The following is a 470497-nucleotide window of genomic DNA, read 5'->3' on the forward strand; positions in this document are numbered from 1 at the left end:
ATCAGACGCCGCCACCGAGCCGCTGCTCGCACCGCGACCTGAGGGCGCCACACCTGTGCACTTCGCACCGCAGCACCCAGTGCCTATGGACGCCAGCGCTCCTGACTTCAACAGAAGAGTTTGATCTGCAACACGTGTGACTTCGAGGGCCCCGACGTCTCCTGCACTGACCTCCGGAACCGACGCCTGTGGACGCCGTGCTTTCGGAAGCTCGAGAGGCCGCCGACGCCCTGCATTTCTAAAAGGTACTGTTTGCGGGTCTTCCCGACACCGTAGCTGGCCCGCTACGCTGCGGTCAGCCAGAACTGTTCGGATTTGTTTGTTCACGATGCCGTAAAAGCCCCGGACGGACCTATCGACATCAAGGAACTGTTTTTCTAGCATATTTTGATAACTGAAGATTTTTAAGTACTGTATTGTGGATTTTTATCATTTTTCGTCTTGTCTTAAGTACATAAAAATATTGGATATTTTTCTGAACTGGTGTGGTGTCCTTTTGTAGTGCTTACACTGTATTACTGTTGCTTATGTGCAAATGCTTTACTCACTGCCTCTAAGATAAGCTCACTGCTCGTGCCAAGCTACCAAGGGGGTGAGCAGGGATTATTTTAGGAGTGCAACTCCCTTATCCTGACTAGAGTGGTGGTTTCTGCCTGGGTTTGGCACATGACCTAGCCTACCAAAAATCCCATTTATAACACCCCCCCACCCCCGTTCCACCATCTCCGTTACTTTTTACCTTCACTATTGAACCATTTGCTGCCCATGTGAGAAATGACTTCAGCATGCCGTATGTGAAGGTACCCAAACACTGACATAATTTCTCTATATGGCGATGATGTCTTGTACCTTCAAGACATGACAACAGCACTAACTTGAGTGTTAAATAAACTAGAAGTCTTTAGGAAGGAGTCAGGTCCTGTGGTAAATAAAGTCAAGTCCTGTATATTCTCTATCACGAAAAGAAGGGACTGGGAAGTTGCTCAACCAAACACACTAGGGCTCGCAATGGAATATCACACGTTTTGGTACTTTAACATAAATATATATAAAGAAATTATGTTCATGCCGTCAACTCTGATAAAGCACTGGCTGGCGCTAGGGCATCAGTGAACTTCTGGATGGAGCTCCACCTGACAGTAATTGGAAAATTGGCCCTCACCAAGATGGTGGTGCTACTGAGTTTTTGGTATCTTTTTGACAATACACCGTTGATACTGGGCAGGTCCGTCTTTGTGGATTGAAAGGTTATCTTTGTGGCTTTTCTTTGAAGCTCAGGCAAATGCACAGTCACCGTGGAACAGCTATACCAGCTAATACAGAAAGGGGGATTGTGAGATCCCGATTTTGAATCATATTACCTGGCAGCACAATTACAGTGGGCAGCATTATCGGTGAGCCAGCCTGGAAACTCAGAACTTGCATATGTGCTACTAGCTGGGCAATACTCAGATGCTGGATTATATACATGGACAACAGGCCCGATTGGCACCATACTTAATACTACTGAAAGTAGCCAAGTACGGCTTGGTAAGGTATCAACAGAAAACAGGGAGGCACCAAGCATATTCCCCGAAGTGACCCATATGTTGCATCCAACAGTTGAACAAGCAAAGCCATACGCATGATTGGCCGGTCTGCCCATTGTTGTAATAGATACAGAGGGCCACCAATATGAGTCCTGGTCCCTCAGTGTGTTTGACAAGCTCAGAGAGCAAGATGGAATTCATGTCAGACAGTTCCTGGTGCATGCAGCACTGAATTAGGCTGCAGAAGGGGCTTGAGGTATATAGGCAGCAGAACCTGAGACAGATCAGGTGATACATTTGATATTGACACTGGGGAGACAAAAGCATGCAGTAACTTCATTTTACAAGGCAGTTATTAAACAGCCACAATGTAAAGAAATTGCAGGTCTGAGGGTGAAGTGGGAAGGTGACCTTGGAGAAGAGCTTGCAAATGGCGAATAGGTGGAGACACAAAGACACACAGCTACGGTCTCAATAAGTGTAAGATTTAAGTTACTCCACTTCAACTACTTGAACCACGCTTATCTCAGTCCTAGGTGACTAAACAGCACCGTCCACGAGATATAGCACACATGTCCAGGCGATACGAGGTAGTTGCCACCGTCTTCAACATGACATGGCTTTGTCCGGCTCTACACACCTACTGGGTGTCGGTCACTGACCAGGTCAGCAAGTGGACCCAAACATATACATGCTTAGCCCACAAATGTGCCTTTTGAGGTTAATGTCCAAGCCACAAGCAGGCAAATTAAACTGTAAGTTTGAGGACCTGACCCTGATGTTAGCTAAAAAGGGCACCACTGATTAGTTGGCAGGCAGCCCATCCATATTCTATGCCAGTTTGGAAACCTGAGCTGTATAAATGGGCTCAAGCGTACGGTGAAGTGATCAGGCAGCCGAGGAACAGAGAGGGTAGAACGAAGGATGCAGTCAGTTGGGATGTTCCTGAGGAAATAATAACTTCTGAGGTAAATTTAGGCATTATTATTGAAACTTTTGAACTTAGCCACCTCCAGAATTGCAAGCCTCCCCTTAGAACAAGGTTTGTCGTTATAATTTTACTGTAGTCTATAGAACCTGTCGCAATACATATCCCTCGCTATCTTCTAGTAAATTGCTTGTGTTTTTCTTGGTTTCCTTTTATAGATTTTACTATTGCACTCATGCACATCTGATGTATCCTGTAAAAAGATAAATTACATTTAATGTATGCAATTATATTCGCAGTATTATGCTGAAAATGAAGATGTAAAAAAAAACCTACAAATTTTTGGACACACTCTGCGGGTTACTGACCTGGGGTTGGTCTACTGGTAAATTATGGAAAAGGAGTGGTGGTTGCTTGAACTCTGAATGTGGTTAGTATATGGTGTTGAGTTTCAAGAAAAAGTATATTGCCCTCTACATGTATTTTAATATTGGAGATATACTGATTAAAGCAAGCCAATCACTGGTAGTCTGTCGATCATAAATTAATTTTAGATAGGGTACTCGTTTTAGACTATTGCATTATTTACTCCATTATAAATGGATTTCATTGTAATATGTGACGTTCATGCTCTTTATGATGTTTAAATATACGTCTGTGTATTCTACTGGATTTGAATCGTTTTATAAAGTTTTTACAAACCTAAATCTGAGTTAGCGCATTGTTTTTATGCTGGTCGTGACTTTTTCAGTGAATTATTGCCCAATCTCCGTCGTTGAGTCGCTGCCACCCTGTTGGGCCTGTCAGTGAGTCATGTCCCCCGCTCTGCCTCTGTTGGTGAACGGTTTGCCGCCATGTCCTGCCGCTGTTCTGAATGTTTTATTGGTGTCAGCAGTCAGATGTGGAGCCGGGAATGGAAGAAGGCGACTACTCAAGTGAGAAATGAACATGTCCAACAGGGACTGAGAAGAGGAAAGGGTGAGGGAGAGGGATACGGCAAGGGGCTAGAAGGTGGGGGTCGAAGGCATTTATATTGGTAATTAGGGGCTTCTACCACGGTTCAAATGCCTTTAGACCACTGTAAAGTGTGCAAACGATCATTCAAGGCTCTGGGTGCAAAAATAAATGAGTACATGTCAATGTGAGGAAGGGAAGAAAAGAGAGCTAGAAGATAACTGCAAGAGGGAGAGCCTGGCCTAACGAGAGGGAAGAAGGAGAAGGGGGGGAAGAAGAAGAAAGCTAGAGTGAAGAGGCAGGAAAAGAGTAGAGGAGTAAGAAAAGGGAATATACCGTAGGGGAGAACAAAGGGGAAGACCGGCAAAAACAGAAAATGAAGCTGGGGGAGAGGAGGAGAAGGAGATGAGGAAAAGAGGGTAGGAGAATGGGGGAGCAAGAAACAAGATACGTAGAGAGATAAGAAAGGGAGAGTTACAGAGAAAAAGTGTGAGCAGAAAAGGGAAATGAGGAGAAGAGAGAAAAGGTAAAGAGTGACGGGGGCGGGGATAGCTGAATGAGCCATAGAAAGAGACAGGAACAATATAGCCATCAAGGAGGAGGAAAGTAAATATGAGGTGAAAGATCGACAGAGAGAAGAATGAAGGAGGAAGGGAAAGAGCTGGAGACACAGGGCTTTTGTAAAGAACGAATAAAAGCGTTGGAGAGTGAGGAGAGAATGGATGGGATGGGAACTTGGAAGAGTTGAAGAAAAAGGAGCGAGGGAAGGTGGAGAGTAGAAGGCAAATAGAAAGAGAGCTTGAGAGAGATAAACAAAAGAGAAAACAAATAGAAGATTATGTGGAGATGACATGGTAAAGTGATGTACAAGTTCCTTACCTTCGGTGATATTGTTTCTGGTAAATAGTCTAACCACATATTCCTCACTGTAGAATACATCCCAGACTGGATCTGGAAAACCTTTCTCTAACAATGTAAGTGCCACTCCTGCATATGCTGACATGAGTTTCTTGGTTGACCCTTTCCACTCTCTCAAACAAGAAGCATGAACAATTGGTAGTACCGGTGTGCAGATTTCTAAGTTGGGGCAATTTTATATGTTAAAAACAAGCATCTTCTCACAACGAGGAGGTGAGGGAGCAGTGAGGAATCTGCGGTGACATAGAGTATCTACCAGAAACGGCATTGCCAAAGATAAGTAACTTGTTCTTCTGATGGATACTTATACCAGCAAATTAATCACCTTAGAATAGATACCAAAGTAGTGCTCCCCAGGTGGAGTGGACTCAGACCCAAAACTCTTGTAGGACCTAGTGAGCAAAATGTCCTTCCCACTGGACTTGGCAGTCAAGGCAGTAGTACTTTATGAATGTATGCACTGACACCCATGTCATAGCCTGGCAGATGTCAAGGACAGGCGCTCCATTTACCAATGCATTAATTGCACCCATAGCCATGTTGCAATGGCCTCTCATACCTTTTGATTCCTGCTTCTTGGCCAGTGCATAGCAGATTTTAATCCAGAGAAATATACACTTCTACATGGTCCTCTTTTGCACTGCCTTCCCTTTCTTTGCCCTCAGAGAATCAGACAAACAGTGGATTGTCCACACAGTATCCCTTGGTGCGATCAATGTAAAAACGTATATCATTTTTGGGAGCTCCCTGATGAAACTTCTTTCAAGGAGTGAGGAAGGGTAAAGAACATTGGCAGAGTAATAGATTGCCGAACATGGAAATGAGTCACAGATTTAGGCAAGGTCGCCCAATTTCTCAACACAAGTTTGTCTACAAAGGGGTGATGTAGGGCAGATGCACCAAGAGTGCCTACAGCTCACTCATGTGATGAGCTGAAGTATTCACAATGAGGAAGATAGCCTTCAAAGTCAAGAGACACAGTGAGCAGTTCTGCATCGTCTGGAAGGGCATACATATTAGAAATGTTAAGACCAAATTAAGGTGATTTAAACAAGGACAATTTATCCGGCTAACTTAAAAACACCAAACCAGCCGACAAACTTAAGTAGTGCCCACTGCATCCGCCATTTCTGGCAGCAGATAAAGCGCAGTCAAATGCTGATGGTCAATGCATGGAGGTGTAGATTCCAAAGATTCGGTGGAGAACCATGCTTTGTTGCCGACACAGAAGGTCTGCTTGAAGTGGCAGCCTGATTGGAGGCAGCCTGATTGGAGGGCAGTGATCATGGCCAGAAACTCTGGGTATCACACTCTCTGGGCCCAATCTGGAGCCTCTAGAGTGACTTTGGCCTGGCCGTTCCTGATCTTTTTCAGAATTCTTGTCACTAGAGGCAGAGGTGGGAAGGCGTACAGTAGTCCCAAATTCCATTCCAGCCGTAATGCATCTCCTAGTAAGTGTTCTTGCGGAAACTTCACTGGGAAAAACGTTTGACATTACACGTTCTCGACGATGGCAAAAATATCTAGACACGGTTTTCTACAGTGCGAGTAAATACCCTGTGCCACCCTGGGACATAATGGACATTCACGGTTTGCCAGATGCTGTCTGATGAGCTCATCCACTCTGGCATTCTAGCATCTTGCCAGGTGGTTCACAATCAGGAAGATGCCCTGATGCTCCAACAAACTCCAGAGGAGTAGAGCATCCTGACACAGGGCCCACATGTTGTCTGTGAGAACCAGAAACACCCTCCCTTTGATGGACAGTTGGAAGGTCTTCTAGCCCAATGAATGTCTCCAAACTCCAGCAAGTAGATATGGAGTCAGGTTTCCATCGGAGACCACATTCCTCTGATCTCCACCTTCCCCAGACGACCCCCCCTCTGCCCCCCCAACACAACAGTGATGTGTCTCTCACCACAGTTTGCTCTGGGAGGGGAAGAGAGAGGGATCTGCTGCTGGTCCAGTTGTGGTTGAGTATCCACCACTGTAGTTCATGGGTAATCACCTTTGAAATTTGAATGGCATCTGATAGGTTTCTTCGGTGGTGGGACCACTGGAACATCAGATCCCTTTGCAGAGCCTGCATACGCCACCTTGAGTTGTCGACAAGGAGAATGGGCCTCCAGTCCTGGACACTTGGGAGTACTAAAGGTACCCAGATAGCTCAAATCCAGAACTTGGGATGTAAAAAATGTTAAGCCAAAAAGTGCTCTGAACACCGAGAGTAGAACATGATCTACCTTCTCACCAAACCGCCCAAGGTGCATTGCCGGTCAGCCTGACTTCCCTGTAGCTCCTGCTACATTCTTCTGCAACCCGGAGACGCTCCACAATATTGCCACAGGTTTTCACGAGATCACACTCCATCGCGGAGCCTGTGATATTCACGCCAGAGACTAGGCATTGAACCCCCTCTTACCTTTACAATGGTTGGCAGCATTGTTCTTATACTTCACATCCCTGTGTAGACCCGGGTCCACGGGCGGTGCATCGTCCCCCTTTACACTGGAATTGCGGTCCTCAGCTTGGACCCACAGCTACCTCTCAGGCATTTAGATTGACTTGTCCTGATGATGATCCCATAACCGCTGTTGGGGATCGAAATGTCGTCGACAATTACATCTGAACTCCAACTCTCAATTTTTGATTGTTGTGGAGTACAAGATGTTCTCTCTATCGTGAATACTGTAATCCTCATATCACTTAAAAGTCACTTTACCACTACATGCCTGAGGTCAGGAAATCGTATGATTTCCAGAACCCCTTCACTTTCTGCTCACTATATGTTACTGTATGTTTTCTCATTGTTATTGAATATGTAAATAAATTCAATACGTTCCATTGGGACAATCATACACCCAACGCTGATTGCAGTTTTGTGGTTATGGTTTTATATTTTCCATGACAGGGACCATTGTCTAATAATATACAGCTACCCTTGGTCCCTTCTGACTTACAGGGTTCCCTTGTTCTTTTTTTACAGATATTCTTCTCCCCAGCAGTAAGTGTTTTTTCAGCAACTCCTCGCAGAAGGGGTTTCCAGCCTCCTGGCACCCTTGTCTGCTACAGCCTGCAGCCTCATCCAGTTGCAATTAGTGGTGCACACCCATCCTGTTGGAGGAGGATCCAGCACTTTATCCCCAGGTGGCAATCCATCACATCCGACACAGCACAGTAAATCTCAGAGGAACACCAGTTCATTCTGTTACTAGAGGTGCACATTTTACTTTCCAAAGAAGCTATTGAGAGCATTCTGAACATGAAAATAGGAGAGGGTTGCACCGTGGAAGGATGTGGGTCTTTTGCCCATTTGTGACCTTCGACCTCTGAATGCCTTTCTGCGAAAGGACAAATTCAAAATGCTCATCTTGTCCCAGTCCTTGTCAAACCTGATTCCAAGCAACTGGATGGCGTCCTTGTACCTGCAGGATGGGCATTTTCATTTACCCATCCTGCAGTCCCAGATAAGTTGCCTGCAGTTCAGCATAGATCAGGAGCATTTTCAGTTCGATGTGCTCCCCTATGGCCTCACTAATACCTCGGAAATTGCCAGCTGCCTTGCCCCACTGAATTTTACCTTCTCAGACATTTTTCTTCCAAAATTCTTCAAGGTCCTAATGTAAGTGGAGACCGGGCCAAATCCACTTCGTGTATCAGAACTGCACTTAATCGTGGTCTTCCATAACTTTCGACTTTGCCCCGGTCTCGCAAGACAAGAAGGCCACGGTTGGATATTTGATCTTTTAGGTGCTATTTTTCACTTTAAACATTAAAACTTCATAACTCCGGTTCTACTGATTAGATTTTTGTTTGTTTTTTGTGTTAAATAATTTAATAAAATTAACTCTAAATTAGTGTGGGTTTTTTCCAGACTAAGGCCTGATTTAGAGTTTTTCTGGCAGGATACTCTATTGCAAAAGTAACAGAGTAGCCTGTCTGCCAAACCCTTGGTCCTCTTGCCTCATTTAGGGACAAGCAGTCTATAAGCATTCCATCGACAGAACCCCCGTTGGCTTGTTGACAGAAAGCGTCCTCCAATTGCCCAACATTGTAGGAGTCGTCAGAGGAAGTGCATTACCCCGCCAGCTCTTTTTAGGGTGTAATGTCCTGTTTTTTCTGTCTGACAATCCCAGGTAAAACCTGGTGGTGAGGGACAGAAAAAAAAACCTATCCTCACACCATGAAAGAAAACTTCCAAGGTGTGAGGGGGTAATTAATTTTTTGTTTTTCAGAAAAAAACTCCCTCTTTGGGAGTTTGTTTCTGAAAACAGAAACTTTGTAAAAGTTTGGTTGATAAGTGCCAAAATCGACAGCAGCCATCCAACAAGCATTTTGTATCTTGAAGGTAACCGCCATGATGGCGGTTCCTTTAAATGTAGAGAGATGACCCTGGGGTTATTTCTTACATTGGAAGACAGTTGCTCATCAGGATGGCAGAGGTTATGTCCTGACTAATGGAGTACCATCTACCAAACCTAAATCAGGCCCCACGTCTGCTGCTAGCTCCGTTACGGTACCACTTAAATATGTTGAGTTTGGTATCAAACAACTTACCTTCTTACCCATGACACGAATCCTGTGTCGAGGAGGCTGTGGTGTGCACTCTGGTGGCTACCTTAGAGGTTGCCCACCTGGTTGCCCCAGCTTGTCTGTGCTCTGGCTATCAGCCCGCGCTTGCTGGCGACAAATGCAAAAAGAAGAGATGATGGACGGAATGTTATATTAAAGGTGTGGGCATGTAAGTGCAAGTTTTTATGTCTCTATAGTGGCCTTTACCGTTAAAGTACACTATAAGTGATAGGCGGTCCATAGGATAACATGGGTTTGCACCCGGGCAGCCCCGGGGTCTCTAACTCCATTAGGGTACCACCTAAGTATATCACGTTTGGTATCAAACAATGTGGCTTCTCACCCCTGACACAAATCTGGTGTTGAAGAGGATATTGCATGCACCCAGATGGCTACCTTAGAGGTTGCCCACCTGGTTGCCCTAGTTTCTCTGTGCTCTGGTTGGTAGCCCGCTCTTACTACCCCCAAGACCGGATTCTGACCTCCTGCCACGCAGTATGATCACTCCCAGGAGTCAGGAACAAAGGCCTGAGCGGGAAGAAAGTCACACCTCCTCCCTCCCAGGATGGCTAGTGACATGGCACATCAAGGCGTGAGCTTCAAAGGTTGCACCCCCTCTGATATGCATCAGGGCTGCCTCCCAAATGAGTAAAGAAACCCTCTCCCTGCCCCAGGCACATTTGCTCCTGGACAGGTGGGAAATTAGGTATGTAGAAGGTGTACACCCCCAAAAGGCTAGCCACACCTCTAGGGTGAAATGTCTGGTCTGGTTTTTAAAAATGGTAGAAATAGCGGGTTCTGGGTAGAAAAGGTGACTTACACCCTTGGGTATGATCACCTCAGGGGCGTATTAGCCGCTGGGGCAGGTAGTCCATTGGCCACTTGCACCCACACCTCTGACATCCCTAAATGTAGGATTTAAGGACTACCTCTGACACCAGAACCTCAGTTCTGAGTCAACTTGCATTGAAGAGGACAAAGTAGAGACCTGAGATTGCAACAACAAGACTTTCACAATCCAGAAGAGGGACACTCTGTACCTGTGGTAATGCTCCTGGAACTGCCTGATCGAGACTTCTCCTAGGCTAAAGCTCGGGTACCCCAGACAGAGAGACCTGTGTGAGGACCTGAAGCACCCTTAGACTCCCCTGGACTAGTTGCACTTGTCTCCTGCAAACTGCAGGTAAAACAACTCTCCGGATCCGAAGAACCACTGGCCATCGGGCCCTCAAAGTGATCGCCCAAATCCAGATGGTCTAGTGTATTGTGGGAACTGTAGTCCTGCCTTTCACAAAGTTTCAGGCAGCTACTCTGTTCCCCGGGACCACCAGACATTGAAGTACCTTTCTACAAAGTTTACTGCTGCCAAGGTTTGTTGGTTGCCAGTCCAGCAACCAACCCCTGCACTCGACACTGCACCTGGAGGTAACTCCATTCGACCGGTGTCAGCAACCATCCCGTTGTTGTGTTTTTGCTCCCTGCAGCACCGTGTAAGCAGTAAAAGCAGCTCTCCAGCAGCTCCCGTTCAGCACCAGGGACAGCCAAGACAACTCTGCACCCAGGCTCCAAGGGCCAGGTCAAATTGAACTGACTGTTGTGGCCAGGTTCAGGGACCCGCATCACCTTTACCCTTTGTGAGTTCCACGCAACTTGATCTGCAAGTGACCGACTGTCACTATCATTTTTCTCCTTGACTGCAATGCAAAAGTACTGCAGTTTTGAATTGCTGTGACCTATATTTTCTTGTAAAATCCATAACTCCAGTTATATGATGCCAATTTGTTCATTTTGGTGTCTAAATTAGGATAAAAATACACTCTATTTTTTATAAATTGGTGTTGGATTTCTATAAAGTCGTGTCAATTACTTATCATCCATGTTAGTACTCTCAAATGCTTAACACATGTTCCTCTAGTAAAGCCTGACTGCTCTTTGCCACTCCACCAGGACTGAGCTAAGGATTAATTAGTGTGAATCTAAGGACCATCTCTGGGGTATTGTGAGAGTATTACATGGTGAGTCTAACCAGCCTCACCACATAATACTCCACTTTCCTACAGTGATTATGGGCTTCCTCGGTTATTACAAACATACTGTATATGTATATGACAAAACTTTCTAAAATAAACTTTCAAATTCACGTCTGTGTCTGCTCTCTTACAGAATCCCATCTGCTTTTATTTTAGGAGAATAGTACTGAAATTCTTGATAGATTTGTCCACAATAGGAGAAATTTACCAATTGAGGTACTGCTTTAGTATTTGCACTCCACGGAATAGGTGCACTAATGGATACGCTTTATCAGACTTTATTAGTACATCTTTAAATAGGAATTGTATTTCATGCTTAATGCAAGCAGCAAGTGTATCTCACCAATTGTGGTGAAATTGGATTTCCTATTGTTGGACAGATCATGGTATTCAACATTACCCTTTGCAAAACAGAATGTATATCTGTCACATCAGTTCTTCAGGAACTAGTGGACTCAGCAATCCTTGCAAAAGGTAAGGCTTTTAATCCATGGAACCATAGGAACCAGATATTACAGCAAACTGACAGGCAGGGTAGGGTTCTAGTCAGATTGACGCTCCCATGTTGTCCTCATTTGGCCCCTCGATCCGGGTGCTCGACAGCAGGGGGCACAATATAGTTTGATAAATACCAAACGGGGAAATGTGATACCTCAGGGGTCGTCTTGGTCAACCTGGTTATCCAAAGCAGAGCCGCGGGGGGTGTCCAAGGTCCAGAACAGTCAACACACAAAGAAACATGCCATTCTTATAGGGAGGATCAGCACCTAGGGAAGATGTGTAGCGCCGTTGTTCATCCCCAAGGTACTTGAACTCTTTCCTCTCATCCTGGTGGCAGACACCAAAAACTTCTTTCTTTTTTAACTCACTAAATGGATACTGGTAAGAGTTCACCTCTTAAAAATGTTGTCTTTGGGGTCTCTCTGGGGAGCAGCACAACTCTTTAGTTTTAGCGTCAATTCAAATTTGGGCAGCTATCCTCGCTGCAACAGTTTGACTGCTGAGCCTTGGGCTCTTGGGTGGATACAAGTCAGCTCCGCATACAGGGCAGTCTGTCACTTTTGTCCATCAGATTACAGCAGCCAAAGCCTTATGCACAGTCCTTCAAGTCTGGTTCCTACGCATGCAAGTGCAACCAAATTTCCTGCCCCTAATGCAATACTTTCTTTGGCTGGGTTCAGAGATAACTAAGTCCATCAAAGAGAACATATTATCTGGCTTCCAAGGCAGTGGTCGAGGGATGGAGTGGAATGCAGCCTGCCATTCAGAACTTCTGGAGAAATTGTTTTTTTTTGGGTGGGTTCTGGTACATCTAGCTCAAGTTACAGTTCTGTCTGGTAACAAGCATCCCGTATTGTTTTTAGATATTCGGATTTTCTTTCATTCTGCAGATGGTTAAACATTTTCCACGCATAAAATAATAGGATAGACAACTGAAGTTAAAAGGGGTAAATGTGTCTGTAAAACTAGCGAGGACTGTTCCTTTTTTTTACGTCTCGCCTGTTGTCTGCGAATGCGCAATCGTTGCTGCAAGGGGTATTGTTTACTACATAGGGCTTGGAGCCCCACCCCCCGTTGGCATCATTGTTGCTCTTTGCTTCCTCCTAAATGGCCCGTGAATGCCGGGCATCACTTTCTTTTCTTTCCGTGGAGCATGGACCAAGCACAGATTGATTAATCTTAATTAGTGTCCGTCTGCTACTCGCACTGTGATTGAGGTACTATTACTTCTTCTCCTCCCACCCTGCTTCTGTGTGGTGTTTCTTCCCCTCCCATCCCAATGTCTAGCGCCACAACAATGCAGCCACTTGGCTCTATCTCCGTTCTCCCCAACCCCTACGATATATGTTGCTCCCTTGCCCACTAGACTCACCTGGTCTAAAACACATTTATTTGAAACCAAACCAGTTCTAGGATGAAAGGTATCAAATGTTTACATAGATCGTAGGTTGAGATAATTGGTCACATATTGTATTATGATTGCATTTACATAGCACAATGTTTTGAGTGCTATAGGGTAATTCAGTGGCAACTCTTGCAACGTTCCATGCCACTCCACTCAATGCCACTCCACTTTGTTCAATGTCACTCTACTCAGTGCCACTCTACTCCACTAGATGCCACTCCAGCCTATGCAACTCCACTCCGGGCCACTCCGTATCTCTCCACTCAATGCCACTTCACTCCACCCTGCCTAATGCCACTCCAGCCCACTCAGTGCCACTACATTTCAGTCAATGCCACTAAACTCACTTCCACTTTAATCCACTCAATGCCAATCCAATCTATTCAATACCAGTCCTCTCCAATCACTGCCACTCCAGTCAGTGCCACTCCACTGCAAAAGATGAGATTTTGATGAATGTTAGAGTGTTACCCTCTTTTTGGGGCACTTATCCTTATACCATAGTTTGGATTTATGTCATTTAAAACAAAGTTATGATGTGCATTTTGCTCCAAAGAAAGCCCTTATGACTTGTGTGAAAAGCTGAAATAGATGCTAATATCTCCTGATGACACTTCTGTCCGACAGCCTACAAGACAGTCTCTGGAGTCCGTAAAAACAGTGCAGTTGATATGAGTGGACATTGAGTTATGTATGATTTGCTTGTCAAGAGGTGTGATTTAATGTTAGCAGCAAAGTAAATCGTGAATTTGTTAGAAAATATTTATCATGATTTTTCAGTGGATCATTGGTTGCTTTGTTTTATTGTATTCCTCATAAGAATAAATATAAGCGATTATCAAAATAAATTATTGAGATGCTTAAAAAAATTATAATGATTCATTTCAGGGCATTTCATGTGGTAAATTGGGGATTGTGAGAGTACTTCAACCGGTAATAGAGGACATTGTATGTCAGAACACCGTTTGGAGGGCCATATAGCAAGCAGGGGTACTGTGCCCATCTGTGGGAGTTGAGACCTTTTACTCCTGATGCCCCGGGCCCGACCTACTATGGTTCCTGAGGAACGTAGTCCCGCTCCCCTTCAGCACTTGAACCTCAGTAATAGCGTGATTTGCGTTGTCCAAGGCTCCCTCTGGGGGAGGTAGATACAGGGGGGGAACACAGGCTCTCAATTCAAAATAAGCACAGCAGCAATAAGTTACTGTCCAGTCAAATACTCACTTTTATGAAAATGTAAGTATTTTATTTTACTACTACCAACACAAAGGGAAATATGACATTCACAAACAACTTCCACAGCGCCCCTGAGGTCAGGGCTCAAGTATTTGTTAAGCAGTTCTGCGTGTCCCACTCTCCCTTGCTCTAGAGATAGTGGTTAATCCCCATTCACTATAGCCAACATTGAGGGTAAGCCCCACTAGTAGTCCAAGTCTCATGATTTCAACTCAGTCTCTGTCTTAAAGTCAAAAGTGTTCCAGCGCCGAAGAGCTATCTAGCAAGCAAGTTCCTCCAGGACCGACTGGCCCAAAAGCAGTCTTACCTGCACCTGCAGGATCGAAGCAACAGGAGTTCCTGAGCATGCTCCCTCCGCAGATGCTGGACCAGCAGCGGCTGGTTTGGGTGAGTTCAAAGCACGCAGGCCAGGCGGGCTCAAACATCGGTCCTCAAGTTCCTCACACACAGTTGTGCAGCCGTGGAAACCAGAGGTTCATCGTAGCCCCTCCAAGCTGGGCAAGTTCTTTGGTCTGTCACACTGTGAGTGGGGGGGGGGGAGCAGCAATGCAGAGGTCATGACGCTGATTCTCTGTCATGGTGCAGGTATGCAGGGGTCCCCACAGCTGCCTTTCTCCTCCAGTGACAATCCTTGCCAAGTCACATTTTCTTGGTCCTATTGATCCCCTCTGGTAGACGGGGTCACCATCTCTTCCACTGTACTTTTATTTATTTATTCAGTGTGTTTCTATAGCGCGAACAAGATCCAAAATTTAGGTGTCAGAACACTTTACATTACAAGCACCTTCAAAATCAGCAGATATCCAATTCTTTAATGTCAAGTACGTCAAGTACATGTATCCGTATTCCAATAACACTGGCATATGCTTACCCTTGCACAAACCACACAAACTGAAGAATACAAGAAATCACTAGATTACAGTAAAACATGACATATCATAATTAAATTTCAAAATAAGACCACTACTGAGATCCTAGATATCCACACTGGTTATAGTATTGCTAACATAATCAAATATACATGTGGATTGATCGAGGTACCTGTCCATAGACAACATCTCAGTTGACAGTCGAAGGGACTAACTGTATCCAACCTAGCTGAATATAGCCATTAGAGCTCAATCAAAGAAAGTAAACTGGTTCGGGCAATAACCAGTTTCATTGTTCTGCGATTAGCAGGACTTTAATCCTGCTTGCAGTAGCCTACTTGAATAGCTGAATGTAAAGGAGTGACGGGTTGTCTGCAGATCTCAGAACAGTCTTAGTATTCCCTGTTGTTTGTTATGGGAGGTATTTACCCATCAGAAAGGACTTAGTCTCCTTTTTGAATTGTGGAGCATAGGTGATTCTTCTAATATTCTTGTGGGAGCGAATTCCAAATCCTTGGTGCAGCTCCTGTGAACGCTCCATCATATGTTCTCTTCTTACGGAAGAATGCTGGTTTCAGTAAAAATAAATCTTCAGATCCCCTGGAGGGTCTACTGCCTCCTGATAGCGTAATTTTCTGGGCCAGGTAACGTGGAGTTTTGTGGTGTATTGCCTTGTGTGTAATACATGCAATCTTTACCTGTATTCTTGCCTTGTACTGTAGTCAATTGAGCGCTTTCAGATGTGGAGTGATGTGGTCAAATTTTCTTTATCCCATTATAAGTCTAGCTGCTGCATTGAGAGAGGCTTTTAGGGGAGTTGTTGAGAACTTAGGAAGCCCTGATAAAGTTGTGCATCCATACTCAATTCTTGATATGACCAGCGCCTGGACTGCCGATTTGAGATCACCTGAATTGATGAACGGCTTCAACTATCTGAGGTAACTCAGATGGAAACGGGCTTTTTTGCCATTGTGTTGATGTGGGTTTGCATGTTTCATTCTTTATCCAGCGTGATTCCAAGAGACTTAGTTGAATCCACTGGAATCGGGGTACCGTTTAGCGTTGTGATCATCTTGGTCCATTCCTTAATCCTGGTGGAACTTGTAGGAGGGAAGATCAGAAGGAATTCGTTTTTTTTTTGTGAGTTATGCTTAAGATGATTGCCAGCTAGCCATTCAACGGTTCTTTGTAGTGCTTGGTTCATTATGTTGATCTCTTCTGGTGATGAGATCTTCATATACAGCTGGGTGTCGTCTGCATACATGTGGAAGGAAATGTTAGCCTGTTATAATACTTCTGTTAATGATTCGATGTACAGATTTAATAGTGAAGGGAATAGATATGATCCTTGTGGAACCCCAATTTGAATCAGAGATGGTGGGGATAGCTTGTTATTCACCCGAAATCTTTTCGATCTGTTCTCTAGGAAGGAATAAAACCATTTCAGGACTGTTCCCGATAAGCCCATCCTATTCTCCAGGTGGTCTAATAATTTGGGATGGTTTACGGTGTCAAATGCAGATGATAGGTCAAGAAGGACCAGGAGACCGGTTTCATTGCGGTCGAGAGCAAGCAGAGCATCATCTACTATGTGCAGAATTGCTGTTTCCGTACTGTGGTCTGATCTGAACCCTGATTGGCCGTCGTTTAGTAGATTAAATTCAGAAATATGTTGACTCAGTTGTTGTTTAGCACATTTTTCTAGTACTTTGGCTAGTAAGGGAATGGTTGTTACCAGCCGAAAGTTGTTTGGGTCCGAGGGGTTCTCAGTAGGTTTTTTTAAGAGAGGGGTGACCTGGCCAGTTTTTTGACAGTCAGGAAAAGATCCTTGGGCTAGCGATTCATTAATTATCTTAGTCCAACAGGGGATGACCATGTTGTTGAATGTCGGCCAACATTTTGCAAGAAGAGGGTCATTGTAATGGTTATTCGGTTTCTAAGTTAGTAAGATTTTGGCAATGTCATGCTGGTCATATAGTTTGAAAGTTGACCAATGAGCATTATTTTGGGGCATTGCTTGTGCAGGTAGGGCTGTATTCTCCACTTGTTAACTCCTTCGATTCAAGGCTTTGTCTGCGGTATTCTTGAGTTCTCTCTCCAGTGAGCTGGCTTTACCGGTAAAGAATGTTGAAAAGTCTTCACAGTTCAATTCCGATTTAGAAGTTAGTAGGGAGGATTTGGCTAATTTGTTTGATTGGTCTTTTAACAGATCGAAGAGTTTTCTTTGTCTGTTCTTTGCGTTATCAAGCTCATTTCTAAAAAAAAGTTTTTTTGATTTAAGTACGCTTTTATTGTAGGTTTTCCTGGTCTTTCTTAATTGTTTTAGGTGGGGGGATGATGGACTTTGTCTCCATTTCCGTTCTGTTAGTCTGAGTTTCTGTCTTTCTTCATTAAGTGAACCGTTTAACCATGGGCTTTTATCTTTGACCTGTATTCTTTTAAGTTTTAGAGGGGATATATTGTCAGTTATTTTAGAATTCGTACGATTGTAATGATCCGTAAGCTCACTGACGTCCGTCAGTTCAAAAGGGGGTTGAAGTTCACTCTCGCCGCATATTGTTAGATTATCCGAGTTCAGAACTTTAGTGTCTGTAACCCAATGCTTGTTTTTTTTTCCGTTGTAAGACAAAACAGGTTACAGCAATTAAAGAAATTGTCATAAGCATAAAATACATTACAGAAAGTAAATATTAACAAGGTTAATTATAAAAAATACAGCCATAATAATGATCCTACTTAAGGCGACAGCTAGAAAAAAAACAAAAAACACAAGGTCATAGATACAGTGCAAAGGTATAGGCAATTTCATTTACTAAAAACAGCCACAGAGGAAAGATGACCAAACATTGCAGCTTCAATTCTGGTAGGGCTGATTCAAAAAATCCCAGCAAGCTAATCCTTTCTTAAGATTAATTAACAACTCACTTGTTCTGCAGGGCGATCCAGGCTGAGAGTTTCCCCCAGATCCTATTCCTCTTAATCTTTCCCCCCCTACCTCTTTGTTCATACAATGCTGTCTCTAACTTATAAATATGTAGGAAACACCCTTTCCATTGCTGGAAGTTGGTGGTGACGGATCCAGCCAAGCTGAGGCAACACACAACGTGAAGACTGACTTAGCTATATAAATTAGCACCTTCCCAATTCTCCTATCATGCTCAGCTATTCCTAATAACATAATCTGAGGTGATAGAGGTATATCCACCTTCAGTTTATCACGTAAAAAAACAATTATTTCCCTGGCTGTTGGTTCACATATTTTCCACCTGCCCCAGCATAGAACCAAGTCCGCTCCTTCAGACCTGCATCTAAAACACCTAGTCCCCGCCACCCCACCCCATTTAGTGATTTTTGCAAGTGTTATATATAAATCGAACAGTGTTTTAAAATGCTGTGACTGTAGATTAGCAGAACATAATATAGAGCCCCCTATTGCTAGTGATTCCACAAAGAAGGAATATGGAAGCCCTAGCCTGTTCTGCCACTTCAGGCTATGTTTATCCAGATCATCCGGGGCCTCCTCCTACAGACAGCTATATATCTGTGAGATTGAGGGACCTGTGCAAAACCTGCTGCTCCTCTGACCTTCTTGAATAAAAAGTCCCTCAAGTACAAAATTTTTAAAAAGTCTCGGGGACCAATGTTGAATCTTTCCCTGACCACCTCAAAGGACGCAATATAATCTCCATCCAAGAGATCCCCAACCCTGCCAAAACCAGCCCTTTTCCACCTTGCCAAACAATTGTATCTACTAAATCTACCTACCCCAAGCCGTTTCCAAATCCCTGCTTCATTCCGGAATGCTCTGATTAAGATCTTAAACTTTGTATTTTTTGCAATAGCTTGCTTCGTAGAATTTCACTAGGCAACCTTTAGCCCTTGCCCCTATCAAAGTCTTGAATATCGATGGGACGTAGCTTTGGTCAAGCTCTGCAATTACCTTGTTACGGAATAGAGTGCTATAGTACTGCAGCACTGCTGCCAAATAATATAACTTAATGTTAGGGAGCCCCCACCCCCCTCTATCCCTGGGTAGACCTAGGAAAGCATTGGCCCTCCTTGTTTTCTAGTAAGACCAGATAAACCTAGCGATCTCCCTCTCTATTACCTTAAACTAGTCATTATGTATAGCAAGAGGTATTGTTCGAAAAATGTAAAGTAGCTTTTGCAGGAAAATCATTTTTACTAGGTTGCACCTCCCCATTATTGATAGTCTCGGGTTATCCCAGCGGCAGAAATCCTTCCTGATTTTCCCCATTATGGGGGAGGGATTTAAATTCACTATTGCCTTGACCTTTGCTGTGATAGTTATTCCAAAATAAACCGCTTTGTTGACAATTCTGCTGTTGGAGGCAGGGGTAAATCTATTTATCAGGAGCTGCGTTTTAATCCACTTCAATGAGAAACCAGATTGGACCCCAAAATTATCAGCTATATTTTCAACCGCCTGTAGCGCTCTGTCAGGGTCAGTAGTAATTATGGCCACATTATCGGCATATGCCAATATCTTAGTATCCCAGCCCTGCAGGCTAACAGGGATAATATCTTTGGAGCCTTCCAGTCGTCGAAGGAGCGGATCTAGGTATAGTGCAAACAGCAGAGGTGAATAGGGGCACCCCTGCCTTGTTCATCTTTCAATTAAGAATAGTTTGAACTCTTCTCCCATTACTCACACTCGGGCAGTAGATTTAACATAGCCCGAATTGCCTTAATAAAAGATGTCCCGAGGCCATTAGCTTCCATGATCTTCCAAAGATAGCACCATGACACCCTGCATAGGTTTTGCAAGAACCTCCGCGGCATCCAGTAATGTAACTACCCGCCTAATGTGATCCACCGTTCCCCTCCCCTGAATAAAGCCGTCTTGCCAGGCTGAAACAAGGAGTGGCATTACTTTATTCAGTCGAGTGGCAAAGATTTTGGAATACATCTTGGTGTCACTATTTAGGAGTGTGATAGGTCTATAGGATCCCAGCGAGATAGTCTTTCCCTTTCTTTAAAAAAATAACAATATTGGTGGTGTCCCAAGAGCCTGGCGGAACAGCCCCTTCCCTGACCCCCTTGAATAGCTCGAGCATATCCTTACAGACCTCTTCTCTAAAGATTTTATAAAACTCAAGAGGTATGTCATCTGTTCCTGTAGATTTGCCTGAGGGGAGAGCCTGATGAGCTGCCTGAAATTCTTCCAAAGATATATCCGCTGCCAGGAGAAAGCTCTCATCCTGGGGGGAGCCTCACCAATGGTGCAAAATCCATCTGTTCGCCTAAGCTCCTAGAGTCACCTGCCCGCAGTGCTTTGTACAGATCTTCATAGAATTCCATAATGGCTTCTGTGATTTCAGCTGGATCTGAGACTACTACCCCCTGTATATTCCTAACCTGCCTTATGTGCCCTATAGCTACCTGTTTTCTAGCCCTGACAGCTAGGTATCGGCCCACGCTCTCACTATACTTATAACACTTCTGTCTCCTTGCCAGATACTTCCCCGCAGCCTTCTCTGTATTAAAATTGTCAAGAGATGATTTTGTGATGGCGATTAAATTCAGGGTTGGAGAGATGTCGCCTCCCGAGGCCCCCTACTAATTAACTGAGTCTCTAGACACCCAAATCTCTGATATAACTCTTTTATCCGTCCTGCCTCCCTCTTGCCTAGACTGTACCGCAGATTCTCCCCCCTTACTGACGCCTTAAATGCATCCCAGATCATCCCTAAGGGGGCACTACCTCTATTGATATTACGAAATTCCGCAATCCAGCTCTTCATGTACTTAACATATTCCTGATCCTATAAAAGTGCCCTCTCAAATGTCCATCTCCTAGATCCCCTTATTAGCCCCACGAATGAGACTTCCAACACAACAGGATTCTGGTCTGACATGGCCCTAGTGAAAACCTCCACCTGAGCCTCCTTACGTAGAGATGGGGACACCAGAAAATAATCCAGTCTTGCAAACTTGCTGTGCGGTGCAGAATAATAAGTATAACCAGGATCCTGTGCTTTCAGAGTTGGCTAAGCGTTCACCAGACCTATATCTTTTAGTAGATTATTCAGGGAGCACGTAGTTTGCGGTTTACGACCAGTGCTGGTTACTCTGGTCCCCTCAGAAGCTGTTCTAGACCTATTTATATTTAGATCCCCACAAACTACATAGGGTGCTGGCCAGGAGGGTAATTCAATAGCTAGAAAATTCAAAACCCCAAGGTCATCTAATACTGGAGCATAAGCTGTGCATAGTATAAAAGCGCCGCACCCCACTCTACATTCCATTATTGCCCACCTGCAGTTCTTATCTGCTAATTTTCTCCCTGGTATGACGGCGTCTCCTTTCACTAATATCGCTACCCCCTTAGTCCTTATTTCCTGTGTTGTCTGGCAGGTAACCTTTAAGCCAAGTGCACTCAGCAAGTTGCTATCGTTCTGGGCTATGTGAGTTTCCTGTAAGCAGTACACATCTGCTCGCAAGACTTAAGTTTTCTTGTAGTTTTCTCCTTTTAGCATTATCGTTCAACCCACAAATATTAATAGTGGCAATACAAATTTTAGCCTTTAACTTGCATCAAATTTTGCCATCCAAAATTCCCAACCATGATTTCGGCTATATTTTGCAAAGGAAAACTCCCCCGGCTATTCTCATATGCATACTGCGTTCTATGACCCAATGCTGCCAAAATTTTCTGAAAATAATCAACATTTTGCTGTAACTTACATATCAATCCAGGTATGTTTAAATTTACCCGTCCCACCACACTTTCTCTGCCCTCCCTACCTTCCCCACCCCCGCTACATTAAAAGCAGTCAGACCAACCAAGTCTGTGTGATGGTGATGGCAAAGGCCCCCGCAAACTCCCAACCCTGCACCCCCCCTACTACCCTCCTCCCAATGAGAAAAATAAGTGTCGACTAAGGTTAGCAGGTTCCAGTCGAAAAAAATACCATTCTTTTGCCCAAAGCAGAAAGAAGAGCAAGAGACCACAAAGTTTTCCAGATAGATAACCCCACAAAAGGGAATCCCCGGAAGAAAAACACCCTCTAGCTTTTTTTCTTTTTGGCTACAGCCTGTCCAAGCAATGTTCCCTCTATTTTTTTCTTCTGTGTGCGGCAGTGGAGGGTCTTTGTGTGCTGCAACCATGGCTATGTGCGCCAGGATCCAGACCACGCACGCGTGCAGCGCCAAATGTCACTCTAAATGTCTACTTAAAAATGTGAAAAGATGGTGTATTTTCACACATACAGCACCACGTTAAGGGTCTTAAAGTCAGTTTGCAAATTGGATAAACACGCCATGACATGAATTGGTTACACAGGCAAGTACACTTCAGGTTTAGAAAAGCACAAGACTCCAACGGTGGTACCATCATAAGATTTTACTAAATATTCTTAATTGGAGCACTGTTCATTGGGTGGGGAAATGTTGAGAGCCTATACAATATCACATATACACAATAAGTCACAAAATTACATAACATATTTACAATTAGATGTGAAAGCTACTGAGTAATGTTGGTCTATCCCGCCAGAGACATCCAGGCAAACATGGACTGTGGGAGAGGGCCGTTCAGACACGTCAAGTGGCATCACTACATGGGTGACAGGGTTGCTTCTCACGGCGATCCTTGCCATTTTTCCAGTGCTGATAAACTCTATCGAGGTCAACTTTCCCATTCAGGAGGTAGGCCTTTGTCCTCATCAGCATATCCAAATGCTTCTGCTCTAGTCTATTCCTCAATTTACTCTTGATAGTATTCATGAGGCTGAATCCTTGTTCGCAATCTGCACTAGATGCTTGAAATGTTGCGCAGACAATAACAAGCTAAGACACCACACTATACTGAGCAGCATTGCGTACAGTGAAATTCACCATGTCTTGAAAGGTGGTAAATAACCCACCCTTTACATGTTCTGCCACCACACATTTATAGTCTCTGTATTGTCGAACAACATCTTCTGGCGTTTCACAATCACCCAGTACCAAGACATTTTTATACTTTTCAACAAGTCTTTGTATATTTTCAGTCCCAAAATAAAAATATGATTGTGTTGCTATTACCTGGATTTCAAAACTTGCCCATTCTTTCAGTTCATCTTCAGGGAACCTTTTTTGCATGTGCTCACAAAGAAGGGAAACAAAAGACAAAATAGGCCCACTATCAAACTCTTGCCTTTCCTTGTACATCATCAGATCTCTTACATTGCTGATCCAAAAGACAGTGTCCCCCAAATACTGTTCCTTAATTTGACCAATCTTTGCTCTTGCATACTGTACAGCTTCAACAGTAGTCAAATAACTTTTTTGGAACAGTTTACACAGAGATGCAAATTCACTCAGAATGTCATTAAGTACTGCAAGGGAAATATGTTAGTTTGAGTCAGATAGCTTTTTGTAACAGTATTTAGCAACTGGATCATTCTCCTCAACTTTCTCATGCTCAAAGTACTTAAGAACAGCCTCGTAATTCCGAATTAGTGCACCAACTGCAAAATGCCTTGAAAGCCACAGGACTTCATTCAATGGTCGAAAAGAGGCCACTTCACAATCAGTGACCGATGCCATTTCATCCAGCTTGGACTTCCTTGCAGGAGATCTGGAGAACACAGTGTAGACAGTCTTCAATAATGTCTCCATCTCTTTAATCATTGGAACCCTCTTCCAGGCATCATCAAGTCCCAAATCGTCTCGATGAGCGACACAATGCTGCTCAACTAGATGGGGAATGGATTGTTTAAGGCGAGTAGCAACACCATTATTTTTACCCAGCATCACAGACGCACCATCGGATGTCGACATGACCATTTTCATGAGGTCCAGTTCATTGGCAGTGTAGAATTCTTTGACAGCAGCAGTGATAGCCTCAGCATTACAACTAGTCCGCTTAATTATGCCCCCAAACAGTGTTTTGTGCTCTGTTGAGGTTACAGGTCAGAACTTGAAGTACAGGATGAGCATTTTTGTAACAGAAATATCTGTGCTCTCATCAATTATCAAATGTGTGATACAAAGCGTTACGAAGTTCTGCCATACCTTCACAGTGTATCACGCTATTGATGGCCTCAAGTAACTCAAAGGCATAGTTCTTGCTCGTCCAGCTGTCTGGTATCTTCACATACAAAGCTAGGTGGTCATGGATGTCTTGTACAGATAACATTGAAGTATTCATCTTGACTGCCAGCAACACGTTGTTGATGAGAATCTTTCTCTCCTCAGGCAGGGATCTTTGTCGTTCAACTACTTCCATTCTATTTGCTTTGTCAGTGGCTGTTTCTGTCAGCATTTCCCGCACTCCAAAACCAAACCTGACAGCAGCACTTCTGTTTCTCAATATCACCATGGCAGACTCGTGAACTTTGCTAATTAGATGGCGTTTCAGGTAATCCAGTTTCCAGCCATCACTCCATTTGTTCCCTGTAGAAAAGTCCCCAACAATCTTGGCTTTGGCACATGCTTTGCAAATCAAGCCCACGTCTGGACTGTATTGAAATAGTTCCCCAAGTTGCACACGAACCTTGCTTCGTGATTTCTGTGTCTCAACCTCCACAGTGGAGAAGTGTAGCTCACTGGTTAGAGGAGGCATACCCTGAAGCAGAGGTCAGACCCGGGACCAGGGTTCGATTCCCGACGCGGCAGGGTCTGGAGCCCAATTGTCCACGGACTCGATAATTCTCGCTTCGGTGCCTACTCTAAGCATGAGTTCACACTATGCAGCTCTGGGCAACAAGCTTGCTTAATCTCCACAACGGCCCCCCGCGGCGGGATGCCTGGCTTTCACCTTGGGGATGCCCAGTACGGGTTATCTCACAGGGAAAAACCAGGACGGGTTCCCAATGCAAGCGCCGAGATGCCCAAGGGTAATTTGAGCGCTATATAAGACTGCACATACATACATACATACAATTTCTTTCATCCACTCTTCCTTGAAGACAAGGCAACATTTCTTCCTGTGTGGTGAAGCATCGCACTTTGCAGAAGGTACAGCTTTGCGCTTAAACCTTTTCGTGCCCGCCGGTTTGAATCTGCTATGCCACAAAGCCTACAAAATAAAGGAACATGGCTTACGTTGACGCCTATGCTTATGAATGCAATCTGTTGTTATACTACAATGTACAAGATGCACCACAGTTTAATTCTACCAATTACCTGTTCTGCTTAAACTCACGTACACCTGTTTATGTGTGTGCGGTACTATCTGCAAAACCTGCAACAGAAGAAAACCTGGGTAAGTATGTTATATTACAGTGTACAAGATGCACCACAGTTTAACTCTACCAAACAATTGCCTGTTCTGCTTGTACTCACGTACGCCCGTTTAAATGTGTGGGGTTCTTTTGGCCTGCGAAACCTGCAACAGAAGAAAACATGGGTAAGTATACCATAGAGTCTGTAAACTTTTTCCCTTTGACCCCCACTCTTTTTCGAGATATTATAAGACAGTAAGTATACCATACTACAATGTACAAGATGCACCACAGTTTAACTCTACCAAACAATTACCTGTTTGTTTTGCCTGTACTCACGTCTGCCTGTGCAATTGTATTCGTAGTACGGTCTCACAAACCTGCAAAAGAAAAGGGGTGCAGATTGTGAATCTATTTACCCAGCAACCAGCAAACCCAACGAGGAACGTAAACAGAATTACCCTGTCTATGTGGGTACTTGCACCTGACCACTCAAATCCAAATATCTTACAGACTGGAAACCTGCAATTGAAGAAATGACCGTCAGCAAACGCTCGAAGAGGTACAAACAAGGAATGGGACCGGTCTAGAGACCCCAATAGTAAAACTGACCAAATAATTACCTGGGATTCCAGTCTAGACCAAAAAGGCACGTGCCCATGTGCTTCATTATTAGCATCCATTATCTTAAACTGGTCCATAATTCTGTATTTTGTGTTACACCTTCTGTGATGCAGCTTTTCCCTGGTATTCAAACTGCGCAAAGGGTTGAGGTGGGTGAACAAGGAAATTCCCAGGGGGACTGAGCAGCACACAAGCCATCAAAAAATCCCACCTGTAGATGATGCAGTGGCATGCAAAAAATATGATCAAGACTTTCTAGCAATGTTCAGACAACCATAAAAATGTCAAGATAACTCTGAAGATTGATGGAACTGCTGCAGAGAGATCTGTGTTTTGTCTAGTGGAAGTTGACTCATCATAATGTAGCAGATGAGGTTAAAATGCCTGACGTAAAGAAGCTGGTGAATCATGCAGATCACAAATTGCATGCAATGTAAAAAGGTCCGTGCATTACTGCCTCTGTCAGACAGCCCCTTTTGTTACTTGCAGTTTATAAGTTTAAATCCTCTAATATAGAACAGTGTGCTATTAACTATCAAAGAGCTGCATTTCCGTTCATTGCAATGGCAGAAAACCTGCGACAGACCTCCTGAGCGGAAGAGTAACATAGCTTTTGATTGTAAGAACTTAAGGGTGTTTTTGAACAGTAAATTAAAAAAAATTCAGTCTAAAATGTAAAAATCAGCATCAAGAGGAATAACCTTCAAGCGTGTTTTACTTGCAGATAAGTTTAAACAAAACACAGAACAAGGAACAGTAGGGCGGCCTATTCAAGGGAGTTCTTCAAATACTAAAATAGATGCCCAAATAACAGCCACCACTATACGTCTCAAACCACAAAGTGACCAGCTAGAATTCAAGTTCTGCATTTTCGACCCCATACCTCCTGCTATGCTGTAGGTACCATGAGGGAGAGGGGGTGCAGCTTGCACCATACACACTGCAGCCTCGCAGAGTAACTAAATTTAATACGATTAGTGAGAGTGCGTGTGCCAGACTATGGGTGCGCATGCCTGAATGTGTGCGACTGGCGCATTTCCAGTATAAAGCCGGCGCTGGCATAATGTTGATAATTCTTTGCAAGTTAAGGGAATCCATGGTATGATGGTGCCTACCATTTGAATAAAACTAGCTCAAGCATAATGGTGGCAGCTCCAGGCATCTATGGCACGATGATGCCTAACCCTGGGATAATGCCACCCCCCTCTTGCATAATTGTAACCCTCAGTATGTTGTGGGCATCCATGACTTGCAAGGCCTGAACATGCAAGGCAAAATCCAGCACTGGCAGCAGGAAATGGGAGTCTTTACCTACGCTCAAACGTGTTTTTGAGTGTCTTCATCTATGTTTACACTTTGCTAACATACAAAAAATAGTTAAGAATAAAGGCCCTGCGCTATTCAACCTTGCAGCAGTTAAAATATCATCTTAGAGTTTCTCGTTACTCAAATGGGTGTTTTTTTTATATTTAAGTTTCCCTCGTTTTTATTGCTTGATTTTACTCCTAAGAAATTGTCACTCATAGTCGTTGAATGTCACTCAAATTACACTAAAGTTATGAAAATATCACACATAAGCAATCCAAACCCTTGGCAGGTATGATGTTTACTAACTAAAGAACACTTGCACAAGTTTAAAAACACAGCGTGTACTTTTAAAAGTACACGGTGTGTTTTTAAACTTGCTCTACTCTTGTTTGTAAAGCGCGGTGCGGGGAAGATTGTGGGCTTTTGTTTAAGTATTCACGTTAATCACAGCCCCTTCACAATCTGTGAGTAACATGAATAATTACACAAAAGCTTTGGTTTAAGTATTCATGTTAATCTACCCTGCCAGATGAGTTTAGCCTTTACTGCCTCTGGTGCCTCAAAAGTAGGTGTTTGAAGGCTTGTATCACATAGTTCATCACATAGTTCCATTTTAACTTTCACCATATTCAGTCTCGACTGAATAGCTGGGGCATAGTTCACCAGTAATATGGAAGTGACACAGCTGGATTTAAAGATATTGACTGCATCCGCTATACTCAAATTCTCGCTGGCTTTAGGAAAAATGCAACGATGGATGGCTGATCTCTATCTCAGATTCAATTCCTAACACGTTTTCCTCATTCTCTCTGCAGTCACTGTCGTTTTTCGCCAGTCTTGGTTGGCTTTCCCTCTGTGCATATGACATTGTTTGGATGAATTTAACACTGGATGGGGGCTACAAGGGAATGGATTACAGACTCAACACCTTTCGAGCTTAGTACCCCTCACAGTGACCATCCACACACCTCCCTGCCTGTCCTCATTTGTTCACATCCTGTGGGTACTGGTGCCCTGTGTGCTCAAGGGCAAGACACAATGGTTTGTAGCCCTGACGGCACACATTTCAGGTTAGATCCCAGACATGAACCAGGTGGTGGATGTAAATGAGATGTTGCTACCTTCATGCACTTCCACACAAAAAAACCTCTCCCACTCAAGCTCGGTTTCGTTTTTAGTTGGGGAGTAGCATCTTAGGTGAGAAATATACCGACATGCTATGTTCTGCTTGAGAGGATGGCTTTCTGTATAGTTGGTTAGGCCACTACGTGTACTATTTCTTCTGTCAGTGATGCTGCTTCACTCTGTGTAGAGTGTTCAGGAGATAGGAAGGAAAAGTAGTAGCTAATGTTGCACTTGTAAGGGCATTATTATACCATTAACGTTTGTCAGATGTGTTGTCAATGTAGGACTTAAACACTATCTTACATGGGGAGCTGAGGGTTCTGTCGCAAGAAATGTTTTTATTATTGGCGCCTCTGTTAAAAATAACAGGCCAGCACCTTGTTTCAAAAGGTTGCAGAAATGAAAGATTGCTTCAAAGGCAAACAATAAACTGAATTTGCTGGTAACTCGTTGCAGCAATCTGTTTATTTTGCAGTGTGAACCAGAGCATGGTGCTGCACCATGTAGCTTTGTACAAACATACATTTTGTGAAAAATCTCCAATCCCTTGCTGGTGGTGAGGTACAGTGCTCTCCTTCTGGCTTTGGTCATTGATGTGAGTCTTTGGCATGTCTAAGTGTTGAAACAATCGGAAAACAGCATAACACATTGACAGCAGCAAGCTGCTTGCCCCAAAGATCAGATGGAAGACTTTGCTGGATATGTTTAATAACCAATGGAAAAAGGTGCAAATGTCAAGTGGTTATAAGCTTTTAAGATACTTGTCATTTAAAGAAAGGTCCGCTCTTTGTAAACGTTTTGTATTACCACAAATTCAGCTAATCCCAGAGTTTGCAATGCAGTTCATTGTTGAGACCATAGAAGGAGCTCATGATCTTTGCCTTGTTGTGATTATCGAGCGGAACGCCATAAAATGTTGGAATGAGGAAGCCATGGTTTTGCTCATACATACATCAGTGCCAAAAATATTATTCTAGCATAAATTGTACAGCAGTTTTAATAACAGTGATTTACAGTGTTAAATTCTCAATGACGATTGTACATGGAGAATACAATTTTGATGAAGAGTTGCTGCCATCAGGATATGTGTAAACACACACACACTGAATGGGTTCAGGAAGTAACACTATGCCTCTCACGCATATTGAATTTCATATTGTCTAGTGGCTACCTAGCTGACGTAATGTTCTTGTTTGAAAAAAAGTGGCGAGAAATTGTGATTTGTAGTGATGCAGGAGGATCAGTTATACAGGATCAAATCGAACCAAGACTCAGCAGCGTCCAACACCCGTTAGACCATCTCAAGACTAGTCTTCGGTTTGTAAAGTGCGGAGCAAGTTAAAAAAAACAGCATGTATTTTCTGAAGGTACACGCTGTGTTTTTAAACTTGCTCTACTGTTTTGTTTGTAAAGCGCGGTACGGGAAAGGTTGTGGGCTTTTGTTTAAGTCCGCACGTTAATCACAGCCCCTTCACAAGCTGTGATTAACATGAATACTTGGACAAAACCCCACAATCTCTCTCGCAGCCACGTTTTACAAACAAAAGAGTAGAGCAAGGTGTATATAATATATATATGTATATATATATGCTTTATTCAATCAAAAGTTATCATTTACATTGTAAAAAACAATACATCATGTCAAAAACAAATAATATTACATTAAAAGAATGTGCATTAAAATATCCAATAAAATGCAATGTTAGAGGGCCCTTAAAAACATAATGAGCAGGATCAAACATAGAAGCAAGAAGAGCTAAAAAGGTGCAACGATGTTCAGAGACTGCTTAACACATTTTGATCTCCTCCACCAGGCAAATAGCAGGAATCTCGAAATAGCAGACACTAGCCATCTTGTGGTGTGTGATTTGAAGATGCGTGTGGCTTCCAAAGGGCACCTAATGGAAAGCATACGACAGACAGGAGCTATCCAGGTTCTTCTAAAATCAGCATAGGAGGGACAACAAAAATGAAAGTGCTCAAGTGTCTCGGGGGCACTGTGGCAAGAAGGGCACATTTGATTGGCCAGCACATTACCCCAACAACTTCTCCTTGCATTTAAGGGAATAGTTCCATATCTGATTTGGATATACAGTGCACGTGCCTATGGTGGTTCAATATCATCCAGGAAAGTTTTGAAGCCAAAACTATCTTTAACATTAAAAACCCTCACGGTTAAAGTGCCATGTACAGTGCGTTCTATGTTTGCCAAAGCCATCAGTCCACAGAACCTTTTCTTTGACTAGGGGGCCATAGATTTAATAATGGTCCCAGGTCCATCCCAGAGCTGTCCCAGCCCTAATTTAGTGAACCACACCTTGATCTTGTTGAACCATTTAATTCGACCTGTTTGCTTGTGCAGGACAATCAACTCAACCATGGCCTCCTTCAGCGGGTGCCGGGTGTCACTTGTCCAGGCCCTTATCCAGAACAGGAGTAGAGCAAGTTTAAAAACCCAGTGTGTACTTTATGAAGGTACATGCTGTGTTTTTAAACATGCTCTACTCCTTTGTTTGTAAAGCGCTGTGCGGGGAAGATTCTGGGCTTTTGTTTAAGTATTCATGTTAATCACAGCCCCTTCACGAGCTGTGATTAACATGAATACTTAGACAAAAGCCTACAATCTCTCTCGCAGCCGCGTTTTACAAACAAACGAGTAGAGCAAGTTTAAAAACCCAGCGTGTACTTTCTGAAAGTACACGCTAGGTTTTTAAACTTGCTCTACTCTTTTGTTTGTAAAGCGCAGTGCGGGAAAGATTGTGGGCTTTTGTTCAAGTATTCATGTTAATCACAGCTCGTGAAGGGGCTGTGATTAACATGCATACTTAAACAAAAGCCCATAATCTGCCCCGCAAGTGCCAACAGCCGCAAGCCCCCAAGCCCCAAAACCAGCCTTACCTGCACTCCCGAGTCCCGACTCTCCTCCGGCACATCACTGCATCCAGGAAGTGATTTTTTTCACGCCACTCGCTTTTTTAAAGCAGCAGCGCGACTTTCTCATGGCATGTCCTGTGTGTGCGCGCACTGCACATACGACAGTGCGCGCTCACCTTAAGAGAGGTGCGCGTGCATGCACGTTGATAGGAACAGTGGCTCCAAGTACTCTCTGGCTTTTATCTCAGAGGTAAAAAACTTAACAGCCCCTCTGACTATCATTTTCAGCCTAGCCGGTGCGAGCAAAAACTCCTCGCACGCAGTCTCCTGATAAGGCTTAATTACCTGCCGTTGGCACCACCTGCGTTCTACCGTTATGTGGCAGAAGTCCGGGCGGACAAAGAAAGAGATCGCCTTATTCTGCCTTTTAGCGTCTGGACAGGCTTTCTCAAATATAGCCTGCCGCAGCATATAATTATCACAAAAAAACAGGATAGCTCTTGGTTGCTGTTTGTCTCTGCCTGGCTGTGTACTTTGATAGCGGTGAATGGGAACTGGTGGGCCCTCTGAACTTCACGTTCCCAATTCCAGCCTATGAGGTCTGGGAAGGCTTCCTTAAGTAGGTCCAGAATAAAAGCACAACTGTCCTGACCTTCCTCAATACCAAGAATGCAGAGGTTATTTCTTCTTAGGCGATTTTCCGCATAACGTCGGTTAATTGGGCTTCATGAGCACTTGTCTGCTCTCTCACAGCAGACAGATCGGTCTCTACAGCAGCTGTTCTTTATTGTTAAGTTGCTCACCGATCTCGGTACAAGCTTTCCTTACTTTCCGCACCTTCCAGCTTTTTAGTGGCCTGTCCCGAGCAAGGTCTATGTTAGCTGCCCCCCCATCCTGCTATGTTAGTGATTCAGGCTGAGCATTTCCCCCCTCCAGTGATCCCAGCATCCTGGTTTAGGAATAGTCCCACTTCAGTCCAGTACCTGTATTGCACCTCCCTCTATTTGGAGGATTAGTATGTCCCTTTGATCCCTTCCAGCTCCTCCGGTGTATTTGACGTTTTAGAGTGGTCTCGGGCGCTTCCAGTGTACTGGAGCCAGACGTCGTCGCATAATACTCTATTTCTCTGTTGCTGGTGTCGCCTGAGTAGGAATCCTCCGTGAGAGAGACAAATGTATCTGTCCCATCAAATGTGGCATCCGTGGTAGGCAGCTCTTTACTCCCCGCTGTAAAGCCACTAGCTAAAGCAGGTTGATAGTTCAGCTGAGAGTCAGGTAGGTTCTTGTGCCCCCCCCACCCCCAGGTGGACACTCTCTAGAAATCTAGTCCCTTCTTTCCTGAGCGGGGGTGTACAACAAGAAAGATCCAGCATCTGCCACAATGGTCCCTGCAGGTTGTTTATCCTTGGATACTGAGGTGGGCTCCTGATCCTTGGATGACATTTGTTTAGTTTCCTCTGGGTCTAGTTTTCACAAATGCTCTTGGGATGTATGGCTCCCACCTCCTTCTCTGAATCTGAAAAAATCTGTGATTGCTTTCTGAGGAGAGACGGTGGGGTTGGCTAGATTAGGTGTCATGGGTAGGGGGGCTATACTGTCTCCCTCAGGGGGCAGAGTCACTTCCTCCCCTGGCTTGGTCGCCTCAGTTTTCCCCTCCCCACCTTGCAGCCTCTCAGTCAAATTTCTCCTCTTCCCTGCACCTGTACTTTCAATTTGATTTTTTGCAGTGCAGGAGTCGCTAGGCTTACCTGCACTCTCACTATTAGTGCCTGGGCTAGACTCCTGTCTCACCCCCTGTAAGTGCACTGCCATCTGTGCAGCTATCTCCCTAGCTTGCTTCGTTACTTTGGGAGGAATCACAACAATGTCTTTTCTCAGCAGGGAGCTGGATCCTGCTGTCCTCACCTTCCAGGTGAGTATGAATCTCGTAGCTGCATGGCCCACCCACTCTTGTAGGGCGTCACTAACTAACCAGGCAATCCTCGCAGTCAACCCATAGAGTGCTGCAGAGCTGCTTCTCCTCCGTGCTCCTTTCGTTCTTAGGCTAGCACTGCCGCCGGGGATATGCTTCTCGCCCAGCGGGGGCCCCGTCCGTGCGGCAAGCTGTAGAAGCATACATTGGTATGCAGATATCTAGCTACCAGCAGCCGCTAGCACAGATGCCGGGACAGACAGCCACCAATTCCGGCACAGGTAAGCCAAGTCGGGGCGTTGGGGCCGGAGCTCAGGCGCGGCGATCCTCCGCGATCACCATCTTGCTTTCTGGTCCTAGCCAATGCTTGGGTTTGACTGGTTGTGAGATTGTTTTTCTTTTTTGTGGATGGTATTTGGAAAGTGATGAAAGTGAAATCAATGAGGAATGATTGAAATTGATTGGACCACGTCTTCTTTGGAGATGATCCAATATAATGTAGCACCTTTGGAATGGGTTGGCAGGGCACAAGCTTGCACTAGTGAGTGGTCGGCTAGGAATTCTTTAAGAATATTAACCTGATTATCCTTGATGTCATCCAATGGGGATTGAAGTCCCATTAGTTGGGCTATGAAAATTAAGTTTTTACCTGGGGGGAGTGGTAGAATGCGTGTAATTTGTACAATTGGTTATCTGTGACTCATACAGATAGCCTCAGGTATTCACAAGAATCGATAGGGTCTGATAGAACTATAGAGATAGTGATGTCTGATCTGTGGATACAGGCCACACCTCCATCAGTTTTGTTTAGCCTGTCTAGTCTTATAATATTGTAGTTTGGTGGCACAAGTAGGTCTAGGCATGGGGAGGATGATTCAGATAGCCACAATTCCGTTAGAATAGACACGTCAATTTCTTGGTTCAGGATTAGGTCGGCAATGTCAGCGGCATGTTTCATTGCTGAGCGGCAATTGATAAGTAGGCATGAGATCTTTTTTGTAGGGTTATCTAGGTTAGAGTCCTGCCCCGCTGTAATTAGCGTTTTTTCTTTCAGGTTATTGTGGTTTAGCTTTCTGTGATTAGTTTGTGTTATTCTGTTTACTTTAATTGGGACCACATGAATTTCTGTTCATTTATCTTAGAGGGGAGGATGGATGTTGCCTCATAAGATAGTAGTAAGGTTTGAGTTTCAACGTCAGTCAGATATCTAAGGAAAATACGTGGACGGTAAATCCTATTAGACAGAGGTAGTGGGGTAGTGTTAAGCTCATTGTGGAGAGTGTGTACCGATTTTTGACTCTGGATTATTTTGGAGGGATAGCTTTCTGAGAGAAGTAGAATATTCTTCATGTGCCTAATAGCGTTTTGCATGTCCGTAGCTATCCTATCTGTATGGGCAGTGAGAATTTCTAATTCGCTTCTTGAGGGAGGAGACAGATGATGCTTTTGAAACGTGACTGTTGGCCTGTGGAACAGTGTGCTGGATGGTTCAGCTTCAGAATACTTGTGGATACATATAGTTCAATCTGTAGTTTTTTCTTTATTCTGAGGGGCAAGCCCTGTATTATCGATCTTGTGATTTAACCTCCCAGGGTACTGATTGATGGGTGCTGTGTCCGAGAGGTCAGCTATTTGTAAAGTTGTGGAGGTATTTGCCCCTGACGTATGCAGATTGGACGGCTTGCTAGAATATAACTTGTTTTCTTCTAGGGATTCATTGATAACTCCTTTGTGTATGTCCAATGTTGGATTGCTGGCTTTTAGGTGTGTCTTTCTACTGTGTCTTGTACTGGGGGATCTAGGGTGCTGACTCTCCTGATCTGTCCTGCTATCACTCTTAGCCGTTACCCTCAGTGGAGTATGGGTGATGGTGTCTGTGGTGCAGCTTGTTGGTGAGCCGAGAGAAGGATGTTATGAACACGATCTTTTAACGTGGCAAAGTAGTCATCAAACACCTCAAGATCTTTGTTGGCTGCTCGGATAAGTACTGTGCCATTTTTGTAGTAAGTTAGATTTAGTGTGCCCCTTAAATTTTTGGGAGGTTTTATAAGCAACTTAGCTCTGTAAGGGATGTTTCATGTCTCTTTGATGTTTAGCAAATTAGATATCATAGTGCACCATTTAGCCAGTTATCTAGTGAAGGAAATTAAATCGTTAACAATCACTCCGTTTTTAGGTCTCGCCTGACCCAGCATGCACTGGTCTGGCGAGACTTTTAGTAAGGGCTTCAAAAAATGCTACCATGGCCGGCCTACAGCTTCCATGCATGTGGGCCGGCGTGTGCTTACGAGCAGAGGTGCCAGATGGCTTTCCTCGTCATGTTCATTAAGCGCATCGCTCGCCGCGCTTGATCCGCGCTTGATCGCATTCACTTTCGTGGCCGCTTTGATGTTCTCAGTGAGCCAGTATTTTCATGGCCGCGTTACTTTTACGGGCGTGCGCCTTCTCTTCGTGTTATCTGGGCCTCTCCTCCTGTTAGCCCTGGCGCGAGCGCCACCCAGTTTCTTCTTGTTTCTTTTACATTCACGTGCGCCTCGCGTGTCTGTAGCAAACCTCCCTTGTGCCTTCAATCGGGCCTTTACCCACTGCCGTTGTGCACTTACGCAATCCACCATATGGAGTGTTAGCGCGCGCACGCACACAACTCCGGGGCTTGTCTACGTTTTCAGCGTGTTCATTATGTTCTTAGTAACTCTGCTGTCCCCGGCTCACAGTCTGTCTTCCCCTGACGCCAAATCATTGTGAGATTAAATTGCACTTGGCTATGAATCCGACTTTGAAAAATCGTCTTTTATGAGCGGACATTCGCCAAGGAGAGTGTTTCATGTATGTGTAAACATGTAAAGCGAGGTGGTACAGGGGGCCACCCGCGGCCGAAGGACCTCTTCCTCTGCCATTCATGGATGAATTCCAGAAATAACACCTTCCGCCAGGTGTCTGGACTCGAGGCACTAGCTCTGCGATGATGAATCTGCGAGATTCAGGTTCTTGTTTCCCGCAGATATATAACTCCACCGCTCGCACCCTCCAACCCTACATATTTAAGCCGTGTTGCACGTTTCACTTTTGGCGTGCCTGGGGTTGAGTTCTCCACGGAAGTCGCTCTGTCTTCACTGCAGCTCAGGAGGGACTCGTGGGATCGGTTTGTCACCGTAGATGGCTGGTGGTTCCACACAGCCCCGGCCCCAGGTGCCACGCCCCACCCTGCCACCACCACCACAGGTGGTACCTAAAACTCCATAGAAATGACAAGATCACACCTTGCGTAATCAGGTCCTGGGAAACCGTGGGTGACGGAGACTCAAAACACCTAGGGGCACCAGCCCCACACTCCTTCCACAGAAACGACTGACACCACTGAAGGACACGTCCCTAGAGGCATTATCAGGAAAGAAAAGCTTTACGAACAATCCGCAGTTTGAGATTGTTATGTATTCAGAGGAGCGGACATGTGTGTATTATTTGGTCTTTGCTGCTGGAACACAGCTCCGCAGCAGGTGCAGTAACTCGCCGAGCATCGTACCCGAGCAGTCTCCATACAATCCTTCTGTTGGTGGGCCATTGTTCAAGACACCTGTGCACACACCCTTACCCCTGCTCTTCATCAAGTGCATTGACACACTGAGCTGTCTGAGTAGGCATTCAGGGCAGGTGTAGGGCGTGGCATCACTACAGGTCATACACAGATGTCTGCAGCAGCTACACTCACTCTCTGAGCGCAGCGCTCGAGGGGAGGTCTCTGCAGCAGGTGCATGGACCCACTGCACTGTATTACTATTAGTGTCACCGTGAGCTTGGCAGTTAAGCCTCTTGAAAAGCAGTTGTGAGTTAATGATCCGTTAAAGGTGCTGGCTGGAGCCTATTTCTCACATTGTAACACGGATTGCTCCTTTAGGCGTCTCCTTGGTGAGAAAGGATGCGTGTGATGTGATCTGAGACGGTAACTCCATTTTATCATGGCTGCTACGAGAGTGTGCTTTCTTTCTAGAGCTGAAGTGACTAGAAATAGTGACACGTGCAGCGCCGGCCTCTAACCGCACCGATCGGTGCCTCCACGGGGCTGGTTCAAGACCGAGGGCCACCCACCATGCCAGGGCCGTGTCCACTGACAGGGCACCGCTGGTGAACTGTCTACCGCAGTCAGTGCCTCGACCCACATGGGTCCCAACTCACAGGCTCACGCATGAAGGCATCCGATATTCAAGAGAAGAGAACGCAATCCTGTTTTTGGTGGATATTGCGCAGGCGCAGCTCTGACAGTACTGCTCCTCAGGTCCTTACTCCATGCTCTTCCACACTTCTGCACAGTCAAGGACTCATTCTGTGCTCACTCACGGTTCAGCAGAACCGGGAACTCACGCTAAGCTCACTCACACTTCAACAAAACCGGGAACTCATTCTACCTTTACTCGTGCCTCAGCCGAACCAGGAAATAATTCTATTTTAATTCATGCTTCATCAGGACTGGAAACTCACTGTATACTCACTCACGCTTCAGCAGGCCCAGTAACTCACTCTGCACTTAGTGGTACTTTTTATTAAGGAGAAATTCACACTTCTGCAGAATCAAGAAGTCACTCAGCGCTTAGTAACACTTTTTAGTAACTCGCGCCCTATCCCTCCCTCTCCAGACATGGATCTGTAGGCCCGCTGTCTCTCCAAGGGGTATATCGGCAACAACCGGCGATGATTATCGCTAAGCGCACTTAGCACTAGGATAATTATCACCGGCTAGCGTGGATTTTTATTGCTGAGATAGCGTGCTATTAGCAATGCTTATCTCAAAAGCGATAAAAATCCTAGCGCTAACTGCCAAACGTGAGATTATCGCTGGAAACCCAGCGATAATCCCATGAAGTTTGGCAAAAGCTTGCTGATAGGGCCTCACATACTTAGCCATGATATCCACCTTACATAGGATATCATGGCTAAGTCAGTTTCAAACCAGGCGTAAGGAAAGTAGCGATAACAGAGGTTATCGCTACTTTTCTTGTCGCTATGCTGCTTTGCGTGAGGCTTGATAATAGGAGAAATTTCGCTTAGCGACATTTCTCCCGTTATCCTGGGGAGGAACGCCCACTTTGCATCTCATTAGAGATGCAAAGATGGGCGTTAGGAATTCAGGCGCTAAGGCAAGGTTTCACGCGATAGCCTGACCTTGCTAATATAGCGATAAAATTATCGCCGCTTTTCGGCCGAAAACGGCCGCAAAAGCGGCGATAATTTTATATTGCCGCCTTGTAGATATGCCCCCAAGTGTGGCCCCTGTCTTTCTCTGCTAGCTCCTCTGCCTCTCTCTAGCCTCCATCGCCCCTGCAATGCTGACCCCCTCTGTCTCATCCTGTAGTCCCTCGGTCTTCTTCTTTGTTGCGTCTGTAAACCTCTGCCTTGTCCCTCTCTGCATTGCTCCCAGCTTGAATCTCATGGAGTTCGAGCTTTGAATTTGATTTGTAAACTTGAAGTATTTTTAACTTTTCATGTTAAATGGCCATGTACGAACATTCTGATCTTGTAAACAAACCCTCTGTCTCCCTGTGGTTCCTTTCTTATAGGTTGCCTACATTCCTCACCCTGTACCCTCTCTACTCCACGCACTCCCCCGCTCCACCCGAGTCCCCTCACCTGTGCCATACACCCCCTCACCAGCACATCTCGTCTACTACACCCGTATTCCTGCTCCACCCAAACAACCCCCTCCACCCGTACCTTCCCGCTCCTCAACCTGTGCCCTAGCCTCTACTCCGCCTCTCCTCCTAATTCACCTGTTCCCACCCACCGGCACTCTCCTCTACTCCTGCACACGCCATCCCTCCAACCGCACAGCACAGCTCTCTACCGGTGCACATCCGTACCCCCTCTCTTTATCTACATCACTTACACGTACACAAGCCCTCTCCTGTGCTCTCCCTCCGGTCACACTTTCTTCACGTCATTACCTTTCTCCCCGGCGAGGACCCCCCCCCCCCCCCCCCCCCCCCCCCACACACACACACGCGTACCCCCCTGCCTCTGTCACCGCCCCCTGTCACAGTCTCCACATCGCTGGCTCCCTATCGCTTTACTTTCACTTATCTCGCCCTTTGTCCTGCCGTCTGTCCATCCGTCCACCCGACCAACCATCCGGATACAGCTATCCATCCATCCTCCGTCCAGCTGCCCGTTCTCTCTTCCATCTGTACCTTCTTCTGTCCGTCCATTCATGTGCAACTCTCCACCCATCCATTTGTTTGTACATCAATCCGCCCGTCTGTCTTTCTCTCTTTCCATTGATTCATCCACCTGTCCGTCCCTCCTACCATCCATCCATCCATCTTTATTTTGCTCTGGCTAATCATGACTTTCATTTGGACGATGTATTCGAGGCTCGCGTTTGTGTCTGTAAAATATGATTGTTCACTTTTACTCAAGGTGTATTCCATTTTATAAATACTTATTTAATATAGCATAGCAAATAGCCACATGATTCTTATGAATCAAAGTTACTGTTTTCAGCAATCCATCAAAGGGTGTGCACATCACCCTTCCATGAAACATGTTTAAAAAATTGACTTTCACATTGAAAGCAAATCTTGCTGCAGTGTTTGCTCAAGCTTACGTCCTAATATTTCATGGGGCCTACTGGACATTACATTGTGCATAGGCTAGAATTTCACAGTTCCGCATGCTTGCATTGGCATGAGGAAAGATGAGACATATATGCAAGTTGTAAAATGTCCATACATTAGTGGCTCCGCCTCAAATATATATGGCGATGTGGCACTGCAGCTCTAGGCAATAAAAAATTAGCTGATATGATCGCTGTACTAAGATATAGGCTCGTTTGTTTAATAACTGGAGTGTCCAGCCTCCTTAGTTTCACGATGGCTACTGATTACCAGACATTGTTCACACATACTTTTTTTTTTTTTGTAAAAGCTGCTTGCTGTAATGCCTATTCACTTACTGGTTCTAACCTTGCTGCATAGATAGTTTTATTTTATATGATTGTGGGTGACTATAATAACCAGCATTGGCTTAGCCGATAGGTCTCACCTTTGGGACTTTATAAGTGTTTAACCATGCAACAGTTAATGTTGTTGCCCCAAGGATATTGTGCTGCATAACTAAATACTTATAAGGTCCCAAAAACGAGACCTATTGGCTATGCCAATGCTTGTTTTAGTTGAAGGCGGGATCTGAGAGAAGTGTTTCAGGGTTTTTTTCTGAGCAGGTTGTATTTAAAGGTTTTGGATGCATTTTTAGAAAGATTGGAAGGGTATGTTAATGCTCGTGAGTTTTTACCTGCAGGAATCATATTTGCTCCCTTCATTTTGTAGGCAGTGTATATAATTCATGCTGAGGAGTTTTCTCCGCTACTTTGTCAGCGTATATGTTCTAAGGCAAGTGGTACGAGCGTAAAGACTACTATGAGTGCCCTGCAATTAATGATATTATCTATGATGTAGATCAAAAAATGTACGTTAACCTATTATCATGGCAGATTATTTCCTTTAATCATACTATCCTAGTTCATTTGGTGTTAGTACTCTTTGTGTTCCAAATATTAATATATTTATTTCATCAAATGTATCTTTTTACTGCTGAGGATTGTCATTCATAATTATTAATGTGTTTATAAATGTATATTCTGGGAATGCTGGTCTTTCCTAATTATTTAATTCATTATTTATATAATTATGTTTTGTGGGAATGCTGGTCTTCCCTAATTATTTAATTAATTAATTAATTATATAATTATTTACACTGGTTGACTTAGCAATCTTAATAAAATGGGAGACCTAATAACACTCATTTTTAATTCCTGGATCACTTGCTGATTGTCCATTCAGTTTCATTGGTACAGGTTCTCTTTCTGCGATTTTTGCGAGGGGGGCGGGGGGGCTACATCCGACCTCAGTTGATGGGTGTTAGATTTTGTATGGTGTTGCAAGTCCTATTCTGATTTCTAGAGATTTTTTACCCTTTCGCCCTAGTCCTCTTTCCGTGATTGTTGTGGGAGGGGTTAGCTTAGTACTCTGCCATTTTGCTGTTTCCAAGTAGAGAAAGTGAAGAGCAGATCGCAACAAAATGTCAGGATATAGTGGCAGTATTTAGTGGTTGGGACTAATCTAGGGCAGCTCATATTGCTCTATGCCCCAATCATCCCTGATTGCCTGATCCTCATCCTCGGCCCCACTCCCTCTGCATGGGACAACTCCTGGTGGCCGGCCACGTTGGGAGCTCCCCCGACACCCACCAACCACGCACGCAACCTGGGGTTCATCCTGGACTCAACACTCTCCATGACCCAGCATGTCAACCCTGTCTTCTCCTCCTGCTTCAACACCCTCCGCATGCCCCGCAAGATCTACAGATGGGTCCCCACCGAAACCAGAAGGACGGTCACCCAAGCCCTCGTCAGCAGCAGGCTGGACAACGGCAACGCCCTCTACATGGGAACCATGGCCAAACTCCAGAAAAGACTCCAACGCATACAAAACGCCTCCGTACGCCTCATCCTCGGAATCCCTCGCCACAGCCACATCACTGCCCACCTGAGGGACCTGCACTGGCTCCCGGTCCACAAGAGAATCACCTTCAAGCTTCTCACCCACGCGCACAAAGCACTCCACAACGCTGGACCAGCATACCTTAACGAACAGCTCAACTTCTACACCCCGAACTGCCAGCTTCGCTGACCTCACCCTCGCCACCATCCCTCGCATCCGCCGAACAAACACCGGCAGCAGATCATTCTCCCACCTCGCCGCCAAGACATGGAACACCCTCCCCATCCACCTGTGTCAGACCCAAGACCTGCTGACCTTCAGGAGACTTCTCAAATCCTGGCTGTTCGATCAGTAGCTGCGACATCCCCAACCCCCTCCGGCGCCTTGAGACCCTCACGGGTGAGTAGCATGCATTACAAATGATTGATTGGTTGCCCTTCACTACCACGGGCCATCTCAGACACCCAGATGTCTCCAAAACATGCCTCTTCTACCACCTCCGATTCAGCACTGAGAGAGCAGGAGGTTCCCTCTCGTTAATGTTCTAAACATACTTGATTCCATAGTCAGCTGCTTTACAGACCCAACGTATGTCCTGCAGCCGTCCCCCTGGCTGGACGCTCCTCCTTATGTTATCGAGCGGTGCTCACCTTAAGCATCTCTCGCTCCTACTCATGGCCCCCACGCTCCCGATTGACTGGAAGCCTCACCGAGCTCCTGCTTGCCTCCCAGGAACTTAGCAGGAGTGGCCGTCGCTGCTCCTGTGACTGGTGCATTTTCCTCTTTGCATGGGCTCAGATTTGATTGGCACAGTAGATTGCTTCACGGTGGCCCATTCTGGTATACGGTTAAGTCTCTAGGCATCACCCTTGACAAGAACTTATCTATGGAGGCCCACATCAAAAACTCTGCGAAAAGTGCTCTTTTCTTTCTAAAACACCTCAAGAAATTGAAACCTTTTCTTCTCCATAATGACCTCAAGACAGTAGTCCAATCCCTAGTTCTCTCTAAAATAGACTACGGGAACGCCATCCTAACTGGGACTCCAAAAACCTCACCTAGCCCCTTTAAGGGCAGTGTTGAACATGGCCGCTCGACTCGTTTCCGGAGTAAAAAGATTTGAACACATCACTCCAGCTCTCAACTCCCTCAACTGGCTCCCCATGGAAGGGAGGTGTATTTACAAACTGGCCTGCATCACACACAAAACCCTTCACTCTCCGGCCCCTAACTACCTGAACAATAAACTGGTAAGAGCAGGTCAATCCAGAACGCTGAGAAGCTCCAACTCACTCCTTCTTATTCCTCCGAAACTGAAAAAGAAAACCACACAATACCGATCGTTCTCTGGCAATGCTCCCAGGATGTGGAACGCTCTCCCTAGAGTCCTCAGATGCAACCCCTCCTTCTCCGGTTTCAAAAGGGACCTGAAAATCCATCTCCTTAACAAATACTTTCCTGACCAACGTTAACTAACCTAGATTTCAATATCCGAGTTTACTCCTGTCTCTTGACATTCAAGGATAGTTGGTGACCGGACTGTGTTAACCACCTTATCTTCCATGGTGTATTTTTTTCTATCCCTGGTTTTTGCTTCCTTACTGCTTGCCTACTTTGTAATGCAATTTCCGTCTGTTTTTCTTTACAGTATGTATGTAAAGCGCTCTGATACCTACGGGTCAAGATAGCGCTATATAAAACTTTTAAAATAAAATAAATAAATCGCACAATAATCTGTTAATGGTGGCACCTCCTTGCATACAGGTTTGCCGGTCTCTCATTGCCCACATACAATTACCTTTTCAGCACAGCGACGATCACAGCTCACTTCACTGCGACCCCCTCCTAGCATACTGAGTCGTTGGTTCCTCACTGCACACAGGCAATGACCCATTAGGCACAGTGATTATAATGGCTCACTTCATGGCAGGCACGCCTACCACACAAGGGGTGCTGACTTTTTCCTGCACATGAGCACACCCGGTCGGTGCAGCGGCCAGCTCCTCACACCTCGCTAAGGGAGCCTACTTGACAGGATTCCTCACTGGACCTCGCTTCCGCAAGCACTCCTCATCTGTTCCTCACAGGGCACTCTAGTCTTGGCAAGCTGGTGCTCCAGACTCCAGGGCAGGTGGCCTTGGATTCCCTGGGTGATTTCCCATCACCCAGCTGGGAAACTACAAGTTCTTGGCCCCCAATTCTGGTCAGAGGCAGAAGTAGCTTAATTTGTGCCGGTGCTTAGCACCAGCACTTAATTGACAGGGCCGGGTCTACGCATCTCGCCCGGCCCGTGCCGTGCGTCTTTGATGTTTTTTCAAATTTAGATTTAAATACTCACTGTACTCTGTCTCTGTCTCAGCGTGTTCAATCGTGCAGCCTGGCAGAGCCTGCAGGTCACAGGAGCAGTTAAGTTGCGGCTGTGTGTGTGAGATCATCATCGACAGACTAACTCACACTACTACTCCTTCAATCATTCATTTCTCACAATTATTTTATTTTTAGCTGCTGCCTGCCTGCCGCGCACCGCACGGTGCGAAAGAGAATAAATTATTGGTGGCGTAGTAGTGTGATCGATCATGGCGGCAGAGGCCGCAGCCTGGTGACGGTTTCGGTTTGTTATTTAAATTTTACAGTCAGTGAGTGGGGTGGGCTCAGTGGGCCATGTGGCATGCGTGCACTAACCCAATTGACTGTTCGTGCGCGTCACACTGATTTATTGGGGCGCCAGGCCAGGGGCGGGCTGGATTTGTGGGTCGGACTCGGTTCTGAGACGCTGAGTTGACTGTTCTGATAGGGGGGTAGAGGTCGCTGTACGCGCAGCGCGTGGCAGCTTTTTGTCACATGACCACGCGCGCCACCGCCGCCACGCCCCAGCACAACTGCAGCCCACTGCTAACCAGTCCGGGACTCTGGACACACACACTGCGGTTCAGTGCACCAGGCCGCGGCCGCCTAAAATAATCAGTTATTCCACACTGAGCCGGACTGCCCACGGCCCACCACGAGTAACGCGGTAAGATTGAAGGAACGGCATTTTTTTGCCTACTAGTACTACTACTGCGATACCGTGCCCGTGCGACCTGCGTTCGTGGCTGCCTATTGTCTCACGTGTGCGGGGCCTCTTTCAAAATTACATTCTGCCATGGTATTGTTCCTGAAAAAAGGCCTCGCTTACGTGGGCAAGAAAGGGTGTCCTCCCCTCGCTTGAATCTCTTTGGTTGGGGGTGTGATTTGAATCCCTTTTTTTGCATGTTTAACACACGCACAGCAGATTCTGTAGCAGATGCAGGGCCCTTTGAATATATCCAAACTCCCTCCTAAAGCAGAGTTCATAATTTCTATAAGAAATCTGGGACCGTTTCAGTAAGGGAAAGGCCTGTTGCAGCATCAAGTGTGCCACTGTTTCTTCTAATCCACTTGCTTCCTGCCGAGTTGTTATTTTCCCTGAAATGATTGGATAGCTCATCTAGTTTAGTGGTTTAATCTTCCTGCGTCAGAACATTCTGATTAAAGGGCAGGTCACAGATTACAAATCAGCTCAACCTTTCATTGTTTTGAGATGGCTAAACCCTGCCACCACTGACTGGGATAATGGTAAAAACTATGGAATCGTATCCTATGAATATTTTAAGGTATTTACATATTCATAACTGAACTATAAACCAAGTATACATCACACACTGTGCAATGTGGAAATTGATAAGGTAATATGAACCACACACATGACAACATGTGAGTCAGCTATTATGGCAATCTGGCTTTGCAAACAGGGCAATATGGAAACTGTCACAGCAACACGTGCTACATAAATAGGGTGTGCAAACTCAAGGCAACAAATGCTTTACGTAACGGGCACATCTGGAAACTATGATATACATACAGCTGTATTCTGGAAATGGTTATGGCTGTGTAAGCTTTACATAGAGAGGCAATGTAGAAACTGGAATCAAGAATTGCCTGCTGGCACGTTTACCAGATCTCGGAAATGTAAACAATACCCTTGTTGGTTTGGCACACTGAGCATCGTTTTCTGAGCAGTATAATAGTTAGCATCCTAGAATATTTTAGCGACATGAATAGATATTTCATTTTTGAGGGCATTTTTTTTCTGAAAAAGGAATGTTGATGGGCTATTAACTAGCACAGCGTCAATGATGTTGTGGCAGACTTTAAAGCTGGTGTCTTTCCCCTCATTTTGGGAAATGAAAGCTCCTGTACATGGTTCTGGAGAATGTGCACCCCTGCTTCAAATTCAGCACAAGTTGAAGTTTTTTGACGCATCCCTGAGCAAACATGATGATCACGCTCATGCATGAGCGCGGGAAGTTTTTTTGTCACACAAATTGTGACACAAAGCAGGTGTCTGTGCTCAGGAGAGGCACACAATGTGCACCCTTTTGTCAGCGCATGCATGCTGTCAGCTCATCAAGCAGTAAAGGACTAACTGTGGTGGCTGTGATACAATTCATACCTAAGATGGAGGGTTAGAGAGGTCCCAGAAAGCAGACATGAATTGTAGGGCTCTCTCCAAAACATTTAAGGAATCCTATCTTGTTGGTCAAACTGAGGAGTATGAAGAAAAGGAGACAGAGGGTACTTGTGAAATACAAAAAATTCCCCCTGTCCTTTCATAGTCCATCGTTCTCTAGAAGGGCTAACCCATAAATTAACAGATAGTTAAGTAGCTCAACCTGCCTTGATTTTTGCTCTTCTTTTGGGTTCCCTTGCCTGAAAACTCTCAGCGTCACCCCACAGGCCTGCTTACACCTTGTGTTAAAGACACTGGTTCTACCAGTATCAGTGGAATTAGCAAAAAGGGCAGAACTGCCCAAAACTGCTCTCAAAACTGACTGTTGGATTACACAACTGCCGTAAGCAACTTTAATATAAAGATGGGCACAAACCTTAAGCAAGCGTGCCAACATTTTTCTACCAGATTTAAGGGTTTTCAAGCCACTAGTGATGAGAAACTTTCAGGGTTGAGAAATATACCACCATATCCCCTTGCCCGATTCAACAACAGAAACGGAGGATCTTCTATTTAGACGACCAGGAAAGGCTACCAGGACTCTCTTTTGAGTGACAGAGCGAACCGATTGCTCAGTAGATGTCTCCGGCACACTGGATGTATCCCCTGTCAATGGTCATTAGAGTTACTGATAAACCAAGCAAACTGACTAATAAACATTGTGAAACCTTTGGGGACTCCTTCAACCAGTTACTGTGTGCTACCTACATGATCAATGCAAGATCATAGCAGGCCAGGGGTGTCTTCCACAGAAATCCTCACAAAGCTGTGCCAGGCAGTTTCTGTTTGTTTACTTCACTAAGTTTTATCCAACCATAGTCTTTGCTACACAGATGTGGCAGTGAGCGGCGAAGGGTTAGAAGAGCCCTCTTGGCAGGGCCGGACTGAGAACACAAATGAGCCCTGGTAATTTTATTGGACCGGCCTCTGGGTAGAGGGGGCACAGCGTTAGCCTTTAAAGGATATGCGTCACCACAAGGAGGAGAGCATGGCGGGGAGGGCAAGAGTAGAAGAGTGATGCCAAGGCGAGTGAGATGGAGAAGAGAGGGAAGGGGCATGGAGAGCGAGAGAGAGTGACCGGGAGAGAGAGGGAAGGTAAGGAACGCGGAGAGAGAGAACGAGAGAAAAAAGAGAAAGAGTGAGGTTGTGTAAGAGAGAGAGGGGTGTCTGGGGTCCTCTTTGACGGTTTGTGAATTCACCCAGATAACGGTTTTGCGCAGGTAAACGAACGACTTAACGGTTCAGTGATTATCCAGTGTCATGTTCATAGCTTAGACGGATACTCTTTTAAAACGATGTTTACATTCCAGAGAGAGTGCACAAATTGGAGCCCAGGCAGGCACGACGATCTCATCGGCTCTTCGGGGTGCCTCACACACGGTCACACCTCACCTTCTACTCGGGTGGGGAGTTGCTGGGGACCACGCTTAAATACAGTGTGCAGTAGAGCTAAAGGTGGCTCTGGCTGCTGCTGACTGTGGCTAATTTATGCTCCATCCTGGATAGAGACATAGGGGTGCCAAGGGGACAGGTGTGGACAGTTGCATCATGGCGATGGTCAGGTCACATGTGAGGGGTGTAGAGCAGAACAACGACATAAAGGTGGGGGAAATGTGCAAGGAAGTTGGAAAGGCTCTATGGGAGAGCCAGTGCGGCACAGAGGACAGGCAGAGCTGGATAGGGTGTACTATGTCAGGAGAAGTGTCTCATTAATGACCTTAAAAATTGAGCACGATGCCCTTGACCTATTGAACCCTCTTGTATTCTGGTCCCATGCTCAGCTGGTGATGGGAACCTGAAAGTGTGAGGATGAGGCAATGTTGCTAGTTAGGGCTTAATGTGTGAAACAAAGAAATGCAGGGGCCCAAAGTTTGTCTTTCGAGACCATTGGGAGAACTTCTGAATGCCAGTGTTGCAATCTACGGAGGCTGTCTGGTCTTGATTCCACCTCATCATGGCTCTTTCTTCACTCTGCACGATTTTCTCTCTTGTGTGTTCTTTTTCAAGCCGGCTTTCTCCCTGTGTCTCTGTTTCCCTACCCTTCTCTTCCGCCATTCAATCTTTTTCACCTCTCTCTCTCCTGCTCTGACTCAAAGTTAGTCTGCTGTTGAACAATAATTCCAGGTCTTCAAAAACGAGGGCTTGTTACCACCACCTGCAACAACTGGCACAAATTAAGCAGTGCAGTAAGGGCAGCACCCAGCACTTAATTTCAGCTGGTGTTTTTCGGTGCCGGTACATAATTCTCAACATCTGTATTCCGGTACCTATGAAAGTCTGGCACCTAGTGGTGCTGTCTGTCTAATTTTGAGTTAAGCACAGCAACAGATGTTTAATAATTTAATATACATTATATATGAATAATATCTACTGCTCACACCATTTTTATAGCTTTAAGTGACTTGAAATAGTCTGAATTGTCACACTTCTAGGTGAGTGATGTGTACTAGTTGTGTTGGTATTGCTATTAGCAGTACTGCCAGGGAGGGAAAATGCGTGGTGCAAGCTGCAATGGCCTCCCAAAAAGGGTCCTGGTGGCTGGCACTTATGTTTTTACAAATTAAGCACTGGTTTACTGTGGCTGGAAGTTAACAAGACACCCCGGCTGGATGCCTATATGTTACATTTCAATGGTGTGTGGCCTGGATCGTGGATGTTTATGTGTGACATTTCCACGTTTTTTGGCCTAGCCCTGTCCTGAATGCTTATGTGTGACGGATTATAGCATGCTTTCTGGCCTGGACACTTATGTGTGACATTTCTATGCTTTCTGGCCTGAGGGTTTAAGTGTGACATTTCCACAGTTTATGGCATGGGTGCTTGCTTATGTGTGACATTTTCATGGTTTATGGCATGGGTGCTTATGTGTAACATTTCCATGCGTTCTGGCGTGAGGACATATGTGACATTTTCACGGTTTATGGCTTGCGTGCCAGTTGAGGGTGTGGGTGGGGCCAATAGAGGAAGTGGGTGGAGCTAGTGAAGGAAGTGGGTGGAGCCGGGGGAAAGGGGTGTGGCCTCCAACAAACATTTGAGCACCTGCACTTCATATTTTACAAATTAAGCACTGCTGCAGAGCCTCTGCTCCTCATACAGCCCGCTATCTGCTTGACAATTTTTGGGGTCTAAAACTCACATTCTCATAGTCCATTTCCAGACACCAAATGTGGTTTAGAGTCTGAGTCTTGGAAGTTTATGTTGGGGGTCTGCTTCCTTTTAAACTGCGTACCCCTCTGCCCCCTTCTTCCTCTAACTATGTTACAGCACTCAGAAATGGAACAATAGCGTTAAAGGAAAACATATGCAAATTATATCATCCTAGTTTTGGGGAACAAATGCAATCTCATCTTTATGCTGCTATGCGGTGCCTACAAGATCACGGATCAGTGGGGGTGGGGGGCAGAGAGGAATAAGACACCCACCTAACTTATTCTGAGGGAGTGGGAGAGAGCACCCCTCTAATCTGGAGGGGGGGGGGTAAAAAAACACTACTGTTTAGGGCCGATGTTGAATAAAACTACTATTAAAGAGCATATTATAACGCACATTTTCCAAGGGTCTCTAGGCGCTTTTAAGACGTCAGCACCCTTCAAGTGTTAGGGAAAGTGGGGGTAAAACAGCAAGGAATTCTAAGATAACAGCCATATTATCCCAGGAAGATGGACCTTTGAGAGCACCTATAGGGAAAATTTAGGGTAAAACTCGTGAGAAATAAATGTTTCTAACAACTTTCACTGGAGTCTAAGACGTTTTAAGCGGGAGAACGCTAAAATATTTTGTGGGCTGCAAAAGAACAAAAAGGGAAATCTCCCGCCTAAATCGGGACTGAGTGTGTGTAAGGGGGGGGGGGGGGACGCAGGACCCCTCTTATTTACGGGAGATAAGTTGTGAGACAGCACCCTCCTGATCCCAGCGTAGGCAGCTCGCGTAGGACTGCGGTCGCCAGCGCCTCGTTCAACAATGAGAGAGGGCCGAACGATGGCACCGACTGCTTTGCGTTGAAACAAACCACTAAAGGTGCATTTTTAATTAAATTTATACAAAATGTGCGCGTTCGTTCTTTTCTGAGCTGGCTCTTTCTATCAAAGACTGGCATTGATGTACTGTGCCCCGGAGCTCGTAGACAGAATTAAACAAAATAAAAAGCAGCGGAAAAAGGCCCGAACGGTCTGGAAAACGCTCCTGTTTAATGGCGGGGGCGATGCGCGCTGCAATTAAAAAACAAAACCATTTAGGGGCAGTCGGCCGCACCTTGAAGTCGCAAAATTTTCACTTCAAAAACACAGAAACCCGAAAAACAGCTCGAAGGCACAGCACTTTAATTGGCATCTGTGGCTGTGCATGGCATGAGGCGCCCACATATCACTCACTGGCACCGAAAGAATGAGGTAATTACAAGCATTAAAAGCTATTCAGCACTCAAACAGTATGCGCTGGCCACTTGAATGGCAGAGAATGTTCACACGAACCAAGACAATGAGGAGCACAACATGTGTGGTATTCACCAATCATGCCTGTGCTGAACATGTGTAACGCTTACTTGCACCACCACACTGGGGTGTACCACATTCATGACACTCCCCAACCATTCCTATCCTACATGCATATGCCGCTCACTTGCACCAGCACAATGAAGTATACCACATCCTTGCCACTCACAACGCATTCCTATGGTGTACGTATGTAGTACTTATGTGCACCAGCACGATTGGGTATACCACATTCATGTTGCTCACCAACCATTTCTATTCCATCTATACGTATGCAAAACTTACTTGCACCAGCACAATGGAGTATACCACATTCATGATGCTTACCAACCATTCCTACGCTACTCATAAGTAAAACTGATTTGCACCAGCACAGTGATGCATACTACAATAACGACTCTCACCAACCATTCCTATGCTACATGCGTGTACCGTTCACTTGCACCATCGCATGTTACGTTCAATTGCGCGAGCACAATGGATTCTACCACATTCATGACACTCCTCACCCATTCCTCAAGCATGTAACGCTCGCTTGTACAGTGTACTATCACCAAGACGCTCACCACTCAGTCATATGCTGTATGTATGTAACACTAACCTACACCAGCACAGAGGTATACCACATTCAAAGATATTCACCGCCAGTCCATATGCTGCAAGCACTACCGCTCTCTTGCACGAAGACAGTCACTTACCATTCACTCCTATGCTGCAAGCATATACCGCTCACTTACACAAGCACAATTACACTCACCACTTAATTCAGCTGCAAGTATGTTAACACTCACTTGCACAAGCACAATGAGGTATATACCACCTTCATGACACTCACAACCCATCCTAAGCCTCAAGTATGTACCACACTCTTGCACCAACAAATTGAGGTACACCAGATTCGTGACAATCACCACCCACTCTGTGATTAACAGGACAGGGTCTCTAGACAGACCCTGCACTGTCAATCAGGTGCGCAGCGACCAATCGGGTGCAAGTGCCATCATGACTTTCATTTTGTGTAATGATTTAATCTTTTTTTTTTGTTTTTTACATAAACGCATTTGTCATGTGTTTTAATATGTGCTGCAACTGGTACAGAAGTCATTCTGTATGATCATAGTTTGCCCCTAGCCCCGCCCCCTTGCCACACCTCTGTTTTAATGAGTACCTGCACTTATTTTTCCCCATTTAAAGCACTGCCCAGAACCCTAGCTAGACGTGGCAGAACCCTCACGTCCAAAGCCCTGATTTTCTGAGGAACTCACTCTGGTTCGTTGTCTCTGATATTAAAATGGTTCCTCACTTCATTTCCAGTTCTCTGGCAAACGGGGGACACTTAAGTCAACTCTTAGACGCGGCCTTCTCTCGAGTTGGGAGTAGGGTGGGTAGCTGATCCCAGGAGCTATAACATGTACACCCCCCTCCATCTATCTAGTCCGAGATCTCGGATAGGTGGAAGGCTTGTGGCGTTGCTACCGCACCCCTGATATGCACAGGGGCCGTCAACCCCCCCCCCCCCCCAAGACGGGCCTTCAATACCTACACGACCTTTCACTCAGCTTCTGAACTCTTGGCATATACTGGACCCATCCCTGAGCTCCTGGGCCTCCAACAACGCCCAAGGCCTGCTCTTCACCTACGGACTCCTGATAGGCACAGGGCCTGTCACTCAAGACTACACCCGCCTTACCCACAGAGCCTGTCACTCGGAACTACACCCGCCACGTGCGAGGGGCCCGTTAATCAACCATCAGCCATTGTTATACACAGGGGCCCACCGCCGTCCGCCCCTGGACCCCGGAAGTGCGCACAGTGCCCGTCACTCAGCTCTCGGCCCTCTTGACCAGTGGCTCTTTAATTAAAATGGAGATCAGGTTGTCTCTAGCCCAGATAAGGACCCAGGATTAAAATACGCGGAGAGAAGGGACAAGGAAGGCCTGTCAGCGCCCCCGCCCCCTCCGGCCTCTTATTAATAATAACCCTGGTGATTATCGCAATAATAAGGGGATAATGAAAGTGGAGGCCGATGGCGGCTGATAAGGAGCTGCGGCCCGAGGTTAGCTACGAGATAAGGCGCACGGGAGAGCGATGGCAGAAAAGTGGAAAATCGGGGCTGGACGGTGGTGTGCTGCAGAGTCCGGGTCAGGTGGAGGTAGTAATGGAGAGAATCCCTCTCCGAAGGCGGGCCCTCGCCCGATGCCCACACCTCAGAAGCCTGCTCTTCCCATTATAGGGGCGTTGTAGAAAAAAAAACACGTTTGAGATTGTGACTATTTAGAAAGAGAGTCGGAAAAGAGTACATCTTACAAGGCCTTGTAAGCTCAGAATAGGCAAGGAGGCCCCTGAGGCAGGCCTGGCTCCTGCTTGAGGCAAGACAATATCCCTTTAGTAAGTATCTTTGTAGATAGTAAGTATATAGCGCAAGACAAGCAAGGAACAGTACACACGTTTTATGTATTTGGAGTGCATCTTGTTACAAATTCAGGTACAGTGTGAGTGAATGGTTAGCCTAGATGCACACGATTTCTGGTCAAGTACCAGTGCCAGGATTAGAAACCAGTTCTGCTTGCACGGACTACAGACACTTCCCTACTAGGTCACACCTAGTCCTGTCCTATACATAAGGCTTAGTGCTTAAAAATCACTATGCTCGTGCCAGGGACAGCCAGACGTGGACTCCGAGAGAGGCAACACCATATCCCTGATCCGTGAGGGAGACACCACCCTAATGTAATAAAACAACGTGTCAGTGTCTAGAGGAAGGAAACACCTTATCTCTTAGAAGTAATACTAAATCCCTTGTCCCTGAAGGAGAGACATTCAATTCTACTGCATAGACTAGTGGAGATTGGTGTCGGGGAAAAGCCCAGGGCTGGCTAAACAAGCATTATTATAGCCAATAGGTCTCGCCTTTGGGACCTTATAAATGTTTAGCCATGCAACAGTTGACGTTGTTGCACCAAGGATATTGTGCTGCATAACTAAATACTTATAAGGTCCCAAATGCGAGACCTATTGGCTATGCCAATGCTTGTTTTAATAGTGATGTGTATTTGCGCATGCTTTTTTCAATTCTAGTGCAATGGATTGTTGTGTGCATATTTGTGATGTGACTTTTGTGTTCTTTTATGGCTACTTTTCTAACCAAAATAAAGCGGATTTGGAAATTAACTCTGATTCCAATTAACATCATTGCTAAATTCCAATGGTATTGCACAAAGATTACTGTTGAACAGTGATTTGTGCACGACAAGGATTTTTTTTACACAGTGAAGTAATTAATGTTGTACATAGATTACCAACACACGTTGTTGTACCACAGTCGTTATACTCAGTGCTGTCATTGGAAGAATAATGCTTTGTAATTGGGTAAACCTTTACCAATAAAACGTTTTCAAAAAACGAACATTATGAACCAAAACATTGACTTTTTCAGCATGTTTGTATGCTAAAAGTAATGGACAGCACAACAAACACATGAGTGATTCTTGCCTGCCAACAGAACAAAAAACAAACAAATAAAAAACTAAAACCGTGCGAAGAACGTGACAGAATTATTTGAAGATGTCAGTTGGGCGAAATGACACACAATTAAAAGAAACAAACAGGACAAAGGGGGTTGAAAAGTGCTATGCAGGCGTGTCTCTTTTTCAACCAAGTGTTTGGGGGGGTGAAGGAAACAACCTCTGGGTCAGCCTGTTAGTTAATCGTTTGCTGCTGACACCTGTCTGTGACCTGTAGTTCGTAACTTTAGAGTGGTAGTTTGACGTAGTGACCAACCAATGTTATATCATGTCACAACGTAACATCTATTGAAGGTTCCCTACTACTACATCTTCAAAATTCACTTTATTCTCACGTACATTTTTGCAGGCCTACTTCTGACTGAAGCTCGTGCGGGGCTGAGAATGGCGGGTAATAATGGCCGCAGCAGTTCACTCCCTCTCAAGAACTCGAACCCATTTCCACGAACAGCCTTCGCGCAATAACCACTCCACGCCAGTTATTAGCGTAAAAGGCCATTTATTAGGACAGGGTTGAACAACCATAACCAAACATCAAACAAACCCCCCAACAATCCCCAACGACATCTCTCTCATCTTTCCATTCTCTCCCATACTCCAAATACTCCATCCCACCTCACACAGCAACCTCCTCACTTATCCCATTCGCTTCCTCACTTCTCCTCCAACCTCCTCCCTCATCTCCATCCATCGTAATCTGGTATGACGCACCCCCACCTTTCACCAGTATCCCCCTCCCCGGAAGGGTGAGTATGCCCGTCATGGATTCCCCCCCCCCTCCCAAATCCGCCACACTCACTCACAACCCGTCCTAAACTGGCACGCCTTATAGAATTCCACCCGATTACTCCCACCGAACTGTAGGGTGGGCGGGCGGCCAAAAATGAAGCTAACTTTTCCCCTGGGGCGCTGGAGAAGGAAGAGGAAGGACTTCCTCACCCAGCCCCCTTTATCCCTTCCTAAAAACCCCACCCCTTATCCCACCCCTCACTGTCCTGTCCCTCCCTTGCGCGAATACCCCGGGGGAAGACTAGTCTGCTGACCTTCCTTCCCCCGGGGGCCGCATCGCGCAATAACCACTCCACGCCAGTTATTAGCGTAAAAGGCCATTTATTAGGACAGGATTGAACAACCATAACCAAACATCAAACAAACCCCCCAACAATCCCCAACGACATCTCTCTCATCTTTCCATTCTCTCCCCTACTCCAAATACTCCATCCCACCTCACACAGCAACCTCCTCACTTATCCCATTCGCTTCCTCACTTCTCTTCCAACCTCCTCCCTCATCTCCATCCATCGTAATCTGGTATGACGCACCCCCACCTTTCACCAGTATCCCCCTCCCTGGAAGGGTGAGTATGCCCGTCATGGACTCCCCTCCCCCCCCCCCCTCCCAAATCCGCCAACCAGGGAACCCCCGGAGGGCGGTTACCTGACCCACCCCATTCCAGTGCACCTCGTCCTCACTCTCTACGACACCAAATAGACTCATTCCATAACCCGCTGATGACATCCCTCAACTCCATCATGTAATACGCATTTCCCATGTGCGAGAGGTACACGCCGTCGTCCCTAAAAAGCAGGGGCTCCTCAAGCCGCAGTCCCGTGTGCGCAACCATTTTGATCCCAGTGTTCTCGCAAAAAACCCGCATTGCCCTATTCAATTTCCTCCTTGCTCGTTCCACCGCTGCAGGCTTCAATGCCCCCCTCCAGATTCGACGTGGGATGAACTCAGTCCATACAATGCAGGCGCCAGCCAGATTGTGTTTCATAGCCTCCAAATCCCTTTGCATCAAGTGAAGCAACGACACCCCTGATTGTTTCACCATATCATTCTCCCCTAGATGGATGACGAGCATATCCGGACATCCCCGCTGTGAAACTTTCTTTGTCAGCCAGGGCAGGAGCTCCCCCTAGCGCATTCCACTCTTGCCCCACCAGTGTACCTCATGATGACTGCTTCGCAGGCCCAGGCTACGACCGTACACCTGCCTGTCCGAGTATTTGGATGCCCAATGTACAAAGGAATGTCCAACGATCCAGGTAACCGTCTTTGCTCCCGGTCCCCCCACGCAACCTACGGAGAGAAAAGAAATTAGAACACGAAACAGAACCACCACTCCAGCAGCCCTCGCGCCCCTCCGTGCTCAGCGCCCTACTTCCGCACATACCGCTCGCGACAACGCGACCCCCACCTACCAATCCGCCTGATCTTCTCCCAGGACCACCCCAGCCGCGCTGCCGCCGTCGCCGCGCCAATCCGGAATGAATGCGTCCCATACAAAGCCGGGTCCCTTCCTAGTCGCTGAACTGCCATTCTTAATACTGCCAACAGCTGGAACGCCGTGACCCTCTTTCCTGATGCGTGACAAAAAATCTCTCCCTCACTCCTGCCCGCCTGCCTGCAGAAAACTCTTCATTCATGCACCGGGCAGGCACCCGCGCCGCCCGACTCACACAACCACACCCATTTCCCCCTCCCTGCCTGGTCTGTTTTGTACCGCCCCAACCAGATACCCAGACGCGCCCCATCCACTCGCACCTCCTCAAATCGCCTGCCTGACTCACCTCTTGCCCCCAACAACTCAGAAACCGTGAACGCCCCAAAGAACATCCATGTCATGCAGAGCCGAAACAACGCCAACTCGGCCGCGTCGTAACAACAAGAACTCAATTCCCCCAATATTTCCTGCAGCAAATCAAACGTGATTGCTTCTCGTAACGCTGTCCCCCCAACTCCCCCCCCGCACCCTACCCCAACCTTTCAACATTCTACTCAGCAGCTCACTCCTCGCTGGATCAAAACCCAAATACACCATGCCATAGAAGGAGATACCCGCTAACTTCCCTGCAATCGTAACTGGAGACAAACCCCTGTCCATACAGTCCAACACAAACTTCATCACCCCCTCCTCACAGCCCTCTCGCGACATGCGGCAAGCATCCTTTGAACCCCCCAAAAAGGCTCCCAACTCCGCCCAGGCCAAACGATATGCCCGCCTTGTGGAATCCGCAACAGACTTCTCAACCAGCTCCACTACTCTCACTCCCCCCAGCTCCAGATACCCTCCGGCACCTCGGTCTTGGAAGCCTCTGCTTCTGGCGCCAACCTCCTGAAACGCTGCCACTGCGAACGAGACAACGCATCCGCAATGTCATTGCTAGCTCCCGGCACATGCTTCGCGTGAAACAGAACATTGAAACGCAGACACAGCAGCATAAAACTTTGCAGTAAGCGCAGCACCTGCAGATCCCTTGCCCTCTGATTGTTCACCAGGTCCACCACCGTCCTGTTGTCCACATGAAACAATACCGATCTGTTCTGGAATTCCAACCCCCACACCTGCATCGCAACCAACAGCGGAAAGAACTCCAAAAATGCGATACTCCTGCCCTGTGTCAACCAGTGTGCCGGCCACTGCTCCGCACACCACCTCCCATCCCAGAAAATGGCAAAACCTTGCGCTCCCGCAGCATCCGAAAAGATTTGGACCTGTTGTCATCCACAAAATCCAAAGACACCCCGTTGAATTCGCTCAGAAAGACGTTCCAGACCCGCAAGTCCGCCCGAACGCCCAAGGAAATCCGCACCCTGTGATGGGGAAGCACCGCCCCGGACATGGCCATACCCAAACGCCTACAAAAGGTCCTGCCAGCCCGCACCACGCGACACACGAAGTTCAGCAAACCCAACAGCCGTTGCACCGACCTCAAGTCAATCTTCCGCTGCGCCACCACCTGTCGCAAAAACTCCTGCATCTCCTCCGCCTTCTGCTGGGGCAAGCGCGCCGCCCACGCAACGGAATCCAACTCAATACCCAAGAATGACAGACAACAGCTCGGCCCAGCCGACTTTTCCGGCGTCAATGGAACCCCAAAGTCACTAGCCAGTTGCTGAAATTGCCGCAAGGCTTCCCCACACTCACCCGACTGCCCGCGCCCGACAAACAAGAAATCATCCAAATAGTGGGACACCAGCCGGTGCTCCGATCTGTCCGTGAAGGCCCACTGCAGGAAAGAGCTGAAGGTTTCGAACAAAGCACAGGATACCGCACAGCCCATTGGCAAAACCTTGTCCACAAAGATCGCCCCCCCAAACTGCATCCCCAGCAATGGAAAGTCCGCCGTATGAATGGGCAGGAGGCGAAACGCAGACTTAATGTCACACTTTGCCAATTCCGCCCCCCTGCCACACGCCCTCACCAGCTCAATCGCATCATCCACCGACGCATACAGTACCCTGGAATCCTCCACCGCGATAAAATCATTCACCGACGACCGCTCCGGCCACGATAGGTGGTGAATCACACGAAACTCCCCCTGCTCCTTTTTTGGTACCACCCCCAAAGGGGATATGATGAGCTCAGGCATCGGCCACGTGTCAAACGGGCCGGCAATCCTACCCTCCAGCACTTCCTTCCGCACCTTGGCCTCCACCACCCCCGGCAATTCCTTCGCCGACCGCAAATTCTCTGCCCATTTACGCTCCCGAGGACCCTGATACCCCACACAAAACCCCTCTGTGAACCCCCAGTACAGTTTCAGCGCCGCCTCTCTGTCAGGGTACCGGGAGAGCCATGGACCCATGGTCTCCACCTCAACTGGCGTAGGAGCCCTTTGGCCCAGCCTGTCCCCTACCTATGGTAATCCGCCACTGCTCCGAGGGGGGTGGCCAGAGTAAAGCATTGTGTGACCGGGTGTCGCCCCCCACACTTAGAACACTCGTGTTTGAACTTACACGGATGGCGGGTGCAGAAGCCCTTGTTAAAGTTCCAACATGCCCCCGTTGTGGCTCCACCGCTCTTACTCGACTGTCCTGCTGCCCCTGAAGTGGAAGTCTGTCCTCCCGCACCCCCTCCGCCACATTGTCCCCCCGCCCCAGTTTGGTTTGGGCGGGACACGACTGAAAAGGCCGATACGTCACCGGAAGCCCACTGGCCGTATGTGTTGACGCGGATGACTGCGTGGAGGACATCCACTGCACCCACAACTCCTGGTCCACTTCCCCCCAGGGTTTATCAGGATTCACACTGATTCGCGCCCTAAACTCCTCATCATAGCTAGGCCACGCAAAACCTCCAAAGTGCATCTGCGCCTTGCGTATGATATCCATATATTTCAATAACGCGATAGCCCTGTCCTGGTGCTCTTCACAATATATACTCGCGTAGATCAAAAACGCCGACGTCCAATTCTCCATGTTCACTGGCACCCGCGGCCTTCTCGTCAATTCCCACTCCTCTTCCTTAGAACCCTCCTTAGCCAGTATCTCCCTGTGCAATAGCTTGAAAACATCTACATATTCATGTTTCCAGATCCTGGACCTCGTCCTTTCCGATAAGTGCGACCCCAAAGGCATCGCCATGCCCATGTATGGCAGCTTCTTTTTATGTTTCTCACCCCCTCCTCCTTTCCATCTGTCTCCCCCATCTTGTCCGTCTGTACGCCAGCCCCCGCAAGCCGACTCCCCTCACCCCCCACCTCCGCCTTCTTTGTCGCTGCTCCCACCTCCCGCACCGACCCATCGCCTACGCCCACTGACCTACAGGTCTTTTTCCGACTCATCTTCTCCCCCCTTCCCACGCACCCCACCATGCGCCCTCACCTGTAATGTTGCCTGGCGCCTCCCGCTCCCGTCCTCCGGACGCCGGGGCTTTCTTCCTCTCCACTTACCTCCCGCTGCTGCTGGCCTGTGGCACCTGCAAGACACCAAACTTTCCGGTTGCCGTTTTCCCCCTACCCTCATGCGCCTCACGCAGTCCACCTTCCTCCAACTCATCACTGTCAGACTCGTAATCCAGCTCCTCCTCAACTTCATCCTCAAACTGCACCTTTGGTACCTCACACACCACTCGCTTCACACCTTTTCCTTCCGCACCCTGCACAAACTCGCACTCCGGCGCCGATGATGCCCGATCCCGCGATGGAGGGCAGGCCGCCGCGGACCCCCCTGCTGCTTCGCCCCGGCGTTTGGAGGCCGTCTTGCGCCCCGCCGGCCCACCCCGGCCTCTACCAGCAATCGTCGCGGCATGGATCCCCCCTCCCCCCCCGGACCGACACAGCCTGAGGAGGCCCCAGCGCCACCAGGTCTCTGAGACGTCAAGTCAGTCCCTGACTCATCTACCCAAACTCACTGCCCTCGCCCCTTCTCCTGTCCACCGCTCTTCCCGCGCGCCGCCGCACTGACCCCCGGACGCAATTCCGCTGGAACCACCCTCCCGACGTTCTGTCCCTGGCCACACACATCTCGCCCGCCACTTACGCTCCGTCTCCTCAATCAACCTCCGCTGCTCCCGAATGCGCTCCTCCAAAGACATCCCCTCCCACCTTTCCTCCCACCTGTCGACCCCCTTGCCTTCCTCATTTTCCCTGCGGCCTTGCCCCACACCCCAGGAGGGGCCCGGGGCCTCCCGCCCATCCCCCGACGCCGCCTTCGCCGGGCCTTTGCCCCCCCCCGCCCCCCACCCTTCCCTTTGCCCCCCCCGGGCGATTCGCGGGCTGATCCCCCCCCCACCCTCCCCCCTCCACTAAATCACTACCAGAAAGGTAAAGGGTAAAATCCTCCCCCACCTGCTCTTCACTCTATTCCCCCCTGATCGCTGTCCTCACTGTATTCCACCAGGCCTGCACCCCGCCCCGGCGCCCCCTCCCCCTCCTTGGCCGGCCGTGCTCCTGCTCTGCTCGTCCCCCGGGTGCCCCCACGCAGCTATATCCCCTGTCAACCCGCCCCCCCGCCCCTTCCCCTCCACGACCTCGCTGCTGCCACCTTCCCCCAGCGCTGGGAGGCTCAGACGTCGTCCCCCGCGCTTCCCTGCCACGCCTGCACTCTTGACCCCCCGCGATTGCACCGCGTGCCTTTTCGGTGGCGGCTCTTCAATGCAAGCCGCCGCCGCCACCCCCGCACACTCCAGCACTCAGTTTGCCCCGATGCATGATGATAAATGCAGTGCATGGTAGCACTTTGTTCGGTGTCAGGCTTTAGTTTTTCACCCTTGTTGGTGCAGCCAGTGCTGTGTATCTCTAGACACGTGTTTCAGGATAATTGTCCTTCTTCAGTAGAAAGCAACACTTTTTTTGGGGGGTGCTGAAGATGCTGCCCAAAGTCTTCTCAGGTCTCAGTACCACTCCATGGGCGCAGGTGCATCAACCAGAGCTCGTCAGCTCAAGGGAGCCTTTTCAAACAGGAGGGGGGTGGGCGCACACTGCCTCACACTCCAGCACTCAGTTTGCCCCGATGCATCATGATAAATGCAGTGCATGGTAACACTTTGTTCGGTGTCAGGCTTTAGTTTTTCACCCTTGTTGGTGCAGCCAGTGCTGTATCTAGACACGTGTTTCAGGATAATTGTCCTTCTTCAGTAGAGAGCAACACTTTTTTTGGGGGGTGCTGAAGATGCTTCGCAAAGTCTTCTCAGGTCTCAGTACCACTCCATGGGCGCAGGTGCATCAACTAGAGCTCGTCAGCTCGTCAGCTCAAGGGAGCCTTTTCAAACAGGAGGGGGGTGGGCGCACACTGCCTCACACTCCAGCACTCAGTTTGCCCCGATGCATCATGATAAATGCAGTGCATGGTAACACTTTGTTCGGTGTCAGGCTTTAGTTTTTCACCCTTGTTGGTGCAGCCAGTGCTGTGTATCTCTAGACACGTGTTTCAGGATAATTGTCCTTCTTCAGTAGAGAGCAACACTTTTTTTGGGGGGTGCTGAAGATGCTGCCCAAAGTCTTCTCAGGTCTCAGTACCACTCCATGGGCGCAGGTGCATCAACCAGAGCTCGTCAGCTCAAGGGAGCCTTTTTCAAACAGGAGGGGGGTGGGCGCACACTGCCTCACACTCCAGCACTCAGTTTGCCCCGATGCATCATGATAAATGCAGTGCAGAAGGACAATTATCCTGAAACACGTGTCTAGAGATACACAGCACTGGCTGCACCAACAAGGGTGAAAAACAAAAAGCCTGACACAGAAGAAAGTGTTATCATGCACTGCATTTATTATGATGCATCGGGGCAAACTGAGAGCTGGAGTGTGAGGCAGTGTGCGCCCACCCCCCTCCTATTTGAAAAGGCTCCCTTGAGCTAACGAGCTGACGAGCTCTGGTTGATGCACCTGCACCCAGCGAGTGGTACTGAAACCTGAGAAGACTTTGGGCAGCATCTCCAGCATCCCCCCAAAAAAGTGTTGATCTCTACTGAAGAAGGACAATTATCCTGAAACACGTGTCTAGAGATACACAGCACTGGCTACACCAATAAGGGTGAAAAACAAAAAGCCTGACACAGAAGAAAGTGTTATCATGCACTGCATGTATTATGATGCATCGGGGCAAACTGAGAGCTGGAGTGTGAGGCAGTGTGCGCCCACCCCCCTCCTATTTGAAAAGGCTCCCTTGAGCTAACGAGCTGACGAGCTCTGGTTGATGCACCTGCGCCCAGTGAGTGGTACTGAAACCTGAGAAGACTTTGGGCAGCATCTCCAGCACCCCCAAAAAAAGTGTTGCTCTCTACTGAAGAAGGACAATTATCCTGAAACACGTGTCTAGAGATACACAGCACTGGCTGCACCAACAAGGGTGAAAAACAAAAAAGCCTGACACAGAAGAAAGTGTTATCATGCACTGCATTTATTATGATGCATCGGGGCAAACTGAGAGCTGGAGTGTGAGGCAGTGTGCGCCCACCCCCCTCCTATAGAGAAATAAACAGGGGCTGAGAGGGCACGCGCCAGCTTCTCGACTGAATATAGCTACGTCACAGCAGTGGGAAACAAACTTCGTATGAATAACAGCATTTTGAAAAGTGTGTTGCTGATAGTGGAAGCCTCCGGCACCCATATACAAGAATGCTGCTCCACTGCTCACCGTTCATGGCCCTCAAGGGATAACGAGGACCAGCGTAAGAAGCTGGGGAAAGTGCTCATCAGCGGCAATCCACCGTCCCCAATGCGTAACAAGTGATGCCACACGCAAGCAGCATCACGATCCGCGGTCTTCACTTTTGAAGCATTGCACTCGTCCTTGTGGCAGCATCCACCTTGCGGGAGCGAGCAGCGGCCATATGTTTGTAATTAACGTGGCTGCGCCGCTGCTCGTTCCCGCAAGGTGGATACCGCCACAAGCACAAGTGCAGTGCTTCAAAAGTGAAGACCAATGGCTAAAGGCGCTCCTAGTGCAGCGCATGCGCGCTGCCTAGGCGAGACCTAAAAACTGTTTACGCAATCGGACCCATACAGTTAAATTAGACCTCTTTACTTCTCAAACCATGGCCCTGGACAGGGAGGGGGGGCAGAGGGGGTGTACCTCAGTCTTCATCTTTGAGCCTCACGCTTTTTGATGTATATGTGGCCCCCCGGCTCAAGTCATATCTTATGCAGACAACACACAACTTATTATAACCATAGGGGAAAATCCTGAATCTATCTAAGAAGATGAGTTTCAGGTAATGCATAAAAAAGTAGCCTTGTGGATGCTGTCCAATTGCCCCCAACTTAATACAGCAAACACTGAAATTCTGCTCTTGGGAAAAGCTCCCTCTTTTTGGTCTGAGGACTGGTGGCCTCTGGAACTGGGTCCTGCCTCTACCCCAAAAAAGGTAGTTAGAAATCTTGGCATACTGATTGTATTGTATTGTAATTGCATTTATGTAGCACTTACTACCCCCAACGAGGCGTCAAAGCACTTTTTCGGTGAGTAGCACACTACTCCGGCACCCATAAAGGATTAGTGCTGAATTAGAATAGTGAAATATGAAAGTAATGTGAGTGGTGGATAGGTTAGGCAGTTATTTGGATTCAGAAGGATAGCGTAGGTATGGAAGAGGAAAAAAGGTTTGCATTTATATAACGCTTGTTACCCCTGTTGGGGTGTTGAAGCGCCTTTTTCGGTGAGTAGCACGCTTCTCTGGAACCCATAAAAGATTGGTGGTGAATTAGTATAGTAAAATATGAAAGTAATTTGAGTGGTGGATAGTAGTCAGTTATTTGGATTGAGAAGAATAGCGGAGGGATAGAAGAGGGAAAAAAGGTTTGCATTTATATAGTGTTTGCTACCCCTAATGAGGTGTTGAAGCGCTTTTTCGGCGAGTATCCATAAAGGATTGGTGGTGAATTAGTATAGTGAAATATGAAGTTTGAGAAGTGGACATGTTAGTCTGTTATTTTGATTGAAAAGGATAGTGGTGGATAGAAGAGTGAAGGGTTTAGATTACTTTTTTTGAGGTCATAGCAGTAGTGGGAGGCTTGGGATGAGTAAAAAGGGATGTGGAGGGGAAGAGTTTAGAAAGGCTTGTTTTGGGGGATCAGTATAGTGAAAGAGGTGTCAAATGTTGCAAGGGGGGGTAGAGTGGGGGAGAATCTAGAAAGGACTAAATTGGGGATCATAGTAGTGGTATGGGGTTTGAAATGAATGAGACAGTGGATGTAGAGGATATATTGATGGAGGTATAGGGTGAGAAATAGGGTAGTGCATTGGAAAGAGTAGTAGAAAGTCAGAGTTGAGGTAGAAGATATACTGAGAGAGGTATAGGGTGAGAAATAGGGTGGTGCTTTGGATATGCGGAATTAAAAGAAAGTAATAAATATATAGATCCATAAGTACATGGAAAGTTTATAGATGCATAAGAAAGTAAGTATATCTAGATTAAAGATATTGATAGAGGTATAGGGTGAGAAATAGGGTAGTGCATTGAATATGCTTCTTTTTTTTTTTGGGCGGGGGGGAGAGTAATAAATATAAAGATCCAAGTACATGGAAGGTATATAGATGCATAAAGGAAGGAAGTATAAGTAAATTAAAGGTGCTTTTGATAAACTCTGGTTTTCAAGTGTTGTACTTAAAAAGTGTGTGTTTTTTTTAAAACACATAATTATTCTACATGTTTATACAAAGCAATACACATATATAGGTACATATCTATAGTACAAATACATGCTTAAATACAGAGGGATATGCTGTATATTTCTATTTGCGTATGGTGCTTATATGGGGAAGAGCCAATTCTTGAGTAGTTTTCTGAAGATAAGGTGGTTGTCGGTGGATCTTATGTTGGGGATAAAGAGTTCCATATTTTGGCTGCTTGAACAGAGAAGGATGTGCCACCCATTGTTTGTTTCTTGTATCTTGGGATTTTGAGGCGAGGTGCCACTCTAGAGCGGAGATTCCTATGATGAATGTGTTTGGTGATTATATTCCTGATGAAGAGCAGTCCCATTCCATGTATCGCTTGATGGGTGATACAAAGCAGCTTGAATATGGATCTTCTGGCAACCGGTAACCAATGCAGGGCTTTCAAGGCAGGGGAGATGTGGTCTCTTCGTGGTAGAGGCTATTGGCGTAATCGAGTTTGGACAGAACAAGGGAGATGGTAGCTTGGACCTTGTGTGGAAATCCCAAATGGGGGTTGATTTGTCACAGAGTTTTTATAGTAACAAAGCTTGATCTTGCTAGTTTGTCCACATGGGCATTCATCAATAGCGTGGAGTCCATGGTCATTCCGAGGTTTTTACTTCATTCAATACTTTAGACAGTGATCCCAGTTCATCAGGCCAGGCGTCAAGCGGGTCATAATGTTTCCAATGCTACACGTGATTATTTCTGTTTTGGATACATTCAATTTGAGATGGCTCCAAGTCATCCATTGAGCCACGGCTCTGATACAAAGATTCTACCAAGCCGGCATAGAGGAGACTGCTTTAGATTGGATCACGTCCTACCTTCGAAACAGAACTAATGTCATTCATACCCCAGCTTTCTCGTCCAAACTGAGACAAATGAAAATATGTGAGTTTCCAATGTCTTTGGGGCATTCCAGTTGAAGGAGTTTTTGCGTGTCATCTGCACAGTTATAGCACATGAGTTGAAATTGATTGATCAGCACCGGTAATGACTTCATGTAGATGTTGAAAAGCATGGCTGAGATGATAGAGCCTTGAGGGATCCCAGCTTTTGTGGAGTATGGTTTGGACGAGAAAGCTGGGGTATGAATGACATTAGTTCTGTTTCGAAGGTAGGACGTGATCCAATCTAAAGCAGTCCCCTCTATGCCGGCTTGGTAGAGTCTTTGTATCAGAGTGTCATGGTCAACCGTGTCAAAGGCAGCCAAGAGGTCCAAGAGGAGTGGCGCAGCAACCCCGTTGCGGTCAACTGTGTTCTTCAGGTCATCCCAGATGGCAAGGAGGGCAGATACTGTGCCTCTTCCTGAACGGAATCCTGTTTGAAAGTCTGAAAGTATGGCATTGTCTTCAATAAATTGTGACATCTGGGCGAATACTGCTCTTTCTATCGGTTTGCCCAGGAAAGGTCCATTTGTAATGGGTCTATAGTTGTCAAGGTTCAGCTGGTCCAAGTTTATTTTCTTCAGCAAAGGGTGTATGTATGCCTTTTTGAGTTCTTCTGGAAATATTCCTGTACTTAAGGAATCGTTGATGATTCTTCTTACTGGAGTGGCAGCAGAGGTTGTTAGAAGAATTGTCTTGAAAGTTTGCGGTGGACAGGGGTCAGAAGGGCTGCTGGCAGGCCTGCTTGCTTTGACCAGGTCCATAAATTCATTGTGTGAAATTTGTTGGAAGGAACGGAGAGGCTGAGTTAGAGTATTCTTGGATTGTTGTTATGGTAAATTCCATCTTTGGGTCTTGCTTCGGAATTATGCGCTTTCTCAGGAGAGCTATCCAATGGCTGCCTTTACAATCCAGAAAATCCATCACTCAGGCACTTATTAGAACTCGCCTAGATGATGGAAATGCCCTTATTGTTGCTGCAAGAGAAGCTCTATATGCTAAACTTCAGGTGGTACAAAACACAGCTGCCCTCCTGATCTGCAATCTGTTTCCCCGCTCCCCATTGAGCAAACACTTACATTTCTGTACTGGCTTCTGATAAAAAAGGAGTCCCTCTTGAAGCTTCTCTGTCTTGTTCACAAGTCCCTTTTTGAAAACGGGCCCTTTTATTTGCGGTACAAGTTACAGCTCTACACACCTGCACGTTACATCAGATCCAATGGGCAATCATTACTTAGCCCTGCTGGATTCATACCGTTGGACATGGAGGCAGATCCTTTTCATATTTGGTACCCCATCCCTGGAACAAACTACCCTTGTACACACGATCCTGTCCGAACTTAGCACAATTTAAGTAATTCCTCAAAACCTGGCTCCTTTCTAATATTGCGGTCTTGTTTAGAGTGCATTAGCGCAGAGAGCCCCTCTTGGAGGTGATTTGTTTGCGGTTTATAAAATAAAAAAAGGTGGAAAAAATAAACACTATACGCCCCTGTTCCGAGAGAGGAACTGTCACATCCTTGTACCCCGGGGTGCCTGTGTACAAGCTGGACAGTACTGGGTTAAGAGTGAATCACATGCATTTTACCATCACCATGGGGTAAATCCACACCACTGTTGTGCAGTTAATGTGAACGTTACAAAGTCATATCTGGGTGCTGAGTAAGTCACAGTTCACACGCAATGTGGTTGGTGTGTGGGATTGTTTCAAAACGAGAGGTGTGTCAGATTATGCCCCCAGGGGAAAACACACGTATAAAAATGTATACTGCATGTGCCACATAAATCTACGTTCTGCACATTATGCAGCAGATGGTAGATTTATGTGGCATATGCAGTGTACCCCTAACGCAAAGGGATAAATGTGTTTGCATGCAGTGGAAGGGCATGCGCAAAGGTTGAACAGTCATCTTTCAGTTGCTTACTTCTGCATATGGTTGCTAAACTGGTACTAATAAGGTGAAATGTTGCCCAGACAGTATTATCAAGCTTGCAAATCATAAAATAATGAAGTCATACTATCAAAAATAGTGCCTCATTATACCGGATAATTTGCCTTTTCTTGCTGCATAATTTGGTGCTCTCGTGCCGCATAATTTCATTGACCCTGGTGATAGTACTGTGAGTTTTCACAAGGAGCATGCCTGCGCACAAAGTTGCAGGGTCTACTATGTGAATGCGTGCTTCTTGAGATTAAAGGTAGATTTGTAGCTTTGTCAAATTACTTTTATACTGGCAGTGGCCCAGTAGTTCCCCCAATATAAAGTTTTGCATTAGCCATGACCTACGTATGCTGTGGTATTGGGTATTTGGTAAGGTAAAGTAATACTGTGTCTTTTTTTTGTCACCTTTACTGTCTTTGCAGAACCTGCAGATTCACCATAAAAGATGTCTTTTTTGTTTATTTACTGTTGCACACATTTCACAAGCACACACACCCACAGGCTGATTTAGAACAATACTTCTGCCTTCTAAGTAGGACAGTGTATTAGAAGGAAAGTTTTAGGCAGTCAACAGAGATGGCGTCTTGGTGGATGACTGCTGCCAGGCTCTAACTTGGGTTATGGAGGACAGCTTTGAGGTAGGATCAGAGACTGAGACAGGAGATACTGAGACAGCATCTGAGGGAGATGAAAATGGAGCAGAACGTGGAAGTGATTTTTTAGTCAGCAGCGTTCCATCTGCCGACTTTTCTTCCAATGATTCCAAGAGACGTGATGTTGGTAGTCGTGCTATCCCATTGCAAACACAATCTGTGCAGTGGAGCAACCTTAGCAGGGAAGTCCAACCAAGAGAGCAGGCACATGCTGTGGCATGAACATACAGAGAGCTCTCTTGGCAGCCCCCCAATTTAATTCAGGCCCAAATTCTACTGTTCACTGGTGACATTAGATGTAAAGTCGTTACATCTATTTTTTTGCCAATTAACTTCATCCATGTCTTTTTGGATGCTGACTTCCATGATCAAATTGTGCAGCAAACAAATTTAAATGCCAAACAGTTTCTGAGGGAGCATGGAGGCCCTCTAGGCCTCCGTCAAGAGCACACCAGTGGACTCCCACTTCACTTGAGGAGTTGTAGATATTTTTGGGCCTTACACTCAAAATGGGGTTAGTGCACAAACCAAGCTTGCAGTCCTACTGGTTTGCGTGCACGGTTTGGTTGAAACTCATCTTCGCACCATACATGAGCAGAATTTGGTTTTTGCTATTGCAACATTCGCTACATTTCAATTACAATTCTGCTGCGTTGCTCCTGGACCATCCAGACCATGACAGGTTGTTCAAAATTCAGCCTGTTGTGGAACATGTGTCTGGAAGGTTTCCAGAGATTTATGCTCCTGGAAAGAATATAGTGATTGATGAGTCCTTGATCCTGTGCAAAGGGCAGCTGCTGTTCAGGCAGTACATTGCAAGCAAAAGAGCTCCCTATGGCCTCAAGTTGTTCATGTTGTGTGAGAGCTCTACTAGTTAAGTGTACAGCTTGAGATTTTATAAAGGGAAGGACTCCACTGTAAAACCTGTAGGTTGCCTTCACCCGCTAGGAGTCACGGGAAAGATTGTATGGGAACTTGTACAGACACTCCTTCACAAAGGTTCTAACCTTTATGTGGACAACTTATATACAGGAGTAGAGCTGTTCAGTGAAGTTTACAAAGCTGGCACTGTGGCATGTGGCACAGTTTGTTGTCGCCGCTTCCCACAGGAGCTTATTTGTAAGAAGCTCCAAAATCCCAGGGCACTGCGTTGCGTTCCAGCTAACTGCTCACTGTAAAGTTCTCTGATAGGCGTGATATGTTTGTGCTCACTACAGTTCATGGATGAGAGCACTTCCTCTTTTACTGTTTGGGGTCAGATGACCAAAGTTCACAAGTCCACCTGTATACTTGATTACAACAAGTACATGGGCAGAGTGGACAAGAATGACCAGGTTCTTCAGCCATACAATGCGAGTTGTATAACTCGCACTTGGTATAAGAAGCTGTTTACCCACCTGATAACGATGGCAAATTACAATGCATATGTTGAAGATCGTCAAACAACCACATGTCTTTCCTTGAATTTCAGTTGAACGTCATTGTAAGTCTTACTGCTACAGAAGCAGCAGCCTCCACTTCATATGCTCTGGAGGACGTGGTAAGGCTGCAGGATTTACACTTTGCTAGTTGCATTCCTGAAACCGCTAAAAAGACTCTACTATGTCACTGTTCTAGAGTCTGCTCTAAGCAAGGAAAGAGACAGGAGAGTCGTGGTTACTGACCCCAGTGCCCATTTCAGCCAGCCCTGCGTTTTCCTACTTGCTTGTAGCTTTCAAAAGTTACGTTTTTGGAAATTGACTGAGGTGGAGCTGCCGTAACATACACCTTTCAATGGCTATGCATGGATACCTACCTTCCATGGACCACTACTTCTCTAGCCAAGCATCCGTAAATTTGTTTTCTCTACTTAAGATTAATCATGGGCTTGCTTATGGCCTGCCCAACACCTTTAACCACCATCAAAATGTAGGAGGTCTTCTGTTCACCAATTGACAAGTGCATTATAGTCCCCACACTGCACATAATGGTGGTAAGAACATACGCCATATTACCCTAGAGTATCCTGTGTGGCAAAAATGTAAAGACATGACTAGTTTTGAAGTGCTCTTTAGGGAACTTCTGTATACAACACAAGGACCACCCCGATCGCTAACGAGAACCAGAATAAGTGTAATACGTCGAACAAATGTCCAGTGGTACTCCTTCACCAACACTTCTACTTTTAAACTCAATTAGTAACTTGTATCATAATCAGTGTTATTGAATAAGGATACGGTATCTTGCATGATGATGATTTTAATAGTTTTAGTATAAGGACAATATACATTGTAGTATGTATCAAAATTAGTGCAGAGGATGTAGTGCTGAGACAGTGCACTAATATGTATACAACAACATATAAGAAGACCCTGAACAGATTCCAAGGTAGTAGATGAGTTTAAATCAAACAAATGTAAGCGGAGATACTGTCTGTTCATCTATGGTATCTCCTGGCAAACCATAACATGTTTTGAAAGCAAATTAAGGATGGGAGAACAGCGTTTTCACTTGTAGTTAGTCTTCACGTCGCATCAGAACAAATGTCGTAGGACTAAAGTTCCTTAGAAGCCATGAAATCTTGAAACTTCAATAAGGCATCTTGTAAGCAATACGTGCAAGAATACGTCAAGACACAGTCTACAATGTATAGTGGGCCACTTGATAGTTGGACTGTTATGGTGGGGTAAACAAATTATTCGGGAGAAGTACACTTTTGTATTGTGTGGAGAAAGTGGTCACACCTGCACCTACAAGAGTATTCCTAGACACAATGCAAAATGGACCGGTCGGTTCCTTAGATGGTCCCATAGAGGTAAATGGATTACTCACACCTATGCATTGTGTCGTGCCACCCACATGATTGCAGTGTGACACAATGCAAAGGTGTGCTTTTCCAGAGTTCCACCAGGGGACTCCCATTGACCTTGGTTTGATCCGTTTCTGCTGCGGGCACTAGGCCACCCACACAAGTGGGGCAGTGTTTTTATCAGCACAAGTGGGGTTATGCTGGGTGGTAGGGATTCAGTAGAAACCAGAAGTTTCCATCAGAGAAATGGAAAGAAAATGCATAGTTTCAGGCAAAGTTTCAGGTTTGCAGGGCATTGTGGGTAAGAAAACCTCATGGAGTTATATGTAAGATACACCACCCTGGACTCCCCTTGTTGTCTAGTTTTCAAAAATATATGTGGTTTGTAGGTTTTCATGGGTGGCACCACAGCACGGCCCCAAATGCAGCAGTTGCCCCTTTTGCTTATCTCTTAATGTAACACTTTACGCCCTTTTGTGTTGTAGTCTCTTGGCCCACACAAGTGGGTTAACGTTCTTATCGGGAGACGTGTGGGAACTCAGGGTGGTAGTAAATGTATGGTTCCCTGAAGACTCAACATCTTTCCGTCACAGAAATGTGAGGAAAATGTGTGTTTTTAACCAAAGTTTAACATTTGCAAAGGCTTCTCAGTAAAATTACCCGGTAAGAGAAATGCAAGTCATGCACCTCTCGACTCCCCTGGTTTTCTAATTTTCAAAAATGTGCAGGTTTACTTGGGTAGGTCACAAAATCCACAGCAACCCAATTTGCAAAAAGGGTCAGTTTTGAGTGGAAAGATGTGATGGATCCATGTTGTGCTTTGGGCCATTTCTTGGTGTGAACACTAGGCCTCCCCACACAAGTGAGGTATTGTTTTTATAAGGAGACTTGGAGGTAGCTAGGTCGAAGGAAGTATGTGGCTACCCCCAGATTCCAGAACTTTTATTATAGAAATGTTTGGAAAATGTGTTTTATAGTCAAATTTTGAGGTTTGCAAGGGATTCTGGGTAAGAAATGCTGGTGAGAGTCATACAAATCACCCCACCCTGGATTCCCCCAGGTGTCTAGCTTTAAACAATATGCAAGTTTCCTAGGTTTCCATAGTGCCCATAATTCACAGCCACCCAACTTTGCTAAAAAAAAAAAGGGGGTCAGTTTTGAGTGGAAAAATCTGATGTGTCCATGCTGCATTTTGGGGCGCTTCCTGTCGCAGGCACTAAGCCTACCCACACAAGCGAGGCACCTTTTCTATCAGGAGACTTGGGGGAATGCTGGGTGAAAGGAAGTTTGTGGTTCTCCACAGATTCCAGAACTTTCCATCACAAAAATGTGAGGAACATCTTTTTCTATTCAAAGTTTGAGGTTTGCAAAAGCTTATGGGTAAGAAATGCTGGTGAGAGCCACACCTGTCATCCCACCCTGGATTCCCCCCAGGAGTCTAGGTAAAGAAAATAGGCAAGCTTGCTAGGTTTCTGTACGTGCCGGCTGAGCTAAGGCCCAAAATCCACTGCTACCTACCTTGAAATAAAAGGGCCAGTTTTCTGAGGAAAAATGTGATGTGTCCATGTTGTGTTTTGAACCATAACCTTCTCCCCCCTCCCCTCCCCGCAGGCAGTAGGCCTACCCACAGAAGTCAGGTACCATTTTTATCAGGAGACTTTGGGGAATGCTAGGTAGAAGAAATGTTGTGTATCCCCATAGATTCCGGAACTTTTCATCACAGAAATGTGAGGAAAATTAGCTTTTGTTAAGTTAAAGTTTGTGGTTTGCAAGGGATTCTGGGTAAGAAATGTTCATGAGAGCCACACAAGTCACCCCACCCTGGATTTACTTAGATGTCTAGTTTTAAAAACATTTAAAGGTTTGCTGGGTTTCCCTAGGTGCTAGCTGATCCAGGGCCCAAAATCCACTGCTATCTGCATTGGAAAAAAAGGGGTCAGTCTTCAATGGAAAAATATGATGCGTCCATGTTGTGTTTTGGCCTGTTTCCTGTCGCAGGCACTAGGCCTACCCACACAAGTGATGTACCAGTTTTATAATAGAATTTCATTGCATTTGTGCCTTACAAATGTAAGCCAGTTTGTAAGAAAGAAGACCTTGTGAAAAATACCCTCTAAATCATATGCTAGTACGGGTACCCACAAATTCAAAGATGTACAAATGCCACTGCTCCCTAACTCCATATCTTGTGCCCATTTCAGAAATACATAGGTTTCCTTGATACCCATTTTACACACTACATATTTCATCACATTAATTAGTCTACACACGTTACACAATGAAAACACTGTACGGTGCAATTCAGTTGTTGGCTCTGTGTCCTTTAGGTTCTTGGAGAATCCCCAAACCCTATATATCCCCTCAACCAGAAGGGTTGAGCGGGTGTAATGGTATATTGCTTTTGTAAATCGGTCATCGTGACAAAAAGTTACAGATAAAAACGTTGTCACAAATGGCTGTTTTTTCCTACTCGTTTTCAATATTTCTTTTTTCAACAGTTAATTTATTGGAAAAAACTTGAGGGCTTTTCACATATGACTCCTCGCTTAATGCAGAATTTTGTCTAGTTTTCAGAAATATATAGCTTTCCTATTTCACCCATGAATTTCACACTGGTTTCCACCACAAACTGGAAGTAGCTTGAGGGCGCATAGATAGGAAACATGGGCTACCTCCTTGAAAAATGCAAAACTGTGGTGGAAAATGTTTTTTTTTATTCAGCTCTGCATGTTCCTGAAAGCTGGAAAGATGGTGACTTTAGCACAGCAAACCACTGGAGGATGCCATTTTTAGGAGGTAAAAGACTCTTATCTGGAGTGCCCTTTAAATATTTTTCTAAAAAAATCTCTAAATTTATTTATTTATTTATTTATTTAACTTGTATGGCGCGACAGCTACCCAAAAAGGGTTTCCCGGCGCCTGGACGAAACTACTGAAAGGAAAGAGTTTATTGGTTGAAAAGCCAAGTTTTAAGGGCACAGCGAAAATAGGAATAGGACGGCTCTCTGCGCAAGGCGAGAGGGATCGAGTTCCAAAGAGAGGGACCCAAGACAGAGAAGGATTTACCACCCATTCTTGAGAGTTTGAACCGAGGCACATCGAATTTTTCAAGTGAGGAGGAGCGGAGAGAGCGAGTTGGAACATACTGACGTACAAGAGTCTGGAGGTAGTCAGCTGCAAGGCCCCACTTGATTTTGTGCATAAAAGAAAGGGCTTTGAATTCAACACGCTTGTCAATACGGAGCCAGTGCAGAGCATGAAGATGGGGGGAGATAGAGTTGCGTCTGGGAACTCCGCATAAGAGTCGAGCAGCGGAGTTTTGCACAAGTTGCAGCCTACGGGATACTGCCTTATTTGCACCTAGAAACAACGTTACCATAGTCCAGGCGGGACGTAATAAGGGCATGGACTACGGTTTTTTGGGTATCTTTAGGCAACATCCAGATTATTTTACGCAACCACTTCAGAATAGTAAAGCAGGTGGCCGACACTTTAGTGACGTGATGGTGCATTTTCAAGGAGTCATCGATGAAAAATCCTAAATTACGGACGTGGTCAGCGGGACGGGGGAGAGGACCCAACTCGTTCGGCCAGTGACGAGTACCCCAAAGATCTTTCTGCTTGCCCAGGATAAGTACCTCCGTTTTATTAGCATTAAGTTTTAGATAGTTGTTGTTCATCCAAGCAGCAATTTGACGTAGACCCGACTGAAGAACAGAAACAGAGGAGGAAGGATCAGATTTGGAGAGTGAGAAGATGATTTGAGAGTCATCAGCGTAGGTGAATAGAGATAGGCCAGTGTTGACAGCAATGTCCGCCAGAGGCCTAACATATAAATTAAAAAGCAGATGACTTAAAATGGAGCCCTGAGGGACTCCAAATGGTGATGAGAGAGTGTTAGAACTGTCAGATGCAGAAAACACTTGAAAGGTGCGATCAGTAAGAAAGGAGGATAGCCAGTCCAGAGCTGAACCACATACACCAAAGGATTCCAGAATGTTAATTAGGATAGGGTGAGAGATGGTATCGAAAGCAGCGCTCAGATCTAACAAAATGAGCGCTACTGTCTCACCAGAGTCCAATAAGTGGCGCAGTCATTCAGTCACTCCTAAAAGTGTGGTTTCAGTCGAGAAACCAGCACGGAAGCCAGACTGGGAAAAATGAAGGAGATTATTGGTATCCACAAATTTGACGAAATGAGTGTGGATATGTTTTTCCAGCAGCTTAGAAAAGATGGGAATGAGAGATATGGGACGAAAATTAGACAAAACTTTAGGGTCGGCATCAGGCTTTTTTAACAGGGGAACAACCATGGAGTGCTTCCAGATTGGAGGAACAATAGAAGATATAAGGGAAGAATTTAGGGCTTCCATGATCACCTGGAGATGGACGGGATCGAGTTGTTTCATTATGGAAGCCGGTTAAGGGTCATTAGGAGAACCTGATTTAATGATGCCAAGAGTGGAGATAAAAGTTTCCAAATTCAGGGAGGGCCAACAGGATAGTTTGGGAGAAACACTGAAGTGTTCTTGACAAGTATCGGTCACAATGGGGGAAGAATTCATGCAATTAAGAGGAGAATTAGCAATTTCGAAGTGAATGAGTTCAATTTTATCGGAAAAGAATTTAGCCAGATCATCACAAGATTGCTTGTTAAGAGGCGGAGGTTTGGCTATAGTCTGGGCGCCAGCCAGATTTTTCACTAAGCTAAACAAAGTCTTAGGGCGATTTGTGGCAGTGTTGATGATGTTACAAGTGTAAGCAGCACGAGATGATTTACACAGATCATGATAAATTTTTAGAGAGTTTTTGTAGGCTACTTTCAGATCTGGGGCATAGTTTCGCCGCCATTTTCTTTCTAGTGCTTTACATTTGGATTTTTCGATTCTAAGGTTATCAGTAAACCATGGCGCAGGTGGATGGTGGTAAGTTGATTTTTTTTTAACAGGGGGAAAGCATGATTCAACAGCATGGGACAACCAATTTTGAATGTTTTCAGCAGAGACAGGTGCCTGCATAGTGGCAGGGGGTGTAGTTTCCCTTAGCAGGTTATTCAGAGCGTTGATGTCAACTTTTTTCCAGTCCCTAGTGAAGAACATGGACTGTGGGAGAACTGGGAGGAAAATATCAGGAGCCTGAATTTGAAATTTCTGTAGGAAGTGGTCCGTCCAAAAAACAGGTAGTGCAGGTTCACACACCATAGATGTGATGTTAGAAAAAATAGGATCTAAAAGATGGCCTGCATTATGAGTGGGACCAGTATTACCAAGAGCCAGATTCATAGCTAGGAGGTCAGAGATAAGATGAGAGCTGGTAACATTAGCTGTATCTTCCAAATGGAGATTAAAATCGCCAAGTAGTGAGAAATTGGAAGAGGTCAGAAGAAGAGAAGAGACCACACTGGGCAGAGAAGCCGACCACAGTGAAGAGGAGCCTGGAGGTCGGTAGAGTAGGAGTCCAGAAAAAGAGAAATTAGGAGTAAGTGTAAGTGTAAAACGTGCGGCTTCACAATTGGGAAGAATGATGGTTTCAAAGTTGCATTGAAAAGCATGTTTATAAATAACAGCAATTCCCCCGCCTGGTCCCGTGGTTCGGTCCAATCTAGCAATGGCGTAATTGGACGGTAGGGCAATAGCTATATCGGGGCCAGAACTGTTGTGAAGCCAAGTCTCGGTTAAGAAAAAAGCATCTGGGGAATCTTCCAAAAGAAGATCAAAAATAAAGCTTTTGTGCTTAGGAAGAGAACGACAATTCAGACTCAAAAAAAGAAACTTTGGAGCTGTATAATCGGAAGTCATGAATGTAAGGTCGTTAGACTCCAAGGAGTGGGACAAGGCAAAGGAGCAGTGAGCCCCTGAACATGAGCGGGAGTGAATATTGTCAACAGAAAACAAAGCACAGTCAGTAGAACGGATCGGACGTAAGGCAAGAAGTTGTGACGAAGAGTAAACTAATCTAGGAGATACAAACGAGGACAGAGGGGCAGGGGTACTGACCCCTGACCGCGGTCTGCCACGGACGGGCGCAGACGGGCTTGCCTTTGGCGCGCCGCCGGCGCGCCCGCTGCGCGGGTCGACAGGCATCACCAATAAAGGCTGCAAGGATCACGTGTCAGCATAAATGTAGCTATATTTTGCCTATTTTTTGGGTTCTCTCCAGAATCCACAAACCGTAGGTACCTTTAGAATCCCCAGGATGTTGGAAAAAAGGATGTCAATTTGGTGTAGATACCTTATGTGGAAAACAAGTTATGGAGCTCTAAGTACAAACTACCCCAAATAACCAAAAAAGGGCTCAGCAATATGAGGAGCTGGGTTGAGGCAAAGCATTTAAGGGGTTAAACTTGGTTGAGGAGTTACACCTTGGACAAAGTGCTCCTAAATCAGGTGATCCTTTGTGTGCTCTGCCTTCACAGATAGTGAAGCCACCTGCAGGAATACTAAGAAACTCTCCTAGCATCACTATGAAGAATAGGCTGGGCTCTAAAGGACTGGCAAGATGGCTCAGTGAGTTAGCCATTCCATTTTGAAATCATGTGTGATATTTGGATCACAAATCATGTAAGGATCAATTCTGCCACACATGCTTCTGAATTCAATTTATTGAGTGTCGATACATTGGATTATAGTATTGCCTGTTATTTATGGTGCTTACAAATAATAATATAAACAGTTATTATTGTTATAAATATGGTGTGTAGGCAACCACAGATGTCTCACTGAGGGGCTGCTTACTTCACCAAGTTTAGGAACTGGAATGTACTGCGTGAAACTGCAATCTGCAAGGGTCCGAGGCACACAGAAGCCCACGCATCACCAGGCCAGTCAGCAGAAGTCCCCGTGAGTACCCCGTGGTACAGGCTGGAGATGACAGTGCAGGGCCAGATCCTTACAACATTACTCCCTGAATGATACAATCAGGAATCGACTACCTTGGTTTCTAACCCCCACATGGAGAGGTGGCGATGGTTAGAGGTCTTAATTGATGTCAATTATGACTCGGCGTCCAAAATGCTCAAAATAATGTACCTCCAAATAGGAAAACTGATTTCTGGAGGGTATATCTGGCTCACCTTTGGCAGCTGCCTCATGAAGCAAAGCTTCTGTAAGAGAAATGTGTGTAATACAAGTAAGTGTGACAACTCACCAAAACAACATAGTTAAAAAATAAAGAACAAAAAAGGTCCAAACAAGATAGTTAAAACATAAGAATTTAGTTAGTAAAATACACAAAAATGAAAGGAATCTGTTGTTGGGATTGAAGACTAAGGCTGAAGGGACTCGTGAGGGTTTTTGTAAAAGTCAGCTTTAGAAAAACCGAATCCGAGACATTTTCTAGACCCGAATCTCAAACATGGCCACAAGTGGCCAGCAGTGCATTTGTCAATGAAAAACAGCAATGTCTCCAGAGGGAATTATACCAATACGTATAATATTGTTCTAATAAACGTCATAAAATGTGCATTTATTCAGGAGTGGTTTCTCAGACTCCAGTCCACGGTTTCTATTTGCAGGGGGCTCTCCCACACTTCCAATTCAGGTCACCAGCAAAATGTCCACTTCCAACTGGTCCTCTGGATTTGGCTGCAGCATACATATGTTCTGTGTTCAGAGGACCGTCTGCGCTTCCCAGGCACAGGGTAGAATTACACAGACAAGGGAGCCACAGCTGCTCTATCCACAAAACCTCAGCACGCTTCACCTATGAAAGGGAACTTCCACTTGACAAGTAGGCCCCACTGTACAGACCCTGAACCCTTAGGCCCTCGAGGGTCAGCAAAAGGCCGTCTTCCTTTGCCCATGGAACAGCTTTCCCATTACAGAGCTATCCTCCCCAGTCTTCGATTAGGCCTGTAGGAATTCTTTCAGTGGCAGCAGACAAGCCTTCTTTTTGTTTTCCTCTGTACCATTCAGCTCTTACCTGGTATTGGTCATGCAGGCAGCCGCGGCCCGTGCAGGTAAGAGCGGTGGGGCGGATTTCAACAGAGGATGACGAGGGAAAATGTATTTAATTTTCCCTCATTACCATCTCTCGAAATCCCCCCGGCCCCACCGCCCTTACACGCACAGGCCACGGCTGCATGCAGGGTTTTTAAAAGCTAAACCAGACTCTGGTCCTTGCCAATCCCTTTGGCAAACAAAGTGAGGTTCTTTTGCAAGTATTGTCATGTGGCTCAGTTCCTATTTTAACAAGCATTGTCAATGTCGGCAGGTCTGGTTTTAAAGAAATAATGAATGTAATGTGGAACATTACCAGTCAATAGCATGGAAATGGATATGTATTTGTGTGGAAGCAAATAATTGTAGAATAACATTGGTGTGGGTGACGGTTACACTGGCAAGCGAGACCTAACCATCCACATAGGTTAATGACGGCCCTCCTCCCATCTGCTGGTGCCCGAGAAAAACACCATAAATTAGCTTGTTATCTAAGACACTTTAATAGCATTGCAATGTCATGTGTGTGCCCCAGAAAGTTAAAGCTCAGGCAGCTGGATAAATAAACAAAATGATCAAAACTATGTGGAGGGCAAGCACTTTTTTTGTGGCAGCATACAATTCGGCTTAATCAAAACATGCACTCCTGGTTCTCAACATGTGGGGGAGCCAACGCCCCTCTGTAGTGATGCACACGTAATTGTCTGGCAGCAGGTGCTATCAAGCCAGACCATAAAAATGTACTACACTGCAACAACTGTGTCCATTTTATTATAGAAATCCAACATGTCAGAAGTCTGATTTACTTCTGCTCACCTCCAGCTCTTTTGAAACTCCTTCCAAAGACAGATTTACTTTTTTCCACCTTTCCGAGTCCGAACTCCACAAGGCCAGTTCAGCCTTTTATCAAGGATCTAAGAAAATGCCTCGCCATCTGGTCCCATCTGCTCTCTTTTCATGCTGAGCAGGGTCCCTCTTTTCTGGGTGTGAACTATCTACATAAAGTGTTGTGCCTTACTTTCAGCAGGAAATGTGGCCTGGGTTTGTGGAAGAATAGTCTCTACCTTCCTGCTGCTCTTGTTTGAGCTGGCCTTTGAAACCAGGCAGTTGGCCACTGTAGCCCAAGGAAAAGTAGGAGTGAAACTTGAAGATGCTGTGTGAACCATAGAGGGCTGAGCTGGAGAAATTAGACTAGCCCTTTTCTAGTTCTATTGATAAGCTTCAGAGAGAAAGTACTCTTTTTTTAAAGGTTTTGTCTGTGTGTTACACGTTTAAACTGCAGGTTATTGCAGAAACATAGTTTTTAGGTCTCGGCTAGCGTTGCTGCGCACATGCATAGCTCGCTCGGCGAGATTTAATGTTTCCGAGGAGTTTCAGTAAAGGGCTTTAAGCCCCGCCCTTTTTTCCCATTGGCTGGCATCACCGTTTATGCTAAACGGTGGCCAGCCATTGGAAAAGAGCTTTTTATGTTGTGTACTTTTGGCTTTTTCAGGCAGCCCACTTGGACGGGCTCGCCTGCTTTCCGTGCGTCGCAAAAGGTTTCTTATCTTTATGGGGCCATGTGTTTCAAACACATGGCCCCATAAAGACAAGAGATCCGGCTGCAGAGCGGTCCTCTTTCGCTTTCGGGACCGCGCACTAGGAGTAATGTGGAGGTTGGAGGGTGGAACAGCCCCCCTCCTCCTTTGGCATTTTGAGGGAACAGGGACATCCTGTGTCTTGTGTCCTGTTTCACAGCAGACTCCGGTCCCTTTTGACCCTGCGCAGTCGTGCATCTCACCTGACTGTCGTCCCTTTCACGCGAATCACAGTGTCTCTCCCCGTCCGTCTCTCCTGTCTCCGTGTTAGGAATCTGTGGAGACTCCCTACGGTTCCGGAAGACCCGTGATTTCTAGAGGGCGATACCTGGGGACGGGCTCCTGCCAGTGACACGCTCGGCTTCCACAGGGCGTGGTTTAAAGTTGCCTATGTGAGATCTGGTCCCCCACTCTCCGCAAGTGATTGACGGGACCGGACCTGGCGGTGGGGAAGGAAGACGGGAGTTTGGGGTCGGTGCCACCTGTGACGGGCATATGGCGCCGTGAAATGCACTCGTCACTCAGAAACCCCGAAAGACTCGCGAAGTAGCGAGGAGTGAGTCAAATTTTAGTGTGCAGGTAAGAGGCATTAACACAGGAATAATAACCTTTAAAACAAGTCAGCTGTTGCGCTGCGCGCTGGCATGGGTGTGTTCTTAAAGCCCCCGCAGTGCGAACGCTAGAGCGCTGACAAAAATGGCGCCGTGAAATGCACTTGTCCCTCAGAAACCCCGAAAGACTCGCGAAGTAGCGAGGAGTGAGTCAAATTTTAGTGTGCAGGTAAGAGGAATTAACACAGGAATAAAATGTAGATATTTAAAAAAGAAAGTAGTGCACTTCGCCTGAAGTACACAAAACACGAACAGATACACTTACAAGCTCCTTCCCTACACATTAAGGGAGGGAGGAAGGCTAAGAATATTTAAAACAGATTTACTGCAGTTTTACGAGCAGCTACAACGTTTCTGTCAAGCATACACGATTTCCTTCAACAAGTCAGCTGTGTAGTATGCAAGGCTGTGCAGCTTCGAGCCCGTCCACTGATCTGAGCACAAACATATGAAACACACATGCCCATTAATATACAGTGAGCGCCTCTGTTCTCTTCGCTACATTTCCTGCTATTACCATCACTGAAGTGCAAACACTTTTGGAATGCACCAGATCTGGATCCCCTTTGGATACTATACCTGCTAAAATCTCTTCTAGATTTGCGGCCCAGCTGGCATCCCCAGTTTGCTCTATAATCAATGCCTCTTTAAAATCTGCGACTCTCCCTCAAAAATGGAAACATGCTCAAATTATCCCCATTCGCAAAAATTCTAACATCTCCCCTGAGGAAGTGTCAAACTATCGTCCGATTTCATTGCTCCCGCTACAGAGCAAGATCACAGAGAAACATATCAATAAACATCTATCTGTTTTTCTCGAGTCTTCTAAGGCTCTGGATGTTTCTCAGTCAGGCTTTCGTGCTAAACATAGCACTGAAACCGCTTTGGTGGAGGTAGTGGATAATATCAGAATGGCTCTGGATCAAGGTCAAGCGGCACTTTTGGTGCTGCTTGACCTATCAGCAGCTTTTGATACTATCTCCCATCAAGTTCTCCTACATAGACTTCTGGAGATTGGTGTGGAGGGATCTGCATTAAGCTGGTTGTCAGATTTTTTGTCTAGCCGTACTCGGGCAGTGTCAATGGGGCCTTTTTCATCGGCTTCCACACAGGTCACCAGAGGCGTCCCGCAGCGCTCATGTTTGAGCCCTACTCTATTTAACATCTATGTGACGCCTCTGGCTAAACTGATGAGGGATCTGGGGTTTAACCCCATTTCCTACGCAGACGATACCCAGCTCCTCCTCACCTTCGATAAAACGAGATCCGATATACAAATCAATCATCTTTTCTCAGGGTATGATGGCTATTGCCTCCTGGATGAAAACTAACTATCTCCAGTTAAACTCTGAGAAGTCTGAGATCCTGTTGTTCGGAGGTGCAGACATCTGTTGGTCACCAAGATGGTGGCCTGAGGAGCTGGGTAAAGCCCCTGCTCCTAAAGAGGTAGTCAAAAATCTAGGCATTAAGCTTGATAAAAAACTCACGATGCAAACCCATGTTAATACCACTGTTGGGTCTTGCTATCATATCCTAAGTTTACTTAGAAGAGTTTTTCCACTGCTTCCACTTTCCACTAGGACGACTTTAATTCAAGCATTGCTCATGAGCAAGATTGATTATTGTAATGCTCTCCTTCTCTCCGCTCATGCCACCTCATTGGATAAACTGCAGGTTATTCAGAACACGGCCGCTCGCCTGGTAACCGATTCTCCAGCTAGGACCCCCTCGCTGCCTTTACTGCATGAACTACATTGGCTGTCAATTAGGAAAAGAGTACAATTTAAAACAGGATGCCTGATTTTTAAGGCTATAAACGAACTTAGTCCTCACTATCTTACTAGGAAACTGGAAATGTATCATCCCATATCCTCTCTCAGATCAGGATCAAAAAAACTTCTCTCTGTTCCTAGAATAAATAAAGCCCGTTCAGGTGGTAAGGCATTCTCGTACTTAGCTCCTACATTCTGGAACAGTCTTCCCCTTTACCTCCGCATGGAAATGCCCCTTCTTCGTTTCAGAAAGCTCATGAAGACATATCTTTTTTAGTTTAAGACTAGCTTGCTGTTGCTAGTGCAGAGATACCCCCTGGGGTGATTCAGCGCTATATAAAATTATAAAATCAAATCAAAATCAAATCTCTGTCTGATGTTCCTTTCTGCAGAGACTGGGCTGACCCTACGTCATCCACCGTGCAGGTTTCTGTGATTGGCTCACTCGGTTTTCTTTCTACGTTCACTTCCTGTATCCTCCCGTATCTCTTCTTCATCCTCTCGCCATTTTTGCCTCCTCTCTCATCCAATACTACTATCTTCTTCACTCGGTCCTCTCTTCTTTACTTCTGTATCACCTGTGACTAATGTCTCCCTCTGTCTTTCCCTTTTCATTCCCCTTACAGCAATCTTACTCCAACTCTCCCATCATTCTCCTGCCTTGCTGCTTTCCAAAACTGACCTTTCTTCTTTTCTTTTTAGTCCAGTTTCACATTATTTTTGCAGTCTCGCTTCAGACAACTTTAGCTGGTTGTCTCGGACAGTATTGTGGAAGAGGTGTGGCGCAGCGGCCAGGGTGCTTGACTCCGAACCACAGGGTTCACGGTTCGATCCCCGGCTCCAGTGGCAGGTTAGCCCAGCACCGTGTGACTCTGGGCAATAGCTTGCTTAATCTTCCCGACGGTCCCCGCGCCGGGACACCTCCGTCGGAGGTAGCTGTGCGCTTTACAAATGCTGACATTTACATTTACATTTACATTGCATACAGAGCTACATATTGTCTGTGGGCCAGTCCCTCGCTTGTGATTGCTCTAGACTGTCTCGGTTCCTGTTCTTTATTGGATGGTTGTTCTCCCTAGTCTTCTCTTTGTCCTGGCTCCGAGTATTTCCTCTTTACACTCTTTGGATTGGCTCAGTTTTATCCTTCCACTGCTGATGTCATAGAACTATTTTTAAGGGTTAATTTCTCATTGATCACTCAATGGGAGTGCGTGTCCTGCTCCTGCCTCCGGCTCCTTTGCAACTAGAGCACATTTGTACACTTTCCTTGCTCCTCCAATCTCTCCCACCCCATCTGTCTCCTACCTCTCTCCCTCCCTCCGAGTACAGTGCTATCTCTGTGCTCTTTCACTATCCCCTCTATACTCACCGTGGTGTGAGGAAGACCTTGAGCACCCCACGTGTCTCTCTGTGGATGAGGATGGATGCTCGTGAATCCTCTGTGGTATACCAAGCGGCGGACTCGGTGATGCCATGGACGTTGACCTACAACAGCAACGGCTTCTATAGCAACAAGCATTGACAATGTAATAGGTCTTGCCTTTAATTAAGTCAAAGCCATTTGCTTTGCTATACAATACCATTAGCAAAGGAAATGGCATTAACTTAATCAAAGGCAAGACCTATTGCATTTTCAATGCTTGTTTGTGAGGCAAGTGAGGAAATAACTACTTCAATCTTGCATTTCGTACATGAACTTGTGCCGCTGCACAAAACCACTGTACATATTTAGAGATTCCTTCAAAAGTGTCAGAGGCCCCAGTTTCTATAGACATCCAATATCAGAATATAAAATACCAGAAAATAAACTTAAAAAGTAATTGCAGGGGGTGGGGGGGGCGTTTGCAACACTACAAAAGTAAGTTTTTCTTACATGTACCAGATGGATTAATGCAGTTTATACTAAAGCCTTACTTAGAGCCCGACGTAGTGGGCTATACCGGCCATTAAAGGCCCGCTCCAACGTTAAAGGCCCAAGCCGAAGGCAAGGTCCTTTAACAAGGGAGCAGGCCTCTAATGGCCGATAGAGCCTGCTAAGGAGGGCTATAAGGCTATTAAAACATTTGTCCCTGGAGGGCAGAATGTTCTAATTTGTAAATCAAAGGCCTCACAGAGCCCAAGGGGGTTGAAATACCATTGGGCTCTGTGAGGCCGTTGTTCACATGGATACTGCATTTTATGGACCTTGTCCTAATGCTCTAAATCGAGCTATATTTATGATACACCGTTTGCTTTTTTTCATTTTTTTGGTTAGCATTGGATTGTTTGCTGTGGTGTCACGAAAAGTTGAGCATAGGCAGGAGAGATCATAATAGAAAGATAAACTAGTGCGACATCTAATGGCCTACACTGCTATAGCATATTTTCTGAACACTCATAGTCTTCAGCTGTGCCCCGACTGAATCAATCAAAAAATGTTTCCCTTGTCTAGTCTTGCCTGGAAGATACTGACCGCCGCTTGGGATGGCTGGCTTCACCCTCCAACACACATCCTTGAGGCCATCTGTCCAAGCTGTCTGGAAATCGGACAGACTCAGCCTACACTGCTATTGCATATTTTCTGAACACTCCTAGTATTCTGTTGTGCCCCAACTCTGAATCAATCAAAAACTGTTTCCCTTGTCTAGTCTTGCCTGGAAGCTACTGATCGCTGCTTGGGTTGGCTGGCCTCACCATCCAACACACATCCTTAAGGCCGTCTGTCCAAGCTGTCTGGAAATAGGACAGAGTCCGTTTGGGAAGTCAGGCAGATCTCATTTTTGATGCACATTTCTTTGACAAGTAGGTACCTACCCTTCTTCTCTTTTTTTGTGGAACTGAAGGAGTTTTATAATGAGAGGATAGGCCTCGCACACATGAATGCTAAATCCTGGAACTCAACTCCAAAGTGTAGAACATGCTGAAAAGTTAAAAGATGACAGAAAAAATCATGAACACCTCAAGGATGCAATCTGAGCTGGGTTATAGAAATTCAACGGGTTCCCTCTGTTCTCATCAAAGGCAACCTGTGTTAAAAAGTATGACTTACCTTTAGACAAGGCCCTACAGTGTAGTAAATTGATGGTGAGCCACCTGCACATGATACCTATACACTGGTCCTCTTTTCTGTCTACCCAGGCGGCCTGATATATTAACTCCAGAAAGTAGAAAACCTAAAACTGTGAAGTCCCATTCAAACATAATTAGTTTCCGCTCTTACTGTATTAAAAACAATGATGTAATTGTTGCTCAAATAGGGGCAGCACTTTCGGTGCTCCACTGCCGTACATCTGGCACGTTCATCAGAGCTAAATTGTTTTATACTTACTGGCAAAGGAAATAGATTTGAGTAGGTGTCAGAGTATCATAATGGCCCTGGGGAAGGACACATTTTCAACCCCACTAACAACGAGTTCGTTTTCCTTCTTTTACAAGTGGTTGGTTCAAATTCATGAGCCACAAAATGAATTCCAAAGATGCTCCATCAGGGACGGAGTTAATTTCATGGTTGGTGGTGTCCCTTAGGTTAATACTGAGTTCCCTTCAGGATGAGCTCACTGCGTACAAGCACAGCTACATTGCTTAGTCATCACCCTTAGAATTGCTCTGCCTTCCTGCCAGTTCCTCCCTTAACTCTGTTAGAACTGGCTATGCAGAAATACCTCCATGTATTCAATGGTTCTTCAGAAGAACCTCTGCAGCAACAGCCAGACACACGTCAGAACCTGGAGAAGGACACCTCGTGTTGTGGTGTCTCCGCGAGGCAGACTTACATTCTAGCTCCCTGGAGAAGTCCCACTCCTGCACCCTACCGGGAAGATTGGATCTGTACTGATTTTGAAAAGATGAAAGCTGCTTTATCCTGAGGGACACACAAGTATGCCTCGGATGTCTGGATCTGCATTAGAGGATTGACGTCAGGACTGACATGTCCGGACGTCACAAGTGTCTGCACCAGCTACCTAGAGCTAGGGAACAACAGGCTCTTCACAGAAACATCAAATATGGGACCATTTCAGGAAAAGCAAGGGGCGTGACAAAACAAAACATTTTCTAAGGTGCTAAGAATCCTAGCACTGGTCCTACCTCTCAGATATGTGGGTATGCTAGCACCTCGTGGGTAGGGCTCTCGACATGCGATAGATGTAACAAGCATGTGTATTGGTACTGGCTAGTCATGGTCACAGCAGCCTCGTAGTGAGGATTAGGACTACCAGGAAACTACAAATAGCCAGATTGTGGGATCTACCAGTCACGCTAGAATAATTATTTTTGGACTATAGACAGTGAATCTCATGCCATGCTAGGCAGAGTTCCGAGAGACCTCACACTTGTCACTAGACACAGCACTCAAAAGGTGTGCTTTATTAGCCCAGGGTCACTGACAGCAAGTCAGAGGGTGTGTGTTGTGGGATGTTCTGCAAATGGGGAAAGTGGTTCTTTACTTAGTGTATATACAGTAGGTAGTTATAGTTAGGACCTATATATAAAATGATTATTATTATGGTCCGATTTGTAATGCGCATGGCTGCCCCAGTAATAACGGGGTGTCCCAGCTCATATATATATATATATATATATTACCTACTGGCGGTCGCCAGTAGGTAGTTATAGTTAGGACCCTGTTTCCATAGGAAAACCGCAACATTCTATTTGGAATAACTTTGGCGCCGGTCGACGAATCCTCGCGAAATTTTCAAAACTAATGGGGCGCTCCGCTCCGCTCCTACCCTGAAAGTCTCGGGGGGATTCGTCAAGCGGGGGCTGAGATAAAAGGGGGGTCCCAAAACGCGTTTTTCCCATGCATTTTTCCATAGGACCTTTAGACACAGCTACAGCCCGAACGGCTGAACAGAGTTCCTTGAAATTTGGCAGAGAGGTAGTCTACAGGTCAAGGAAGTGCCTTTTGTAGGTTTGGTGTAAATCTGTTCAGTAGATTCTGAGAAAATAGCCTTTAAATCAATATATATATATCTGAGCCAGCTTACGGTGCGCTTACGGTGCGCTTACCGTACGCGTACGGTGACGTGCGCGAGCGCGAATCTGATTGGCTGTTAGATCTTAGTAAACATTCGAATCGGTCGAAACCAGGAAGTGGCGGCCGCCATTTTCTCTCTCGCACTCTGAGAGGGGGTTAAAAAACAAAGGGCAAAAACATGTAAAGGGGCTGTTTAGACAGCTCCTAAGCACCTAGCCATGTTGAGGAAGTTCCCAAAGTTCCACTAAAGCCAAAAACGGAATTTTCATTTTTTCGATAATTTCGGCGATTACGCTTACCGTACGCGTACGTTAAAACTTATTAAAAAAAAAAAAATATCCAAACTCTCCCCACCCCATGTGCAAATGGTGCCCGAAGAGCACCATTTGTGCATGGCTTATTACACCAATGAAAAATTAAAATATTACCTTTCACAACGAAGCGCATCATATGTCCTCCATGTGCGCATGGTGCGCGAAGCGCATCGTGCGTACATGGCCCATCTAGCGTAACGTGGGCACGCGGTGCGCATAGCGCACCGCGTGCCCACCGTGCGTGCACGGCACTAACTGCGTAAAGTGGGCGCGCGGTGCGCGAAGCACACCGCTTGCTCACTGTGCGCGCACGGTGCGCGAAGCGCACCGTGCGCGCACGGAACGAACTGCGTTAAGTGGGCGCGCACGCCACGAATGGCGTAAAGTAACTTAGCATTTAAAAAACCGTACAAATTCACTGAAAAAACCATAGGTTTCACACACGTTATAGTTAGGAATTAGCATTTAAAAAACCTTGCAAATTCACTGAAAAAACCATAGGTTTCACACATGTTATAGTTAGCGGAAATTTTACTGATAAAAAACCAATGAAATTCCCCCGTTATAGTTAGTGCAGGCAACTATAACTCACGTGACCGCAATCCTCTGCTGATGACATATGTGTCTTTATGAAAAAAAATATTTGCAATATATGTATAGCTAAAATTTAATGGAAGAAGACATGGGCAAATAAGTGTCTAAATACAGTATTAGCATCAACAGAGGATTGCGGTCACGTGAATTATAGTTGCCTGCACTAACTATAACGGGGGAATTTCATTGGTTTTTTATCAGTAAAATTTCCGCTAACTATAACATGTGTGAAACCTATGGTTTTTTCAGTGAATATATATATATATATATATATATATATATATATATAATAATAATTTATTTGAGGATGGTTATGGAATGCTGCTATTTATATTTTATTTTATATTTTGACACTGCGCACTTTATTATGCACATTTTGCACTTACACATTGTCTAAATGTGATACTACATTAACCAGATAATCTTTTTAGGATAGTCCAATACTGCAACTATTTGTATATCATGGAACATTGCTCTTGAAGACCTATGCTTTTATCAATGAATGTCATCTTGTGATATTTGTACCTATTATTGAAATAGGAACCGATATTAATTGCAGTGCGTTCCATTATGAATATAGATTGAGACTCTCAATTTATACTCTATACTTTGCAAAACATTTTGTAGAGGTGACTGCTGCTTTTAAAACTTATTAGGATTTCTTCCATTTCAGTTACTGGTTTGTGATCACACACACAAACATATTTTTTTCACGTGTTCTCACAGTGTCACCGTATATAAGTCTTGATAGGTCCAGTGCGTTTTGTGATCAAGACCACAGAAACGCGGTCAAAATGCGTCAGGCTGGGCACTTGCTTGAATATGATTACACCAAGATGAATTTAAATCTGCAATAAAAAGGATTTCTGCAATTTCCAACTTTGTGATTCATACCCGTTTGTCTGTAGGGAAATGACGCGGCAATAAGGACTGTGGGTGATATATATATATATATATATATATATATATACACACACATATATCTCAAAACTGGAACGATCAAAGGCCATCAGCGGCCTGCAGATTATGCTACAAACATAAAGAAAGCTTGGCCTAGATCATAAGCTGTTGTTATAGTCTCCAAACAGAAAGAAACGTTTTGTTGCTTCCAGCTTGTCTTCGACTGGGGATTAAATCTTGCACCACTGTGGTAAAGGAACGTTTTAACCCCACAGACATGCAGCTGGCCTATTGTCTAACTAAATTAGACAATAATAGCATAGAGTAAGCTGATTGGACAGACTTAAGTAATTGAAGGTTACCTCTTAAATGATTGTTTTAATTGCACATTTTAGTGCCATTGTGTATTTATGACACTGGCTAATGAGATTTGACTGTCACTGTTCCTTTCACGTTCATTTTTATTGATTCTGTAATGGTTTTTAATAATTTTACAATAAAATTATCTATTACTCGCTTATATTTGACCAGCACTGTTAGTCTACTAGATCTGCTCCTCCAGAGATGGCCATTTTCTCCTCACTTCGATACGTATCATGGGTCTGGATAAGGGCCAGTAGAGGAGTCTCAAGGCTGGTACTGAAGTCTTCCTAATGCTGGCTGTGCTTTTGGACAGAAGAGAAGTTCTTCAGAAGGCAGCCACGTCAGATCACGACTTATGCAAAACTGCTCCAAGCTTCGTCTCACATGAAGGGAAATGAGCAGCATGTAACTCAAACTACACTCATCAGGCCCCTTACATTCATCAGAGTCTGCTCTCCAATCTGAAATATTAGATAAGGAAGCCCTGTATTTATGGGTTTTTTGGAGGAAGCTGGTTAGGGTTTTCTCTCCAATTATCATAGGAGCCTGTTCTAAAGTCTAGACCAACAGCCAAGACAGAGGGAATTTGAAAGGATAAGATTTGGGTAGGGAGAGGACTGTATTTGAGCATTCATAATACTCCATATAAGAAGCTTCAGCTGCAGGCCAGGTGAGAAGACACACGTTCACAGGATGTCCCTCCAGTGTGGAAGTAAGATAACCTAAGCATCCCTCTACTTCTTAGGAGACCAGCAGATGAAAGCAAGCAAGGGCAACTTTGCAATTAAAAAACACAGGTTGGAATGGTTGTGACAAACAGTTTGAACTTCCTTACAGCTAAAAACACCTTATGTATACAGAGCTACCAAGCGGCCACATATAATGAGTAATACCTTCTGTAATCTGTCTAGCGGGCATATTCACAAAGGTAAATTTACATGTGATCATATCAACAAATGCAAATTTATTAATACACTTATAAGTGATGTTACTCTATTGGATTATTCACCATTTCAGAGTGTAAAGTTACAAAAAAAGCGTAGACCCCTGAAACGGGGTGGAGCCTAATTTATGAGTGTAACATTACTACAGCCAAAAAAAACAGTATTAAGTCCAGCACCACACATGGCCAATCAATGATTCTGCAACACCATTCCATAACAAATAATAGACAGGAACTTAAACTAGAACCACATTGAAAATACTGTTAGTAACAAAGGAGTAGCAAAGTAATTTATTTTGGCTTTTTAAAAATATATATAAATTCATTTGAATGTTAAAAAAAATGTACATCTTTTAAACAAATATTTTAATGCTAAAATATTTTAATAAGTCATTTCTAATTTAGAAATAAATGTGACTTTCTTAACAACAATTTAAATAAATTTCAATTAACACTATACATAGCAGATTTAATTATTTTAATAATTATGTAAGAATACGTAAATAGTTTAAAGTTACTACTAGTAAATTTTCACATGTAGCTTCGGTCTCCGCCATCATGATGGCGATCTCTTTATTGTAAAGTACAGGGAAAAGTGTAAAGGTTTATCAAACTTAAAAAAAAAAAAAAATAGTAAATTTTCAATTAAAATATTGTTAAATCATTTTATATATTTACATTCTTTTTTATAACAAGATAAAAAGTTAAAGCATATATAACAAGTTTAAAATTGAATTATTTGGAATATTTAAATTAAGTTAAAATTATTTTTCTGAAGTTTAAATTATAAAGCAAAAGCACACCTAAAGTAAGATAAATATATATTAGCATTTTAAAAATGTGTTTAGAATTAATTAAAAGTAATTTAACTATACAATAAGAATGCAATGTTACATTAATTTTTAAATGCTAAATTAAAAAAATTAAAAATGTATTTTTACATAGTTTTCTTAACAATATATTATATATATTAAGAAGTTTAACTAATTTAAATAATTGTATTTCATGCAAAAATATTTCCTATGGGGTTTTAAGTCCCTACATCCATTATTTTCTATGGGAGGGTGTTGCAGTACCAGTGGCTGGCCATGTTTGGTGCTGGACATACTCCAGCAATGAACTGAAGTACACATATGACTGTTCTGTATTCTTTTTGGCTGTAGTAACTTTAGAAGTGGGTATGTGAATAGGAGTAGACCTAGGGGCCTATTTACGAGATGGTTTGTATGGCGTTTACACCATGCAATGTGGTACATACATATGCAACACAAACTTAAGTAAGATTTATGAAGCCACACAAGGCCACTTTGTGTGGCCTTGAGTGGCTCCATAAATCTAGAGTAAGGCAATGCAGCGCAAATCCCTGTGTTGCTTTACTCTGCCCTAAGATGGCATTCCAAGGGTGTTGCGTGGGTGTTCCCGCACAACTCTCATGGTTTTTGATGCATTCCCAGATTTACCAGAACTGGTAGACCTGGGAATGCGCCAAAAAGATACGCCTTCCCAGGAGAGGCGTAACGAACAGAAATATCTCAGTACTTCCTCTTTCTACGTGTGTTGCATCTGCAGCACACCTAGAAAGAGGAATATGCCTCTCATGATTGTTTTTGTTCAGGAAGGTACCGTTTCCTGCACAAAAACAGTCCCGCATTCAACGCAGGCACCCTTCCACCAGCATTCCTGCCCTTTCCCTGTCACACAGTGCAGCACAGCAAGGTGATCCACAGCTCTACACCGAGTGACTTTTTCGTAAATAGGCCCCTTAATCTTTTGTGAGTGGGTGCTTGTCTCTCCTTAAACTTCTCCCCCATCCCATTTAGTAGTAAGTGTGCTTCATTTTCCAACCAGTCTCCTCCGTTCTTCCTACATTTACTACTAAGGGATCTTAGCAGAGAAGAGGTGGAGGAGGAACCTCCACACATAGGTCTATGAATAGCATTTTGTAGTACATTTAGTATTACTAATGTACGGAGATAGACTTTAAACTCTTACTTGCTCCAGAGTCAAGTGTGGTGCTATACTAAATGTGCAACTGCCTGAAGTCTCAGGCTGGAATGGCTCCTCAAACCCTTAGAAAATCACATATACTGAACTACCTACATTTAGGGGGCTCCCACAAGGGTATGATGTTGGGCCTTTACCAGACCATTATTACTGACATTCTCCACCACTACCACAGAAGCTATGCGTGCCATCTGCTCCAATGACTTACTTCAAAATACTACACATCTGACACTGAACACTTTTATGTCTACTCGCAGTAGGTCTCATATCAGACATGAAATGCTGGAGATGAGACATATTATGGTCCTGTCGTACACATCTCAACTGAAAATGGAATTAATTCGATGACCAGCAAGTACTGCCCTCAGTCAAACTCATCCTACTGCACGATGCTGACTTAAGTCCTAGCACCACCTCACACCTAAGAAGATGGTTTGCAACATTTCTAGTTGTGGCCAAGGTGTGTATACTCTTGACAACGGATTTCTCTGATGGTCCCGACCCATATAGTGGCTTACAGAGTTATATAAAATGGCCTCAAACGAGACTCATTCAAAGAACTCAACAACATTAATGTGATCTGGACTCCTGTGCTGGACTCTGAAATCCGAGTTTGGACCCAAGTACCTAAAACCAGTCAAATAACGCTAATCTCCCACTCTCTTGCCCTCCCCTCTCCACGATGTAATAGGCCAATGGCCACCAAGCCACAATCAAAACTCGAGAGAACGCCCCCCCCTTATATAACTGGGCCATAGATTATTAAAACTTTCATGTATTTAATTAATAAAACCTTTTACAGGCAGAAGCCTGTCAAAGATCAAGAGTGAGTGCATTGGAAGGGCAGATTGGAGTACTTACTTCTGCTATGTGGAATAGTAGTTTACAGATGCTCATCACCAAGAACCCAGAGGCGTGTCAGTGCACTATGTCTGCTATACGAAAAGAAGGTTGGGCGCAATTGTACTTCTTGCTGCAAGTGCAGTGTAAAGTTGTTGGTAGAAGAACTAGACCGAATGAAATAAGCAAAGTAAGTCACTAAACTGGAAAGGCCTCCAGTATTTAGCTATCCATGTTTCCTCCCAATATCTTTCTCGCTACTTGTCACTTAGCGCACTTTAGTGCCTTCCTTTCTTGTGAAAATTGCAAAACAACCAACAAAATCATTGAGCATTCCCTAACCCCTTACTCACACTCTTAAAGCTGAACCTCATTGCTCTGAATTAGCCTTTTTGGGCTGAATAATATGCCCCCTCTCTCTTCTAATGTCCCCTCCCCTTCATTGGCTTCCCTTTCCTGCTTTAATTTCCCTCCTCACGCTAGTGTTACAGTTTTTTGTTCTCTCAAAGCATCTCATGTCTTTTACCAGCCTTGTCTCTCTCCTCTCTGATCCTATCCCCAGTCAACATCCACTTAAGCCTCTCTCTTATCTCAGATTGGTACCATCCAACATCTATTTTCCTTATATTCCCACCTCCACTCCTTAAAGAGTGGCCACCTCAAACTACCTCACACCCCCTTTCATGAGCTGACAACTGCCCTCACTTTTCCGACACTTTCATCGTTTGATGCACAAATTCCCATTGGTCAGCGGAGACAAAGATCCTACTTTAGAATCATGCTGTGCAGATGCTTGACACCACCGGAGGCCCTGGTGCTGGAGCTAGTCCATTACATGTCTCATATACTCCGAAATATGAGGGCCTGTCATGCACCCATCGCAACAGATATTCAGGGATGTGTTACCGATGATTCATTTACTCACAGTCGCCAAAGAGTCAATCTGGTTTCTCTCGTAACTTTCTTTGCCAGTTGTGTTGGGCAATGAGAATCAGAAATCCGGGATCCTCCTGCACACTGCACAATCGCTAGCACTCCTTGAAAACAACAGGGGTAGCCAGTGCCTTGAAGCCCCTGGAGCAGGCACAGTGAACTGGGCAGCACAAAGGTGGGCTTCAATAGTAGGTTTCAGAAGGAAACCTGTAACGAACGCTGATGGGTGGAAGAAGCCTTGTGTCCTACTGTATCTTGTTCAGATGCTTCAGGTGGCTCATAGAAGCTCAGTGTGTGCTCCTTAGAGTGCTGAAGAGGGAAAGTATCGGTTAACGACGGGGCTATGTCTTGGCTCTTGTGAATGTCAATGTCTCAGAGTGGATGTTGATAAAGGACTAACCAGGCTTTGTACAAGGTGGGGGTTCTTCTCTGTGGTTTGGTCATTAAAAGACTTGACTTTACAGAGAGTGCATGGCCACCTCCTCTTACTGTTTGAGAATGTGGCATACAGTGAGGTCTGTTAAATATGCACTTCGGATCACGAGCCAGGATGTCATGAGGGAAAATGACGCGGGAAAGAAAATAAGACCATTAATACAATTATGCATAGATCACTCAGCATAAAACTGATTGAGGTTTCCACAGGGCAAATTTAGTGCACTCCAACTTCAAAGCTTAGAGATCACATTAAGAGTAGTCATCAAACATCAAAATCGCAAACTGTGTGTGTGGAGTGCAGCGGAGGGCAGTGCCTTATGCAAGTCTCGTGCCATGCAGAATGGGGAATTGCAACTCAAACTTGAGATTACAGTGGGGATCAGAAGCCCAGACGATCTTCCCCCAAAGGATCAAACATGCTTGATGTGGTTTTCAAGTTACTTAAGAGCCCACCTGAAAGTAGAGGGGGGAGAAACAGCTGAAGGCAGCAGCCTGGCCTCAAGTAACCCTCTCCAGAGGCTCCATATGATAATTCGGATGCCAATTTCCTTTCCTGTCCTTAGATCATGTCCCCTAGAGTTTTATTCATACATCCTAGGTGCTAACTGTTTAGTCCTCAGTGTCGTTATCCTCTGCTTTTTCTGCTAATTACCCTACCCGTTCTACTGTGCTAGTTTCCTCTGCCTCATCACTAAAGCTTTCTTCGCCACCAACACATCATCCTTCACTTTCTCACCCGAACATGTAGCAAAAGGGCTGAGAATGGAACCGAATGATGGGGCGGCATTGGCATGGCTTGCATGGGTTAGCGCCAGAGTTGATCTCCTACAAAAATCTTTGGGCCCTAGCATGTATTTATTTTTGTCTTTGTTTTTTTAACAAGTAGAGAGGGCTTACCCGAGGGTGATTATAAGTAGATAGGCACTCTATGTGGCAATGCTTATCACACAATAAATATTACTCGACACTGGTTATTGACAGGGCTATGGAAATCTGTGATTCTGCGGCCGGGTTTTATTTATGCATCATTATGTATTTGCCACATAAGCCATCATCTGCTGTATAAACAGCAGATTAAAAATAAAATAGTTTCTAGCTCAAACGGATCACAGGTTTCTAAAAACACTGCGTCAAGTGTTGCTGAATAATGTAAGGCCGTCCACAAAGGTTAAATGGTCATCTTTCAGTCACTTATAGCTGTATTTGGGTGTTAATCTGGTACAAATTAGATTAAACCTACGCCCAGTCTCTGTTAATGTGTTAAAATGACAAGATAATAAGGTAATACTAACGCAAAATGTGCAGCATTACACTACATAATGAGCCTTTCTTTGCCACAGAATTTAGCCAACTTTTCCACATACTTTCATCCTTCTCTGCTGAATAATTCCAGTGGCCTTGGCTTTAGGCTACCGTGTTCTGTAAGAGAAATGTCTCCTGGGGCAAGAGACACCATTTCACATTTTTTATATGTTGATTGGTGAATGAGTGAAGTTTCTCGTCTCCTCCGCCTGCTTCCTCACTCTGCGCATGCTATGTAAGATCTTCAAACTGCTACCCGTACACACAAGACACACCGTGACACAGGCCCTCATCACCAGCCTCCTGGACTATGGCAACGACCTCTACGCAGGAATCGCCGCACACCTACTACAGAGATTTTAGACCACACAGAATGCCGCAGACAGACTCATCCTCGGCCTGCCCCAACGAGTCCACATCACATCTCAGACAACTCCACTGGCTCTCTGTACAGAAGAGATACCGTACAGAAGAGATGCCAATTCAAGCTGCTGTACCACACACACAAGGCTCTACACAACCAAGGACCTGTCTACATTAACCACCCCTGAAGTTCCACCAACTGTCGAAAAGACTATGCTCAGCCTCCCTCTCACTTGTCCATTCTCCCCACATCTACTGAAGCAGCAGTGGAGGATGCTCCATCTTCCATATTGCAGAAAAGACCTGGATCAGCCTCCCCTTGCAACTCTGGACCACCACCTCACTTCTGGAATTCTGAATGGCTGTTGAGACCTGGCTATTTGAATTACCCTCTGCAAGGGTGTAACACAGGCCTCCGCAGCCCCTGCAGTGCGGGGTGGCAAGCTCCAGAGGGCTCCCTCAGCACAGTACTCTGGCCTGAGAGCTCCTGATTGAACCCGGAGGGGGCCCCTCCATGTACCTTGCAGGGAGGCCCCTGACCCTCTGGGACCTGCAAGAGCCTGGACACCCTATCGCGTAATAAGCCACGCTTTATAAATCCTGATTGATTGATGTAAAAATTGTCATCGCACACTGGTGAGAAATTCCAGGCATTGATTCCTCACATAACATGAGGCATCATCTCAAGCTGGTTAAACTAGCAGTGATTAAAGTCTCGTATGAGATTATTTCAAATTGGTTATAGATCTACGACTGCAATAACCAAAAATTTAAGAAACTGACCATTTTAAAATTCATACATCAAATTTGGTGCATTCTGTCCATGTTTGAGCAACCAAAGGAAACGTATCAATGCCAAGAAGCAGCAGGGTAGCTGCTAACCAAAGCTGCACCATAAAGTGTGCCCTGTCTACGGTAGGGGCCTGGACCATTCAGCAAGTCGATCGATGTAGAAGCAGAGAATAGATCTCACAGCATATCACAGGACTGCCGCTATGGCTCAACAACTGCAAACTGCATGCATTTCCATCAGACTTCAGTGTACATAGCAGAGCACAACTACACCGGCATGGACCCCATTCTGGAGTAGCACTTGCAGTTCCAAGTACCCAGGGGGTAGCAAACTTTGATGCAGCAGTTACAGTGGCACCAGGGCCACTGGACCATGATTAGTGCTATCTTTTAAAATTTAAAGAGCAGCCACGGTGCCCATTTCCTTCCTTGCACTAGAGCCCATGACACACTGGCTATGCTACTGCAAGTTAATATGCGCAACAAAAACCCAAAAGCCACGTCATCTAGAATGTGAAAGGGGCTGCAAATATTGGAATTTGTTGAAGGTAAAAGGGAGGGTCGTACGGTACTCAATAGTGCTCCTACATGACAGCATCTGCCACGCCCATCCGTGTCGCTTCAATCTGTTTAATCCTAAGTATAATGAATTAAAGAAGGAAACGTTTTTAAAAATGAATATTTATGGCACAAAATATACAAATAAGTTAAAGCATCGATGAAAGGGTGAAAGCATCACAAGGCCCGATTGTCACAGTCCGCAGTCCAGTTGGTGTGTTGGCAGAGCTTGCATATAATCAGGCCAGTAGAGGGGCCGGTTTCACTGCATCTTCCTTCTCGACCTGTCCTTGGTCCCACTCTGTAAGAAGCTCCGATGCCACCTCAGTGTAAAGGAAGTCCCAGTCCCAACTGACATCATCCTGGCAAGAGAAAGAGAAGCACAGTGTTAAGTTGCACATACCCTTAGGCTGAGGCACCGGCTCAGCTACGCCTTCACAGCAGCCATCTTGGAAACATGGGATCCTCAAAGAAGACTTGCGTATCACTCCAGTACGCCTTGGAAACTCCCTTCAAAGGCTTACATGTATTGCAGGCTTGTCTCTCAGTTCAATTTCTCTTTAAAACTTCTCTCTACCTCAATCTGTCCCCTTATTGTTGATAATAGGACGGCACCTCTCCCCTCTCTTCCATCTTTCTACTTCCTTCCTTCCTTCCTACTTACTTCCATCAACCCTCTTCTGCAATCTCTTTCCTTTTTTGAACTCTACCTTTTTCTCTAACTCACATCGCCCTGTAGACAGCACAACATTCCCCTATTTCTACTTATTTTTTTATCCAACCACATTGTACTTACTGATTTTAGGATTCAAACTTACAACTAGAAGCAGGATTAATAACACTTTAACAGTTAAAGTCAGCTCACCAAAACAAGTCACAAGTAGTTCGGGAAAAAAACACTCCCTACTCTCATCCCTCAAACAATCAAACATGTTTGCAAATTAAGCATACATTTCATCAGTGACAAAAAATAATCCTTTTAGTATCTTGAAAAGCAAGTTAACACATGCAAATTATACACCTCAAGTTGACACCTGTAGGTGTCTCAAGGTTCTGGGACACAGGGGGCGGTCCTACGCTACGGGGAGAAGCGTCGTTCCACTGCTTTTAAGCAGTGAGAAATATAAAATGACAATAACTTAGAGGTATTGTCATTTTATGTTTGTGTCCACTTGCTTTGCGGCGGGCGGGTGGGGCTGCTCTGCTCTCCCAGCAGGGCAGGAGAAGAGTGGTTTGCCAACTCCTAAAGTGCGCAATGACTGTTTGGTTTGGGCAGGCCAAGAGGGTCAACCAGTCATGAGCACTTCCCTGTTCTCCATGTAGGCTGCATTACAGCCTGAATAGAGAACATGCCCACCCCTCCAGCCCGAGCTGAGTGCCATGTCACGGTGCTCAGACCAATCACATCGCAGCATTGCAGCGTTGTGATTGGCTTAGGGGTGGGAGCCTGGCTGCCTGCTTCCTGTTCCTGTCAGAAGCAGGAGAGCAGGAGCAGAGAAGAAGCGGGACACGGCTCGAGGTACGTTTTTTACATTTATTTTTTATTTCCAAATCCCCCCGCGCAAAACTAGTCAGAGGCTGCTCATAATCCCCTCTGTACGGTGTTTACACCGTGGAGATTGTGATGTCAGTTTCCGACAGGATTTTCATGTCGGGCTTTCAGACATGAAAAGCCTGTCAGAAAGTGACTTTTGGGGCTTTGCAGGGGCCTGGTGGTCATCTTTGGTGCCCCCGACAAATCCCTGCACTGTGCAGCAGGCACTGTGAAGTGCCTGCCACGTGGTGCAGGGATTTATGCAGGCTCCCATTTTTCCATTGGAGCTTGTGCTTTGGCCGTTTTATGGCCGCAGCACAAGCTCCCATAGGGAAGTGGGAGAATGCGACTGTACCATGTGCGGTCGCATTGTAATGGCGGTGTTGGTACTGCCGACCGGAGGATCCCAAGACCGCAGCGATTTGTTTTTTCATAAACACATTCTTAGGAGCATACTTATTTAGTCCATGTTCCATATTTAAACATTCTGAGCAGGTTGTACATCAAAACCAGTCATCCAGGACACCAGAAACAGTGAGGACATTCACAAAAGCATTTGAGTATGGGAAGAAGTACTACAGGAATATATTCTTTTACATACTCTTACATGCCTCTGTAAATCAGCCTCATAACGTCCAACAATATTACCACTTTATTGCCATTTTAGAGTTTTAGAGGCCAAGTCACAAAGGAATGTAAAATGTATGTAAAAAGTACTAGGGGAGTACTACTTCACCTACTCCAACACACCTTTGGGAACCTGCCCTAGGGTGTCTGATTTGAGCCTTGTCATTTAAATAGTACTTTTTGTGCTCCTCTCAGCTCTACAGATATACAGAAATCATAGGGATAAGACAAAATGTCAAAGTTATCTGTATCTCCATCTGTCTGTGAAGGTAAGTTTGAAACATTCTTCCCTATGAAGGTAAGAACATTTGCTAATGTTGAATAATGATGTTTACAACTTAAATTTAATGTAGTGATCAAGGATGATTATTTAAAACTTCCATTAAGAATTTGTTATGTACTTCAATTAGGATTTTGTTTTCTAGCCAATGAATACTTCTTAAAATATGACCAAAAGTATTCGATAGTAAAATGTATTATAAATAATAATGTAATCAAATAACATTAAATAAAAGAAGTATTGCAAAAATTGCCCATCATAAATCAACACTAGCAACGTCATTCGCACAGCCCACATTTTTAGATGTATAGAGTCAGAACAGCTCTCCTTTTAAGTGAAATTCTGTCAACAGACTTCATCGTCAGCATGAGATTAATTTGATTAGAACATGTATCAAAAGGAAATTATTGTAATCAAAAAGGATCACACACTCCCAACTGGAGATACCAGGAGAACAATCTCCTCTATGTTTCCCAATGATCATTTATTGAGGTTCCATTAGGGTGAGGCAGGGAAATATCCACTGCTTGTCATGCTCTGCATACTGCTTTTCATGAAAATGATACTAAAACAAGAATATATATTCTTCAAATAAAAAGAATAAATTAAACACGTCAGTTTAAAGAGTAGGCACACCAATGCATTATACAAATTGTAGCTAATGCAATAAACTGATATAGTTTTTAAAATCTGGAATTTGTCAATCTTTTCATATGACAAATTATGTTCCTGAAATTCATTTATGTTTCAGGGATACATAAAATCCAATTTGTCAGCCCATCACATTTGATGCTGTATGTGTCATATCCCGATTTGACCATGATGTTGGTTCCTCGTTGTCATAAATATTTTCTTATGTGGCAGCTGGCATTTATTTTGCTAGTTACTTTATTTTGCATGCTCTGCATAGGGGCCGATTCCGATCTGGGTCGGAAGGCCACAGAATGCGATCCGGCCGGAAAAGCTACGAGCTGTATGCCTGTTTTCCGCCCGACTCGTACAGCTGTACGAGCGAGCAAGTACGATGCGAGCTACGTGAAATTCACCGACAGAGTCGTTTCCGGGTCCGAACCGCTCTGTACGTCTCGGCCGTAAGCTTACCGTGGCGTGCAATGGATGCGATTTACGACCGAGCCAGTACAATGCACGCGACGGACAGCCGGTGCGAGCCGGAGTGTCCGGCTCGCAAGTCGTCCGGGAAGTTGCCTTTGGAGGTCCACGTCGGATACCCTGTCACCCGCAGCCGTACGACTCGGACACTGGGGGAGACCCAAGGGTCCCCCCAACAAAGGCATGTACGGTGCGGATGGCACCGACACGTACCCACTGTAGGGGGCGCTCTTGTGCGAGACGTACCCATTCAGTCAATGGGAGCCCATGTACGCGTCGTACGACCGGCTCCCATTGACTTCTATGGGAGTCCGACCGAACCGAGTCCGGCAGCATACGGCCGCATCCTACTAGCTCGGTGAGACTGCAGGACTCCGGCTCGGTCGTAAAACACTCCGGATCCAGGTCGGTCGGAGAGCTTTCCGATCCAGATCGGAATCGGCTCCTTAGTGTTTAATTCAAAAGGCACACTATGCACTTTAGTGTGTGGGCACTGTAAATAAGTCTGTTTAATGAAGTACAAGTGCTTGGTATTTTTGTTAAAACAATATGCAATGCTGAGAAATCAATTAAAGGTCTCCGTTTCCTGCTATTCTTGTTTCTTCCAGAATGTCTGGTATTTTTCTTTGTACAAAGACTGCTGACCAATAATACACTGCTGAGCAATTAAAGACCTCAGTTTTCTGCTGGCCCTAGTTTCCTGTCAAAGTGTCTGGTCTTTTTGTTTCAGTTTGTACAATGGCAGCTGACTAAATAAGGGCCTTTTTTTCCTGCCAGAGACTGTCTTTTGATTGGGAGGCAGCACTCGCTAAGTGCATAATGGGCTATAAACACCATGTCCAAAGTGTGGGTGCCCGCTTGGCTTCGTCAATTCGCCTGAAGAGAGAATTGTGTCTTCAACCTGCAGTGCTCGTGGGATCAGAGCCCTGCCACCTGCAACAACAACAACCCAGGCACTCCCCCTAAAAGCTGGGGAATTGCAACAGCTCTTGGAATCTTGTCCCTTCAAGACACCTGTCTACAAGTTTGAACCCTGGAACATAGTAATTCAGCTAGTGCTGCCACATCTCCCTTGCCTTGACTATGACCATCATTCTATTATTGCCACTCAATGCTCCAGCTACTTTGGCTCATTACACGGACCTCAGGTTAGTGCACCGGTCGGGCACCTCTTGTTTTTGGTTTCTCCTTTCTTCAAGGACACCCTTAGAGTGTGAATTTAATTGAAGAAGGTTTTTAGCAGAAGAAAAAGAAAAAAGGCCCTCAAGTGGAATTATTTTTTCTGTCATTCTTGTTTGATATTTTCTCAGGTACTTACACCAACAAAACTCTCTAAATGAACCTTTTTAGAAAAAGAGCAATTATTCGCCCAAGTCTAATTTTACCTTACTGCGAGTAGAAGGGTAAACTCGATGGTGGTCTCCACAAGTGGTTTTAAGAATTGTGGAGGCAAGCGGCAAATAACAGAAGGGAGGAAAACAAGAATGCATACTAAAGGTGATTGTAAAGTATTCATGTATAATTGCCTAGAGTGATTCATTTCTTTTGCTACAGAATATCTCAGAAGGAATGCGCCTTACCACTAGAACTCCACAGAACAATTTCTCTCTCCATCTCTCTCTCTCTCCCCCTCAATTATCCTTCCCCCTAGGGTCAGTCACTGGTGTAAGGTGTCCTTTGAGATACTAAGGATTAACCTCAGGGTGAGGTGGTGGAAAATTTTCACTGCCGCCGAAGTCCTGGTAATTCAGGTGAATGACCCAGTATGAGATCACCTATCCTATCTATTATGGCCCAAGGTAGATTAATGATTCTTAATTTTTTGTTTACAATGTAGATTACATAGAAATATATCTAATTCCTCACTGGAATGTGGTCCTTTGGTTTCAACAATTCAGTTTGGGTTTAATTTGGTGACTCAATCTTTGCTTCTTCTACCATTTATCCGTGGGTACTTTCCTAATTTACATTTTGTAATAAATGCATTATTTTCACAGACTTTAATGAGATCCAGGACAATATGCTATACACCCTGCAGTTGGCTACTTAGTTACCCTTGAAAATAACCTTGGATGTAAAAACACTTGTTGATAGTAATAATCTTTTTCAGTCAGTGAGGTTTGAAAAAATGAAAATCTGAATATGGTTCTTTCAATGCAAGACTCACAGCCAAGTAAATATCTGATGGGTTTTCTTGTACTAAAAGTGATTGTATATCACAGTCAATTATTGTTACTTGGATTCAGCAACCTCTCAAATTGCAAAAAACGTCACCTGTATATGGAAGCCGCTGTAATATAGGATGCACACTTTATGGCACATATTAAATACAACTATATAAATATTTTTTATATGAGAAAGTGCAGTGTTGGGTTTCATGTTCATCTCATAAATGTTTAGGTAACATAGTTGCTTGTAATGAAAATATTACAAAACTGTGCACCAGAGTTGCATTAGGTAAAAACTATTTGCTCCACATAAGTTTTCTTTTACCAATAACCATTCAGTCCTCTATATACCCATATGCTCGATAAATCTCCACTGTTCTTGGGATTATTAGACACAATAAATCTAATTTGTGTATTTTTATTTTCCATTATTTATTTTTTTCTTTGTGCTTCCTGGTATTTTCCAAATCCTATACCTCTTGTTTTTTCCTTTTTTTCTCCTCGTCGTTTTCTCTGTCTTTTCCTAGTTTTTCCTTATTCTGCTACGTTTCTAGCATGCCTGATCCCACTTCTATATTTGCTGACCTTACTGTAGCTTAATTTACTCGTGTCCTTTCCCTTCCCCTTTGGGTTGAACCTGTCTGTCTTATCATTGTACCTCTGTGACTCGCTTAGCTGCCGAGCTTGCACCCGAGCATGGGCACCCAGAATGCAGAGACAATAAACATACAGTATATCAATTCAGGCGACTGTCCAGAGGAAGCTCTGCAACTTATATTTTCTTCTGTGTGGCACGCTCTCTTGCCACTTTTGCCCTGACATGATTACCAGCGGTGCAGTGCAGCAATGACTCTCTTACATCGCACATTGGCAGAGCCTATGAGCATATGATATACAAATTCACATTCCAAACGAGGCTGTAGTCCTTTGAATACTGACCTAAGAAGCTCTGCGACACCAATCTCCTTTAACCAATAACTTTCCGGTATGTAAATGATGATGCCAGGGGGCTAAGTACATAGAAAACACAGTGCCAAAGCACAGCACTGGCACTGAGATGCTGAACAAAGTAGTCTTACGACCCTTCACTTTCCCATGCTGCAGTCTTAAATTATAGCTATAATTATAATAGCTATAATTATAGCTATAATTGACTGTTTCCTCTGTTTACTCCGAATTTATTAACTTCATTTTTATTGGCATTTATAGTAATTACACAGAAGCAGATCACAATCGTATAATCAGCAACTTTCCCCATAATGTTACACCGTATCGTCCCAGCCCTTAGGTAAAGGCCAATACATAGCGTCCTAGCTCCGATTTTAGAAGTAGGATAAGACTCTCCTTAAAAGTGTTAGTTTTCACTCCTTAGGTCAGTTATAAACGTCAGTACTTAAGCACACTCTTTTAAACTGTGCAATCAATCCGTGAAGTCAATGGTGCCACTGTGTTTCTGTCAATATAGCCAACTATATGAAGTGGTTAGGGATTTGAGAAGTCATAGTAAATTAATAGTATTGGGGATACAGTGTGATGTAGGCGTGCAATTTTAATTATGTTATAGTCAATGCAGGGGATCCATGTAACTATAGCAACATTTATCAATAAAAACACCCACAAATATGAAAGCAGGTTAGTGAATATAATTCAACCTAAAATTGTAATTTGAGTGACAATACCTAAAGTGGCAAAACTTTTCTGAAAATTCATGTATCACTTTTATACGTGATCGCTGCTCTTTTTCGACACATTGTGACTACATACATTGACTCAATGTTTATTATTAAAAAGAGTTATCATTCAACGCACTCCTTCGCTGCTCTAACCCTTGTGCTCGACTCAGATTTTGAATGCCATTAAATGTACTGGATTATTCCATCTACAGGCATATCAAAAAGAGAGAGACAAAGGGGGACAGAGGGAGGCCTATGGCATTTGATAACGTTTAAAGAAAGAAAGTCAAACTGAATTAAGGATGCTTAATTAAAGCAAATTATGTATGCCAGAACTGAAATGAAGCCACTCTGCACTTCCCTAATATTCCAATTGTGGTTTTATTTTGTATCATAATTGTTGTGGCTGTTGCATTGTTAGCCTCTGTCTCCCATGCAGAGTTGCAAACAGATTTTGCCTACTCGCTTTACTCTGCTATTGAGGAGATGAAACCACCCCCGTTGGACACCCCTCTCCAAACCACAGAAACTACTCATTACTCTTTAATAGGGCATCCACAAGGGTCCCATACACTAAAGGAAGACTATCGCCACGTGCCAACTGGATAAAAACATTGCACAGAAAGAACGACATTGTTCTTTGGGTTGAGTGCAAACTAGGAGCAATGTAAGGGGAACTTTCAGCCTATCAATCTGCCAAGACTAGGGCTTGTTTCGATTGCCTGGTGAAGAATCAATCGAGTTCACAGTGCCACAGACTTTCTGTCCTGGTTAAGGTAGGGCCACTGGCCTATGTCTCAGATTAAAGTCTGGTTTGACTTGAAGTTGAATGTAGTCAATTGCCCGAAGGTCAGTTATGCGCCGCTGTAAGAAAGGGGCTGAAGGATCTACTCTCTTTAAGATAGCGCCACTGGGCCTACACCTCAGATTAAAGTCTGGTGCGACTTGACGGTGAAAGCAGTCAATTACCAGATCAGTTATGCACTGCTCTAAGGTAAAGAAAAACTAACAGGAAGTGTTAAATACCACAAAAACAGATAAAGTAAGAACCAACTGACAGCTTTCATGACACGTGAAGGGGATATACTTTTGGCTTAACAGACTTTGAGGAGAATAAAATACAGGTGAGTTGTAACTGAGACATGACACATGCTCTGTGCACGTATGGGGTTGTGGACACCCTCAACAACAGGAAGAGATGGAAATAAATTCCACATATTGTAGGCCTTTAATCACAGAATTATCTCCAACCCTAGTTACAACTATGTATCAAACGAATTGAGATATGTATTGCCTCAAAACACAGAATCTTCCAGTGAGTGGAAAGGCAGCCAGTTTATTTGTTCACAAGCTAAATGGGCATCACTAGAGGCCTGGCTTACCTCTCGAACCTCATGCTCTGGAGCAAGTACCTTGGTAAGCAACTTCAGGTCTATCTCTCCATCCTGGAAAAAAACATATGCAAATTGTTGATCTATGGTCAACAGAGTGATACAGAAGGAGAGGCAGTATTCACAAAAACAGTAGAGGAAGCAGTGTATGTTTGTAGTGATGGAGTATAAGAGACTTAATACACATTCGTAGCAGCGGAAGTAATATGTGTGTGGGAGTGTATGGTCAGAAAGGAGAGGGGGTAGTGTGTGCGTCAGCAGATAGTGGAGACAGTGTCTGAGCTTGTGTGTGTGAGAGAGAGTGAGTATATTTTGAACCAGAGCAGAAGAGACAGTGCATGTTTTCAGTCAGTGTGGACGTGTGCGTGCAGTCATAGGCAGCGTGTTTGCAGTCAAACAGTAGGCAGTTGTGAACATGTGTGCATAGTCAGGGAGTAGAGGAGCCAGTGTTTGTGTGTGTGTGTGCGTATACAGTCAGAATAGGAGTGACCATGAGTGAGAGTCAGTAAGAGCAAGATAGAGGGAGAAAGAAAGACAGTGTGTGTTTGCTGAAAGAATACAGGAGGCAATGCAAGTTTGAAGTCCGAGCGCAAAAGAATACAAATTTGTTTGTAGTCAGAAATATTAGGAGGCTGTGCAGCTGATGTTATTTGTTTACAATACAGACATTTGACCCAATATGTATCACAAGAGGTTCTTTTGCACCCCTTAGAAATGTGATGGGGACATCCAAGCAGTCTGAAAAGCGAGTTTCTAGGTTCTATAAAATGGAACTACGTAATAGAAAATTCCTCTTTGCCTCATCTAGCACCTTAAACTGTCAGATCCCACAATCACACCCAGGTGTAGACAACCCATACAATCACATACTATTCTTACAACACACAGACCATACCTCACACATATCCCACTAACTACCACACCCTCAAACTATAGAACCGACATTCCGTCTGGAGCACCCCACGCATAAGCCTTGCAGACCTCTTCACCTCTCACAAGCCTGATGGCCTCTTCACAGAAACATTGTTCATGTCCACATCTTCACACATCCTAGAGGTCCTTTTTCCCCTCAGGTAACAACATTCATTGTGAGGATTGTGCACAAAAAACAGAAAGGAAGCATCGCTGTCATTCATAAGTTCTCCTGGTCCTGCACCCTAAGCAAACAATTAACACTCAACTCCATGGAGCTGCTTGTGATCTCAGCATCACCAACAATTCAATGCAAACCACCAATACCCCTGGACTGGATGAACCACTTTGCCATCCCTATCGCCATGCTTAGTATCCTACCAACAAATCATGGGCAACACAAAAGAGAAAATGAAACCTTCAGATTGCTAACAGACTACTCCATATGCAATCTAATGCTTGAACTCTTCTCTCTCTCTATCACCTCCACATCCAGCACAAATAACCTCCTAAACAACTTCAACGATTTCTGGTATGTGAACATCAACATCCCAATTTCTGACTCGTGCAAGCCAAAGCCTTCAATACCCTGGTAGTCTAAAGACCTTGCGTACAAACAATTCATCCACAAACAAGAAAGAAAATGGAAGAAAAACAGAAATCCTGAGGACCTGTGGGTTCTGAGGTCCCTCCACTCAACATGCGGACAACTCATCATATCAGCCAAAGCAAAGTACTATACCAACACCATCAAAGAGGCCACCAACAGAAACTGACCGCTATTTAAGAAAATCAAGAACTGCATCAGCCCCCTGCTTGAGTGACCTATACCTCACTCCACAGAAAAGTGCAAGGTCATCAACCTCTTCTGTGAAACAATACAGAAGATCCAACAGCACATCAACACCAAGCCTACTTCATTTCTTACACTCACCCCTTCCTATAGAATCCTGCAATGGTGAGCCTTCAAAGTACTATCTGTCACAATATATCACAGTAAAACTGAAACTCTCAAACACACAATATATCACAGTTAAAGTGAAACTCAAACACAATATATCACAGTAAAACTAAAACTCAAACACAATATAACACAGTAAAACTCAAACACAGCAAAAGTGAAACTCTCAAACACACAATATATTACAGTAAAAGTGAAACTCTCAAACACATAACTGTCGTTCCACATATGATATGACGTATAGCATGTTAATGAATCCTCGATCCTTTAAGTAAATTACCGCTATCATGTCCTCGGCATGTTAAAGAATGCTCAACTCGTTAACCACATCACTGCTCTCCCGTGGCTGCCATATTAAAGAACACTCAACCTTTTGGCCAAGTCTTTGCTATGGTGTAGCTTCACAATATCATTGTCAGAGTATCTTCCAATATATATTGTGTCCAGAATATCCTCTTCACAAATATCACCCTATCAAGAGTTCAAATAGAAAATCCACACCCAGCGAAATGGACACAACATTTCTGTGAGATATTTCTGTACACAATATTCTGGTTTCCAACCTTTGCTGGCCCATGGTCAATTCAACAAGAGCAAACACACTGTCTGCAGAGGGCCAGGATATGTTTCAAGTCTTCAACACTCATGGGACTACAGGGCATGCACTGGCACCTCAACGTGTCACTCACCAGTGTTTGGAAGGCAGCATACTTCATTAGGTCATTGTCAAGGTCACGGTAGGTCATCACCCGGTTCACCTGGATGCTGAAAGAGAAACCTGAGGGTTAGAGGGAAGGGGCGGTGCTTCTTTCAGATTGTTGTCCAAACAGAGACCGTCAATATAAAACAGAGGACAATGTAGGAGTACTACACACTGTCGTGCTGTACAGAGGATAAATTGATTATTCATTATAATCAATTAAGTGACTTCATTGGTGACCTTGTTCTGCTGTATGTACAACTATCCAACTCTCATATGAAACACGGGGTTCTCCCGGTCATCGAACAGTTATGACTGGAATGGATATCTATATGTGGGTGAAACAGGCCCTGTAGTTAATCTTACATGCTGGTGCTCCTCAGGGCGCAGAGCAGGCTATAGTGTCATTGCACTGTCCTGGGCAAGCTGGAGGAAGTTCTGGCCAAAGGACTCCTTGTGGAAGCGTTTTCTGGTAACACAGAGGTACATCTGCATGTGGAGCACACAAACATCCAAGCACTATGCCCTAGTTATACTCGACTGACACTATGCCCTTGTTCTACTCTTCTGACATACTATGACATAACAAAAGTGCAAGTGACCAGCCCTTGAGTGGTACCCGAAATGGTGGGCAGGCTCACCCCTACAAACTAAAAACCAGAAAGTTTCCCTTGTGATGTGGAGCACCGCTTCCTGTGCCACACATACACTGGATGTTGTGCATGCTGCAAAATTGCCTGGGGCCAACATCCCTCTCCACGGTGGGTCGCAAGTGTGTCCAGAGACCCCAGGGGTTCCAAAGAGTCTGTACTTCAGACATCTTGGCCTTTCCTGTAGCGCTATGCCACTTTTGGGTTGAAGCAGGATATCTGAGGATGGAGTCTCAGGCCTGAGGTGAGCTGCAGTCAAAATAATTGTTTGAAAGCAACTAATGTGGCCCAAGATATCAGGCTTGAATTTTCATCGCCAACAGGCCTACCAGGGCACCAGTGCTTCATTTGTATTACAAAAAGTAGTTCCAGGACCCGAGGTATTCTACAGTAGGCCACTGCAGCCTGCACCACTCACTGCCAGTGCCGAAGCCACCAACTAACAAGCACACTCCAACAGATATTACAATTTGGACTAGTCTATGTCAACCAAAGGAGTAAAAACGACAAGGATGAGTAGGTATTGTTTTTTCCTACTGTGTATGGAATTTTTAAACACTCTCCTGATGTAGAGGACTCAGAAATACGTGCCCATGTTACAAAACAGGTGTTTGTGCAGAGCACTGGCATACACTGGAACTAATTAATCGCTTCACTATACTATACTCGGAAGCACTAAATTGTGCAGCCTGTTCCGAAATTCAAACCAATGACAATCTTGTACACTGAGGGACATAAAACCATCAACTGAGACTGACCAGTTTTGTGCTAGCGGTGCCTGAAGACTAACCAGCAGCCATACCTGTAACCCGTGAGACATAGAAGGCTTCCATAGCACCTTTAGAAAAGTCATCCTGAAAAAACGCCTAGTGTCCACTGGGGATATGAAACTGCTCATTGTAATAAGGGCAAAAACAACAGTTGATGGAAACAATGTCATACATTCACCCCAGTACAGAGATCTGGGCCTAAATCCATCGTTTTTTTGCTCACCATGCCGTTCCAGTTTGAACCCAGCCATATGCAAATCAGTCTTGACCCTGTGCCCTACGGGAATAGTCCAGCCCGGACTTCCAAGCCAGGTCCTCCCTGGACTAGAAACAAGCATGTCTGAACTGGGGTGGCGTGGTGAGCAAAATAACGATGGATTAAACCCAGATCTGTGAATGGGGGTGAATGTTTTGCCAATGTTCAACATTCCGTCCATCATCTTGTGTGTTTTGCTGTTCGCCCTATGTGGGAAGGGTATGCCCAGACGTGGGTCCCGTGCTCACTACACCACTGGAGTCAAGCTATCCTGGCTGAAGAGGGGTGAAACCCCGAAACCGGTCCTAGGATTCTTGATTCAGGTCCAGGGAAGACATGGCTTGGCAGTTTGGGCTGGACTGTTCCCATGAGGCACAGGGTCAAGACTGATTTGCATATGGCCATGTCTGAACTGGGGTGGCGTGGTGAGCAAAATAACGATGAATTAAACCCAGATCTGTGACTGGGGGTGAATGTTTTGCCAATGTGCAACATTCCGTCCATCATCTTGTGTATTTCATTGTAATAAGGGCTCAGCTTCAGCAGCCTGGATACACAGAGCTAGCCTGACCTAAAGGACACCAAGGCTGAGGTGTCAGAACAGGCTAGCACTTCTTACTACTGTGTCATTTCACTGAAGGAACTGAAGAACTTAAACTAGTTAAACAGTCTGAAGTTCAGAGGTGTTTGAGTACTGCTCTGAACCCCTCTCCATGGACTTGTACTGAGTCGCATTTTAGTCGTGCACAGAAGCACTGAACAGCTTAATGAAATGTAAAGGCTACGTACTTCCGGGTTTTCACCTTTGTGCTCTGGGCTAACTGGGCTCCTTTTATTTGTATTGCTTTTAAAAGACATCCCTCTGGCTAGAAATGTGATAATGTATGTATGTGATTTATATACTGTATATCTTTACATTTAATGCTCTCTTGACAAGTTACATCAAAAGCTTTAATTAAATGCTGAATGAATACGTAAGCGAACTGACAAACGTTTCAAGATATAAAGTTGTTATTAGGGATACTGGGTTTGCTCTTGTACGTATTACTATTTAAACACTTTAGCATAAACCTAACAGAGAACCAATGAAGAGCAGTACAACTGTAGAAGTTTACTTTGAGACCTGGAGAAACAAGTGGTCTGGGGAGAAGATGGAGAAGGAAGGCACAATGGAGGTGGCGTGGCGGAGGAGAAGTTGAATTACAGTTATGAGTTGGACAGCAACAGGGAAGGGAGAAATGGTGTAGTGTTGGCAGTTCTTTTCATGGAAAAAGATTCTGCCAATGTGCATCCTCACCAAAAGTTGAGAATGATGGCACTGATAATGGGAAAGAGCCTACAGATTCAGAGTAAGAGATTAACTATAAATATAACCCTACTCTTCTCATAACCTATGGCTTTTTTCAGTGCTCAATTTTGTGGGTAGTTTCCACAACAATTTGCAATGAAACAGAGAGAAGAAGATGAGCATCAGGAATCTTAGGTCTTTACAAACATAATACCCACACCTTTTCGGCCAAATGTAGCATTGCTCTAGGAGGAATCAATCAATCAGGGAATTGTGAAGAGCGCTACTCACCGGTGAGGGTCTCAAGGCATGTGGAGGGGTGGGGGGGAGCAGGGTCAGCTCTGAGTCAGCCAAAGAGCCAGGTTATGAGGCTCTTCCTGAAGGTGTGCAGAGGGGGGAGCGTCTGATGTTGGAAGCATCAAAACCATACCTGGTGAAGCTGTACAACATATCTTGAACCACCAAGGGGGTTTTTCATCATTCATAATCTGGATCCAGTAATGATAGTGAAAAGAAAGCACGACCCCAATCGAAGTGGAGCGAGCCTCCTGAAATGGTCTTGGAAGAGAGTAACAGATTCCAGGGGAAGTCTACCGGACGTATTAGCCGCTGTTAAGGCTGCAGAATGGGCTTGTCCTTTACCCTGAAACGGCTTTTCTTCAACATTTGGTTCGAACATGAACAAAAGGAGGGCTCGGCCAACAGTTTGGAGGCTTTCACCACTCTTCAAGAGGGCTGGTGTTTTTTTTGGCACCATATCAATTGCATCAGAGATTTGGCAGTGCTGCAGGGCCTCGTCAGTCGAGGGATCAACCATGTTCTTTCCATTAAAAGAGATTTTCCTAGGCTTGTGGTTAATGTCTCAAGATCTGATCCATGATTGTCACCACAAGCACAGGTTGGAGTTCATGATTCTGCATTGATGAGGTCCCAGTTTCTGCCCTAGTGAAGTGTAAATATGTACTAATACTTGGTATAGTCCCGAGAGCAAGGAGGCACACTGTTCGAACTCCTGCCGTAAATGCTGCCTTCAGTTGGCCATAGCGACATTGGCATTTGCTTATCGGAGAGAAAGACAGCCAGACTAGTACAAAATCACCCTGTATGTCTCGCGTCACCTAGCCTCACTGTCCATGTAGGAGACAATGACTTACCCATGGCGGAAGGCGGCACTCACCACATGCTGGGCTAGTGTTTCCTGTAGACGAAGAATAGGTTGTCTTTGCAAACTTTTTATATATTCATGTCCAGTTGTAAATGATCTTTATCTTCTTTCTGAAATCTTTGGTAACTTATGTGGTTAATGAATATGAGCTGATCCCGCTCTTAATACAGTGGTTACATTGCAAAATTGTTTATATCCCTCTATAATGTGTGTGTTAATGCCCGTGTTAAATATTACGTATTGTGTTTTTATATTACATATTATTACTTTGTCGCCACTTGAATTAAGCTGATTCAACATGAAGCACTCTGTTCACTTTGGTTCCAGAACACGATGTATAAAACTGCTTATAAAATAAACCTGTTGTCCAGAGACTTTGGGATTTCCAGCTTTTGTTGAGGATTCTTTCAGACCCACCAAGCCTGCTCAAGGACCAGGGACCCAACGGCCTGGGTGGGCTTCAGTGAAGGTGTTGCAGCCACATCCAGAGCAAATGAGTTTATTATCTGTCAGAGCTATAAAAGTTTCAATGGAAACGTGCCCGGGTGCAGGGAATTTGTAGCATCACTCTCTAGGTCATAAGATCCTCGAGGCACAGTCTCTTGTGAGGAGTAGATCCACGGAAGTATCACCTTTCCCTTGAACAGAAGGTGGTTAGCCACTTACTCCTGGTTGCAATGTGCATCATGTTTTAGGGCGACCACAATACTAAGAATGCAGGGGTTGGTTGGCCAGAAAGGAGAGGTTAGAGCGGGTCAGAGCCTTTTGATGTGTCTTCTCCTTCTTGAGCTTTGTGTTCTTCGGAAGACGAGGCAGGTGGTGTGCCCAAACAACGGAAGATTGGGCAGAACTTTGCTGTTTATCCTTGCACTGATACTCTTACTGACCGGGTGATATCCTCAACCTCAAACTGGGCTGAACCAGTGGAGAAGCAAGGAGAATGACTTGCCTGGCCAGGCTGGCACTGCGACAGAGACTGATCGCCAGAGGATCTGGCCTCTACTCCTCAGTGCTTTTATCCGGTGTCAGTGGAGCACACTGAGACCTGGTCCCCTGACCGACACCCAGGGTGAAAAGATTTACTCACCCTCTTATTACAAAAGGCCTGCAGCACCATGCTCCGAAAACACAGGCTCAATCCTATGGTGCAACGAAGGCTTGTATCTTCCACGCTCAGATGAAAAGTAAGGCCTGGCTTTACTGGGCAATGGCTGGTTCGTACCTGGTGCCCCTTCCGTGGATCTTGTCAAAAGGACCCAGATGAAATTGCTTGTTTTACAGTAGGAGAAATAATTTCTTGCGCCCTGATGCTTTCACCTTTGAAGGGTTTACTGGCACCACTTGCAGGCGCCTTGGTGGCTCACAGGCAGGAAATCTGCCCATAGGAGATCCCAGTGGCTGAAACCACGTGCTCACCTCATCTCCTCAGGGACTGGTACTTCCTTACTCTGCATGCAGGCCACTTGGCTCTAGAGAGACATTGTAGAGATGGTAGTAAACATAGCGCCCATATGCACTAGATGGCAGTTCTCCATATACAGGTTAGCGATACTATGCAGGTCAGCTGTTGCAATAGTGTGTGGTATGAGACACATCACTTCATGCTAGAGATTTACAAGCCACACTACTTGAGCTGAAGGAAGAAGTAGAGGTGGGGGATAAAACAGCACACAAAATGTAATTTAAAAAGTATATCAGGCTAGTGCCGTGTCAGAAAATCGTGGAGCACAAGAGAAGCAGATTTCACGCCACACACGGTTTTGGTGATAATGAGAGCAAACATACAAACAGGAGAAGGGTGCCCCCTGTATGATGCACACATGCAGTGCCACACTGGCATGCATTTTTAAAGCAGTCCTGCCTCTAGGTGGCAGAGTACCCACAAAGCCGATAACGGGAAAGGGTCAAATATATACTTAACTTTGGTACCATCAGGGCAAGGTTTACCGTTTTGTGAGATGCCAAGGTTGCCAGTATGACAAAAAACCAAAAGACCTGATTGAACAGGGCAAGGTCCAATTTTCTGTGTAAAACTGGTGGCGGGGGCTGTAACCTCAACCCACTTGCTGGCGTAGACGCCGGAATGGGTTAAAGTTTTCCAGCCGGGTAGACGCGGTGCACTAACGCCAATTGCATATACCGGGGGATCCCATTAACGATTAAAAGCCCCACACCCCCTGACACGGTGGGGAGCCGGTATGATTGGCTGTAGCAACCACCTGTCATTCTCTTTATAGAAGTAGGAGTCCAGTGAGGTGATTCATGACCTCAAGCCCTGATGAAATTGACGCAACAGAGGACAGGCAATGAAACATGTTGGCCCATCTTTAAATGGTCTACAACGTGCAATTTGGTTTTAAAGTTTGAGTAGGCTCACGATCTCGAATAAAACTGGAAACTGAAGTATGTGAGTACTAAACTCAATTTTATCTAGTGAAACACTATTTCTATGCACATCATGGGGTCTTTTTTAGACATACACTTTTTATTGCCTGCACCTCTTCTTTAACTGGATATCCGTTTTCTGTTTCCTTCTTTTCACTGGTGAGAGTGTTACCAGTGATGAGAACTGTGGGCACAGTGGTGAGAACCTACCTGTAGCTCCTCTGGTGTAGCGCACTTGAGGGACTCTCTCACCTTCACACCTATTTTTTTTTAAATTTTGTTTTGGTTATCTATATACACCTTTCACAGTAAGGGGTATGTTTGTAGAGAGTGGACTGATAAACATGCGTGTATAAGAGAAAAAAGAAAAAAATGGGCAATTGGAGACTGGATAAGACTGGTAATTGGTTATAACCATCAAGTGGGTTGAGGTTACAGCCCCCGCCACCAGTTTTACAAAGAAAATTGGACTTTGCCCTGTTCAATCAGGTCTTTTGGGGGCATATCAGCAAGGGCCTGCGATAATTATCGCTCAGCGCTCTTAGCGCGAGGATAATTATCGCAGGTTAACGCTGGATTCTATCGCGGAGATAGCATGTTATCAGCAACGCTTATCTCCCAAGCGATAGAAATCTATGCGTTAGCCAAAAAACAGTGTGATTATCGCTGGAAATCCAGCGATAATCGCACTGCGACCGGCGATACCTTGCTGATAGGGCAGGGTGGATTTAGCCATGTAATCCACCTCCCATTAGATTACATGGCTAAGTCAGAATAAAAGCAGGCGTAAGGAAAGTAGCGATAACCGCAGTTAGCGCTACTTTTCTTATCGCTCTGCATGTTAGCGTACACCTTGATAATTGGAGAAATGTCGGTTAGCGACATTTCTCCAGTTATTTTGTGGAGGAACGCCCACTTAGTTGGGCGTTCAGGAAACAGGCACTAAGGCATGGATTCACGCGTTAGCGTGTCCATGCTGATAGGGCGATAAAATTATCGCCGCTTTTCCTCCGAAAACGGACGCGAAAGCGGCGATAATTTTATCGCATCGCCTTGCTGATATGCCCCTTGGTTTTTTGTCACTTGTGAGTGGAGTGCGACCTGATTGATTAATTGCCCTCTTAAGCTCCTTATTGTGATTTTGCTGCAAGTATGGCCATAAACTTCTGCATGCCACAAATGTTTAAGCTCATGTCTTTCATGTGTAAAACGTCACGTGCAAATGTGCATTCATTTGGGAGACACTACCCCTCCATCTGTTATCTGCACTTGGTTTTCGTTTTCAGGGATCCAGGCAAACTGACACCCATCATAATTTTTTTAACTTTATTTAACTTTCATCAAAACATAACACACTCCATTCAATGCAGTAAGGCCATCAGTGTACAGGGTTTATGACATTACATTTCATGTTTCATGGATTGTTATCATTATGAGACAGAAATTCCATATTACTGGTAGGGATGGACATTCAAATATCTATCAGAATCATATCTTTCATTTTCAACAACACAAAGTTATCAATTATTTATGTCATATCAAACATCTCATCTCCACCAACCATCAAGTTTAATAGAAGAGTAGTCCGAGTGTGCCAGAGCACAGTGTTGCATATTCTGGACTGCCAGATAACTATGCTCTTTAAAGGGGTTGTGTACCATTCTGTTCCCGCTTATTTGAAGAAGAGGGGAATGTCAGGGACTAAGGGAGTGGAACGGAGATGTCAAATAAGATGCAACAGCACTCCCCAAGGATCTAAACATGCAGATGCAATCCACCATTTTATGCAATAGTCAAAAAAATGCTGGCTGGAGCAGTGCCAATCAATCCCAGTGCCTGGCCCATAGGGTAATGCTTGGCCTTCCATCTCCCATCCATGCTGATGAAAGAACTGCAGTTAAACACTGTACCTGGGAGGAGCCGCCACTTGCATTGCCAGGTCCTCCTCCTGTACTTCTTCCAAGTCTGGGATCACAGGAATGTCTAGCATGAGAGAGTGGGAAAAAAAGATCATGTTATCAGAAAATAGGAGGTTGCAATGGAAACAGTCCCCAGACCACCTGCGTAAGTTTCTGTGTTTCTTTATTCATACCCTCCTACAGTGCAAGTGCAAGGACTTTTCACCATAACCAAGGTGACATTTCACCACGTCCCTCCCCTAGAATAGTTATTACATTTACTGCTTGTCTGAAACCTCTACCAATGGTGCACCAGTTGGCCTCCAAAAGCTGCCTTGGGTTCACAACTCTTTCTGATTTGCTCTTCCTTCTGTGGAAGCCAGACTGGTTGGAGGGAAAGCTAGAGCACAGGGACTGGTTGGAGGGAAAAGCTAGAGGAAAGTGTGTCCCCTCTGAGGACCTCCCATGAAAAAGGGAGAGAAGAGGTTGGCACATGCTGCAGCAGCTGAGACTGGGAGGTCCTAATGAGCTGCTGGCTCTCACATCTAAGAAGGATACAGCTAACTATTTACAGCAGTACCCGCAGAGAGAGTGTGCACTATGTTTTAGCATCTTCATGGCAACCATAACTTTCTTTTAGGCTTCTGCAACTGTATATGAATCTCACTAGTGGAAATGGATAAAAACCACTCTGAAACCTGTCAGAAGAGACCAGACACGGTGGTGCGGCCCCTTCTGTAATCTGGATCGCGCTGGTGCTAAATGCCAAGGGTGTGAGTCCTTATGTACAGTTGAGGGGTCTCACACAGATGGACTTAAGATGTTCTCCTCTTGATGAGATTACTTTACTCCCTACTCGTATGTTTGTCCCAGCCGGGAGCACTTCATCATCAGTGTTCACTGGTTGACTTCTATCTTTTCACTGCTGAAGTTACTTGCATTCTGGAATCTACTTTTTCTTTTATTTTAAGGACTCCATGGGAGTGTATGTGTTCTCTTGCTCTTTCCCTGTGTACTGCTTACCCTTTCTGGTGCCCCACGCACCCCACCACTCTCAGTGTTGTTTCAACCTTCACCCTGCCCTCTCCTACTTAATTTTTCTTTTTCATTGAACTGTTTTGCATTCTGTAGTTATTGGTGGGCATCAATCTTAAAGTGAGCTATTACTTCTTTCAAGACGGCCTCCCACCAATGTGCATGCATTGGCGGCAGGCAACAAGAAATTAATTGTATTATTTGAACAACCCCGTTCAAACAGGGCAACCGTAGATTAATGCACATGCAACGCAGCCATTTTTTAACATGTTTGGTGCCAATATTACAATCGCATTCAAGGATGTCCCCCGAAGATACACGCACATGCATCACAGCCATCTTTGAATGGGTTTAGTTACAATATTACAATTGCATTCAAAGCTGTCTGGGCCTGGGTTGCTTTCTTGAGAGGAGCCCATGGCTCTCATTCAACACTCCAGTCCGATCCTCAAATAGCCAGTGAAATTTAGAGTTCCCTTGACAAGTTTGTGGAGTCCGGAAAGACATCGTCCACACACCTACCAACATCAACCTAGACATCTTCGCACCATGTCTGATACATAGTATTCAGAGATCCCACTTCCCCTGTCCCCCTCCCCCGGTCTCCCTTCTCCTATTTCTAATCCCCCCTTTATTCTATGTTTCATGATAGTGATCTAAGACACCCTGTGAGTATACGACACTGTTTTCACACTACACTATCTCCTACAACCCCACTTGACTTTTATTTCACTATCGTTCTAGTGACTACATCCACATCATCTACCATATTCTCCATTTTCATATGTCTGTTTCTTAATTGGAAGATGGTTGTTACTTACCAAGCTTACTCATGTACGTATCTCTCCATTGCCATTTCTTATGGTTTCTTTTTTTGGTTTTGGGTTGTACAGTTTGTTTATATCGCAGAGCCTCTGCAACATTGGTCTATTTGTATGTGTTTTCTTACTAGATCCCAATAAACCTTTTATAGCCGGAAGAAAATAAAAGCTGTCTGCAGTTGATGCACGCACATCCACCCTGGTCATCTTTGAACGGGTTTATTCAAACATTACAAATGCACTTAAAGATGGCTCCCATGGATGCGCACGCATACAGGATAGCTATCTTACACAGAAAAGCACTGACAAAGCCAAGAGGTTTTACTGCTGAGACTGATTGGTTTCGATAATGCTTGTTTTGAGGAGGAGAGCCCACATCTTCTCTGCTGACTCTTGAATGACTAGCAAGGGCACAGGTGCTGACTCCTTACAGTCTATATAAATCCTTTACAAAAATAATTAACATTTATACATTTCTACTCTTAAAATCCTTGTCTATGTTGTAAGAAAAAAAGCAAAACCGTAGATAACTTTCACTGCCTTAATTTGCACATTTGTATCTAGTAACACATATTTAAAGTGCACGTAGAGACTTTAGCAACATAATGCCCACATATGCCAAACACAGTTGCTAGTGGCACAGATCTAGGTTTAGGATTATTGGAACCACCTGCGCTGGGGAAAATGACTAAAGTGCCAATGAAAACAATTTAGAAAGGATTCCTGAACAGCGCCATTCTATTTTCTGTAGATTATTGTTTTTCAGATGTGAGTTCATGAGGATATTATATGGGGAGACAATAAAAAAGCCTCGTCAGTTATTGTAAGGAGATGGCCTGGGCGTCTGCCATTAATGGGGGGCTGCATTCATATTCTGAGCAGACCCAGTACCCTACCGAAGGTAAAATGCATAGTACAGATCCAAGGAAGACTTTACTCAATCTCTCCAAGGACAGTTGAGGGGTCCTCACACAGATGGACTTAAGCGCTGTATGTAGGGAATACCAATGATAATATATAGTCAACATCAAAGTGGGATTTCGACTTTTACATCACTGCTAAGAGACAAAACCGGCAAAATCTAATGTGCATTATAGCTCTGTATATTTCTGCCCTGTGTCCGCACTGAGCTCCCTGCCTAACGCTCTCCTCCCTTTCTTCTACGCCCTCCACAAGCTCTGTGGCTTCTGCCCTGTGACTGCAGCCCTGACTCCTTCTCCTGTGTCCATTCTGAGCTCCAGACTAAGGCTCAGGGTCCTTCCCTCCCTCCATGCCTGCTCTAACGCCCTTCTGCCTATACCTGCTTCAAACCCTTGGGCACTCGACATTTGAATTCAATACTGATTCTTTGTCCTGTGTCTATTCAGAGCTTGGGGGACCATTTGCTCATGTCCTTTCCAACCCCAATGGCCGGGGCCCTGTGATTGCAGCTCTTAAGCCTTCTTAAGTGTCCAGTATCAGCTGCAGGACTAAAGCCCTGCTCCCCTCCTTGTATACCGGCTTCAAGCCCTATAGCTCTCGTCCTGTTATATTTGATAGCGATGAAAGCTCCACCAGTGCCCACTCCGAGGTCCATGGCTAAGGCTCGGCCCTATGTCGATTGGCCTGTGACCGAGGCCATTATTTTGTGGCTTGTAGTATGCATTATTCTTCTTGAATCGCTACAAGCTGGTCTTGATGCTCCAGCCTGCGATGAATATTCAGTAGTTACGGAGAGGGCCCCTCCTGCAGTGTGCACAGTGTGTCCAGGACGCGACAGCTCCTGCGCTCCATACTGCTCTGATGCTTCTGAATGCCATACGGAGTCCAAAAAGGTCTGCGGTTCCTCTCTACTGACAGCGTTCCCGCAGCATGTACAGCAAGCTGCATCTTCTGTGCTCGGTGACAGGTGGCGCAGGCCGTAGCAAGATCTGGCCTGAGCTGCGCAGCCATGATGCCCACACAGTGGGGCTTCTGCCTAATTGGCATCATAAAATATGGCTTAGTTCATAAGTGTGTCTAAGCCCAGATCAGGCCAACACCAGATGAACTCAGGTCACAAGTAACGTATCTCCAGACCAGGGCTCTCGGAACCAATACAACTCTGGCGAACACAGTGCACGGACCATGCATCTCTGGATCGAGGCAGATCTAGTCTACAGCAGATCCTAAACAGAGCAGCTGTTCACCAACGCGGATCTAAATCAATGCAGCTCCACCAAGGAGGTCCCCAACCAGTGTCATGTAATGTTATGGGATTTATAAAGCGCATGGCGACCTGTTGGCATCCCAGGACCGAAGCAGCTCCCAAGCAACGCCGCGCTACTAACAACCTTTACACCAACACAGCTTTCAGCTGCAGCAGCTGCCAAATGACGCAGCTCACGAGAAACAACTTCGGGTTAAGACTGTTTCCATGGCCCACATCTTTGGACTAACAAAGCTAAAGACCATCAGACATCCAAACCAACACAGCTCCAACCAGCTGCAAATGTTTTAAGGGTCAAAGCTTCCCTGGTTGAAATCACGTGTGCACGCTGCACATTGCGGAACATTTGGCAAAATGAACAACTGAACTGGATCAGGATCCGGTGTAGAAACTAAAACAACATCCAGCACTTTTACAGCTCAGTATGCAGAGGACCGCTTGTTTTGCAGAAAATGTATAAATGTGAGTCCTTCCGGTTATAAGGGAGACATCCTCAACATCCCTGTGTGGCTTTCCCATTGTCATCCAGTCCTACAGGTAAGAGGCTCTGCACCCGTGTGCCAATCCCCGGACTCATCCAGACACACACTGTGTGTGTTGTGCGTCTATTTCTTCAGCCCCTAGAGATAAAGTCTTTGTTTTCCTGAGTAAATTCCCCTTTCTCATGCAGTCCTATATGTATGTGATGGATTCTCCATGTGTTAGTCAACTGACCCCAGGAAATCGTAGCCGTGAAAAGTTCCGAGTCATTTCTACAACCTCCTGATCCCATCAGGCTGCAGGGAAGAAAGTCCATTACTGTTCAGCACAGCTGCCCAGCTCCAAGTTACTTCAAGGCCCATCTCAAGTTCTCCCTTTTTAGCCTGTCAAGGGGCTATAATATGAGGAAGCACTGAATATTGTCTCTAGTGCTCCCTGTGTGCTACCTGTCATACAAGGGGTACATTCAAAGTGTTCCCCCTTTTAACTGTAGTGGGCTAGCATCACTTCTTCCAGGGCAGCCAGGTGGGTTACAGCGATGTGTATATTTTAAGGTTTTGCTCCGCTTCAGGAGTGAGCTCTTCCAACCGCCCGTCTGAGTCACAGTACAATGGCCATAGCAGCATCCCTTCCAATGAGGACCACTTTCCGCACCTCGAGTATGTGGTGGGAAATGTACGAGAATCCAATATACCCTTTACAAAGGGATATGTGCATCAAGTGATGCATCAGAGGATAATTGCTGCTAATGGTGCTTTTCTGAGGAAAGGAGGATACTGATGCTGACAGGAGGCCACCAGAGGACCACTTCATGACTGTCATGCATGTCATCAAGCCACAGAGGAGACCTCCAGGTCCGAAGTATAAAGTAAGTAATGACTCAGTCCAAATATTTTATATATGGTGTGAAGCTGGTCAGTAGTGCCTCAATAGCGGAAAGAGGTAATACATGAGATTCATGAGGCCATTTATGGCCTCATGCCTGATTCCCCGGGGTGTGACTGCTGTGGCTGTTCCTTCACGGGGAAATACAGTAGTAGATTCATAGATCTGGCCCTATTATTGACCAAGCAGAATAGCCACAGGATGGAAGGCGAAATATGCCACACAAATGACATCTTGGCCATCAGACGTAATCAGACTGTCAACAGCAGAGATAATATTCCTGGGTCCAAAGGCTATCAGAAAAGCAGGACGCAAGGCAATGATTACTGAGGACATGAATCTGGCGAGGTAAACCAGAAATCTGAAGATATGCCTCCGTGAACCCCACAGGAGGCATTCATAGTTGACGGACATCTCAGGGATGTGTCTGCATTTAGTGGGATGGAGGTATGATGAATTGAGAGATGCCTGACGGACAAATTATATTGTGAATCCCAAGCCTGAACACAGCAGTTTAAAGGCTATGGATATACTCGTGGATCTCTGGAAGATAATGGTGTAGAATGCAAATAACCTCTCCACTACGATCTCCACTGGAATGCATTAACATACCCATGTTCACAGTGAACTGTCATGTGTTAATGTCGCATGTTCTTCTCGCCTTTTGTGTACCTCTGATCTCCTAAAGATCCTACTGAATATGGTGTAGAATGCAAATAACCTCTCCACTACGATCTCCACTGGAATGCATTAACATACCCATGTTCACAGTGAACTGTCATGTGTTAATGTCGCATGTTCTTCTCGCCTTTTGTGTACCTCTGATCTCCTAAAGATCCTACTGAATATAAATGTACAGAAGACTGTATCATGACTGCATATTGTTGGCCATATAAAAGACCCTTGTAATAAGCGATTTGAAATTCTGCACCAACGTTAAATCCGTTTGTGGAGACCCCAGCCAACAATACTCCCCAACCTCCAGCCAGCATAGCATTCTACAAGGGACTGGGTGTTGGCTGGGTCTACCAAGCTTCGATAACAGCCTTGGTGGGCGCTGCTAGGGTCCTATCAGCAGCCAGTCCGTTATGTCCTCGAACCTGAGCTCAACAACAAGGTCACAAGTTCTGCCATTGACTGTAGAATGACTAATCCCGTTAAGGATTACAATTGACTTCTGTAGGTTTGGGGGAATCCCACCAAAGGCAATAAAGACCCCGTTGGGGCCTATACCATATGGCTCCGAGTTACAATGGTGTGGTTTACGGACCCTACCTAAAGGACAGCTAGGGCTTCCAGCTGCTCAGCACACATGGAATTTTCCAGCTGCAAAAACTTGGAAAGTTAGTACCATCTGTAGTTTGGGATTTCCCAGGGGGCAATGGAATTTTTCAAATGCAAGATGTAGATCATGAGATCAGCCCATAGTAGTATATGTAGATCCCTGACCATGACGCCTACAGCGTTCTAGAAGACCCCAGTACTTCAGGGAGATCATCGCGTTTTGTCTTACAACCAATAGGAATGGGGTGGGGGTGAAAACTATTCAGGTTTAATATCATATCGCCCTATTTCATGAAAAACAAAGAATAACAGACTGTAACCAAGAAGGATCCTAAAAAATAGACTGTGATTGCCCAATTGGAGTATGCCTTCCCAGGGCCCTTGGGGCCCTGCACAGACTCCCATGTTAAACACTGTCCTAGCCGAGGACCGATCAGAAGCTAACTATGGCGCTGACCCTGACAGTCCACACAGCCTATCAGAGCTGCTTGAGACAAAATGGACCAGTCGTCAGCGAATAGTGAAAAAGACTACAGGCCTGAACTCCACATTCCTTATGATCGCCTGAAAGACTTTTACCATTGTCATCAATTTTACATTACTTTCCTTTTGAAATGTTTATTAAAGTCCCTTGACTGGACGTTAATCTTTTAATGTGACAGTTGTATTAAACTATATCGGACTCAACCTTTTCAGTGCAAACATTGAGCAAGGCATTTGATTTTTGTTTTTTTTGTTTTTTAGAGTTATATAGCACGAACTAGACCCGAGACATGAGCACCAGTTTCGTTACAGAAGGACACATCCATTTTTGTTAGGCACGAGAAGATTAAGTGATTTACCCAGAATCACAGGATGTTGAGCGTCGTTGCCGAGACTCGAACCCGGTTCCCCAGCTTTGAGGTCCACGCTGTAGCCATAAGGCTACATCCGCTCCCAATCGTACTACATAGTGGAATTAAGGAGCTTTTGAAGGCTAACATTTAAATTCAGACCAATGAGCCATCATCTGGTCAGCAGCGAGCACACAGAGCTCTCTTTGGACACCGACGATGCAGTGTTCCTGATAATTGACAGTCTAGGAAAAAGTTGACTTTTTCTGCATCCATCGCTTCCAGTCAGTCCAAAAGGAGAAAGGCTCTTTTTCTCCCTCATAAACCCCAGATAACTAACACTTTACATCTTTAATACTGCCAGGAGGTCTCTACATCTTCAGAATCCGGGAAAAAGCCTGACAGTCCTAGAGACAGAATATCCTGCATTCTTCTGCCAAGCTCCTGCATATCCTATCAAGTCAGTCCAGAAGGTGAAAGGTTCCGCCGATTCCCAGATTGTTTACATGTCCCATCTTTAATGCCGATAGGTGATCTAAACAACTTTGGGAACTTGGAAAAAAGTTTGACACAGTACTGGAAAAGAAAGGTTCTGTGTCTTTCTGCCAAGCACCACATGCCATTTGGTCAGTCCAGCAGGTGGGAGGCTGTGCATAGCTCTACTCATATCATTCTATACGTTAAAGGCTGCGTTGCCTTGTGACAAATGCAATTGTCCATACTACCTTAGTGATGGCAGATTCTGTATTCCAGTGCAATCTTCCTGGGAACATTCAGTTCTAATGGTGAAAAGCAGTGTACCTTGTGCCTTTCCTCTAACTCTTCCTGCAATAAAAATGAAAGTCCCTGAATATCCGTTGAGACCGCCTGAGCACATGGTTTGTATCCACCACCCTCAGCCCTAGAGGTGAAAGGGTCAGAATGGCTGTGTCAATCCTCAGAGTTCCTGTCAACCGGAGAATAACCTTTCCTATAGTATATATTTTTGATTGTCGCTAATGATTGAAGATACATTCAATTTGTCCTCTGGCGGGACCGCTCCCTTGTGGCTGGCTGTCTGCGAATGCTAAACAGGCTGAGGGAAGATAGTCTGATCCAAGATAAAGCGGAGCGCGCGCCGGCCCGCGTTTAGCGCTTGGCGTCACGAGCTGCTCCATATTCATGCGGTGTCTTAGTTCTATTCCGCGCCTTTACAAAGCGCCCTGTGTGCTGGAGCTCATCCCCACTGACGAAGGTATACTTCAGGAGACATCAAACAGTACACCAAGCAAATACCTGAAAATGGCACTAATTAGCACAGTACAACCACGTTTTATTAGCTGCTCCCACTGGAAACATGAAATAACAAAAGAAGGTGAGAGAGGGTGAGATATCCAAGCAGCCATATTCATTTCCTTCCAGAAGGCCATCCATGCAATTATGGAATACAGGCTGCACCACTCCACACTGACAGTGTGGTCTACAGCCCCTCCATAAGACCAGAAAATACAGGCCTTCCGGCCTACCATACTAACAAAGAATATGGACTTTGGATCTTTCCTACTGACAATATTGCCTTCCCACCCTCCACACTGACAAAGAATATCACTGTCCTACCCTCCATAATGACAAAGAATATCACATTCCTACCCTCCATACTGACAAAGAATATCACCTTCCTACCCTCCATACTGACATGCATTCTGACCCTCCACACTGACAAAGAAAATCACCGTCCCACCCAACATACTGACAAAGAATATCGCCTTGCGACCCTCCATACTGACATGCATTCTGACCCTCCACACTGACAAAGAATATCACCGTCCTACCCTCCATAATGACAAAGAATATCACATTCCTACCCTCCATACTGACAAAGAATATCACCTTCCTACCCTCCATGCTGACAAAGTATCACATTCCTACCCTCCATACTGACAAAGAATATCACCTTCTGACCCCCCATACTGACAAAGAATATCACCTTCCTACCCTCCATACTGACTAAGAAAATCACCGTCCTACCCTCCATACTGACAAAGAATATCACCTTCCTACAATCCATACTGACAAACAATATCACCTTGCTACCATCCATACTGACAAAGAATATCACCTTCCTACCCTCCATGCTGACAAAGTATCACATTCCTACTCTCCATACTGACAAAGAATATCACCTTCCGACCCCCCATACTGACAAAGAATATCACCTTCCTACCCTCCATACTGACTAAGAAAATCACCGTCCTACCCTCCATACTGACAAAGAATATCACCTTCCTACAATCCATACTGACGAAGAATATCACCTTGCTACCATCCATACTGACAAAGAAGATCACCGTCCTAGCCTCCATACTGACAAAGAATATCGCCTTGCTACCATCCATACTGACAAAGAATATTGCCTTCCGACCCCCCATACCGACCAAGAATATCACCTTCCGACCCCCCATATTGAGAAAGAATATCACATTCCTACCCTCCATACTGACAAAGAATATTGCCTTGCTACCCTCCATACTGACATGCATTCCGACCCTCCATACTGATAAAGAATATCACTGTCCTACCTTCCATACTGACAAAGAATAACACATTCCTACCCTCCATACTGACAAAGAATATCGCCTTGCTAGCCTCCATACTGACATGCATTCTGACCCTCCATACTGACAAAGAATATCACATTCCTTCCCTCCATACTGACAAAGAATATCGCCATCCATACTGACAAAGAATATCACATTCCTACCCTTCAGACTGACAAAGAATATCACCGTCCTACCCTCCATACTGACAAAGAATATCACCTTCCTACCCTCCATACTGACAAAGACTATCACCGTCCTACCCTCCATACTGACAAAGAATATTACCGTCCTACCCTCCATACTGACAAAGAATATCGCCTTGCTACCATCCATACTGACAAAGAATATCAACTTGCTACCCTCCATACTGACATACATTCCGACCCTCCATGCTGACAAAGAATATCACAGTCCTACCCTCCATACTGACAAAGAATATCACATTCCTACCCTCCATACTGACAAATAACCACCATACTACCATCCATACTAACAAAGAATATCACCTTCCTACCCTCCATACTGACAAAGAATATCGCCTTGCTACCATCCATACTGACAAAGAATATCAACTTGCTACCCTCCATACTGACATACATTCCGACCCTCCATGCTGACAAAGAATATCACAGTCCTACCCTCCATACTGACAAAGAATATCACATTCCTACCCTCCATACTGACAAATAATATCGCCTTGATACCATCCATACTGACAAAGAATATCACTGTCTTACCCTCCATACTGACAAAGAATATCACATTCCTACCCTGTATACTGACAAATAATATCGCCTTGATACCATCCATACTGACAAAGAATATCACCGTCCTACCCTCCATACTGACATGCATTCTGACCCTCCACACTGAAAGTATATCACCGTTCTACCCTCCATAATGACAAAGAATATCACATTCCTGCCCTCCATACTGACAAAGAATATCACCTTCCTACCCTCCATGCTGACAAAGAAAATCACCGTCCTACCCTCCATACTGACAAAGAATATCACATTCCTACCCTCCATACTGACAAAGAATATCACCTTTCGACACCCCATACTGACAAAGAATATCACCTTCCTACCCTCCATACTGACAAAGAATATCGCCTTGCTACAATCCATACTGACAAAGAATATCGCCTTGCTACCATCCATACTAACAAAGAATATCACCTTCCTACCCTCCATACTGACAAAGAATATCACCTTCCGCCCCCTAAACTGACAAAGAATATCACCGTCCTACCCTCCATAGTGACAAAGAATATCACCTTCCTACCCTCCATAGTGACAAAGAATATCACCTTCCTACCCTCCATACAGACAAAGAGTATCACCTTCCGACCCCCCCATACTGACAAAGAATATCACCGTCCTACCCTCCATACTGACAAAGAGTATCACCTTCCAACCCTCCATACTGACAAAGAATATCACCGTCCTACCCTCCAACCTGACAAAGAATATCACCTTCCGACCCCCCATACTGACAAAGAACATCACCTTCCGACCCTCCCTACTAACAAAGAATATCACTGTCCTACCCTCCATACTGACAAAGAATATTACCTTCCGACCCCCCATACTGACAAAGAATAAGACTTCCGGCCCTCCATAGTACGCCTTCTGACCCTCTATACTGACAAAGATATCACCTTCTGACTCTCTATATTGACAAAGAATATCACCTTTCGATCCTCAAGATTGGTATAAAAAATATCGCCTTGTGACCCTCCATAATGACAAAGAATATCGCTTTTTGACCCTTCATAACTGACAAGGAATATCTCCTTCCAACCCTCCATACTGACAAAGAATATGGTCTGCAGCTCCTACCCATACTAATGGATCATAGTCCCTCTATACTAACAGAGACGGTGGCCTGCACTTCCTCCAAACTGACAGGAAGTGTCTGTAATCCCCTGACACTAACACCACTGTTAGTGGCCTTCCAGCTCCCCATGATAGCATAGGGCTAAGAAGATATAGCCTTCAGCGCTACCAGTCTACTAGTATACACATTCCACCCATCCAATATGACAAAGTATATTGTCTACAGCTCCTTCTCACAGAATATAGTTCCCAGCTCCAAGTTGCTAATAAGGAATACTGTCTGTAGCTCCTTTACACTAACTGAATATAGATCCCACCTTCTATCTACTAATAAAGAATATTGACTGCAGCTTCTCCACACCAACAAAATATAGTTTCCTGCTCCTCCTACTAATAAAGAATATGGTCTCTAGGTCATACATACTAACAGAATATAGTTTCCTGCTCCTCCTACTAATAAAGAATATAGACTCTAGTTCCTTCACACTAACAGAATATAGTTTCCTGCTCTTCCTACTAATAAAGAATATTGACTCTAGTTCCTCCACACTAACAGAATATAGTTTCCTGCTCCTCCTACTAATAAAGAATATGGTCTCTAGTTACTCCACACCAACAGAATATAGTTCCCAGCGCCACTCTACTAATAAAGAATATGGTCTCTAGTTCCTCCACACTAACAGAATATAGTTCTCAGCTCCTCTCTACTAATAAAGAATATGGACTCTAGTTCCTCCACACTAACAGAATATAGTTTCCTGCTCCTCCTACAAATAAAGAATATGGTCTCTAGTTACTCCACACCAACAGAATATAGTTCCCAGCTCCTCTCTACAAATACAGAATGTGGTCTCTAGCTCTTCCACACTAACAGAAAATAGTTCCCAGCTCCTCCCTGCTATTAAAGAATATGGTTTCTAGCTCCTCCACACTCACAGAATCTAGGCCCCAGCTCCTCTTCTCATAAAGAATATGGTCTCTAGCTCTTCCACACTAACAGAAAATAGTTCCCGTCTTCTCCCTGGTATTAAAGAATATGGTCTCTAGCTCCTTCACACTAACAGAATATAGTTCCAAGCTCCTCTCTATCAATAAAGAATATGGTCTCTAGCTGTTCCACACTAACAGAATTTAGTTCCCAGCTCCTCCCTCCTAACAAAGAATATGGTCCGTCTGCAGCTCCTCCACACTAAAAGAATATAGTTTCCTACTCCTCCTTACTAAAAAAAGAATATGGTCTCCAGCTCCTCCACACTAACAGAATAAAGTTTCCTGCTCCAATATGCTGATAAGAACTATTGACTGCAGCTCCTCCACACTAACAGAATATGATTCCCAGCTCCAATTTGCTGATAAGGAATATTGACTGCAGCTCCTCCACACTAACAGAATATAGTTCCAAGCTCCTCTCTACCAATAAAGAATATGGTCTCTAGCTCTTCCACACTAACAGAATTTAGTTCCCAGCTCCTCCCTCCTAACAAAGAATATGATCTGTCTGCAGCTCCTCCACACTAACACAATATAGTTTTCTGCTCCTCCTTATTAAAAAAAGAATATGGTCTCCAGCTCCTCCACACTAACAGAATATTGTTTCCTGCTCCAATATGCTGATAAAAACTATTGACTGCAGCTCCTCCACACTAACAGACTATAGTTCCCAGCTCCAATTTGCTGATAAGGAATATTGATTGCAGCTCCTCCACACTAACAGAATACAGTTTCCTTCTCTTCTTCTAATAAAGAATATCGCCTCCAGCTCCTCCACACTATCAGAATATAGTTCCCAGCTCCTCTCTAATAATATAGAATATGGTCTGCAGCTCCTACACACTAAACTAATGTAGTTCCTACCTCCTCTCTACTAACAAATAATATGGTCTGCAGCTTCTCTATACTAACAGACAATGTGGCTTGCAGCCACCCCTCCATAATAAGAGGGATATGGCCGTCCAACCTTTGGTATGGACAAGGAATGTGGGTTGCAATCCCTTCATACTAACAGACTACGGCCTAAACTCCATAAAATCATAGGATATAAACCTTTCAGTCCTCTACAACGAGAAAGAGTATGCAGGGACTGCAGAACACATTAACAGAATATGGCCTTCTGAGCCTTCATACTGACAATGAATATGGCCTGTAGCCCCTGCAGAAGATCACTGAATAGATATTCTGACACTCCACACTAAGAGAACCCTGTAGAAGATCACTGAACAGAGGTATTCTGACTCTCCACACTAAGAGAACCCTGCAGAAGATTACTGAATAGCGATAGGACTCTCCTTACTAAGAGAACCCTGCTGAAGATCACTGAACAGAGATATTCTGACTCTCCACACTAAGAGAACCCTGCGGAAGATCACTGAACAGAGATATTCTGACTCTACACACTATGAGACACCTGCTTAAGATTACTGAACAGAGGTATTCGGACTATACACATTAAGAGAACCCTGCAGAAGATCACTGTATAGAGATATTCTTACTCTCCACACTAAGAGAACCCTGTGGAAGATCACTGAATAGAGATATTATGACTCTCCACACTAAGAGAATCCTGCGGAAGATCACTGAACAGAGATATTCTGACTTTCCACACTAAGAGAACCCTGCGGAAGATCACTGAACAGAGAAATTCTGACTTTCCACACTAAGAGAACCCTACAGAAGATCACTGACCAGAGATATTCTGACTTTCCACACTAAGGGAACCCTACAGAAGATCACTGACCAGAGATATTCTGACTCTTCACACTAAGAGAACCCTGCGGAAGATCACTGAAAAGAGATATTCTGACTTTCCACACTAAGAGAACCCTACAGAAGATCACTGACCAGAGATATTCTGACTCTTCACACTAAGAGAACCCTGCAGCAGATCACTGACCAGAGATATTCTGACTCTGCTTGCTAAGAGAACCCTGCGGAAGATCACTGAATAGAGATATTTTGACTCTCCACACCAAGAGAACCCTGTGGAAGATCACTGAACAGAGATATTCTGACTTTCCACACTAAGAGAACCCTACAGAAGATCACTGACCAGAGATATTCTGACTCTTCACACTAAGAGAACCCTGCAGCAGATCACTGAACAGAGATATTCTGACTCTCCACACTAACAGAACCCTGCGGAAGATCACTGAATAGAGATATTTTGACTCTCCACACTAAGAGAACCCTGCGGAAGATCACTGAATAGAGATATGACTCTCCATTCTAAGAGAACCCTGCTGAAGATCACTGAATAGAGATAGTCTGACTCCATACTAAGAGAACCCTGCAGAAGGTCACTGAATAGAGATATTATGATTCTCCATACTAAGAGAACCCTGCTGAAGGTCACTGAATAGAGATATTATGGCTCTCCATACTAAGAGAACCTTGCGGAAGATCACTGAATAGAGATATTATGACTCTCCATACTAAGAGAATTATGCGAAAGATCACCGAACAGAGATGTTCTGACTCTGCTTGCTAAAAGAACTCTGTGGAAGATCACTGAATAGAGATATTCTGACTCTCCACACTAACAGACCCTGTGGACGATCACTGAATAGAGATATGACTCTCCTTACTAAGAGAACCCTGCAGAAGATCACTGAATGGAGATATTCTGACTCTTCACATTAAGAGAACCCTGCAGAAGTTCACTGAACAGAGATAGTCTGACTCTTCACACTAAGAGAACCCTGCTGAAGATCACTGAATAGAGATATTTTGACTCTCCACACTAACGGAACCCTGCAGAAGATCACTGAATAGAGATATTTTGACTCTCCACACTAAGAAAACCCAGCGGAAGATCACTGAATAGAGATATTCTGACTCTCCATACTAAGAGAGTCCTGCGGAAGATCACTGTACAGAGTTATTCTGACTCTCCACACTAAGAGAATCCTCCAGAAGATCACTGAACAGAGATATTCTTACCCTCCATTCTAAGAAAACCCTGTGGAAGATCACTGAACAGAGATATTCTGACCCTCCACACTAAGAAAACCCAGCGGAAGATCACTGAACAGAGATATTTTGACTCTCCACACTAAGGGAACCCTGCAGAAGATCACTGAAGAGAGACATTTTGACTCTCCACATTAAGAGAACCCTGCGGAAGATCACTGAATAGAGATATTCTGACACTGCTTGCTAAGAGAACCCTATGGAAGATCACTGAATAGAGATATTATGACTCTGCATACTAAGAGAACCCTGCGGAAGATCACTGAACAGAGATATTATGACTCTCCACACTAAGAGAACCCTGCAGAAGATCACTGAACAGAGATATTGTGACTTTCCACACTAAGAGAACCCTGCAGACGATCACTGAACAGAGATATTCTGACTCTCCACACTAAGAGAACCCTGCGGAAGATCACTGAATAGAGATATTTTGACTCTCCACACTAAGAGAACCCTGTGGAAGATCACTGAATAGAGATATGTCTCTCCTTACTAAGAGAACCCTGCTGAAGATCACTGAACAGAGATATTCTGACTCCACACTAAGAGAACCCTGCGGAAGATCACTGAATAGAGATATTTTGACTCTCCACACTAAGAGAACCCTGTGGAAGATCACTGAATAGAGATATGACTCTCCTTACTAAGAGAACCCTGCTGAAGATCACTGAACAGAGGTATTCTGACTATACACATTAAGAGAACCCTGCAGAAGATCACTGAATAGAGATATTATGACTCTCCATACTAAGCGAACCCTGCGGAAGATCACTGAATAGAGATATTATGACTCTCCATACTAAGAGAATTCTGCGGAAGATCACTGAACAGAGATGTTCTGACTCTGCTTGCTAAGAGACCCTGTGGAAGATCACTGAATAAAGATATTTTGACTCTCCACACTAAGAGAACCCTGTGGAAGATCACTGAATAGAGATATTATGACTCTCCACACTAAGAGAATCCTGCGGAAGATCACTGAACAGAGATATTCTGACTTTCCACAATAAGAGAACCCTGCAGAAGATCACTGACCTGAGATATTCTGACTCTTCACACTAAGAGAACCCTGCAGCAGATCACTGAACAGAGATATTCTGACTCTCCACACTAAGAGAACCCTGCGGAAGATCACTGAATAGAGATTTTGTGACTCTCCACACTAAGAGAACCCTGTGGAAGATCACTGAATAGAGATAGTCTGACTCCATACTAAGAGAACGCTGCAGAAGATCACTGAATAGAGATAGTCTGACTCCATACTAAGAGAATCCTGCAGAAGATCACTGAACAGAGATAGTCTGACTCTTCACACTAAGAGAACCCTGCTGAAGATCACTGAACAGAGATATTTTGACTCTCCACACTAAGAGAACCCTAAGGAAGATCACTGAATAGAGATATTTTGACTCTCCACACTAACGGAACCCTGCAGAAGATCACTGAATAGAGATATTTTGACTCTCCACACTAAGGGAACCCTACAGAAGATCACTGACCAGAGATATTCTGACCCTCCACACTAAGAAAACCCTGTGGAAGATCACTGACCAGAGATATTCTGACTCTTCACACTAAGAGAACCCTGCAGCAGATCACTGAACAGAGATATTCTGCCTCTCCATACTAAGAGAGTCCTGCGGAAGATCACTGAACAGAGTTATTCTGACTCTCCACACTGAGAGAATCCTCCAGAAGATCACTGAACAGAGATATTCTGACCCTCCACACTAAGAAAACCCTGTGGAAGATCACTGAACAGAGATATTCTGACCCTCCACACTAAGAAAACCCTGCGGAAGATCACTGAACACAGTTATTTTGACTCTCCACACTAAGAGAACCCTGCAGAAGATTACTGAATAGCGATAGGACTCTCCTTACTAAGAGAACCCTGCTGAAGATCACTGAACAGAGATATTCTGACTCTCCACACTAAGAGAACCCTGCGGAAGATCACTGAACAGAGATATTCTGACTCTACACACTATGAGACACCTGCTTAAGATTACTGAACAGAGGTATTCGGACTATACACATTAAGAGAACCCTGCAGAAGATCACTGTATAGAAATATTCTTACTCTCCACACTAAGAGAACCCTGTGGAAGATCACTGAATATAGATATTATGACTCTCCACACTAAGAGAATCCTGCGGAAGATCACTGAACAGAGATATTCTGACTTTCCACACTAAGAGAACCCTGCGGAAGATCACTGAACAGAGAAATTCTGACTTTCCACACTAAGAGAACCCTACAGAAGATCACTGACCAGAGATATTCTGACTTTCCACACTAAGGGAACCCTACAGAAGATCACTGACCAGAGATATTCTGACTCTTCACACTAAGAGAACCCTGCAGAAGATCACTGAATAGAGATATTTTGACTCTTCACACTAAGAGAACCCTGCGGAAGATCACTGAAAAGAGATATTCTGACTTTCCACACTAAGAGAACCCTACAGAAGATCACTGACCAGAGATATTCTGACTCTTCACACTAAGAGAACCCTGCAGCAGATCACTGACCAGAGATATTCTGACTCTGCTTGCTAAGAGAACCCTGCGGAAGATCACTGAATAGAGATATTTTGACTCTCCACACCAAGAGAACCCTGTGGAAGATCACTGAATAGAGATATTTTGACTCTCCACACTAAGAGAACCCTGTGGAAGATCACTGAATACAGATATGTCTCTCCTTACTAAGAGAACCCTGCTGAAGATCACTGAACAGAGATATTCTGACTCCACACTAAGAGAACCCTGCGGAAGATCACTGAATAGAGATATTTTGACTCTCCACACTAAGAGAACCCTGTGGAAGATCACTGAATAGAGATATGACTCTCCTTACTAAGAGAGCCCTGCTGAAGATCACTGAACAGAGGTATTCTGACTATACACATTAAGAGAACCCTGCAGAAGATCACTGAACAGAGATGTTCTGACTCTGCTTGCTAAGAGACCCTGTGGAAGATCACCGAATAAAGATATTTTGACTCTCCACACTAAGAGAACCCTGCGGAAGATCACTGAATAGAGATATTATGACTCTCCATAGTAAGCGAACCCTGCGGAAGATCACCGAATAGAGATATTATGACTCTCCATACTAAGAGAATTCTGCGGAAGATCACTGAACAGAGACATTTTGACTCTCCACATTAAGAGAACCCTGCGGAAGATCACTGAATAGAGATATTCTGACACTGCTTGCTAAGAGAACCCTATGGAAGATCACTGAATAGAGATATTATGACTCTGCATACTAAGAGAACCCTGCGGAAGATCACTGAACAGAGATATTATGACTCTCCACACTAAGAGAACCCTGCAGAAGATCACTGAACAGAGATATTGTGACTTTCCACACTAAGAGAACCCTCCAGACGATCACTGAACAGAGATATTCTGACTCTCCACACTAAGAGAACCCTGCGGAAGATCACTGAATAGAGATATTTTGACTCTCCACACTAAGAGAACCCTGTGGAAGATCACTGAATAGAGATATGTCTCTCCTTACTAAGAGAACCCTGCTGAAGATCACTGAACAGAGATATTCTGACTCCACACTAAGAGAACCCTGCGGAAGATCACTGAATAGAGATATTTTGACTCTCCACACTAAGAGAACCCTGTGGAAGATCACTGAATAGAGATATGTCTCTCCTTACTAAGAGAACCCTGCTGAAGATCACTGAACAGAGATATTCTGACTCCACACTAAGAGAACCCTGCGGAAGATCACTGAATAGAGATATTTTGACTCTCCACACTAAGAGAACCCTGCAGCAGATCACTGAACAGAGATATTCTGACTCTCCACACTAAGAGAACCCTGCGGAAGATCACTGAATAGAGATTTTGTGACTCTCCACACTAAGAGAACCCTGTGGAAGATCACTGAATAGAGATAGTCTGACTCCATACTAAGAGAACGCTGCAGAAGATCACTGAATAGAGATAGTCTGACTCCATACTAAGAGAATCCTGCAGAAGATCACTGAACAGAGATAGTCTGACTCTTCACACTAAGAGAACCCTGCTGAAGATCACTGAACAGAGATATTTTGACTCTCCACACTAAGAGAACCCTAAGGAAGATCACTGAATAGAGATATTTTGACTCTCCACACTAACCGAACCCTGCAGAAGATCACTGAATAGAGATATTTTGACTCTCCACACTAAGAAAACCCAGCGGAAGATCACTGAATAGAGATATTCTGCCTCTCCATACTAAGAGAGTCCTGCGGAAGATCACTGAACAGAGTTATTCTGACTCTCCACACTAAGAGAATCCTCCAGAAGATCACTGAACAGAGATATTCTGACCCTCCACACTAAGAAAACCCTGTGGAAGATCACTGAACAGAGATATTATGACTCTCCACACTAAGAGAACCCTGCAGAAGATCACTGAACAGAGATATTGTGACTTTCCACACTAAGAGAACCCTGCAGACGATCACTGAACAGAGATATTCTGACTCTCCACACTAAGAGAACCCTGCGGAAGATCACTGAATAGAGAGATTTTGACTCTCCACACTAAGAGAACCCTGTGGAAGATCACTGAATAGAGATATGTCTCTCCTTACTAAGAGAACCCTGCAGACGATCACTGAACAGAGATATTCTGACTCCACACTAAGAGAACCCTGCGGAAGATCACTGAATAGAGATATTTTGACTCTGCTTGCTAAGAGACCCTGTGGAAGATCACCGAATAAAGATATTTTGACTCTCCTTACTAAGAGAGCCCTGCTGAAGATCACTGAACAGAGGTATTCTGAATATACACATTAAGAGAACCCTGCAGAAAATCACTGAACAGAGATGTTCTGACTCTGCTTGCTAAGAGACCCTGTGGAAGATCACCGAATAAAGATATTTTGACTCTCCACACTAAGAGAACCCTGCGGAAGATCACTGAATAGAGATATTATGACTCTCCATAGTAAGCGAACCCTGCGGAAGATCACCGAATAGAGATATTATGACTCTCCATACTAAGAGAATTCTGCGGAAGATCACTGAACAGAGACATTTTGACTCTCCACATTAAGAGAACCCTGCGGAAGATCACTGAATAGAGATATTCTGACACTGCTTGCTAAGAGAACCCTATGGAAGATCACTGAATAGAGATATTATGACTCTGCATACTAAGAGAACCCTGCGGAAGATCACTGAACAGAGATATTATGACTCTCCACACTAAGAGAACCCCGCAGAAGATCACTGAACAGAGATATTGTGACTTTCCACACTAAGAGAACCCTGCAGACGATCACTGAACAGAGATATTCTGACTCTCCACACTAAGAGAACCCTGCGGAAGATCACTGAATAGAGATATTTTGACTCTCCACACTAAGAGAACCCTGTGGAAGATCACTGAATAGAGATATGACTCTCCTTACTAAGAGAACCCTGCTGAAGATCACTGAACAGAGGTATTCTGACTATACACATTAAGAGAACCCTGCAGAAGATCACTGAATAGAGATATTATGACTCTCCATACTAAGCGAACCCTGCGGAAGATCACTGAATAGAGATATTATGACTCTCCATACTAAGAGAATTCTGCGGAAGATCACTGAACAGAGATGTTCTGACTCTGCTTGCTAAGAGACCCTGTGGAAGATCACTGAATAAAGATATTTTGACTCTCCACACTAAGAGAACCCTGTGGAAGATCACTGAATAGAGATATTATGACTCTCCACACTAAGAGAATCCTGCGGAAGATCACTGAACAGAGATATTCTGACTTTCCACACTAAGAGAACCCTGCAGAAGATCACTGACCAGAGATATTCTGACTCTTCACACTAAGAGAACCCTGCAGCAGATCACTGAACAGAGATATTCTGACTCTCCACACTAAGAGAACCCTGCGGAAGATCACTGAATAGAGATTTTGTGACTCTCCACACTAAGAGAACCCTGTGGAAGATCACTGAATAGAGATAGTCTGACTCCATACTAAGAGAATCCTGCAGGAGATCACTGAACAGAGATAGTCTGACTCTTCACACTAAGAGAACCCTGCTGAAGATCACTGAACAGAGATATTTTGACTCTCCACACTAAGAGAACCCTAAGGAAGATCACTGAATAGAGATATTTTGACTCTCCACACTAACCGAACCCTGCAGAAGATCACTGAATAGAGATATTTTGACTCTCCACACTAAGAAAACCCAGCGGAAGATCACTGAATAGAGATATTCTGCCTCTCCATACTAAGAGAGTCCTGCGGAAGATCACTGAACAGAGTTATTCTGACTCTCCACACTAAGAGAATCCTCCAGAAGATCACTGAACAGAGATATTCTGACCCTCCACACTAAGAAAACCCTGTGGAAGATCACTGAACAGAGATATTATGACTCTCCACACTAAGAGAACCCTGCAGAAGATCACTGAACAGAGATATTGTGACTTTCCACACTAAGAGAACCCTGCAGACGATCACTGAACCGAGATATTCTGACTCTCCACACTAAGAGAACCATGCGGAAGATCACTGAATAGAGATATTTTGACTCTCCACACTAAGAGAACCCTGTGGAAGATCACTGAATAGAGATAGGTCTCTCCTTACTAAGAGAACCCTGCTGAAGATCACTGAACAGAGATATTCTGACTCCACACTAAGAGAACCCTGCGGAAGATCACTGAATAGAGATATTTTGACTCTCCACACTAAGAGAACCCTGTGGAAGATCACTGAATAGAGATATTATGACTCTCCATACTAAGCGAACCCTGCGGAAGATCACTGAATAGAGATATTATGACTCTCCATACTAAGAGAATTCTGCGGAAGATCACTGAACAGAGATGTTCTGACTCTGCTTGCTAAGAGACCCTGTGGAAGATCACTGAATAAAGATATTTTGACTCTCCACACTAAGAGAACCCTGTGGAAGATCACTGAATAGAGATATAATGACTCTCCACACTAAGAGAATCCTGCGGAAGATCACTGAACAGAGATATTCTGACTTTCCACACTAAGAGAACCCTGCAGAAGATCACTGACCAGAGATATTCTGACTCTTCACACTAAGAGAACCCTGCAGCAGATCACTGAACAGAGATATTCTGACTCTCCACACTAAGAGAACCCTGCGGAAGATCACTGAATAGAGATTTTGTGACTCTCCACACTAAGAGAACCCTGTGGAAGATCACTGAATAGAGATAGACTGACTCCATACTAAGAGAACGCTGCAGAAGATCACTGAATAGAGATAGTCTGACTCCATACTAAGAGAATCCTGCAGAAGATCACTGAACAGAGATAGTCTGACTCTTCACACTAAGAGAACCCTGCTGAAGATCACTGAACAGAGATATTTTGACTCTCCACACTAAGAGAACCCTAAGGAAGATCACTGAATAGAGATATTTTGACTCTCCACACTAACCGAACCCTGCAGAAGATCACTGAATAGAGATATTTTGAATCTCCACACTAAGAAAACCCAGCGGAAGATCACTGAATAGAGATATTCTGCCTCTCCATACTAAGAGAGTCCTGCGGAAGATCACTGAACAGAGTTATTCTGACTCTCCACACTAAGAGAATCCTCCAGAAGATCACTGAACAGAGATATTCTGACCCTCCACACTAAGAAAACCCTGTGGAAGATCACTGAACAGAGATATTCTGACCCTCCACACTAAGAAAACCCTGCGGAAGATCACTGAACAGAGATATTTTGACTCTCCACACTAAGAGAACCCTGCAGAAGATTACTGAATAGCGATAGGACTCTCCTTACTAAGAGAACCCTTCTGAAGATCACTGAACAGAGATATTCTGACTCTCCACACTAAGAGAACCCTGCGGAAGATCACTGAACAGAGATATTCTGACTCTACACACTATGAGACACCTGCTTAAGATTACTGAACAGAGGTATTTGGACTATACACATTAAGAGAACCCTGCAGAAGATCACTGAACAGAGATATTATGACTCTCCACACTAAGAGAACACTGCAGAAGATCATTGAACAGAGATATTATGACTCTCCATACTAAGAGAACCCTCCTGAAGATCACTGACCAGAGATATTCTGACTATCCACACTAAGAGAACCCTGCTGAAGATCACTGAAGAGAGATATTCTGACTCTCCACACTAAGAGAACCCTGCTAAAGGTCACTGAACAGAGATATTGTGACTCTCCACAGTAAGAGAAACCTGCAGAAGATCACTGAATCGAGATATTCTGACTATCCACACTAAGAGAACCCTGCAGATGATCACTGACCAGAGGTATTCTGACTCTGCTTGCTAAGAGGACCCTGTGGAAGATCACTGAATAGAGATATGACTCTCCATACTAAGAGAACCCTGCAGAAGATCACTGAACAGAGATATTGTGACTTTCCACACTAAGAGAACCCTGCAGACGATCACTGAACAGAGATATTCTGACTCTCCACACTAAGAGAACCCTGCGGAAGATCACTGAATAGAGATATTTTGACTCTCCACACTAAGAGAACCCTGTGGAAGATCACTGAATAGAGATATGTCTCTCCTTACTAAGAGAACCCTGCTGAAGATCACTGAACAGAGATATTCTGACTCCACACTAAGAGAACCCTGCGGAAGATCACTGAATAGAGATATTTTGACTCTCCACACTAAGAGAACCCTGTGGAAGATCACTGAATAGAGATATGTCTCTCCTTACTAAGAGAACCCTGCTGAAGATCACTGAACAGAGATATTCTGACTCCACACTAAGAGAACCCTGCGGAAGATCACTGAATAGAGATATTTTGACTCTCCACACTAAGAGAACCCTGCAGCAGATCACTGAACAGAGATATTCTGACTCTCCACACTAAGAGAACCCTGCGGAAGATCACTGAATAGAGATTTTGTGACTCTCCACACTAAGAGAACCCTGTGGAAGATCACTGAATAGAGATAGTCTGACTCCATACTAAGAGAACGCTGCAGAAGATCACTGAATAGAGATAGTCTGACTCCATACTAAGAGAATCCTGCAGAAGATCACTGAACAGAGATAGTCTGACTCTTCACACTAAGAGAACCCTGCTGAAGATCACTGAACAGAGATATTTTGACTCTCCACACTAAGAGAACCCTAAGGAAGATCACTGAATAGAGATATTTTGACTCTCCACACTAACCGAACCCTGCAGAAGATCACTGAATAGAGATATTTTGACTCTCCACACTAAGAAAACCCAGCGGAAGATCACTGAATAGAGATATTCTGCCTCTCCATACTAAGAGAGTCCTGCGGAAGATCACTGAACAGAGTTATTCTGACTCTCCACACTAAGAGAATCCTCCAGAAGATCACTGAACAGAGATATTCTGACCCTCCACACTAAGAAAACCCTGTGGAAGATCACTGAACAGAGATATTATGACTCTCCACACTAAGAGAACCCTGCAGAAGATCACTGAACAGAGATATTGCGACTTTCCACACTAAGAGAACCCTGCAGACGATCACTGAACAGAGATATTCTGACTCTCCACACTAAGAGAACCCTGCGGAAGATCACTGAATAGAGATATTTTGACTCTCCACACTAAGAGAACCCTGTGGAAGATCACTGAATAGAGATATGTCTCTCCTTACTAAGAGAACCCTGCTGAAGATCACTGAACAGAAATATTCTGACTCCACACTAAGAGAACCCTGCGGAAGATCACTGAATAGAGATATTTTGACTCTCCACACTAAGAGAACCCTGTGGAAGATCACTGAATAGAGATATGACTCTCCTTACTAAGAGAGCCCTGCTGAAGATCACTGAACAGAGGTATTCTGAATATACACATTAAGAGAACCCTGCAGAAGATCACTGAACAGAGATGTTCTGACTCTGCTTGCTAAGAGACCCTGTGGAAGATCACCGAATAAAGATATTTTGACTCTCCACACTAAGAGAACCCTGCGGAAGATCACTGAATAGAGATATTATGACTCTCCATAGTAAGCGAACCCTGCGGAAGATCACCGAATAGAGATATTATGACTCTCCATACTAAGAGAATTCTGCGGAAGATCACTGAACAGAGACATTTTGACTCTCCACATTAAGAGAACCCTGCGGAAGATCACTGAATAGAGATATTCTGACACTGCTTGCTAAGAGAACCCTATGGAAGATCACTGAATAGAGATATTATGACTCTGCATACTAAGAGAACCCTGCGGAAGATCACTGAACAGAGATATTATGACTCTCCACACTAAGAGAACCCTGCAGAAGATCACTGAACAGAGATATTGTGACTTTCCACACTAAGAGAACCCTGCAGACGATCACTGAACAGAGATATTCTGACTCTCTACACTAAGAGAACCCTGCGGAAGATCACTGAATAGAGATATTTTGACTCTCCACACTAAGAGAACCCTGTGGAAGATCACTGAATAGAGATATGTCTCTCCTTACTAAGAGAACCCTGCTGAAGATCACTGAACAGAGATATTCTGACTCCACACTAAGAGAACCCTGCGGAAGATCACTGAATAGAGATATTTTGACTCTCCACACTAAGAGAACCCTGTGGAAGATCACTGAATAGAGATATGACTCTCCTTACTAAGAGAACCCTGCTGAAGATCACTGAACAGAGGTATTCTGACTATACACATTAAGAGAACCCTGCAGAAGATCACTGAATAGAGATATTATGACTCTCCATACTAAGCGAACCCTGCGGAAGATCACTGAATAGAGATATTATGACTCTCCATACTAAGAGAATTCTGCGGAAGATCACTGAACAGAGATGTTCTGACTCTGCTTGCTAAGAGACCCTGTGGAAGATCACTGAATAAAGATATTTTGACTCTCCACACTAAGAGAACCCTGTGGAAGATCACTGAATAGAGATATTATGACTCTCCACACTAAGAGAATCCTGCGGAAGATCACTGAACAGAGATATTCTGACTTTCCACACTAAGAGAACCCTGCAGAAGATCACTGACCAGAGATATTCTGACTCTCCACACTAAGAGAACCCTGCAGCAGATCACTGAACAGAGATATTCTGACTCTCCACACTAAGAGAACGCTGCAGAAGATCACTGAATAGAGATAGTCTGACTCCATACTAAGAGAATCCTGCAGGAGATCACTGAACAGAGATAGTCTGACTCTTCACACTAAGAGAACCCTGCTGAAGATCACTGAACAGAGATATTTTGACTCTCCACACTAAGAGAACCCTAAGGAAGATCACTGAATAGAGATATTTTGACTCTCCACACTAACCGAACCCTGCAGAAGATCACTGAATAGAGATATTTTGACTCTCCACACTAAGAAAACCCAGCGGAAGATCACTGAATAGAGATATTCTGCCTCTCCATACTAAGAGAGTCCTGCGGAAGATCACTGAACAGAGTTATTCTGACTCTCCACACTAAGAGAATCCTCCAGAAGATCACTGAACAGAGATATTCTGACCCTCCACACTAAGAGAACCCTGCAGAAGATCACTGAACAGAGATATTGTGACTTTCCACACTAAGAGAACCCTGCAGACGATCACTGAACCGAGATATTCTGACTCTCCACACTAAGAGAACCATGCGGAAGATCACTGAATAGAGATATTTTGACTCTCCACACTAAGAGAACCCTGTGGAAGATCACTGAATAGAGATAGGTCTCTCCTTACTAAGAGAACCCTGCTGAAGATCACTGAACAGAGATATTCTGACTCCACACTAAGAGAACCCTGCGGAAGATCACTGAATAGAGATATTTTGACTCTCCACACTAAGAGAACCCTGTGGAAGATCACTGAATAGAGATATTATGACTCTCCATACTAAGCGAACCCTGCGGAAGATCACTGAATAGAGATATTATGACTCTCCATACTAAGAGAATTCTGCGGAATATCACTGAACAGAGATGTTCTGACTCTGCTTGCTAAGAGACCCTGTGGAAGATCACTGAATAAAGATATTTTGACTCTCCACACTAAGAGAACCCTGTGGAAGATCACTGAATAGAGATATTATGACTCTCCATACTAAGCGAACCCTGCGGAAGATCACTGAATAGAGATATTATGACTCTCCATACTAAGAGAATTCTGCGGAAGATCACTGAACAGAGATGTTCTGACTCTGCTTGCTAAGAGACCCTGTGGAAGATCACTGAATAAAGATATTTTGACTCTCCACACTAAGAGAACCCTGTGGAAGATCACTGAATAGAGATATAATGACTCTCCACACTAAGAGAATCCTGCGGAAGATCACTGAACAGAGATATTCTGACTTTCCACACTAAGAGAACCCTGCAGAAGATCACTGACCAGAGATATTCTGACTCTTCACACTAAGAGAACCCTGCAGCAGATCACTGAACAGAGATATTCTGACTCTCCACACTAAGAGAACCCTGCGGAAGATCACTGAATAGAGATTTTGTGACTCTCCACACTAAGAGAACCCTGTGGAAGATCACTGAATAGAGATAGACTGACTCCATACTAAGAGAACGCTGCAGAAGATCACTGAATAGAGATAGTCTGACTCCATACTAAGAGAATCCTGCAGAAGATCACTGAACAGAGATAGTCTGACTCTTCACACTAAGAGAACCCTGCTGAAGATCACTGAACAGAGATATTTTGACTCTCCACACTAAGAGAACCCTAAGGAAGATCACTGAATAGAGATATTTTGACTCTCCACACTAACCGAACCCTGCAGAAGATCACTGAATAGAGATATTTTGACTCTCCACACTAAGAAAACCCAGCGGAAGATCACTGAATAGAGATATTCTGCCTCTCCATACTAAGAGAGTCCTGCGGAAGATCACTGAACAGAGTTATTCTGACTCTCCACACTAAGAGAATCCTCCAGAAGATCACTGAACAGAGATATTCTGACCCTCCACACTAAGAAAACCCTGTGGAAGATCACTGAACAGAGATATTCTGACCCTCCACACTAAGAAAACCCTGCGGAAGATCACTGAACAGAGATATTTTGACTCTCCACACTAAGAGAACCCTGCAGAAGATTACTGAATAGCGATAGGACTCTCCTTACTAAGAGAACCCTTCTGAAGATCACTGAACAGAGATATTCTGACTCTCCACACTAAGAGAACCCTGCGGAAAATCACTGAACAGAGATATTCTGACTCTACACACTATGAGACACCTGCTTAAGATTACTGAACAGAGGTATTCGGACTATACACATTAAGAGAACCCTGCAGAAGATCACTGAACAGAGATATTATGACTCTCCACACTAAGAGAACACTGCAGAAGATCATTGAACAGAGATATTTTGACTCTCCATACTAAGAGAACCCTCCTGAAGATCACTGACCAGAGATATTCTGACTATCCACACTAAGAGAACCCTGCTGAAGATCACTGAAGAGAGATATTCTGACTCTCCACACTAAGAGAACCCTGCTGAAGGTCACTGAACAGAGATATTATGACTCTCCATACTAAGAGAACCCTGCAGAAGATCACTGAACAGAGATATTCTGACTCTCCACAGTAAGAGAAACCTGCAGAAGATCACTGAATCGAGATATTCTGACTCTCCACACTAAGAGAACCCTGCAGATGATCACTGACCAGAGGTATTCTGACTCTGCTTGCTAAGAGGACCCTGTGGAAGATCACTGAATAGAGATATGACTCTCCATACTGAGAGAACCCTGCGGAAGATCACTGAATAAAGATATTCTGACTATCCACACTAAGAGAACCCTGCTGAAGATCACTGAACAGAGGTATTCTGACTCTTCACACTAAGAGAACCCTACTGAAGGTGACTGAACAGAGATAGTCTGACTCTCCACACTAAGAGAACGCTGCTGAAGATCAATGAACAGAGATAATCTGACTTTCCACAATAAGAAAACCCTGCGGAATATCACTGAACAGAGATATTCTGACTCTCCACACTAAGAGAACCCAGCGGAAGATCACTGAATAGAGATATTCTGACTCTCCACACTAAGAGAATCCTGCGGAAGATCACTGAACAGAGATATTCTGACTCTCCACACTAAGAGAATCCTGCAGAAGATCACTGAACAGAGATATTATGACTCTCCACACTAAGAGAATCCTGCAGAAGATCACTGAACAGAGATATTATGACTCTCCACACTAAGAGAACCCTGCAGAAGATCACTGAACAGAGTTATTGTGACTCTCCACACTAAGAGAACTCTGCAGACGATCACTGAACAGAGATATTCTGACTCTCCACACTAAGAGAACCCTGCTGAAGATCACTGAATAGAGATATTTTGACTCTCCACACTAAGAGAACCCTGTGGAAGATCACTGAATAGAGATATGACTCTCCTTACTAAGAGAACCCTGCTGAAGATCACTGAACAGAGATATTCTGACTCTCCACACTAAGAGAACCCTGCTGAAGATCACTGAACAGAGATATTCTGACTCTCCACACTAAGAGAACCCTGCGGAAGATCACTGAATAAAGATATTTTGACTCTCCACACTAAGAGAAGCCAGCGGAAGATCACTGAACAGAGATATTCTGACTCTCCACACTAAGAGAACCCTGCAGAAGATCACTGAACAGAGATTTTCTGACTCTCCACACTAAGAGAACCCTGTGGAAGATCTCTGAATAAAGATATTTTGACTCTCCACACTAAGAGAACCCTGCAGAAGATTACTGAACTGAGATATTATGACTCTCCATACTAAGAGAAACCTGCTGAAAATCACTGAACAGAGATATTCTGACTCTCCATACTAAGAGAACCCTGCTGAAGATCACTGAACAGAGATATTCTGACTCTCCACACTAAGAGAACCCTGCGGAAGATCACTGAGTAGAGATATTTTGACTCTCCACACTAAGAGAACCCTGTGGAAGATCACTGAATAGAGATATGTCTCTCCTTACTAAGAGAACCCTGCTGAAGCTTACTGAACAGAGATATTCTGACTCTCCACACTAAGAGAACCCTGTGGAAGATGACTCAATAGAGATATTTTGACTCTCCACACTAAGAGAACCCTGTGGAAGATCACTAAATAGAGATATTCTGACTCTCCATACTAAGAGAATCCTGCGCAAGATCACTGAACAGAGATATTCTGACTGTCCACACTAAGATAACCCTGCGGAAGATCACTGAACAGAGATATTCTGACTCTTCACACTAAGAGAACCCTGCAGAAGATCACTGAACAGAGATATTCAGACTCGACACACTAAGAGAACCCTCCTGAAGATCACTGACCAGAGATATTCTGACTATCCACACTAAGAGAACCCTGCTGAAGATCACTGAAGAGAGATATTCTGACTCTCCACACTAAGAGAACCCTGCTGAAGGTCACTGAACAGAGATATTATGACTCTCCATACTAAGAGAACCCTGCAGAAGATCACTGAACAGAGATATTCTGACTCTCCACAGTAAGAGAAACCTGCAGAAGATCACTGAATCGAGATATTCTGACTCTCCACACTAAGAGAACCCTGCAGATGATCACTGACCAGAGGTATTCTGACTCTGCTTGCTAAGAGGACCCTGTGGAAGATCACTGAATAGAGATATGACTCTCCATACTGAGAGAACCCTGCGGAAGATCACTGAATAAAGATATTCTGACTATCCACACTAAGAGAACCCTGCTGAAGATCACTGAACAGAGGTATTCTGACTCTTCACACTAAGAGAACCCTACTGAAGGTGACTGAACAGAGATAGTCTGACTCTCCACACTAAGAGAACGCTGCTGAAGATCAATGAACAGAGATAATCTGACTTTCCACAATAAGAAAACCCTGCGGAATATCACTGAACAGAGATATTCTGACTCTCCACACTAAGAGAACCCAGCGGAAGATCACTGAATAGAGATATTCTGACTCTCCACACTAAGAGAATCCTGCGGAAGATCACTGAACAGAGATATTCTGACTCTCCACACTAAGAGAATCCTGCAGAAGATCACTGAACAGAGATATTATGACTCTCCACACTAAGAGAATCCTGCAGAAGATCACTGAACAGAGATAATATGACTCTCCACACTAAGAGAACCCTGCAGAAGATCACTGAACAGAGTTATTGTGACTCTCCACACTAAGAGAACTCTGCAGACGATCACTGAACAGAGATATTCTGACTCTCCACACTAAGAGAACCCTGCTGAAGATCACTGAATAGAGATATTTTGACTCTCCACACTAAGAGAACCCTGTGGAAGATCACTGAATAGAGATATGACTCTCCTTACTAAGAGAACCCTGCTGAAGATCACTGAACAGAGATATTCTGACTCTCCACACTAAGAGAACCCTGCTGAAGATCACTGAACAGAGATATTCTGACTCTCCACACTAAGAGAACCCTGCGGAAGATCACTGAATAAAGATATTTTGACTCTCCACACTAAGAGAAGCCAGCGGAAGATCACTGAACAGAGATATTCTGACTCTCCACACTAAGAGAACCCTGCAGAAGATCACTGAACAGAGATTTTCTGACTCTCCACACTAAGAGAACCCTGTGGAAGATCTCTGAATAAAGATATTTTGACTCTCCACACTAAGAGAACCCTGCAGAAGATTACTGAACAGAGATATTATGACTCTCCATACTAAGAGAAACCTGATGAAAATCACTGAACAGAGATATTCTGACTCTCCATACTAAGAGAACCCTGCTGAAGATCACTGAACAGAGATATTCTGACTCTCCACACTAAGAGAACCCTGCGGAAGATCACTGAGTAGAGATATTTTGACTCTCCACACTAAGAGAACCCTGTGGAAGATCACTGAATAGAGATATGTCTCTCCTTACTAAGAGAACCCTGCTGAAGCTTACTGAACAGAGATATTCTGACTCTCCACACTAAGAGAACCCTGTGGAAGATGACTCAATAGAGATATTTTGACTCTCCACACTAAGAGAACCCTGTGGAAGATCACTAAATAGAGATATTCTGACTCTCCATACTAAGAGAATCCTGCGCAAGATCACTGAACAGAGATATTCTGACTGTCCACACTAAGATAACCCTGCGGAAGATCACTGAACAGAGATATTCTGACTCTTCACACTAAGAGAACCCTGCAGAAGATCACTGAACAGAGATATTCAGACTCGACACACTAAGAGAACCCTGCTGAAGATGACTGAACAGAAATATTCTGACTCTGCTTGCTAAGAGAACCCTGTGGAAGAGCACTGAACAGAGATATGACTCTCCATTCTAAGAGAACCCTGCTGCAGATCATTGAATAGAGATATTCTGACTCTCCATACTAAGAGAACCCTGCAGAAGATCACTGAATAGAGATATTTTGATTCTCCACACTAAGAGAACCCTGCTGAAGGTCACTGAATAGAGATATTATGACTCTCCATACTAAGAGAACCCTGCAGAAGATCACTGAACAGAGATATTCTGACTCTCCACACTAAGAGATACCTGCAGAAGATCACTGAACAGAGATATTCTGACTCTCCACACTAAGAGAACCCTGCAGAAGATCACTGAATAGAGATATTCTGACTCTCCAGACTAAGAGGACCCTGCAGAATATCACTGACCAGAGGTATTCTGACTCTGCTTGCTAAGAGAACCCTGTGGAAGATCACTGAATAGAGATATGACTCTTCATACTAAGAGAACCCTGCGGAAGACCACTGAATAGAGATATTCTGACTATCCACACTAAGAGAACCCTGCTGAAGATCACTGAACAGAGATATTCTGACTCTCCACACTAAGAGAACCCTGCTGAAGATCAATGAACAGAGATAGTCTGACTCTCCACACTGAGAACCCTGCGGAAGGTGACTGAACAGAGATAGTCTGACTCTCCACACTAAGAGAACCCTGCTGAAGATCACTGAATAGAGATATTTTGACTCTCCACACTAAGAAAACCCAGCGGAAGATCACTGAATAGAGATATTCTGCCTCTCCATACTAAGAGAGTCCTGCGGAAGATCACTGAACAGAGTTCTCTGACTCTCCACACTAAGAGAACCCTGCAGAAGATCACTGAACAGAGATATTGTGACTTTCCACACTAAGAGAACCCTGCAGACGATCACTGAACAGAGATATTCTGACTCTCCACACTAAGAGAACCCTGCGGAAGATCACTGAATAGAGATATTTTGACTCTCCACACTAAGAGAACCCTGTGGAAGATCACTGAATAGAGATATGTCTCTCCTTACTAAGAGAACCCTGCTGAAGATCACTGAACAGAGATATTCTGACTCCACACTAAGAGAACCCTGCGGAAGATCACTGAATAGAGATATTTTGACTCTCCACACTAAGAGAACCCTGTGGAAGATCACTGAATAGAGATATGACTCTCCTTACTAAGAGAGCCCTGCTGAAGATCACTGAACAGAGGTATTCTGAATATACACATTAAGAGAACCCTGCAGAAGATCACTGAACAGAGATGTTCTGACTCTGCTTGCTAAGAGACCCTGTGGAAGATCACCGAATAAAGATATTTTGACTCTCCACACTAAGAGAACCCTGCGGAAGATCACTGAATAGAGATATTATGACTCTCCATAGTAAGCGAACCCTGCGGAAGATCACCGAATAGAGATATTATGACTCTCCATACTAAGAGAATTCTGCGGAAGATCACTGAACAGAGACATTTTGACTCTCCACAATAAGAGAACCCTGCGGAAGATCACTGAATAGAGATATTCTGACACTGCTTGCTAAGAGAACCCTATGGAAGATCACTGAATAGAGATATTATGACTCTGCATACTAAGAGAACCCTGCGGAAGATCACTGAACAGAGATATTATGACTCTCCACACTAAGAGAACCCTGCAGAAGATCACTGAACAGAGATATTGTGACTTTCCACACTAAGAGAACCCTGCAGACGATCACTGAACAGAGATATTCTGACTCTCCACACTAAGAGAACCCTGCGGAAGATCACTGAATTGAGATATTTTGACTCTCCACACTAAGAGAACCCTGTGGAAGATCACTGAATAGAGATATGTCTCTCCTTACTAAGAGAACCCTGCTGAAGATCACTGAACAGAGATATTCTGACTCCACACTAAGAGAACCCTGCGGAAGATCACTGAATAGAGATATTTTGACTCTCCACACTAAGAGAACCCTGTGGAAGATCACTGAATAGAGATATGACTCTCCTTACTAAGAGAACCCTGCTGAAGATCACTGAACAGAGGTATTCTGACTATACACATTAAGAGAACCCTGCAGAAGATCACTGAATAGAGATATTATGACTCTCCATACTAAGCGAACCCTGCGGAAGATCACTGAATAGAGATATTATGACTCTCCATACTAAGAGAATTCTGCGGAAGATCACTGAACAGAGATGTTCTGACTCTGCTTGCTAAGAGACCCTGTGGAAGATCACTGAATAAAGATATTTTGACTCTCCACACTAAGAGAACCCTGTGGAAGATCACTGAATAGAGATATTATGACTCTCCACACTAAGAGAATCCTGCGGAAGATCACTGAACAGGGATATTCTGACTTTCCACACTAAGAGAACCCTGCAGAAGATCACTGACCAGAGATATTCTGACTCTTCACACTAAGAGAACCCTGCAGCAGATCACTGAACAGAGATATTCTGACTCTCCACACTAAGAGAACCCTGCGGAAGATCACTGAATAGAGATTTTGTGACTCTCCACACTAAGAGAACCCTGTGGAAGATCACTGAATAGAGATAGTCTGACTCCATACTAAGAGAATCCTGCAGGAGATCACTGAACAGAGATAGTCTGACTCTTCACACTAAGAGAACCCTGCTGAAGATCACTGAACAGAGATATTTTGACTCTCCACACTAAGAGAACCCTAAGGAAGATCACTGAATAGAGATATTTTGACTCTCCACACTAACCGAACCCTGCAGAAGATCACTGAATAGAGATATTTTGACTCTCCACACTAAGAAAACCCAGCGGAAGATCACTGAATAGAGATATTCTGCCTCTCCATACTAAGAGAGTCCTGCGGAAGATCACTGAACAGAGTTATTCTGACTCTCCACACTAAGAGAATCCTCCAGAAGATCACTGAACAGAGATATTCTGACCCTCCACACTAAGAAAACCCTGTGGAAGATCACTGAACAGAGATATTATGACTCTCCACACTAAGAGAACCCTGCAGAAGATCACTGAACAGAGATATTGTGACTTTCCACACTAAGAGAACCCTGCAGACGATCACTGAACCGAGATATTCTGACTCTCCACACTAAGAGAACCATGCGGAAGATCACTGAATAGAGATATTTTGACTCTCCACACTAAGAGAACCCTGTGGAAGATCACTGAATAGAGATAGGTCTCTCCTTACTAAGAGAACCCTGCTGAAGATCACTGAACAGAGATATTCTGACTCCACGCTAAGAGAACCATGCGGAAGATCACTGAATAGAGATATTTTGACTCTCCACACTAAGAGAACCCTGTGGAAGATCACTGAATAGAGATATTATGACTCTCCATACTAAGCGAACCCTGCGGAAGATCACTGAATAGAGATATTATGACTCTCCATACTAAGAGAATTCTGCGGAAGATCACTGAACAGAGATGTTCTGACTCTGCTTGCTAAGAGACCCTGTGGAAGATCACTGAATAAAGATATTTTGACTCTCCACACTAAGAGAACCCTGTGGAAGATCACTGAATAGAGATATAATGACTCTCCACACTAAGAGAATCCTGCGGAAGATCACTGAACAGAGATATTCTGACTTTCCACACTAAGAGAACCCTGCAGAAGATCACTGACCAGAGATATTCTGACTCTTCACACTAAGAGAACCCTGCAGCAGATCACTGAACAGAGATATTCTGACTCTCCACACTAAGAGAACCCTGCGGAAGATCACTGAATAGAGATTTTGTGACTCTCCACACTAAGAGAACCCTGTGGAAGATCACTGAATAGAGATAGACTGACTCCATACTAAGAGAACGCTGCAGAAGATCACTGAATAGAGATAGTCTGACTCCATACTAAGAGAATCCTGCAGAAGATCACTGAACAGAGATAGTCTGACTCTTCACACTAAGAGAACCCTGCTGAAGATCACTGAACAGAGATATTTTGACTCTCCACACTAAGAGAACCCTAAGGAAGATCACTGAATAGAGATATTTTGACTCTCCACACTAACCGAACCCTGCAGAAGATCACTGAATAGAGATATTTTGAATCTCCACACTAAGAAAACCCAGCGGAAGATCACTGAATAGAGATATTCTGCCTCTCCATACTAAGAGAGTCCTGCGGAAGATCACTGAACAGAGTTATTCTGACTCTCCACACTAAGAGAATCCTCCAGAAGATCACTGAACAGAGATATTCTGACCCTCCACACTAAGAAAACCCTGTGGAAGATCACTGAACAGAGATATTCTGACCCTCCACACTAAGAAAACCCTGCGGAAGATCACTGAACAGAGATATTTTGACTCTCCACACTAAGAGAACCCTGCAGAAGATTACTGAATAGCGATAGGACTCTCCTTACTAAGAGAACCCTTCTGAAGATCACTGAACAGAGATATTCTGACTCTCCACACTAAGAGAACCCTGCGGAAGATCACTGAACAGAGATATTCTGACTCTACACACTATGAGACACCTGCTTAAGATTACTGAACAGAGGTATTCGGACTATACACATTAAGAGAACCCTGCAGAAGATCACTGAACAGAGATATTATGACTCTCCACACTAAGAGAACACTGCAGAAGATCATTGAACAGAGATATTATGACTCTCCATACTAAGAGAACCCTCCTGAAGATCACTGACCAGAGATATTCTGACTATCCACACTAAGAGAACCCTGCTGAAGATCACTGAAGAGAGATATTCTGACTCTCCACACTAAGAGAACCCTGCTGAAGGTCACTGAACAGAGATATTATGACTCTCCATACTAAGAGAACCCTGCAGAAGATCACTGAACAGAGATATTCTGACTCTCCACAGTTATGTTATGTTATGTTATGTTATGTTAAACAGGTTTTTGTATAGCGTGCGGCTACTCGAAAGAGTGTCCCGACGCTTTAAATTGCACGCTAATCGCAAAACACAACAGAAAAAATGAACAGAAACAGAAAGAGAAGAGACCTGATAGGACCTGAAACTAAGAAGTGAAAAGCCAAGTTTTAAGCCCCTTCCTAAAGGCCAACAGGTTGGTAGTGCTGCGCAGGGACACAGGCAATTTATTCCACAGCTGAGGCGCTAAAAATTTAAAGGAGCGGCCACCAATGCGAGCTCTCTTCACGCGGGGCACTACCGCAAAAAACAAGGCTTCAGACCTAAGCGATCTGGCAGGACGATAAAAAGACAGCCTTTTCTGAAGATATTTTGCTCCAGATGTGTGCAAGGCTTTGTGTGCCAGGGTGAGAGATTTAAAAACTATCCGCTTCCGGACAGGAAGCCAGTGCAGAGCCTCCAAAAGGCCCGAGGCTCTGGCACGGCGAGATAGTCCAAAAATAGCACGTGCTGCCGAATTCTGAACAACCTGTAATCGTTGAAGCAGGTATTCTGGCAGGCCGAGATAGAGAACGTTGGAATAGTCTATTCTCGAGCCTATCATCGCCTGCACCGTGATCTTCCTGTGTTCCTCCGATAACAAGGGAAGGAACTTGCGGAGCATCCGGAGTAAGCCAAAGCAGGTCCCTGTGAGACCGATTACCTGCGAGCGTAGTGCGAGGCCATTGTCGATCTTAATCCCAAGGTTTTTCGCTACCTGGGACGAACTTGCTGGTGGAAACATGTTCTCAGGCCACCACACTTTCCAATCCGGGTCCGAGCTGCACCCAAAGAAGAGGACCTCGGATTTATCCGAGTTGCACTTGAGGCTGTTATGATGGAACCACTGAAACACAGCCTCAAGACAACCCTGGATCCTACCTCCATCGAAGTCTGCACCCCTCTCACAGGTAAAAAGGAGCTGGGTGTCATCAGCGTAAGAGATGGTCTGGGCCCCGAAAGACTCCGCCAGGGCCGCCAGAGGGGTCATGAAGATATTAAATAGAGTTGGGCTCAGGACAGAGCCCTGAGGAACTCCGACACCCAATGGCGACATCTCGGCGGAGCAAGCAGAAGCCCAGACCGATTGTCGACGGCCTGCTAGGAAAGATCGAAACCACTGGAGCACCGTCCCTCGAAGACCAATCTCTGAGAGTCTAGCAAGCAGACCCTCATGAGGGACGGTGTCAAAGGCCGCCGACAGGTCTAACATCACCAGCATCGCTCTCCCACCCGAATCCAACACCTCCTTTATCGCCTCCGAGACTTCCAGGAGGGCTGTTTCGGTGCTAAGATTGGCGCGAAAACCCGACTGGGTAGGGTGCAGTAGGTCGTGGGCCTCCAAGTAATCGGCAAGCACCTTATGCACGTGCTTTTCAATGACCTTCGCCAAAGCCGGCAGAAGCGAAATAGGTCTATAATTCGCTAACACCTCCACATCCAGACCAGGCTTTTTAAGCAGGGGAATAATCATTGCCTGCTTCCAGGACTGGGGAACCACACCCTGTGCAAGAGAACAGTTCAACAGGGGGTTCACAAGTGGATTAATGACAGCTGCCATTTTAGCCAGGAATTTTGCGGGGCAGGCATCCCGAGGGGAACCTGACTTCAGTCCCACCATCAGGTCAAATGAAGCTGTCAGCGAGAGAGGAGGGAAAGCTGCCAAGGCCACACCGGCGTTCAGTCGGATAGCAGCGGCATTCTCCGCCTGACCTGATACCTCAGGATCCAACACAAGGAAGGAGTCCTGGATCCGCTGGATCTTGGAGGTGAAAAAGTCCGCAATCGCCCTGACCCAGGACGCAGGAGGGGGGGTCTGGGCGGGCGCTGCGCGAGAGGCTGTAAACTCCCGCACAATGGCGAAAAGCTCCCTACAGGAATTGGAAGCGGCTTCAATTTTTCTAGCAAAATAAGCCTTCTTCTCCGCGAGAATGTTCCGATGGTACGCTTTCGCCAGAGACCTGTAGGCGAGTTTCGCCGTCGCGTCGTATTTCACGCGCCAAGCTCTTTCCGCTACCTTGCATTGCCGACGAGAGGCCGCCAATGCTTCCGTAAACCAAGGGGCAGAGGCACCTTTTTCGGGTTTGCGGAGGGGCCTCAGAGGAGCAAGCTCATTGAGCCTCTCTGAGAGCCAGACCTGCAGACGCTCCACATCCTCCTCTAAGTTCCCGGTTAAGGCACAGGGATGATCAGCGCAGGACTGTGCCAACAATTCCGGAGTAATCCGGTGAAGTGGCCTGAATCCCCCTGAAGTCTGCCGGGGGACACCGGCAGGCTTCCCAGCATCTGAGAGATAAAATCTCACCAGCCTGTGCCCCAAGCCAAAATGGCACCCAAGATCGATCCCCGGATCCCGGACCCACCAAAGTGGTGGTGCTTAGAGGCGCTAGGAGCGCTTTTTAAATGCAGTAAGGGGCCAGAGGGCACGCGCTACAAACAGGCAGCAGCTCGAGGTAATGCAATTAAAAGCAGGGGTAAGTGCAGCAACAAAAAACAAACCCAAGATACAAAACGGGACAGTAGTTAAAAACACAGCGCTAGTGCAGCGCGAGCTATGCAGAGTGGTAGATGGTCAGGGACACCGCCCCACAAGGAGCCGCCTTAAGTAGGCTCTCCCGTCACCCTATGCGCGCGAGACCGCTCCAAGATGGCGTCCGCCGCTGAGAATGATGCCCCAAGCCAAAATGGCACCCAAGATCGATCCCCGGATCCCGGACCCACCAAAGTGGTGGTGCTTAGAGGCGCTAGGAGCGCTTTTTAAATGCAGTAAGGGGCCAGAGGGCACACGCTACAAACAGGCAGCAGCTCGAGGTAATGCAATTAAAAGCAGGGGTAAGTGCAGCAACAAAAAACAAACCCAAGATACAAAACGGGACAGTAGTTAAAAACACAGCGCTAGTGCAGCGCGAGCTATGCAGAGTGGTAGATGGTCAGGGACACCGCCCCACAAGGAGCCGCCTTAAGTAGGCTCTCCCGTCACCCTATGCGCGCGAGACCGCTCCAAGATGGCGTCCGCCGCTGAGAATGATGCCCCAAGCCAAAATGGCACCCAAGATCGATCCCCGGATCCCGGACCCACCAAAGTGGTGGTGCTTAGAGGCGCTAGGAGCGCTTTTTAAATGCAGTAAGGGGCCAGAGGGCACGCGCTACAAACAGGCAGCAGCTCGAGGTAATGCAATTAAAAGCAGGGGTAAGTGCAGCAACAAAAAACAAACCCAAGATACAAAACGGGACAGTAGTTAAAAACACAGCGCTAGTGCAGCGCGAGCTATGCAGAGTGGTAGATGGACAGTAAGAGAAACCTGCAGAAGATCACTGAATCGAGATATTCTGACTATCCACACTAAGAGAACCCTGCATATGATCACTGACCAGAGGTATTCTGACTCTGCTTGCTAAGAGGACCCTGTGGAAGATCACTGAATAGAGATATGACTCTCCATACTAAGAGAACCCTGCAGACGATCACTGAACAGAGATATTGTGACTTTCCACACTAAGAGAACCCTGCAGACGATCACTGAACAGAGATATTCTGACTCTCCACACTAAGAGAACCCTGCGGAAGATCACTGAATAGAGATATTTTGACTCTCCACACTAAGAGAACCCTGTGGAAGATCACTGAATAGAGATATGTCTCTCCTTACTAAGAGAACCCTGCTGAAGATCACTGAACAGAGATATTCTGACTCCACACTAAGAGAACCCTGCGGAAGATCACTGAATAGAGATATTTTGACTCTCCACACTAAGAGAACCCTGTGGAAGATCACTGAATAGAGATATGTCTCTCCTTACTAAGAGAACCCTGCGGAAGATCACTGAATAGAGATATTTTGACTCTCCACACTAAGAGAACCCTGCAGCAGATCACTGAACAGAGATATTCTGACTCTCCACACTAAGAGAACCCTGCGGAAGATCACTGAATAGAGATTTTGTGACTCTCCACACTAAGAGAACCCTGTGGAAGATCACTGAATAGAGATAGTCTGACTCCATACTAAGAGAACGCTGCAGAAGATCACTGAATAGAGATAGTCTGACTCCATACTAAGAGAATCCTGCAGAAGATCACTGAACAGAGATAGTCTGACTCTTCACACTAAGAGAACCCTGCTGAAGATCACTGAACAGAGATATTTTGACTCTCCACACTAAGAGAACCCTAAGGAAGATCACTGAATAGAGATATTTTGACTCTCCACACTAACCGAACCCTGCAGAAGATCACTGAATAGAGATATTTTGACTCTCCACACTAAGAAAACCCAGCGGAAGATCACTGAATAGAGATATTCTGCCTCTCCATACTAAGAGAGTCCTGCGGAAGATCACTGAACAGAGTTATTCTGACTCTCCACACTAAGAGAATCCTCCAGAAGATCACTGAACAGAGATATTCTGACCCTCCACACTAAGAAAACCCTGTGGAAGATCACTGAACAGAGATATTATGACTCTCCACACTAAGAGAACCCTGCAGAAGATCACTGAACAGAGATATTGTGACTTTCCACACTAAGAGAACCCTGCAGACGATCACTGAACAGAGATATTCTGACTCTCCACACTAAGAGAACCCTGCGGAAGATCACTGAATAGAGATATTTTGACTCTCCACACTAAGAGAACCCTGTGGAAGATCACTGAATAGAGATATGACTCTCCTTACTAAGAGAGCCCTGCTGAAGATCACTGAACAGAGGTATTCTGAATATACACATTAAGAGAACCCTGCAGAAGATCACTGAACAGAGATGTTCTGACTCTGCTTGCTAAGAGACCCTGTGGAAGATCACCGAATAAAGATATTTTGACTCTCCACACTAAGAGAACCCTGCGGAAGATCACTGAATAGAGATATTATGACTCTCCATAGTAAGCGAACCCTGCGGAAGATCACCGAATAGAGATATTATGACTCTCCATACTAAGAGAATTCTGCGGAAGATCACTGAACAGAGACATTTTGACTCTCCACATTAAGAGAACCCTGCGGAAGATCACTGAATAGAGATATTCTGACACTGCTTGCTAAGAGAACCCTATGGAAGATCACTGAATAGAGATATTATGACTCTGCATACTAAGACAACCCTGCGGAAGATCACTGAACAGAGATATTATGACTCTCCACACTAAGAGAACCCTGCAGAAGATCACTGAACAGAGATATTGTGACTTTCCACACTAAGAGAACCCTGCAGACGATCACTGAACAGAGATATTCTGACTCTCCACACTAAGAGAACCCTGCGGAAGATCACTGAATAGAGATATTTTGACTCTCCACACTAAGAGAACCCTGTGGAAGATCACTGAATAGAGATATGTCTCTCCTTACTAAGAGAACCCTGCTGAAGATCACTGAACAGAGATATTCTGACTCCACACTAAGAGAACCCTGCGGAAGATCACTGAATAGAGATATTTTGACTCTCCACACTAAGAGAACCCTGTGGAAGATCACTGAATAGAGATATGACTCTCCACACTAAGAGAATCCTCCAGAAGATCACTGAACAGAGATATTCTGACCCTCCACACTAAGAAAACCCTGTGGAAGATCACTGAACAGAGATATTTTGACCCTCCACACTAAGAAAACCCTACGGAAGATCACTGAACAGAGATATTTTGACTCTCCACACTAAGAGAACCCTGCAGAAGATTACTGAATAGCGATAGGACTCTCCTTACTAAGAGAACCCTTCTGAAGATCACTGAACAGAGATATTCTGACTCTCCACACTAAGAGAACCCTGCGGAAGATCACTGAACAGAGATATTCTGACTCTACACACTATGAGACACCTGCTTAAGATTACTGAACAGAGGTATTCGGACTATACACATTAAGAGAACCCTGCAGAAGATCACTGAACAGAGATATTATGACTCTCCACACTAAGAGAACACTGCAGAAGATCATTGAACAGAGATATTATGACTCTCCATACTAAGAGAACCCTCCTGAAGATCACTGACCAGAGATATTCTGACTATCCACACTAAGAGAACCCTGCTGAAGATCACTGAAGAGAGATATTCTGACTCTCCACACTAAGAGAACCCTGCTGAAGGTCACTGAACAGAGATATTATGACTCTCCATACTAAGAGAACCCTGCAGAAGATCACTGAACAGAGATATTCTGACTCTCCACAGTAAGAGAAACCTGCAGAAGATCACTGAATCGAGATATTCTGACTATCCACACTAAGAGAACCCTGCAGATGATCACTGACCAGAGGTATTCTGACTCTGCTTGCTAAGAGGACCCTGTGGAAGATCACTGAATAGAGATATGACTCTCCATACTAAGAGAACCCTGCAGACGATCACTGAACAGAGATATTGTGACTTTCCACACTAAGAGAACCCTGCAGACGATCACTGAACAGAGATATTCTGACTCTCCACACTAAGAGAACCCTGCGGAAGATCACTGAATAGAGATATTTTGACTCTCCACACTAAGAGAACCCTGTGGAAGATCACTGAATAGAGATATGTCTCTCCTTACTAAGAGAACCCTGCTGAAGATCACTGAACAGAGATATTCTGACTCCACACTAAGAGAACCCTGCGGAAGATCACTGAATAGAGATATTTTGACTCTCCACACTAAGAGAACCCTGTGGAAGATCACTGAATAGAGATATGTCTCTCCTTACTAAGAGAACCCTGCGGAAGATCACTGAATAGAGATATTTTGACTCTCCACACTAAGAGAACCCTGCAGCAGATCACTGAACAGAGATATTCTGACTCTCCACACTAAGAGAACCCTGCGGAAGATCACTGAATAGAGATTTTGTGACTCTCCACACTAAGAGAACCCTGTGGAAGATCACTGAATAGAGATAGTCTGACTCCATACTAAGAGAACGCTGCAGAAGATCACTGAATAGAGATAGTCTGACTCCATACTAAGAGAATCCTGCAGAAGATCACTGAACAGAGATAGTCTGACTCTTCACACTAAGAGAACCCTGCTGAAGATCACTGAACAGAGATATTTTGACTCTCCACACTAAGAGAACCCTAAGGAAGATCACTGAATAGAGATATTTTGACTCTCCACACTAACCGAACCCTGCAGAAGATCACTGAATAGAGATATTTTGACTCTCCACACTAAGAAAACCCAGCGGAAGATCACTGAATAGAGATATTCTGCCTCTCCATACTAAGAGAGTCCTGCGGAAGATCACTGAACAGAGTTATTCTGACTCTCCACACTAAGAGAATCCTCCAGAAGATCACTGAACAGAGATATTCTGACCCTCCACACTAAGAAAACCCTGTGGAAGATCACTGAACAGAGATATTATGACTCTCCACACTAAGAGAACCCTGCAGAAGATCACTGAACAGAGATATTCTGACTCCATACTAAGAGAACGCTGCAGAAGATCACTGAATAGAGATAGTCTGACTCCATACTAAGAGAATCCTGCAGAAGATCACTGAACAGAGATAGTCTGACTCTTCACACTAAGAGAACCCTGCTGAAGATCACTGAACAGAGATATTTTGACTCTCCACACTAAGAGAACCCTAAGGAAGATCACTGAATAGAGATATTTTGACTCTCCACACTAACCGAACCCTGCAGAAGATCACTGAATAGAGATATTTTGACTCTCCACACTAAGAAAACCCAGCGGAAGATCACTGAATAGAGATATTCTGCCTCTCCATACTAAGAGAGTCCTGCGGAAGATCACTGAACAGAGTTATTCTGACTCTCCACACTAAGAGAATCCTCCAGAAGATCACTGAACAGAGATATTCTGACCCTCCACACTAAGAAAACCCTGTGGAAGATCACTGAACAGAGATATTATGACTCTCCACACTAAGAGAACCCTGCAGAAGATCACTGAACAGAGATATTGTGACTTTCCACACTAAGAGAACCCTGCAGACGATCACTGAACAGAGATATTCTGACTCTCCACACTAAGAGAACCCTGCGGAAGATCACTGAATAGAGATATTTTGACTCTCCACACTAAGAGAACCCTGTGGAAGATCACTGAATAGAGATATGACTCTCCTTACTAAGAGAGCCCTGCTGAAGATCACTGAACAGAGGTATTCTGAATATACACATTAAGAGAACCCTGCAGAAGATCACTGAACAGAGATGTTCTGACTCTGCTTGCTAAGAGACCCTGTGGAAGATCACCGAATAAAGATATTTTGACTCTCCACACTAAGAGAACCCTGCGGAAGATCACTGAATAGAGATATTATGACTCTCCATAGTAAGCGAACCCTGCGGAAGATCACCGAATAGAGATATTATGACTCTCCATACTAAGAGAATTCTGCGGAAGATCACTGAACAGAGACATTTTGACTCTCCACATTAAGAGAACCCTGCGGAAGATCACTGAACAGAGATATTCTGACACTGCTTGCTAAGAGAACCCTATGGAAGATCACTGAATAGAGATATTATGACTCTGCATACTAAGACAACCCTGCGGAAGATCACTGAACAGAGATATTATGACTCTCCACACTAAGAGAACCCTGCAGAAGATCACTGAACAGAGATATTGTGACTTTCCACACTAAGAGAACCCTGCAGACGATCACTGAACAGAGATATTCTGACTCTCCACACTAAGAGAACCCTGCGGAAGATCACTGAATAGAGATATTTTGACTCTCCACACTAAGAGAACCCTGTGGAAGATCACTGAATAGAGATATGTCTCTCCTTACTAAGAGAACCCTGCTGAAGATCACTGAACAGAGATATTCTGACTCCACACTAAGAGAACCCTGCGGAAGATCACTGAATAGAGATATTTTGACTCTCCACACTAAGAGAACCCTGTGGAAGATCACTGAATAGAGATATGACTCTCCTTACTAAGAGAACCCTGCTGAAGATCACTGAACAGAGGTATTCTGACTATACACATTAAGAGAACCCTGCAGAAGATCACTGAATAGAGATATTATGACTCTCCATACTAAGCGAACCCTGCGGAAGATCAGTGAATAGAGATATTATGACTCTCCATACTAAGAGAATTCTGCGGAAGATCACTGAACAGAGATGTTCTGACTCTGCTTGCTAAGAGACCCTGTGGAAGATCACTGAATAAAGATATTTTGACTCTCCACACTAAGAGAACCCTGTGGAAGATCACTGAATAGAGATATTATGACTCTCCACACTAAGAGAATCCTGCGGAAGATCACTGAACAGAGATATTCTGACTTTCCACACTAAGAGAACCCTGCAGAAGATCACTGACCAGAGATATTCTGACTCTCCACACTAAGAGAACCCTGCAGCAGATCACTGAACAGAGATATTCTGACTCTCCACACTAAGAGAACCCTGCGGAAGATCACTGAATAGAGATTTTGTGACTCTCCACACTAAGAGAACCCTGTGGAAGATCACTGAATAGAGATAGTCAGACTCCATACTAAGAGAATCCTGCAGGAGATCACTGAACAGAGATAGTCTGACTCTTCACACTAAGAGAACCCTGCTGAAGATCACTGAACAGAGATATTTTGACTCTCCACACTAAGAGAACCCTAAGGAAGATCACTGAATAGAGATATTTTGACTCTCCACACTAACCGAACCCTAAGGAAGATCACTGAATAGAGATATTTTGACTCTCCACACTAAGAAAACCCAGCGGAAGATCACTGAATAGAGATATTCTGCCTCTCCATACTAAGAGAGTCCTGCGGAAGATCACTGAACAGAGTTATTCTGACTCTCCACACTAAGAGAATCCTCCAGAAGATCACTGAACAGAGATATTCTGACCCTCCACACTAAGAAAACCCTGTGGAAGATCACTGAACAGAGATATTATGACTCTCCACACTAAGAGAACCCTGCAGAAGATCACTGAACAGAGATATTGTGACTTTCCACACTAAGAGAACCCTGCAGACGATCACTGAACCGAGATATTCTGACTCTCCACACTAAGAGAACCATGCGGAAGATCACTGAATAGAGATATTTTGACTCTCCACACTAAGAGAACCCTGTGGAAGATCACTGAATAGAGATAGGTCTGTCCTTACTAAGAGAACCCTGCTGAAGATCACTGAACAGAGATATTCTGACTCCACACTAAGAGAACCCTGCGGAAGATCACTGAATAGAGATATTTTGACTCTCCACACTAAGAGAACCCTGTGGAAGATCACTGAATAGAGATATTATGACTCTCCATACTAAGCGAACCCTGCGGAAGATCATTGAATAGAGATATTATGACTCTCCATACTAAGAGAATTCTGCGGAAGATCACTGAACAGAGATGTTCTGACTCTGCTTGCTAAGAGACCCTGTGGAAGATCACTGAATAAAGATATTTTGACTCTCCACACTAAGAGAACCCTGTGGAAGATCACTGAATAGAGATATAATGACTCTCCACACTAAGAGAATCCTGCGGAAGATCACTGAACAGAGATATTCTGACTTTCCACACTAAGAGAACCCTGCAGAAGATCACTGACCAGAGATATTCTGACTCTCCACACTAAGAGAACCCTGCGGAAGATCACTGAATAGAGATTTTGTGACTCTCCACACTAAGAGAACCCTGTGGAAGATCACTGAATAGAGATAGTCTGACTCCATACTAAGAGAATCCTGCAGGAGATCACTGAACAGAGATAGTCTGACTCTTCACACTAAGAGAACCCTGCTGAAGATCACTGAACAGAGATATTTTGACTCTCCACACTAAGAGAACCCTAAGGAAGATCACTGAATAGAGATATTTTGACTCTCCACACTAACCGAACCCTGCAGAAGATCACTGAATAGAGATATTTTGACTCTCCACACTAAGAAAACCCAGCGGAAGATCACTGAATAGAGATATTCTGCCTCTCCATACTAAGAGAGTCCTGCGGAAGATCACTGAACAGAGTTATTCTGACTCTCCACACTAAGAGAATCCTCCAGAAGATCACTGAACAGAGATATTCTGACCCTCCACACTAAGAAAACCCTGTGGAAGATCACTGAACAGAGATATTATGACTCTCCACACTAAGAGAACCCTGCAGAAGATCACTGAACAGAGATATTGTGACTTTCCACACTAAGAGAACCCTGCAGACGATCACTGAACCGAGATATTCTGACTCTCCACACTAAGAGAACCATGCGGAAGATCACTGAATAGAGATATTTTGACTCTCCACACTAAGAGAACCCTGTGGAAGATCACTGAATAGAGATAGGTCTCTCCTTACTAAGAGAACCCTGCTGAAGATCACTGAACAGAGATATTCTGACTCCACACTAAGAGAACCCTGCGGAAGATCACTGAATAGAGATATTTTGACTCTCCACACTAAGAGAACCCTGTGGAAGATCACTGAATAGAGATATTATGACTCTCCATACTAAGCGAACCCTGCGGAAGATCACTGAATAGAGATATTATGACTCTCCATACTAAGAGAATTCTGCGGAAGATCACTGAACAGAGATGTTCTGACTCTGCTTGCTAAGAGACCCTGTGGAAGATCACTGAATAAAGATATTTTGACTCTCCACACTAAGAGAACCCTGTGGAAGATCACTGAATAGAGATATAATGACTCTCCACACTAAGAGAATCCTGCGGAAGATCACTGAACAGAGATATTCTGACTTTCCACACTAAGAGAACCCTGCAGAAGATCACTGACCAGAGATATTCTGACTCTTCACACTAAGAGAACCCTGCAGCAGATCACTGAACAGAGATATTCTGACTCTCCACACTAAGAGAACCCTGCGGAAGATCACTGAATAGAGATTTTGTGACTCTCCACACTAAGAGAACCCTGTGGAAGATCACTGAATAGAGATAGACTGACTCCATACTAAGAGAACGCTGCAGAAGATCACTGAATAGAGATAGTCTGACTCCATACTAAGAGAATCCTGCAGAAGATCACTGAACAGAGATAGTCTGACTCTTCACACTAAGAGAACCCTGCTGAAGATCACTGAACAGAGATATTTTGACTCTCCACACTAAGAGAACCCTAAGGAAGATCACTGAATAGAGATATTTTGACTCTCCACACTAACCGAACCCTGCAGAAGATCACTGAATAGAGATATTTTGAATCTCCACACTAAGAAAACCCAGCGGAAGATCACTGAATAGAGATATTCTGCCTCTCCATACTAAGAGAGTCCTGCGGAAGATCACTGAACAGAGTTATTCTGACTCTCCACACTAAGAGAATCCTCCAGAAGATCACTGAACAGAGATATTCTGACCCTCCACACTAAGAAAACCCTGTGGAAGATCACTGAACAGAGATATTCTGACCCTCCACACTAAGAAAACCCTGCGGAAGATCACTGAACAGAGATATTTTGACTCTCCACACTAAGAGAACCCTGCAGAAGATTACTGAATAGCGATAGGACTCTCCTTACTAAGAGAACCCTTCTGAAGATCACTGAACAGAGATATTCTGACTCTCCACACTAAGAGAACCCTGCGGAAGATCACTGAACAGAGATATTCTGACTCTACACACTATGAGACACCTGCTTAAGATTACTGAACAGAGGTATTTGGACTATACACATTAAGAGAACCCTGCAGAAGATCACTGAACAGAGATATTATGACTCTCCACACTAAGAGAACACTGCAGAAGATCATTGAACAGAGATATTATGACTCTCCATACTAAGAGAACCCTCCTGAAGATCACTGACCAGAGATATTCTGACTATCCACACTAAGAGAACCCTGCTGAAGATCACTGAAGAGAGATATTCTGACTCTCCACACTAAGAGAACCCTGCTAAAGGTCACTGAACAGAGATATTGTGACTCTCCACAGTAAGAGAAACCTGCAGAAGATCACTGAATCGAGATATTCTGACTATCCACACTAAGAGAACCCTGCAGATGATCACTGACCAGAGGTATTCTGACTCTGCTTGCTAAGAGGACCCTGTGGAAGATCACTGAATAGAGATATGACTCTCCATACTAAGAGAACCCTGCAGAAGATCACTGAACAGAGATATTGTGACTTTCCACACTAAGAGAACCCTGCAGACGATCACTGAACAGAGATATTCTGACTCTCCACACTAAGAGAACCCTGCGGAAGATCACTGAATAGAGATATTTTGACTCTCCACACTAAGAGAACCCTGTGGAAGATCACTGAATAGAGATATGTCTCTCCTTACTAAGAGAACCCTGCTGAAGATCACTGAACAGAGATATTCTGACTCCACACTAAGAGAACCCTGCGGAAGATCACTGAATAGAGATATTTTGACTCTCCACACTAAGAGAACCCTGTGGAAGATCACTGAATAGAGATATGTCTCTCCTTACTAAGAGAACCCTGCTGAAGATCACTGAACAGAGATATTCTGACTCCACACTAAGAGAACCCTGCGGAAGATCACTGAATAGAGATATTTTGACTCTCCACACTAAGAGAACCCTGCAGCAGATCACTGAACAGAGATATTCTGACTCTCCACACTAAGAGAACCCTGCGGAAGATCACTGAATAGAGATTTTGTGACTCTCCACACTAAGAGAACCCTGTGGAAGATCACTGAATAGAGATAGTCTGACTCCATACTAAGAGAACGCTGCAGAAGATCACTGAATAGAGATAGTCTGACTCCATACTAAGAGAATCCTGCAGAAGATCACTGAACAGAGATAGTCTGACTCTTCACACTAAGAGAACCCTGCTGAAGATCACTGAACAGAGATATTTTGACTCTCCACACTAAGAGAACCCTAAGGAAGATCACTGAATAGAGATATTTTGACTCTCCACACTAACCGAACCCTGCAGAAGATCACTGAATAGAGATATTTTGACTCTCCACACTAAGAAAACCCAGCGGAAGATCACTGAATAGAGATATTCTGCCTCTCCATACTAAGAGAGTCCTGCGGAAGATCACTGAACAGAGTTATTCTGACTCTCCACACTAAGAGAATCCTCCAGAAGATCACTGAACAGAGATATTCTGACCCTCCACACTAAGAAAACCCTGTGGAAGATCACTGAACAGAGATATTATGACTCTCCACACTAAGAGAACCCTGCAGAAGATCACTGAACAGAGATATTGCGACTTTCCACACTAAGAGAACCCTGCAGACGATCACTGAACAGAGATATTCTGACTCTCCACACTAAGAGAACCCTGCGGAAGATCACTGAATAGAGATATTTTGACTCTCCACACTAAGAGAACCCTGTGGAAGATCACTGAATAGAGATATGTCTCTCCTTACTAAGAGAACCCTGCTGAAGATCACTGAACAGAAATATTCTGACTCCACACTAAGAGAACCCTGCGGAAGATCACTGAATAGAGATATTTTGACTCTCCACACTAAGAGAACCCTGTGGAAGATCACTGAATAGAGATATGACTCTCCTTACTAAGAGAGCCCTGCTGAAGATCACTGAACAGAGGTATTCTGAATATACACATTAAGAGAACCCTGCAGAAGATCACTGAACAGAGATGTTCTGACTCTGCTTGCTAAGAGACCCTGTGGAAGATCACCGAATAAAGATATTTTGACTCTCCACACTAAGAGAACCCTGCGGAAGATCACTGAATAGAGATATTATGACTCTCCATAGTAAGCGAACCCTGCGGAAGATCACCGAATAGAGATATTATGACTCTCCATACTAAGAGAATTCTGCGGAAGATCACTGAACAGAGACATTTTGACTCTCCACATTAAGAGAACCCTGCGGAAGATCACTGAATAGAGATATTCTGACACTGCTTGCTAAGAGAACCCTATGGAAGATCACTGAATAGAGATATTATGACTCTGCATACTAAGAGAACCCTGCGGAAGATCACTGAACAGAGATATTATGACTCTCCACACTAAGAGAACCCTGCAGAAGATCACTGAACAGAGATATTGTGACTTTCCACACTAAGAGAACCCTGCAGACGATCACTGAACAGAGATATTCTGACTCTCTACACTAAGAGAACCCTGCGGAAGATCACTGAATAGAGATATTTTGACTCTCCACACTAAGAGAACCCTGTGGAAGATCACTGAATAGAGATATGTCTCTCCTTACTAAGAGAACCCTGCTGAAGATCACTGAACAGAGATATTCTGACTCCACACTAAGAGAACCCTGCGGAAGATCACTGAATAGAGATATTTTGACTCTCCACACTAAGAGAACCCTGTGGAAGATCACTGAATAGAGATATGACTCTCCTTACTAAGAGAACCCTGCTGAAGATCACTGAACAGAGGTATTCTGACTATACACATTAAGAGAACCCTGCAGAAGATCACTGAATAGAGATATTATGACTCTCCATACTAAGCGAACCCTGCGGAAGATCACTGAATAGAGATATTATGACTCTCCATACTAAGAGAATTCTGCGGAAGATCACTGAACAGAGATGTTCTGACTCTGCTTGCTAAGAGACCCTGTGGAAGATCACTGAATAAAGATATTTTGACTCTCCACACTAAGAGAACCCTGTGGAAGATCACTGAATAGAGATATTATGACTCTCCACACTAAGAGAATCCTGCGGAAGATCACTGAACAGAGATATTCTGACTTTCCACACTAAGAGAACCCTGCAGAAGATCACTGACCAGAGATATTCTGACTCTCCACACTAAGAGAACCCTGCAGCAGATCACTGAACAGAGATATTCTGACTCTCCACACTAAGAGAACGCTGCAGAAGATCACTGAATAGAGATAGTCTGACTCCATACTAAGAGAATCCTGCAGGAGATCACTGAACAGAGATAGTCTGACTCTTCACACTAAGAGAACCCTGCTGAAGATCACTGAACAGAGATATTTTGACTCTCCACACTAAGAGAACCCTAAGGAAGATCACTGAATAGAGATATTTTGACTCTCCACACTAACCGAACCCTGCAGAAGATCACTGAATAGAGATATTTTGACTCTCCACACTAAGAAAACCCAGCGGAAGATCACTGAATAGAGATATTCTGCCTCTCCATACTAAGAGAGTCCTGCGGAAGATCACTGAACAGAGTTATTCTGACTCTCCACACTAAGAGAATCCTCCAGAAGATCACTGAACAGAGATATTCTGACCCTCCACACTAAGAGAACCCTGCAGAAGATCACTGAACAGAGATATTGTGACTTTCCACACTAAGAGAACCCTGCAGACGATCACTGAACCGAGATATTCTGACTCTCCACACTAAGAGAACCATGCGGAAGATCACTGAATAGAGATATTTTGACTCTCCACACTAAGAGAACCCTGTGGAAGATCACTGAATAGAGATAGGTCTCTCCTTACTAAGAGAACCCTGCTGAAGATCACTGAACAGAGATATTCTGACTCCACACTAAGAGAACCCTGCGGAAGATCACTGAATAGAGATATTTTGACTCTCCACACTAAGAGAACCCTGTGGAAGATCACTGAATAGAGATATTATGACTCTCCATACTAAGCGAACCCTGCGGAAGATCACTGAATAGAGATATTATGACTCTCCATACTAAGAGAATTCTGCGGAATATCACTGAACAGAGATGTTCTGACTCTGCTTGCTAAGAGACCCTGTGGAAGATCACTGAATAAAGATATTTTGACTCTCCACACTAAGAGAACCCTGTGGAAGATCACTGAATAGAGATATTATGACTCTCCATACTAAGCGAACCCTGCGGAAGATCACTGAATAGAGATATTATGACTCTCCATACTAAGAGAATTCTGCGGAAGATCACTGAACAGAGATGTTCTGACTCTGCTTGCTAAGAGACCCTGTGGAAGATCACTGAATAAAGATATTTTGACTCTCCACACTAAGAGAACCCTGTGGAAGATCACTGAATAGAGATATAATGACTCTCCACACTAAGAGAATCCTGCGGAAGATCACTGAACAGAGATATTCTGACTTTCCACACTAAGAGAACCCTGCAGAAGATCACTGACCAGAGATATTCTGACTCTTCACACTAAGAGAACCCTGCAGCAGATCACTGAACAGAGATATTCTGACTCTCCACACTAAGAGAACCCTGCGGAAGATCACTGAATAGAGATTTTGTGACTCTCCACACTAAGAGAACCCTGTGGAAGATCACTGAATAGAGATAGACTGACTCCATACTAAGAGAACGCTGCAGAAGATCACTGAATAGAGATAGTCTGACTCCATACTAAGAGAATCCTGCAGAAGATCACTGAACAGAGATAGTCTGACTCTTCACACTAAGAGAACCCTGCTGAAGATCACTGAACAGAGATATTTTGACTCTCCACACTAAGAGAACCCTAAGGAAGATCACTGAATAGAGATATTTTGACTCTCCACACTAACCGAACCCTGCAGAAGATCACTGAATAGAGATATTTTGACTCTCCACACTAAGAAAACCCAGCGGAAGATCACTGAATAGAGATATTCTGCCTCTCCATACTAAGAGAGTCCTGCGGAAGATCACTGAACAGAGTTATTCTGACTCTCCACACTAAGAGAATCCTCCAGAAGATCACTGAACAGAGATATTCTGACCCTCCACACTAAGAAAACCCTGTGGAAGATCACTGAACAGAGATATTCTGACCCTCCACACTAAGAAAACCCTGCGGAAGATCACTGAACAGAGATATTTTGACTCTCCACACTAAGAGAACCCTGCAGAAGATTACTGAATAGCGATAGGACTCTCCTTACTAAGAGAACCCTTCTGAAGATCACTGAACAGAGATATTCTGACTCTCCACACTAAGAGAACCCTGCGGAAAATCACTGAACAGAGATATTCTGACTCTACACACTATGAGACACCTGCTTAAGATTACTGAACAGAGGTATTCGGACTATACACATTAAGAGAACCCTGCAGAAGATCACTGAACAGAGATATTATGACTCTCCACACTAAGAGAACACTGCAGAAGATCATTGAACAGAGATATTTTGACTCTCCATACTAAGAGAACCCTCCTGAAGATCACTGACCAGAGATATTCTGACTATCCACACTAAGAGAACCCTGCTGAAGATCACTGAAGAGAGATATTCTGACTCTCCACACTAAGAGAACCCTGCTGAAGGTCACTGAACAGAGATATTATGACTCTCCATACTAAGAGAACCCTGCAGAAGATCACTGAACAGAGATATTCTGACTCTCCACAGTAAGAGAAACCTGCAGAAGATCACTGAATCGAGATATTCTGACTCTCCACACTAAGAGAACCCTGCAGATGATCACTGACCAGAGGTATTCTGACTCTGCTTGCTAAGAGGACCCTGTGGAAGATCACTGAATAGAGATATGACTCTCCATACTGAGAGAACCATGCGGAAGATCACTGAATAAAGATATTCTGACTATCCACACTAAGAGAACCCTGCTGAAGATCACTGAACAGAGGTATTCTGACTCTTCACACTAAGAGAACCCTACTGAAGGTGACTGAACAGAGATAGTCTGACTCTCCACACTAAGAGAACGCTGCTGAAGATCAATGAACAGAGATAATCTGACTTTCCACAATAAGAAAACCCTGCGGAATATCACTGAACAGAGATATTCTGACTCTCCACACTAAGAGAACCCAGCGGAAGATCACTGAATAGAGATATTCTGACTCTCCACACTAAGAGAATCCTGCGGAAGATCACTGAACAGAGATATTCTGACTCTCCACACTAAGAGAATCCTGCAGAAGATCACTGAACAGAGATATTATGACTCTCCACACTAAGAGAATCCTGCAGAAGATCACTGAACAGAGATATTATGACTCTCCACACTAAGAGAACCCTGCAGAAGATCACTGAACAGAGTTATTGTGACTCTCCACACTAAGAGAACTCTGCAGACGATCACTGAACAGAGATATTCTGACTCTCCACACTAAGAGAACCCTGCTGAAGATCACTGAATAGAGATATTTTGACTCTCCACACTAAGAGAACCCTGTGGAAGATCACTGAATAGAGATATGACTCTCCTTACTAAGAGAACCCTGCTGAAGATCACTGAACAGAGATATTCTGACTCTCCACACTAAGAGAACCCTGCTGAAGATCACTGAACAGAGATATTCTGACTCTCCACACTAAGAGAACCCTGCGGAAGATCACTGAATAAAGATATTTTGACTCTCCACACTAAGAGAAGCCAGCGGAAGATCACTGAACAGAGATATTCTGACTCTCCACACTAAGAGAACCCTGCAGAAGATCACTGAACAGAGATTTTCTGACTCTCCACACTAAGAGAACCCTGTGGAAGATCTCTGAATAAAGATATTTTGACTCTCCACACTAAGAGAACCCTGCAGAAGATTACTGAACTGAGATATTATGACTCTCCATACTAAGAGAAACCTGCTGAAAATCACTGAACAGAGATATTCTGACTCTCCATACTAAGAGAACCCTGCTGAAGATCACTGAACAGAGATATTCTGACTCTCCACACTAAGAGAACCCTGCGGAAGATCACTGAGTAGAGATATTTTGACTCTCCACACTAAGAGAACCCTGTGGAAGATCACTGAATAGAGATATGTCTCTCCTTACTAAGAGAACCCTGCTGAAGCTTACTGAACAGAGATATTCTGACTCTCCACACTAAGAGAACCCTGTGGAAGATGACTCAATAGAGATATTTTGACTCTCCACACTAAGAGAACCCTGTGGAAGATCACTAAATAGAGATATTCTGACTCTCCATACTAAGAGAATCCTGCGCAAGATCACTGAACAGAGATATTCTGACTGTCCACACTAAGATAACCCTGCGGAAGATCACTGAACAGAGATATTCTGACTCTTCACACTAAGAGAACCCTGCAGAAGATCACTGAACAGAGATATTCAGACTCGACACACTAAGAGAACCCTCCTGAAGATCACTGACCAGAGATATTCTGACTATCCACACTAAGAGAACCCTGCTGAAGATCACTGAAGAGAGATATTCTGACTCTCCACACTAAGAGAACCCTGCTGAAGGTCACTGAACAGAGATATTATGACTCTCCATACTAAGAGAACCCTGCAGAAGATCACTGAACAGAGATATTCTGACTCTCCACAGTAAGAGAAACCTGCAGAAGATCACTGAATCGAGATATTCTGACTCTCCACACTAAGAGAACCCTGCAGATGATCACTGACCAGAGGTATTCTGACTCTGCTTGCTAAGAGGACCCTGTGGAAGATCACTGAATAGAGATATGACTCTCCATACTGAGAGAACCCTGCGGAAGATCACTGAATAAAGATATTCTGACTATCCACACTAAGAGAACCCTGCTGAAGATCACTGAACAGAGGTATTCTGACTCTTCACACTAAGAGAACCCTACTGAAGGTGACTGAACAGAGATAGTCTGACTCTCCACACTAAGAGAACGCTGCTGAAGATCAATGAACAGAGATAATCTGACTTTCCACAATAAGAAAACCCTGCGGAATATCACTGAACAGAGATATTCTGACTCTCCACACTAAGAGAACCCAGCGGAAGATCACTGAATAGAGATATTCTGACTCTCCACACTAAGAGAATCCTGCGGAAGATCACTGAACAGAGATATTCTGACTCTCCACACTAAGAGAATCCTGCAGAAGATCACTGAACAGAGATATTATGACTCTCCACACTAAGAGAATCCTGCAGAAGATCACTGAACAGAGATAATATGACTCTCCACACTAAGAGAACCCTGCAGAAGATCACTGAACAGAGTTATTGTGACTCTCCACACTAAGAGAACTCTGCAGACGATCACTGAACAGAGATATTCTGACTCTCCACACTAAGAGAACCCTGCTGAAGATCACTGAATAGAGATATTTTGACTCTCCACACTAAGAGAACCCTGTGGAAGATCACTGAATAGAGATATGACTCTCCTTACTAAGAGAACCCTGCTGAAGATCACTGAACAGAGATATTCTGACTCTCCACACTAAGAGAACCCTGCTGAAGATCACTGAACAGAGATATTCTGACTCTCCACACTAAGAGAACCCTGCGGAAGATCACTGAATAAAGATATTTTGACTCTCCACACTAAGAGAAGCCAGCGGAAGATCACTGAACAGAGATATTCTGACTCTCCACACTAAGAGAACCCTGCAGAAGATCACTGAACAGAGATTTTCTGACTCTCCACACTAAGAGAACCCTGTGGAAGATCTCTGAATAAAGATATTTTGACTCTCCACACTAAGAGAACCCTGCAGAAGATTACTGAACAGAGATATTATGACTCTCCATACTAAGAGAAACCTGATGAAAATCACTGAACAGAGATATTCTGACTCTCCATACTAAGAGAACCCTGCTGAAGATCACTGAACAGAGATATTCTGACTCTCCACACTAAGAGAACCCTGCGGAAGATCACTGAGTAGAGATATTTTGACTCTCCACACTAAGAGAACCCTGTGGAAGATCACTGAATAGAGATATGTCTCTCCTTACTAAGAGAACCCTGCTGAAGCTTACTGAACAGAGATATTCTGACTCTCCACACTAAGAGAACCCTGTGGAAGATGACTCAATAGAGATATTTTGACTCTCCACACTAAGAGAACCCTGTGGAAGATCACTAAATAGAGATATTCTGACTCTCCATACTAAGAGAATCCTGCGCAAGATCACTGAACAGAGATATTCTGACTGTCCACACTAAGATAACCCTGCGGAAGATCACTGAACAGAGATATTCTGACTCTTCACACTAAGAGAACCCTGCAGAAGATCACTGAACAGAGATATTCAGACTCGACACACTAAGAGAACCCTGCTGAAGATGACTGAACAGAAATATTCTGACTCTGCTTGCTAAGAGAACCCTGTGGAAGAGCACTGAACAGAGATATGACTCTCCATTCTAAGAGAACCCTGCTGCAGATCATTGAATAGAGATATTCTGACTCTCCATACTAAGAGAACCCTGCAGAAGATCACTGAATAGAGATATTTTGATTCTCCACACTAAGAGAACCCTGCTGAAGGTCACTGAATAGAGATATTATGACTCTCCATACTAAGAGAACCCTGCAGAAGATCACTGAACAGAGATATTCTGACTCTCCACACTAAGAGATACCTGCAGAAGATCACTGAACAGAGATATTCTGACTCTCCACACTAAGAGAACCCTGCAGAAGATCACTGAATAGAGATATTCTGACTCTCCAGACTAAGAGGACCCTGCAGAATATCACTGACCAGAGGTATTCTGACTCTGCTTGCTAAGAGAACCCTGTGGAAGATCACTGAATAGAGATATGACTCTTCATACTAAGAGAACCCTGCGGAAGACCACTGAATAGAGATATTCTGACTATCCACACTAAGAGAACCCTGCTGAAGATCACTGAACAGAGATATTCTGACTCTCCACACTAAGAGAACCCTGCTGAAGATCAATGAACAGAGATAGTCTGACTCTCCACACTGAGAACCCTGCGGAAGGTGACTGAACAGAGATAGTCTGACTCTCCACACTAAGAGAACCCTGCTGAAGATCACTGAATAGAGATATTTTGACTCTCCACACTAAGAAAACCCAGCGGAAGATCACTGAATAGAGATATTCTGCCTCTCCATACTAAGAGAGTCCTGCGGAAGATCACTGAACAGAGTTCTCTGACTCTCCACACTAAGAGAACCCTGCAGAAGATCACTGAACAGAGATATTGTGACTTTCCACACTAAGAGAACCCTGCAGACGATCACTGAACAGAGATATTCTGACTCTCCACACTAAGAGAACCCTGCGGAAGATCACTGAATAGAGATATTTTGACTCTCCACACTAAGAGAACCCTGTGGAAGATCACTGAATAGAGATATGTCTCTCCTTACTAAGAGAACCCTGCTGAAGATCACTGAACAGAGATATTCTGACTCCACACTAAGAGAACCCTGCGGAAGATCACTGAATAGAGATATTTTGACTCTCCACACTAAGAGAACCCTGTGGAAGATCACTGAATAGAGATATGACTCTCCTTACTAAGAGAGCCCTGCTGAAGATCACTGAACAGAGGTATTCTGAATATACACATTAAGAGAACCCTGCAGAAGATCACTGAACAGAGATGTTCTGACTCTGCTTGCTAAGAGACCCTGTGGAAGATCACCGAATAAAGATATTTTGACTCTCCACACTAAGAGAACCCTGCGGAAGATCACTGAATAGAGATATTATGACTCTCCATAGTAAGCGAACCCTGCGGAAGATCACCGAATAGAGATATTATGACTCTCCATACTAAGAGAATTCTGCGGAAGATCACTGAACAGAGACATTTTGACTCTCCACAATAAGAGAACCCTGCGGAAGATCACTGAATAGAGATATTCTGACACTGCTTGCTAAGAGAACCCTATGGAAGATCACTGAATAGAGATATTATGACTCTGCATACTAAGAGAACCCTGCGGAAGATCACTGAACAGAGATATTATGACTCTCCACACTAAGAGAACCCTGCAGAAGATCACTGAACAGAGATATTGTGACTTTCCACACTAAGAGAACCCTGCAGACGATCACTGAACAGAGATATTCTGACTCTCCACACTAAGAGAACCCTGCGGAAGATCACTGAATTGAGATATTTTGACTCTCCACACTAAGAGAACCCTGTGGAAGATCACTGAATAGAGATATGTCTCTCCTTACTAAGAGAACCCTGCTGAAGATCACTGAACAGAGATATTCTGACTCCACACTAAGAGAACCCTGCGGAAGATCACTGAATAGAGATATTTTGACTCTCCACACTAAGAGAACCCTGTGGAAGATCACTGAATAGAGATATGACTCTCCTTACTAAGAGAACCCTGCTGAAGATCACTGAACAGAGGTATTCTGACTATACACATTAAGAGAACCCTGCAGAAGATCACTGAATAGAGATATTATGACTCTCCATACTAAGCGAACCCTGCGGAAGATCACTGAATAGAGATATTATGACTCTCCATACTAAGAGAATTCTGCGGAAGATCACTGAACAGAGATGTTCTGACTCTGCTTGCTAAGAGACCCTGTGGAAGATCACTGAATAAAGATATTTTGACTCTCCACACTAAGAGAACCCTGTGGAAGATCACTGAATAGAGATATTATGACTCTCCACACTAAGAGAATCCTGCGGAAGATCACTGAACAGGGATATTCTGACTTTCCACACTAAGAGAACCCTGCAGAAGATCACTGACCAGAGATATTCTGACTCTTCACACTAAGAGAACCCTGCAGCAGATCACTGAACAGAGATATTCTGACTCTCCACACTAAGAGAACCCTGCGGAAGATCACTGAATAGAGATTTTGTGACTCTCCACACTAAGAGAACCCTGTGGAAGATCACTGAATAGAGATAGTCTGACTCCATACTAAGAGAATCCTGCAGGAGATCACTGAACAGAGATAGTCTGACTCTTCACACTAAGAGAACCCTGCTGAAGATCACTGAACAGAGATATTTTGACTCTCCACACTAAGAGAACCCTAAGGAAGATCACTGAATAGAGATATTTTGACTCTCCACACTAACCGAACCCTGCAGAAGATCACTGAATAGAGATATTTTGACTCTCCACACTAAGAAAACCCAGCGGAAGATCACTGAATAGAGATATTCTGCCTCTCCATACTAAGAGAGTCCTGCGGAAGATCACTGAACAGAGTTATTCTGACTCTCCACACTAAGAGAATCCTCCAGAAGATCACTGAACAGAGATATTCTGACCCTCCACACTAAGAAAACCCTGTGGAAGATCACTGAACAGAGATATTATGACTCTCCACACTAAGAGAACCCTGCAGAAGATCACTGAACAGAGATATTGTGACTTTCCACACTAAGAGAACCCTGCAGACGATCACTGAACCGAGATATTCTGACTCTCCACACTAAGAGAACCATGCGGAAGATCACTGAATAGAGATATTTTGACTCTCCACACTAAGAGAACCCTGTGGAAGATCACTGAATAGAGATAGGTCTCTCCTTACTAAGAGAACCCTGCTGAAGATCACTGAACAGAGATATTCTGACTCCACGCTAAGAGAACCATGCGGAAGATCACTGAATAGAGATATTTTGACTCTCCACACTAAGAGAACCCTGTGGAAGATCACTGAATAGAGATATTATGACTCTCCATACTAAGCGAACCCTGCGGAAGATCACTGAATAGAGATATTATGACTCTCCATACTAAGAGAATTCTGCGGAAGATCACTGAACAGAGATGTTCTGACTCTGCTTGCTAAGAGACCCTGTGGAAGATCACTGAATAAAGATATTTTGACTCTCCACACTAAGAGAACCCTGTGGAAGATCACTGAATAGAGATATAATGACTCTCCACACTAAGAGAATCCTGCGGAAGATCACTGAACAGAGATATTCTGACTTTCCACACTAAGAGAACCCTGCAGAAGATCACTGACCAGAGATATTCTGACTCTTCACACTAAGAGAACCCTGCAGCAGATCACTGAACAGAGATATTCTGACTCTCCACACTAAGAGAACCCTGCGGAAGATCACTGAATAGAGATTTTGTGACTCTCCACACTAAGAGAACCCTGTGGAAGATCACTGAATAGAGATAGACTGACTCCATACTAAGAGAACGCTGCAGAAGATCACTGAATAGAGATAGTCTGACTCCATACTAAGAGAATCCTGCAGAAGATCACTGAACAGAGATAGTCTGACTCTTCACACTAAGAGAACCCTGCTGAAGATCACTGAACAGAGATATTTTGACTCTCCACACTAAGAGAACCCTAAGGAAGATCACTGAATAGAGATATTTTGACTCTCCACACTAACCGAACCCTGCAGAAGATCACTGAATAGAGATATTTTGAATCTCCACACTAAGAAAACCCAGCGGAAGATCACTGAATAGAGATATTCTGCCTCTCCATACTAAGAGAGTCCTGCGGAAGATCACTGAACAGAGTTATTCTGACTCTCCACACTAAGAGAATCCTCCAGAAGATCACTGAACAGAGATATTCTGACCCTCCACACTAAGAAAACCCTGTGGAAGATCACTGAACAGAGATATTCTGACCCTCCACACTAAGAAAACCCTGCGGAAGATCACTGAACAGAGATATTTTGACTCTCCACACTAAGAGAACCCTGCAGAAGATTACTGAATAGCGATAGGACTCTCCTTACTAAGAGAACCCTTCTGAAGATCACTGAACAGAGATATTCTGACTCTCCACACTAAGAGAACCCTGCGGAAGATCACTGAACAGAGATATTCTGACTCTACACACTATGAGACACCTGCTTAAGATTACTGAACAGAGGTATTCGGACTATACACATTAAGAGAACCCTGCAGAAGATCACTGAACAGAGATATTATGACTCTCCACACTAAGAGAACACTGCAGAAGATCATTGAACAGAGATATTATGACTCTCCATACTAAGAGAACCCTCCTGAAGATCACTGACCAGAGATATTCTGACTATCCACACTAAGAGAACCCTGCTGAAGATCACTGAAGAGAGATATTCTGACTCTCCACACTAAGAGAACCCTGCTGAAGGTCACTGAACAGAGATATTATGACTCTCCATACTAAGAGAACCCTGCAGAAGATCACTGAACAGAGATATTCTGACTCTCCACAGTAAGAGAAACCTGCAGAAGATCACTGAATCGAGATATTCTGACTATCCACACTAAGAGAACCCTGCATATGATCACTGACCAGAGGTATTCTGACTCTGCTTGCTAAGAGGACCCTGTGGAAGATCACTGAATAGAGATATGACTCTCCATACTAAGAGAACCCTGCAGACGATCACTGAACAGAGATATTGTGACTTTCCACACTAAGAGAACCCTGCAGACGATCACTGAACAGAGATATTCTGACTCTCCACACTAAGAGAACCCTGCGGAAGATCACTGAATAGAGATATTTTGACTCTCCACACTAAGAGAACCCTGTGGAAGATCACTGAATAGAGATATGTCTCTCCTTACTAAGAGAACCCTGCTGAAGATCACTGAACAGAGATATTCTGACTCCACACTAAGAGAACCCTGCGGAAGATCACTGAATAGAGATATTTTGACTCTCCACACTAAGAGAACCCTGTGGAAGATCACTGAATAGAGATATGTCTCTCCTTACTAAGAGAACCCTGCGGAAGATCACTGAATAGAGATATTTTGACTCTCCACACTAAGAGAACCCTGCAGCAGATCACTGAACAGAGATATTCTGACTCTCCACACTAAGAGAACCCTGCGGAAGATCACTGAATAGAGATTTTGTGACTCTCCACACTAAGAGAACCCTGTGGAAGATCACTGAATAGAGATAGTCTGACTCCATACTAAGAGAACGCTGCAGAAGATCACTGAATAGAGATAGTCTGACTCCATACTAAGAGAATCCTGCAGAAGATCACTGAACAGAGATAGTCTGACTCTTCACACTAAGAGAACCCTGCTGAAGATCACTGAACAGAGATATTTTGACTCTCCACACTAAGAGAACCCTAAGGAAGATCACTGAATAGAGATATTTTGACTCTCCACACTAACCGAACCCTGCAGAAGATCACTGAATAGAGATATTTTGACTCTCCACACTAAGAAAACCCAGCGGAAGATCACTGAATAGAGATATTCTGCCTCTCCATACTAAGAGAGTCCTGCGGAAGATCACTGAACAGAGTTATTCTGACTCTCCACACTAAGAGAATCCTCCAGAAGATCACTGAACAGAGATATTCTGACCCTCCACACTAAGAAAACCCTGTGGAAGATCACTGAACAGAGATATTATGACTCTCCACACTAAGAGAACCCTGCAGAAGATCACTGAACAGAGATATTGTGACTTTCCACACTAAGAGAACCCTGCAGACGATCACTGAACAGAGATATTCTGACTCTCCACACTAAGAGAACCCTGCGGAAGATCACTGAATAGAGATATTTTGACTCTCCACACTAAGAGAACCCTGTGGAAGATCACTGAATAGAGATATGACTCTCCTTACTAAGAGAGCCCTGCTGAAGATCACTGAACAGAGGTATTCTGAATATACACATTAAGAGAACCCTGCAGAAGATCACTGAACAGAGATGTTCTGACTCTGCTTGCTAAGAGACCCTGTGGAAGATCACCGAATAAAGATATTTTGACTCTCCACACTAAGAGAACCCTGCGGAAGATCACTGAATAGAGATATTATGACTCTCCATAGTAAGCGAACCCTGCGGAAGATCACCGAATAGAGATATTATGACTCTCCATACTAAGAGAATTCTGCGGAAGATCACTGAACAGAGACATTTTGACTCTCCACATTAAGAGAACCCTGCGGAAGATCACTGAATAGAGATATTCTGACACTGCTTGCTAAGAGAACCCTATGGAAGATCACTGAATAGAGATATTATGACTCTGCATACTAAGACAACCCTGCGGAAGATCACTGAACAGAGATATTATGACTCTCCACACTAAGAGAACCCTGCAGAAGATCACTGAACAGAGATATTGTGACTTTCCACACTAAGAGAACCCTGCAGACGATCACTGAACAGAGATATTCTGACTCTCCACACTAAGAGAACCCTGCGGAAGATCACTGAATAGAGATATTTTGACTCTCCACACTAAGAGAACCCTGTGGAAGATCACTGAATAGAGATATGTCTCTCCTTACTAAGAGAACCCTGCTGAAGATCACTGAACAGAGATATTCTGACTCCACACTAAGAGAACCCTGCGGAAGATCACTGAATAGAGATATTTTGACTCTCCACACTAAGAGAACCCTGTGGAAGATCACTGAATAGAGATATGACTCTCCACACTAAGAGAATCCTCCAGAAGATCACTGAACAGAGATATTCTGACCCTCCACACTAAGAAAACCCTGTGGAAGATCACTGAACAGAGATATTTTGACCCTCCACACTAAGAAAACCCTGCGGAAGATCACTGAACAGAGATATTTTGACTCTCCACACTAAGAGAACCCTGCAGAAGATTACTGAATAGCGATAGGACTCTCCTTACTAAGAGAACCCTTCTGAAGATCACTGAACAGAGATATTCTGACTCTCCACACTAAGAGAACCCTGCGGAAGATCACTGAACAGAGATATTCTGACTCTACACACTATGAGACACCTGCTTAAGATTACTGAACAGAGGTATTCGGACTATACACATTAAGAGAACCCTGCAGAAGATCACTGAACAGAGATATTATGACTCTCCACACTAAGAGAACACTGCAGAAGATCATTGAACAGAGATATTATGACTCTCCATACTAAGAGAACCCTCCTGAAGATCACTGACCAGAGATATTCTGACTATCCACACTAAGAGAACCCTGCTGAAGATCACTGAAGAGAGATATTCTGACTCTCCACACTAAGAGAACCCTGCTGAAGGTCACTGAACAGAGATATTATGACTCTCCATACTAAGAGAACCCTGCAGAAGATCACTGAACAGAGATATTCTGACTCTCCACAGTAAGAGAAACCTGCAGAAGATCACTGAATCGAGATATTCTGACTATCCACACTAAGAGAACCCTGCAGATGATCACTGACCAGAGGTATTCTGACTCTGCTTGCTAAGAGGACCCTGTGGAAGATCACTGAATAGAGATATGACTCTCCATACTAAGAGAACCCTGCAGACGATCACTGAACAGAGATATTGTGACTTTCCACACTAAGAGAACCCTGCAGACGATCACTGAACAGAGATATTCTGACTCTCCACACTAAGAGAACCCTGCGGAAGATCACTGAATAGAGATATTTTGACTCTCCACACTAAGAGAACCCTGTGGAAGATCACTGAATAGAGATATGTCTCTCCTTACTAAGAGAACCCTGCTGAAGATCACTGAACAGAGATATTCTGACTCCACACTAAGAGAACCCTGCGGAAGATCACTGAATAGAGATATTTTGACTCTCCACACTAAGAGAACCCTGTGGAAGATCACTGAATAGAGATATGTCTCTCCTTACTAAGAGAACCCTGCGGAAGATCACTGAATAGAGATATTTTGACTCTCCACACTAAGAGAACCCTGCAGCAGATCACTGAACAGAGATATTCTGACTCTCCACACTAAGAGAACCCTGCGGAAGATCACTGAATAGAGATTTTGTGACTCTCCACACTAAGAGAACCCTGTGGAAGATCACTGAATAGAGATAGTCTGACTCCATACTAAGAGAACGCTGCAGAAGATCACTGAATAGAGATAGTCTGACTCCATACTAAGAGAATCCTGCAGAAGATCACTGAACAGAGATAGTCTGACTCTTCACACTAAGAGAACCCTGCTGAAGATCACTGAACAGAGATATTTTGACTCTCCACACTAAGAGAACCCTAAGGAAGATCACTGAATAGAGATATTTTGACTCTCCACACTAACCGAACCCTGCAGAAGATCACTGAATAGAGATATTTTGACTCTCCACACTAAGAAAACCCAGCGGAAGATCACTGAATAGAGATATTCTGCCTCTCCATACTAAGAGAGTCCTGCGGAAGATCACTGAACAGAGTTATTCTGACTCTCCACACTAAGAGAATCCTCCAGAAGATCACTGAACAGAGATATTCTGACCCTCCACACTAAGAAAACCCTGTGGAAGATCACTGAACAGAGATATTATGACTCTCCACACTAAGAGAACCCTGCAGAAGATCACTGAACAGAGATATTCTGACTCCATACTAAGAGAACGCTGCAGAAGATCACTGAATAGAGATAGTCTGACTCCATACTAAGAGAATCCTGCAGAAGATCACTGAACAGAGATAGTCTGACTCTTCACACTAAGAGAACCCTGCTGAAGATCACTGAACAGAGATATTTTGACTCTCCACACTAAGAGAACCCTAAGGAAGATCACTGAATAGAGATATTTTGACTCTCCACACTAACCGAACCCTGCAGAAGATCACTGAATAGAGATATTTTGACTCTCCACACTAAGAAAACCCAGCGGAAGATCACTGAATAGAGATATTCTGCCTCTCCATACTAAGAGAGTCCTGCGGAAGATCACTGAACAGAGTTATTCTGACTCTCCACACTAAGAGAATCCTCCAGAAGATCACTGAACAGAGATATTCTGACCCTCCACACTAAGAAAACCCTGTGGAAGATCACTGAACAGAGATATTATGACTCTCCACACTAAGAGAACCCTGCAGAAGATCACTGAACAGAGATATTGTGACTTTCCACACTAAGAGAACCCTGCAGACGATCACTGAACAGAGATATTCTGACTCTCCACACTAAGAGAACCCTGCGGAAGATCACTGAATAGAGATATTTTGACTCTCCACACTAAGAGAACCCTGTGGAAGATCACTGAATAGAGATATGACTCTCCTTACTAAGAGAGCCCTGCTGAAGATCACTGAACAGAGGTATTCTGAATATACACATTAAGAGAACCCTGCAGAAGATCACTGAACAGAGATGTTCTGACTCTGCTTGCTAAGAGACCCTGTGGAAGATCACCGAATAAAGATATTTTGACTCTCCACACTAAGAGAACCCTGCGGAAGATCACTGAATAGAGATATTATGACTCTCCATAGTAAGCGAACCCTGCGGAAGATCACCGAATAGAGATATTATGACTCTCCATACTAAGAGAATTCTGCGGAAGATCACTGAACAGAGACATTTTGACTCTCCACATTAAGAGAACCCTGCGGAAGATCACTGAACAGAGATATTCTGACACTGCTTGCTAAGAGAACCCTATGGAAGATCACTGAATAGAGATATTATGACTCTGCATACTAAGACAACCCTGCGGAAGATCACTGAACAGAGATATTATGACTCTCCACACTAAGAGAACCCTGCAGAAGATCACTGAACAGAGATATTGTGACTTTCCACACTAAGAGAACCCTGCAGACGATCACTGAACAGAGATATTCTGACTCTCCACACTAAGAGAACCCTGCGGAAGATCACTGAATAGAGATATTTTGACTCTCCACACTAAGAGAACCCTGTGGAAGATCACTGAATAGAGATATGTCTCTCCTTACTAAGAGAACCCTGCTGAAGATCACTGAACAGAGATATTCTGACTCCACACTAAGAGAACCCTGCGGAAGATCACTGAATAGAGATATTTTGACTCTCCACACTAAGAGAACCCTGTGGAAGATCACTGAATAGAGATATGACTCTCCTTACTAAGAGAACCCTGCTGAAGATCACTGAACAGAGGTATTCTGACTATACACATTAAGAGAACCCTGCAGAAGATCACTGAATAGAGATATTATGACTCTCCATACTAAGCGAACCCTGCGGAAGATCAGTGAATAGAGATATTATGACTCTCCATACTAAGAGAATTCTGCGGAAGATCACTGAACAGAGATGTTCTGACTCTGCTTGCTAAGAGACCCTGTGGAAGATCACTGAATAAAGATATTTTGACTCTCCACACTAAGAGAACCCTGTGGAAGATCACTGAATAGAGATATTATGACTCTCCACACTAAGAGAATCCTGCGGAAGATCACTGAACAGAGATATTCTGACTTTCCACACTAAGAGAACCCTGCAGAAGATCACTGACCAGAGATATTCTGACTCTCCACACTAAGAGAACCCTGCAGCAGATCACTGAACAGAGATATTCTGACTCTCCACACTAAGAGAACCCTGCGGAAGATCACTGAATAGAGATTTTGTGACTCTCCACACTAAGAGAACCCTGTGGAAGATCACTGAATAGAGATAGTCAGACTCCATACTAAGAGAATCCTGCAGGAGATCACTGAACAGAGATAGTCTGACTCTTCACACTAAGAGAACCCTGCTGAAGATCACTGAACAGAGATATTTTGACTCTCCACACTAAGAGAACCCTAAGGAAGATCACTGAATAGAGATATTTTGACTCTCCACACTAACCGAACCCTAAGGAAGATCACTGAATAGAGATATTTTGACTCTCCACACTAAGAAAACCCAGCGGAAGATCACTGAATAGAGATATTCTGCCTCTCCATACTAAGAGAGTCCTGCGGAAGATCACTGAACAGAGTTATTCTGACTCTCCACACTAAGAGAATCCTCCAGAAGATCACTGAACAGAGATATTCTGACCCTCCACACTAAGAAAACCCTGTGGAAGATCACTGAACAGAGATATTATGACTCTCCACACTAAGAGAACCCTGCAGAAGATCACTGAACAGAGATATTGTGACTTTCCACACTAAGAGAACCCTGCAGACGATCACTGAACCGAGATATTCTGACTCTCCACACTAAGAGAACCATGCGGAAGATCACTGAATAGAGATATTTTGACTCTCCACACTAAGAGAACCCTGTGGAAGATCACTGAATAGAGATAGGTCTGTCCTTACTAAGAGAACCCTGCTGAAGATCACTGAACAGAGATATTCTGACTCCACACTAAGAGAACCCTGCGGAAGATCACTGAATAGAGATATTTTGACTCTCCACACTAAGAGAACCCTGTGGAAGATCACTGAATAGAGATATTATGACTCTCCATACTAAGCGAACCCTGCGGAAGATCATTGAATAGAGATATTATGACTCTCCATACTAAGAGAATTCTGCGGAAGATCACTGAACAGAGATGTTCTGACTCTGCTTGCTAAGAGACCCTGTGGAAGATCACTGAATAAAGATATTTTGACTCTCCACACTAAGAGAACCCTGTGGAAGATCACTGAATAGAGATATAATGACTCTCCACACTAAGAGAATCCTGCGGAAGATCACTGAACAGAGATATTCTGACTTTCCACACTAAGAGAACCCTGCAGAAGATCACTGACCAGAGATATTCTGACTCTTCACACTAAGAGAACCCTGCAGCAGATCACTGAACAGAGATATTCTGACTCTCCACACTAAGAGAACCCTGCGGAAGATCACTGAATAGAGATTTTGTGACTCTCCACACTAAGAGAACCCTGTGGAAGATCACTGAATAGAGATAGACTGACTCCATACTAAGAGAACGCTGCAGAAGATCACTGAATAGAGATAGTCTGACTCCATACTAAGAGAATCCTGCAGAAGATCACTGAACAGAGATAGTCTGACTCTTCACACTAAGAGAACCCTGCTGAAGATCACTGAACAGAGATATTTTGACTCTCCACACTAAGAGAACCCTAAGGAAGATCACTGAATAGAGATATTTTGACTCTCCACACTAACCGAACCCTGCAGAAGATCACTGAATAGAGATATTTTGAATCTCCACACTAAGAAAACCCAGCGGAAGATCACTGAATAGAGATATTCTGCCTCTCCATACTAAGAGAGTCCTGCGGAAGATCACTGAACAGAGTTATTCTGACTCTCCACACTAAGAGAATCCTCCAGAAGATCACTGAACAGAGATATTCTGACCCTCCACACTAAGAAAACCCTGTGGAAGATCACTGAACAGAGATATTCTGACCCTCCACACTAAGAAAACCCTGCGGAAGATCACTGAACAGAGATATTTTGACTCTCCACACTAAGAGAACCCTGCAGAAGATTACTGAATAGCGATAGGACTCTCCTTACTAAGAGAACCCTTCTGAAGATCACTGAACAGAGATATTCTGACTCTCCACACTAAGAGAACCCTGCGGAAGATCACTGAACAGAGATATTCTGACTCTACACACTATGAGACACCTGCTTAAGATTACTGAACAGAGGTATTCGGACTATACACATTAAGAGAACCCTGCAGAAGATCACTGAACAGAGATATTATGACTCTCCACACTAAGAGAACACTGCAGAAGATCATTGAACAGAGACATTATGACTCTCCATACTAAGAGAACCCTCCTGAAGATCACTGACCAGAGATATTCTGACTATCCACACTAAGAGAACCCTGCTGAAGATCACTGAAGAGAGATATTCTGACTCTCCACACTAAGAGAACCCTGCTGAAGGTCACTGAACAGAGATATTATGACTCTCCATACTAAGAGAACCCTGCAGAAGATCACTGAACAGAGATATTCTGACTCTCCACAGTAAGAGAAACCTGCAGAAGATCACTGAATCGAGATATTCTGACTATCCACACTAAGAGAACCCTGCATATGATCACTGACCAGAGGTATTCTGACTCTGCTTGCTAAGAGGACCCTGTGGAAGATCACTGAATAGAGATATGACTCTCCATACTAAGAGAACCCTGCAGACGATCACTGAACAGAGATATTGTGACTTTCCACACTAAGAGAACCCTGCAGACGATCACTGAACAGAGATATTCTGACTCTCCACACTAAGAGAACCCTGCGGAAGATCACTGAATAGAGATATTTTGACTCTCCACACTAAGAGAACCCTGTGGAAGATCACTGAATAGAGATATGTCTCTCCTTACTAAGAGAACCCTGCTGAAGATCACTGAACAGAGATATTCTGACTCCACACTAAGAGAACCCTGCGGAAGATCACTGAATAGAGATATTTTGACTCTCCACACTAAGAGAACCCTGTGGAAGATCACTGAATAGAGATATGTCTCTCCTTACTAAGAGAACCCTGCGGAAGATCACTGAATAGAGATATTTTGACTCTCCACACTAAGAGAACCCTGCAGCAGATCACTGAACAGAGATATTCTGACTCTCCACACTAAGAGAACCCTGCGGAAGATCACTGAATAGAGATTTTGTGACTCTCCACACTAAGAGAACCCTGTGGAAGATCACTGAATAGAGATAGTCTGACTCCATACTAAGAGAACGCTGCAGAAGATCACTGAATAGAGATAGTCTGACTCCATACTAAGAGAATCCTGCAGAAGATCACTGAACAGAGATAGTCTGACTCTTCACACTAAGAGAACCCTGCTGAAGATCACTGAACAGAGATATTTTGACTCTCCACACTAAGAGAACCCTAAGGAAGATCACTGAATAGAGATATTTTGACTCTCCACACTAACCGAACCCTGCAGAAGATCACTGAATAGAGATATTTTGACTCTCCACACTAAGAAAACCCAGCGGAAGATCACTGAATAGAGATATTCTGCCTCTCCATACTAAGAGAGTCCTGCGGAAGATCACTGAACAGAGTTATTCTGACTCTCCACACTAAGAGAATCCTCCAGAAGATCACTGAACAGAGATATTCTGACCCTCCACACTAAGAAAACCCTGTGGAAGATCACTGAACAGAGATATTATGACTCTCCACACTAAGAGAACCCTGCAGAAGATCACTGAACAGAGATATTGTGACTTTCCACACTAAGAGAACCCTGCAGACGATCACTGAACAGAGATATTCTGACTCTCCACACTAAGAGAACCCTGCGGAAGATCACTGAATAGAGATATTTTGACTCTCCACACTAAGAGAACCCTGTGGAAGATCACTGAATAGAGATATGACTCTCCTTACTAAGAGAGCCCTGCTGAAGATCACTGAACAGAGGTATTCTGAATATACACATTAAGAGAACCCTGCAGAAGATCACTGAACAGAGATGTTCTGACTCTGCTTGCTAAGAGACCCTGTGGAAGATCACCGAATAAAGATATTTTGACTCTCCACACTAAGAGAACCCTGCGGAAGATCACTGAATAGAGATATTATGACTCTCCATAGTAAGCGAACCCTGCGGAAGATCACCGAATAGAGATATTATGACTCTCCATACTAAGAGAATTCTGCGGAAGATCACTGAACAGAGACATTTTGACTCTCCACATTAAGAGAACCCTGCGGAAGATCACTGAATAGAGATATTCTGACACTGCTTGCTAAGAGAACCCTATGGAAGATCACTGAATAGAGATATTATGACTCTGCATACTAAGACAACCCTGCGGAAGATCACTGAACAGAGATATTATGACTCTCCACACTAAGAGAACCCTGCAGAAGATCACTGAACAGAGATATTGTGACTTTCCACACTAAGAGAACCCTGCAGACGATCACTGAACAGAGATATTCTGACTCTCCACACTAAGAGAACCCTGCGGAAGATCACTGAATAGAGATATTTTGACTCTCCACACTAAGAGAACCCTGTGGAAGATCACTGAATAGAGATATGTCTCTCCTTACTAAGAGAACCCTGCTGAAGATCACTGAACAGAGATATTCTGACTCCACACTAAGAGAACCCTGCGGAAGATCACTGAATAGAGATATTTTGACTCTCCACACTAAGAGAACCCTGTGGAAGATCACTGAATAGAGATATGACTCTCCACACTAAGAGAATCCTCCAGAAGATCACTGAACAGAGAGATTCTGACCCTCCACACTAAGAAAACCCTGTGGAAGATCACTGAACAGAGATATTTTGACCCTCCACACTAAGAAAACCCTGCGGAAGATCACTGAACAGAGATATTTTGACTCTCCACACTAAGAGAACCCTGCAGAAGATTACTGAATAGCGATAGGACTCTCCTTACTAAGAGAACCCTTCTGAAGATCACTGAACAGAGATATTCTGACTCTCCACACTAAGAGAACCCTGCGGAAGATCACTGAACAGAGATATTCTGACTCTACACACTATGAGACACCTGCTTAAGATTACTGAACAGAGGTATTCGGACTATACACATTAAGAGAACCCTGCAGAAGATCACTGAACAGAGATATTATGACTCTCCACACTAAGAGAACACTGCAGAAGATCATTGAACAGAGATATTATGACTCTCCATACTAAGAGAACCCTCCTGAAGATCACTGACCAGAGATATTCTGACTATCCACACTAAGAGAACCCTGCTGAAGATCACTGAAGAGAGATATTCTGACTCTCCACACTAAGAGAACCCTGCTGAAGGTCACTGAACAGAGATATTATGACTCTCCATACTAAGAGAACCCTGCAGAAGATCACTGAACAGAGATATTCTGACTCTCCACAGTAAGAGAAACCTGCAGAAGATCACTGAATCGAGATATTCTGACTATCCACACTAAGAGAACCCTGCAGATGATCACTGACCAGAGGTATTCTGACTCTGCTTGCTAAGAGGACCCTGTGGAAGATCACTGAATAGAGATATGACTCTCCATACTAAGAGAACCCTGCAGACGATCACTGAACAGAGATATTGTGACTTTCCACACTAAGAGAACCCTGCAGACGATCACTGAACAGAGATATTCTGACTCTCCACACTAAGAGAACCCTGCGGAAGATCACTGAATAGAGATATTTTGACTCTCCACACTAAGAGAACCCTGTGGAAGATCACTGAATAGAGATATGTCTCTCCTTACTAAGAGAACCCTGCTGAAGATCACTGAACAGAGATATTCTGACTCCACACTAAGAGAACCCTGCGGAAGATCACTGAATAGAGATATTTTGACTCTCCACACTAAGAGAACCCTGTGGAAGATCACTGAATAGAGATATGTCTCTCCTTACTAAGAGAACCCTGCGGAAGATCACTGAATAGAGATATTTTGACTCTCCACACTAAGAGAACCCTGCAGCAGATCACTGAACAGAGATATTCTGACTCTCCACACTAAGAGAACCCTGCGGAAGATCACTGAATAGAGATTTTGTGACTCTCCACACTAAGAGAACCCTGTGGAAGATCACTGAATAGAGATAGTCTGACTCCATACTAAGAGAACGCTGCAGAAGATCACTGAATAGAGATAGTCTGACTCCATACTAAGAGAATCCTGCAGAAGATCACTGAACAGAGATAGTCTGACTCTTCACACTAAGAGAACCCTGCTGAAGATCACTGAACAGAGATATTTTGACTCTCCACACTAAGAGAACCCTAAGGAAGATCACTGAATAGAGATATTTTGACTCTCCACACTAACCGAACCCTGCAGAAGATCACTGAATAGAGATATTTTGACTCTCCACACTAAGAAAACCCAGCGGAAGATCACTGAATAGAGATATTCTGCCTCTCCATACTAAGAGAGTCCTGCGGAAGATCACTGAACAGAGTTATTCTGACTCTCCACACTAAGAGAATCCTCCAGAAGATCACTGAACAGAGATATTCTGACCCTCCACACTAAGAAAACCCTGTGGAAGATCACTGAACAGAGATATTATGACTCTCCACACTAAGAGAACCCTGCAGAAGATCACTGAACAGAGATATTCTGACTCCATACTAAGAGAACGCTGCAGAAGATCACTGAATAGAGATAGTCTGACTCCATACTAAGAGAATCCTGCAGAAGATCACTGAACAGAGATAGTCTGACTCTTCACACTAAGAGAACCCTGCTGAAGATCACTGAACAGAGATATTTTGACTCTCCACACTAAGAGAACCCTAAGGAAGATCACTGAATAGAGATATTTTGACTCTCCACACTAACCGAACCCTGCAGAAGATCACTGAATAGAGATATTTTGACTCTCCACACTAAGAAAACCCAGCGGAAGATCACTGAATAGAGATATTCTGCCTCTCCATACTAAGAGAGTCCTGCGGAAGATCACTGAACAGAGTTATTCTGACTCTCCACACTAAGAGAATCCTCCAGAAGATCACTGAACAGAGATATTCTGACCCTCCACACTAAGAAAACCCTGTGGAAGATCACTGAACAGAGATATTATGACTCTCCACACTAAGAGAACCCTGCAGAAGATCACTGAACAGAGATATTGTGACTTTCCACACTAAGAGAACCCTGCAGACGATCACTGAACAGAGATATTCTGACTCTCCACACTAAGAGAACCCTGCGGAAGATCACTGAATAGAGATATTTTGACTCTCCACACTAAGAGAACCCTGTGGAAGATCACTGAATAGAGATATGACTCTCCTTACTAAGAGAGCCCTGCTGAAGATCACTGAACAGAGGTATTCTGAATATACACATTAAGAGAACCCTGCAGAAGATCACTGAACAGAGATGTTCTGACTCTGCTTGCTAAGAGACCCTGTGGAAGATCACCGAATAAAGATATTTTGACTCTCCACACTAAGAGAACCCTGCGGAAGATCACTGAATAGAGATATTATGACTCTCCATAGTAAGCGAACCCTGCGGAAGATCACCGAATAGAGATATTATGACTCTCCATACTAAGAGAATTCTGCGGAAGATCACTGAACAGAGACATTTTGACTCTCCACATTAAGAGAACCCTGCGGAAGATCACTGAACAGAGATATTCTGACACTGCTTGCTAAGAGAACCCTATGGAAGATCACTGAATAGAGATATTATGACTCTGCATACTAAGACAACCCTGCGGAAGATCACTGAACAGAGATATTATGACTCTCCACACTAAGAGAACCCTGCAGAAGATCACTGAACAGAGATATTGTGACTTTCCACACTAAGAGAACCCTGCAGACGATCACTGAACAGAGATATTCTGACTCTCCACACTAAGAGAACCCTGCGGAAGATCACTGAATAGAGATATTTTGACTCTCCACACTAAGAGAACCCTGTGGAAGATCACTGAATAGAGATATGTCTCTCCTTACTAAGAGAACCCTGCTGAAGATCACTGAACAGAGATATTCTGACTCCACACTAAGAGAACCCTGCGGAAGATCACTGAATAGAGATATTTTGACTCTCCACACTAAGAGAACCCTGTGGAAGATCACTGAATAGAGATATGACTCTCCTTACTAAGAGAACCCTGCTGAAGATCACTGAACAGAGGTATTCTGACTATACACATTAAGAGAACCCTGCAGAAGATCACTGAATAGAGATATTATGACTCTCCATACTAAGCGAACCCTGCGGAAGATCAGTGAATAGAGATATTATGACTCTCCATACTAAGAGAATTCTGCGGAAGATCACTGAACAGAGATGTTCTGACTCTGCTTGCTAAGAGACCCTGTGGAAGATCACTGAATAAAGATATTTTGACTCTCCACACTAAGAGAACCCTGTGGAAGATCACTGAATAGAGATATTATGACTCTCCACACTAAGAGAATCCTGCGGAAGATCACTGAACAGAGATATTCTGACTTTCCACACTAAGAGAACCCTGCAGAAGATCACTGACCAGAGATATTCTGACTCTCCACACTAAGAGAACCCTGCAGCAGATCACTGAACAGAGATATTCTGACTCTCCACACTAAGAGAACCCTGCGGAAGATCACTGAATAGAGATTTTGTGACTCTCCACACTAAGAGAACCCTGTGGAAGATCACTGAATAGAGATAGTCAGACTCCATACTAAGAGAATCCTGCAGGAGATCACTGAACAGAGATAGTCTGACTCTTCACACTAAGAGAACCCTGCTGAAGATCACTGAACAGAGATATTTTGACTCTCCACACTAAGAGAACCCTAAGGAAGATCACTGAATAGAGATATTTTGACTCTCCACACTAACCGAACCCTAAGGAAGATCACTGAATAGAGATATTTTGACTCTCCACACTAAGAAAACCCAGCGGAAGATCACTGAATAGAGATATTCTGCCTCTCCATACTAAGAGAGTCCTGCGGAAGATCACTGAACAGAGTTATTCTGACTCTCCACACTAAGAGAATCCTCCAGAAGATCACTGAACAGAGATATTCTGACCCTCCACACTAAGAAAACCCTGTGGAAGATCACTGAACAGAGATATTATGACTCTCCACACTAAGAGAACCCTGCAGAAGATCACTGAACAGAGATATTGTGACTTTCCACACTAAGAGAACCCTGCAGACGATCACTGAACCGAGATATTCTGACTCTCCACACTAAGAGAACCATGCGGAAGATCACTGAATAGAGATATTTTGACTCTCCACACTAAGAGAACCCTGTGGAAGATCACTGAATAGAGATAGGTCTGTCCTTACTAAGAGAACCCTGCTGAAGATCACTGAACAGAGATATTCTGACTCCACACTAAGAGAACCCTGCGGAAGATCACTGAATAGAGATATTTTGACTCTCCACACTAAGAGAACCCTGTGGAAGATCACTGAATAGAGATATTATGACTCTCCATACTAAGCGAACCCTGCGGAAGATCACTGAATAGAGATATTATGACTCTCCATACTAAGAGAATTCTGCGGAAGATCACTGAACAGAGATGTTCTGACTCTGCTTGCTAAGAGACCCTGTGGAAGATCACTGAATAAAGATATTTTGACTCTCCACACTAAGAGAACCCTGTGGAAGATCACTGAATAGAGATATAATGACTCTCCACACTAAGAGAATCCTGCGGAAGATCACTGAACAGAGATATTCTGACTTTCCACACTAAGAGAACCCTGCAGAAGATCACTGACCAGAGATATTCTGACTCTTCACACTAAGAGAACCCTGCAGCAGATCACTGAACAGAGATATTCTGACTCTCCACACTAAGAGAACCCTGCGGAAGATCACTGAATAGAGATTTTGTGACTCTCCGCACTAAGAGAACCCTGTGGAAGATCACTGAATAGAGATAGACTGACTCCATACTAAGAGAACGCTGCAGAAGATCACTGAATAGAGATAGTCTGACTCCATACTAAGAGAATCCTGCAGAAGATCACTGAACAGAGATAGTCTGACTCTTCACACTAAGAGAACCCTGCTGAAGATCACTGAACAGAGATATTTTGACTCTCCACACTAAGAGAACCCTAAGGAAGATCACTGAATAGAGATATTTTGACTCTCCACACTAACCGAACCCTGCAGAAGATCACTGAATAGAGATATTTTGACTCTCCACACTAAGAAAACCCAGCGGAAGATCACTGAATAGAGATATTCTGCCTCTCCATACTAAGAGAGTCCTGCGGAAGATCACTGAACAGAGTTATTCTGACTCTCCACACTAAGAGAATCCTCCAGAAGATCACTGAACAGAGATATTCTGACCCTCCACACTAAGAAAACCCTGTGGAAGATCACTGAACAGAGATATTCTGACCCTCCACACTAAGAAAACCCTGCGGAAGATCACTGAACAGAGATATTTTGACTCTCCACACTAAGAGAACCCTGCAGAAGATTACTGAATAGCGATAGGACTCTCCTTACTAAGAGAACCCTTCTGAAGATCACTGAACAGAGATATTCTGACTCTCCACACTAAGAGAACCCTGCGGAAGATCACTGAACAGAGATATTCTGACTCTACACACTATGAGACACCTGCTTAAGATTACTGAACAGAGGTATTCGGACTATACACATTAAGAGAACCCTGCAGAAGATCACTGAACAGAGATATTATGACTCTCCACACTAAGAGAACACTGCAGAAGATCATTGAACAGAGATATTATGACTCTCCATACTAAGAGAACCCTCCTGAAGATCACTGACCAGAGATATTCTGACTATCCACACTAAGAGAACCCTGCTGAAGATCACTGAAGAGAGATATAATGACTCTCCACACTAAGAGAACCCTGCTGAAGGTCACTGAACAGAGATATTATGACTCTCCATACTAAGAGAACCCTGCAGAAGATCACTGAACAGAGATATTCTGACTCTCCACAGTAAGAGAAACCTGCAGAAGATCACTGAATCGAGATATTCTGACTCTCCACACTAAGAGAACCCTGCAGATGATCACTGACCAGAGGTATTCTGACTCTGCTTGCTAAGAGGACCCTGTGGAAGATCACTGAATAGAGATATGACTCTCCATACTGAGAGAACCCTGCGGAAGATCACTGAATAAAGATATTCTGACTATCCACACTAAGAGAACCCTGCTGAAGATCACTGAACAGAGATATTCTGACTCTTCACACTAAGAGAACCCTACTGAAGGTGACTGAACAGAGATAGTCTGACTCTCCACACTAAGAGAACGCTGCTGAAGATCAATGAACAGAGATAATCTGACTTTCCACAATAAGAAAACCCTGCGGAATATCACTGAACAGAGATATTCTGACTCTCCACACTAAGAGAACCCAGCGGAAGATCACTGAATAGAGATATTCTGACTCTCCACACTAAGAGAATCCTGCGGAAGATCACTGAACAGAGATATTCTGACTCTCCACACTAAGAGAATCCTGCAGAAGATCACTGAACAGAGATATTATGACTCTCCAGACTAAGAGAATCCTGCAGAAGATCACTGAACAGAGATATTATGACTCTCCACACTAAGAGAACCCTGCAGAAGATCACTGAACAGAGTTATTGTGACTCTCCACACTAAGAGAACTCTGCAGACGATCACTGAACAGAGATATTCTGACTCTCCACACTAAGAGAACCCTGCTGAAGATCACTGAATAGAGATATTTTGACTCTCCACACTAAGAGAACCCTGTGGAAGATCACTGAATAGAGATATGACTCTCCTTACTAAGAGAACCCTGCTGAAGATCACTGAACAGAGATATTCTGACTCTCCACACTAAGAGAACCCTGCTGAAGATCACTGAACAGAGATATTCTGACTCTCCACACTAAGAGAACCCTGCGGAAGATCACTGAATAAAGATATTTTGACTCTCCACACTAAGAGAAGCCAGCGGAAGATCACTGAACAGAGATATTCTGACTCTCCACACTAAGAGAACCCTGCAGAAGATCACTGAACAGAGATTTTCTGACTCTCCACACTAAGAGAACCCTGTGGAAGATCTCTGAATAAAGATATTTTGACTCTCCACACTAAGAGAACCCTGCAGAAGATTACTGAACAGAGATATTATGACTCTCCATACTAAGAGAAACCTGCTGAAAATCACTGAACAGAGATATTCTGACTCTCCATACTAAGAGAACCCTGCTGAAGATCACTGAACAGAGATATTCTGACTCTCCACACTAAGAGAACCCTGCGGAAGATCACTGAGTAGAGATATTTTGACTCTCCACACTAAGAGAACCCTGTGGAAGATCACTGAATAGAGATATGTCTCTCCTTACTAAGAGAACCCTGCTGAAGCTCACTGAACAGAGATATTCTGACTCTCCACACTAAGAGAACCCTGTGGAAGATGACTCAATAGAGATATTTTGACTCTCCACACTAAGAGAACCCTGTGGAAGATCACTAAATAGAGATATTCTGACTCTCCATACTAAGAGAATCCTGCGCAAGATCACTGAACAGAGATATTCTGACTGTCCACACTAAGATAACCCTGCAGAAGATCACTGAACAGAGATATTCTGACTCTTCACACTAAGAGAACCCTGCAGAAGATCACTGAACAGAGATATTCAGACTCGACACACTAAGAGAACCCTGCTGAAGATGACTGAACAGAAATATTCTGACTCTGCTTGCTAAGAGAACCCTGTGGAAGAGCACTGAACAGAGATATGACTCTCCATTCTAAGAGAACCCTGCTGCAGATCATTGAATAGAGACATTCTGACTCTCCATACTACGAGAACCCTGCAGAAGATCACTGAATAGAGATATTTTGATTCTCCACACTAAGAGAACCCTGCTGAAGGTCACTGAATAGAGATATTATGACTCTCCATACTAAGAGAACCCTGCAGAAGATCACTGAACAGAGATATTCTGACTCTCCACACTAAGAGATACCTGCAGAAGATCACTGAACAGAGATATTCTGACTCTCCACACTAAGAGAACCCTGCAGAAGATCACTGAATAGAGATATTCTGACTCTCCAGACTAAGAGGACCCTGCAGAATATCACTGACCAGAGGTATTCTGACTCTGCTTGCTAAGAGAACCCTGTGGAAGATCACTGAATAGAGATATGACTCTTCATACTAAGAGAACCCTGCGGAAGACCACTGAATAGAGATATTCTGACTATCCACACTAAGAGAACCCTGCTGAAGATCACTGAACAGAGATATTCTGACTCTCCACACTAAGAGAACCCTGCTGAAGATCAATGAACAGAGATAGTCTGACTCTCCACACTGAGAACCCTGCGGAAGGTGACTGAACAGAGATAGTCTGACTCTCCACACTAAGAGAACCCTGCTGAAGATCAATGAACAGAGATAGTCTGACTCTCCACACTGAGAACCCTGCTGAAGGTGACTGAACAGAGATAGTCTGACTCTCCACACCAAGAGAACGCTGCTGAAGATCAATGAACAGAGATAATCTGACTTTCCACAATAAGAAAATCCTGCGGAAGATCACTGAACAGAGATATTCTGACTCTCCACACTAAGAGAATCCTGCGGAAGTTCACTGAACAGAGATATTCTGACTCTCCATACTAAGGGAAACCTGCAGAAGATTACTGAATAGTTATATTCTGACTCTCCACACTAAGACAACCCTACAGAAGATTACTGAACAGAGATATTATGACTCTTCACACTAAGAGAACCTTGCAGAAGATCCCTGAACAGAGATATTATGACTCTCCATACTAAGAGTACCCTTCAGAAGATCAGTGACCAGAGATATTCTGACTCTCCACACTAAGAGAACCCAGCGGAAGATCTCTGAATAGTGATATTCTGACTCTCCACACTAAGAGAACCCTACTGAATATCACTGAATAGATATTCTGACTCTCCATACTGAGAGAACCCTGTAAGAGATCACTGAATAGAGATATTCTGACTCTCCACACTGAGAGAACCATGCAGAAGATCACTGAATAGAAATATTCTGACTCTCCATACTAAGAGAAAAGACAGCTTTGCCCCAGTTGATATCAACAAAAAAATAATACCAGCTGCCCCATAATAACAGAAAGTGGCCTTCAGCTATTCCTGCTAGTAAAGAATGTGGGACAACGGAAGGCATAGAACAGAAGTGGTTGTTTGTTAATAAACGTGGAGTTTGGTACTGCCACCATTTTGTTTCACCACAATATTAGGGATGGGATTTGCTGTGGAAAGCGATAGCTTGCTGCACCCTTATTGGGAAGAGAGTCAGAGTTCACAGATGAGGAATAACAAAGAGGAGGTTTGGTGAACCCCAAGGCATCAATTCAGGGGAGGTTTTGCTGTTTTTTAGTCACAGAGACTTACGTGTTATCGTCCAGCTGCGAAATATTGGGAATTGTTACAATATGGCTTTGGTGATGTGGCGAAGTAGCTCCTTGCTGCCCCTGACTTTACATTATGGCTTTGATGATGTGGTGAAGTAGTTCCTTGCTGCACACAAAGCCAGCACAGATCTTTCAGCAGCAGAAGCAGCTTATCCAGTCCTGGCAGGGGTTTAACACCAGAGGATGACATCCCCGCTAGCTGCACTTGTCCACCACCCTTCCCCCTCTGAAGGTGGCTTGCCACGTGTAACTCTGTTGAGGTCAGTACAAGCTGCGTTGGATTGGCCATGCTGGTTTTATCTTATCAGTGATATATTTTGCTAAATCATTGCAAAGGATCAGGCATTAGAGTACTTTACAGGTGAGGACTTTTGGCTTTATAAGAGTTTTGGCCGAGCTGGAGATGCTTGCTATGTTGTCCCTGTACAATATTTGTTTTGCTGTGAAGGCAGAATTGTGATGTAGTTGGGGGCACACTGGGACACCAGACAAGGGGACAGCTGGCAGGACAGCACCACGGGCAAAGGTGCAGTCAGGTGGTGGCTGCTGAAGGACTCATGGAATGGGGGATGAAGGCCCGGGCAGCCGTAAGAACTCCTAGCCTCCTCATGGCCATGCACAACACCATGCATGAGAAGCACACGCCAAGCACCCTGAAGCTATTTATACCCTCCGCATTAAGGCCTTGACTTTCTTCTGCTTTGTTTGTACCTATCCAGGCCAAGGGGTCTCTGACAGCCGAGTCATGGCACCACCTGTGAATCAGCACACCGTCCCTACCCTTCCTTCTTCCCAAGAGAAGCAAATGAAGGCCAACAGCATCTTTTAAGTACTCAGACTTTTGAGAGGATGACTCATCATCATCATAACAATCTTTATTTGGTTGATCAAAGCAACCACAAAAGAACAGAGTGAATTACAATAACATCATGCAAATAAGACGCATAAGAATAAACACAGCATAAAAAGTAGGATAAAATCAGGTCACAAATACAGTGCAAAGTACATGCACATGATTATCAATCAGGCCTCGAGCGTCTCGATGCGGTTGACTCTATGCCCCATACTACAGCACATTCTAGCAGTGACGACTATCCACCAGTAGGCCACATAAAGTAACATGACAGGAGTATTCCCCCTGAACAGCGTCTGTGTGTTATCGATAGATGATGGATGTTTAATGTGACCCAACTCAATGGCACACCATCCTCTACGGAGAGCGAGCTTTCATCCACCACAGACTGCATGTAATCTTATTTATCAGCTCCACGCTCTCCTGGTGTTTGATCCTGCCCCATACCTGCCACCTATAATAGCACGGTCCCTGTTTTAGAGCCCTGGCATGCGCTCAGCAGCAATATCAAGGAAGCTGAAGCAGGGGAAATGTGTCTCCTCACATGAAAGCTCTGGTCGCTAGGTTGTAGTCTGGAATATTGAGTAGGGAATATCGTGATACCTTAAAACCCTAGCCAAAATATTACAGATCAAAATATCGAGAAGGCAAGTGCACCTAGGGAAATCTTTATTTACCACTCTTAACTCCACATCTACCTACATTGATGTTATATATGTTGTTAAGGTAAATATATGTGGAGTAAGGTATAGAAAATCTATACACATCGAAATTTTAAACCTTGACATTTTGGCTATGATATTAAGATATAACATTATTCCCTATTCAATATTCAGCACCCACACCCGGCCTCTAGATTTAAGCAAAAAAGGCGTCTTTGTATTTTACGTGGGATCAGCAGTGGGTGCCCCATGCAGTAACTGCCCATTCACTGTTAGGCACGGAGACACAGAGAACCATGCTCCAGTCGGTCTTAGATTGGTAAAGACCCAGACCAGCTGGGCATTAATAATTAAATAAATGCCTGAAATATACACATGATGACTTGGATCGCCACCCTTGGGCATTTCAGATTCGAGCCCTCTGTGATCTACTGTGCTTGACTTCTGTGGGACCAGCCCTGCGTGATGCAGTAGTACACTTGAACATTGCAGCAGTAAATCTACCACTCAACACATCTGGAATAAGCACAGTGCAATGAACACTTCAATTATTTTTCCTATGTCATCTACCACCGCAGAAACGTGTAATCCATCATCACAAAACATTATAGGCGCAGATTGGTACAATCCGCCACTCTGGACCACTATCAGACTTGGGATGTGTATTCCACCGACCAAGAATTTGTTGACAGCAGAGCTTGTGTAGGTACCAAATCCTGCAACGCAACAAGGTCCTGTGTAATACCTGACCATTGGAATGTTACAGGGGCAGTTAATGCATAACACGTCACCTTTCAACCCTGCTGGAGAACTCCCACGTAATCAATAATACCAGGTACACAAGCAGGGGAATATCAGAATAATACAACACTAATGGAACACTGCAAGGGCTGGACCACTGGACCAGCAGATCCTACATAAACCACCACCGCAGGACCACTGCCCCAGATGATCCTGTGTAATCCACAACCAGAGGACCACTGCACCGGGATATCATGTGTAATCCATCACACATGGACCACTACAGATCCTGTTGAATCCACCACCAGTGGATCACTGAACGACAGATCTGGTTTAATTCCCTACCCCTGGACAACCGCACAGCAGATCCTGTTTAATCTACCAACAATTTTATCCACCACTCCAGGACAACAGCACAGCAGATCCAGCTTAATTTAGCATTCTATGGCCACTGCCCAACAGATCCTGTTAATCCACCACCAATGCACCGCTGCACAGCAAATCCAGTATAATCCACCCCAATTGACCACTGCATGGCAGATCCTTTGTAATCCACCACCAGAGGGCCACTGCACCAGGAGTTCTTGTATCACCCACTGTCTCTGGACAATTGCATGCACCGATAATGTGCAATCCACCAAACTGGACCACTCCGTGCACAGATCATGTTTAATCCAACACTGCACGGCAGATCTTTTGTAATCCACCACCCCAGGGACACTGCACCAGGAGGTCTTGTATCACCCACTGTCTCTGGACCATTGCATACACAGATAATGTGCAATCCACCACACTGGACCACTCCGTGCACAGATCATGTTTAATCCACCACCCCAAAACCACTGCACAGCAGATATTTTGTAAGTCACCACCACAGGGCTACAGCACCAGGAGGTCTTGTATCACCCACTGTCTCTGGACCATTGCATGCACAGAAAATGTGCAATCCACTACACCGGACCACTCCGTGCACAGATCGTGTTTAATCCACCACCCCAAAACCAATGGACGCACAGATCATGTTTAACCCACCGCCCCTAAACCACTGCATACACAGACCCTAAGTAATGCACCTTGCTGGGAACATAGTCAAGAGCTGATCTTTTAATAATCTATCTAGTTCAACGCATCCAGACAGGTTTTATTTCCAATTAAATCTGTGGTGGTTCCACGCTTTGAGTTTTCAGAAGAGTTCTTCCAGCACACCCCTTCACTCGGTGATGGGGGCCTCGAGTAAGCCAGTGATTTTCAGTGGCTGCCCTCTGGACGTTCCGGGTGGCACACGGTGGCAGCTGCCGAAGGAGGCGCGGTTTTGATCACAGATGTTGGCAGTCGGTGTTTTCGAGATGGCGGGGCTCGTGTGAGATGAGGGCTGGAGCAGTGGGGGACAGGGAGGAAGGACTGAGGGCCCCGGGGAAGTATTTAACAATCAGGATTGCGTCTCGCTCAGTCCCTCCTCCGCCGCCACATCTTTCACAGCAGCGCCCGCGGCACTTTTAAATGATGCTGTCGTGTTTCTGTAATCATCTTTCAAGACAGATTTTTTGCTCTTTAGGAGTCTTTTTTTAGGTAAACCGAGTCTGTCAAATACCCTATTCAAAGCTCTCAGAAGCCCAACAAAGCAATCCTATCCGTGGGAGCGGCGGGATGGAGGGAGCAGAGAGAAAGGAAGAGGGAAAACAGGAAAGACACAGAAACCGAGACAGAAAGACAGATACTCGGTGCAAGGAGGAGGGCGCAGCGATGATCCAGCCTGCAGACAATGTGCTTCACCGGGTGCTCTCGGAGCCGCAGACCGGAGGGGGGTGGGGGGCAGTGCCACTTCTGACACCCCTCCATGGCGAGTTAGACTCGGCCCAGTCTAGATGCACTCAAAGTGCTCATCCCATCACCCACCAAGAAATAATCTCTCTGCGCCTCTCTATGTGGCAGTAGGATTTGGGTAGGGGGGCCTTCCTCTGCACCCTCTGAAGCGAGATCTTCCAAACACATGCACCCCATCTCCGGAGTGAATTCCATCTGTTCGCTCCGAGCACATATCACTGCAGCCGCTTGAGTTTTCTAGATGGGACTGAAGCATGCCTAGAAGAGCTCTTTTGTACAGATGGAAGGAAGCCTGTGACTGTGTGCCTCCACTCGAACGGGATTGTGACCTCCTCGGAGTCTCGCTAGACGGTGTCGACTGCCGGGCCGCGAGCAAGCTCATCGCCTGCTCCCTCAAGGTCTTCGGAGCCATCGCCCGGCAGTCTGAACAGGACTTCGAATTGTGGTCGCGTTCAAGACACCACAGACATACGCGGTGGGGATCGGTAACCGACATCATGCGGGAACAAGTCTCGCTCGGTTTAAAACTGGTCTTCCTACCCGACATCCCTCGCACACAAAGTCATCAAAAATATCGACAAAAGTAGAGAAAAAGCCTGCCAAAAAGTAGCAGAGGGGTAGCTCTTCCCGGATCGATGCTTAACTGGCGCTGAAAGAAAAGAACTGACGTCCGCGCGCCTGGGTGACGCCTACGTAGGCACCGCAACTTCATAACCGACACTACAGACGTCACACAGAGCCAAATGGAGACACCCGCAAGGGGTATTGCTCAGAAAACGTTTCCGGATCCAGCCTAACGCCTGGGAAATTCAAGGGTAAGGAATCTGCTGCTAGAAGTCTCGATCAGATACTAAACTTCGGAAAGACACTCCGTACAATACAGACATGGCGACTACAACCGGACACATTATTAAACTCCCCTTTAGAACTAAAATCAGAGAAGCCATCATGCGTATAATGGGGAGAACGAATACGGGCACACGGTCACAGGCTTCATTGTACAGCTTCTCACCAAAATGTAGAATAGGATGCCTTCAAAGTTGTCATTCGAGGTCTGTGCCTCAAGACCTCCTATGGTATTAAGACAACGCTGATGAGAGAGGTCACAGAAACTGAAAGACAACTCCGCAGAGTAGAAATTCCTGAAATAACAACCCCAGCGGAAAGACTGCAACTTTTAGACTTGACTAAAACTTATGGGACACTGATGGAGCATCTCCGTTGCATTCACTATAAAAAACCTTGACATGCCACCATGGGGAAGAGGACAGGGCGTACTGGGATTGGAAACCCCACAGAAACCTATTGGGGCTGCACGGACGAGCTCAGATCAACCAGCCACGACATAGGCAGATATAAACATGGTATTTGTTGCCTATTACTACACCATATACGATATTGCCTCAACCCCCCAATGCACAAAAATAACTCAACTCTTGTTTTCGATACACATTCTGAACCTCACATTCGAACAAACACATCCCTTAACGCAGACTTAGATGTTCAGGAGTTCAAAGTTGCCATTAATCACGTAGCCAGAGCGAAAACACCCAGAATAGATGGGTTACTTCCTGAGTTTTATACTACCTACAAGTCACGGATGGCTGCCCACTTCTACACCATATATACCGAAACACAACATGTTGAGGTGCTCCCGAAATCGACCTGGGAGACCATAATCGTGGTCTTACCTAAACAGGAACGAGACCTGCTTGACGTCCGATCATATATGCCACTATCACTCCTCACACCGGAATGCAAGATACTAGGAAAGGTCATTGCCAATCGACTGCTACCTGACCTGCCTGGGTTGATGTACCCAGACCAGTATGGCTTTGTCTCAGGCCGTAACACTCACATTAACTTACGCAGGTTGCTACACATCATGAACCAAGTTAGCTTCATCCCGGCGTCCCCATACATGGTCTCCTTAGACATAGAGAAGACCTTTGATACATTGCCATACCTGCTCAAGGTGCAGCATACCATGCGACGCAAAGGGAACATACTGAAATGGATCCGGTTGCTGTACTTGCAACCACTTGTATGGGTGCACATAGGTAAGGTATTTTCCGACATATGGAAAATACAAAGAGGGACCAGACAGGGATGATCTCTACCCCCTATCCTGTTTGTCTTTGCCTTAGAGCCATTAGCATGCCCGCTGCAGGCCAAAGGTCCGGACTGGGGTGTAGAAATCGGCAGGTGATACCATGCGGTGGAATGGTATGCAGATGATGCACTATTGTTTCTGAGTCACCCGGAAACTGCCCAATCTCAAAGAGTGTCAATGCAGAGTGAATTTGGTGCCATTTTGGCCCGCAATATGAATTGGGATAAGTCCTGTTTGTTTCCCCTTAAGAGCACTGAGGATACGGAACACCCTGAATATTTAGGAGACTCCATAATATTGGAGCGAGACACCTTCATGTACCTGAAGGTTCAGATCTATCACACTGATCTTAGTCTGAAGGAGGAAACCTGGATAAATGAGTCACTAATGTCCGACAGGCTATTCAGTTCTGGCTTAGGCTCTCACTATCCCCCATCGGAAGGGTGGGTATCATTAAGATGATAGTACTACCCAGATTCCTTTACTTCTTTCCAGCTCTCCCCTGATCTTACCAAAATCCTTTTTTCATGACTTGAAGTCAATTTTTTCAAAACTGATCTGGGGAACCCAAAGGGGACATATCTTGACAGAAAAGGCCATCAGCCCAATACACGGAGGAGAAATAGGTGGACCCAACCCCGAGTCCTACTATTTAGCTGCCCAACTGGTCTGCTTGACATGGTGGCTTTAAGTAGAGTTAGATCCCGAAAGACAGGATATAACAAACCTAATAGGCAGAGCCACTGGAATTTTGTGATTGTGCTGCCACTGTGATTTTTGCATGATTATAGATTTGCTGCATTTGCCACATATTTCATCATCTGCTGCATAATCTGTAGATTTTAACAAAAAACACATTTGGTTTCTAGTTCAAAAGTTAATAAAAACGAAGCGACTCTTGTTGCTGCGAAATGGAAGGCCCTTAGCAAAAAGGTTTACTAGTCACATTTCCGTTGCTTATTGTTGTATTTGGGTGTTAAACAGGTACTATTGAGGTGCAACCAGTGCCCAGACAGTCTTAACAAGTGTATAAAAGACAACATAATGAAATAATAGTATCACAAAATCTGCTGCATTAAGCCAGATAAATTGCCTTTTCTTGCCGCATAATTTACTCAACCCTGCCGCATACTTTGGCCATCCGCTGTGGCATAATTCCAGTGGCCCTTCTAATAGACAATGAGAACCTCATGACCGAACCGAATGCGGGGATGAGACCGAGAGACACCACCCTAGGGCGCTACAAAAATTAAAGCCTGCTGGGACAAATACACGAGGAGGGCGGTAGTGAATGCTCTATACTCTAAATGTAGAATAGGACGCCATTGAGACAGGCAATTGCGGCAGACAACCATGCTACGCCACCTTGGCAACATACAGGAACTGCGCCCCAAGCGCCAAAAGGACGAGGCAAATGCTTTACATATAGTATGGAAATGCCCTGCATCCAATCACACTGGGCTTCTCTACTCTCTGTGCTGACGGAATTGACGGGTAGACCACTAGACAATAATACCGCTGTACGCTTGGGCAGGTTCGTTAGACCAGCAAAAGCCAAGAACGCAACCAAATTCATAGACCTGCCACTGCTTCTGGGGACACAGAACATAGCGATGTTGTGGAAGGCACCTGTGGCTGCTCCCCCTGTGCTACAGAGGCTTGAAGAACTGAGAACATGGAGTAGCACAGAAATAAGCATTATGATACATGCATATGCAAAGACAACCAGGTAGGGAGGGGGAACAAGTGATCAGGAGTTTACACAACAACCTAAGTCGAGAATCCTGCTTGATTCCAAAAGGTTGACCTGCGAACCTGGGGGGCAGACGGGGAGACTAAACCCACACTCCTTTACACATGGAACAGAAAACAGCCGACAACGACATTTGAGGAGGAGGATAATGGACTCAGAAATCCCACATGAACACCCATACTGTACGGGACAATCAAAGGTGGCGTTAGATGTGTATGCATGCGCCTCGACGAGGGAAATAGGAATCGGATGATCAAGTTGCGGTTTAAATGCTCTCATGTAAACAACCTAAAAAAAGAGATTAGCAACTCATACCGTGTGATGTCAACGCCCAGCTGACAAACTTCATCAAAGAGAACACCATCCTCGAGCCTTCCCAATCCAGATTCCGCTGCAACCACATCACCGAGACCACCCTACTCGCCGCTACAGACGACACCCGCACGCCCCTTGACCAAGGCCACACCGCGGCCCTCATCCTAATACCCCTTTCCGCAGCCTTCAACACCGTCTCCCACTGCACCCTCACAGCCAGACTCCACGACGCCGGCATACAGGGAACAGCCCTCGACTGGCTCTGCTCCTTCCTCACCGGCAGAACCCAAAGGATCAGATTCCCGCCCTTCTTCTCCGAGCCCACAGAGATCAACTGCGAAGTACCCCAAGGATCATTGCTCAGTCTCATGCTCTTCAACATCTACATGGCCCCCCTCACCATCATCGTCAGACAGCATGGACTCAGCATTGTATCCTACGCCGACGACACCCAGCTCATTCTCTCCCTCGCGAAGGAACCGGAAGCCACCAGACTCAGCCTCCAGGAAGGAATGAAAGACGTTGCATCCTGGATGAGCAGCAGCTGTCTGAAGCTCAACTCGTAGAAGACAGAAGTCCTCTGATCCACCCCCTCAGCTTGGGATAACACCTGGTGGTCCACCGACCTCAGCAACCCACCCACCCCCACGGACCACGCCCGGAACCACGCATCATATTCGACTCCTCCCTCACCATGACCCACCAGATCAACACCGTCGCCTCCACCTGCTTCAACACCCTCCGCATCCGTCGCAAGACCTTCAAATGGATCCACCCCGAATCCAGAAAGACCGTCACCCACGCACTCATAACAAGCAGACTGGAATCAACAAATTCATGCTACACAAACTCCAGACCATCCAGAACACCGCAGCCAGACTCGTCCTTGGCATCCCACAACATGATCACATCACCCAATACCTGCGAGACCTCCAATGGCTCCCCATCGAGAAGAGAGTAACTTTCAAGCTGCTCACCCACGCCTACAAATCCCTCCACAACATCGGACCCAAAAACGAAAACTGTACACCCAATCAGTCCATCTTAATGTACATACTACTGACAAATGTTGACAAAGATTACAGGCATCAACTTTACAAATCAATAAAGTGCTATTAAAATAAAAAAACATTCAGCTCTGACTGACATTAATTCTGGTATGCCAGCAAGAGGGCAAGCCAGTGAATCGAGCTTTGACCCCAACAGGCTGCGGCCAGCCCTTTAAATATGTTGCGCACCCTGATTGGAGCAGCCCTTCCTAGCCGAAACTAAATACATTCAGAGCATTATGACCCACTACAACAGGAAGTGTTTGACCTAGACTTCCTCTGCAGGGCATGTGGTGGTGATCACCAGCCGGCTGACGAGCTGCCTGTAGTGGTAGAGAGCACCTGTCTGCCCTTCAGCGAGAGCAGGCACTGCCTGACTGAAGAGTAAGAGCCAATGGAAGAAGCCGATTGAGAAAAAGTCTATGACAACCTATAAAGACCAAGCAAGCAGCTCTGGAACAGTGGATCTGGCTCACAAGCTTACTCAAAAGCAAAAGACACACAAGCTTACTCAGGCACCAATGAAACAAGCACTGGCAAAGCCAATAAGTCTCGGCAATGGTCGAGCTCCAAGCTATTGGCGTTGTCAATGTGAATGTCTTTAAGCTGTATTTGGTTCGCAAATTGATCTCACTGGGACTCTGTTAGTGTGTTCATGTTAGAGTGTTAGTGTTAATGTCAGCGTGACAGCGCCCACGAGCAAAAACAAAAGAAAACATGAGAGCAAAGAAGACTTGGCTAAAATAAAAGAAAGTTAACTATAGAAAATAAATCACAATAAATGCAAGAGAAAGGTGCACATAGTGAGAAACAATAGCGCTCTTACACAGGGCCAGGGTATACAATGGGGTGTAATCGTGGGACACACGCTAATTTTTCTACACATAGCTGCATTAAAAAAAAAATGATCTTAACAGACATGCTCTTAGTTTTATAAACAAAAAATGTATGTACAACAATGGGCGCGTACATGGCTTACTTTTAAAGCAATGGGTCCCCTACAAACGTCCTACGTGATGCTCAGATCCAAATAATACAATGGGAAACACCTATTTCTGGCAGACAGAATCAAAAATAAACCATGCTTGTCACTCGGTAATATAGTCGCTTGAACGAGTAAATGAAATGAGGCTAAATGTTGTACCATCCATCAGAAACCACCACAAATACAAAACTACCCTTTACTTTCTGATTCGCCTGCCTTTCAGCTTAGACGATGATTGCCAAGTGATCGTTTCTCTTTGGCGAGTAAAATTTAGCATGCAATCAAACTGCTTGCTGCGTCAGTACAACTACCAGAATACTGACAAAGTTGTTTAACATAGACGCATACCTGAAAATGAGAACTCGATAACCTATTGCACTTTGAGTCCTTTGGGCTTGTTGGAAGGGTGAAAGTTCCCCTGCAACTCCTCTGCAAACCTTGCATAGCGCAGTGATGGCGTGTGCCATGTTTTGCCGTACTTTCGCTGCAGAATATGTGGGGGTGTTTGATGCAGATGCTGTAGGCTTGAGCTGTTTAGGACTAGGTTTGAACTGTCAGCTCCAGTACTGGCGTGGGATTCTGAATCTGTAAAATCCTCCCGATGTGACACTTGGTTTGTGATTCTAACAGTGTCTTAATTATTATTATCCAGCTGCAAGATACAGCCCCTCTCATGCGCTCCCGCTCTCTCGGCTGCAGCTTGTGAGTGTTGTGTAATCTTGCGCGAATCTGAGAAGTCTTAGCCCAGGTTTTGTCTTTCTCCCGCCTACAGGTTTAATGTGGGCATTGGATCCCAATCATATGTGGCAGTGATCTGGCATGACTCAAGTCTGGGATTTGCATCTCTAATTGGTCGTCTCAGGTTTCTACACACTCCTGCAATGCTGAAAGAGAGCGCAGAGGCAGGTGTTCAAAAATCAAAACCGAGAGAGGGAAGAAGGGAGTTTTCAAACTTCCAACTCACGCCTTTCAGCTGCATTCCCAAGTATGGGAAAGGCCGGCTTATAGCTTATGTGTAGGAGTGGGGTGTACAGCTCAGCGCCACTCACTCGGGAGCCCAAGCAACAGCAATATGGTATGACGTATGAGGGAGGAGGTGGGGGCACGGAACAGGCACCCTCTGAAAACAGCATCCGACATTTGATCTTGGTCTATGAATGCTCAGCCACGTGACGAGATAAGAACAAGATTTACAAGCCTATTTACAGAGGAGCTCGGAATGAAACACAAGCGCTTGTGTGAACTGCAGTTAGAGAAAGAATAAAGTAGTTCCTAAAACAGATGCTAAAATGGTGACCAGTGGTTTGATATAGTAGTTGGTTCCTGCTCTCGGGAAGGGCTAAACCCAGAAAGAGGCATGAACCATGCATGCCATGGACAAATGAGTAGAAAGAATAGGAGAGCGATGAGGGAGCCAGCAAATGGGAAGCCTATGGGCAGGTATCAGCCCACAAAGTATATACAACATTTCCCTTCAAGACAGAACGTGCGCTGCCTGGAGCCGAGACCAAAACATGTTTAGTTCTATCTCTACTACAGCCCCCTTTCCTGCCTCGTTCCTTGCTGGATGTTGATATGAGACACCAATGTGGCTGGCGGGCTATGAGGGTGCCCAAAGGAATTCTGGGGTTCACTTTGACCTCTCTCTAGTGACTTGATTGGACCTTGAATTTGAAGCTTCACGGCACTCAAGGTAGCTGCATTTTCTCAAGCCATTCGACAACCAAGCCCCTGGTTAATTTGGACAAACAGGATAAGATTTCTCTGACTGCGACAGGTGGTTCCCAATATCATTGGGTTTTGAAGTGTTACTGGTAGACTTTGCCATCAGTAAGCCACTTACCAGGACGCCCTAATCACTGAGGCTCTAGTTTATTTTGAAAGCAACTGTCTACTTTTGAGAAAAGATCTAATTAGATCCCACTTCCCTCGCAGCATGCATAAAGGTCAGCTATGAATGGCCATATTCAAGAAACTGACTCCTGAAGTCCACTTGATAGCAAGACCATTCATCTGTGAGCCAAAGCCCAGGGTTGTGGAGGGAGGACCAAGGAAGAACACAGACTGCAAAAAGCCAGGCCCCATACCAACACTGTTTTTGTAGTTATGGGTCTTGATGCCCAAGCTCATCACTTGCAGACAAGCACACTAAGCTGCTCTGGACTCACAAAAGAACAGTCCTTTGTGCTAAACTAAGCTATCACTCCCTCCTTATTGCATCTCTCCCACCAGTGACTGAAACCTTAAACAAACACAGAAATAACCCTGAAGACCTGAACACTTAATGAACCGCTCAGATAACCGGTTCCATAGATTTACTATGCTTTCGCCACAAAGCATGCAAAAGGATTCTCTGATTTACTGTGCTTTTGCCACATAGCATGCAAAAGGATTCTCTATTTATCTGAAAATGTGTTACAGAAGTGTTTTTGGAGCAAACAATACCTCTGACTGGTCATCCATCTTTATTGTTTGGGAAAATTAAGTGTTGTGATGTGTACCTAAGCTCCAATCTTAGCCAGCACTCGAGGACAGTGCCCCAGCAAAGCAGAACCTACCACTCCCATCAGGGGCGGGAGATTACACACACTGTATAACCTGTGCTGACCCTTGGGTAGCTTGGCACTGAGCAGTCAGGCTTACCACAGAGGGAATGTGTAAAGCATTAGCCCAGCACTCATGATAAATACCTTGAGCATCAAAAAAGAGACTTCACACGTGTTGTATGTAAATAACGTTTGTATTCAGCATGCATAATAATACACAACATAAGCATCATGTATTTCTGGGCATAAATCACATTGGAAATTATTACTAGCAGTACTAGATCCAGTCGTGTTTAAATGACATCAGTAATATGCACACTTGGGAATTATCCTAATCTACACCCTCCACCACCAGCACCCTTATGTGGTGCAATACATTGTCCACCCAGGCCCACCCAATCAATTGTTATAATTCAATACCACACAGTTATAGGGTGCACCCAGGGTCACAATATCAGAAATATGTGCATACCACAAATGATAACACTTTTTAGCGGCACCGTCGGCCGAGGCCCCTGGGGTAAAACAAATGTCACACGTAATGCTATTCTGGCAAGAAATCAACGTATTAGGCAAACTGCAGTCCAGTGTTGTGAATCACAGGCCTTCCCCACTATCACTCACACACACACACTCACTCACTCTGCACCACTACGCGGTGCAATTAATAGCAGACAAATCTGTGCGGAAGCGCTCGCACATATGTCAAATGGTTACACACTGCAGTCCCCAAGGCCCCAATCCTCCCTCTGTCACCCTGACTATCCTACACTAACAAATTGGAGACACTCTGTCCCACCCCCCTTCTCCTCCCTCCCCAGGCACTAGGACGCACATGGCTGTAATCACTCTTAGTCAAGGTCAAGGTCAACTATGAGGCAGTCGGCAAAAGGGGTTTGGCAACCACTCAAGAAGTTCTCCCACAGAATGCGGAACAGACACGGGCTGAGGGCAATAAGCGCTCACGTCAAAGGGGCCCCCTAGGGCCTTCCAGCACCAGACCGATTCTGCGAAGCACAGGGGGGTCATGCAGTGGATGAATGGAGAATAAAGCGGGGAGCCCTTCAGAAGGAGGAGGCACCCTGTCAGGTACACGTTGATCAGAGTCACACCCAAGAAATCCAGGCATAAGGTCGGGTGGGCGATGATACAGGTCGCACCAGACAATTCCGGTCACACAACAAGGAGCTGCAAAATCCGTGCCTCCTTGGAAATGAGGCACAACGTCCGATGCACGTTGATGTTAGCCGCACCAGACAGCTCTGGTCACATACACACACAAAGAGTTGCAAAATCTGTACCTCCTTGGAAATGAGACACAATGTCCGGTGCATGTCGATGTTAGCCGCACCACACAGCTTCGGTCACTCACACAACGAAGAGCTGCAAATGACGTGCCTCCTTGGAAAGGAGGCACAATGTCTGGTGCACGTCGATATTGGTAGCACCAGATAGTCCCAGTCACATACACACAGGCACATGTTCAACACTGCTTCACAAGGTAGAATGAGGCACTACTACGGTTACGCTCCCACCTCACAACCGAGGGTCGCAACCTGTGAATCGGACACCGCACGCAATGAGCATGCAGTTGGCGTGTCGCAAAGGAGAAATGCAGCACGATCGACGAAGTGGGCCGCGTGGGTTTCACAACCGGTGAATCCGCTCACCACCAACAAGACACTGATGTGTGCCAAGGCCCCCACTATGAGGGGGCCCCTTGCCTTAGATGTGGGCCAGACTTCTGGCTCAGTGCACGGCAATCCAGTCTCCAGGTACAGTTCTTAATTCCACGCCCAAGCCGCGCTACCATTGGAATCCAGTAGACCATGTGGGCACTTGAGAGGGCACTGTGCTTCAGGTGTCGCAGGTAGACGGTGTGGGTCCCTCTTAGGAGAACTTTGATGTCCCTGAGACCGCTGAACGAACAGGGGGCAAGATCAACAATACCTTGGAGAGCATACTTCAAGGTGCCACACAGCAGTAGGTAGTCGGCCCAGGCCAGCCACTATTCAGGAAGGGCATGCGGTCCCTTTCAATGGCAGAAATCCTCCTTGTGCACAACAGAGTCCTCTGGCAATGTGCACCACACAGTCCAGGTTCTCCGGTTCTACGTCCCCACAAGCGTATCTCACCCGTGCTGAAGTATGACACCAGCACTTATACTGGAGTGTGCCTTTGAAGTTGGAGGTGGTTCAAAGTGACAACTTTTGAACCACAGATGTCTCCCCTAAATTTCAGTCCTGTCTACCATGAGGCCGTGAAATGTAGATTTTTATGTTTAGTGGGGCCATGATTTGGCTCCAGAGCTCAAGTGTCACAACCTCTTCCTCCAAACTCTCCAGCTGGCCTGCACCTGGTAGAGGTCTGTCTTTCCATTTGCAAGCCCAGTGTTTTACAGCTGTCGCTGGGGAATGCCCAGATGTGCGCCTCCAACCTCCAATGCAGACTGGAGCCAAGCACCAAGGCACACAAAGAGTTTAGAGCACAGAAATACACACTTTTTGTTAGTGGCATTTCTGCGCGAATTACGGCAAAGCCACCTTTACCACTGGCAAGCACTTGTCGATGCGAATCCAATGATATGAAACATTATGAGGCTGCTCCACTGCAATCCACTATTGCAATCTGAAGTGATTTCAACCATTTCCCCAAGTTAGCCTATGGAAAGAGCAAACCTCATAGGCAGTGATAATACGCATGCATATTCCTCACTACCTGGGCAGGGGTCACACATGTGTACCTGCCCTGCCTTTCACCTTCCACTAACTTCGCCCCTTAAGAAGTACCCTCGAGGTACTTTGGTGGAAGTGAACGGTCCTCTCAGGATAGCTATTTACTTAAACATACCAGTCTGAGGAAACGCGCAATTGCGGGCATCAGACTGCAAAGACAGGCTAAACACCTATTTAGGAGCACCATTGGTGCAAAGCGCAGACCAGCCTGCAATGGCAGGCTGGACACATATTAAGGCACACCATTGGTGCAAAGGACATACCAGCCTGCAATGGCAGGCCGGACACATATTTAGGAGCACCATTGGTGCAAAGCGCATACCAGCCTGCAATGGCAGACTGGACACGTAAGGTGTGAGTGCACACACCAGCCTGCAATGGCAGGCCCGACCCATGTCTTAAAACATAATAGGCGCAAGTGCACACCCACCAGCCAGCCATGGCAGACCTGACCAATGTTTTAGAAACCTTAGGTGAGCAGCTCTTCCTAACATATGTAGGAAGGACGCGCTCACTTTCACACTGCACTTACAGTGGGAAAGTGACCCAAGCCCTGAGGCCTTAACAAGAGAATCAGCCACCCCCAGGAAGTGTCCCATTAAGAGAGCAAACCCCCTCGGTAGGCAAAACCCACATGGAGGTTCATCCCTATCCGGCCATTTGGTGGTAGTGAATGGCCCCCTAAGGGTTAGCAACAGAGTGAGACCAGCCACCCTGAGTATGAGACATTTTTGAGAGGCAATTCGGGTGGGTGGCACAATCAGTGCGGCATCCCCCTAGTAGCTAGAGTCGCACCCGCCCTGGATATGTGGTGTACCTTTTTACAGGGCACTCACAGGTGTGACACCTAACCCAGTGAAGGGAAGGGTGTGCACACTCTCCCACTGCAGTACAGTGGGAAAGTGTCCAGAGTCCTACGGCCACGAAAAGAGAGTTGGCAAAAACCAGGAGGACAAAAAGCAAAATGTTTTAGGGAAATCCCCCTAAGAAGGGCCATGTCCAACATTGCTCAACTGTCGCTATCACTAACGAGTCCAGGAGATTAAGGGAATCTTGACTAACCTTTCCAAGCAATAATGGTCAGGACCATGTGAGACCGAGGAAAAACAGCGATACTAGGGCTGATACTGCTCATTAAACCCCACCTGTGGCATGACCTACAGTAAAGATCGACACGCGCTTTATATGTTATTGAACACACCATGGTTTTTCAGTGGTCATTCATGACTGCCCAAGATGTAACTGGGACAGATAGAGAGAGAGATTGAGAATGGAGGAGAGGGAGTAAGGGGACTGAAGAATGTGGGATGAGAGGTGCGAAGAGTGTGGGAAGAGAGTCAAGGGAGGGAAGAAAAAGAGGAACAAAGTCAAAGAGAACAGACAGGCTGTGATAGAAAGTACTGCTGCTAGACAACAAAACTTGTGACAGAATGCCCGTCCCCGCCTTCTATTGCGATACAGTGACCATTAGTAGCAGGTGTCCTCTTACCTCCCCCATCATCTGACCCCTCCAAGCTCTGCTGTCGAAGCCGGTGACTGGAAAGAAGCAAGAGAGAACCATGAGATAGCCCCCTATACCTCAGAGCACATCACTCCATCCTACCCCCACACACTCCAGTTCCACATCCTTACTCTGTCCATATAATCCCACAACTTTCTTAAGGGGTGCACGCTATTACAATAACCTGTTGAGCAACCCCAGCCTTAACATCCTTCCTTAGAGCACACTGACACTGCTTTTAAATTCTGGCTGCCTCTGAGCACCACATCCCCACACCTAGCACTTCCACGGCACATACACACACACACACTACAGTCTGCCTCTGAACACCTGAGCACCACCTCTAGACTCTACATACCCCTGTACACTTCCGCTGGGCACAACCTCTGCAGCCACCCGACAACACCCTGCCTGTGAGCACCACATCCCTACACACAGCCGCTGACATTGCTATCCCTGTGCCCTGCCTTTGAGACATACAAAAACAAACAACCACACCCTGCCTTTGATTTATCACTGCCTATGAGCACCACATCCTCCTGTCTAACTTCTATACACGCGTAGCCCTGAACCTGCCTGTGAACCCAGCCAGTGCAGCCATGCACCCGCAAAAGGACAAAAACACACACTGCATTGTACTCGTATCTAAGCTAGAACTGCATCTAATTATCAACCAAGTCTCTACACACTCCCTATTATTCAACCCTACGCCCTGAGTGCAACCTCTACATGTTACAACTACACCCTGTCTGAGCACTGCACTTTGCGTCTATTCATTCCTATCACTGCATCTTACCTCTAACTACAACCTCGGATCAATGGCTCAACCGAACACACACAAACACACAGCCTGTATACATCATTCTACCTGCAAACTACCTCTGAGCGCATACACACAGCCTCTGCTATCCATCAACATACGCTGCCTTTGTTCATGCATATCCCCCACACCCTGCACTAATTACTCACATATAGCTACCGAGCCTCCCTCCACACACGCAGTCTCTGAACACCCCATTCCCTGACTCTGGACAACCTCTCCCCAGCCACTGCTTCTGAACATATATCTAGCCCCACCATGCCTTTGAGCGCCCTCTCTCTCCCAGAATCCATCTGAGTAGCTCGAAAACCACGACCTTGCTGTGCAGCCAAACTTGCTTGCACTTGCTCAAGGCTCAGTCACACACACCTCTGGGGGAGGTTCACCGTTTATAAATGGCGGCGACCAATGGAACGGGCTCAGCCAGAGGTGATGCAGAACTGGTAGATGGAGATACTTACTCTTCAACGTCATCTGCTTTCTTCCCAGACCTGTAAAAAAAAAAGGACAAAGATGAGAGTGTGGACAGGTGAAAGATTCAGAAGTGCACATGGGCAGGGGCTGCGCAGGCCACAAGCAAACATGGTGAAAGACCAGGGCAGAACAAGCTTAGCTTTGGGGTTACCAGAAGGGCACGAAGCACGGTACATGGGGCATGGATCTTTTTCTGCACAGCTTCTTTAGGACCCAAACATGAGGCCCTCCCAATGACTACATTCCAATGATTCCAAGTGGGCAGTTTGGGAGCAGGTGGCCGCCGATATCTGAAACTGATAAACTTTAAGGGTAGACTGCCACCCCTTCCCGAACAGAAGGAAGTGATCCACAGGGCCTCATATAAAGGTTAGATATGAGCCGCTAGCAGCCTGCCAACTCACACCGTGCCACCATGTGCCACACGATATTGACTTCCTTCACATGGTCATCCAGTGAGAAGCCCAATTCACACGGTAGCAGGGAATATGAGCTTGAAACCACTGCACAGAGTGGGTTTCCGGCTCCTCCTTGGAGGCTATGAACAGTCGATGTCCATTAAGGGTGTGAAAACACTACAGGATATTGACACCAGACTAAGCAAACTTTATTTGTTTTTGTTTTTTGAGGGGGCATAAGTAGGTAGTTCTCGGTACTAGACATTGCCTCCTCCTCACACAGTAAAATATTGTTTAAGTTGGCAGGTTTGTACTGGGCATAAATGAACAGAAAGGCATGATCAACCACAATGTATACAATGGATAAGACATGACCTAACAGGCATTAGCGAAAGGCATCAACAATTGGGTGATAATGAACAGGAACGGTGTGGGCCAACGGCATACCTGTAAAGAAAAGCACAACCGCGCAGTAAAGAACTGTGTAATGGCGGGGCTTTCAGGGTGTGACAATTACCGACTGTAGCCTGTATCTCGCCCCCTGCCTGAACTACATGGATTCCTTTCTGCAATGTTGTTCAGGACTTCCCCTCTCTCTACTGGCCCCTCTTCCCATTCTGTTGCCAATGTGATCCTCTCTTACCAGGGTATTCAGCCCAGGTGTGTAAGTAAAGGGAGGAAGGTATCTTTTTGTGGCATCTTACTAGCACAGGCTTGTTAGGGCCTGGTAGGACTTAGGGTCATAATCTCCATCCCTCTGTAGACCCTATCCTTCCCTGTACCATTCTCCACTTAATCCCATGCAAACACCACAGATTATTCCTTAGATGGTATAACACTGGCTCTAATGTGTGGTCTCTCCGTCACTCTTGGATAAATTGCATACAATACTTCTTTGTTGTTTACAGGTATGGGATGTGCACAATTAATTAAATTTCCATTTGCATACTTATGCAAAATTTCAGGAAAATGACACAAAAATATGCAAAATGCAAAACCAGCATCTAGTGTTATATTTTAGCCTGTAATGCTTTTAGAGATGAAGGCATAAAAAAACAGAAGCACACTGAACACTCTTGCTCACATGTGCTTGTTGGGGTGTAATTATGGGCCTAATTAAGATGGCGGTCGGAGAAGCGGCCGACCGCCATAAAACCAGGTTGGCAACCAACCAACATGTAATCGGCGGTACCACCCACCCAATTAGGATTCGACCGTGGTGAAGGTGGTCAGAAACAACCCTCTCTTCCATTGTGGCGTGTGCTGCGGCCCGGAAAAGGGCCACAGCACAAGCTGCAGTGGAAAAGAGGACGTTTTAAAATATCCATGCCCCGTGAGCCAGGCACTATGGCGCCTGGTACATGGACATGGATGTTTCTGGGGGCACCACAGGTGCCCCTGCGCCTCATAGCAGGGCCTCAGGGGCCCAGCTAGGAGCCCCCAAAGTCCATTTACACCAGCCTTTCCATGGTGGTCCGACAGCCATGGAAAGGCTGTACGAAAGGGACATCGTAATCCCTACAGTGGTGCCTGAGCAGGCACAGCCCCTATTGTAGGGAATACGATCCGACAGATGGTTCGAAGGGCGAAGCGTCGGTCGGTCCCTACGACTGATGCGGTCCGACTGACCTCATCATAATGCGCCGATCAGACTGCTCACCTGGATGTAGATGGGACCACCACCAACAGCCAGTCAGTGGAGATCCCACCGACATAATAATCAGGCCCTATGTTAGGTGGCGTAATTTTGGAAATGTAGCACAATGTAATGTGAATTTACCATAATTATGTGAGATTATGGCAAAGTAATGCAAAAATGTGCGACCAATGATATGTTCTTCTGCCGCTCCAGGGAAAACACCCTGTAATGAGCCTTGGTGCTTTAACAAGGTTTGTCTCCTTTTATGCCACTGAGAGAGCTCCTTATACCACATTCAACCCCACCAATACGCTTCAAAAGTCTCTACATATGATACTACCCACCTCGAAAGATGGTACGGTGCGCAGCTGCATCTGTTCTGACACTATCTGCAACACTAGGGCGACCAACCGTCCATAAATTTAATGGACGGTCCGTTATTTGGGCCTCTTGTCCGTTGGTGGTGATGAGCCCTTTCACGGGTCCCTTTTATCCGTAATTCTGGACATTGGAGCGAGCTGCACTGTCCCCCTGCAAGCAGCCTTCGAGTTCTGTAACTCTCACTACAGGGGCCGGCTCGCACTCCCGCTGTGAACTAAAGGGCCTGCAGCAGCCCGTCCCCGACCTGGCACAGACTGCTATCGGCCCATTATCATTCTGATTGGTGGCCAATTGTCACATACAGAATGCTAACGGGCCTCTCTGTGCACTTTCAGCATTTGCTGGGCCTCTCCTGCCTCAGTCTAGGCATGGCATTCTGCTTTTGTTCAGTGGCTGGTGTCACTTCACAAGGGGCCAAGCTCTAGGGAGGTGGGGGGAGGTTGCATTTTGACACTTTTTATAGGGTTAAAGGCACAGACTTCAGATCCGTTGTGTGCCAGCAATTTATAGGCTACAAACGTCAGTTAACTCTGGCGATTGATGTATCTGTTTAAGAGATCTGAGTTTTGTTTGTCTGAGTTTTGACTCATCATAAAGTAGCGCAGAAGGATAGTGTGCCTCCAGCGAAGCACAATGTGTAACATGCAGGTAAACGAATCGTTTTACAGCTCAGTTGTTTACTGTTTTTGTCACAGGGACTCTTTTATTAATTGCAGTTCATAAGATACAATCCTTATATAGCACGGTGAGCTATGAACCAAAATCAAATCGGAGCATGGAAACTGCAATTCACAGTTCTACATCCTAACTGTATTTCTCTAATCATTCATTAATCGAAGGTCGATAAATAGGGTTCCTTTGGATAATAATAATCACTTAGAACTAAACACCATCCCAACCACTATGGTAGGTTCTAAATCCTGAGTTTGTATTCCTCCAGAATAAGTAGTTAATAATAATTTGATTATTAAGTATGTACATTGTGTAAAAAATATTTTTTAAAGTTATATTTTAGGTGTGGGTTGTTGGGTTTGTAGGAGCTTAGAGTGGGAAGTTAATTAAATAATAATTGATGAATTATTGATTAATTAGTAGTTAATTATGTACATTATGTAATTATTATATTTTTGTAATTTATATTTTAGGTGCAGGTTGTTGGGTCTGTAGGGATATAGGGTGGGGGAAATAACTGATTAATTATAAACTATTATTAATTAAATATGTAATTTGTGTAATTATAATTTATTTATTTAGATATATGTTAAATGTGTGTTGCTAGGTATGTGGGACTACAGTGTGGGAATTTAACGAAATGATTATTAAAGACTTTTGTCTTATATTAAATATTTTAAAAATATATAATTATCTTAATTTAATAGTTTTTTAATGTATATATTTAATTTTAAGTTAATAGTTTTGTTAAATTAATACTAGTATTAAAATAAGGTATGTGTTTGAAGTGAAGTACTTACCCTACTGTTGCACAGAGTTGAGTGCGAATAGTAAAGTTTACCCCTCCTGGTTCCAACGCTTTCCCTACTGTTGCACAGACTGAAGTGGGAATAGTACATTTTACCCCTCCCGAGTCCACCGCTTTCCCTAAAGTTGCACAGACTGGAGTGGGAATAGTACATTTTACCCCTGCCGAATCCAACGTTTTCCCTACTGTTGCACAGACTGGAGTGGGAATAATATTACAGTTTTATTACCAAGGACGCGTTTCGGCGTTAGTCTTCTTTCAGCATGCATTTTAAATGAGACATCTCCAACCTGCCACTTTTCAAATAACAAAAATTACTTCATTGAATGAAGAACTCATTGAAGGTAAGAGAGGACTGCTGCTTTTAAAGTCCCAGACCAATATCCAACCTCTTACAGGTTTAATACACACCCAATGATAACTTTTAGCAGAGTCAGCGATATTCCCACATTTCTGTCTGCATGACGATTGCAACCTCTGCCTGAAAACACTCGCCACAAGTGTTTTCCTGAATGGGTGCGTATTTACAGTCCTCCCTCCTCGTTAAAAAGTGCTGAGTTGCTGCTTACATATCTCACGGTAAAAGCCCCTCGCCAAACCATAGAATCTCCGAGAGCCTACCGCAGGTGTCAGTCCAATGGCTAGAATTTTATAGTTTTATTTATATTGTTTACAATTAAATTAGTAATGTTTGTATAATATATAATACATTTTTAGTAAAATATATACATTTATATTGCTTCCTTTTCATGTGTAATTAAGTTGGTATGTTTTTTTTTTATATCCAGTTTGTTACTGTTTTTATTTTATTGTGTGTGTGACACACATATATATATATATATATATGAAACTGAGTTGGAAAATATGAGGGGCAGACCAGCACCAGGAGCAGTTAAACCTTCCTTGGGGGAAGAACTGGACTGCCTTAGAAGGAGTCGTAGGGAGACTCAGACCCAGGATCACTAATATGTCAAAAGACGACGGACCAAAAACAGGCGGGAGCGAAGGAGGGCAGCTCGAGAAAGGTGGCAACAGTGGAAACACGAAACAGGTGAGAAGAAGGGGACAATGGAGGAAAAGATAATACCCCGAGACCAGTATGACCAAGGGGTTACAGATATTGTAAAAACAGACAGTCCCAACAATACCATCATTAATCTTACTGACCTCACACTAAACCCTTCCGAGCAACAGATCCTTTCATTAGGTTTGTCATATTGTCCCTCCACAAATTTCGATTATACAAATACTCGAGCTGACATTTATAAGTTCGTCAGGAAACTCAAACTCCAAAAATTTCATCAAATGAAGGCGAACTCCCCAAACACGATCCAAACAACAAATGGTGATAGTAATCAAACAGATGAAACTGTGACGGGCAGCCTACATGTGGCCGATTTAAATTCACTCAAAGACTTGTATAATCTTGGCAAGGAATGCAAAATGGATGATGGGCATGAATCAGAGGCAGGAGAATATCAAGAATTGGCGACTCAGGATTTTTTATCACCAGGATTTGAAACTTGTGCCAAACCTGAAACCAATTTCAAAGAAAAGTCTAAATTCACACCCATTAAGCCCCACGATGCCATAGACTTATTCAATGAACAAGTAGTGGCGGAAATCAAACAACTCCATATGGAAACCAGTATAAACAAGATACATATCAGCAATCCAGAACGCAAATACCACCAACTAATGGAAAAAATTAACAAGAACAAACAGATTGTAGTCAGAAATGCAGATAAAGGGGGGAAATGTGGTTTTGTGGACACTCAAAGATTATGCGGAGGAGGCAAGTAAACAACTGAATGATATTGATTGTTACCGCAAAAGTTCCATGCAAAAATTCAAACAGGCACAAGATCATTTCTCTGGAAAACTGTTGGCATGGAAAAGCACGGGCCTCCTGAATCTACAGGAATTTAAGTTTTTGAAAAAGGAGAATCCAACCATCCCCCTGCTATACTTTTTGCCTAAGGTACATAAATTGGTGTCAAAACCACCAGGCAGACCTATAATCTCTGCATGTGACGGTCCATTAGAGAATATATCAGTATATATTGACTCTTTTTTACAACATGTGAAATCACTCAAATCCTACGTGCAAGATACAAGCAATTTCATCCGAAAAATTGAAAAAATCAGCTGGCAGGAGAACTATTGTCTCATAGCCTTGGACGTTACTGCACTATATACCTGTATACGCAATTAGGATGGGGTGAAAGCTGTAGAGTACTTCTTGGCAAACCGACCCCTAAAATTTGCCAAACATAATCAAATGTTGTTGGACTTACTAACATTTTGTTTGGAGAACAACTTGTTTTTATACAAAAATCAAGTCTACCAACAAATACAAGGTGTGGCAATGGGGGCCAGCTTCTTCCCCAGCAATGCCTGTCTCTTTATGGGATGGTGGGTCGAGCTGGTCCTCATGAAACAGTATGCCCATATATTTTCTGGCAATATAGTAACATGTTTACGGTTTATCGATGACCTTTTTCTTGTTTGGAATGGGTCAATTCAGAGTGCTCAGGATTTTGTTGCAGAGATAAATGTAAACAACTTGAATCTTAAATTCACATGTGACATCAGCTATGAGACTATCACATTTTTAGATACTCAGGTATACATCTCCCACAAAGTCCTAGCAACAACACTGTTTAGAAAACCCACAGCAGGCAATTCTATATTGCATGCAACAAGTGCCCACCCCCCTCACTAAATTCACAGCATCCCCTATGGGGAGATGTTGAGAATTAAGAGAATATGTAGTGAGGAACAGGATATGCGGGAAAAACAATAACAATGTAAAAATAGATTTTTACAGCGTGGGTACAAAAACCGTACTATTGAAGCAGCAATATGGAAAACTAAATTCAGAGCAAGACAGGATCTATTACAATACAAATCTAAGCCTAACACAGCAACGGGTGCTTCCTTGACAGAACCTACCAGATTGATACTGGGATACAATAGACAGGAAGGACAGATTAGGGCCATAATTAGACGCAACTGGCCCATTTTAATGGGAGACCCGGTCATAGGGGGAGCCATACCCAAAAGACCCTCTATCACGTTTAGAAAAACGGCATCTATGGGTAGCTCATTAATGAAAAACAACCCAGAAGATATGGAATCAAATACGTGGTTGGCACCTAGGACAGGTTTTTACAAATGTTCTAGTTGCAAGGCATGTCAATTTGGTGTGAATACCAAACACTATCAAACTGCTTTTAGTTCTAAGCAGTATTCCATATCCAAATACCTGTCATGCAAAACAGACTGTGCTGTCTATGCACTGATGTGTAGTTGCAATCTCACATATATAGGTAGTACTAAACTGCCAGTACATAAAAAAATCTTGCAACACACATGTGCAATTGTACACAAAGACCCTAGTTACCCGGTAGCAAGGCACTTTAAGGAACAACATCAAAGTAGCCTTAAGCACTTTAAATATTATGTGTTAGACACCGTGCCATCCAACAAAAGGGGTGGTAACAGAGAAGCAAAACTACGGCGTTTGGAGACTAGGTACATATTAGAACTAGATACCAAGCAGCCTAAAGGTCTTAACACCAGTGAGGATTTGTATACATATTTATGATAGATACAATCATGATTCGTTCATTTTCTATTACTGTGATATTTATTCTGTACTTTTACTCTGCACTTTTGTATGATATTTATTGCATATTTATTTATTTATTTATCCAGTTGGGTAGGTATTTACACTGTATTATTAGATAATTGACAGTAGAATTGTCCAAAACACATAGGGGATCTACTGGGTTAAGATTCTTCGCCCCGAACCTTGGACAACAGAATTGAGGCCTTTTTGAAAACCTGTATATATGTCTTAATGATTCTTTGTTGGTTAACATTGCACAAATTGGAGGATTTTAGTTAATTTACTGAGATTTTAGGTTGGAATGATCTTTTAACAATTTTATTATTGTGAATATCATTTTGTGGGAATCAGCCTATTGATCTTATTCTATTGCATTTTAACGGTTGTCCTCCTTTTCCTCTTTTTCTTCCCTTTTTCCCTTATTCTTTCTTTCTCTATCTTGACCATGATTTATATTGCCATCAGGCATTTATGGCAAATGGCATTGTCCTAAACCCACAACCCTGGCCAACTATATATGAATAGCAGCTTGCACTCTCTATATGAATTACTTTTGCACTTTTTTGCACATTTGCACATAAAATTCTTGTATATGGGTCTTGCACTTTAGGAAAATGGGGGGTAACCTACAATTAGCACTTAGTCACTTTATTTATACAGCAATTGGAAAATATTTTTTTTGTATTAACCAGAATAATAGGAATGTTTACATGATTATGGGATTGACTGGTATTTTGCCTGCAATAATATCCCCGTATCTATCATTGTCCAATATTGTATTTTACAAAGAACTGTTTTCTGTTTTTTTTATATATAGTAAGGACACATGCACATTACTTATCCTAATTTTAGCATTTATTCCCAGTCAGCTCCTAAACGATTGTTCCTCCCTAGCCCCCTACCTAAAAGCTCTAGTAAAGGACTTACAAGTTCAATCAGAATTCTTTCTTTGTAAATTTGGTCATCCCAAATTTTTCAAAAGGGTCAAACTAAAGATTCTTCAGAACGCAGTCAAGATTTGGTACTATACTAGACTAACTCTACAAATACCATACTACAGTGATTCCGCCCCTATCTGGGACTCCCCAGGTACGCCAGCTTGCCTTTTGGACTCCCTAGCAATTCCGCTCCGGGAGAATGGGATTAAGTATTGGGGTCAACTTTTGGAAGATTTCAACTTAATTTCATGGCAGAGATTGTCTGAATTAACCAACAACACTTTCTCTAAATTTAATTATTACCAACTAGCCAGTTGGATAAAGACATTAGAAAAAAAGGGTGATACAAATTCTGAGCCTGAATCAAGAATAAAATGACGACCCAAGGCGCCGAAAGAAATTGCAGAATGGTATTGGATGTTCATACAAGAAGAAGAAGGGCCCCAGAAGGTATTGATTGAAAGCTGGAAGAGAGAACTGCCAGAAAAAGATCATGAACTATTATGGCAAGTATCAATGGCTTGTTTATGGCGCTATGTGAGATCTGCCCCATTAAGAAAAAAACATCTCTTTACTGTCCACAAGGCATACTGGACACCCCGAAGGTTATCAAAGATGGGAAGCCAGACAGTAAGAAAATGCCCGAAATGCGGCGAAGTTAATGCGAATGAAGTACATATGTTCTGGCAGTGTTCCTCGATCCAGTCCTTCTGGGAGAAAGTGGGTAAGATCTTATCTGAGGTTCTAGTGCAAGAATTAGAGGTGAGCCTAGATATTGTAATCTTTGGGGTTTTAACAGGAACAGCATATAATGGGAGTTTCAATAACATTCAAAAATCTATTATTTTTGTCTTAATACTGCTGGCAAGAAGGGAATTGTGTATTAAATGGATACTTCCATATCCCCCCGACCGAGGCAGAATGGATTCTCTCAGTACAAAGGGTGGCTAATCTTGATCGAGCGATTAGGTTGAGCAAGAAGACAAAATTCTGGGAACTATGGGATAAATGGTTAGGGACCAATAGAAATTAGATAGACTGTAGCCATGACCGCTGTCAAGTTTGAATTCAGAATTATGTATTGGATCTTGCATTTTTTTCTCCTCTGTCTATGTTGTTATCCATTTCTTCCCCCTTTTCCACAAATTCATCTGGTCCTATGATTAAAATTATGCTCTACAGGCTCTTGCAGACTCGTGTCTGCATTATAATCTTTGCCTGTGTCAGTGAAGTTAGTCCCTTTTGACCTGGCAGGGGGAGTGTCTTCTTTAGGCCACCCGGGATGCTTAAAACATCCCCTCCGTACGGAGTGACCCGGTCCCCCCTGCTCTAGTAGAACCGGACTCTTTTCCTGATGGCTTCGGCATAATGACAAATGAGGATATTTAAAAAAATAATAATAATTAAAAAAAAGGAATATTTTAATGTGCAGTATGTCTTCCATTTCTATTATTGCTGTGTATTGCACTTTAAAAAGGAGGTAATGCCGCCCATGCGCTGACATGTGATCAAGCCCGTCTCTAACGGCTGAAACGCGTCATGGCGACATGGTGATTGCAAAATAAAAATCACTTGGAAGAATTTGGGTCTACTCTTGTCTTCTTCAAGCAAAACGGAGAAACAGGCAAGCGCGCTGAATATATATATATATATATATATATATATATATATATATATATATACATATTACAGTCCAACGAGGTTGAGCGCGCACAAAGGCAACAACGAGATGGTCAGGCATAAATATATGTATATAAACATACATACACACATATATATGTATATATATCTCTACTGGTAATATTTTTAAATGTAAACAAATTAGTAAATTATAATAATAAGTATATATTTATATTTTTTGTATTATTGAAATGTTTTTAATTTACCTTATGTTATTGTTACATGTTAATATATTTAATGTTTACTATGTTTAACTATATATATTTAGGGTTTCGATATTTTGTCAGTGAGCCAAAATATGCAGCAATAAAAGGTCAATTATGTGGCGCTGTGTTGGCACATTTTGTAATAGTATTTCTTATTTATTTTGTCATGTTTAGGTCTCGCCTACGCAGCGCGCACCTGCTGTTTGGAGTGACCTTATGGAATCACTGTACTTTTTTAGAAACTCGTGCATGTACTGCACTGTTTCCAATGAGCCCTCGTGCATGTACGGCGTTTACCTTGCAGGAGCGAGCTGCGGCGCCATCTATTTGCAATTTACGTGCCCGCCGCTTCTCGCTCCCATAAGGTAAACCCTCTAGATGGACTGAGCCTGGAAGCCGCGCCCCTGTTCCCTACCGTGGCGTTTCTGGCCGTGCTCCACTCAAACCCCCTTGGGTTTGCCTAGAAGCAAGTAAACGTACCCGAAAGTCCAGAGTGCGAGTCACTTTAACTTTCGCGGCCGCGGGGCTGCACTTGCCTTTCAGCGCTTGTTTCTGTTATCTGTGCTTTGCTGCTCATGCAAGAGCATAAACTGTAAGCATTTCTGGAAATCTAGTCTGTCTTTTGAAAGACAAGAATGTGTTTTGGCTTTTAAAGGAGGCGCCTGGAGTTTTGTTGATAATGTCGAGTGCATATTTTAAGAAACATCAGACAGCAGTTTCTGCTTAAATGGCTACGGCGACAACGCAGTACTGCATCTTGATCTAAAAAAGTCAGCTTCACAAAACCATTCCTCACCTTCCTCAAACATCTACAAAATTAAACCCAGCGATATCAGTTTCGTTTGCAGGCTTTTAATCATCACAGCTCAATAAAAACACACATAACGTTTGTATTATTCGGACTCGACTCTTTGAAGCGCCTTGTCAACAAACCAGAAATCAGCTCAGTAGTCTGGAGCGGTTTTACTATGATGACATGGTGTTGGGTCGTTCATTGGCTGATTTCAGCATCTTAAAAGATCAATGTTTTTGGCCCATTGTATTAATTATCACAAAGGAAAGTACACAGCTCCCTCTGAGCAGTCCTACGTGGCAGGGGGAACAGATAGCGCAGTCCCAGATTCTCCATGAGCAAATCAAAGTCGGTGAGCTTATCAAGTCAAGGCAAAGCAACACAGGCATCACGCCCCTCAGACGATGAAGGTTTAACCCCTTCGGTGCTCATGACGGAACGGTTCCGTCATGAGCGTCGGTTGAGCTGTGCTCATGACGGAACCGTTCCGTTATGACCACGCCCGCGCAAGAAACGGTCAGCGCTGAGCGGGAATCGGCGCCGCATCGAAGGGGTTAAGGAGTGAAAAGAAAAACAGAAGTCTGCCTTAATCTACTGAGAGGCTGTTGCGAATCAAGCCTGTTGCTGCACCACTGAGCCGATGAAACCTATGGCACTGATACGCAAGTGTGCGTTTTACGAGAAAGTGCGATGTAACTGTCAACCAGGCCACAGTGAGTGTAATCTTTGGAGCCTACACGATTTACAAAACTCTTTTACCATGTTCGTAACCTGACCGGTTCAGAAGTCTGCCGGCCCAATGTGCCATTAGAGAATTTGAAATGGCTACCAGTTTAAAATGTTCCTGAATAATCGACCTTTGTGCTTTCTTCGTACTGTGCACAGGTGCTCATGCTACAACTCGCCAGTTGCGAGGCAGAAATGCTTCCTGACTGGGTTCAGTTACATGTAGAGACAAGCATTTGCAACGCAATAGGTCTCGCATGTACACGAGTTTGAGCTATTGGTAATGAAAATGACAATGCCTTTTATTTATGTTTTGGTTTTTAAAACATAAATAAAAGGCTTTGTCATTTACATTGCCAATACCTTAAACTCGCGTAAATGCGAGACCTATTGCATTGCAAATGCTTGTTAAACTTGTTAACACTGTCTGGGTATAGGTTGCACCTCATTACCAGTTTTACACCCAAATATACTAACAAGCAACAGAAAGGTGACCAGTCACACTTTGCAAAGGGCCTTCCACTGTGCAGAAATGTGTTGCTGTGTGTTTAGTAACTTTTGAATCATTTGATCTAAAATCTGCAGAATTTGCGGCAGATGATGGATTATGTGGCAAATGCAGCAAATCTATAATTAAGTAAAGTTTGCAGTGGATGGACAATTTAATAATTCCAGTGGCCCTGTCTCAAGTAACATTTACTATACATTGACTTACACACTTATACAACCCATTGGGTCTGTATAATATGAGTGTGATATAAGGTACTCCAACACCCGACTCGACCCTACATACTTGGAATGAGTAGCAGTGTAAAATAAATCAACTACACATGAAAGCGGGTCTATGCAGAGATGAGGGGCACCATTTGGAGGGTGGTACTGATTAAATCCTTGGAGACTAAGGTCTTAGGTGGGGGCACAACAAATATCCTCACACCATCTGGCACCAGCACTAAAGCCAGCCCTGTCAGGGACGTAGCTATCATTCCTGCAGCCTGTGCAGTGCCCCAGGCCCTGACGTAAAAGCAGTTTAGAAGCTGATTGTGGGACAGCTAGTAGGAAGGCATAGCCTATGAACGGAGGGATTTTATTTTATTGTAATCAGTGTTTTTATTTAAAAAAATATTTCAAGATTTCCAGTTAAGGGAACGTGACGCGCACAATTAGAAATGCCTACATAACATGATCGATGTGCTCTATTCCCAGGATCTTCTAGTACCACACTGTAAGCTGCCAGCCAAATGCTCCGGGCTGGAACCTTGGATGGATTTCTCTCTCATTCTTCGAAAAATGTCCTTTTCTTAACAAACAGTGATTTTCTTCCTGTATGTATGTAGATGTTGTTTCAGTAGCACAACCCTAACCAAAAGGCCAAAGAATATAAACCTATTTTGGCTTGTACTTCTGCAGCTGTCTATTTTATAATTGCACAACATCCTCAGATGTGTCAATAAAATGACCTTTGGTCCTAAATTTTTGTACTGAATTTTGACTCTTTGTCCTGAATTTTTACTGTCACTGTCCAGAATTTGCATTCTTACCACTTGGTCACACTATGCAACAACCGCACTAAGGGCCTCATTACGATGTCGGTCGGAAAGCCAGAAATCATTCGGACCGACTCCTTGTTTGAATGGTTTCCGACACACTCGGGTTCAGGGAGTCCGACCGACCGATTACGATGTTTCCGAACACCGTTCGGTCGGACTCCCACTGACTTCAATGGAAGCCTGTGTTCCGACCGACAACACAGGCTCCCATTGAAGAAAGAAGTGGTTGCGGAAAACAGTGCATCCTGTGTCGGGCAACCCATGGTGCCTGCCACACTGTGCATGGTTGGAAAGAGGGTTCCCATGGGTACCCCCATGGGCCCCAACCGGAGGCCTCCGGGTGAAGAAGGGCCTGCTGCGGGCCCCTGAAGTCAGTTTCCAACAGCTGTTCTGTGTCGGACAAATCAAATCGGAAAGGCAGTCCAAATCCGACATCGTAATGCATCGGTCGGAAATGCAGTCCTTAGATCTGTACAATTCAACTCCGACTGACCCCGAGTCTCAGAATTCCAGTCTGAACTGAGTCTGACAGACCGAACGGTTACCTTCCATCGTAATCGGTTGGTCAGAAATATTTCCGAGTCGGTAGAAAACAGGGGTTCAGACACGAGTTAGGTAAATCCGAATGCCGGTCGGAGCCTTTCTGTCCGACATAGTTATGAGGCCCCTAATGCACAGCAAAACTCAGAGCACTGGGCATCCATACTGTCATCAAACCTCACACACCTCATCAGCATGCTCTATAAAAGCCAGACCACTAACATTCTGCCAACCATGCACTCCCATGGGTGCCCAGGAATCAGATCCAAATCAGAGCGCTTCAGGACCTCACAAGGAGCATGAAGCACTATGTAAATATTGGAACCAGATCTCCCAGGAAAGAGCTTTAGACCTCGTAAGGGATATTGCTTTAAAGAAATTTGCCATGAAACCCGTTGATCATTGGACGTAGATGTAGTTGGTCCTAAACTAAATCTAAATACCATTTTGGGATCTTTTGTATGGTTTAAAGCCTAGGCTAGTTTTGAGCTATACAAACATTACATACATACATAAAAATCTATAGGTCTCACTTGATTAAATCAATCTTTAATTAGTCTTTTATTTCAAGTCATTTAAATTTGGAAGTTGTATTTATCTATGTAACAAAACAAGCACCTGTTAGCAAGTTCAAAGGGGATGGTGGTACTAAAACAGATAATTATTGTTGCCAAGCTCAATTGTAGTCATGTTATCAACATCAGAAGGATAATAGCCTGCGCGGACCCAAAAGGATTCGAACTGATGTCCATGGCGTTAAACACGGATGCGCACACTGGGGACAGTAGTCCAATAAGCCACCAGCCCGGGCTGTGTAGTATGTGTATTGCATGTAGCACATAAACACACTTCGAACTGCGATTCTTCCAAGTATACTCAGAACTCAGAATGCCAATACCCATGGCTTTAGTAGACTGTTCATCAAAGAATTAATGTTACCAGATATCAGAAATGAAATACATCACTTAGATTTTTTCATCTCTCCCAGAGTCTTGCCTACTATGTGTCTATCCTTCTACTTATATAAACCTTTCTAACTATTAAACACCGCACTTGCAGTTTCTCATCAATGTACTCATTTATGTGCATCGAACATCATCTATCGCTTCGACACTCTGTCAGACCTGGTTAGCACTTTATAAAACCACAAAAATAAATGTAAATAAAATAGGAGGTGGGTAACGTTTGCTCGCTTATGTCTGAAGAGAAGAGCATGGCCTCACTTATCAAAGCAAGGGGGCCGACATCTTCCAGCCACGACCCTAAACAAGCGCAGGAGAGAAAGTAAAATAGTTTTCAAGTCTTGCAGAAACAAAACGCAAGGATGCCACACGGCGTTTAGGAGAGGGGCGCTTCCGTCTGCTGGACAAGCGATGTCTGCTACTAATAATGGAAAGCAGGAGATTCCTTGCAAGGGAAGACAGCTCCTTCCTTATAAGGAGATATCATGGATCAGCAGTGCCCCCCTGTGGTCGGTTGGAAACGGCTCTTGCCTATTTAAAATCGGTGTTCGCTGACAAGGGAAAATAATGGACAAAAAAAATGAAAATTTTCTGAGAACCGGGCTTTATAGGGTTGCGTTTCGGTCAGATGAAAGAATATTGTGAAACAGAATGATCGCCTATCTCGCCTGAGGTATATACAGTTCACAAAGAGTCTTTCATATTCTGGAAAAAAACGTGAAGATATCGTTCGATGGAGTGAATGGGGGACAGACTACTGATCAAAAAATTGGCTTTATTTTTAGGAGACACACATTCTGGCTTCTTTGCCCTCTGTATATACACGTGCAAAACAAGACATTTTTAAGATATCGTTCTTCACAATCAAAACTTTACTGATGATATTTGTACTGGATAAAACGATGAATTTTGGGTATTGATGTCAGATTTTTCTTAGTAAGCAAATAGCATTTCGACTGTAATTGTAACACGCGCGCCCTATTTGATCTCACTACATTTTGAGAAGAGATAGAGAGACAGTGAGTGAGACTGTTTGTGAGAGAGTGAGACAGTGAGAGAGAGTGAGACAGTGAGAGAGAGTGGGTGGGAAAGTGAGAGCGTGAGAGTGGAAGAGTGAGCGAGAGAGAGGGTGAGTGAGAGTAAGAGAGAGAGAGAAAGTGAGGGAGAGATCGTAAGGGGGAGAGAGCGTAAGGGAGAGTGAAAGTGAGAGAGAAAGGAAGAATATTTTCATTTTCCCCTGTGGAGAAACCTCTTCTCTTTTTTTTTTTTTTTTTTTTTTAAACTTTGTTTATTGGTTCCAGTCATAGCGATACATGTATGGTTTGGACAATATGTTCAAACTTTCATCAGATATTCGGGTAGACGTACAATTCCTTAGTTCATATTAAACATTTCCTGTCGAACCCACCTGCTTATGCATTTCCATTTCGACAACCGGCGACACACATAGATCTCCCCGATATTTGTTCCAATGTGACCATTTCTTATCCCATTTCTTTGGACATCCTCTAGCTTTGAACACCTCGGTTTCTGCCAACATACATCTGTCCATTTCTTTAGCCCACGTAGTGGCGCGTGGCAAGCCCAGTGTGGTGAACTGCTGTTCAACTTCCGTCAGGTCGGTCTCTCCCCATATGTTCAACAATCCCAGTTGCGGTGTTAATTCTATGTCTTCCCCCAGCGACTTACCCATGTGGCCTGAAGCGTCCTCCCACAGGGTGTATATCTGAGGACATGTCCATAAGGTATGGTAAAATGTAGCCTGTCCGCCACATCCCTTAATACATCGGTCGTCGGGTTTGGCCCCTATTCTCGCCAGAACTGTCCCTGTGATATATGATCGATGGAGTATCCTAAGTTGGATTAGCCTAAATCTCTGTGTGATTGCCGACTCTCGGGGGGACATCAGTGCTGCCTGCCATTCCTCATCATCCAGGGGGCCCATGTCAGCCTGCCACCTTTCTCTGAGCTTCGGGAAAGTGTCCGGCAAATTATTACTTAACTTTTTATAAGTTAAAGATATTGCTTTCAAGCTGAGGGGCCCGTCTAATAGGCGATCCTCCAATGGTGACGATTCCGGAATGTCTTTAAGAGAAGGAAACGCTGACCGGATCACATGTCGAATCTGGAGATACCTGTACAATTCCCCTTGTGCCAGATGATACTGTTTCTGGAGGTCACCAAAAGTGAGAATTGCGCCCTTCTTAACCAGGTCCTTCGCTACCGATATCCCAATGAGGTCCCATTTATCGAATCCAGGCTGATAGCACAGCATGCCTAGCTTAAGGGTAACCCACAATGGCGTGGCCCTTGAGAGGACACACGCCCATCCCAGCTGGGAAGTGACCAGATGCCAAATATCTAATGTATGTTGGGTAGGGCCAAATTTTTTTTTCCTGTTTCTCCTACCCGTCGTGTACAGGGCCCCCAGATATCCTGAGCGGTCCGTTTGGTACCGATCCAGGACATACGCTGGATCATCCGGAGGGTGATATATCCAATGATTGACTGTCGCCAATTGCGCCGCCCAATAGTAGCGTTGTATGTCAGGGAGTGCTATGCCCCCGTCGTACCAGCCTTTCGTCAATTTTTGCTGTGCTATTCTGGGGGCCCTGCCATCCCACAGCAGCGCGCGGATCTCCCCCTCAACCGCTTTGAAATACGAATCTGGGACTCTGTGGGGACAATTTTGCAATATATAAAGAAAACGAGGAAGGGCTAACATTTTAAAAAGTGCTGCCCTCCCCACCAACGTTAAAGGCAAAGACCTCCAGTGTTTTACATCTGCTCGTAACTGAGCCAAAGGTGGGGCCAGGTTGGAGTTGTAAAAACAGGCCTGATCCGATGTGACAAATATCCCTAAGTATCGAAACCCCTCCTTTGCAACTGCAACAGCACATTCTACCGGTAAATGAGGGGCTACCCCCCCCGCAACATAAACAAGACGGACTTGCGCCAATTAATCGCGTATCCCGAATATTTACCGAAGTTTGTAAATATGTCTAGCACAACTCTAATCGATTTGTATGGGGACGCTAGATATAAAAGTATGTCATCCGCGTACAGGGAGATTCGATCTTCCACTCCTACTTTCCAGTGCAATCCGCGTATCATCACATCTCTACGAACCCAATCCGCGAGGGGCTCCAGCATGAGGGCGAATATCAACGGGGAAAGCGGACATCCCTGTCTAGTACCTCTCCGTAACTCGAACATCCTAGATGTGGAACAATTAACTCTCACCTGTCCCAAAACCCCAGTATACAGGAGTTGTATCCAGGCTATAAATTTGGGTCCCAGTCCCACCCTTTTCAGGACCTCGAACATATATGGCCACTCAATAGAGTCAAATGCCATAGAGGCGTCGAGAGATAGCACCGCCGCGTCCTCTTCAATATATTGTCTGCGAGCCATCACATTATGGAGCCGCCTTATATTAAGTGACGTATTTCTCCCTGGCATAAAGCCTGATTGGTCTGGGTGGACCAGAGATGTAATGACAGTCCTTAATCTATTCGCCAGGACTTTTGCCAACACCTTTGTTTCCGCGTTAATCAGAGAAATCGGCCTGTAGGAGCCACACTCATCTGACGGCTTGCCCTGTTTGTGAATGACCACGATAGTGGCCAGCCGCTGATCTACTGGTAAACTGGCCCTCTCTAGACTTTCTTCGTACATGGCTCTCAGGTGTGGGACTGTCAGAGGGGCCATGGCTTTCAAGAATTCTATCGGGATCCCGTTAGGCCCCATCGCCTTACCGGATTTGATTTGCCCTAGGGCCTTGTTTATTTCATCGTTCGAAAGGTCGGCCTCCAGGGTCTCTCGTTCCATCTCCGAGAGGCTCGGTATCCGGCTATCGATTAGAAGCCTGCGAGAGTCCTCCATCGTGTAGCCTGTGGACGGGGCGTATACTTTTTCAAAATGATCAGCAAATTTCTCAGCTATGTCTTGTGGATGCAGCACCTCCTCGCCTCTCGGTGTCGTCAGTTTATGTACCCACCTATTTCCTTGTTCGCGCCTTTCCAGCCACGCTAGTGTCCTACCAGCCCTATCCCCAAGCTCATACAGTCTACATTGAGTGGAATTATGTTTAGCCACCATCTGCTGCCTTGTTATTATCCTGTATTCATCCTGTTTCAGCTGGAGTCTATGAGTTATGGTCGGGGAGGGGTCCCGCGAGTGCTCCTGCTCCAGTTCGGTGAGGTCAGACTCCACCTGGGCCAAGAGTTCTCGCTTCTTGGTAGTATAGCTCGTCTTTAAAGACAGAGCTTGTCCCTTAAGAACCACTTTATATGCTTCCCAGAGTACTTGCGCAGAGTCAACTGATCCCACATTTTCAGTAAAATAGTTCTCCGTTTGCCTGCGGAGTTCCTCTCTGATGTCGGGTATGCGTAAGAGCCAGGGATTAAGGACAATGGTGGAACGTGCTGTTCGTTCCCAATGTGTATATTCCGTCCAGACCGGGGAATGGTCCGAGATGCCCCTGGGTAGAACTTTGTATTGGGCAAAGTTACCTGTCGACGGCAGATATGTGAGGAAATAGTCGATACGTGATAGACTACGATGAACACTTGAGAAGTATGTAAATAAATTCCCCGTCGGATGAAGTGCGCGACCCACGTCCACTAAACCCAATGCCTGCACAAAGTCAGCCAGGAGAGCATTAACTTTTTCTCTTGACTTCGGTGGGTGGCGATCTACGGTGTCATCTAAGGTCATGTTGTAATCGCCCCCCATAATAAGTGTGCCCTCTCGGAGTCCGGTCAACTTCCTCCCCAGTTCTGCCAGTGTCGGCCTGCCGAGAGCAGGCGGCAAGTACACCGAGATGATATTCATAGTCTGTCCCTCCCATTGGGCCACAGCTCCCACAAAACGTACTCCTGTATCCGCCCATGTCTTATGCACTATGAGGGGCGTGTTTTTTTTAACCAAAATGGCCGTTCCCCTAGAGCCCGTGGTGTAGTCTGCGTGTATCAGAAGTTTGTAACCCCACCTAGTGAGGGCCTTCGTTTTTTGATCCACCAGATGGGTCTCTTGTAGCAGGACCACGTCCGGTGAATGTCTCTTAAGGTACTGTTGGACTATCCCTCGCTTGATCTTATCTCCGACCCCATTAACATTCCATGACATTATCGAAAGGGTTTGGTCTCTATCAGTCCCCATAGCCACATAGCACGTCGCTTCCCCATATTCGGATTATCACTAGGCAAGGAGAAGTTTGGGATCTCCCACTCACTGTACGCCCTCCACCGTTAACCCCGTCTACTGCAACCCCCCGAAGCACATCATCACTTTGCTGACCAATAACACATTCCAACATGAAAACACCATCCCAACTTCCTAACCCCCTGGAGCCCACCCTCCCCCTCCCCGCCCCCCCATCCCTAAGATGAGACTCGAGCAAACCCCCCCACCTCCCAACCTTTCAACAGCTTCCCCCCTCCCTGCCCCCCTGCCCGTGGATTCAAAACTACCCACACCCGAACATGGCAGAGTGCCTCTCTCCCCCCCTGAAATGTTAGACCTGCACGGGGTGAACAACTCCCATCCCCGCCCGTTCACATCACGATGAACCAATACATTTCTCGCCATCCACTAAACAGATTGTCCAAACTCAGTCACAGCACATCAGATACCCCAAGGGAGTAAAAAAATGTTTGCAACCAGTTTCCACGTTTGTAAGTTTCGGTCCCCTTGAATAGAACAACCCCCACCCGCTTCCCCCCTACTTGCAGTTTCGCTTGAGCTCCAGCTCCCTTTTGCTGACGCCAAGGGTCCTCAGGCCTATTCCCGCTGTGATCCTTCCTTCACTATCGGAGAAACCTCTTCTCTTGACCCATGAAATCTGGAGGGTGCTCCCTCCCTGCTTCGAGAACATAGTTAATCCAACATTTTATTAGAAGGAACTTTATTAATGTTTTGAAGTTGCAAGTGGACAAGCAAAATGCGAGTAACCAAAACTTGAAAGTGGTCCAAGGATTCTGCTGGCCACGATCTAGCAATCTACCTGTCCTGCCCCTAATGCTCAAATTATGACAGCACAAAATCAGCAAGACTGGCAAATTTCCTGAAATTATGGAAGTATTACTTAGAATCACAAATGTCTTTTTGCAATAAAACCCCGAAGGCTGTCATTAACAGGAACATCAGGAAACCTTTATTCTAGTCCTACAACAGCAATCCTCTTAAGGGCATGACAAGTAAATAGTGCTGCTACTGTGGTTTCCATTTCACATATCCGTAGTTGCCCAACTATTGTTGCTCAAGTTAATGTTTTTCAATTTAGGGGTCGTTGTGGGCAGTTGTAGAGACTGGACTAATTTGTATGGATCTTGCGTCAGTCATTAACTGGTAGGTCCAACACAGTCTTCTGCCGTACTATAAAGGTCCTCTGTTTAGCTTTAACTGCTAGGACCTGATATCCAGTTGGGCAGATTTATCTGTGGGCATACCAGGTGGCAAAAAAGAACATTTGTGGCTAGTATCAATGCACCAAAACCTGCCTATTAGTTAACCCTCAGTGAACAGCAGTTTTTCCCAGGAAAACCTTTGCACAGAGTTGTCAATTCCATAGGGATTAATGACCCCATTTACCACCCTCTTTGAGTAGGTGGTAAATGGAAGTGGGAGACCAGTGGGTAGGGCCGGCGATGGTGGCTGTGGACAGGGGCGGCTATTCACTGGTCAAGGAAGCATTCATACTCTGTATGTGCCATAGGAGGCTGTTGGGAGGGAGTCAGCCTATGTTCTACAATTTTATTGACCAGATTTTCTGTCTGGTAACATCATGTCTAGTGTTTGCACTGGGTGATGTGGCGCAGCGAGAGGATTACTACAGGCTGCAGTCTCACCTTGACAAATGTTTGACTGCAGGGAGCTGCCACCGCTCCGCATTATTTCGAGCTTCAACTGCTGTGAAACTCGGGACCACTGGAGTGTGACTAAGCACCTTTAGACTAGAGAGGGTCTGTCCTCGAACTAGCAAAGTGAGTTAGGCAAGAGGGTTAGTATAGGGGATCTTTTTGGTCCTGACGAAAGCCGTAAAGACACAGGAAACAGCTGAAACATGTTGACAGACATGCAAACAGCCCTATCATCACCTCCTCTATTGTCTTTTAACCCTGACTGGGAAGTCCGGGAATAACGTTTTAATGTGGACATTCCTGAGCCAGTTTTAAACTCTATATTCTGCACTTATCTTTCTTCTTTGATCCCTACAATTCTATGTTGGTATTGTTTTTCCCCTCCCTAGTGCTCCACCCCAGGCATTGGTCTGTGCAGGGGAATTGTAGCAAGCTCTATGATGAAGCATGCCACAAAATTGTGGGTGAGGGCAGTTTTTCAAAAACTAATGTTTGCCACTTAAGCCTACACCGTAATTTTCCATACTCCTACTTCTTTGTTGTGTTTTGTGATGGAAAACCAGGTATCTCACTGACTGATTTGCATATGGCCATGTCTGAACTGGGGTGGTGGAGTGAGCTAAAGAATGATGATGGATTAAACCCAGATCAGTTGACTGTGGGTGAGTGTTTGATTTGCTCAAGTGCTCCGTCCATCATCCCCTTTGGTATCACCCCTGTAATATAGAGCATGCCCGTGCCAGCACAATTATAAGGGGACAAACCATCATTTACAAGAGGGCATGGTCCCATGTAAATGAGGAAACCCTTTGCCTTTGTGCCCCTTCCGTTTTACAGATGGATAGCACAATGGGCAAAGAAGCAGTCAGGCTGTGCACTGATGGTACACCACATCTGAGGGAGCACAAAACTCAGTGCGCCTCTCTGGGGCACTCCTTAGGAGGGGGGGGGGGGTCACAGTGACGTCCCAGGCATATCCCTGCAGGCTGGTGCATTAGCACAAAGCACTCGCCTGCTGAGAGTTCCCGGTCCCCACATGAAACTGAGGCCAGTAAAAGACAGAGCTGTGACCACCACTCTGACTTTCACTAAAGTGCTCTTCAGTGTAGCTGCAAACTTTCAGAGTTGGCACCAGTCTAAGGACAGCATATTTTTTGTGTGATCAGACACACTGTCTTAGTCTGCGTCAGAGACAGTGCACTGATGTGTAATGTGTGCCTGGTTGTGTGTATGTCTTGTGTTCAGGTTTAGTAATTATAAATTGCAATCTGACAATAGCCAGTGTGTAGTTCTGGTTAGCTCAGAGTTTCCACTGAAAAGTATTTTTTTGTTTTCTTTATAATTTTGGCACCATTTGATGAAACTACATAAAACTTTCAATTTTAAAAAAACATCTGATTTGGGTTCAGCATTGCACGTTTTGTGTAGATCCGTCAAAGGAAAAAGGGGAGGTTTCAAAAAGTGACTTTCCCATTTTTAGTCCTATTGGATTCTTTGTTCTGCTGCACAGAAAAAGCAGCTGAGAGGAAATACACAAAGGTTGGCCTAAAAGTTGAACTTTACTCAACAAGCTGGCTCCTTGCCTTAGTCTACATTCTTCCAATAGGTTTTGAGAAATTAGTATAACAAAATGTGTCAGTGGGTTTCAATGAGTTACAAAGTTAGAGGTATGTGGACTGTTAATGAGCAGATGGTCCACACACATGGGTTCGTGGACCATCCGAGAAGAAAATAAATGTAAAAAATATATATATATATATGTATATATTATAATTATATAGATATAAAAAATATATATATGTTATAATTATATAGATATAAAATATATATACAGATATATATATTTATATATTTCCAAAAACCTCCCATTTACTCCATTAAGAGAAGGAGAGACGGCACTCGAAGTCAGATTAGCCAGTTTAATGAATCAGGTTACCACGGACGCATGAACACAGGAGAGGTGCGTTTCGGCAGTATAACTGTCTTTTTCAATCTAAAATCTGCCATGTTCATGCTCAATTTAAAAATGTTAAAACAATAGACATAGATAAAACACTTCACTTCGGTAGCAGCAGTAATCGACATGGGGGAATTGTCTAGCATGAAAATACAAACATTGCTATAGCCTCCGCAACCCTCTGAAATATATAATATATATATACATAAACACACACACATGCACAGTGGTAGTCGCCACTGTGTAAGTATAGTTAGTCAGAGTTTCCATAGGAAGAGCTTTTTTTGTTTCACCAATAACTTTGGCGTCATTTGATGAATCTGCACAAAACATTCAAAAATAAATTTTAGCAACCTTGGCTCCTTCATGAAAAGATTCATGCTGATCCGTCAAGTGGGGCACAGAAAGAGGACAGGTGCCTAAACGTTGATTTCCGATGTTAATTTGCACAGGAATTTTTGCTCTCTGATACAGAAAAAATGGCTTAACGGAATTACACCAAATTTGGCAGGAAGTTCGAACTTTACTTAGAAAGAGTGCTTTTTGTTATTTGGTAAAAATTCCATTAACAGGTTGAAAAATTTGCATTAAAATAGGTGCTCTGGTTGGGCATAAAAGGGTTAAAAAAGTTATGTATATCTGGATGATTGGTCCCCAAGAGAACCGCAGTACCAAAAATTCTGCGGGGTAGTAAGAGGGGTCTAGCCGGAGGGACCATTGGCTGTAGATTGCCTGAGGCGGTAGGGTGTATGCTCAAGTTTGAATATGATAAAAAAAAAAAATCACTGGAAAAAAAAAACGAAGTTTAAAGTGCTGTTGCAGTGAGATGTCAAAATGAGATACAATCTAATGTTAAAAAACAAAAAAAACACTGAAATTCACAAGTTATAGTCAGGCCACTGGAATTATGCGGCTGAGGAGGATCAAATTTATGCAGCAAGAGGAGGCAAATTATGTGGCGTAATGTGGCACATTTAGCGATAGTATTACGTCATTATTTTGTCATTTTTACATGTGGGTAACGGTGTCTTGGTTAAGATTTCACAAATGTAACACCTGCTCCAGGTGGACCGACTCAAGACCTGTGAGGTTTAATAGTGGAATCTCTGGCGTTTAGGGTCACAGGGAGGGAACTCCGGCTCAATAGGGACTATGGTTGTGATCCCGGTGGCGCGAATATCTTTTTCAGATAGGTGGACGGTACCGAACCCAGAAACAGCCCTGAATGCCGACAGTGACAGCATTTAACAGACGCAGTGAAAAGGCCTTTCAATAATCATCAAGTGGCAGACAGCTCCACCCCAGCAACCCCCACATTAATGCAGTCCTGATTAGAGCCTCGGGTTGAATATTCAGTATGTAAAACACACAAGGTGCTGAGATGGCGCTTTAAAAAGTTAATGAAATGCCAGCTCCGTGTCCGGGGGACACTCCATCATGTACTGATTGCTGCCTTTATCTGCTCGCATCAGGAGTAAACACGAGCTTCGCCGCGCCACTTATTTCTTTATTTCTTTCAATAGGCATTTCTGCTCTCGCGCCGCTGCAGTCTGTATCTGTAACGAACGGCTTCGTCCTCGAGGCTGCGCGCGCCCTCAGCCCTCTGTCTCGTGCCAGGTACAACGTGGAAGCAGGAGCCAGTGGCGTAACGCAAAAATGATGCCACCACCCTACAGAATGCAAGAGGCGCCCCTTAGTCTCCCGTATCTCACAGACATTGATTAGCCTTGGGCTTAATGGTGGTCCTCCGAGGGGTTGAGGGAGCCCCCAGTAGGGCTGGGGGGGGACCCTTGCACCGCAGGGGGTCCAGGGGCTTGTGTTACACACCTGAAAACAGCGCCATTTTCACAGAAATCGTAGGGAGGTGGACGTCCTCACATCGACCTTGGACCAGGAGTCGGACCAGATTACCCTTTTAATACCTTCAGTATTCTAGTGACCCATTCATGCGTCCCAAATCCCTTAGGAAAGCATTTTAATCCTGGAACTGTCAATACATGTTTTTATCGATATTTATTCTGCAGGTGCAAATAGCTAACTGATAAACTTGTAGTTTACATTGGAGGTGAACACCAAATTGGTTGACCCAGAAATTCCATTTTTAGGGAATGTCCAAAATTGTGTAATATAGGAGATGAGAAAAAACAATATGAAACCAGTGTCAAAATATGTGCGTCTGTTAAACATATTAAAAAATATAATTTTTCTTTCGATAATTACTGGGAAAAAAAAGTACAAAATACCAGCATTTTACGGGAAACAGCTTTTACCACGAAGCATTTTCTACGTGTTACGTTTACAACGGTACACTTACCTCGTAAACGTCTTCACAACGTGTATTGCTTCAACGACGTCTTTACCACGCAAGCAACGTCATCACGGAACAACGTCTTCCTCATCCGAAAAAAAGCGTCAGTCCTTCTTTAGTGTCGGCGAAGACATAAGAAAAAGGAAAAAAAAAAAAAGGGGGGCTTGGGGGGGTCTCCCCCCCAAAAAAGAAAAAGCGGGGTAAAGGAAAAATCGAGGTAAAGGCAATGCGAAGAAAAAACATTCCGTTGTAAAGCATGCGTGGTAAAGGCATGCGTTGCAACGGAATGCGTAGTAACAACATATATTCGCATTTTACTAGGTGCGGGCATTGTGCGTCATTCAATGGATGCTCACAAGTAGCCAAGCATTGTCACTATTAGCAAAAATATAAAACCAGAGCAGGACGAGGAAAACGAGGTAGATTTATTGGGCCAATGAAGCAAAAAATAGAGAAATATTATATTTTAACTAAAATAACGTGGTAAATACCTTATTGAGATAAAAGGCATCCCCTTGTCAGAGTCACAAACATTGGCATAACCAATAGGTCTCACCTTTGGGGGGGTTATAAGTATTTAGTGGCCAAGACTGACGGCAAAGTCAAACCTCCTGGGAGGGGGGGGGGGGGGGGGGGGGTTTGAGGCTGGCTTCAGAGTAACCCGCTGCAGCTCGCGGACACACATTCCAGGGTTTATCTTGGCATTTGGGTAAAGTGCAGTGTCTCCAAGGGCCAATCAAAGCGCAAATCAGAATTTCCTAAGTCCCTCCAAAAATGTTGTTAGTGAAGTCTGGTATACTTTGGCAAAGTTCGAAGACTGTCGGCCTGCACGATGATAGCGTGGCTAATGGACATGACCGCATGACTGGGCATGTTACCCCCTCGCTCACCACACAGACACCCCTCCCTCTCCTGTGGGAGGTGAAGGACCGCGTCTGGAATGAAACCATCACTCTCAGAACGGGAAATGTCATGGACGCCGCTTCTGCACCGCATAATAAGGCCGCACAGCGCTCTCCCTTGCTGATGACCCCCTGCAGCCGGTGAAAGTAACGCCCCAGGTAACAGCCGCCGCTCCCATCAAACACACACAAGCTGCATGTCCAGGATGTAATCTGTTGAGTGTATAAACCTGAGTGTCCTTCCCCTGCTGTGAGAGCCACACCAGCCCTGCCCAGCTCAAAATCAAAAGTTAGTTTATGACAAGTTACAGAATCTCGGGAGACCAGAATGATGCAATGGCCGGGTTACCCTCGCCGAGCATCACCCCGAGTAGCACTTCTCCCTAGTCCTGATGTCCAGTGTAACAAATCCCGTGCTAAAAAGAGGACACCCCCTCCAATGTGCTACGCGTCAGATCACACATTGAGGTCCGCGATACAAGTCAGAGACAGACACGCAATGCAAAGTAATCCCACTAGCCCTCTCCAGATGTGCTTCAAGTAGGGTAAAGAGCCGACAAGAGACAGGCGTGGAAACAAATCTCTGTGCGGGGAGCAGCCCAGCCCTGCCCCAACTGCGAGCAATGAAAAACAAACACAGCAGGAACGGCGGCAGCACCCCAGGCCCAAATAGGCAGCTCAGGCCGGGCTATGACACATGGGACGGAAGTCCCACACACACAAAGAAGAGCTCCGCGGTGCGCCCCCGGAGCCCAGCACCGGGCCTTACCTGCAGCCGTCTCCGGGCTCTCCAGGACCAGGCAGAGCGCAGTTCCCCCACTGCTTTGTTTGGGTTCTTGCCCTGCTCCGGGACGCGGCCCTTTGTGCACTTCCCCTCTGAGCATCAGCTCCTTGTAACCTGATCCCGGCAGTCATGCCCCTTGACACCCCTCACATGTGTGTAAGTATTTCACAGTTGTACCGATGAGGGCTGGCCGACAACAACTTACACGTGAAATTTGAAACTAGTGAACATTTGCACCAGAAAGTGGAACAACATGTAACTTCTCAATACAACGTCTACAGTTACGTGGATGGAGGAAAAACGACTGAAAATGGCTACGGCTTAAACTTTGCAAGCGTCGCTCAGAGTTACAGATGCTGTGAAGGAATAAACAACAATCGAGGCCACGTGGCCGCGAAAGTGAAAGCAAACATGATCCAAAACAGATGTCACCCTGCACGCCGCTGCTCGCTTTCGCAAGGTGGATACCGCCACACAAACGAGTGTTAGGAAAGTGCAGACCGATTCCAAAAGGTCATCTCCTAGAGCAACGCATGCGTGCTGCGCTAGGCTCGACCTAAAAAGTTGATCAATGCCTTTTTTTGGATTCTTCTTTTATTAACGCACTCAGTGGATTGGGTTAATCAAAGTTCTTTATTCAGCAGAGGTTAAAGGTACCCTTAATTTTAAAAGATCAATAAATATATTTGTTAAATCAATTCTATTGGAAAACAATCAATTGTAATCCACCACCCTAGGAGGTAGCAGGCTCTACATCTGGATCTTTGCTACTGACAAAAAGGGAACAGTGTGGGAAACTGGAAAACAAACTTCCCCGACACAAGAGGGAACGCCCAATCAGAATCACGCAGGAGCAAAATGTGCACTTGTGCGAACCATATGACATAGGTATCTGCAGCACTCCTTTAATACCAAAATGGCCCAGAGTTTGTAAAACGCTGGTTGCACTCCTTTGGCCCTTTCTGTACCCCAGTGTGAGGATTGTTCCGCTTCGTGGCACAAGTAATAGTGCCTTCTTTGATTGTCAGTTCGGCGCACACAAAATTTTGCCAGTATGGTGACTACTGCCCATGCTACATGAAGACCATGCATTGCAAGGAAGACCCTCTGGTGCAGTGTAAGAGGTAGATGGTGCACATTCAAAATGATGTGTGGGGGATATGGTAAGCTGTAAGGGAAATCCCTCAGTTCTTCTAAGAACCTGGCAGGAGACACATTACTGGTGGGGCATTATAAAACCAATGAACGTAGAGGCACAACCATGTCCGTGAGGCAAGCAACTATATACTTTGGGCAGGCCTGGTTGCATGATGGGAATGGGCCTGATAAGGTACACGGTTGACCCATCACCTCCGGTATTCACTCTTTTACTCTCACTTCTCCCTCCCTCAAGTGGATATCCTATGACCAATTAGCAAGCTATGCCTGTGCACACCATGTTGGTCTGCATAAACTCCAGAAAGTCCTCTGATTTGGTCCCGTGCAGGTTCAGAAGCCATGGCTTCTTCCTACTGCTTCATTTAGTAGGTGATTTCTAAAGCAATCCTAGTAGTGTTTATATAAGCCTAGATCTCTACTAGGTGTCACTTGATTTTGAAACTTACTATGACAGTACTTGATTTTTAGCAGTACCACAGCACAAGTATGTTATATTTAGCCACATCTTCAAATTCATCCCATGTAGATTCCTGAAAGTGTCTCTGCTTATGTACATCAGTCGCACCTCAAACAATATCTCTGATGCAAGAAAGGGCTGGGTGTCTCAGAGAAAGTCTGACATGTTTTCCGCTTTTCCCTGATTTGTTTTCATATACTTCAAAAGATGCACTTATCTGCTGGTCGCCACATGTGGCACTGGTGCTGTCTTCTGGCCCATTCAGGATCAAGGGTTGCATTCCTATGGATTGTGTGGGGGTAGAGTTTGTATCACCTGGTGTGTGAGGCGTTGAGGCCACATAAGGTGGTATGTGGAGGTATGCTCATAGGATGTCTGCTGCTCCAACTGTTCATGCTGAAGCTCCACCACTTCCAGGTGTGCCCACTTTTCTCTTTGTCTGCTTCAGATGCTTCTCAGGGACACTGTAGATCTGGATGCAGAAGCATGTGCGCTGTCTGGCATGCAGCACATTTATTTGTGAGGTGCAGCAGTATCCGGAGTTTCTTCATTTTGCCGATTTGCTGGTGTGGGATCTGTTGGATCAGTAAGGCTGGTGTGATGTTGTCTGAGATCCTTTGTCATGGAATGAGTATCAAATGAACTAGAGCACGCCATCCCAACTGAGTTCTGCCATGCAGATCTGGGTGCTTGTTCACCTAGCGTTGCTTAAACGACATGTTATGTTAGGTTAATTAAGATTTGTATAGTTTGCTACAACCTGGGGTCTCTAGGCGCACCCGTAAGCAAGGAAAAGTCAAGCTCCTGCTGAAAACTACGAATATGCCTGGTAAGTCAGACAGGTATTAACCCCCTTATAAATAACAACAGATAAGATCAGCTCCTAACTGATCTGGTAAAGAATGCCACACTCTGGGAGCACACACTAAACAGTAACGCCCTCCCACTCTGGATTTGCGGTGCCTGGAACTCTAAGAAATGGCCCTCTGCGGACTTCAGGAATCTTACAAGGCAACAGCGGGTCAACCGTCACATGATGGCATAAGGTCTTAAACTGTATTCTCTGTTTGATCGGCAGCCATTGTAGCTACAACAGAGTGGGACTGCGTGATCAAATCCAGCTGTAACAGAATCTGCTTTTCATGTGCGTGCATGTCAGCTTTGACACCCGGAAGTGCATGAGGCCTAATTCAGAAAATAAAGAAGTGGGGAGAGAGTGAGGAATCTTGGGCTTCTCCATAGGAGACACGGACTCATTCAGAAGTAAAAGTAACGAGACACAGATATGTGGGAACCACCAGTCAAAATACTGAACAGAACCAATGCAAAGCCAAGTCCCCTGGAGGTCTGTGAGTAATGTTTGGACTGGGGTCACATGTGGCCTGGTTGGCGTCCACAGGATTCTGGACTTGTCTGCTCCCATTTGTGTACCGTCTCCTGTATAGGGAGGGAGAGGTCCAGCATTTGGAACTTGTGGTACTCAGTGGTTGTTGCCCTGTATATAGTAATTTGCAGAGGTGTCGTCTTTCAGTACAGATTTCACAATGATGGGCAGTGAGATGGCTGATGTTCGCTATATTTACTTTTTTCGTGTGTGGAGTTTTATATATAGCGCGAACTAGACCGGAGGTATCAGAGCGCTTTATATGAGCACCAGTTACGTTACACACAGACACATTCATTTTTGTTAGGCACGGGGAGATTAAGTGATTTGCCGAGAATCACAGAATGCCGAGTGTCCCTGCTGGGACACGAACCCGGTTCCCCAGCTCGGAGGTCGACGCCCTAGCGTTAGGCCACATTCTCTCCCCAACTGTTGCTCAAGTTTCCTAACTCTGACATGCTTTCCATTTTCACCTATACCGAACTTGCCCTTTGTGTTTGCCCAGCATTGGCTTGCCACTGCGCAAGTCCACTATAGGCACTCCACGTTAGTCAACATTCTAACATCTGCTGTTTAAGGGTTCCCAAAAGTGTACAGATTGCCTTGGATAGGGTCCCATGCACAGTCAAATTCAACGTCTAGGTAACTGTCCACCGGGCTAACTAAGGTACAGATCTTGCATATTTTAAAGCACAGGATAAAATCATCTAATCTCACCGGAAACGTTCACTTTGAGAATCGGCTTATTTGCGTCAGTAGGGTTAGAGCTGCAGTTAAACTCTTTTCAAGGCGAGCAGGCCTGCTTTAGGATTTATTACCAGTGCTAATGTGTGAAGTACATTCAGCCTCTAATTCAGGAAGCAGACTAAGATGCCAATATTCTACTTCCATCTCTCTCTAATTGGGTCCTGTGAACCAATGCCCATACCTGGCTTTTTAAGCCCTTTGCAAAAAACGTGATGATGACGAAGTTCAAGGACCTACAAGCAAATCTCTGAAACTGGCTGAGTATACATGCAACTCATTTTAGTCAGTTAGCCTTCGGCACCTAACAGGCAGGAAGATCTGGGACAGTATGCAGTTAGTACCTAATAAACTTGGAAAAGGATCTTGAATTGTGCTCACTGAAAGGCCAGAGGGCACGGTTTTGGATTGTTTTGGCCCCCTGTGTAGAAGGCATGAGAGAAGCCCAGCTAAGCAATCACTGTGGTAAGAACTAAGGTGACTTTGGGAGAGAATTGCAAGAGATGGAGATCTTCTCAAAAATGCTTCAGATGGTGAGATTTGGCCTTGGCAGTTCCATTTATGTGAGGAGTGATGGAAAGGCCACTGTCGAGGAGTGCGACCCAGTTGCTGTGTTCAACCTATATTGGCTACGGAGGTGCAACCAGTTGCTCTTCAAGCAGCTTACTACTTGATTTCCAATCTCAGATCCTTCCAGCATGTGAGGTAGATGCTGATGTTGGCAACAAACATTTGCTGGCTAATGCTTTGGGTTTCCAAGATTCCACCCTCGGAGCTTCTCTATAGTTCATGATCTCACACAGTAATCTACCTGTAATGTAACAAGATGGCAATACTTAACTTCCCTTTGTAAACACCTTATCTAATTATTTCTGTACAAAATAAACTCATTCAGGGCAAATTTCGCCAGCAGTTAAATACATTCCTGACATCTAAGCCATAAAACCAAAGGTGCGTGTGTGTTATCAGTTGCTTCTGGACTATACATGTAGCTGGAGGAGCCGAGGCTCATTAGGTGATATAGCCCTCTCCCCTACCAGATGCGTGTACCAAACTGTGCCCTGGACACCGCAGCAGGATCAGTTGGGACAGCGAATGCCCATGCAGGCTGCCATGGCCCCCCCCGTCACTAGATTATTACCTTCGAATGTAAAGATTCTGTAGAGGCTTATAGAGCCATGCACAGACTGCCAGCATAGCAGTAGCTACTAGGTTCATCATCCTCCCAAACATACCCATTACCTTTCCTTTCATGGGAAATAGCAAAACTAGGGGGGGGGGGGAATTTTGGCAAAGGTCATTGGAATTTTCCTATTCTCAAGCTAAGGGTCACTATCCCACTGGCCTATGGCTTCTAAAAGGTCACCACTTTCCCTTTATGGGACACACCTGACTCCACAAAACCATTTCCCACACTTATGCAAGTTCCTTGCTTGCCATCCTTTTCCAGCTCTCAGAGACAGCTTCTTAACTGTGGTTTTATAAGGCCCCCAAATAAATAAGTTGAAGAGGACCAATGGGAAGAACAACACACGCAGTTGTCCACAGTTGTGTCACTCCCAGGAAGTTGGGTCAACTAGTTTTTTTATTTCTAAACTTTGGGAGTTTATTTTAGAAAAACAAAAAAACGTTATAAAAGTTTGACGGGCGGCCGTCATGTCTGATGGTAGCATCCGTCAAATATTTCCTACACGGACAGGAACTGTAGTGATTACAGTTGCTTGTGATGAACAGAGGTCTCCACAGAGACGACGGACGACTCTAAATTTTGTGGGTGAAGTTTCCTTGGGATAGCAGAGGAAACAACCACTGTCATCCCAAAGAAGTTCACTTCACCTGCCAAACTCTAAATCGGGCCGTAAGTGAGAACAACAGGCGCAAGAGAGGAACAAGGGAGGCAACTTGAATGCTACATCTTCACACTCAACTATATGGAGAAGCGGGTAAGGCTCGACACAATGTACATACAGACCTACTACAAAAAGCTGTGCACTGAAGTCTATACATACTTTCAGGTAAAAATGGCCTAAAGGTTTATATGAACCTGCACATAAAGTGGAACTCAAGACCTATATAGGCATGCCAATAAAACTGGACATAAGGGTTTTATAGAACGACTGTACTAGGGAAGGCTGGAAACAGAGGTCTACACATAATTATCACCTAAAATTGGACAAAATGCAGGTAGGAAAAGTTGGAAGCAGGGTCTATGCATGCCAACAAAAGACTGATACAGCACTGAACACGTCAAATGGGTACACTTGGAAAAAATATACAAACCAACCTTGAAGGTTAAAAACCTATAAACATACTATACAGACATGCCAGGTAAAGCGGGGCACTCAATCTATACAGACAAGCCAGATATAAGTGGGTACCAGGTCTATTCAGACATGCCAGGTAAAGCTGGACACCAGCTCTAAAGAGACATGATAGGTAATGCTGGAGACCGGCTCTATACAGACATGGCAGGTAAAGCTGTACCAAAGATCTACGCAGGCATGACTCGTAATGTTTTACACCGGATTTATACAGACATGACAGGTAAAACTGTACCAAAGATCTATGCAGGCATGGCAAGTGATGTTGTACACCGGATTTATACAGACATGACAGGTAAAGCTGTACCAAAGATCTATGCAGGCATGGCTAGTAATGTTGTACACCGGATTTATACAGACATGACATGTAAAGCTGTACCAAAGCTCTACGCAGGTATGGCAAGTAATGTTGAACACCGGATTTATACAGACATGACAAGTAAAGCTGTACCAGAGATCTAAGCAGGCATGGCAAGTAATGTTGAACACCGGATTTATACAGACATGACAAGTAAAGCTGTACCAGAGATCTAAGCAGGCATGGCTAGTAATGTTGTACACCGGATTTGTACAGACAGGACAGGTAAAGCTGTACCAAAGCTCTACGCAGGTATGGCAAGTAATGTTGAACACCGGATTTATACAGACATGACAAGTAAAGCTGTACCAAAGCTCTACGCAGGTATGGCAAGTAATGTTGAACACCGGATTTATACAGACATGACAAGTAAAGCTGTACCAGAGATCTATGCAGGCATGGCTAGTAATGATGTACACCGGATTTATACAGACAAGACAAGTAAAGCTGTACCAAAGATCTAAGCAGGCATGGCAAGTAATGTTGAACACCGGATTTATACAGACATGACAAGTAAAGCTGTACCAAAGATCTACGCAGGCATGACTCGTAATGTTTTACACCAGATTTATACAGACATGACATGTAAAGCTGTACCAAAGCTCTACGCAGGTATGGCAAGTAATGTTGAACACCGGATTTATACAGACATGACAAGTAAAGCTGTACCAGAGATCTAAGCAGGCATGGCTAGTAATGTTGTACAACAGATTTATACAGACATGACAGGTAAAGCTGTACCAAAGATCTATGCAGGCATGGCTAGTAATGTTGTACACCAGATTTATACAGACATGACAAGTAAAGCTGTACCAGAGATCTAAGCAGGCATGGCTAGTAATGTTGTACACCAGATTTATACAGACATGACAGGTAAAGCTGTACCAAAGATCTATGCAGGCATGGCAAGTAATGTTGAACACCGGATTTATACAGACATGACAAGTAAAGCTGTACCAGAGATCTAAGCAGGCATGGCAAGTAATGTTGTTCACCGGATTTATACAGACAAGACAAGTAAAGCTGTACCAGAGATCTAAGCAGGCATGGCTAGTAATGTTGGACACCGGATTTATACAGACAAGACAGGTAAAGTTGTACCAAAGATCTATGCAGGCATGGCAAGTAATGTTGTACACCAGATTTATACAGACATGACAGGTAAAGCTGTACCAAAGATCTAAGCAGGCATGGCTAGTAATGTTGTACACCGGATTTATACAGACATGACAGGTAAAGCTGTACCAAAGATCTATGCAGGCATGGCAAGTAATGTTGAACACCGGATTTATACAGACATGACAAGTAAAGCTGTACCAAAGCTCTACGCAGGTATGGCAAGTAATGTTGAACACCGGATTTATACAGACAAGACAAGTAAAGCTGTACCAAAGGTCTAAGCAGGCATGGCAAGTAATGTTGAACACCAGATTTATACAGACAAGACAAGTAAAGCTGTACCAAAGCTCTACGCAGGTATGGCAAGTAATGTTGAACACCGGATTTATACAGACATGACAAGTAAAGCTGTACCAAAGATCTACGCAGGCATGACTCGTAATGTTTTACACCAGATTTATACAGACATGACAGGTAAAGCTGTACCAAAGCTCTACGCAGGTATGGCAAGTAATGTTGAACACCGGATTTATACAGACATGACAAGTAAAGCTGTAGCAAAGATCTAAGCAGGCATGGCAAGTAATGTTGAACACCGGATTTATACAGACATGACAGGTAAAGCTGTACCAAAGCTCTACGCAGGTATGGCAAGTAATGTTGAACACCGGATTTATACAGACATGACAAGTAAAGCTGTACCAGAGATCTAAGCAGGCATGGCAAGTAATGTTGAACACCGGATTTATACAGCAATAGCAGGTACATCTGTACACCAGATCTACACAAGCATGGCAAGTAATGTTGTACACCGGATTTATACAGACATGACAAGTAAAGCTGTACCAAAGATCTACGCAGGCATGGCTAGTAATGTTGTACACCGGATTTATATAGACATGACATGTAAAGCTGTACCAAAGATCTAAGCATGCATGGCAAGTAATGTTGTACACCGGATTTATACAGACATGACAGGTAAAGCTGTACCAGAGATCTAAGCAGGCATGGCAAGTAATGTTGTACACCGGATTTATACAGACATGACAGGTAAAGCTGTACCAAAGATCTAAGCAGGCATGGCTAGTAATGTTGTACACCGGATTTATACAGACATGACATGTAAAGCTGTACCAAAGATCTAAGCAGGCATGGCAAGTAATGTTGTACACCGGATTTATACAGACATTACAGGTAAAGCTGTACCAGAGATCTAAGCAGGCATGGCAAGTAATGTCCTATTACTTACCGGTAACCTTCATTACTCCGGGTCCCGTAGTCCTCGACACCGTCATGGACAAGTGAGATGTAACTATCTCATGACAGAAAAAAGAACGAAGGAATGCTGGACATACCCTTCCCCCTCCCACTGGGAGTACTTAAGGATTACCGTCCCAGCATTCCTCCTGAAATACCAAGCCACAATGAAGGCCGGCAGACAGGGAGGGAGGGAGGGAAGTCATGACGGTGTCGAGGACTACGGGACCCGGAGTAATGAAGATTACCGGTAAGTAATAGGACATTACCCCCAGGTCCCTCCGTCCTCGACACCGTCATGGACAAGTGAGAAATACCAAAGCAAACACCGGCATTCATACCAGAAACACAACAAACCACCAGGATAGCAAACAAACCCAGAGATTTATTGGAAATAAAGCAGAAAAAAACCTTAGGAGCGAACAGAGCTCAACACCCCCAATGCAAAACCTCCATCATCCCCCAACAGATTGAGGAGTCGATAATGCCTGATGAAAGTATTAGAAGAGGCCCATGTGGCAGCTCTACAAATCTCAGAGAGAGGAACACCCTGAACCTCAGCCCAAGAAGCAGCCACCCCTCTCGTAGAACGACCCTGAACCCCCAAAGGAGGAGGAGACCCAGACAGAGAGTAGGCCAAGGAAATGACTTGCTTCAACCAACGGCCGATGGACACAGAAGAAGCCTTACCCCCAAGCGAAGCCGCCCCAAAAGAGACAAAAAGGGAGTCCGACTTGCGAAACACCGCCGTGCGGTCCAGATAAATGCGCAAAGCCCTGCACACATCCAACAATGACCACTGGGGACCACCAGGAGAATCCAAAACAGAGCCCAGGGCAGGCAACACCAACTCCTGGCATCTGTGAAATTGCGAAGGAACCTTCGGCACAAAAGAAGAATCCAGGCGGAGCACCACCCCACCCTCCGTGAAGGACAGAAAAGGAGCCCGCGCCATCAAGGCCCCCAACTCCCCAAGACGACGAGCAGAGGTGACAGCCACCAGAAACACCACCTTGAGAGTGAGAAATTTCAAATCCACCTCATCCAAAGGCTCAAAAGGAGGACCAATCAAAACCCGAAGGACCAAAGGCAAATCCCACAGGGGAAACGAAGGACGAGGCACAGGCCGAGAAACAGTGAAACTGCGGAGAAGACGAGAGACCAAGTCCTCAATATCCGAAAGATTCCCCCACGGGGAACGAAAAGCACGAACAGCGGCCCACTGGGCACGCAGAGTAGACACCGCCAACCCTTTCTCGAAACCCTCCCACAAAAATTGAAGGACAACCTGCAAGGAACAGAACAAAGGGGAGACTCCCAACGCCGAACACCAACAATCAAAATTACCCCAATGCCGATCATAAGCCTTGAGGGTAGAAGGACGCCGGGAACGCTGAAGAGCCACCGCTAGATGCTCCGGGAAACCGCGCCGCCTCCAACCCTGCCTCTCAACTTCCACACCGACAATCGCAACCGGAGAAGAGACAGGGACGGGGAAGACCGCAGGGGAGACGGAGACAGGGGAAGAAACCAGGGACCCTGAACCGCCAAAAGACGCACCGTTGGAAACCAGGACCTCCGAGGCCAAAACGGAAGGACTGCAACCACGTCCCGATCTTCCTGACACAGACGGGCCAGAAACCGGGGAACCAGCGCCAGAGGGGGAAAGGCATAGAGGAGACGCGACGGCCAAGGCAGGGACAGCGCGTCCACCCCCCAGCAACCCTCCTGCAGAAACCGGGAGCAGAAGCGAGGGAGCTGAGAATTGTGCCGGGAGGCAAAGAGGTCCAGAAAGGGACGCCCAAACCTCCCGCACACAAGCCGAAACGCAACCGGGGTGAGTGGCAACTCCAGAGAATCCGGAAAACACCGACTCAGGACATCCGCCACACAGTTGTCCACTCCCCGAAGATGAACCGCCGTCAGAGACAGCAGATGGCTCTCCGCCCAACAAAACAGGGGGACCACCACCGCATTCAAAGATGCCGAACGAATCCCCCTTTGATGATTCAGATAAGCCACCGTCACCATATTGTCGGACCGCACAAACACATTCCGATCCAGCAAAAGACCCCGAAAACCCATCACAGCCCGGGACACCGCCGTGAGCTCTCTCCAGTTGGAAGACCTGCGACTCTCCAGGATGGACCAACGACCCTGAAGGGAGCGAGACCCCAAGGTCGCACCCCAACCCAAGGCGCTGGCATCCGTCGTCAACACCAGAGAAGGAGAAGACTGCAGGGGAAGACCCTTTGACAGATGACCCCTCACAGACCACCAAAGAAGAACCGGGAGGACCACCAGAGACACAGGAACCAGAACATCCAAATCGCGGGACAGGGGGTCCCAGAGAGACAGGAGGTACACGCAAAGGGGGCGCAGATGAAAACGCGCCCAGGCCACCGTAAAAACAGTCGCTGCCATCAGACCCATAAGACGCAACCAAAGGCGCACTGGAAAGGCACCCCCTTCCCTGAAACGTCTGGCAAGGGACACGAACGTAACAACCCGAGCCTCGGGGAGGAACACTCGGTTCAGATCTGAACGGAAGCAGGCCCCAATGAACACCATGTCCTGAGACGGCGTCAGTTGACATTTCGGCACGTTGATCAGGAAACCATGGGCCCGCAACGCCGAGCACACCACCTCCCTGGCCTCCAGCAACAGGACCCGAGATGGAGCATGGATCAACCAGTCGTCCAAGTAGGGATACACCATCACCCCTTGGAGATGAAGCCACGCAACCAAAGGCGCTACCACCTTCGTAAACACCCTCGGCGCCGCCCGGAGACCGAATGGCAACACCATGAACTGGTAATGACGCCCCTGAACACAAAACCGTAGAAACCTGCGGGACAGAGGATGGATCGGAACATGGTAATACGCATCCTGAAGATCCAGGGTACACATGAAGTGACCCGGCAGCACCAAAGGAATCACCCTCTGCAACGTCTCCATGCGAAAAGGAATACGGGGCACCCATTTGTTCATGACCCGAAGAGCCAAAACCAAGCGGAAACCCCCCGTGTTTTTGGGAACCAGAAAGATAAGGGAATAAAACCCCATCCCGATTTCCGAAGGAGGAACCTCCTGAACGGCACCCTTCCGAAGAAGGTCCAGAATCCCGAGAGAAAGATGAGACCGCTTCGCAGGATTCGAAGGCCAAGGAGTCGGTCGAACACCGGAGTCCGGAGGCGGAACCGTAAATTCCAGAACATAACCCTGGCGAATGATATCCAACACCCACACGTCGGAACAAGACTGAACCCAGGCCTCCAGGAAGAAGCGCAGCCGTCCTCCAACCAACAACCCGGGAACCACCGCCAAAGAGTCAGGAACGCGGCTTGGCAGGCGGAGGGGACTTAGCCTTACGGTCCCGACCACGGCCAGAAGCAAATCTACCCTGGCCCCTCACAAACTGTCTACGAGAAGCAGGGCGAAAGAAAGATTTAGATTGAGAAGGAACAGGAGCTGAAGCAGATACTTTAAAAGAAGAAGAATGCTTCTTCTCCTTAAACAGCTTATGTAATTTGGTCTCCAACTCCCCCCCAAACAACATTGTACCCTGAAAAGGCAAACGCAACGCGCACGCCTTTTGCGCAGAGTCAGTTTTCCAGTCCTTAAGGACAAGACTGCGACGAGCAGCCACACAAGCCCCCCCGGACAGAGCAGAAGCACGCACAACGTCAAAAGAGACATCAGACAGAAGCTCCACCTGACGCTCAATCTGCTCAAGCAACCCAGAACAGTCCGTTGCATTGTCCATAGATTGATATAGGGACTTCAGGTCAGACAACAGGGACTGGGAAACATATGTTCCATAGATGCCAGCCCGCAAGGCCAAGTGGGACCCAGAATACACCTTCCTGAGCGCCACATCCGCCTTCTTGTCAACCGGATCCTTCAGCACAGTGTCCTCAGCAAGGGAAGTGCGCCCCACCAAACTAGCCACAAAGGAGTCTATAGGTATAGAATCCGGCAGATCAGAAGCCATATCCTGCAGGGGATAAAGCCGCGCCATAAATCGCGGAATCAAAATGCGATCAGGATCAGCCCACTCGCGCTTCAAAACATCCTTAATGAAGGGATGAACAGGAACATCAACAGTGGCAGCACTCTGAAATTGCCTCAACAAAGGGCCCCTAGAGGTACTGGGAGCATCCTCGTCAGGGAACCCCATGTTCTCTTTAATATGCTTCAGGATACCGGGCATAGCGTCTTTGTCCACATATTTGCCCTTCAAATCGCCGTCTCCCAACCACACAGACTCATCGCCACTAGAGTCAGAAGAAACAGGAGCAGGGCACTTGCGACGGGACCCAACATCACCCATCTCAGATAATGTCTCCCTGATTAAGCGCTTAATACGCGCATCGCCACCAGCATCACGACGCCTGGACCTGGCAGGGGAGGGCGACCTGGAAGCACTAGAAGTAGATGAAGAGGACGACCTCTCCCTGTGATGCCGTTTCTTGGAATGCTTTCCCATCGTATACCACACACCAAAAATAGCCAAAACGCCAGAGATAACAACCGCTATGCGGTACTCACCCTTATTGCTCGTTTTAATGAGTTCCCCACAGCCGGTAACCTCGAGGCGCCTGACTTCCGTCCACACGCTCAAAAACCGGAAGTCAGGCATGACGACATCCGGCCTGGGAAGCAGCCCCAACCAATCCTGAGGAGCAGCTCGGCCGCGCCCCCTAGCAAGCCCGGCAGGCCAGGAGGGGCGGCCATCGGGCCAAGATATAGCCAACGCGGTATTACACCGCCGCGAGGCTGACGAAAATGAAGAGGCCCGCGCCACTCCCCCCAAGCCCGGCAGGGAGGGAGAGGCCATCCACCAAGGACCGCCGGCACCAGGAAGAACCAGCAGCCCCAAGTAAGTCCAGACATAATGCAGGAGCGCCCCCGCTCCTGCCACGTCCACACACTGTCATGACGACAGAAAAAAGAACAGGAGGAATGCTGGGACGGTACTCCTTAAGTACTCCCAGTGGGAGGGGGAAGGGTATGTCCAGCATTCCTTCGTTCTTTTTTCTGTCATGAGATAGTTACATCTCACTTGTCCATGACGGTGTCGAGGACGGAGGGACCTGGGGGTAATGTTGTACACCGGATTTATACAGCAATAACAGGTAAAGTTGTACCAAAGATCAATGCAGGCATGGCTAGTAATGTTGTACACCGGATTTATCCAGACATAACAGGTAAAGTTGTACCAAAGATCTATGCAGGCATGGCAAGTAATGTTGTACACCGGATTTATACAGACATGACAAGTAAAGCTGTACCAGAGATCTAAGCAGGCATGGCAAGTAATGTTGTGCACCGGATTTATACAGACAAGACAGGTAAAGTTGTACCAAAGATCAATGCAGGCATGGCTAGTAATGTTTTACACCGGATTTATACAGACATGACAGGTAAAGTTGTACCAAAGATCTATGCAGGCATGGCAAGTAATGTTGAACACCGGATATATACAGACAAGACAAGTAAAGCTGTACCAAAGATCTAAGCAGGCATGGCAAGTGATGTTGTACACCGGATTTATACAGACATGACAGGTAAAGCTGTACCAAAGCTCTACGCAGGCATGACTCGTAATGTTTTACACCAGATTTATACAGACATGACAGGTAAAGTTGTACCAATGCTCTACGCAGGTATGGCAAGTAATGTTGAACACCGGATTTATACAGACATGACAAGTAAAGCTGTACCAAAGATCTAAGCAGGCATGACTCGTAATGTTTTACACCAGATTTATACAGACATGACAGGTACAGTTGTACCAAAGATCTATGCAGGCATGGCAAGTAATGTTTTACACCGGATTTATACAGACATGACAGGTAAAGCTGTACCAAAGATCTATGCAGGCATGCCTAGCAATGCTGTACACCGGATTTATACAGACATGACAGGTAAAGTTGTACCAAAGATCTATGCAGGCATGGCTAGTAATGTTGTACACCGGATTTATCCAGACATGACAGGTAAAGCTGTACCAAAGATCTAAGCATGCATGGCAAGTAATGTTGTACACCGGATTTATACAGAGATGACAAGTAAATATGTACCAAAGATCTAAGCAGGCATGGCAAGTAATGTTGTACACCGGATTTATACAGACATGACAGGTAAAGCTGTACCAAAGATCTAAGCATGCATGGCAAGTAATGTTGTACACCGGATTTATACAGAGATGACAAGTAAAGCTGTACCAAAGATCTAAGCAGGCATGGCAAGTAATGTTGTACACCGGATTTATACAGACATGACAGGTAAAGCTGTACCAAAGATCTATGCAGGCATGGCTAGTAATGTTGTACACCGGATTTATACAAACATGACAAGTAAAGCTGTACCAGAGATCTAAGCAGGCATGGCAAGTAATGTTGTGCACCGGATTTATACAGACAAGACAGGTAAAGTTGTACCAAAGATCAATGCAGGCATGGCTAGTAATGTTTTACACCGGATTTATACAGACATGACAGGTAAAGTTGTACCAAAGATCTATGCAGGCATGGCTAGTAATGTTGTACACCGGATTTATCCAGACATGACAAGTAAAGTTGTACCAAAGATCTATGCAGGCATGGCAAGTAATGTTGAACACCGGATATATACAGACAAGACAAGTAAAGCTGTACCAAAGATCTAAGCAGGCATGGCAAGTGATGTTGTACACCGGATTTATACAGACATGACAGGTAAAGCTGTACCAAAGCTCTACGCAGGCATGACTCGTAATGTTTTACACCAGATTTATACAGACATGACAGGTAAAGTTGTACCAATGCTCTACGCAGGTATGGCAAGTAATGTTGAACACCGGATTTATACAGACATGACAAGTAAAGCTGTACCAAAGATCTAAGCAGGCATGACTCGTAATGTTTTACACCAGATTTATACAGACATGACAGGTACAGTTGTACCAAAGATGTATGCAGGCATGGCAAGTAATGTTTTACACCGGATTTATACAGACATGACAGGTAAAGCTGTACCAAAGATCTATGCAGGCATGCCTAGCAATGCTGTACACCGGATTTATACAGACATGACAGGTAAAGTTGTACCAAAGATCTATGCAGGCATGGCTAGTAATGTTGTACACCGGATTTATCCAGACATGACAGGTAAAGCTGTACCAAAGATCTAAGCATGCATGGCAAGTAATGTTGTACACCGGATTTATACAGAGATGACAAGTAAATATGTACCAAAGATCTAAGCAGGCATGGCAAGTAATGTTGTACACCGGATTTATACAGACATGACAGGTAAAGCTGTACCAAAGATCTAAGCATGCATGGCAAGTAATGTTGTACACCGGATTTATACAGAGATGACAAGTAAAGCTGTACCAAAGATCTAAGCAGGCATGGCAAGTAATGTTGTACACCGGATTTATACAGACATGACAGGTAAAGCTGTACCAAAGATCTATGCAGGCATGGCTAGTAATGTTGTACACCGGATTTATACAAACATGACAAGTAAAGCTGTACCAGAGATCTAAGCAGGCATGGCAAGTAATGTTGTGCACCGGATTTATACAGACAAGACAGGTAAAGTTGTACCAAAGATCAATGCAGGCATGGCTAGTAATGTTTTACACCGGATTTATACAGACATGACAGGTAAAGTTGTACCAAAGATCTATGCAGGCATGGCTAGTAATGTTGTACACCGGATTTATCCAGACATGACAAGTAAAGTTGTACCAAAGATCTATGCAGGCATGGCAAGTAATGTTGAACACCGGATATATACAGACAAGACAAGTAAAGCTGTACCAAAGATCTAAGCAGGCATGGCAAGTGATGTTGTACACCGGATTTATACAGACATGACAGGTAAAGCTGTACCAAAGCTCTACGCAGGCATGACTCGTAATGTTTTACACCAGATTTATACAGACATGACAGGTAAAGTTGTACCAATGCTCTACGCAGGTATGGCAAGTAATGTTGAACACCGGATTTATACAGACAGGACAAGTAAAGCTGTACCAAAGATCTAAGCAGGCATGGCAAGTAATGTTTTACACCGGATTTATACAGACATGACAGGTAAAGTTGTACCAAAGATCTATGCAGGCATGGCTAGTAATGTTGTACACCGGATTTATCCAGACATGACAGGTAAAGCTGTACCAAAGATCTAAGCAGGCATGGCAAGTAATGTTGTACACCGGATTTATACAGACATGACAGGTAAAGCTGTACCAAAGATCTATGCAGGCATGGCTAGTAATGTTGTACACCGGATTTATACAGACATGACAGGTAAAGCTGTACCAAAGATCTAAGCATGCATGGCAAGTAATGTTGTACACCGGATTTATACAGAGATGACAAGTAAAGCTGTACCAAAGATCTAAGCAGGCATGGCAAGTAATGTTGTACACCGGATTTATACAGACATGACAGGTAAAGCTGTACCAAAGATCTATGCAGGCATGGCTAGTAATGTTGTACACCGGATTTATCCAGACATGACAGGTACAGTTGTACCAAAGATCTATGCAGGCATGGCAAGTAATGTTGTACACCGGATTTATACAGACATGACAGGTAAAGCTGTACCAAAGATCTATGCAGGCATGGCTAGTAATGTTGTACACCGGATTTATCCAGACATGACAGGTACAGTTGTACCAAAGATCTATGCAGGCATGGCTAGTAATGTTGTACACCGGATTTATCCAGACATGACAGGTAAAGTTGTACCAAAGATCTACGCAGGCATGGCTAGTAATGTTGTACACCGGATTTATACAGACATGACAGGTAAAGCTGTACCAAAGATCTATGCAGGCATGGCTAGTAATGTTGTACACCGGATTTATCCAGACATGACAGGTACAGTTGTACCAAAGATCTATGCAGGCATGGCAAGTAATGTTGTACACCGGATTTATACAGACATGACAAGTAAAGCTGTACCAAAGATCAATGCAGGCATGGCTAGTAATGTTGTACACCGGATTTATCCAGACATGACAGGTACAGTTGTACCAAAGATCTATGCAGGCATGGCTAGTAATGTTGTACACCGGATTTATACAGACATGACAGGTAAAGCTGTACCAAAGATCTATGCAGGCATGGCTAGTAATGTTGCACACCACATTTATACAGACATGACAGGTAAAGTTGTACCAAAGATCCAAGCATGCATGGCTAGTAATGTTGTACACCAGATTTATCCAGACATGACAGGTAAAGTTGTACCAAAGCTCTATGCAGGCATGGCTAGTAATGTTGTACACCGGATTTATACAGACATGACAAGTAAAGCTGTACCAAAGATCTAAGCAGGCATGGCAAGTAATGTTCTACACCGGATTTATACAGACATGACAGGTAAAGCTGTACCAAAGATCTAAGCAGGCATGACTCGCAATGTTTTACACCAGATTTATACAGACATGACAGGTAAAGTTGTACCAAAGATCTATGCAGGCATGGCAAGTAATGTTGTACACCGGATTTATACAGACAAGACAGGTAAAGTTGTACCAAAGATCAATGCAGGCATGGCTAGTAATGTTGTACACCGGATTTATACAGAGATGACAAGTAAAGCTGTACCAAAGATCTAAGCAGGCATGGCAAGTAATGTTGTACACCGGATTTATACAGACATGACAGGTAAAGCTGTACCAAAGATCTATGCAGGCATGGCTAGTAATGTTGTACACCGGATTTATCCAGACATGACAGGTAAAGTTGTACCAAAGATCTACGCAGGCATGGCTAGTAATGTTGTACACCGGATTTATACAGACATGACAGGTAAAGCTGTACCAAAGATCTATGCAGGCATGGCTAGTAATGTTGTACACCGGATTTATCCAGACATGACAGGTACAGTTGTACCAAAGATCTATGCAGGCATGGCAAGTAATGTTGTACACCGGATTTATACAGACATGACAAGTAAAGCTGTACCAAAGATCAATGCAGGCATGGCTAGTAATGTTGTACACCAGATTTATCCAGACATGACAGGTAAAGCTGTACCAAAGATCTAAGCAGGCATGGCAAGTAATGTTCTACACCGGATTTATACAGACATGACAGGTAAAGCTGTACCAAAGATCTAAGCAGGCATGACTCGCAATGTTTTACACCAGATTTATACAGACATGACAGGTAAAGTTGTACCAAAGATCTATGCAGGCATGGCAAGTAATGTTGTACACCGGATTTATACAGACAAGACAGGTAAAGTTGTACCAAAGATCAATGCAGGCATGGCTAGTAATGTTGTACACCGGATTTATCCAGACATGACAGGTAAAGCTGTACCAAAGATCTAAGCAGGTATGGCAAGTAATGTTGAACACCGGATTTATACAGCAATAGCAGGTACATCTGTACACCAGATCTACACAAGCATGGCAAGTAATGTTGTACACCGGATTTATATAGACACGGCAGGTAAAGCTCGACAAAAGATCTCTGCAAGAAATGCCAGGGAAAGACGAGGATCATAAATTCTATACAGTACATGGGTGTCTGCAATCCCTTTATAAATGCCCATCACTAATTTCCTTATCACAGTCAAGTTCCGATCTCTCTAGTCACCTGTAATAAAGAAATGACATAGCTCCTCATCTGTAAAAGTTATTACAATGCACTTCTGACGTCACAATGCATGTTGCAAGAAACAGAAGCCAAGGTGAAAGGTAAGTAATGCAGCAAGTACAATTGGAGCTGCAGTTTAAATGAGGCGAACGGGAACTAGCGTTTCCCTCTTCTGATGTTTTTCTAAAAAAAAAAAAAAAAGGGATCAGCAGAAAGCAGATGTTTATGCGAATGTGTTTATTTTTTGCCTTCTATAGGTCTCTACTGGAAAGACGAATATCTGCATGTTTCTCCACAATGTGAGCCACAGCATTTTTTTAAAATGTATTTACATTAAACAGATTTTAATATTTTTTTGCAAAAATTAGTGTTTTTGGTGCATTTGATTTCGCACTACAGATTCTGAAGGGTGATAGAGTGACCTTGTATTGTGAGGGATAAAATACTCTCTACTATACATTAAAAGGATATAGCAAGTCACCATGGAGATCTATAATCTTATGAAGGAACTCAGCCTTTGGACTCACTCCACTATAGGGCCACAGAATTCCTCTGTGATTTGCAATATCCTTATAATGTACAGTAGGGGATACTTTAGCTCATAAATCTATACAAACAAATCAACTAAGGACAGACAAAAACTCACTGCAGATACAGCAGATAAAGGTGGACAATACATGAACAAAAAAATCCATATTAACCTAGAATACCAGCCAAACAGATACACAAGATCTATACAGACTAGAAGATAAAAGTATATGTACCTAGCACATAAAGAAAGACAAAAGGGCGCCGAGTCACAAAGATTTTGCTATGAGTAAGTGTAACTTTCTCTTGTCGTACTCCTGGTTTATTAATAATGTCCAGGAGGATGTCAGGAGTATTTCGGATTTACTACTGGAATTCAGGAATACTACAAGAGTAAGTTATCGCAAAATCCTTGGGAAGTGGGCCCAAGATTTTATAGACCTAGCGGGACACAATAAAGAACTAACAGATAACGATGAGCACAAGATATATGAGCTACTCACACCTGGCAGGTAAAGTGTTTTTCGTTTGCTCTTTTGAGGATGAATAACTCTGGTCAGCGCTTCGAATGTACTCGTATCTCAAGGCCTGATAATGCCCGTTGGAGTAGCACGTACTGGCTGGGTGAGTATCACACATCAGTCTCGACCACTCATCATTACCACTACTGCTTGCCATGCGCCCTTCCTCACGTCTCTACAATTGCCACTCCTCCGCTCCCCACAACCTGCTTTCTACGTCTTCTCACCTCCTTCCTAGCTTCTTTTACCTCCTTCCTAACTTCCCACTTCTTTCCTAGCTTTTCTTCCCTCCTTCCTAGCTTTCCACCTCCTTCCTAGCCTCTCTTCCCTCCTTCTTAACTTCTCACCTCTTTCCTAGCTTTTCTTCCCTCCTTCCTAGCTTCTCTCCCCTCCTTCCTAACTTCCCACTTCTTTCCTAGCTTTTCTTCCCTCCTTCCTAGCTTTCCACCTCCTTCCTAGCTTCTCTTCCCTCCTTCCCCGTCCATTTGATGGCACACAACAGACTCGGCCCAGGATGAGCTAACAAGGTTAGAAGGCCGCCTTCGCGCGGCATTTTTATGCAGTCAACGGTATTTCGTGCCTAATTGGACACACTCAAGCAATTTTAACTGGGGACATAACTGGGATTAATGGCGGTGAAAGTGTCCTTGAATACTTTAAACGCCCACCAGGCCTGGCATGGACTCTCTGCTCTAAAGTGTGCTGGCATTCAGGCGGCAGTCACCTTGGTGCCCAGTAGTAGCATGGGGACAGCACCAAGGTCCGTCGTGGTAAACAGGCGCCCCCTGCAGCACAGTGTGGAGTTGTCACACTCAACATACTCAGGGGGAAGAGGCCTGGCTTCTTTCAGCCCACTGTGCAAGGACTACCCTTGGCACAGCGCCTCCAAGCGGCTCTATGGCTCTTGGGCAGCAAAGCTGGTTTGTGCCACTGGGCGGGTTCGCCGTGCTGCAGAATGTGGCGAGCTTTCTTCCACAGTCCTTGAAATAGGGGCAACTGTCTGTGGTGTATCTTGCGCTGCCCAGCTCTTCACCCGTTTTAGACAAGTCAGCCCAATATTGTGGCAAAGGCTGTGTCTTATAGAGGCACTCCCACTGCTCACTTTATGCGACACAGCCCCGGGACTTTGAAGGAACAACTTCCCCTCGACACCTGTATGTATGCCCAGTGCCTCTGAATAAAGTCCTGCCAGTTTTACTCGCTATCAGGCAGTGTTTCCCTCCCTTCTCTATCTTACGGGCCTCTGGACCTGATTGGCCATGGCCTTTCTCCGCCGTCCTAGACACAAATAGCTACCCCTGCTGCCACTTCATAAATAGGAGCCTTCACTGGTTTCATTAAACTGGAACCAGAGGCAACTTTTCAAGTCAGTAGAAGCCTGAACGGTTGAACGCGGAGGGTCCTGCAGGAGGAAACTAGGGATTGGGAGTCTGTTGGTCTGCTCAGTGCCGGCTTTAAGACGATGAGCCCAGTGCCGCTGCACTGGGCATCAATCTGTGGGGTGATGGGGGGTCTGCACCCTGAAACATCCCACGAGGTCAAAGGCACCTGCTACAGAGCTCCCATGTGGTGAGCAACCTCCAACCAATAAAAATGTCAAGATAACACTGGCAATCAACGCACCTGCAGGAGAGATCCAAGCCTCGTCCAGTAGAAGTCCTGGTTTGTCACATTACAGCACAGAGGGTCAACGTGCCTGCTGCAAATCACAATGTGCAACACTCGGATCACAGATCTGCACTCCATATCGAAAGCTTAACTGGTCATTGCCTCCGCCATAGAGAACCCCCCCATGCCACCCACAGCTTACAGCTCACAATCCTTCTACTATAGTCAGGGTATAAGTCGAGGGTACAAGCAGGTAGACGGCATCTATTCACTCTTTTTACAGTGTGCACAACGTCTTCCCTGCCAAGAAGTTGCACCCTACAGAAGTATTGTATTGCAATTGCATTTATATAGCGCTTACCACCCCTAATGAGGCGTCAAAGCGACTTTTCGGTGAGAAGCACGCTACTCCGGGATCCATAAACAATTAGTGGTGAATTAGTAAAGTGAAATTTGAAAGTAATTTGAATGATGGACATGTTAATCAGTTATTTAGATTGAGAAGGATAGTGGAGGAATAGAAGAGGGAAAAAGGTTTGCATTTATATACTGCCTGCTACCTTGATAAGCTGTTGAAGCGCTTTTTCAGTGAGTAGCATGCTACTTCGGAACCCATAAAGGATTAGTGGTGAATTAGTATAGTGAAATATGAAAGTAATTTGAGTGGTGGATATGTTAGTCAGTTATATGGATTGAGAAGGATAGTGGATGGATATGAAAGAAGGAAAAGGGTTATAATTATAAATCGCTTGCTACCCCTGATGAGGTGTTGAAGCGCTTTTTTGGCGAGAAGCACGCTACTCCAGAACCCAAATAAGATTAGTGGGAATTAATGTAGGGAAATATGCAATTAATTTGAGTAGTGGACATGTTAGTCTGTTATTTGGATTGAAAAGGAATAGTGGAGGTCTGAAAGAAGGGTCTAGAATGTTTTTTGGGGGGGTGGGGAGTTTATAGCCAGGAATTTTACACACAAAGACAAAAACGCATATACACGCTCTCTGTTTGGAAAGACTTAAAAAATATTGGTTATTTCACAACATAACCCGCTTTCTGTCACTTAGTACCCCTACCAATCTGTATTCCTCTCTCTTTCCGCTCCCTTTAAGCCCTCCTCATGTCCTGCTTCACATTTAATGTGTTTTAACAAGGTGTCCCAGTGTGATTGTTGGGAAATCTGAAGCTCGCACCCCCTCCTCCCACAGACCTTCCCTCAGTCTTTCTGAGCAAGCTACGCACCTTTTTACTGGGTGGGTGAGTGTACACGATCACCTGTGCGCCAGTTTGCCCGAGGCTGAGTGCAAACTAACAAGGATAGTTTAGAGCTAGCATAGGGACTGGGAAGATGTGACCATTACTTTGACACTGGCAAAGAGTGTGAAACGAGTGTACTGCTGTCAGATTGTGGAAACCAGCAATGCGTGTTTATTAAGGCACAAGGGAGCTGTTTGCTAAATGGCATTATGCAGACTGAGCACTAAATGGGGTGCCAGGAGCATACTGTGCTGCTGCAGACTACGTATGCCACAATTGTGTGCAGGCTGGGGTTATAACGAATGGAGGCAATATTTGAATATGGGACAGGCATTGAGGGGCTCTAGCATGGATTTTGGGGATCACTGGCATTGACTGGCAAGTTCTGGCAGACTTACTGGTGCTTCAACCCCGATAACAGGTCCCACTGTGGGTAGCAGATACTAGTGTGTCATAGTTTTAAAACATTGTTTAAATATCACACGTAAGTCCTCATAAAAGTACATTTGAAACTCATCCATTAAATGCTCACTTTGCAACATTTTTTTAAATGAATAGGGTTGGGGGGGGGTCATAGTTCTTGTTTAATTGTATTGAAGTATTATGCAGTTGGGTCTAAAATTATTGCTTGCATGTGCTTTAAACTGCAACTTCTTCCACGACCTTTTCTAATAGGGACACTCCAAAGCCCTGCACACCGGACTTTAAACCTTTTACCAGTAGCGGCTGGTATTGGGTGAAAGTGATGGGCAGTGCGGGGGACAAAAAACAAACATACCTGGCTGCCGCTCGCCGCTCTTCTGCTTTCTGTTGACTGCTGTGCACAGGCTGAGGCTCCCAGACTCCCCTATGAGAAATCCCAGCGCTTCTCTCATGCTGGTGAGAGAAGCGCTGGGATTGGCCTGAGCGTGCTGGTTTTTTGCTCCATCGGGGACAGGGAGCCTGCGCCTGCTGTTCTCGCCACCCGGCAATGCAGCCAGGGTTGGAGAGATGTCAGTGTGCATGTTGGTTTGACCATCCTGAGACAGCCGTCCAAACCGACAGGCGCACAGACAGCAGTGCCCACCACTCCCCCACTGTGCTTGCTGGTTGAGTATGGCCCCATCCCCAAGACTCGGCTCAGAGAAGAAAAATAAAATGATCATTGATAATAAAAGTGTTTAACTATCATTTTATTTTTCAATTTTTGCAGCTGCTGGCGGGGGTTTGACACTCCTCTTCCATAACAAAAGAGCCGCCGCTGCCCATTACAGTTAATGGAACAGGACTGGTGGACTGGTTCAGAGTGCTTTGAAACACATATTTTGGTACAAATGTTTCTGTTAATCTACTGGGGACCAGGACTCCGAATGCCCCATTGTTGAATCCAGTTTTTACCAAAGCCGTTAGCCCTTGTGTGCTGTACAAACCGCCACTTCCAACAATACTTCAACAATGTTATCTAAGAATTTCTCAGGACAAGAACCAACAAACCCATTTAAAACTGCCTTAAATTGTAAACAAGTTTAAACCAGTGAGCTTAAAAATGCTCCGTTCCCAGAAAATGTATCAAGAAATGCACACCAGCCTTACAGTTTTTCATGAACCGTGATTCACAAATGGGGGTGACTTATTTACGTGCCAGGGCCTATTTTTTGTTTGCTTCAGTTTGATCATATCAGTTTTAAAGCACTGCACAGGCACTCGTATATAGAAGCATAGTAGGTCTTGATTACCTGATGAACATGCAACAAGTAAAGGTATACCGACCCCGGCACTACAACTCACTTTTCCCAGTTGGATCCTTGGGTTCACTTATCCCAGTTGGATCCTTGGGGTCACTTATCCCAGTAAAATCCCTGGATTCAATTATACCAGTTGGATCCTTGGGTTAATTTAGCCCAGTTGGAACCTTGGGCTCATTTATCCCAGTTGGATTCTTGGACTCACTTATCCCGGTTGGATCCTTGGACTCACTTATCCCAGTTGGATTCTTGGACTCGCTTATCCCAGTTGGATCCCTGGGTTCACTTATCCCAGTTGGATTCTTGGACTTACTTATCCCAGTTGGAACCTTTGGCTCACTTATCCCAGTTTGATCCTAAGGTTGATTCTCCCAGTTGGATCCTTGGACTCACTTATCCCAGTTAAATCCCTGGGTTTAATTATACCAGGTGGATCCCTGGGTTCACCTATGCCAGTTGGATGCCTCGGTTCACTTATCCCAGTTGGATCCTTGGACTCACTTAACCAAGTTGGATCCTTGGACTCACTTATCCCAGTTAGAACCTTGGATTCACTTATCCCAGTTAGAACCTTGGATTCACTTATCCCAGTTGGTCAGGCCTACATGCCGGTGTGAGGATCACTGGACACAATGTTGATCTCGATCTACCTTGGCCATCTCACAGCAAAAGAAAGACAGAGGAGGATATTTGCAGAATATTGTTAATAGACACCTCAGTTGCATCCTTCCTGGAGAGACAGATCGAGGATGCACCAACACTTCAGTAGTTTGATTGTGTATCAGGGTGTCAGTGCAGGTCCATAGAGGGGATAAGGGTGGGTGCCAGGCATCCTTAACATTGGGGCTTTGAGAAAACTGCTATTGCAACAGTCACAATCACAGCCTAGAAAAAGTCCAGATGACGAAACACCTGTTAGCTGATGTGTTTGTCCGGAGCTGAAGAAACTGTAAAATAACTAACATCAAAGCGAACTAGCAGTGGCAAAGCCAATAGGTCTCGTTTATATTTTTAGTCCCCCCGAAAACATCTGAAAAGGCCTAATGCTGTGAAGGAAAAACATCGCTTTCTGCAAACTATGCCTCTATGAAATAATGTCATGTGTGATGAACGTGTGTACTTCTGAGATGTAAAATAGTGCTTGGCGCACTGTAATGCACGCTCTCAATGCGAGGTGGAATGATACCTCAAACAGAGCAATAGCATTGGAGTGAGTGAGAAATATTCCTCTATGCGAAGCCAAAGCCTACTCAATATATAATAAAGCCTGACCTAAAAATGATAAAGAGAATGTGCATCTGATTCCCACATACAGGAATGCTTACTGCACGAATCGGTTGTTTTGGTGTGCAACTGACAGCGTCCAAATTGTAACTGAACCGTTTCTTTGGCCTGATGCGCCTATTGGAAACAGCGTTTGTCAGTAATGCACCCTCATGCCAACTGTTATGTAATAATTCCATGACGTGCCTTATACTTCCTGTTGTACTTTTCCAACGTTACTGCCTGAGTGTATTTCAAAGTGTATTATGTTCCACAACCTTTCCTAACAGGTTTATCCTCAATGCCATGTAAATTTGTCTTGAACTCATAAGCAGGTTTGGGAATACCACTGGTTCTCAATGTTATGTTATTTTAAATGTTAAGTAACATGGAACCTATAAAGCACTCTTACATCCAAGGGTCTGTCGTCCCTAGCAAGAAGTGATTTAAAGGTGAGGCACTGTTTAGTTACAAAAGGAGGGTTTTTAATCATTTTGTGAAGAGGAGGTGGGGGGGGGGGTGAATTTAATACATAACAGCGGAGAATTCCAGAGCTCAGGGGCCAAGATTGAAAAGGCACGGCCCCAGTTGAACATCTGTAAAGCTGGAACTGTGAAGAGATAGAGCAGTGCCAATCGAAGATTGCATGATTGAAGGTAATTTAGCAGGGGGGAATTTAGGGGAGAGTTCCTTACATTATCGACTAAACAGACAATTTTAAAACAAATTCTGACCAGAATTGCGAGGCCATTGCAACTATGCCAAGATGGGTGTTTTGTACGAGCAAAACTGGGGGCTGAAATAGCCAAGAAACTTGTTTTTGGATTACTTGCAGTTGGTGCATCAAGGATGTAGGTATTTTGCATTCCATTAATCCAATCTACAGCCTATCAAGGCAGAAATGGCTGCTCCTCTGTCATCCAGCGTAAGAAAGGGCAAAATAGGCTTGATTCTGCGCATTTGGAAAGTGCAACGGAAACTGTACTTGTGACATCATATCTAGCTGAGAATCTAAATACCTAAAGTTTTGATGGGGCTAGAAGGGGTAGGTAAAGGGTCACAAGATCTGTGCCATTGTTGTGTAGACCACGATGAAGGATTTCTACCTACTTTTAAGATTTCAGTTGTATCAAGATTGATCTTGAACCAGTTTGAGTCCATCCATTCTTTTGAGTTGCAGAGACACTCATTTAAGAAAAAAGGATTAGACTGAAAGTCAGATAAGCAGAAGATGAGTTGAGTGTCATCTGCATAAGTATAAAAACCGAGACCATAATTCCTACTTGCAGCAGCCAAATGATAGATGAAAATAAATGGGGGGACAAACTGGACTCTTGAAACACTTTGGTAGTCACCAATTGAAAGGAGGAAGAGCATTGGCCAAGATTGTTCTTCGACTTCAGTTCTTTAAAACAGAGGAGAACCTTTCTAGAACGTTCCTGGACAATCCACATGGCCCAGTCAGTACATTAGGATACTGTGGTCTAGAGTATCGAAAGCTGCAGACCATACCAAGAGCCTCTGCGGACTGGCACACGTAGTGTCTGAGGCCATGCAAAGGTCATCTGCTGCAGGTGTAAGTGTGGGGTCTGTTCCTCTACTGGCCTGAAACCCAGATCAACAAGAACTATGTGTTCTTCTAAGTAGGTTGATAACTTAGAGACTTTTCTAGATTGTTTGCAAAGGCAATAAACGGATAATTTGCCTACTGTCCCTGGTGCACTGGGGTATAAACTGGGATTTTTAATATGGATTTCACAATGGCCTGCTTCATTTCTGTTGGAACTGAGGCAACTGTTAGCAGCAGATTGAGATCAATATCTAAAGCTTTGATTACACAAGGCAGCTTTTGGTGTGTTATTTTGATTAGAAGGAAATCTAGCTGGGAGTTGTATTTGCAATTGGTGATAAGTTGTTCTACCCCCTCGGCAGACATGCTGTCAAAGGAAGAGAGTTGGACTATGGGTGGCCTGTTGAAGCCATGATGGAAGAATTAGGAGCAATGCTATTCCGAGTTTAATTATTTTTATTTGTAAAGTGATAGGCCAAATATTTGCAGAGTTTTTGAGATGGAGATGCTTGTAGTAAGAGAGAAGTGGTGCTGGAAAGCTCATTTACTAGTGAAAAAAAATCAACTTTGTTTATTGCCTCTGGGGATATGTGTCTTGGGTAATAAACTTTCCGTGTAGCAGAAATTAATAAGTTACTTCGCTTCGGTAACACTCTTTGTGGTGGATACTCAATTTAACTGCAGATTCCTCACCTTTGAATGTTCCCCACGAGCCATACTGGATCCGGAAACCTTCCCCAATAGCAGTGCTCCTGCACGTGGCTCGGTGGTGCCATGCGGCTCCCCGCTGACTGCACACGGCCGTAGAGATGACAAAGCAGAGACGCATATAAGCTTGAATCCTCCGTGCTGACATCAGTTTCTTGTCTTTTTCCTTTTCTGCAGCCTCAGAAGTATAATATGAACAATTATTGGTAACAGTGGGCTGAATACTAACTTGGGACAATTTTTTATGTCAAAAAGGTGGCCACTCCACAGAAGGGATAGGTGGGGAGTGTGGAATCTGCAGTTGGATACAGTATCCAATAGAAAGATTGTTTCCAAAGGAAAACATTTGTTCTTCTAATGGATACTTCTAACCATAGGTTCCTTTGCTTAGACTACATACCACAGCAGTAACACTTCAGGTAGAAAGTCTGTGGAGTGTATGCCAACCAAAACGTCTGGTAGGAATGAGTGGGTTTAATGTTTTTCCTGCCTGACTTGGCTGTCGATACACTAGTACTTCATGAATGTATGCACTGATACCCATGTCGCAGCCTGGCAGACATCACAGACAGGCACAGCACTTGCCAACGCGGTGGTTGGAGCTTTACCCCTGGTGGAATGGGCTCTCGGACCATCCAGATGCTGCTTCTTGGCCAGTGTGTAGCAGATCTTAATGTGAAGGACTATACACCTTAACACTGTCCTTTTCTGAACAGTGTTCCTTTCTTTTGCTTGAGAGAACCCCACAAAAAGTTGATCGCCCACTTGATTGTCCTTGGCAGAGTGATGAATTACCCATCGTGGAAGGGAGTCACGACATTTAGCAAGAATGCCACTTGTGTCGTCAGCACCAACTTGTCTGAGAAAAAGGTGGTGTAGTTCACTCATGCGATGAGCCAACGTAATTGGAATAAGAAAGATCGTCTTTAAAGTCAAGAGAGGCAGTGAGCAGCTATAAGTCAGCTTGAAGGACATACACATGAGAAATGTCCAGACCAAGTTAAGGCCACCACTGTGGCATTACAATGGTTTGGAAAGGAACACGTATGTCACAGATTTAAAACATCTCATAACAACTGAAGTTATAAACAATCATTGGCAAAGCCAATAGGTCTTACCTATGCAAGAGCTATTGGCTTTAGCAATGTGTTTTAGCCATGTTGTACACCAGCGTGTCTGCTGTTCTGCATTGCTAAAACTTAGTAGCATAGAGGAGAGTGGCGCAGAGTGTGTGTTAAAGAGCGGAGTGTCGTGGAGTGGAATGTCATGGAGTAGAGTAGAGGGGAATAGAGAGGAGGGGTGCAGAGTGGAGGAGCGCAGAATGGAATAAAGTGTCAAGAGTAGAGTGTCGTAGAGTGGAGTGTCAGAGTGGAGTGCCGTAGAGTGGCATAGAGTGGAGTGGCATAGAGTAGAGTGTCATGAAGTGGCGCAGAGTGGAGTACAGTCGTAGAGTGGAGTACTGACATGGAGTGGAATAAAGTGGAGTGAAGTGGCATAGAGTGGAGTGGCATATAGTGGCATAGAGTGTTGTAGATTGGATCAGAGTGTTATAGAATGGAGTGTCAGAGTGGAGTGGCATAGGGTGAAGTAGAGTGGAGTAAAGCAGAGTGTCATAGAGTGGAACGGCATATTGTGGAGTACCGTAGAGTTGAGGGGGGTAGTGTGGAGTAAAGTGTAGTAGAGGGGAATGCCATGTAGTAGAGTGGAGTTCCATATAGCGGAGTGGAGTAAAGTGTCATAGAGTGGAGTAGCGGGGAATAGAGTGGAGCAAAGTGGCATGGAGTTATTGTAAAGTGGAGTGTGAGAGTAGAGTGTATTAGAGTGGAATGTCATAGAGTGGAGTGGCATGGAATGGAGTAGAGTGGCCTAGTGTGAAGTGGCGTAGAGTGTCGTGGAGTACAGTGTTGCAGAGTGGAATAGTGTAGAGTGGAATGGTGTAGAGTGGAGTGGCATAGTGTGGAGTGGCGTAGTGTGGAGTGGCGTAGTGTGGAGTGGCGTAGTGTGGAGTGGCGTAGTGTGGAGTGGCGTAGTGTGGAGTGGCGTAGTGTGGAGTGGCGTAGTGTGGAGTGACGTGGTGTGGAGTTTGCATGGTGTGGTAGCGCACTGCCATTACAGGCAACACATTTTCAATTGAAATGTCAATTACATTTGCACATAAAATGTTACTGATAAAACTATGCAGCACACAAATGATAAAGTGCAGAAATGGCATTACCTAGTGTACTGATTTGTTTTAGTCATATTAAAATATTTCCACCACACTTTCAAATTACAAAAACGTGCTTCATTTGTTTTTTCCCAATTCTGATATCCGAAATATTTGCAGTTCATTTACGGACATTTCAATTTTGTTCTGTTTTAGAATAAAACCTTTTTTTTCCCATTACCGGACAAGATTGCCACATAAATACTCTCACTTTGAAGTCAGAGAAAGAAAAGTAAACACCAAGCTCCCTAGGAAGACAGAGCCTGACATTTGACCTATTTCTTTGAAGGCACAGCAAATGTGGAACATAATTTAAAGGCCTGTTTACACAAAGCAAAGACTCGTGGATGAATAGAAAGAGCGATGGTGAACAAGGTTTGCTCAATGGAAACAACAAAGACATGCTAGATAGCCTAAAACAAATGAAATCAGCAAATAGAAAGCCAGAAAATGTGATTTGCAACCCGCATAGCCAGTGGTAAGCAATGGGCGGAAAGCATTCTTTGGTAAGCTTTCAAACTGCCCAAAATATATTTTTTGGGTAAGCTTAGACCTAAACAGGATAGTTGATCCTGCAAACGTAGAAAGGTCAGAAGGGGCAACAAATAATCTTTGTTAGTTACAACTGCAAGGGCTTGCTGGGCCAAAGATAAAACAAACAAAGGTCATCCAACAGGTTTGCATGTAAGATATTAGTTTTGTGAATGCCACACAAGGCCACAAACTTGTCCCCGCACATAGTATTTAAGATATAAAGTTCCCCCTGCTGTAACTTATAAGGATATTGCAAGTCACCAAAAAGTTCCATAACCATATAGAGGAACGAGGCCAAGGGCCATTCATATGAAAGAGCAAGCATATTTGCAAACAAAAAGAACACAAATAAAACCTATAGTGCAAAATTAAGCACATCAAAAACCTGTCTGATATTTGTTAGAAACAGTATAATACAAGTCGTTTTTTAAAACGACTAAAGCTACAGTAGCTTGGAATATGTAGAAACGTACAGGAAGATTTTAGCTTTTCTCTATCTAAGGAGTGCAAAAAATAAACAATCTCTTTGCTTGTCATTGTAAGCTATTAAAATAGAGCAGAAGAATTCCGTTTTTACTGCTTTAAACAACCTTTCACCTCGGCTACTGGCTCTAGCAGCAGGCACTGCGACATCAGAAATCGACTGTCATAGCTTATAATAGTCGAGTTCTGACATCTTTTCTTTATAATTGTCGACTGGGTGAGTCACAAGTCGACAATTATAAAGAAATTAGAGGCTGCTGTTTATACAGGGATTTCAGAATCCAATGTATTACAAATGGATTTCATGGCAGGGTGCCTGGCAGCAAGGGTGAAATGGGCCCAATCGCTCCTGATCATTTTTCAGAGCTTGGGCAGTAGAGGCAGGGGAGGGAAGACATACAGGAGTCCTGTGCTCTATTACAGCTGGAATGCATTTCTTAACAAGTGTTCTTGCAGAAACTCCAATGTGCAAAACTTTCAACACTGCATATTCTTGACAGTGACCGCCTACCTCACCTCAGGATTTGGACATCGCCTGCTCAGTTCATCAGGGACTCAGGCATTCAGGATCAGATAAATGGTCTGGCACTCCAGCCACCTTCAGAGATGCACAGCATCCTGACCAAGGACCCCACTCCTCGATGCTTTTTGCAGTATTACTTGGTGGTGGTGGTGTCCATGAGAGCCTGCACTAGCCTTGCATTGATGAACAGCAAAAGGCCATCAGAGCCAGAAGAAAGGCCTGCAACTCCAGCACGCTGATGTGGAACCAGCCCTTCGATGAAGACCAGTGTTTCCTGAGCTCCACATCCCCCAGATGACCTCCACAGAACAGCAGTGATGCATCCGTCACCACAGTGCTCTGAAATGAAAAGTTAGTGGTGCCTGCGGCTGGACCAATTAAGTTTGAGCAATCGCCACTGCAGGTCTCAAGCCGTCTCCTCTGACCCCTGAATGGTATCAGTCAAATGCTTTGATGGTAGGCCCTTTGGAACTTCAAGTTGCGTTGCGGAGCCTGCATCTTCAACATGACATAGCTGATGAGGATGCAAGAGGATTCAAGGCCAAGTAGCCTCAGGGCCACCCTCACCATGATCTAGGATAAAGCCTGAAACATTGGTATCCTAGCCCAAATGCCCTAGAGGGAGAGGCAGAGGGAAAGACCTGAACTTCATTGTGTCCAGGATCCCTCCAATGAGTTGAAGCCTCTGTGAAGAACTCACGTGGGATTTCAGGTTGTTTATAGTAAACCCCAACGATGCCAAGAGGTTCAAAGTCTGGACCAACTGTGGCGAGCCCGCCACATAAAAGGACAGGAATGCTGGTATCACCCACCTCTGAAGATAAGCAGCAACCGCCGCCATAAGTTTTGTGGATACCTGAGCAGTGCTGGTTAGGTCAAAAGGGAGCACAGCAAACTAATTATGCTCCTGGCCTGCCTTTAACCACAGATGTCTAAGGTCCTGCAGGACAAGTATATGAAATTAAGCAGAATGCAGGTCCATTGATACCTGACAGTTTTCTAGGTCCAGAGCAGACAGAATCTGGGCCAGCATGACTCTTCTGAATTTGTCCTTCATGAGGTAAGCATTCAGAGCCCAAGGGCTCATAATAGGCGTGAGGCCGCCGTCCTTCTTTGGAACGGGTAAATAGTGAGAGTAACAACCCCCTCTTCTTTGGGAGTCTGCAACCTTCTTGAAAACACCCTTGAAGAGCAACAACTGTACCCCCTCTAAGAGAATGGACAAGTGCTTGTGTGAAATTCACCGCTCTGGTGAGGGAGGAATGCTGGGCAGGGCAGAAAGAAAAGGGAGGGTATAGCCATTTTGAATGAGCTGGAAAACCATCTATAGGGTATGATGGGTCGCCAATCAGGAAGAAGATGTTGAATCCTGTATACCAGTGGTTGGGCACCCGCCTCTATGGGCAAATTAAAGTGGTTTGTGTCTGTTGCAGCCAGGGAAGAGGAACTGGAAGACCAAACCCCTTGGTGACCTGCACTCTGCCTGCCAAACCCACATCCATGGCCTCAAAAGGAATGGGGTGCCTGCGGCACTGGTTGGCAGGACTGCCTCTTACTATATGTCTTGCCCCTGGAATAGCCTCTAAACTTTCTGAATTGATGCAGATACTGTTTGGCAGGGGTTAGAAGTCCTAAAAAGAGCACCGTAACCCTGCTGTCCTTAAAGAGCTTCAATGCAGAATCTGTCTTCTCACCGAAAAGGCACAACCTGTCAAACGGCACATCAATGAGGGAGGCCTGTACATCGCGGAAGAATCCTGTGAAATGCATCCAATCATGTTGATGAAGTAAAACACTTGTACTGACTGCCCACCCGAGACCATGCATAGTATTCAGACCTTTGCAGATAACATATCTGGCTATGTCCTGTCCAGCATGAATCTTCTGGGCTAAAGAGGCGCTGAGGTCTTACAGGACCGTTGTCAAAATCTTGCTGGAAGGTGCGTCACGTCACAGCAAACAAAAAGCATTTACAAATCGCAATGCAAAACTGGCAGAAGAAAACATGCACATGCCAAAATCCTCAACCCTCTTGGACTTCCTTGCCGGAAGAAATGAGTTAGGATTCATGTTACTGGTCAAAGCCTGTACAATAATGGTTGAGCACTTTGTGAGAAAATCTGTGCCATCAGGCACCCCAGGCCACCTCCATATTCACAGGCGGGCAAGAACAAGGCTTTAATCAAGTGGCCATCAAAGTATCAGTAGAGGGCATTGTGAAAAGAAAGCAAATGCTCAGATGTAGCTTGCCCAAACTGTAAAGTCTCTGTTGAAACATTTGTTCTGGTTTCAACGGAGAGTAGCTGCAAGTCTAATGCCTCAGCTGCCCTTGGGACACGATCACAAATGAGACAATCTCTTCGAATGGTGGCCCAAGTAGCGAGTCAAGCTCTGTCTCAGGTGAGGTGTCAAGCTCACTGTAAATCTGTACCTCAATGCATAACGCATCATCAGTATAGTGAGCAGGGAGCAAACCATCTCCCTCCCCACTATCATCATCATCCTCCTGGAAAGCCACCTGCTCTGGCACATGATCAGGGTCAGAACAAAATGATAGCGCAGCCTCTGCTGGCAGGCATGATGTGGTAGAGGGCCCAGTGCCTAATTTGTAACAGAATAAGAGCCAAGCCGGGGCCCAAAGTTTTGTCCAGAAGCCCATGGCCGGTGCTATCAAAGGTCAGAGTGTTGAATACAAGGGCTGCATAGTCTTGATTCCACCTCATGCCTCTTTAATCCACCACCAGACACACCATACCTCTTTGACTCACTGTTGCAGCTTCTTTTCCACACCTGCATTCTCCCATTGTCAATGTTTTTCTTTCTCTTCCTCCTTCTTTCCCCCTTTTGTGTTTTTTTGCACCTTTCTCTAGATCATAGTTTGTTTAGGAAAAGTAAGTGCTGGTCACCTAAAATGAGTGCTGGTGGATGCCACATGCAACCAATGGCTCAAATACAACACCGGCAGAGCCACTGGTTTAGAGTCAGCTTGCACGACAAATGGATTTTGTAGTACGACATCAGTCAGGCCCGAGCTAAAGTCGGTTTGGGGTCCAACATTGGCATCGGCACCATATCTTCTTCAAGTGCCTGTGGTGTTGGTACCGGCGTTGGTGTAGCAGAGACCAACATGGATATCAGAGCCAGACTAGACGTCTGAACCGGTGTCGATAGGGCCTAGCAATGGTTTCCAAGGCGACAGATGGGCCCACCAGCAGTAACCAGACTGGAGGCCTCTGTGATTTTTCAGAGGAGCTGGAAGGAAACTGAGCATTTGCAGCATGGCTTCCTTGAAGACCTCTATCACTGCAGGTTTGACATCAGCCTGAGAAATTCAGTGTGCGTCAGGACCAGCTGTGAAATTGGTTCCGTGGCCATAGACCTTGAAGGGTGCAACTGACGTCCTTGTGGCTTCTCTTTGGCGGCAGTGGCGGGAAGAGGTAAAGTCCTGCTTTGCTTTCTTATGCTTCTTGTTGGACATACCAGTGGACTTTGAGCGCAAAGTTGAGTGGTCACAGGAAATGCCGTGGGACCGGAACCTATTCCACACCAGTGATGTGGACTTGGAGCGGGACCTACTTGTAGACTGCAATTTCATTTTGTGTTCAGCGACATACAGCTTCACCTTGAGGTCTCCGATTACCTTCAGTTGCTTGAGGGGGCACGACAGAGTTGAGGCCTAAGCCCAGACGCCAAAAAAAGACCTTGGGCAGGTCCTTGACCGTTATCTCCTTCCAGCAGTCGCAGCATGGCTTGAAACCTGTTGTTTTGGGCAGGAACATCATTCTCTTGCACACTGGTGAAATCATTTTTAGAAACGTTGGGAGGGAACCATCAGATCTGCTTTATAAGGTGCAGAAAGCAAGGAACTGGCATCAGCGTGCAAGGGTGGCTCTTATACGTCGCTCTGCTGTGGAGTCAGTGAAGCCGCTTGGCACCACCTTGTGGTGAATGGGAGCAGTGCTCTGAAGAAAGCTTCCTGGAACCAGTCTGGCACCTGGGTAATATTGCAAGGTGAGGAAACTGTGGTTAGAAGAATCCCTCATAAAGCTTTTTTATAAAACAACATTTTACATTTGTGTGTAGATTTCAATTCCTGCGTAGAGAGTGTATGCCATTTGGATTCAGCCTCTCTCATTTCCACTTAATAGACTGCAAGGCAGGTGTGAACAATGGGGATCTTCGTGCTCACCCTGCAATTATGGAACTGATTTCAGGAGAGATGGAGTCAGCTACAGGGGAGCACAACCACAAATGTTGGCATAGCAGTGAACTTGGCAATCTAATTGTGGCAGCTTATTAAAAGCATCAGATGCAACCTGTTCACAAATCCATGGTCTGCGATAACCCCGTTATCAGAGCAGGTAGAGAAGGATAAAGGGATACTCAAGGTCAAGAGCCCGATGTAAGAGAAGTGTACGGTAAGTGGGCCGTCGCGTAATGGCGTATTACTCATTCTCGTCTTTAATCTATCCCCGCGCTTTGCTGGACGTAGAGCGCCCTCTGCTGTTTATCACAAGACGAGTACCCTTTCCAACTGCTGAGATGAATCCACTCCAACCGCAACCGAAGCAAAGGCCCTCGTAGCTCCTTCCTCACCCTCATGATTCCTGTCACCTGCGGTATCACTATTCATAAGAAACACAGCCCCTCCACGGTCGCCTCCCAAAATAACCCGGAGTTTTCATGCCAGCGTAGTTTTGCATTGTTTGAAGTGGGAGCAGCTGAGTAAAAGGGGGGCTCCTGCATCCTGGGTACTGAAAGGTTGTGCTAGGACCCCGAGCCCAGGGACAGCTAGAATCCAGCTGCGCGCAAAGCATCTGTTGGGAAGGAGCACCGCCACACTGGGCGGTGGGGTCGGTGCACTGGACACCCGTGTAATGATGGGCCCTAGGCCCTCATGCTGGGAATCATGGACGCAGGACACATAGTTGGGGATAGTGGGAATGGCCACGAGCACGTGCGCTCGGCCCCTTTTATTGACAGCGTCACCTGACACAGTGACGTCTGTGGTGGGTGGGTGTACAGTGTAATACAGCAGGTCGGAGCACTAGAACGTGTCCATGCTTGGACACTACATCCCTCCCAATTTTTAATAACAAAACCCAACGTCAACGTTCAACCTGGGGGAGAAAGAAAGATATACACAGTTGTAATACAGTGACCAAACTTCTGCAGAATCGCTCACGCTTCAGCTGCTTGGAGTCGCAGAAGATGTTCTTCCTGTCGCGGACGATGCTCTTCCTGTCGCAGACGATCACCAGTTCACTGTGGCACCAGTCATGGGTGCTCGATGGATCTAGTCTGTTTGACGGCTCTGCCTTGAAGTTGTTCTCACAGTCTTTCCTTCGCTTTTACTTTCTTGGCGACAAACGCAGTTGAGTTCTTGTGGTTTTTACCGCTAGATGTTGCCGTTCGTCTTTTCGTCCAGTCCTTTTCTTTATCTGTGGCGTGTGTTCTGTTTTGCAAAACGGATTGGTTGCAAGACACCCCTCTCACCAGGATGCCTCTCTCGCAGGTGTTCCCCTGCCACGGGATATCCCTGAGGCCCTCCGACTCGTCCTGAGCTGGGTGTACTGTGTCGTGTTACTCGCACGCCGATCCGTGTGGGTGCAGAGGAGACGACAAGTCTCACCTCGGGTTCTGCAGTCGTGCCTGGAGGGTAGCTGTTGGCTCCTGTCTTCGCACACAATGTCTTCATCCTCCTGGGACCTTTGCTGGAGGGCGGCTGATGACCATCTCTCGTCGCGGGGACGCTCTCTCACTGGCATCCCTGAGGCCTCTGCCCCTGGGTCACCACGGCTGGCGTTGTCCAGTGTCCGTGTGACCCCAAAGGTGGGTGTTTCGAATAGTCCGGCCTGCTCACCCCTGCAGATCCCAGGTGCGCTGAAAGCATCATCAACCAGATGGTCTTTCTCCGTGCCACGGGTGTTCTTCAGGACTTGCGCACCGTGTTCTGACGCTTGTCACCTTCCTTGTCTTTGAGGTGCGAGTAGACTTGCCACACTCTTCTCTCTTTCCTCTATTTCTTTCTCCGTGCGGATGTCATGTCACTCTGACTTCTTCTTTTGTTGCAGTGGCAACCGTGCCACTCAGATTTCTTCTTTCTTCGTAGTGGCGGACGTGCCACTCTGGTCTCTTCATCTCTTCGCTTCACGACCTACTCTGGACCGTTCCTGTTCTCTTATCTGGCCAGGCTTCTCCATGCAGCGCGCGCACTCTGCACGTGTTCCCCCTGGTCTTGTCCTCGTCCGAGAACACTCTCTTCATCTTCCTCAGCATTCCGAGTTAGGGTCGTGACCTTCTCTTCATCTTCACCTTGTCACCAGTTACGTCGGTTGAAGTTCGTGGGGCCATGCTCATGGTCCGCTTCGGTCTTCTCCCTTTCACCAGTTGCTTTGGTTCTTCTTGAGCTTCTTTGGACCACTTGACGGTCCGCGCTGCCGATCACTGGCAGGATATCTTCGGTCTTGCGTCAGACCTCTTTGTGCGACTCCTGGCGAGTCGGCTTCTTTGGTGCGACCATGTGGCAGGTCGGCTGGGCCTTTGTGGTGCGACCGTTCGGCTGGTCGGCTTGACCTTTGTGGGGCGACCGTTTGGCTGGTCGGCTTGGCCTTTGTGGTGCGACCATTTGGCTGGTCGGCTTGACCTTTGTGGGGCGACCGTTTGGCAGGTCGGCTTGGCCTTTGTGGTGCGACCATTTGGCTGGTCGGCTTGACCTTTGCGTTGCGACTGTTTGGCAGGTCGGCTTGGCCTTTGTGGTGCGACCATTTGGCTGGTCGGCTTGACCTTTGTGGTGCGACCATTTTGGCTGGTCGGCTTGACCTTTGTGGTGCGACCGTTTGGCAGGTCGGCTGGGCCTTTGTGGTGCGACCATTTTCTGCTGGTCGGCTTGACCTTTGTGGTGCGACCGTTTGGCAGGTCGGCTGGGCCTTTGTGGTGCGACCATTTTTGGCTGGTCGGCTTCACGAGGTGTGTCACGTCGTGTGACTACCTGTGTCCGCTGCCTTGTCAGGCGCTGGTGCGTGCTACTCTTCGTACCGTCGTGGTACCTCTTCAGTGTAGCGTTGCTCCTAGTATCAGGATCACTTGATGTGGTGGCTTCTTGGCGCCACTGGGTGTTGCTCTGCATCCATGGCCGCCAGTGTCGGATACTTGCTGCGCCCATCCTCTTCAGTGGGTTCCTCTCCTGTGTAGGCGCTGCAGTGTACTGTCCGCGTCCGGGGTACAACTGCGCTGAGTCCGTTTGTTCTCTTGAGGGTTCGCTCCACTTGATGCGGCGACAGCGCAGTCCTCGCTGGGGTGGATGTGGCTCGACACCGTTCTTCTTTCTTCCTCCTTGTTGCTGCGGGATGGCGCTGCATCCCTGTGGCACACCGTCTCTTCTTCCTGTGCTTCTGTCGCGTTCCTGTGCGTCTGGCACATTCCTGTGCGCCTCCGTCGCTCACCGTCGCATTCCCGTGTGCTCACCTTCGCGCCTCCGTCAGACCTTGCGGTACTTGCCTTGCTGCCTCTTCTCCCTTTCCGTCGGTCTCCTGTAGCTGCTGGACTTCCTTGGCTTGCTTAGGCTTGTTGGTTTCTGTGTGCTGCAGTACCACCAGTGGCCACTGGGTGGCAGTGTTGCTTTTGTTTGGCTTCAGCAGCAACCTTCTGTACTGCCAGAACTCTATGCCTTGTTTTCCTTTTCTCAATTTCCCCAGGCTCCGGTAGAGTGCAGAGGGCTGGAGTGGGGCTGGAGCCAGGCAGACCAGTGAAAGGCAGGACCGGAGCTGGGCAGCAGGTAAGTCTTTATTACTTTACTTTCCATTTACTTAAGAGGCAGGGGGCACCGGCACTGACATTGCTAACAAGAGAACGACGAGGCATCACTGGCAGGCTGGATGAGAAATGCTCTGTCCTCACTGCGGGTAGGCTCCGCTTCATTTCTGCAGCTGCATGGAGGGCACAGGCATGTGGGCTGCGCAGAGGGCGAGGCAACACTCCTTGGGGCATGGTGCCATCGCGCACACAGTATAAGTTGATTTTCGGCGGCGCTGGCCGCTTGCTACTTGTGTGAGCACTGCTGGGGGTCCGGCGAGGTGGGGCATATCTCCCATGGCCGGCGGCGGCCGTTCTTTGCCTTCTTGATCGCCCTCCCTGCCCGCGGCAGCTACATGCAGTCCTCGCGCGGCAGGGAGGGGTTAGGGGCCACTCGCAGAGGTTTCCTTTGCGCCGCTTTTACGGGCGTTTTGTTCATTTGTGGAGCGTTGTCAGTACCCTGTGCACCTCCCTCCCGCGGCAGCCTCGCTCCCTTCTCCATACGCTGAGCGGGCGGGGGGGGGGGGGGAAGAGTAGACCCGGCGTGTTGTGCTGCGGGTGGGCTCCGCTTTTACTTTATGCAAATTCCGCCCCCACTGCAGCAGCGTCTCATAGCTCCCACGCTGCGGGTGGGGGGGGGTCACGGCATACCTTCAGTCGGCGGGGTGAGCTCTCGTCCGGCTTCCTCGCACGGAGCTCCACTGCACTCTCGGACGCGGGGTGGGCTCCCGCGGACCGTGGCCGTTACTTCTAGTGCGGCTCCTCGCCTTTTGGCCGGCGGGCCACTTTTCTCCCGCGGGTGGGCTCCGCGTGGTTTGCGCCACTTGCCGGGTCGCGGCCGATGCGGGTGGGCTCCGATCGGTCCGCTCCATGTTCGGGGCGATCCCCCACCGGGATCACGGCAGCCACGCGACGGGGTCGGGGTGGGCACCCGACTTCCTCGCTTTTCCCTCCGGGGCGGCCTGCCCGCCCGCCGGACTTCGCAGCGGTGGGTTCCGATCGGCTTCTTCGCGCCTGGGGCTCTGCACATGCCCTGCGGCGACCGGGCGCTTGTCGCCTGCCGGGAGCCGTCGCGCCGGCTGCCCTCTCCCCCTCGTCATCAGATGGGCTGCTGCACGCTGGGTCACAGCCCCCTCGTCGCCAGTGTAATGATGGGCCCTAGGCCCTCATGCTGGGAATCATGGACGCAGGACACATAGTTGGGGATAGTGGGAATGGCCACGAGCACGTGCGCTCGGCCCCTTTTATTGACAGCGTCACCTGACACAGTGACGTCTGTGGTGGGTGGGTGTACAGTGTAATACAGCAGGTCGGAGCACTAGAACGTGTCCATGCTTGGACACTACAACCCGGTGGTCACAAAGAAATCTCTGCACTAGCCCAGTAGGGCTCACAGGAGCGCCAATGTACTAAAATGTCACCGGTTCAGTGCTTTAAATGGGCCGGTACTGAGTACCGGCACTTTTCAATTTTGAGAGGGAGAATAGCTGCACTTCTCAAAAGTGACGTAATAGTTTAATTGGAGAGTTCTCAGAAACAAGCAGGTACTCTGGTACAGGATACCTGCACTCTTTATTTTTCCATTTCAAGCACTGCACAGTTTTAAGGGGATGCAATTATGTCAGACACCAGGGGTCCATAAAGAAGAGGTCTCTGCACTCGAGGGCGGCTGTGATGGTCATTTGGAGATCTTAGGAGAGTAGCCGGGAGTGCCTCTGAGATTCCTAAGAGAGTAAGTTGTGCTTCTCTGGAGAGAACCTTAACGATGACAGAAAACTCCAATGACAGCACATTTGATGCTCCCCAAGAGAATGGCTGGGAGTGGCTTGGTGACCACCCAAGGGAGCAGTTGTGAGGCTCTCAAACAACTTCTTGGAGATCGGCTGCAAGGGGGGCATCCACAGGACAGTAAGATGCAAGGGCTTCCACCCATGAACGGCTTTGGAGCGTTCTATGGAAAGCAGATCCAGGTACCCCAGTGTTTCCATGTGAGAGCTCTATTAGGTACTGAGATATTCGCATTCACTATCCTGGGAGGCTAGTGATATCCTCACAATAGTATTGTTTGGGCTCCTGGGGACCGTCAGAGGAGGATAGGCCTTTGGCAGAGTGACCTCCAGGTCATTACAGACACTGCGCCCGATTTCGATCTCGGTGGACGGGTTACTCCGTCACGACGGTGACGGATATGTCGTCCGCCAAAATATAAATCTCATAATATCCAACGGGGTCAAAATATAAATCCCATTATATCCTATGGGGTCGAAATATAAATCCCTTTATATCCTATGGGATTTATATTTTGGCGGATGGGTTATCCGTCACTGTTGTGATGGAGTAACCTGTCCGCCGAGATATAAATCAGTCCCACTGTCTACAGTCCTGAGGTTTTCACTTACAAATCATTGTTTTCATTGTGTCTTAGTCAATGGAAGCAAGACTACAACACAGAATGCATTGTTATTATATGAAAGTCTAGGATTGGAAGGATTTTCAGCAATCACCTGCATGGAGGTGGCACCCTAGGCTTTGATCCATCAGCACCCAAGAAGAACAACATGTGGCATCTCTGCCCTGCCCATCCTAAGCTCCACCCCTTCCGTTCCAACTCCTGATGCACAGATCATTATGCCTTCCAAAGAAAGATTACAGTTCTCTTGATGCTTGTAAGCTGCAGAACTCAATTAAAATTCAGCTATAACCATCATGCCCCATACAGTGGGCACATTTCCTATGTTATTAAAACAAAAATGCACTGGTTTGATTTGAACCTATACATGGATTAATTAATAAGGGTGTACAGGTCTATTCCTAAACAAGCACTGTCAAAGCTAATAAAGCTGGCTTTTTTTTACAGTGAAAAGTTAGTGTGGGATGAATATCAAGATGTGCTGCGTGTCAACCTTTGTAAAACAGCATGTTCGAAGAAGGTGCTTTAACTTGTTGGTAGCCTCAGTACTACTGTGCATACTGTGAGGACGGTGAGAAGCTACTGTCTGGTCTCAGGAGGGCTGCTCTACTTTTAACGAGACAATTACAGCACTATTCGTAAGGGTGTCATACTGTAATTGGGACAAACCATGACTTCTCCGCATTGCTATAATACCTTACAATGGACGGCCCCATGCTGCTTAGCCGGCTGCTGCACTTGTAATGGAGCAGTGCAGGATCTCCCCAGCAGGGCTGCGTGCTCTTAACTGGACAGAAAGAGCGCTTCTTAGCAAGGTTGCTAGAGTTTGCATGGAGTACTCAGAGCACGTCAGAGGGCGGCTGTGAACATCTTTCAGCGAGCATAGAGGTGAAGCTGTCAGGGCTGCTCGGATCTCCTAGGAGTGGAGCTGCGAGTCCCTCCTAAAGTTCCCAGGAAAGCTACCCTGAGCATCACTCAGTTTTCTGATGAGGGTTCAAGGGCTGAAGCTTTGAGGGTCCCTCAGATCTCCCAGAATAAGTTTTGCACCTCAAAGCTCTCACAAGTGTCGCTTTGACGACCACCCGTTCACAGATGAGGGCATGTTTGAAGGCATCTAAGCTTTGAGAAGCTTTGGGAGCACCTCAGAGCTACCATTGGTGCAGATCTGAGGGCCACAGGAACCAGCGCGTTGGTCTCCCAGATGTTAAATGGTTTCAACTGTGAAAGGCTCTTGGAGCTTACTGGAGTGCAAATTTGAATCTCTCAGGAGTACAGCAGTGGGGACTTCTCACTGCTCCAAGGAAAGGGTCTATCGGGTATCAGTGTCACAAAGCTCCCACCACAGCGCATGTAAGTGGCTTTGACAGCTCCAGGGCAGCAGCTGCGGGGGGCCTCACAGCTTTGACAGAGGGTCTCACCGAGCTCTCACAAGGGTTGCTCCGAGGGTCTCTCAAAATAAGAATTTATCATATTCTCCCTCACAGCACTTGTGCTATCCGATGCAGCTGGGACCAGTCTAAGGGCCCGAGGCGGCATGGCACTGTATGGGGCATCGGTCCGCACCCGACACCTCGAATCAGCTTGACAACTGAGAGCAGAGTCCGCTGCAGAGACCTGCGTGAAACCAGCGGACAGATCACAATTCTGGAGGGGCAGCACAAGTGATCAGCCTTCCAAGGGGCCTACAACCTGGCTAATAACAACACCTGTGACTTTATGCGGTCAATGAACAGGTCGGACTGTGGCGCACGAAATACAAAAGGACGATGTCGACGCGGTCATCTTTTTAGCTCAATAAAAAGGGCAGATACGTTCTTTAGGGCGAATTGTTGCCCACGTGGCACATCTCCCAGAGGGCAGCATACACATTGATACACAAACCACCCTGCCACGTGAACACCGATGTATAGCAATTCATGAGTAATGGGGAGGCGTGGTGGGGCTCGGTGGCGTCGGAGGCCTAGCCTGGCAGGAAGCCGAAGGAAGACGGCGAAAGGGCAAGGCTTTGAGCACGGCCACATTTACGACTGCGCCAACTGTCTCCAGAAGTTGAAGTTCTGGTGGTAGGTCACTCACAAGGGGAGCGTTAGTGCTCCCCGGGGAGTCCCCTAGCAGGCAGGGCGGGCGTGCGCGCGCGGGAGGCACGCGCTCTCGCGCATTAACGCCGGTAATTGATACGCACCTCGCGGCGGCCCTGCCATCCCCATGCCCTTGGCACGTGCCAACTGCGACGCCGCCGGAGGCCGGGAGAGATTTATTTGCGGACAGCGAGATGGACAAGGTAAAATTGTCAGGAGGAGTTGTTGGAAAGTAAAATATATTGTGACGGATCGACTCGGGCCGTCCATCACGGAGCCGACAGATCACTTAGTGTCAATTAGAGCTGATGAACGGACGCGTCCCCTGGTCCTGGCCCTGGAATTAATGCCAGTGAGGGGAGGGGGCGCCTATTGACGGCTGACATTGAGCGCAAAGTCCTGAAGGTCCCACGTCTCCGTGAAGGTGTGATGGGGTCCACGATTTATAGGGTTAACCCCCCAAAATGAGATGTCTCCTGGTTAGGAGGCTTAAAGCCTCCCCCAGGTTCATAGCTACCCGAGCTGGCACAGTTCACCTAGTCTAAGAACTGGCCCCACACCACCTCTGCCCTGCCCTAAAGTCAGAGGTGCAGAATTACTGGGCAGTCGAAGGCATCAACCCGTGCACACAATGCTGTCAAGTGGTCTCCTAAATAACGAGGCACCAGGCCAAAAAGATGAAGCCCTTCCCGAAGGACCATGGGGCACATGCTTTTTGCCACCATGACCCAAGTGCCGTTTCGCTGCTTTGTTGAGCAGTCCCACGCCCGGCTGCTGCTGGCACCAGGATTCCTGAGGAACAAGTGCATTGTGTAAAATCACCCCTAATCAGGGAGACTGTAACTTGGAGACATTGTATTTGTATTTATATAATGCTTACTACCCCTGATGAGGCGTCGAAGAGCTTTTCAGCGAGTAGCACACTACTCCTTAACCCAAAAGGATTACTGGTGGACTAGTATAGGGAAATATGAGTATAGTATTAGTATAGGAAGGTACAAGTTAATTTGAACGGAGGACATGTGAGTCTGTTAGTTGAATTGACTAGAGTAATGGAAATATAGAAGAAGGAAGAAATCCAGAAGTGTTAATTGGGATAGCATAGTAGGAAGGTGAGGTCTGGGATGGATAAAGGAAATATGGAGGCGGGATGAGCCTGTGTAAAGGGATTAGGGAGAAAGACTCAGAGTAGAAAAAATCGGTTTGGGATGAGTCACAGGAGAGATAAAATGAGGGAGAACTTAGTAGGGTTGTTTGGGAGATCATAGTAGTAAACTGATGTTTGGGGTGAGCCAGGAGGTGTAGAGGAGGGAGGAGTCTAGGAAGGGTTATTTTGGAGATCATAGTAGTGCAAAGGGTTTGGGATGAGAGAGAGTGAAGATAGAGGATACATTGATAGAGCTTAGGGTGATGGTAGGACAGAGCAAAGCTTTCAAGAGAGTATTTTTTTTCTTGTACAATAGGACTAAAATAATAAATACATAGATACATGATTACATAGTGAGGGAATATATGTGTAAGGAATATAATATATTGAGATTTGTGTGTTTTGTTTTTGTGTATTGGTGAGAGGAGATATTGCTGTAGTGGTTTTCTGTGAAAGATTTGTATGTGCAGTACTGCTGGTAAGTGGTATTTGAATAGTACAGGGGTGATGATGTGTTTTGGAGAAGAGTATGTGGTGTGTAAGAGGGGATGGACAAGAGTTATGAGTGTTTGTGTTAGATTTGATCACTAGAATAGGTAATGTGTATGGAGTGGGGTGTAAGGATTGTATGGTTGTGTGTAATGGTAAAACGAGGGGGAGGGTGTTGGTGGATGGTGTGTTGGAAGGCTGAGTAGAGGTCTTGTCACGATTAAAGAGGAATCTGTTAGGAGCAAGTAGAGGATAGAGCTAGTGTGTTGTTTGAACTGGGCGTTTGTATCTGGATTCATTTAAGTTATGTATAATGTGGCTTTGTGTTGTGTTGGTGATGTGTGGATATGTTAGTGGTACAGGACAGAGTTGTGCTTTGTGTGAGAATGCAGGTACCATAGTATTGTAGTTGGAGTAGAATTGTGCTGGGATTTTGTAGTGGTTGTGTAGTGGTTCAATACACATTGAAATCTGTATGAGGTTTGTTTGTGGTGCATGAGTAGAATGCATTTGCTGATATCGTGTTTGGATGTTGGCGGATGTAGAGGGCTTAAGGTGGTAGCTCGTAAGTGAAAACTGGGCAGCGCCTTAGGCACGACCCGAACATGCCCAAACATGCAACTGCCCTTGTCCTCTCGGCTCAACCCAAACAGGCAACTGCACTTGTCCTCTCTGCCCTTAACCTCGACGCCTGGGTTGAGACACCCTGAGCCCTATGCTTAAAATTGCCTTATTGGCCAATGGAACCCTAGTCCTAACCCTAACTTATCAGAACCCTAACCCTAAACACAAGAGCGAATGGGAGACCTGGTCTTATTAACCAATCCCAGCCCTAGCCCCTACAGCCAATCAAAGCCCTAATACCCAAGTCCAATAGGAAACCCTAGCCCTAGTAGCCAATTATAACCCTAGCTCAAACAGCCAATCAAAGCCAAAGCCCTAATACCCAAGTCCAATAGGAACCCTAGCCTTGGTAGCTAATCAGAACCCTAGCCCAAACAGCCAATCAGAATTCAAACCTTAGACTCTTAGTCCTATAGAAGCTTTAGTCCTAGCAACCAATCACAGCAACAGATGCAACAAACCATAGAAAACATATGTAAGTACCAAGTGACTTTAAGCCCAGACTGCAGTGGCAGAGAGGTGCTCCTCTCTTCGGAATCCACTTAGATATAGACAGGCACAATCCACACTTCTTAGTTTCCAGATTCTACTTCTCAGTTAAACTAATCACTTTTCAAGCCAAAAAACGAGTGCTGCATACACTTTAAGCAGTGCTGAAACGTTTCAACCACTCACCCCCAGTCAAGAGATCTGGGTTGAATCCATCATTCCTTTGCTCACTATGCCACCCCAGTTCAAACCCAGCCATAAGCAAATCAGTCTTGACCCTGCTCCTCATGGGAACAGTCCAGTCCGAACTGCCAGGCCAGGTCCTCCCTGGACAGGAAACAAGCATCCTGGGACCGGTTTCGGGGTTTTACCCCTAATCCGCCAGGCTAGCTTGAATCGAGTGGCACAGAGAGCAAGGGACTCACGTCTGGGCATAACCATGGAGAACAACCCCTAGACATAGGGAGAACGGTACTCAAGACATGGTGAGAAGAAACGGGACTCTTGGACATAGAGGAGACGTGCTCCATGACTCAGTGATGGGACGGTGACCTGCTTCCGGACTCAGGTCTGGACTCGGGGACGGAGACCTGCCGCTAGACTCGGGGACAGAAACCTCTACCAGAGTCAGGGACAGCGAACTGCTCCTGGACTCAAGGACGGGGAACTGCTGCCGGACTCAGGGACGGGGAACTGCTGCCGGACTCAGGGACGGGGAACTGCTGCCGGACTCAGGGACGGGGAACCGCTCCCGGACACAGGGACAGAGACCTGCTCCCGGACACAGGGACGGAGACCTGCTCCCGGACACAGGGACGGAGATCTGCTCCCGGGGACGGAGACCTGCTCCCAGACACGGGGACGGAGACCTGCTCCCGGACACAGGGACGGAGACCTGCTCCCGAACACGGGCACAGAGACCTGCTCCCGGACACGGGGACAGAGACTTGCTCCCGGACACGGGGACAGAGACTTGCTCCCAGACTCAGGGACAGAGACTTGCTCCCAGACTCAGGGACAGAGACTTGCTCCCAGACTCAGGGACAGACACTTGCTCCCAGACTCAGGGACAGAGACTTGCTCCCAGACTCAGGGACAGAGACTTGCTCCCAGACTCAGGGACAGAGACTTGCTCCCAGACTCAGGGACAGAGACTTGCTCCCAGACTCAGGGACAGAGACTTGCTCCCAGAGTCAGGGACAGAGACTTGCTCCCAGACTCAGGGACAGAGACTTGCTCCCAGACTCAGGGACAGAGACTTGCTCCCAGACTCAGGGACAGAGACTTGCTCCCAGACTCAGGGACAGAGACTTGCTCCCAGACTCAGGGACAGAGACTTGCTCCCAGACTCAGGGACAGAGACTTGCTCCCAGACTCAGGGACAGAGACTTGCTCCCAGACTCAGGGACAGACACTTGCTCCCAGACTCAGGGACAGACACTTGCTCCCAGACTCAGGGACAGACACTTGCTCCCAGACTCAGGGACAGACACTTGCTCCCACACCCGGGGATGGACACCTGCTCCAGACTCAGGGACAGAGACTTGCTCCCAGACTCAGGGACAGAGACTTGCTCCCAGACTCAGGGACAGAGACTTGCTCCCAGACTCGGGGACAGAGACTTGCTCCGAGACTCAGGGACAGAGACTTGCTCCCAGACTCAGGGACAGAGACTTGCTCCCAGACTCAGGGACAGAGACTTGCTCCCAGACTCAGGGACAGAGACTTGCTCCCAGACTCAGGGACAGAGACTTGCTCCCAGACTCAGGGACAGAGACTTGCTCCCAGACTCAGGGACAGAGACTTGCTCCCAGACTCAGGGACAGAGACTTGCTCCCACACTCGGGGATGGACACCTGCTCCAGACTCAGGGACGGACACCTGCTCCCGTAACCCAAGAAAGAAGACCTGCTCCCGAACCCAGAGAAGGAGACCTGCTGCAGGACAAAGACAGCTCTCTGGCACAGGGATGCGGACGACTCTCAGACACAGAAAAGAGGACATCTTTCAAACACAGAGAAGAGGACGGCACTCGGACACAGGGAAGAGGAAGGCTCTCGGGCTCAGGGAAGAGGATGGCTCTCGGGCTCAGGGAAGAGGACGGCTCTCGGGCTCAGGGAAGAGGGCGGCTCTCGGGCCCAGGGAAGTGGACGGCTCTCGGGCCCAGGGAAGTGGACGGCTCTCGGGCTCAGGGAAGAGGACGGCTCTCGGGCTCAGGGAAGAGGACGGCTCTCGGGCTCAGGGAAGAGGACGGCTCTCGGGCTCTGGGAAGAGGACGGCTCTCGGGCTCTGGGAAGAGGACGGCTCTCGGGCTCAGGGAAGAGGACGGCTCTCGGGCTCAGGGAAGAGGACGGCTCTCGGGCTCAAGGAAGAGGACGGGTCTCGGGCTCAGAGAAGAGGACGGCTCTCCAGCATAGGGAAGAGGAGGCTCTCGGGCACAGGGAAGAGGACGGCTCTCGAGGACAGGGAAGAGAGCGGCTCTCGAGGACAGGGAAGAGAGCGGCTCTCGAGGACAGGGAAGAGAGCGGCTCTCGGGCACAGGGAAGCGAGCGGCTCTCGGGCACAGGGAAGCGAGCGGCTCTCGGGCACAGGGAAGCGAGCGGCTCTCGGGCACAGGGAAGCGAGCGGCTCTCGGGCACAGGGAAGCGAGCGGCTCTCGGGCACAGGGAAGCGAGCGGAGGGAAGCGAGCGGCTCTCGGGCACAGGGAAGCGAGCGGCTCTCGGACACAGGGAAGCGAGCGGCTCTCGGGCACAGGTAAGAGAGCTGCTCTCGAGCACAGGGAAGAGGACGGCTCTCGAGCACAGGGAAGAGGACAACTCTCGAGCACAGGGAAGAGGACAACTCTCGAGCACAGGGAAGAGGACGGCCCTCGGGGACTGGGAAGAGGACGGCCCTCGGGGACTGGGAAGAGGATGGCCCTCGGGGACGCTCGGGGACGGGGTAGAGGACATCTCTCGGGGACTGGGAAGAGGACATCTCTTGGGGACTGGGAAGAAGACAGCACTAGGGGACTGGGAAGAGGACGGCTCTCGGGGACTGGGAAGAGGACGGCTCTCGGGGACTGGGAAGAGGACGGCTCTCGGGGACTGGGAAGAGGACGGCTCTCGGGGACTGGGAAGAGGACGGCTCTCGGGGACTGGGAAGAGGACGGCTCTCGGGGACTGGGAAGAGGACGGCTCTCGGGGACTGGGAAGAGGACGGCTCTCAGACACTGGGAAGAGGACGGCTCTCAGACACTGGGAAGAGGACGGCTCTCAGACACTGGGAAGAGGACGGCTCTCAGACACTGGGAAGAGGACGGCTCTCAGACACTGGGAAGAGGACGGCTCTCAGACACTGGGAAGAGGACGGCTCTCAGACACTGGGAAGAGGACGGCTCTCGGACACTGGGAAGAGGACGGCTCTCGGGCACTTGGAAGAGGACGGCTCTCGGGCACTTGGAAGAGGACGGCTTTCGGGCACTTGGAAGAGGACGGCTCTCGGGCACTTGGAAGAGGACGGCTCTCGAGGACTTGGAAGAGGACGGCTCTCGGGCACTTGGAAGAGGACGGCTCTCGGGCACTTGGAAGAGGACGGCTCTCGGGCACTTGGAAGAGGACGGCTCTCGGGCACTGGGAAGAGGACGGCTCTCGGGCATTGGGAAGAGGACGGCTCTCGGGCACTGGGAAGAGGATGGCTCTCGGGCACTGGGAAGAGGATGGCTCTCGGGCACTGGGAAGAGGATGGCTCTCGGGCACTGGGAAGAGGATGGCTCTTGGGCACTGGAAAGAAGACGGCTCTCTGGCACTGGGAAGAAGACGGCTCTCGGGACATAGGGAGGAGTAGGATGGCTCTTGGACACAGGGAAGAGGACGGCTCTCGGGTACAGGGAAGAGAATGGCTTTTGGGCACAGGGAAGAAAACGGTATAGTGGAGTGACACAGAGAGCTTGAAACTCACTTGCATTCCTTGCCAAAGTGAAAAACAGGGTCTTGATAGTAAGGAGCTGTAGGGGACAACTTTGAAGTGGCTCAAATGGAGTGCACATCAGATAAGTCAAGACCAAGTTAAGGTCCCAATGGGGCATGACAAAAGGAGAAGGGGAAACATGTGGTGCAGACCTTTCAAGGAGCACATTACAACAAATAACAAAATGTCAGACAGTTTGGCCTGGAGAGGGCCAATCTGGCGAGCACCGCATCAAACTACAAACGTTTCCCAATGACAGGCCTATACAGTTTTTATCGGAGGAAGATTTAAGGTGTTCAGCTGTCCCCACTCAATCTCCGAGCATGAAGGTGGACATAGCGAAGGCCATGAAGGTGGACATAGCGAAGGCCCTGGTGCAGAACCTTGTGCTGCTATGACAGCAGGTCCTCCCGTAGGAGTGAGCCTGATCTGAGGACAAATACTCCAGTCCAGGAGTTCTGCATACCATACATTATATGTCAAACCTGGAGCCATTAGGATGACTTGGGTCTGGTCGGTCCTGATCTTCTTGAGAACTCAGGGCAGGAGTGGTATGGGCAGAAAGGCATACAGGAGTCTCTAGATCCACTCCAGGTGTAACGCGTCTCCATGCAAGAGACGTCTTGGAAACTCTACTGTGCAAACGTGCTGACATTGGGCATTCTTAGCAGTGGTGAACATATCGACCCAATGTTCTCCCCATGCACAATAGAGATATTGCCCTGCCTCTCGATATAGATGCCATTCATGATCCGTAGGCACTGCCGTCTGTGCTCGTCCGCCATGGCATTTAACAATCCTGCCAGATGCTTTACCACCAGGAACATTTCTTGGTGATACAGCCATTTCCAGAGGTGCAAGGCCTGCTGGCACAAGGTCTGTGACCTCACCACGCCCTGTTTGTTGCAGTTACAGATGGCAGTTGTGTTGTCTGTGAGCACCTGTGTCAACTTCCCTTTAATGGACAGAAGGAATGCTTTCGCCACCAAGCCCTCAGCTTCAGAAGGATGATGTGGAGCCAGAACTCTGCCTCTTCTAGATGGCCGTCCCAACCCAGAAGCGATGCATCGGTCACCACATTCAGCTCTGGATGAGAAACGGAGAGGGACCTGCCACTGCCCACTCGCGGTCCAGTAGCAACCACTGCAGGTCTTTAGAAGTCTCCTCTGAAATCTGAATGTGGTCGAAGAGGTTCCCTTGATGTTTTGCCCTTTGGGACTTCAGATCCTAGAGCAGAGCCTGCATATGCCATCTAGTGTGCTCAGCCATCAGGATGAAAAAGGCCATCAGTACCAGCAGCTTCAGAGTTGCACTCATTTAAATCAAGGGCTAAGGCTGAACAATCGGTATCATAGCCTGAATATCATGGACTCTCTTTCCCAGGGGAAAGGCATGAAACCAAACCGTGCCCACAATGGCTCGAACGAAGGGAAGCATCCGAGAAGGAGTGAGGTGTGACTTTGGCATGTTGACAGTGAACCCTAAAGATGACAGGAGATTCACAGTAGTCTGGAGGTAGTTGATAATTGTCTAGGGCGAGCCATCCTTCAACAGCCAGTTGTTGAGGTAGGAGAAGATTGTCATTCCAACATCCGAAGGTGTGTTGCCACCACTGCCGTCAGTTTTGTGAACATCCGAGGGGCACTGGTGAAACCAAAGGTGAGCACAGCAAACTGGAACTACTCCCCTCCCACCACAAACCAGAGGTTGCGCAGATGTGCCGGCAGGATGGGTATGTTATAACAGGCATCCTGCAAGTCTAACGCCACCGTTCAGTCTTCAGGGTGGAGGGTAGACAAGACCTGGGCCAGGATAAGCATCTTGAATTTCTCCTTCCGGAGAAGGCATTGAGAGGGAGTAAATCGAGAATAGGCCGAAGACCTCTGTCCTTCTTGGGCACCAGAAAGTAGCAGGAATAATAATACCACCCTACGCCTGGCACCCTCTCAACAGCCTCTTTGGCAAAAAGGGATTCACTTCCTGTCGTAAAATGGCGAGAAGGTCTTTTGTCAGTTGTTGGGTGGACAGTGGATAGTGAAGCAGCGACAAAAGGGAATGCTAGCAGAACACTGGCAATAAAGCAGATGGCGGCGCTGATGCGTAGCTAGCAGAACACAGGCACGTGGAAGATCTTCTTTGACCACACGACTGCCCAACGTTTTATAAAGTAACTTTTAAGCACTGATAAGCACTTTTATATTTCTTGGCATATTGCTATTCAGGGGGAAATTAATTTTATGGTGCAATACCTCTTCGCCTCGCTCTCCGGTCCACCGCAGATTTCTCAGTCTGTTGTGGAGACAGCAGGCGAATCTCCTCATTTTCTGGACCACGGGCGTTAGGAGGCTGCCTACCTGCCTAGCTGCCTACCTCGATTTCTACATAAAGCAGGGGCAGCACTAACACGCAGCGGGCGCTCCAATGGCAAGCCCGTCTGCGCCCGGCCGTCACCAGGAGCCATAACCCCTGCTACTTTCGACCCAGAAATGAGAAATACACCCAGAATCACCTACTTGTTGGACGATGTTTTCCTTATAGGTAATCAAAATGAGAGTTCCTTTATTTACCGACTTTGTCACACACAGAGCTCCCCATTTCTTCCAGAAGGTCCTTTCACTTGCCTAAAATGCCACTTACAACGCCTCAAGCTGACTAACGGAGGAGAACCTCCCCTGACCTCTAACGAATCTCTGACCCCTGGGGCGGATTACACTCTCACAGCCCCTGTTAGCCCTCACTACCGGCCTGTAGAAACATGGAAAAGTCTTCTTTGCAATGTAAGACCATTGCCTAAACATGAAATTGAAATTTGGGACATGATTACTGCCACTTTACCAGATCTGGGGTTTCTTACAGAAACCTGGCTAAAGTCTAACTCGGTCCCCTCCATTGTGATGGCTCTCCCTACTAATTACAACATATTGATATTGGATGGGAAGGGTAGAACGGGTGGAGGCCTAGAAATCATTTTTGAAAACTCATTAAAAATCGCCTTCATTGAAACCGTTTCTGAGCAGTGGGCAGAGATATGCGTCTTTAAGGTACATTTTTCTCCCCAGTTCAGCTGGAAAGGTGCCCTTGTTTATCACCCTCCTGGCCCAATAGGACCTTTTAGTCACAAACTTATGAAACTTATTGCGATCCATGTGTTGTCCTCAAAAAATGTTATTCTACTTGGTGACTTTAATCTGCATATGTAAGATCTTTTAAATCCAGAGGCAGCACAACTCCATGCTGACCTCCCCTCACTAGGTCTCAAACAAATTGTTAATGGTCCCATCATACTGCAGGTCATATATTGGACTTGATTTTTATTAACTCCTCTTTCTTGTCCTATGAGCCTCCCTGTCCTCTTTAGTGGACCGGTCACTCACTGATTGATTTCCGCAACTCGTCGGCGCATATAGCAGAACATCTTAATAACAAATCCAAGCCAAGCTGCAGTGGACAATGGCATAAAGTTATTCCTTATGCTTTCACCAAAGAATTTGCCACTCCAAACATTGAGAAGGCAGAAGATATGCAAGAGGCACTCGAAAAATTCCATGCATCTTTGAACACAGCCATTGACAACCTGGCTCAGATTAAAGTTCATTCATCGCTTAGACAAGCTCCCTATGCACCTTGGTACACCTCCAAATTAACCAGAGAGAAAACCATGTGTAAAAAATAGGAGAGATGCTGGCAAACAGCCCACAACTCTGGTGACCAAGAGGCCTATAATAAATCTTTAGCACACTATCATGGAAATATCAGAAAAGCACGTAAAATGTATATCTCTCAGCAACTTGATGAAGCTAGAAACTCCTCTAAGGAACTATTCAAAATCCTCAATTCCTTTCTCAATCCCCAGGCCTGTATAACAAACACTCCACCTTCACAATTGCTTTGTGATGCAAAGCAGACCATCTGGAAGATAAAGTAAATCTAACCGATAACAATCTACCAAGTCCGTCATATTGTGTAAGCTCGGAATTTAAATGCACTCTAGTAAAGGCCCCTAACAACTGCATATTAGAGGAGTTAGTTCCTCTCAATCTGGAGTCCTCTCATATAGCCTTGAAGGCTACAAACCCAGGATCCCCTTCTGATCCCATTCCAGCCAAGATAGCAGCTACTTTATTTAATCAGCTTGCTCTGACCATATGCTCATTACTAAATCTTTCACTAAGCACGGGCAAAATTCCAGCAGAATGGTAGGCCACTCAGGTCCTTCCGATTCAGAAGAAGACTAACCTTCCTGCTTCAGATCTATCTAATTACCGTCCTATATCGCTTCTTCCCTGGTTAAGCAAAATAATGGAAAGTCATATCAACATTCAACTGATGGAGTACCTTGTGTCTAATAGGATTTTAGACTCATCCCAGTCAGGTTTTGGACCAATGCACAGCACTGAAACTACACTTTTAGCTGTTACGGACCATATGAACAAAAGTTACTTACCTGTAAACTGTGGTTCTCCAGTATTGGTGTCTTTCATAGATTCACACGCTTGAATCATTCCCCGTCGTCGAAGTGGGAGTCCCACGGTACATAAAATAGCAGTATATGCATACATATATACATAGTATAGCAATAGTATAGCTAAAAAATACCATAGGAAGTATTCTAACATGGCAATCAATAGGAAAAAAGTTGTCACTTTATTAGCGCGTCCAAGTCGTTAGATATAGTCCAAGCTCCAGCCCTCTAGAATCCTCTCCCCAGAGACTACGAACCTCAGATTTTCTAGCACAGGAGTGACATAATAGTCAAGTAAACGAGGGGAGCCTCTGAGGGGAGGTGGGTGAGTCGCATGTGAATCTATGAAAGACACCAATACTGGAGAACCACAGTTTACAGGTAAGCAACTTTTGTTCTTCTCCAGTATTGGGGTGACTTTCATAGATTCACATGCTTGAATCAGAATAGATAGTAGTAATTCCAAAACTGTACATAATCAGCTATATATACATGTAAATATATGTATATATATATATATATATATATATATATATATATATATATATATATATATATCACCAAGAGTTGATGGCTGTTCCCAAGCCTCTTTTTACGGCGGGCACACGGCAGGGGTAGCCACCCCAAATATCGCAAACAATCCACTGCCTCTAACTTCCTGAATTCTTGGAAGAAAGAACAAACACTGGAGCCGCGGCCTCAATTAAGAAGTGTGTTTATTTAAACACTAGGTCCGAAGCGTTTCGGAGTTTACTGGCACTCCTTTATCACGGGCAACAGACTGTGTTCATACAAAGTAATTTAAAGTGCAAGTGCTGGTACTTTCGTCCAAGAATTCAGGAAATTAGACGCAGTGGACTGTTTGCGATATATATATATATATATATATATATATATATATATATATATATATATATATATATATATATATATATATATATATATATATATTCACTGAAAAAACCATAGGTTTCACACATGTTATAGTTAGCTGGACATTTTACTCATAAAAAACCAATGAAATTCCTCCGTTATAGTTAGTGCAGGCAACTATAACTCACGCGACCGCAATCCTCTGCTGATGCTGATACTGTATTTAGACACTTATTTGCCCATGTCTTCTTCCATTAAATTTTAGCTATACATATATTACAAATATTTTTTTTTCATAAAGACACATATGTCATCAGCAGAGGATTGCGGTCGCGTGAGTTATAGTTGCCTGCACTAACTATAACGGGGGAATTTCATTGGTTTTTTATGAGTAAAATGTCCAGCTAACTATAACATGTGTGAAACCTATGGTTTTTTCAGTGAATTTGCAAGGTTTTTTAAATGCTAATTCCTAACTATAACGTGTGTGAAACCTATGGTTTATTCAGTGAATTTGTACGGTTTTTTAAATGCTAAGTTACTTTACGCCGTTCGTGGCGTGCGCGCCCACTTAACGCAGTTCGTTCCGTGCGCGCACGGTGCGCTTCGCGCACCGTGCGCGCACAGTGAGCACGCGGTGCGCTTCGCGCACCGCGCGCCCACGTTACGCAGTTAGTGCCGTGTACGCACGATGCGCTTCGCGCACCGTCCGCACACGGAGGACATATTATGCGCTTCGTTGTGAAAGATAAACTATTAAATGTTCGATTTGATTATACGCCATGCACAAAAGGAGCCCTGCGGGCACCGTTTGCAAACGGGGGGGGGAAAATGTGGATAATTTTTTTTTATAATTAATTTTTACCGTACGCGTACGGTAAGCGTAATCGCCGTTTTTTCCAAAAAATATGGAATTGAATTTTTTGCCTTGGGGGTTCTTTTGGGACCCCTTAATCAAGGATAGGTGGTTAGGAGCTGTCTAACCTGCCCCTTTACATGTTTTCAACCTTTGTTTTTCCTCGCCCCCTCAGAGTGTGAGAGAGAAAATGGCGGCGGCCGCTTCCTGGTTTCGACCGATTCGAATGTTTACTAAGATCTAACAGCCAATCAGAATCACGCTCGCGCACGGCACCGTACGCGTACGGTAAGCTTACCGTAAGCGCACGGTAAGCGCACCGTAAGCTGCCACAGATATATATATTTATTTAAATGCTATTTTCTCAGGAACTACTGAACAGATTTACACCAGACCTACAAAAGGCACTTCCTTGACCTGTAGACTACCTCTCTGCCAAATTTCAAGTAACTCTGTTCAGCCGTTCGGGCTGTAGCTGTGTCTAAAGGTCCTATGGAAAAATGCATGGGAAAAACGCGTTTTGGGACCCCCCTTTTTTCTCAGCCCCCGCTTGACGAATCCCCCCGAGACTTTCAGGGTAGGAGCGGAGCGTAGCGCCCCATTAGTTTTGAAAATTTGCGCCAAAGTTATTCCAAATAGAATGTTGCGGTTTTCCTATGGAAACAGGGTCCTAACTATAACTACCTACTGGCGACCGCCAGTAGGTAATATATATATATATATATATATATATATATATATATATATATATTACCTACTGGCGGTCGCCAGTAGGTAGTTATAGTTAGGACCACGTTTCCATAGGAAATCCGCAACATTCTATTTTGAATAACTTTGGCGCCGGTCGACGAATCCTCGCGAATTTTTCAAAATAGGTGGGGCGCTACGCTCCGCTCCTACCCTGAAAGTCTCGGGGGGATTCGTGAAGCGGGGGCTGAGATAAAAGGGGGGTCCCAAAACGCGTTTTTCCCATGCATTTTTCCATAGGACCTTTAGACACAGCTACAGCCCGAACGGCTGAACAGAATTACTTGAAATTTGGCAGAGAGGTAGTCCTCAGGTCAAGGAAGTGCCTTTTGTAGGTTTGGTGTAAATCTGTTCAGTAGATTCTGAGAAAACAGCCTTTAAATCAATATATATATCTGAGCCAGCGTACGGTGCGCTTACGGTGCGCTTACCGTACGCGTACGGTGGCGTGCGCGAGCGAGATTTTGATTGGCTCTTAGCTCTTAGTAAACATTCGAATCGGTCGAAACCAGGAAGCGGCGGCCGCCATTTTCTCTCTCGCTCCCTGAGTTGGGCAGCAAAAACGAACCCCAAAAATGTGTAAAGAGGCAGTTTCATGAGATCCTAACCACCCAGCATTGAAACAGGGGTCCCCAAACTACCCCCAAGCCCCAAAAAAAATATTTTTTTTTTCTTAAAATCGCCGATTATGCTTACCGTACACGTACGGTAAAAATTTATAAAAAAAAAAATTATCCACATTCTCCCCACCCCGTGTGCAAATGGTGCCCGAAGAGCACCATTTGTGCATGGCATAATCATTTTATGAATTTAACAAAGAATACATTTCACAAAGATGCGCATAATATGTCCCCCATGTGCGCACGGTGCGCGAAGCGCATCGTGCGTACATGGCCCATCCCGCTTAACGTGGGCACGCGGTGCGCGCAGCGCACCGCGTGACCACCGTGCGTGCACGGCACTAACTGCGTAAAGTGGGCGCGCGGTGCGCGAAGCGCACTGTGCGCGCACTAAATGAACTGCGTTAACTGGGCGCGCACGCCACGAATGGCGTAAAGTAACTTAGCATTTAAAAAACCGTACAAATTCACTGAAAAAACCATAGGTTTCACACACGTTATAGTTATGAATTAGCATTAAAAAAACCTTGCAAATTCACTGAAAAAACCATAGGTTTCACACATGTTATAGTTAGCTGTACATTTCACTCGTAAAAAACCAATGAAATTCCCGCGTTATAGTTAGTGCAGGCAACTATAACTCACGCGACCGCAATCTTCTGCTGATGACATATGTGTCTTTATGAAAAAAAAATATTTGTAATATATGTATAGCTAAAATTTAATGGAAGAAGACATGGGCAAATAAGTGTCGAAATACAGTATTAGCATCAGCAGAGGATTGCGGTCGCGTGAGTTATAGTTGCCTGCACTAACTATAACGCGGGAATTTCATTGGTTTTTTACGAGTGAAATGTACAGCTAACTATAACATGTGTGAAACCTATGGTTTTTTCAGTGAATATATATATATATATATATATATATATATATATATATATATATATATAATCACATGACTACATATGTATCTAAAACATACATCATAATGTACATTCTGTGCAGGAGGAGGGAAGAAACAGAGGCTCACCTTATTTAAAAAAGATTACGTAGCACCGCTTGCCCCACGGCTGTGTCCGCATTGTCTGCAGCTTCCAGACAGTAATGCTTGGTAAAGGTGTGTCTGCTAGACCATGTTGCAGCTCTACAAATTTGATGAAGAGGCACACCGGCAAAAAGTGCAGTTGAAAAGGAGACTGCTCTGGTAGAGTGTGTGCCTTGACCGTTCTTTGAAGTGTCTTCCCCGCTTGTTGATGACAGAAAGAAATTGTACTAGATATCCATCTAGCGATACTCTGTTTGGTTTCTGTTCCCTCCGAGGGGGCACATAAGGGGCTATTGTCCCCATCTGTCTCCCCAGGGGTGGGGGGCAGAAAGACTGTGGAAATGTTTGGGGGGTGGGAGCATTGGCATGCCCACATTCTGGGCAGCCCCCACCCCCACGTGTAAAAAAAAATCCCTGGTGCCTTGTGGGCTATCTGCCACCCCCGGGGGGGGGGGGGCAGATCAGGGGCTACTGCCTAGTCTGACTCCTGGGGGTAGAAAGACTGTGGGGTTTTTTTTGGATGGGGCATTGGCATGCCCATTCTGGGCAGTCCCCACCCCTACGTATATAAATAAAAATCCCTGGTGCCTAGTGGGCTTTCTGCCCCCCGGGGGACAGATCAGGGGCTTTCTACCACCCAGGGGACAGATCAGAGGCAACTGTACCCATCTGCCTCCTGGGGGGGCAGAAGGACTGTGGCATTTTTGAGGGGAGTGGTGGGGTAGCCCCCACCCCTAACTTTGGAAAAACAAAAATCCCGGGTGGCTAGGGGGCTTTCTGCCCCCCTGGGCTACGCCCCCATCTGCCCCCCATGCAGAAAGACTGTGTCAAAACTTAATGGGGTGAGCAAAGGCCCTTGCCCAAGGGGCCGCTCCCCCCTACCTGGTGGCTAGTGGGTATATCCCCAAGCAGGAATCCACTAGGGGAGAGTCTCCCCTTTCCAACGATACCTCTTCCAAGTCTTTCGGTGCTCGGGGGGCTGAGATAGCCACACGAACACCGAAACATTGAAATTGAAACTAAGTTTCAGTTTAGTTTTCATTGTAATGACGACAGCACACCATGCGCGCGATCTTCATTACATTGAAAATTAGAAACAGGCTTCAGGAGGTTGGGGAAGCTCTTCCCCACCTCCCGAGGCCCCCCCGCAAAAAAAGGAAATCCCTCTGCTGTTTGCAGCAGAGGGATTTAGTGCGCCTGTGCACATGACGGAATGGTTCCGTCATGAGGACTGGTGTATGTATAAAAATCGAAAAAATGCAATAAAAAGATTCAAACATGGATGAATTGAAAAACCTTCCTAAGTAATTTAAGAATAAAAAAACATGACAAGGTGATGGTGTTGGCGTGTCCTATTAAAGGAGAGTTTTTCATCAAATTGGACTCCCAGATTTTTCACCTTAGGCACAGGAGTTGGGAGCGCACCCATTTCTTGAGGCCACCAGTAGGGGGGACCAAAATGATGAGTATTGCCAAACAACAGCACCTCTGTTTTATCTGAGTTTAGCTTCAGACAATTGTTGAACATCCAACAACGAATCTGTGACATGCAGTTGTGGAAACGTTCTGCGGTGCTGTCTGGGTTTTCTGTGACTGACACTACAATTTGGGTGTCGTCAGCATAGGACACAACAGAGAACCCAATGCCTTTGATTAGAGAGGCTAAAGGGGCAACATACTGATTAAAAAGAGTGGGACTCAGCACCGACCCTTGTGGTACACCACAGGGAAGGGTAAAAGAAGTAGATATGTGACTGTTACATTCCACGAACTGTGTTCTGTCAGTGAGAAAAGATCTAAGGAGCTTGAGGGTGGTACCTCCAACTCCTATCTCCAACAGGTGATTGATAAGAAGTTCATGACTGACAGTATTGAACGCTGCCGAAAGATCTAAAAGAATTAGGGCAGCGTTCCCTCCTTTATCTAAGGTTGTTCTGATATATTCAGCAGCTATGATCAGAGCTGTCTCAATGCTGTGTTGACTTCTGAAGCCAAATTGAGACGAATCCAGTAGATTATGATCCTGGATGAATAGGGAAAGCTCGGTGTTTATGGCATTCTCTATCAGTTTGGCCGGAAAGGAAAGTCGGGAGATTGGCCTTTAGTTGTTGGGGTTGTCTGTATCCAGATTTGGTTTTTTTAAAAGAGGAAGAATTGATGCAATTTTCCAACTTTTAGGGAAGTAACTGAAGTGGAGCATTTGTTTAAAGATCACTAAGAGGTGTCCAGGGACTATAGCAGGGGCTAGTTTTAAAACTCTTGTGGGGCAAGGGTCAAATGGTGACCCTGATTTGGTTAAACAGGTTGGTTACTTGACCAATTGTAAGGGGGGAAATGCCAAAAGAGTGGTATTCCTGGAAAGAGGGGGTATTAAGAAGTCGGTTTCCAAAGAGTTGGCTTCGGTGATCGCACTTCCTACCTTGGGCCCATTGGAAGCTGCAGACTGTGGGTTATTGGCCATGCATGTTCCTACAGGGTTCGGGCTAGAAGTTAAGGCGTTAAATATAACCTCTCCCTTATTTTTTTAAAATGTAGTCTGTTATGAAAGGAGGCATCCACATTAACACTCCTGGCTGGTGGGGGGTTGCTTAGCTTGAACACTGTGGAAAAATAACTCGTGTTCAATGCTGAGTTAATTTTGTTTATAAAAAGTCGGATTTGGCTTTGGTAAGAAGTTTTTTATAGCGCAATAGTTCTGCCTTATAGGGATACTTGCCCTCAGTACTGTAATTCAGCCTCCACTCTCTCTCTAATCTTCTACATGATTGTTTAGCCAGTCGGAGCTCTTCATTGAACCATGGTTCAGATGGTACAGTTTGGTTATTGTTCCCGCGTTTGGTAGGAGCTATGCTGCTGATGGACTCGCTAATCCATTGATAATAATCATCGGTAGATTGATCAAGATCATGAGATACTGGTTTATTGGATTCAGTTAATGACCTCGTGAGTTGGTCTTCCGTAATTAGGTGCCAAGGTCGGTAGCTGGAGTTAGATTGAATCATAGGTTCCTCCAGACTGTGGTCCACTAAGTTCAGTTTGAATATTACTGTCTTATGGTCTGACCATGTTAATGGTAGTGCAGGGGAAACATGAATAAAAGGACAGTCTGAGAAAATGCCATCAAGAGCATGGCCGCCAGAATACGTGGGCTTGCAAACTAGTTGTGACAAACCTAAAAGAGCAAAAGAGGCTATAAGATCCTGAGTGTCTAGGTTCTCCTTATTCTCGAGATGGAAGTTAAAGTCACAGAGGATTGTAAAATCAGAGGAGTTGGCCTTAATATCCATGGTGACTTATCGAGATTTAAAAACAGATTCCTGGGGCTGGGGGTCTGTAGATCAAGGCACTGTTAAAGGAATATTTATTTGAAAGAATAATTTTAAAAACCAGGGCTTCTCAGCAGGGATGGGGTAGGGGGTCAAACCTAACCATGAATTTGTCTTTAAAGACAATAGCTAGGCCACTGCCTCTGCTTCCTAAGCGATCTAGCCTGATTAACGAGTAGCCAGGAGGGTGGCAGAGACCAAGTCTGGCCCTGAAGAAGCGTCTGCCCATGTCTCGGTTACAAAAGCGATATCGATATTAGCACTGTCTAAAACAAACTGACATTTCCATAGCATGTTTCATGAGTGGCCGAGCATTCAACAGAGTGCATATTATTGTTTCTGCCATGCATTTCTGAGAGCTAGCCACAGAAAGGCGTGGTGAGTGTGTCTTAAAGCCCTTGAGTCTGATAGAGCAGACTGGGCAGGTTCAACATCCTTGTGCATCTCCAGGGGACAACCTGGGGCCTGTGCAGCACCGGATTTCAGATTTGAGAGTAAGTAGCTCTATCCTACTGTACCACAAGCCATCAGGGTGGTGGGAAGCAAAACTGGCAGGGGGGCTGGTGCTGAGCGCGGCCGGTGCACGGACGGGGGCAGACGGGCTTGCCTTTGGCACACGTCCGCACTGCAGCTCCCTTTAAGTAGAGTGGAAGGGTGAGCCGGTCTCACGACCAATGACCCTTCCAAGATGGCGTGTGTGCAAGTGGAAATGAGGTACCCCAAGCACACCCAATGGCCGCTGGTCAGCCCAAGAGACCTCTGCAGACAAGGTATGGCAAGCGTTTCTTGAAAATAATGCTAGTAAGCTTGTTTATTTAAGCAATGGTTAAAAAACACAATTTTAAAATCTGAGTTTAAAATAGATGGCTCCTGCACCCTGCAACACGCAGCAGTGCAGGAGCACAAAACACAGTGTAGGAAAGTAAAAGTAAAAAGCACCTTACAAGGCGGTCGTTAAGCCTGGTATCCCCCGGGGAGTCTGTGGCGTGTCCGTGCTGCAGCTCCCATTAAGTAGAGTGGAAGGGTGAGCCGGTCTCATAACTAGACCGCTGACCCTTTCACGATGGCGCCAGTGCGTGTGCGAGCGAAAATGAGGCATGCCAAGCACACCCAGTGGCCGCTGGTCAGCCCGAGAGACCTTGGCAGACAAGGTATGGCAAGCGTTTTTTTGAAAATAATGTTAGTAAGCTTGGTTGTTTAAGCAATGGTTAAAAAACACAGTTTTAAAATCTCAGTTTAAAATAGATGGCTCCTGCAGCCTGTAACACGCAGCAGAACAAAACACAGTGCAGGAAAGTAAAAGTAAAAAGCGCCTTACGAGGCTGTCACCAAGCCTGATATATATATATATATATATTCCACAGAACACAAGTTACCCTTTGTAACACGAGACAGGCCACTCCAACCGTGCTATAGCATTTCTTTATTGGAGACAGAGCAAGCATGACGCGTTTCACCTCCAATTAGGCTTAATCATATGCAAAGATTCATGGATGGGTTCATTAGCTCTTTTAAACGTAACTGCAAACATTGAAGAAGGACCAATGTCCACCTGTTGGATTTAAAACGACAGTAGGTGTTTCGAAAATAAATGTCATTAAGTGTTCAACAATAAATGTCACTTTCTTTTTCTTTTTACTCGCAGTGACAGTACATTTTGGTTTCATTGCGATAATTCCTTGAAAATTCAGTATTTTCATCATAACTGTATCCCAGCACTGCATTATTTTGCTACTCTCAGACCACAATACCCACAATGCACCATTACTGTCATTCTTTTACCTTCTCGGTTTTTCAATGTAGTTTTTGGCAAAATTGAAAACTTGTTTCCACTGCAAGTCACGTTCATAAAATTGCCTTTGTAAGGAACAGTTCCATTTTATGGCTTATGTTTTGGACAAATGCAGCGTCTCTCAACTCTGCTACCTCCCAGTTGTTGCTGACTTCAATTTGCCTTCCAAAAAACGTTAATTAGCACAAAGTGCACAGGGAATCCCCTAAGCAGACCCTGGCTGTATCAATGTTCATCTCCCAACTCGAGGCGGGCCTCTCAACGTGGCCCTTCCATCATTCCTTCGTTAATGTTCCACTTATTACAGCCGGCTGTCTCATGTTACGAAGGTTAACTTGTGTTCTGTGGACTATGTGAGGTGTCTGGCACACCTGTGATGGGCCCCGACCCGCTTGGCTGAGGCGCTCCGGTTGTCAGGTCTTTGTTCGTCTGAATTCAATATATATATATGTATATGTATATATATGTATATGTATATGTATATATATATTCACTGTAAAAACCATAGGTTTCACACACGTTATAGTTACGAATTAGCATTTAAAAAACCTTGCAAATTCACTTAAAAAACCATAGGTTTCACACATGTTATAGTTAGCTGGACATTTCACTCGTAAAAAAACAATGAAATTCCCCCGTTATAGTTAGTGCAGGCAACTATAACTCACGGGACCGCAATCCTCTGCTGATGACGTCAGATATTACATCACTGTATTTAGACACTTATTTACCCATGTCTTCTTCCATTAATCTTTAGCTATACATATATTACAAATAATTATTTTACATAAAGACACATATGTCATCAGTGATGTAATATCTGACGTCATCAGCAGAGGATTGCAGTCGCGTGAGTTATAGTTGCCTGCACTAACTATAACGGGGGAATTTCATTGGTTTTTTACGAGTGAAATGTCCAGCTAACTACAACATGTGTGAAACCTATGGTTTTTTAAGTGAATTTGCAAGGTTTTTTAAATGCTAATTCGTAACTATAACGTGTGTGAAACCTATGGTTTTTTCAGTGAATTTGTACGGTTTTTAAATGCTAAGTTATTTATTTATTTTTCACGTTTTTCACCGTGCGCGCACTGTGACATTTTTTTTTTTTTAAATCGCGAGGTGCGCGCACCGTGCGCGCTCTGTGTGTGCTCGGTGCGCTTCGCGCACCAAGCGCCCACGGGTCATAGGCCGTGCGCGCTGAGTGCGCGCACCTCGCAATTTATAAAAAAAAATAATAATTGTTTTTTTCTCCCTTGGGGGTCCTTCTGTGACCCCATGACCAAGGCTAGGGGGTCAGGAACTGTCCACTCTGCCCCCTTTTCACGTTCTCCACCTTTTTTTTTCACCCCCTCAGACTGCGAGAGACAAAATGGCGGCCGACACTTCCTGGTTTCGACCGATTCGAATGTTTACCGACATCTAACAACCAATCAGAATTGCGCTCGCGCACGGCAGGGTGCGCGCACGGTGCGCGCATATAGATATTGATATGCTTTTAAATGCTATTTTCTCAGGAAATACTGAACAGATATACACCAGACCTGCAAAAGGCACTTCCTTGGCCTTATGGCTATTTCTCTGCCAAATTTCAAGTAACTCTGTTCAGCCGTTCGGGCTGTAGCTGTGTCTAAATGTCCTATGGAAAAATGCATGGGGAAAACGCGTTTTGGGACCCCCCTTTTTTCTCGGCCCCCGCTTGACGAATCACCCCGAGACTTTCAGGGTAGGAGCTGAACGGAGCGCCCCATTAGTTTTGAAAATTTCGCGAGGATTCGTCAACCGGCGCCAAAGTTATTCAAAATAGAATTTTGAGATTTCCTATGGAAACTAGGTTGTAACTATAACTATCTACTGGCGACCGCCAGTAGATATATATATATATATATTCATTGAAAAAACCATAGGTTTCAGGGATGTTATAGTTAGAAATTATCATTTAAAAAACCTTTGAAATTCACTGAAAAAACCATAGGTTTTAGGGACGTTATAGTTGGACATTTCACTCGTACAAAACCAGAGAAATTCGGCCGTTATAGTTAGTTGAGCTAACTATAACTCGCGCCTACGCAATGCACTGCTGATGACATCACATATTACATCATTCATGACATGGTCAGTAACATCACTAATGACATCTCAAATGACATCACTGATGACATCATCCAGTGACTGTGTGTTTCTGTAAAGTTTAAATATGTTTTATATATATATATGCCAAGGTGTATTGAAGTATGAGTGGGTGTATGAGTGTCTGAATAGATGATTTAGTAGGTGTGTGACTGGACTGTATAAGTGAGTGATTAAACGTGTCTTACTGAATGCATTGGTTAGTGAGTAAACTGTGTAAACGTCTGTATCAGTCTGTCAGTTGGTATTTAAGTGGCTGCATGGGTTGTGAGTAGCTACATGACTGTTTATATGGGTTATTGATTGGTTGTCTGAGTATCTGAATGGGTGCCTGAGTGTCTGTGTGGGTGGGTGGGGGTGTGTGACTGTGCATAGATGTGTGAGTGGGTAATTCACTAGGTGTATGGGTTCAAGAGTGCATCTGTGAAGGGCTGTATGGGTGGGTGAGTGTGTATATGGGTGTGTTGGTGAGTGAATGGATGTCTCAGTGGTACATGTGCGAATAACTACATATGTGAAAGGCAGTATATGTGAGTGTTGGAGTATATAAATCACTATAGGGAGTGATTGAGAGAGTGGATGTATGGATGAGTGTGTGCTTGTAGCAGTGATTGTATAAGAGATTAAGTATGTGTTAGTGTCACACTATGGCGTAGGTAGGCAGAGGTAGGTTCATACATTAGCACACTGTATATATGAGACCGCAGGAGAATGACTTCATATTCCACAATCCTGTGTGACTGGTCAGGTGGGCTCAGCACTCTGAGTCCTATATAGGCTCCGCCTCCCGAAGGCACGGTGCTTTTCAATCAAGTACCACGAGTCGGACCGTTGGGAGGAAGAAGCTGTGTCTTCACTGAACAGGAAAGAGGAGAATTGCTCCTTCTGGCTCTCCCGTATTTCCCCATTGAGCCGGTTGCTGGGCTCGCCTGTTTTCAGTGCAAGACACGCTGAAGCGTGTCTCCGAGCCGCCACTTGGCTCGGCTGTCAGCTGGTGTTCAACGCACTGGAGTGCGTCTTCGAGCCAATACCGGGCTCTCTCTGTGTGCCTCGCGGTGTGTTTGCACAAGCACTGGAGCGCGTCTCTGGGTTCACCTCCCCGTCAAGGAAAATGCACTGGAGCGCGTCTTCACTCTCTGCTTAGGCTTCCTTCTGCCTTCCAAAGCACGCTGAAGAGATTCCATGAGCCTGAACTCGGCTCAAGATAACGTTCTTGTTTAGGGGGCTTATTTAAAGAACCAGAGGGGAGCATTTAACACCACCAATGAGCCGCTGAGAGGCTTGGATTTCCGTGTCTGTTTTTTCCTTTGATATAGATACAACCTCAGACTGCAGCTCTGTAAAAAGCTGTCAGGAGGCTTGAAGGAAGGGCCATACTTCGATTTATGTTGATCTAAACGTCACGCAGGAAAAGCGTGCCTCTCACTCTTCATTGCATTTGCCAGTTCCTTGGACTTACGTGCTACAGTACTGAAGAGGATCTCCACAGCTACGTACACTGTTCTATTTTTGATGCATGAGAAGCTGAATTACCCTTGAAGGAGAACTTATTTATTTTTATGCTTTAATTTTTGGATTTTGCATTCTGTACAGTAGAGTGAGTGCGGCAAGCTATAATGTAAGTGCAAACACATAGTCTTATTGTGCCTTGTTCGGTTTGCATATGGTGGTTATCCCACATGTGTTGTGCTTGTGTTTTGCTACAGGGAACACGGGGCTAGACAACAGGAGTGACAAGAATAAGAGTGAAGCCTACAACTCTAAGTGTCTTCCCATCGAGTGTTTCGCAGCCGCATCTTTATTGTTTGCTTTGTCCCTTTTTTCCCTTTGCCCTATTACAGTGAGTGGTACTTACGCACTCGCAGGTCACGCCCTATCAGGGGAAAGGGTTACGCAGCATCATCCATCGCCCCCGCTGTATCCGGCTTCGAAGGTTAGTGGTTACCTGTCTGTGTTTTGTCAGATTGACAAGCCCACGGTTACCTACGGCCTGAGCAATGGATATCTCCACTGTGCTTACGTCTGTGTTGGAGACCTTTACCGCCTTACGGATGGAGGTGGATACTTTCTGAGGAGAGAATTTAGAATTGAGGAATGAGATGGGCACTATGAGACATGAGGTAGCAGGTCTTTCCCGTGTGAGTCCTACCGGTGCGAAGGGGAACGGTTCCTATATTAAAGAGTGGACGCTTCCGCCTCCTTTGACTTCCCGTGACACGGATCCCAGACGCACGGACCCTGTTCATTGAGGGGGTGCACTTAATTCGGGGCCCTTCACTTCCTCATTTTCCAACCCCTCCCAAGCAGGACCTTCTTCCATACACCCGATACAGCCCATGCAACTGCCCCTTGCCCCTCCTGAATGGTTCTTCGGGGACCCCAAGAAGTTTGGGATATTTTTGGGTCAGTGTAGGCTGCATTTCATGTGCAAACCCACGGTGTTTCCTACTGACCAAGCAAAGACGGCTTTTGTCATGTCCTATTTGGGTGGTAATGCGACTAACTGGTCCTTCCCCCTGATAGAGACGATCTTGTCCTGTACAACTTTTCGGATTTCTGCATTGAAATGCGCAAGCTGTTTGATAGAAAAGCGCATCTACTATCTCTGGACAAAGAACTCATCACGCTCAAACAGGGCACACAAGACTTGCTCACGTATATTACGTCCTTCAACAGACTTCTTGTGGAAACCAATTGGCCGGCGGAAAAAAGAACATCCATGTTCTATCAAGGGTTGACAGGGGAATTGAAGGACATCTTGGCGCAAGCGGTGCATATGCCCAATAACTGCGAGGAACTGATAGATCTCACAGTTCAATTGGATCACAGACTTCAAGAGCGGAAAGGAGACAAGTACCGCACTGAAGCAAAAGTCTACCCACCACGTCCTCAGCCAGTTCAGGAGGAATGCTCACTTACCACTGATGGAACAGAACCCATGCAAGTTGGTGGAATACGGAGCCCATTAAGCGAAGAGGAAAGGGAAAAAAAGAAGACGACAGCGGCTGTGCATGTACTGCGGGAAACCCGGACATTTCATTAAGGAATGTAAGACCAGATGCAAGTATGTGAACAAAGCAAATCCCGGAGTCCGAAACGTAACCGTGGTGGAGTGCACCTCAGAGAATTCGGGACACTAACGCTCTCAAGCAACACCAAGACCCCTTGCTTGAGGCCCAAGGAGGATGTGGTCTCCTCAGCACTGGCTAATACAGTACAGACCGCAGTGGCACATATGAACCTGTGCATTTCCTTGGAGCTGCCCAATGGAGAACTTGTGGTGGTTCACGCGTTGTTGGATTAAGGAGCTACTGGCAACTTCATTGATCAGCAGTACGCCCAGGAATTAGGGATCCCCTGCGTAAATAAGAAGTCACCTGAACCAGTGAAGGTGCTTGATGGTACAGCGCTAACATCAGGTCCTGTACGTTTCCATACGTAATTGATTCTGATGCAAGTAGGGGTTCGACCTGATCGATGCTCCTAACTCCAAACTCATATTGGGAATGCCATGGCTGACTTATCATGATCCTTTGGTACAATGGGCAGCATGCACTGTCTCCTTGAACTCCTCATTCTGTACAGAACACTGTACAAGAGATAAGGTACGAAATCCTGAAGTCGTGGTGAATCCCGCAGGCCTGCTCGCTATGGGATATAGCAAAAAAGTCTTGTGTTGTGTCTCCACATTACCGGATGAATATAAACGGTTCCACTCCATTTTCAGCAAGCAGGACGCAGGGAAGTTGCCCCTCATAGGGACTATGACTGTGTGATCGACCTTGAGCCAGGAGCCTTCATCCCATGCAGTTGTGTTTATGCCCTTACGGAGGCCAAGACTACGTATCTACAGCAGTATCTTGATGAGTTTCTGTCCTCCGGCCTTATACATCCTTCTTCCTCCCCTGCCTCCTCGCCACTCTTCTTCATACCGAAGAAAGAAGGTGGCTTAAGGGCTTGTATAGACTATAGAGCGATTAACAGAGTAACCGTAAAGAACAGGTATCCTTTGCCCTTGATACCGTGTTATGGGACCAGTTGAAAGGAGCCAAGATATTCACCAAACTGGACCTGAGGGGAGCATACCATCTTGTGCGGGTGCAGGATGGGGACGAATGCAAGACAGCATTTCGGACAAAGTTTGGGTAATATGAATACCAGGTTATGCCCTTCGAGCTCTGTAACGCACCTGCCGCTTTCCAGTACTTTATGGATGAAGTATTAGGAGGCCTGTTAGACGTGTCCTGTATAGTCTACATCGACGACATTCTGATTTTTTCGGCATCCACAGAGGAACATGTCCTTCATGTGTCTGCAGTGTTGGAACGATTGCAACAGCACACGCTCTATGCCAAGTTGGTGAAGTGTCTTTTCCACGCCACCGAAGTAGAATTCCTAGGATACATCATAGGGCCAAATGGACTACGCATGAACAACAAGAAGATCCAAGCCATCGTTCAGTGGGAATCGCCCTCCAGTGTTAAGGCCTTGCAGTGATTTCTAGGCTTTGCAAACTTCTATCGAAGGTTTATCAAAGACTTCTCCCGGATTATTCAACCTTTGACACATCTGTTGAAGAAAGGAGCTAAGTACCTCTGGACGGACGCAGCAGAACAGGCCTTCCAAACCTTCAAAAACTGCTTTACGCACGCTCCTGTATTGAGACACCGCGATGCCTTGCTTCCCTTTGTAGTGGAAACGGATGCATCCCATTACGCCATCGGAGGCATCCTGTCCCAAAGACATCCGGAGACCGGCCAACTTCATCCTGTGGCCTACTTTTCAAAGAAGTTGTCATCCTGTGAGGTCAACTACAGTATTACAAAGAACTCCTGGCCATAAAAAGAGTTTATGATGAGTGGAGACACTACTTATTGAGAGCTAAGCACACAGTGGAAATATATACCGATCACTGAAACCTTCTGTTCTTAAAGACCGCCAGAGTCTTAACCCCGAGACAACTCCGATGGTAGCTATTCTTCTCTGACTTTGACTTTGTGATCAAATACCGTCCCGGACCACAAAACGGCAAAGCGGATGCGCTTTCAAGACCAGCCCCAAACCCGGATACCCGTCCAGATTCCATGGAAGAACCCCTTGTAATACTGCATAAGTCCTCTTTCCCTGAAGAGATCCTGGCCTTGACGACCACACAAGACTTTCTAGGTTAGGTAAAAAAAGCAGACGGCAGGGATAGATGTCCAGGCATGGATAAACGAGGATTCCAAACAACGTTCGATTGATAACGACACGCTATACCACGGTAATCGACTATACGTACCACATGAACCATTACAACAATAGGCCTTAAGATAGATTCATGACTCCACGCTGGGTGGGCATCTGGGAATCCAGGAAACGTTCCAGGCTGTGAAAAGGCACTTCTGGTGGGTGACTTTACATGTGGACACAACCAAATACATTTCAGAATGCGCCATTTGTACCCAGGGAAAGGCCTAACATAAAAGACCGTGTGGATTCCTCCAGCGCATTCCTATATCTCCAACACCATGGCATACATTGTCCATGGATTTCATTGTAGACATGCCTCCTAGTTCAGGACATAATACTATACTGGTCGTTATAGAACATCTGACCAAGATGGGACACTTTGTTGCTACAACAAAATTACCAACCTCAGTGGAATTATACCAATTGTTTCTACAGCATATTGTGCGTTCTCATGGAATCCCAGCAGTTATCATCACCGACAGGGGAACCCAGTTCACCTCACGGTTCTGGAAGGCGCTATGTGATGCTATGAAAGTGGATGCTTGCCTCTCCACTAGCTACCATCCGAAGACGGATGGCAAAACTGAAAGACTGAACCAAACACTGGAACAGTATCTCAGATGCTTCACTCTACAACACGAAGAAGAATGGCGTACGCTTCTGTGGATGGCAGAGTTCGCATATAACAATGCAGACCATTCCTCTCTGGGGTGTTCCCCTTTCTTTTGCCTTACAGGATACCACCCTAACATGCTGCCTTTTGAAGGGCCAGTGCAATCCCGACACCCTACCATTCAAGAACACCATGCACATCTCCGAAAAGTACTACAGGACGCTAAAACGCAGTTAGACAAGGCCCAAACCCGTGACAAACGTTATGCTGATAAGAAACGTTCCCCAGGGCCTTCTTATGCTGTGGGTGATAGAGTGTGGCTATACACTAAACATCTGAGACTGAAGGGCAACACCCAGCTGAAACAACAATTTGTGGGTCCCTATCCTATTGTTAAAATAATCAATCCTGTGGTAATGAAGTTAACACTCCCTTCCTCTTGGCACATCCATCCTGTCTTTCATGTCTCCTTGCTTCGACCTTGCCTTCCCCAGACCAGACTACCCTTGAAAACAGTGCCATTAGATGTTGATGGGGAAGAAGAGTACGAAGTCAAGCGTATTCTCGATTCCAAGCTAGTCCGAGGGAGGGTGCATTACCTTATTGACTGGAAGGGATACGGTCCCGAGGACCGCTCATGGGAACCTGGGACTGATCTACACTGCCCAGGGCTTCTCAGACGTTTTCACTCCCAGTTCCCTGGTAAGCCTGGCAGACCGTCGGGACGCCAGTCGTTGAGAGGGGGTTCTGTCACACTACGGCGTAGGTAGGTTCGTACATTAGCACACTGTATGTATGAGACCGCACAAGAATGACTACATATCCCACAATCCTGTGTGGCTGGTCAGGTGGGCTCAGCACTCTGAGTCCTATATAGGCTCTGCCTCCCGAAGGCCCAGTGCTTGTCAATCAAGTACCATGACTTCGACCGTTGAGAGGAAGAAGCCGTGTCTTCACTGAACAGGAAAGAGGAGAATTGCTCCTTCTGACTCTCCCGTATTTCCCCATTGAGCCAGTTGCTGGGCTCGCCTGTTTTCAGTGCGGAAGCGTGTCTCAGAGCCGCCACTGGGATCGCTTGTCAGCTGGTGTACAACGTGCTGGAGCGTGTCTTTGAGCCAATACCGGGCTCTCTCTGTGTGCCTCGCGGAGCTGGAGCGTGTCTCTGTGCAGTCTCTGGGCTCGCCTCCTCCGTCAAGGAAAACGCACTGGAGCGCGTCTTCACTCTCTGCTTAGGCTTCCTTCTGCCTTCCCCAAGCACACTGAAGAGACTCCATGAGCCTGAACTCGGCTCAAGATAACGTTCTTGTTTAGGGTGCTTACTTAAAGAACCAGAAGGGATCGCTATAACACCACCAATGAGCCGCTGAGAGCCTCGGATTTCCCTCTCTGTTTTTTCCTTTGAAATGGATACAACCTCAGACTGCAGCTCTGTAAAAAGCCGTCAAGAGGCTTGAAGGAATGGCCATACTTCTATTTTTGTTTATCTAAACAGCACGCAGGAAAAGCGCGCATCTCACTCTTGATTGCATTTGCCAGTTCCTTGGACTTACGTGCTACAGTACTGAAGAGGATATCCACAGCTAAGTACACTGTTCTATTTTTGATGCATGAGAAGCTGTATTACCCTTGAGGGAGAACTTATTTATTTTTATGCTTTAATTTTTGGATTTTACATTCTGCACAGTAGAGTGAGTACAGGAAGCCTTAATGTAAGTGCAAACAGATAGTCTTATTGTGCCTTGTTCGGTTTGCATATGGTGGTTATCCTACATGTGTTGTGCATGTGTTTTGCTACAGGGAACACGGGGCTAGACAACAGGAGTGACAAGAATAGGAGTGAAGCCTACAACTCTAAGTATCTTCCCATCGAGTGTTTCGCAGCCGCATCTTTATTGTTTCCTTTGTCCCTTTTTTCCCTTTCCCCTATTACGGTGTTGTCTGCTGAGTGGTACTTGCGCACTCGCAGGTCGCGCCCTATCGGGGGTAAGGGTTACACAGCATCATCCATCGCTCCCACTGCATCCGGCTTCGAAGGTTAGTGGTTACCTGTCTCTGTTTTGACAGTTAGTATCTGTATGAATAAGTGAGGTCGTGTGTGTATAAATGTATAGGTGAGTAAATGTGAGTGTAAATGATTCTTTGCATGATTGACTAGGTGTGTGAGTAACTCTATGGATGAGGGACAATGTGTGAGTGTCTGTATAGGTGTAGGAGTGCAAATAATAGTGCTGTATTGATAAGTGACTGCATGTTTGAGTGACTGTATGGGTGAATGAGTGAACGTGTGTGTAGACCTAGGAATCAGTGAGTGGGTATGTAGTAACTGGTATTGGTGTGTCTGGTTTCAAAAATGGTAGTCTGTATTTTAGAGTGGGTGTATCAAAGGTTATATTAGGGTGTGAGGAGGTGCATCAGATTATCACGTGGATGATGTCATCAGTGATGTCATTTGAGATGTAATCAGTGATGTCATCGGTGATGTCATTGACCATGTCACGAATCATGTAATATGTGACATCATCAGCAGTGCATTGCGGGGGCGCGAGTTATATTTCGCTCATCTAACTATAACAGCCGAATTTCGCTGGTTTTGTACGAGTGAAATGTCCAACTAACTATAACGTCCCTGAAACCTCTGGTTTTTTCACTGAATTTCTATGGTTTTTTAAATGCTAATTTCTAACTATAACATCCCTGAAACCTATGTTTTTTTCAGTGAATTTAAAAGATTTTTTAATTGATAATTTCTTACTATAACATCCCTGAAACCTATGTTTTTTTCAGTGAATTTCGAAGGTTTTTTAAATGCTAATTTCTAACTATGCCTACAGAGGTAGGACAGGTGAATAAAGAGGAAGAAAGGTGCAGAAAAAAGCAAGATAAATGCAGAAAGAGGCAACAGAAGTCCAGAAAGACAAAGAAAAGTGCAGAAAGAAGTAAGAGATATACAGAAAGAACCAACAGAGGTGCAGAAAGAGGCCCTGTTTCAAAGTCATCCTGTGCCCCCAACTTTTTACTGACTGGTACTGGTGGCAACTGACTCTGACTAACCAGGCCCAGAGCCAGTGCTATACTGAAAGACACTTAGAATACAGTGAAAACAGCTACATACACTAGGGTACACTATGGGTTGGGGTATCCCTGTGATTGGCATAACCTCCCCTGTAAGGCCCTAGTGGATAATAGGCCAGGGGGATTAAAACTACCACTTACTCAGAGGTGCAGAAAGAGGCAAGAGAGGTGTATAAACAGGCAGGAAAGGTGCAGAAACAGGGAACAGTGGGTGCAGAAAGAGGCAAGTTAGGAGTAGAAAGAAGTAAGAGCAGTTCAGAAAGAAGCAACAGGGGTGCAAAAAGAGGCACGAGGGGTGCAGAAAGAAGGAAGAGAAGTGCAGAAAGACACAACAGAGGTACAGAAAGAGGCAAGAGAGTTGGACAAATAGGGAAGAGGGGTGCAGAAACAGGGAAGATGGGTGCAGAAAGAGAGAACAGGGGTGCAGAAAGAAGCAACAATGGTGCCAAAAGAGGCAAGAGAGGTGCAGAAAGAGGCAAGTGATGTGCAGAAAGAGGCAACAGAACTGCAGAAAGAAGCAACAGAGGTACAGAAAGAGGCAAGAGGGGTGCAGAAAGAAGAAAGAAGCAACAGAGGTACTGAAAGAGGCACGAAGGGTGCAGAAAGAGGCAAGAGAAGTACATAAAGAACCAAAAGAAGTGCAGAAAGAAGCAACAGAGATGCAGAAAGAGGCACGTGGGATGCAGTAAGAAGGAAGAGAAGTGCAGAAAGAAGCAACAGAGGTGCTGAAAGAGGTACGAAGGTGCAAAAAGAGGCAAGAGAAGTGCAGAAAGAGGCACGAGGGGTGCAGAAAGAAGGAAGAGCAGTGCAGAAAGAAGCAACAGAGGTGCTGAAAGAGGCACGAAGGGTGCAAAAAGAGGCAAGAGAAGTGCAGAAAGACACAACAGAGGTACAGAAAGAGGCAAGATTGGTGCAGAAAAAGGAAGAGAGGTGTAGAAAGTAGGAAGAGAACTGCAGAAAAAAGCAACAAAGATGCAGAAAGAGGCAAGTGATGTGCAGAAAGAGGCAACAGAACTGCAGAAAGAAGCAACAGAGGTACAGAAAGAGGCAAGAGGGGTGCAGAAAGAAGGAAGAAGTGCATAAAGAAGCAACAGAGGTACTGAAAGAGGCAAGAGGGGTGCAGGAAGAAGTGCAGAAAGAAGCAACAGTGGTACTGAAAGAGGCACGAAGGGTTCAGAAAGAGGCAAGAGAAGTGCATAAAGAACCAAAAGAAGTGCAGAAAGAAGCAACAGAGTTGCAGAAAGAGGCACGAGGGGTGCAGAAAGAAGGAAGAGAAGTACAGAAAGAAGCAACAGAGGTGCAAAAAGAGGCACGAGGGGTGCAGAAAGAAGGAAGAGCAGTGCAGAAAGAAGCAACAGAGGTGCTGAAAGAGGTACAAAGGGTTCAGAAAGAGGCACGAGAAGTGCAGAAAGAGGCACAAGGGATGTAGAAAGAAGGAAGAGAAGTGCAGTAAGAAGCAACAGAGGTACTGAAGGAGGCAAGAGGGGTGCAGAAAGAAGGAAGAAGTGCAGATAGAAGCAACAGAGGTACAGAAAGAGGCAAGAGAGTTGGACAAATAGGGAATAGGGGTGCAGCAATAGGGAAGAGGGGTGCAGAAAGAGAGAACAGGGTGCAGAAAGAAGATACAATGGTGCCAAAAGAGGCAACAGAGGAACAGAAAGAGGCAAGAGGGGTGCAGAAAGAAGGAAGAAGTGCAGAGAGAAGCAACAGAGGTACTGAAAGAGGCAAGATGGGTGCAGAAAGAAGAAAGAAGTGCAGAAAGAAGCAACAGAGGTACTGAAAGAGGCACGAGGGGTGCAGAAAGAGGCAAGATTAGTGCATAAAGAACCAAAAGAAGTGCAGAAAGAAGCAACAGAGGTGCAGAAAGAGGCACGAGGGGTGCAGTGAGAAGGAAGAGAAGTGCGGAAAGAAGCAACAGAGGTGCTGAAAGAGGTACGAAGGTGCAAAAAGAGGCAAGAGAAGTGCAGAAAGAGGCATGAGGGGTGCAGAAAGAAGGAAGAGCAGTGCAGAAAGAAGCAACAGAGGTGCTGAAAGAGGCACGAAGTGTGCAAAAAGAGGCAAGAGAAGTGCAGAAAGACAACAGAGGTACAGAAAGAGGCAAGATTGGTGCAGAAAGAGGGAAGAGAGGTGTAGAAAGTAGGAAGAGAACTGCAGAAAGAAGCAACAGAGGTACAGCAAGAGGGGTGCAGAAAGAAGGAAGAAGTGCAGAAAGAAGCAACAGAGGTACTAAAAGAGGCAAGAGGGTGTGCAGAAAGAAGGAAGAAGTGCAGAAAGAAGTAACAGAGGTACTGAAAGAGGCACGAAGGGTGCAGAAAGAGGCACGAAGGGTGCAGAAAGAGGCAAGAGAAGTGCAGAAAGAACCGAAAGAAGTGCAGAAAGAAGCAACAGAGTTCCAGAAAGAGGCACGAGGGGTGCAGTAAGAAGGAAGAGAAGTGCAGAAAGAAGCAACAGAGGTGCAAAAGGAGGCACGAGGGGTGCAGAAAGAAGGAAGAGCAGTGCAGAAAGAAGCAACAAAGGTGCTGAAAGAGGCACGAAGGGTGCAAAAAGAGGCAAGAGAAGTGCAGAAAGACACAACAGAGGTTCAGAAAGAGGCAAGATTGGTGCAGAAAGAGGGAAGAGAGGTGTAGAAAGTAGGAAGAGAAGTGCAAAAAGAAGCAACAGAGGTGCTGAAAGAGGTACAAAGGGTTCAGAAAGAGGCACGAGAAGTGCAGAAAGAGGCACGAGGGATGTAGAAAGAAGGAAGAGAAGTGCAGTAAGAAGTAACAGAGGTACAGAAAGAGGCAAGAGAGTTGGACAAATAGGGAAGAGGGGTGCAGAAATAGGGAAGAGGGGTGCAGAAAGAGAACAGGGTGCAGAAAGAAGCAACAATGGTGCCAAAAGAGGCAAGAGAGGTGTAGAAAGAGGCAAGTGATGTGCCGAAAGTGGCAACAGAACTGCAGAAAGAAGCAACAGAGGTACAGAAAGAGGCAAGAGGGGTGCAGAAAGAAGGAAGAAGTGCAGAATGAAGCAACAGAGGCACTGAAAGAGGCAAGAGGGGTGCAGAAAGAAGGAAAAAGTGCAGAAAGAAGCAACAGAGGTACTGAAAGAGGCACGAAGGGTGCAGGAAGAGGAAAGAGAAGTGCATAAAGAACCAAAAGAAGTACAGAAAGAAGCAACAGAGTTCCAGAAAGAGGCACGAGGGGTGCAGTAAGAAGGAAGAGAAGTGCAGAAAGAAGCAACAGAGGTGCAAAAAGAGGCACGAGGGGTGCAGACAGAAGGAAGAGCAGTGCAGAAAGAAGCAACAGAGCTGCTGAAAGAGGCACGAAGGGTGCAAAAAGAGGCTAGAGAAGTGCAGAAAGACAAAACAGAGGAAGAGAAAGAGGCAAGATTGGTGCAGAAAGAGGGAAGAGAGGTGTAGAAAGTAGGAAGAGAAGTGCAGAAAGAAGCAACAGAGATGCTGAAAGAGGTACAAAGGGTTCAGAAAGAGGCACGAGAAGTGCAGAAAGAGACACGAGGGATGTAGAAAGAAGGAAGAGAAGTGCAGTAAGAAGCAATAGAGGTACAGAAAGAGGCAAGAGAGTTGGACAAATAGGGAAGAGGGGTGCAGAAATAGGGAAGAGGGGTGCAGAAAGAGAGAACAGGGTGCAGAAAGAAGCAACAATGGTGCCAAAAGAGGCAAGAGAGGTGTAAAAAGAGGCAAGTGATGTGCCGAAAGAGGCAACAGAACTGCAGAAAGAAGCAACAGAGGTACAGAAAGAGGCAAGAGGGGTGCAGAAAGAAGGAAGAAGTGCAGAATGAAGCAACAGAGGCACTGAAAGAGGCAAGAGGGGTGCAGAAAGAAGGAAGAAGTGCAGAAATAAGCAACAGAGGTACTGAAAGAGGCATGAAGGGTGCAGAAAGAGGCAAGAGAAGTGCATAAAGAACCAAAAGAAGTACAGAAAGAAGCAACAGAGGTGCAAAAGGAGGCACAAGGGGTGCAGACAGAAGGAAGAGCAGTGCAGAAAGAAGCAACAGAGCTGCTGAAAGAGGCACGAAGGGTGCAAAAAGAGGCTAGAGAAGTGCAGAAAGACAAAACAGAGGAAGAGAAAGAGGCAAGATTGGTGCAGAAAGAGGGAAGAGAGGTGTAGAAAGTAGGAAGAGAACTGCAGAAAGAAGCAACAGAGGTACAGCAAGAGGGGTGCAGAAAGGAAGAAGTGCAGAAAGAAGCAGCAGAGGTACTGAAAGAGGCAAGAGAAGTGCAGAAAGAGGCACAAGGGTTGCAGAAAGAAGGAAGAGCAGTGCAGAAAGAAGCAACAGAGGTGCTGAAAGAGGCACGAAGGGTGCAAAAAGAGGCAAGAGAAGTGCAGAAAGACACAACAGAGGGACAGAAAGAGGTAAAATTGATGCAGAAAGAGGGAAGAGAGGTGTAGAAAGTAGGAAGAGAAGTGCATACAGAACCAAAAGAAGTGCAGAAAGAAGCAACAGAGGAGCAGAAAGAGGCACGAGGGGTGCAGTAAGAAGGAAGAGAAGTGCAGAAAAAAGCAACAGAGGTGCTGAAAGAGGTACAAAGGTGCAAAAAGAGGCAAGAGAAGTGCAGAAAGAGGCAACAGAGGTGCTGAAAGAGGTACAAAGGGTGCAAAAAAGGCAAGAGAAGTGCAGAAAGACACAACAGAGGTACAGAAAGAGGCAAGATTGGTGCAGAAAGAGGGAAGAGAGGTGTAGAAAGTAGGAAGAGAACTGCAGAAAAAAGCAACAAAGGTGCAGAAAGAGGCAAGTGATGTGCAGAAAGAGGCAACAGAACTGCAGAAAGAAGCAACAGAGGTACAGAAAGAGGCAAGAGGGGTGCAGAAAGAAGGAAGAAGTGTAGGAAGAAGCAACAGAGGTACTGAAAGAGGCAAGAGGGGTGCAGAAAGAAGGAAGAAGTGCAGATAGAAGCAACAAAGGTACAGAAAGAGGCAAGAGAGTTGGACAAATAGGGAAGAGGGGTGCAGAAATAGGGAAGAGGGGTGCAGAAAGAGGCAAGAGAAGTGCAGAAAGACAACACAGAGGTAGAGAAAGAGGCAAGATTGGTGCAGAAAGAGGGAAGAGAGGTGTAGAAAGTAGGAAGAGAAGTGCAGAAAGAAGCAACAGAGATGCTGAAAGAGGTACAAAGGGTTCAGAAAGAGGCACGAGAAGTGCAGAAAGAGGCACGAGGGATGTAGAAAGAAGGAAGAGAAGTGCAGTAAGAAGCAACAGAGGTACAGAAAGAGGCAAGAGAGTTGGACAAATAGGGAAGAGGGGTGCAGAAATAGGGAAGAGGGGTGCAGAAAGAGAGAACAGGGTGCAGAAAGAAGCAACAATGGTGTCAAAAGAGGCAAGAGAGGTGCAGAAAGAGGCAAGTGATGTGAAGAAAGAGGCAACAGAACTGCAGAAAGAAGCAACAGAGGTACAGAAAGAGGCAAGAGGGGTGCAGAAAGGAAGAAGTGCAGAAAGAAGCAGCAGAGGTACTGAAAGAGGCAAGAGGGGTGCAGAAAGAAGAAAGAAGTGCAGAAAGAAGCAACAGAGGTACTGAAAGAGGCACGAAGGGTGCAGAAAGAGGCAAGAGAAGTGCATACAGAACCAAAAGAAGTGCAGAAAGAAGCAACAGAGGTGCAGAAAGAGGCACGAGGGGTGCAGTAAGAAGGAAGAGAAGTGCAGAAAGAAGCAACAGAGGTGCTGAAAGAGGTACAAAGGTGCAAAAAGAGGCAAGAGAAGTGCAGAAAGAGGCAACAGAGGTGCTGAAAGAGGCACGAAGGGTACAAAAAGAGGCAAGAGAAGTGCAGAAAGACACAACAGAGGTACAGAAAGAGGCAAGATTGGTGCAGAAAGAGGGAAGAGAGGTGTAGAAAGTAGGAAGAGAAGTACAGAAAGAAGCAACAGAGGTGCTGAAAGAGGTACAAAGGGTGCAAAAAAGGCAAGAGAAGTGCAGAAAGACACAACAGAGGTACAGAAAGAGGCAAGATTGGTGCAGAAAGAGGGAAGAGAGGTGTAGAAAGTAGAAAGAGAACTGCAGAAAAAAGCAACAAAGGTGCAGAAAGAGGCAAGTGATGTGCAGAAAGAGGCAACAGAACTGCAGAAAGAAGCAACAGAGGTACAGAAAGAGGCAAGAGGGGTGCAGAAAGAAGGAAGAAGTGTAGGAAGAAGCAACAGAGGTACTGAAGGAGGCAAGAGGGGTGCAGAAAGAAGGAAGAAGTGCAGATAGAAGCAACAGAGGTACAGAAAGAGGCAAGAGAGTTGGACAAATAGGGAAGAGGGGTGCAGAAATAGGGAAGAGGGGTGCAGAAAGAGAGAACAGGGTGCAGAAAGAAGCAACAATGGTGCCAAAAGAGGCAAGAGAGGTGCAGAAAGAGGCAAGTGATGTGCAGAAAGAGGCAACAGAACTGCAGAAAGAAGCAACAGAGGTACAGAAAGAGGCAAGAGGGGTGCAGAAAGAAGGAAGAAGTGCAGAAAGAAGCAACAGAGGTACTGAAAGAGGCAAGAGGGGTGCAGAAAGAAGAAAGAAGTGCAGAAAGAAGCAACAGAGGTACTGAAAGAGGCATGAAGGGTGCAGAAAGAGGCAAGAGAAGTGCATAAAGAACCAAAAGAAGTGCAGAAAGAAGCAACAGAGGTGCAGAAAGAGGCACAAGGGTTGCAGAAAGAAGGAAGAGCAATGCAGAAAGAAGCAACAGAGGTGCTGAAAGAGGCACGAAGGGTGCAAAAAGAGGCAAGAGAAGTGCATACAGAACCAAAAGAAGTGCAGAAAGAAGCAACAGAGGTGCAGAAAGAGGCACGAGGGGTGCAGTAAGAAGGAAGAGAAGTGCAGAAAGAAGCAACAGAGGTGCTGAAAGAGGTACAAAGGTGCAAAAAGAGGCAAGAGAAGTGCAGAAAGAGGCAACAGAGGTGCTGAAAGAGGCACGAAGGGTGCAAAAAGAGGCAAGAGAAGTGCAGAAAGACACAACAGAGGTACAGAAAGAGGCAAGATTGGTGCAGAAAAAGGAAGAGAGGTGTAGAAAGTAGGAAGAGAACTGCAGAAAAAAGCAACAAAGATGCAGAAAGAGGCAAGTGATGTGCAGAAAGAGGCAACAGAACTGCAGAAAGAAGCAACAGAGGTACAGAAAGAGGCAAGAGGGGTGCAGAAAGAAGGAAGAAGTGTAGGAAGAAGCAACAGAGGTACTGAAAGAGGCAATAGGGGTGCAGAAAGAAGGAAGAAGTGCAGATAGAAGCAACAAAGGTACAGAAAGAGGCAAGAGAGTTGGACAAATAGGGAAGAGGGGTGCAGAAATAGGGAAGAGGGGTGCAGAAAGAGGCAAGAGAAGTGCAGAAAGACAACACAGAGGTAGAGAAAGAGGCAAGATTGGTGCAGAAAGAGGGAAGAGAGGTGTAGAAAGTAGGAAGAGAAGTGCAGAAAGAAGCAACAGAGATGCTGAAAGAGGTACAAAGGGTTCAGAAAGAGGCACGAGAAGTGCAGAAAGAGGCACGAGGGATGTAGAAAGAAGGAAGAGAAGTGCAGTAAGAAGCAACAGAGGTACAGAAAGAGGCAAGAGAGTTGGACAAATAGGGAAGAGGGGTGCAGAAATAGGGAAGAGGGGTGCAGAAAGAGAGAACAGGGTGCAGAAAGAAGCAACAATGGTGTCAAAAGAGGCAAGAGAGGTGCAGAAAGAGGCAAGCGATGTGAAGAAAGAGGCAACAGAACTGCAGAAAGAAGCAACAGAGGTACAGAAAGAGGCAAGAGGGGTGCAGAAAGGAAGAAGTGCAGTAAGAAGCAACAGAGGTACAGAAAGAGGCAAGAGAGTTGGACAAATAGGGAAGAGGGGTGCAGAAATAGGGAAGAGGGGTGCAGAAAGAGAGAACAGGGTGCAGAAAGAAGCAACAATGGTGCCAAAAGAGGCAAGAGAGGTGCAGAAAGAGGCAAGTGATGTGCAGAAAGAGGCAACAGAACTGCAGAAAGAAGCAACAGAGGTACAGAAAGAGGCAAGAGGGGTGCAGAAAGAAGGAAGAAGTGCAGAAAGAAGCAACAGAGGTACTGAAAGAGGCAAGAGGGGTGCAGAAAGAAGAAAGAAGTGCAGAAAGAAGCAACAGAGGTACTGAAAGAGGCATGAAGGGTGCAGAAAGAGGCAAGAGAAGTGCATAAAGAACCAAAAGAAGTGCAGAAAGAAGCAACAGAGGTGCAGAAAGAGGCACAAGAGTTGCAGAAAGAAGGAAGAGCAGTGCAGAAAGAAGCAACAGAGGTGCTGAAAGAGGCACGAAGGGTGCAAAAAGAGGCAAGAGAAGTGCATACAGAACCAAAAGAAGTGCAGAAAGAAGCAACAGAGGTGCAGAAAGAGGCACGAGGGGTGCAGTAAGAAGGAAGAGAAGTGCAGAAAGAAGCAACAGAGGTGCTGAAAGAGGTACAAAGGTGCAAAAAGAGGCAAGAGAAGTGCAGAAAGAGGCAACAGAGGTGCTGAAAGAGGCACGAAGGGTACAAAAAGAGGCAAGAGAAGTGCAGAAAGACACAACAGAGGTACAGAAAGAGGCAAGATTGGTGCAGAAGGAGGGAAGAGAGGTGTAGAAAGTAGGAAGAGAAGTACAGAAAGAAGCAACAGAGGTGCTGAAAGGGGTACAAAGGGTGCAAAAAAAGGCAAGAGAAGTGCAGAAAGACACAACAGAGGTACAGAAAGAGGCAAGATTGGTGCAGAAAGAGGGAAGAGAGGTGTAGAAAGTAGGAAGAGAACTGCAGAAAAAAGCAACAAAGGTGCAGAAAGAGGCAAGTGATGTGCAGAAAGAGGCAACAGAACTGCAGAAAGAAGCAACAGAGGTACAGAAAGAGGCAAGAGGGGTGCAGAAAGAAGGAAGAAGTGTAGGAAGAAGCAACAGAGGTACTGAAGGAGGCAAGAGGGGTGCAGAAAGAAGGAAGAAGTGCAGATAGAAGCAACAGAGGTACAGAAAGAGGCAAGAGAGTTGGACAAATAGGGAAGAGGGGTGCAGAAATAGGGAAGAGGGGTGCAGAAAGAGAGAACAGGGTGCAGAAAGAAGCAACAATGGTGCCAAAAGAGGCAAGAGAGGTGCAGAAAGAGGCAAGTGATGTGCAGAAAGAGGCAACAGAACTGCAGAAAGAAGCAACAGAGGTACAGAAAGAGGCAAGAGGGGTGCAGAAAGAAGGAAGAAGTGCAGAAAGAAGCAACAGAGGTACTGAAAGAGGCAAGAGGGGTGCAGAAAGAAGAAAGAAGTGCAGAAAGAAGCAACAGAGGTACTGAAAGAGGCATGAAGGGTGCAGAAAGAGGCAAGAGAAGTGCATAAAGAACCAAAAGAAGTGCAGAAAGAAGCAACAGAGGTGCAGAAAGAGGCACAAGGGTTGCAGAAAGAAGGAAGAGCAGTGCAGAAAGAAGCAACAGAGGTGCTGAAAGAGGCACGAAGGGTGCAAAAAGAGGCAAGAGAAGTGCATACAGAACCAAAAGAAGTGCAGAAAGAAGCAACAGAGGTGCAGAAAGAGGCACGAGGGGTGCAGTAAGAAGGAAGAGAAGTGCAGAAAGAAGCAACAGAGGTGCTGAAAGAGGTACAAAGGTGCAAAAAGAGGCAAGAGAAGTGCAGAAAGAGGCAACAGAGGTGCTGAAAGAGGCACGAAGGGTGCAAAAAGAGGCAAGAGAAGTGCAGAAAGACACAACAGAGGTACAGAAAGAGGCAAGATTGGTGCAGAAAGAGGGAAGAGAGGTGTAGAAAGTAGGAAGAGAAGTACAGAAAGAAGCAACAGAGGTGCTGAAAGAGGTACAAAGGGTGCAAAAAAAGGCAAGAGAAGTGCAGAAAGACACAACAGAGGTACAGAAAGAGGCAACATTGGTGCAGAAAGAGGGAAGAGAGGTGTAGAAAGTAGGAAGAGAACTGCAGAAAAAAGCAACAAAGGTGCAGAAAGAGGCAAGTGATGTGCAGAAAGAGGCAACAGAACTGCAGAAAGAAGCAACAGAGGTACAGAAAGAGGCAAGAGGGGTGCAGAAAGAAGGAAGAAGTGTAGGAAGAAGCAACAGAGGTACTGAAGGAGGCAAGAGGGGTGCATAAAGAAGGAAGAAGTGCAGATAGAAGCAACAGAGGTACAGAAAGAGGCAAGAGAGTTGGACAAATAGGGAAGAGGGGTGCAGAAATAGGGAAGAGGGGTGCAGAAAGAGAGAACAGGGTGCAGAAAGAAGCAACAATGGTGCCAAAAGAGGCAAGAGAGGTGCAGAAAGAGGCAAGTGATGTGCAGAAAGAGGCAACAGAACTGCAGAAAGAAGCAACAGAGGTACAGAAAGAGGCAAGAGGGGTGCAGAAAGAAGGAAGAAGTGCAGAAAGAAGCAACAGAGGTACTGAAAGAGGCAAGAGGGGTGCAGAAAGAAGAAAGAAGTGCAGAAAGAAGCAACAGAGGTACTGAAAGAGGCACGAAGGGTGCAGAAAGAGGCAAGAGAAGTGCATACAGAACCAAAAGAAGTGCAGAAAGAAGCAACAGAGGTGCAGAAAGAGGCACGAGGGGTGCAGTAAGAAGGAAGAGAAGTGCAGAAAGAAGCAACAGAGGTGCTGAAAGAGGTACAAAGGTGCAAAAAGAGGCAAGAGAAGTGCAGAAAGAGGCAACAGAGGTGCTGAAAGAGGCACGAAGGGTGCAAAAAGAGGCAAGAGAAGTGCAGAAAGACACAACAGAGGTACAGAAAGAGGCAAGATTGGTGCAGAAAAAGGAAGAGAGGTGTAGAAAGTAGGAAGAGAACTGCAGAAAAAAGCAACAAAGATGCAGAAAGAGGCAAGTGATGTGCAGAAAGAGGCAACAGAACTGCAGAAAGAAGCAACAGAGGTACAGAAAGAGGCAAGAGGGGTGCAGAAAGAAGGAAGAAGTGTAGGAAGAAGCAACAGAGGTACTGAAAGAGGCAATAGGGGTGCAGAAAGAAGGAAGAAGTGCAGATAGAAGCAACAAAGGTACAGAAAGAGGAAAGAGAGTTGGACAAATAGGGAAGAGGGGTGCAGAAATAGGGAAGAGGGGTGCAGAAAGAGGCAAGAGAAGTGCAGAAAGACAACACAGAGGTAGAGAAAGAGGCAAGATTGGTGCAGAAAGAGGGAAGAGAGGTGTAGAAAGTAGGAAGAGAAGTGCAGAAAGAAGCAACAGAGATGCTGAAAGAGGTACAAAGGGTTCAGAAAGAGGCACGAGAAGTGCAGAAAGAGGCACGAGGGATGTAGAAAGAAGGAAGAGAAGTGCAGTAAGAAGCAACAGAGGTACAGAAAGAGGCAAGAGAGTTGGACAAATAGGGAAGAGGGGTGCAGAAATAGGGAAGAGGGGTGCAGAAAGAGAGAACAGGGTGCAGAAAGAAGCAACAATGGTGTCAAAAGAGGCAAGAGAGGTGCAGAAAGAGGCAAGTGATGTGAAGAAAGAGGCAACAGAACTGCAGAAAGAAGCAACAGAGGTACAGAAAGAGGCAAGAGGGGTGCAGAAAGGAAGAAGTGCAGTAAGAAGCAACAGAGGTACAGAAAGAGGCAAGAGAGTTGGACAAATAGGGAAGAGGGGTGCAGAAATAGGGAAGAGGGGTGCAGAAAGAGAGAACAGGGTGCAGAAAGAAGCAACAATGGTGCCAAAAGAGGCAAGAGAGGTGCAGAAAGAGGCAAGTGATGTGCAGAAAGAGGCAACAGAACTGCAGAAAGAAGCAACAGAGGTACAGAAAGAGGCAAGAGGGGTGCAGAAAGAAGGAAGAAGTGCAGAAAGAAGCAACAGAGGTACTGAAAGAGGCAAGAGGGGTGCAGAAAGAAGAAAGAAGTGCAGAAAGAAGCAACAGAGGTACTGAAAGAGGCATGAAGGGTGCAGAAAGAGGCAAGAGAAGTGCATAAAGAACCAAAAGAAGTGCAGAAAGAAGCAACAGAGGTGCAGAAAGAGGCACAAGGGTTGCAGAAAGAAGGAAGAGCAGTGCAGAAAGAAGCAACAGAGGTGCTGAAAGAGGCACGAAGGGTGCAAAAAGAGGCAAGAGAAGTGCATACAGAACCAAAAGAAGTGCAGAAAGAAGCAACAGAGGTGCAGAAAGAGGCACGAGGGGTGCAGTAAGAAGGAAGAGAAGTGCAGAAAGAAGCAACAGAGGTGCTGAAAGAGGTACAAAGGTGCAAAAAGAGGCAAGAGAAGTGCAGAAAGAGGCAACAGAGGTGCTGAAAGAGGCACGAAGGGTACAAAAAGAGGCAAGAGAAGTGCAGAAAGACACAACAGAGGTACAGAAAGAGGCAAGATTGGTGCAGAAGGAGGGAAGAGAGGTGTAGAAAGTAGGAAGAGAAGTACAGAAAGAAGCAACAGAGGTGCTGAAAGAGGTACAAAGGGTGCAAAAAAAGGCAAGAGAAGTGCAGAAAGACACAACAGAGGTACAGAAAGAGGCAAGATTGGTGCAGAAAGAGGGAAGAGAGGTGTAGAAAGTAGGAAGAGAACTGCAGAAAAAAGCAACAAAGGTGCAGAAAGAGGCAAGTGATGTGCAGAAAGAGGCAACAGAACTGCAGAAAGAAGCAACAGAGGTACAGAAAGAGGCAAGAGGGGTGCAGAAAGAAGGAAGAAGTGTAGGAAGAAGCAACAGAGGTACTGAAGGAGGCAAGAGGGGTGCAGAAAGAAGGAAGAAGTGCAGATAGAAGCAACAGAGGTACAGAAAGAGGCAAGAGAGTTGGACAAATAGGGAAGAGGGGTGCAGAAATAGGGAAGAGGGGTGCAGAAAGAGAGAACAGGGTGCAGAAAGAAGCAACAATGGTGCCAAAAGAGGCAAGAGAGGTGCAGAAAGAGGCAAGTGATGTGCAGAAAGAGGCAACAGAACTGCAGAAAGAAGCAACAGAGGTACAGAAAGAGGCAAGAGGGGTGCAGAAAGAAGGAAGAAGTGCAGAAAGAAGCAACAGAGGTACTGAAAGAGGCAAGAGGGGTGCAGAAAGAAGAAAGAAGTGCAGAAAGAAGCAACAGAGGTACTGAAAGAGGCATGAAGGGTGCAGAAAGAGGCAAGAGAAGTGCATAAAGAACCAAAAGAAGTGCAGAAAGAAGCAACAGAGGTGCAGAAAGAGGCACAAGGGTTGCAGAAAGAAGGAAGAGCAGTGCAGAAAGAAGCAACAGAGGTGCTGAAAGAGGCACGAAGGGTGCAAAAAGAGGCAAGAGAAGTGCATACAGAACCAAAAGAAGTGCAGAAAGAAGCAACAGAGGTGCAGAAAGAGGCACGAGGGGTGCAGTAAGAAGGAAGAGAAGTGCAGAAAGAAGCAACAGAGGTGCTGAAAGAGGTACAAAGGTGCAAAAAGAGGCAAGAGAAGTGCAGAAAGAGGCAACAGAGGTGCTGAAAGAGGCACGAAGGGTGCAAAAAGAGGCAAGAGAAGTGCAGAAAGACACAACAGAGGTACAGAAAGAGGCAAGATTGGTGCAGAAAGAGGGAAGAGAGGTGTAGAAAGTAGGAAGAGAAGTACAGAAAGAAGCAACAGAGGTGCTGAAAGAGGTACAAAGGGTGCAAAAAAAGGCAAGAGAAGTGCAGAAAGACACAACAGAGGTACAGAAAGAGGCAACATTGGTGCAGAAAGAGGGAAGAGAGGTGTAGAAAGTAGGAAGAGAACTGCAGAAAAAAGCAACAAAGGTGCAGAAAGAGGCAAGTGATGTGCAGAAAGAGGCAACAGAACTGCAGAAAGAAGCAACAGAGGTACAGAAAGAGGCAAGAGGGGTGCAGAAAGAAGGAAGAAGTGTAGGAAGAAGCAACAGAGGTACTGAAGGAGGCAAGAGGGGTGCATAAAGAAGGAAGAAGTGCAGATAGAAGCAACAGAGGTACAGAAAGAGGCAAGAGAGTTGGACAAATAGGGAAGAGGGGTGCAGAAATAGGGAAGAGGGGTGCAGAAAGAGAGAACAGGGTGCAGAAAGAAGCAACAATGGTGCCAAAAGAGGCAAGAGAGGTGCAGAAAGAGGCAAGTGATGTGCAGAAAGAGGCAACAGAACTGCAGAAAGAAGCAACAGAGGTACAGAAAGAGGCAAGAGGGGTGCAGAAAGAAGGAAGAAGTGCAGAAAGAAGCAACAGAGGTACTGAAAGAGGCAAGAGGGGTGCAGAAAGAAGAAAGAAGTGCAGAAAGAAGCAACAGAGGTACTGAAAGAGGCACGAAGGGTGCAGAAAGAGGCAAGAGAAGTGCATACAGAACCAAAAGAAGTGCAGAAAGAAGCAACAGAGGTGCAGAAAGAGGCACGAAGGTGCAAAAAGAGGCAAGAGAAGTGCAGAAAGAGGCACAAGGGTTGCAGAAAGAAGGAAGAGCAGTGCAGAAAGAAGCAACAGAGGTGCTGAAAGAGGCACGAAGGGTGCAAAAAGAGGCAAGGGAAGTGCAGAAAGACACAACAGAGGGACAGAAAGAGGTAAAATTGGTGCAGAAAGAGGGAAGAGAGGTGTAGAAAGTAGGAAGAGAAGTGCAGAAAGAAGCAACAGAGGTGCTGAAAGAGGTACAAAGGGTGCAAAAAAAGGCAAGAGAAGTGCAGAAAGACACAACAGAGGTACAGAAAGAGGCAAGATTGGTGCAGAAAGAGGGAAGAGAGGTGTAGAAAGTAGAAAGAGAACTGCAGAAAAAAGCAACAAAGGTGCAGAAAGAGGCAAGTGATGTGCAGAAAGAGGCAACAGAACTGCAGAAAGAAGCAACAGAGGTACAGAAAGAGGCAAGAGGGGTGCAGAAAGAAGGAAGAAGTGTAGGAAGAAGCAACAGAGGTACTGAAGGAGGCAAGAGGGGTGCATAAAGAAGGAAGAAGTGCAGATAGAAGCAACAGAGGTACAGATAGAGGCAAGAGAGTTGGACAAATAGGGAAGAGGGGTGCAGAAATAGGGAAGAGGGGTGCAGAAAGAGAGAACAGGGTGCAGAAAGAAGCAACAATGGTGCCAAAAGAGGCAAGAGAGGTGCAGAAAGAGGCAAGTGATGTGCAGAAAGAGGCAACAGAACTGCAGAAAGAAGCAACAGAGGTACAGAAAGAGGCAAGAGGGGTGCAGAAAGAAGGAAGAAGTGCAGAAAGAAGCAACAGAGGTACTGAAAGAGGCAAGAGGGGTGCAGAAAGAAGAAAGAAGTGCAGAAAGAAGCAACAGAGGTACTGAAAGAGGCACGAAGGGTGCAGAAAGAGGCAAGAGAAGTGCATACAGAACCAAAAGAAGTGCAGAAAGAAGCAACAGAGGTGCAGAAAGAGGCACGAAGGTGCAAAAAGAGGCAAGAGAAGTGCAGAAAGAGGCACAAGGGTTGCAGAAAGAAGGAAGAGCAGTGCAGAAAGAAGCAACAGAGGTGCTGAAAGAGGCACGAAGGGTGCAAAAAGAGGCAAGGGAAGTGCAGAAAGACACAACAGAGGGACAGAAAGAGGTAAAATTGGTGCAGAAAGAGGGAAGAGAGGTGTAGAAAGTAGGAAGAGAAGTGCAGAAAGAAGCAACAGAGGTGCTGAAAGAGGTACAAAGGGTGCAAAAAAAGGCAAGAGAAGTGCAGAAAGACACAACAGAGGTACAGAAAGAGGCAAGATTGGTGCAGAAAGAGGGAAGAGAGGTGTAGAAAGTAGAAAGAGAACTGCAGAAAAAAGCAACAAAGGTGCAGAAAGAGGCAAGTGATGTGCAGAAAGAGGCAACAGAACTGCAGAAAGAAGCAACAGAGGTACAGAAAGAGGCAAGAGGGGTGCAGAAAGAAGGAAGAAGTGTAGGAAGAAGCAACAGAGGTACTGAAAGAGGCAAGAGGGGTGCAGAAAGAAGGAAGAAGTGCAGATAGAAGCAATAGAGGTACAGAAAGAGGCAAGCGAGTTGGACAAATAGGGAAGAGGGGTGCAGAAATAGGGAAGACGGGTGCAGAAAGAGGCAAGAGAAGTGCAGAAAGACAAAACAGATGTAGAGAAAGAGGCAAGATTGGTGCAGAAAGAGGGAAGAGAGGTGTAGAAAGTAGGAAGAGAAGTACAGAAAGAAGCAACAGAGGTGCTGAAAGAGGTACAAAGGGTGCAAAAAAAGGCAAGAGAAGTGCAGAAAGACACAACAGAGGTACAGAAAGAGGCAAGATTGGTGCAGAAAGAAGGAAGAAGTGTAGGAAGAAGCAACAGAGGTACTGAAAGAGGCAAGAGGGGTGCAGAAAGAAGGAAGAAGTGCAGATAGAAGCAACAGAGGTACAGAAAGAGGCAAGAGAGTTGGACAAATAGGGAAGAGGGGTGCAGAAATAGGGAAGAGGGGTGCAGAAAGAGAGAACAGGGTGCAGAAAGAAGCAACAATGGTGCCAAAAGAGGCAAGAGAGGTGCAGAAAGAGGCAAGTGATGTGCAGAAAGAGGCAACAGAACTGCAGAAAGAAGCAACAGAGGTACAGAAAGAGGCAAGAGGGGTGCAGAAAGAAGGAAGAAGTGCAGAAAGAAGCAACAGAGGTACTGAAAGAGGCAAGAGGGGTGCAGAAAGAAGAAAGAAGTGCAGAAAGAAGCAACAGAGGTACTGAAAGAGGCACGACGGGTGCAGAAAGAGGCAAGAGAAGTGCATAAAGAACCAAAAGAAGTGCCGAAAGAAGCAACAGAGGTGCAGAAAGAGGCACGAGGGTTGCAGAAAGAAGGAAGAGCAGTGCAGAAAGAAGCAACAGAGGTGCTGAAAGAGGCACGAAGGGTGCAAAAAGAGGCAAGAGAAGTGCAGAAAGACACAACAGAGGGACAGAAAGAGGTAAGATTGGTGCAGAAAGAGGGCAGAGAGGTGTAGAAAGTAGGAAGAGAAGTGCAGAAAGAAGCAGCAGAGGTGCTGAAAGAGGTACAAAGGGTGCAAAAAAAGGCAAGAGAAGTGCAGAAATACACAACAGAGGTACAGAAAGAGGCAAGATTGGTGCAGAAAGAGGGAAGAGAGGTATAGAAAGTAGAAAGAGAACTGCAGAAAAAAGCAACAAAGGTGCAGAAAGAGGCAAGTGATGTGCAGAAAGAGGCAACAGAACTGCAGAAAGAAGCAAGAGGGGTGCAGAAAGAAGGAAGAAGTGTAGGAAGAAGCAACAGAGGTACTGAAAGAGGCAAGAGGGGTGCAGAAAGAAGGAAGAAGTGCAGAAAGAAGCAACAGAGGTACTGAAAGAGGCACGAAGAGTGCAAAAAGAGGCAAGAGAAGTGCAGAAAGACACAGCAGAGATACAGAAAGAGGCAAGATTGGTGCAGAAAGAGGGAAGAGAGGTGTAGAAAGTAAGAAGAGAAGTGCAGAAAGAAGCAACAGAGGTGCTGAAAGAGGTACAAAGGCTTCAGAAAGAGGAACGAGAAGTGCAGAAAGAGGCACGAGGGATTTAGAAAGAAGGAAGAGAAGTGCAGTAAGAAGCAACAGAGGTACAGAAAGAGGCAAGAGAGTTGGACAAATAGGGAAGAGGGGTGCAGAAAGAGAGAACAGGGTGCAGAAAGGATCAACAATGGTGCCAAAAGAGGCAAGATAGGTGTAGAAAGAGGCAACAGAACTGCAGAAAGAAGCAACAGAGGTACAGAAAGAGGCAAGAGGGGTGCAGAAAGAAGGAAGAAGTGCAGAAAGAAGCAACAGAGGTACTGAAATAGGCAAGAGGGGTGCAGAAAGAAGGAAGAAGTGCAGAAAGAAGCAACAGAGGTACTGAAAGAGGCACGAAGGGTGCAGAAAGAGGCAAGAGAAGTGCATGAAGAACCAAAAGAAGTACAGAGAGAAGCAACAGAGGTGCAGAAAGAGGCATGAGGGGTGCATTAAGAAGGAAGAGAAGTGCAGAAAGAAGCTAGAGAGGTGCTGAAAGAGGTACGAAGGTGCAAAAAGAGGCAAGAGAAGTGCAGAAAGAGGCATGAGGGGTGCAGAAAGAAGGAAGAGCAGTGCAGAAAGAAGCAACAGAGGTGCTGAAAGAGGCACGAAGGGTGCAAAAAGAGGCAAGAGAAGTGCAGAAAAACAACAGAGGTACAGAAAGAGGCAAGATTGGTGCAGAAAGAGGGAAGAGAGGTCTAGAAAGTAGGAAGAGAAGTGCAGAAAGAAGTTACAGAGGTGCTGAAAGAGGTACAAAGGGTGCAAAAAGAGGCAAGAGAAGTGCAGAAAGACACAACAAAGGTACAGAAAGAGGCAAGATTGGTGCAGAAAGAGGGAAGAGAGGTGTAGGAAGAGAACTGCAGAAAAAAGCAACAAAGGTGCAGAAAGAGGCAAGTGATGTGCAGAAAGAGGCAACAGAACTGCAGAAAGAAGCAACAGAGGCACAGAAAGAGGCAAGAGAGAGGGGTGCAGAATGAAGGAAGGAGTGCAGAAAGAAGCAACTGAGGTACTGAAAGAGGCAAGAGGGGTGCAGGAAGAAGTGCAGAAAGAAGCAACAGAGATACTGAAAGAGGCACGAAGGGTGCATAAAGAGGCAAGAGAAGTGCAGAAAGAACCAAAAGAAGTGCAGAAAGAAGCAACAGAGTTGCAGAAAGAGGCACGAGGGGTGCAAAAAGAGGCAAGAGAAGTGCAGAAAGATACAACAGAGATTCAGAAAGAGGCAAGATTGGTGCAGAAAGAGGGAAGAGAGGTGTAGAAAGAAGCAACAGAGGTGCTGAAAGAGGTACAAAGGGTTCAGAAAGAGGCACGAGAAGTGCAGAAAGAAGCACAAGGGATTTAGAAAGAAGGAAGAGAAGTGCAGTAAGAAGCAACAGAGGTACAGAAAGAGGCAAGAGAGTTGGACAAATAGGGAAGAGGGGTGCAGAAATAGGGAAGAGGGGTGCAGAAAGAGAGAACAGGGGTGCAGAAAGAAGCAACAATGGTGCCAAAAGAGGCAAGAGAGGTGCAGAAAGAGGCAATAGAACTGCAGAAAAAAGCAACAGAGGTGCTGAAAGAGGCAAGTGATGTGCAGAAAAAGGCAACAGAACTGCAGAAAGAAGCAACAGAGGTACAGAAAGAGGCAAGAGGGGTGCAGAAAGAAGGAAGAAGTGCAGAAAGAAGCAACAGAGGTACTGAAAGAGGCACAAAGGGTGCAGAAAGAGGCAAGAAAAGTGCATAAAGAACCAAAAGAAGAGCGGAAAGAAGCAACAGAGGTGCAGAAAGAGGCACGAGGGGTGCAAAAAGAAAGAAGAGAAGTGCAGAAAGAGACAGGAGAATTGCTGAAAGAATCAACAGTGGTATAGAAAGAAGCAAGAGGAGTGCAGAAAGAGGTACAAAGGGTTCAGAAAGAGGCACGAGAAGTGCAGAAAGAAGCACAAGGGATTTAGAAAGAAGGAAGAGAAGTGCAGTAAGAAGCAACAGAGGTACAGAAAGAGGCAAGAGAGTTGGACAAATAGGGAAGAGGGGTGCAGAAATAGGGAAGAGGGGTGCAGAAAGAGAGAACAGGGGTGCAGAAAGAAGCAACAATGGTGCCAAAAGAGGCAAGAGAGGTGCAGAAAGAGGCAATAGAACTGCAGAAATAAGCAACAGAGGTGCTGAAAGAGGCAAGTGATGTGCAGAAAAAGGCAACAGAATTCAGAAAGAAGCAACAGAGGTACAGAAAGAGGCAAGAGGGGTGCAGAAAGAAGGAAGAAGTGCAGAAAGAAGCAACAGAGGTACTGAAAGAGGCACAAAGGGTGCAGAAAGAGGCAAGAAAAGTGCATAAAGAACCAAAAGAAGAGCAGAAAGAAGCAACAGAGGTGCAGAAAGAGGCACGAGGGGTGCAACAAGAAAGAAGAGAAGTGCAGAAAGAGACAGGAGAATTGCTGAAAGAATCAACAGTGGTATAGAAAGAAGCAAGAGGAGTGCAGAAAGAGACAAGTGAGGTGCAGAAAGAAGCAAGAGCAATGCAGAAAGAACCAACAGAGGTGCAAAAATAGGCAAGAGGGATGCAGAAAAAGTTAGGAGGTGTGCACAAAGAGGCAAGAGAGGTACAGAAAGAGCAGAAAGAGGCTGGAGTGGTGCAGAAAGAAGGATAGAGAAGTGCAGGAAGAGTCAAGAGAATTACTTGAAAGAAGCAACAGAGGTGTTGAAAGAAGCAACAGAGGTGTAGAAAGAAGCAAGAGAAGTACAGAAAGAGGCAGGAGAATTGCTGAAATAAGCAACAGAGGTGCAGAAAAAAGCAAGAGCAGTGCAGAAAGAACCAACAGAGGTGCTGAAAGAGGCGCGAAAAGGAGCAGAAAGAGAAAGAGAAGTGCAGAAAGAGGTAACAGAAGTACAGAAAGAGGCAAGAGATGTGCAGAAACAGGGAACAGGGGTGCATAAAGAGGCAAAAGAGGTACAGAAAGAGAAACAAGGGGTGCAGAAAGGGGCAAGAGAGCTGTAGAAAAAAGCAACAGAGGTGCAGGAAGAGGCACGGGATCTGCAGAAAAAAGCAACAAAGTTGCTGAAAGAGGCAAGTGAGGTGCAGAAAGACGCAATAGAAGTGCAGAAGGAAGCAACAGAGGTGCAGAAAGAGGCAAGAGGGGTGCAGAAAGAGGGGAGAGAGAAGTGCCGAAAGAAGCAACAGAGGTGCTCAAAGAGGCTAGAGGGATGCAGAAAGAGGCAAGAGGGATGAAGAAAGAGGCAAGAGGGATGCAGAAAGAAGCAACAGAGGTGCAAAAGGAGGCACAAGGGGTGCAGAGAGAAGGAAGAGAAGTACAGAAAGATGCAAGAGAGGTACAGAAATAAAAGAGGTGCAGAAAGAGGCAAGAAAACTGCAGAAAAAGGCAAAAGAGGTAAAGAAAGAGGCAAGAGGGATGCACAAAGAGGTAAGAAGGGTGCAGAAAGAGGAAAGAAGGGTACAGAAAGAGGAAAGATGGGTGCAGAAAGAAGAAAGAAGGGTGCAGAAGGGGTAGAGAGGTATGCAGAAGGAAGAAAGAGAGAAACAGAAAGAAGCAAGAGAAGCACAGAAAGAAGCAAGAGAGGTACACAAAAAGGCAAGAGAGGTGCACAAAGAGGTAGGAAGAGTGTAGAAAGAGTAGAGAGGGGTCCAGAAGGAAGCAAGAGCGGTGCAGAAAGTAGCAGGAGAAGTACAGAAAGAAGCAACAGAGGTGAAGAAAGAGGCAAGAGAGGTGCAGAAGGAAGCAAGTGAAGTGCTGAAAGAGGCAAGAGAGGTGGAAAAAGACGCAAGAGAGGTGCAGAAACAAGCAAGAGAAGTGCAGAAAGAGGCAAGAGAATTGCTGAAAGAAGACACAGAGGTTTAGAAAGAAGCAAGAGAAGAGCATAAAGAGGCAAGTGAAGTGTAGAAAGAAGCAAGACCAGTGCAGAAAGAACTAACAGAGGTGCTGAAAGAGGCAACAGAGGTGCAGAAGGAGGCACGAGGGGTGCAGAAAGAAGGAAGAGGAGTGCAGAAAGAAGCAACAGAGGTGCTGAAAGTGGCACGAGGGTGCTGAAAGGAGGAAGAGAAGTGCAGAAATAACCTACAGAGGTGCTGAAAGAGGCGCAAAGGTTGCAGAAAAAGCAATAGAGGTGCAGAAAGAGGCAAGAGGGGTGCAGAAAGAGAAAAGAGGGGTGCAGAAAGGGGCAAGAGATCTGTAGATAAAAGCAAAAGAGGTGCTGAAAGACGCAAGTGAGGTGCAGAAAGAGGCAAGGGATCTGCAGAAAAAAGCAACAAAGGTGCTGAAAGAGGCAAGTGAGGTGCAGAAAGAAGCAATAGAAGTGCAGAAAGAAGCAACAGAGGTGCTCAAAGAGGCAAGAGGGATGCAGAAAGAGGCAAGAGGGATGCAGAAAGAGGCAAGAGGGATGCGGCAAGTGCAGAAAGAAGCAACAGAGGTACAAAAGGAGGCACAAGGGGTGCAGAAAGAAGGAAGAGAAGTACAGAAAGAGGCAACAGAGGTGCAGAAAGACGCAAGAGGTGCAGAAAGAGGCAAGAAAACTGCAGAAAAAGGCAAGAGAGGTAAAGAAAGAGGCCAGGGGGTGCACACAGAGGTAAGAAAGGTGCAGAAAGAGGCACAAAGGGTGCAGAAAGAAGGGTGCAGAAGGAGTAGAGAGGTGTGCAGAAGGAAGCAAGAGAGGAACAGAAAGAAGCAAGAGAAGTGCAAAAAGAACCAACAGAGGTGCAAAAAGATGCAATAGGGGTGCAGAAAGAGGCAGGAGAGGTGCAAAAAGAGGCAAGAGAGGTGCAAAAAGAGGCAAGAGGGGAACATAAACGGGTAGGAGAGGTACACAAAGAGGCAAGAGAGGCACAGAAAGAGGCAGGAGGGGTGCAAAAAGAAGGAAGAGAAGTGCAGAAAGAGGCAAGAGAAGTGTAGTAAGAAGCAAGAGAAGTACAGAAAGAGGCAAGTGAGGTGCAGAAAAAAGCAAGAACAGTGCAGAAAGAACCAACAGAGATGCTGAAAGAGGCAAGTGAGGTGCAGAACGAGGCAAGAGATGTGCAGAAAAAAGCAAGAGAGGTGCTGAAAGAGGCAAGTGAGGTGCAGAAAGAAGCAAGAGAAGTGCAGAAAGAAGGAAGAGAAGCACTGAAATTAGTAACAGATGTGCAGAAAGAGGCAAAAAGGGTGCAGAAGGACGTAAGAGGGATACAGAAAAGCAGGGTGCAGAAAGAGGCAAATGAGGTGCAGAAAGAGGCAACAGGTGTGCAGGAAGAGGAAAGAGGTGCAGAAAGTAGAAGAGATGTACAGAAAGAGGCAAGAGAAGTGCAGAAAAAGAAAGAAATGTGCAGAAAGAAGCAACAGAAATGCAAAAAGAGGCAAAAGAGGCGCAGAAGGAAGCAAGAGTGGCTTGCACACCATTAGTACCAATTTAACACCCACATTTAGCAATAAGTAACAGGTGACCATTTTAGGTTTGCAAAGGACCTTCCACCACGCTGTAACACTTGTCGCTGAATTTTTGGTAACGTTTGAGCCGTTTGACCTAGAAACAAGGCTTTTTTTGTTCAAATCTGCAGATTAGGGAGCAGATGATGAATTATGTGGCTAATGCAGAAAATGTATAATTGTGCAAAAGTCGGTGCAGCCAAACAGTCGCAGAGTTCCAGTGGCCCTGCTCATACCTCTACCAATAAACAAAGGGGGACCCCTAGAAAACTAATGTGGGTAGAGAATCAGGGGAGAATCAATTAAGAGAACAAGAACTATACTCTACCCTTATTATTTGAATAAGTACAGTGTATCTTATATAAAAGTACAGGCAGAAGGCAATCTGGCTGGATTAAGCCCATAGAACATATATACATGTATAGACACGTCTTGAGAATTAGAAAGATAAACGAGAAGAGGGAAGAAAAAAGAAAAATATCACATACATTTTTATTTTTTTATTTTTTGTAATGTTGTTATTATTGTTCCTTTTACAAATTACTATCAAATTCTTTCCAATATAATCAAAATGTACACATCACATTTTATATTCAGAAAACACAATATGCATCAAAATTGGATGGTTCAAACAGGTACGAATAATATACAACAAAAAATACACTTATAGTGCAAGATGCAAAAAGAAGAAAAGACAGGTTCCCAATCAGAAAAAAAAGCTTAATCAATCATACATTCATTCAAGTCCAAAAACACATTCATACAACATCACCCAACCGCATTGTTCATTTTAGTGCGAACCAACCGCACCCATAGGCCCCACCCAAGATAAAAAAATTCCAGAAAAGACCCTTTTGGTTGATTGAACAAATATATGAATATATACAAAGATGGTATCCAACTTTTCTGAAAGGCACAGGTTCAAACAGGTAGAAAGAACGGTGAGGCCCTGTTAAAAAAACGCAGACGCGCGTTTCGGTGAAACAACTCCTAATAGGGAGTACAACCTTCCTCAGGGCGTAATAAAACAGCACCAAATAGAAGCGGGACCTGCGTCGATAAAGGGGGAGTGTTCAGCACAAATGCTTCCAAAATGGAAATCCACACGAACAGAGAGATCACTCTAAATATCGTGAAGCGTCAAATCCACACGCCTAATATGCAGCAAATGAGCCCTGGAAGGAATTCAATTCTTTAGGAGGAAACTCATTTAAGCGGGTACAACCCTGACATCAAGATATGGTACAGCGTACCGCACAGATGGCAGCTAACGGATATGAATTCAGATTCAAATCAGCAGTGAAATTTTTACGAATGCTTGAAGGATAAAGACAGCGCCGGAAACGATCGAACGGCGTCTTGGCAGCAAAGTTCAACGGAAATGATCCAGGCAGAGTGCCTTCTGCCTGCTCATACCTTTGACTATGTCCACAAGTGCTCCTCAGTGATTCCTTCTTTTTTTGTCTCACGGAGTTCATAGTTGAACTTCTATGGAAACGAGGAAGACTAAACCTGAGGTTACCACTCCACAACACAGACTACCATACCACATAATTCCTCTCCATAACACATAATCCCACTCTACATAATTCCTATACACTAAATACCACATACTTTCTATCCACATAATTTCACTGCACAACATACCACATAATTCCACTACACACAAGGTACATCCACTCCACTCCAAAAAACATTAGTAAAAAATGTTTACATTCACACCGCCAATAGCTCAAACTCTCGCAAATGCGAAACCTATTACATTACAAACACTTCTTTAACTAGTAGTCACGTTTGCAGAGTGTTGGGGAAAGGGTGCTGGGCCTCGGACCAGCGCTCAGGATTTACAGGAGGTACCAGAAGAGCTTCTTGGCTCCCAAAGTCCCTCAGGAGTAAAGTGGACTTCATCCCCCATCCCGTAGTTTGCCAGGAGGCACGTTTGCAGAGTGGTGGAGAAAGTGGCCACTTCTGGCCCCAGGGACCCCATCCCCTGGGGCCTGCCAGCCTTTTTATTTTTTATTCTTTAGGAGGGGGGCCACGGCCCCGGCGACCCCTTCCCCCAGGGCCGGCCCTCAAGTTGGGGACCGTGGGGAGAGCCTCAATGCCCCCACGGTCCTGCCTGCTCCCCGCATCCTGCGGGAGCTGGCATTGCGTTTGGGCAAGGCGAGCTGCTGACATGCAGCTCCCCTTGCCCAAAAGCAATCTGCTTTGCTTTTTGTGGCGAGAGCAGGTTTCCTGCTCTTGCGTCCAAAAAACAAAGCACGTTTGCTATCACAGGGCGGGAGCCGTGCTCCCACCCTGCCACAGCAAACGGCAATGTCCCAGGGGTGGGCGCCCCGGGACATTGCAGGAGCCGGCCCTGGGGGGTGGCGGTCCCCAGGGCCATCAAGGGCTCCAGGAGGGGGGGCGCGCAGACCCTCTCCCTTCATTTGCATACCCCAGGGAGGTGGTGGTCCCCGGGGCAGTGTGGGGGGGCTTGAGCCCCCCACACTAATTATTTTCAAAGCCCCGGGGAGGTGGCATTCTCCAGGACTTGGGGGGGCCCGCAAGGCCCCCTACCCTAATTTCAATAAAGCCCCGGGAAGGTGGCATTCCCAGGGGCTTGGGGGACCTGCAAGACCTCCCCACCCTAATTTCAATAAGGCCCTGGGGAGCTGGCTGACCCCAGGGCTTGGAGGGGCCCGCAAGGCCCCTGCCTTTATTTAATTTTGCCCCGGGGAGAAGGCAGTGCCCCCCCCGCACATCATAAATCAAGCCCCGGGGAGGTGGCGGTTCCCAAGTTGCGGGGGCCCCCCCGAAGGCCCCCGCGACATAATTTGGCATGTCCCCAGGACCTGGCCTACCCGGGGACTTAAGTACAATGAAGCGTGGGAGCCCGCGCTTCATTTTCTTTTTTTATTTTGTTGCCCGGATTCACGCACCCAGCACGAATTTGGCCGACTTAAAAAAAAAAGAAAATTATTTTTGGCCCTGCGGGTCCTTGTGTGACCCCTGAGCAGGCATAGGGGGTCAGGGTGTTTGTACCCTGTCCCCTTTTCTTATCTTTGTCTTGTGACTCGGTTACCGAGTCACAAGAGTGCTGCCAACACTTCCTGGTTTGGAGTGTTGACAGCCAATGAGAGTGAAGCTCGTGCCCGGGAGGAGTCGCAACTCCTATTCGGTGCTCAGATATATAACTTTTTAATTTTTGAATTTCTCAGCAACTACTGAACGGATTTACACCATTAAGAAAAAGATTGCTTTCTGAACCAAGAGCTACCTTTTTGCCAAAATTGGTGTAATTCCGTTCAGCAGTTCAGGCTGTAGCCGTGTCTAAAGTTTCCTATGGAAATTTACATGGGAAAGTTTTGGGACCCCTTTTTTCCCTCGGCCCCCGCTTGATGAATCACCTCAAAACTTTCAAGACAGGAGCTGACCGGAGCGCCCCATTAGTTTTGAAAATTTCGCGAAGGTTCGTCAAAAGGCGCCAAAGATATTGGCAAAAGAAAAAACGTTTTTTGAATAGAAACAAGGCCCTAACTATAACTACCCACTGGCGACTGCCAGTAGGTAATATATATATATTCACTGAAATAAACACAGGTTTCAGGGACGTTATAGTTAGTTGGACATGTCACTCATACAAAACCAGAGAAATTCGGCCGTTATAGTTAGTTGAGCTAACTATAACTCGCGCCGCCGCAATGTACTGCTGATGACGTCACATATTACATTATTCATGACACGGTCAGTGACATCACTGATGACATCTCAAATTACATCACTGATTGCATCATCCAGTGACATTGTGTTTCTGTAAAGTTAAATATGTTTTATATATATGCCAAGATGTAATGAAGAATGAGTGGGTGTGTAAGTGTCTGAATGGATGATTTAGTAGGTGCGTGACTGACTGTATAAGAGAGTGATTAAACATGTCTTACTGAATGCATTGGTTAGTGACTAAACTGTGTGAATGTCTCTATCAGTTGGTGTGTAAGTGGCTGCATGGGTTGGTGAGTAGCTACATGAGTGTCTATATGGGTTATTGATTGGTTGTCTGAACATCTCTATGGGTGCCCGAGTATCTGTGTGGGTGAGTGGGGGTGTGTGACTGTGCATAGATGTGTGAGTGGTTGATTCACTGGGTGTAGGGGTGCATCTGTGAAGGGCTGTATGGGTTGCTGAGTGGGTGTATGGGTGTGTTGGTGAGCGAATGGATGCCTCAGTGGTACATGTGTGAATAACTACATATGTGAAAGGCAGTATATGTGAGTATTGGAGTATATAAATCACTATATGTGAGAGTGAGTGATTGTGAGAGTGCCTGTATGGATGAGTGTGTGCTTGTATCAGTGATTGTATAAGAGAATAAGTATGTGTTAGTATTTGTATGAATAAGTGAGGTGGTGTGTGTATAACTGTATAGGAGAGTAAATGGGAGTGTGATTGATTCTTTGCATGACTGACTAACTATGTGACTAACTCTATGGGTGAGTGGTGGTGTGTAAGTGTCTGTATTGGTCTATGAGTGCATATGATAGTGCTGTATTGATGAGTGACTGCATGTAGGAGTTACTGTATGGGTGAATGAGTGGATGTATGTGTAGACCTAGGAATCGGTGAGTGGGTATGTAGTAAATGGTATTGCAGTGTCTATGGTTTCGAAAATGGTAGTCTGTATTTTAGAGTGGGTGTATCAAAGGTTAAATTAGGGTGTGATGAGGTGCATCAGATTATCACGTGGATGATGTAATCAGTGATGTCATCAGTGATGTCATTTGAGATGTCATCAGTGATGTCACTGACCATGTCATGAATGATGTAATATGTGATGTCATCAGCAGTGCATTGCGGGGTCACGAGTTATACTTAGCTGAACTAACTATAATGGCCGAATTTCTCTGGTTTTGTATGTGAAATGTCCAACTAACTATAACGTCCCTGAAACCTGTGTTTTTTTCAGTGAATATCTAAGGTTTTTTAAATGCTAATTTCTAACTATAACGTCCCTGAAACCTATGGTTTTTTCAGTGAATTTTAAAGGTTTTTTTAAATGCTAATTTCTAACTATGCCTACAAAGGTAGGACTTGTGTAGAAAGAGGAAGAAAGGTGCAGAAAGAAGCAAGAGATGTGCACAAAGAACCAACAGAGGAGCAGAAAGAGGCCTTGTTGCAAAGTCATCCTGTGCCCCCAACTTTTTGCTGACGGTTACTGGTGGTAACTGACTGACTAACCAGGCCCGGAGCCAGTGCTATGCTTTGAATACAGTTAAAACACCTAAATACACTAGGGTACACTATGGGTTGGGGTACCCCTGTGATTGAGATGACCTCCCCTGAAAAGGCACTAGTACATAATAGGGCAGGGGGATTAAAATTACCTCTAAGAGCTGCAGAAGAAGGCAACAGAGGTGTAGAAAGAAGCAAAAGAAGTGCAGGAAGAGGCAAGTGAGATGCAAAAACAGGCAGGAAAGGTACAGAAAGAGGGGAGACGAGTGCAGAAAGAGACAACAGGAGTGCAGAAAGAAGCAATGAGGTGCAGAAAGAGGCAACAGACGTGCAGAAAGAGGGAAGAGAGGTGCAGAAAAAGGCACGAAAAGTGCAGAAAGAGGCAAAAGAGGTACATAAAGAGACAACAGGGGTGCAGAAACAAGCAAGACAGGTGCGGAGAGAAGCATGGAAAGTGCAGAATGAAGCAACAGGGATGCAGAAAGAAGCAAGAGAGGTGCACAAAGTGGCGAGAGAGTTACAGAAAGAGGCAAGTGAGGTGCAGAAGGAAGCAAGAGAGCTGCAGAAAGAGGCAATAGAGGTGCAGAAAGAGGCAAGTGAGATGCAAAAATAGGCAGGAAAGGTACAGAAAGAGGGGAGATGAGTGCAGAAAGAGACAAGGGTGCAGAAAGGAGCAAGTGAGGTTCAGAAAGAGCCAACAGAGGTACAAAAAGAGGCAAGAGAGGTGCAGAAACTGGCAAGACAAGTGCACAAAGAGGCAAGAGAATTGCTGAAAGAAGCAACAGAGGTGTAGAAAGAAGCAAGAAAAGTGCAGACAGAGGCAAGTGAGATGTAAAAGCAGGCAGGAAAGGTACACAAAGAGACAACAAGGGTGCAGAAAGAAGCAAATGAGGTGCAGAAAGAGGCATCAGACGTGCAGAAAGATGGAAGAGAACTGCAGAAAAAGGCAAGAAACGTGCAGAAAGAGGCAAAAGAGGTACATAAAGAGACAACAGGGGTGCAGAAAGAAGCAAGACAGGTGCAGAAAGAAGCATGGAAAGTGCAGAATGAAGCAGCAGGGGTGCAGAAAGAGGCAAGAGAAGTGTAGAAAGGAGCAAGTGAGGTGCAGAAAAAGCCAACTGAGGTGCAAAAAGAGGCAAGAGAGGTGCAGAAACAGGCAAGAGAAGTGCACAAAGAGGCAAGAGAATTTCAGAAAGAAGCAACAGAGGTGTAGAAAGAAGCAAGAAAAGTGCAGAAAGAGGCAAGTGAGATGCAAAAACAGGCTGGAAAGGTACAGAAAGAGGGAAGACGAGTGCAGAAAGAGACAAGTGAGATGTAAAAACAGGCAGGAAAGGTACAGAAAAAGGTACACTTATTATATCAGGCCCCGTCTCCTCCCTGCACCACTGTGCAAACGCGCCCCCTGGCACGTTGTAAGTTGGGGGATTAAGTCCTCTTGAATCCTGAGGGTCCCTGGGGTCAACTAGCCCACCAGTTACCTCCAGTAAGTGCCACAGAGCTGCGTTGCAGAGAGGTGTTCCGAGGCCACGCCCCTTTTTACACCACGCTGCAAATGCGGCTTCTGACGCACTGCTGCTCGGAGGATGAAGTCCACTTGTGTCCTGAGGTCCTCAGGACACAAGAGGACCTCATCGCCGCAAAGCAAACAGCAATGTCCCAGGGGTGGGCACCCCGGGACATTGCAGGAGCCGGCCCTGGGGAGGTGGTGGTCCCTGGGGCCCGTAACGGACCCCCAAATTTGAATATTTGGTGCACCGGGGAGGTGGTGGTCCCGGCGGCGTGTGGGGGGGGGGTTGAGTCCCCCCACACACATTTTAAAAAACAGAGCCCCGGGGAGGTGGCGGTCCCCAGGGCTGCGGGGCGACCACCAGTAGGTAATATATATATATATATATATATATATATATATATATATATATATATATATATATATATATATATATACACATACACACACACACACACACACACACACACACACACACACAGATATATATATATTGATAATATAATAGGTTCAGAATTTAGAGACACAAAATATTAGAAATTCAGCAGTTATAGTAAAAGTTATCTCAAGTAACTATGACTCGTGCCCTAAGGTAACTAGAACTGGCTAAGCTGCACATGACAACAGCCCGTTATGCCCGGTTTCCTTAACTATACTATTTAATTTCAGTGGTTTTTAGGTTCGGATTTTGAACCATAACACCACTTTAAATGTGATTTTTCAGCGAATTTCTTAGGTTTTTCAAAAATTACTTTTAATTGAATTTCTGGGATTCTTCATCATAAAACACATACAAATGTTTCTTGCACTTATCCTCCAATTTACGTGCAACGTCCATATGCAGTCAAACCCTGCTGCACATGGCCTTCAACCATGCAATGGGGAATGGTTGCTGGTCCTGGCCACTGGTCAGGCCCTGTACCCAATCTGCTCCAGGGGACCCAGCTTTCACTGTGCACAGCCTTCTGCCCTGTACACTGTGAGCTGGCAGATGGGCCCTGAGCCCAAGATTCCGAGTGCAGTCAACCCATGTTGTGCATGGCCAAATGTGTTGACCTAAGGGTCAGTAACCTTACCCAAACATCCACAGGCAGCCAACCTCCAACATGCATAGTTTTTGGCCATGAGCAGCAGGGGATGACCACAGGACTGGCCTAAGTCCTGGGGCAGCCAGCGGGGTGCACTACAGATTGGCCACAATGGGCCTGATTGCCAACCTTCCACAGAAAGCCATCCCACGCAATGCATGACATTTGGCTCCATTTTTGTTATTAAATGTTTTACTTCTTTTAAAAATAATTCCTAGGACCCTAGGCAAGGGTTTCAAACCCTAGCTTGGTCCTGGCCCCTTGTTGGAAGAACTTGCAGGCCTATTTAAAGGGCCTGTGAACCCCACAGTAGATCCAACAAGGGAGCAGGACTTCTTGCCACAGGTTCACAGACCTGTGACTTGATTTCATGGATCATATGAGCTGCTCTGGGAACGACACATTTAGTTGTGTGGTCCACAAACCTGCAACAAAATATATATTTTTTTACATAATGTAGTTAGGGGAGGGGTGGGGACTTTGGAACCCGCTCGTCCCACTTTAGCCAGGTCAGAGAATGCTAATCCTGCCCCCTTCTGGCTCCTTTTAATGTACTTTTCCGGACTTGGGTACCGAATCCCTAGAGCCCCGTAATGGCGGCTGCAATCGATTTTTCTCTGTTTCGGCCAGGCAATTCTTCGGGTCTGGGATCCAGGCTTTAGATTTGTGAACACAAGGTAACCTGGCTCGTTAGAGCATTTTAAAGATCTGCGCACAGCGTATTGTGGCTAAGACGCGCTGCGCTCTATTTTTAATCTACCTAGTTTTGTATTTTTGTTGCCATCTGATTTGCTTTCCCCTGCTTTTATTATAGGACACCCTCTCACCTGCATTTAAATTTGTAGAAACACCGCTGTTTAGCGGGTCCGGTCCCAGTGGAGAAGCGTCATTGGGGGGATTAGGCCGCCATTTTGGAGTGGTGTTGTGGAAGTTTGGGGCCGCCATTTTGAGCGGTCTAGCGCTCTCCTCACACGCGGGCAGCCTACTTAAGCCAGCACTTCTAGGGGGTCAGCCTTGACAAGGTAACCTGGCTCGTTAGAGCATTTTAAAGATCTGCGCACAGCGTATTGTGGCTAAGACGCGCTGCGCTCTATTTTTAATCTACCTAGTTTTGTATTTTTGTTGCCATCTGATTTGCTTTCCCCTGCTTTTATTGTAAGACACCCTCTAACCTGCATTTAAATTTGTAGAAACACCGCTGTTTAGCGGGTCCGGTCCCAGTGGAGAAACGTCATTGGGGGGATTAGGCCGCCATTTTGGAGTGGTGTTGTGGAAGTTTGGGGCCGCCATTTTGAGCGGTCTAGCGCTCTCCTCACACGCGGGCAGCCTACTTAAGCCGGCACTTCTAGGGGGTCAGCCTTGACAAGGTAACCTGGCTCGTTAGAGCATTTTAAAGATCTGCGCACAGCGTATTGTGGCTAAGACGCGTTGCGCTCTATTTTTAATCTACCTAGTTTTGTATTTTTGTTGCTGTAGGAGAGTGGAATCTGACTAATGGTTGCCCCCAACTTTTTGCCTGGTATTTAAGTGTTTTTTGACTAGTCAGGCTGGGACCCTGCTATCCAGGGCCCCAGCCTATCTGCTTTCTCCCTAAAACTGTTGTGAGTACTCTAGGTACAAACCTAATTGGATGCTGGGCATGCCCTACCAGTCCCTTGTAGATGGTACCCTAGGTACCCAGGGCATGGGTCCCCCAGTAGGCCTACCAGGGCTGCAGCACTTATTGTGCCACCCTGGGACAGCCACACAAACTGACACCACCAGACCACTACGGTAGTCTGGGTAAGGTGGTGCTAGCACCCCTTACAGGGATGTAGGTACACTATATCCCATGCCATTACAACATATATACTTTCATAGGTCACCCCTATGGCAGGCCCTGGTAATCCTACAGGGCTGGGTGCTGAGGTATGTGTGAGGGGGGACCCCTACGTGAGTAGGGCCTCTCTGCAACCTTCGTAAAACCGTTACTGGGTTGTTTGTAGTGTAGCCATACCATATACTCTTAACCGCATTATAAGTAAATCGCGTCATCGCGATAACTTGAGAATGGCTACACAGAACCATATCGTGTTTGGTGTCAAACATGAAGGAATCATACCCCCAGTCCAGCCATGGGCATGAGGGTATGATTCCCCCTTGCTAGGAGGGTGATATGGGAAAAGCGGTAGAATTTAGACACCAATTTAAAAGTGCGCATGTACCACAAAATGGCTACTGTCCGCCACCTACACGACTCTGGCTGGCTGTTGCTGGGGAAAACCCCAGCCTCGCCATCTGGACAATAGAGCTCCTGTGGCAGGGAGGTGCCAGCACCTCCCCAGACAGGATATGTGGATTGGAACAGGGTGGGTGCACCAAATGTCCTTTCAGAGTTGCACGTAGGCAGCTGCAGAGCCCCAATTCTGCATACACCGCCTGGAACCGGTTCAGGGGCATCCTGCCCCTCGCCCAGGCGGGAAACACACAAAGGGGAGTGGGTGTAGCCACCCTTTCCCGCCTCTACTCTGATTGGTAGGCTCTATTTGGGACCATCCCCTAATCTTGGGGATATATGGGAATAACTTTGCCCCAGAGCCTCAGATTCGTCCAGAACTTAACAGAACTGACCTTCGACGAGCTGCTGCCCAGCTGACTGAAGAAATCTCCCTTGGGATAAAGGAGTTATCCCCCTGCTTGGCAGGCACCTAAAAGACTGCAAGATACCCGGTTGGAACTTCGCTGCTCTCACGAACTTCGACGCCTTCCATCAACCTTGAGGTGGGGCTCCAGTGCATCCCAGAGTCCTGTGAGCGTGCCCAGCAAGTCTGAGCACCGTGGACCACGTGGGTGCCGAGATCCCTGCATACCCCGAGACCCCGGCCACCTCTTGCATAGCACACGACCCCGACCAGTGGGGAAGTTGTGCTTTGGCCCATTTCTGAGCCAACCTTCAAGCAGCATCCGTGCCAAAGCTCAGCTCCCTAGTCCGCTCCGGTGGCCCGTGGGAGCCCTTTTACGCACTCCATTTTGCTGCCTTCCGCGGTCCCTTGTCTCTCAACTTGTGGGCCCTGACGGAGGACAATCTACCTTTCCAAGAGTTCCCCTGGTTGCTCCAGGCCTGCTCTGCGCTCCCTGCAAAGGAGAGCACCCTCAGACCTCGTGGGTCTGCACCAGCAGCTGCTTTGTACATCTTGCGTGGGTTGCGGTTGCCAATGCTTAGTGGATCCAATTGGGACACTAACACCGCAGCGACCCTCATCCGACGTGGGACAGTCGCCCTCCAGAAGCTGGCCTTCCTTGAAGCCTCCCGGAGCCCGTGACTGCAGAGCCCAGCTGTACCTTCAACACCTGAAGCACCCGACATCCACGAGCTCCTTCCTGTGAGCTCCTTGGTCACTGTGCCGTGACCCAGACTCTGCCCCCTCTGCTTTCAGGTTCATCTTTATCTTCTCTTCATCTTCAATCTTCACGACTTCAACGACGCTTTCAGCTAGCAGCAGTTTGGACTACTTTTCCATAGAAAACCAGCCCGCGACCCGACACCAGAATCGACCTATGCACCCGGCTTCCCTGGGGCAGGTAACAGTGGTACTTCGGTACTCCCGTGGTGGTGCGCTCTCCAAAGCCTTAAGTCTCAAGCCTTAACTTTGTACTGTTGCTAGAAGTGTCTTTAAACTTTAAATATTCAACCGCGACATTCTCCATAGGCTAACATTGCGATCCCGATAGCAGCTCTTTGCACTGCACGCGTCTCCCGTGGGTCCCCTTCCTCTTAACTGTGGGTGGATTCTGAAGGGGCAAGCGATCCTGAATGCCCTAGGCATTGCCTGTAGAATTGTCGTGGTTCTTATACCACTATTTTAGTATATGGTTTGGTCCCCCCCTGGGGCCCATTGATTTCTGTGCTATTTATTGTGTTTATAAATGCTTGTTTGAATTGTAACTTTGCCACTAGCCACATAAAGTGACTGTGGGATTCTGTCTAGAATAAATACATATATATATAAAATATACCTGTGTGGGCTACTCTTTCATTTGGTTATTCAAGAGGTTATTATGGTAAAACAATAAGCTTAACACTCCTTCAAGACTTAGCCTGAAGGCTGCTCTCCACAGCTACCACTAGGATAGCTTTCTTTAAAGGTTGTCTTAAACCTATCATCAATAAGAGTCGAATTGGACTGGTGCAAGGTGTCCCTATAACTAGGAACAGCATATGCCAGGCCAACTTCTCACATTGGTGTGCAGCGGTTGGATTCAAGCTTGCCATTGTTTTACCAGATAACAAATTGAATTTCTAAAGTGAAAGCCACTTGGTACCAAAGGTACATATAAATTCAAGCTAGAATACAATAAGTTCTACTGAACTTAGAGTTGTGTGTAGAGGGTTTAGCACACCTTGACTACAACTCAAGAGAGGGTTCAGTAGGCCACACTTAGTGTAGGTAGATACACCACTATCACTACACTAAACATGTCTTCAGGTGCAGGTGCCACTAAGGCTATGGAAGGACCCCAAAGGGTCCCAGTTGATAAGTATGATCATCTCTCCTTTGCTGAGCTCAGGGAGATGTGCACCCTCAGAAAACTGAAGACAAACAAGGGTGCTAACACCCAACGCCTTAGCGAAATCCTGCTCATAGCAGACTTTATGGAAAGCATAGGGTCTAGTGGGGTTGACAGGCGGGGTGGGCATCCATCAGAAGAGGACCCTCCAGTAGGGGACTCTGATGAGGACCAGGAAGAGGATGAAAGTCCTGACCTGGAAGAAACAAACCCCTCACAGCATGGAGGTGATGGCCCAAGAGGCACTCCCTCCATCCCTAAAGGGAGAGTGGTGGGTCCAAGAAGGAACAGATCCCCCTCAGGAGGATCCAACCATTCTGGGAGATCCAAAGGGTCCTCTGCCTCTTCTCAGAGAAGAGAATCCTCCCATGAGAGGAAATGCAGACTGATCAAATTTGAGCAGGCTAAGCTTCAGCTTAAAAGAGAACAGTTAGCATTGGACAGGGAAGCCCTGGAGCTTCAGAAAGCTTCAAGAAAGTGGGGTCTAGAGACCCCTTGTGGCAGTGATGAAACCCCTAGAGTTAGAGAGAAAGTCCCTGACAATAGGAACCTCCACAAGATTGTGCCCCCCTATCAGAATGGGGATGACATCCACAAATGGATATCAGCTCTTGAGAGGGCCTGTAGAGTACAAAGGGTCCCAGTAGAGCAGTGGGCAGCAATCCTGTGGCTCTCCTTTTCAGATAAAGGTAGAGACAAGCTCCTCTCTGTAAGAGAAGAGGATGCAGATGATTATTATATCTTGAAAGCTGCTTTAATAGATGGGTTTGGCTTAACCACTGATCAATACAGACTTAAGTTCAGAGACACCCAGAAGGCACAGAATCAAGATTGGGTAGACTTTGTGGATTGTGCAACCAAGGCACTGGAAGGTTGGTTAAATGGCAGTAAAGTTAATGATTATCAAGGATTGTATAATCTCATAATGAGGGAGCAGATTCTTAATAATTGTCAAAACCAACTTTTACACCAGCACCTGGTGGACTCTGATCTGACCTCTCCCCAAGAATTGGGAAAGAAGGCAGACAAATGGGTCAGAACCAGGATTAGGCCTAAGAACCAAGTTGGTGACCAGAAGAAGGATTCCACTAAGCCCAAAGAGAAAGGTGGGGATGATAAACAAGAAAAGTCCTCTGAAGGGCCCCAAAAACCCAGTGCTGGGGGTGGGTCCCAAAATACTTCCTCTAATAACAAGAAACCATATTGCCATGTGTGTAAGCAACCTGGCCACTGGAAAACTGACTCCAGCTGTCCAAAGAATGGCAATAAAGAAAATGTTCCTCCAAAACCAGCTCCAACACCTCCTGTTGCTACTAGTAGTAATCCCCCAGGTGGTGGGAGTGCACCCAAAAACTTAGTTGGGTTCTCTTTGGGGACACCAGTGGAGTCTGGCCCAGCCAGATCCCCTGCATTAGCAACTCTAGTCTGTGATGGTGGCATGGGGTTTGCCAACTTTACCATGAGCCCCAGTATTCTGGGCAGGTACAGACAAGAGCCCATGATCAATGGTCAGAAGGCTGTGGCCTATAAGGACACAGGGGCCAGTGTCACCATGGTGACCAAGAGGCTAGTGCCCCTAGATCAGCTTTTACCTGGGTTTAGCTACCAGGTGACCAACACAGATGGAATCAGGACAGATCATCCCATGGCAGTGATAAATCTCAGCTGGGGAGGGGTCACTGGCCCCAAGAGAGTGACAGTGTCCCCAAACTTGCCTGTAGATTGTCTACTGGGGAATGATCTGGAAATCTCAGCCTGGGCTGAGGTTGACCACAAGGCCCATTTGAAAATGGTAGGAATCCCTGAGAGAGTGGATGAGACCCTGAGGGCCTCACCTCCACCCCAGGAGAAAATAGAAAGAGTGAAGCCTGAAACTATGGATCACTCTACCCAAACAGAGAGCATAGGGGAAGAGGAACAGTCCTCCCCCCACCAGACTACAGGTAAGGGTCAAGTTTCTCAAGGAACTGATCCTGCCCCTTGTGAAGTAACTGCCCCAGAAGTGGACAGGCCTGGCCTGCCCACCTCTCTGATGGCAGGGGATCCTTCCAAGGTGGTACCCAGTCTGGAGCAGGTATCCTGCCCCTCTCTACCCTGCCTCAGTCAGCCCAGGGCTGCAGAGGTCAGGGAGGTCAGTGGACCCTTAATGGGCCCCTGTCCAGAGGAACCCCCTCATCAGCAGATTAGGGACACCCAGCAGAGTAGTTTCAGCCAGGTGAATATTCCTCTACAAACTGAGGGATCCCCCTTACCCCTAGGTATAGGCACCCCTCAAATGGATGTTGTTGAGCACAGGGAAACCTGGGGCCTAGCTGCCCCAAACCTTCCGGTGCCCTCCACTATTCCAGCCAAAGGGATTCGACCCCCAGCTGTAGGCAGCCAGAGGTTGACCCTTAGGGCCAGATATGACACCGTCATGGGCAGAAAGGCTTTCATAGTGGCCAGTGATCTGAGGAGGTTGAGACCAACCCAAATAGGGTCTCACTTCCAGACTCAGACACCCCACCAGCCCACCTCTGACCCAAAAACCAATACAGGTAATTTCCCTAGACTTTGGAGAAACTCTAGAACCCCTTGGGGTAGGATTTCCCAAGTGGACCATGACACAGGGAGCAACCATGTTAGTACAGGTTCTTCCTTATATGGCCACTCAGGAAATAAAGGCTTATCTGGACAAGGTTAGCCTTATCTCCTTTCGTTTGGGGGGGGGGGGTTATGTAGGAGAGTGGAATCTGACTAATGGTTGCCCCCAACTTTTTGCCTGGTATTTAAGTGGTTTTTGACTAGTCAGGCTGGGACCCTGCTATCCAGGGCCCCAGCCTATCTGCTTTCTCCCTAAAACTGGTGTGAGTACTCTAGGTACAAACCTAATTGGATGCTGGGCATGCCCTACCAGTCCCTTGTAGATGGTACCCTAGGTACCCAGGGCATGAGTCCCCCAGTAGGCCTACCAGGGCTGCAGCACTTATTGTGCCACCCTGGGACAGCCACACAAACTGACACCACCAGACCACTACTGTAGTCTGGGTAAGGTGGTGCTAGCACCCCTTACAGGGATGTAGGTATACTATATCCCATGCCATTACAACACATATACTCTCATAGGTCACCCCTATGGCAGGCCCTGGTAATCCTACAGGGCTGGGTGCTGAGGTATGTGTGAGGGGGGACCCCTACGTGAGTAGGGCCTCTCTGCAACCTTCGTAAAACCGTTACTGGGTTGTTTGTAGTGTAGCTATACCATATACTCTTAACCGCATTATAAGTAAATCGCGTCATCGCGATAACTTGAGAATGGCTACACAGAACCATATCGTGTTTGGTGTCAAACATGAAGGAATCATACCCCCAGTCCAGCCATGGGCATGAGGGTACGATTCCCCCTTGCTAGGAGGGTGATATGGGAAAAGCGGTAGAATTTAGACACCAATTTAAAAGTGCACATGTACCACAAAATGGCTACTGTCCGCCACCTACACGACTCTGGCTGGCTGTTGCTGGGAAAAACCCCAGCCTCGCCATCTGGACAATAGGGCTCCTGTTGCAGGGAGGTGCCAGCACCTCCCCAGACAGGATATGTGGATTGGAACAGGGTTGGTGCACCAAATGTCCTTTCAGAGTTGCACGTAGGCAGCTGCAGAGCCCCAATTCTGCATACACCGCCTGGAACCGGTTCAGGGGCATCCTGCCCCTCGCCCAGGCGGGAAACACACAAAGGGGAGTGGGTGTAGCCACCCTTTCCCGCCTCTACTCTGATTGGTAGGCTCTATTTGGGACCATCCCCTAATCTTGGGGATATATGGGAATAACTTTGCCCCAGAGCCTCAGATTCGTCCAGAACTTAACAGAACTGACCTTCGACGAGCTGCTGCCCAGCTGACTGGACTGAAGAAATCTCCCTTGGGATAAAGGAGTTATCCCCCTGCTTGGCAGGCACCTAAAAGACTGCAAGATACCCGGTTGGAACTTCGCTGCTCTCATGAACTTCGACGCCTTCCATCAACCTTGAGGTGGATCTCCAGTGCATCCCAGAGTCCTGTGAGCGTGCCTAGCAAGTCTGAGCACCGTGGACCACGTGGGTGCCGAGATCCCTGCATACCCCGAGACCCCGGCCACCTCTTGCATAGCACACGACCCCGACCAGTGGGGAAGTTGTGCTTTGGCCCATTTCTGAGCCAACCTTCAAGCAGCATCCGTGCCAAACCTCAGCTTCCTAGTCCGCTCCGGTGGCCCGTGGGAGCCCTTTTACGCACTCCATTTTGCTGCCTTCCGCAGTCCCTTGTCTCTCGACTTGTGGGCCCTGACGGAGGACAATCTACCTTTCCAAGAGTTCCCCTGGTTGCTCCAGGCCTGCTCTGCGCTCCCTGCAAAGGAGAGCACCCTCAGACCTCGTGGGTCTGCACCAGCAGCTGCTTTGTACATCTTGCGTGGGTTGCGGTTGCCAATGCTTAGTGGATCCAATCGGGACACTAACACCGCAGCGACCCTCATCCGACGTGGGACAGTCGCCCTCCAGAAGCTGGCCTTCCTTGAAGCCTCCCGGAGCCCGTGACTGCAGAGCCCAGCTGTACCTTCTACACCTGAAGCACCCGACATCCACGAGCTCCTTCCTGTGAGCTCCCTGGTCACTGTGCCGTGACCCAGACTCTGTCCCCTCTGCTTTCAGGTTCATCTTTATCTTCTCTTCATCTTCAATCTTCACGACTTCAACGACGCTTTCAGCTAGCAGCAGTTTGGACTACTTTTCCATAGAAAACCAGCCCGCGACCCGACACCAGAATCGACCTATGCACCCGGCTTCCCTGGGGCAGGTAACAGTGGTACTTCGGTACTCCCGTGGTGGTGGGCTCTCCAAAGCCTTAAGTCTCAAGCCTTAACTTTGTACTGTTGCTAGAAGTGTCTTTAAACTTTAAATATTCAACCGCGACATTCTCCATAGGCTAACATTGCGATCCCGATAGCAGCTCTTTGCACTGCACGCGTCTCCCGTGGGTCCCCTTCCTCTTAACTGTGGGTGGATTCTGAAGGGGTAAGCGATCCTGAATGCCCTAGGCATTGCCTGTAGAATTGTCGTGGTTCTTATACCACTATTTTAGTATATGGTTTGGTCCCCCCCTGGGGCCCATTGATTTCTGTGCTATTTATTGTGTTTATAAATGCTTGTTTGAATTGTAACTTTGCCACTAGCCACATAAAGCGACTGTGGGGTTCTGTCTAGAATAAATACATATATTTTATATATATACCTGTGTGGGCTACTCTTTCATTTGGTTATTCAAGAGGTTATTATGGTAAAACAATAAGCTTAACACTCCTTCAAGACTTAGCCTGAAGGCTGCTCTCCACAGCTACCACTAGGATAGCTTTCTTTAAAGGTTGTCTTAAACCTATCATCAATAAGAGTCGAATTGGACTGGTGCAAGGTGTCCCTATAACTAGGAACAGCATATGCCAGGCCAACTTCTCACAGTTGCCATCTGATTTGCTTTCCCCTGCTTTTATTATAGGACACCCTCTCACCTGCATTTAAATTTGTAGAAACACCGCTGTTTAGCGGGTCCGGTCCCAGTGGAGAAACGTCATTGGGGGGATTAGGCCGCCATTTTGGAGTGGTGTTGTGGAAGTTTGGGGCCGCCATTTTGAGCGGTCTAGCGCTCTCCTCACACGCGGGCAGCCTACTTAAGCCGGCACTTCTAGGGGGTCAGCCTTGACAAGGTAACCTGGCTCGTTAGAGCATTTTAAAGATCTGCGCACAGCGTATTGTGGCTAAGACGCGCTGCGCTCTATTTTTAATCTACCTAGTTTTGTATTTTTGTTGCCATCTGATTTGCTTTCCCCTGCTTTTATTATAGGACACCCTCTCACCTGCATTTAAATTTGTAGAAACACCGCTGTTTAGCGGGTCCGGTCCCAGTGGAGAAACGTCATTGGGGGGATTAGGCCGCCATTTTGGAGTGGTGTTGTGGAAGTTTGGGGCCGCCATTTTGAGCAGTCTAGCGCTCTCCTCACACGCGGGCAGCCTACTTAAGCCAGCTCTTCCAGCGCGCAGCGGTTCACGCAGCGGTTCACGCAGCGGGAGTGCCTTCCCTGTGCCTGAGTCGTGCCAGAGTCCTGCCCGTCTGCGCTCGTCCCCGCCGAGTAAGTGCTGAGGCAGGGTCTCGCTGTCCTACCTCTTATATAGCTACTCGATCGGCTATTTTAATGTATTCCCGTAACGAGCTGTTAGATCTTCGCGAGGCTTCGCCTTGTACTCTTACTCCGCTTCACCCCCTTTCCGGCCCTTTTCAGTGCCCTGAGTGTGCATTTCAACTTTTATCTCATGGTTCTATCTTTATTGATAGTTCAACTTCCTTAGGGCGTCATGATAGTTGTGCTCCTCCGCTTGCTAAGTCTCAGGTCCCCCATGTTTTCAAGGTTTGTCACCTCAATGTGAGGTCGCTGGTTAAACATCACCTAGACGTTTACAACCTACTCACTGAGGAAGCTCCTGATATTCTTTTTATGTCAGAGACCTGGCTGCATGAGGAAGCATTGGCAGCAATTAATTTGGCTCTCCCCTCTGAGTATGCGATTTATACTCTTAATCGTAACTCGAGAGGTGGTGGCATTGCGGCTGCGGTATAATCCTGCTACTCATGTATATGGAAGGCTCTAGACATTGCTGGCTGCGAAAGTGCCCATTTTCGCATTTCGGTCAGCCCGCACTTTACTTTTTCAGGGCTGCTCATTTATCGACCTCCGGGCCCAGATGCTGCCTTTAGGTTAGCTCTTCCTGAAGCTGTAAGTGCATTAGCCTTAGGGGCTGCCAACTTTAGTATCATTGGCGACTTAAATCTCCATTTTGATGCTCCCCTTTCTCCCGCGGTCAGCAGTACTATCGCCGATTTGGAGGCTCTCCAGCTATTTCAGCTGGTCACTCATTGCACCCATGTTGGTGGGCACAATTTGGACCCCATTTTCACCAACCTTTCCTTGGCTAAAGTACTACTTCCCAGACCTATAGCTTGGACCGATCATTATCTTATAGAGTTACATCTCATAATTGAAAAGTCTCTCCATAGAGCAAGTGTACCTGGGTCCTTTAGACGCCCATGGAAAAAACTGAAGCTTGCCGACTTTCATCGGCTTCTTAGTTTAAACCTTCCAGGTCCTTTCTCTGATGTGGAGTCGGGCTATGACCTTTTTTGCAGTTGGCTGACTGGAGCCTTAGACTGTTTGATCCCAATTGTTGAGAGTAAATGTCGCCGTGCTGAACCTAGCCCATGGTATGATGACTCGCTTCGCCTTCTAAGAAAATCCTGCAAACAAGCGGAAAGGGCTTGGCGCAAGTCATATCTGCCTGCTGGGAAAAAGCTATATCTAGCTAGGATCAAGACATATCATAGAGCGGTATGTCAAACCCGGGCCGCTTATTACTCTCACAAATTCAACATCAGCGCCAATCCCACCAAACTAATATTTAAGGTGCTTAAGGATCTTACAGCCAGTAGAGCTCCAGTCGCCGAGATCCGCTCTGCCTCGCACTGTGAGGACTTGGCCGCCTTCTTTGTAGAAAAGGTGGAAGCTATCTACCGCTCTTTCTCGGGCCCGTCACCATCTTCAGAGGAACTGGAATCTGGCTTGATGACATCTATGTCTTTGTGTTCTTTCCCTGAGCTCTTTATGGAGGAATTTAATAGAATTGTGATGAAAGTCAAATCTGGCTCGCCAACTGACCCTCTTCGACCTGCCCAATTCAGAGAATCTGCGTCGTTTTGTCTCTCTCCTTTATGCGACCTTGTCAATCTATCCTTGGTGTCAGGCTCTGTTCCTGGCAGCTGGAAACAAGCCCAGGTGATGCCGATCTTTAAAAAAACGGCCCTGGATCCTTTAAAATTAGAGAACTACCGTCCCATATCTCTTCTGCCGTGGATGGCAAAATTGACCGAGGCCCACGTCAATGCTATTTTATCCAATCATCTCCATTCCGCGAATATCTTAGATCCCTCACAGAACGGATTTCGATCTGGCCATAGCACTGAGACGGCGTTGCTTTCAATGGTCGATCATCTGCGAACTTTGGTTGATTCGGGTCAAACGGCGGCTCTGGTGCTTTTAGATCTCAGTGCCGCGTTCGACACCGTCTCCCACGCTATCTTATTGAGGCGTTTGGTGGAGGCTGGTGTCGACAATATGGCACTTAAATGGTTTCGATCATTTCTATCTGGTCGTACATTTAGGGTTGTCACTCCTCCTTTTCAATCCAAACCCTACCCTATTGCTCATGGCGTTCCACAGGGGTCGACTCTCAGCCCCACTCTTTTCAATCTTTATGTGCAGCCGCTGGCTGCTGTCGCCAAGCGCTGGAACCTTACTATGGTGTCCTACGCTGACGACACGCAGCTGGCGGTTGCAATAAGTGGGGCTTCCGACCTTGAGGCTGCTAAGTTCCGTGAGGGTATCAGCTCAGTGGCCCGCTGGATGACAGATCACTGCCTACAATTGAATGCTAAAAAAACGGAGGTTCTTATTGTCGGCAGTCAAAGTCACCTTTGGGGTGACCATTGGTGGCCGTCTGAGCTTGGTCCAACCCCTCTTCCTGTCACCGAGGTAAAAAACCTAGGGGTCTGGTTGGACTCAAAACTTAGTTTTGTCTCTCACACTAAGAAAATTGCTGCCATTTGCTTTGGGACTCTTCGTAGACTTAGGCCTATTTTTAAATTCTTTGATGCCCCTAACAGACAGCTTATTGTACAAGCCACAATATTGTCTAGGTTGGATTACGCTCGTTCTCTGCTGCTGGGAGCCAATTTGGCCGAAATTTCAAGATTTCAGCGTGTTCAAAACGCTGCCGCCAGGGCTCTGGTCGGCTTGCCGAGATTTTGTTCGGCCAAAAAAACTATCCATAAACTCCATTGGCTCCCTGTTGCTCAGAGGATCCAGTTTAAATCCCTTTGTCTTTCATTTAAAATTTTGAAGCACTCCTCCCCTCAGATTTTGGAGCATTTTATTTCACCATAGATACCAGTGCGGTCCCTAAGATCCTCAGGGCTCCACTTGGTCACAGTCCCGCGTTTTAAGAGGGCTAGGGCCGGTGGCCGCTCTTTTAGAGTCCTCGCTGCTAAGTTATGGAATTCCCTTCCTGTTCATATTCGTGCTATTGAGGAATTTACAGTCTTTAGGAAGGCCATTAAAACCTTCCTCTTTCCCTCAGACTTCTAGAGTAGCTGTGTCATGCCTCCTGTACTGTTTTGTTGTCCGGTTCTTTGTCTATTATAGCGCCGGGACGCCCCTTTGCTGGGGCAGCTGTGCGCTCTACAAGTCTTGATAACATAACATAACATAACATAACAAAATGTCCATCGGGAGAGAAGGCAATCTCAACCATTTTGAATATTTTCTTAATTTTGGGCACATGGGAGGTCCGCAAACAAAGGTTCACGGATCTTTCCAGATTTACGTGCGATAGTGCTATAATTTAACTTCTTCATGCCAAGACTGAAACTATTTTCACTGCTATTTTCTCAAAAACTGCTGAACTGATTTTCTCCAAAACATGCAAAGGCACTTCCTTTAATAAAGTTCTAGGTTTCATTCGGACGTTTTTTAGGTCAGCGCCTAGCGTTGCACTGCACAGCAGTGCTCGCGCAGCGTGAGACATTTAGTAGGTGAAAAACGGGGATTTAGCACTGACCTAGGAATCGCACACACTTGTGCGTGTGCGATTCCTTTTGTGCTACCCCATTGGCCTTTGCGTGCGTCTCTTTATAAAAGACTGCACGCAATTGGCCAAAGGAGGGCGCATTGCTCCGCCCATGGCCTATTGGTGTCTATTACGCGCTTGGTGCGCGTAATAGACACCAATAGGCCATGTGGTTTCAATTATCGTGCCCAGACACGGGTGCGATAATTGAAAGCACGTCTCGCAGTGGCGCGCGCACCACTCAAAAGCTTCTTTGTTTTCCAAGCTGAAGTGAAAGCGAACGCTTTCCCTGCCGCTTGTTTTCTCTATAGCGTTTCAAATCCAGTGGCTAGAGAGGTAAGGGGAAAAAATGATGCCTCCCTCCTCCCGTCCCCCCATTACAAAATATAATGCGGGCCCTTGAGTCTCCCGTATCTCGTGGATAATCATTGGTCTTGTTAGCTAAGGGACTGGCTCCGAGGACATAAGGAAGAGGATTTCTCTTTACTGGATGACTGACTCAATTGTGAACTTTAGTGATATAACGACAGGGGTGCTAACTCGAACTGCTGACTTGACTGCCTCCGCACTCTGCCTTTCTGTCTCAATGAGGCAGAGTCCAGGTAAGAGTTAAACAGGGAGACCATACTGCGCCATCGGAATACTACTGTTGAGTAGTCTTTCCCAAGGTGGTTTCAGTCGGACTGTACCCCCGAGTGTCAGAGGTGCTGCCTCAGAGACACATTGTGGTAAAGCCTGGGAAATGGAAATACATTTGAATATCACAAATGAAGAACCACAATGATATTTTCCTTCTGAGTTTCATCTAGTCACTGCTCACTTGTCAACTTGCAATTATTCAACCTGCTCAACATTATACGTTGGCATGTAATCGCATTACAAAGAATCCTCAAGCTCAAATCAAAGTTTATCTGTGATACATGTGCATTGCCAAGTATCAATTCTTCACACCTCCATACTAGTTAAATGTGCTGGAGTGTATTTTATTTCTGTTATACTTATTACTCGAGGTGTTCTACCTGTGTGGTGGGAATGTAAGTTTTAGAACTAGTGCCCTTAAGGATGAAGATTTCAGAAATATGCCAGGGTTGTACATTAAAAAGCATCAATCTGTTTTGGCTCAATTTTTTCGAGATGCTATTAGGGGATACAGAAGCATCAGACTGATTTGTCCATCTGTACTGTTCTCTGGATGATTAAACTTTAGTTGAAAATACCCTACTTTTTTCGAACGTCTATAACAGCATGATTAGGAATATCTTGTGTGATGTTCAGATGAACTCTGCCTAGAGGTTGAAAATCTGAGGCTGAAAATATCACTGGTCTCAGGAATGTGCATCTTGATTCATGTAGGTGCATGCAATCTGGACACGCAGTGATCGAGAAGAAACACTGCCCTATCATGGACAGCTTCACTGTCAGATTGTGGGCTCCCTGTGACGTCCAGATGGCCACTCATTTGACTGGCTGGTGGATTGATGCAAAATTCCCAAATGTCATGTGTTTTTGTGCAGATAATAAAGAAAAGAACCTCAAACCTGTAACATGTATTCATAGGATAGTGCAAATGATATAACGCAAGATGCACTTGTATGGTCATTGGATTATAAGTTTGACGTGTAATTAGTTGTGTTACAATTAGAGGGAGAAATTGTAATTTATTTTTAAGACAATAAACAGGATGATGGTCAAATGATATAGGTCTGCAAATAAACATTTTCACAGAACGGTTTATAATTACAATTATTAGCTATGACAAATGCTCTCATTAGATGTATTCATATTGGCTATTATGATGATGTACAGTCCAGCTCCAGAACCATAAACAAGGCTTGGGCACACTCCAACTCGATCATCAAAGGTCAGTCCCATTCCCCTTTTGTTAGGTCTCCCATGCTTTCGAGGATCTACTATTCCATTCATTTAGGCCCAGTGAATGTGCCATGTCGTGGTGAAAACAGAGGGCCAGACGCCAGCATCACTCATAATGCAACATCTGTTACGGTCTCCATAGCTACAAAGGTGAGGTCATTACAGGGTCCCTTGTAAAGGCTCCTGTTCCCATCTCTTTCCAACAAAAGATTACTCCCCTCATCCTGCATTTCAAAACTTCCTCTCTGCGCCAGAGCACAAATGCCTGGGCTTTGAAGCTTTCATGTGAAATTTTTTTTAGGTAGGGACACATATTTCACTTTAATGAAGACTGAATATTTTGTCAACACTTGTGCTCAGATCCTTTCTCAGACAATTGTTCCGCTTAGTTTTAGGGTTTCACATTTAGAAATCCTGGACAAAGACATTTCCAGTAATCACGCTGAAAAAAATCTATGTTCCAGCCGATGACACTTTACTAAGGATACCTCCTTGCTGCCCCCTTCGCCCCAACACATTGACTACATACATGTTCCCACTAGAGCAGCCACACAATAAGACACCCTCAGGGAGTAGGGCTCTGCTCTAACAAGAGGCGGGATTGTGCACACTGTCCCCGTGCCTGCTAAAGCCTGTGTTTCACTTTAGTGATGGGTGTGTGCTTTCAAATGAGCGATTCTACAAATAAAGGGGAACTGTTTCTGGCCAAAAGTGAGCCGTATCTGGCTGCAAGACCTGGCCAGGATTTTACCTATTTGTTTTCAAAGTTTGGTCTTGATCGGGTTTAATCTACTGGGATTCCACAATTTATTCTTTTTACCGCCTGTGAGGTTTGAAATGCATTAAGAAAATACATCAGTTTGAGCAGTTATCCTTTCTGTGATGCTGTTTCCCCTGTGCCTGCAGTGGGAGGGGTACACAGTCTAGTACAGCCTGAACCCAAGCACAATGGCCAATGGCCTCGCCCCATGGCACTGTGGGTTTTCTGGTGTGCGTGGCGTTCTGCCACCTCAGAAAACGGAGTCTCGACTGCTATGGACTGCTGTCTCGGGTGCAGAGGTTTCAGTCTTGTCGGGTGTGTTTGATGGTCAACATGACAGTGTCCATTGTGTGCGATGCTTTTTGGATCATGAAGACTGCTCTTATCTGCTACTGAACTAATGGTCCCATAAGTGGCTGTGGTATGTGTTGGCTAGCATGTACTTCTTCCTATGAAGAGTTTGTTTTTGTATGTGAGTGGGTGAGAGATGTGTCACATGGACTTTACCTATATGCTTATTGGCGTCTGATGATTGCATTCAGCCTGGCGAGCTGGTTAATGCTGTACATGCTCCTGGTGTTGTAGTGATACAGTGGAGCGCCTTGTACGGTATTAGATGGACTGTTTTGAAAATGTTGCGTGTCGAGGCTTAATTACGCAATATTTGCTCACATTAGCCAGAGAGTTGTATTTTGTCAGGTGTGGTTTGCAACTGAGACAGAGCTCTCTTTGTAGCTGTTTTGTTATGTTGCGTGAATGAGTGGGCGGGTCTGGAGTATTCTGCTTAGACATTTGCATAGATGTTCTTATAAAAACTCTAGAGCCTGTTTTCAAAAGTAAAATGCTAGCTTTTGTGAGAAACAACCACACAACACACACGTGAAGAGATTCTGCTAAAAAAAAAAAGTGGCATTTTCACCTACAGGGGAAGTTTAGTGAGGTGAAAAGTTCGTAAACTTTGTGGGTGAAGTTCAAATTTAGCAGCGTTTATTGATTACAAAAAGAAGTGCAAACGAGCGAGCCTAATGTGTTGATGAAGGAACTTTATTCAGCCCCTGCTACCAAGCGACAGCGGTAGGATTATAGCTTGTATTCCTTTGACGCTGCTGTTTAAGAGGTCTCACTAATTCACAGCTAAATTCCAGAGCTCTTCTGTGGGCACAACAGAATTAAATATCAATTTATGGTGTTGTATTTGCTAAGTTTGATACTCATATGGAACGAAACTCTTTAGACTACTCCGAAACATAAGAATTACAATGTGCAAGGAACACATTAGGGCACTATCACCCCTCCTTACAAGTGGGCTGGTATTTTGTGCAATATTTCTTGCACACGATCAAATCCGGTGAGTCGGAATTTATCGAGTGTAAAAATTACCACCGAATTACAAATCGTTCCCATATAATGGGCAATAACATGCAGATTTGGGTGCTTACCACCACAAAATCTGCATGTCACAGTACTTACTTGCCATTTGTTCCTTGATAAATAAAGGCAAGATTGACGTGCCGAAATTTAAACTGGTGGTGTGATTCTTATCACAAATCTCGTAATTCCAACATATATTATAATCAGCTCTACACAATGTATAGAAACTTGAGGGCCAACTCGTCATGAGGACCACATTGTGGCCACAGGCTTCACGTGCGACCCCTGGCCTTAAATTGAGACTAATCCTCGTTGTCAAAGTTTCCACTTGTTAAACGAATAGACTTTTTTTTTTATATTTTGATCCTCCATTTTTATAACATTTCACGAGGTATTTGTTGTATAATTTACATAGCAAACATTTCCAGAGCTCGGCTCGCGCACGGGCTCTCAGAGCCGGGCCAGACCCTTGTCTCGGTTCAGCTCTCCCTGTTAAAGTGTTGGTTCGCCCGCCTCTAGTGTGGCAGCCTTGCATTGATATGCACTTTCAGAGCTGCATGCTGACCACCTGGCACAGATTACCAGAGGCCCGGGCATCTTGGCATCGAGGTGCATGGGCAGAGCCCAGTCCTGTACTGGAAAAGAAGCGTGCCGAGAGTCTAGGTTTTGAGCCCTGTCTGCTGGTTACGTCACAGACTCAAACGGACTCTTCCAAATGCGAATCTGTCCAGGGGGAAGTCGGGCTGTTACCAACAGGCAAGTTTTGGGGTTCAGGCGTGAGGAAAGCTATAGCTGCCGCAAGTAGTCACACAGCACGCGTGATTCACACACAGTGGTCTTCAGCAACCCACCACGGAGCGGGCCTTATTGCCTAGAAGCGCTACGCTGGGCACAGCCCCCTCTACAAATTACCTAAAATAACATTACACAACTCCATCTGCCAAGAAGGCCAAGGTTCCGGAGCCCATTGTAGCTTATATACGGAGAGTGAGCAGCATTCCGAAGTGCACTGCAGTCGATTTTCGAAGCATATAACCATTTAGTAAAAAACGCATAATCATGAATTCATGAGATGAAATAACAAGCATTTGCAATGCAATAGGTCTCACATTTGTGAGAGTTTAAGCTATTGGCATTGTTAAATGCCTTTTATTTATGTTTTAAAACTCAACACATAAGTAAAAGGCATCAATCAATCATAGCATTTGTATAGCGCGCTACTCACTCGGAAGGGTCTCAAGGCGCTGGGGGAGAGGGGTCCGTTACTGCTCGAAGAGCCAGGTCTTGAGTTGCTTCCTGAAGGAGAGATGGCCCTGGGTCAGCCGAAGGTGGATGGGGAGTTCCAAGTCTTGGCTGCCAGGTAGGAGAAGGATCATCCTCCGGCGGTGGCTCTGCGGATGCGTGGTACTGCGGCGAGGGCGAGGCTGGTCGATCGTAGCTGGCGGGTGGGCGTGTAGAAGGTCAGGCGGTTGTTGAGGTACGTGGGGCCCAGGTCGTGGAGAGCCTTGTGTGCGTGGGTGAGGAGCCTGAACTTGATCCTCTTGCTGACGGGGAGCCAGTGCAGGTCTCTCAGGTGGCCGGAGATGTGGCTGTGTCGGGGGATGTCCAGGACGAGTCGTGCGGAGGCGTTCTGGATGCGTTGGAGTCTTTTCTGAAGTTTGGCTGTGGTTCCGGCGTAGAGGGTGTTCCCGTAGTCCAGTCGGTTGGTGACGAGTGCCTGGGTGACCGTCCTCCTGGTTTCGGTGGGGATCCATCGGAAGATCTTACCGAGCATGCGCAGGGTGTTGAAGCATGATGAGACGGCGTTGACTTGTCTGGTCATCGAGAGGGAGGAGTCCAGGATGAAGCCCAGGTTGCGTGCGTGGTCCGTTGGCTTGGGAGTGGTGCCCAGGGCAGGGGGCCACCAGGAGTCGTCCCAGGCAGAGGGCGATGATCCCAGGATGAGGATTTCCGTCTTGTCTGAGTTCAGTTTCAGGCGGCTGTTCTTCATCCATTCGGCGACGTCTTTCATCCCTTCCTGGAGGCTGGTTTTGGTGGTGGCGGGGTCGTTGGAGAGGGAGAGGATCAGCTGGGTGTTGTCGGCGTAGGAGATAATGTTGAGGTTGTGTTGGCGTGCGATGGCTGCGAGGGGGCTCATGTAGATGTTGAAGAGGGTTGGGCTGAGTGATGATCCTTGTGGTACGCCGCAGATGACTTCGGTGGCGTCGGATCTGAACGGGGGGAGGCGGACTTCTCTGAGTTCTTCCGGCGAGGAACAAGATGATCGACTTCAGTGCCTTCTCTTGGATCCTGATGTTGCTGAGGCGCTGTACTAGGGTGCGGTGGCAGACAGTGTCGAACGCTGCAGAGAGGACCAGGAGGATGAGGGCCGCTGTTTCTCCGTTGTCGAGCAGGGATCTGATGTCATCGGTGGCTGTGATCAGTGCGGTCTCGGTGCTGTGGTTTGCTCGAAAACCGGACTGCGAGGGGTCGAGGGAGCCGTTCGTCTCGAGAAAGGCGGCGAGCTGTCTGTTGACGGTCTTCTCGATGACTTTGGCAGGAAAAGGGAGGAGCGAGATGGGGCGGAAGTTCTTGAGATCGGTGGGGTCCGCTGTTGGTTTCTTCAGGAGGGCGCTGAGCTCGGCGTGCTTCCAGCTCTCCGGGAAGGTGGCGGTGTAGAAGGAGGTGTTGATGATGTCCCGGAGTTGGGGTGCGATGATGGAGTCGGCCTTGTTGAAGACGTGGTGGGGGCAGGGGTCGGTTGGAGATCCGGAGTGGATGGTGTTCATCGTGCGGGTGGTGTCTTCGGTGCTGACCGGGGTCCAGGCGCAGAGGGTGGTGGTGGGGGGAGTTGGTTCGGCGGTAGGGTGCGTGGTTGGTGCGCCGAAGCTGTTGTGTATGTCGGCGATCTTGCGGTGGAAGAACGAGGCGAGTGAGTCGCAGAGGTCTTGTGAAGGGGTGATGTCGTTGTTTCCGGCGCTGGGGTTGGAGAGCTCTTTGACGGTGCTGAAGAGTTCCTTGCTGTTGTGGGCGTTGTTGTCCAGTCTTTCTTTGAATGCTGTCTTCTTGGTGGTGCGGATCAGCTGGTGGTGCTTGCGGGTGGCGTGCTTGAGGGCGGTCATGTTGTCTGTGGTCTGGTCGTGGCGCCAGGCTTTCTCGAGGGTGCGGCAGTTCTCCTTGGAGTCCTTGAGTTCGTCGGTGAACCAGGGGGCTTTCTTGCTGGCGGGTCTGCTGGGAGGGTTCTTCAGTGGTGCGAGGTCGTCGGCGCAGGCGGTCAGCCACTGTGTGAGGTTGCTGGCTACTTCGTTGGGGTCCGTAGTGCTGGCTGGAGGGTTCTGGCTGAGGGAGGTGGTGAGCTGCTCGGTGGTGATCTTGCTCCAGCTCCGGCGAGGAACCTGTTGCGGGTGGTGGTGGGTCGTGGTTCTTCTGAAGCTGAAGTGGACGCAGCTGTGGTCAGTCCAATGAAGTCCGTGGAGTGGCTGAAGGAGATGTGTTTGCTGGAAGAGAAGACGGGGTCAAGCGTGTGGCCGACGTAGTGGGTGGGGGTGTTCACCAGTTGCTTGAGTCCGAGGTTGGCGAGGTTGTCCAGCAGGGTGGTGGTGTTAGAGTCCTTGTTGTTCTCCAGGTGGAAGTTGAGGTCCCCTAGGAGGATGTAGTCAGCGGAGGGGAGGGCGTGCGGGCTGATGAAGTCTGCGATGTCTTCGCTGAATTGTGTGCGTGGTCCCGGGGGTCTGTAGATGAGGGGCCTCTGAGGGTCGCCTTGGGGTCGGTGTGTATCTGGAAGTGGAGGTGTTCGGCGGTGGTGAAGGTGTCGTCGGAGTTGGTCGTGATGCGGATGGTGTTCTTGTGTACGATGGCGATGCCTCCTCCGGTCTGGTTGACGCGGTCCCTCCAGGTGATCTTGTATCCGTCCGGGATGGCTGTGGCGATGTCGGGCGCTGAGGAGGCGTTCATCCAGGTTTCTGTGAGGAAGGCGACGTCTGGCATCTTCATTTACAATGCCAATAGCTCAAACTCTTGTAAATGCGAGACCTATTGCATTGCAAATGCTTGTTCTGTATAAAGGAGCAAACTACTATAGAGTTAAAATGGGAAATTACACCTTTTTTTACCCTTTTTTTGGCCTCTATACACACACACACACACACACACATAAATAGGTACACTTGGACCCCGCACGAGGCATAGCAAGAACAACATCCCACACTCACCCACACTGAAGTCCAACAGCCGGTAACTCAGGCCCAACAAACAGCACATTAAGGATCACAATCCACACCAAGGGCACATACTTAGAAACATGTAGCACACTGAGGAGTATACTCCACCCCAGCACCCCCCACTTAGGTAAAACATGCAACAGAAATAGAATTCAAACTCAGTGAGACGGAGCACACTTGGACCCGGCATGCCATACACAAAGGTCCCTCCGTGAGCCCAAACCTGGACCCTACATAAGGAATACCAATACAGCACACTCCGAATAACATCCCACTACGAGAACCAGAACTGAGGCACAACATGCAGAACACCATGCATCATAACCCACCCCGCCAGCCTACCCCAGGCAACACATACATCACACGCAAAAGAATACAACATGCTATGAGCCGTTACTAGGACAACACATGCGCAGTCACAACCAGCTGCCGACATATAGTGTGGTAGTTAGGTCATCCATCACCGTTGGAGTGGGAGAAAGGGTCCCTTCTCATAGAGCACTGGGCAGCACACTGTGCCCCACCCTCTGTGCCATGCTACACAATGCACCATATGAAAGCGAGTTTCTTTTATAAACATAAATACCCTTCTAGTATTAACCTCTGAACGGTCCTGCATTCAAACACTCATCCTTCCGTACCCTGGGAATAGTTGCTACTTACTTGGATGATCCTCCAGTTTCATCTGCCCATCCTCCTAGCCGCCGAGCAGGTTTGGGTGGAAGACCCTGCTGAATATTGGAAAGAGAGAGATTATGTTGCATTGAAAGATTCCAGTACACGCATTTCCTTTCAGCTTTGCTGCAAAGTCTCACTATGTGAAGACACACATGTTCATGCTTTTCCCCATTAACGTGTGCATCTTTTTCGCTTATCTTAAATCCAAACCAGTATCAGAACCTTCCATTGCCCTTCAAACACTCTCAAATATACCACACAATTCTTATTATAAATCGACAGACAACTGCACTAAACTCAGCGCAATGGTAGCAACAGTCTGCAAGCAAATCAATGTTAAATCAGTTAAGAAGCAGGGCTCATTGTGCCTGTGGAGGGCATTCTAGCCTCAATTTCCATGCCATCTATGAAACATCAACTTATTTGTGAACACTCTGAGTCATAAGAGAACACGAGGTGTGTGAATTCGGCTTGACCACAAAGCATTATTGAAGATGGACTTAGATTTGTTATTTCAGTATTTCAGACTTCATTTAAGCAGTTAATATAGTTCAGGATTAGTTGAGGTAATCTGACAACATGGCATTTTACTTTCATTGAAGAGTTTCAGAAGAGCCTACCTTTGTTAGGTCCTACTGACTTTCAATGTAATCAAACTATTTAAACTGAAGAGTGTTCTGGTGCCTGTTGCTGCAAGAGGGCAACCGCCGGGCTCAATTCCCTAGCTCAGAAGCCAGAAATTTCCAAAGACATCACCCCATTTGGGGCCACTTGCAAGAAAGAAATATACAACTATTTTAGTGAATATTACTGTACATGGCACAGTTCAAGGGAATTGGAAATGGGGCTGCAAAAAAATGTCCCATTTTTAGGTCTCGCTCTCAAGACCTATTGTCGCCGAGATGCCTCTCAAGGGAGACAGACCGGGGCACGCGTAGCGATAGCGATTGGGGTCGGGGTCTGTGGACGCGCTTCTGAGACGCACTTGCGCAGACGCACACACAGACACACGCGTGCGCACACACCCCGCCGCTGCTGACCCCCCTCACCGCATCCGCGGCTGCCTAACGCGCGCGCACACACCTCGCCACCGCCGCCGCCCCCCCTGTACAACAAGCATTGGCAAAGCCAATAGGTCTCGCCTTTGAGACTATTGGCTCATCCATTGCCTTTGAATCATGCTCTATAGCCTGGGCATTGCAGACTTTGCCAATGATTTGTAGTCGTAAAGATGCTATCAATGTTTCATAATTAAATGTGTATATTAAATTTATCAGGAAGATGATACACGTTTTTCTCAGGTGAATGTGTATATTCCGAAGGTACTGGGTGGCAGTAAACGGGGAATGTTTTAATTACACATAAGTATTAAATGAATCTCGATGGTGGATCGCTATTAACTTTTTCTTTGTATATTCTAGTTGCAATTGGAAAGGAGTGTCACTTATTAACGTTATATAGACTGTTCATTTTGGTTGAGTTTATCTACCTCCTGCGACATCTTCGGGAATAGTATCTTATTACAAGTAAAATGCGAGGCGAGTAGGCGTTACTATTACTTAATTCTAGCTTGTTTTTGGAGAGGCCGAATATTATGAAAATATGCATTTATATCCTGAGGTGGGAACCCCGGGATGTGACTCCAGGAATTGAATGGGCCGTTCAGACCGCCACAGTACTTCTTTAAGAGTCAGAAGGCAAGAGCTCCCCGAAATGGGGTAGAGTTTAAAAATGAGCCCCTAGACCCTCGCTTTGCGGCCCATCGAGCTCCATTGACATTCTCCTCCTCACCACAAAAATCCAACATGGCCATCAGACCTAGAGGAGCGCAGCCTAGCATTACACAATCCACAGGCCCCACCCACACCTACCGCTCCGGCTTGCCACTGGCTGCCTCCTTGACGTCCTCACTCTCGCATTGGCCGCCGCTTACGAGCAGCAACGCCCGGGTCCCAGGATGTTCTGCCTTTCAGGTTTGTATGAGGCAACACATAAACATTTCCCAGGCAAGGCCCAGCCCCCTCCCGCACCCGGAACATTGGGGGCTGATAGGGTACGTAGGTCCAAGGATGTACCACAACAGTGCCTGAATATGAGTTCAGCGTGAGGAGGGGTCATAACCAACAGCGTGATCCGATTTCGGAGTTATCGTCCTCAACTCACAACAGATGTCCCTAACATAGGGGCTCAACTGCTGGACCACCCCCCCCCCACCCTCCCTAGCTACATTATACATGCCATTAGACCTAGTTCAGGCCAGACTCCCGGTTTTGTAAGTAAAAAAGGTTTTAATTTTGTCTGTATCCCGCCTGAAATCGCCCGATACAGTTAAAGTCAATGAGGAAAATACATTATTCCGAGTATTTCCTTAAAATATTCCACTTTACTTTTCTGAAATGTTGACATCTATGCTACATCTATAGATGCCACATCGCCTGCCTAGCTGCTTCTCTTACCCCTGGTTAGTCACTACTCCACTATACAGATCCCACTCCCCCGCACGACCCTTGATCAGTCATCCCACCAGTAAAAGGGTCCATACTTTTCTTCCTTGACTCCTACGGATGATGGGTGGTGCATCCTAACTATCATTGATGGCGATTTACCACCCGCCCTACCTTCTAAGAGCCCCTACCTTTGGTAGTCCATTACTTAAAAATCTTTCTGATTTACATTTAATAATACACCTGTGCCTGGCTCGGGTCGCAACGCCCCATCCAAAATTACAAAATAAACGTAGTAGCAAAACCACTAAATAGCTATCAACTGCTTCTAAAATTAAGACGCATGAGCACCATGTCCACTTGCAAACAGCTCATTCATTCCCCCAGTCGATTTCCCACTCTTGGCATGCAGCAGTCCGCTTCCCATTGGTTCAACCACGCCCCCTTTATAGCAAAATGCAAAAAAGACCAAGGAAAAACTATTTTCATGCTATGCCCCCTCAATCAGTTGAGCACTTATTATACCACAGTATATTTTACATACAATAACGTATTTTGCATGGGCAGACAAATTAAAAACATTTTAGAATTTTCTCACTGCAAGACTATCCCCACAGAAATCCAGGCACTGTTTTTCATCCACCGCCTTGCAATAGGGAAACCACATGATTTAATGTAGTTCTCGCCCCTTTCACCTCTTCTTTGTCATTGGGGGGTGGTATCATGAGGTGCTAGACTTGCGTACTGTGGGTGCCCTGTTGCGGCGTACTTTGTCTCTGAAAACATTTCTCTAGCATTCGACAGCAAGACAGGGCAAATCTATTGCATTAGACAGGGCAAGGGCCAGCAGTTTAGGATTGGAAATAACAGCGGGCGTGGTGCCTGCTGTCAGAAGAACGAAACACCATTAATTGTGAGGGCTGAGATGGTCGCTAGTGTTCCAGAAAAGGGTATGTGGCTGCAAGCAACCTGTGAATTAGGGAGCGAGTAATAAAACCTGCCGGATCCTGATTATTCCTGCAGACCCGGTAGAATGACTGCGCCGAAAACAAGGTGTCGGAGCTAAAGCACTCTTTAGCGAGTGGCGAGGCTGGGCCTCACCTTTCAAAGAGAAGCCTACACGGAAGCCAATCCCCGAACCCCCAAAGTAGGACGGGGCCTCGTAATGTTAAAAAGCTGCTACTACATTTCTTACAAAGCGACAGAAAGTCTTATATCACAAACCAAGCGCGAGAGCGGACTGTTGTCGGTTCTCTATTATAGGTGATAAGTCGTGAGTTACACTCCGAACTAAAGTTATACTCCCTCCTCCACGCACCTTGCCATTGCTGAAGATATTCTGATGCCTTTGGGTAAGTGGCTGTCCCGGCAGAGGCCTGTTTAAGAAGTACAGTGCCATGGTGTGGGCGTGCCCCAGTCTGTCTGATGCCTCACGTGTTCTCTTGGCAGTGCAGCAGCCCTATCACCAGCGGGTGGGGTATTGGGAAATTTATGTCTGCCCTCCTTTGCATCTATTTTAACTTTTCCACAAATGTACTCCTCTATTTAGCACCTCTTCCGGATGGGGAAGCAGAGGAGGAGTTAGCAGTTACAACCCCGAAGTATAGTAGGGAGACTGTGTCCACAATCCTCTGTTTTCCGCAAGGCTACCTGGACTTTTCTAGAGCTCTGTGCAGCCTAAGGGGGTGTGGCGGGATCTGCACTTGAAACAAGGCGTTCTTCCTGCTTTTCAACACCTTTAACTCGCACATTTCCTTCCTACAGCACTATTTCTAGCTGTGGGGTCGCAAGGGATCTTCGCCCCACTGCAGCCCGCAAAGGGAGTCTGGAGGAGCTGGCACCCAAAGGCGGAAGGTCCCTTTTCACCCTCCCAAAATATCATTTTCTGTTTCTTCTCCCTTGCACTCACTTGCTGTTGGTCTGCCCTTCTCCGGTGATGCTCTTCACCTCCTCCGCTGCTGCTTCCCGGACCCTCCATGCTTCTTTCCTTGGGTTTGTTTTGTTTATGTCCTACCTGACGGGTTCCCGGAAAGCGCGTGACTCCCCCTGGTCACGTGTGACTCTACAGTCCAATTACAAGACCCCGGCAGCAGGCGTGGGCCAATCACTAGCCGCCTGCTACATGGGCAGCCAATAGCAGCCCCCTTGCTCGGATGTCCAATGCGTGCTTTGGGAAGAGACTGGGAGCAGATCACAAGCTCTGCAAGTTTTTTTTATTCCACATTTTTCAATAATTATTCGCTAAAGGCAACAGAAGAAGCTATTCCGTTTTTTTTAGGTCGAGCCTGGCGTTAGCGCGCAGCTTCGCTCAGGCGAGATCTATAGTCGCTGAGATGCCTCTCAAGGGTGACAGACCGGGGCACGCGCAGAGTTTTGTGATGCCTTGCCTTCCAAGTGCGTTCATTAGGGAGACAGGGCGGGTGCACGCGCACAGACTGGGTGACTGTTGCGCGCACGCCATGTTGTCAGCCCATCCCCGGGGACCTTCGGCGCGCCCCCCTTTCCCACTCTCCATCCCTTCGGCTGCGCACGCCCCCGCTCCTCCTCTCCATCCCACGGAGCCCGAGAGGAGAGCGAGTAGGAGCCGGAGAGCCGGTGGCAGGAGTAGGAGGCCGCCGCGGGGGCAGGACACGAGAGCCCGAGGAGCGCGAGCCCCAGCCCACCGGGACACAGCTGCATGCAGGTGCCCCGCACTCCGCCACCCCCTGCAGCCGGTTAATTGCCCGGGGTTGCCCCCGCCTGGTAGCGGCGCGGCGCCCGACACCCCCGACACCCTGGGTCGGACTCCAGAGGACCCGCCACCCCCGCCCGGACTCCCAGCAGCGGCCACGATGAGGTGAGGAGCCGCCGGTCACCAAGGAGATGCCGCGCTGCGCCGCTATATTTAGGCTTCCATTGAAAAAAAAAAAACCTGACTGTATTCCTCGTTTTAACGCTGCGTGCAGGTGGACCCCTCGCCCCCACTGCTGGTAGCAGTGCACTGGTTAATTTAACTTTGTATAATGAATCGCCCGCCACCCGCAGGCCCTGCATCAGGGTTTCTTTTTCATATGTACCTGGTTGAAGGGCAAATACAATGAAGGTGCGGTGCGTGAAAGTGGGAGTAAATGCACTGGGTGTGGGTGCTGGTAGTGTTTCTGGTTAATGAGGGGGTTCTTATAGTAACTTAAACCTAATATGGAAAAACACAGCTTATGCTGCCTCCACCCCTGCCAGGCAGCCACCACACCTGATCACTTACCTTACCCTTTGGTTTCCAGTAGGTTCAACGCATGTGTTTTCTGACATTGTATTTCCCATATCTATGCTGATGGCTTTTCTGTATGTCTCAGCTTGGCATTTCCCCACTGTTCAAGGGGGCGTATTGTAGAAGGGGACTTTGCCCACCACTAGAGTAGCCACAGTTTAGGGTTTTGTATATAACCCCAGCTAGATACCTTGCTGAGAACTGGGAAGAAGGAGACAGGGCGGGTGCACGCACACAGACAGACTGGGTGAGTGTTGCGCGCACGCCGTGGCGAGTCTTTCGCTCATGGCATCTCTTGCACGCGCTGTTTACTACCGGGTCCGCGGAGTAGGGGTCCGGCTGCATGTCCTGTAACTGGCGCTTCAGCTTCATCCGGATAACGAGAGGACCATCCCCTGCACGCCCAGCTAGATTCCTCTCCGAGGCAGGTTATTTGTGCCTTTCTGCCCTCTGCTCCTCTCGTCTTTTGTGCCCTTCTGCGCCACTTGTTTTTGTGCCTTTCTGCCCTCTGTTCCACTCGTTTTTCCCTCTTTTTTTGTGCCTTTCTGTCCTCTGTCCCACTCTTTTCCCTCTTGTTTTGTGCCTTTCTGCCCTCTGCTCCTCTAGTTTTTTCTGCCCTCTGTTCCACTCTTTTTTTTGTGCCTTTCTGCGCCACTCGTTTTTCCCTCGTGTTTTGTGCCTTTGTGCCCTCTGTTCCTCTCGTTTTTTTTGTGCCCCTAGTTTTTTTTCCCTTTTGCCCTCTCTCCCACTGTTTTCCCCGCCGCTGTGGACCCCTTCCAACACTACATATTCACCAAAGGATTGTGTGTGTGTGGCTCGGTGTGTGGCTCTTTTGTGCCCTTCTGCCCTCTGTGCCACTCGTTTTTGTGCCTTTCTGCCCTCGGTTCCACTCGTTTTTTTGTGCCTTTCTGCCCTCTGCTCCTCTTGTCTTTTGTGCCCTTCTGCGCAACTCGTTTTCCACTCTTTTTTTGTGCCTTTGTGTCCTCTGTTCCACTGGTTTCCCTCTTTTTTTTGTGCCTTTCTGCCCTCTGTTCCACTCGTTTTTTGTGCCTTTCTGCCCTCTGGTTTTTCTGTGCCACTCGTTTTTTTCACTTTTGCCCTCTGTCCCACTCGGTTCCCCGCCGCTGTACCCCCTGTGGACCCCTTCCAACACTACATATTCACCAAAGGGGGGGGGAGAGAAAAGGAGAGAGAGAGAGAGAGAGAGAGTGTGAGAGAGAGAGAGAGTGAGTGAGTGAGTGAGTGAGTGAGTGAGTGAGTGAGTGAGTGAGTGAGTGAGTGAGTGAGTGAGTGAGTGTGTGTGTGTGTGTGTGTGTGTGTGTGATAGGTCTCGCCTTTGCGAGAGCTAAAGCTATTGGCATTGTAAATGACTATGCCATATATTTATCTGTTTTCAAAACCAACCCATAAATAAAAAAGTTTGTCATTTACAATACCAATAGCTCCAACTTATGCAAAAGGCAAGACCATTGCATTGTAAATGCTTGTGATAACCTAGTTTTGGACTTTTTACTGTGGGTGAATCACACTACCTGTGTCTAACCCACTGTAATCACACAGTAAATGGACTGTGCGTGTTTCCCGCCAGTGTCCGCCTTTTAAGATAAGGCTGCTGCAACACGGCTAGTGTAAGGGGCACTTGACTGGCACTCATAGGTAAAGTCAGTATGGTTTACTGTTCCATCTGCAGTTACACTTTATTATACACATAGGGGGAATTGTGCCTTACAGTGTAGTTTCGTTTCCCTTTGGCCTACAAAGTCCAGCAAGATATCAAATGGGGTCAAAAGAGTGCGCCCAGTTCAAATATGCAAGTCCCCAGAAGATATATGTACATCTTATGGGTCCTCCAGAATTTCATATTTCTCTGGCTCAGCTCAGGATTTTAGCCCAGGCATTTTGCCACCCTGCTGGGCCAAGTTAATTACATTGCACACCTGCAGAGTGCACAAAGGCCTCCCCACATAACATTTTCAGTGTCTCTACAGCACATTAACAGTGCTTCCCTCAGCTCCTAAGGAGGAAGGGGTGGGGAAGAAAATCTGTGTCTGTTAATTAGCTGTCACACTGTACCAGGGCTGGGACAGCCCCTGCCTACTGAAACAAGCATTTGCAATGCAATAGGTCTCGCAGTTACGTGAGTTTAAGCTATTGGCATTGTAAATTACAATGTCTTTTATTTAGGTTTTTAAAAAGAAAACAAAAATAAAAGGCATTGTTATTTGCAATGCCAATAACTCAAACTCGCGTCAATGCGAGACCTATTGCATTGTAAATGCTTGTTTTCTATAGCAATCTGTGCTCTCTGATACTGAAAGAAATGCTGAGTGAAATACACCAAACTTGGCATGAAAGTAAAAATTTACTCAAGGAACGGTTGGTTTCTAGATTTGGTGTAAATCTGTTCATTAGTTTGAGAAATTAGCATGTAAACATTTTTTTGGGTGGGCTTGAAGGGTAAAAGATATTCAGCCACCCACGGACTAATTAAAAAGAAAATGGAATCCTATTGGGTAAAGGAGATTTTTCTCCTGCTGTCCATTTCATTTTGGCAGACCACACATTGAAGACATATGTTGCAGAACCATTACAGGACTCAGTCCCAGAGTGATGAAAAATAAACATACAGGAACCTTAGGGGGCATGGGGAGCATCACCTGACTTTTGGTTCAGGTTGGAAGGGTCCCAAAGGGACCTGCTTTAAGTCAAAACTTTTCTTCAAAAAACGTACATTTTAGTCGCCATCACTTGGATGGGGATTGGAGGAACTTTGGGTTAGATATGTTTAAGAATGGGCTTGTGGCAGAGGTAATACAAATGTGTTGTGTTAGAACGGATGCCAAACTTCCAGTTGATTTAGAAGCTTGGGGTTTGCAATGTCAAAGGTTTCTGGACCGGGAGAGAGGAGGGGTGGGGGACGATTTCTTGGGTAGTGATGGGTGAATATAGTGGTGGTGGGTACGGCTGTGTCGGGGGTATTAAGAACTGAATGCCTTTACTTTCTGGATTACCTTGATGGAGGAATGTGGCTTTGTTTTCCCTTCAGTATCGTATTGTTGAAATGTGGAAGTTGATGTAGGCCCTGTGTGGCTGAGTTGCGTGTGTACTCTGTCTTGTCGAGCTGCTGATTTTTTATTTGTCGTCATGTGTTTATAAAATGACAAATAAAGGTTATTTTTAAAAATTACATTTGTTGCAGGTTTCCCGGACAATGAGCCATGGTTCTCCTAGCCCGAGCATGGCTCCAAGGTCTTTGAACCATGCATTTGAAGTCAATAAATCCTGGCAAGGGCTCGTGAACAGGTATGATCTTCTTCAGGTTCCAGGGCTAAGAAACCTGCAGGAGGAAGGTCCAGCAAGGATCCATGGAAAAGTGTGGGATCCTAAATCTGAACTGGGGTCTGTAAACCAAAAAATAAAAAAATAAAACAATAAATAAATTAGAAAAGGAAGCAGCCTCTGCTTGGCTCCACGAAGGCTTTACATTGCAGGATTGGCCATCTACACCAGGTTGGACACACAGCTTGTCCAACTCCAAAGACTGGATACCCGCAGAAATGTGGCTAATCACCAGTGCACCCGGCTGAGAGCCATGCACAGAATTGAGAGAAACATAGAGACATACGAAAAAAATATTTTGTGTTACATGTCTAAATATATAGAGATAGAGTATTTGCCATGTTTTGTTCATCTAGGGAAATTACCTAAAAAAGTGTGCTACAAGACAATCTCTCTATAAGAAAATATGCTCCGCAATCTACTCCAAATCCCATACATTCACGCTGAATTACATCATCGTTTCCCAGTCATTACCCCTAAAAGGGTACAAAGCTGGGTACAACCAAGCATTTTGAAAAACTGGCAAGCTTTTTTTTGGCAACACCCCTTTTTTAAAACATATTTAATTAAGGTTTTTAGGTACAACATACTTCAGTAATTAAGAGCAATACTTTGCATATAGGAGTCCACAGCAATAGTGATGGAAACGTCACAAATTACACCGACTATTACTGAATAGAATACAATATAGCTGTGTCAACTTAAGGAAGCATGGTGCATCAAACAAGACAGGATTAGACGTAAAAATGCGGGGGGGATAAAATCAAATAATAAACATGGAAAACAGCCCAATGAGCTACCACTGAGGTCTCCTTAAGACAAGGATGCCATAACACTAATGTCTGGGGGGGGATTGGGGGGTCTGTAGTTCCACAGTGATTTGCTCAGAATCACAGGATTTTGAGCCGACGCCGAGACAAACCTGCTTCCCCAGTTCCAAAGTTGGCAGCTCTGGCTGTAATGAGACATTCATTTAAAGACATTCAGAGCACAAAATGGCAATCTAAGTAAAACCAAAAATGCTCATCCCTTCAGTGAATGTGTAGTGTAGACAAGCCCGACTGGCTGCACCTGTAACACGCACTCATTGGAGGAGGCTCGTGTTGCGTGTTATTCTGTTGAGGGGGTTTCTAGAGCATCATGTGCCCCTTGCAGACACTACAGGGCGTAGCAAAGTCTCTGCCCGTCCAGCTGCATGCATCACAGATCAGTGCGTGAGTAACAAGCATAGGCCATAGGGTGATGCGTCTCATGCATCAACCCTATGGCCTATGCTTGTTACTCACTCATAACAGATCTGAGGGCATAGCTACTAGATCTGGGGACATATCTGCCAGGTAGCGAAACTGGTTTGGTCAGTAGTATAGTATCTCCAGCTGAGCTCTGGCCTAGCAGGATGCAAGTATTGATACTCTAACCCTCCCTGGGCTTGGAGCACGAGAGGTACAGAGGGCATCATTCTCTCATGAAAAGGGCCCCTAAACATACAACACACAACCCAAGCACCCCATACACATACCTCACACTACAACTCACCACGTTTGTTCCAGAGGAGGGGGTTTGTGAATAGCCTCAAGTACGCAGGACTGAAGATATTTTACATGACAGCCAATAGACACCCTTCCCATAAGTACAGGTCCCTTCACTATTGATCCAGCCAGCCCTAACCACTAGTCAGTATGCCCACACCCTGGTAAGTGAGTAGATGCCACCCTCCACTATAGTTGTGGGCACACCCTTGTCCAGCAGAGGATGTGTGCTTTTTCTGGAGGAATCAAAATCATGGAGTAACCTCTGTGAACTCAAAGATGCCAAGTTGATCAGGGAAAAGGCACAGAGCAGGCCAGAAAAGCAAACAAGCATTGGCATAGCCAATAGGTCTCGCCTTTGGGACCTTATAAGTGTTTAGCCATGCAACAGTTGCATAACTAAATACTTATAAGGTCTAAAAAGCGATCCCTATTGGCTATGCAAAGCGGCCGTGAAAGTGATCGCGATCAAACATCAGAGCGGGCACGAAAGTGAAAGTAATCGCGGTAAAGCGCGGCACGCGCGCCCGCGCACATGCACTGTAGCTCTAGGCTGGTCTGGTAGCACTTTTTGGAGCCCTCTCAATAAGTCTCGCCAGACCAGCGTATGCAGACCAGCGCATGCGCTGGGTCAGGCGAGTCCTAAAAACAAACAGGGGAGAAAACACTACAGCAGAGCAGGTAATGTCGCTTCAGAGAACATGTTCGCTCCCACCACACTCTCCTCTGACGTGACAAAGTACACACGATCACAACACATCAATGTCAATGCGATGAAGAACACATAAATACAAACACCAGCATGATACCATGACAGGTAAAGGGGTGGGACTGCTCTGATATGGATGAGGTGGGGTGCGTGGTATGTGGGACGACCCATTAACATGGGTTGGTGGAAAGTTGGAGGACTGCATTGCACCTCCCAAAACCCCTAAAAAGAGCCTATAGTTTTTGGAAACCCAGACCATACATCCGAAAAACTACAGTCTGCACATAAGAATGCAGACAGCAGCAAGAAACTGTGGTTCTATACAACTATCGCACAACATGACACTGCACCACCCACCTAGTCCGATCCATGCGATTAAACGTCCCAGAAAAGAAGAAAACAGGTGAATGGCCCATTTAAAAATCTTGGAATCACCGCTCTATGAGCCGGGGTTTTCAGAAACCTCAGTGTGGACACATCGGTTTTATTTATGAATCGAATTCATTTCGATAGCTTTGAACTTTGTTTACATTAATAAATGAAATAGCAAAAATTCGCATATAATTGTCGTTCTGTAGGAAGACAGCTGAGCCCGGAGGTTTCCCCACCGGTGTGGATCTAGGTGGTGCTCTCCTGAACATGGAGCAGATCTGCAATCATGACATGATCGAGCGTGGGAAAAGCACAGCACAAACCTGGGGCTACGACCCAACGGAAAACGCGGCCATGACACTGACCCGGCATAACTCCACCATCGCCCAAAATAGGACGAGACTAAATTTAGAGCAACCGCAGCATCGCAGAGGGTGACAAGGGGAGGGGAAGGAGGGAGAAAATACCAGCCTGATTCCGAAATAACTCGAGGGCTCCAGAGGACGGCTGCACTGGAGCAAAGGAAGCGGCTCTATATATGGCGACAGGCGACTGAAGTGGGAATTCACTTTAACCAGGACATAAAAGCGTTTTCGGACGGTCCCTTGTGGGAGGGAGAAATTAACACAATTAAGAACAATCTGCAATACACGTTGATGACACAAAGATAATTTTTAGTTAGATGCTGCCACCTGGGTGGTTTTACAGAAATGTTACCAGCTCACGTGAAGAATATTAGAAACCGGAGTTTATCAAGCGGCCCGATTGTTTGTTCTAAAGGATCACATCCAACATGGCCCCCCCATCACCGAACTGTGTGCCCAAAATAGTACTAAATGGCCTGTGAAATACCCATCCAATATGGAAGCTGACAACAGGCACACAAAGATGCTGAACGCAGCGCCATGCAACAGGCACCCAACACAACATCCAGTGACAGCCATCCATCACCATTCCTGGCACCAGGCACCCGAAAATACAACCAGCGATGAGCGGCCAACATATAGTCCCCAAGAGCCACTTGATATGCACCTCTCCAGCGTGCATCAGCACTCCTATCATGGCACCTAGCAACAGGCTACTCTTCTTGGCACCCTGAAACTGACACATATCCAGCAAATAGACACAAACACACGAGATTACCTAGAAATAGATAGTCAGGATGGCACCTGTTGGGAGACATTCAACTAAAGTTTACCAACAAGGCACCCTCCAGCGGTAACAACCATTACCACCAATCTTTTATCCCGCATACCATCACCTTGCATATCATGACAACGCAAATACCATTACGCCGCTATGCCATTACAACGCATGGCAATACATTTTATATGCTTTTACCACGCATGCTTTTACAACGAAATTCGTTGTAAATGCATGAATGGTAACAGCATATGTTTTTTAAATGTAAGTATAAGGTAAGTATAGGGTTTGGGGTGTAGGGGTATATGTTATGGGGGTTCAGGGGTAATTTTAGGGTTATGTGTATGTTTGGGTTTTAGGGTGTTGGGGTATTTTTACGGTTTAGGGTGGGTTTAGGTTTTGGGGTGCTGGGGTAATTTTAGGGGTCAGGGTGGGTTTTGGGGTGCAGGGGGCAATTTTAGGGTTTAGGGTGTATTTAGGTTTTGCGGTACTGGGGTATTTTCAGGGGTCAGGGTGGGTTAGGGTTTGGGGGTATTTTGGGGGTTCATGGAGCGTTTAGGTTTTGGGGTGCTGGTGTAATTTTAGGGATCAGGGAGGGTTAGGGTATTGGGGTGTAGGGGGTATTTTTGGGGTCGTGGTGGGTTAGGGTTTTGGGGTGTAGGGGTAATTTAAGGGTTCCGGGTGAGTTTAGGTTTTGGGGTGCTGGAGTCATTTTAGGGGTCAGGGTGGGTTAGGGTTTTGGGGTTTAGGGGTATTTTTGGGGTTCAGGGAGTGTTTAGGTTTTGGGGTGCTGGGGTAACTTTAGGGATCAGGTAGGATTAGGGTATTAGGGTGTAGGGGTATTTTTTAGGGTTCAGGGTGCGTTTAAGGTTTTGGGGTGCAGGAGTATTTTTGGGGTTCAGGGTGCGTTTAGATTTTGGGGTGCTGGGATAATTTTAGGGATCAGGGTGGGTTAGGGTTTTGGGGAGTAAGGGGAATTTTTAGGGTTCAGGGTGCGTTTAAGGTTTTGGGGTGCAGGGGCATTTTTGGGGTTCAGGGTGCGTTTAGGTTTTGGGGTACTGGGGTAATTTTAGGGGTCAGGGTGGGTTAGGGCTTTGGGGTGTAGGGGGAATTTTTAGGGTTCCGGGTGCATTTAAGGTTTTGGGGTGCAAGGGTATTTTAGGGGTCAGGGTGGGTTAGGGTTTTGGGTGTAAGGGGTATTTTTGGGGTTCAGGGTGAGTTTTAGGTTTTGTGGTGCAGGGGTATTTTGGAGGTTCAGGGTGCGTTTAGGTTTTGGGGTGCTGGGGTAATTTTAGGGGTCAGGGTGGGTTAGGGTTTCGGGGGAATATTTAGGGTTCAGGGTGCTTTTAAGGTTTTGGAGTGCAGGGAATTTTTGGGGTTCAGGGTGCGTTTAGGTTTTGGGGTGCAGGGGTAATTTTAGGGATCAGGGTGGCTTTTGTATTTGGGGTGAATACATTATAAAATATATATATATATATATATATATATATATATATATATATATATATATATATATATATATATATATATATATATATATATATATATATATATATATATATATATTACCTACTGGCGGTCGCCAGTAGGTAGTTATAGTTAGGACCACGTTTCCATAGGAAAACCTCAACATTCTATTTTGAATAACTTTGGCGCCGGTCGACGAATCCTCGCGAATTTCTCAAAATAGGTGGGGCGCTACGCTCCGCTCCTACCCTGAAAGTCTCGGGGGGATCCGTCAAGCGGGGGCTGAGATAAAAGGGGGGTCCCAAAACGCGTTTTTCCCATGCATTTTTCCATAGGACCTTTAGAACGAGCTACAGCCCGAACGGCTGAACAGAATTACTCAAAATTTGGCAGAGAGGTAGTCCCTAGGTCAAGGAAGTGCCTTTTGTAGGTTTGGTGTAAATCTGTTCAGTAGATTCTGAGAAAATAGCCTTTAAATCAATATATATATCTGAGCCCGCTTACGGTACGCTTACCGTACGCTTACGGTAAGCGTACGGTGGCGTGCGCGAGCGCGATTCTGATTGGCTCTTAGATCTTAGTAAACATTCGAATCGGCCGAAACCAGGAAGCGGCGGCCGCCATTTTGTGTATTTCACTCTGAAAAAAAAGAGTGAAAACAAGGAAAGGGGGCAATGAGTAGAGTTACAGACCCCCTAACATTTGTAAGGGGGTCAAAGAAGGACAGAAAAGTACAAAAAAAACATTTATTGATTTTAAAAAAAATCACGGGGTACGCGTACGGTAAGCTTACGGTAAGCGTACGGTAGAAAAAAAAAAAAAAAAAAAATGAAAATCAGATTTAAGTGTTTAGATATTAGGGGGCTCTAAAAAGAGCCGTTGTGTTTATGAAATGATTTTTTAGTGGTACCTACAAGTAAGTACCGATGCAGAGTCTAAGGTTCAAGAGGAAGACTCTGTTCCCTTCATCATTGAAGTGCACACCATCTCCTCTATAAATGTCTTGCATGTCATAACGCAAGTTGTTGTGGTAAATGGCACCCATACCATAGTCACGGAGGAAAGCAGAAACAGATTTGTTGACGTGCTTTCTTGCTTTGTCATCGCACCGCGTGCCCACCGTGCGTGCACGGCACTAACTGCGTAAAGTGGGCGCGCGGTGCGCGAAGCGCACCGCGTGCTCACTGTGCGCGCACGGTGCGCGAAGCGCACCGTGCGCGCACGGAAGGAACTGCGTTAAGTGGGCGCGCACGCCACGAATGGCGTAAAGTAACTTAGCATTTAAAAAACCGTACAAATTCACTGAAAAAACCATAGGTTTCACACACGTTATAGTTAGGAATTAGCATTTAAAAAACCTTGCAAATTCACTGAAAAAACCATAGGTTTCACACATGTTATAGTTAGCGGAAATTTTACTGATAAAAAACCAATGAAATTCCCCCGTTATAGTTAGTGCAGGCAACTATAACTCACGCGACCGCAATCTTCTGCTGATGACATATGTGTCTTTATGAAAAAAAAATATTTGTAATATATGTATAGCTAAAAATGTATGGAAGAAGACATGGGCAAATAAGTGTCTAAATACAGTATTAGCATCAGCAGAGGATTGCGGTCGCGTGAGTTATAGTTGCCTGCACTAACTATAACGGGGGAATTTCATTGGTTTTTTATCAGTAAAATTTCCGCTAACTATAACATGTGTGAAACCTATGGTTTTTTCAGTGAATATATATATATATATGTTCACTTAAAAAACCATAGGTTTAACACACGTTATAGTTAGGAATTAGCATTTAAAAAACCTTGCAAATTCACTTAAAAAACCATAGGTTTCACACATGTTATAGTTAGCTGGACATTTCATTAGTAAAAAACCAATGAAATTCCCCCGTTATAGTTAGTTCAGATAACTATAACTTGCGCGCCCGCAATCCACTGCTCATGACGTCACATATTACATCACTCATGACATGGTCAGTGGCATCACTCATGACATCACTGATGGCATCATCCTTGTGATAGAGTGGCGGTCGCGCGAGATATAGTTATCTGAACTAACTATAACGGGGGAATTTCATTGGTTTTTTACTAATGAAATGTCCAGCTAACTATAACATGTGTGAAACCTATGGTTTTTTAAGTGAATATAGTTATAGTTACAACCTAGTTTCCATAGGAAATCTCAAAATTCTATTTTGTTTTGGTGTAAATCTGTTCAGTATTTCCTGAGAAAATAGCATTTAAATGCATATCAATATCTATACGCCGCACCGTGCGCGCACTGTGCGCTCACCCTGCCGTGCGCGAGCGCAATTCTGATTGGTTGTTAGATGTCGGTAAACATTCGAATCGGTCGAAACCAGGAAGTGTCGGCCGCCATTTTGTCTCTCGCAGTCTGAGGGGGTGAAAAAAAAAAGGAGGAGAAAGTGAAAAGGGGGCAGAGTGGACAGTTCCTGACCCCCTAGCCTTGGTCAGGGGGTCACAGAAGGACCCCCAAGGGAGAAAAAAAAAAAATTGATTGAAAAATCGCGAGGTGCGCGCACGGCACGCGCACGGCACGCACTGCGAACCGTGGGTGCTCGGTGCGCGAACCTCGCGATTTTAAAAAAAAAAAACGGTGAAAAACCTGAAAAAAAAAAAATTAATACATAACTTAGCATTTAAAAAACCGTACAAATTCACTGAAAAAAACCATAGGTTTCACACACGTTATAGTTACGAATTAGCATTTAAAAAACATTGCAAATTCACTTAAAAAACCATAGGTTTCACACGTTATAGTTAGCTGGACATTTCACTCGTAAAAAACCTATGAAATTCCCCCGTTATAGTTACTGTAGGCAACTATAACTCACGCGACCGCAATCCTCTGCTGATGACGTCAGATATTACATCACTGATGACATATGTGTCTTTACGAAAAATAAATATTTGTAATATATGTATAGCTCGCATCCAAGATGGTCGCGTGAGCACAGGGCTCCCCGGACCCTCGCTGCTCCTCGGAACTTATCCTGACTTTATCCTGACTTGGTTGACGGATTCTGGAAGATGAACGTTGGCTGAACCCTAAACTCTTTTCAGAAACCAAATCGGACCTGGGAGACCTGATCTATGGTGGTTTGAACTTTTGAGGCCCAACTGATGGCTGTGCCCGGTGCGAAGGTGAACTGTGGAGCCGGGGCATAGTTGAACAACAACGGCATCGGGGCTGTGCCAGCGGCCGTCTCATCACTTTCGGTTTCACTTTTGGATCTCTGAGTGGCTGGACAGTGGAGTTGCTTTGTGCGGCTGGGTTTTCACTCGGCCTTCGCTTCGTGCCTTTGCCTCCGCCTGAAACCAGTGTGCCCATTGACTTTGATCCTCTCGCACCGCCACATTGCGGTCCCTGGTACGGCTCGTGTCGGCTTCGCCTGTGCCGCTTTGACGCTTGCTCGGTGGTCCCCTTCGGCGAGCGTGGTTCCACATGGGAGGCAGAGGGGATCCCGAGAGGCGTAGGACCAAGACATCCCTACGTGGGGGACCGGTCCAGACCAACAACATGGACCGCTACACTCATGGTGGGGGGTCCCCTGGGACGGCCGGTGTTCTCCCGGATGACGCTGGGGGTGTTCCGTCCGCCCCTCCGGATTTGTCACTGCAGGACATCATGGGCGCCATTAACGGCATCAAGGAGACCATCACTCAGCAGTACGAGGCCTTGGCCCGTAAAATCGACACGGTGGCCATTGATGTTACGTTAATTCGGGCGGATCTCTGTAAGACCAATGAGAGGGTTCAATCGCTGGATTTGCGGACGTCCACCCTTGGTACGGATGTGTCGGACCTGCAGACTGCTCTCGGCGACCTCAAGTCCGCCAACGACCTGATGGCCCGGCGGCTGGAGGACTTTGAGGGACGGGCTCGACGCAATAACATCCGCGTCATAGGTGTTCCGGAGACCTCCGACAATCGCCCGGTGGATCTTATGGTTGAGGAACTCATCCTCAAACAGCTTGCCCCCGCTGGCCTGAGTAAGTTCTTTGCCGTGGAGCGGGCCCATCGAGTCCCAGGCGGTCGGCCGCGACCGGGAGCTCCCCCGAGGCCTATTGTCGCAAAACTTTTTCACTACAGAGACCGAGATGCGATTCTGCAGGCCTCACGGGTACATGGCCCGGTCCGATATGAGAACTCATCCGTTAACTTCTTCCCGGACTTCACCCAACTTGTCCAGAAACAGCGGATGGGTTTCCAGGGGGTGAAGCGCCGTCTCCGGGACCTGGGTTTTAAGTACTCGATGCTTTTTCCTGCCAGGCTCCGAGTGGAATACGAAGACCGGACTACCTTTTTTGACTGTCCTGCGACCGTGAGTGACTGGCTGGATTCTCTGCTGGACCGGGGTGACCGGCCTGAGCCTTCTGGTGGTACCGAGGGTGGCGGGCCTCCTTCGGAGTGACTTTTGGTCCTTGACTTTGATATTTTGTTTTGTTCGGCTGGGTTCTACTTCTTTTGTACATTTTGTTTAATTATGATCTGTGTTGGGGGCGGGCGGGGACGGGTCCCTTTCCTCCTCCGGGGTCTTTTCGTAGAATGGGGTGTTTAGGGCGACAGGCACACTGCAAGTTGGGGTGGTTTTCTGGACCGCAGGGGTGCAGGGTGGGGGGAGTTGAGTTTGGGGGGGATTGGTGGGTGGGAGGGGTTGTTTGGATTTGTGTTTTTTGTTTTCAAGGCGAGGTATTGGCTCTGTTTCAGTTTCAGGTGTCGCGATTTTTGCTTGGGGGCCCTTGATCTACTGGAGGGGCTGGGGGGGGGACGGGTTGAGACTGATGTCTTGGAACGTCAACGGATTGGGGGATCGTATCAAACGGGGTGTTGTGCTGCAGTATTTGCGTCGTTTGACTCCTGATGTGGTATTCTTACAGGAGACGCATCTGGTTGGTAATGTTTGTCATGCCATGAATAGGGGGGGATACCGACTCGTGGCCCATTCCGGTTTCACCACTGGCTCTAGAGGGGTGGGCATTCTCCTACGATCTTCACTTCCGCTAGAGATCACCAGGGTTGTCCTAGACGATAGAGGGCGCTATGTGGCTCTGACTGGGAGGTGGGAGGGACAGTCCCTTTCCTTGGTTTCGGTTTATGTTCCCCCGGGCCTCCAAAACTCCACTTTCTCAGACTTGGGTCGTATGCTGCTTGAGCTTCCTGACAGTCTTTTGCTTATGGGTGGGGATTTTAATTCGGTTGTTTCGGGTGATTTGGATCGCCACCCGCCCAGGGCCCTCCCTGCTGCCCAGGCGTGGCTCGGCGGACTCTTGGATACCTTCGGCCTGGTGGATTGTTGGAGGTTAATGCATCCGACACAGTGTCAGTACACATTTCACTCTGGGGCCCATGGGAGTCTCTCCAGATTGGATTATTGTCTTATGCCCGCGGCCCAGACTGCCCGGATTCGAGAGGTAAAGCACTTGGCCCGGGGTATCTCTGATCATTCCCCACTGTGGTTGCTTTTCGACACCGGGATGCGGTCCGCTGGGCGGATCGCCCCTATTAACCCTTGGTACTTGCGAGACCCCAAGATTCGTGATAGCCTTGTTAAGTCGATTGATCAGTATTTTCTCGAGAATGAGGGGTCGGTGTTGTCCTCAGTGTCCCTGTGGGAAGCCTTCAAAACAGTGCTCCGCGGGCATGCCCTATCCCAGATAGTGGAGGCTAAGAGGGTTAAGAATGAGGCGGTGGTGAAGCTGGAGACTGAAATATCGGGGCTGGAGGCAGCTTTGGAGACGGGTGTCACTCAGGATGGGCTTCATGCCCTCAGCTTGAAGCAGTTTGAATATAAGTCTCTTGTCACTGACGCTGCCAAGATCATGTATAGGGAGCAACAGGGTAGGTTGTATGATGCCGGGGACAAGGCGGGTAAACTGATTGCTTGGTTGGATAAGAAGGAGAGAGTGAATCGTGTGGTCCCGGAGCTTCGGGTTTCGGATGGAGTGTGTGTGACTGACCCTGGTGAGATTGTGGAGTGTTTTGCTGACCACCTCCGGGCGGTGTATTCCCCGGTGTCTGATAGAGAGGAGGATGACTCTCGTCTCTTGTTGCGGGATATTGCCTTGCCCGGCCTATCCGTCGAGGACCGTGAGCAGATGGATGCCTCCCTGTCTGTCGACGAGATTGCTACCGCGATTCGTTCCCTTCGCTCGGGCAAGGCTATGGGCCCCAACGGACTGCCGATTGAACTGTATAAACTACGCCCGAATAAAATCGCGCCCTTCCTCCGTCGTATGTTTCTGGAGTCGCTCGAGCGGGGTTCCCTTCCCGACGACCAGCGTCTGGCTACTATAGTTGTTATTCCCAAGGACGGTAAGCCACGAGACCGCTGTGCCTCATATAGGCCTATCTCCCTACTAAATGCCGAACCGAAAATCCTTGCCAAGGTCCTCGCTAATCGCTTGCTGGGAGTTATATGTGATTTGATACATCCGGATCAATGCGGCTTTATCCCTCATCGTAATACCGCTCTCAACTTGCGGCGTCTACATGGCGTCCTCGCTAGGGCGGTGTACTTCTCTGAACCGGCCATATTGGTTTCCTTAGACGCCACGATGGCCTTTGATACCATCGAGTGGCCATTCCTTTGGGCCGTATTGGCGAAGTTTGGCTTTGGGAAGGGTTTATTAGTTGGGTGAAGCTCCTCTATGCTGGTCCAATGGCTCAGGTTGTTGTCAATGGGCGGGTTTCTCGGCCCTTCGCTCTCGGGAGGGGTACTAGGCAGGGGTGCCCGTTGTCCCCTCTGCTCTTTGCTCTCGCCTTGGAACCGCTCGCTGCCTGGCTCTGCTGGGAGCCCTCGATCAGAGGGATCCGGTGGGCCCCGGGCTTCGAGGATCGGGTCTCGTTGTACGCGGATGATATTCTTCTGTACCTCACCTCGCCGCGGAAGTCGCTCAATGTGCTTTTTGATGTCCTTACTTCCTTCGGGAGAAATTCGGGTTTGATAATTAACTGGTCCAAATCTTGCGTGTATCCTATCTCCGGTGGCCTTCCTCTCTTGCCGCCTCGGCTTCCGATCCAAACATCTCAATCCGGCTTTAAATACTTGGGGGTATACGTTTCGTTGGATCCGGCGGTCCGCTACGAGCAGAATCTCCTGTCTCCCCTCCGGCGTTTGAGGGCGGATACGGCTCGGTGGTGTAAGTTGCCCTTGTCTCCACTAGGTCGCGCAGCACTGTTTAAAATGATGTCCCTTCCCAGATTTCTTTACGCACTCCAGAACTCCTTCGATATCATTCCGGCGGCCTACTTTAGGGAAGTGGAGAGTTTGCAGAGGAGACTGGTTTGGGACGGTCGTGCGCGTATCGCTTTGGCAAAGCTGACTCTTCCCTGGTATGACGGGGGCATCGCGCTTCCTGACATTAGAAGGTACTATTGGGCCTCCCAGCTGTCTGCCATTAACCATGCTACGTACGCTCCTGGCTCGAACCCGGCATATGAGATGGATAAATTCCTGCTTCCCGGCGGTAACTATAACAGAGCGCTCTACTCTCGATCTGCCGGAAGGACCCTCACGGGCCCTACTAGGATTGCGGTACGTGTGTGGAAGGCGGCGAATGTAGCTGTGGGCTGGAGTGAGCGGTTAACGTGTGCTACTCCTCTATTCGCCTCAGAGCGCTTGGGAAGCCTCTGGACAACGAAAGGCTTTGAGCACTGGGATACGATCGGCATTAGCAGAGTGGGGGACCTATGGGTTAAAGGCGCGGTTAAATCCTTCGCGGCGCTTCAGAGCGAGTACGAGCTTAGTGAAAGGGAGTTCTTCCGCTATGCCCAGGTTCGGCACGCCCTACTCTCGGTCTTTGGGGAGGGGACCACGGTCCCTGTTTCTTCGCCTCTCGAGGACCGTATACTCGACGGACACGTCCCCGACAGTACTATCTCCCTGATTTATAAAAAACTAATAAATAATCGGGCTGATCTCTTGGTGCGTCTTCGGGAGGCATGGACGGGAGATGGGGTTGAGTTGGACGACGAGGACTGGCAGTCTGCGCTGTCATCCCCTAAGGAGGTTGCCATCCCGGCCCGTCTCCGTCTGGTCCAGCTTAAGATTCTCCATCGTGTCTATGTGACGGGTCCCCGTTTGGTCTCGATGGGGTTTTCTGACGACGGGCTCTGTAAGCGTGGCTGCGGGCTCAGTGCCACCTTTCTCCACATCCTCTGGGAGTGCCGCGAGGTGGCGGAATATTGGCGCCAGGTGCATGATGTTATGAAACGAGTCACTGGGGTCGCTCTGCTGCCGGAGGTGCGCCGATGTGTTCTGAATGTGTGGGAGCCCAATGATTATAATGCGGCCCAGGCTCGGTGGGCGGTCCTTGGGAACATGATCGCAAAGAGAGATATTGCGCAGCTTTGGGGTTCCCAACGGCCTCCCACCGTGTCCGTATGGAAGGAGAACATGGACTGGTGCATGTTCAGGGAGAAGACGGTGTATGTGGCTCGTGGTAAACCGGGGGCGTGGGGTAGAATCTGGGGTCAGTGGAATGTGTATCGAGGGACTATCTGTTCTCCCCCCCTGGTGGATACGTCTGATGTTGCCTTGTCCCCCTGATCCTTGAGGGTTCCTTGCTTAATTTGTTCATCTGAGTATAGATTTGGTTTTCCCGTGGCCCCCCCCTCCCTCTCGGACCCCCTTTTTATTGACCACCCCAGGGTGGTCCTATGTGGAGTTCCTCTGCTGTGGTTAGACGCCCCTTTAATGTTTTTCGCCTTGCCTTTTGTTTTTCTTTACTTTTGTTGATATTTATGTAAAAAAGGGTGTATCCTGACTTCCCTTATGTGCAGCCTGATCTCCTGTCATTTAGCAGAGCCCCTGCGGGCCAGTCATTGTTTTTGAACTGCTTGATCATTTCTGAATACTAGCGGCCGGCCCAGGAGGTTGTAGGCCCGTGCTTGTACCCTTTTTCTCAGCACAATAAAAATTTTTAACAAAAAAAAAAAAATATATATATATAGCTAAAGATTAATGGAAGAAGACATGGGTAAATAAGTGTCTAAATACAGTGATGTAATATCTGACGTCATCAGCAGAGGATTGCGGTCGCGTGAGTTATAGTTGCCTACAGTAACTATAACGGGGGAATTTCATAGGTTTTTTACGAGTGAAATGTCCAGCTAACTATAACATGTGTGAAACCTATGGTTTTTTAAGTGAATTTGCAAAGTTTTTTAAATGCTAATTCGTAACTATAACGTGTGTGAAACCTATGGTTTTTTCAGTGAATATATATATATATATATATATATATATATATATATATATATATATATATATATATATATAAAATATGTAAAGCACTTTTACACAGTTTATGACTTCACCACACATGCATTTGCGTTATAAAGGCATGCGTGGTAAAGTCATATTAGGAGTGAAAGTTTGCGGGGTAATGGTATCGCGGAGTCATAGCATTTTCGTTGTGAAAAATGCGGAGTGATGGTATGCGGGATGAAAGTATGCAGGATAACGTCTTATATTCCCCTCCAGCACTAGGCAACCTAAACGCTCCCAGCATGTTTTAGACGACTATATTAGGATATTTCATATTGAAAGGTTGTTGAACTTGTTTTGTATCTGTCAAGTGGAGATGTGACCACCTTACTTATAATTTCGATGAAATGTATACATGTTTATTTTGAAATGTCAAACCGTAATCGTCTGTTATGTTATTGTCAATACTGTCCTCAGGTCAGGATTTAGTGGGCCATATGACCTATAATTCACCCTCAAGCAGGTAGTACTTTCCTGCATAAACTGGATTGCTATAACAAGCACGGAACATAGCCTGCCTACAGCAAAAACTTTAAATCACCGTCTTTCCATCAATCAACCAGTAGCCCAGTACGAGATAGGTCCTGTGACCAGGCACCCCTTCTCATGTCAATCACAAGCAAGGAATATTTGCCCTTATTAACCAGAGGCGTAAGTCTTGGTCCACAGGTTCGCTCATCCACGGATGGCTGAAGCAAAGAATGAGGACGACAAGATCTCCACCTGCTTGGGCAGATAAGCGATAGGGTCCCTGGTTCTCATATAGTAAGCCGTACAGCACCATAGCTCCTCTCATCAACAACACCATGTGCACCATCTCCAGGTCTCCATAACTATCGCATTCAAATGTCACATCCCACCCACACAACCTCAAAAAGCCACTCACTACCCCACAGAGCAAAAATACTCAACACACTTTGTGCTTCATGTTGATCTGTATTTACTCCCTAACCCTGCATGAAAGCAGACATAGCTGATCTCATCATCACAAACATCCATGGTGCCATCTTTCTTACAAAGAACTAACCAACAGACATGATGCTTGAATCCTCTATATTATTGAGCAGATCAACCCGCCGGCATTTGAGTTGTCAATTTATCATCATGGCCATGCACCATCCAGCAGCAACCAACCTCCAACTTTTTGGAGCTCCTTTCATGTCGTGTTCCTCTCCTGGTCACATATATTTTGCCTTTCCCCCTCATTTACCAGTCACTTGGCAACACTGTTGCCTTCAATGCTAAAATATCCACCCTAGTCACTGCATTCTTCACTAGCAATATGAACAACATATTGCCTGGGGACTTCTATATCCCAGGTGATATATCTACCAAGACTATGAAGGATGCACTTTTTAACTAGCTGGACACTGCTAAAATCTCTCGCCACTTCACGCTGCCTAACTATATAAAATCAAAACTCTTGGACCTCACATGCATCCCCATGACTGAACTCATTTACCACCCACCATGACTCAAATCGAATCTGAAATTCTGCCAGCACCTTTGACCTGCTGCACACATCTTCTGATTGCAGATATCAGTCATCGTCATCAGACAGATGGTTTGCAAGGCAGACTGATAAACCATCATAACTGACCATGTTTACCCCAACATGGATGTCAAAACTATACTACATTTATTCAACAACACAGTTCAGATGACAGCAAATGTCCACAACCTCAAGCTATGCTCAGTGAAGGAACAGCACTTGACAGCAAATGAGCCATAAGATGTCAGGTCTGACAACCACTGCAGATGAAAGGAGATCAGACAATCCAGGCCAAAACTACCATATGCAAGGATTCCAAGAGAAGCACGGTGCACTTCAAAGTGAACAAGCACTATATGAACCTGTGCCAGATCCAACACTCAGACGCTCTTAGATGAAGTACAAAGCAATGAAATACTGCAAGATGATCCCACCTGCATCATTCCCAAACACGCCACCTTCATCTGTCCCTCTAATAAAGAGCTGGCAAGACTCCTACAGACTTAGAAGGCCATCTCATATCCAACTACAAAGCAAAGACGTCTCAGAGCTGCAGGCAAAGTAATTAGGCATTACCTCTTCCCTAGCTACAATAGATTTTAATTAATCCATACCATGGTGTGGTGGTGCAATAAGACATCTGCCTACAGTGGCTAGCATTTACCACAAGCCCAGTTCATACGAAGTCAATGTCAACCCATCATCTATAGTGAAAAAATGCCTGGTGACGTCAGTAATCTTCTATTTTGCCATTGTCAATAAGTCCTTCACCTAAAGTTCCTTCACAAATATCATCTTAAATGGGAGAGATACTTCACCTCCCGAAATAGCCCAATCTGGACCACAAAAGCCTAACAAATGTGTTCAATCACCCATCTGACGTTCCTACGGAGATTATTCAGAGGGCCATCATCAATTTCCATGATAATTGCAAGCAAAGCCCTCCTGCAAGACTCTCAGTTTGGGTTCCAACCTCAGTACAATATTGAGGAAACAACAATCCACATGAATGATGTGGCCTTACAAGGTGATCACTGTCTCCTCCTTCTGCTGGACCTCTCTGCAGCCTTTGACATAGACAACCATCAAACCCTAGTGGATAGCCTCACATTACAAGTGGGTTTGATCACATTGTCCTGAAATGCTTCAATTCATAACTGGATGAAAGAGCTTACCAGATATAGATGAACTCCTCCAGCTGTAGTCCAACCACAAATCTTGAAGGTATCTACAAAGCGTTGTCCTTTTGCCAGTAATGGTCAGTCTGTACATAGAGACCATGGGAGTCATGCTGGCTGACAAGGACTTTAAAAAACACCAGCGCAGCTATGAGATACAAATCTATTTGAAAATTTTGACAGTGACATCCGTCACAGGATGGACTACGACATTTCAAGCCAGGATGTTCAAGGATTGCCTCATGCTGAGCTCACCAAAACAAAATATGTGCTTATTATCAGTGACTGTAACCAAAATGTAATACAAAGCTACCGCTCTGAGATGAATCTCGATGGCTTTAATTCTCAGCTCATCAGATGTGTCAAACCTTGGGATTCGCCGTTTCTACTAACCTCACCTTCAAAGTTCACCTGACATACAGTACAAAGACTACCTGGCTGCAATTGGCCGTGCTCTGGAAAGTGAAGCACTTCATACTGGAAGTAGACTTCAGAAGCGCTGTCCAGCCTTCATGAGATCTACCTGACAACAATGAAGAGAGCCATCCATGAAGGTGCATGCCTCATCAAAGGCCTGTGCAAGGGGAAAAAAGGCTCACACCAACCTTCAGAGAAGTCCAATGAGTCCATTTCCCTCACACATCACATCCTAAACCTGATGCACCATCTGCAAGGGAGTCAACTGTGGTATGCCACCATAGGTGCAGACATGCATTGAGACCCCCAGCTGACACACAACACAAAGCAGCCTCACCTGAATGAAAGTGAAATAAATGGAAACATAGAAGATACCGGATGGTCTCCTGCTAGGCTCTAGAGATCTGGTATACATTCATTCTTCATGAATCCATGATAATGAGGACCCATCTGCTCAAACAACACCTTTTCACAGGGTAACTATGCTTGATAGCTGGGTTCACACTATTTAAGTAATATGCATACATACATTTATGAAGAAAGGACCTTGAGCTTTATTCCCATTGCATCACAAACGTATAATGCTATTCAGCACTTTCTCAAAGTATGTTATGGTGTATGAGGTCAAGATGGTTCACATAAGTAAAATAAAGTCAAAACATTTTATCTGGTTATTCTGATATTCCTAAACAATTATATGTTTTGCACAGTCAATGCAGATTTAAAAAAGCAGGTCATTATGAGAGGTAAAGATGCAGTTTTTCAAATAGCTGGTAAGGTTCAACATCTGACAAACACTAAAAATTCCTATTTAATAGTGATTCTTTTTCAGTGAATCGTGGCCAACTATGTGTTGACCTTGTAACTAGAGAGATGCAGGACTTGGCGAAACTTTCAAAACTGTTCTGAACTTTTCTCAAACAAACCCAGACACCATATATCAAAATGATAGTGCTTACTGCATTTTCTTTTACCTTGGCAATATTTTGAGAACTGTGTACCTCCTTAAACACACATTTGCCCAGCATAACAATTGTAACTGGAACACGTGACCATTGCTCTGTGCACTCTGCTAAGAGGCCAAGGATTGAATGACCATGTATTCTGAACACCTTTTTGACCGACTAACAGACACTGTCAGAAACTCGTTTTGGTTTTACTCTCAACATGTGGTCGGTTATAAATACATGGAGGCGACTCAGTTCAAAGAATGCACTACACAGGAGTAATATGCTACACAGAAAAAACACACAACATCCTGGAAATAGTTACAATTCTCAGGGCATGCAACATTAAGAAAAACATGTCAAATATAAACATGAACTAAATTGCTGACGGATTACCTTAACGTTTTTTTAATTCTTTGTTCAGAAACCGATCATGGTTTCTTGCCACTAGAGTTAAGAAAATGAATATGGGGCCGATAAAGGTCAGTTTCCATGTCCGTTTTTAATTACAACCGGGTCTGAGATACGGAGGGGCCCGGCCCACTTAAAGCCCTGCTAGTGGCACAAAAACGGTCAGCGCCCTGGCGACACTATTCTCTTGCATAAGCTCACTTCAGTTTAACTTTACGGCGCTTTGTTGCAGCCACTTTAATTTCATCCTGGTTGCTCAACCCTTAAGAACACTTCTCCAGGAAGGGGCATCTCTAAGGCACCTCCGATAAAGAGCCGTGAAGGAACAACAACAGCACCATATGCAAACATCATAAGTACATGAACGAGTTATTCTCTTTTTACAGTCAGAACCCACATGCGCAGAACATTCTTTCAAAGGACGAACAGGTCATCTCTTCTGCGTCTCTAACAGGTTAACCAATCATTGTCTTTAGGGACAGTTATTAAGGGAGTGTCGTGAAATGAGCTTGCTCTTACACTGGCTTTAACACATAACACCCCCTTGACACGAGGAGGAATACGATCTGAGACGAGCAGTGAAATCTCTTCTGTCAGTTTCAACGAGGAGGCGGAGCAATGTCCCGCAGTTCTTTCAAATTGGGATGCAGAGGTTTAACTCTTCCTTTAAATTTGACAGGAATTATATTTTAGTCCGGGAAAGGGACAGATTGCCATGAAACGTGGTGTTGTATTTGACGTTTGTATAGTACAGTGCTACCGCTAGTGATGTCATGAAGAACGTATACAGAAAACCTACTCTGAAACTGTCTGGGGACTAAAATGAATAAAAGAATGCCAATGCGAAGGGTTAAACCCTTCCCAGTTGACTGATCTCCCCCACCCATTGGTAAGATTCCTCCCCCACACTGCAGTGAGACATGGGCTCTTCCGCATACACTAGGCTCAGGGCTTTGTCTCTTGGGCATCAGTGGATACAAGGCCACATCTGTAGATTACCTTTGATAAGAAAGTTGAGTTTCATAAACTGTTACCGAGTACAAGTCCCAGTCAAACCCCTCCTGGCATCTGGATGGCAGAACCTCTAGTTACAACAAGACGAACCCAGTCCCTATTGTAAAGTTCAACCCTCACATTCAAAGTGTCTAACACGGCGGTCTACGGGAAGACAAAACTCACAGCAGCCAGTATCGCCTACTCCCTATCCTAAAAAAGATCTTAATAAACCGTGGGAAGCAAAAAGCAAACACCAATTGAAGTACATGGCAAGATGCCATACATGGAGGACTATGACGATGAGGTCACAGCCTCTGGTCGCTGCTCACCATGCGCTCACTGTGGCATGCTGTGTCAATGATCTCACCGGAGCATCCCAAGGATGAAGGGGAGAGTGACGTACTCCCATTAGGTCAGCGACAAGCTATCTGCCCTCCTTCTTTGGCAAGAGTGGAACATTCCAAGAATCAGTGCGCGCTGCTACACCATGACAGGGGAGGGGATGCAAACACAATTTCTACAGCTATTTTTGTAAGAGCTACATAAAAGATATTTGTAATTGATCTTGAAGTTATTCCAAAATCCATACAGAGCCCCCTAAGGGCCAAAAAGTAGTGGTGGGGGGCAAATGAGAAATATGTAACTCTCAAAGCTTACGGGGTCTCAGGGGCACGAGAATCTTCTTCTGTCACAAGATCTTTTTCGGGACCTTTTTTACAGGCTGGGGAAGTTGGCCAAATTTGGGAACAAGAGTCCAGCAACATTTCTCAGATTCTTACTGAGGAATGTGGCCAAAGTTCAGCTTAGAAGTCTAAAAGCAAGTAGTAGCTGCGAGTCTGTGGTAATGGGAGGGAACCACTCCGCACAGCAGGGTTTGTGAACAGCATTACAGATGTGAAGAGAAATTAAAAGGGCTGAAACCAGAGGGTTTCATGCAGGGCTAAAGTGGAAGCTAAAAGCAGCCCTGGAGATGTTTTAACATTAGACCTAGATTTCACAGACTGAACCCAACCGTCTGAAGAAGTGTTTGGAGATCTTCCCCACTACACCCAAGTAACTTGCCTGGCTTAGTACATTGAAGCATTCTTTTGCTACAGCAGCGCGTTTAGTACATGCCTACCTCAACCCCCCCTAGACTGATATATGTAGCGAGGCACTGGGGGGAGGGGTAGAGGGACAAACTAGGTAGCGGCAGCACACACAGCAGCATACTTCCCAAGCGGCCACACTGGAAGGCCAAATATGGCTGCTCAGCTCAATTCCCGGATGTGATGTGGAAACCTGGGATGACTACTTCTATGGGAAATTTGAATAGGTGCAGACAGATAACGACATCCCCTGGCCAATTCCTGGTGTACAGCGTCCTGACAAACGAGTGTTAGATCGATCTGGTGGGCAGGGGATACTGAACCCGAATATCATGCAGTGACGCCCTTCCTTCTAACAACAGTGGAAGACAGGAGGAAACAATCTTGTTATACAGAAACCTACTGAAAGCCTTTGTAAACCACTGCTGGACCTGAGATCCCAATGGGAACAGGCTCTGGATAAAGAATTATCAGGCGGAGATAGAGACACTATTACGACTTACGAAGCAAAAAGTGAGAAGGAAGAGCAGGTACAAGTGGATCCAGTTCAATGACCTCCATCCAGACATACCTTACACTGGCCCACCTAGAACCCATGCCGAAGCTGCAGGTTACCTGTATATGGTGCTGAAATGCTTGGAGCCGGTACCCTTTTGGTATGCAACACTGCAGGACATAAACAGGACGAGAGGCGATGCCCAGACAGTAACACCGAGAAGTGTCTGTTGGATGCGCTCCCACATTCAGACACAATCAAATACAAAAGGAGATGTGTGGACCTTGGTGTTTCACCAGAAAATGCAGAACAGCTTTGGGGTGGAAGACCATAAACGCCCCCTCAATGAGAGCCTGTCGGTCAGATCTACATCAGTGGGAGACAGCAGAGATTCCTTCTCTGTCTAAGTCCTCCATTAAAGGTCAGAATGTAAGGCATTAGAGGCATGGGAGGAAACATTGGAGATATTTACACATACATCAGGTGACTTACCACCATTCGATGTGGGGACAACGAATGGGAAATACGCGCAGGCTAAGTCACAGCTGCCCCTCCAGTGTCACTCCTACCCTCTTATAACTTACGCAGCGGGACCGTCAAGGTCCCTACCACTCCCCCCATCATGTTCATCATTATTGTCTAATGACAGAGACTGTGTTAATCCCTGCTCTCATGTACATTAGTGTTCCATGGTGTGTGCAATTTGCCTTTAAAAAAGAGCTTTAGATATTACCCATCAAACACACAATCGTATTCCTCCGCACTTGATATAAATCACAGTGGTGACAAACGAATATGTTAAAGTGTACTTGCTTGTCCATTAAACATGTAATTGTTTTCAGTAAAAGTACATGTTTACAAGATAAGTGGGTGATGCTCCATCAATGCTGCTGTCAGGGCTCTCAGGAAAGAGAGACACTCAGCCAATCCAGTCCTGAAGGTAGCACACTCTCCTTAGCCAACCCGGAGTCACAGTAACCCTTACTGAGTAGTCGGTACCATGCAGTCACAAGGAGAATTAAACACATACACTACCCCATCAATACAACGGTCTGCAGTAACACAACCTTCAGAGGTGTACAGCGTTGCATTAATACAACTCAAGCCATGAGCAATACTACCTTTAATGACACATACATGGTACCATCAATGCACAATCAGTCAGGAGCATTACAGCTTCCGTACACTGTACCACTAACACACCTCCAGTGAAGAGCAGACACACAGTCACATTAAGACACCACAAGCCATGAGCAAAACTACCTCCAAGGACATGACCATACCCGGTCCCATCAATGCACATTCAGCCAGGAGCATCCCATCCTCCATACACTGTACCCCTAATGCACCTCCAGTGAAGAGCAGGCACACTGTCACATTAATACATCTCAAGCCATGAGCAAAAATACCACCAATGACACACATACCTGGTCCCATCAAAGCACATTCAGTTAGGAGCATCACAGCCTCCATACTGTCCCACTAATGCACCTTCAGTCAAGAGCAGACCCACTGCCACATTAATACATCTGAAGCCATGAGCAAAACTACCACCAATGACACACACATACACGGTCCCATCAAAGCACATTCAGTCAGGAGCATTACAGCCTCCGTACACTGTATCACCAATGCACCTCCAGTGGAGAATAGATGCACTATTGCACAACAGTCTCCGTACACTGTCCCACTAATGCACCTCCAGTGGAGAACAGATGCACTATTGCATAACAGTCTCCATACACTGTCCCACTAATGCACCTCCAGTGGAGAACAGATGCACTATTGCATAACAGTCTCCGTACACTGTCCCACTAATGCACCTCCAGTGGAGAACAGATGCACTATTGCATAACAGTCTCCATACACTCTATCACTAATACACCTTCAGAGAAGAGAAGATACACTGCTACATTAATACATCTCAAGCCGTGGGCAAAACAACCTCTAAGGACACACACGTACCCGGTCCCATCACTACGCACTCAGTCAGGAGCATACCAGCCTCCATACACTGTACCACTAACGCACCTCCAGTGAAGAGCAGACACTGGCACAATAATATACCTCCACCCATGAGAAAAACAACCTCCAATGACACACACATACCTGGTAGAATCAATGTACATACAGCCAGGAACATCACTGCCTCCATACACTACTACTAAGTCACCTCCAGCGAAGAGCAGGTACACTGTCACATTAATATACCACAAGTCATGAGCAAAACAACCACCATTGACACACACATACCTGGTACTATCAATTCACATTTAGGCAGGAGCAAAACAGCCTCCAATGACGACACACATACACGGTACACTAATGCATTTCCAGTCAAAAATAGATACATGATAGCATGAATGTACCTCCAATTAGGAACATAAGAACCTCCAATGACACAGATATATATATACACTGTCTCAAAAATGTACCTGCGGGCACGCACAAAACAACATCCAATGACAAACAAATGCACAGGCCCATCAATGCTGCTGCCACCAAGAGCAAAACAACCTTCAATGACTCTCACATACACTGTCCTACCAATGCACCTCAATTCAGCAAAACACTGCCCCATGAATGCATCACTAATCAGGAGCGAAACAACCTTAGGTGACACACGTACGCTGTCCCATTAATGCACGTTCAATCAGGAGCGAAATAAACTCCAATGAGACAGACAGACAGACACATACACACACACACAATTGTGCCTTTAATGCACCTCCAATCAGAAGGAAAAATACCTCCAATGACACACATACACGATAACATCGAGGCACATTCAATCAACAGCGTAACAGTCTCAAATGACATTCACATACACTGTCCCACCAATGCACCCCCAGCCAGGAAAACATACCCTGTCACATTAATACTCCTCTAGTAAGGAGCAAAACAGCCTATACTGACAGACACATACATAGTTACATTAACACACCTCGAGCTAGACGCAAACCAACCTCCAAAGACACTCGTATACACTGTCCCATTAATGTAACTCCAGCCAGGGAAATAAAACCTCCAACCACACACACACATATCGTCTCATTAAAGCACCTTAAGTCAGGCACAAAACAATCTGCAATGACACAGATTGCCCCAATAATGTTTCTCTAGCCAGGAGCAAAACAACCTCCAAAGACACACTCACACTGTTCCAATAATGCACCTGGTCAAGTGAAAACCCTCTTCTCTAATCTCTGCCTCACCACCTTTAACCACATCTATATCAAATACGGATGTAACCTTTCTCTTGGGTATATTATCCTTGCCTTCTGTCTCACACCTATGCTCCTGATTATCTACATGTGTGCATCTCACACTAAATTCTGCATCTCCTTTGCACTGCCAATAAAGCGCTATGATGTCCTACAGGACAGAATTCAATACCTAACAAACATACCTTGTACCATTGATGCCCATCCAGCTAGGAGTAAAAACATCCAAACACTATCCCATTAATGCAACGCCCGAAAGGAGTTAAACAATCTTCAATGACTCAGAAGCTTTCTATCTCATGAATGCACCACCAATCAGGAGAAAAACAACCTCCAGTGAGACACTATTTCATTAATGCACCCTTAATCGGGAGCAAAACTGCCCCCAAGTTACGCCAACATACACTGTTCAATTAGGAGCAAAACATATTCCAATGAGTTACACACATCAACACGTCACCCCCAAACACTATCCCATTAATGCAACACCCATCAGGGGCAACACAGCCTTCAATGACAGATGTAAAGAAATGCCTCTTTTTGGATATTCACCCCCACATTTTTGGACTGATGCTGCTGGTTTATCGAACCTGAGAGTGCACAGAGGCCTGCTAACCCAACCTCAGTGCCAGGGTTATAACCCCAACAAAGTGTCTGTCGAATTGGCTAACCCCAATTGGCAGGTAATGACTTACTTATAAGTCCCCAGTATATGGTACAAAGACTACCAAGGGCATGTAAGGCAGATGGTCTACCCAGGCCTGCAGCACTTCTTGTGCCACTGTGTGTATGACAAAGTACAAAATGGCTCCTAGCTTACCACTGCAGACCGGAAGGGCAGTTGTCACAGTGCCAGTTCGACTTTGTCATTACCATTAATGGCAAAGGCACCAGTTCCCTTAATAATATATGTAAGTCTCCCCAAAGGAGGGCCTATAGGGTCCTAGAGCAGGGAGCTGTATATTATTAAGAATGACGTAGTTTATATGTGTCTTACAGCGAAACCCCTAAAATTGACATTTTGCTGTGGAAAAGTTAGTAGCCCCATAGGCTAATGCCAGATTAAAGGCTGACACCCAAGCCTGACTAACTTCTGAATGGGACTACCTAACTGGGTACTGTAAGGTAACAATTAATTGTAGCATTGACCCCAACCTGATACCCAGGTCGAATATAATGTCACTATTAAAGTAAGGCAACGTTTAGAAAGTTGCATCTCTGAGCCCCAGGGGTCCAGCAGCGTCACACAGTTTGCGACCCACAGACAGTCAGCTTTCTGCCCATCTGGAGAGTCATGTGAACGACTCCCAAGCTTAGGTTCAAACAAAGGCTGCAGCAGGGTGAGGAGTTACCTCCCTTTCATAGGAAGGCATTTGGGATTTTAGCCTAAAAGGCAAACTTCAAAGGGGGAAGCCACCTTTGATGGGCAAACAGTGATAACACTCCCAGAGGGGCTGTCTTTTGTTCCTGTAGACTAGATGGAGACAGGGCCAGAGAGGAAAAACCTGTCTTCAAACTGGTTTTCCCGTGGGAGTGTAGCCCCTACGTAGTGACACCTCTAGGGCAGGGTACTGAGGTCCTAACATCCAAGGAAGGATCCTGACATCTTGGGAGTGGCCAGAATGGTGCACTCTGGGATTGCTAGATGCCACACATCGCCGGACAAGCATCACAAAAAGGGAAGGGACCTGGTAGCCCTTTGGCTATTGACCTGGTGGTCCCTTCAGGGCAGTTTAACAGAATACATTGTGCACCCTAGCACTCTGAACTCTTAGATCACGCTGAATTTGGCAAAAAGGACGAAAAAGGACTGCCCCTGCACTGCACAAAGAGAGGCTGCACCGCCTGCTGGACTGCAACTGCTGCACTTTTGGGCTAGCAAAGTTAGGACTGTGCCTGCGACTCCTGGCTCAGGGAAAAGTTGATCCATAGCCCCAGACAAAATAAGTGACTCAAAGGGTCAGTCTGCTGATCCCCTGAAACTAGCTCCACGGATAAAACAGCAGAAAAAGCGATCGGAGAAAGATGGCTGGTAAGTGCTGCAAGGTGCCCCAAAAGACTGATCCTCGACAGCCAAAAGCTGCACCTGAGTCAGCCAGACTCAGGAGTGCCGCCAGAGTCTAGTTTGGTCGATCAAGAGGGACACTAGCCCCCACTAAAGTATTTTGCTGCAACCAATGTGCTCAGAGACCAGTAGTCGAGCAGCGGCTGGCCTTCCACTGTCTCGAAGAGGACTTTGTGAGAACCCTCCCTCTGTGGCCGGAGTCGCCCCACATCACCTGTGGATTGAAGAATCAGCACATTGACGCCCCCGTCAACCACACCATAACCGGAGCATCTTTGAGCATCTTTCCATCCGCCACCCCCTGCATCAGGACCACTCCTTCGTAGTCTAAGGCGGTCTTGCTGTAATGGCTGGAAGTGGACTAGAAAATACTCTAGTGGTCAGGTAACTGTCCATATTTACCCCACTGTCCCCCTAGACCTTCTTCCTGTCAGATTTGGTCACTAAAACTGGGCCGGAGTAGCCAAACTAACTGTTTCAAACTATTGAAAAGTTTGCAAAGTTTCTGTTGACCAGTGCTTGTTTGCATTTGTAATTACAAGTGATAAAACCTTCATAAATGTGTGTCTTCGGAATCCTCCAGACGATACTGCCCATCAAGGTCTCTAAAAAATCATAAAAATGCAACCAATTTTATAAATTGATGTTGTGTTTCTTTCGTGTTGTGTGGCTTTCTTATCTTATTGGTGGTACTGTTTAATACTTCGCACTACGTTCCTTTGTCTAAGCCTTGCTGCTCGAAGACACAGCTACCCAGGGTTGAGATTGAGGTTTTACAAACGAGCCTGACAGGTCCCAATAAAGGTTTTGCAAGTATTCCACGATAAGGCTACCTAACATTTCATATAATAAACCCAGATCCTCACAACACACATGCATGCTATTCCATGAGTGCACCACTGATCAGGAGGAAATGGCACATACGTATGCCGTCTCATTAATGCACCTCCAATCAGGAATAAAAGAATCATAAATGGCACACACGTACGGTGTACCAATAATGCACCTCCATTGAGGAGCAATACAGCTTCCAGTGACATGTACTGTCCTACACTCGGCTTCAGAAATAACACTTTCAATCACTAGCTGAGCACATATTTCAGTGACTACGCCCCTATGCACCTTAGCACTGTTTTGGACACAGCAGATGTGGGAGAGCACAACGTCTCTTGACACAGTGCATTGCGAGAGCTCTGTGAATGTTTCAGTAGTGTGACAGCTGTGTATGTCTCAGTAGTGCCAGGGCTTTAGCAGATACAGCCGGGGTGGGGTTCTTTATGGCTCTGCAACTTGGCAGACTAAAGCTCGCAATTAACGCTTTAAAGAATACAGCATCAAAGAAGAGCCAGCAGGAGCAAGGAAGAACGAAAGATGGATGAACAGAAAAGGAAAAGGAAGGAAGGACTATTGAATCGGAAGAAGGCTGGATGTATGAGTGGGTGAAAGGATGAGTGACTGGACAGGCAGATGGTCAGGTCAAAGAATGGCAGAGTAAAGGGAAGAGATGGCTCCATAAATGGAAAAGTGGGTGAATGGATGGGTGGATATACAGGTGAATGGTTGGCAGAGTGGGTGGATGGTTGGCAGAGTGGTTGGATGGGTGGATGGCAGAGTGAATGGCTTGGTGGATGGCTGAGTGAATGGGTGGATGGCAGAGTGGATAGATGGATGGCAGAGTGGATGGATGGAAGGCAGGATGGATGGATGATGGATGGATGGCAGAGTCGATGGTTTGATGGATCGATCGAAGCATGGATGGATGGCAAAGTAGTTGAATGGAATGGGAACATATTGAATGATGGGTGAAAGAATGAGTGGATGACAGTATGTAAAGGTGAAAATGTGGATATCAGCAGATGAATTGAAAGGTGAAAGGATGAGTGGATGGATGCTGTGATGGAAGAGACAAGGGAGATTTTCTAGGAGGGGTTGGTCTCACTTGATTGGGGCCATCAGAGTTTTAGGTCGGAGTGGAGGATATTTTAACATTCTGGCTACTCCCTTCAGTGGAACAGCTGTGCACGTCTCAGTAGCGGGATGGCTGCGCACATCTCAGCAGAGCACTACAGACTCTGAGGAGCAAAGTCACAGTAAGGAAACCATATCCTCATTACTGCCATGCCCCACAACCCTTCAAGAATCTTCCATAAGGAGTTTTTGTCAGAGGAGTAAGACATCAATCCTACTGGAAATTCAAAAGGTGCTGCTCTGTTCAAGCCGCAGCGTTCCTAGGTTTTGTCTCTGTTTTTAACGCTCTATTTTAATTACTGATTCAGTTACACATCCTTCGTATCTCTGAATGAATTCACTTATGTAGCTCTCTCATCACCATGTACGACATAGGTGGTTCCTAACGCATTAGCCGAATAACCGTGACAGTTTCCTAAAAACAGGAAGGTTGTTCTTCCAGTGGAGATGGAGGGAGGAAATTCAGAGTTGAGACGGTTGCACTCTAATGCTCGACCAGGCCCTGAAGTGAGTTATTTCCTGAGGAGAGACTATGTGACTATCTCCAAAGGCATGCTTGTGAGCAACACATGGGGCAAAAGTAACAACTACACTTCTAAGTTAACCGTATAGCTTACACTTTTTAATAAACTGACTACTTATAGGTATTCACAAACTCCAATTGTAAATTACTACTACTTGTACTGCCCTCCCACTGAAAATAATGGAGGTAGGGACTTAAAACAAATCCCCATAGGAAATCATTCTGAATTAAATTAAATAATTTAAAATGGTTAAAACAATAACTAAATTAAAAATGGAACCTTCTCATTGCTCCTTCAATGTACTGTGGACGATTCTTTGTACTCTCCTATCGAAGCTGCCGAACCTCCGGGTTGTCGGCTGAATAGCTGTGTCCAGATTCTTGAAGAAATAAAGGTTTAAAAAAAAAAAAAAAAAAACAATAACTAAATAAATGTAAATTAATATTAAATAAATATATATATATATATATATATATATATATATATATATATATAAAAAGTAGTGCATATTTATCATTTAATCCTAAAATATGTTATTAACCTATTTTGAATTTTAAAATATTGTCAAATAAATTGTATTAAAATGATTACATTTTAATTAATTCTACACATCACTTTTAATAAATATTAATGCACATTAAAAAATATTTTTTCCTAGGTTGGGGATTTATTTTGTAATTTAAACTTAAAGAAAATAGTTGTAATGTAATATATTTCCATTAATTAAAGGTTTATTTCAAAATGTACCTAATAGTTTTCTAGCATTTTTTTTAAAATTTGATCTATTTTTAAAGTAAATATATAACATGAATTTACATTATTATTTAGCAAAAAAATATCTTTAATATTTATTTTTGAGTTACACAAACTTTTTTTCCCCCTTATGCATTACCATGCGGTGATCCCCACCCTGACTACACAGTATTTTCTTGGTCCATTTCACTGTCATGTCTTCTGATATTTCTCCCAATAAAGTAATTTTCTGTAAGGTCACTGATGGCTACAGTCATGGGTTATCACTTCCAAACATGGCAGCAAATTCTCTGGGTCTTCATATAAAACTTGCTGGCCCGGAGGTTGCTAACATAATTGCAATGGTCCACAACTCAAAAAGGCTGAGCACCCCTGCCATAGGAGTTCAGTGCAATACTATGCAAGTCCTCTTTCATTCATTCTTTTTTTGTGTCAAGTACAACCCTTTAGCACTTTACTTTCAAGACAGCGAGGCAAAGAGGTCCCAGTCTAAGTCAGGGAGTCGGTGCTCTACAGCAGTGGTTCTGAACATGTTGACTTCTGTGGATCCCCACTAAATCATTACTGGAACCCAGGGACCCCTACTGTATCACTATAGGAATCCAGGGACCCCCACTGAGTCGTTACTGGAAGCTGGGGACCCAGGCCTAATTATTTCCGATGATTGTATGCTCACCACAAACCCCCCTTTCTAGCCCAGACCCTGCAATGCTCTCCAGGTGATCCCTCGAGCCTAAGACTAAGTCCCTCCTACCCCTGCTAAAATTGACTAAGGTGCCCACTCAATGTGCATGCCCATAACTACACCTATAGGGGGAGTCCAAGGGATTCTTGAGCTAAAATGTAGTGCATTTATATAATGTAGTGCATTTATATAGCGATCCGCACACCCCCGAAAGGGTCTCTCAGGCGCTGTGCACATACCGCTGTGGAACGCTTCCTGGCCTTTCCCTGTGAAGTGTCCACTCCTGGGCACCCCCAAGGTGAAGCCAGGCATCCTAGCGCTTTTGGGGCCGTTGTGGAGATTAAGCAAGCTATTGCCCAGAGTTGCAGAGTGGGACCCATGATTAGAATAGGCACCGAGGCGAGAATTATCGGGTCCGGGGAAATTGAGCCCAAGACCCACCGAGGTGGGAATTGAACCCTGGTCCGGGCCAGACCTCTGCATCAGGGTCTGCCGCTCTAACTATTGAGCCACACTTCTCCAGAGTTCATAGGGGGACTGCAGGTATTCCCACCTCGGTCCTAATCGAGATAAAGATGCAATATCTTGTACCCACCAGTACCTAGTGAACCACTTAAAATCAAAGGAATATTTTGGTGCTGGCTCACATCCAAGAAATGTCCGAATGCAAATGCAATTTTGTTGATTTGACTACACTTCCTGAGTCATATCTTTCCTGCACTGGGACATCCACAGAGCCAGGGGGACAACTGTGGGCACGCAGACTCTCTCGATGCAGGACTATAATGTAGACTATTTCCACAACTGCTTGGCGGATTTAGACGTACTTTGCACAGATATACTCAGCAACGCCCCACCTAATAACCAACACCCACCGCTAGACCACGAGGGAGAACAGTAGGCCCCCAGGGCCTTTTGGGGGACATTGTAGACAGAAATTGGAGCTAGGGACAAGTCGTTGCAGAGCTGATCCTTCCACTGGGCCACATGCAGGTGTTAGATGGATAGTTCTTTTGTTCTGCTTCCCCTGAATTGGTGCACTTCTAGCATCAACCCTACACAGCAAGCTAGCTTCTTTATTAAAGCAAAGTTCAGGAGTGACATTGCATAGCTGCCTAGTTGCCAGGCACCTGGGTCGATGACTCCACACGTCAGACTCTCCTCTAGGGGATGCAGCCCGCCATTGTCTTTGCGTAAGCTGCCAGTCAACAGCTCTTTTTTCAGGGGTCTTGCTCCAGGACTGGCCCAACCTTAAGGAAATCTAGCAATCAAAGTTCCTGGCTCTCACCGGCACATTAAGCAGGGCATCTGCCCACTATTTATTTTCTCAAACTGGTCCAGTCACAATACAGTAGGAAGAGGGCTGATCCGTGCAAGCCCTGTATTGTGACTGGACCAGTTTGAGAAAATAAACAGTGGGCAGATGCCCTGTTTAATGTGGCAGTGATTCTCACGACTATGGATGGATATGGCCACACCCACCTTTTAACGCAATAACTATATGAGAGAGCCAGGTACTTTGATTCTTAGTTCCAGGTAACTCAGTCACGCTGCTGAAAAAGGTAAGACTGGAAGTAATTTTTGACACCTACACAGTCTACACAGAAGACTGTAAACATAGCTTCTGACATTTATTACATTAAATTCTAGCATAGAATTCACACTTTCCTCAACGAAGAACCATTATCAGCTCCAAAGGGACTACTGTAATGCCATGCAATCAGTGACACAAGTAATCAGTTCAAAAGCAACATGTCCTGCAGAAAAAGAAACAAAAAATCTATGATATTCTCGAATTTTGTCTTGCATGGGTGCTTTAAAAGAAGTGTTAGAACTGTATGGTCATGCATGAATGGTTCACATCTGGATGGGGGTGTGTATGCAAAAAAGAAAGTAATGATTTATAAATTCTGAGTCGATACACAAAACCATTTTGCACTTGCAAGCCCTGAAATTAGCAAACCTGCACGGTTTGAGACCACAAAACGTATTTTTTCCATTAACTAAATCCACTTTGCAGTCTATTCAAAATCACAATTGCGAAGTGGCGCCCCTTTCTAATTTCGAGCCACAATGCTATTTATCAATGGTTTGCAACCACATCTACAGACACAAACCATTACTCAGTTACCAACACCACCTTTGAGATAGCTCCCCCTTTGTGAACGCTGTGGGGCAACCTCGAGGGGAGCAATCAATGGTTCACAAGCTGCTCCGCCCGACTATATTCTCCTACGGGAATTCTTTTTAATTTAAAAGCAACACTAATTCCTTTAAGGAAAACAGACTGCATAAAAAGGATTACATTTCCCGTTTGTAATGCAAACCCAGGGATTGTGGTCTGTTGTTCTAACCTGGCCACAATCCCTCTGTTTGTTGTCAATTGCAGGAAGTCGCAAATAACAAAAAGTCTAATTAATAATCATTAGGTAAGTCATTCTCTGCCCCCAATGACTGTAAATTTTGTGAAGCAACCTATTACTACATAGGTAGTATCGTAAAATCAGACAGGTCGCAAAATGTTGGTGCAAAATGTTCGATCACTTTAGTACATGGGGCCTTTTGTCCTTAAACCATACAGTACCAATCTGCTATGATTTACCAATAAATTCAAATTATTATGCCCTTTCGGTATTGAGTGGGCCTTTTATGACCTCTCTTTGCTTCCAGTGGTTGGTTTAAATACTTACTTGAGACTAGAACCAGTTGCCAATCTAGTTGTCTCTGTGCACTGGTGTTTCGTTACGATTAAATGCAGTGAGTAATCGCAATGCGTACATACTTTACTCAACTTCGTGGTCATACATGATGCCTGAGATGCTGTGAACTAGGGAGAGGGTATTGAATTTTACTCTTTCTCTGGCTGGAAGCCAGATAACTGTGAACCTAGTTAATACCTTGTTTTGGTCTTGCCTGAGCCTACACCTTTCCTCCTTCCAAGTGACTCAGATTTGGTGATCTTCCATGTGAATACCCACAACCCAATCCCATACACTTTATCAGAAACCAACATACATGGAAGAAACTGTGAGCATACACAAAGAGCCATAGACAGGCACACATATGTAAAAAGCGTGTACCTTTTCACCATCCTCTTCATCCTAAAATGGGGACCAGCATGGAAAGAAATGATGAAACAAAAATGTTATGTTGTGAGCAAAAGAAATGATGCAGGCAGCAAATTCTACAGCTTGAGGTGTGTGAAAACTGCACAAACCAAACCTGTCACAGAGGCTTGCACAGTACACCCTGAAGCTCAGCTATATATAAACATGTTGAGAGCAGGGACTTGGGAGCCCATATGCATGCATGCACTGCCTCATGCTGGCATGGTTGGCTACCACAGGACAAATAAATACGTCGAAAATCATCCACCTCACGCAACACCACTGCAGATGCCTAGGATGCTTGGATTGAAAGGTTTGCTGCTGAAGCATTACGCTCTGAAAGATAAATGTTGATTTCTACCAAACTCAATGGCATTTACAATGTCAAAAAGACACCATGTGCTTCCCCCATTTCTTTTGGTAACGAGAGCTAGAAAGGGGTGATACAAGATTATTCACTTACTTGCACTGTATCTCTATAAGCCTTTTACAATACTCACAAAAGTTGTTCTCTTCCACAGTCACTGAATGTAGCTCAATGCATTTAGCAGATCTTTCATCGCAAGACATACACCAATGCACTCTCGACACAGGTGTTTGTCCTGTGGTGATTTTTTTCCCTTCCTCCACTTCTCTGTATACCTTTTCTTGTTTTGCTGCTGTTCTGTGTTGTTGAAGAGTGCTGGTAGGGTTTTTGTAGCAGACCAAGTAAACCCACAACCACATACAGATCGCGGTCTGCCTTAGGAGTTACGTCCATATATGACACCCACCACTCTTCTATACCAAGAAGGAGGAGTGTTATACATTTTTTTTGTTTCGGGGTGGGAGAGGGGTGCTATCCTCGTATCCCTGCTCGCTAGTTCCATCCTGCCATTGTATTTCGTATTCGGTCTACATCACATAGCTTGTATACGTAGTGCAGTACAGTACATGCAGTGAAATGTCATTCTGCAGGTGCAATGCTCACGAAGACCACATACTGATTCAGAGCTGTTCTCATGAATACATTATTTGTAATTCTCCAGAGCATTTCTTATTATCATAACTCTATAATCTAGACGTACAACCCTGCTGGAATATACATACCTCTTCTAATGCATGTACATTTATTTGCCTGATTCACAAATCTGGCAACGACTGAAAGAGTCAGTTTTTATCCAAAAAAAGGATACCCATCAGGTGTAAATGCATTTACTACTGCATAATTGTAGGCCACAACTGCGTTCAGTTACATAATAATAAACCCCATGCCAGGGGTAGGAATGGGGAGTGAGGGTCACAGTGTGGTAATGGGGAGGGAGGGTCACAGAATGGTTTGTCTTACCAGTTTGTGAACATCCACAAACTTGTGAGTTTATGGGTGTTCACATTCACCTCTCTAACCCTTTCAACAAGTCCACAATTTGCTCCAGCAAAGGGCTTCCATATAGTGTGTGGGTATGCAGGAGAAGGTCTTGCACCACAGGTAAGAAATGCTTTACCTGTGGAGAAAAGAAGGAAAAAAAAGAACAAGCATTGGCATAGCCATTAGGTCTCGCCTTTGGGACTTAGAAGTTTTTAGCAATGCAGCACATTATCCTTGGTGCTACAACATCTATTGTTATTTCACGTGCCACTGGTGAACAGCCACGCTGTGACTAGCAGTGCAGCCTGTAGGTCCTGAGCGTGACAACGATGTCATTAATGTCCTAAACGTTCCATTCTATGATAGTCCTGGTCACGTTTCACAATTGATTCTGTTCTGGCTTCCCCTGAATAATTCCAGCCATTGGCGCATGTTATCTGCAGACCATTATGTTATTTATTTAATCCATAACCGAAAACACAATGTTGCCTTTACTAACAGCTTGATCTGTCTGTTTTCGTTGTTACTGAGCTGTTGTTTCTATGATGGCTGCCATCTGTATTCTCCCTCCTGGTGTCTTGTGAACCGCTTTAATGCCCTTGGGATAAAGCTGCGCTGTAGAAAATTGCAAAAATAAATTTAAATTGTGCCAACTCAATGAAAACAGCCAGGGCCCATGTAAGCAATACTCAAGCGACAAGCAGAATGGATTGTAGAAAATAAACTCAGATCATGACCAACTCGCAAATTATATTGGTTGGATATATAATAAACCTCTGAAAAAGGAGTTTTATAGTGGTTGTCGAGACAGTCCACTAACTACGTGGGCCGTTCAGGGAAAAGTGGAATCTCCTGTTTCCCCATTAGCACTTAATGGTGCCACTCTGCTGAAACTAACGGCTGTCCAGCGCGATGATAAGCACAACCCTGCACTTGTGGTTGAAGGCGAAGAGGCTTTGAGACAGGAAAGAGCCTCACGGTTGTCCCCTGTTCTGCCTTTCGGGGAAAAGTCCATATCCATAATCCTCCTCCTGGTGCTGCTGTCCCTCCACTGGGCTCCGAGTATGTGACATATAGTCGAAGCCTATCTAATGTCCCTGACCAGTTTGTTATTGCTACTTCAGCCCTTTTGTTCTTCAGAGCTTTGGGGCATGCAGGTGCTCACAAATCACGTAGGAGGAAACATTTTCTGAGAGGTTGGGAAAGCATGATCAATCTGGATTGGTTGGGGATGCTTCTCGTGGATTGGCTAGGAGTGAATTTGTTGTTTATTGGCTGTGATGTCCTGGGGCCTGCGCCCTGCAACCAAAGTAGTTACACTCTCCCAAACGCAGATCTGTCAGCATATGGATTCATGCTGCAACACTAGTGCACAGTTTTATTGATTGTTGTCTTTAAAACTATTGGGCAACCGCAGTAACAACAACGCGTGTGCATAACTTAAAGGAGGACGTCCTTTGTTTTGTATTTCATGGTTCAACCCGAAGATTAAACTTCACTTGAAAAACAAAATACACCGTGAGGACAAAACCTGCGCTTTTATACGAGGCAAACCCACTTAAATGACACACACAATCTTTGTTTTTAATCGTTTAATCGCATTTTAATTAAAACCAACAGAAACAATGTTCCCGAATCTAAATACAATAGCTGGAGCAGCAACACATGGAGACCAGCTGCTGGGATCCTGGTTGAGAGTGGCGGGCATAGGCCAATGGGGAGTCTGTGATTCTCCCCTCGAGAGTTACCGTTTACGCCCCATCCCCCCCCCGGCCCCCCCCACCCCCGCTCCCCAAGTACAAGACTCTATGGCCATCGAATGAAAAGCGGGATGGGATACTAAAAATAGACAATAATAAAAATGGCGCTTGGAGACATGGAGCTGAGCTCGAAACAAGAGCAGGAAACTAACAAAAGAAACAGTTCCCCGAAATGAAGAGATAAGCACTAATGTGAAACAATACCAGAAATTAGGAAACAAATAAGCACAAGGCGGTACAAAGAGGACAGACTGCCCATTAGCAAGAAAGCCTTGTTAAAGGACAAATAAAGTCACGAATAAAAAGGCAATGGGTGGGCCATAAACCCACAGAGTGAATACAGCATGCCTTGAAGAAACAGCGCATGCGTTGTCTAGGATCGAACTAAAAAGGGCAGGCTTTGCATAATGTGGAATTTTACTGTTTACCACTCTGAATTGGGATGATAGCTAAATAACATTGCCACTAGTACAACTGGAAACCTGCAATTGGTGCAGCTTTTCAGACATTATATTGGCAGTGTTTGTGAATTGCAAAAAGTAGCAAATCTGCAACTGTTCACAGGAGACCTACCACGAGTGCACATGTACAGTTTTCTTTTGTGAATTGACTCAGGACAGTCAAAGTTGTCTTCATATCTTTTCTCCTGCACCTTCTTTCCAACCTCTACAGATGCAGGTCCTTGCATTGATCTTTCCATGATTTCAAGAGGGCTCATGTGACTCCATCTAATCCATTCCTTGCCTTAAGACCAAGCGTCCAAAACTGACACCGTACTTTAGTGGACTCAGTTATTAGATGAGGCATTATAAATGATTTGTGCAGGTGTATGATTCTTTTGAGGTCAAAACTCCACGTTTTGAAGTGGACAATTGTTTAGGATTGCGACTTGTGGGCTGGTAAAGTTCTCACACGCATACACGCAGTAGTTTGAAATTATAGCCCTTCTCCTCACTGGTCGTATTTGTAGCGTAGGGCTTTAGTTCAACTTTTCAGGGGAGGTCACAGCTGTAACTAGGTGGGTCGAATCAATTAGCTCAGAGTACATACAGGATTTGGGGTTCTAGTACGATTCTTGTATATCTAAATTGGGGTTTAATCTCTTTTTATCATTCCTCCCCGAGAGTAACTTTAGAATCTGTTCAAGTCATCGTATTCTCACATCTGGATGAAACTTCTGCATGTGTGAAATGATTGGGACCGACAGAGGACCTTTGAGCTGTCAATATTAATTTCTACAGTTAAGGAATATAAAAGTATCCATGTATTTTGCTTTTCACATTTTTTACTCCAAAGGGTTACAATTTTGTGGAGCTGAGTTCCCTTTGAAACACATTGGCTGGTACACTTTATTAGTCTTTCCATCAGATCCACACATTTATCTTTTAGAATTAAAACATTAAGCAGGCTAGTTGAAGGCTGTCGTATGAAAGGAGCAGATGAATGCTTAAAATATTTTTCAAAAAGTGTTTTCCCCCCTATAATTTCTCTTTTTTTGTTCTGGGGAATGCAGGGGCTTTTTATATTTTTGAATACTCCCTCCACGAAAATAAGACAGGTAGACTGGTCTGCTCAGTGGCGGGCCTCAGCGGGACAGTTTAGATTGAACTAAAGGAACTGGCAGGCAGCACAGCAGGAAACTAAAAGAGGGTGTAGGAAAGCAGTGATTTCACTACTACTGGCTATTTACATTTGATTAACCCCCCAATAGCACATCTAATTGATGTGGAGGACTGGATTAAAGTTGCGTTGAGCGATGCACCTCTGTCCATTCATACTTAAGTAGTAGAAGAGCACCAGTTGTGTAAGCAAGAGTACCATTGGCCCTAATGCAAGCATGGTACATGGGTCTCTCTATAGCCACCACCCTGAGTGGTAAAAGAATCCATAATAGGGGGAACAAGTCCAGTGTAGAAAAATAAGCGCTGGTGGCCATCACTAGCTCTAATTAAGCACTGATCAAAGCTGATTTACATATGGTTGAGGCTAATCTGACGTGGCATTGTGGGGAAAAAAGGATGGACTTGGATATGGCTCGAGTAATTACCAGTGGTCTCGATTAATTCAAGCATCCCACTAATCACTTTTTAGTTTATTTCTTTAAAGAACACATCATGATGCAGCAATGTCCACTTTCGCACTAAGAACTTAGCTACCCTTTGAATCCCACCTTGACTGTATCTTTTTCTTCAACCCTGCATAGCACTCAACTGCAGTTCATCTAGGTTTGTACTACACAAATACCACATAGAAACATATGCATACATAAGATGTTTTTCACAAGCATTCTATTTCACCAAATACCACCACCTTAAGTGTCAGTACCCACCTCTGCAACAGAAGCTGAAGCAGAATTTTTTCTAGAGGAAGTAGTTTCCTCTCGTGAGGAATCCTGGGCTGCCCGGGCTCTCCTCCCCATCTTTATGCCCTGAGAAAGAAAAACAGAAGAGGCTCTTACCGTGTCACAGGTGCATCAAATGAGTTTTGCAGTGATCTACATAAAGAAAGAGGGAGTAGGAAGAATGGGCACAGCAAACTATTCATGTCCAGTCTCTACTCTCTACTTGTCACTGAACACAACGGTCTCCTTTCAACTTCACCTTGCAGCTGTACTGATTGTAGACTGCCCTGACTATCTGCCACTTCTTTTCTCTGCTCCTTTCCTTCCTACTATGTCTCCCCTCTTCTTTCTCTCCTTCACCTATCTCCTGCTTTCTGTTCATGCCACTTTACTCGCTACTTTTCCCTGCTATCTTCTCTGTTCTTACTCTTTCCTCTTTCCCTTTCTCCTCTCTGCTTGTCTACCACTCTACTCATTGATTCCTAGTCAATTTCTATTTGTATGTCTTGTCTCCATCTTTCCTACTCTGCTTGACGAGTCCTTACTCTCCTCCTTAGTCATCAGTGTCCTTCTCTTTTCTCTAAACCATCTTGAGCCTGTCTATCTTCCTCTTTTGCCCCTTTAAACAAGCCCTGCTCATCTCCCATCCTTCTGTGATCGGCATGAGTACTCACGCACCAGTGATATTTCCAGTTGAGGGGCTCTCCTTTTGGCGAAGCTCACTGGTCTGCGTCTGCAGCGCGTGCATTTTCATGTCATGCATGTGCTGCGCGTGCACCAAAGCCTGGCTCTAAAAGAGGTGACAGCAGAGGTTCTCTTTTATATGAACTGCACTCAATGGAGGCTCTCAATGTAAAGGGCAACAAGCTTTGGAGCAGGCCCCCATTATTTTAGAAGAATGTGACTTTTTGCACATTCACACCCAGGCAAAACTCTATTGTGCAAATGTAAGGGGTGTCTTTCAGTGAATCTCTGTAGACAAACCCTGTGTCGACTGATCTGCTTAATGCGGAATCTGTGCAACACTTTTTTTTTTAATGAGTAGATACCAAGCCATGCATTTATTTAAAACTATATTTTAGAAAAGTTGCTAACATATGATTGATTTGCCTCGAGCACTTTTACTGTGTTAAATGTAGATGTTATTCTGCCTTCCATTTTTAGGTCATTCTTGTGAATTAATTTGGATGACTGATTTCTGTAGCACCCGCTAGCCGCTTCGAAAAGGGTTTGAGTGTGCCTTTGCTGTGTGCCATGCACCATGCCATCCAAGCAAAGGAGGGAGAGAGTGTTGGGGAAGGAGAGGGAGAGGATAGAGAAAAGTAGGGAATTGAATGGCCTAAAGATGCAGGGAACAGAGAGAGCAGTGAGTGTACAGTGGCTGCAGGGAGCAGAAAGGGCAGTGAGAGAGCAGAAGGGGTAGACGGGGCAGAGTGTGAGTAGAGGTCTGGCAATAAAATGAGTGGTATAGTCCAATCTTAATATTGATCAAAATGCATTCATGTCACAGGGGAATTATTCTGCCGCACTTCCTTCCCACCTGCAATCGCACCAATTTATATTCAAAACTGGCCTGGTGACCCCACCCAATCAATATTTTTGTGAACCTGGCTCTGATAGCAATTGACCTCGCCTCTCTCTGCCCCATGAAACCCACTCTCCACCCTCTAAACTTGCCCTGCACCTCTCTCACTTTTCAACCTCCTTTTACCTCACTAATGCTAACTCATGCCATCTCTTTTTTTCCCCTATCCCTCAACTTTGCCCCCGCTTCATCCTTTTCAAGAGATCAACATTGGACTTTTCCTTTGCATCGACTTATAGTGAACCTCTACCTGTATAATTACTTTACGTGTGCCCAGGACATTTGATGTATATACCGAGGTGCGGGGCTGTCCCTACACAATTTTAAGGGTTAAGGGAGTTTCCCCTTACCTGGTTTGCACCGTACCTATTTGATGACCAGTTACTCATACGTTTACATAGCAGAGCGCCACAATTCCTGAGTTACAAAAAATCCCCAGTCTGAATTAATTCATCCTTTTCAATATTTCCACTGCTCAAAACTGGACTCGCCATTAATCTGAACAGTTGAGTGTCCAGTTAGCCAGCTGCTTTAGAGATTCCAGTGCTGCTCCCTATTAAAAATTGAAGTGGGTGAGCCACTGAAAGCTCAAACCAGATGCCTGTCTCTGGCTTGGCTCCAGGTCTTCTTCGAACCTCAAGCCCAAATGAGCCGATGTTACGCAGATGGCGATGTAGTCTAGTGGCTACATCTGGCAACCATGTAACATGGAGAACCAAGATTGAATCCTGGACTCAGCATCCTGTGAATCGCAACATCTCCCTGTGATGAAAAAAAAATGTAAATTGGTCTGTGTCTGTTGAGAAGCACTGGTATGTCCATGGGCAATGTTAGTGCCATGTAAAACTATCAAAATAAAATAGGGATTCTGCCTATCACCTATGCTCTAATCTCATCCTCCAAGAATTAATGACAAAGCTTTAACCTTTGATGTCAGAAAGAGATACTCATCTTGTGGCTGACCTGCTTTCTCCATCTATATTCAGAATCCAAACCACATATACTGTACACGTCTCCTGACTTGCCTCTTAGTTCACTAATAACATTGTAATTAGGGTGAGGGCAGGAATGTTTCTCACTTCATGTTTAAAACCTCTCACTTGTAATAAATACTTGTCTAATAATCTGATTTACTTTGGTGAAACACCTACAAGTGGTAAAGAAATATACTTTCTAAATTCTGAAGACACCTTATCATATTCTATTATGATCTTTGTTGCATAATTTACATGTAACTTCAGCTTGTGCATGAACTCTTTGAGCCTTACCTTTCGCTGCCGCATGTGGTGATCTGCTCAGCTGTGCTCCGCTGCTCCCAGTACTGCAGTCCCTATGAGCACAGGCTCCCAGATCTCCAATGCATTCCTAGCGCTTCTCTCATGCTATTACTCCCAGCATGAGAGAAGTGCTGGAATTGGGCAGAGCGAGCCAGTTTCACGCTTCAGCAGGGACTGGGAGCCCGTGCCCCTGAGCACTGCAGATATCTCCAAGGAACAGCCTTGAGATATCCAAGTGTGCATGTCAATTTAGCCATCCTGACGGACGGCCAAACCGGCATGCGCACTTTCAGTGCCTACCAAGCCTCCTCCCCCTACTGCTGACGCTGCTTCATGGCCCCGCCCCAGACTACGCGACTCTGGAAGTGAATAATAAAATAGTTTTATTGTCATTTTATTTTTCTTCTGTCTGCCGCATTTCAACAGTGGGGTGACGCTCCTCCGCCATAGCGGAGGAGCCATAGACAACCCTTGGTTCAGCTCTCTCAGAATTTGCTCACCAAATCACATTAACTATCTCATCCAGCCCAGGGCTCTAGTTGTACCGACATTATGATGGCGAGAAGTGGGACAGATATGGAACAAAATGGAAAGCCCACATCCCTGTGTGGCCTTGCGCCACCCAAGCATTCACATTGTGTATGTAGGAGGCCTTTAATTGATATAATTGGCCTAACGAGTTTGAAGAATGCAGATACAGTATAAGGCAAAAGAAGCCTTTCTAGAAATGTCTTTTTTCTGCACCACAACATCTGGGCAGTGTTAAGTACCATCATTTAATGAAAGAGTGCATTTAAAAAGTAGTCTGAGTCCACTGTTCAAGCCCTCCCCTCAATCTCTGCCACCCTTAACCGGCCCTCACCCCTATCTGCATGTCAATTGCGTCCTTCCGAGACCCAAATCCTCATGCGGAGGCCAGTCTTGCGAAGCAGGCAACTCAGGGGCTGGATTCACGACTGCCCCCCGAAACAAAGAAGGGGCAGTTAACCCTCGCTACACCACCGCAGCGCCCCCCCCTCCCTCTCCTGGCGCAACAAAAGCTGAGGATGCAGCCATGGACGTCATTTGGGAGCAGTCAGGGGTCGCAGCTGTGAACTCTAGCTTGCTCCATTCTAGTCCTGGCACTTCATGTGCGACCTCTGGCATCAGAGGAGGCAAAAAATATGCCCGTCTGAGGCCACCTAAAGGATGCACCGGACCAGGTAGTTGCCAGGAGGAATCCTACTAACAAGCCACCGGGAGTCTTTCATGGCACCTAGCAAACCTAACTCGCAGATTAAAAAAGAGGCATTTTCATATGAGGTAGGTTAAACAGGTGCAGATAGACATGCAAGAATGGGCGACCTTTCTAGACCGTTTCAGTGGAGCACTGATATGAAGACAACCTTGGGTGACTTCACAGCAGCTAGAGCTCTTCACAGATGTGGCAGGCAGTGAGGGATTTGGAGCCACACTAAGTAGCACATGGTGTACTCAAGCATGGCCAGCAGCCTGGAGAGCGAGAGGGCTCACGGTGAACATCACGATACTCGAGATCTTCTCAATAGTAGCAGCACTGTACATATGAAGAGAGTGGTTGAGGAAGAAAGAGCTAATGCTATCGTCAGACAACCAAGTAGTGGTACTGCTAATAAATGGGAGCACCGCGAGATGCCCACGGGTTATGAGGATCATAGCAAAGGCGCAGTTATGGTCGAACATCGAAGTGAGGGTGAGGCACATACAAGGACTGTATAACAAGAGCTGACGCCATCCCTCATTTTCAGTGGAAGAGATTTGGGAAATTGTCACCAAAAGCAGACCTTCAGATGACCTCGCTCCCCAAAAAGCTGCGGGATCTGATAGAGAAGGACTGGATTGGCTGGTAGACAAAGCATTGGCCCCAACGACTGGTAGTAGGTTGGAGATCTTCAAGGACGTCCTCGGGCTGGTGGACCTGAAGAACACGGTCGAAGATCAGGCAGCGGCAGAGTGATTCGTAAACTGGGCATTCAGAAGCAGCAAGACAAGATCTTGGTCTTGGGTGCACCTGCCGACAGTGGGGCATCACTGCAGGCTGTGGCAATGTTGTGAACCCAGCAAGAGCTACTACATAAAAGTAGTAATGAAGGGGTGGGGGCGCCTGGGGATAGCAGCAAAGGCCACCACACTACCCATCGACTTTGAATGGCTGACGGCAAATAAAAGTGTCCTCCCACGACATGCAATGACCCCTACGAGACTGTCCTTTTCAGAGCAGCATCGTCCATCCTGTTATTTGGGGCAATGAGGGTTTCTAAAGTGGTCCCTCCATTGAATGCAGCAACAGGCGACTGCTGCCTTAGATGGCCAGGCCTACAATTGGGTTGGGAATATATTACATTCAAGATCAGAAAATCCAAAACCGACCAGGAGGTGAAGGGCAAAATAGTCATGTTGCGATACCTGTCCAACCAATTACGCTGCCCAGTCTGCCTCACAAAGGACCGCCCCTCTTCATCGCCAGTGCGGGTCCTTGCGTAGCAGGTACCAATTCACGCAGGTCATGCGCACGGCTCTGGGGCACATGAGGTTAGCACCCAAACATTTTGGGACCCACTCATTCAGAATAGGTGCGGCAACCACGGTGAAGGCCCTGGGCATCGGAAAGTAAAGCATCAAGTGTTTCGAATTTCACACCTGACCAACGCCAAGAAAGGAAAGGCTGGACACTGTCGCAGTATTGGTGAAGGCAGTCAGTTTTAATGACCCCTGGCCTGCGAGGGTTTAAGGGGACTGGGAAGCTATTCCTGGGCTCCGGGACGCCAACTGGCAGGGTCAACGTGAAAGTGTGGGGGTAGGGGGGTCCAGCGGGGCAGACTCAGCACTTGCAGCCCAAGAGCCCCAAGGGCCAACAAAAGGACAAGCAGTTGGTAGCAAGCTGAAGCAGGGTATCTGCGACAGGGCATCGCCACACCCACCTCTCTCGTGGACATACAGCCAGATATGACTGCCGAATATAGATATTGACAATGTTAAAACCGAAAGTGTTTTTGATGAATGACACTGATATTTACAGTCTCCGTGCAGTAGTTAAGCATTGACCGGTGTGGGGTGGCCGATTTCGCAGGTGATATTTTTGTGAGCCTTACTCTACCTCTTTGCGCCACACCTGGCCGCTAATCTCTGCTTTCCTCTACCCCTCCTAATTTGCCTCGTTGTCCCTCTCATCTGTTAACAACGCGCACTCGCCTCTGTAATTGATCGCGCTTCTCCGATCCATCTGACCACCCTCTTCCACCTCTCTACTTGCCCTGCTCCCAAATCCACACTCTACATGCCACTGTCTTCTATTTACACTTGTTCACATAAGTCACCACTCTCTCTTCGGTTCGCGTTGGTCCCGGCACCCCACCAAAGTCTGGAGCACCCCCGCCGCAGCCGCTCAGCGCCAACCATTCTTACCGATCTGCGGGTTTCCCTTTCCCCTTGCAGTTCTTGTACATCATCCATGTTTCTCAGCCACGCGTCACTTCCGGCAACAACTCTGAAATCAGTTGCCCAGAGCAACTGATTTAGGGCCACGCCCCTCACATAATATTACCCGCATGAAACCCACCCACATTTGACATCATCGCGCTCCATTTTGCCTAAACCACTCCCACAATTCCGTTAGCGGTGTCACCTATGACGGAGAGAGTTTGCCCGGCTCCCACCTTCTGTCAGAGCCTGCCCCACAAACGACGGTGCTGTTGACAGTTTGTTTTTTGTAAGTCTCTATTACTTTACGGTTCTGGTGGCGTCCTTGTCACAACCATAGAAAACACACTGCAAGCAAGCAGAGGTCGAAGTGCATTTTAAAAAGTATGGGACCTGTGATGCTGTCGGCAATGGGGGTGGGATGAGTGACCGTGGCGGCGTGGTCAAAGGCGTGTGTACATTTTTTATATATATATTCTGTAACTTTTTTCGGTCTTTCACCTTCGGGTAACTAGATGTAAAATAGCACACAGCTTAAATGAAAATATAATGGAAGTTATGTTAGGGGAAAAAAGCACCCTCATACATTATGAAACCTCTGTTAGTTAATGCACTGCACCATAGAGCAACATAATTGATTCCTGGTTGGTGCAATGGAGAATAGTGACTTGTGTATGTTTAAGGCTACAAGGTCCCAGGCTAAGTATAAAACAGGCTGCTACAAAATGTGCAAAAAGGTTTAAGATTAAAAAAAGTGTTTCTAAAATGTAGATTTTAGTAATACCTAGACTGTAGTGTACACAGTGCATTTTTGTTATAATTGTCTTTTAAAAGCACACACTTCACAGCATAGCTGGTAGCTCTCTTTCAATACCTCTCAAAAAATAAATGTGTGTCATTAGAAAGCTTCCACTGATTGCATGGATGTGGCCTAATGGCTAGAGCAGCTGACCTCGACGTTTGGGAACCGGGATCAAGTCTCGGCAGGGACGCTAAACATCCTATGTTTCTTGGCAAATCACTTAATCTCCATATGCCTAACAAAATAAATGTGTCCGTATATAATGCAACTGGTGCTCATGTAAAATGCTATGATACCTTCGTGTCGAGTTTGCGCTTAATAAAACTCCAATAACAACAAAAAAAGGCGCTACGGCTTCCAGGCACCCTTTACATTAGCAGATTAACCAGTTACGCACATCCACATTTTTATCAGGCACCGTGGCAAGAAGGCTCCAGTGGGCTCCTCTCTTGGTTTCACAGCACAGGAGACTCCCTGCCTTACACTTCAGTTGAAGCATTTTAATTCTCGGAATTAACTGTCCCGGGATGGTTGCAAAAGTATGGTCTTGGTGTACTCCTCAGATTTCCCCCACCCCCCACCCTCCGACCACCGACTGAAAGTGTGTATTTTTCAAAATATACCCCCCTCCCCCCCAATTCATGTTTTGAGATTCTGGAAGGGCCGGGAGCTGGAACCCTCGACCCAAAGGTATTGTAGTGCTTTACGTGAGCACCAGTTACATTACACAAGGACACATTCATTTTAGGTTTTTTTAGGCATCAAGTGATGAAGTGATTTGTCCAGAATCACAGGATGTTGAGCCGACGCCGAGACTCTAACCTGGTTGCCCAGTTTCATGAACTATAATTTGCGTTAAATCATCTATATTCTTTCAACACAACATTTCTTCCTGTACTTGACTAATATCATTTGAAAATAGCCTAACCTACTCTAAAACATGTTTGAAGCAACTATGGAGCTTGGGCACTATGGCAGTAATTGCTTCCGGCATCTTCCTGCATGGAGTTGACTTTTGGTACAATTCTCGATAAACTTCCAGCAGCCATTCCGCTAGCATGTCTGCATATCACTAATAAAGTTCTGACAGGAATCTATCTTCCCCCGGCGGCTTTCTGCAGGGGAGATTGCCTATGGCAGCCAGTATTTCCTCCCTGGTTAGCTCTTGTGTTAAGGCCACCCTATCCATTGGGGAGATTCTCGGTACTCCAGACCGTCCAAGGGGTTATCGTCCTTCCAGGACTCCTCCCCATCCAGTTTACTATGTAGGAGTGCCAGGTTACAGTCCCCTAACATTTGGTTAATGTTCGCCTGTGTCACTGCTGTTGTGCCATCTGGCTTGTTCAGTGTTCGGATCAATGGGGGAGGAGCTTCCTGTTTTAGGAGCAATGCAATTGACTGACTTATCCCCCTTCCTATACAACGTTTGGCGACGTTTCTTCAGTGTGTGTTCATGTAGACATCTTGATGTAGTTGCTATATCCTGGCCAACTTCCAGGAGGAGTTTTGCCTATATTGGATTGGTGGTCCCTTGAGCATGCAGTTGTGCCTTGCACGACTCCAGGGAGGTCAAGGTCTGTTCAAAATTATGTCGTATACCATCTGTCTTTAACATACACTCCACTCTCGCTACTGCCTTTAATGCCTCCCATTCAGTCGCCCACATGTTCGTGGGCCCCGAATTACATTCTATATATGTATCTAGAGGTACCTGAATGTCTGCTCGGAACACAACATAATTTATAACCTTTGGGTTCAACATTCAGGCCTGGGGTCCCACCTACAGATGTTTCAAAGGAACTAGGTAATCACCCTAATGGGGTGAGTGTTTTTGCTATATACATATAGTGGTTGTTTTACCACCACACCCAGCTCCGTCTTTGGATGTGCTTTACGTGTGCCACTGTGCCTCCTTCTTATTTCACTTACATTTCCACTTACGAGCTCTACTAGCCTATCTGAGCATGAAGTTTTGGAGAGTCTATTTTTAATTGCAATTTTACCAATTACCATTTGTACTGTTGTAAATCATGTGTTTTATAATTTTCTTTAGGTTGGCCTACAAATAAGGTACTTCATTGCTAGGTTTTTTGGAGGCTTGGTTCACATTACTAATATTGAACCAACCACTGTGTAGATAGTATATATATATTGGTCCTGAAGAATTGACACGTGATTTCCCCCAGACACACTAGGCAAGAAATATGTCGACCACCACTTCGTAGCCACTACTGGACATTATCTCAGCGGTGGCTCACATTTTCTGTTTTTAATTGGGACCAGTAGGCTAGCTGATTAAATTGGATTTGGTGCACCACTGAGCCCCATTTTAGCCTTCCCCACACCATCCCTGCACACTTGTCACTCACATCTACACCACAAGGCCCTATACCTGCCCTGCACCCAACGGCCTGGGATAAAAAGATCTCCGACAAAGAGCCCCACATAGGGTGCCCGTCAGGCATTGCAGCACCTGCAGCACCTGCCTGACAAGGCGCATGCCCTATGACGAAGCATGACACCCAGCTGGGTGTGTGAGGGCCCCTCTTCCAAATTGGGCGACACCCTGTCTCTACATAGGGTCAGGGTAGTAGACCCGCCCAGCCTCTTCATCTTCTCTTCTTTTCTCTCCTAGGAACTGTATACCATTTCTGCTTGCTTGCCCCACCTACAGAGCCAATCAGTAAGGGGGAGCGATCAGATAGGAATATAGTTAGGTATTGTGCTGTTTGTATTCTAGTGCAGAACTCCCTGGACACCTGTACTCTTTCTAGTCTTCTGTGGGTGGATGAATAGTATCAAAAACAAATGTATGACGGCATTCCGCATGCATGCCTTCGGAATGGCTTCATTAGAACAAACGCGTCTTTAGCACACATTCATTCAGCATGCAAGTTGTTATGACGTGCCTTAGGGGGGTACTGGATTTTGGAAAAGTTAAATTTAATGTTCCAACTCCTGTCTTCAAAGGAACAGTGAACAGCGCAAGTGAAACACATGTTTATAAATGCAAAGGCAGCGAACGAAAATGAATATTAGATATTAAGCATGAATAACAATGGATCCAATATTGTTTTAACTAACTGTATCATAAATGAAGATTTGTAAATCCGCTGACATCTGTTGGCGGCATTTTGTCCATCATTAATTGTAGATCATTATCAGGACAATTAGTACACATGAGATCATGATTGGTGCCTGATGGGAATCCAGGAACGATCAGTGTGTGTCAAGTCAGTGTGCCAGGCCAGAATTGTTATCTTGAAGTTCCATGGGAGGGAAGGACGGGTCAATTTTGTAGCGTAAAAGGAATTTCCCGTGAACACGGAACAGTAGTATCAAGTGTTCCAGCCAGTCACACTACACAGTTACAGATTGATTCAGCGGTTAGTTTATTATCGCGATTTGAAGGATTTCTTGGCCAGTAGCGTGCCGTTCCAGCTTTGATCCAGCCCCCCCCCTGAAGGAAGCTTTGTTCTCCACAGAGCCTTTTCTAAAGTGTGGTGACACCGTCTGGATTCCCCCTCCCTGTGATTTTCATACCACGAGTGTCTTAAAAGCACAAGAAATCCTTCACACTGATCGTTCCTGGATTGCCATTAGTCAGCAATCATAGTCTTGTGTACTAATTGTCCTTATGATGACCTTGAATGAAGGTCGAAAAGCCATCAAAAATACGTCAGCGGACTTGCGGATCTTGATTTATGATATGATTTAGTTAAAACAATATTGGATCAATTGTTATGCATTCTTAATATCTAACAATTGATTTCATTTCTCTCCCTTTTCCTTTATATCCACGTGTTTCACTTGCGCTGTTCACCATTCCTTCACGAGCACTGTGTGTTCAGTATGCACGTGATACAGTCTTTAATATTAATGCTGCTTCCAAGTTCTGGTTGAACAATTTTTGAAAAAATATATTCGCATAATACAATCTATGGTGCCATTTGTTCTTTTTCTTTATAATTAACTTATTCTATATGAACTTATTGTGTTATTGTTACCTCGTGAGACATTGTTGTTTGATACCATATATCACCCAGGTCTCCGCTAAGTATACAGGTTTCGCCTGTTGTTTGTATCACTGTTACTGGATGAATGGCAGGTGAATTGTCTGAGAGTCGGATACTTAGATCGCCAGACATAAACACACCAAAGGTGTGTTATTACATGCTTGGATATATAAGGTGCCCGGGGGCGTGTCTATCCAAGTCTTCGTTGAGAATACAGTTAAAATCCTCAGATTAAGGGTGTATGAGTATATGGGATCAGGATCTATAAAAGGCTCCAATAAAAGGAATTATCAATATTGGGCGCATAGGAATTTAACAGGCATAGTTCCATCCAGTCTAGAAGACCGCGTAAAAGCACAAACCCCCTTCCACGTCTGTGTGACTATACCTATACAATCACAAGCCCGCCTTTCCCCCAATGTAGAGAGAAGCATTAATAGTGGCAAGCTTGAACGGATAGTGGGACCCCCTGGGCTATCCAGATCGTGATCCCTTGAGCATGTGGAGGAGAATATTTGCCCCCTCCATTTTGTTTTTCAGTATATCTGCCTCTTCCTCTGACAAATGAGTCTCCTGCAGCATGACAATCCTAATCCTTTGCCGTCAGATGTAGGTTTGCGTTCTATAGCTTGTCGTGTAATCATTAAGGCTCCTAACATTCCAGGAGGCTATATAAAGAGTCCACATCACGTTATGTGTCATCACGGGGTGGTGATGTTCTGGGGGGACAATGGTTTCGCCACTGATCTCGTCTAGGGGTGCAGTCCCCGTCAGGGTTCAGGCGTGCATTTGCAAGTAGACCCACATGCTGATGGAGTTCGGTTAAGAGTGGACATGCGTATGCATCAAACATCAAAAAGCCCTTCCCACTCCCATCCCCTCCAGGCAAATACCCCTGAAAGACTGAATTTGGTGCTTTCCTTCATCACTATAAAAAAGAAACTAACAACCTAGTATGTGTTCCCAGCGGTGTGGGGGATTGGTAGGAGGAGGAATCAGTGAAACTGCGATCCCACACTGTGTTCCAAAGCAAGGGGGGAACCAGTGATCCGCAGAGTAGGTGAGAGCGGGATCCCCCCCTGCAGCCCGATTCCCTAGTACTTCTACCGCTGCAGCGTCTAACCCCGTTGAGAAGCATCCTCTGTGGGCCAACACTCAACCCCTGCAACATGGTAGTCATCCTTGAGTGACTCCCCCAACGTTTGTGTAGTACTGATTTACCGCCCCGCACGACTCAGCTGAAAAGCACAACACATTACATATATGCCCATCTTTGAAGATGAACAGTGTACATTACAGTCATGGTGGTATTCCGTTCAATTAGGACCACATTTGGTAACAGTTCACTGCCCTCCTGCTTCCACAATAGAATCTATTGGTCAGTTAATTGAGGGCGCTGCCAGAGGGGTCCCTGTCTTGACACACCAGAGGTTTCTGCAGTTGACACATCCACCAGTTCAAGCTTGCCACTATTAATGCTTCTCTCTACATTGGGGGAAAGGCGGGCTTGTGATTATCCACTCTGCCCCCGTTTGAGCAATGGCCATTGTTTTCTACCCCGGAGGAGAGGCAGGGCAGCCACAAATCCCGCTGTGAGCCCTGCCCGAGGGGTCGCACATCCAGGCCTTTACATTGCACAGTGGGGGACCAACTCTCCTATATCGCCCTGGGGGGCAGCAAGCGCAGCATGGATCAGCCTCCCCTCTCAGCTCCATCCAAAGTGGGTGGGCGGCTTCTACCCTCCGGTGCACCTCCCTTCTGGACCCCAGTACACTGCACCCAGGTTTGGTTTGGGATCAAAAATAGTCTTGGGCACCCTAAAGAAAATGGTCAACATTTGCGGACTGTGCCTTTTCGCAAAACACTGCTTCAGGGTTTTAAGTATAATGAATAATATGAGGGGGGGGGTTCTAAAAGAGGCATGCTTTCTTAACTTTACTGAGATAAAAAAAAAAATGCCAGGTCTAATTGTGCACGGATTAGTTCACAATGGTAAACCACACCTGAATATAGGTAAGGTCACTTCTGCTCAGGCCCGCTGATCAATCTGCATTCATTAATGGGCCAGCCCTGTGGAAGACTGGGAATGACACCTCCACACCGTTGTTAAAAGAGAAGTAATAGAGGACCATCTACATCCAGAAATGGCCCACTGGGCCGCTGTCTGCATCTGAACAGCACAAACACAGTGAGAATCGTCCACCAGGCTGGCCAAAAATGCGGCCCCCAGCTACAACTCGTATACCGGCCCATTGCCCGAGTGCCCACCTTACCAATCCAACCCTGAGTCTGCACCGACAGGCGGGCAGAGAGCTCTCAACTGGTGGCCTGCAGCTTGTCCAGGCGGCTGCCATGGACTGGCAGCTACGCTCAATTACTCAGACTGCTCTCCACACCGAACCCATGTGTCAACACCTTCATGATACAGCACAGGCAGTCAGGGGGGAGCGACTGGACATGCGTCTACCCGGGTCTCCCTCACCCGGGCAGGACCGCCATCTTCAGGGCTCGCTCATCCAGGTGGGGGCAGCGCATTCACCTTTTTTTGGGCTGCCCTGGTGCTCCAAGCTCAAGAGGGGCCAGCATCGGTGCCACTAGTCAAGGGGGAGCACATGATGACTTAGAATAATGCAGGAGTTGCACGGTGCCCTAGTTCAGAGCGTATGATCTGCCATCTTGGTTGGCAGCGCCCCCATGTCAGGTAACTTAACCAAGGTAGTGGTGAATATTCAAGCATCACCTGTATTCTGAGGGTGCCTACCACTGTTGGGGATGGGCAGAATAGCCATGATCAACGTGGTGCTGTCCAGCCATTTGTATGTTTGTTGTGATACTCCCACTACACTGGTCCAACAGTTAGTGTGCTAACAGACTGTCTTGGGTGTAAGAGACGCAAGATCTCTTTGTGATACTGGCACCACTCTATTTCTGAGGGTGGTTTGAGTACCAGAGACATGGAATTATTCTACTTTGGCTGCCAACTTGCAATGGGTGGCATAGTGGTTGAGTGGAAACAACATAACAAAATTCGCAGTGCACAAATGAGGTGTCAGATGCTACAACAAATTTGGCACGATTGTTTGCATCACAGAGGTGGAATTATGCATTTTCTGTGCTGATTGAAGTGGCAAGATACTCCTGACACAGCAATCTATTGTGCCAGATCTACCCCTATAGTCTGTCTGCTTTTGGAATATTCACCAATGGAGTTGATTTGGAGTTTTGAACACAAGTAGGTTTGATAACTCTGATGGGTGTCAATGAGGCTGTCCACCTTTTATAGTGTCTGGAGGCTCATCTGGTCAACGTAGGGCATAACATTCTAAATGCTACTGACCCTGCGGCATAGTGGGAAAGCTTTACACTGTTGCACTCAGCACTATTGGGCATGTCCAAAATAGAACTCCGTGTCTTATCAGCCATAGTCACAAGACTTGGGGTTGGGTGGGGGGGGGACCTGACTAACAGAAAATGTTCTTCCATATTAGATAATCCAAAATTTGTCTCTAGGAATGCAGGATTAGATGAATTAATATATCATAATCTAAATACAAGACCCCTACCCCATACACAAAACATTAAACACAGTATCGAATGAATGCCCTAGGTGTGGAGTTGATGGAGCTGACCACATGCATGTGTTCTAGATGTTACCCAGTCTGGATGATACTGGACTGATGTGTTGACCTAACGAGACAGATGGTGGGCAGCATGATTGCTCATGATCCCAGGGTGGGCTGCTGGAACTGTTGGCAAGAAACAAATGCAATAAAATGACTTCAGACCTGCCAACTCACACAGTGGCACCTGATGTAACACAATTTCAGCTCACTTCACAGGGTGAGGAGCCGAAATCACATGGTGGCAGGGAAAACGAGCTGAAAAACATTGTATATAGTGGATTTACAGCTCGTTTTCGAAGGAAGTAAGCAGCTGATGTCCATTAAGAGATGTGAAAACACCCCAGGACATCGGCAACAGCCTCAATAACCCTTTATTTGTATTGGGGAGGGGGGACAGGGAAGGGGGTGACTGGCTTGGTGGGGGGTTCCCCCTTCCCTGGTAGCTCTTAGGTAGCTCTCGGTATGAGGCCCCTGACCCCTCCAAGGCCCGCCCCCTTCTCACACAGTGAAATTTGTTTGTAAATTGGCAGGTATGTGACTTGCAGATTATATAGCCTTGTGGAAAAGCAACAAATCATTGCAGACCCAGCATTGGAAGGCTGAGCCCTACAGATTGGCAAAAGCGGAAGGAGCGACCGTGGTGTTACAAAAGAAATGAAATTAGTAGTCTATTTATGCATTGGGGTGGCCATGCCTTGTTGGTAGAAATGGCTGGCAGTGGCCGGGTTACAGCCACAGTTGGCTGCAGTCTGGTTATATCTTCGGCAAGCCAGAGCTTGACTATAATCAGACTTCTAGGCAGATTACAACCCTACAATGCCATAGTCTGTTTACATTCCTGGTCAGCTATAACTAAGTCTAAGCCTACTTAATGTTTGCCAAATTATAACCCGGTTAGCTCCAGTTGGCTGCTAAGCAACATTTGTATTGGAATAGTTATAACTAGGGACAGTCCAAATCGGCTTTGCAGATTTTCTGGAAATTTGAACGTTGAGCAGGGGACACCCAAATAGTGAGTCTTTACAGGAAGCAGCCCGGCCCATATCATATTGTTGCCCATTGAGTCCTATTCCCTGTAATTAAATATGGCAAGCATGCCAACCCTATTAGGTGTACACATTTTTTAAAGCGGCCTGAGAAAAGATGTGTGAATATGTGGATAACCTAGATTCAGGATGCACAATGGTGCGAGATTTGTGCTGGGCAGAGACGTTTTAAGGCATGGGAAGAGTGGGCACTTGCCCAGGGCTCCACCTACCAAGGCCCTCTGATAAAGTGAGCGGGACAGACTCTCTCCTGCTTCTCTTTATCTCAACCTTTCTTCCTGTCTCTGTCTACCTCCGACTCTATCCTTCTGTACCTATCCATACCTCGCCACTCTCTACTTTTCTAGTTACCTCTATTTCTCTGTCACCTACTCTTACTGTTTCATCTCTCTTTTCCTCCCTTGCTTGCTACTCTTTAACTCTCTCTCTACTTCTACCTCCCTCTGACGTACTCTTATCTCTTTCTGTCTATGTTGCCTCTTTCTATCCATCCCTTGCTAAACCCGGAGATTGATCCACTCCCCTTGCATCGTCTCACTTCAAGGGGACCAAGGCCCCCTGCTGGGCATAGACACCTGGTGCTGAATGACCTGTACAGTTCATAAACTTCCTGTTCGATGCTAGGTGATGCAGAGAGGGATATACATGACGCAGTGAGTAACCTACACTGAGAGTAAAGGCATAGCCACCATTCTATTTATCTTTTGTGTGCTGTTTCTGAAAGTTTATGGTATAATGCAATAATACAGTTTAGGATCATGAGCGCTTGAATTAGCTGAAAATGGTTTATAAATTTAAAGTAGTTCTGAAAAGGGGGTCCCAAAATATGTCTTGCCGTAATCCTTAAAATGGCCCTGGTGCAGGGAGACGGCAACCTTGTCGCCAGGGCACATACATTGTCCCTGAAGCTCAGCTTGCACATGGGGAAAAGAGACCGTATGTATTTTGAATAGCTTGTTTTCTATACATTAAGAAATGCGAAAGACAAAAACATCAGGTGCAGTTTAGGGTACTTTTATTAGGATAAAAACAGGATTTTGCACAGTTTTTCCACAGCTGTTCACATATGTGATGTAGATTTGGAGTGCTTCTAGTTATAAGCATTTGCTAGCAGTGGCCATGGGATTGATGGTAGCCTATTTACAACTAGTGACTTTTCACATCCAACCCACAATGCTTAGCTCCTCGTGATCTGCCCCAGATTATAAACTGCTCGATGATTCTTAAAGCACATGGGGGAACATGCATCAAACTAAGAAATAGCGATGCCTAAATAGCGAAAAACAAGGAATCGCTATTTGGGAATCGCCATTTCCAATGCATGACCCTTTTAGCGAATATTTACTGAATCAGTAAAATTCACAATCGCAAATTGCGATACACCCGCCGTGACGCACTAATTTTAAAAAGCCTATTTGCGTCCTCGCTAATAGCGAAATCGCAAATAGCGAGGTCGCTTTTGATGCATGCTGATGAAATCACAACCAGGAAGTCATCCAGTCCATGCTTCATTCAGTGCTCAGTGAGAGTGAGAGGAGGAGGCTGAGTGCAGGAGCAGAACAGGACATATAACTACTTTGCTTGCAGACCTGTCCCTTGCTAAAAATGGATCCATCAGCATCAGGGGAGAGTACACCAGACAGGAAACACAAGCTGAAGTTTAGTGAGAGGGAAATTGAAAACCTCATAGAGGAGGTAGTCATTAGCCATGAAGAGCTATTTGGCAAACTGTCACTCAAGGTCCCAGAGGCACAGAAGCGAAAAATCTGGCTCAGGATCCAGAATAAAGTGAATGCAGTGGGGGTCACCTACCGCTCAATAGACGACCTAAAGAAGCGTTGGTACGACCTGCGCTCCCGTGCCAAAGATAGGATTGCTGAGAGGCTGAAGGAGGCCAAGAAGACCGTAGGGGGACCAGCAACACAGCCTGGGAACACACCCATGGAGGACCTGGTGGAGTCCACATTCCAGCCTGAAGCTGTGGTGGGAGTGACCCAGCTGGACACATCCGGAGCGCCCAGCACATCTCAAGGTGCGCTGCATTGCACCTCTGCTCATTTGGGGTGGCTGGGTTGAGGTAAGGCGTCATTATGTAGTTTCGCACAGCATATGCACTGTCACCTACAGGGTAGTGAGCAAAGGGTTAGTAACAGTTATGCATTGCCATTTGGCCATTGTGTGTGAGGAATCATTATATGAGTTTACCAAGCAGATGTCCTTCGCCAAAATCACCCCTGAGCAGACCAGTGTGTATGACACTGTGTCTGAATATATAGGAGTCATGTGTGCTTCCAGAGTATTGAGCCACAATGTCTGTGATGATATGGTTGGCGTTGCAGACTACCTGTATGTTGAGTGAGTGATAGGATTTACGGTTCCTAAAAATGTATTCATTCACTGCTGGGGGACAAATGGCAACATGCATACCATCTATGCATCCTATTACGTGTGGGAACCGGGCTACCTGGTAGAAGTCCTGTTTGGTCTTATTCAATTCCTGTGGGGTTGTGGGGAAGCAAATGTGGTTATGGATCCTTGTCATCATGGCGTTCAGGAAAGAATTAAAGATACGTGAAAGTGAACTTTGTGACACCCCTCCAGCAACAGCTACAACCCCCTGGAAACTGCCAGACGCAAGTAGGTGTAGGCAACATAGGACATGCACATGAGTGGGGATGGCATGGGTCCTACGAGTGTGGCACTGCATTAGGGGTTTCAATTCTGCTATTAGGTCCAGCATCATGGCACCATTCAGCCTGTACTTGTCGTAGATTTCTTCATCTGTTTGTCCTAACAATGTGATAAGCACTCTGAAGATGCGCTCCTATATTCTCCTTCTTCGCTGTGCTGCTGCCTGGAGCCTCATCCTCCTCGCCATCAGGTAAAGCGCTGCCATTGTGAAAGGTTCAGAGGCCTCCAGGGTCAGTTTAAGTAGGTTTCTTATGATTTGTACCTGTATGGCATTTTCACTCATGGTTACCACCTGATTGTGATCCTCCTTAAATTGAACTTGCTAAATAGCGAATTTCGTAAAAAAACGCTATCAGTGATTTTTCATGCATTTGTTTGCGATTCCTTAATTGTGATTCGCTATTTGGGATTCGCAATTAAGGGTTTTGCTATTATGGATTCGTAAAGTATGTCTTTGCAAATTGTGCGAATCCTTATTTTAGTGAATTCATGGTTTTTCTCAGAATTGGGTTCATGCATTAGGATTAGCTAAATTGCGCTTGCAAACCGGCTTTATTTGCTATTCGCTAATTTTGCAAGCTCAATTTAGCTTCATGCATGTGCCTGATGGTCCTTACTGCTCACAGTTTTCTGTGTTCTCCCAGTCTGGTTACCTTTAGCCTCTCAGGATAGACTCCCAGTGCTTTTACGAGAGACTAAAAAAACGCTTCTATACTAGTCTAAAGAACACATATTTCAAGTTTAGTTCTGTACAAAACAATGTGAAACTAAAATGCACCAGATCAGATAAGAGAGTAAAAATACCTTTCAATGACAGTCATTTAGCCCTGGCATAAGTGCCCTAGGGGCACGTGTTCCAGATACCAGTTGCTTATTTTTAGAATGAAGTTCCTGATCCCACAATCCCTTTGAGAGATACTCTGAGTATGGGCCCCACTACACTGCCCCAAATGCTGGATGGGTAAAAAGAGGAACCAATAACCGGAACTTGCAAAACGTGATAAAGAATGTGTAGCTGTTCAACTTAATATCCCCATATCTGCCTGCTCTTATCCAGCGCGTAGGGCCTAATTTACGAAGTTTTGGCGCAGAGCAGCGTCGCAAGGAATCTTGCAGCGCTGCCCTGCATCAAGAGAAAAGGGCAGGAATGCGCCGTATCTATAAGATACGGCACATTCCTGTCCATTCTCCATGCGCTGGCGCAAATGGGCTGCAATACACCAATGAAGGCATCCTTGCGCCATGGTGCAAAGGCATCTGCGTTGTAGGCGTGATTGTTTTTGTGCAGGAAGGTTCACCTTCCTGCACAAAAACGAGGAGAGGAGTTTTGCTGCGGCACATTGTGCCACCAGAGCGTCAAAAAAGTGTTTCCTTGTAGTGTTGTCCTGCGCCAAACCCTTTTAAATTAGGGCCTTCGAGTCCAATTTGTTCTTTTGTGGGTTTATGTGTGTTGAGTCTGAGAGAATGGAGAGGTTGCATGTGTGCATGGATGGATACTGTACATCGGTAGGTATGTGATTGTTCTATGGCCATTGATACTCTGGGTCTTTTTGCAGTGATGTCTCGGGTCTGTGTGTGGTTGTGAACTTCCTGCCCTACTCTCAGTGGGGAAGCAGGCACAGAGTTGGATGAAGATTCCTGCCAAGTCAAGCTGAGACAATCGGGCAGAAAGTGAGAACAATCGCTGCTTGAAGTCTCCAGGGCTCCCTTTAACAGACTGAGCCAAAGAGACTCTTCAAGCGTGGCTGGCAGTCAGAAACAGTTAGAGTGGTGCAATTTAAAAAGTAAGACAGGGGCATAACCACGTTACAGGTCCTCTTTGTAGCACACTTGTCCCCAGGGCTACATTGGTGTTCCTGTTGTATGTATATACTTGTTCTAAGCCCTCTATATCATTATTACCTAGGAGTGTTTTTAAGAGCTCTTCTGGACAGTTATCTCTGGAGGGTCATGGTGGACGTTTATGGGGTTCTAAGCCCATGTGCATAGATCTTCTAATCTGAGGGCATGAGCCAAATCCTTCTTGGGGTACTTTTAGCATCACCTTTGCATAGAATGCATTCAAACTCGATTCGTACCTTCACCACCAGAGCAGTTGGGGGAACACAGGAATTAACAAGCACAACGAGATGAAACCACGAATAAATAAAGTCCAAGCAAAGGCAGATAAATAGTAAAGAACAATAATAATACAATATCACTAAAAGATCGAGAGGTGAAAGAAAGGGATGGGCCTAGAAAATAAATAACTATGAATCAAAATGGAAAGAAAAGCAAAGTACCAAAGAGTAGTCCATGTAGAAATCAAAGTCCCCTTTCCATTTCCATGAATGGTCGCACACGTAAAAAGAGAAGAAGTATTTCTTTAAAAGTCTCTAATAGGCCTAAGTGCCCTCAAACTCACTTCCATGTGACACAACAAAAAGCTCCGCTACAGCACATTCCCAAGAGAAGGGCTTGCCTTGTTCACACATTTTACATAGTTTACCTTAACAAGTATAATATTTTAATTCAATCAAAGCTTCTTACTTCAGGCTCAGGAGTTTTTCAATGGATTGGTAGTGCTGGCAAACTCTTCGAGTATAAGCTGCCACCATAAACATGCAAATGCAAATTTGTATGCGGCCAGGGGGAAAAAGGATATAACATGACCTCAGGCCTTATCCAGATCTGTTTTCAGAGCTCACAAAGACTCTTTATAGCAATGGAGGAAAGTTACTACACTTCAGTGCATCTTTAAAAGGTCAAGTGTAGCCTGGTGGAAAGTGACTAAATGTTCTGCCTTATTTTAGTAATCTAGCACTTTCACATGTATTGTAAGTCCTAGTGATACCCACAATTTAGTACTAAGGGTACTCTGAAAATCCATAGGCAGCACATGGCAGGGCTGTCTCGTGCACAGGATCTCCCTCATGTTGCCAATGTGGCTATAAAGTAGGGATGAAATTATCCTTTGACTTGAAATACATGATGGTTAGGAACGGATACACAGGCCTAAAGCCCATACTGAGGTCCAAAAGAGTGGAACACACAGCCCAAACGTCCTCTGGTAATGTAGAGGTCAGATGAATATGATATCCAAATGCTGTAGTGGGAGTGCGGATGTTGTAGGTGTGTCAGGGTGGGTCTAGTCAGTGTGAGGGAATGATCCAGACTGAAAGCACGAGGGTTCGATTCCGCACACAAACGTTTTAATCTGTGCGCATGTTCTGCAAATGCGAACACATGTTCAGTGTCTGTATGCTTATTCTATCTGTGTGGAAATAATCTATATTTGTGTTCGAGAGTTTTCTAAATCCCATAGGTACTAGTTTTCTAGGAGCGCATCAACGGATGTCTAAACCTCTCTGTGGGGGTTTTTGTTCAGGATTGTCCATTTTCATTTTTCCGTTGTCAGAATCTATATGCCAGATCTACCTGCAGAGATGTTCATTTTTAGGTCTCGGCCTGCGTAGGCTGCGCTTGCGCAGTCTCGCTGGCGAGATCTTATGTTTCTTAGTGTGGGGCTTGAACCCGCCCCTCTTCTCCATTGGCTGGCTTCCTAAACGGAGGCCAGCCATTGGAGGAGAGGGGTGTCTGTCCATTTAAGCCCCGTCTTTTTCGGATTCAGGGGTGTTTTTTATTAGTTTCTTCCTCTCCTCTGGAATGTAAACATTCCAGCCAATGGGAAGAGGAGAGAAAGAAAAACACGCCCCCGAATCCGAAAATGACGCTGCGTTTCTCCGAGGCATTTCTGCTTGACCTCGGAGAAAGATGGTGGTGTTCATGGCGTCATCCCCGTCCACACGGCCCGGCTGGTGCTCGTCCCCTCCCCCTGCTCTCGGCTCCCTCGGTGCTCCTGTGTCCGGCTGCTGCTCTGGTCTCCTCCTGGTCTCACTCCAAGTGTTCACAACCAAACTAAACAAAGCTGCCTTCCGAGGACTACCACACTAACAGACATGCCGACCTCGGCGCTAGGGCTCTGAGTGGATACTCCTACTCATAGGCAAGACTGCCCTCCCCCTCTCCCCGAGTCGCATCAGCTTAAGGGAGGCATTCCGGACTCATCCCAGCAGATGCAGCAGCCAGGACAGTGCGGACTATCGCGGGCAGCTCTCCACTGGCGAAGAGAGGGCCACGCGCTCCAGGGCTACAATGGGGCAGACGGGTGCACCCCAAAACTAACGACGACAGCTTTGAACGGGAGGCAGAGCGTTATTGAGTTATTAAAGATTTTTGGATTGAAATCGGGGCTTCGAAAGCCAACATGAAGCAGAAGCCGGAGACTGAGTTCGTCAAACTTCTGATGTGGAGGAGCTGGGACCAGCTGTGCGCCCTGGACGAGGCACTGAACCCGGCCTGCGAGGCCGAGCTGACGGTGAGTGGGGGCAGCGCCCTTTACTTCTCAGAGTTAGACAAAGCGGCGCCTCTTCATATGTTTCATGTATTGCTTTTTTACATATTTTCACTTGCTGCATATTGTAAACAGGTTACTTGTGTCCAGAAATCTAACGCTCTTTATACGTCAGGATAAAAACATCTAGTGATATTTATCAACCAGATATCAACCAGATATTTTATTTTACTTTCTTTTGCCCAACGTAGTATTTATAGCACTTGCTGAAATGGTAAGAGCAGGACATGCAAAACGAAGTGGTGTTTCATTCTTTTGTATTATGAAGATCCTTAGCGACGCAACTCGGACACTTTTTTCAGATAATTCCCGCACTTTCTGCGCTTTCTCTAGACGTTTCCCGTTTATTTGGCTCCAGCTAATTCTCAGGAAGCACAAAATGGGGTTAAACTGCAGTCGAACTAGGAGGTCCGAGGTCTAATCTCGGTTTACTTAGCCGCATTGTGTGATCCTGGGCACAGTGGTTATCTCCCTCTACATCAGTTAGCTTGAGGGGCTCCTAGAGGCGATCACGTTCGCGGTAGCCTCTCCAGCACAGCTCAATCCATGCGCGTGTTCTTATTGCATTCAGGCTACCACGATGAGGCCACACTATCAAGGACACAGGGGTCCTGCCCCGGTTTTGCTTTTACAGAGCTTTGTCAGCCGCTGTAGTCGGAATGTGGGTTGAAAATGGTAGCCCTGATAACAAGCATTTACAATGCAATGGTCTCGGCATTGTTAAAGTTAGAGCTATTGGCATTGCTCATGACATTATTTTTGTTTATGTTTTTGTTTTTAAAACATTTAAAGAAATGGCATTGTTATTTACAACACTGATGGGGTTGCATTTCAGAGTAAATAGTCTTTTTAGAGCAATGCCTGTTACACTTGGCTCTCTCGTTTGACAGCGGATTTTACAGTTAATTTACCCCGAAGGTGTAAGATTTGAGATCTTAGTGGAACATTCTAACTAAATTTGGCTGCAATTTTCTTTTTTTTTATAGAAACAATGAATTATGAGAAGATAAAAAAGCTGAACTAATGGGAAAGGAAGATTCATGGGGGGTGGTATGGAAATCATTTATATCATGAGACATGAAAAGGGAATTCGTGGTAAAGAAAATATTAAATAGTGTGTGGGGGCTGGATTACAGAAAGGTATCGGGAAAAATTATTACGAAGCTGATGTAACTAGGTAAAGGAATGATACCAAAAGACATTCACGTTTTTTTGTAGGGCAAACACAAAAAGGCTCAAAAGAAATGAATGAGCATGAAGCCACCAGGACAAGTCATGTGGAAGAAGAGAGACCTTAGGAAGTAAGAGATATGAATGGGTCAAAGTAGAGGAAGGGCATATAATACGCAAAATTGACCTTTCATAGACCAAAGCATTAATCGAAGTTGGCATTTAGGCAATGATTAACTGTGCTCTGTGTCTCCATATAACTACCTTGGTGTGTGTGTGTGTAGGTGGCTCTGTGGGTGGCTCTATTTGTGTGTGGGTTGCTCTATGTGAGTGGCTCTGTGTGGGTGGCTGTGTGTGTGGGTGGCTTTGTTTGTGTGGCTCTGTCTGTGGGTGCAAATGCAATAGGTCTCGCATTTGAGACTGATTAAGCTATTGACATTGTAAATAACAATGCCGTTTCTTTAAACGTTTTAAAAACATAAACAAAAATAATGTCATGAGCAATGCCAATAGCTCTAACTTTAACAATGCCGAGACCATTGCATTGTAAATGCTTGTTGTTTATGGAGCTTTTAGCCCGTGTGAACGGATGTCCTACACGGTGTAAAGAGTATGTTCCAATTGGTGTAGATGACCGATGTCACAGCTGCCCGCACGTGTAGACGTTTGCAAGTGTTATATGGCAAATAAAGTGTGGCGGGGGAAGGGGGCATCAGGTCTGCGTCCACGGGTACACTTTTCTAATCTTACTTGTATGGATGCTCCAGTCTGGCGAGTTGATGTTCCAGAGCTGCATGTAGCCATGTTGCATTAATGGATAGCACTGTATTGGGATCGGTGTGTGCTAATGTTCTAATCTGTATGTAAATATTCTTGTCTGTGTGCAGACGTTCTAATTGTCATATTAATGTTCTGTTTAAATTTGCTTGTGGCAGAGCTGGAAATGGAAAAAAGAACTCCAGGATCCTATTAATTGGGGGTTAAGAAGTCACTGCAGCATTGGGGACAAGTTACGACAGGCATGGTGTGACAGCGAATGTATGCATTTATGTATTTTAAACTCTACCAATTAGATTGGCAACAAGGGAAATGCATTAGTAAATCTGTTCTGGCGTATTTAAACAATGGTATACAGGCCACATTTTAAGTCCGTCACCTGCTGCATAGATCTTTGTGTATCTAGCTAATTACAGGGCATAATATAACTCTGATGATTAACGTCCTTGTTGGAGAGATCTGTGTGCAAGCTAGGCACAGGTTTGACTTAAGTAATAGTATATATGGTTAATATGCTGCTGCAATGGCAGGGTGTAACATACAGGTCACAGATTTGTATTTTATGTAGCTAGCTCAGTAGGTAAATCCGTTTGTTGCAGAGATCCCAGATCACAAGTTACAATTCGGTATAATCTAGCTTAGTGAGTTAAGAACCAGTATCAAGGAGCTGAATGCAAACTGTATGTACACTGCAAGGCATACATTACGACCTCCACTGTTTTCTCTCTATCTAAGTTTCATGATTCCAAGTTTGCTAAAAAAAAAAAAATCCTTTGGTAAGCAATAAACAGTTATTAGTATGTGCTATATAAATGGTTATTAGTGTAATAGCTCACGAAGGCAGATGCATCTGACATATAGTGCATGCCAATCTCTAACATCGAGGGATTGGAGAAGTCAAACCCTGCCCCCAAATCCTAGTTTATCTCTTAAGTACTTGTGTCTTTGTTTCCTCGATGGTGTTGGCATCGACCTGTTAGACTACTGCTAGCTCCCAACCAGGATCAGGGTCAACCAAACGGAGTGTTGACAGGCTTTTATGTGAAGCATTCGTGTTGGGCTCAGCTGGAGCTGAAATTAAGAGGCCTCCTTAACTTCTGCAGGTTGCTGCTCTGAAGGCAAAGCGAAACAAAGTGCAGGCGCTGCTAAAAGTGCCCCGGTTCAGCTAACTGCAGCGCAACAAATGTCCTGCATTTTCACGGATTCTGCCCGGATCTCAGAAGGGCTCAACATTAGCTGCAGTATTCTCCTCTTTTTCAGCACAGCCTGCATGGGTGTTGTAGTCAGTAAGTAGGGATATTGTCTGGGATTTTTTTTATGGTGTACTGTATTTTTCTGCATGAATGTTGTAGGAATTATTAATTGAGGCCTTAAATAGCTATACCGATCACTGATGGGTGCCTTAAAGTATTATAGGTTTATTTGTTGATTTTCTGATCTGTATTGAACATTTTATTTCGTGATGGAGGTGTGTGAGTGAATATAACTTTCTCTAGCTCTGCCTAGGTGGTTATTCTAGTGTCTGTGTGTTCTTGTGCATTTGTATGGATTTAATTTTATGCATATGGTTGCTCAAGACTTTCGGCATGGATGTTACGGTCTGGGAATATGATTTGCTTTGCTTGTGTTCATGCCATGAACATCATGGATGTTCTATGTTGTGTTATCCAGGGCCGGCTCTAGGGCGGTGCGCCCACACCGCGTGCTGACTTCGGGTGGGGGCTTCATGTTTGAAAGTATATTATGGTTTCTAAAGCACCTGTTGCCACGTTCCTAGCCACCAGCAATTTTAAGGCAACAATAAAAATGTCAAGATAACTGTTGATTAATGTTCTTCCTAGAGAGAGTTCTGAGGTTTGTCTAGTGTAAGTTTTGACTCACGGTACGTAGTGCAGAGGGTTAATGTGCCTGCTGCAAACAACGTATACCATTCAGATCACAAAGTGCATATAATGTAAATAGGTCAGTGAGTTACTGCTTTTGCCTGAGAGATCCTTTGTTACATGCAGTTTATAAGTTATACTCCTAATATAGAACAGTGGACTGTTAACTATCATTAAAGAACTGTATGCAAACTGCAGGGTATAGACTAGAGCGTTATGATTTTTTCAACAGTCAGTGTTTTATTATCCAAATGTTGGAAAAAGGGTTCATTTAGTTCGTAATCAATTCTGATTATTAAAGAGAACCCCCAACCATGGTGTTACATTTTAAATTCTTAATTTGTGCTTCTCGACTCCTACACCTTGTAGTTCTCTGTCTTATGTAACATTTCCTATACACTTATTTACACATCTGTGATTGTCTCTGTGTAGTGTGTGTGTGTGATGTAAAGTGCTCTGACACCCCACACTGGTGTGAGTGGTGGCGGCGCTGTAAAAAAAATTAAATGCATCTGAGACAGAACGGTTATGGAGACTTGAGGGGCACTGCTAAAGGGTGGTAGTGTTGGGAATCCGTAGCGGAGGTGGTCCTTGGAGGGCGCCAACAAACACTGTCGCAGCGGCGGCACCAGCGCTAGGCCCTGGTGTTATCAGACAGACTGTCTAAAATAAGAAAGACTGTTAAGGCATGACTAGCGAGGGACAGGCTTTGCCTTCGCTGCCCAGCAGATGGCACAATAAGCCCATTCGTGGATTCCGAGCTTTAGTTCCAGTGCAGTTTCCTCCCTTATTTCTTCAAATAGTCTTTTTTTTTCTTCTTCTTTAATACATGGGAGCATACAATCCGAATATAAAAGCCGGTCTCTAATTTTTGTATTACAGTCGAGTTTGGAGGTAGCTGGCCACCTGTAATAAATAAATGATGTAGCTGCTGAACTGTCATAAATTATTGCAGTGGAGTTGTGAGGTCATTATCCACCAGCCAGGGTGAGAGGGTCGCAGAGCACAATAACAGCTGCCCTTTAAATTAAGGAACTGGCTTTTCCTTCGTGTTTTTCTCAAAAGAAAAAGTGGTCAGTAGAAAGGCGATATTTATTGCAAAATGTTGATTTTTTTCCCCCATGCTTTATAGGCAATTACAGAAATTGTAGTATATCTGCTCTACACAATCGGAGTCACAGCACGTTTTTTAAATCTGATTTACATCAAACTGATTCAGATTACTTTGGCAAAAAATTGCTAACTGCAGTTTGGTGTGTTTAATTTGACAGTACAGATTAGGATGTTATTCTTCGTGTCTGCAAGGAACATGAAAGTGCTAGACAGCAAGATTTTTTTTGGGGGGGAGGGAAAGTAATGGTGTGTCCATGTATTATTAGAAATAAAATATCCTCTGCTCTGCATCAAAAGGGTATTGCAAGATTCCTTCGCATTCTACGACCTTATAAAAAAAATTGCCCATTCGGCCTCGTTAATGTTTATGGTCATGGAACTCCTTGGTGAACTGCAATATCCTTATAAAGTGAGCAGGAGGTACTTTATCATGTATATGCATCAAGGAAGTGACGTCCCTGCATAAATATGCCGCCCATGACCGGCTTTAGGAAGTGCCCAGGCCCAACACAGAGTAGACAAACCTGTCCTAAGGTGTTTCTTCCGTCTTGATGGTCAATGGCTCTCAAGTGTCCTTACTAAGTTAGTTCTTTGTCTTTCTGATGATGCCCCTTATAAAAAAGTGTAGCCTGCTCCCCCCGGGTTCTATTAGACACATGTTGAACAGAGGATTTGAGACATTCCCCAAGGAACCATTGGATTTACCTATCCTGTCAAAGAGAGAGGCTGCTTGCTGGTCAGTTGTGGGGTGCTTGCTCCCTAATTTATATGCTTAGGGGGGTGAATTGTGACAGTCTGGGTCAAAACCCCATCTTTTCCTCTAAACAATGTGTTAGCATCATGTTATGATCCATCTAGAAAACACAGTGATTATTATCATTATAGTAAAATCTCCAAGGGGAATTATATGACTCTTCATCTTGCATAAATTCTGAAGACCTTTAGTGATAGGCCTTCTTTTTGTGGCATACAATGTAAAGGGGCTTTGTGTGGTGCATACCTGTTATGAGCCCTGCTGTTTGCGTTAGTCCTTCTTATACATATTTCTCTTTCCAGCATGTCTTATTATAATGAGCCTTTCTTGTTATAACATGACTTCTTCTAACCCCATCTCTGTCAGCATGCCATGCCTTGCTATACACCCGTTTCTTTGTGGCATGCTTCGTTATAACCTGCCCCTTTATAAAAGAAATGTACACCGTCTCTTGATCTAGAGCTGCTCACACCCTAGTGCACAGCACAGACTGCATCTGATCTAGAGCTGCTCACACCCTAATGCGAACGGACTGCACCTGATCTAGAGCTGCTCGCACCCTAGTGCACAGCAGACTGCACCTGATCTAGAGCTGCTCACACCCTAATGCGAACGGACTGCACCTGATCTACAGCTGCTCACACCATAGTGCACAGCAGACTGCACCTGATCTGGAGCTGCTCACAACCTAGTGTGCAGCACATACTGCACCTGAGCTAGAGCTGCTCACGCCTTAATGCACAGCACAGACTGCACCTGATCTAGAGCTGCTCACACCCTAGTGCGCAGTACGGACTGCACCTGATCTAGCGCTCCTCACGCCCTAGTGCACAGCAGACTGCACCTGATCTAGAGCTGCTCGCAACCTAGTGTGCAGCACAGACTGCACCTGAGCTAGAGCTGCTCACACCTTAATGCACAGCACAGACTGCACCTGATCTAGAGCTGCGCACACCCTAGTATGCAGTATGGACTGCACCTGATCTAGAGCTCCTCACGCCCTCGTGCACAGCACAGACTGCACCTGATCTAGAGCTGCTCACACTCTAGTGTGCAGCATGGAATGCACCTGATCTAGAGCTCCTCATGCCCTAGTGCACAGCACAGACTGCATCTGATCTCGATCTTCTCACACCCTAATGAGCACAGTCTGCACCTGATCCAGAGCTGCTCACACCCAAGTGCATAGCAGACTGCACCTGATCTAGAGCTGCTCACACCCTAGTGCTCAGCACAGACTGCACCTGATCTAGATCGGCTCACACCCTAGTGCGCAGCACAGGCTGCACCTGATCTAGAGCTCCTCACGCCCTAGTGCACAGCACAGACTGTACCTTATCTAGAACTGCGCACATCTTTAATGCACAGCACAAACTACCTGATGTAGAGCTGCTCACACCCTAGTGCACAGCAGACTGCACCTGATCTAGAGCTGCTCACAACCTAGTGTGCAGCACAGACTGCACCTGAGCTAGAGCTGCTCACGCCTTAATGCACAGCACAGACTGCACCTGATCTAGAGCTGTGCACACCCTAGTACGCAGCACGGACTGCACCTGATCTAGAGCTCCTCACGCCCTCGTGCACAGCACAGACTGCACCTGATCTAGAGCTGCTCACACTCTAGTGCGCAGCATGGAATGCACCTGATCTAGAGCTCCTCATGCCCTAGTGCACAGCACAGTCTGCACCTGATCTAGAGCTGCTCACACCCTAGTGTGCAGCACAGGCTGCCCCTGATCTAGAGCTGATCACACCCTAGTGCACAGCACAGACTGCACCTGACCTAGAACTGCACACATCTTTAATGCACAGCACAGACTACCTGATCTAGAGCTGCTCACACCCTAGTGCGCAGCACGGACTGCACCTGATCTAGAGCTGCTCACACTCTAGTGCGCAGCATGGAATGCACCTGATCTAGAGCTCCTCATGCCCTAGTGCACAGCACAGACTGCATCTGATCTAGAGCTCCTCATGCCCTAGTGCACAGCACAGACTGTACCTGATCCGGATCCGCTCACACCCTAGTGCGCAGCACGGAGTGCACCTGATCCTAGAGCTGCTCACACCCTAATTGACAACACAGACTGTACCTGATCTAGAGCTCATCACACCTACTCACACCCTAATGCACAACACAGACTGTACCTGACCTAGAGCTCATCACACCTACTCACACCCTAGTGCACAGCATAGACTGTACCTGATCTAGACCTGCTCATGCCCTAGTGTGCAGCACAGACTGTACCTGATCTAGAGCTGCTCACACCCCAGTACACAGCACAGACTGTACCTGATCTAAAGCTGCTCACACCCTAGCGCACAGCACAGACTGTACCTGATCTAGAGCTAGTCACACCCTAGTGCACAGTACAGGCTGTACCTGATCTAGAGCTACTCACACCCTGGTGCATAACACAGACTGTATCTGATCTAGAGCTGCTCACGCCCTAGTGCACAGCAGACTGCACCTGATCTAGAGCTGCTCACGCCATAGTGTGCAGCACAGCCTGCACCTGATCTAGAGGTGCTCACACCCAAGTGCACAGCACAGGCTGTACCTGATCTAGAGCTGCTCACACCCTACTGCACAGCAGACTGCACCTGCTCATGCCTTAGTGCACAGCACAGACTGTACCTGATCCAGAGCCGCTCACACCCTAGTGCACAGTACAGACTGTACCTGATCCAGAGCCACTCGCACCCTAGTGCACAGCAGACTGCACCTGATGTAGAGCTCCTCATGCCCTAGTGCACAGCACAGACTGCATCTGATCTCGATCTTCTCACACCCTAATGAGCACAGTCTGCACCTGATCCAGAGCTGCTCACACCCAAGTGCATAGCAGACTGCACCTGATCTAGAGCTGCTCACACCCTAGTGCTCAGCACAGACTGCACCTGATCTAGATCGGCTCACACCCTAGTGCGCAGCACAGGCTGCACCTGATCTAGAGCTCCTCACGCCCTAGTGCACAGCACAGACTGTACCTTATCTAGAACTGCGCACATCTTTAATGCACAGCACAAACTACCTGATGTAGAGCTGCTCACACCCTAGTGCACAGCAGACTGCACCTGATCTAGAGCTGCTCACAACCTAGTGTGCAGCACAGACTGCACCTGAGCTAGAGCTGCTCACGCCTTAATGCACAGCACAGACTGCACCTGATCTAGAGCTGTGCACACCCTAGTACGCAGCACGGACTGCACCTGATCTAGAGCTCCTCACGCCCTCGTGCACAGCACAGACTGCACCTGATCTAGAGCTGCTCACACTCTAGTGCGCAGCATGGAATGCACCTGATCTAGAGCTCCTCATGCCCTAGTGCACAGCACAGTCTGCACCTGATCTAGAGCTGCTCACACCCTAGTGTGCAGCACAGGCTGCCCCTGATCTAGAGCTGATCACACCCTAGTGCACAGCACAGACTGCACCTGACCTAGAACTGCACACATCTTTAATGCACAGCACAGACTACCTGATCTAGAGCTGCTCACACCCTAGTGCGCAGCACGGACTGCACCTGATCTAGAGCTGCTCACACTCTAGTGCGCAGCATGGAATGCACCTGATCTAGAGCTCCTCATGCCCTAGTGCACAGCACAGACTGCATCTGATCTAGAGCTCCTCATGCCCTAGTGCACAGCACAGACTGTACCTGATCCGGATCCGCTCACACCCTAGTGCGCAGCACGGAGTGCACCTGATCCTAGAGCTGCTCACACCCTAATTGACAACACAGACTGTACCTGATCTAGAGCTCATCACACCTACTCACACCCTAATGCACAACACAGACTGTACCTGACCTAGAGCTCATCACACCTACTCACACCCTAGTGCACAGCATAGACTGTACCTGATCTAGACCTGCTCATGCCCTAGTGTGCAGCACAGACTGTACCTGATCTAGAGCTGCTCACACCCCAGTACACAGCACAGACTGTACCTGATCTAAAGCTGCTCACACCCTAGCGCACAGCACAGACTGTACCTGATCTAGAGCTAGTCACACCCTAGTGCACAGTACAGGCTGTACCTGATCTAGAGCTACTCACACCCTGGTGCATAACACAGACTGTATCTGATCTAGAGCTGCTCACGCCCTAGTGCACAGCAGACTGCACCTGATCTAGAGCTGCTCACGCCATAGTGTGCAGCACAGCCTGCACCTGATCTAGAGCTGCTCACACCCAAGTGCACAGCACAGGCTGTACCTGATCTAGAGCTGCTCACACCCTACTGCACAGCAGACTGCACCTGCTCATGCCTTAGTGCACAGCACAGACTGTACCTGATCCAGAGCCACTCGCACCCTAGTGCACAGCAGACTGCACCTGATGTAGAGCTGCTCATACCCTAGTGCGGAGCACAGACTGCACCTGAGCTACAGCTGCTCACGCCTTAGTGCACAGCACAGACTGTACCTGATCTAGAGCTGCTCACACCCCAGTGCACAGCACAGATAGTACCTGAGCTCGAGCTACTCACACCCTTGTGCACAGCACAGACAGTACCTGATCCAGAGCCACTCACTCCCTAGTGCACAACACAGACTGTATCTGATCTAGAGCTACTCGCACCCTAGTGCATAACAGACTGTATCTGATCTAGAGCTCATCACACCTACTCACACCCTAGTGCACAGCACAGACTGTACCTGATCTAGAGCTGCTCACTCCCTAGTGCACAGCAGACTGCACCTGATCTAGAGCGGCTAACACCCTGGTGCACAGCAGAGATTGCACCTGATCGAGAGCTGCTAACGTTCTAATGCGCAGCCCGGACAGCACCTGATCTAGAGCTACTCACACCCTAGTGCACAACACAGACTGTACCTGATCTAGAGCTGCTCATACCCTAGTGCACAACAGACTGTATATATTCTAGAGCTACTCACACCCTAGTGCACAGCACAGACTGTACCTGCTCTAGAGCTAATCACACCCTAGTGTCCCCCTCACGTGCTGAACTCTCAGCCTGAATGTGAGTGAATCTATCTTCTCTGGCAACACGTGAACTGCGAGATACTCCTAAGCATTTAGCTAGCTTCTGAGCCCAAAATAAAGACTAGTCCAGCCGTGCTGAAAAATAGGAAAAGGTCTCCATTTCCAAACTGCTTTCTTTCTCTGGCGTTTGGGCAGAGCACAAGGCTACGCTTAAAATACATAGTGAGCAGTGATAAAAGTTGTTCATTTGAATATAGTTAAAAGGAAAGTGATAAAATGCCCAGCCATATACATCAGATATAGAAATACATTTAGATATAAGAATGCATTCTGAAATAAGCATTGGCAAAGCCAATAGGTCCGACTTGTATTTGAAGAGTGAAAAAAACAAAAAAAGACTTCTGTATACAGTGTCTCTATGAGATAAACCATTTAATGTGTGACAATGCAGTGTACTTTGGTCTGTAAAATAGTCCCTTGTGCTTTGCAATGAAAGTACACTTCTTAGCAGGTGGATGTATATACAGCCAGTAGCATGGGGAGAGCTACTCGCACCCTAGTGCATAACACAGACTGTATCTGATCTAGAGCTCATCACACCTACTCACACCCTAGTGCACAGCACAGACTGTACCTGATCTAGAGCTGCTCACTCCCTAGTGCACAGCAGACTGCACCTGATCTAGAGCGGCTAACACCCTGGTGCACAGCAGAGATTGCACCTGATCGAGAGCTGCTAACGTTCTAATGCGCAGCCCGGACAGCACCTGATCTAGAGCTACTCACACCCTAGTGCACAACACAGACTGTACCTGATCTAGAGCTGCTCATACCCTAGTGCACAACAGACTGTATATATTCTAGAGCTACTCACACCCTAGTGCACAGCACAGACTGTACCTGCTCTAGAGCTAATCACACCCTAGTGTCCCCCTCACGTGCTGAACTCTCAGCCTGAATGTGAGTGAATCTATCTTCTCTGGCAACACGTGAACTGCGAGATACTCCTAAGCATTTAGCTAGCTTCTGAGCCCAAAATAAAGACTAGTCCAGCCGTGCTGAAAAATAGGAAAAGGTCTCCATTTCCAAACTGCTTTCTTTCTCTGGCGTTTGGGCAGAGCACAAGGCTACGCTTAAAATACATAGTGAGCAGTGATAAAAGTTGTTCATTTGAATATAGTTAAAAGGAAAGTGATAAAATGCCCAGCCATATACATCAGATATAGAAATACATTATTTAGATATAAGAATGCATTCTGAAATAAGCATTGGTAAAGCCAATAGGTCCGACTTGTATTTGAAGAGTGAAAAAAACAAAAAAAGACTTCTGTATACAGTGTCTCTATGAGATAAACCATTTAATGTGTGACAATGCAGTGTACTTTCGTCTGTAAAATAGTCCCTTGTGCTTTGCAATGAAAGTACACTTCTTAGCAGGTGGATGTATATACAGCCAGTAGCATGGGGAGAGAAAGAGATGTTGTTCTAGGTGGAGCGTTAGCCCATTCCGTGTATATTTTAAGTATTGATAAAGAATATTTGATGCATATGGCTGTGCTGTCAAGAAAAACCTACAAATCTGCCACAACCAAAAAAAAGGGGGTGCCTCGTGTATTGTGGTGAGTGAGGAAGAAATAAAGTTGGGGAAAACTGAAACTGGCAAAAGGGCAATAAACAAATATGTTCTTGAAAGCAAATCCAGGTCTCGATAGAAAAATAAAGATTCTAGATCAATACAATATATAATATGCTTTGGTATCCTTATTGGATACTGTCCTTGTGGAGAGTGAACAAGGACAGTGGACAAGAAATGTTGAGGTTAAAAATCAATTCACATCAAGACTGATCAAACCTGGCATTAATTCACAATGACATTCAAAATAACACAAAAGTTGCTGTTCATCTGAGCACTAAAAACAATAGTTTGCGCCCACGCGGAGCTTATACAGTCCACAGGGGGCTAAGCATTGTGTGTAGGTTCCTGGGTAGGCTGAGATGTTCTCCGGCCCAACACTGACTTACTGGTGGCCTTGATTAAGCCTTATGGTTTATCCTCACTGCCCTGCTTAAAGACATGTTTTCGCCTGCTTTTTTGACACAGAAACAAAGGAACTTTGGTTTTCTCGAAGTGGAGCTTTGGATGATTCTATTTGTGTTGGGATACAGGAGGAGGATGCAGTTTGTGCCCTGGAGTCCTTACTGACTCCAATCACCCGCCACTGGACTGCCTTTGCTGACTGTCTGAGTCAATGGCTGGGGCTGGACAGAAGTTGAGGAACTAGGACCACTGTCCGTCATGGGCTCCTGAGCTTATGGTCCTACTTTTGGTTCGTTGGGGCCAGTCTAATAAAGACGTCCTAATGAGGAGTTCCTTCCAATCTGCTTATGCATCTGTGTCTCACTTGTCCTGCAGAGCTGGATGAAGCAACATTCTGGGATCTGCTGTGTCTTCCCTTTCCTGTAGAGCCAAAGCCAGTGCCATGCTTCTCTAGGGACCTGATGTGTTTCTTTTATCCCGCAGAGCCAGAGGAAGCTGTATGGCTCTCTCATGATCTGCTCTGGCTCTTCAACGTTGCAGAGCGAAATGAAGTTACATGCTTCCATGGTGAACTGATCCGGTTCTCCGACACTGCAGAGCCCAAGTAAATCACATGCTTCTCTGATGTTCTGCAGTGCCTCTTTTGCCTTGCAGAGCAAGAGATCGCGGCATGCGCCTTTGATCTGCTCTACCTCGCCTGTCACCTGGAGCCAGAGGAAGGCCTATGCTTCTCTGATGATCTGTTCTGGCTTACCTGTCATGCAAAGCCAGAGTATGGTGCATGCTTCCTTGATGATCTGTTCTGGCTCAACTGTCCCTTGGAGCCAGAGGATGACCTGTGCTTCTCTGATGATCTGTTCTGGCTCACCTGTCATGCAAAGACGTAGTAAGGTGCATGCTTCCTTGGTGAACTGTTCTGGCTCGCCTGTCACCTGGAGCCAGAGGAAGGCCTGTACTTCTCTGATGATCTGTTCTGGCTCACCTGTCATGCAAAGCCGTAGTAAGGTGCATGCTTCCTTGGTGATCTGTTCTAGCTCGCCTGTCACCTGGAGCCAGAGGATGACCTGTGCTTCTCTGATGATCTGTTCTGGCTCACCTGTCATGCAAAGACGTAGTAAGGTGCATGCTTCCTTGGTGAACTGTTCTGGCTCGCCTGTCACCTGGAGCCAGAGGAAGGCCTGTACTTCTCTGATGATCTGTTCTGGCTCACCTGTCATGCAAAGCCGTAGTAAGGTGCATGCTTCCTTGGTGATCTGTTCTGGCTCGCCTGTCACCTGGAGCCAGAGGAAGGCCTGTGCTTCTCTGATCTGTTCTGGCTCTCCTGTCATGCAAGAGGAAGGCATGTGCTTCTCTGTTGATTTATTCTGGCTTCAGAGCCAGAGTAAGGAACATGCTTCCTTTCTGATCTGCTGTGGCTCACATGTCCTGTGGAGACAGAAAAAGGTGCATGCTTGTCTGGTAATCTTCTCTGGTGTGGAACCAAAAGGTACATGCGTGTATGGTAATCTTCTCTGGTGTGGGACAAGAAGGTAGATGCATGTCTGGTAATATTCTCTGTGTGGAACCGGAAGGTACATGCGTTTCTGGTAATCTTCTCTGGTGTGGAACCAGAAGGTACATGCGTGTCTGGTAATCTTCTCTGGTGTGGAACCAGAAGGTACATGCTTGTCTGGTAATCTTCTCTGGTGTGCAACCAGAAGGTACATGCGTGTCTGGTAATCTCTGTTGTGCAACCAGAATGTACATGCGTGTCTGGTAATCTCTGTTGTGCAACCAGAAGGTACATGTGTGTCTGGTAATCTTCTCTGGTGTGGAACAAGAAGGTACATGCTTCTCTGGTCATCTGCATCTTTTATGTGACCAGAAAAAGGTACACACTTCTATGGATCTGAGTGATTCCGTTCACATCAATTTTCTTTGTTCGGTCAATTATTTGAGTTTATAAAGTCTTGTTATCTCACCCTAATTATTACATATTTAAGGGGGTTTGGGTCTGCAACCCCACTCCCCCTAGAAATGGGGAACCTGTAAGGGTCTATCAAATTGTCCATCTTGAAGTATTTACATGAATCTTCTGTGAGTGGCAGCCCCTACTGCACAGTTTCCAGTCTACAGGGAAATTAGATGTGGAGAGAGGACAAAGGACATGGGATGTCGTTTGGGAGATAAATAAGAAATCCCTACTTTCTGGAAACTCAGGCCTCACTGATATCACTGTCACAATATTATTCCGCACCACCCTCAAATAAGAAGCTGAGGGACTGGGGAGTCTAGGGAAGACTGTGTTGGCTTGAGAGGTGGGGGGGCTGTCAGGGGATCAGAGGATGCTCTGGGATCAGAGGAAGACTGCAGAGTTTAGATGGACTCTTCAAGGATAAGATGCAGGCTATTAGTGTAAGAGGGAGACTACAGGAATCAGATGTGGACTGTGGGGATCAGAGTGAGACTGTGGGGATCAGCGGGGACTACAGAGATTAGTGGACTCTTCAGGGATAAGATGCAGGCTATTGGTATAAGAGAGAGACTGAGGATCAGAGGGAGACTGCAGGAATCCGATGTAGACTCTGAGGATCAGAGGAATTCTCTGAGGAACAGAGGGGGACTGGAGAATCAGAGGGAGAATACAGAGATTGGATGGACTCTACAGGGATAAGATGCAAGCTATTGGTATAAGAGGGAGACTACAGGAATCAGATGTGGACTCTGAGGATCAGAGGGAGACCGCGGGGATCAGAGGGAGACCACGGGGATCAGAGGGAGACCGCGGGGATCAGAGGGAGATTATAGAGATTAGATGGACTCTTCACGGATAAGATGCAGGCTATTGGTATAAGAGAGACTGGGATCAGAGGGAGACTGTGGGTGTCAGAGGAAGACTGCAGAGATCAGATGGACTCTTCAGGGATAAGATGCAAGCTATTGGTATAAGAGGGAGACTGCAGGAATCAGATGTGGACTCTGAGGATCAGAGGGAGACCGTGGGTGCCGGAGGGAGACCGTGGGTGCCGGAGGGAGACCGTGGGTGCCGGAGGGAGACCGTGGGTGCCGGAGGGAGACCGTGGGTGCCGGAGGGAGACCGTGGGTGCCGGAGGGAGACCGTGGGTGCCGGAGGGAGACCGTGGGTGTGGGAGGGAGACCGTGGGTGTGGGAGGGAGACCGTGGGTGTCGGAGGGAGACCGTGGGGATCGGAGGGAGACGGTGGGGATCGGAGGGAGACGGTGGGGATCAGGGGGAGACGGTGGGGATCAGGGGGAGACGGTGGGGATCAGAGGGAGACTACAGAGATTATATGGACTCTTCAGGGATAAGATGCAGGCTATTGGTATAAGAGAGAGACTGGGGATCAGAGGGTGACTGCAGGAATCAGATGTAGACTCTGAGGATCAGAGGAATACTCTGGGGAACAGAGGGAGACTGGGGAATCAGAGGGAGCCTGCAGAGATTAGATGGACTCTACAGGGATAAGATGCAAGCTATTGGTATAAGAGGGAGACTACAGGAATCAGATGTGGACACTGAGGATCAGAGGGAGAGTGTGGGGATCAGAGGGGACTACAGAGATTAAATGCACTCTTCATGGATAAGAAGCAGGCTAATGGTATAAGAGGGAGACTGGTGATTAGAAGGAGACTGGGGGATCAGAAGGAGATTGTGGGGATCAGAGGGAGCGTATACCAATCAGATGGACATTATGGGGATCGGATGCAGACAATAGGGATTGGAGGGAGCCTGTGGGGATCAGAGGGTGACCGTGGGGATCAGAGATGGTATACTACAGAGCATGGGCGTCCGCAGGGGGGGCAAGGAGGGGCGCTTGCCCCCCCCTGGACTGCTCCTCCTTGCCCCCCCTGTGGCCACTTATGCTTTTACGGATGCCTTTTGTCCGGGATTACGGGCCCTGCAGGGAGCAGAGCTGTTCCCTGCCAGAGGCCTCAAGTCCCTGACGGGGCTCCTCGCACTCCTCCTCGCTGCCCCTCCCGCCCATTGTCATTCTGTCTGCGGCTGATTGCCACAAACAGAATGACAATGGCCGGTTTGAGCTGCGCGCCACAAGCACGAGTGGTTAGGTCTGGACACAAAGACCTCCTTTTAACACTCTCAGGGCCGGCTTTAGGGCGGTGCAACCAGTGCCACCGCACTGGGTGCTGACTCTTCGAGGGGGCGCCTATTTGGAAGTATTTTATGGTTTTAAAAGCACCTGCTGCATTGCCGGCCTCCGAAATTGTCATACAAAAATAAAAATGTCAAGATAACTTGGTGATTAATGTTCTTCCTGGAGAGAAAAGGAGTTTTGTCAAGTGGAAGTTTTAACTCATTTTATGTATCACAGAGGGTTAATGTGTGTGCTGCAAAGAATGTGTACCATGCAGATCACAAAATGCATATAGTTTAAATAGGTCAGTGCTTTTGTCAGAGAGATCCTTTCGGTAAAAAAAAATCATCATTATGAAATGTAACCTCCAACCATCGGGTTCTGATTTACTTTCTGAGTCTGTGCTTCTCCAGACCAAGCACTCTTAAACTAAACTGCCTACCAGTATGGATGACATGCAACTCCTACACCTTGTAGTCCTCTGTATTATGTAACATTTCCTATACACTGATTTACACACCTATGATTGATTGCATCTGAGTAGTGTTTGCGATGTAAAGTGCTCTGACACCCTAAACTGGTACAGGTGGCACTATTAAATACATCTGAGAGAGAGTGGTTATGGAGACTTGAGGGGGTACTGTACTGTTAAAGGGTAGTAGTGTGGGAGTCTGTGGGGAGCGCCCGTGGGGGGCGCCAACAAACTTTGTCGCACTGGGCGCCACCAGCGCTAAAGCCAGCCCTGAACACTCTGTAGCCTGAGAGCAAGGGGTCTTCTGAATGAAGTTCAGGGTGGGGGGGGGGGGGTCGATGCATTATTCTCCCAAGTCAAAAACTGAGGTTGCAGCATAGCCCGGATTTCAGATCCCACTAAAACGTACACAGACTTGTGTCAATAACATATCCATCTGCCAGTATGCACCCTATCATGTCTGGCAGGACGTCCCGACCCTATGTTTCACTACCTCATATCCCCCTGCACCCCACTCCCCACGCTCACTGCCTCATATCCCACTCCCCGTGCTCAGGGCCGGCTCTAGGGCGGTGCGACCGGTGCCACCGCACCGGCTGCTGACTTCGTGTAGGGGGCCCTAATATGATGATTTTAAAAGCACCTGCTTCTTTCCTGGACTCCTAGAAACTTTCAGCCACCTATAAAAATGTCTAAATGACTGCAGTGATTAATGCACTTCCTTAGAGAGAGGGAGAGATCAAAGTTTTGTGTAGTGGAAGTTTCTACTCATCCTAAGGGAGCGCAGAGGGTTACTATGCTTGCTGCAAAGAACGTGCAGCTCACAAAGTGCGTATAATGTAATGTAAATAGGTCAGTGGGTCACACTTTTGTCAGAGAGACCATATTGTTGATAACTCTTTATGAGTTAAAATCCTAATGTGGAACAGTGAGCAAGTAACTGTTAGCAAAGATGCATGCAAACTGGGCTAGAGCGTTATGATTTCCCCCCAGTTTTTCATTATCCTAATGTGGCAAAATGGGTTAATTTGGGTAGAAATCAATTCTTATTAATAAAGAGAACCCCCCCATCCATGGTGCTAGGTTTTAAATTCTAGGTTTCTGATTCTCCTGACCAAGCACTCTTAAACTATCCTGCCTACCTGTATGGATGACATGTGACTCCTACACCTTCTTGTCCTCTCTCTTATGTAACATTTCCTATGCACTGATTTACACACCTATGATTGATTGTCTCTATGTAATCTGTGTGATGTAAAGTGTTGTGACACCTTACACTGATAGGAGCGGCGCTATAAAATGAATTAAATGCACCTGAGACTGAATGGTTACGGAGGCTTGAGGGGCGCTGTTAAAGGATGGTTATGAAGAACCTGAAGAGGAGGTGGTCATTGGGGGTGCCAAAAAGCATTATCGCACTGGGCCCCACGAGCGCTAAAGTCGGCCCTGCCCACGCTCACTGCCTTATATCCCTCTGTACCCCACACCTCGCGCTAACTGCCACGACATATCCCTCTGTACCCCACACCTTGCGCTAACTGCCACAACATATCCCTCTGTACCCCGCACTTCGCGCTCACTGCCACATATGCCTCTGTATCCCACTCCTCACACTCACTGCCTGATCGCTCATTTTACCCTGCCATTCATCTGCTACGTGTTCTCTCCCCTTCCACTCGTTCTACCTCTGTTCACCCCTTACTTCTTTTTGTGCCTTACTTCTTTCTCAATATCTCTACTTCTTTTCCTCTTCAGTAACATCTGTGACACATCTCTGCACTTCCTTTATATCAACGCACCCCTCTACCTCGCCTGTCTACCTCAGTCGTTATTATTCCCTGTTCCTCAGCTGTCTCTACCTGTCTCTGACACACCTCTCCTACCTGTCTCTGACACACCTCTCCCTCTCTCTACCTGGCCCTCTCTGGTTCTACGACTGCGTTATTCTTCCCTCTCCAGCTTTGATTTACCTGTCTCTGCTCCTGAATCTTTTACTTCTACACCTCACTTCTTTGTCTACCCTTCACCCCTCGCTACCCTTCTGTTTGCCTCACTACGGTCTTTACCCGACCCACCTTCAGTGCCTCTTCCCATTTCGCCTCACTCCCTCACAGCGCTCTCCTAGCATGCATCTGTTTTTCCCCTCACCACCATGCCTGCCTCTACCCCTCCTTACCTTTCTAACCAGCCTAACTTTCTACTTTCCTGTTATTCCTGGTAGTGAACCTTTCATTTCACCCCTCCGGTTGTATTATCTACGCATTCAAATTGAGAAGGTCATTGCTGTGCTCCCAACCTGACATCGAGACCCAGTCCCCTAGCCTCTCAACATGCCCAGATATAACAACAAGCATTGGCATAGCCAATTGGTCTCGCGTTTGGGACCTGCTGCAGAACTAAATACTTATACTGCCGGCATCATACTTACCCAGCGCCAAGACGCCTTGGCAGAAGTGCGCTATATAAGTTCTTCAGTCTGTGAGTCAGTCATAAGGTCCCAAAGGCGAGACCTATTGGCTATGCCAATGCTTGTTTTTCTCAGGTTGGCCTGAACATTACCCGATCCGGATTGTCTGCCATTTTAGCCCCGCCCCCATTAACATTAGCCACGCCCCTTCATTTGCCAGGTTCGCCCCCCCCTGGAAAAATTTCTGCGGACGCCCATGCTACAGAGATAAGATGGGCCCTACAGGGATAAAATTCACGCTGTGGGGAGCAGAGAGAGACTGTGAGGATCAGCGGGAGACTACAGGGATCAGATGGAGACTATGGAGATCCTGTGCGGACAGTGGGGATCTGAGGGAGACTGTGGGGATGAGGGATACCCTGGAGAATAGAGGGAGACCACGGAGATTATTTTGGCCCTACAGGGATAAAATGACGTCTGTGGGGATCAGCCTGAGACTATAGGAATCAGATGGAGACTATGGGGACCAGAGAGAGACTATGGAGACCAGATGGACGCTGTAGGGACCAGAGGGAGACTATTGAGACCACATGGAGTCTGTAGGGACCAGGGAGACTATGGAGACCACGTGGAGACTGTAGGGACCAGCGGGAGACTATGGAGACCAGATGGACGCTGTAGGAACCAGAGGGAGACTATGGAGA

At 45.7% G+C, this 470497-nt stretch overlaps 1 protein-coding gene and 1 pseudogene across 4 annotated transcripts; both read right to left on the minus strand.

Moving 5' to 3' along the window:
• Positions 1–22508: 22508 nt before the first annotated feature.
• Positions 22509–23961, minus strand: LOC146799236 (E3 SUMO-protein ligase KIAA1586-like; annotated as a pseudogene).
• Positions 23962–98456: 74495 nt separating this feature from the next.
• IFT43 (intraflagellar transport 43) lies at positions 98457–433691 on the minus strand. Of its 4 annotated transcripts, XM_085626696.1 has the most exons (10): positions 433545–433691; positions 427248–427346; positions 421784–421804; positions 378897–378964; positions 221669–221698; positions 220376–220422; positions 118124–118196; positions 109689–109764; positions 107118–107180; positions 98457–98705 (listed from the first exon to the last, which is right to left on the minus strand). In XM_085626696.1, the coding sequence occupies exons 1-10, from the start codon at positions 433590–433592 to the stop codon at positions 98583–98585; spliced, it is 648 nt and encodes a 215-aa protein (XP_085482822.1). In that variant the 5' UTR covers positions 433593–433691; the 3' UTR covers positions 98457–98582. The 4 variants fall into 4 exon arrangements, with proteins under 4 accessions (XP_085482822.1, XP_085482824.1, XP_085482823.1 ...); XM_085626698.1 differs by lacking the exon at positions 421784–421804 and having other exon boundaries at positions 378897–378961; XM_085626697.1 differs by lacking the exon at positions 421784–421804 and having other exon boundaries at positions 433545–433690.
• Between the last annotated feature and the right edge of the window lie 36806 nt (positions 433692–470497).

This window comes from Triturus cristatus, chromosome 9 (assembly GCF_964204655.1).
Source record: "Triturus cristatus chromosome 9, aTriCri1.1, whole genome shotgun sequence".
Taxonomy (NCBI): domain Eukaryota; kingdom Metazoa; phylum Chordata; class Amphibia; order Caudata; family Salamandridae; genus Triturus; species Triturus cristatus.

Coding starts and splice junctions, on each gene's coding strand:
- IFT43 (XM_085626696.1), bottom strand. CDS start 433,592: ATGGATGATGTACAAGAACTGCAAGGGGAAAGGGAAACCCGCAGATCG. Junction 378,965..421,783: donor ATGAAGAGGATGGTGAAAAG/GTACACGCTTTT, acceptor TCCAATATTCAG/CAGGGTCTTCCACCCAAACC. Junction 98,706..107,117: donor CAGAGCATGAGGTTCGAGAG/GTAAGCCAGGCC, acceptor TTCTCTTGCCAG/GATGATGTCAGTTGGGACTG.